This window comes from Drosophila mauritiana, chromosome 3R (genome assembly GCF_004382145.1).
Source record: "Drosophila mauritiana strain mau12 chromosome 3R, ASM438214v1, whole genome shotgun sequence".
Classification (NCBI taxonomy): Eukaryota; Metazoa; Arthropoda; class Insecta; order Diptera; family Drosophilidae; genus Drosophila; species Drosophila mauritiana.
In genome coordinates, this window is record NC_046670.1 from 12,104,619 (window position 1) to 12,668,324 (window position 563,706).

General features: G+C 42.5%; 52 protein-coding genes and 1 long non-coding RNA gene across 82 annotated transcripts in view; 26 read left to right on the top strand and 27 right to left on the bottom strand.

The window, feature by feature from the left end:
* The first annotated feature begins 15,475 nt into the window (after nucleotides 1-15,475).
* On the top strand, nucleotides 15,476-62,966 carry LOC117143000 (synaptotagmin-like protein 4). 5 transcript variants are annotated; one of them, XM_033307361.1, is made up of 13 exons: nucleotides 15,476-15,632; nucleotides 41,426-41,553; nucleotides 41,770-43,820; nucleotides 43,882-44,020; nucleotides 44,759-44,994; nucleotides 45,080-45,203; nucleotides 47,899-54,960; nucleotides 60,702-60,886; nucleotides 60,955-61,149; nucleotides 61,215-61,469; nucleotides 61,576-61,850; nucleotides 61,912-62,120; nucleotides 62,179-62,966. In XM_033307361.1, the coding sequence occupies exons 3-13, from the start codon at nucleotides 42,174-42,176 to the stop codon at nucleotides 62,328-62,330; spliced, it is 10,479 nt and encodes a 3,492-aa protein (XP_033163252.1). In that variant the 5' UTR covers nucleotides 15,476-15,632; nucleotides 41,426-41,553; nucleotides 41,770-42,173; the 3' UTR covers nucleotides 62,331-62,966. The 5 variants fall into 5 exon arrangements, with proteins under 5 accessions (XP_033163252.1, XP_033163250.1, XP_033163251.1 ...); XM_033307359.1 differs by lacking the exon at nucleotides 15,476-15,632 and adding an exon at nucleotides 38,423-38,664; XM_033307360.1 differs by lacking the exon at nucleotides 15,476-15,632 and adding an exon at nucleotides 38,424-38,664 and having other exon boundaries at nucleotides 44,864-44,994.
* On the bottom strand, nucleotides 22,227-23,954 carry LOC117143004 (trichohyalin). The gene has a single exon (XM_033307369.1). It carries the CDS (start codon nucleotides 23,787-23,789, stop codon nucleotides 22,323-22,325), a length of 1,467 nt encoding a protein of 488 aa, XP_033163260.1. The 5' UTR covers nucleotides 23,790-23,954; the 3' UTR covers nucleotides 22,227-22,322.
* A 1,765-nt stretch (nucleotides 62,967-64,731) lies between the features above and the next one.
* Nucleotides 64,732-67,797, bottom strand: LOC117143001 (solute carrier family 22 member 6). Of its 2 annotated transcripts, XM_033307365.1 has the most exons (5): nucleotides 67,329-67,797; nucleotides 67,009-67,267; nucleotides 66,314-66,728; nucleotides 65,739-66,245; nucleotides 64,732-65,667 (listed from the first exon to the last, which is right to left on the bottom strand). In XM_033307365.1, exons 1-5 carry the CDS (start codon nucleotides 67,776-67,778, stop codon nucleotides 65,496-65,498), a joined length of 1,803 nt encoding a protein of 600 aa, XP_033163256.1. In that variant the 5' UTR covers nucleotides 67,779-67,797; the 3' UTR covers nucleotides 64,732-65,495. The 2 variants fall into 2 exon arrangements, with proteins under 2 accessions (XP_033163256.1, XP_033163257.1); XM_033307366.1 differs by lacking the exon at nucleotides 64,732-65,667 and having other exon boundaries at nucleotides 66,166-66,245; nucleotides 66,305-66,728.
* A 792-nt stretch (nucleotides 67,798-68,589) lies between these two features.
* On the bottom strand, nucleotides 68,590-70,977 carry LOC117143003 (solute carrier family 22 member 13). Its single transcript, XM_033307368.1, has 4 exons — nucleotides 70,133-70,977; nucleotides 69,810-70,068; nucleotides 69,319-69,742; nucleotides 68,590-69,259 (listed from the first exon to the last, which is right to left on the bottom strand). Exons 1-4 carry the CDS (start codon nucleotides 70,469-70,471, stop codon nucleotides 68,608-68,610), a joined length of 1,674 nt encoding a protein of 557 aa, XP_033163259.1. The 5' UTR covers nucleotides 70,472-70,977; the 3' UTR covers nucleotides 68,590-68,607.
* Nucleotides 70,978-71,063: 86 nt separating this feature from the next.
* Nucleotides 71,064-73,225, bottom strand: LOC117143002 (organic cation transporter protein). Its single transcript, XM_033307367.1, has 4 exons — nucleotides 72,654-73,225; nucleotides 72,324-72,582; nucleotides 71,850-72,264; nucleotides 71,064-71,794 (listed from the first exon to the last, which is right to left on the bottom strand). The coding sequence occupies exons 1-4, from the start codon at nucleotides 72,984-72,986 to the stop codon at nucleotides 71,125-71,127; spliced, it is 1,677 nt and encodes a 558-aa protein (XP_033163258.1). The 5' UTR covers nucleotides 72,987-73,225; the 3' UTR covers nucleotides 71,064-71,124.
* A 575-nt stretch (nucleotides 73,226-73,800) lies between these two features.
* LOC117144458 lies at nucleotides 73,801-134,692 on the bottom strand. Of its 7 annotated transcripts, none has more exons than XM_033309616.1 (7): nucleotides 119,133-119,274; nucleotides 118,488-118,555; nucleotides 80,823-81,385; nucleotides 80,474-80,744; nucleotides 79,946-80,415; nucleotides 78,184-79,885; nucleotides 73,801-74,997 (listed from the first exon to the last, which is right to left on the bottom strand). In XM_033309616.1, exons 2-7 carry the CDS (start codon nucleotides 118,488-118,490, stop codon nucleotides 74,467-74,469), a joined length of 3,540 nt encoding a protein of 1,179 aa, XP_033165507.1. In that variant the 5' UTR covers nucleotides 118,491-118,555; nucleotides 119,133-119,274; the 3' UTR covers nucleotides 73,801-74,466. The 7 variants fall into 7 exon arrangements, 5 of the variants coding, with proteins under 5 accessions (XP_033165507.1, XP_033165504.1, XP_033165505.1 ...); XR_004459641.1 differs by lacking the exons at nucleotides 118,488-118,555; nucleotides 119,133-119,274 and adding exons at nucleotides 75,627-76,073; nucleotides 133,701-134,692 and having other exon boundaries at nucleotides 74,906-74,997; XR_004459642.1 differs by lacking the exons at nucleotides 118,488-118,555; nucleotides 119,133-119,274 and adding exons at nucleotides 75,627-76,073; nucleotides 133,701-134,691 and having other exon boundaries at nucleotides 74,906-74,997; nucleotides 80,474-80,741.
* LOC117144459 lies at nucleotides 114,278-117,643 on the top strand. 2 transcript variants are annotated; one of them, XM_033309619.1, is made up of 2 exons: nucleotides 114,278-114,440; nucleotides 114,498-117,051. In XM_033309619.1, the coding sequence occupies exon 2, from the start codon at nucleotides 114,669-114,671 to the stop codon at nucleotides 116,859-116,861; it is 2,193 nt and encodes a 730-aa protein (XP_033165510.1). In that variant the 5' UTR covers nucleotides 114,278-114,440; nucleotides 114,498-114,668; the 3' UTR covers nucleotides 116,862-117,051. The 2 variants fall into 2 exon arrangements, 1 of the variants encoding a protein (XP_033165510.1); XR_004459643.1 differs by lacking the exon at nucleotides 114,278-114,440 and adding an exon at nucleotides 117,103-117,643 and having other exon boundaries at nucleotides 114,570-116,967.
* On the top strand, nucleotides 128,927-130,227 carry LOC117144460 (regucalcin). The gene is made up of 3 exons (XM_033309620.1): nucleotides 128,927-129,024; nucleotides 129,194-129,912; nucleotides 129,969-130,227. The coding sequence occupies exons 2-3, from the start codon at nucleotides 129,194-129,196 to the stop codon at nucleotides 130,159-130,161; spliced, it is 912 nt and encodes a 303-aa protein (XP_033165511.1). The 5' UTR covers nucleotides 128,927-129,024; the 3' UTR covers nucleotides 130,162-130,227.
* An 803-nt stretch (nucleotides 134,693-135,495) lies between the features above and the next one.
* Nucleotides 135,496-143,489, top strand: LOC117142577 (ubiquitin-conjugating enzyme E2-17 kDa). Its single transcript, XM_033306645.1, has 5 exons — nucleotides 135,496-135,916; nucleotides 138,807-138,870; nucleotides 141,845-141,876; nucleotides 142,391-142,574; nucleotides 142,639-143,489. Exons 1-5 carry the CDS (start codon nucleotides 135,893-135,895, stop codon nucleotides 142,776-142,778), a joined length of 444 nt encoding a protein of 147 aa, XP_033162536.1. The 5' UTR covers nucleotides 135,496-135,892; the 3' UTR covers nucleotides 142,779-143,489.
* Nucleotides 143,490-144,811: 1,322 nt separating this feature from the next.
* LOC117142575 (progestin and adipoQ receptor family member 3) lies at nucleotides 144,812-151,483 on the top strand. Of its 3 annotated transcripts, none has more exons than XM_033306642.1 (6): nucleotides 144,812-144,920; nucleotides 145,668-145,786; nucleotides 148,876-149,013; nucleotides 150,083-150,190; nucleotides 150,294-150,767; nucleotides 150,837-151,483. In XM_033306642.1, the coding sequence occupies exons 2-6, from the start codon at nucleotides 145,682-145,684 to the stop codon at nucleotides 151,065-151,067; spliced, it is 1,056 nt and encodes a 351-aa protein (XP_033162533.1). In that variant the 5' UTR covers nucleotides 144,812-144,920; nucleotides 145,668-145,681; the 3' UTR covers nucleotides 151,068-151,483. The 3 variants fall into 3 exon arrangements, with proteins under 3 accessions (XP_033162533.1, XP_033162534.1, XP_033162535.1); XM_033306643.1 differs by having other exon boundaries at nucleotides 144,812-144,916; XM_033306644.1 differs by lacking the exons at nucleotides 144,812-144,920; nucleotides 145,668-145,786 and adding an exon at nucleotides 147,208-147,462.
* Nucleotides 151,484-151,994: 511 nt separating this feature from the next.
* Nucleotides 151,995-177,572, top strand: LOC117142919 (protein kibra). The gene is made up of 9 exons (XM_033307217.1): nucleotides 151,995-152,929; nucleotides 172,913-173,211; nucleotides 173,472-175,101; nucleotides 175,168-175,348; nucleotides 175,419-175,812; nucleotides 175,878-176,189; nucleotides 176,254-176,374; nucleotides 176,438-176,647; nucleotides 176,708-177,572. The coding sequence occupies exons 1-9, from the start codon at nucleotides 152,667-152,669 to the stop codon at nucleotides 177,186-177,188; spliced, it is 3,891 nt and encodes a 1,296-aa protein (XP_033163108.1). The 5' UTR covers nucleotides 151,995-152,666; the 3' UTR covers nucleotides 177,189-177,572.
* A 1,219-nt stretch (nucleotides 177,573-178,791) lies between these two features.
* Nucleotides 178,792-210,698, top strand: LOC117142586 (disintegrin and metalloproteinase domain-containing protein 12). The gene is made up of 8 exons (XM_033306656.1): nucleotides 178,792-179,595; nucleotides 203,378-203,478; nucleotides 204,054-204,248; nucleotides 204,331-204,482; nucleotides 205,017-205,359; nucleotides 205,426-206,788; nucleotides 206,849-206,978; nucleotides 208,197-210,698. The coding sequence occupies exons 1-8, from the start codon at nucleotides 179,475-179,477 to the stop codon at nucleotides 210,010-210,012; spliced, it is 4,221 nt and encodes a 1,406-aa protein (XP_033162547.1). The 5' UTR covers nucleotides 178,792-179,474; the 3' UTR covers nucleotides 210,013-210,698.
* Nucleotides 210,699-211,035: 337 nt separating this feature from the next.
* LOC117143384 (histone H1-gamma, late) lies at nucleotides 211,036-212,406 on the bottom strand. Its single transcript, XM_033308065.1, has 2 exons — nucleotides 211,589-212,406; nucleotides 211,036-211,474 (listed from the first exon to the last, which is right to left on the bottom strand). The coding sequence occupies exons 1-2, from the start codon at nucleotides 212,279-212,281 to the stop codon at nucleotides 211,109-211,111; spliced, it is 1,059 nt and encodes a 352-aa protein (XP_033163956.1). The 5' UTR covers nucleotides 212,282-212,406; the 3' UTR covers nucleotides 211,036-211,108.
* A 251-nt stretch (nucleotides 212,407-212,657) lies between these two features.
* On the top strand, nucleotides 212,658-214,636 carry LOC117143381 (cell cycle checkpoint protein RAD17). The gene is made up of 4 exons (XM_033308061.1): nucleotides 212,658-212,732; nucleotides 212,788-213,464; nucleotides 213,558-214,012; nucleotides 214,071-214,636. Exons 1-4 carry the CDS (start codon nucleotides 212,718-212,720, stop codon nucleotides 214,529-214,531), a joined length of 1,608 nt encoding a protein of 535 aa, XP_033163952.1. The 5' UTR covers nucleotides 212,658-212,717; the 3' UTR covers nucleotides 214,532-214,636.
* Nucleotides 214,637-214,654: 18 nt separating this feature from the next.
* On the bottom strand, nucleotides 214,655-216,399 carry LOC117143383 (protein HEXIM1). 2 transcript variants are annotated; one of them, XM_033308063.1, is made up of 3 exons: nucleotides 216,205-216,399; nucleotides 215,509-216,075; nucleotides 214,655-215,444 (listed from the first exon to the last, which is right to left on the bottom strand). In XM_033308063.1, exons 1-3 carry the CDS (start codon nucleotides 216,257-216,259, stop codon nucleotides 214,987-214,989), a joined length of 1,080 nt encoding a protein of 359 aa, XP_033163954.1. In that variant the 5' UTR covers nucleotides 216,260-216,399; the 3' UTR covers nucleotides 214,655-214,986. The 2 variants fall into 2 exon arrangements, with proteins under 2 accessions (XP_033163954.1, XP_033163955.1); XM_033308064.1 differs by having other exon boundaries at nucleotides 216,238-216,398.
* Nucleotides 216,400-216,570: 171 nt separating this feature from the next.
* LOC117143382 (serine protease easter) lies at nucleotides 216,571-218,398 on the bottom strand. The gene is made up of 4 exons (XM_033308062.1): nucleotides 218,279-218,398; nucleotides 218,012-218,190; nucleotides 217,412-217,559; nucleotides 216,571-217,343 (listed from the first exon to the last, which is right to left on the bottom strand). The coding sequence occupies exons 1-4, from the start codon at nucleotides 218,334-218,336 to the stop codon at nucleotides 216,646-216,648; spliced, it is 1,083 nt and encodes a 360-aa protein (XP_033163953.1). The 5' UTR covers nucleotides 218,337-218,398; the 3' UTR covers nucleotides 216,571-216,645.
* A 1,803-nt stretch (nucleotides 218,399-220,201) lies between these two features.
* On the top strand, nucleotides 220,202-232,525 carry LOC117142717. 3 transcript variants are annotated; one of them, XM_033306877.1, is made up of 6 exons: nucleotides 220,202-220,446; nucleotides 226,673-227,031; nucleotides 227,480-229,338; nucleotides 229,401-230,539; nucleotides 230,662-230,763; nucleotides 230,883-232,525. In XM_033306877.1, the coding sequence occupies exons 2-6, from the start codon at nucleotides 226,774-226,776 to the stop codon at nucleotides 231,134-231,136; spliced, it is 3,612 nt and encodes a 1,203-aa protein (XP_033162768.1). In that variant the 5' UTR covers nucleotides 220,202-220,446; nucleotides 226,673-226,773; the 3' UTR covers nucleotides 231,137-232,525. The 3 variants fall into 3 exon arrangements, with proteins under 3 accessions (XP_033162768.1, XP_033162770.1, XP_033162769.1); XM_033306879.1 differs by having other exon boundaries at nucleotides 220,202-220,356; XM_033306878.1 differs by lacking the exon at nucleotides 220,202-220,446 and adding an exon at nucleotides 220,693-220,749.
* Nucleotides 232,526-234,236: 1,711 nt separating this feature from the next.
* Nucleotides 234,237-245,596, bottom strand: LOC117142716 (cadherin-23). The gene is made up of 12 exons (XM_033306876.1): nucleotides 245,043-245,596; nucleotides 241,045-241,381; nucleotides 239,438-240,668; nucleotides 239,176-239,376; nucleotides 238,316-239,120; nucleotides 237,189-238,252; nucleotides 236,953-237,134; nucleotides 236,484-236,896; nucleotides 235,333-236,399; nucleotides 234,880-235,274; nucleotides 234,678-234,822; nucleotides 234,237-234,611 (listed from the first exon to the last, which is right to left on the bottom strand). Exons 2-12 carry the CDS (start codon nucleotides 241,286-241,288, stop codon nucleotides 234,413-234,415), a joined length of 5,946 nt encoding a protein of 1,981 aa, XP_033162767.1. The 5' UTR covers nucleotides 241,289-241,381; nucleotides 245,043-245,596; the 3' UTR covers nucleotides 234,237-234,412.
* LOC117142718 (protein Cep78 homolog) lies at nucleotides 241,060-249,669 on the top strand. The gene is made up of 8 exons (XM_033306880.1): nucleotides 241,060-241,148; nucleotides 246,119-246,454; nucleotides 246,530-246,720; nucleotides 246,782-246,958; nucleotides 247,192-247,366; nucleotides 247,416-247,878; nucleotides 247,932-248,364; nucleotides 248,427-249,669. The coding sequence occupies exons 2-8, from the start codon at nucleotides 246,127-246,129 to the stop codon at nucleotides 249,096-249,098; spliced, it is 2,439 nt and encodes an 812-aa protein (XP_033162771.1). The 5' UTR covers nucleotides 241,060-241,148; nucleotides 246,119-246,126; the 3' UTR covers nucleotides 249,099-249,669.
* On the bottom strand, nucleotides 249,492-250,397 carry LOC117142722 (histone H4). Its single transcript, XM_033306883.1, has 3 exons — nucleotides 250,300-250,397; nucleotides 249,880-250,083; nucleotides 249,492-249,815 (listed from the first exon to the last, which is right to left on the bottom strand). Exons 2-3 carry the CDS (start codon nucleotides 250,057-250,059, stop codon nucleotides 249,684-249,686), a joined length of 312 nt encoding a protein of 103 aa, XP_033162774.1. The 5' UTR covers nucleotides 250,060-250,083; nucleotides 250,300-250,397; the 3' UTR covers nucleotides 249,492-249,683.
* Nucleotides 250,398-250,463: 66 nt separating this feature from the next.
* Nucleotides 250,464-255,772, top strand: LOC117142719 (activin receptor type-2B). Its single transcript, XM_033306881.1, has 6 exons — nucleotides 250,464-250,922; nucleotides 252,430-252,615; nucleotides 252,683-252,859; nucleotides 253,801-253,946; nucleotides 254,014-254,829; nucleotides 254,889-255,772. The coding sequence occupies exons 1-6, from the start codon at nucleotides 250,877-250,879 to the stop codon at nucleotides 255,066-255,068; spliced, it is 1,551 nt and encodes a 516-aa protein (XP_033162772.1). The 5' UTR covers nucleotides 250,464-250,876; the 3' UTR covers nucleotides 255,069-255,772.
* Nucleotides 255,773-257,048: 1,276 nt separating this feature from the next.
* On the bottom strand, nucleotides 257,049-266,257 carry LOC117142720 (serine-aspartate repeat-containing protein F). Its single transcript, XM_033306882.1, has 7 exons — nucleotides 265,816-266,257; nucleotides 260,233-260,302; nucleotides 259,850-260,173; nucleotides 258,999-259,056; nucleotides 258,797-258,868; nucleotides 258,215-258,739; nucleotides 257,049-258,155 (listed from the first exon to the last, which is right to left on the bottom strand). The coding sequence occupies exons 2-7, from the start codon at nucleotides 260,239-260,241 to the stop codon at nucleotides 258,028-258,030; spliced, it is 1,116 nt and encodes a 371-aa protein (XP_033162773.1). The 5' UTR covers nucleotides 260,242-260,302; nucleotides 265,816-266,257; the 3' UTR covers nucleotides 257,049-258,027.
* A 1,552-nt stretch (nucleotides 266,258-267,809) lies between these two features.
* Nucleotides 267,810-298,291, bottom strand: LOC117143082. 5 transcript variants are annotated; one of them, XM_033307555.1, is made up of 7 exons: nucleotides 298,043-298,291; nucleotides 292,407-292,613; nucleotides 283,255-283,493; nucleotides 282,935-283,116; nucleotides 282,572-282,774; nucleotides 271,296-271,482; nucleotides 267,810-271,194 (listed from the first exon to the last, which is right to left on the bottom strand). In XM_033307555.1, the coding sequence occupies exons 2-7, from the start codon at nucleotides 292,414-292,416 to the stop codon at nucleotides 268,389-268,391; spliced, it is 3,627 nt and encodes a 1,208-aa protein (XP_033163446.1). In that variant the 5' UTR covers nucleotides 292,417-292,613; nucleotides 298,043-298,291; the 3' UTR covers nucleotides 267,810-268,388. The 5 variants fall into 5 exon arrangements, with proteins under 5 accessions (XP_033163446.1, XP_033163445.1, XP_033163444.1 ...); XM_033307554.1 differs by lacking the exons at nucleotides 292,407-292,613; nucleotides 298,043-298,291 and adding an exon at nucleotides 283,760-284,154 and having other exon boundaries at nucleotides 282,572-282,771; XM_033307553.1 differs by lacking the exons at nucleotides 292,407-292,613; nucleotides 298,043-298,291 and adding an exon at nucleotides 283,760-284,153.
* Nucleotides 298,292-298,911: 620 nt separating this feature from the next.
* On the top strand, nucleotides 298,912-299,184 carry LOC117143084. The gene has a single exon (XM_033307558.1). The coding sequence runs from the start codon at nucleotides 298,912-298,914 to the stop codon at nucleotides 299,182-299,184; it is 273 nt and encodes a 90-aa protein (XP_033163449.1).
* A 426-nt stretch (nucleotides 299,185-299,610) lies between these two features.
* LOC117142500 lies at nucleotides 299,611-305,062 on the top strand. 2 transcript variants are annotated; one of them, XM_033306533.1, is made up of 6 exons: nucleotides 299,611-299,743; nucleotides 300,449-300,975; nucleotides 301,041-301,797; nucleotides 301,888-302,312; nucleotides 302,385-303,099; nucleotides 303,173-305,062. In XM_033306533.1, the coding sequence occupies exons 2-6, from the start codon at nucleotides 300,650-300,652 to the stop codon at nucleotides 304,796-304,798; spliced, it is 3,849 nt and encodes a 1,282-aa protein (XP_033162424.1). In that variant the 5' UTR covers nucleotides 299,611-299,743; nucleotides 300,449-300,649; the 3' UTR covers nucleotides 304,799-305,062. The 2 variants fall into 2 exon arrangements, with proteins under 2 accessions (XP_033162424.1, XP_033162425.1); XM_033306534.1 differs by having other exon boundaries at nucleotides 300,638-300,975.
* An 820-nt stretch (nucleotides 305,063-305,882) lies between these two features.
* LOC117142503 (cystatin-like protein) lies at nucleotides 305,883-306,430 on the top strand. The gene is made up of 2 exons (XM_033306539.1): nucleotides 305,883-306,096; nucleotides 306,157-306,430. Exons 1-2 carry the CDS (start codon nucleotides 305,921-305,923, stop codon nucleotides 306,350-306,352), a joined length of 372 nt encoding a protein of 123 aa, XP_033162430.1. The 5' UTR covers nucleotides 305,883-305,920; the 3' UTR covers nucleotides 306,353-306,430.
* A 221-nt stretch (nucleotides 306,431-306,651) lies between these two features.
* Nucleotides 306,652-308,025, top strand: LOC117142506 (cystatin-like protein). The gene is given in 2 exon segments (XM_033306542.1): nucleotides 306,652-306,859; nucleotides 306,920-308,025. Coding segments are annotated over 2 exon segments (318 nt in total). The 5' UTR covers nucleotides 306,652-306,737; the 3' UTR covers nucleotides 307,116-308,025.
* A 20-nt stretch (nucleotides 308,026-308,045) lies between these two features.
* Nucleotides 308,046-308,753, top strand: LOC117142505 (cystatin-like protein). The gene is made up of 3 exons (XM_033306541.1): nucleotides 308,046-308,152; nucleotides 308,211-308,326; nucleotides 308,462-308,753. Exons 1-3 carry the CDS (start codon nucleotides 308,093-308,095, stop codon nucleotides 308,658-308,660), a joined length of 375 nt encoding a protein of 124 aa, XP_033162432.1. The 5' UTR covers nucleotides 308,046-308,092; the 3' UTR covers nucleotides 308,661-308,753.
* Nucleotides 308,754-308,989: 236 nt separating this feature from the next.
* Nucleotides 308,990-309,514, bottom strand: LOC117142501 (putative protein TPRXL). The gene has a single exon (XM_033306535.1). The coding sequence runs from the start codon at nucleotides 309,498-309,500 to the stop codon at nucleotides 309,012-309,014; it is 489 nt and encodes a 162-aa protein (XP_033162426.1). The 5' UTR covers nucleotides 309,501-309,514; the 3' UTR covers nucleotides 308,990-309,011.
* LOC117142504 (protein new-glue 2) lies at nucleotides 309,506-311,105 on the top strand. Its single transcript, XM_033306540.1, has one exon. The coding sequence runs from the start codon at nucleotides 310,559-310,561 to the stop codon at nucleotides 310,982-310,984; it is 426 nt and encodes a 141-aa protein (XP_033162431.1). The 5' UTR covers nucleotides 309,506-310,558; the 3' UTR covers nucleotides 310,985-311,105.
* Nucleotides 311,106-312,288: 1,183 nt separating this feature from the next.
* LOC117142502 (integumentary mucin C.1) lies at nucleotides 312,289-312,756 on the bottom strand. The gene has a single exon (XM_033306538.1). It carries the CDS (start codon nucleotides 312,754-312,756, stop codon nucleotides 312,289-312,291), a length of 468 nt encoding a protein of 155 aa, XP_033162429.1.
* Nucleotides 312,757-313,760: 1,004 nt separating this feature from the next.
* Nucleotides 313,761-314,234, bottom strand: LOC117146029 (hepatoma-derived growth factor-related protein 2). The gene has a single exon (XM_033311960.1). It carries the CDS (start codon nucleotides 314,232-314,234, stop codon nucleotides 313,761-313,763), a length of 474 nt encoding a protein of 157 aa, XP_033167851.1.
* Nucleotides 314,235-315,159: 925 nt separating this feature from the next.
* LOC117144671 lies at nucleotides 315,160-316,156 on the top strand. Of its 2 annotated transcripts, XM_033309991.1 has the most exons (4): nucleotides 315,160-315,240; nucleotides 315,297-315,335; nucleotides 315,441-315,529; nucleotides 315,595-316,151. In XM_033309991.1, exons 1-4 carry the CDS (start codon nucleotides 315,181-315,183, stop codon nucleotides 315,968-315,970), a joined length of 564 nt encoding a protein of 187 aa, XP_033165882.1. In that variant the 5' UTR covers nucleotides 315,160-315,180; the 3' UTR covers nucleotides 315,971-316,151. The 2 variants fall into 2 exon arrangements, with proteins under 2 accessions (XP_033165882.1, XP_033165883.1); XM_033309992.1 differs by lacking the exon at nucleotides 315,297-315,335 and having other exon boundaries at nucleotides 315,168-315,240; nucleotides 315,595-316,156.
* A 1,544-nt stretch (nucleotides 316,157-317,700) lies between these two features.
* LOC117142371 (cGMP-specific 3',5'-cyclic phosphodiesterase) lies at nucleotides 317,701-361,284 on the top strand. Its single transcript, XM_033306301.1, has 14 exons — nucleotides 317,701-317,804; nucleotides 320,813-320,848; nucleotides 344,942-346,031; nucleotides 349,715-349,979; nucleotides 351,482-351,727; nucleotides 351,785-352,050; nucleotides 356,324-356,404; nucleotides 356,473-356,760; nucleotides 356,827-357,070; nucleotides 357,127-357,218; nucleotides 357,282-357,605; nucleotides 358,408-358,561; nucleotides 358,666-358,825; nucleotides 358,881-361,284. The coding sequence occupies exons 3-14, from the start codon at nucleotides 345,342-345,344 to the stop codon at nucleotides 359,500-359,502; spliced, it is 3,432 nt and encodes a 1,143-aa protein (XP_033162192.1). The 5' UTR covers nucleotides 317,701-317,804; nucleotides 320,813-320,848; nucleotides 344,942-345,341; the 3' UTR covers nucleotides 359,503-361,284.
* On the bottom strand, nucleotides 352,060-354,148 carry LOC117142373 (probable cytochrome P450 313a1). The gene is made up of 7 exons (XM_033306303.1): nucleotides 353,936-354,148; nucleotides 353,641-353,841; nucleotides 353,391-353,576; nucleotides 353,257-353,329; nucleotides 353,056-353,182; nucleotides 352,431-353,004; nucleotides 352,060-352,363 (listed from the first exon to the last, which is right to left on the bottom strand). Exons 1-7 carry the CDS (start codon nucleotides 354,090-354,092, stop codon nucleotides 352,203-352,205), a joined length of 1,479 nt encoding a protein of 492 aa, XP_033162194.1. The 5' UTR covers nucleotides 354,093-354,148; the 3' UTR covers nucleotides 352,060-352,202.
* On the bottom strand, nucleotides 357,729-358,424 carry LOC117142377 (cell wall integrity and stress response component 2). The gene is made up of 2 exons (XM_033306306.1): nucleotides 358,376-358,424; nucleotides 357,729-358,155 (listed from the first exon to the last, which is right to left on the bottom strand). Exon 2 carries the CDS (start codon nucleotides 358,117-358,119, stop codon nucleotides 357,733-357,735), a length of 387 nt encoding a protein of 128 aa, XP_033162197.1. The 5' UTR covers nucleotides 358,120-358,155; nucleotides 358,376-358,424; the 3' UTR covers nucleotides 357,729-357,732.
* A 175-nt stretch (nucleotides 361,285-361,459) lies between the features above and the next one.
* LOC117142374 (ribosomal RNA processing protein 36 homolog) lies at nucleotides 361,460-362,457 on the top strand. Its single transcript, XM_033306304.1, has 3 exons — nucleotides 361,460-361,611; nucleotides 361,670-362,207; nucleotides 362,262-362,457. The coding sequence occupies exons 1-3, from the start codon at nucleotides 361,546-361,548 to the stop codon at nucleotides 362,390-362,392; spliced, it is 735 nt and encodes a 244-aa protein (XP_033162195.1). The 5' UTR covers nucleotides 361,460-361,545; the 3' UTR covers nucleotides 362,393-362,457.
* LOC117142376 (39S ribosomal protein L11, mitochondrial) lies at nucleotides 362,396-363,261 on the bottom strand. Its single transcript, XM_033306305.1, has 3 exons — nucleotides 363,031-363,261; nucleotides 362,686-362,970; nucleotides 362,396-362,625 (listed from the first exon to the last, which is right to left on the bottom strand). The coding sequence occupies exons 1-3, from the start codon at nucleotides 363,163-363,165 to the stop codon at nucleotides 362,455-362,457; spliced, it is 591 nt and encodes a 196-aa protein (XP_033162196.1). The 5' UTR covers nucleotides 363,166-363,261; the 3' UTR covers nucleotides 362,396-362,454.
* Nucleotides 363,262-363,470: 209 nt separating this feature from the next.
* LOC117142372 (serine protease HTRA2, mitochondrial) lies at nucleotides 363,471-365,565 on the top strand. Its single transcript, XM_033306302.1, has 3 exons — nucleotides 363,471-364,265; nucleotides 364,333-364,847; nucleotides 364,932-365,565. Exons 1-3 carry the CDS (start codon nucleotides 363,678-363,680, stop codon nucleotides 365,095-365,097), a joined length of 1,269 nt encoding a protein of 422 aa, XP_033162193.1. The 5' UTR covers nucleotides 363,471-363,677; the 3' UTR covers nucleotides 365,098-365,565.
* Nucleotides 365,566-393,449: 27,884 nt separating this feature from the next.
* On the top strand, nucleotides 393,450-482,487 carry LOC117145575. Its single transcript, XM_033311281.1, has 16 exons — nucleotides 393,450-393,568; nucleotides 394,249-394,518; nucleotides 422,846-422,900; nucleotides 441,411-442,636; nucleotides 446,830-447,557; nucleotides 457,473-458,063; nucleotides 463,965-464,638; nucleotides 464,885-465,770; nucleotides 466,216-466,258; nucleotides 474,495-474,566; nucleotides 478,165-478,316; nucleotides 478,422-480,066; nucleotides 480,136-480,622; nucleotides 480,687-480,959; nucleotides 481,040-481,219; nucleotides 481,286-482,487. The coding sequence occupies exons 4-16, from the start codon at nucleotides 441,436-441,438 to the stop codon at nucleotides 481,398-481,400; spliced, it is 7,047 nt and encodes a 2,348-aa protein (XP_033167172.1). The 5' UTR covers nucleotides 393,450-393,568; nucleotides 394,249-394,518; nucleotides 422,846-422,900; nucleotides 441,411-441,435; the 3' UTR covers nucleotides 481,401-482,487.
* On the bottom strand, nucleotides 419,334-420,345 carry LOC117145577. The gene is made up of 3 exons (XR_004459728.1): nucleotides 420,111-420,345; nucleotides 419,766-420,050; nucleotides 419,334-419,682 (listed from the first exon to the last, which is right to left on the bottom strand). It is a non-coding gene; the product is annotated as an uncharacterized LOC117145577 (long non-coding RNA).
* On the bottom strand, nucleotides 452,651-455,908 carry LOC117145576. Of its 2 annotated transcripts, none has more exons than XM_033311283.1 (3): nucleotides 455,208-455,908; nucleotides 453,616-453,989; nucleotides 452,651-453,537 (listed from the first exon to the last, which is right to left on the bottom strand). In XM_033311283.1, the coding sequence occupies exons 1-3, from the start codon at nucleotides 455,720-455,722 to the stop codon at nucleotides 452,792-452,794; spliced, it is 1,635 nt and encodes a 544-aa protein (XP_033167174.1). In that variant the 5' UTR covers nucleotides 455,723-455,908; the 3' UTR covers nucleotides 452,651-452,791. The 2 variants fall into 2 exon arrangements, with proteins under 2 accessions (XP_033167174.1, XP_033167173.1); XM_033311282.1 differs by having other exon boundaries at nucleotides 452,651-453,540.
* A 6,637-nt stretch (nucleotides 482,488-489,124) lies between the features above and the next one.
* Nucleotides 489,125-500,249, bottom strand: LOC117145391. The gene is made up of 3 exons (XM_033311027.1): nucleotides 500,213-500,249; nucleotides 489,736-489,880; nucleotides 489,125-489,434 (listed from the first exon to the last, which is right to left on the bottom strand). The coding sequence occupies exons 2-3, from the start codon at nucleotides 489,828-489,830 to the stop codon at nucleotides 489,125-489,127; spliced, it is 405 nt and encodes a 134-aa protein (XP_033166918.1). The 5' UTR covers nucleotides 489,831-489,880; nucleotides 500,213-500,249.
* Nucleotides 492,651-493,644, top strand: LOC117143626 (male-specific protein scotti). Its single transcript, XM_033308400.1, has one exon. The coding sequence runs from the start codon at nucleotides 492,799-492,801 to the stop codon at nucleotides 493,243-493,245; it is 447 nt and encodes a 148-aa protein (XP_033164291.1). The 5' UTR covers nucleotides 492,651-492,798; the 3' UTR covers nucleotides 493,246-493,644.
* A 1,359-nt stretch (nucleotides 500,250-501,608) lies between the features above and the next one.
* On the top strand, nucleotides 501,609-544,287 carry LOC117145971 (homeobox protein abdominal-B). Of its 3 annotated transcripts, XM_033311875.1 has the most exons (5): nucleotides 506,865-506,953; nucleotides 524,023-524,104; nucleotides 528,816-529,772; nucleotides 532,403-532,776; nucleotides 542,647-544,287. In XM_033311875.1, exons 3-5 carry the CDS (start codon nucleotides 528,830-528,832, stop codon nucleotides 543,502-543,504), a joined length of 2,175 nt encoding a protein of 724 aa, XP_033167766.1. In that variant the 5' UTR covers nucleotides 506,865-506,953; nucleotides 524,023-524,104; nucleotides 528,816-528,829; the 3' UTR covers nucleotides 543,505-544,287. The 3 variants fall into 3 exon arrangements, with proteins under 3 accessions (XP_033167767.1, XP_033167766.1, XP_033167765.1); XM_033311876.1 differs by lacking the exons at nucleotides 506,865-506,953; nucleotides 524,023-524,104 and adding an exon at nucleotides 501,609-501,690; XM_033311874.1 differs by lacking the exon at nucleotides 524,023-524,104 and having other exon boundaries at nucleotides 506,875-506,953.
* Nucleotides 506,865-515,717, top strand: LOC117145970 (dynein assembly factor 5, axonemal). Of its 2 annotated transcripts, none has more exons than XM_033311871.1 (2): nucleotides 506,865-506,953; nucleotides 512,430-515,717. In XM_033311871.1, exon 2 carries the CDS (start codon nucleotides 512,941-512,943, stop codon nucleotides 515,473-515,475), a length of 2,535 nt encoding a protein of 844 aa, XP_033167762.1. In that variant the 5' UTR covers nucleotides 506,865-506,953; nucleotides 512,430-512,940; the 3' UTR covers nucleotides 515,476-515,717. The 2 variants fall into 2 exon arrangements, with proteins under 2 accessions (XP_033167762.1, XP_033167763.1); XM_033311872.1 differs by lacking the exon at nucleotides 506,865-506,953 and adding an exon at nucleotides 512,282-512,300.
* On the bottom strand, nucleotides 544,272-545,859 carry LOC117145972 (DNA repair protein XRCC3). Its single transcript, XM_033311877.1, has 4 exons — nucleotides 545,441-545,859; nucleotides 545,219-545,380; nucleotides 544,809-545,152; nucleotides 544,272-544,752 (listed from the first exon to the last, which is right to left on the bottom strand). Exons 1-4 carry the CDS (start codon nucleotides 545,493-545,495, stop codon nucleotides 544,288-544,290), a joined length of 1,026 nt encoding a protein of 341 aa, XP_033167768.1. The 5' UTR covers nucleotides 545,496-545,859; the 3' UTR covers nucleotides 544,272-544,287.
* Nucleotides 545,860-545,963: 104 nt separating this feature from the next.
* Nucleotides 545,964-546,687, bottom strand: LOC117145973 (ATP synthase subunit e, mitochondrial). Its single transcript, XM_033311878.1, has 2 exons — nucleotides 546,579-546,687; nucleotides 545,964-546,453 (listed from the first exon to the last, which is right to left on the bottom strand). The coding sequence occupies exon 2, from the start codon at nucleotides 546,413-546,415 to the stop codon at nucleotides 546,170-546,172; it is 246 nt and encodes an 81-aa protein (XP_033167769.1). The 5' UTR covers nucleotides 546,416-546,453; nucleotides 546,579-546,687; the 3' UTR covers nucleotides 545,964-546,169.
* Nucleotides 546,688-547,037: 350 nt separating this feature from the next.
* Nucleotides 547,038-553,449, top strand: LOC117146084 (nascent polypeptide-associated complex subunit alpha, muscle-specific form). 2 transcript variants are annotated; one of them, XM_033312033.1, is made up of 5 exons: nucleotides 547,038-547,571; nucleotides 547,630-548,951; nucleotides 549,010-549,148; nucleotides 549,459-549,836; nucleotides 550,404-553,449. In XM_033312033.1, the coding sequence occupies exons 1-5, from the start codon at nucleotides 547,427-547,429 to the stop codon at nucleotides 551,900-551,902; spliced, it is 3,483 nt and encodes a 1,160-aa protein (XP_033167924.1). In that variant the 5' UTR covers nucleotides 547,038-547,426; the 3' UTR covers nucleotides 551,903-553,449. The 2 variants fall into 2 exon arrangements, with proteins under 2 accessions (XP_033167924.1, XP_033167923.1); XM_033312032.1 differs by lacking the exon at nucleotides 549,459-549,836.
* LOC117146085 (histone-lysine N-methyltransferase PR-Set7) lies at nucleotides 553,428-557,570 on the bottom strand. The gene is made up of 3 exons (XM_033312034.1): nucleotides 557,401-557,570; nucleotides 556,740-557,129; nucleotides 553,428-556,675 (listed from the first exon to the last, which is right to left on the bottom strand). The coding sequence occupies exons 2-3, from the start codon at nucleotides 556,993-556,995 to the stop codon at nucleotides 554,859-554,861; spliced, it is 2,073 nt and encodes a 690-aa protein (XP_033167925.1). The 5' UTR covers nucleotides 556,996-557,129; nucleotides 557,401-557,570; the 3' UTR covers nucleotides 553,428-554,858.
* Nucleotides 557,571-558,073: 503 nt separating this feature from the next.
* On the bottom strand, nucleotides 558,074-558,853 carry LOC117144582 (pro-corazonin). The gene is made up of 2 exons (XM_033309857.1): nucleotides 558,579-558,853; nucleotides 558,074-558,375 (listed from the first exon to the last, which is right to left on the bottom strand). The coding sequence occupies exons 1-2, from the start codon at nucleotides 558,791-558,793 to the stop codon at nucleotides 558,126-558,128; spliced, it is 465 nt and encodes a 154-aa protein (XP_033165748.1). The 5' UTR covers nucleotides 558,794-558,853; the 3' UTR covers nucleotides 558,074-558,125.
* A 586-nt stretch (nucleotides 558,854-559,439) lies between these two features.
* On the bottom strand, nucleotides 559,440-563,146 carry LOC117144749. The gene is made up of 8 exons (XM_033310104.1): nucleotides 562,723-563,146; nucleotides 561,280-561,393; nucleotides 560,975-561,223; nucleotides 560,560-560,908; nucleotides 560,236-560,497; nucleotides 560,055-560,172; nucleotides 559,750-559,906; nucleotides 559,440-559,686 (listed from the first exon to the last, which is right to left on the bottom strand). The coding sequence occupies exons 1-8, from the start codon at nucleotides 563,144-563,146 to the stop codon at nucleotides 559,554-559,556; spliced, it is 1,806 nt and encodes a 601-aa protein (XP_033165995.1). The 3' UTR covers nucleotides 559,440-559,553.
* A 253-nt stretch (nucleotides 563,147-563,399) lies between these two features.
* The window catches only part of LOC117144750 (DNA-directed RNA polymerase II subunit RPB9), a 1,192-nt gene continuing 885 nt past the window's right edge, over nucleotides 563,400-563,706 (bottom strand). For both annotated transcript variants that reach the window (XM_033310105.1, XM_033310106.1), the window contains exon 2: nucleotides 563,400-563,706. This exon is cut by the window's right edge. The gene's annotated coding sequence lies outside the window, so the exon portion shown is untranslated.

Here is a 563,706-nt window from a genome sequence, read left to right on the forward strand (position 1 = left end):
CACCGTTTTCCCCTCCGAGTCTGGAGGATTCTCCCTAAATGAGTCGCTTCTTGGGGAGGGGAATGGGATACTTTTCCCATCGTTAGTGTCCCCTCTTCGTGCTCAGTGACATTCAAAGATTGATGCCGCCCGTATCCCCAGGAATCTCCTAAATTGTGTGCAAATTTGTTTGGCCAGGCAACAAGTCAACGAATTTTTACCCAGCACAGCTTGAAAGCTTCTCTCTTCCTGTGAAAAATCGTCATTTTATTTTTTTTTTAAAGGGTTTGCATGCACTCTGAGGTCGATTTTCAGGGGTCCTTTTATGTTTGCTTAATCGCTTGAATATCCTGGCATGCAACTGGTTGTTGGATAATGCTTTCGTATTGAACAAATTTAATTGATTGGACCATGATGGATATACTATAGTCAACCCATATGGTGGCCACTCGCTGGCTGGCTGACTGACAATCTGACATTTCAGGCGGATTTCTACCAGATTCTTTTTAGGGGCATTTTTGGGGCTTTTGTTTGCGCAGACATTTTGATTTATGAGTTCGCAGGACGAGGGGTGCTGGCTGGCATACACACCAAAATTGAAATTTTACAAAAAACTTTTAGGGCCGCAAACAACTGGAAAACCAAAAAAAAAAAAGAAAAAGAAAATAAATAAAGGACGAAGAAAAGAAAACTCATTGTATCGTGGCAAGTCCTTCTGGTAATGACAACGCTGGCGGGCATAAAACTTTGCATGCCTGTATCCATATACACACATCCAACTGAGGATAGCACCTAAAATTGCTGCCTGGGAATAATTTGATGCAGTCGAGAGGATAAAGTGCCAGCAGAGCTGGCTAATGAGTCCAGGGGGAAGTGATTTTACCAGGGACAGGACATGGGGACAACCATCTGCCCCCAGCAATTCCGGTTATTAAAACTTTAAGCGCTATAGGATGATAAATTGAGACAGATGATTGATGCCTAAGTAGGTAAGAGAAAAGAAAACGATTCGATTCGTAATCAATTCTGGGAAAATAGGTAAGAAAAGTTGTGTGCTATAGTCAGAAAGGTGCGAACCTAAGAAATATTGTATTCATACCTTTTGAAAACAGCTTAGAAATAAGCAACACTTTTTGTGTTGATTCCATGTGGATTGTAGTGTAACCCTTGTTTTCACAAGTAATACCCACACAAAATGGCCTTTTGTTTTTTATTGTTCTTAGCAATGCTTTTAATACACCTACCACCAGCTGGCTATGCCAACAGTGGCTATTGTTATAAGACCCATATTAAATGCAAACCTCATCGGAAACAAAATGGGGCACTCTGGGCAGATGCCAGACTATGCTCAACTCAAACCGTGCCATCTGTCATCGTGTTAGCCCCGGTGAAATTCAAACAAGCTGGGAGACGTGTGCATTTGTGGCTCCTTCAATTCAATATTTGCTCGCTCAAATTCAGGGCAAATAATTTTTGGGAGCGCACAGCACACTACACATTCATCTTGGTCATAAGGAGGTGCTGAGCAGGCAGTTGCCTTTGACCTTTTGGCGAACTGGGCCCAAAAGTGGCAGCTGGCCACGCTTCGTCAGTTTCACACCAATGCCAGCCAAGTGAAACCGCCCACACATCCCTGCATATACAAATATTTGGCCACGTTAATGACTCGCTACGATGTTGGTGCACGGCAAGAAAATCAACTGGCATCTGATTCTCAGTACCCAACTACGATTTAAAATATATTTTAGTGTACAAACTGAATGCCACAGCTGTTATGCTGCCATGTTAACCATAGTTGAATAGGATAGGATTGGCTTGAAACTATTTTTATAGCCATCCTGCGCTTTATTGATTGAGTTTCAGAGATGTCTTCCGTTTAAAAATGGATTGGTAGCTAACAACAAAGTCTTTATAAAAATTCTGATTAAACCATTGTGCCAGAAAGCTGGCTAAAATTTGCATGACATTGACCCCATTTAATTTAATACCAATTATGGCGTGAATCTGAACACTGCTCCCACGCTCGACGATTTCGCTCCAATAAACAGCACGGATACGTAATTTTCTATGTGGGGCTGATGGAGACCTTCCTCTCGCACCGTCATAATTATGCTAATGTAGCCTCATCGCCAGCTGAAATGAGCAAATATAGACTCAAATCAATGGTGGCTGCAGTCCAAGTTGCTGCTGTCTTTGTAGACGTACACTGAGCGAAATTGCAGGTTTGCTTCATATATGATGAGGTACAAAGGCTGCAAACTGATTTTCTTCTGATTTCCGATTTAAAATATAAATATCTCTATTTATTCATTAGAGCTGATCATTGTTTGAGCACTTGATTTCCCAGTGCACTTGTGGGTTCAATGAGATTCTGGATGTTGAAGCTAAGAAGCATACAAACGAGCAAAGGCACACATAGACGGCTCTTCATTTAATTAAACGTTGCATGTAGCAACAAATGGTTTCGATGCCGGAAATTGTTTAAGCGCCAGCAGAGGCGCACTAGCAAACAAACAGGGATAAACAAATTGGCGAAGATAGACAGGACAGGCGAAAGCTTGCAGTGAATCTCGGCCAGGAGCAGCAAAAGTTAGTCTCCTTTGAACCCCACTGAAAACCAACCCCCAATCCCCACGAAACGTCCTTGTCAGCCGCTCGTTCCACGAACGAGTTGCCCTTAATCGCCGTTTAAGCTTTGTGGCGCAACAATTGTTGGAGCGTAATTAATGCGATTTGGTTATGTTTCCATCGATTGGCCCGCACATGTCCTTTGGAGCAACGGAGCGGGGTAGCCGGAGATGCAGGTCGTCTGGCTGGACCATTAACTGGTTGGCTGGTTGCCCTTTGCGCCAACCTAATGCATAAAGAGTTCCCGGAAAATGTCAGTCGTCGTAAAGCCAGTTGCCCCTGTTTGTTGCATTTCATTTTATGGTACAACTTTATCAAAGGACTGTAATTTAAATCGAGTCCATTTCGCAACATTAACTTGTAATTACAATTTTAATGCCTCGCTAGTAATTGTTGTCCATATCAACTGTTGCTGTCATTTTAATAGCTCCGTATTAAGAGCTGCTTTTCATTCATGTCCAAGTTATGTTTAATTAAAATTAAAATAGCTGTTGTAATAAAATAACTTGTAAATTGCTGACTGCATGTAGGCCATTTGATATAATTAGTTTGACTGACATCTGTCGTTTAATTGGGTATTGAAATTCAAACATTTTATTGAAATAGCATTTGACCCCCGCACTTTGGACTTAACTGCTGATACGTAAAGTGCCTTGGATTTTCTTTAAAACAATAAGAGTAATTCTCGGCAACTTAACCCTTGCATCCGCTCATTTGTTCGCCTTTTGACCTCATTCTTCTGTTGCTTTTGTAAATGCTCCTTTACTTTCAGCTGTGTTGGGTTTGTCCTTTATATTTTAAATAAATCATACGACGCGTGTGCCGCAAAAGCCGTCGCACAAACACAGCGGTGCACTCTTGCGGACACACACACACACACAGCCACATACCCAATAATAAATGTTGGGGGTTGAGGAAAACTCACCCCCTTCTCACTCAACGCATCTTCTGACCGTGTAGAGTCGCCCGTTCCCGGCTTTATATATATGCGCATTTTTCTTCTCACTTCTGATGAATTTCATATATGCTAAGTGGTTTGGGCTTTGCTTTGTGAAACATTTCTCTGTGGGAGGCTCTAATCTTGGCAACATAAACAATTTTTATGGGATTTTTCTTTCACGACGAGGGATTTTCTTAAAGTCAAAATAAAAAGTTTAATTAATAAAATTCAATTAGTTATAGTAGTATGTGTTTTCACTGTGACTCAAACGAAACCGCAGCTAAATTCGAAATGGAAATTGCCGGAAGCAGTTGCACTACTTAAATATTTATGGCCGTAATTCGTATGTGAATTGCCTTCGATTTGTTGTCGCTGTGGATTTGCTCTTAGATGATTTTGGTTCCCTGCTTAAGCCCGTATATAAGTGATTTAATAATTAATGAGTGCATGTGGGTCATGTGATTGGTGCATACCCAGTCACGCAAGTGGCCACCGCAAGCTACGTTTCCGCCTCCATTTTACTTAAACGTAAAAATCGGTTAGATTTTTGGACTTAGCTCAGCAGTTCATTGACACAAAATCGATGTTCTAAATTTGAACTTGGTCTGAATTTGGTAGTCCAAAAAACTTGCCCGACGAACTATATTATTCACGGAATAATTTATAAGCGATTTTATGTAATTATTGCCATAGCTGTTGAGACTAGACTAGCGAACTTGTCAGCTGTAGAAAGCAGCGAAATGACTAACTATCAACCAAAGTTTTATTAAGCATTCTATTTAAACTATATCTTGTTCCGAGTTGCCAGCTCGACTTATACAAAAACTTAGTTAAAGTGTGTGCTTGTAGCGAATATTATTCTTGAAAATGTGTATTCTTATATAGATGAATTTATATGGATACATTTACTTAAATGGGAAACATATTGACGATGAAGCATCGTCTACACATTACATTGAGTCAATGTTGTCATGACTTAATAAGATTATTATGACCACAGTTTTATAAGCATAAGAGGCTTAACTGCCAGTGGTAATCCTTGGTCTTGAGCCATCTGTGCCGAAAAACAAATGACTTCTCACTTGTCACAGAGTTTGCCTGGCCTTTCCCCCGGCAAGCCCATTTTCCAGCTGCCTTTGGTCCCTCCAAGGAGTAGTCAATGTTGTGAACCAGAGAGACAACCTTGTCGACAAGCACTTGACACCAGCAAGTTAGACGCTTAATGTTCATACGTACATAGGTACTGGGGGTGTAACAAGACTTTTCCCCACTTTCCCGACCCCTGTAGCCATGCTTAACGCTTATTTTATAGTAATATATGCCACCACCCCCCTCTAAGAAGGGCAAAGAGGCGTTTCTGGGACACGGGTCTAGGACTACTCACGCCTCCACGGCAACTCATATCTATCTGCGTTCCACGGACTTTTTGTGTATTCGCTTATGCGACACTTTGACATTGATTGCGCTATGTGTGCGCTCGATTCTGGTGTCGACCGGGCCAATGAGCCACTTAGTCAGCCCTGTGAAATGGTTTTAGCCCTAAAGTGTTGCCAGGAAAAAATGAAGAAAAATGTGCCATGAATTTGGGGTAAGCAAGATACAGGCATTTAAATATATTATCTGCCATTGAAATCAAATTGAGCAATGAATCTTGCGTTTTAAAACTTAGATTGAGAAGCAAACTAGAGCCTTTCATTCGTTGCTTTTCACTTTAAATAGGTAAGTCTAGCAAAAGTTATCAAGGCTCTTTATTTAAGATGACATATGTATATAATGGGATTTATTATGTGCTCAGTCGGGAATCTATTGAAAGAGAATCTCTGTATTTTATTTAATATTTTTCACATTGCCCCACATTCGGTGACATGGGAAGACCTTAGAGTGTGTGCCAGCTTGAAAGTCCTAGAATCACGATTCTTTGTTTGTTCTCCCCGTTGGCAGACTGTTGCATATTTATCTTTGATGTGACAGACAGTCTAGCAGTATCCTTCGACATGTCCTGGCTTCCCTTTTGTGCGCTCCGCATTCGGGGAAGTTGACTTTGACCCTGGACTGTCTACTGTTTGCACAGACTGTGACCTCTCCACCGAGTTGTTTGATAATGACAGTGAAATATTGAATGGCAGATGCTGTTTGTTGTTTCGTCCTGTTTTTGGTTATTCATGACGTGTCGCTGCGTTGCAGTTCGAACGTTTTATGCTTGGTCAACGTGGCGTATGTGCAATGTGCATATTAATCTCTCATCTATCCGTACGAAACCAAACGAGGACGACACACAGCCATTAGCCGGATGAGACATCACGGTCTTCCTGTGGCATCCTTGTCTCAATATTGATTGTCGTCGGTCTGAGTCAAATTCAATTACCAGGATCGAGCTGCGTATTCCGGAAGCTCCCTCCTTTGTCTGTCGGTCTCAATGGATTTTCCCTTCTAAAAATAGTCGTTGCCTGGCATCCCGGCGCATTTGGAATTCGGTATTGGGGCCTGCTTCACAAGCGGCATCCTTATCCTTAGCCCCTGGCTGGTTTATGTGGATGTGTTTGTGTGCAGAGGTGGATAATACGTATCCAGATCCTTTTCACATTACGTATACGCAACGTCGGCACATGCATCATTAAAAATTCAGCAAGTGTAAATTAAAAAAAAGAGCCATACACAACGTCACCAGCCTGCACGTAGGTGCATCTCTTTTTCTTTCCATTTAGTTGCTGATGCTTTCAATGAAAAAACGTGCTGTGAGGTATAACGAATCTACAACTGTGGTCAATGTAGTAACGCTGAAAATAGTAACAAATTTATTAAACAAAATGAACCATTATTAAGCACGACAAAATTTTGAATTTAAAAGAGATCTGAAAGCTTAGCATTGTTATTTAGAGGCTGTTTATATTGGAAATATAAGACTTCTGTGCTGTTTCCATTTGGTAGCCCTACACTGTGCAACAAGAATTTAAGACGAGCCAGGTGGCAGCATCAAATGCTTAATTACATTTTCACTGCACGCAGTAGGGCGTCAGTTGTGCACATGCGATGCATCCATCATGGGGATGCAGGATATTGGTGGACGGGATCCGAAGGATTCTCATCTTCTAAGCAGCGTCAGCATGGCACAATTGATGCCCTGCTGCCATATCGCATGTCCTTAGTCCTGTCTGCCTGCTTGGCTGTCAGTCAGCCGGTTAGTAGGTTCGCGGATACACGCATGCACAGAAAGAAAAATCCTAATAATAAGCACAAAAATAAGAAAAATCTGACATTTATGTCACACGAATTAAGGTGTGATACATGTTCCCATTAATGGAAATCTTTCAGAATGAAGCCTACGTCTCAGTTTAAGGATATTAAAAGCTGTCCCTCAGATTTTAAATGCATATATATGTACAAATAAACATATTTTCCTGTGTTTTTCCCGTAACTTTATGACATTTTCAATTTTCCGTTTTATTTTTTCCATTTGCACCTACGCCACCTGAAATGAGCGCTTTTGTCAGCAATGCCGGAAGGCGTCTTAGCGAGCGTGTGTGTATGTGGTTGGGTGTGTGTTTATGTGTGGCTGTGTGTGTACGTGTGTGTGTGGCACTCGTGAAGTCGATAAAACTGTTGGACTTTGCATGCCGGCCTGCCCCGCCATCCCCACCAGCTCCTTGCCAATCAAGCCTCGCTTTTGTCCTTTTCTGGGCCGCCACAGTGAAACTGTCATTGTCATTTAAATGTCTTTCGACTGTTGCTGTTTCGATGCTCACATGCCCACGCAAACACACACACACACACACACAAGAGCACACACAAAAGGGCAACTATTCAGAGAAATTAAATTGAACATGGAGGACTGTGCCTTTTGTTTAAACACCGCCACGAGGACCACTAGAGTCAACCCACCTGGATGACAGTAACAGGTGGCAGTGCCGTCGACAAGTGGCCAAAAAGCAGTGATGGGGAAAAGGTTGCTCTCTTCAGCTCTGTACCTTATATATTAATTAATATATATAAAATAAGATAAAATAGATTGCGGGCGTATTTCCTTACCTCAATTAATTATGTTGTAAAAACCCCGCTAAAAAAAACTTCGACTTGCAAAAACGGCAGCTTAGTGATATAGCTTAGCTTAGTGATAAAAAAATAATTAAATAATGAAGGACAACTGGTAAAATGTATTAAAATAAAAGAATATGGTTTTGCTTTGCATACAGATTTTAAAATGCATACAATTTGTATAGTTATAAATACAAAATTGGGCAAATATTAATGCTTTATTGACTAACTTTTCACATGATTTTTACAAATGTAAACCAACCATTTAGGCTTAAATAAATAGTATGTATACATCATTTAATTGATTAATTGATATGTTATATTACGTTAAAACCGTAAATAATAATTGATTACACATCATTTAATTGGACTGCCGTTCGTTAAACGCCTAATTAGTTTATTGACACCTTCATTAGCCAGTTATTTCCTATGTTCCGACTGTATTATTTCGAGTGAATTCTCATTAAATCGGCTTCGGAATTAAGTTTGAGGTCTTAGTTTATTGAGGCTTTCATCTTAATGGATTTTTGGAGCAGTGGCTGGCAAACAGTTTGCCAAAGTAATTCGATTTTAATGGTTACACAAACATTGCCACCTTATCAAATACAAATCGTGTGTACACACACGTTCACCCTTGCCTGCAAGTTGTACTTGTATCTAAAATCTACACTCAAAGCGTACATTTCTGCGTTTGTTACCACCATACCACCACAAATCCACATATATGTACTTACGTAAACGAGCATATCGACATTTGTATGGTTTACGGAGGGGATTTCCCGCCAAAGTGTGGGGGTGTTGGTGTGTGTGTGCGACACGCCGATGTGTTCAATATTCAATTAATCATCTCGTGTATTTATGGCTTATGCAGCACGGTGAAAAACTGGGTCACCAGTCACCGGATGGTTCGTGATCCTGGACAGGAGCTGATAGAAACCGACTTAATAATGGGAAGTGACAAAATCGGAATGATGAAATATTGATACGTGGCCAAAATTCGACTTTCCTCATCGTTTAACAATGTCTTTAGAAGCTTTTATTTTTTTAACTAGATTGAAAGATGTTTTTGGAGCACTTTTGGCTCTATTTTTTTAGTCTAGCGGCTATTAACCTATTCAAGCATAATAAATTTTCCGAAAATGGCCAACATATCTTTTTTACATTTCAACTTTCGTTCCGTTTTCTGCTTATTCAATGAATTTTATTGAATTTTACTGGATTTTTGGCCGCATAGCCAGAATGAATAAACTGAAAATGTGAGCAGGAAATTGTAGGAGCATATCCCCTGAAGTATGCTACGTTTTTTGGCCATCCACAGCGGCGGCGGCTATTGAACATTTTAATTGGCGGTTTGAAGAGCAGGGCTAGTATCTATTTCGGACCAATTTATGCACTATATTCTCTCGAGTGGACTTTGCAAAATATTTATGGAGAATTTTTTTTTTGTAATATTTTACAGGTATCAATTTGCCCACCGGCAGGATGATGCGCATTTCGGCCGCAAAGCAGCACAAAATTAAAATCAAATTTTAGGGCAAACAGCGGCGAGGGACTAGCAACTCACAGTTCGAAATTAAAAAGTCACATTTCAAACCCGCGGCCATTTCCCTATATTTGCAAGCACCGCCATCCCTTGGATACAAACTGAATCTGGAATTGCAGTTGTCCCATTGGCAAATCGGTGTAGCATGTCAAGTGGACGAAGCGCCCGCCTCCCCGCCACGCCCACCCAGACCGCGAACAACAAACATAGGGCAGCAGCAGCCGCAGCAGCAGTAGCAGCCGCAGCAGCAGTTGCCGCCGGAGAGCCCAACAGCAACAGCATGTTGCAGTACGGCGGCAGCAACACGAGTGCCACAGTGCCGACCACAGCGAGCACCGCATCTGCAGCATCTGGCCTGGGAATGGGCGTAACCGGGGGCGGCATGGGCGGCGGCATGAACCTGGCCATGGGAATGGGCATGGTCGGCGGCATGGGTGGCATGGGAATGGGTGGCGGGATGGCACCGTACAATCTGCACGGCTCCACCATGGGCAGCAGTTGCGAGTCGGCGAGCGTGGAGCGCATTCCGGTGGACACCATCGATGCACTGGGTCCGGAACTGGCGGTGGCCACATCACAGGTCCTCGAGAATCTATCCGAGAACGAGCGCAAAATGATCATCGAGGTGCTCAACAGGGACGAGTCGGTGAGGCAGAGAGATGCCACGAGAATGATGTAAGTGATGATTAATATGATATATTAAAGATTATTTAATATGAGAGTCCTTCGGTGAGAGGGTGATGCAAGTTTAAGTTTAAAAATATTTGTACTTTTCTTGGCTTAATAAACCAGGTTTCTTATTTATATATAATTAAAGGAAACCATGCTTATCAGTATCAGTTCATTCTGAATGAAGTCTTCTTTTATCAGCTTTAAATTCAAATCTGCATTGGATATTCAAATAGTTTTGCGTCAATGTAAGCAACATTGCACCCCAACTGTTTTCACTGATTAGCTTATTTTTTGCGCAGTCAGCAACGAAAGTGTCGCATTTTCCCCCCAACCGAAGGACTTTTTCATTCGATCTTCTCTACTTTCCTTTGTAATTTTGTAAGTTAAATCGAAACTCGCCTTAGAGCCGAGCTGTCTTACTGCACTTTTGCAACTTACTAAGTCAGGTATTTCCCTTCTTGCAACCTCTTCTCCGCCTTTCCCATGCTTTCCTAATTAAATGTGCCACGAAGACAGAAGTTTTTTGGCAGACAATGCACTTGCTTTAGCCACTCGAACTGCAGCGCTAATGCACTTGGAACAAGCTTTTTATTAACTGAAAAAAACGATGGCGGAGCCAAGCGGCAATCCTCTCGGAAAACGCACGTATCGCACATTTGGAGACCGTAATTTATGGCTCGACCTTTTGCGGCGGCACTGCTCCGAGCTCCGAGCTCCGTACTCCGTGGTCCACAGTCCTGTTTCCTTTTTACACTGGGATAAGCCCACCGGTACACGTATGCCATGGCTTACCTGCAGGCACTTGGTCGACAAATCACGCGCGTCTGCCACCGGCGAACATCCCAGTCATCCAGTCAACCAGTCTGTTAGTCCCACCAGGTTCGCCATCGCCAGCCGGGTGCTCTAAATTGATATGCGCGGAAAATTGTTCCCATTTTTCGGGGGGCAGGCGCTTTTTTGTTAAACGTATTTACAGTGAAGTTTCAAATAGAAGATGATATACAACGATTAAAGTGCTCGAAAAGCAACAAAAACCATAATAGCGTTAATTTCACTATTAAAGGTGTCCAAAAGTACGTTATGAACAAAATTTCGAACATAAGACTACATACATTTAAGGATACTCGTTAATAATACCAAAATCCTGCTGATTTCTGTGGCAAGTTTTTATAGAATATTTTATTTAGATAACTACTTTCAAACAGAATTTCCTTCATCGAAAAGAAACCATAATAATTGGCATTTTTCGATTGCATAGTATTTTATATGCTGCTAGTTCAAAGTAGGGACATAATAATGGTCGAAAGCCGTTTGCGCTCCGCTGAATATATTCAGTTAAAAGGGAATTAAATTGTGGACCGCCTGAGGGGTTCGTTCGCCGTGGGAGCATTCACTGTACTTAACGGCATCCCTTTCGGCGGGGTAAGAATCTCTCCATTCAGCTAAGTTCCCCCATCTGCATTTCAATTTCTTGGGGCATACTCTTGTCCTCGTGCTGGCTGGTGTATTTCGTGACCCTGGTTGGATTGTTGGTTGTTCTAGTTCCAGAGCTTTTCCACCCGCTTTTAATGCGTCGTTAGCCGAAAAGGGAACAGGTGGGGCAAGGTCGGGAAGGTGGGCGATGGGTGGTGGATGGTGGGTGGCGGGATCCGAGTTTTATGCTGCATTGGCATTCAAATAACTGGAAAGTGTTTTCATTGTCACGCCGACGCTGCCGCAAAATGGAAAGCAATTTTATTGTCCTCTTTTCCTCTGGTGCGACATTCGTTGACAGTACTCGTACACGTTTTCGCTTTTAGACAATTATTTTTAAGGCCTACGAATCGATACAATGAGTTCAGTTTACCATGACGACATTTCCAGACCTTAAGCCTCGACACTGCTCAGTTTCTTTGCCGTGTTTCAGAGAACTCTGAAATGTGGGAAAATTTATTGATGACAACAAAATTTATTTTCCTGGCCATACACAACTTGCCTATAAAATCATTAATTTTGGTAAACAATCGAACGAGCTGATATATTTCGAATTCTTTAAATTGAATTTCCGCTCTGAAAACGAATTAATTTTTTGCGAAACAATGTTGATGGGACGCCAGCTTTCCTGGTGCATAATTAATTATTTTTATGATATATTACGTAATGCAATCACAGCAAAAAGGCATTAAAAATTTATGAGGGTCATTAATGAGTCGACGTGCCTTGGCGACTTATATTGTATACGAGTACTTGCTCCTTTTGGCCAACTTAGTACACTTTAATGACGGTTTTGTTGCGGCCATCATATAAACATATAAGCGGTTCCATTGGCCTTGCCGGCTCAAGTAATCTAAACACATAAATCCCTTCCGCCGGCAACAAAGTTGGCGCCCTCCCCATTCGATTCCTTTCGTTGGTTGGCCTGGCTCATTTGGCTGGTGTTGCGCCTTACAGTCGCCTCTGATTGCTTAATCATGTTGGCCACTGTTGGGGCGGAAATAGCTAAATTGAAAAGCGCCATTGGAGATTGGCAGCGGGCGCAAGGCGAAAGGAAGTGCCTGTCGCCCAGCAGGTCACATGTGGCAGGTCCTGCGATGTCCTTTATGCCTTCAACCCGTGGGTGGACATCGATCTAGCTGGGGCAACAATTGATGAAAGCATTCCCATTAAGCCAACTAAGTCCACCGTTCTATAGAAATGTAAAATGCCAAATGTCAAAGGGGCTCTAGTAGCCGCATAGCTAAAGTTTGGGTTATGCAAAAATGCCCGTTTATGTGGCCGTTTATTCTGCACTTATTACCATCGTACATATACGTTATATTTTATAATATACTTTGACTAGAAAAATCCTTTCAACATCACACCAAATATTATCTTATTTTACATAGCTTTTAATTTCGGAAAGTCTGTGTACCCCAGACCAAGAATTTCTCTTAAAGATACATTTATTGTGAAATTTAAATGCATTGGACCCAAGATGGCAGCAGCAGCACACTTACTTCATTTCCGCTAACAAACACACTTGCACAGTGAGCAAATACTGGCACGAATACTGGCACAAATGGTGGAACGGAATGGGGGACCGGGGAATACACATTCATCTAGCTAATAACACTGATAATGTTGGTAATACTTGTTGAGTAAATTAAATCTAATGGAGCGCTCGTTCATCATTCGCCGGCAGAGGGAACTTAATTAAATGTTTTGTTGGCCGCATTCGAAACGCTCTGATATTCGACGCGAAAGATGCACAGAAGTTCTTCTGAATTATTTTTATTTATTTGTTTGAGAATAAGTTACTTTCCGTAGTGAACATTGCTTTAACAGCTATTCTTTATAGATGTCAAAAATTAAAGTGCATAAAATGTACACTCATTATTTCTGCCATTGAAAGAATATCTAGACTGTGATAAAACTAAATCTGATAACTGTGATTAAAACTATCTCAAAGAAAGCAGGTCAGCAAAAAGTTATCTCAGTCTAAAGCTTGATAATCAACAAACATGTCTGAAAAAAATCATTTCTGCATTGCTGAATACATACACCATTACTTTACGGTGCCTTAATAAATGCATAACACTCCCATTTTTTTTATGTGTAGCGAGACAGAGCTCCACTGCCGAGGGCCCAACTACTTTGACTTGTTGCGCCGCAGAATTTCTGGATTTTCGCCTTTTGCCGTTGCTCAGCCTTGGCTTTATGCTTCGCGTTCTGGCCTTAGCATTTGCCTTGATAATGTCGTTGATTACTTTTAATTATAATCTTGCTGCTAGGCTACGCCAGCGAATCGCTGCTCATCTGGCGGCGGGCGAACTTCCACTTCCCGGTGATGGCCATCAAAAAGTGAACTGAAAACTTTGGCTCAGTCAGCGAAAGAGGCCTGCGAAAGCCCTCAGTTACCAAGGCTGGCATGGCTGTATACTTTTATTACACCTGGCTTTATGGGTTTGGTCATCAGCCGACTTAATTGGCCGCTTAACGCCCACTCATCGCCTGGGATCGGCTCATTAGGTGACACCGAGTCCATTGACCGGCTCGAAGGACCAAGAACTGCGTTGGATTCTGTGGCAGCGGCTTTGATTACACATCACCTGACACGGGTGTCCTGGAGCACCTGCCATTTAGATGCAAATTGGAGTGGGATGCCAGGGGCAATTCCACTTGTAATTAACGCCACATATGCCAGATGTTTTGTACTACGGCAAACAATGGCCCTGGGGCCAGTTGACATTCCCAAAGCGCCTGGCCAGCATTAATTAAATATACTCTTAAAATGCTATTCAACAACTATGATATTTGTCAGTGCCGCATGTCAACTATTACTGGGCATTGTTATGGTTGTAACTGCACTCCAAATTCCAAATTCCACCGCACTCGGGGGCATGTGAAAATGTTTTCTGCACGAATTCACACGTTTGTGGACGGGAAAAGAGTGAAATCGCATTCATATGTAGGCGGATATTGGACACTCTGCGGATGAAAAACGGAGCAGAACTTTTTGCCGGCATCGGAAACTTTAATTCACTTAAAAAACTGCGAATATGAACGCAACTTTATCGCAATGCAATCCAAATACGTAGAATCATTTTCGCAGTCCGATTATTTCAAGATAATGTATCGCATGCCTACAGGTTTTAAATATCAAATAGCTTAAGGATATTAGACATTGCACGCTATGTTTACGATAAGTATTATCTTCAGTAATTCAATTTAATAACAAACGAAAGCAAATAGTTTTGCTATCATTTTGTGGGGGCATTTTGCCTATTAATATTATAAACTCAATTATGCATACAAACAAAAAGTTTAAATGGCTTTGCTTTGACATATTTTTGCAATAATAGGGTTATCTACAGGGTATCATTGAAGCTATTTTATTTGCTTCACTTGCTTTGACTGATATGAAAAGGAATTTTAGAAAATATAATTCATTAGAACCAATATTTCATTAAAGACCTAACTAATTTTGAAAATCAAAAGTTTAGTTTCTCCCGAATTTACTTTAGTCCCTTAGCGCATATACCCTTGCAGGAATCAGATTGCCGACGGGCAGTGTATAAATATGCACCTAAATGCATCCAGTTTGGGAAGTAAGTGCAGTTCACGCGAATCCGGGCATCAAAAACAGAGGGAGAGTGAGAACGAGAACAATGCGCTTTTCCGAGTGGCTTTCTCATACGTAATTAAACTGATAGCGGGCGACGTCGCCGTCGAGCATTCGGCCTAATGATAATGCGAGAAGGGCGCCTCAGGTAGCAATATCTGAGTATCTGAGTAGCCAAGTATCTGAGTATCTCGGTTTCTGACCAACAGAGAGAGGAAGAGAGAGAGGGAAAAAGAGCCGCTTTCAACCTGTTGCTTTCAACCGCTGGCCGCGTTTCAATCCCAAATGCCACCGATCGACTTGGCAAACCGACTTTAGTCAACGAACGCGTCTCGAACCGAGCGAACGTCGTTCCGTTCCGCTGCTGAAACACAAGATACATGTGTGCGTGTGTATCTGTGAGTGCGATGAGATTGCCGGTTTAAGATTTGTGTGATTTCATTCCGTCTACCTGTGCCTCAGAAGTGCTCCTCTTCGTGTGTCTTTTATTCGGTCTGATATCAGAATTATATACACACCAATACGAAACGTATGTATCTCGAAGATACCGCACGCAGCGACTGTAATCGCCATCGAACGGCGGTGTATGCAAAGTAGCAGCAACGAAAGCAACGAACCCAGCGAACTCCGAAAACGAATTGGATAATTTCTAAGCCAAACAACGCAGAATTTGGCGGATCTCCAAAGTTTGCACAAGCCATTTCTACGAACGACAAGCGGTCAGGCACTGGATACGAAAGTATCTCGCAACCAGTAAGGTAAAGAATAAAATATTCAAAGAACAAATTTAATCTCTGCTTAAGAAGGTTCTGTTCGCGCTATGGGTATTTACAAATATCTATCTTTACATACTCATATCTTATTATATGGTTCAGTCATGCCAGAACAATTGAACCAAATATCAGAGATCCCTTTGGATTTTATAGACTTTGGTTTTTTTTTTATTTAATCCGTTCTCTGCTGGACTTTGTGTATATTTTCATTCAACTGCACACATCACCATCGGCAGATGCTTTCTCTCTTTGGTTATACAAGCGATTGTAATTGCTTTCTTCGCAGCTTAAAGATGGGGCTTGCACAGGAGGAATCCGCAGACGGGCTCTGATTATTTTAACGGTTTATAAATTTAATTAAGCTGCGGAGTCAAAGAACAAAGAATCAGCGTCACCGCAAAGGTAAAAGATACTTAACTGTCTCCTTGTTTTTTCCCCGGACATTTCGTCCCGTCGTTTCTGTAGATGTAGCTGTAAAAGTATATGTACTATGTATGTGTCTCTTGAGGGGCATATTGTGAACACACAGCTCACGCGTGTGTGGATGCACCCACTCCGCCCGAAGAACTTGTATCTGGCAGATACTTTTCTGTTTTCTGCTTTTTTTTCCCCAACCAGCCCTCGTCTGGTCTTGTTGTTTACCTTTCCTTGCTGCAAGCTCAGCTTAATTCTTATGCACGTCTGAGACTTTTTGATGTTTGCATAGCCGCCGCCGTGACATCGACGAAGATTCCCCACCATTACCATTACCAAGTTCAATTTACGTTTGGAACTGGAGCTCGATTCGCAACGCGACCATGGCGATGCGGGAATTACGAGTTTGAGGAGCAATAACATTTGCTTTCAACTCGGGCCTGGCATGACTAATTCACCGCAGCAACAATGACAAATAGCACAGGTATCTGTTGGATACAGCCGTGTATCTTGTAGGTGTGAAATGATTTGAGGGCGTTCTCGAACAATAGTCTTCAATGTTGTCAATGGAAAAGAGACTTGCCCTGTGAAAATCACACAAAATAGATGTATTTGAAAAGTTCAGCGCTATTTCTCATGCTTTAAAAGTAATAGTTATAAAGCGACAAGGTGGGATGCAATGGCTTAGAAATCCATTAAATTGTTAATCAAACGCTTAATTTTTAATTGTCATAATTCCATGGCCCTCAATTTTAAAGACACACCTATTTATAATAAGTATCCAAGTAAATGTGAGGGCGTTCTCAAACAAAAGTCTTCCAGCTTGTCAATGATATGGACTGAAAAGAGTTCCCTAAGCGTGACAGACAAAGGCACGTATTAATCATATCCCATAGATACTTCAAATGCTGGTTTAAAACCACAAAGCAAAATTATTCGATACGAAACGTACTCAACGCGTTTTATCATATGATTTCATAATGTTACTTCATATAGAAAAGGAACTTCATATATAAATATGATTCAATTTGGCCAAAGTTAAATATTTGTTCCAATTTCCGAAAGGTATTTAAAATACCTATTCATTTAAATAAATAAACCATCCATATGTGATAAAGATACTTAAGATAAGTGGTTCAGCACGTACTAAAGTATCTTGTGGGTGTGAAGAGGGTGTGTTAAGCTCGTAAAAGATCGTGTTGAGCAAAGAGAACTGAAAAGAGATTATACGATTATACTATCATTAATCATAATACCGACAAATTTCCTTCTATCTTTACACTATTTGATTTAAATAATAAATGTCCGATGCAGCGAAAAGGTGTTTAAGACCCATTTCAAACACCTAACACTACAAATAAAGCCTCGTTAAAATCTAATGGCACTTTATCCTAAATATATATGTAGTTGCATTAGGTATTCCTCCCACACTCCAATCGCATTTGCTGTTTTCAAGAGACACGTTTAACAAGAACTTGAGTCACCTGTGTGGAAAAGTTGCCCTCACAAAGTAAGACGTATGTATCTCGTATTTCTGTCTGTCGGCAGACAGATGAGTTTAATTAGCACTTTGCGGCATGGCCATAATAAATTTCAAAAATTCTTGACTTTCGACTTGACACTGATTTTTTTTCAGAATGCTAATAGTTTTTTCATATGCTAGTTCTGGAATAAACATACATATAACGTACACTTGCTTTTGTCTTCTGCTCGGCGATAAGGTTGAAATGAGCTAAGTCGCGAGCGCTTATCAGATGCGCCGTAAAAATAAAGCACACTTGCTAAACTTATTTATGTGCCCAAGATCCAAATATTTGGGCATTATGTCATGTGTATGCCGTGGGATTGGGTATAGGAGCTTGACAGTTTTCCAGATAAGTTGGGGTGCATTGACCAGGGAGCTGTGAACCCTGGCCGCTGCACGAGGTAATTGAAGATTTTCCATCAACTCTGACTTTGGGCCACCTTTTGGGGGGCCACGCCTCTTCCCTCATTAATCATTCATAAATATTCATTCCAAGCTACGCCCCCTTTCGACGGTCCGAAAAACATTTATCATTATCATTTCGCCAGCTTCCTTAATTTTCCATCTTGTTTGCTTGTCGGCCTTTTTCTATTTCCGCTGCAAACAACATGGAATATCTTTTAGAAGTTCGGCTGAGTATTTTTCCTGCCGCAGAAACTTATTATAATTTATGCAAAAAACGGTGACAGTTATTGAGTTTAATAACGATATTTTTCTTTCTCTCCGCTCTGCGATGTATTTGCATTTTTATCGAAATGAAAACAGCTGCCACAACAGAGTAAGTTAGCTTTATGTGAGACATTTCTTGGCTTGGACTTGGGTTGGGCTTTTGGCCGGTTAGATGTCTGGCCAGTGATAAACCCACATCAGAATAAGCTGGTCGCGAAAACTGTAATCAAGCCAAATGCAAATCGGGTTAACTGTCTTTTAACGAGTGTCATCAAAAGGGAACCCAAGTGAAGATGCCTCGCAAGATAAACTTCTAAAAGTAAGGGTATAGAACGTGGTAAAAGGTTCATCCAATACCCTTAACTGGCTACTGACTTTAATTTCAAAGCGAGATTGGCCACGATTCGTTCATTATAATCCGCCAGATCCGATGGTGCAATTATCTCATAGACATGCCAGAATAATTATAGGCAAATTAACGCTCTGGCTTTGGTCACAGAACCCAAATTGGTCAAATCACATTAAGCAGCGCAATTGAGCCGCCCGGCAGTCAAACAAAATACATACATAATCTGAAAAAAAAATCTGGCCAAAACAAGTCTGTCAATGGTTGCCGCCGACTTTGTTTTGTTTTCGCGTTTTTTTGAGCCTGACAAATTCAATGGCCAAAATGGCTGTGAAACACTTTTGTGAATGTGACGGAAAAATCTGTAAACAAGCTGCAAAATGGGGCTGATTTAAACAGTCATTGATACGATTATATACAACAATAATAGTTTTGTTGACTTTAGTAGAAGTGGTGTAGTCACTAGACTAGATTTGACACAGAAATTAAACATATAAAACATATTTAATTTAAAATTTCGAAATATATATGTCATAAATTTAAAGTGACATTTTTCTGACCGCCACTGTAAGTTTTTTTGCTTCTAAAAGAATTCCCACATCGAAGGCGGTCAACGGAAATGCAATTGAAAACTTTGAAAGTTTCAATGAACTTTTAGAATAAATGAATCAGAATCATTGAAATCAGTTCAGTAAATAAAGTAGCAATGTGTCTCATTCCTTTTTTTTTAGCTTAAGGCGCAAAAATCATAACAATTTTTTAGGGCATTAGCATTAAAGTGGACCAAAGTATGAGTTGTTATTGATTTGTTAGCAGTTGCTGTTACAATTATTATTGCGCATACTTTTCTTTCTCTATTTTTCAATATATTTTATTTTTTTGTGGCATCAGCTGCCTTCAAGTGGCTGCAATATGTCGCCGAATGGACTGAAATTCTTATTGAATGCCAGCCCAAGTCAAGTCGAGTGTGTAGCGTTTTATTTCATTTTGTTTCGCCAACGCCAACGGTCAGCGGTTGAAATGTTAGCTAGATATAATGGCCATAACAATGGCCATAAGCTGGCTAAAATTGAATTGTCTCTATCTGGTGTACGTGAGTGTATCTCGTATCTTACTGAGGCCAGTAAGCCACAGATGAATAAGCTTGAGCTGCACTTAACCATTTAATTATTGATTGGCACACCCAACGGATACATTAGCTATCTAAGGGTTGAAGTTCAAGTCTTACGGAATGTTGGCGGTTCCAAGGGTTAACCGATAAAACTAAAGCAACTGAGTAATCTATTTGCTAAGCTTATATCAGCCAGTATGGGCAATGTCACTTACACCCACCAACTAACTAACTAATAATTATGAAAACATCATAAGAAGAACAGGAAATTGAAATAAAAAACGTTATATGAACAAAAAGGCTTTTAATTGCTGAATTGCTGAAAAAACACTAATTACTTTGAGTATAAGCATATATTACTGCTATTATTATTATAGTTAAACCAAACACTACGTGTAACTTTATTTCCACTATTCCAGTGCGTCTGCTAAATGACCATAATAATTTTATTTATTTACTTACCATTATTATTCTCTATGGCGACATACCATGGACAGTGTCTGCTGCGGTCGCATTCGCTGGCTTTGCATTAAAAATAATTGTTTATTTATAGCAGCAGTCGGATTGGCTCGAAACCAGTTCGAATCGCAGCGTTAAGAAAGCACACAAACAAATCGCTGCCCCAAGGGCCACAATAATGGATCGTATATATTTACGGCAGCCAATGCTGATATCATCTTTGGATAATTGCACGCAATTTTCACTCGGCGCCCACGTGATAATCGCGAGATATATGCTACTTCAGCTACTTCGACCGATATCTGTGGGCTGCATTTTGCGTGGGCTTTTAGATCAAGAGGCCGCTTTTGAATGGAAGTGGCTGATGGCATTTTATAACTACCAAAAAGTAATTTTTATGAGCATCTATTTCCAACGTTTGTCATTCGGCATTGGGCACATTAGTATGCAATGCCACTGCATTTTCCGTGTCAAGCATATGCGTATACTGGCTGCCAACCTGCCTTATTTCCACCCGCCAGCCAACCGAGCTAGCAAGCCAAACCTACGAGCCATGTTAACGACATTGCATTTCCTTCATTTTCCTTAGCATTTCCATTTTCCATTCCCAGCATGGCAAGCAAACAGCTAACAACAACCCACTTCTCGGGCCTTTTATTGCTTTGTTCTCTGCATCGCATTCACTGTCTCAGAGCCTGTCTTTCATTGTTCCCTTTTTTGGTATGCCTATGCAGAGAGGAAAAAGTCATAAACAATAAATAAATGCATATTCTATATTACAATTTAGTCGTCGTTTTTTAGTGTTCACAATAATCAAGGGAAGATCAGTGGAACTCTCATGTCAAGACAGCATATTAACATAACCCAGAATGAAGAGGTGTAGCTTATAATTAAACATTTTATTTAATTTATAAAAGGTTTATTGGCATTGGCTTTATTTACCAACCCATTTTCTCTCAATGTTCCCCTTTTCTGGGTTGGCCTGAAAACGGGGCCTCCAGATGATTGTTGTGGCATGAATCCGTTGGAGGAAAGGTTCTTCGATTCGAGTGACCAACGAAGCAGAATCAGCTCAATTACTCAACTTTTGCAGATCTCGTTTCCAATTTCATTGCAATGCAAACACATTTGCAGCCACACGACGACGACTCAACTCCTATTAGAGCCCGTAACGCTCTTCCAGGTGGAAGAGCTGCAGACACGCCTGTGCACACAACTTCACATCTTTTGGGCCAACTTGAAGATCTGGCCCCACAAAAAAGTTTCGGCATAAAAAGTTTGCCAACCAAGCTGCTCCTCTATGACCAGACCAGAGTCGAAAAGACAAAACAACCTCACACCATTTGGCAGACTTAACTTGAAACAGAAACTGGGTTGTGATTGTGCTGGTCGCTTCTATAACTCTGCACTGAAAGAAACTAAACATTGATCTACAGTTTTTAGAACCAGTTGAGCTCGCAGCACCCTAAATGGGTTCCTTTTCATAGTTTACAGTGTACTGAAAGCATAAATATATATTTTTTCTGCACACTGAAGCTGAAACTTGGAGCCAAAGTTATTGCCAGGGAAAGTTTCCGCAGGTCGTCAAGAGAGTGTACCGAAATAGTTGCCAAAAAAGTGACTTTGCCAACATTCTTGAGCCTTCATCGCCAGCCAGTTATGAAATATAAACCTGCCTCCTCCGGCAGCCGGCTAATGAGTCCAGAAATGGAAAGTAAAGGTTCCGCACGCAGGCAAATGTACGTAAGCCCGGTTCCAAAGTGCACTTATGCTCCATCTGCGTGCGTTCGAACCGTATTATTGTAAACAAATTTTCCAGCTGCAATGTCGGTAAACCGGTTGCTCGGGTACGAAACCTGGAAACCTGACCTGCTGCAAAAGCCTGGCCAAAGAATGGGTAAGAAAGTGAATTTCATTTGCCATCCCGGCAGCCCCAGCAAAGTCTATTTGAAAGTGCAGAGCAGCAAAATGGAAAATTAAGCACATCCTGTGCCAGTGAGCTGCTTCACATGAGGTAGTATACTTGATAAATAATAGCCAACTTCCAGGGGGGCGTAGGATTAATAATAATCTGAAGCAAAAAACACCTTTTTGTATTTCCTAGCAGCCTGAATACAAGTATCTACCGCGTATTAAATGAAAACTCATTAACTACTTCTTAAGGTTTAAAGACTTGATCTCCTCTTCGGTGAGAATGGATTTCTTGAGCGCTGAAAGAACTTCAGGCGGCTGCTTGGAGAGCAGCTTCATCCGCTCAATAGCGACAAGCTCATCCTGGCGACTTTGTTGGTTGTAGACCGCCTGGACAATGTCAACCACCTCCTGGGCAGCGATTTTCCTATTATTTTTGGCCTCCACAACCATGTTGGCCATGTCCTGGTAGCACTGGACATCCAATCGTCGGGTGTTCTCGCGCTGGGCCACCTGCATTCGATACTGTCGTTCGCCGAAGCACATGGGATCCTTGGGCATGAGCAGGGCATCCTGCACACCCTTATCTCGGAAGAACTTCTGCTCTTCCCGCTGGCTGAGGAGCTGTTCGCGAATCTCCTGCTTCTTGGCCATTTTGGTTCTGGCCTCTTCCAAGGCCTTCGCGTTCTCCTTGGCCTTGTGTTCGCGGATCAGCAGACTGGTGATCAATTGATCTCGGGACTCTAGATCGTGCTTGATCTGGCTGAGCTGGAAGCCCAGCCGAGCGGCATTAATGTCCCTGGCCTCGATCTCATCAAGGCGTCGTTTCCGCGCCTTGGACACATAGGCCGCCGTAACAGGTCCCAGGGCATCAAGAAGTCCTCTCTCGGGCTTGTTCTTTTGGGCCAGAGCGTAGGCCTCCCGTGTTTGCTTCAACATGGCTGCCGATTGGTCTAGGGATTCCAGGAGCACCTTGCGCTGATTCGCCTTCGTAACTGCATCCTTTAGGATTCCCTGCTCCACTATCTCCTTGCATTCCTTTAGCTCTTGACGTCCCTCGGCCACAGCAATCCGATGATCCTGTATCCGCTTGGTGCGACCTTCGGTGATCTGGGCCATTAGATCTTTACGAAAGACGGCTGCCTTCTGAGCCCTTCTTTGCTTCTCCTCCAGCACCTGCTTTTCCACGGCTCGCTGCTCCGCCAAAGCCTCGGCCCGCTCCCGCTGCTTATCTTCCACCGTCTGTTTGATATTGTTGATGATCTTATTCTTGACAGCCAAGGCTGTGTGGGCCCGGGCCACCTCCATCTCGAGATCCCTCAAATTTTCCACATTGCGATGGAGTTGCAGGCATCTGCTGGCCTCCACCTGCTGGCGAGCCAATTCCCTTGCTAGACCGCGGGTAACATCCTCATCGGTTTGCTCCTGCCGTTGCCGAGGATGCAAATGACTGTTGAGCATGGCGGCCACTTCGTCCACCTGGTGTTTGACCATTCGGAACAACGAGCTCTCCGCCACAGAGGACTGTGTAATGATGCGGCAAACATCCTTATCAGAAACGCAGTCGTCCTCGCCCTTCGGCATTGGTTTGAACTCGGTCAGAAGATTTGGTACGGGCTCCTGGGAGGCGGTGGCAAAAATCGATGCTCCCGGTTCATCCCAGACAATAAGGCCAACGCGATCTGACTCCGGTTGGAGATTTTCCATCGTGGTTCAATAAAAGAAACAAATTACTTAAAAAAATTTATGAGATATATAAAGGTTCCTTCCAATTTGTTGAGGGCTTCTGTGTGGTATTAGTTCACTCAAAATGTTGTTTGTGTGCTAGTAACCTAACGAAATCTACTGACTAACTGAAGATTGCTAGAAAATTTTTGGATTTTATAAAACGACAGTTTTCGGATGGATAAGTAAGTTTAGAAAATAATCATCAGTTTAATTCAAATTACAAGTAATGAGAGTAACTTATGAAGAATTTAGTGAAACAGATAAGAGCTGGCAGTATAAAGCGACTTTCATTGATGCTGTCAGTGACTCTCATTGTGTTCATGATAACAGAATATACCCTTTATATCGATAAGCTAGCTCACCGTAATTGAAAGCTTGTCCTTCGGTAATTTCAAATTACTTTCTCTGTGAGATTCTGGAAAGGCATTGTAGCTTTATGCAACTACTTTTCCTGAGGCTCAGAAACATGCACTCGACTGCGGGCTGTCGGAGGTCTGTGTGGACTTCCAGTGGATTAGCATATTTGAGTGGGTTCTGGGCCATGAGGCCAAGAGATCTCTCTTTCTCTCTCTTTCACTCTCTGCATGGCCGCATTGGGAGCCACAAGCTCGACGGGGGCCAACTTAATGGGGATATGTGCATCAAAGTAAGGCTCAAGTGCTTCCCTTGCGAGGGCGTTGTTGCCCCGACTATTGGCTATATATACCTTTGAATTTGCATACGAATTTGTATGGGAAATCACAACCCAGCTAAACGATTGAGTTTCTGAGCTCGAATGCATTGCACTCAATAGAAATAATATTTCTCCTGAATTTTAAACAGCTATTGAGCTAAAAAGGGATTTAAATAAAAGCCAATTATTTACAGCATACTGAGTATATTGCAAAATATGTTAAAGACAATTATAATTTGTTCACAATAACAATCAAAGTTTTTTCAGCATATATTTTCGGTTGAGTATTAGCAAGTCTGGCTTTTAGAATTTTATAAAGTAAATGAGGCTTTGCCGAGTTGTAAACTATGGTAGACGTTCTAGAGCGATCTGTCGAGCATTTCAATCGTCTGGCTTCCATAATTTATATATAGTTATCTAACTGCTGAGCGCTGGTTAAATGCTGCCCTGTCATCGCCGTCTTCATCATGGTCGTAATCATTGGAGGCAGAAAAGAGCGGAGCTCCCAGACCATCAGTCACTGTCCACGACAGAAGCTCATTGGAGGAGTCTCTGGGGCAGGAGGGGATTGAGTTCGAGGCATGGGGAATGGGGCATGAGTAGCTCCAGTAGCAGCTGCAGCTTCCGAAGGCACTTTCCTCCACGCATTTGTTGGCTGTCCATGCTTTTTGCCGACCAGGGACCGGATAACCTTTCCATTTTACAACTGTCAACGGCGCAGCGAACGCGATTTGCCAGCGGTTTGTTTTATTTATTTTGTTTTTTGTGCCCCCCCTTATTGTCATTTATATTTTCCTCCTGTTTTCCCCAGTGTCGTAATTACGCGTAAAGTTTTGTGCCTGCATTTGAAATTGTACGCAATTTCCCCAGAAAGTGTCAACGCATGTCGGGGCTTTAAAGTTTTGAAAAATGTTAATTTGTTGTCGTTGCTAATACTGCATTGGGTTTTTCTCTTTTATTTTCCTTTAGCCGCCACTGCAGCTGCTGTTTGAGTTGAGTTGAGTTTTGTTTGTTTGTCGGTCGGTTGGCAATTCGAATCGAACGCGTCTGGCATTACATGACACTCATTATTGCACATTAAGTTGAATGGATGATGGAAAGTGGCGGTCCGACCCTATGAGACAGCAGAATCGCTGGACTGGGGGGACAATAGAAAGCATTGTTGCTTACCTTAATTGATATAATAAGTATATCTGCCACTCGCACGGAAGTTCGGCATTAGGTCTTTAGCCAGGTCATCGTCAATTAATCAAGCCATCTTCGGAGAGAAACTTGCCACGTCTGGTCCAACGAACTTTTCGCGGGGCTTTTCATTGGTATTTAAAATTTAAGTGCCTCGAATGCAAATGCTTAAAATAACGAGAATGAAGGGGTAGGGTTTTATTTATATTTTAAATCAGAGGTAGTACCGAGATATTATTTCACCTGTAACATCCTTTGATATCTACTGATTTAGGGAACCCTTTTCAAGCGAAGGCAAGCCTTTCGCTATTTGTTGACCCGGAATGTCGGACAAGTGAGGAATGTACACAATGGCAAAGTGCTTGAATCGCCATGTACCGTGCATATATAGTGGTTATATAGGGTTTCTTGTATTCCACTGGGCAACCACATGAACGAAACTTTACCCCCTTGACCCTTTGGCCCCCCGTGGCGAGTTCGAAGGCACTTGACTGCTGGATTTGTGCAGATGATTTTATTTTTTTTGATTCCATTTAAAATTGAAATTTCTTCGTAACTTTAGACGAGACTATCAATAATTTCCGGAAAAAAGATGCAGGACGGCAGCAATACGGAAAAACTTTCAACTGCAAGTGGCAGCCAGCTCAAGACAAAGTTTCAAGTGCAATTTTCATATAATTTCCATACAAACAAACAGACGGTTCACTTGGGGCACGACCTGAGGTCGCGTTTATGTTTTATTGAAAATGAAAATATCAATTTGCCTTTCAGGGTACATATAATGACATTTTACAAAGAGGTTTTATACCTTACGGATTTATTGATTCGTTGCAGAACTGAAAGGGGAATTTTGTTTGCTACTAATAGTTTCATGTTTTGAAGCTTCTTACAAAGCAGTAAAATGTTTATTAGAAAGTTTAAATGGAAATTTCTTGCACAGATGTGTTTCGTCTATTCAATGAATGAAAAATATCTATCTATTAATTCCATAAAATGAAACAGGAATAAATTGAAAATTCAGAAAAGAATTTGTCTGTGAAGACGAGGAAAACACTTAAGCAAATCTATCAAATTCATTTAGCTTATTGGTAGCCCGATGACAGATTTGCCTAGGAACGAAATCATTATGCAGGTCAGCAGCTATTCCAGAGCACCTCATTTATTGTTAAATCTTGTTACTTCTTAAACCAGGAGAAGGCAATCCTCCGATCCATAAATTGTTGTGTGCTTTGTATGCTAACGTTATGCTTCTATGGATGTTTCTGGTTCAAGACACAGAATGAATTTTAATTAAATTGTGTTTATAAATAATGGCCTTTTGCCCGGGCCTGCCAACAAATTGAGTTACATAATTATGCGCGGGCTGGCTGCGGCGGTGGCCAGAAACCAGAATGGGGCGCAAAAAGGCCAACGGAGGCAATCAGTCAAACCCAAAACAGCGATACAAACAAGTGGGTTTCGGAGGGGCGGATGATATGCGAGGATGGGTAGAGAAGCATTTCATCGATATCAAAGTCTCGATGCTTACACACTTAATTGAATTTAGCGACAATTTTACCGAGTTTCCATTAGCCGGTTGTAATGGATGATTTTCCAATTACCGGTCGCCCTGTCACTTTCAGCTTTGTCCCCTTCAGTATTTTCGGGTGATCACAGTGCGTATGGGTAATGGCAGCGGCAACAGCAAATGCGATGCCAATCGCACGCACATTCGTCATCCACACACACGACACAACCGTTCACTCTCTGGCCAAAATGCAAATCGATGGGGGCAATGTCAGGGTTTTTGTTTCCTTGTGGCTTTTGCCAAATTGCCCGCTTTCTTTGTTGCCCGGAGTTATGTTGATGTCGCTCCATCGAGCCGAACAGCCACATTTTGGCATTTCCGAATGGCAAATAAAATTGATACACTTTCATTTGTGGTCGCGTGTGTGGGATGTGGAATCGAGTGCACAGGGAAAAAGTTTCATCTTATATAAGCAACAATTGTAATTAAAGTCTACACCAACAGTCTACATTTTACATGGTCAAAACAGGCTATTCCAGTGGTATAAGTCTTTTCTGTACAAAGTAACTTTTAATATCTAAGCTCTAAGTTCCATTCGAAATAGATTAAATTCATTGGACCAGAACATGTGTGAATGTTATTTCTTTCTGCACGTGTAGTAGTGGGCTGAATGTGCCTTTGTCATTTCCATCACAATCAATTTTTAATGCCCAGCATTCAGCCGTCCGAGATCACGAACCCGAGCACGTTCCTCGAGCCACATGGGGCGCACGGTGCGGATACTTGATTTGCCTGTTGCACCGTGATGTACGGCCTTTGGCATCGGAGCTCTGGAATCACATGCTCTGGTATTTTGAGAAGCCTTTGACACGAGTGGGTCAGGTTGGCTGTCTGTTGGCCAAAACTGTTGCCCGATTGAAAATTGGCCTTAACAGGTGCAGCTCAGCGCTCAATTATGGTTGACAGGGGGCCAGATAATTTACTGTTCGACTCTGGATTGACATCGCCTTTAATTAAATGTTCCTCGATTGACAATGATGAACTGACATATCGAGTTACACATGGGAAATATGAAGAGGTTAAGACAAATGGCCTTTCAAAATCGATTCTATTTCTTGTGGCCCACACACAGCTTGTAAACAAGTAAAATTCATTTGTATCAAAGTCTCCGTTGAAATTAGTTTCGTTGTAAATAATTAAAAATCAATTTTAGCTGCGCACGGCATTTTTACAAAGCCGTTGTTGTATATGTTGGCTTTTAAAAATGTGTCAAAACAAAATGGCACACACTGTCCGGACTTCGATTGGCTGCACATAACTTTCCACTTAAATGCAGCCGTTGATTGACACATGGCTGAAATTGAATTAAGTTGGTTGTCATAAATTTTATAGCCGGCCAATGTAGAGACATAAACCAAAAACGAAAAGCGCTTTGTGAGCCGCATGTGCGGAATTAACAGCCAACTACTCCAGCGATATATGTTAGGTACAAGCACAAACAACAATCGTATAAATATAAAAGCCGGCTACAACGCCCACCCAAGTCAAACCACAGAGCCACCAATGGAGTTCGCCGGATTTAGAGTTTGACCGAGATTAAAAAGAGGTGGAAAAGGTCCAGAGCCTCAGACCTTTCCAACATAAATTACAATTTATGAGCGTGATTTTATTCGTATTTTTAGGGCAAGCGAAATAAATTTCCATGTGTGCACTTTATTGGAGAAATATCGATGTATTGTAAGAACAATTACTTAGTCGGGAAATTTATAAACTAATTGATATTCGTTTGCAGATAAGAGGCATAATTTATCGAATATATTATTTAATATACTTCAACTAGTAAATTCTCTAATATTCTTCAATATAAAGTTCACTTGCTGACTCAGCTATTCGTTCGCTTTTAGCCAAACTTTCAACTTGAATGCTAGGCCAACTAATTTGATGAAAAGCGTGAAAATGCAAATCCATTTTCCCTCATTGCCTTCCAAGACTGGGTCATAAATCGTCTGGACATTACATAATTAAACGGAATTGTTGGCTAGTTAGCGTGTACGTTGCCTTCAATTACTTAAAATTCTGAATGGCCGGCAATGAATTGAACATTGTCACGCTTGCTCAGAGGAAATGGTCCATGGGAGAGGGGCGTGCAGTGTGAGCTGAAGTGTTGGCCAAAAACGGAAGACGTCGTGTAACGCCAGGCAACGGCACTTGGTTGGCCAAATTTGTGAGCCGGCAAGCGGGCTTTTGGCCATAAGTCAACAACCTTTTTGGCAGGCGGCCAATTTACGCACGTACAATTTGTCGTCGGCGGCACGTAGCTCTCCACGTCGAAGTCGACTCGACTTTATTTACGGTTACTTCGTCTGAAGTGGGTTCCAATGGGAACGGAGCAGTGGATGAGGTGCTGGGTGGGTGGCTGATGGCGATCTGGGTTGCAAAGGTCGTAGTTTTCCTCGCAGAGTCTGATATCGCAGAAGATAGACAACTTGAGAAGGTTAATTTGCACTTACAACTTAAATATGAGGATTTATTGAGGCTGTTCGAATGAGACAGTGCGAAGCAATTCTTTCAAAAGAGTATTTCAGCTTAAAAGCTTACGTTATGCGTAGTTATTTATATCAAGCAATAGAAGGTCACTTAATACAACAAATTTTTAAAATTGATGTAATTTAAGGAGGTAAGTTTTAATTCTAACTAACAAATATCGTTCTTCAAGCAAACAAAAGACAGCAAACATTTTCTGGGAATTTTAAAATCGTATCCACAATGAAAAGCACTTTTGGCACGTCTCTAGGTGAAAAGCAGACAGTGTTAAGTCAACTATTTTCGCGGCTTTTTACGGGCGCTTTTCTTTTTTTTCTCCGCCCTACAGAGTCAAGTTAGTCAACCCATTCCAGCTGGCCAGTTCGGGCATTTCTGTACTCTTTTTATTTATATTTATTTTTGTGCAGACGCCGGCCGTAAATTTATAATTTTGTACGAGGAGAAGCAAATTTTGCGAGGCTCTCGACCGGAAAATGCGCCCGGGTTCGCAGTCGCAGCTTCATTTGCCTAAGTGTTTAGCAATTTTGTTTCGTTTTCGCATTTCACATTTCTCCTTCATTCCCTTTTGCTGGGCACCATAATTTTTGCCCAGGCAGTGAACCTTTTTTTTTTTTTTGGCCATACCAAAAGGAGAAAAAACCCCAAAGCTTGCCAGGCATTTGGGGGGAGGGCGTTCCTTTTAATGTTTTCATAACTTTCGGCGCGTCTGTCAATAAGTCGAATTCTTGGAAACTCGAAACTCGAAACTTAAGTCACGTTACGTGACTGCCATGTCAATGGCTTTTCGACATCCTTTCAGTGGTTCCGATTTGAATATTAACACATCCATATGCCCCCAAGCTGACCAATGTCCAGCTACATTTCGATGTTTGCCGCCCTGCCCATACGAGTGGAGCTGAATATTGTCCCATTTTTGTACTCTCGCCGCGCTGCGAGTCAGTTACCTGATATTGATTTTGTTTAGTTTACATGTGGGACTTATCAAATATTAATCACGAAATATGACCAACAATGCAGGCTTCCATTTTTCCAGCTCACCCGTGTTGTTGTTTTCGCACATGCGCCAAAAAAAAAACAGAAAAATACAGCAACATAAAGAAAAACTCAACACCCCGAGCAACAGAGGCGGAGGCCATAAATGAAAATATTGAAATTCGTTGAACACGCGGCTGTCATAGAGCATTATCCGGTATTCAGGACATGCGACATGCATGGCATTTTTTATACACACATGCTGTACGAGTGTGTGCGGTGTTGCTGGAGAGAATAACACCGATAGGCACACCCATCCATATACATTTAATCTCCATAGATGGATTTGTCCATGTGCGAGTCACTTGATTGCTTATTGAAAAGAAACGGAGAAATCGTGTTTTATTAGATTGCCAGTAGTGAATTCCCCATGCCGGTCACATATGGGTCATTTTTGTTTTTCGGCCACCATTTTTATCCTGTCCGAGCTGCCATGATTGATGGTTGCATTTCATTAGGATAATGAGCGGCGACAATGGGCATTATAACTGTGTTTGAGGCGGCAGATTGATAAAATATCAGTTACCAACTGGAAATGGGTCACCTTTGATTGGGATTTACGAAAAGATTATATTTTCAAAGGCCTATCCCTTCTTTGAACATTCCCAAACGGGATTCTTAAACATGATATTACAGCATAAAGTTTATAACAGCTTAATGAAGCGATGTCTGTTTCAGAATATTTGTATCCTTTTTAGATTGCCTGTAGACATTTTAAGTTTCCTTTTCCCTACAAAATTTTCAGTCATTCGATGCAGGGTTCATTTAAATATGATTTAAACCTAAATTATGCGCTCGGCCTGGCCAATGAGGACAACGACAACGGTTCGGCCAATTAAGCACCCCAAATGTCAATTAAAAAAACATTTTTTTCCTCCGTCCCCCCTCCACCATTTCTTTTTCGCGAGAAGGGCGCGCTGGCTGGAAAGCCAAAGCAAATAAATAAACAACTGGCCAAAACGGAATGGCAGACAATGGTCAACAGTGGGTGAAGACCAAGAATAACAGCAAACAGTGGGCAACAAAGGCAACAATCATGGCGACGATGATAACGCTGACAGGTGATGCGTCGATTAACTGTTATTTAGCCGGTGCTTAAAATGGCAGCCGTGCGATTTCCGGTGCGCCATCTCCCCTCATTCCATCCCCATACCCCTAGCCCACCATTTGTTTTCGCCGTTCATCGTTGAGCGGGCAGGAAAGTAAATGAAAGTACAAATTGACGATTTGTTTGATTTGGCACTGGAGCAAATCTCGGGAAAACAGAAAACAAGGCAGCAGGCAACAGGCAGCCAAAAGCGGATGGACCAAAGGCCCCAAAAGACTTTTGGCTATAATTTAACGCACGAATGGCTCAGTTAAGCGCTGTAAAAAGACGCAACAACGAGAGCTAACTGCTGTAAAATTATCTCGAACATCATTTTGGGGGGCGAAAGTCCCTCCTAAGCCCTTAACCCCAAAGTTTTTCATTCTCTCCCGTTTGGGGGCTTTTTCAATTTCGTTTGGCCATCCACATAGTTGTTCTGGCTTCGTTTATTAAGTAATAAATGTTCGGCAATTCCAGTGCCATTACCAAAGTGGATTTCCAACCAAAAACTCAGCCATAAATCTCGCAGGTTTTCCTTTGACTTTGCGCTTGCCCTTTCCATCTCTTCCAGCTGATTCAGAAAAAAAAAAATGAAAAAGAAGTCAGAAAAAGTGACACAGTTTTCTAGTTTGCCATTCGGCGAGCGCTTTTGGAAACTGTCAGAGATGTGACAAATGTGACAACATCGCAGCCCAGCGGGCAGGAAAGCTGTATCTGAATCTGAATCCGGCGCTTTCATCTCCGCGCTCTATTTGTGTATCGTCGTCTGTGGCCGTGAGCTATTTTTTGCAGCACATGGCTCGGTTTTATCTTGGAGATGGCTCTTTTATTGTCTTTTTGTGCGGCTGAACGGCGTGCGAAATGCGCGGCAATCAAAATTTGTTATGGCACAAAGTTTATGGGGCATCCACGTTCCCGTGTTCCTTGTTCCCCCGACATCGCTCTTTAAGCGCTTTATTTACTGAATTATGCAGAAATTGAGAAGAATGCCGAGTCCTGTTGCGACTTCATTATGCATGTTGGCATTTATTTTATCTGGGATTGGCAGTCGCTGCACACCTGGCGTATGCGTAATGCAGCTCAGCTCATGAATATTGCGCATACGACTTGTGTTAAGTCGTTTTCTGTTCTACACAGAAGAAAACTGAACTGCAAATGAAATTTAAAAATGTATACTTCAGGTTTACACCAATCAAACATATATTACATAAAGAGTACCCTTTCGCTGGCTTAACGGGTTCGCAGATAAGTTTATCGGCAATTTACACTATGCAACAGTGATTAGTTCCTTATTAGCTTAATTACCAGCAAAAGGGTTTGCAGGGTTACATAATGCCTTGCCCGTGGCCTGTGGTCCTAGACACTATCATTCATCTTCAGATGGCCACTTAAGCCGGCTGAGGACGTCGCCGTATGGGCCATAAGCTAATGTAAACTCTGGGGGAAAACCGCTGAAAAGGGAGAGGACCATTAGCTTCGAGGCATGGCCAACACAGAAATAAAGTTTCGCATATGGCCCATTGTCTGTCGTCTGTTTAGATGTCAATGTACCCGGGTGCCGGGAAACCTCATCCTCCGTATCCTCGTCTCGCCCGATATGTAATTATGCAAATGCTGGATCCCAGCTGAGGGCCGAAGGAACCCATGTCTGTCCCTTGCCCGGTTATCAGTGTCAAATCGAAGTTTAAGAACTGGAAAGGGTTACAAGTTTGGTCCTTAGCCAAATGGTTAATACCCAGTAAATTTTCCGTTTTGAATGGATCAAAATTAAAGCTATATTCTCTCGAAATGGCTTAAACAAATATATTATTATAATTTCTAATACATCAATTAAATCTTAAACTTCACTTTACCTAGTTCTACAATACAACTTCTTCAGTGCTGCGAAGCATTTTATAAAATATATCCACTGGCTGAAATCTCTTGGCCAAACAGAGCACATACTCGTACATGTGTGCAAAATAAAAAACGAACAGAAAAAGACGGAAAGGGAGCAAACGTTTATTTAGGTTTATGGTCCTGGCCCATTAAGCATACGACACGTGTGTGGCGAGTGCTTTAAATTCAACAAAATTCGCATTTAATTTGATTTTCCCACCATATTTGTCGGCACGGCAACACGCTTGTGCGTTTGAAGCTGTTTTTTGGGGCGGCAAACAAAAAGTCAACTGGCAAAGGGGATAATTTACAAGCTTCACAAACTGCATAAGTGCAAAACGCTGCCCGTGGCAAGACACGAAGGTATATTTGTTATATTTGGCCGGTTGCGTGATGAGGACAGTTACCGGTTACCGTGTTTTAGCCCTCTGCCATTTAAAATTAATTAAAACTAATAACATTTTCAAGCACTTAGCCACACATACATGCACACGCTTCGTCGAGTGACGCCATTTTGTCGTCCATTGCATAATTAAAAGGCGCACAAATGGCAGGCCATTTCCGGTGCTCAACCGGTCGAGTCTGAATGCTTTAAATTAAAGCACCTGTGATACATTTTAAATGTCATGCCCTCCGGCTGTCTCAAGTTTGGTATCCATTTTTTCATTTGGCCCGCAATGCTGTCAAAAAGTTTTAATTTGAAACGGAAACGCGAGACCCACGCCATCATGGCATGATGGCCATTGCCTTAGCTACTGGCCATTGTCCTTGCCCTTGCCCCTGCATCCGAAATCCAAGAACCAGTAGCCAGCATCCAGTATCCAGCAGTCCACTCCAGACGCCCCGACAAATCATATTTAGCCTGGTAATTATTTATATTCGCATTCTCTGGCACATCAGCGCCAGCACTGGGCGTCATTAAAATCGTAAATCTAATGGACAAGCTGGTGCTGCCAACGACCAGTGCCGTTGACTGTGGTCGGGAATGGTTTGAATTATGGCATATTTCAGTGGGAAATCTAGGGGGAAAATACAGGGAAAGACGACAGAGTGGGCAATCATTTCCCTTGTGGAAATATGAAAATATGAACAGCTGCGAAGCTTTAAAATACCTGACCAATTTAATGTTTCCTAGATGGTGGTTAAAAATTAGGTGCTAAAATGCACGATAGAAATTACGCGTACTTTAGGTTTTAAAATTTCGAACATTCACAAAGGCGATTTCTTTAAAAGACTTTTTTTAATCAGTTATAATAATCTTTATATTCTCTGACGCAGAAATGGTTTGTTTACCAGTAACTGGAAATGCAAGTTTCCATGAATAAACATCAAACCGCTAACAGCGAATTCACTTATTATATTTACCGGGTTTAAAATATGAGTTTTTAAGTCGTTCTTAAAAAAATCATTATATCTACAAATTAGCAAGAAAATTAACGATTGTATCCTCTGCTGTGCACACAAATTTAATCAGAACTTCTTTCGCCAAACAAAATCCATGGCATTTGAAGTCAGACCGAAACACAGACCAATTGCATTAGCAGTAAATCCCGAAAAGCAGCGAATTATTTGCCTGTTGTCTGCTGCCCCAAGGCAACATCAAAGGGGCACGGCAGGACTCAGAAAATGTTATCTCTCCTTTGATATCTAATAAACCAACAGGCGATGGCCTGCCTTTGGACCAGGTGTTCGATTTGGCCCAAAAGGTCACACGGCCAAGCGTCCAAGTGTCCAAAATGGGGACCCCATCCGGATCCCAAACGAAGGACGCAGCTGATTTACATCACTTTAATTAGTTGCTTATTTGCATAAGCCCGCAGAGCGGAGAATTTGGGCGCCAGGACATTGGGAAACATGCGTAACGTTATTTGTTTAGGCCATGTTAGGGTTTTTAATCATATTCTGACCAAAAACTGTTCCGCCGCCACACAACAAAGGCTGTCGGCTAATCCAGGTCTTTGCACCACTTTCATGGTCACTGTGAATTTATGGCCATTAGAGTTAGCACTTTTTGGCAGCCCGTTTCTGCCGCTCCTGCCGCTCGTGCTGCCCACCCTAATGGCTTATTATGATTATTAATTCATAACGCAGGCGTGCTGGTCGTGTAGCTACAACTATTACTACACCAGCACTCGAGCACTTCAACATGCGACTGCGAACACTTCCATTGCCACATCTCGACTCACATCCACATACTCGACTATATGCTATCCTGACATGCCAACAGATGGCACATTAAGCATGAGCACGAGTACACGGCGAACAGAATGTCGTTTTAAGAGGAAAGTCCTTTAAATAAATAAACGGAAGCAGTAAATAACATTTTAAACGGATTCCAGTTTAACTCGGCATACAATTCATCAAATTTAAACAATTTCAACGCAAATCGATAAATTCCATTTTGTAATCCAAATACCGCAGGGGAATGTTTAGATTCATTGAATTCGGAACAAAACTCAATTAAATTAAATCTGGATAATATGGATTTTAGTGCCCCGAAATTTTATCCAAATCAATCATTATTATGATATCAAAATAGTAAAATCTCCTAATATAGCTACATTTCTAACATAGAACTTTGAAAGCCGTATGTAAAATTTTGAAATAAGCTACCCATTTTTTTCAGTGATTAGGCGTGGGATGTGAGGCCAAAAACCAGCGTGCCTTTGCTGTTTGGCGGTGGGTGCAGACTTTATGCGTTAACCAGGCCAATAAAACATGTCCCCGGCCATGGGTTTTGTGGTATGTGGTTAGTTTGCCATTCTAGTGCTCTTTTCGCTGTGTTTGTGCTCCTGGGAGTATGCAACAGTTTTGGCTTGGCCTCGGTTTTGGGTTTCGTTTCCGCTTCCTGCCGCTTGGAGGGCCGCTTCGCTGGGCTCCGTGGTTGCCGTTTGTCGTTTACTGATTTTGTGACGCTAATAAAGCTTGCACGCACTTCAATCCCGATGCCCAACTGCAGATAAAATTATAATTAAAAAGTGTTCTTAGTGAGCCTGCTGGCAACATAATTTACGCAGAAACCAAAGTCCTTTCGGATTTTTATGCTCTCTGCGTGACTCCTTCACCAACACATCACATCATTACACTGGCCTACAACTGAGGTCATAGCAATGGAACTGGAATCAATTTAAATAAAATCCTTTTAAGTCCGGTTATAAATCATTCTATAATTGATGTATGGTCTTTATATTTTACTTACTAAGGAATAATGATTAAAAGAAATTCGATTTTATTTATTTATTTGGACAAATCCTTTTGTGATACACATATTGCTGCTACTGTACGCACCTATGTGTTTGTTTTATGTGTCAGCAGGTCTTGGCCATGTTTTATAGCTCTCGCCTGCCAGTTGGACGTTAATATTAAGCAACCGGCTTAAACAGAACAGTGGTGGGGCCACCAAATATCCGAAAATCCCGAGAGATTGGAGCAGGACATGGGGGACCTCAAACTTAATTTGGCAACCGGACATCGACTTACGTTTGATTGCCGATTTAATTGGATTGCCAACTTTCGCCTACATGTGCGCTATTTGCATAATTTGGGATGTAGGGATGGGATATTTAATTAGGCAACATTGTCCAGTTCAAAACTAATCAAATTAGTAAGGTTGGGCGAATGTCCTTGGAATTCTAATTAAATAGTTTCAAATTCATCATTCGTCTTCGATTTAAACATTACGAAATCTAGTTAAGTGAACTTAACATATTCATCTAATTGAAATACATTGTTTACCTAATGTGTAAGTTTCGTTAGGCGAAGATATGAAATACGGGATACGATTAGGCGATTTGTATGCTTATTCCCGATGACAATTAAAACTCAAACTCCATATGTCAAACAGCCACAAAAGTATCTGCATTCATATTTTTGGTTTTTTTATGCTTAAATTTAGTGCACATCCTGCTGCAACAAATTAAATTGACCTATTGTCTCATGGCTAATCATATTAATTAATTTACAAATGCATTGCGCACGTGAAAATGTTGCCTAACCAATCAAACGAACCTAAATTAACCAAAATTCAATTCGAAAATCGATTAAATTGCTACTAAATCAACTAATGACAAGTTTTTGTGTGCTCTTTTTATTCTTTGTCTCTTTCCATTTAATTACACATACATCACGCACTCACACACACTCACACCCGAAAACCCAACATACACGCTTGCCGCTTTCTCTATCTCTATCTCTCACTCTCTTTCCCTCTCGCTCTCTCCTTGCCTAACTGTCGCAAAATGTCATGTTAACTTTTTGTAACGTGTTTTCGTTTCTTAACCAACAATCTAACAAAACTGTCTTTGCGTCTGTCATGTAATTATGTTATCAACCCGGAACCAAAAAACAAAAACCTCCCAAACCGACCCACTACAAAACCACTACAACCCCTGTAATTTAAACAACAACACGCAACAACGAAACCCATAATTGAAACCACTCCAATAAATACATATTACAATTTCTACAACAACTCCAAAACCATGTCAACCTCCACAACCGTCACTGTAATTACAACCACAACTTCAACAACATATTCTATATCAACAACAAACACCGCACGACAACAACGAATCCAACAACAATTTCATCAACAACTCCAACCGAATTTTAACAACAACAGGCTCTTGCGCGCCGAATTGTATGCATTGAGGCGCAAGGGTGCGGCCAAGGTCGTTGGTGGAGTGCAGCCACTCGATGCCACACAACAACCACATCAACAACAGACAACCATGCAGCCCAGTCAACAACAACAACAGCTCGAACAACACAACAACCACAACGCACACACGAGCGACCCGAGTCGCCACTGCGCCCGCTGCACCACCGAACTGGGTCGCATCACCAACCGTGGCGCCCCCTGTCGCGTCTGCAAGTTGCGCGTGTGCAAAGCCTGTCGCGAATTCACATCGCGCACCACGGACTGGGTGTGCGTGGTGTGCCACAAGCAAATGTAAGTGTGCCTCTGTCACTCCCATTGTCTGTATCTGTTTCTCCTTCTCTCTCTATCCGTCTATATGTCTGTCCAACTTTCATTGCCAACTAAAAACTCACAAAACTCTGTGGATGCGACCAAACTATTCAACTCACGCACACGAAAACCCAGCTAAAATACAAAACATTACATTGTGTCCTTGTAGGGATATGATTGTCCCACGTGGTGGCGGAATACCCTGTAAAGGACATTATAATAGTAGTTATTCAATTGTAAATGTTAATTGTAAATGAAATATATAATATTGCTATTTTTTTAAGGTTCATATAAGTGTGTAATAAGCTGATAGATTTTCTTTTAAGGAAGGAGATATATCTCTGTATACTCCTGAAAAATAGGCAATGAAACCTTAAGCATACTTCTAGTTTAGGGTGATATTCTGTCGATGTCCCTTTCCCAAAACAGCACTTTTGTTTTACGCCCTGGCAATTGTTTTCCCATTTCTTCCTTTTTGTGCGTTGGACTTTGTAGCACATACGTTGTAATTTGCAACGTTGCAAGCTAATTTTGCATGCCCTTACGGTTGCTTTGTGTCGCCAAAATTGTCACCCAAAGCCTTTTGGTGCAGATGAATCAACAAAGTATGGAATTGCATACGGACAGAGCGAAAATCTCTCGCTTGCATTTGTCGAAAATATTTCTAGGAAAGGCTTTATTCGCATTGTAAGGTGATAGAAATGGTTATTTTGTTTATTTTCCATTTCGAGCCGTGGGTATCAGGTGTCACAGGCTGTCACTGAAACTCCACATAACTGATGCGGCAGATTTTTTTGTGCACGTTTCGGTTGCCTTGGCAGTTTTGAATATTTGAAACGGTTTGTTTGCAGCTAGTCGTGTTTGTTTTGCCCTTTTGATGGCCATTTGTGATGCGAAGTGGCTTAAATGCACACTCGTGTTCGTCAACAGAAAGTTCGTTTAAAAATTCAATTTGCATGTGCCTCTCCCGTAAAGCAATCCTGTTTTCTAACTCCATTTTTGGCGAATTGCACACAGTTTTGGGCATAACTTTCAGTGACCTAAAGGGACTAACCATGATGCATTAGATAACTTGGCAATTGGGCAGCTCGAAGGATTGTAAAATGTTCCCTCGAAACCCAAACGTGTTCATTCAACCAACAGCAGCAAACTGTCAACAAGTGCCCGGGCCGTTTAATGAGCTGCACTATGTGTTCTGGCCCAATTTGGCCCAGCATAAACATGAGCCGCCGCACACATTGCGCATACGCCCTGTGTCACCACAGCATCAGCAGCTCTCGGTTTGCGCCAACATTTGGCAACATAACAATTGCCTCTGATGAGTCCGGCGACCCACACACGAAAGGTTCAGTGTTAATGGGTGAGCCCATGCCCCAAAAACAAAAAAAAAACACAGAAACTCCCCAGCTGAGAAATGCCCGTATTGAGTTGGCAAGGCCACACACGCAGACATTTGAGTAATTAAATCTTGGCCAACTCGTCGGCAGCTGCAGGCCAAATTGCTGTGTACTTATGAATGCCGTGTGGTAAATGTACATTTCCCGAGCCGAGAATACAGCGGGTCGCCTACAGGTGACAGCGATTTCACGCCTGTCAACACGCATGACGCACTCCAAATTTGGCCGCGTCTGCTGCAGCTGCTGGATAATTATGAATGCCACATGATGACTACCACGATGGACCCAGCCCCTTTTTTCTCGATTGAGGGCGTCTGCATTTGCGTCTGCCTCTCAGCAGGAATTTATCCAATTGTTTCGACTGCACCCCCAAGTCAGACACAAAAGCACACTGTCTGGCCGAAGAAATACAATTATTTCATGAATTTCTGGCCAGACATTGAATTCTTATTTTACGCATATTCATAATTGTACCTGGGCAACCACGCATTGATTATATTAAATTGTATATATGATACATACGTATATTGGTTATTAATTACGTTTTTTTCTCGAAACCTCTTTGTGCATTGCCAAAAAGTTTTTCTGGCTTTATATAAATGATTATTTGCTTAATACATAAGTGTAACACCCTCTAAAATAATTAAGTTTCCAGAAATTGAATAAAGAGAAATTTATCCTAACCACGAACCTAATTAAATTGTACAAAAGCTTTTCCAATTATATAGTTCTTGGTAATTATAAAAATACCTTTTTAGCTAAGTTTGTATAATTTTCCCAGTACGGCTATTAAAATTTAATTGAAATGATATTTAAAGTGTAATGCAATGTTTGGTCATGTGAAGCTAACTTTTAATATTATTTAAAACCCAAACGAGAGATTAAAGTTAAACATAAGCAGGACCAACTTCCGGTTGAAGTTTGTCTTATTCATTAAATATGTAATTATTTCTTTGGTATCTGAGCCCCAAACTTTTCCGTTGCGGTTTCACCGTCAAAGTTTTTCCCCAAAAATACATTTCTGTCTGTTTGTGCGAACCCAAGGCAGTCTGTGCTGGCTTTAACTCTTCCGTTGGCTCACACCTTGGCTTAAAGCCATGGTGTGTGTTGGTGTTTCATGTTCCATGTTGCTGCTGCTGCTGCTGCTGTGACACCGACAATCCGGCATTCAGTGTTCGTTTGAGTAAGTCAGCCAGCCAGTCTGCCAAATGTCGCGAGGACAGACAGACGTGATACCGCTGAGTCGCCGATTTACTTGTTGACTGTTTGACGTCTCCAACGAAAGTTGGGGAAATGTTTGGCGAGGTTTTCTGGTTTCTAAAGTGGCAATGTTGTTGCTCTTGCAGGGAGATACAGTCGGCCAGCGGCGAGTGGCTGAAGGACGCCTATGCCCTGGGATCCTGCAGTGCCGTCGACCATCTGACCACCAGCGACGTCTTGAGGAAGAGCATCCGGCGTTCTTGGACCATATCGAGTGAGTACTCTGGATTTTACTTTCATTATATAGTTAGGAGACTTTGATTGAGCATATGCATGCTTGAAAAAATCCTTCAAGGATTATACAACAACATAAGTATCTACTGCGAACAGTAAAAATCATGCATTTAAAATTAGTTTTAATTGCTAATGACGAAAATAAAAATCCTGCAATTTGTTAGAACGAATTATTGAAAATCCTTTACCCCAACAGATCCCGAGGACGATCCGAACAATCCCAACTCACAACAGCCGGTGGCGGACAACCTATATCCGCAGCAGCAGCATTTGATTGAGGCCCAATCCGCGGGCAGCTACCCCACCCTGCACCAGCACCACCAGCAGCACCACCTGCCCCCGCAGCCGCGACCCACGCACGGCATCAATTACGGAAGTGGCACTGCCACGCCCACAACCAGCAGCAAGTGGCAGCTGGGACGGAGGGTCCTGCGTCAGTCGACGCTTCCGAGTAGCCTGAACAACGACCCGGCTCTCAGCGGCAGTGGTGGCAATCTGGCCAACTACAATTCCGTGAATCTAACGGCGCCCACATCGCCGCATCAGCTGCAGAAGAGTCCGCTCTATCCGAGCGCCTATAACAGCGACGACGTCATCCACATGAACACCATGCCCGGAATGGGAGTGGGAGTTGGTGTGACGGTGGGTGACTGCGACAACTACGTACAGCAGCAGCAGCCGCAGCAACAGCAGCCCCAACTGGAGGTCACACCCACGCATCATCGGCTCCAGGTGCGCCGCCAATCCACGCTGCCAGCTCAACCAACTCCGGCTATATATATGTCCACTTCACCGAACCGGCTGTACAGTCGCTCCCCGGAAAGATCGCCGGGTGAGCAGCAGCGCTATCCGCCCTTCATGAGGCAGACCTCCTTCCCAGAACCGCCCAGCACTTATCATCGCACCAAGTTACTGCCCAGCACGGGAGCACCTCCGCCGACAGTGGCTCCACCACCACTGAATTACGAATCGCAAGCGTCCAGTTTGGCCAGCGACGAGCAGGATGTGGGACCCATGCCCAAGCCCAGAATGACACGGCAGGCAACTCTACCAAATCCCGAGCAGCATGTCAAGCTACTGCCCACATCTCCGCCAAAGCGACAGACTTCCCCGCAATTTCGACGTTCTCCGGAATTCATGCGTCAGCAAACTCTGCCAAATCCGGAAGCGTTTAGCAGTGGAAACACACTCACCGTGCACTCTACTCCTCCTGCAAAATTCATGCCCATTTCGCCGAGGGCCAAACAGAATTTCCTCTTCCCGAGTGTTCCGAATCCCCGGCAATTTCTCTCACAGCCACATGTGCCCGCCGTGGGAGGCACCGAACTGGGAAGCGGAGGCAGTGTGGCCAGCACCGGGGGCGTCGGCGGTGGTGAGCAGTACTCCAGTAGTCAGAGTGTGAACATCCATCACTCCCGTGATCCGCATTCCAAGATGATCAAGGTGCGCAGCCACAGCAACGAGGAGTACTCGAATACCAAGGGTCACCCGGAGAACAGAAGATTGCTGCCGGAGATCCCAACGGCTGTGCAGCGGCCTGGTGGTCGATCGCCCAGTCGCCTGGTGCGCCAGGATTGCCTGAAGGAGGAAAGAACTTTCGGGGAGGCCAAGCAGCAGTTCCATCAGTTTCCCGATGTCACTGAGGAGCTGGATAATCGTCCGGAATACGTGGATTACTTTGGTGACAGTGCCACCAGTTTCTTGGAGTCCGACGAGGTGCAGTACGAGCGAAACTATAATGCCGGATTCAGCAGTGAGCCGCGTATCATCTACAACAATGGATCGGATGATGGAAGCTACCAGAACTCCTCCCAAAGACCGATATACAGTGCCGAGAATGTCCTGGCTGATTCGGGTTACGGGGGAGGAGCCGGAGTGGGACTGGGTGCCAGTGGCGGTTCAGGTGGTGTGCCCGGCTATTATCCCGACATGGGCACTCCACAGGGCTTCTATGGCGGAGCAGCATTACCCCGTACTCCTCTTATGCACAATCGCATCAGGCGCCGACAATCCAGGGAACTGCAGATGCAGCAGGAGGAACTGGCCCAACTCTCACAGGTCTCGGATGCCAATGGCAAAGGTTCAGGCAATGAAGGTGCAACCAGCAGTGGCAGTGCCACCGATAGCCATGCTGCCGAGAGAAGAAAACCGGAGCAGATGCGCTCTGTTTCCGAGGATTCTGGAGCGAAGACCACGCCCAAGCCCGTCACTCGACGATCCTTCTCGCATCCCGAAAAGGACACTCAGGTGAGTTGACCTCAAACTTTGATCTAGGTGAAAATACATTAATTAATATATATCTGAACAGCCCACAAAGAAAACGGAAATATCGAAAATACCCAGCCCTCGTCCTCTGGCGGATATCCTGGATAAAACGCGTGGCAACTCGAAGATTCCGCAGGCGAGGCGCCGCAACAGCCGCACAGGAATCGGCGAAGCTGAGGAGGGTAAGTACCGAGGATACATCACTTTTGATAGTAGCTATGGTTGCAATCTGCGATCACGCATCCGTAGAACCCAGGGACCGCAATTATTACCAGTTATTTCACAAGCACCTATCATTTGCATTCACAAAACTTAAGCCATCAAATAATCGCTCACTGTCATTAGAAACATATCAAATATACACAATAAACCGAAAATGGTAAGCAATATTATGTAGTTAGTTATCTGTACAAATATATTTTGTAGAAAATATACATTGCACACTACAAAATAAACTCAGTCACTCGCTTAAGCAATACTACAAATAAACCAAATCTAGCTTCAAGTGATTATAGTTGTGCTCTTTATTTGATAAATTATAAATTATATGTTCAATGTTTTATCAAAAGTTATACTATTAAATGTATTAAAATTTAAAGCCAATCTTACAACCCTCCTTATTAAAGTACAAATCGGTTTCTTTAACAAATATATGTTAAAGCAACAAACCGTAAGCGAATAAACATCCATTCAGTGATTAGTAACTTAAATTTTTACACCTAATACAAGTGAAGTATCCCCAACCCAGCTCCCCAAAGTAGTGATTGCCTGCGCATAAGTAACTATGTATTTACGGCTAATGAATGAATTAATTAATTAATTAATTTTTGCGGTCCCTGGTAGAACCTTGAGTAGCTGCGCTTGTTTCGGCACCCGATTGATGAACGCTTTGCACCCCCTCCTGTTAACCGCCCCCACAGGTAGCACGCCCCAGCACATTTACTCCTTCCATCAACAGCTTATGCATAGAAACTCTGATTTAGCCATGCGCCTGAAAAAAACAGAAATTCCTGTCGCCTCAGTAGCATCCACAGGGCAGGAGGAGGAGAAGCCCACCGGGGAATCCGGCCAAGGATCTGGAGCGGAGCAGCCGGTCAATGGCAAGTCCCTCGAGTCCTCGGCCAACAAGGAGGGCGGCGATCCCAACAGCTCGGCGGTGAGTAGAACATCAAGCGTCCGGCGACCAGTAGGCTTAAGCATGAAACCTTTTCATCCTGCTTCCCCATTTCATTTTTCATTAGGAGGCCACCCACACCAGCACTTTGGGCGAACAGGAGCTGCAGAATGCAGTGGAGGCCGCGGCGGTTGTCTTCAAGAAGGTCGTGCTGCAGCGTCGCAAGGAGAAGGAGAAGGCCGCCGAAGAAGGTTAGTGATAAGAGCTGTCCTTACCCTCGTTACACTGAGAGAAAAGTCAATGGAAAGTCTAAAATTAAGTGGCCTTTAAAAAAGGTATATTTATCAAAAAATGTAGCCACTTTATTAGAATGGTGTTTTAATGTATGATTTCTGAAAGTGTTATGTCCAATTTAATTTTCCAAGACTTTGTCTCAGTGTATACCCTGTAGTTGTCTTTGTGTATCTAAATGTATGTTTGGGAGCGTAATTAACTTGGTGATGGTAATGCTAAAACCCGTACTGATGCTACTTTTGATGCTGATGCGGATAGGGGGTAGCTGGGTGATGGGTAGCCTGGGTGACTAACAAACTCTTTGTGAAGGGCTTCGCCTTCAGTCTAATTTGGCTCAAATAATTAAGCTCCACTTCTGGGAATGAAGGTGGGCGCTTCTTTGGTTGGCACTGTCTAAAAATTAGTGCTTAACCAGAAGTTGCCCTGCACTTTATTCACTTTAATAGGGCGAAACTAACCTAAGCAACTAATCCTATCACTTTAATCAGTTGTGTTAATTGACTAAAGTGCTTTAAACGAGTTTTACTCTAAGGAATTATGTATTTAAATTAAAACACATACATACATGTTAAGCTAAGTAAAGTCATCAAATCTGTAGCAGAGAATCAGAGATTCAGAGAATCGATATACTTGGAAACTGCCTTATTTTACATTCAGGTACTTTTCGGAAACCATCTTCCTCATCTATTTTTTAAGAAGCGTTTCCAAAAAGAGTGCAACACTTTTTCTCGCCTCTCCTAAAAGTATTCCATCAATTTTCGCCTTCTTCACGGCAGACTTTCCATTCACCATTGGAATTAAATTTTCCCCGAAGCTATTGGCGGCATGACCACAAACGACCGAAGAACCAAATGTAAGAGCAAAGTTGGCGGGGTTCAAAAGATTTTGTGGCACGGGACCGAAACAAAATACAAAAACCTAGCCGTGGGCTCGCGGGATAATTTTTTGGCAACTCATAAATCGATTTCCCACCGCCCCATCCACATCCACACCACGCACTTCAAGAGTTTTCAGGCGGGGATTTTCCGGGCGGAAAGCCTTTGCCGCCTTTTGTTATGTTTCAATTTGGCGATTTGTGGGTGTTCGTTCGTTCGGTTTTGTGACCACCAACGCAGCCTGTGTCTATGTGCGAATTCGAGATGCGGTGGACTGTCGCCTCGAAGGATTCCAGAATCCGAGTCCTTGTGCTGTCGCTGCCCACGTACACACCAAAGCCCCGCTGGCACACGCCGGATTTTTGGACCACGTGGAGCGGCAGAACTGTGGCATTAGTCTTATCTCCTGAACCTTTTGTGCTCCTATGTGGGTTTTGCTCTGTGAATGACTGAAGCGGTGCGCAGTTTGCGTTTGGACAACAACTTTTGAGCACCCAGAACAATATAGTGCTATATTTGATATTTGAGATTGACTTAAAAACGATTTAACCTTATATCAAAGTGTTTCAAAACGGAACATTTAAACTAGTAGTTGCAAGAGTGGGTACAAGATATTTTAAAAATTATCTGAAATATTTCTTGCAGTGTCTAGAGCGGATAAAAAATGTGCCTCATGCAGCAGGGTGGGCAGCGATCAAATGTTTACTTTGTGGCTACGAGGGATTGACGCTATGTGCATCCGCTGTTGCAGTTCTTGTTTGGGCAACCAACCAAGCAGAAGGGGTTGAAGGACGGCGATGTTGGCAACTTTAAAAGCTTTTTGGCAAATTTTCGCTAGTACTTGTCTTGGCCAGAAAAGCTTGTGGCAAACAACCATAATCAATCAAGGGTCTTTGAACTGCTTCCTGACAGGATGGGTACTTGAACAGCAGGGGAAATGATTTTCGGAATATTTAATTTTAGCCAGGATGAAGTTCACTTACTCAAGGTCATGGGTTATCAAGCCTGGCAGCACTAAAGATTTTTTCCAGCTCTGAACTTAATGGAAGTGAATTTTTTCGGAAAAATGTTGGTGTTGTTTGTTTAAATAGAAGGAATATTTTTTTTTTTTTTTTTTTTGGATGTATTAATTTAAAACTGTCCTTCGCGGAATATGAAATCCATTCAAATTTCCAGGTTTCAAGGTGCACACTTTTGTTTGTATGAAATTAATAAGAACTGGAGAGACATTACTATCATTCATCATTTAGTTACTAAACATTCGATCGCTCAATTATAAACAGAACATATCCAGATCCAACCTGGTGCTGGGTTATTAAATATGTTCTTTATATCAGTGCAAGAACTTAATATCGATTTACAGTAGAAATAATATTTTAACAAGGCGTGTAACTAGACAGCTAATAAACTTGTTCATATCCATTAACATTGCCTAGATAGAAATCTATAAATTGGGCTTGATAGAATGCCTAACACTCCTTTCCAGCCTTTTCTATGTATTAATATCTGTGGTATTTCGGTGTAACCATCCAAGCTTAACCCATGCTAGCCGTAAGTTTTCGTTCAACCACCACCCGTCCCTGTGCTTAACCCATCTGCAACCTTTAACTTTGGTGTGGAAAAACTCACCCTCCGGCTAACCAGTATTTCACCTGTGTGTATTTGTGTGGTGCTAATAACCAGTATTTGCGTACAGCTTCGTGGTGTTGGTCAACAACAAAGTGGTTGTCTCCGAACTTACGTATGTTCCCGAAACTTCATCCCTGCTACTCCACAGGCACAGGGCAGCAGCTGTCCGTGGTTTCCGTTGATATCGGTGGATGTGGAGGTGGGGGCGATGCCATGGAAACCTCGTCGTCATCGGAGCTAGACTTCAGGTGTTCCACTCAGCACGGACGCCAGCAGCAGCAGTCGCAGTATAGCGTTGAAGCGGACGAGTTCAAGCTCGTCTTTCTCAACTCGGATTCATCGTCGTCCTGTCACGGCGAAGAGGAAGAAGAGGAGGAGAGGGACGGGGAGGAGGATGACACGGATTCGTCCTGCTCCACGCACCACTGTCACAGCATTGTGAGCAATGTGGAGGATTGCGATTGGGATTACTTTGAGCCCTCCATGATCTCCACCACCACGACCACGACAACTACCATGATTGCCTATACCGCGGCCCGAGCCACGCCCACTCCACCGCCGCGTGTGAGGCGTCAGTCGAGCGATAGCGATTCTCCCCAGGTGCAAAGGCGACCCCAGCAGCCCAGGAGTAGCTATTGTCCCAGGATCAGGGAGAGTGACACCGGCACCGACGAGGAGTTTGTGCTGAACACCGAAAGCAGTTCGCAGACCAGCTCCGATCAAACACCACCACCCGTGCCACCACCGCCACATCCGCTCAGCATGAAGACCCGGATTAAGACGCGATTCCTAAAGAATCATCACCACCACAGCCACAACCGATGCAACTGCAATCCCGGCCAGCAGCAACAGCAACCGCAATACGTGCCCATTCCTGTGCCGGTGCCCATACCAGTGCCCATGGCGGCCTATCCCAACTGGCCAGAGATGTCGACCAATCCACTCCTGGAACAGGAGGAGCAGCTAACCGCCAGTCTACAGCAGCTATGGAAGGCGGCTGGTCACCAGCAGCAATTTGCCGCCATAGTGGCCGCCTATTCGCAGCAATTTGCGGCGGCCAGTGGCAACATGTTCGATGCAACGCCGCCGGTGACCAGCAAGAGCTACCAACAACTGCCCACCACTCCGCCGCCGATGCCGCAGCGCTTGCGCGGACTGGATGGCTTCAAGTCCTCGGCACCGGAGCTGAGTGCCTCGCTCGGATCACTGATGACGCAGTCCCTCTGCTCCACCATATCCTCCTCGTCGTCGTCGAGCACCTCGGGCTATGGGACGACGGGTAGGAGCCTGGAAACGCTGGCCAGTCCAATGCGAGCTGCCAACTCGATGCAGCAGCAACAGCAGCAACAATACCAAGAGCAACATCAACAAATGGCCAGCAGTGCTTTCAAGCCAAAGCCAACAAGTTTAGTAGCTTCGCGTTCGCCGACGGGTGAGCAACCAGAAACGAGCAACGCGCGTCGCGGCAGCAGCAACAGTGAGAGCGACGACAACGCCAACAGCAACAGCAACAGCAACAACGCAACGCCCACAACGGGTAGATTGTGTAATGTTTATGATAAAACCGGCACATTGCCAGTGCCTCAGTGCGTTCAGGCACATGTTGCCAGTGTAGATAAGAGTGCCGCGACAGCAGCAATATCAACAAAAGCAGAGACAGCAGCAGCAGCAACACAAGCGACATCCACAAAGGGAACCGCTCTGAGAGTGGCCAGCAAATACCAGAGCCGAAATCTATGCGAAACCCAGTCAGCGGCAACAACACAAACCTACCTGGCCAGTAAAAACAGCCACGAAGAAGTGGAAGCAGCAGACGAAACGAATATACATAAAAATCAAGTACCAGCAGCAGCAGCAGCAACACAAATACAAACAGCAACTAGAGCTGCGGCTCCTGCGGTAATAACTCGTTTCGGCGGACTTGCAGTCGAAAATGCTGTTGGATATGTGGCTGAAAGTGCCAGTGCCAGTCCCATTCCCAAGCCCAAACCCAGAGCCCAGCACCCAGAGCAAATAGATCGTCAGCTAGCGACGGCGGAGACTGCCAAGAATTTGTCCTCCAATCGACTTATAGAGAACATCAAGATGTCCGATGAGGCATCACCATCGACGGCGGCTCATCTGCAGAGCGAGAGCTATGCGGCCAGTAGTCCAGATGAGGCCAGCTGCAACAGCAGCCAGGATGGAGATCAGGATAGGGATCGAGAAGTTGAGGAAGGGGAGCAGGCGGAGCAAAAGCCGCGTAGGACCACGCAACGAAGCTACAATGTAGCGGTGATGGAGGAGCTGCAACTAGGAGAGGTGGATGCAGTGGAGCAACGCCACCACAGCACCACCAGCGAATCGAGCTCCAGCAGCAGCTCAAACTCCAGCTCCAGCTCGGAATCGTGTGACTCCGATGATACGGGAACTGTGCGCGATCGCAGGCCCAAGAGGAGGAGGTTCAACAAGGTGTTCGTCGTGAATCGACAGCCCGGCGGCCGGGTGAGACGCAGTTCCTCCACCGAGGGTGATTCTCTGTCTTCCTCGGAGGCCAATTTGGAGGATTCCTCCGACAATGATACAGACACCGAGCGCACCGATTGTGGCATTGTGCTCAACTACGTGAAACCCCTTGAGGAGGAGGCCAAGAAGGCGGAGGAGGCGCCGCCAGCTGCACGTGATTGCCAATCAAGTGACGAAGACAACATTAACGATGATAATGATGATGAAAGTGAACGCCGTGTTGCCAACTCAAGCGATGAGCTGGCCAACTGCATTGTAGTGGTGGGCGGACAGACGGATGACGCCGACGCCGGCGTGGTGCTGCACCACATGCGATCGCTGCCAGACGTCGAGTTCGATGGCGAGCAATCAGAGCGCCGCCAATCGCAAGCGATAGACGCCAGCGATGCCCTGGCCGCCTGCGATGAGCTGCACAGCATCTCGAACGATGTCAATCGATTGCTGGCGCTGCACAAGCAGAACTCCCAGCTGGAGTTGAAGCTCCAACGCTTGCGCCAGGGAGTGGCCGAAATCAATGAGGATCTGCAGCTCTCCACCACGACGGGCACTGATGTGGCTGCCACCCACTGCACAACGCAGCCAGGTAGTGCCGGGAAACCCGACGAATGCAACAGCCCTTCTTCTCGGAAAAGCCCCTCGACCGTGCTAAGTTCTAATGACGTTGGTCCGCTGGGTCTCACCTGCTTACGGCAGGTAGAGGCAATGGCAGAGGTAAAAGCAAACAGTGCTGATGGCAAACTGCGGGATGAGCGGAATGGCCGAACAGCTGAGCAAACCGAGGAGAGGGTCGTCACATGCAGCCAAGCATGCAAAATAAACGACAACAGTGACTACTCGCTGGATTCACTCTCGGCAACTTCGGCGAGTTTGTTGGCACCTGAGCACCAGCAGCAGCAGCCGCTCCAGCAGGTAGAAGAGAGCGCTCGCCTACCTGTCGCCGCTCGCGAGCAACGATATCGCCGTGGAGCGAAATCGGAGTCGGCGGAGTCGCCAGTCGAAAATGAAATGTTAAACGTTGCGGTCGCTTCACGTGCCGTGCTCCTCGGGGGCAATAACAACAACACACACAGAAACGATAATAGCAATAACGAAAACACTAACAACAACGACGGCGAACTTGGCCATAATAATAATGACGCTTTCGCAGCACAAAAGACGAGAAATAGCGGCTCGAGTGTGGTTGTCGGCTGCGATATTAGTGACGTAGTGAGTGTGAATTCAAATGTGAGTGGTGAAAACGAGTGTGACTTCGACAAAATATTTGGTAGTCATCAGCTAAACACTTCAAGTGCAGCAGCAGCAGTTGCAGCAACAGCAGCAGCAACATCTGACACACCTGCAACATTGCCCAGCGAACTGGCTTCGCCCAAAAATTCACTTTCAGCCAAGTATCGCAGTTTGGTCATGATCAACAAAGACAATGAAAGTGCAGCTGGCGATTACGAAATGGCAAACAGCAGCAGCAACAGCAGCAACAGCAGCAACTTCAGCAACAGCAGACACAAAGACCCGACCAGCAGCAACAACAGCCACACTGTTGGCCAGAACTTTGCGAGTGACTCATTTCGCGCCATGGAACCAACGGAACTCGTGAGCAGCGATCGCGAAGCGTACAGTGTGGACTCGCTAAACGAACCGCCTGCTGTGCCGGAACTCAGCGTGGAGGACGGTTTGGCGGATGACGACTCCTGGGTGGAGGAACTGAGTCAGCGCGGCGAGGATGAGGACGAAGATCTCAGCAATGCTACCACCACACCAACGGCCACAGACTCCGAAGATGCGGAGGGGGAAGGAGAAGGAGCCCGGCGACATGGCTATATGGATCGAGAGGAGGAGCTGAGGGGATACAACAGATCTGCCATTGACTTCACCCTGCACACCATCGTCGAGGAGAGTTGTGAGGAGAGCGAGGTGGCCTCCATGCGGGCGGACAATGAAGACGCCGAGCTGGAGGATGAGGATCTAGCCGAACGGAGAAGGCAGCGCACCTTGCAGCACCACCATCGATTAAGTGCCTCGGAACTGGAGAAGTACTTCTTCTTTGGCCTGGGAGATGGTCGAGTAATGAGTTCCATTGATACACGCGGAGATGACACTGCATCCGAAGTGAGTTCCGAGTGCTCCGAGAGTCTTGACTCCCTACCGCACGAGGATCAGCTGTTGGATACGAGTGGAGCTTCCGATCTGGCCTCTTCCCGCCTGGAAAAGTACTTCCTCTCCGGATTCATGGGATTCAGTGGTGCAGAAAAGCAGGCGGAGAGCGATGAAAGTGGTGGCAGTGTAGGCAGTGACAGTGAAGGACAACCCAGTCCCAGTCAGCGCAGAAAGCGACTGGTAAGAGCCAGGGGAACACCTAGAAGTCACAACTCCTCGCTGGATAATTTGCTCCTGCCAGAATCAGACACCCTGGATGCCACAGTTACTTCTGCGGGCGGAGCAGCTGCAGCCACTGTAGAGGACACCTCGGAATCGGAGGCGGGCTGTGACGACACTGTGATTCATTTGGCCAATGCCGGAGCTTCGGATGGTTCCTCCTCGGACACCATTAAGCGCAAGAAGCAACTGCGCAAGCGTCACGACTCTCTGGACGAGAAGAAGCTCCACGATCTAGAGCCTTCCGAGTGCCGAACTCCCACTCCGTGCAGCAGTGGTCAAGTTCAGATGCAGTCCCAGGCGAAAAAGCAACAACAGCAGCATCACCACAGCCGGGACAGTGGCTTTGTGGGCAGCAACGATGATCTCCTGAAGGCGGCACCAGACTGTGAGCCACCCAAGAGCCCAACGCCAGCTCTGGAGCAGATCAGTGAGGATCGGGAACCGGTCCACAGTCAGATTAGTCTGGCAAGGATGGATCAACCCAGCACCTCAGCAGCTGCAGCGGTAGCCAGCACACTTCCCAGCCAACTGAAAAATCTTGCCCTGCCCAATCTGGTGCGAAAAGACAGTTTTAACAACTGGAGCTCCGACGAGGAGACCAACCTGATGATGAGCAAGATGCGGCAGTTCTTTAAGAACCTCATTGTGGCCACCGCCAATGCACAGCAGAGCAAGCCCACCACGCCCAATCAAGGGCCCAGCACCACCAATGTCAACACCACGCCCAGTTCCCAGCGCAGATTGGCCAAATCCCGACCAGCTCAGTTGGCCTACTTTGAGAACGAGCTGACGCGACTGATGAAAACCGTGCCGGGCATCAATGATGAGCAGGTGCGCGAAATTGTGGAGTACCTGAGCAGTGAGGATACATGGTCTGATTCCTACGATTCTTCGGACTACACGAGCTCCGATCTGGAGGGCGGTGAAAGGAAGGGCCAACTGAAGGCCCAGATCTCCGCCAGCTGTCAGCAGATCATCAACAAGTTTGAAATTGACGAGGAGGGTGATCGAGGTGATGGTGGACTGCTGGACGAGAGCCAAAGTGTGCCTATGGAAGCATTGGTTTACAAGAAATTGGTGGCTTCCTTTAGCAAAGTGGCGGCGGGTGGAGAACCGGAAACAGAAGCCACCAAAGCGGTGGAGGAAGCCGAGCCATCCACGGAAAGATCCCCGCAACTGTTTGCCAAGGTGATGCAGCATATTGGCACCAGACTGGTAGCTCTGATGCACGAAGTGAGCAGTGGCAATGAAACACCCACTCCATCGCCGCAAGGACAGCGGCATCATCGAAGACTGCAGGCCAAGATCTCGGCCACCACGACGGAGGATGAGGAAGATGAGGTGGCGGAGCAACTGAGAGCCATGCCTATCAAGCAGCTAAAGCTGCGAAGCAAATCCCACGATCTACTGCTGGACGGCACCACGCCGCACTCGCATCACCTGCACCACCAGGCCACGGTGCATTATCCAGCCGGCGGAGTGGGATCGGGAGCGGGAGGATCCGGCGGACCCGGACACTCGGACAACGCCGGGGAGGAGTGCGGCGTGACCAGCGACTACGAGCGATTCTCGTGGCGCGGCAGTTTTGAGTCGGCATTACTGGCTAATGGCGACAGCAGAACGAGGCTCAGCCAGCTGAGCCAACTGGACAGGGATAACTCGTCGTCTGCGTCCGCTTTGGCTGTTGCAAAGCGCCGATCGGCAGGCGACCTTCTCTTCAGCCAGCACCAGCAGAGCCTGAGCCGCGAGCAATTGGATCGCGTTCGATCCTGCGGCAGCATTGGAGGCGGCGATGCCCATCACCACCAGTTGGAGTCGTCGCCGGCCAAGCCGTGGCTGTCCTCCGCGGGATCCTCGATTGGCGGTGATTCTACGAAGGATGTACGCCGTTCCAGTGTACCGGACGCCATCTACGAGACGGACTCCAGCGATGAGGCAGCCTCGCATCAGTTTGGCGGCGCCAGATCCACGTTGCCGCGCAGTCTGAATCCCAACCAGGTGGTGGCTAGCACGAATTCATTACCCCGCTTACCCACCACCGGTGTTGGTGCTCCCATAACCAGCACCCCCAAGACAAAGTCTCAGAGCGCCCTCAACCACACGCCCTCCAATTTGTCCACCGTTTCGGCCACTGGCAGTGCCAAGAGTGCGAGATACCGCTCGCCAGGATTGGCAGCTCGAGCAGCGGCCGTCAGTGGGGCAGGAGGTGGCTCAAGTGGTGGTGGTGGTGTGGGTGCCGGCAGTGGTTCGACGGGCAAAAAACTAGGCGCGGGCTTCCAGTTCCTCTACTCCAAACGCGATGCGCGCAAACGTCTCAACATGTCAGCTGGTGAGTTGCTCAATGCCCAATGTTTACCTTTTGCATACCTCGGGGGTGGTGGCCACACCTTCAGCGTGGAGGCGGGTTGGGCATGGGTGGTGCGTTTCTAGTGCGACACGCACAGGCGTCAGCCGGAGAGCTCAAATAACTGGCCATGAAATTGCTTCCTTCCTAATGAAAAATTCCTCACTCCAAGTGTAAGGAGTTGGGCATTTGCAGGCATCGAAGTTCTGGGGGAATCTGATCCTTAGACGAGCAGGAGACAGATAAGCTTAAGGCGAGGTCTACACTGGAAACTAAAATGTATACAAATATAGCAACTTCATTTAAATTACAACATATATTTTTTATAAAATATATATTACTTTTAATAGAAAAATGTATATTAATATTAGTATAGTAGCAAGAAGTTCGTCATATTTTCTCAAACTTTGGAAAGGAGGCAGTCGCACCCTGAACTATTTTATGCTGATTAGGCTGTGGCAGGAATCTCGGGAATGTGCCACTTCCTCCCACAGACCTTCCATAATGATAATGATGTTGATGTAGCTAACCATCCCGAGAAGCCCACTCACAGATACACACTCACACCAAACGGAATGGAGACATTTGGCTCGCAGACAGCTGCCTTACCCGAAATAAACTCAATCAAGGTCAATTAACTGTATCCATATTAAGCGCCCCACTCATAGCCAACTGCTTCTCGGTTTCCAGTTAGCGTCTGAAGCGATTTTCGCACAGTTGCGTAGTCAGAGTGTGTTAATGTGGCTCCAAATGTATGTAGAAGTAGTTTTCGATGTGTGGAGCAGTACGTGGATATGGATGTGGTTGTGGATGTGGCTCTGTTCCGCTTGGCGGGGGCGTCGATTGTGTTTTTTGCTGTTCCCCAACTATTATTTGGCCGAAAAGCTGTTTTCGCTTTTGTGGCCAACAATTATATAGCGCTTGGTCAATGGAACTCGAACTCGCTGCTCAAAAACATGGGTGCAGGCGGGCTTTGAACTTTGCTGTGTCACTTAGAGATGGGGGATAAGGGATGATTTGAATAAAAGACAAGACACTCCTTAGTGGAGCTAAAAAACCAAGTACAAATTGTTAGATATATCAAAAAAGTGGTTACCTACATGAATGTAACACACAAAATTACCCTGACTGTTTTTAAGAACGCAAGCACATACTTAATCGTAGTTATGCATTTTAATATCGAGGAAAACATATTAATCATTAAAAGAGAAATCGTATGGAAACTCATTTCGGCATAATGCCTTTTATATTTTCTTTTGATAATTCAGCGTTCCGGCACATTAAGCCGCAGATAAGCCATTAAGCATTCATAGCCCCACATAAACCGTGGAAACTATATATATTACATTTTAATAAAACTTTCATTGCTTAAGCACATGGCTTTTGGTTCAAGAAATACATTAACCAGCCATAATTATCAATTTCGAAAGACACAATGAAGTTGAATTTTATTGAAGAGGCCACCAAGGTTTTCTGACAGCTGTTTCACGTTGCCATCTCTAAAACAGTTGTGTTTACACAGTTTCTATTTCCAGTTCAACCAACTCGTTTGTCTTCGCCAAAACACAATTAAATAGGTAACCCCCTTGAGACTCTTTACCAGTATTGAACTTCTGTACACCCATTCGTTACTTAAGCTCTTGACGTTGATAAAGAGCTTTGCTCGCTGATTTCCTGTATTTATTTCATTTATTCATTTTGCATACAACAATTAATGTTTTTGTGCCCACAAAAGAGGTGACATCGCCGCCAGAAGAGGTTCGCTTCGAAATTATACGTTTTCCCCATCTAGTTTCGTGCATCGCTGCACCGCCGGAGTGCGGAAGTGGTCCGTGCTCCGTGTCCACGTCCATTTGCCATCCCGCCACGATGTCCGTGCCCATCCGGCAGCCGTTTAAGTGTTTTGCACCAAAAACAAATCCCAACTGCATGCAACAATAATATCGCAGTGCAACGATTTCCACAATTATGCAAATCGAACCGACTTGCAATTATCGCAGCCGCATGACGGAAGTTTCGAATGCGGATCGCACTGCCAGCGGAAGATCACCCTGTAAAAGATACCAACCGAATGAGCGACCACAGATCTCGGCTCACTTTGGCCCCTAATTAAATTAACCTTTCTGCCCCACAGCCGAGACAGAATAGCCAGAAATGCGAGAGGAATGTGCCTCTCTTGCTGCAAATCTCGCTGGATTGGCGAGGAGAGATTGACGAGTTTTAAAAAATAACTGGGTTCAAGATTTTCTTGAGTTAATCATGTTATACCAAGTCATAGGCTCGGCAGGAACTAATTTCCAAAATTATTTAATTACACACGTTTATTGATATTTAATGACTTATCAAGAGATATATTAGAAACTTTCTACTCGTTACTAAAATAATAGCTTCTTCCGAAATTTCTCTTCATCAAATCTCCAAGATCAACCCTCTGTTGTCGATTGATGATCGTGCGCTCTTGTTAATTGCAATTTCATTGGCTAGGCGCCCCTCGCGACCTCAAAGTTCAATATTTAAATAATTGAATAAAACTTAGATTTTTCGGTCGCCCTGACCATGTTCTGTACTGGGGTTCTGCCACTGAATCCCGTCTCCGGATCAGTTGATTCGAAACGCGTAACGGGACTGGAGCTCCGCCGCAGCGATGTGCTCTTTAAGGCCACGCGAATTCCGATCTTAACTCCAACGATCCGATTGCTGGCAGTGAAAGTGAAGTGTTTCGCTCACTTTGACTTTTAGTTCGCCGGGTTTTCGCTTTGGGTTTTCGGTATTAGCTGGTTGTTTTGTTTGTGGGGTTTAAGGTTTTGGGTTTGGGATTTGGCCTTCCCGCTCACGTTTACTGGGTGCTATGCTTACATTGCGGAAATTATAGCAGTGCCATAAAATAGCGAAAACGAAATGCAAACATTGTTCGGTTCGGTGATATTTGTCAACAAATCGTGACTGCATAAAAGAAATTCAAATTTCCGAAGCAGAGTGCCAACATTTTGACGACCCTTTAAGCCGTTTTAATGGATACTTTTCTGTTTAAGTGCGATTTCGGTTCACTAGGCCATTTCCAATGCTCTGGGTGTAATCTGACCCACTTTTATGGGCTAACTGCCTCGATTGTCTGACAATCTGCTGCTCCCCTTCGATTTCACGCCATCATTTTCGACCATCACCTGAAGGCTGTGGCAAGTTCAGGGCCGCTAAACATTTCGACTTAATTAAATTGACTGCTGACGGTGGGCCATGCAAATGCTTTTATGACCCAGGTGGCAGCTATCTAAGATAAGAGCCTCTTAATCGGCGATCAAGTGCTCCAATTACGTGTTCGAATGACCAAAGATTGCTTGTCGTCAGGCATCTTATCAAAGGGCCTGCAATCTATGTCATATTTCTTAAAATTATTTACTTTACCAGCTCTTTTCCGTTGTAATATATCTCAGATATTAAGTGGAAGCTACTTTATCACTCGGGAAATACAAAAGACAATCAGCTTGATTTAATGGTCACGGATTTCTGGCAAACGATAGATATATAATGCAATTTAAAAAACTTTCCATTAAATGGTATTTTATCAATTTTATTATCCGTGACTTTTTTCAATGATTTCTAATATCAACTTTCACTGTGCAAAACGGAACCATTGTAAAGAGCTACAGATTGTTATAAAACCTTATCAGCAATATTCAAAAGATAGCAAATTATTTTATCAGACTAAAAACCTAGCCCTATCATAGCAAATAGAAGAATCATTGTTTGCTATGATAAATAATGCTAGTGTTCACACATGAACACGAATATATTTAAAGACTTACAATTTTGGGCTCCGTTCATATCTTATGTAAATGAATCGAGAGCGATAAATTATATTTAGGATTTTGTTATCTAAGGCGACATGGGTGCATTGCTCAAAAACATGTGCACACCACATGAGTCAGTCACTTGAGATCGTTCCCCGCCTCCTAAAATAGTCCCTTAGTGGGAGACCACAGATAAGGTCCTCGCCGCTCAAGATAGGCAGATGTGCCCGAGCGTGGGACCTCGATAAGGCGGGGACTATTTACTTAGGCCTCTGCGTAGGCCATTTACTTTAAGATGCGATTCTCATGTCACCTATTTAAACCGAAGATATTTCCAAATAAAAGCAGTTTCTTACAAAAACTCAACGAGTAAAGTCTTCTTATTTGGGATTTTACAGCTAGAAGGGGAAAACTTTTCGATTACTGAAGTTCCACTTTTTTACTCAAAACTAATGACTTAATCGTAATAAAATAATTTGGGTACTTATACAATTATAACCACGGCTTATACCTTTCGAATGGCGCTATGTAGGGTATTGAGAAACCCATTAGATGACAACTGTCAACTGACGGAATCGGCAAAGCCAAAAGTGATATAAAACATTTGCAGTCGGCTGCGGATGACACCAAAAAAAGCGGTCACCAATTAATCTTGCCACCAAAACGCGCAATTGTGAAATGAGAAATCGAGAAAATGAAGCAAGTGACTCGTTTAATTGGCCCGCGGCGAATGGCAAACTCGAAGCCGAAAGAAGCCCCCAGCTATAATGCATTCGCCTCTGCCTCCACCTCCTCCAAGAAATCCCAGCCAGCTTCGACTGCACCCGCTCCACTGGCTCGAGTGCACAACTATGGCAGAGTGAAGTCCCAGCCAGCCGGCTCGTCGCTGCCCTCCAGTTCGGCTGGGAAAATCCAATATGCAGCTTTAAATCGAATGAGAAAAAAGCGGTCTGAGGATGGAGGCAAGAAACTGAAGCGCAAGTCAAAGTGGCGTCAACTTTTTGGCCAATGTTGGTGGAAGAAGAGACGACGCCAAAGGAGCTATCAGGATTATTGGAGCAGTTCGAGGGAAAAGTCAAAGAAAAGTCCCTTTTTCTGTTATTGCTGCCGAAGGCGAACCAATGGATATGGTTACGATTCAGAGGAGGAAGATGACGACATCGATGCCAAGGTGGCTTCCTACATTGTGGAGATGAAACAACGCGAGGCGGCGGCCAACGGCCAAAGTGAGAGTTTAGTTGAAGAGACACCGAATCCTGTGCCCCAGGAGCAAGTGAAGCAACTACCCACGCAGCTGCGATCTCCGCCCATAGTTAAGCGACGAGCTTGGACCTGGGACGACAGTTTGAGGTCCAACTCGGATAGGTTTCTGGAGACCCTAGAAGATGATTTGCCGGCATCGTCAGAGCAAGTGGTTGCAGCTGCTTCTGGGGGCAGGACTTCATTAATCCTGCACCGTCGCACGCCACTGCATGTGACCTTCGTGGAAAACGAGGAGGAGCAATCTGAGCGGGAGGATCGTCAAAAGCAGGAACGGGTGACGGTGCAAGGTAGGCGGCAAGTGCTCCCTCGGCTTCGTCTGCCTGCCACCAACTGCATGCTCCTTGCACCGACGCCTCAAGCTGCTTCTCCCCACAGATATCTTCTCATAATGCACCAATTCTAAGCTTCAATATGGGATCATTAGATAGATGCACTTAAAAGGGCTACAAGCTCTACAGAACTATCTTTCAAATATATGAGTATAACATTAAAGTGTAATGTAATGTGCCAGGGGGACTTTAGAAACAATGATCATTAATGGAGCTAAAAATTCCAAGAAATATTTTCCATCTATCTACTCTGATCGTTAATCATCAGCGCACATACATAGATCATTAGCCATAATTGTGGAAAACTCGAGTGCTAATTGATGAATTCTCTCTTTTTTTGTTGCAGAGGAAGCCAAAGTGGCCGCCGAGGAACTGTCACGATCGCCGGTAATTGGACAACGGCAGGCAGATGGATCGGGCAGTCCCATTCAGTCGCGTGCCTCCAGCGAAACGTGGCCCACTCAGTCGGATGAGGACATCGATCGCCTGGTGGCCATGCATCAGAACCGTAGCAGTCTCAGCTCGCTGGGGGTAAGTAAATCCCAAAATTAATCCCAGTGAAAACTATGTGACTAAACCATTATGTTACCCCATGATAGGTTCGATCGGAATCTATGGCCAGCGTTTATTCGGGCGCCGGAGAAGGTCGCTATGGCACAGTGGTGGTCAAGGGTCAAGTGGAGTTCGCCATGCAGTACAACTATAAGCTGAGTGCTTTGGAAGTGCACGTGGTGCGCTGCAAGGACTTGGCTGCCGTCGATGCCAAACGCAATCGCAGTGATCCCTACGTGAAGGTAAGTTACATTACCAATTCCCCACTTGAAGTATTTTACTATAACTTGGCTTTAATCCCATTTAGGTGTATCTACTGCCCGACAAATCGAAGGCTGGCAAGCGCAAAACCAAAGTCAAGAAGCACACGCTGAATCCCATCTTCGACGAGACGATGCGCTTCCACACACCCATTTCCAGCTTGGAGTCACGAACATTGTGGCTCACCGTCTGGCACTCGGATATGTTTGGGCGTAACGACTTCCTGGGCGAAGTCAGTGTCAATTTGCAGGGGCGGCTCTTCGACAATCCCCAGTCGCAGTGGTACCTCCTCCAAGAACGCGTAAGTACCTAAGCCGATTTTTCTGATTTATTGCATTAAAAAAATCCGACAAGAAATATACATAAATATATACGTTCTTTGACTTACATTTCTTAAATCGTTTCAGAGCGAACCCTTCGACGAGGTGGCTACCTATCGAGGTGACATCGTAGTGGGTCTGAAGTACATTCCGCCAGAGAACATCAAATCCTCGTTCTTTTCGCGGGGCTCCTCGATAACAGGCAGCTCCTCCAACTTGCGCAAATTTGGAGGCAGCATCAAGTCGGTGGCCTCCAAATCGGAACGCACCTCAAAGGGCGGCCAGCTGCATGTGCTGGTCAAGGAGGCCAAGCATCTGAGTCCCATCAAGGCGAACGGCACCTGCGACGCATTCTGCAAGAGGTGATTACAACTATTAATTCATGACATAAATACATAACTAACATTAATATATATTCCCAAGTTATTTGTTGCCCGATCGAACGAGGAGCTCCAAGCAAAAGACGCCGTTGGTGAAGCGCACCCTGCATCCCAGCTGGAACTACACATTTGTTTACGAGGACGTCTCCCTGGAGGAGTTGTCAGAACGCGCCTTGGAGCTAACCGTCTGGGATCACGATCGTTTGGCCAGCAATGAGTTTGTTGGCGGCATACGATTCTCGTTGGGAACCGGTAAGTTCTAGCTACTAATCCCCCATTGAAATTCTATTAAATGGTTCATTTGATACAGGTCGCAGTTATGGCCGACAGGTGGAATGGATGGACGCCACTGGAAAAGAGCTCTCCCTGTGGCAGAACATGTTGGATCGTCCGAACTTCTGGGTGGAGGGCAGCTTGGTGCTGCGTTCCAGTTTGGATGGCATTCGAGCCAATTTGCCATAGGCCAAGTTAGTTTAGGACCAGGACAAACCACAAAATCGCAGTTAGAATTGCCAATGGCATCCTGCATTGCATTGTATTGTATTAATTATGCGATAATTATCAATTAACGATCACGTCGACTCTGAGAAGCATTACTAGCGGTATAAGACAAGAAACGATTGTAACCTTCACAATTTAGTGTTAAGAGTGTGGAATGATGAATACTGTATTTCTGAATACTCGAATACGTCGGAAAATGACGCGATGACGCTGCAAGTACCGCAGATACGGAAAAGCAAAAAACAAAGTAATCAAGGCAAGCGAAACTAAGCAAAAACCTTATCAAGTTTATGGCACTAATTGTAAGCGCAATTCTCAGCTATTCGATGCAGATAAAAGTTTAAAAAAAAACTGTAAAGCGAAACGATGCGGTCCCAAGGTTGGACCGTCTATACATTAAGACAGTTTGTATGTGTGTGTTTTTTTCCACCTCTCCCCTCTGAGAGGCAATCGCAATTGGCATACTATATGCGCTAAACTACGATATAACTACAGATAAACACTACAGTTAAAACCTAGTTAAACCGAGGCATAAGCTTACTATGTATAACTATCCATAATACCCGAGAAATACAAATAACATTTTTGTAAATTCAACTTTTTGGTTTGTTTCCTTCTTTCGTTCTCTAGACCTTAAGCGAGCTGCATTCTAAACTATATATATGCATATATCTATCGTGACATCATACATATCGTGAACATTGTGCAAATCCAGCTAAGCTTCATGCCACAACTACCTGCAAAAGGTAGATATACCCACCATAGCAATCAATGAATCAATCAATTCCCATAGCAGCCAAATATTTCACAGCCCCCCAAATCTGATTAATGTGGACTTTATATAGGCATATACATTATTGAATAGCCCTTAGGTTGTAGGGCAGCTCTATATGATGATGAATTGTTTCAGAGAAATCACTTTTAAGAATACAAAAACGAGTCTTATGAATGCTTTTGGTGTATGATAAGTGGTAAATACCGATACCGATAATACAAAGTAATATTTAACGTTGAATGATACTTGACAAAAATTTATAGAAGATGTTTTTTATAAATGAAAATTGCTGAATCACTCGTTGCCTAAATACCGCTTGTCTTTTATACTCGATGTTTTCGAAACACACAAATAATGCACATAAATAATGCCTGAAACTCGGTGATGATCTGGGCATGATGATAGAACATACATTTACACACTTTGGTAGCACGGATCGCCACAAACGAAGCCGATGAATTAATGTGAAAGTGCAGCAGCAGTTGAGTGTGGTCATAGAATACTTTCTCTAAATCAACATAAATGTCAAACAATAAGCAGCAAATATTGCAAAAGTAATTGGTATTTAGTAGCATAGAATAAGCGCAAGTAGGAACCACCACCATATACACACAGATACTTGTTCTACCCACAAATAGTTCATAATCTAAGATTAAAGCGTTTGCTGTTGGTTGGCTCCCTAATCTAGCCATAAATTTTGTTGGGAACCCAATCACACACCCACACCTACTATACATACATAAATATACACACACACCTGTAGCTATAGTTTATTCCCTCTAAGGTCTCCAAAGTTTCAATGTTTACTACACGTATATTTTTCTACTACTTACTATATATGTACTTACCAACTAAATCAAGAATATCACTTTACCCTAGGATCGCCGCAGGAGAGCAGGTTGTGTTTTAACAATCGGCACCCGATCCTAACCTATCCACTTACTCACTGAGATGGTGCTATATAGTCGTATATAGGATACTCGAGTACCCTCCGTACTCAGTCTCAGGTCGCGGGAGAACTATGATAGATCTTTTTACCTTTTTACTGTGTACGTGCATTTCGGATTCAACTGAACAACTATTGTGCACTAGTGTTGATTATACACGTTTATGGATGCGATGCAGACGTCACAACTATCTACTTTATACATATACATCTACTGAGATACGTTACTTATAACACCTTTACAAGCAGTGAGCACTCCAGTCGCATTAGGCGATTCGACGAGGAGAGTATTTGTTATTAGTCCCAGTTCGCAAGGATCGGGAAAACCTAGTGTTAGGTGATTTCTATAGAACGTTTTTGACGATTCCGACGCGTCCCCTTGGATGCCAGGCAAATTACACAGATTAATGTTACAGATATTGATATCAGAAGTATTTATGTACCCATTGTATTTGTTAGCGTTCGCCAGAATTGCTCATAGAAAAACCCAAAGAGGAAGATACATTTTGAATATTAACCCCGAAAAAGGATGAGTTTGATTAGGGTTAGAGGGCCCAGAGCCTTTCCCTCCCCCCCAAAGATACACAAGTTGCGTTAATGTAGAAAACTTTTTTAGCGAATACACACATAAGATACACAAATATACATAGTTATAGCAGAGGATATGAAAAACGCTGCGGTTGCCTTCCTAAAAGCATTAATACGTATATCCCTGTACTGCCCTGAGTACAATATTTTGAGCTCGTTTATATGGTTTTACATTGAATTCTACAGTTAGTTTGTTAGTTTGGTTATTTCTTTGCTAAATAAGCTAATGAGTTGGTAGAGAACCTTTATAGTTTCAAATTGTATTATCTGGCAACCTGCGACAAGGGCCCTAAATCACTTCTCGCCATGTCTGCGTTGGACTTTACACTTAGATTTAAGGGAACAGACCTTTGATCGGTCAGTTTTGCAATGCGGAAATCCCAATTGAGATTCCGAGCTGTTGTACGCTAGAGTTTGTAAGACTTTCCATGGCAATCGGGGCAGGATGAAGAGGCGATCAAATTGTAGCCGTTATTATGTTTATGGCATTTAAGCGTTACAAATTACAAGAGTTTACATAACCATTTACAAAATACAAGATACTTATGATCCCTTTACTTACAAGTAAGTACTTAATACAATGGCAACAATACCGACACACACGATTCCAACAAGCTGATGAACTCAAGAAATTGGCTCAATACAAGTTGCTAAGTTAAAATAGTGTTATAAATTGTGAACAGCAGTGAATCAATAAAATAAAGCAAACTTCACATCTACTGACAACTTTCGCAACTACACTGTCCACTTCTTTTGCTAATACCCTTTGGGATTGGTTCTTAAAGTCTATGGGGAAATACTTCGAATGGGCTTCACTCTACACTTCCGCTTCCGTTTCGGATTTCGTTTGTCCGTTGAGCTGGTGCAGCTTCACTTCTTCGGTGGCTTCCTTGGACACATCGTCATCGTGGCGACGCCAACAATCAAAGGACAACATGGATTCGCCCTTCCCAAATGCCTCTCCATCGGCCAATGTGATGGGCAGTTGTCTGTGGAGAATGAAAAGGAAAACACATTTCAACACGCCTCCTTCCATCATTTCAAATACCATGACCCTTACCTATTGTTCGTTTCCGGCAGCATGAGAGTGCATCCGGATGCGGTAAGTAGGAGCAGAGCCAGGATGAGGGACGGAGCGGCCGCCAGCTTAGTGCCCAGATGAATGAGGTAGGGGGACACAAAGGAGGCACCCGCCGCAGCCAGATGCACTGCAGCAATTCCGCGCGAGCGCACACAAGTGGGCAGCAGCTCGGAGGCGAACTGCGAGGTGACCGTGTAGCACATGGAGATGCCCAGCCGCATGGGCAGGGCGAAGGCCAGCAGCAAGGTCACGTTCTTGTGAGCGCCCTCCGTGGAGAGGGCCACGCCCAAAGCGCAGGACAGTAGTCCGGTGCAGAGCATGGCCAGAAATGCAGTGGCTTTGCGGCCAACTCGGCTCTGCAGTAGGCCCTGAATAAATCCAGACGGGGGAACGACCACCGCAAAGAGCGAGAAGACCACAAACGGTGAAAGTCCCAGGCCCTCCACATTTCTAGAGATGGTATTGAAGCTCAGCGAAGTCAGCATACTATGAAGACAAATATGGAAATACCAACTATTAAATAGACAAAATTATTAATTACAAACCTCACTTACAAAGTGAAAACCACCAGCAGCGATATCTTCCTCAGATTAGGAGTCCGCAATAAATCGAAAATTCCTGCCGTTTGTTCCGGTTGGTTTGAAAGCTTCCTCTTGACGATGCAGTTCCTCCTGAAGGCTTCAAAGTCAGCTGCTTTCACCTCCATTCCATTGAAGTGGGCAATGTGCTTCAGTCTGGCAATGGCCCCCTCCACATTTGTACGAGTGATTAGCCATTGAGCGCTCTCCTGGACCACAAAGTAGAACAAAGCCACCACTAACTGGAGCAAAGCCGAGCAGGTCAGGTAGATCCGCCAGTTGCCAGCCAGTACGGAAAGCCAAGGGGCCACCAGAGCTCCCAGACAAAAGCAAATGCCCAGGGTTCCACTAATGGCCATATTCCTTAGTTTGGGCGCCAAGTATTCCAGCACTAGAAAGGGTATTAAATTATGAAATATTATTTTTAAAATTTTAAAAACAATGTTAATCTACGAAAAGATCTGAACTAATAGAAGAACTTTAAAATGTTTTTTTTTTTATTTTATAATATTATTAAGTATTTTTTTGTACCATCTGGTAAAGCTATTGTTGGAAGTCCAGGAAGTAATAAGGAGTAGGCACTGTTGTTGACTCTGAATTATATGTATGTATGTATGTACCAGATTTTCCATGATCTCCACTCTTTCTCAGCGATATCTCGCAGTGCTTACCCAGAATAAACATCAGATAATAATTTGCTGTAGCGGCGAGCCCAGAAATGCACCGAAAGATGGCGAACTGCACTAAGTTGGAGGCGTAGGTGGTAAGAAAGTCGCCCACGAATCCACACTGATTGGCCAGGATCACTGCTCTCACTCTGCCGATCCTGTCGCCCAGGACGCCGAAGGTGAAGGTGCCCATCAGGGAGCCCAGGAAGAATAGAGATTGTCCGATCCGTGCCTTGTAGGCATCATTACACACCCAGTTTAGCTGATCGATCGAAGATACCACTTTAAATTGGAAAACCTTTCGCATATCGTAATAAACTCACCTCTGCATTCATGCTCCTGAAGCCAAAGTCATAGTTGTATATCCAACGCTGGCACGTCTCATTACTCACCGTCACCCTGTCGCCCTCGATCTTATCCAGTCGGGTGCAGGAGGCCTCCTTGCCAAATGGGGCATATATGGCGGCTATCTCCTCGAAACTACGATCCTCGAGCGCCTCATGATAACACCAGTGCTGGGGCACAAACCCAATTATGTTCTGCGAGTAATAGTGCACGGTCGTCGTGAAGGCTATGTAGCCGAGCAGCAGTATCATCAGGTACTGATAGCGACCCGCACTGCCGCACTTCTCCAAGATCTGGTCGAAATCCATGACGTGCTCTCGCTGAGATTCTATTAAGACTAAACCCCGCCAATCCGTGCCGAGGCGAAACCGTTCCGATTCCAATTCCGAGGCGCGGGTAAAGAGTGCTAGGTGGCCGGATTCGCACATTGAGTCTACGTCCAACAGCGATAAGATTGTTTTGAGGCAGCCTATCGTCTATATGGCGGGCTGCTCAAACGCAGACGCTTTATTATTTAAGTGAATTCACTCATTCACTCCAATCTAAACAAACGCCGGCGTCTCACCGAGGAGGAAAGCCTTCTCTGGACTAGATAAACACACCACGCGACCTCAGAAATGCGAATCAAACACAGAACAACAAGTTCAGTGGACTCTTAATAAATCCAAAAAAAAACAACGAATCGCCGATCTTTCCCAAGTGTAATACACATGAGGTCAGTAGTGCACTTAGATAATGCTAGCATAAAAACCATATACCCTGTATATATAGATCTATACAATTCAGGGCTTTAATAACATATGTTGTTAGGGCTTTTCAAACCCAATTATAATTATGTTTAAATGCGGGTTGTTCGCAGACATACATATATTTTATCACCCACAAGCTAAACAAAACTATATTATGACTAAATCGTTCTTATCCAAACCACTGACAACAATAATTATTTGACAGTCGTCTTGTCTTTCTTATTGTCAGCTATATTATCTTGTACTTTAAACACTAATGTTGTTATGAAATAGTCTGCAAGTATATATAAAAAGAGACTATAAATGTTTAGCATATGAATTTGATTAGCAACTTTTTAGTTAGCGTGATTATAAAGATCACAAGCAATATTTTACAAAAACTTAATTAACTATACAGGCCTGTTTCGGCTAACACTTTGCTCAAAATAAATTATTATGAACACAGTTAAATGCAATAGGCAGCTACACTAAGGCAGTATCCAATCCTGACAGTATATTAAGCACCTACTTAGTAAGTACGCTTATCCCCCATTAGTTTCTCATTGGTGTCAGCGCTGAGATCGTGTTGATCTTCCTTTTTAAAGCCCCTCATAAAGTCGAACATCCGCTCGCCCTTGCCAAACTCCTCGCCCTCCGCTAATGTCAACGGCAGCTTTTTGTTTCTCGTCTCCGACAGGAGCAGGCAAATCCAGGCGCTAACTAGGAGCAGAATGCAGGTAATGATCGAGGATGCTGCCCGGAAATATGTGTCCAAGTGGAGTATAAAGGGCGAGATGAAGGACAAGGCTGCTGCGGTGACATGAATCACCGCCAAACCACTGGATCTCACACAGGTTGGCATTAGCTCAGTCGATATCTGCATGGTGGATCCCGTGGTCACGGAGATCCCAAACCGGCACATCAGCAGGAGGCACACCATCACCGTGGCGCTGTGCTGCGTCCAAAAGGTCAAGAGAATGCCTGTGGTCGCAGTCATCAATCCAGTTGCTGTCATGCTGACCACCGAGGTGAACTTGCGACCGAAGTGCTTCTGGACTTGGGTCTGGAAGATGCCTGATGGAGGCAAGGTCAGGGCGAAAAGAATGAACATGACGAACGGCGAAATGCTGAGACCTTCCACATTGCGAGACATCGTGTTGTAGCAAAGCGTCACTATCGAACTAGAAAAATTATATACATAAATTAAATTTATAAAACATAAATTTCTTAATTTACTCACAAGACGACCGTCACATAGATCAGGCGGCGACGCAGCCGTGGCAGCTTGAATGAGTCAATGAGACGTGCCTGCTTCTGCATGGACATCTGGCTTCTGGCCTCCGACTCCTTCGTCTTGCAATGCTGACGGAATAGCTCATAGTCCGCCTCGCTGACATCGCGCCGATTGAACTTGGCCACACGGCGTAGCCTCAATTCAGCTCCATCGAAGTCGTGGCGCGTGACCAGCCACTGGGCGCTCTCCTGAATCAGAAAGTAGAACCCGGTGATCAACAGCTGCGGCAGGGCGGTCCAGACCATGAAGGAACGCCAACTACCCAACCAGACGGCTTGCCAAGACGCACATATCAGGCCCAGACAGTAAAAAATACACATAGTCAAGTTCAAGCCCACACTTCGCATCGTCGGAGATACGTACTCCAAAACTGTTATATTTGGTAGGAAAGTTAAGACTATATAGATAAGTCCAAAAGCTGTTAAATGATAACATACCCAGAATAAACATGAGGTAGGAGTTTGCCTCTGCAGCCAGTCCGGATACAAATCGGCTGGCCGAGAAGGTCACCAGGGTCTCCGCAAAAATGGTAGCCGAGTCGCCCAGGAAGCCACACCAATTGGCCAAAACTACAGCCCGGATGCGTCCGATCCTATCGCCAAGTAGACCAAACAACAGGGTGCCACACATGGAGCCCACAAAGAACAGGGACTGACCCACTCGAGCCTTGTACGCATCATCACATACCCAATTCAGCTGTAAACAATGGAAATACTCTTAGATGCAATGCACTTAAGTGGCGCCACAAACAGGGACTTACATCAGCGTTCATGCTTATGAATCCATGGTCATAGTGGTAAATCCATCGATTGCAGGGCTCACTGCTGGCCGTGGCATTGCTACCATCCATGTTGATCGATGCCAGTCGCGTGCACGAAGGCCTCTTGAATGGGGCGTATATGGCAGCTATTTCGGCATAGCTACGATTCTCCAGCTGTTCGTGATAGCACCAGTGATCGGGCACAAACCCAATGACGTTTTGGGCGAAGTAGTGCCGGGACACAATGAACATCAACAGTCCGTAGAGAGCCAACAGCATGTACTGGTAGCGATGGGAGTCACCGCACTTGACCAGTATTTCCTCAAAGTCCATGGCCATGTCCGCAGATGCACCGCTACGTGGGTGCCTTCAAAGTATCTGTGTTCGGTGTGGTCCGCTCTCTTCCGCTGCCACGCACGTACTGCCACTGGCAGTAGCCGCCAGCGCTGTTGGTCCTCTGCTCTGCTCGGCGAACGCCTCCATCGAATAGTTAAGAGCGCGTTGTGAAAGCGGCTGCGGTAAACTGATATTGGAGTTAAATAGTCGAATCGACGACTCTTGCTGCTCCCTCTCCGCAGCTGATAAGTCTCCTATTCAAGTGGGCGAACTGAACTGAACTGAGCTCGGCCCGATTCGATCATAACTTATATGTTGTGATTTAATTATTGGGGTTGATAAGCGACTTGGTTGCTCCCATATCATCGCTGTAATCGGCAGTCTCCTATTCAAAATATACAACTATGTTGCTGTTTATTTATGCAGACAGTTTTGTTGATGCTAAAGACTTTACACCCAGCTAACAATGTTGCGTGGCCAATTTAGAGCTGAGAAATACATATAAATACTATAAAATCTCTACAATTTTCGACTGCATATCGGGTTATGCAAAGTGTGGGGCATTTCGTAGCTTAGAGTGATAAGAATGTTAAGCTGCTATGCAAATTAAAGAACGATATATTTTTTATTACTTCTATTTTATATAACAACAGCACTTACTGCTGAACCGGCTTATTGATCAGAGTGTCCTCCTCAACAATGGTGGGACCCATTTCCACCTCTGATTTACTGCCTTCCCTCTTAAACATATGACGAAGAAAGTCAAAAATGCCTTCTCCGCGACCGAACTCCTCTCCTTCGGCCAAGGACATTGGAAGCTTCTTATTGCGAGTCTCTGGCAGCAGCAGACACACATAGGCTCCGGATAGGAAGAGCAGACCCAAAATGATCGAAGGAGCTGGCTTGAAGTAGGTGCCCAGGTGAAGGATGTACGGAGAGAGGAAGGAGGCGGCAAATCCAGCCACATGCACCACGGCCACGCCCCTTCCCCGCACGCTGGTGGGGATTAGTTCAGTGGAGAACTGGGAACTGGCACCATCGGCAATGGAAACTCCAAATCTGGCCGCCATTGTTAGACCCACCAGCAGCAGTACATTTCGATTGCTTCCTTGCGATATCACCAGACCAGCGGCGACGGCAAATATTCCTGTTATGGCCATCCAACCCACCGCGGTGGCCTTGCGACCCATCCGATCCTGGAGCAGACCCTGTAGATAACCTGAGGGTGGCAGCGTCAGCGCGTTTAGGGAAAACATGATGAAGGGCGAAATGCCGAGACCCTCAACATTGCGAGCGATGGTGTTGTAGCAGGGAACAATGATTATACTGCAGACACAGAGTAAGTCATTAAATAAATCAATATATTTCATCTAGTACTTACAATATGAGCAGCAGTTTAAATGCAGTGCTGCGCATGCGCGGTGTTTTCAGCATGTCCAGCAACTTTGCGTGCTCCTCCTTGTCGTTATCCTTGCGATAGTGCTGCTCGCAGTAGCTGCGAAAATCCTTGAAGTCTTCGTCAGCCACCTGGCGGCGATTGATCTTGGCCACACGCTGCAATCGCCTAATGGCTCCATCAACATCGTTCCGCGTGACCAGCCATTGGGCGCTCTCCTGGACGAGGAAGTAGAACAGCGTAACCAGCAGTAGAGGAACCGAGGAGCAGGCCAGGAAAATGCGCCAGTGGCCCACCCAAACAGCTAGCCAGCCGGCTCCGATCAGGCCAAGACAGTAAAAACTGCCCAAAACTGTATTTAGACCCACATTTCTCAAAGAGGGTGAAACGTATTCGAGAACTTTACAGAAAGACCCAATTAAACTAGTCATTAAATGTGAACTCCATGCAACTACTTACTCAGTATGTACATGAGATAGGAGTTGGCATCAGCCGCCAATCCAGATATAAAACGGCTGATCGAGAAAGAAGTCAGGCTGTCAGCGAATATGGTTGAGAAATCGCCCAAGAAGCCACACCAGTTGGCCAAAATCAAGGCCTTAATGCGTCCTATTCGATCACCAAGCAGGCCGAAAGCCAAAGTTCCGCACACCGAGCCCACAAAGAAAAGCGACTGACCCACTCGGGCTTTGTATGCCTCATCGCAGACCCAGTTTAGCTGAAACATAATAACAACCAAAGCTAACATAGATTTTCTAAAACAGACAATATTTTTAATCACGCACTCACCTCAGTATTCATACTTTTGTACCCAAAGTCGTACTTATAGATCCATCGATTGCAGCGCTCCGTACTAAGCGTGTGATTCTGCCCATCCTCATCGATCTTCTCCAGCCGCGTGCACGAGGGCTTCTCGAATTGAGAATATATCTTCTCGATTTCAGCGAAACTGCGATTCTCCAGCTGCTCGTGATAGCACCAATGGTCGGGCACAAAACTAATGACGTTTTGCGAGAAATAGTGCATCGAAACGACGACCATTAGGTAGCCATAAAGCGCCAGCAGTACGAACTGATAACGACTGCTGTTGCCGCACTTGGCCAGAATCTCCTCGAAATCCATGCTGCCGTTATCAGATTTTAGCGGTCCCCAACTTTAGCGGCGTTCGCAGTGCTGTGATAAGCGCATATCTGAGGAATCCCACATTTATGGAGGCGTTTGGGGAGTCAACTAATCGCCGGCAGGTTCTCAATATCGGTTTATTAGTCCCAAGCCAAACGCTTTCAAGGGTCTGGGGTTAGTGAACGCAGGCGAAACCCGTTCCGGATTTGTATGTTCCGCTGGCAGGGAGCGCACATAGCCAACTGGTTGAGCCTGAGACCCAGTCTCGAGTACCAAGTGCTCCCACTGGGGCGCCAATAAGAGAGCGGTGCTTACATGAGAGCCCAAAATACCTTTCTCCGAACTCTTTCACGCTCTTATTCAATTATGCGAAATTTGAAAATGACACTCGGTCACGTTTCGAGTGAAAAAGGTGGTTCGAAAATTTGCACTGCATTTACAAAATTTGAATATCAATTAACTTCAATTTATGCCACTTGGCCATTGAAAAGCCGCCCAGCAGTCTGAGGGTTAACTTGGATTGATTTTGATTGATATATACGTCTATAAGTGTGTCAAAGAAAAAGTATGCACCGCCATTATTTATTGATTTGAAAATATTGAAAAATAATGTATATACATGTGGGCAAAACTTACCGAAGCAATCCAACGCCTTCAATAAAAACTCATTTGGCTATGTATTTTTTATAATTTTTATTTTAGTGTTTTTTTTTTCATTTATGTGTTTATCAATTACATTTGTTTAAATGGATACATGTCTACATTTGCTGCCTTTTGAATATATTATTATTAGCTTTAATGTGAATCATAAATGTTGGTTTCCCTCACTTCTATGTCTGTTGTTTTTATAAATGTAGTAAACGCAGTTTCGTGATAACATGATAGATAGAGCCTATTACAATTGCCTTTCGACTTAAATAGAATACATACATAATAAGATAGTATACCAAACTGTACATACATACATTAGATGCGATGTGTTAACTAAATTTGATTAACAACTAAACTACTTAGCCGGCCTAGTTCGAGTCAATTAAATGTAGTTTTGAGTAAATAGGCAATGGTGCAGGATAACTAACTTACGACTCTTACAAAGATGCACACGCTCTAAATAATATTTTACATACAAAGTAGTTGGTAAGGCATACATATTATATGCTATTAATAAATAGTCGAAGAAACCATTTACGTAAAGACTAAAGCCCTGAATGGTTAATGGAGAAAACAAACATTACGATCAATACAATTCAGTCACAATTCATTTCAGTTACAATCGATAATTTCAGGGCCGTTGGATAGTTAAACCAAATATATCTAAATCAACATTATACACATCACGTAACACTATACTACAGCTACATACACATATTTATCCATTTTCTTTCGATAATTACAAAACAACGTGTGAAACGGGGGTTTGAAAATAAGGACTAGTTTAGATATGAAAGTTGATAGTTGAACACCTGCACCCGGGAATCACTTAAACACACTCAATGCTATCATAGAAAATCTCTTCATCTGGCTCTGGTTCCGATAGCTCCTCCTCAAAATCATCAACGTCGTAGGAAATCAAGGACTGCATGCTGTCATCCAGCAGCTTGTGCTGCACATGATGCACCTCAAACAGTTTCTCGTCCTTCTTATCCCTGGGCGGAGTACCAAACCAGATGGCATCCACCTCGTCTGCACACCCATCACCATGATCAGGATCAACGCCATCGCCCCGATCATCATCCTCCGGGGCTGCAGGATTAGCTCTGGCCTCCATGGAGTCACAGTAGCCATAGTCGAAAGTGACCAGGAGATTGGCACTGCCACAGTCCATGGAATCGGGCGTGGTATACTCGGTGTAGTACGAATCATAGGCCGTCTCCTCGGACACATCGTGCAGCTCATGGGGTAGATATCGTTCCATTTGAATCTTTCCCTGGCTGCTGCTGCTCGTTTGCCATAGTTGCCAATTTTGGTTATTGAGACGGAAATTTGGCTTTTCAACGGTGTTGGCCAAATTCTAAGCATCGTTTGCGGGGAATTCGGGGGAGAGCAAAGAAGAACAGAATAGAATATCAATTCTTTGGTACAATGGACAATCAGGTAATGAAAATTAGAACGCAAACAGAGGTAAGAAAGGGGTTTAGACGGCTGTTTAGGCACATTAACGAAAAGAATGGTAATTAAAATATTTAAGTTTTTGGGGTTAGCATGTTGCGGGAGATTTGATCTCTTGGACAGCGGTTAGATCCCTCAACCTCTGGCACAATAAGTATATATATAGTTTTGGTTAGCACAGTGGGCGATCAATCAATCAACCAATCAATCAGTTTATGTACAGCGGTTATTAAGTCACTCATTTCGTTTACCTTACTTGGCAATTTTAAAAGTTTGTGTTTGTTTTTTGTGCGCACTGCCCGTTTTGCTATTGTAGAAAGGGTGAGGGTCTAGGTCTAGATAGTCTTGGTAGGCTAGATCTACAACGAACTACATCGAAATCAAAAAACCATTGCTGGTGTAACTCAGTGTGGGGTAAAGCAAAAGAAAGCCGTGGGTTTGGCGGTGTTGGGATTTGTGGATTGGTTTGGTTTGGTTTGGAGAAATGGTAGAACTTAACCTACTAGGTGAGATACAACAAAAGAGACTTACGCGTATAACGATTGGCGGCAAAGTGTCTACTTCATTGTCTTTGCTTTTGGGCCAAAAACAAAACAGACAAACGATTTACAACAGAGGGCTCGAGATTGAGATCTGAGCTGGATTTTGGGGCTGAGCTGATCTGAGCTGAGGAGGATGTACTGGGCGAGGGCGCTGCTCCTTGTCGTTTGGCCATCGGTTTTATCTGTGGCTGTCCGATACCAAAAACTCCAGTCGCACTCTCTTTACATGTTTAGCATTTCAGGATTAAGTTTCTTCTTTTTTTTTGTATTTGGCATGCAGTCAAAATTTATGTATTCACCACCAACACGTCAATCAATCAGTCAATCAGTACACCACCTTTAGTCCACGAATATGGGTAACTTCTGCTATCCATACCAACTCCGACGCTTATTTTCTCAGTGTAGCCTGGCGTTTGTTAGGATAAGTGGCTTGTATCTGTTTTCACAATGGTTTTAGTTACATTTTGGATTGTTGGCGGTTTTTGGGATTTTGGGTTGGTTGGTTTTGTTGTTGGTTGGTTGGTTGGACATATTTTTATGTACATACATATTTTATATGTTTTTTTGCGGGAATATTTTTGGATCGGTCAGTTTTTCGGATATACAAAATACGAGTATATAAGTGAGTTATGACAACAACAGACAGTATAAATTATTGTTTTGTTTTTGGAGTAGACATACAAACAGGGTAGAAAGGCGCAGAAAGAAAAAGTAAAAGTAAAAGAAATTACAGCATTAGATACAAATTATTTCAAGTGTGATCATCTAATTGAATTCTTTCTTGGGTGGTTTGTAATGCACAAACAAAGCCAAAACAAAGCACTCGATGCTGTCGATGGTGTTTTTGCCCTGGTGTAAATGTGAATGAATATGAGTGTGTTGTTAGTTGGATCTTCGAATGAGCTATCGACCACATGATGATCAAAAGAACTATTCCTCAAACGCAATCAAACCATACGACAAAAGCAATCTTCTTGCAGGTTCTTAAATCTTACTGGCTTTCTAACTTAGTATTTCTGTTACTGCAACACAAGAGAAATGTTTTTTTCCTTTTTAAATTTAAGAAATAAATAGAAAAGTCTGTCATATGCTATATAATCGGTTTTATATTTTTATGTTATAGCGTACACGCATAGGTTGGTTTAAGCCCGCCTGCTTCATACACAAATTAATAAATATGCCTTTAAATTAAGCCCAATAATAGTTTAAGTATAGCTTAAATTAATTACAAAGAAAGCAATAGTAATAATAATAATTTTTAATACACACGCAAACTAATAATTATGCTTAAACTCGCTTTCGAACACAATGAGAAACTGGCTGATCCAACAATGAGGCATGCATACTTGAGGAAAATATACTAAGCCACACATAATCGTGATTTGCATAACATATGAGTAAATGAAATGATATCGTACATGCATTTGACTTTTGATTCATTTTCTTTTGTATATACATAACTATATAGGGGAAACATTGCTGTTGCTGCTGCTTATTGTTGTTGCTGCCACCGCTGCTAGTGTGTAATTGCTGATTAATTAAAGCGGCTACTAAGCACCTAAGGCATCGATAGGCAGTGAGAGTTTGATAGGCTGCACCTTTCACTAGCCAAGTGTTGAGTCAACGACCCAAACCCAAAGCAAAAGCAGCAGGGTCTTGAAACTGTATTCTAGGGTGCGAAAAATCGAACATCCTGTTGAGACTAGTGAGGTGTGTTGACCATTCTTGGACCGAAGAATTATTGATTTGTCAAGGGCTTGTGTTTTTCTTTTACTCTGCACAAAAGTCATCTTCGTGAAGTTGACGTAGCTATGGCAAGAAATAGCTTGGAAACGTTTTGGATTACAAAAAAAATTAGAACAAAATAAAAATTACAACGAAATTACTGTAATGGGAAATATCCAAGTTCTCAACAAATATTCAAATATTACAATTGATAGTCAAATTGTAAACATGTACTACCAAAAATCAATTGATAAATTATTTGCTTTCGTTAATAAAGCAAACATTCGTAAACAAAATAGGAAATAGTCCTATTGGCAACACAATCATTGTTAAATTATCTATTTCTTGTTGAAAAGATCCCATTTGACAATTAATAAGACAAACAACGAGGGCAGAAAACATATTTCCTTTCTTAGGCACGAGACGCTAACGTGTTTCATTAATGTTTCTGACTTTTGGATTTCGAATATATGCATGTAACTGTTGTATATATGTTTTTAGAGTATATATGCCATGGGTTAATTGTATGTTTAAATAAATTATATGCACGTAACAATGAATATTAACGTAAACAGTTAATATCGGGTTCGTAAGCTGCTGATTTCTGTACTTGTTTTAAATCGTTTTGATTTGATTTCATAAACTGTAACGAAGATGATGATCTTGTGGTTCTTTGTTGTTTCGTAAATGTTATCGAAGGCATATTAAACGGTAATCAGTAGATATTCATATATATATATAAATGTATGTATCGGTATTATCAGTAGTATTATAATAATTCACTTGAACCAACCCAAAAATGTTGATTTGAGAGTGCGTACCTTGCCACTATCACTGTCGCCGCCATAGCTGGATGTGGGCGTGGTGGGCTCACCCTGATCCCGGCCGATGGCTCGACCACCGGAACCCCCTGTCGAGGCACTACTGTAACGCCTGGACACGCCGCTGCCAGAGGAGTTCGATGCCGGCGAGTGACCACTGCGCCTGTGGTTCAGGTGGTGCTGATTATAGGGAGCTCCGGTCCCGTTTCCACTCAGCTGGAGATCTTTGCGCAGCGTCGAGCTCAGCTGAGCGGCAATGGAGGTGGAGTTGGTGGTGGTGCCCTTCAGGCCCTCCGGCGACTGCTGGGCACGTGACAGGGAGTCCAGATGACGCACCCTGGAGCTGATCGTATCCCGCTTCAGCTTGGGCAGCGGCGAGTTCTGGAGCACACGCGGGGACGGAGTCGTTGCGGCTGTCGGCTGGCTGCGATTGCCAGTCGAGCCTGATGAGTAAGGTGTGGTTGCCAGCGGTATCGAAGAGGAAGTAGAACTCCGGCTCGTGTTCGTACTCAGCGAGTGATTGGAGGCGGACGTGTCTGCTCTTCGCAGGCTCTGCAAATTACCCGTACTTCTGCTCAGCGAGGATTTACTGCCATACGAGGTGCTACTTGAGTTGTTCGCCGATGGAGGCGATCGTCCCGCCGTCGACGGTCTTCCCGTTGGCGGTTTGCCCGAAAAATAGGCCGCCGCCTTGCTGCCCGGCAATGGAATCTTGCTGGGCTTGCTGGCACTTCCAAACTTTCGGAACGCATTTTGTCGCGGCGGAGGAGTCATGGCCTCAAACGGACTCACTCCACCCACACTGATGCTCATCACACGGGCGGCTATATTACTGGGCGTACTGCTTCCCACCGGACAGGGACTTGCATTTATCATAGTCTTACTGAGGGGGGAGCTGGTGCTGTTGGGTGTTTGAAGCGCTTGATTCTCGTGTTCGTGCGCCGACTCCGTGCTACTACTGTGCTGCTGCAGCTCATCCATGGCCAGCGGCACCATGGCCTTCATGCTGGGCGTACTGATCTGAGTGACTGGCGGGGCAGGCATAGCCGTCGAGGTAGAGTCCACCGAATCGGAAACTCCACGACGACTCAGCATTAGCGTGGTGGAAGCCGAAGAGCGATTGGTCTCGTAGTCGTGCTGCGAGGAGTGCAGATACGAGTTGGTGGTGCTATTGCTCGCCTGCAGACGAGACTCCACCAGCCGCAATTGCGCCTTGGTGCCCTCAAGCTCGATATTCTTCTCCTCCAGCTGGTAGCGCAAATGCTCAAACTCCTCGCTGTTTTTGTCCAGCCGCTTGGCCAGCAGCGTCTTGGACTTGCTGGACGATTCCAGCTTCTGGGCCAGCACTTGGTTCTGCACGGTGAGGGTGAGCAAGTGGCGCTGCAACTCCAACACATTAGTTTCCAACAGAATGGCCGCGAATCGCTTGGAGTCGGTCAAACGGCACTTGGAGTTGCGCGTTCCGGGCGTGCTCACGATGCCATCAAGACGTCCCAAGGATAAGGATTGCTGTTGCTGTTTTCTCAATGGAATATCACTGCCTGGGCTTTGATGGAATGCTTCCTGCGCTGGCTGATCGAGTACGACCGGCTGGAATGTGTTGTTGCTGATGATGTTGCTGCTAGGACGACTGCCATTGGAGAGCACCGTGGTGGCTGAGGATAGAAAGTTGCGTTGACTGGAGTAATCCGACTGACTGCCGCTGAAATTTTAAAATATGATTAGTATTACAGGTATTACAAAATCAGTAGGATTGTCTCACCTGGAAGAGCTTTTGCTTTGCTGTTGCTGCTGCAACTGCTGCACCCGCGAGCTCAACTCTAGCTTTTGGGCCATCGCCAGTTTCAGTTGCTCCTCGAGATCTTTCTTCACTCCTACCAACTCCTCCACCTGGTCGCTCATCTTGGCCGCCTTAATGCGCCCGGTCAGCGTTTCTGCCTCCATTTCGGCCAACTTGTCAAGCAGACGGTCGCGCTCCTTGCGCAGCTGTTTGATATCCTCGCGATTTAATCGCTCCACCTGCTCTCGGAACTGCTGTGCTGTCATTCCCTCCTTGCTCGCACCCTGGACTTCACCTCCTGTCTTCTGAGCATCCCCGTGCTGGCGCTCGTAGCTCTGCAAGTGCTCCACTTCCTCGCGTAATCGATTGGATTTGCGGTGAATGACGTCCAGCAGATTGAGCAGCTCATCGTCCGATTCCGCGCAGCTCAGTCGATTCGCTGCTATGGCCACCTGTGTGATCAAGAGGAAAAATTAGTAATCGTTTTGATCAGGACCAATTCGGACTTACCGTCATAGCACCGTTGGTGGAGGAGGCACTGTGGCCTTCCTTGGAGGAACTGGTCTCCGTTGAGAAGCCGGAGTCTTGCACAACGCTTCCGTTGTTGTTCTCTCCGCTCTTTGGCTCTTTCTTGCCGCTGTGCGAGTTGCTACGGCTGCGCGTCAGCGACGAGGACGACGCCTCAGCTCCGGAAGAAGGAGCAGCTGCCGCTGACGACGTGGACGGTTCTTTGTGCGACAGTTTTCGCTTCATCCGTATGCCCGGCTCCCACTCACGCCTGCTGCAAAGAAAATTACAATTTTGTAGATCACATATGGTTTTTATATACATATAAAGCTATTTTGGAACTTTAACTCACCTGGTGGCCAGCGAGGAGCTGCCGCCACCTACCGAGTGACTGCCACCGATGGCACCCACCGAAGACGTGGGAGTCGAGGGCGTTGCGGACATGGAGGCCATCTTGTGCTTGAGGTCGGGAAAAGTTTCTATGACCAGGTCCCGGAACTCCAGCAGAGCGCCAACCTCGTGCTGCAGTTCCTGCAGCGACTTGGTCTGCTCGCTGTGTATGTGGTGGCTCCCGTAGCTATTGCTGTACGGCGTATGGTGGCTCAGGTGGTGGTGGTGCAGGTGGTGCGGATACGTGGCACCAACCACCACGGTCGCCGTGGGAGAGGCCGAAACTGCTCCTACCGCCGATGCACCCGACATCAGATGTGGGTGATGGGCGGCACTGCTCATCGGCAGGCATTCCATGGCCCCGCTGGCCAGGTCAGTGGTGCGCAGGACTCCACCAAGATGGTGGCCGACGATTCCGCTACCGTTGACACCTCCGATTCCGTTCCCGTTGCTCTGACTGTGGTGGCTGATGCAGCTTCCGTCCGTTTTGCTGATGCCATGCGTTGCAGGTTCGAAGCCTTCATTCTGTAAGAAGACAATAGGAATTCATTTATTAATGGAATATTTAGTTAGGTGCTTACTGAATATTATATTCTTAATAATATTTATTTCTAAAGATCTTTATTTGTAGATCTTATAATTTAACATAAACAATTCACTGACAAAAGACTCACGACATGAGATAAATGTAAATTTGATTTTCCATTACACCATGTTCAGGGTTAGCCAGTCATCTTTCGTGGCCTCCACCTGTTAGCTCAAATTCCCAACCAATTTGTATTTCCATCAATAACAAATAGCAATTGAATATGAAAATTTGAAGAGCTCTTATTGGATTTGTACACATTTTTAGATTGTGAAATATTCTTTGGATTATTAATTAACATAAGACTTTTCCCAAGCTTTTAATAATAACTCTCAACAACCATCATTCCACCAATACTCGATAATCACGCACGAGACGCGAAAATCCCATGAATCATTGTTGTTTCGGATTTCGATGGTCAAGTGCGATGGGCTGCACTTTCAGCCAGGCCACACCAAGATCGGCTTACATCGCCACAAGTCATTATCAAGGGGCTTTACGCAAGGGCCCCAGTGGGATCGATCGATAATTACTGGAGAGAAAACACCATAGCATTGCGTTACTTTAAGTAAATTGAATTGATCATCATGGTGGAGCAATCGCTGGCCAAAGAAGTTCGGGAGCAGTGCGAACGATTAGTGAATGACATACAAATTATGATTGATGAATTGCATTGCAGTGCGCGGCAGAGCGATCGCCCGCTGGCCGGCGACCCGTGGAGAAAACTGTAACAAAAGTGCAGCTTAATGCAGCCGCTGCATGCAACTAGCAACTAGCAAGCAGCAACATACATATGTAGCTGCAACACCAATCGATGCAGCAATTTGTGACAATCATCATGCAGTGTATGCTTGGCCCAGGCCATGACTATGCAACGCAAGCCAAGTCAATGGTCTGATCTGAACCGAGTGCTTAACTAGAACAGGCCGCAGATGGCCGGGCCAAGTAAAAGTAGTTTTTCTCTTCGTTTTGTCTATTTATCTCTGTTTTCCCCTTTTTCCAACATCTGCTCTGGAAAAGGAACGGGAACTACACGGAAAACAACGAATATTTGGTCTCAGAGAGTAAGACTTAAGTACTTTTTTTTTTTGATATTTTAAATGTTTACAAAATGGTACACATGTTTCTCAAATAAACAAAACTTTTCTCTATAATATGTTATACGAATTACCTATGCAATGCATGGTTTATTTTTCAAGTGCACCATTGTTTGTCAACCGGGTGAAAAGCTTTCACTGGACGAGAATGTTTCTCGAGCGGCGGCAACTCAATTGATTGGCAAAATACTTTCACATGCAATAAACATAAATTTGCCTGGCAGCCGTTTTGTCGGCCGGCTTTTGCTTTTGCTTTTGCCTTACCTATAGCTATAGCTATTGATCAAACAAATGTCGGCGAAGTGCCATGAACACTATATATGTGGCAATGGAGGGGCCAAAACCAGGCAACTGGGTTGTCTGTGTTTTCCGTTGTTCTCGGTTGGTAGGAAAAAGTAAAAGAGGTGAGCTGGGAAAGACAAAAACCGAAAGAAATATAACTCAGCTGATTGCATGCGATGGAGTTTTGACGGCGGTCGGAAATGTTGGTCAGACTCTAATGGCAAAATCATTGCAAATGAAGCATGAAAATTGGCCCACATTCACATGACACGGCTCTTGGCTGGGCCATTCCATTATTTAATAGCTAATTAACAGAGAGAGGGGCCCAGGAAGCATAGCTCATAATTCCATGGCTTGCATAATCGCCATGCACTTTTCCTCCCATTTTTAGTTTTTGTTTTTTTTTTTTTTGGCCGACTTGCCTGTGGAGCGTGGCGAACATCAAAGCATGGGAAGTGGTGGAGAAGTCACATTGAAGATCGTGTAATTATATAGCAAAATCCATTGTCAACCACGAAATTGAAACCGAACAATCCAAACGTCGGCTGACTGTCACTCAAAAAGCAAAAACACCAAACAGATACAACAAAAAAAAAATGGAGAAAAACTAAGCTCAATGTCGGGGCACCGTCATCCATTCGAGCATCGCGATTGGCTTTATGATTTCTGAGTCTTATTGCTCAATTAACTCGGCAATCTGGCCTCTTGGCCCACGACCTGGAAAATACTCAGTCGAGCAATAATAGAGTTTCCAATGCACCGCATTTCGGAGACACATATGCAAATCGCAATTCACTATACCCTCTAGAGACGACTGGGGACACAAGTGCTTCCTTGTCACTCGAACGAGGCGTCTGTCACTGTGCCGATGTTGTATCTTCCCAAGCTGCGCCTAGTGGTATGATATGGTTCGACTTTCAGGAGGCGTGGAACAGTGGAATAATTTCTTAGTATCACACTGAGATTTAGTATTCTAAAGAATATGTTTTGATTGAATATTGATTCTAATGCAGTGATTTTAGGTAACTGGAAGGCAAGTTAGTGACGAAGAGCTCCACAACATAAGCACATAACTGTTGTTATGTTATGAATTTTCTCCACTTTGGAATACTTTATGTTTATCCTATAATCTTCTTAACAACTTCAATTGCAAATATTTTGTTCATATCCATTTTGATCACAATTTTCAGCGAATCCAACCACTGTCTTCCAACGTCCCAATCAACTCCACATCATCATCATCATCATCTGCGTCGTGGGCGCAAACTATCATCTCCGCGCTGCTGCCACGCATTGCTGATTCCTCAAGTTTTATTACTCGCCATGGCAATTGGGTTGATCATCATTGCGGCAGCATCGTTGTGCGGCATGACAGACGGAAAAACGCACTTGGCCTGGGCGACAGAGCCGCTCTCAATTAGGCTGCCCACCACTTGAGTCGCCTGCTAGTACTCGTACACTAGCCAGCAGGGTTTTGGGCTTGTCGAGTGATTAGAGACAGCCAACACAGCACCTCGTCTTCCCACCAGCCAGCCAGCAGGAGATCTTCCTACCTTACAAACAGTTGGCATTTCCTCAGTGTGCCTGACACCAAAGCAATTATCAGGCGAATTGGTCATAAATCCAGGCAGCAACTGTTTCATAAATCACAGAACGTTTGCTATTTGTGAAAAGTCATAGTTTGATTTAAGACGGAAATTAATCAGATGAGCCATGACAAATGCCAAAACGTTTGTTTAGCGAATTCAACTGTAAGTATTAGTTATCACAGCTTTTGTTCCCCACTATTTTCTTTAGTTTCTTGAGTGGTTAGCACTTGTTTGATCGATTTTTGACGTCATTCTTTTGCACAATCACTTCCTGCCCTATTACGTATACATAATATTTTGCTGCTATTGCCTAGCTTTTTGCTGTATTTTTTTGCAAAGCTCTTGAAATATCTGTTTGAAGTTTTCTCCAAGTCAAAAACTTCAAAATAGGGCAATAAACGAACGATCATAAACTTTTTGTATTCCAGCCGAAGGAATTGCAAATAAAAATCGTTGTAAAAATCAAAAGCTGCACAAGAGCTGTTTTTTCATGACCTCCGGTTTGTTGTTGTGCCATATATTGAGATATTTGTTTATGCATCGAGATTTGCAAATACAGTATCCTAAAATATAGTCAAAAGAATATCGGTGCAGAGTACTTAAGCCTAGCTTTCCTATACTAATTTTCGTTTGAATATTTCTTCGGTTGTTGGTTCGTTCGTTTTAATTGAAGTTTGCCATGCAACACCAAACATTTTTGAAGTGCAACCTTCTCTTCTCCGCCCCGCCCCATCATTAAAATTAGTGATGGGTTTGCATAACACTCGAATGGAATGGTCGAATGTGTGTGCATTTACGGGGATGTACCAGACTCATGGACTCATGGACTCGTAGTGCTCATATAATTATGCATGTTAGGCCCTGCCTGGCGAGGCGAAACTGGCGGGACAGAGCTCAACGGCATATTACGGATTGGGAGCGCTTATTAATTATCCGACCCACTCCCCGAACATGACTTATGCATGTGGCATGGCGTTTTCCAGCAGTCATCGCCCGGCACATTGACTACGCCAATTTATAATTTCAATTTCAATTCCAATTCCAATTCCTATTCAATTTCAATGCAGTTACATGTTGGCGTCTGGGTTTGGCCGCCAGCCTCTGACGCAACTTGGAACTATGGTACTTCGCGTATAGACAACAACAGGGTCTTTGGGCTCTTGGGGCATTGTGCGTTTGCCGTTTTGCGGCTCTGACAGCCGCCAGTTGGTTTAAAAATTAAAAGACAATTGCAATTGCCATGTCTGACATCTCAGCATCTATGGTGCCACGCCAAGATAAAAAATAAATAAATAGATTTAAAAAAAATACTGAAGTATAACCCACCATCGCCGCTTTAAGCCATTTCCCATTAGCCGTCATTAGTTCGCCGCTTTATGTTTTTGGGTGTTCGTATTTTTTTTTAGATTATTTTTAATTTCTATAACAAACAGCAAACTGTCGGACTCTGTGCTTGCAACACATTTCCCTCCACATGTGGCAATGGAAAATAATTGTCTAAGTGTTCGGTGCTCAGCGGCTTTGGTAATCGTCGCAGCAGTCAACGGAACGCAAGTGTTGTAATTAAATTAAGCATTTTTTGGCTTTTGTTGGGTGCTTCACAAAAGCTGCCAAAAAAGTACACTCCAGTTGAAAAGGAGTTGCAACAATAGTAACTGACACATTTACAACATATGTTGCAAGGCAAATCGTCGCCTGTCAAATTTCCTCTTCCCATGTTTAACTTTTGTTTTCTTAGCGTCTTTTATTTTTTTCCCTACATTAGTTTTTTTGTAATTTTCTCAATTATTTGCTGTTTTTCTTCATTAAGTTAAATTAAATTGATGGAACTACATTAAAGCCACTAAAGCTTTAAGTGAATAAATAGCTAAGGTTGAACTAATCTGTTAGAAAAACTTTTAATAAGAGCTACTAAATTAAGTTACCTAACTTAATAAAAAATGCTCAAGTTTTAAGCAACGCCCAATTACTTGATACTTTTCGAAAAAAATGCACGAAAAACATAACTATTAATAATGTTCAGACAGTTTCGCAGACATTATGCAATTACGGAAAAAATAGCTAAGAAAAAAAAGTAATTAAACACATAAATTATGCGCAAGACGCAAAGCAAAACTGGACAAACTTAATAAAAACTTGGTTAACACATCAAGAAACCACTATCAGCAGACTACTGTGGATCAAGCCAATAAAGTGCAGCGACAATTTAGTTGTACCACAAAAAACAGTGTAAGCTATAAAGTTTTAACTTTAATTAAATTGCTTTTTGCAAAAGATAAGCTGGTAACATTACTATAAAATGTAGAACTTCATTGCCTGATTAATTGCTAGAAACATTAATTTAACATCTTACTAAAATTGAGCTCATAATCTCAACTGAATGAGTACATATTGAATTACTCATTCTGTTTAAAAGCTAGTCTTTGATTAAATATGCGAAATCTAATTAAATTTGCCCACTGTGCAGCGGTTTTTTGAGTTGATTGGCGCCGCTTGTGCTTTGTAGACCGAAACCCACCGTTAGGCGGCACTTTGCATTAAATTAATTAACTGCTTTAAATTTTAATTGCACCTTTGGCACAAGCTCTCATCTATTAACCACCGTGCACATTTGGGGCTAAACTTTCGCCTGTCTGTCTGTCTGCCTGTTGGATTTGCCTGACCGGCAGAGCAATGCCAATAATGATAATGATGATGATGATCGCGATGACGGCGATAAACGTTCATAAAGTGCTGCTCCCGCAGGCTGCCGTCAATATGGAATGGTAGATATCCTTTGGGGTCTCCTGGGGCTCTTGGCTCTTACATATATCCATGCAGTATCGATAGTATCTGTAGCTGGCCATCTGACTTGGCTGCCACTTCCAGTGTCGGGTTTTAGCCAACGGGCACACCTCTTCTGCTGTCATTTGCCAGCGATTTCTAATCGATTTTCCGGCAAAACAATAGTTGTTGCATTTCGCTTTTGGGTTTTTTCGTTTTAAGGTTTTTGTTGTCAATGTGCCATTGTTTGCATCCCGAACAACTCCGGAACTTTCACACAATTTTCACACTTTTGCCCGGCCATTCTGTTCATTAGCATGGCAATATAATTTGGGCAGTCAGCTAAAGCTATTGGCTTTGGAATCTGATCCCCTGAGTGGTCACGCGATAACTGGCGTTGACCGCCGGAAGTTGGGCAATTTGTACACAATTTGCACGATTTTCAGCTGTTCCAGCTGTTTAGCTTTTCAAGCTTTTCTTTGTTCGCCGGCGACGTCGTCTTCGTTGTCCGTAGTTCTGGCCACTTGTTTATATATCGATTTCGATTTTTTGTTTGTTAGTTTATTCTAAAAGCCAAATAACCGACACGGCACGCCCTTTTCCGCATTACTTGACTTGCATTAATTTCGCTGTTCAATGCACTTTTACAAAAGGCAACATCAGAAATAGACGGTTTAGCTTTTTTTGTGTTCGCTGCTTTTAATGTGCCAATGACTGCACGATTGTGCGATTACACACGGCAATCTGTCAATGCATCCAACCAGAGACACTTGGATACATATAGTATATATATATAGTTTATATATTCATGTAGGAGGTAGGTTTCGAGTCGGCCACCCCGGCAATCGATAGTTTCGCGCTCCGTTTTGTCAATCTGCCAACATCCGGTGAACGTTTCACTTTCGTGGCTCTGATTTATTTTATACAAAATACATATTATATTTATTATGTGCAGTTTGTCAGCACCTCGCCGAACCAGCTAGTTTCAGTTTGTATTATTTTTATTATTTTTCTTTGGAGCTGCGCCCACCTGTGTGTGTGCCAGTCTTTATAAATATATGCAAAATACGTTTAGCCGATAGTTGATAGGCCAAAAATGGCGTCGCAATTTAAAAGCGCATTGCTGAATTGCCTTTTGGCTTTGTATGGCTTATCGAGAGTTGTTGGCTGATAAACAAGCGCTTGCCTGCCTAAATGTTTTCCATTTAACTTGGCCAGTTGATTGTTGTTTGCATTTCACCGGCTGACATTTGATAAGATTTTGCCAGTTGATTACTCATACGCAACGTGTGACACATATCCAAAACAAGGTCTGACTGCTAAATAAATGCAAAATGAAAGTGGAATGGAAATATTGGCAAGGGTATGGCTTTTTCTTGGCAATGGAAGTACAGTAGCCGAATTTTAATTAACTTAATTGTATTCATCTATTAATTAAGGTACTAGTTATCATCAATTTTGAACTACAACATAATGTAACACAAGCTCGATGCTTTGACCTTTGCCTATCATCTTTAAAACTTAAATTTTCACGGTAGCTTTTCCACACCTGGTGAATTTCCACTCCCTAGGGCAACTCCAGCCAACTAGCGCTGACCATTTGAGGGGTGTGAAAACCGAGAGTAATAAAGCCTCACATCTTCAGCTAACAAGATGTGACAAATTTTTATCGCATACTCAACTCGTTCGTAGCCGCAGAAAAGAGCTGTCAACACAACAGACCGAATTTTCTTTTCATGGGGGATAGGTATATATATATGATATGTACATATATAAACCCTAACTATATGTATGTGTATATATAGTTATGGCTATATGGCCCGCAGCTTTGTTTAGTTGTTACGTTTTACCGGCACAAAGACAAAAAAAAAACTTTCACTTTGTCATCAAAGAGCAACAGAAATAGCGTTAAAACATTTTTTCACTTTTTTTTCTACTACAGCTGCAAACAAAAGCCCTGCCGGCCAATAGTAAAAATATGAGCAAATAATGAGCTTAGAAAATTTTACGATCCAGCCATCGGGCAGTGACAAAACTGAGAGAAAAGCGGGATATGGAAAAGCCGGGAAAGTACACTGCAAACACAAAGCATTCTAATCTATAAAAATGAAAATATATTAAACTAACATCATTTTGTTATATATAACAACCAATGCAAACTTTTAAAATAGAAAGAATTTAGTATAACTTATTTAAAATCTTAATGCAGAACAACTAATATTATTATAATGAATGCATAGAAAGTCATCAAATAAATTTTCCGTGTAGGATGGAACTGCAGCGAATCGTATGACGCAAAATGGGTAGACTGCCAGTTGGATTTGGCACTTTTAAGCTGGAAACCATGACAATTACGACTCAGGGCCGATTGACGGTTAGCCCGAGTGAGCCAAATCAAATTGCCGATAAACCGGCGATAGTGTGAAATGGCATGGCCGGAACCACCTGGAGGTGCACAGAGAGAAAAAAGGGGGGCGGCGTTGGAAGGAGAGAGAGTGACAAGCCGGTAGGAGATAGCGCAATCACGGATGGCTCGGCTCCACAACCGAAATCCAAAGTTCGCCCCCCAAATGAATTATGAGCCATGACGCCTTTATGGTCTCCAGCCATTAAAACTGATTTTTTTTCATTGTCCGCCGCCATTGTATTGTCCAGCTTATTTTGACCAGGAAAGTCAGGGCATAGAAGAAATCGACGGCTTTGCCAATGTGAAAATAATCAAAGTGGCTTTACGGCTCTTAACTGGATTTGCCTGCCTGCCCGAGCCGAAAATAGGAACCAAAGTGGAGTCGCTGTTGGCCAACAATTGGCACGAAAAGATGCGTGAGACGTCGCCAAAGATGGTCGATATCGAGTGGGCTTTATGGCCAAGTCTAAATGCCACAATTGAGTGTGTCGCTGTGAAAAATTATAGAGTTATTCGTTGAGATCATTAGACAAGCTGACCAAAAAAAAAGGTGTTTCCCCAGAAGAAGACATTAGATCAAGCAACGCCGCTTGGCTTTTCGATGATGTAATAGCCAATAAAATTAATTGTTTGCCTTTTTTTCTATCGCCTTTTACAATAAGGCTTGAAAAACATGTTCGCAAATAAAAGTTAAGTAAATTAAAGTATTTTCTCAAGCTTAACAGTATCATGCACGTGTGACAAAAAACCGTTTCTCTGACAATCATATTAAATGTAAACTTCTTTGTAAAAATTGAGTAATTATCTAAATTGAATAATAAAGGTGGTTTTCGTGTTAAACAATCTAAGAAGTGATTTAGCCCGAGTTCAAGTGAGTTCATACTCATCTTAATAACATAAATATCCAATCAGAAGCTTCTATATCTTGAAACCACTTCCCAAATAAATCGGAGATTCCCACTTCTCGGTGCGGTGACCACATCTATTCCATCCCACCGATCGGCCCACAAAGTGTACGCCTCCAAAATGACAGAAAACACGCGACAGGTGAGGCCCACGTGTGTAGATGATTTATTTTTAGACAGGACGCGCAGTGCAAATCGCTGGTACTTATGGCGAATTTAAGCAAATTTATTAAGGCAATTATTTGATTGCGGCAAATGTTTAGGCGCCTTAAGTGCAACAAATACGAGTTACAAAGTGAAACAACATCGAGCCAGTTGCCAAATATGGCCAAAATGACAAGTTGTCGAGAGACAGACGAAAAACTAAAAAAAAATCTAAATATATATGTAAACTACATATATTTATGTTTAGAGTGTAATCAATTTAACTGTCTGGGGATTTTCAATTTGCCGCTTTGATCGGCTTGGCTTCGGTTTAAATTTCATGTAATTTTTCCGCTGTTTTTTTTGTTTTTGTCAAACAAATTTACATAATTTTGTGGGATTGACGTGGCTTGTATGTGTGTGTTTATGCCTAGGGAGGTTCGTCCACATTTGGAAGTAGCCTCGTTTGTATATAGACCCAATTCAATTCACATTCAATGCGAATTCAATTGAATCGTATACGGCTTCTTTGACATTTCGTGTTTCATAAATGGCCTGATGGTTAATTTTTCTACAGGCCCGATTGTCACATGGATTATTATTATGTTTGTGATCAATTTATGGCTCTGACATTTGGACCGACATATATGGGCCGAGGAAGCTACAATGTCTTCTGTCTGACAACTATTAATGGCAAACAGTTTAATTTAATTATGGGAAAAGTCGTAAGACTTTTCATTCAACCGTTCAGTTATAAATTGCATAAACCTTTGCCTCGGACACCTGCAAACGGCTTCCGGTAATCAAATGCTAGTTAATTATAGTTGCAAAAACTATATAGCTAATTAATTATTATAACAACTAAAATGTGAAGGTGAGAAGAAAAAAAAAAACAAAAAACATAGGAAAAAAACATATTTGCATGAAATTGGTCAAACAAAAAATAATTGCTCATATACACAGCCATTTGAGTGTATTTTTAACCATGGAGCAGGTGTAGCCATCAAGTATTAAACAGCCAAATGAAATGCAACTGACACTTTGAACAGAGTTTTCATCGTGTAAATATTAATAACAACTTTTCACTTTTCGCACAGCGGAAAGTGTCACTCAAAGTCAAGAGAGCAACGATTTTCCGTACACTTCTCGTATCGACCAAACAATTTTGACGTCAATGGTATAAAGTGAGCCCCAAGGATAGTTTTATTTGCAAAGCCAAAAAAAAGGCAAAAAAGGCAAAAGATGGCAAACAAATTGAGCAGTTAAAAGCCAAATTAATGGCCACGATTAAAGCTGGCTGTAGGTTTAGTATCAATTCGGTTTTTAAATTCGATTCAAGCTTTCATTCATCAAATTTGACAGGCGTGAAAGTGGAATTCTTTGTGGCAGGCATATTAATAGAGAAAGAGATTTAAATGGATTATTTTAAAGGAAATTCGATTTAAGATATAAGTAAGAAAATTATATAGTAAATTATAAGCTAACCTTTACCCTGCTATATGCATAAGTTCATCCTGAAATTCTTCGAAAACTTCTGATAATTGATATAGGGAAATTTCCTGGAATACTTTAAAAATCAATGCGGCTGACATCTGTGAAAGTGAAATTCCGATGTGTTAATGAAGCTCACAGCAAAGAGAAAATGGCATTACACAAATAGAGAAAGAGAAAGATAAGACCGAGAGGGCGGGACGCTGATAAAACTAACGTGGCTCGAATCAACTCAACTTGGCTCAGAGCTGAGCAGAGCAGACAACTGCTGTTATAAACCGCTTTCAGGAATTCGCCGGCAACGCCTCGGTTTTCGATTTTTTTTTCTTCCAGTCGGATCTTTTTTAATGCGCCATTGTTTGAGAAGAGATTTCCCAAGGCCTTGCAACGACTGAAACCGCGAATGAGACATAAATCTGGCATCGCCTTGGCTGCCGCTGACTAAACTGTGACTAAATGCAGTTAAAGCTGGGACCGGGCCAACAACGAACAGCTGTACTTTTCATAATTACCAGCTATTAAAATCTTGCCAGCATCTAAAAAGCGAATGAAAAGACTGAAGGCTGTCCGTAAGCCAGCTGCTTTTCGGGGAAGTCCGAAGCCAAAGAACCGAAGAACCTTTCCCAAAACTAAGAATTGGCCAAGACAAAGGCACAAGCTGAAAGATTAATTATAAATCGTATTCAAACTTAAAAGCCACAAAAAACCGCCCAGCTGTTTGACGGCCAGCTCTCCGGTTTTTTCATTATTATTTTTAATTTTTCGACTTCAGTTTCGATTGTGTTTTATAATCAGATATTGGGCTCAACTTCTGCGGTTGCTGCTTGCTGCTCGATTGGCAGACAATGACCTTTTAACATGCCGCTTCAGTGCGCACTCAACTGAAGTCGTTTGCACAGATACAATTAAACATTTTCATCTTGTATGAATAGTGATTCGAAGTGGGTATAAATCTCGAGTGTGTATTCAATTTAAAATGCATTTTTCGCAATTTGTTTTAGCTGTTCGTTTGCATGATCTAGCCGCAGAGTCGTGATTTGCAGTGGCAAATATTTGTCTGTCTAATTTCAACATTAATTTCTGCCATGCAAAACAAAAAAAACAACACAAAACTGCTGGCGATCGAATTAATTGAGCTGGCGACTTTGGAGCTGCCGCATTTATTTATTACAGTAGTCGCATATTTTATTTTATAAGCTTTTGTATTCGCTGCTCCTTCTTTTTTAGCTTGTTTGACTAGCCAGCCATGCAATCTTGATTGTACACAAAAAAAACTTAATTTAATACTTTCAAAAACAAGATTATATTGAAATCTTTAGCTTTGAAGATTTTTCAATACATTGACCATTCTGCAATTTATTCTTACACATAACTAAAATGTGTTTATATCAACTCCAATTAGTTGGAATTTCTTGCAGTGCACTGGTTCCCATTGTTGCGATTTACCTGCTTTCTGCAGCTTTATCGATAGTAGCCTTGGGAACATCTATTTATCTACCGGGTGTTGTAATTGCCCGCCTATTAATAATGATTACCAGCAAATGTGAGTGCGAATGCGATGTCTGGTCGTTGATTAGCTGGGTGGTTCTGACGTTTTCTAGCATCGAGTCAATGCTATTTATGTATGTTGCCTTGCTCCCTGCTTATTTATAGACCTGATTCTAAGCACGTCTCTTAATGTTGCCACTCTTTGTTGCCTGTGTTGCTGCATCTGTTGCTGCTGCTGCAGATGCAGTTGCAGTTGCAGTTGCGTTTTGCCTGCATGGGAAGTGCATTGAAACGAAATGAGTGCAAATCAGCAATGGCAACGGGGCGTATGAGCAACAATGCACAGAAGCAGTGGCGGCAAGCAAAACAAAGGCCTGCCTGGCATAATAAACAGCTGCAAAGTAGCACGAAACGCCAGTTGGCAAAGGAAAATGGCAGAAACAAAAATGAAAGCCATCTTCAGCACAAAATCGAAGTTGTATCACTCTTTCTAGACTGATCTATGCAATAAAATTTATTAACAATGTATGCCACTTAAGGAGCGTAAAAAAGAACAGATAAATAGTGAAGTATATTTACTTAATTAAAGGAATACATATCACTTGATTGTTGACTTATTTATTCTTCTATTATCTGTCTAGCATGCAAATGTGGGTCAAAATAACGAACTAGTTTTAATCATGCTGATAAGATCGCACGTAAATAGAAACTTTTTGCTAACTTTATTGATTTAATAACATATAATTTGCACATTTTGAAGTTACTTTTACTGATAAATCTCCCCACTAAATACAACAAATGTAGTAGCACCCGCAAACTTGGCAAGGGCATGAGAAATAAAGTTATTATTTCGAATGAGCGCTGTGCGGTGGTAAAAACAGAAGCAAGTGAAAATATTTCAACAATTTTGCGGTGCAGTTGCAGCCTGGTTATTGTGTAGACTTGGTAATTTGCATGCCAAACGCAGCAGAAACAAGACAAGTAAAAAGCCAAAAACAATAAACTACGAATTATAAAAAATGGCAAAGAAATGCGAGTGGCTAATAAGCAACATGAAAGAAAGAGCAGTGAACTTTTGCCCGAGGAAAGTGAAAACTCAGGGTGATGTAAATGAAAAGCACGAATGCGATTTTCGTTAGTGCTGCTCGTATTAAAAAAAAAAAAAAGAAATATTCTTTAATCACATTTACGATCTGTCAACGAGAAAGTGCCCGCCAGCGATACTTTTATTCAACTCTTTTATTAATATACATTTTTTGATTGCGTTTTTTGTGACCCGAAGCTGGCACGTTTTCCATCATTAAAAATTATGATTGTGTCGTTAATGCAATGCTAATGAGATGCCATTACGGTTATGGCCCACACATTGCCAAAAAGTGAAGATTTCTCTTGGGCCATTGTGTCTGGGCCAACTATGCTATTCTCGGTGTGTGGGTATAGCCCAGTTATTAGCCATGCAACAGCGTTGATAATTAACACCTTTCGGCGCGCACACACACACACTATACTTGGGTACACACACATTCATATATAGCCACTTAATTAATTGCATGGCCGACGTGCAAGTGACAACCACGTATCTTAGCCAGTTAAAACGAAGGCGGAAGTGCGCGGCGCTTAGTCAGCAGCCAAGATGGCAGCGTTGACGCATGCAAATTATTTCACGGCAGACACAAACAATGCAACTGGCGAACAGAGGGTTAATAAATAAAATCTAATTAATTATAGTTAAGCCCAAATGTGGTCAAATCAGAGCATATCAAACCATTATCCATAGAATATAATTCTATATTAATCTAGAAATTACTCTATATTCCCGAATGTAAAGAGTTGTACTAAGCAAAACTCTAATATCTTATAATATTTCTTTAGAAAATTCTTGTTTAAGTGAGCTGATATCCTCAAGAAAAATAGTCTAAATAAATGATGTAATCCTCCAGCTCCCACTATTATTTTGGCCACATCTGTTTAGGCCAACACTCCAAGGTATTTAATTTATTTACGAACCCTGCACTGCCCGCTGATTGAGGTTCAACAAACTTGGTGTTGCGGGTTGCAGGTTGCATGGCCAAGTGGACAAACGGTGGCTACTAGCTGGTGGCTGGTGGCTGGTGGCTAGTAGCTGCTGGCCAGTGGGCAATGGGCAATGGCAAATGGGAAAAGTGGCAAGTGGATGGCCAGGCCGGGCTAACCAGCCAAGCGGCCAGCCCAAGCACTTTGCTTATTAAAGTACAACAGCCGTCGTACATCAGGCGAAATTTATTATGATGATGTTGTTTGCTATGTGCATAAAGCCAGGTAAGAAAAAAACAATAATAATAATAACAACAGCAACACCGCGACCAGGTAACAATGAGGGAAATTTATTATCGGTGCGGCATCGAATGGTTTTTAGCTTCGGCGTTGGTTTCGGATTTGCGATTTGCCTATGCCCGCCAGCCACCATGAAAGTTGCACATTTAACGGAAGGGCCGGCAATTGCACTCTGCACAAAAGACAATGCATTCAAAATGTAATTCTCCATTTTTTGTATTATTTTTTTATTTCCCCCCAATTTTTATTTCACCGAAAGGGCGAGCTCTGCGTTGGTGTTTGCTTCAACCACAATACTTTCCTTCGGAATGGGCAACGTGTCGCATAACCACCAGGGAAACGGGAAGAGCTCGAGGGCTTCGGATGGCAGGAGAGATGGAAGTGGGACTCCAGACCACAACAAAGCTGTCCAGCAGCCACGGGAGAGATAGTCAGCAGGAATGGCCGAAGGCGATTGTGGTCAAGACACCTGGAACTTTTACAAGCATCCGCCCTGAGCTGTAAAATTTAAATCCGCCATAAAATGCATAGTTACATTTTTGTTGTTTTTATTTCATAAATGAAAAATATTTATGATGTGATTTTTCCAAATGTGGAAATTGTGGTGAAACTAAAGCATTTTACATTTTATTACTTTTTTTTATTGCTCTATTGATTTTTGGCAATTTTATGCTCATTTAACGGCCCATGTTAAATAAACATTCAAACATTCATTTCTGAAAACTTTGACATTTGTATCTAAAATAAACACAATTTGATTTAAATAACCGCCCAAGGTTTCCGCTTACAAACTCATTACAACCACTTTTATAGTTTTTGCCTATCAAAGGTATACCAATTCTTATTTAGATGAAGTGATGTATAATAATCACGGACACAACACCCTTTTAACCATAGTGTATCAGAGGTAATACTATACTATGCCAACAAGCAAAGCTGCAAAAAAAATTATAAAATTATATGGCTGTAGGGGAAAAAATCGAGTTGCGGTTACATTATAAACGGGCGAATGAACAAAAACTGAAAAGAGCTGTCAGTTGGCAGGGCAGGGCAACCTCCAGCGAAGGGCGCCAGTTCAAAATTTTGTACAGCCCGAGGCTTCAAAAAATATATACCTCAACATAACAGAAAACACTTTCATACTTTTCAAATAAACTAAAATTTTACTAGTATTTAAATTTTACTAGTATTTTTTCCACTAAACTTCTTCAAAAATAAAAAATTTATAAACAAAATATCTTGAACAGAGTTAGGTTCATATGAATTATAAATACAAGAGCTTATGAAACAGCTGACTGAACGCAATCAGAAGAAGCTGAAAGTGCAGCTTGTACAGTCGTTAAGAGCACTCTTTATATGCACATAATGACTTTTGATTGCCATTTGCTTATTTGGAGCATTATTTAAGTTTCATTAACAAATACTAAATTGCTTTCGAAAGTACAACACCGAGTGAGCAGCGAATGAGTGAGTGAGTGAATGAATATGAGCTCGCTATTCGCCGACAGCTGCGACAACGTTTGATTGACGCCGTGGCCAGTTGGCCAGGCCAGTCAGTGAGTCCGAGGAGTTGGCCAAATGCGTTGGGTAGAAATTAACAGGCAACACTTTCGCTGGCATTTCTTTTGGCCCGGCATTTCTATAGAGATAGAGATTTCACGTGCCAAGCAGCTTAAGGCCTTCGTTAAAAGGCAGAAATATTCATTTCATTAAATTTAATATTTTCATTAGTCGACTTTCAGATTGTCAGACGGATCTGCGGATTTGTGGATCTCCGAGCGGAGATAAGCCTATCCCAAAAAGGGGTAAGCAGTCGCAATGCTGACATTATTGTGACGGCCGGACGGGGATTTATGTATTAATTACCAACCTCCTTTTTAACTCTTTTTTGAGTGAATGAAAGTGCGGAAAGCTCTCCGACAGTCGCGAAAGGAAAGGATAATGGGGAATCTGACGGATTTCCCAGATGTCTGCGCAAAATTTCAGTTAAATATAATGCTCGACATGCAGCTGAGTTTTTAAATTATACGCTATTATCACAGCTGCATAGGTATTTTGCTTTCAACTAAAGCATTTCCGTTCGAAAAGGTAAACTTAACAGGGTTGAAAAACTCTAAAAACCCTAATAAAAGCTATATAACAGTGGCAATTGATTTTTAAAACATAATTACAAAACACGTGATTCCTAATGGATTCTTGACCACTCAGTTCAAAAAACCCCACCAAAAATTGGGGCGTTCACCTTGCCTCCGTTTTTCGATTGAAGATAACCGAAAAAATCCCAGTTGAGCTAACAAAAAACAAACAAGTTCGTATTAACTTTGATCTTTGTTACACAATCGTGCCCGCTGACGCAAGTATCGAAAATCAAGCGCCGAAAATCGAAGAGGTAAAAGCCCGCTCGCATGACCAAGGAAATCGATGTTCGATTCGAGGCGACTTTGGCTTATATGGCACGGCTTAGTTCCGGCATAATTTAGCACCAATTTCTATTTGCTTTTCACTTGGCTAATGGGATGGCGTTTATGCGCCAATATAGCTGGCACCCAGCAAAACAATTGCCCTGCCAAGACCAAGAAAAAAAGGTCATGGTAAAATTGGTAAAATTGAAACTGAAATTGCACAGCACTTAGAGCGCGAAAGTCGGCATTGTTGTTCCGCTTATAAGTAGTATCTATGTGTCTATTCAGATACAATCGCAGAGGGAATAGCGCATTTAAACTTAAATTGCATTGCCATGGCAATTGTACAAATGGCGCAGCAGCGGCGTAACAAGAAATCTATTTCTGCCCGAAAGTTATAATTGCCCAAGAAGGGGCACAGTTCACCCCCCTCCTCTGAAGGTCGGAAAAGTTTTCTTTTATTTTTTTTTTTTGGGAGGCCCAACCTTAACCAATTTTCAGCTTTTCTAATTGGCTTGACATGCCCCCATGGGCTTTTGTCTGCACTAACTGCACTTCGATGTTGGTTGCATTGCAGCCAGTGACGAATATATTTGCATTTGCCACATCCCCAAGCAGCCGATGACTTACGGCCCCACATATCGCATATCGTTCGATATCGCCAGAAACCCACACAAAAAGCCTGGCCAACAGCCAGCTAGATTTGTGCCGGTTCAATGTCTGTGTCCATTTTCATTGGCAAATATTTCACCAGACTGTCAACAGGCGGAGTCATAAAAAACCCAGAGTACAATTTTCACCCGAGCAATAGAGGTGCCAAGTTACATCTTATATTGGGAAATTACTAATAAAATAATACAAATATTACTAATTATTTCGCACTTTTTCATCAGCTAAGCTTTGATATCTATCGATTGATAACAAATAATTTGCCATAACACTTGTGATTTAGTTCGTATATATAGACTGCTTATCTATCGATTAAAAAATATATTTTTAGCACCCTGTTAGCCACCAAGAAATCTAGCTACTACCTATCTGAAGTGTCATTACCATTATTATTTTTTTTTGGCTCAGTCTGGCTCAATCAATACGACTTACCGGCTAAGCCGTGTAACCAAACTCCAGAGCCAAGTATAGACGAAGCCAATTGTCCTCAAAACAAAAAACGAGTGAGAAAGACTGCGACACTTTTTGGCACTCATATAAAAATATTTAAACTTGACACTCTTTTGGCCATTGTCTATACGTCCGACGACAAAAGTCTCTTGACAGTTGTGTGTGTTTTTTTTTTCGTTTGATACTGGCTGGGTAAATTTGCTTTCATAGCAGACCCGAAAATAATTATAACAGCGACTATATGGCAAGACAAACAACTAAACTATGTTTATGTTATTCGCTTTTCTATGTACTTGGCTCAAGGTTCATGGCTTTATTAAATTGCTTTGGCTAAATAGTGGGTTCATTAAGTTGTTGGAGCTCCCACAGCGACCCTTTTTGGCATTGAAAGCATAGCCAATTCGTAAATGGGGGGAAACTTATTTCCAGTTTTGTGCTGCTTTTTCCATTGATCGATTCCGCCTTTTGTTTCTTTTGGTTTTTTATTTTGGCACGGAAATGAAGCCAATTTAAGAGCAAACACCAAAGCCATCCGATTGAAAATCTTCTCTGCTTTTGCTTTGGTTTTATATCATTTGACCAAAAACTGGTTGCGCTTCGTTTTAAGAACTTTTCGTAGAAGCATTTTTGAGTTGTCTTTGGTTTTATGGCCAAGTCATAAGCCAAGATCGCAGGGGGCAATTATTCTAGCTGCTAATTTGAAAAGTGTACGAGCATATATAAGCATCTAACATCTAAGCAGCCATGGTAGCCATAAATCACACTCCGCTTAGCCGGGCCAAGAATAACTGGCCCAAGAATTTGCGTTTAGAAAGTCATGGTTTGGATTTTGAGCAAGAAGCCAAGTCGCGTTCACTAATTAAAGAGACGGCACACTGTTACTCAATAAGCAGTGTGTTCGAGGAACTTAAGTAACCGTTTAATGGCAGTAATATCCCAAACGCCTTTTAAAATGGCCGTAAAGCGAAACTAAGGCATCGTACTACATGATCTCCTTAAAACTAATGCGAATTTCACATTTTTGTGTATTGCCGATATAAAAAGTTAAAGCTTTACTACAGTGGTTTAAGTCTACAGGCAGCTAACTAACTCATTCGTTAGCTAAAATATTTCTAAGCACGTATTTCTTCAATCGTTGTACCACTGTGCTTTTATAAGTTCCTAGTTGGCGCTGGCAAATTGGTTTTTTATTTTGTTTACTGGCCTCTGGGCGAATGGCTACCAGAGCTACCAAGGGTAAGCATAATTAGACGCCGGGCCACTTGGCCATTTGGCCACTTCGTCTGCGATCTCCGCGTGGTCTGAGGAGGACTAAACGCCATAGAGATGCCGTTCAGGTGCACTCGAGGAACGCACTTGCCGCATGAATTGCACTTATTCGGGGCATTTGGCGAGAGGCGAGTTAACCGGCGGATTGTGTTCATAAGCACTCGGCTAATGAGGCTGAAACAGCGCTGGAATTCCCAGCATTTCCATTAGCTTTATGTAACGCAAGCACATTCAGCGTTTACCTTCATTGAATGTAATGTAATAAAATGGCTGGAGAACGTCAGCCAAAGACCTTGCTGGTTTCCAGTTGTAGCTTAAGGATGATGATGATGCCCCGCCGACCAAACCCAAATCCAAACCCAGTTAAACCGAAGCCTATTAGAGAGGCGCTGTGGCATTTGCATGGCCGTGGCCGGTTGAATGCGACTAACATAATCGCCGCAATTGAACAGCGAGCGGCGGCTTTTGGGCTTTGGGAACTCGGATCTGCTGACGGGGGCAAATAATTTCGAGGAACACAAGCCAAAATAAGACTACCAGTGGAGAACAGCGGCTTTGGTTTAACAATTCAATTAGATGGATTCATTAACAGTGTGCAGCTGGCATCAAATTGAAAGAGATGCGAGGCAGCTGATTAGTTAGTTAGCCAGTTAGTTACAGCCCAGCCTCGCAATCAAAAGGGCAAAGATTTGCAGATTATCTTTTTATTTCTTAGCGCAGGGTTCATTTATCCACACAGCCATCAAAAGTGACTATACTTGCTAGTTCAGTTAACTAACTTTATGCTTGTAACTAGCAATTAAATACTTCACAAGAAACCAAGTTTTAAGTTAAAAAAAATAGTAAACGTTTTCAGAAAAACTACAAAGCTAATGCTCACCTTTTTAGCATTGAATTATACTTGCAAATTTTAGCAAAAAAGAAACAGTTTGAAGATGGAGAAGAACATCATATTCTTGGTCACGACTTTGTTGGCCAACACAAAGACATTTGATGATTTATAGAGTTTAGTCACAATAGGCCAAAAGCTGCACAACCAGTAGGCAAAAGTGCACTTTTGACAATTCCCCTCAAATTAAAGCACGGCAATTTATTAATTTTCCAAATTAAAAATTTACAAGAAACCAACTACAAGCAACTAATTAGACTAGTGCACGATAGCTGGCAGTAACCAGTTTCTTTAACTCATTGATAAAAATAACACAAACCAAGCTGGCTTACAAATACAGTTAACAGATAGAGCCCCAAACATGGCCATGTGATGCACTGTCACTGCAAAAGCGCCATAAAAGACTTGTTTGCATGCTGGCCAGCCTCTAGACTTAGTTTTTTTTTTCTATTTACCAGCCGGGGAGCAGAAACTTGGCGAAAATAATATGGAAAGAAAAAAAACGCACAAGCTATTCGAAAGGCTATTAGAGACAGAGACGGCGATTCCAGTGGTTAGCTTTAAATGAGGACGACGACTAATATCCATGCCGATCGATAAATGCGGCCGCCAATAACTGGAAATACACATCAAGTATACGACGCGCTGACAACGACACATTTGCGGTTCACTGGGTATTTGGGGTGTGGATGTCGGACTTGTTGGTTTGTCCGTCCGTTAATAGCTGGGCGCAGTCTCTAGCCGCTCAACAATGTTTTTCCTCTTGGATGGGCCAGTTTGGGGGTTTGCCGTGCTTAGGAGGTCTGCGGTTAGCCGCCAAGTTTTCTATTCTTCACCACTTCCACATGTCCCCCAGTTTTAGTGAAAATATTCCTTAGATGACTCAGACATAAGTGGGAAATATTCAGGAAGGTTTGGTGCCTTACAAGATATAAAGGCAAAGTAGTTTGTTTAATTTACGTAATGTTCCCTATCTTATTTTCCCAAGTTGTCACATATACATATTTATTATCTTAATAATCTTCACTCGTAATTACTATATAGTAAACGTTGCCGGTTCGTTGACTTATTGAAAAGGCCATGGCTGTGCATAATTCATAATGAAATTGTATAGTACGTGGAAGCTTTCTTTGTGGAGGTCATAAATTTTCCGCTTTAACTGAGCTCCCATGCCAAGGGGACACCTTAGGCGGCGCCATATGGGCAAAGTCAAGGGGCAGAGGCAAAAAAAAGGTATATGTACAGAAAAAAGCCAAAATTGAAATACGAGCGCAAGAACATCGAAGTATCTGAGAAGCGGACAACAAGAAGATGTTGTGAGTAGAAGCCCAAGTAGTCAGCGAGCACAGACAAGTGACTGCGAAAAAAACTTGTCAAACTGGTAAAAATGGCCAAGCCAAAGAGCTACCAAAAAAAAAACCAAGGCATATACAATAAAAAAAAAAAGATTTTAAAGAAAACCTTAAAAATCAACAACAGCAGAGGATGCTGGCCACTTTAAACGACGATGACCTTGGCGACGGCAGCAACTTCGCTGGCAACTTGTTGCAAGCTAGCGACAGCTGGCACTGCAAGACACCTGAGACACAGAGAATCTGCAACCGCTGCCTCCCTCGCCATCGAACAACACAACAGGTGCGGCCAAGAGAATAGCACCAAGAACTAAATGATATGCGTGGGAGTTTCATACAATCAAATAAGATGATCATTGAGCACAATTATCAGCATTATTTAAAGATGCCTAATGCTTATAATACCATAATAAACCAATAGAATGGGTTCTTATAAAACTCAACAATATAGATTATATTAAACACAAATCTTTTAGCTAACCAATTATGCTCTTGCCTTAATCTTATACCTTTTCCCTTTTTTTTGGAAAAACTTTAAGTTCTACAATTGTTTGCTCAGCTGTATATGCCCGATGCTTGAAGGAGTTACCTTCTTTTTCTCATGAATTTTACGGTAAATTATGTCGTTGCAACAGCAGCGGACTTGTTTACATCGGCTTTTCCCCAAAACGGCAGACTTTGCCAATAACTTGACTGTCTGACTGGCTGGCTGGCTAAATATAGTCATAGACAAGCGTTTGGCCATGTTTCTGCTTGGATTTCCTGGCCAAACACATCAGGCTACATCGCATAGCATCGCCATCGCCATCATCATCATCCTCATCCTAGTCATACATCGTGTGCAGTATTTGATTTGAGTAATTTTTGAAAATAAATACACTTTCATCCGTTTCCGTTTCGTGGGGAAGTGGCTATTGGCCATCAGCCGGAGTTATTTCTATGCGGATTTATCCTATTTGGGGCATGACACAAATTTGGCAAGCATCCACGTAAATGTGGTTTGAGTGAAGCTCAGTTTGTCTGGCTGTCGCTGCCTTGTTTTCTTGCCAGCAATTTAACAATTAAAAACACGCGCTCTTTTCGGCTTCCACCGTAGCGACCGTCATTAACTCGTTAATCCACGCGAAAATAATTTATTATAATTGCACATATACATTTTTGTTCATTTTCTGCGATTCGCATGAAACATAAAACGACAGCCAAGCTCCTTGGCCAGGCCCCGCTTGGTTGCCCAATAAAATGTGTAAGTCTTCTGAATACCCTGGCCCACAAAAGGGTATATAAATGCATGGAATTGCGATGGACTTTAAAAGAAATATATATCTGAGATGGTTTAAATCAGCTATCTTATTTGCAATTATTTCCATCTACAACCAAATCCCTAAAATTTAATGCTCCTTTTAGTCTAGCTTGGATAACCGTTTTTATTACTTATAAACATCCAATTTCAGTTTCCTATTAAATGTTAAGCAATCTGCGAAATGTTGATCACTTGGCTCAATCAGAGATCTATTAAAGCAGCGAGAAATAAAACAAGTCTGGCCATAAACAAGTTTTGATTTCTAATTACACCCAAAACTGGGTTTGCCATACTTGATTTTCAGTTAGGGTATTATCAAGTCGACATGGCAAATGTTCTTTCTTACCATCATGACGCAAGGCTATTTTATTCTGGCCAGTATGACACAAGACGGAAAATCGTTAACTCACGTTGCATTGTGAACTCACCTGCAAAAAAAAAGAAGAGAGATATGATTAGTTGGTTTCAAGATAAATAATTAAATTCACGATAAAATTCTTGCTGACTCAAAATTCTTTTATAAATAAGCTTTTGCAATCATAGCTTGATTAGAAATCATTTCTAATCAATAAAAAATTTAGAAAAATGCTTAAAACCCATGAATATTATACGTTAACCATGACAAAACTTGACGTTTAAGAAGAACTCATGACTTTTAAACTATCAGCAATATATTCCCGATATACATTCATGACGAATCGTTTTCCATAGCCGACAAATGCCGTAATATCTAGACATTTATGACGCCAAATTGTTTACAACAGTTGGCGGCGTATACATCAACATCAAATGCGGCGAAAGACAAAACACATTTTTTGGCAAAAGACCAAGGGAGATGGTGAAACTTTTAGGAGGAACACTTACTCTCCCAAATCCGTGCACATTTCAATTTGGCAGCCGGTTTGCATATAAGTTATAACATAGACGGATCATTAGGCAGCTGGCCAGGCAGAGCAGCCGAGCACACACTCTGGATTTGTTATAACGCCGAGCTAACCAAGTGTATATATACTACAGTGCTATGGTGTATACAAACAAGCATACGTATGTATGGCAGGCGGTGTGTGTTTGGAGAAAGTCGGAAGCTCAAGGCACAAAACAGCTGAAAAACTGAAGAAGCTGAAGAAGCGGCGGCCACTGAAGACCCCATGATGATGGAGATGATGATGTTGCTGAATCCCAATCTGAATCTGTTGGCAAACAAAGCGCAAACAGCAGGCAAAGTTAATCTTGGCCAATAAGTGGAGCACACACACACACACACATGTGGCACATGTGGCCATTGGCCATTGCAGTTTTTTGCATAATCAAAAGCTCCGTTGAACCGAAACTCATTTGTAAAATGTGCATGACCATTATTTTTAATTGAAACTGAAAATGAGAAATAGAAAGCAAAACAATATAGATCCCGACCAAAAATGAAATACAATGCAAAAACATTGCTTAGCTCTTGCTTTTTTAATTAAAAAATCGAATGGTCGCGATCATTTTCCAAGAGTCATGTCTTTATTACCACTTCACTTGGGCGGGGTCAAATCTTTCTGGATCGACAGCTCCCACGCCCAGTTAAATGACGCTTTAATTGCAATAAAAACCAACAGAAATGCTACCTACAGGAAACAGATTTCCAAAGAATAATGGGAAAATAATGCCTCTAATTATCATTAGTAAGTCATTTTAAAGACCTCGGGAAGAACATCCAACTATGACATTCCAGAATCTCTCCAAAGAGAAAACCAGTCGCCGAAAAAAAATAAGAAGAAAAAAATCAGGTAAAACAAAGACATAAAGGTGAGGGAGGTGGCACTTCCTACTCCCACCAAACGGTTGTCATTAGTCAGAACTGAGGCAGCAACCTCGGCCGCAACCACAGCAGATATAACGTTGCAGTGGCACCAACGGCAGCGGGAAAAATAGAAAGCCGTCGCGGCGAGAAAGCCAAAAAGAACTTAACACAATTTACACTCACGAACGCTTTTCCTACTTAAGCGTAAGAACTGGAAAATTATCTGCAGATTCGAGTGAATATCATCTATGTGTGTGTGGAGATGACAACCGCAAGTGGGTGTGTGTTGTGTGTGTTTGTTGCAGCTCCAATTGCGAATTATCGCACAGATACACCAAATGCCACCGACCGCGAAATCCAAAACGAGCTCACGTACGCACTTCCCAGCTGGAAAAAGCAATATAAATAGGTACGTACTGTCACTGCCATACATTTAATCGATGTAATTCTAAAAAAAACCCACTAGAGCTGTATCGAATAACGCGGATATATAAATATTATGTCATTTGACTGTGGTGTCGGGGTCTTGAAATATAAGAAAAAGTGAGGAGATTGTGGTTAAAACTAGTCAAAATCAAGAAATCCAATTGATACCCATCGTATCCTAGTTTAACTATTGTTTCTAACCAATTTTAAATATTCCAATTCTCATGTAGAATCTAAAGTATATGTATATCTCCCCAGAGAACAGAATAGCCGGATCTACGGCGCGTTCCTGGCAAAGTACCCAAGAAAAGTCGAGGAGAAATCTCGGTTATGAGCCGCTAATGCGCTCAATTAACCTGCACAGCTCCAATTGCAGTTGCATTAACTATTAATTTTCTCTTTCATTGTTCTGCTCTCTGGGCCAGTCTTAAATGTAATTACAATCATTCTGATGATGATCGGTCTTTCGGTCGGTCGGTCACACATGCGTAGAGATGCGTTGCGCTTGAGTATCTAAAAGATACACACACGGCCGGCCTGCACTACTTCTTGGCAATTAAGAGTGTGAATTTTAAGCCATAAAACTGTTGCAACAACGGGCCAACTTTGTTCGTTGTCATTGTTGTAGTCGCTTGTATCCGATTCTTTTTTTTCGGGTGAAAGTTTTGTTCTGAGAGACCTAAAGATGCTGTTTTTGTTACAGATTTTTCTTTGCCTTATTTTTTTGTATGTCAGTTGGGTCTCTTAACAATTTCCTAGACATAATTAGCTCACTCGCATATCTTATCGTGGCGAATAGTTCACATGAGCTGGCTCAAATCAAATGAATCTACAAGCCCGTAGAAAGTTCCCAATGTATCTGCAAGATAGCAGCCGCAGCAGCACGAGAAGCGAACGTTGCCTGAGTAAACATCTTAATTCACAATAATTGCGCAAATGAAATTGAAAAGCCCCGGAGAATGCTCCATGGTTAATGGTAACCAATTCGAGTGACAGGCCCTCCGATTGCCTGTTTGCACAAAGAAAAATGTTGACAAATGTCAAATATATTGAAGTATAAACAAAGCCTTGTTCTTTAATTTATTACAATTTAAGTAGAATAGTTTAAAGATACATTTGCATTAAAAACAAGTTCATAACATCTATCATTTTCTTATATTACAAAGCTGCTGACTTAGGCACAATCTTAATTAGGTCCCATAGTGTTTTTCTCAGTGTACGTAACCTGAGTGACTGACTGACTCAGTGAGCGATCCGAAAGTGCAAACATTCAACACTGGTGGCACCAGCTGGACGACGATTGCCTCGCGGACAGGCGCAACCATCAGCGGATTGCGGAGTCGCGTTTGTTTCTAATTTCGTTTTTTTTTGTAGTTGATTTTTTCTTTTGGGGCGTGCGGCGGTGGCTGGAGCACTATTTGCATGGCCTGGCACACAATAGACAGAGTGGGAGAGCAGGTGAAAAGTGTCCGACAAAGAAAACAAACCTCGGATCTGTTGAACGGCGGCTGGCAGTGGTGCCAGTATCCAAGCCAGCCGTACTCCCCTGCCAGTGCAATTTCATAATGGCGTCGTCAGGCCAAGATCGCTGACGACATTACAGTTAGCCAAGATGCATCTTGGCCCGATTGCAGGCCCAACTGCCTTATTTTCAGTATCTGGTTTTCTTCTCGTTTTTTTCTGTAGTTTTTGGTTGTCTGTCTGGGGTGCCTATCTGTTTGTCATGCCCTTTCCAAAAAAGGTTGTCGCTGGCTTTTAGCAGACATTGCATAGATCATACGTTGGGCAATTTAAAAGCAATTGGAAAACCTTTGAACTCACATTTGCCGTTGTCAAATTACGTTTTTCGTAAATTAAAAATTGCCCAAAATTTATTAACCCCAATGTCTTTAAATTGATTTGGGCATTAGGTTGTATGGAATAAATTGAAAGCTATTTACGTGTTTCCTTGAACTTTTAAAACTTAAAACACAATGTATTACAAAAGAGGAAGAGTATTAAAATTTCCAAGGGATTTTCAAACATTTTCTTTGGCTAGCAATCATCTATCAATTTTTTTTCGTTTCTCTTGTCTGACCAAAATATGATCAATTGTGGCCATCGTTTTTCAGCTGTTGTTGCCATTGTTGCTGTTGTTGTTGCTGCTGCTGCCACAATTGTTGCAGTTGTAGTTGTTGTGGGCCGATCTTTGGAACAATAAGCGAATATTGTTCGCAAATGCGAAATAATAATAATGTTCAGCAGCCAAAATTGAGCCATGTTACCGCATCGACAACAGTCGGTCGGCAGTTGCTGCCGATGTGGCTAGTGTTGCCGCTGCCTTTTGCAAGTTGCAACAATAATTGAGCTCTTGGCTTGCTTTTGCTTTTTGTCTAGTTTTGTAATTGCCATGCAAAAAGGAAACACAAGCGGACAGCTTCAATGCATTTGTAATTGCATTTGATTGCAACAATTATTTAAAAATAAAAAATAAATCGCAAAAACCAAAATTGGTCAGCAATAAAAAATCGTGTGGTATCAAATGTAGCAGCTCCTTAAATGTGTAAAAAAAAACAAGTGATGTTATTAAAAACACATCATTCTCAATCAGTGAGGAGCGAAAATGAAGTTTTGCCAACGATCAGAACCAAAAAAGCAAGACTTAATTAAGATCAGCTTTTTGCTCTACAAATGAGGTCATCATCATATCCGTAACGGCTGTCAATTTGCGTTTGCCTTAGAGTCTGATGATGAGGTATTGCCCAGGTAGGTCTCAGTGTCATAAAGTTTTTGCCATTCGGTGGCATTGGCCCAAAAGGCACCGCTGGCAACACGCCACAAAACGGCGGTGAGGTATTATTAATTAAAAGGGAAATGCTGCCGCTGGCCAGTCGTTAAAAAGTGAGTAATAAAGGTGTTTCTTTCTTTAACGACAATTGAATACACACTGCAAGTCACTATTTGGATAATTAAATAAATGCGAAAAATAAAACATATTAATTAGCCTTAGAAACTAAGGATAGTTATATTAGTTGATTGTTTTGTATTGCAGAGAAAGGTCTTTTAGTGTTTTCTATCGCAACGAATAAATAAAATAAAATGTAAGCAATGTTAGAGTCAACAAAAAAGACCAATAAACGCTTGTTGAGGTCTTAAAGTGGCACAAGTTAATAATAAATAGCCACACAATACACTTATTCATATCAAATGACACGAAATCAACCATTGAACATTTCATATTCATAACCAGTGACGCAGACAGCTCTATAAGAAGGTCTATTTTTGCCGCGGAATGTATCTATATCAGTCTAGCCGAAATGCCTACGCGTACGTTTATAAATGTGCCAAAAAATAAAACAACAATATCGAAAAATTCAAAAGTAATGCCATTCAAGAAACCTATTCAAATGTTTATGTGACTTTAATTACGTGACAGCGCACTTGGAATGAAACAACATTGAAATCCTATTAAATATGTATGCAGTTATGGCCGCAGCACAGACACAAGTGTAAGCGATTGACACAGATACTTAGATACTCGCACCCTGAGATACACAGACACTTCCAACGATTGTCGGATAGTTGGAGAAATAGAGAGGGCGCTCTAAACATCCAAACATGGACACACTAGCGAACCATAACCAAAAACCAAGTTTTCGGAGGTGACGCAATTTACAAATAGTTGCGAGCGCAAAATTTGTATTTGCACACAAAATTCTACAAATACAAATAACATTCGCCCGGTGGCCGTAGCGGCAGTAGCTAACAGTATCTTACGGATACGTATGTGCACAGCAAAGAGGAAAGCAACTACACGGAGAGAAATGCAAATCTAAATGTATATCAACTGAGTAAAACATGAATCCTAAGCCATTGTATAATTTTTGCAATTTAGAATGCATTTTGATAATAAATCTTTTTATGTATATTTAAATAAATAGAGCAGCTTTTCTCGAAGCACCAAAGGAAGTACCGAAGTTTGCTAAGACCTGGACAACTAAGCTCGGTCCGCCGTTCAAGTGTCCGTCATCGGATTGAATCGCATCGAATCGCATTGAATCGCATGTGGCAAGGTGTAATTTACCCTTCAACCAATGCGCAGCAAATCAGTTGGCAATGTGCTGTGCGCAGGCGCACCTCGATGGTTCCCCCCTCGCTTTCCGAATCAGTTGGCAGCACATTTGGGTTAACAATTGGTTAACTGTATACCGGCCATATCGGGGCTTGTGGCTATATTTATATACCTATACCTGCACATGTCCGTGTGTGCCGAATGACTAACTGGGCGCAAGGTGGTTTTTATACTCGCTTAAAAAAAAAAAAATCATTAAAAACTTGTGTGGTAGTCGGCAGTGCAGGAGGAAAGCCAGCTACCAAAGATACTATTTGGTATTTATGTATACAACATAAGTGACTAATCGGATTTCTATGAGGTAGTTTCTTTCCATATTTGAGAGCTGTTCAATAAAGAAGACAATAAATTATATAGTTATTTAATGCCAAAGAGGGCCAAGCTACTAACATTACTCAAGTTTAAGAGCTTCCCAATTGCTAATAACTTGATTTTATTACATCCCAATCCGATAAACACTTCCTATAACCCGTTTGATTAATTAATTATTTGTAATTAATATCTTAATTTTAAGGTATTGCCACATTAAGCCCGAATGATTAATTATAAGTTTTGAGATATTTTTGGAACTTAATTAATTATTTAATTGTCAGAAACATCGTTTACATTTCCTCATTCGGTCAACTTTAGACCACATTTTTTTTGCGTTAACTGCTTGGCTTGCTTTAACGCAAAGAGTTAACCAAAAACAAAAAAAAAATAGTAAAGGAGAAAAATCGCAGACAATGAGATGTTGATCATGTTGTAGTTGGCAGGTTAACAAGCAACCCGAGCAGCCTTAGGTGTGTATTTATGTTGAAAATATCTGCGGCGAATTGGTGCTTCCTTAATTTACCATGTTAAATGCTCAAATTAACACGCAGATAAATCGAGAGACAAGTCAACAAACCCGGCCGTCGAGTCAACAACTTGGTTGCGCTTCAAGGCAGCCAAAGGAAAACGTTTCCTTTTGGCCAATGGATTGAATGGCGGCCAAACAATGCGTCCAGTTTGGACAAACATTTGCGGCAGCAAACCCATTTCATGCCCATTCCAACTTCCCACGTTGCACGGCAGGTAGCCGCAAAAAACTTGTAGAACGTGCTGGTAAAAATGGTAAAAATAGCCATGCAACAGTTTGAAGCAACAAATTTTCAAGTTTAAATCTAAATGTGGCAGTAAATCGTGCCCGGCCGGCAACCAAGATGAAGATACTGCCAAAGTCCAAGCTCCAAGAAAGCCCGTCTCATAGAAATTAGAAGCGTGCTGAGGGCAGACTGTCTGGGGATGGTAATCATCGGGTTGTAATCAGTTTCTTGAATGGGGTCACTTTGGTCCAATAATGAACCGAATTTCCACAAAATGTTTGTCACACTTTTGACATTTGCACGATTCGCTTGTCGGACCGAAAAAATAGTTCCCAAAATAAATGAATCGGGAATGAGAATTAAGACAGCGACTGCCATTCACTGAGCACGCAAACTCGCCACAAATCGAAAATGCAGTTCGTCTTGCTCTGTTGTACAATGCGGCGTATGCGCAATGTCGGCGACAGGCAAGTTTGTTTTACGTAGCTGCGGTGAAGTTGCGTAAGTTTTTACTCCCTAAAAAATATTTAGGCAATATTCAGAAAAGGATTTGAAGCAGTAAAGTATTGACTTTAAAACTTAAGAGTTTGGAATGAAAGTGGGGCGCGACTTTTAACGCACTTGGCAAAGTTCACAAGTGTTCGCAAGTGTCAAGTGTCGTCAGAAAGGCAAAGAGTGTTGGAAAAGAGCAAGGGAAGCGAAGAATCATCAGACCGGCATTTGGCTGGTTGTTAAATTTAAAACTTTAATGTCATGCACGAAAGAAAATGTGTGGAAAATGCATTTGCGTGGCCACCACATGGCAACACACGAAATCATCAGCTTGTTGACAGGAAGGGAAGGGGAAACATAAAATTGAAGAAAATAAAAAACGGCAGCGCGAAAATATCTCAAAACAAACAGATGCAGATGCGGCGTAAAGCGGGAGGAAAAAGTGCAGCGAGAAAAGTGCACGTAAACAAAGATAGGCAAAGGCAGCTGAGCAGAGGAAAAAAGAAAGAAACAATATTTCCGCATTCCTCGCAGCAAGCAAACCGGGCAAACATACGAGTATATTTGACAAAATTTCGTTGCACCGATGAGATGCAAGTATTGGGGCTCAAGTGGCGCATCTAACCCAAATTCGTTAGTTTTTATTACTTTTATTTCAATTATGAAAATGGCCAAATCAGCGGCGTTAGTTTGGTTCCAGCGAATCTGCAACTCGTTTCGATTGGAAAGTGTTGCCAATTTGCTGACTCTGGTGACTTTAATTGTGCGCTTTATTAGCGCAATTTATGCCCCGACTTGGCTCAATGCTCCCCATCGACAAACCAGCGGCTCGTGCTCTGCACTTCGACTCCAACCAACTCCATTTAGTTTCGACTCAGCTCTTGATTATTATTTCTCAGTCATTGCAATTTCATCTAATTTACGGCAATTACGCTCTAAATTCAATTGTTACGAAATTATGATGATTTATACACTCTGACTCCCGGCATCGACCACGTACGTGTGCCCGAGCGACTCAGCATCCGTGAAACTTTTCAATCCACCCATGGATCAGCGCCATAGAAAGTAGAACAGGGCACGAGAGTGAGAAAAGCGCCAAGCGAACAATGGCAAGGCAATGACAAAAAACATACACAAAAGCACAACACACAGCAAGCCGAAAATGAAAACTGAAAATGAACAGTAATCAACCAAAAGTTAAACGATAAAGTATACCCATTAACTGTCGAATCAGGGTATAACTTGCTCTGCAAACATTAGTTTAAATTTTAGGATTGAAGTCCAATATTTTTCACATTTTGAACTAAATAAATAATAATAATTTATATATATAATTAAAGAAAGTAAGGGAAGTAAGTAAAGCCGCATACGCAGTTACGTGGTACTCAACAGTCGTGACAAAAATGCGCACGCCTTATTTTTACGAAAAGTCACATGACAATTGTAGCCGAGTTATTATAATATTATTATACGACTCAATTTGCAAATAAATAAAAAATAAATTGAAGTATATATAAGCATGTATTAACGGCATTGTGCCATTTCCCAGGGCGGGTTGAGGGGGGTGTGCTTACATACACACACACACATGTGTGTAAATTGTCGAATGTGCGAAATATCGCAAGTCAGGAATACAAAGAGTACGAGCGGCTAAGAGTCGAATGTTAAACAACCAAGCAAAGTGCAAATAACGGCCTTTTTATTTAGCTGTTTTTCAGGACCCCAAGGTTACAACTTGCCCACTATATCTTTACTGCACTCCATTATTCAGACAGCTGTGGCAAATGCATTCGTGTTCTAAGCAAACAAAACAATATAACCGCGATGAGTTTGGCATATTACGCAAATGAATGATTCAGACTGTAAAAACAGAATGGAAACAGAATGGAAATTTCAGAGTAAAACATCGGCTGATATCAGCCCGCGGGCAAAACAAACAATAGAGTATAATGTACGAAACTCGTATTGGTTTCGGATGTAGGTTGTGATAAGGCTGTGGTTCAAGGTGTGTTCAAACTACAGAGTTGTCTGAGTTATATCGAATGGGGAGGTACATTAAAGAGTATTTAATGCAGACATCATTATGATATCTTCCCTTAGATCATAATTGTTTAGCCTCAAAATTCAGATTTTTATTAAATTTATCATATATTTGGTCTGCATTACGCAAAATTTTTTCAAAATTCGAAAATACGCCGGAAATCTTTGCCAGAGGGCAAGCCTCTGCGTTGCGTCACCATGTCCCAATTTTCCATCAAGCCTTAGATTTCGCTGCTATGCCGACAAATGCAAAAGGAAAGTGGTGAGTATTTGGGATTTAATATAGAAATTACTTCTCTCATCGAACAATCCACACTAGCAACCCCAGAAGTTCCGGCTAGACCGTGGACCCTACCTTTCCCAGCTGGACTACCAATCTCGTCTACAGTTCCAAGCACCAGCTCTGAGGTTACCCCTCACCAGCATTATATGCACCATTGGACCCTCATCCAGCCAGCCCGAAGTTCTCCTCAATCTCATTCATGCTGGGATGAAGGTGGTCCGATTGGACTTCTCTCACGGCACCCACGAATGCCATTGCCAGGCCATCCAGGCGGCACGTAAAGCCATCGCCATGTATGTGGAGGAAACGGGTCTTCCCAGAACCGTGGCCATTGCCCTGGACACCAAGGGTCCGGCAGTCAATCCACAGGGTGCAGCTGTTGATTTAAACGCCATAACCGAGCAAGACAAACTGGATCTCAAGTTTGGGGCGGATCAGAAGGTGGACATGATCTTCGCGTCGTTCATCCGCGATGCCAAAGCTTTGCAAGAAATTCGCCAGGCACTGGGTCCATCAAGTGAGCACATAAAGATCATTTCCAAGATCGAAAGTCAACTGGCTCTGGCGAACATAGATGAGATAATCCGCGAATCCGATGGCATAATGGTGGCCCTTGGGAATATGGGCAACGAAATAGCACTGGAGGCTGTACCGCTGGCCCAGAAATCGATCGTGGCCAAGTGCAACAAAGTTGGAAAGCCTGTGATCTGTGCCAATCAAATGATGAATTCGATGATAACCAAGCCACGTCCCACACGCGCGGAATCTTCTGATGTGGCAAACGCAATCTTCGATGGTTGTGATGCCCTTGTGTTGTCTGATGAAACGGCCAAGGGTAAGTACCCGGTGCAATGTGTGCAGTGCATGGCCAGAATCTGCGCCAAGGTGGAGTCGGTTTTATGGTACGAGAGCCTTCAGAACAACCTTAAGAGCGAAGTCCGGATCAACGCCGTCGATCACATCTCGGCGGTAAGCACGGCAATTGCAGAAGCGGCTACGGTGAGTCAGGCTCAGGCAATAGTGGTGGCCAGTCCGTGCTCCATTGTGCCCCAGATGGTCAGTCAAATGAGGCCGCCGTGTCCCATAGTTTTGCTCACTGGCTGCCCACATGAGGCCGCTCACTCCTTGCTCTTTCGTGGCGTTTACCCACTCCTTGTCAAGGAAATGGTTTATGGCAGCGTAAACTACTGTCGCATCATGCAAGCGGGCTTAAAGATATTGGCCAAGTTGGACATCCTGGAGCCAGGTCGAAGGGGAACTTTAGTGCTGGTCAATGCTATGTCGGCAGACAAGCTCACCTTCCGGCTGTTCACTTATGCACAGCCAACTGAGAAAGAGCGAGAAGAAGAACGCTGCCGAAAGTTGGCCAGGAAGCAGCGATGCAAGGAAATGAGCAGTCAGTCTGAAATATCTATAAAGTCCGATAAAAAGGATGGTACGAGTTCAAAGAAAGAATTTCCTAAGATCGAAGAAGTTTCGAAATGTTTACAGCTAGAAGATCAAATTCAGCAGAAACGAGGTGAAGATTTTGTAGTGAGCAAAGAAAAGGAAAATCTCGGTTCAAAAAAATCAAAAGAATGTCCCAAGAAGGACAACATGGTCTTGAAGTGCTTACAGCTGAAGAGGGAAAGACAAGCTCAAATGGAAGCTAAGTTGAAAAAGACGGAAGAACTTAAAAAGAAGAAAGAAGAAGATAAAGCCTCGAAGTCCGATAAAAAGGATTATCCTAGTTCAAAGAAAGAACGTCCTAACCACAAAGAAATCTGGAAATGTTTACAGCTACAAAAACAGAGTGAGCAGAAGCGGAGTGAAGATTTTGTAATGGCCGAAGAAAAGGAATATCTATGTTCAAAAAAATCAAAAGAGTGTCCCAATAAGGACGACGAGGTCTTGAAGTGCTTACAGCTGAAAAAAGAAAGACAAGATCGAGCAAAAGCTGAGATGAAACAGAAGGCAGAACTTAAAAAGAAGAATAGTTTAAGCCATAAGAAAGGAGACAATAAAGCACCAAAATGCAACAAACTTAAAAAACAAAGTCAAAAGAATGCGTGCAGAGTAGTAAAAATTTCGAGGACATCCGAAGAGGATAATTATATACCGAAGAAAGAATTTCCTAGGGAAGACAATAAGATCTTCAATATAGAAAAAGTTCGAAAGGCTCAGCCAAAAACTGTAGTCAAACACAGTAAAGAGTTGGAAAAGTCCTGGAATATTGTACTCGAAAACTGCAAGACCGATAAACGCAAAAACTGCAAGACAGGAAATCGAGAAAACTGTAAGACAGTAAAACTTGAAAACTGCAAAATAACAAATCTTAAGAAGCGCAAAACGATCAAGCTCGAGAATTGTAAGCAGCCGCGAAGAGTTAGGAAAAGAACTAATCTTACTAAAAAGGCGTAAAGTTTTTTGTGTCAAGGATGTAATAATGGCGTAAGAAACGTTCTCTTTTTATTTATCGCAAATTAATAAAGGCGTGTTCACAATACAAATCGTAAAAGGTAAAAAGGTGAATATTTGTTGTTAAAATCCGGTTTTGAAATTGAATATAGTTAAAATTTCACACATTTGCTTGAATATCAATAAAAAAACGTTTACAATTAGCTTTGCTCTCTATTTTATACTGCTATTTTTATATTTCCAGATAAAGCAATTATCAACGAAAAGAAAACAAAAGTCAAAGCAGAGCTGGAAAAATACAAAATAAAACAGTGAAAAAGAAAGGCAATTGGTTTGAGAACTTAATTAGCCAAAGTTGGTTGCGACAAGTTTAGTTTCGAGTTTTTGTTTTTTAATTTAGCTGGAAATATGGAATAAACAAAGCTTTGGCGACAAATTTCACCGAACAAAAAAAGCGGAAAATGCCTGAATCAAACAATAACATAAAAAGGGTACAAAACGCAGTGAAAACAATTAAAAATGCCAACAGAGCAGTGCAAAAGTCAAACAAAGAAGCCAAAAGCACACACTCACACACACATAGTACCCATACAAAGTTTCACAGATATGAAGTGAGTGGTATACAATAATAATTGCTATATAGCGAACCGACTTAGCCGGGGAAGTTAAACCAAAAAAAAAAGAGCCCGCATGGAAATGCCACAAGTTGAATAATATGGTATATAAAGCAACTAGAGGGGTGTGCTTTCAACCGAGTCAAGAGCGTGCATAATCAATCCGAAATGAATGACACAAGTGAGTCGAACGAATAGAACCCGGCTATAATAATAACAGTCTCTTAAGATCTCTAAACGAAGTCCTAGCAGTGGGCTTGCATACAAATTACCGTCTAGTAACAATTAAAAATTAACCACTAGTTAGTTATATTCTTAATTAACAAGATAAACATAGTTAGAGATGCGAGGAGGGGCGAAATAAAAAGCGCTGTCTTGGTCATTTCGAAGCTTGTCTATGTAATTAGCTAAGTAAATGCACAAGGTTACAAGGGGGGTGGCATAAATGCATTGCGAAAAAAATATACATTTATAAAGTAGGGTGGTGGCATGGGATCAGTAAATAATTCGTGTTGGGCAAGGTTATGACGGGAATGCGGGTGCATCAGAGGTGGTTGAACTCAAGCCTTCAACGCAAAAACATTATTTAATGTAATTAAAAACAATTAAATAACAAGCATTGAGTAGTTACGAATGCAGTAATATACTTCCTTGAATAATATATATATTTTCAATACATTTTGATACCTTTATCAATAGCAATTGTAATTTTTATGCCTATACTTTATAATAAATGTGCAAAAATAGATAGATGTAAATTAAGTAAAGTATAATAACCTATTATTATTCAGAGATATACATTAGTATTTTAGTAAAAATTTTAACTTGATTTATTACAATCTAGCATTTAAAGCCTTATATAACGTTTGCACCAACTTAAAAAACAATCGGTTATAAAATCGGTTCAAAGCGATTTCGACTTCCGCTAGTTGTTTTAGAAAACTGATGTGGAAGAAATTCCATTTATCAAAGCGCATTTGGGTTATAAGAACTATATGGGATTGAAGATACGCACCATTTATCTAGTTAAATCTCATTTAAAACGGGTCGCGGCTAGAATGTTGAAATCGCTATACAGCATGCCTGTTGGTTGGTTGTCCGAAAATGAAAATTGATTAATCCAAATGAATGAGCTGCGATGTCTAAGTGGGTTTATTTCGTTTTAATTTACTGATATTTCCGACGGTGGAATCATTTGATTTCTCTGATACGGTCACAAGTCACTTTTCATTTTCTTTTCTTTTTTTTTTGCCAACACACGGAGATAAATATTTTTCGATTTTGCTATGGGGGGCTTTCGGGTTGTTGCGTTTAAAATTTCACTTTTAGTGCCGGGGTTTCGTAATACCTCAGCGTCAGAAACTAGATATCTTTTTATTGATTTATGCAAAAAGAGAGATATGCGATCTCTTGGGTTTATTCCTTTTTTTTTGTATTGTGAGCAGCTTAAATTATAGCGAACCGAAAATGTAGAACGCGATCGAAGCGCGTCTTCGCAGCACACAATTGCAATTCACAGACACTAAAGCACTCGGATGGAGAATAAAGGTTGTGAAGTGATTCAGCTGCCCGGGATCAGATGACGCAGAATCTGCTCTTTGTTTGGGGCCCTTGAACACTAGGTTTGTTGTTGTATTTTGTTATGTATATATTTGCTTACAAAATATTGAGACACGTGCGCTAGGCTGAAGAATATACGTGTATCTTGCAGATACACTTTCAGTACTAGAGATACGAGGAAAAAAATAATTCCAACAAAGCGTTATCGCGTTGTACGCGGCTCTGCAATTGTTAAACAACTAAAGGAAAATAAAGCCAGCGAGAGTCCAACAGCTGCGAGCAGATTGTCGAGTTTCGCTGAATGCGATACATTTACCGAGAGAGAAAAGATACATTTACGCGGAGCGAATCGCTGAGCGAGAGCGGAAATCGAGTGAAACTGGCTAGCGGCTAACTGCTAGCCCTCGCAGCTGCTAGCGCTCGATTGACATGAGTCATGTGAGCGCTGAGTAAAAGACAGTACAGAAACTTGGTCTTTTATGGGTTTTCAGCTCAATATTTATTGTAATATTATTAGTTAAACTTATTTAATATTACTAAATCTTTATATTTCAATAGAATTATTGAGTTTTGCTAAGTATATCTTGCCTAACCGAAACCTTTCCTGTTAATTAAAATATTGAGTGAGTATTTTTCATTCAGCTAGCTGAATAAAGAGCCGTCAGAAATTCAGAGTGAGCCAAACTTAAAGAGAAAGTGTTTCGAGCACTTAAGAGCATTGTTGTGTATGAATCAAAACCTGCATCTGCTGCATCATCTTCGGCTTTTATTTTTGAGGATCCTATCATCGCAAAGGTTATTTTTCTTCCAGACACACGCTTTGTTTTTATTTGTTTACGCACTGTATTTGTTGTTCGGCGCGTTTAATTTCTAGGTAAACAATCGCCACTTAGGGCGCCCGCTTAGATGCAATCAATTACAGATAATTAAGACAGAACTCCACGAGGAGCACAAAAGAAATAAAGAACTCAAAAGAATGCAAGCGTGTAAAGTGTGGCAAAGGGTAATGCACTGGGCCAAAGACACATAGCAGACATCAGCAACATCGGACAGCAGCAACAACAAGTTAGAACCGATGCCGAACGTTGCGACTATAAGATACCTATTCATACAAATGTCATACATCGGAGTCTGTAGTAAGTACTTTTTTTTGCCAAAGTATTATTCAAATCTCAATCTATAAAAAGTTACGTTCTTTCTAGCTATTAAAAATATAAATCTACATAACATATAGTATAGAGAATATATATTTTATTATAGATTTATCTGCTTAAAATTCTCTGCACGATTATAGTATACCCCACTAACTACGAACACCAGGTATAACCACTGAGCAACTCATTAGTTTTTATTATGGTTGTTGCCATTGGTGTTGATGTTGCCGAGCCATATGAAGGAGAGAAAAAGCCGCCATGGACAAGTACAGCTAAAGACCAAAGCGGAGAGCCAACGCTCGAGTGACCCACTGTCCAAGCGGACGGCCTTTCTTATCTGTCTCCACCGCCCTGCTTAATTACACGCCAAGGAGTCGGGACAGAGGCACAGTTGGCAAACTAATATCATACCATCTAGTACGTAGAAGAGACTCCACTCCACTCCACTCCACTTCATTGGGGTGCTAGTGGGACACATGAAGGGCACAACACACCAAGAACAAGTTGCCATGGAACCACTGCGAAAGGTTTAATCAATGACCCGCTTGCTTGCGCTCTCAAGAGAAAAACAACTTGAGTTTGAGTTGGTTATTTATGGAAATTGATAAGACAAATCGTATGGTTTTACGACCTTTCATTTCCATACACTTTAAGTGCCTTGCCATGGCTACCAATATTGTAAAATCCCAAATAAGAAGACTTTACTCGTTGAGTTTTTGTAAGAAACTGATTTTATTTGGAAATATCTTCGGTTTAACTAGGTGACATGAGAATCGCATCTTAAAGTAAATGGCCTACGCAGAAGCCTAAGTAAATAGTCCCCGCCTTATCGAGGTCCCACGCTCGGGCACATCTGCCTATCTTGAGCGGCGAGGACCTTATCTGTGGTCTCCCACTAAGGGACTATTTTAGGAGGCGGGGAACGATCTCAAGTGACTGACTCATGTGGTGTGCACATGTTTTTGAGCAATGCACCCATGTCGCCTTAGATAACAAAATCCTAAATACAATTTATCGCTCTCGATTCATTTACATAAGATATGAACGGAGCCCAAAATTGTAAGTCTTTAAATATATTCGTGTTCATGTGTGAACATTCTGCCAAAGGGCCAGCAAAGCTGAGATGTACATTAGTATATTAGTTGCATTTATAACAGTAGTGGACTGTATTTATTTGATATATGTTCATTTATTTTGCAACTAAGATTTCAATGGGCCTAGTTTTTCTGGCTTTTAATTTTATTGGATTACAATTATGGTTTATATTATTTTTAATTCAACAATTTGTACTCAATTAACTTATTTTAAACATTTTGCTTTTTCTATGTAGAAGTACATTTTCTATTAAACAACGATATAGTGGACTGTATATTTTTATTTGTTATATTATTTTATTGTTTATTTACTATTGATATTTATAGTACTGGCAACGGACCTGCAAAGGTTATTGCTTGCATTCTTTGTTGCACAGCACATTTCCGTATGAAATATATTATTAATACTATCATTAGTATTAAAGCAATAATTAAACCAGCATGTCCGGAAATATGATGGAAATGTAAATCTTTCAATTTTTGATGGTTCTCTTTCATAAATTTAATTTCATTATTCAATCGTTCAAATTCCTCAGTATGATTTAATATTGATAGTTTCAGCGGATCCCAAATAATCTTCGGCACTTCACTAACTTCTCCTATATAAGGTGTTGATAATAATTCTTCACTTTCGGACTGAATGTTATGGTGGGCAACTAGAATTTTATCGTCGGTTCTTGCCGTACAATATGGCGCAATGCTTAAAACTCCTTGCTGAGGCAAATCAAACAATTCAATTTGAGAGCCAGTACATTGCAGACGGACTTTTGAATTCGCAGGAACCTTACCTGAGAATATTTGTATTTAGCCTACCGTGATTAATATCAATCAACAGGCTTATAATGCCTGCTTGAATTTTTTCGCCTTCTTCAATCAATGAGTGTAGCTGTTTCGTAATCATAAAGAATTTTATTGATTCCTTATAAACATAATAATTTTCTTTAAGAACTTCTGTCATGTTCTCAATTCTTATTTGCATACTTCTAAAATTGGAGTTAACATCTTCTGTTGTTCTCTTTAATAGATTAGAAGTTGAATCAACCACAGATGTTTGTTTTTGAATTAGTTTATCAAGGTTGTTCTGGTTATCTAACAAATTCTTCATATTTTCTTCTAATTGCTCTCTATCATCTTCATCCATTATACCAAATAAAATATGATACAAGGAACCCATAAATTCGAAAGGAGCACGCTTGCTTCTAGATCTAGACTGCATCATAAACAATTTATTGTTTTCTTCAAGTTCCGATAACTGACTTTGCATATTATCTAAGACTAGACTACATTGCTCTTCAAAGCTATGAAGTCTTTCGCAAACTTTCCTCATACTTTGTATAAGCGCATTACCCTTTGTTAACATTTTAAAATATGGATCCATTTTATAATAGATAACCAAATTCCAAGAAGTACTCACAATCTCAACATCTCCTAGCGGGTCTAGATATATTGCTGAGGTTTTATTTATTTTGTCTATAGAATATCTTGGTGCTATATCTTTAGGTAATGCGCTAGAAACTTGACAACTTAACACAAACAACAACATTGCCATAATGATTCCGATCTTGGACATTCCCGATGTCGCTCTAGTTCGTCTTTTTGGCTCTTGGTCAGCCTCATTTTTGTCAACAGACTTTATTCCTTCCAAGGGACAAATTTTAGTAATGGGTCTAGTGAATCCAATACTTTCTTTGGATATAGTTTCGCATTAGGTTTATCCCTCCATGCAATGTTTCCTTATGAGCATTTTTTATTAATAAGCTTGTTAGGTGGCATTTTTCTAAAATGATTGGATGTTTAACATTAAATTCTGCATTGGAATTTTGCAATCTTCCTCCAACTCTTAGAACCCCATCCTTGTCCAAAAATGGATTCAATGACAATATTTTATTATTTGTCTTGATTTCCTTTTTGATTTTAAGGCACTTTATCTCTTGCCTAAACTGGTATTCTTGTTGTTTCTTAATAACAATTGTTTCCGCTATTCTTATCTCCTTTACTGAAATAATTGATGAATAGGCTTTATTTCTTGTTTTCATCTGCACGAATCTATTTATGTATGCTATTATACGCATAAGTTTTTCTATACTGGAATACCTTTCTATTAATTCGTAAATAGGATCATCTATTTTGTCATTTAATACCGTATTTATTAAGACAGGTTCTTCTACAGACTGCTGCCGAGGCCAAAGTTCTTTTGGGTCTGCTAGCCATTTCGGACCTTTCCACCAAAAATCACAGTTGATCAATTGGTTAGAATCCACTCCCCTGGATGCTAAATCTGCTGGATTATCCTCTGACTTAACATGATTCCATTCAGTATTTTTTAATTTCCGAATGTCATCCGTTCTTCTTTTTATAAATTTGATCTTACTTTGACCACTGTTAATCCATGCTAAGGTAATCGTGGAATCACTCCAAGCATAGATCTCCATTATATTGTCAATTGATCCTTTTAGTCTTTGGATTAATTCACTAAGCAGGTGAGCTGCACACAGCTCGAGTTTGGGAATTGTCTTCCTATTTTTTATAGGGTTGACTCTACTTTTGCTAGCTATTATATTAACATGAGGTCCTACTTTAGCATAGACTACTGCAGCATATGCTTTTTCGGAGGCGTCCGCAAATCCGTGAATCTGAATGACTGAAGAACTGTTTGAATTAATCCACCTTGGGATTCGAATATTCTCTAACAATAATAAATTTTCTTTATATTTTTCCCAATAATTTTTATCTTCTATGGATAATTCCTGATCCCATTCACTTTTATTTATCCAAAGTTTTTGAATAAAAAGTTTTCCTGAAACCGTGACTGGTGCCAACCATCCTAACGGATCAAATATTTTTGCTAGCGTTGATAACACAACGCGCTTATTTATATTTTTTGATTCATCATTACAATTTACGCTGAACTTAAATAAATCATTTTGAGGTTCCCATTTTAGTCCTAAAGTTTTAACACATTCATTTTCGATAATATTGAGAACCTTATTGTCCCCTGTGTCCTCCACAGTGGTTAATATTTTGGAATTGTTGGAAATCCATTTCCTTAAGTTGAATCCAACTTTCTGCAATTCATGGAGAATTAATGTTATTAATTTATTAGCTTCTTCTACCGAATCAGCTCCAGTCATTAGGTCATCCATATAGAAATCATTCCTAATTATTGCACTAATAACTTGGTTTTTACATTTATCTGCAATATCTACCAGAACCCTGGTAGCCAAATATGGTGCAGATGCAGTTCCGTAAGTGACTGTGGTTAATTTATATGTTTTAATTTTTTCTTTTGGAGAATTTCTCCATAAAATATATTGATATTTTTGATCATTATTATCTATTTTAATTTGTCGGTACATCTTTTCAATGTCTGCCGAAACAACAAATTCCCATTTTCTCCATTTAATAATAATGTCAAAAATATCTTTTTGAACTCGTGGCCCAACCCACATTATGTCGTTCAAACTTTTGTTATTCGTAGTTTTTGCTGAAGCATCAAAAACTACTCTCAATTTGGTCGTAAGGCTTGAATCTCTAATCACTGCCTGGTGCGGTAAAAAATATTTGCCTTCATCACTCACTTCAATCATGTGTCCTAAATCCATGTATTCATTCATGAATTTAGTGTAGTCAACCTTAAGTTTTTCATTTCTTTTTAGTTTTTTCTCCAGATTCATGTAACGAGCTATCGCTTGTTTCTTTGAATCTCCTAAGGTGACATCCTCCTTGAATGGAATTGACACAATGTATCGCCCATCTGAATCTTTTTTTGTCGTTTTGATAAATTTATTTTCACAGATTTCAGACTCGATATCATCTTTTTCTTCTTCTTCCACTTCCCAGTAGCGATCTAACTCTTTTATTTCTATTGTTGTGGCTACAATGGTTTCTTTTCCTTTGGATTTTTTACATCCAGAAACTATCCACCCGAAATCAGTTTTTTGCCCAAGGAGACCGTCTATTTTTATAACTCCATTTTGCAGAATGTGAGTATATACGTCTGCTCCAATGATTAGATCAATGCGACCCGGTTTATTAAAATCGGGGTCGGCTAATCTAAAGTTCTTCCATTTTTTCTGATCAACATTAATCGTGTTGACTGGAAGTGCCTTCATAAGTTTTGGGAGAATAATTGCTTCAATTTCTAAATTTTTCGGAGAATTTCTTATCGAAATAACCGCTTTGTGCTTGGAGATGCACGTTCCTGTGGAAGATACTCCACTTATTTCAGTATGAGACCGAAATTTTTTCAATTTTAGAATCTGTGCAGACTCTTCTGAAATAATTGTGCTTTGAGCGCCACTATCAATCAATGCTCTTAATTGTTCAAAGCCTCCATACCTCGACTTTACTTGAATCAAGGCCGTGGCCAACAAGGCTTGACCTGTTGTTCTACACGTATTCACTTTTTCTGGATTATGACCTGCAAAGTGAAGTAACGTGTGGTGAGGTTTACGACAAGTCGAACAAAGCTGCTCGCTTATACATTTTTTACCAAACGGATGCCTCAGACATCTTAGGCAAATCCCATTTTTTCTTACCCAGTCAGACCGTTCTGCTGGATTCATTATTTTAAATTTATGGCATTGAATTAAATAATGCCCTGGTAGTTTGCAATATGCACAATTGTCACTATAATTTTTATTCTTGTTATTATTAATCATTTTCTTTACAGGTTTTACTTCCTGTGAGAATGATGATATAGAATTGAGCCTTTGCTCTAAAAAGTCCATGACATCAGAAAGTGCCTGTATTTCTTTTGTCTTTTTAACATGGCTTTCATATAAATTGAGTGATTCTTTATTGAATTTCCGAAGAATTATGTGAGCGAAAATTGCATCCACATCTTCTGGTAATTGTGCCTTTAATTTTATAATATAAATTGACTCGTTAATCGTGTCAATAAATGTCTTTATTTGCTTATTGGATTCTAAATTTAAATTTGGCATATCCATAAGCCTATTCATATGATCTGAGAATATGTTTCTTTTATTCTCATATCGCTTGGTCAAAAACTCCCAAGTGGCTTCATAATTTTCTCCAGAGCCGAGCAGTAAATGAGTAACCACATTTCTGGCTTCTCCTTTTAATGCTGACTTTAGATAATTAAATTTGAGAGAAGGACTGAGATCCTCTCTCACATGTATGAGCTCTGTAAAGAGTTCATTAAAAAGATCCCATTCTTTGGAATCACCAAAGAAAGTGGGAATCTGTATTTTAGGCAGGGTTGGTAACTCCTCCGCCTTAACAACCGTCGACATTTCAGCTTTATTTATTGTGCCACTGAGTCGACTATTAATGGCTGTAATAATATTTTGTTTGTCAAATTCAAGTTCGCTAATTTCTTCTTCGAATAGCGAGCTCTCAAAATGACTATTCACCTGTTCAATCAGGTTATCTATTTTATGCCATAAAAATTCAATTTTATTTTTCCTTATTTTAAGGAAATCTGGACTACTGTCTATTAGTTTAGACGTATCTTCTAGATATACTCGAAATTGGCCAACATTATTTCGAAATGCCTGCTCTACTTTTAAAGCGTTGTTTTGTGCTATACCCTCTTTTTCAGGGTGACCACACATTTCAAGGTTTAATGTAGGGGGAGGGTTTGATTTAGGGACAGTGTTTGATTTAGGGAAAGTGTTTTCTACCGACTCGCCCTTAATTTTTTCATTTTTAATTTTTTCTAACACCATCATTATTAAATCATACTGCTTCGCGTTAAAATATTCATGATCGACAACGCCGATCTTTAACAAATTGCTATGATTAGCAATGAAACATTTTGAAGCTCATTTAATTTTAGAATTTCTACATCTGTTAATGTTGGTTTTACTTCCAACTTTCTAATTTCCAAAATAATTTCGGACTGCTTCTTAAGGAATTGAATAGTCTTTTCTGACATCATTTTGAAAATTTTTTGTAATTTCTTAATATATATAGTACGTGTATATGTATTTTATATGTATTTATATATATATGTGTGTTTGGATAAACAGAAAATTCTTGTTTTGACTTAGCTGATGTCGTTGTTGTTGCTGCTGCTGTTGCTGCTGTTGTTGCTGCTGTTGCTACTGCTGTTGCTGCTTCTGCTGCTGCTGTTGTTGCTGCTTCTGCTGCTGGTAGAGGCTCCTTTGAATTTGACTTCCTTCTCTTCTTTAAGGCTCCGTCGATGTTTAAAGATGATTTTTTTTTTTTTTTATTTGGCACGTTTTATTATTTTTGTAGTCCAGTCAGATTTTTTGTTTTTTAGCCATTTATTTCGGCATTTATGCTCTTTTGGCATATACACTGCACTCTATTTATGAGCTGATTTAATGCTATTAGAGCATTTATAAGGCACTGTTTTCAGGCACTTTTTATTTAATTTATGCTCTTATGGCATATACACTGCACTCTATTTATGAGCTGATTTAATGCTATTAGAGCATTTATAAGGCACTTTTGTTATGCACTTTTTAATTTCACAATTGCTGATGTATGGCCTCAAGCACGCCTTACCACAATCTATAATGGTACACAAAGCAACCTTTAGCTATAGACTATAAGGTGCTTGTTTTAAAACATAAAAGATTCTTTTGTATCTTTTTGCTTTTTATATTTATACTCTGTTCCTTACCTTTGGTAGGGGGAAACAAGAGTCACTTATTTTTGCTACCTTTAGCTGTAAGATGCTTAAAGGAGCTGGCCTTTCTCTGAGTTCCTTACCTTTGGTAGGGGGAAACTGCAGAGTCGATTAAAGGCTCGATTGACCAAATGTAAAATCCCAAATAAGAAGACTTTACTCGTTGAGTTTTTGTAAGAAACTGATTTTATTTGGAAATATCTTCGGTTTAACTAGGTGACATGAGAATCGCATCTTAAAGTAAATGGCCTACGCAGAAGCCTAAGTAAATAGTCCCCGCCTTATCGAGGTCCCACGCTCGGGCACATCTGCCTATCTTGAGCGGCGAGGACCTTATCTGTGGTCTCCCACTAAGGGACTATTTTAGGAGGCGGGGAACGATCTCAAGTGACTGACTCATGTGGTGTGCACATGTTTTTGAGCAATGCACCCATGTCGCCTTAGATAACAAAATCCTAAATACAATTTATCGCTCTCGATTCATTTACATAAGATATGAACGGAGCCCAAAATTGTAAGTCTTTAAATATATTCGTGTTCATGTGTGAACAAATATGAAATATCAAAGCAAACCTATCCTTAATTATGTGAAAGGATAACAGCTGGGCTTTGTATATTTGATAAATTCATTAAAATGTATGTGGGGAGATTGCGAATGGTATCATTTTCAAGGAGCCTGATAACAGAACTGAGATATTTGAGAATGTCCATCGTGTACCATGAACGATTTCACCTTTTACATATATTCAAAGAAAATGATTCTGATTTGTAAAATCAGAACAATAATCTGTCTTGATTGTTTTATACTTTTTAAATATTTATGCATAAATATTGTTGTTGTCGATTCGTTAAGTAAAATATCAACAATCTCTCTGGCTTATTCGAGTGTCGCTGAAAATGTGCACCATCATAGATTAAGGTTTCTACCCCAATAGTTAATTTAGCTGATGTTTTTCTGTGTTGGTGTCATAATTTGATAACAGTTGTGTACAAACTTGAATTATTGCTTATCAATTTGCCATGTGTAGGTGTGAGAACGTCTATAAAAACATTTAAACTAACCGGATTCAATTCAGTTTGCAAACGTTAGCTGACCGAGAAGTATTCAACGGTTTCTCTAAGGTGAGACAAAAAGAGAGAGTGTTACATGTTCATGTTCAATTAATATTATATATGGAAACTTAATTACTATATAATACGTTGCGATAATTGTTCATTTAATCGCATATTTTTAAGTGTGCAAAAAGCATGCAATAATTAAAAACCGTAATAACAATATTCCCCATCTCAGATGTCATACAAGGTTGAGGCTGTTCCCGATTCCTACGCCGCCCTGGGCGAGGGACCCCACTGGGATGTTGATCGCCAGAGTCTGTACTACGTGGACCTCGAATCCGCCGGCATTAATCGCTACGATTTCAAGCAGAACAAGGTGTACAAGGCGAAAATCGAGGGCGAGAAATTTGCCTCCTTCATTCTGCCGGTTGAGAACAAACCGCAGGAGTTTGCCGTAGGATGCGGTCTTCGCACGGTCATCGTCCAGTGGGATGGAGTCTCCGCAGTGGCCAAGGTCACTCGCACCCTGTTCGAGGTGCAGCCGGGCCAGACGGAAAACCGCATTAATGATGCCAAAACCGATCCCAATGGCCGTTTTTACGGTGGCACCATGGCCGACACTGGCGACATCTTCACCCAATGGAAGGGTGAGCTCTACAGCTGGCAGGCCGGTGGACAGCCCAAGGCCATCCGTGGCAAGGTGGGCATCTCCAATGGCCTCGCCTGGGATGTCAAGGCCAAGAAGTTCTACTTCATCGACACCAACAACCACGAGGTGTTGGCCTATGACTATAATCAGACCACCGGCGCCGTGAGCAACCCAAAGGTCATCTTCGATCTGAGGAAAATCCGTCCCGAAGGACCTTTGTTCCCTGACGGCATGACCGTAGATACCGAGGGCAATATCTACGTGGCCACCTTCAATGGTGGCACCGTCTTCAAGGTCAATCCAAGGTGAGTTTATAATTTCTCACTCAAGTTCAATACTAAACATTATCTTTTTAATGCAGCACCGGTAAAATCCTGCTTGAAATCAAAATTCCAACCACCCAAATCACCTCGGTGGCTTTTGGAGGTCCCAACTTGGACATTTTGTATGTGACAACCGCCAACAAGTTCGACCAGCCGAAACCAGCTGGCACCACCTTCCAGGTCACTGGGCTCAATGCCAAGGGTTTCGCTGGCGTTAGTTTGAAGATCTAGATTGTAGACTACTTGTATAATAGCATTTAATTAAATATTCAAACGTTTGCTTGTATACTAAACTAATGCCGTGGTTGTTTCTCTTAATTTGGGTATTTACTAGTTTCCAAATATCTAAAAATGTGCCAAAACTCTTTGAAGGGTTAATCTTCAATTCTTATATGGCAATCAAATCATTTAAGAACATTACATTACATGATGCATTTTGATTATAAGATCCATTTAACAAAATAAATAAACAATTGTACTTAAAACCAGAAAAAACAGACTTTGACCTTGAGGGATGTGAAGCAATCCCCTGGTTCCATGCAAGATAAGTGAGAACCACTCCACAAAATCAATAGATTTCTGTGAAATTGATATATAGCAGCGCTACGCCCTTGGTTTACTTTTTGTAGGGCAAATTGTTCAGATTAAAATGAAATTGCAGTAGTTTATTTTCTATAAACATCTGGTGAAGTACCAGAGAGATATTATTACTTAATTGGGCAAACAGATACCAAGTTGATACGTCAAATGTTTTAGGGGGCTCGTACTTAATAGATTGTATTTGTTGTGCGTTTAAAGTTCTGTGGAAGATTTTAAAAATTCTAATCTAATCTACATAAAATAGCAAATCATACATACAGTATAATAAACCAACTATTTTCATTGCAACTTTTTTGTGTATTCATTTGCAATAAAATCTATTTTTACCAGCAATGGAAATCCTTCAATTAAGCATAAATTTGTTCCATTTTATCTTATCGCTTTTTTTCACTTTCGAGATAGCCAAATCACCCATAATTAGGAGCTAAATGAGCATTAGGCGAAAATTCTAATATTATGAATATGCACGATACAATAAAACAAAACTAACAATTGGCTTACAAAATCAAACCATTTCATATAAATTGCAATAAATCGATTCTAATGTATATCGCTTCAATTGAAAGAGGGCACAATATTGATTGTAAGTGAAATGTAACTAGAATGTGGCTAGAAAAAGTTGTGGGAAACGAGGAGGTCTCCAGGGGGCAAGAGCAATCAAAAACATATTTCTACAGAAATGGAAACGAAGGGCGAGGGAGATGAGAGATCGTTTCGACAATTGTTTGCGCTGCACCCAAAACAACTGTCCCACAATATATGGGTAATAAAAGATACATTTATTCAGATACGGATACAGTATCCATATGCGCATTGTTTGACAACACGAGAATGCCGCACAGACTGTTACAGATCCAGATACCGAGCACATATGGCAGCAATAAACATAAAGACAGACAAGAGATGGGGCTGGAAACTGAAAACTGGGGTCTGGGGGACTGGAACCTGCCACTTAAACCGCAATCAGAAACAAAATTGATTTAAATTTGAAAATGTAAACAACACCCGACAAGGAGGACGGATCTAACAGCAATGCAGCGTAATTGTATTATAACAACAGAGGCTGAAACTTCCAATTCATGACCACAGTGGGTCTGAGAAATAAATGGATATTTAAGGCCTTATTTACACATTTTGGGCCACCTTGAGAAAGAAGATTAAATATTGACACAAGGAACACAAAAGCTGGCTGTTTCTCAAGCTTTAAATAACATAATGTAAGCGAATAAAGTGTGCAACTTCTTAATCATATATATATCATCATATCTATATACTATATACTTTTACTTGCTTATCTATCAGAATGTTTCGAAAGCTGCCACAAAGTGCTATGATCCACTGTGCCTGGAAAATATCGCCCACAAACATTCCTATCATACCGAATGGGGCATATCATATACGAGGGTGCCACACCCACTGGACACTTTTTGGGGGAAACCCACGTTAGAAAGCGCTGTAAACCAGTGGAAAGTGTCAAACGATCTGATCATCAAATTTGAAAAGAAAGCATGAGAAATACGTAAAGAGAATATTTAAAATGCAGATTGCATCTCAATTTGATTGAATAATAAAAATAATATTGGATGTAGGTAATAAAAAAAGGTTTACAAGTTATTACAACTTTATGCAAATTGAATGTTTTGACCAGGTTTTACGGTCTGAAAGGTAATAAATACAAGACATTACAAAATTGCTTAATGTTTCTCCTGTTGTTCCAACTCTTATTTTGAAGACATATAATATTGAACTCTAAGAATAAATACAATTTATCTGAAAACTTTTTAACCAATTCTGCATACCTAAATACGATATACGTTAAACTTTAATCATGTTTTGAGGAAATGAACAATAGGATGCCTCTTCTAACCGTTCCCATCGACTTTTCCAGACCATGGAAATGTGTGTAGCTTCGGGAAAATCCGAAGCTGGGCAAAAAATACTGGCAAACATTTTTATTTCGGGAGCTTTGTTGTCTGCGTTTGCCGACGTACGTTAATGAAGCTTATGAGCAGCAGCGCACACAAGTCGCAACTCACTGAACTGCAACAAAAACAACAAGCACAGTGAAGCACAAGTGAAGCGTTGCAGTGCGCGACAGAGAGGGCAGACTGTACGGTTGGCATGCGAGGGAGGGAGAGAACGAACCGCAAGCGGGCGGCAACAAAAGGAGAGCGCTGCGCCAGTCAATGGCTGCACCTGTAACCACCTGCCCATACCGCCCATCCCAATCCCCCCCTTCACCACTCCTAGTTCCCCCGCAACACCTTTGCCCACCAAAATGAGACAAAGCACAGTTACGCTCGGCTTTGGCGGTTGGCGGTTGGCTCATTAATGTCTGACACGTTTGAGCGATCACCGTGCTGCAGAAACTCAAAAAAAGGTACTGATAAAAAAATATAAAAAAAAACAAACAGCCCAAAAAAAACGCAGTGTAAACAATTTTTAAAGCCGCTCGTGATTAACATTAAAAACGCATTTCCAATGGAGATCTGATTCTGCATGCACCGATTTCCGAGAGGAACAGATAGGCGAACTGCGGCAGCCAAGCAGAACGTTTATAAATATAATACAGTAGTTAGTGGCTAGAAACGAAAAAACCCACCATGCTAAACTTACATCTTGTCTAAAGTCATATTTATTTGAATAATAGGTATTCAACATATTTGTTGTGAGCTAAATTAATAGAATGTTTGATTTTCAATACCAACTATAAATTTATAATCTGTAATCTGTAATTTAATATAACAATGTATTTATCAGCGCTGTTCTTCTTAGGCGGAGCCTACTGTGAAAACAATGAATTGGGCGGGAATTATATATTCAGATATGACACGACCCAAGTTGCAAGTGCAGCGGAAGTGATCCATTACGCAAGTTTAGAGCGGAAAGAGCGGTGCGATTGCTCGAAAAAAGAGATGGGAGAGTAGAAGGTAAAAAATGAGTATTAAAACCCATGGGGGTTTTATTACAATTGCAATTCTGACATGCCAAATCAATCCTTCGAATTCGAAACTATCTGCTCTAACCAGAACTTTTTATTTTTTTTCTGTTCCCGTTTTGGTTATTATACATTATTTGAAGGAGGTAAATTATATTGCATTGGCAATTATAGAAGTTCCTTGTTCTCCTAATATTACAAGTTTATCTGGTTCTTTGTGCAACAAACTCACCTTGTGACAAAACGCGGCTGCCTCCTTGGCCACGCCTACTCCGTCCGCTGAGTGGGCGTGCGTTGATGGCGAGGTCGCGTAGACGAAGAGCGGTAGCGAGCTAAAGTTCCGTTTGTCCTGAAAGCGGCGGCTGAAGAATAACGGCTTGTGGCATCCCGCTGCAGCGGCTAATATGTTTGTTGTTGTTGCTGTTTTCGTAACACTAGGTGTGGATGCTACCGCCGCTGGTGCTGCTTCTTCTTGCCTGCGCGTATTTACTGTTGTTGTTGTGGCTGCTGCAGTTGTTGTGTTTGCTGTTGTTGCATTTGCTGGGGTCGCCATTGGCGTATCGCAATTTTCTCGTATTATCGCCGCTTCTTCCTCTTCGCCGCAAGTTGTTGTTGTCTGTGTTTGGGTTTTTGTTGTTGGCATGACTACAACTACAGCTACTATAAATCGAATATAAATATATCGACGGAGGCGTGGGCGGTGGCGGAGCTGTGGGCGTGTCCCTGCAGCTGCTGGCGTCCCTTATTGTTGTTTTTGTTGTTGTTCTTGTTGTTATTAGTTAGGGTCTTGGCATTATCCTCCTCCATCTTTTTTGCTGTTCCAAAAATCAGCAAAGTTCAGCGCTTGCCAAAACTGAATGATTAGCACTTGCACATCGTCGCGATTATCTTGGCTTTCTTCATTATTTCTTGTTCTTCAAGTGCAAAAATAAAGTACAAATTCTTTGCCCATACAAAAGTGTGAGTTCTGTGTAAAAATGCACAAAAAATACGCACGAAGCCGATTGCGGGGGTGGGAGAGAGACGGCGATACACGAACGAGTTCAAAGGGCCGCCAAACTAGGATAAGCACGCCAATAAACCAAACAAAACACTTGCACAACCGCAATTCGGTCAATGTCAATGAAAAACAGCCACTAATATTAAGTATATTACTTAATTAATAAGCACTTTTGTTTGAAATATTTTGCAGACAGTTAAAGTTAGAGCTGGAACAAAAATCGATGTTTATGCGATACTATCGATGTACAGAGTAAGAGGGCTGCATTGATTAAGTTCTGCAACTGTCGATTGTTTTAACTGGTTACAGTCTAATGGGCTTTTCAAACAGCGGAAGCGCCAATTGGAAAAGTGAGAAAATAAAAAGTTAAATTAAATGAACCAGTTTTTTTTGTTTAAAATATGTTAAGCCTTTTTATGATATTTTATGATATGTATAAATATACTAAAAACCCACTAACACATGGTATTCCGAAAAATATCGATAGCACAACGGAAAATATCGACAAGTAGCCAGAACTGGCAAGTCGGCATTGCCAGACCAGCGCTCCGGCGTGAATTTAAATTTAAAAATAACGCCCTGTCAATTGAGTTGTAGAACTCAGTAGCTAGTCGGAAATATTTCAAGAACTCAGATTACCAACAGGTCAAAATTGCTCAGTAAAAAAATTCCGGCAGCCTGCAACACGTTGGGTGTTAACAAATTTACATACAAGTTGCAAGCTTTTGGGCGCACGCACCATCGATAAGAAGGTAGTTCGAAAAAATACAACACCTCCTCGCTGCCGGTAAAACTACCTTTGCGGCCATTCCTGAACTAAAGTGAGTATGAAAAAGAGTCATGCATTAGCAATCAAATTGTAATTAACTGATTCATCCCTCACCTAAAAGCCTTGCCACCCAATCGATCTGGCCACCCCGAGCGAAAAGGCCATATAGCTGGACTGCTCTGCTGGATTACCGTTTCGCAACACTACCACAAGACACGGACACACTATTCCTCTCGCTCAGTCTTACACTTCGGCAAAACGATTGTGCTTCGTTGCGGTCTTAGCTCATGTACGTTCGTCTCTATCGCACAAACGGTCGAAAGGCCCCGCATTGATTGTGAAAAAGTAATCGTCGCCGTAGTCTTCGTCGGGTCGCCGTTTTTACTCGCAGTGCGCTGGTGCTGCTTAATTTCGTGACAAGGGACACTCAACCGAAAGAGCCATATTTAAGCATCAAAGTTCTAGAGGCGCAACGCAGCTTTGTGTTTCGTTTTTCGTTCAATTCTAAGCAGAAGGATTATATATTGAATTAAACCCAATTCTGTGCGAAGAACAAAAGAAATACGCGAGACACCAACACCAGCACGCAACCAACCAAACACACACAACCAACCAAACACACACACAACCCAGAAAATCAAATTTCAATCAGAAAATGGCGTTAAAAAGAATCAATAAGGTATGTGAAAAAAGGAATATCTCAAAAAACTTTGCGAAACAAACTAAAAAAAGACAGAACAGAACACTTGCGATACACCAAAATGATAGTAGAAAAAATTGTGAACAGACATCAGTTTTCAACGGGAGAAAAATTTTATGCAAGAAATGTGAAACGTAGGTAGTACCCGACGAAAAGAAAGAAGAAGCGGGGAAAGAAGCGTGCAAGAGGGAAGGGAGAAAATGAGCTGTGGCGTTACCATTTAATTAATAAGTTAGTAATTAGGAGCAGATTAGAAATTTTGAGGGTGGTGAATAAGGTCCAAGGATGTGTGCGTGTGGTGGGCAAGGCAACGTGTAGTGCAGTCATCGTTTCCGTTACTTTTCCGAGAGTGTGGGATGTGTCTGTGTGTGCGATGCGTGTGCGTGAAAGTGCAATGCGAATGTGCATTGTTTGTGTGCGTGTGTGCCGGGCACCTGGATGCATTTACATTAATGCAACTATACGGCGGAGTTTTCGCAGCTCTACGGGCGCTGTTACCCAATACACGCTGTACACGGCACCCGCACACACTCTCAGCCTCGCTACAGACACACATAAACGCACACACTGCCAGCGCCGCAGAAAGATCCAGCAAAAAATAAAACAGAGCAAAAGCAAGAAGCGTATAAAATTAACCTAACCCTACTTTTTGCGCTGATAATTCAGAAATAGTGCTGCCCCCAAGCATATATATTTGTATATATATTTAGGTAGAGTGGTTCTAGCGTGCGTGCTTCGATAATTATTTTTAAAGTGCCTGCGCGTCGTTTGTCCTTGTCCAGTAAATGCTTTTTTACACCCCAATGTTCAAGGCCCTGGCAACCCCGATATTTTTCCAAAGTCATCCGAGCCTTCCTCAAAAGCATTAGTAATATCTCGAAGTTGTGGAAATGTTACTTGGCAAATTGGGATCTTTTTTTACGTTTGCAGCCGGTTATCATAGTCATACCCCACACACACACATTAAAGCGCTCGCAAATACAAAGTCTCGCCATCACTTGGCTATGGCCATTGCATGCCATCTCGCTCTGGCCCTGGCGCACTCCCTTTGCCCGTGACAGCTGAGGCCTCTCTCGGTCTCGCTCGCGCAATGGGGCAGAGCCAAAGAGAGCGCAAGTGTGTGAGTGCTAGCGGGGCTTAGTGTTGCAAAACACCGTCAGCCAAAAGGGGCCCCCCAAATAATTAGTTATAAATTATAATTAAGCATAATTTACATACAAAATGAGCAGCGAATGCGGAATTTGTTCATTATCTATGCGTATGTGTGAGCGTGAGAATATCGTTGGTGTGTATTTGTGTTTGAGTGTGTGGGGCGGGGGTCTGCTGACTGTCTCGACAAAAGCAGCGCTGCCTGCGTCGGCGTCATGGCCATTGAGTTTTCCTCGTTTTCTATCCATTATAACATTTTAATACCTGCCTAAATGAAAACGAAATGGCAAGCGGAAAACCGGAAATAAAAGTATACATTGTAGTAAACTCTTAAAATCACTCACGCCCCCTTTTTGTGGCCAATTCTTCAAAAGACCTTTTTTCTCTAGATGGCCTCATTTGCCAAAAAAGAGAGTTAAAGTGCGACAGAGAACAGTCGGCTTAAACGCCGATCGGAGCTCACTTGAACCGTACACTGAACGAAATCGGCTTTATATCCAATGTATATGGCTTACAGACTTACTGAAACAATTCGTTTATTTCACACAATAGTAAATATTCTGATAAGAATTAATTAGAAATATCTGATTGTATTGGTAGTGCACCTGGTCTAATATTGATATTAACATCGAATTTTCTTTCTGTGGACAAGTGTGCGTGTTTGTTTTTACTTCATTTGTTCGTCTGATATGAGTCATAAGCGCTTCAACTCCAACCGAAAAAAGAAATGTAACAATTTCTTGTAATTTATTTTTGCTCAACAGGTACAATTCCCGAAATGAGTGAGTGAGATGGGGCAAAGAAACACGGTGTTTTTCGCGACGGCTATTTTTGTTGTGTTCCACTCTGATTTTGGGGTTCCGTTACAAACACACGCACACACTGAAGCTCAGTCTTCTCACTCTCCTTCATTCTTCCTCTTCCTGCTGCTCCTCCTCCCCTTACTTCTCCACTGAGTCGCGCTCCTCTTTCGCAGCTCATCTTCATTATTCTTTTTATATATATATTCTTTTTTTTTTTGCCGGTTTACCTTACACCTCATTCTCTCTCCCCGTTTAGTAGCAGTGTGTGTGTGTGTGGGGCAGCTGTGATAAGTGAAGAAGAGTCAGAGCGTGAGAGAAAGGGAGGGGAGCCGCTCAGCTGTGTGCGTGCGAGTGCAACAGGGATGGAGCGAGTGGGCGGAGGGTGGGGCAGAAGGAGACAGCGCCATTTGTGGTCCGGGCCAACGAACTTGATTTTTCACGTCTCTCCCTCTCGCTCGCATAAAAATGTTTATTTTGTATCCCCACATATCTGTTTTTAAATTCTGCATATAAAATTTACATCATTTGCATGCCAACCACACAACATAAAATGTACGCACACCCGGAAAACCGCGGCACACATGTACATCACACATGTATGTACATATAGCTGCATTATAGAGCAAAACAAAAGAACCGACTACCGGAAAACATAAGCAGATAGCCATGAAATGCACTTTAGACCATTTCCCATTTCGAGAACTCTTTTTGGGGTTTCCTCTATTGCTGGGTTTGTTACCTAGGCTTTCATATACTAGAGTTGGGATTTCAAAAATATTGTATATTAGGTTTGACTAGAAATTAGATATTATAGGACTTGACATATCTGTTACAAACAATCAAAGATTGACGGACCTTAAACACCTATTTTTAACTTTTTTTTCAATGACTAATCTGAAAATGTCTTTGTTCAACAGGAACTGCAAGATCTGGGCAGAGATCCACCTGCACAATGTTCAGCCGGTCCAGTTGGAGATGATTGTAAGTATTGCTAATGTTATTCAACATCTCGATGAGTCAGTCGTATTATGTTGGGGGGCTTCAACCCAAGTTTTGATTTCACCATATCGTGTGGGAGCCAATACTTGGTTATGTGAAATATTTCTGGGTTGCCAAGTCTGAGTCAGTAGGAGCATATATTGTATTTATATGTGTATGCTAGGAATAGAAACTATATAGATTAAGCAAAATTTACAATACATATATTACTATCTATAGGAGTTTCCGTCTCGGAATTGCTAATGCAAAATGCAAATATTGTCGATCGACTATCACCACGTCATAGATTTCGATCGTGACTAGGTATATAACACACTAAATTTGTACACTGTTTGTTTGCTTATTGGCTGTTACTTTTAGCTTGGACTTTGCTAATTTTGAATTCTTTTGCGCCAAGTTTGGATTCGGTTCTTTTTATTTTGTGATAGCGATGGCCTCCAAACAGCTGATCGCCATGACTTGGTTCTTTTTTCTTCTTCGCTGTCTTAAACTCGATTTAAAAAAACTCACGAAGCCGACATGCAATTAGCCAACAAATTCACGCTGCTTGTGGATCGGATTCGGTTACGTTATAGCACGTAGAGCTGTACTGCATGCCGACAACCGTTACTGTAAAGCTACCCGCCCCCCTCACCGCTCAAGGGGGAAGAGGAAGAGGTGCCAGCCATATGGGGGTCACTCTCCAATGACGTCACAAAAAGTGAAATCGTAAATTATATAGCCTTGCTGACGACGATTTCGGTCAAAAACACCGGCATACTTTGTAAGCGATGAGATTTTAGAAAGAAAATGGCGAACTAAATACTTAGATTTAGGGAAACTGACTAGGAACTAAAATTATTCTGCAAAAAGCTATATTAACTATTGTTGTAACTGTATAAACTTATAGAAATTCGCTTCTTAATGCTTTGCAGCATTATTTATATTATAATTTAGAGAACGCAAATAAAAATATTTTACAGAACTGGCGAAATATTGAAATAATCTTTATTTCCCAGCTCTTTCGTTAGCACTTTTCTTTGTGCTTCATTTCCCAGTTTCTCTGGTCGTAAGGAAATCGAACTCATTCAAGTTCCCGCGAGGCAGAGTAAATAATAATAATAATTGTCATCGTTTGCTGATAATGAACGAGCAGTGCGGCGATTTCACTCGATTTCTATTAACAGCGTTTAATCGTCCATATTATATACAATTAAAAGTATGTTTGTATATAAACGTGAATATTTCTATGTATATTGGGTAGTCAACTCAATTATTTCCGCACTTCTTATCACTTTGCTTCTATTATCATTTGTTACGAACCCTTACCATCGACTTCCCAGCAACTGGGGTAAAAGAAAGGAATTTGCAGCTCAGGGCGGGGCTTATTTTGGTTTTTTGGGTGTTGGTTGGTGGGTGGCGAATTTTCACTCGAGTGCAATGGAAACTCCCCTCCATTTTCTGCTCAGTGTGGGGCTGGCTTTCCACTTAAGTGTGTGTGTGTGAAATTAATCCACGGTAATTGTAGTACGGAAAGGAAACCTTATGATTTAATCAAGTATTTAAAACTCAACATTGATTGAATGCTTTTGAGCTAAGCTACCATGGTCGGATTAGAAAACTTAGCAAATCAGCGTGCCAATTAATCAATTCCTAAAATTCACTAAGGATGTTTTTATCTAAATATGCATGGCTTTTATTAATATCATCTGGTTTGCAGGGTTTTTAGTGCCTACCAATGCTCAGAAATTATTGATTGTTGGCCTAAGTGGTATTAATCAACATGGCTGCAGCTATGAGATTACTTTCGTCTGAGTTATGGCAAAAACAATGCCGACGCATTTTCCAGAACCAAAAACTCACTACTGCAGATGGACAAATGAACATTTCGTGTAATTATGGTCAAGGCAGCAGCAGCAGCTGGTTACCGAGGGCCCAGTTCCCAGTTCTCAGTGCTCCGCCACAACAGAGAGAGGGTTTCCCAGTCGCATTCGATTCGTTCACCAGAATGACATTGACGGCATAGCCAGTAGCTCTGTTTTGGCCATGATTCTGAGCCAACTGCCACACGTTTTGTGCTCTCTCATAGGGTACAAGGGTATATATATGTGATGTTCTGCAGGGTGAAAGGATATATAGAACTCATGGAAATGTATGCCAATAATAGTCAAGGTTTGCTTAGCATGAAATCAGTTGAAAAATCGAATATATTGGGTTCCGTCATTAAGAAAAGATTTTATAAAAATATCTCAGTTTATATAGAAATGAATTTTCATATGTGTGCTTTAAAGCCTTGTTTGATTACAGGGTATCTCGGTATAGGTATACTCCTTCCTTTAAGAACTTTGTTTCTGTTTCAAGGGGGAGGAGAGCATTTGGTGCTTTTTCTGCTGCTGACGCTGCTGCCGATTGTCGGTGCCAAGGCTCTTTGGCTGGCATTGTTTGTGTTTGTTCTTTTGTGGGGGGGAATCGCTAAAGAGCGTGGCCATGAGTATGGAAGTGGTGGGGTGGTGGGCGGCGCTGAGAGAGTGCTGCATTTATTTAGACGAGAGCGAGTTTGCTGCATTGGATGCATATACAGTGGAGCCTAGACGAGGCGAACCAGGGGAAAATGGTATTGTAATTTAAGAAGATTACATTTCGGGTTGTTGTTCTAAGCTTAATTCTATTTACGTAGTTATTTAGCAAATCAGTTCCTGTATCAAAACTCATTACTTGAATATACGTTTTCATTTTGAGCTAAGGGAAAATTTTCAGATACTCTAGCATCATCTCATTATAAAATGTAAATATCCAAGATGCTCCACGTACTCACAGTAAATTTCCTCTAGGGCAGATATAGGACTCATTGCAAATCAAAGCAAACAAAAAACGTTTAACTGCAGCGCAGTTTGTTTGCTCTTAAGTAGGGTTCTATCACATTATCTAAACTACGTTTTTACCAGTGTCTAACTAATGTATTTCCTTTTTCTTACAGTATTTCACTGGCAAGCTACAATAATGGGCCCGGTAAGAGGACTTCACCGAAAGATCGAATCGATTCTATCTTAATTTGTATCCTGAAATATTTTATATTGGTTTATTTTTGGTCTGATAAGGGATTGTTGTTTACAGTTTAAAATAGCAGATTAGTAATTCATTAAATTAAATTATAATGCAGTAAAAAAACAATACTTTATTTGTATTTCTAAATAAGCTACGTTAGTTGATTAGATGCTTTGAAATGATAGATAATGTATAATAGCACAGTAAATTTGTAATCATGTGTTTAAATAGAATTCCAGTACATGTATAGAACAATCCATTAAACTTATAAACATTGTTGCCGGCGTCTGAAGCTAGCAATAATTTAATTCAAAACTATCGTAAACTCAAAGCTTATTATTATTTCAAAGTATTTAACTAAATTTTTCGAGTGAACTCAATCTAAGATTTGACCTCCAAATAAACCAAATAAAATGAAGTAGGTGTGGAGTAAACTATTGTGCTTTACTAATAGCCTTTGTTTTCAATTTTCTTACAGCCGGACAGCCCTTATCAAGGAGGTGTATTCTTCTTAACTATACATTTTCCAACAGACTATCCCTTTAAACCACCCAAAGTGGCTTTTACAACGCGCATATACCATCCAAACATCAACAGCAATGGATCGATTTGTCTCGATATATTAAGATCTCAGTGGTCGCCAGCATTAACTATTTCAAAAGGTGAGTTCATCTAAAGTTCTTGCATCGAAATGATACTAACATGTGTTTCCCTTTTCTCTTTCAGTTTTATTATCAATTTGCTCTCTACTCTGTGATCCCAATCCAGACGATCCTCTTGTTCCAGAGATTGCCAGAATATATAAAACCGATCGGGAAAAATACAATGAGCTGGCACGAGAGTGGACTAGAAAGTATGCTATGTGATGCGTTCCAGATTGCAGAAGTCCAACAGAATCAACAAATTCAACATCAACAATAGCAGAAGTAAAAGCAGATGCAACAACAACAGTAAAAGCAACAAAGATAACATCAACAGTTTACAATAGTCAGATTCAGAAGAGGAGGAGCTGCAGCAGCGTCATTGTTACTGGCAATGGCCGCCGTGCTGTTGTCCACAACAATTGCCACAATATCAGCAGGAACTGCGGCCACCAAAGCAGCAACAACCACAACAACAACAACAACAACACTTGCCACAGCAGCAACATCACCCGCAGCAGCAACAACAGCAAGATCATCAACTGCCGCAGTCATTTTCGCCGCAGCAGCCGCTGCTACCGCCTTCGCAGCGGCATTAGCATTAGGAGCAGCAAATTTGGCGGCGGTACCAAGAGCAACGGTAGCGGCAAAGGAGTCCTTGGAGCCGCAGCAACATCAGCAGCAACAGCCGCTGCAGCTGTGGCAGTGGCAACTGGAGCAGTAACTGGCGGATTGGTGGCGGACATGCGATTAATTGTGTGTTTGACGGAACAGAAACAGAACAGCATAAACGGAAATAATTTAATAATAATTACTGAAAAAATGATGTAAGCATTAAACATTAAAAGCTAGACAGCTACCAACAACAGCATCAACATAATAAGTTTAAATACAAAGAAAAACAAAACTACAAATAAAAATCAGCTGGAAAAATTATTATTATTATTATATTATATTTAAAGAACCGGAAAAATAAAAATTGCAAAAATTCAATTTAACATCAAGCGTGTAGTAGAGAAGTACTGCTTTAAGCTATTGATCAATTAAATTGTTTGTAATCACTAAGGTTTTGCAAATATTGTAGGGTATATCGCATGCGTTGTCCAAATTGTTTAACAATTGCTTCATTTTGTATAAAACAACACTTAAAAAGATATCTTGCTGTCTGAAATATATTATTTTAATTTTTTGTAATGTCTCAAGAAAGCTTGTTAAAATGTTTCTTTTGGTTAACCATTTATTTGTTTTGTAAATTATTCACCTCGATTTGCCTGCATTTGAGTTTGCGAAAAACGTATAAATTAGTAAACGGATGCTGCTGCATTTTGTTTCACCTGTATTTTGCTTTTGTTTTCTGAGCTCACAAATGTTATTCTGTTCTACTGTCTTTTCTTATATCTAACATACAAGTTAGTGGTTATTGGCTTCTTATTTAATAATTATCATGTTGTAAAGATTTGTTTGGGGATAGCTGATAATTTTTATAAGGCCAGTTAGCCAGGCTAATTTTGCATGACATTCTCAGTGCGCAACAACTTTTTAATTAAACATCATCATCTGGACTTTGAAATGGGTTGTTGTAGACTTTTGTTGTGAGTACAGCTATCTGATGGCAATAAAATGCCAAGTGAGAGCTCTCTTAGGTAAACAGTTCAGTTTTTAATGGCTTTTGGCCATTTTGAAAGGGATTAGTGATGCCAAAGGCAAGGAGATCTCAAAACTCGGTCAATGCGAAGGGCATTTGATAAGAGAACAAAACAGCACAGGACAGGGTATAAATATTCAAATGGTCTTGGCATTAAGGTAAGAAATTATACAAGTAGACGACCATGGAAAAAATAAAAATATTCCGAGAGTGTTGGCAAATAGCATATAGTGGTGAAAATTTTCCAATGATTTGGTAGACAATCATTAAATATTTATAAAGACGAATCAGCATTAAAGTATGTTTAATTATGAACTGCAATGAATTTTAGGGAGATATATATCTATGTATATATATAGAAATGCATTTTTTTAAAGTAGAATTAATTTTCAGATGCGCTTTTCAAGTTTCAGTGTATGATCTCCGATGGCGGCAACGACCACAGCATGCTAAATTAGCATTTAATCAATTCAAATACTATATATGAGAAGAATCATGCTCGCGTCGCCAAAGCTTCGGAGCGAGCTTTCGGTCTGTCTTCTGCTCTTTCTTCTCTTCGCTGCGATTCGCTACTCTTTCTTCCAACGCAAATAACACACTCGAGGTCTGAAAATATTCAGTTGATATTTTGCCGCGTTGCGAGAGGTGGAGGTGATCGCCAGAACTTTGCAGCTCGAAGTGAAATTTCAATCCCTGTTCCGTGTGTGGCCTAGTTAGAGCAAGTAAATCAAAATCAATTGAAGGTTATCTGGACCCTTAGGAATGTCAATTAACCACTGCATTCGCCGAGACACGTGCTTCGAAAGCTGCCTACGAAACAAGTGACCTGGAAAACTTTTAGAAATTTTGGTTATGCAAACGGTTTTGTGAGAGAAATTCGTGTGCCGAACTGTGCTGTAAAAGAAATAAACTCGAAATTGCAGTCGTGGAAACAAAGCAAGCCAAAAAATTTGTATTCATTATATGCATATATGTATTTCATGTGATCAAGGCACCACTTTCATTGCAGAGCAATCTTATTCGAAATCAATTTTCATCTGAGAAAGAAATCTTTTATTTTTTTCTTAAAATTACTAGCGATAGGGCCACTATATCTTTTAGTGTTAATTAAAAAGACGTCAATCAAAAATATACCATTTTGAAGACCCTTGTAGAGGAGGCTTCTTCGGCCTCTAATCGATTAAGCTCCGAAGAAAGTCCAAGTGCGAAAAGAGAGGCTACGCGGAGAGAGAAGCTCGCTGTCTTTGTTGGCTCCAACATGGCAACATGGCTGCGCTCCCCACTTGGCACCACTCAAGTTGTCTTTTGTTAGGCAGCTCGTCTCGATTTTCGCACTCTTCTGCGAAACGGGAGCCGGGCGTTGATAACAGCCGGTCACCAACTGGCGATCGCAGCTTATGTATATGTTTACATGTTTACCCGGACACTCGATCTCTAAACGAGCTGTATTTCTGTGAATACCCCACCAGGCTCCCGAGTCGCCATGAGTCCCCGTCCCCGTGAGATCCTCGAGGAACCAGAACTGACGCTGGACTCGTCCTCCTGCTACTTGCGAAAATCTGGACAGGATTGTGACGACAGCTGCTTGGTGAGTGGAATATTCCTGTTTACAATGCATTCCTCAACAAAGATTTTGAATGGATTAAGCTCAGACGGGGGCGGTTCAGTCTTATCGGGGGCTTACATATATAAATATTTCATTTGAGCAAAAGTGTTGGAATTTGTTTTTTGTATATTATATAAGTACTTATTTTGAACATAAACTTGAAAATGTGGGAAGTATTAAAGAGAACTAATGAACTATTTTAAAAATTTCGAAAAATTTATTATTGTAATGATGCATCGAATGGACCCGGAAACTGATCGTATCAGATCCGCTCCTGTTCTCGGCGACTTGAAAACGACACGTGCATCGCGGCACATGCAATCAGTTCCCAAAACTGATTTGTCATCCGAAAAGACGAGCCAAGAGTTTAGAGAGATAACCTTACACAAAGTGTCAGAGTGCGCGATTTTCAACGCAGCCCAAGGGCAATAGCCCAGCAGATCGCCACGAATGGAGCCAAGGTCAAGTCGAGTCGGCGTTATTTGTAACCGATTAGAGCTTGCCACACCGATATCTTGTTATGCATTATGTTTACACACATGTGCGTAGGTATGTAAGGGTATAAACATGGGAATTGCGAAACTCCACACGCGGAATTCCTGAACTTCTTCGAAAGTTGAAACTGGTTATTGGGCTCGATTTTCAGATTTGTTTTTCGTCTTTTATTTACGTCTCCCGTCAGCGATAAAAACCCATCATGCATCCGTATCCGTGAGTATTGGGATCGTGTAAACAATTATTGCGAATTGGCATCAGCTTTTCATGTGGTGCAACTGGTGTTTACAAAAGGGTTCTCAATGCTGGATCGATCATCAGCTCGATTGGTTATATAATACGGGGGCTTGTCTGCGACAAAAAAAACAGTGTTAAGAAAGGCACAAACTACTTTTTTTTGGAAATTTTACACTTAAAAAATAATCAATTTTAACAAAAATACGATTTAGTGACTTTTCTTTTGTAAGAGTATATATAATATAAAATCAAAACATAAATTCTAAGGCTTACGAAACTGTATAATTACACTAGATTCATATTCCGTTATATCAAAGCTATGTATAAGCTCACTTGGATAGAAGTGCAGGCTAATCTTTCTCAGTGTATTCGATAATCAACCTGACTTTACCAAAACAGGCTGCTTGCACAAGAAGCGAAAGCTTATTGGCCACGAAATTTCGCATAATTTCAGCATAACTGCCCGTTGAAAAATCTGAAAACCTCTGGCAAAAAGATTGCTCAGCATTTGCGACTCGATAAAATAAAACTGATAGTGCAATCGTCTCTTTTGGCTGCTGCGAAATTATAGAAAGCTTTTCGGCGAGCTTTTTCGATTCACATCATTGGCCACATTGGATATCGGGGGGTTTTCAGTTGCCAGCAAGCTGGCAATCGCAACGGTTCACCCTAAAAATTCCGCGCTCAGTTGAAAATCTCTCCAAGGAGTTGCGAAAAAAAAAACTTAGAAAACTTTGTTTTGGAATGCCCACTTTGCTGGCTTTTGTGTGTTGAAATAAAATAATTGTTTTCTGCGAATAAATATTAACAACTAAATTCAACTTTAAACTAGTTAAAAGTGTCTGTATAAAATGGAAACTACAATTGTTACTACAACAACTACAACCGAGTTGAAATGCACTATTCGCGGCAGTAAAAAGAAAGATGTAAGCTGCGTTTCAAACTCTACACATTTGAGGTTTTCAATTCAGTAGAACAAACAATTGGCTAAACTACGTCAATGGCAAATTAATGAATTTCACATCCTGTTTATCGATGGCATTCCATTTTATTTTCTATTTGCCGACAATTACCGTGTTTATCTTCTGGAATCTACAACATTTTCGTGAAGTGCATTTGCTGGAAAATATTTAACAAGCCACAATGTCAAGTTGACGTGCTCGTGTAAAATTATTTTTTCTAACATTTGTTTTAGTTTTATTCGAAATAATTTTACCTAAATAACTAATTGCTTCATTGTTTGAATTAAGCACTTCTATAGAGCTTGTAAATTAAAACAATAAATATTATTATATTACATTTTTTTCTTAACGAGTGTCTTTAGTTTAAATAGCGGTTTTTCTTAATTTCATCAAGATATTTTTATATAGCTAAATTATAGAAAGATTTCCATATTTTTTGCTTAAATTTACCATATTTCCATACGCGCCTTAGTGTCAAATAAATATTTGATAATTGCGACAGAGTAAACCACAAAGCACTTAGTAGTAACATTATTTACAAATAGGTAGCGAAAGCTATTTAACCTTTTAATGACTATTAGATCATGAGTAAATTTTAAAAAGTGATAAACGTACTTACATTTTGACATCATTGATTTTTAATAAGCATTTAAGTAGCTAGCAAATTGTTGGTTGCACAGAAGAATTGGAATTGGGAATTCAAATGTTGCTGTATTTGGTTTTAATTAACGGTTATATTTAATTTTCATTGAAAAATGCATATATTTGTATACTTACTGATGCATTTATGGGCTCGACGCTTACTGCACATGATTTTCCTTTAAAGCGGAATGCAAAAAACAATGCAAATTGTAAACAAAACGTCATCGCGTTGGATAAGATACTTTTGCTTATGCACTTGCACTTGCCCTCCCACACTTGTTGTTGTTGTTTTTTGTTGTTATGCATTAGATTTAGAAGCTGTATAAATAAATTAGAGTCAAGCCCCCTTTCTCAGTTTGCTAAAGGCACTAATAGTAGCGATGTTTTGATTGCATTTTTGCAATGCTAGTTGGTTGGTTGTTTACACACAAAACCAAAAACCCCAGACGAAAACAATAACAACAACAACGCATAAAATAGCAGAAACCGCAGAAAAGATAATAATAAAATCAGCAAACAAATCAATTTTCGACTGCAGTTGCTCTATTGGCTAAAAATATACATAAATGTGCAGAGAAACAAAACGCCAGTTGCCAACGTCTGTTTTCTAAGGCGGAAGAATATGAGTTTAGATCTTGATCATTCTTCTTGTCCTCAATTCAAATTAGTTTTCGAGCTAATCGATGTTTTTTTTTAAATTTTAACTAATACCAATTCACAAATCTCTTTTCGCAGCTTGATGGCCAACTGGTTGCGGATGCGGCGGACGCAGCGCATCAATTTCCGTCCAACGAGGAGCCCAATATTCTGGGGCATGGACCCAACTACGACGAGAAGTTGTCCAAATTCAAATGGCTGTGCAATTTCGATGATGTGAGTTAACCCCACGCGATCTTTTGGGGGGTCAATTTGGCGCCAATTGTCGCGCACTGAATTCTAATTGATCGCAAAATGGTGTTTGGCGAGTTGACAAAATACGTCAGAATCAGGGACAAATTCATTGCATACTACATGGCTTTAACACTGATTTTGGCCAATTGTTATCGTCATACGAATGGCCAGAAAAGCATTATTAAGCGACCGTTGTAAAATGGCCAAAACGCCAAAATATGTGAAATCCGCCATGGCGGTCGAGTCGGCAGCAATTGCCAAATAATACAATTAGACAACGAATAAGCCCACCAAATGCCAACTGAATCAAGGTCGCGACCAGCAACAAATAAAAAGCTCTGTGCTCGCTGGCATTAAATATTTAAATAGCGGTGGCAAATAAAAAAGAAGCTACTGTTGTTTTCTTTGGGTGTATGCAAGTTACATAAATATGTCTGTGAAAATCCCCAAGGTAACTCCCGAATCGAATTTCTTGGGTTTTTCGGACCATGCTTACTTTTGACCAAGTTAAACACTGGATTTAAAACTGGGCTTGAAATAATTATTGCTTCCGATTGAAAGGCATCAATTAAGCTAATAATACATAAGTGCAGTACTTTTTAAGCTAAATAAATCGATTTTTTATAATAGTATCTATACTATTAAGCTAATAATACATAAGTGCAGTACTTTTTAAGCTAAATAAATAGATTTTTTATAATAGTATTCATATTAAAACAGCGTCTAAAATAGCTAGCTAAATTCAAAGAAAATAAACAATATGCACAGTATTTGGCATTTAATCAATTCCCATACAAGCTTGCTAACAACACAAATTGGATTAATTAGTTTTATTTTCTTTCAATTGAAGCAAGTGGAAAGCTTTTAGTTTTTTTTTTTTTGCATACGGCGGGTGCCAGATCCTCCAATTATTTCGGTTGTTTCTATTTTATTTTGTCTATTTTGTTTTTATTTTATTTTCAATGCTACACGCATGCGATTTGCATGTCTTATCGGCTTGGAAAATTTTGTATTTATTTGGAATGTTTATTCACTTGTACCTTCGACACAGGCCCCCAGTCACCTGAAGTTCAACCCGTACATCCGCCGCGGATACCGCACCTTCCTACCTTCCACAAAAATGTGCCTGCAGAGCATTTTCTGGTGGACCAATGAGACGGTAAGATTGCCACACTAGCATGATACTCCATTCCAATTGGAGCTAGTTTTCTATAAACTAAATTCTTATTATTATAACAATATTATTTCTATATTTTTCATAGATCAACATCTGGAGCCATCTGGCCGGTTGCATCCTGTTCATTGGTCTGACCATCTTCGATCTGCAGTTCCTGCGCCTCCACGCCTCCCTGAGCGACCAAGTGCTGGTGGTCTGCCTGCTGGTCTGCTTCTGTCTGTGCATGCTGATGTCCTCCATATACCACATCTTCTCCTGCAAGTCGGAGGAGCACTACGAGCTCTTTCTGTCCGTTGACTTCCTGGGCATCTCGCTGTCGCTGGTGGCCATCTACATCAGTGGCATGTACTATGCCTTCTGGTGCCACACCTTCCTGCGCACCCTGTACTCCACGATCGCACTGGGCATGTTCGCACTGGCCATTGCCGTGCAGATACCCCGCTTGAATGTGTCCATGAACGGCAAGGTGGCGGTGCTGCTGCTCTGGTCCGCCTATGGAATCATTCCTCTGGGCCACTGGGCGGTGGCCATGGGCGGTCTGGAGAACGAGCTAGTCAGGGTAGGCATCAGTGGAAGTTTATGGCATCGTGTCATTTGCTAATCCATCAATCATTACTTTGCTTTGCAGCTGATGGTGCCCCGCATCGTGGTCATGTACTTGCTCTGCCTCGTCGCCTTCGTTTTCTATGCGGCCAAGATCCCGGAGCGCTGGTTCACCGGCAAGGTGGACTTCGTTGGGCATTCGCACAACTGGTGGCACCTGATCATCGTGGCCGCCTTCTACCACTGGCACAACACCGGACTGGTCTATGCCGAGTACCGCCTGAATAACGGATGCACTGCACCGGTTCTCTCCTAGAACTTGAAGATCCGAACATCTGAGTTGAGATCCAAGATCCGAGGAGCGGAGATGGATGCGAAGTCGGAACCCGGGACTCTAGTAGACTAAAGCTTAGTGTAAATAGTTTATGGGGCGCTCTTTATCCGCTAATAACTAATATTTAGTTGTAGTTGTTGACCGATATGATTAATTTATGTGTAATTTACCAATTAGTTAGGGTTTCGTGTTAGACAATCCAGATCCAGATAGTTGGCATCGCATAAGCGGCAGAAAGGTTTCTCTCTTTATCTCCTAATTGATTTCCTTTTAATATAAATACAATTATACAATGTCTATGAAGTTGCATGTGTCTTGAGCTGAAGCTGTGTTAGTCTTGTTGACTCAATTTTTACAAATTCATAAAATGCAAATACAATATCAAACGTACAAAGCAAGCGAAATGGTGGTTTTATTGAAGTTTTGCTTTGAAAACCCAATCTATCTTTCTATCTTTGGTTGAGATACATTTCGATTTTGAAATGAAATTACCAATCTTTCGAAAATTGTTTTTAAAATGTAACGGTTTGATATGCTGACATTGAGATAACATTAATTGGTAACAGGACAAGTTAACATGAGTAAGCGCTTGAGCTATCGGAACTGGTTTTGATTAACATAGCTCGAAGAACCGAACTAGTTCATGTTACTAAGCCGATCATCGATCGAACAACTCCTATTTTCTTCCCTCAACAATTACACTTTAGCTTGGGGACTATAAATGCCAAATAACAAGAACTTCTTTTCGTACAGAATTTGTTAAATATCGCATCTCTACAGCCTCGTCAATACAGCCTATAATATCGATATCAACCAATACATCGAATAACATCGCCGCGAGTATATCGATACCCGATGCGATGTTTTCTGCTGCACCACTAGCAGCGAACGTTACCAAAACAAATTCCGAATCCGAATCGGACGGTCATCAAGCGCGCTACTCGTGTTTTTTGCTGCTCCCCCAAGGAATTCCGGAACCGAAGAGATCGGCGACGGCGCGAACTCACTGAACTGAAGTACATATTTTTTTGTGAACACCAACTGGATGGTTGGATTATCGTCGTTAATTAGTTTCAATTAGGCGAAAATAAGAAAATAAGCAAAGGAGTCCAAACGCTTGCAACAACAAGAAATGAAAAGAAGCAGCACCAACTGTGAGCAGTGATCGTGTGCGCTTGTGTTCGTCCCCCATGTGTGTGCGTGTGTTTGAGCTGGAATGGAATGCAGTTACGAAAAAAGTAAATAAATAATTGAGAGCGCGCCCGCGCTCTCCCGCTCTCTCTATCCCCTGCGCGCGTGTGTATGCGAGTTGTCTCGGTGTGTGCCTCTGCGCCCGTCAGCGTGTGCCTGTGTGTGTGCGTGTGTGTGTGTGCGGGTCGGTCTCCATTATCGCCGGAGCAAAAGAAACGGAATTGAAATGTCTTTGCTAATGTAAACAGCGCAAAGAGAAACCCCCCGAAAAAAGAAGCAAACGTAGATAGCAATAGCGAAAAGAAAGAAAAGGCGCGCGTCGGGTGAAAAATCCAGCAACAACGACGTTTTCTCAGACTACACAAGTACACAGCGAGAAACAAAGCCAAAATGCCGAATCTGCAACAAACCGCATCGCAATCGCAGCATCATCTGCATCCCCACCACCTGCGACCCCAACAACAGCAACAACAACAACATCATCATCAACAACAGCGGCAGCAGCAACAACACACGCATCATCAGCAGCAGCAACAACACCACAGCGACTTCCCACTTCCCGATGGCTGGGATATCGCCAAGGATTTCGATGGCAAGACCTACTACATAGATCATATCAACAAGAAGACCACCTGGCTGGATCCCAGAGATTGGTAAGTGTTCTGAAAAGGTCAATTAAAGAAATGGAATCTGAAATATAGTTATAAGATAGTTACATTTGGAAAGTTAGTTTAAACTACTAGAACAGTTATCAGAAATGAGCCATACATAACGACTCTTTCAGTGATCAAACCAACATATTGTGTTTTTTAATAAGTTATAGATGCTTTGAAACCTTAAATAATATAATATACCCAAAAAGTAAACTATCAAGAGTGCTTATAAACTCCAATTGCTGCTTAATGGCTAATCAGTGAAGCAGAGAACTCATTGAGATTCAAATTAAAATAGAATCGAATTCTTTGCCAGTTGTAAGTTGCTTAAGAAGGCATAAAACGCAGGTGAGAGATCAGCAGTTCACTCATTCAGGAAGCTCCGGCCAACAAGCTGAAAAAAAAAACCCATATAAATTCCGATTCCGAAGCGCTCTTGAACCGGAAAGAAAAGGTGCGTGCTGCAGCTGTGTGTGTAAAGGAATGCGATCGGCGGAGGCGAAAAGAAGCAAAAAAAAAAGAGAAATAAAAGGAAAATAAAATAAAGAGGCAGCAGCAAAATAAATTACATATTTTAAACAAGGCAGCAGCGGCAACAGGCAAAACAAAACGCAACGGAACGGGGGAAAAACTTGGAGTAAACATTCCGATGCGATGATTAAGACTCCGAATATAACTGAACTGAACTGAGAGTGGCAACAAACAAAAAATGGATTGTAAAGCCAGGGAAATACAACAACAACAATTCGAGTGAGAGAGAGCAAAAGTTAAATAAAGCTCGGCGAATGATCTGTAAAGTAAAAGGAAAACAAAAGCAACAAACTCATACGTAATGAGTGCGAGAGAGCCAAAGGAGAGCGAGCGAGAGCGCTGGCGATCAGGCCATGTATCTCATAGATACATTTTAGTTTGCCGTTCGCTCACATTTTTTGTCTTCCATCTCGCTCGCGCCCCTCGCTGCCGCCCCACTCGCCATCTCTGTCTGTCGCTTTGCCCATAAACAATTGCAAAATGTACGTAGGAATTTTTGCAGTTTCGAAATAATTGATTTCTGAAATTCTTCGCCCTCTCTTTCGCTGAGTTCAATCTTTCGCTTTGCACAGATAGAGAAAAGAGCAGTGTTAGATGGATTTTGTATCTTCAATTGCTCGATACCAATATGCTTATAGCCTTTCTGCAGTTGTGCTGAATTTCTTTGACATTTGCCACACTCTTTAATTTCAATATCAGGTTGCAAGTGATTCATTAAGCCACTAAAGCTTGGATATTCATTTTTTACAGTGCATTTCTCTCTGTGTACGCCTTATTGTTTCAGTTCGTTTGGGGCTGTGTGCGCTTCACGCTTTCAATTAACACAAACATTCCCTTTGTTTGTTTCAAATTGCATGGACATTGTTGAAAATGTTTCACTGAATTAAGCGTTGTGGAATTTCAGCATTTCACCCTTTGAAATTGAAACGAAACATCTGCGCATTTGCTAGGGTTATGCATCAAGTAGATTATAAATGCACACATGTCGTTCAAATGTCTGCCAGTGGGCACAAAAAGACGGCGATCTATGAGGTTTCGATTTCGGGGCTATAGAAATTTATAGTTTAAACTACCTTGCTATAACTATCTGAAATCCCAATTATATCTTAAAGAAATCTACAATAGAATGTAATAAATCATAACACAATTTTAAACGTTATATCTTGTGGTATCTTTTGGATACATCTGTGAAATATTTCTTCAAATTTTGGTAACAACACCATATTTTTCCAACATAGTTTCACCATTTCTATTGACCAAACAAAACTATTTAATGCTGTATTCACCCCTTATTGGTATTTTGCCCAGTCGCGCATATTTTGTATCCAAATCATCTACGCTTTTTGGCCCCCCCCTGCGGCTGTCTATCGATCCCCCGCCTCCAACGCGCGTTTCTATTGAATTTTCAAAATTGCTGCCGGTAGCGCGCAAAAATTCCAATAAACCATAAATAAATTTCTACAATAAAGCGAAGCGAGCCAGGCCTCGGGCGGCCTTTAAAGGCCTCGCCACGTTTCGAGCACAGCCAACAGAAATCACAGAAAAAATAAATATCTATTCCAATATTGAAGTATGCAAGGCCGAATTATCGATACCCTTGAAATATTTTACCGATAATTGCTTGGGCCGGCTTTGACGCATGTTTTCTAAGGTTTTCTAAAATTAAATAAACATGTTTGCAATAGTTTTACACAAGATTCTGTTTTTAATGTCTATAATGTTCCGAATCTGTTTAAGTTTAATCATTATCATCATTAGATCTTGTAAGACTCAATCAAATAATTAGATGACTTTTGTCTGTAAGCTAATAAAATGAATGTTCAATCCCGTGCATTTTCAAATTCGCAGCGTATTTAAATTAAGAAAATGTTTCACTTGTTCGTGCAGCATTTCGACGGGCGGTATTTTTTGTGATTTTCGTTGCTGTTGGCTCTCTTTTGTTTTTTGTATAAACAAAAGTTAACAACGACTTGACTTGGCCATGCGATTTGGCATTTTTTCGACGCCCGTCTTCTTCTTTCGTTGCTCATATTTTTTCGCAAGTTTTTGTGTATTTTTTTTTACCAATTGTTTAGCCACAAACAAGGCGGCGACATAGTGGAATATTTTTCGTGTGCGTTTTTAGACAGAAAACGTGTTTGGTGACAGTATTTCGATCTATTCATAGGAGCTACAAATAAAAGAAATAACCAAAAAAGCACAGGGGAAAAAATCAAAGTATAAAATAGCAACAAAATCGCTTGGCTACCAGAGTTGGGATAGTGACTCGAACTCGTTTGTTTTACATAAACTCAAATCGCCGCCAAAAAGGCCTAGCGAAAGCGGTTAACGATCGCTGTCATAAGTCGGACAGAGTGGCGCCAGCGGCGGGGGCTGTACTTGAGTATCTGCATCCGATCGGTAGCACAGAAAAAGATATAAAAAAGCAATAGATGCACCGCAAGAAACGGGCATTTGCTTAATAGAGCGGAATTTCCGATGAAGTGCTGGGGATAAATGCATTGAAAGCATCTAATAAATGAGTCAGTTCATTGGAATCTCTTAACATATTAACTATTTCTCGCTGTGTACTGAACTGCCAACCAGATTGTTGCGTTCTAATTCCACCTGTGGCATTTTAATTCGAGAGCGGACAATCGAGCGGTTGGTTCGATTTCGATGGATCGCCGGATGGCCGGATTGCTGGAACGGCCAATTGCATAAAGAACGCAAATCGGGCGATCGAAACAAGAGCTGCAAAATGGAGGAGCGGCGTGCATGCGTGTGCTGCCAGGCATTATGCATTAGATGTGGCGATTTCTATCCGACTCAAAACGAGCTAAAAAAATTTGCATAAAATTCAATTTGGCTTTTGCGGCGAAAGATGCCAGCACATGCATACGCGTATGTATAAAGATACATGCATATATAAGTATAACTATCTGTAAATATATATAGATATATATATATACATGTATATATGTATATCTGCGCTGGTCTGTACGTGTATAGCAACTTGGAAAGCTGCAAAACGGCATTTTTCATTTAATAAATTGCACAAGGCAATGCAGCAACAACAGCGGCAGCAAGAAAAGTGGAAAGAATGCAGATGCAATTGCCGTTTGCTGCTGCTGCACCTACAGTGATAAATGCCACAAAAACAATGTCAAAAGATTGCAAAACAGTTTTTATTGCACACAAACTGATTCAAATGTACAAGTAGGCAAGCGAAAAGATAGATGAAATGTTTCAATGAATACACTAATATTTCAGTAACTTTATTGTAGCAACATTGTACATTCATTGCAACAGCAGTGGCACTTAGGCAATAACCACTGTACGCGGACAACAGATGCAGATACACAGCAGCGTCAACAGCAGCAACAACAACATGCTGCATGCATTGCATTTGTGCAACAAGTATTTCCACTTAACAACAGCAACAACAGGCAAGATGAAATTGTTGTTGCTGCTGTTGCAGTTGCTGCTGCTGCTGCGACTGCTGCTGCTCCCTGCTGCAGTCGAAGTTGAAGCCGTGATTACAATTTGATTACGCGCATGAATGCAACGCGCGGCTTTGCCAGCAGCAACATTTTCTAGTTTGCTTGCTGTACGCGGCCCAAAGCGTTAAAAAATATTTTCTTTTGCACTTGCGATCAGCGGCAGCAGCATTTGCAGCACTTGCAGCACCAGCAACTGCAACAGCGACACTCGTTGGCCAAAGATAGGCACATGGGTACATAATGTATCTGACAGATACATAAGCGAACTTTAGTCGCTCCTCGCAGCACCGCATGTTTTGTCCATTTAAGCGTCTGTTTTTCCACCAGAGCCGCAACTCGCTGCAACTTGCCACCAACTGCCATCTAAAAAGTGGCAACAACTTCCAGCCAACGACAACAACTTGCCAGCAACAACAACCACGATAACGCGACGGATCTGCAACGACTTTTCCTGTCTAGCACTTGTTGCATGTCAGCGGCGACGTTCTTCAGCAATCAACACTTGTGATTTTTATCAAGCATAATGATTTCCTTTTCAACATGTGCTAATTAAGAGGGTTGCAGGGAAAAGCGGAAAAACAAGCCAAGGGTTCGCCACTTTGCAGACAGAAATAAAGTATACAATTTGCAGTCTCCAAAAAAAGTATCCATTATTACTAAAAGTCCAGTAAGAAGTACATATGTATATGTATCTGTACATACATCTAAATAAGGAAAATAAAACATATATTTATAAAATATATTTATTCATCCATACGTATATGTTAATTGATGCCAATAAGTTTTTAGGACAAACGATGCTTTTGCTTACCTCACTAAACCCACTAAAGCGAACCCACTGAGCAACTCACTTGATAATTCTCTCGGTGTATCGCACCTTAGGCCCTGTGATTGTGACTCGGACTAGCCCCCTATTTTTTGCCATTTTTTTCCCGTGAATCTCCAAGTGGCCAGCATATCGATTTATAATAATTCAGCTGTCATTCGCGCAGCTGAACAATTTTTCACTTACAGAAACTGCAGACGTGAGCAGAAAATTAAGTTACTCTACGCCCGGCGATTGTTGGCGATTTTTCAGTTTTTAAGGTTTTTTCGTTTGTATTTTTTTTTTGTTTTGCTTGTTGTTGTGTCGAGGAGGAGACGTGGATAGGGCCGCGATTCTGGTGGCTCTTTGGTCTGGTTATTACTGGCCGAGGTTGTGGCTCGGAATTGGGATTCCGATTTGGATTTGGATTTGTCTGTGGCTTTGGCTTTGGATTTCGAGCTGGCTGCCTGCACGCGCGATCCGCAGGCATTTCGCTTATAGTATCTTTTTAGTTATTTTTTCGTCGGTTTTTGTTTTTATTCGCTAATTTTGTTTCTGCACTCGTCTGCATGCCGATCCGATCGTCGTCGTCTGGTCGGATTTTTGCCATATGCTGAGCTGGCTCTTGACGGATCGTGATGTATGCACATATATATATGTATATACATATTTATTCCGTAGTCCGAACGAAAAATCAGTGCAAAGGTAGCAATTTTCCTCCATGTACGAGTACCAGTGCATGCGGCTATGAAAAATAATAAAGCAAGTGAAATGAAACGAAACGAAATTAAAATACAAGCCCAGGAATGTGCACACTCGAGATAAATTGCTTTGAGTTACATTTTCAGGTTATGTTGTACGAAATATTTATATATCTTATAACTGGAATGTCCTTAAAGCAGCATATGTGTGGAATGTTTGGATTTCGAAAAACTAACAGATGCACTTTAAATATCTGAAATGGTCTGACCAAGGGCGAGCCAAGCATTTATTCCATGCCCTGAGCATATGTCTCGAATATTGCAGCTGCTCGCTCGCAGTAGATATAGATACACTTGAAGGAAGGCATACAAACTGAGAAACAGGAACGATTTCAGATGAGTGTAATCTTTAATCTGCTATTTGAAAACACTTTCCCATGAAATACCACGCTCTGGTGAAGGAGAGCCATCTCTCTTTCTCGATTTAATCGCTGGCAATTAATTGCCCTAATCAGGCACTGGACACGCTCGGTGTGGACAATGGCATTCGCTGTAATCAGCTGTTCCGAGAGCTGCCATGACTAAATACTTTATGGGCTAACCAGAAATCCAATGCACATACATAGCACACATATGTATGAGCAGCCATATAGCGTTGGGCATTCCATGGTAGGCCGGGTCTTAAAACGGGGATTTCAACTCCATTCCCGAGTCTCTGGCTCTTTTGTTGGCTGCACGAAACTTTTGTATTATTTTTCAGTAGCACTTTCCGAATGCCATTTGAGTGCGCATAACATATTCTTAAGGTCTGCCCCAAAAGGCGGCAGATGCAGATGAATCTGCGGGGGGCTATGCGATGATGAAGCGGATGGCTTCTGCGCAGGCGCACGCACATTTTGTATTCGTCGCTCATTTGGATACCCTTGTTGGGGGTATTTCAACTGTTCAGTGGCGTTATCAACAAAATAAGTAATATATCTCAATAATATGTTAGACTTAAATGGGTTAAGAATGTATAAATTGCAATAGATTTCAATATGAAATACTATTGTGATTGAAAAGTCAATCACATCTTGAGAGTATTTGCGATTCTGGGTGTTGAAGTGACTTGACTACTTCGTTTCTGATCTTGCTGCTTCTTTTTTACCCACATGTATTTTCTCTTCTTTTTTTTTGTTGCATCTTTCGGATGCGATGCAGCGAGTGCAGGAGGAGCATAATTAACATGGTGGGGAGGGGGCTGTGGCCGTGGTTGTGGCTGTGGAATGTATCTGAATCGGTAACTGTGTATCTCGTAGGTGTTCAAGTTGTTTGCTGCTGTTCGTTCAACTGTGGAATTTCGTTTTGTTGTCGAATTTATGGCCTAATGAAGTGATAAGGCAGGCAGAACGGGAGCGTGTTGGTGGGAAAGAGAGGGGCAGCGTGATTCGTGATTCGGTTGGCCATATGGACTTTAGCTGTATATCGGCATTCCTGGGATGCCACTTAAAAATGTATCTGTATCTGTATGTCTGGCTGTATCTTTTGCGAAGTATCTTTGGGTTGCTGCTGTTGTTTTTTTTTTTTTTTTTGGTGTTGTTTTGTGTGCTGCGTGCGCTGTCATAATGTTTACCACAGCGCATAATTCATTCGCTCGTTTGCCCGATTCTTTTTGTTCGACTCGGCGCATTCTTGGGATACTTCAGCTGGAATTTATTGGTTTGTGGGTCAGGGCAAAAGAGCTCACCGATATGCAATCGCATTCTGACGCCGCTCGAAGGAATGTGAGCGAAATAATACACACACATATACATTTTGTTTCTTGTCGCAAATCCCAATTTTGTGCTGCTGTTGCTGTGCGGTAAAACATACATACACAAGTGTATCTTTGTCACACGCCCATCTCTAGTTTACTATATCTACTGATGCAAGTACTGGTGGCACATAGGATGCACATTGCACATTGCACATGAGGCATGGGACATGGGATATGGCCTGGCCAACAAAAACCGGCTCAAAAGAGCGGAATGGCGCGATTTAAGTCGGCTGCTGAGTGCGCGAGAGCGTTGAAAAATGTTGATTAAACTGCTTAAATGCGCAAAGCTGACATTCATGTCAAAGCAACTGACTTTGACTCCTGCTCTCGCAACTTGCAACTTGCATTGCCTGCCCCGGCAAAATATGTACATAAATAAGAACATTTTTATTGGCTGCATGTTGCTGCGGCATGGCAGCAAATGCAACAGCAACGCAGCAACAGCAACAGCACAGCAGCAGCAGCAGAAAATGTTGCCAAGCGCCTGGAATGTTTGCCAAATACAAAAAGCAGGGCGTAGCTTACATAGATACATACGTACACAGAACAAAAAACTTGGCACTAAACGGATTAGGTAATCATTTATTATCTGTCATTAAGTATTTGATCGAATTCAGTTTTAAAACTTTAATAAATATTTGCAAACGCAACAACTAAGTTTCTTAAGATTAAAGTCACGTTTTGCATACATATACGTATGGCTTGAGTTGTTTACATTTTTGTTCCCAGTGTACGCGTGCAATGCTTTTTTGATACATACATTCGTAGTAGCTTTGGCATTTAAGGCAATGCGCGCATTGCTTTAATAAATGCATGCACACTCAAACACACAAACACAAGCAAATTGCATTCAATTGGTGCCGCTGCCGCAGTTGTGAGTTCACAGCAACTTTGAAATATTTTCCAACAGCAACAACTATCGCCGCAGCCTATTTCCAAGCACAAAATGCATTTACCCCGCTCCGCGGCCCCCTCGCATTCACAGCAAACCCCAGCCCCAACCCACCGACTTGCCAACCCAACGCCCCCTCGACCGCCTCCCCCCGCCCATTTCGATCGTTCGTTCAACTAGCGACGGGGACGGCAACTGCAACTGCGACGACGACATTGCTGCATAGTTGTTTGTCGCTCTTGCTGCATGTACACTGCAAAAAAGAAAGTAAATTGTGGGGATTTTTAAAAGAAATGCTCCGTATGTCTATAGCATATCGGAGCTTAATATTTAGTTTTTACAATCATTTATATATAATTCATGGAAACGAAACTTAAACTTTAGTCAATCCAAGTTTGGATTTCTATATAACGGTCGCAAAAAAAATTAATAAAAAATATTTTTAACATTTTCTTAACGTTTTGTTATACTCTCTCAACCAGTTTTTTCAGTGTAATGTTGCTAGTGCTGTGCTCGCTGTTGTTGTTGCTGGGATTGCCCCCCAGCGCAGCTCTCTTTCGCTCTCTCTAGCTGCCTTTCTCCCTCCCTCTCCCACTCGCGGCGATCGCAACCATCTTGTGTTGCTGTTGTTGGTATCTTTTCATGTTCTGCTTTCCGTGCTCCTTCGCACACATTGCTGTTGCTCTCTCGCCGTGTTGTTGCTGTTACTGTTGTTGTTGTTTCATAGCGTAAATAGCAAAGTTGCCCGTACAATTTTAGAAGAACTTGTCAAAACCGCATTCCTGAGCCGCTGCTATCTCGCTCGCTCTCATCCGAATGCTCCCCAACTCGCTCCTTCTCTTTCTCCCTCTCCCTCTCTCCCGCTTTGCTGGAGGCAACATCGGAGCAGCAGCAGCAACAACAACAACGACAAGCATTGCAACTGCAACGAGTTATTTATGCATGTTTGTTTATTTGTTTGCCTCGCAGTAAATGATCACATACACGCATTCCTAGATACACACATTCGCATTTGTGTGTGTGTGTGAGTGTGCGCGCATCTGCTGCCGCTAATAAATATTTTGTACAATTTGTATTTTGTCGCTGCCAAGAACAACAAGAATATCTAAATTGGCTTATATAATGCCAACTGCCAACAGCTCAAAATACATACATACATACATATGTATCTATATAAGCACCGCATTTTTTCGTGTTTTTCCTTATTGGACTTGAAACACGCGCCAGAATTCGATAAGTATCTTTTAATAACATTATGCAAATGTATCCGAAAGATGGCCAAAACTTGTTGGCAGCTGCTGTAAAATGTGTTTTGCAGAACTGAAATATGTTTTTAACTTCAATATCACTGCTTAATAAAAGTATTTACACATTCGACTTTTTAGCTGAAACAAAAAAAGAATTTCAGAATTCTATACAATCGTTTAAAAAACAACTTTTCGCATATTTTAAACTCTAAACTAATACCTAAGAGTCCAGTAAACTGTTAGGGAATAATACTGTCCAATTTCGGAATAACCAATTATTTAACTTATCTTTATGACTCGACCCTGACCGCCATATTTTTGTACACAGCAACATTAGAACGCAAAGCCGCAAATCGACCCACAAAAACGAGAAAATACGAAAAATTCTTTAATCAATAAAAGCCAATCGGTTATGACCACCCCTCCGTTTGGCCAAAAGCAACAACCAACGGACTAAAATTCCATGGTATGCCACGAGCGCTTACCATAAAATTGGAAATCTTTCAAGTTCTTTGGCCATCGGTTCGGTTTTTCGGTGAATATGAATATCTATCTGTTTGGGCGAGATAAACAAACAAACCGACCGCATCGAAAATATGCCAGAAAAAGATATTTTGGAATTTTGGCTTCGAACGGATTTATATAGAAATTATTGTTATAGCACATTAAGCAGAAATATGAAGAGGCGAGACGTTGAGAAGAAGAAGATGATGGTGCGTGCATACATACATAATTTAATTTAAATTTAATGGCCCGGCGTCAAAAATAACAGCGAACAACAAATTTGGATACATTTTTGCATACTCGCAAACAGAAAGAAATTCCACACTAAGGCAACAAAAGCATATTTGTTTATAAAACAAAAGGCGAAATAAGATGGCATACAAAAAGAAGGCAACAAAACTAAATACGCCAAATAACAGAAATGTTAATTGGCCCATTTGACATGCGGCATTTTTTTTTCGCCTTCGAGCCAGCTTTCATTCCGCTCATTATTATTATTATTTGTAGACAACGTTGAAAAGTATTTGTTAATGCTGCTGCTGCTTTTGTTGTTGTTGCCGCACGGCATGTAAGGCAAAAACAAAAGTGTAGAAAAATAATGAATAAATATTTGAAATTATTTTGGCCAAGATGTGAATTCCCAAACTGTCTGCAGAAACCAGCAAAAGTACTATATGTATTTTTAGAAATACATATTTCTTTCGAGTATTTTCGTGCGGCAAAATTGCCAAAATGTCTGCGAAAAACGAATCGAATCCATAGGTGAAAATCTAACCCACATATGTTGCTGCTTATTATGTATGAAATACTTCCTTTTTATATTAATCCATTAGATACATTTGTTGATCTTGGCCATGCGATTGTTGCTTTCATAATTTTCCAAGGAAACATTTGAGTTTCTGTTGAATTGAACATATGTACATGCAATTTGTGTATCGCCAAAGTGTCTGCCAAATGCAAACCGAATTCTCTTGCCAAATTATGTATACTCGCACAAAATAAATTGCTATAGCCAGTGATATTGTCTTCAAAAGAATTTATTCAGTAGACTGCAATTATGAAATATGCATGCTAATCCGTAAAACGAAATGCTATATATTTACTTGATCTTGACAAGAGTATTCCTTTGTTGACTTCGCTCCCACAATTAAAAGGGTGGAGGGCACTACTGCCATTTTTGCCATGGAAATGTATGTACGAAATTCCCAGCAAAAGCCTGCCCCCACTCCAGATACAGATACAGATATGTAAGTAAAGTAAGTAAGTGCATATGCTTATGCATATATTCCCAGTATTCTGGGTTCAATTCGAACACACACGACCCCATGTCTCTGGAATGCGGGGCCCCAACACAATGGAATGGCATGGTGTATCGTACGGAATGGAATGAAATGAAATGGTATAGGGGTGATGCGGGGATAGGGGATGGGGGCTATGGGGTTGGGGGCTAGGGAACTTCCCCACTGCGCTGCTGCATTATTGCGGGCTAAATTCTATCAGATACGATATAGCCGCGAGTATGACGATCGGGCGAATATAATTTCGAGGCGGAGACGTTGACGTCGTTCTCGCGTTTTGCGTTCGCATTCACGTTTTGCAGTCGGATTTTCGCCTTATTTTTCAATATAATCGAGTTTTCTCTGTGTGTGTGTATCTGTATAGGACAGTAGTGCTCAAAATATTAAGTTTAGAACACACATTTCGAATGTTGGGATGTTTGGGATGTGGGCTTATTATAGATATAATTGACATACCTCAACTTTTGCCATGCATCTTTTTTGAGTGTTGATAGATAGTTGTGGCAAATCAAAAGTTCTATTATTCTGAACTTGTCTGTAATATTTATATATGCTTATGGGCTATAGCCATACAAGCATACATATGCGATCTCGCCTCGCTTGGCGCACAGTCGCTTGGCTGCTCTGGTATGTGAAGGTCGCAACAGTTGTTTTGTTAATGACAGAGTACAACCGCGATCGAGGGGCCAACAACTACTACTACTGCTCACTGCTCACACATAAGAAATAGCAAACACGAGATGGCTTACGGCTATTAGCCAAGCAAACGTAAACTTAGCTCTGCAGTTGCATTCATCTTCAAAAAAAAAACAAAAAAATGAAATAACGAGTAAAAACAAAGTGGCACCCAAGTACGAGTATCTCCATCTTGGGGTTCTTGGCCATGCATCTACACACTTTGGCGATTCCCGGAACCAACTAATGTCAAGAAAAATGCACAGGTGGACACTTTGAAGTCTGAACAGTTGACCAAAAACAAAAAGCGAAAAGAATGCGAAAGCCAAAATCCAAAGCTAAACAAACTTTGCATTTGTTCTTGACGCTGCCCCAAGGTTTCCAACACACTCACAAAATTAGTAGGAATTTTTGTGCATATATGTATATGTAGTAAGTTAGGATCGGTTGGAAACATTTTGGCATGATGTTGTACCATGTGGGCGAGAGAAATGTTTCCGAGTTGTCGTGTCGAATTTAAATCTTTTATAATGCGCATACCAAGAATTTTTGTTGACGTATTGAATACCGTTTTGCATATTTCCCAAAAGCCACACGAAAATCGAAATTTAAAATGCTTTCACAGCGTTACAAAATGGATTTATACATTTTTTTTTTACAGTAAGGAACGAAAATGTATGGCTGTCACACGTTTTAGCCAATTGAGTTGATTAAAACCCCATGATGGCGTAATTTTGTAAATAGCACACTTCATTCATTGGATTCTGATTCACCAACCAATTTGGTTATCATTTGTATTGATTTAATCTTTTTATTAGGCAATAAATACACCTTGATGGAAAAGTTTAATCTTCGTTAACGAAAGTAAAGAATTTCAAGGTACTGATAGATAGGTAAATTAGAATTTGATAACTGGCCTACTTGATAACTGAGAGTATCTATCGGTCTAAAGTAGAGTATACATATAATTTCGCTGGCAGAGATCGTCAGTCAACTGTGCCCCTTATAAATTATGCATTTGGAATAATTCTGTGAATTTGTATCTGCCATTTAGCTTTCGAATTTTTTGGCAATTACAGTGGACGCAAATAGAATGCGGACCTCGCACAATCAGAGACGCAATCGCAATGGCAAAAGCAAACGCAAACGCCCGTCAACAGGTCATTAAAAATCATAAATTTCAATTTAAGTTTATTTTGCTTCGGCTTTGGCTTTGGATTTTGGATTTTGCCATGAGCGGCCAAAGTGGGCGCCTCTTTGCATACGTTTACTTGGCTGTCTGTTTGTTTATATGTCCATGTATAAATTCTATGAATTTTTTAATAGTTCATTTGTATGCAGTCGGCGTGCTCATGGCGCAAAAATTTATTTCAATTGTTCACTTTGGAATTTATGGCAGACATTTTGTGATTTCGAAATGTGAAAGACGAAGAGTCAAAAGTATTTTCTTTTTGTATTTTCTGAGAGCTTTGAAGATGGATAAGTTCTTCTCGGCCGTCATGTTTTTTTTGTATTTGTATTTCATTCCTTCGATGTGACTAATGTGAGATCGGCCCACGCAACTCGGAATCGAATTGAATGGGGCCCTGTGGTCTGAGGGTCTCCGGATTCCCAAGTCCGTAATTGACACCCACTTGCCGGGCCGAGTGGGTTGTAAGATATGTGGGGCGCAAAAGCCCCGAAATCCGTCTATCCCATTGGCCAGATTTGTAGAACACTTTCCTATAGAGATAGGCTGTCCCCAAAAGAAATAGAAAAACCTTCGTCTTATCTTGACTTAACACATGCGCAGTTCATTGACATTTTCTCTGGTATTTCTTGAGTGTGTGTGTGTGTGTGGGGGTTTTGAAATATTTAAAATATTCATAGAGACGCCTCGTAAAATGCATTTGATAAGCTTCACGCAAATCGGGGACAGGGCATTAAAGTCTTTTTCCGCTTTTTATCGCGCCGGAAGGAAGTGGAAGTGTGAGATAGACGAGATGCGAACCGGAAATGCAGCTAATATACACCACTTTTCCATCCACAAGATCCACTGCGAAGACCACTTGAATGGGATCTGGTTAAATGAAAAGGTGAAGCACGGCAACGGCAAAGGCAAATACGACAACAACGAACACCGAACAACGAGCACCGCGATAAGATAAAACGATGTACGACCTTTATAGCGTAATTTGATTAAGCTCGAAAATATTTGTGAACAGATAATGGAACTGAGTCGAGTTGTCGCCAGAAGCGGGGCAAATAATTTAACAGTAAATAATGCGAGTGATTATAATTAAACATTGTTTTTCACAATGAATCTTCGCTGAAGCATCTGTGAGATAGCGATCATGAGTTTTGATTCGCCGTGTGTGTACCTTGCACTATAAATAGTTCTGGCTGCCCTTACTTTCATAGTTACCCACTTCAAGGTATTAGGTATTTGTTTTTTTTAGAAGCAATCTGGGTGTAAACTTGAGGAAAGATTAGATGAGATATTCTTAGATATACCATCCTGACACGCCCATTTAAAGTCACAAACCCTTGAGTTATTTTAGATTAGATACACTTTGCTTATATTCATTCAATCATTCAGTTTTAAAACGAGTTTTGACTTAATTTATCCAAACCCTAATGTGCTTCCCTTATTAACTGACCTTCGATAATGAAATCATCAATATAATTGCTCAATAAATTATGTTATTGGGCGTTTACTTATCATATATTCATATTGCAAGTATTATTACTTTGATAGGTGCCTTTAAAGTGACGCGCACTAACCTAATTATTGGATTGTTATTCCTTCCAACCTTTGAGTGTTTTTTTTTATCTTTTGCTGAATCACAAACAATTTACAGCCGACCAATAAAACTATTTCACAAGAGGCAGCAAATGGCGGATTTTTGGTTCCTCATTCCTTGCAGAGCATAAAGCATTATAAAATTAAACGTATAGTATTTCTGAGATAGGTATGTCAAGGTGATGTTTGCTGTCAGCTCGGTCGGTCGGTCGGTCAAATTGGGTTATAACGTGAAGATTATATGATTCTTGCATACATCAAGTCGACATTAATTTCCCAAACCACTTGGAGCCAAGCTCGAATATAAACCGGAACACTTGCGGCTCCACCACTTGCGTGTTCGATGTCTCAGTTCCGCCAAAGCGAAATAATTGAAATAGAGTAAATCCGACAACGGGGCTACGTGACTCGCTTGCGAAGTGGTCCAAGTCCGAGTTGGGCCTATTTTTTCGCTCGTCTGCCCAATATTATGCTTATTTCGGACATGATCATTTGATACCCATACCCATGGCATTCGAGACTGGCTTGATTGACGCAGGCCTCGATTTGAATTGCTAAATGATCTGATGGGTATGGGGCTCGAGCTCGGGCACTCAATGAATGGCCGGCTAATTTGTGAGATTCTCCCCGAAGTGAATTCATTAAGAGCTATTTTTAAAGAAATCAATTTGGAAAAGAATTTAAATTGACGGGGGCTTTCCGATTGAATCGAGCAGATACGAACTCAAACCTACAATGCATGGGCTTAGGTTCAAGAATTTCGATACGGAACTTGAATTGCGAACCTTAAAGGTGAGATAAGATAAAAAGCCATTAGGAAGAAAATATTGAGTTAAAAGATCATTACTTCTGGCATTAAAGAGTGAAGTACATAAGTGATGGTAAATGTTTCCCCGATGATGTGTGCACTTAAGATAGACGTATGTTGAATAGATAGAATATTTTTATAACTAACTCAGATGGCGAACTTAAAAACTGAGCTGAGTACTACACTATGATAACACTAAAAGGCCATCATAAAGTTTTGCAGATTAAAGCAATTGACTAATCTGGTACCGGATTTGCTAAGCACTATGTTATGTTTAAATCGTATAATGAAATGATTTTTGATATGCTGTTTATTGGTCATCAAATGGTCGACTCTGTGCGAGTAGACCATTTCTTACTGGTTATGGCCGCGAATTAGCATAAAACCCGACGTGAACAGTTAAATAATATGCTTGATGTGTGCTGTGCTTCGAGGTGTGTGTATGTGGTGTATGTGGTGTCTGTGGTGTCTGCGAGCAGTTAACTTAAGTGCTGCCTAATGACAACTTTTGCTGGCCACTCGCCATCGCCATCGGTACTCCATCGTCTTCGTTGTAGTTGTGCCCGTTACTCGTGGAGTAGAAGGGTATGCTAGATTCGTTGATCAGTATGTAACAGTATGAAGGAAGCTTTTTCGACTCCATAAAGTTTATATATTCCTGGATTCGGTATCCAAAACAACATCCAAAAGCTGTGGGCACTACCACTAGCCCAGTAATGGGTATCTGATAGTCGATGAACTTGGCTGCTCTTGTTTTGTATTTTATTTCCTTTTTTTATTTACCCCTCGAATGCGGCATGCCTTGCCCATGTTTCAGTCATATTGTGACAACGAAATTCATGCTGAAATATTTTTGGTCTGAAACTTGTTTTTCCTCATATTTCCCCCACCTCTTTGTCATTTTATTTTTACTGTTTTTCTTTTTTTTTTAAGCGCGAATTTATTACAGCGCTTGGTCGAAGCTACGTCGCCGCGCCATAAATATTTTGTTTACAATATAATTTAATTTATGCAGATTTCTTGTCCGCTCTTTCGGCGGATACGATTGTGGGCGCACAGGAGCGGCCAAGAAAATAGGTTCCTCTCATAAGGCATAAGCACAACAAGTAAGATGTCTTTTAAGTATCTTAAAATACATATTTTGTTACAACACCATTTAGAGACTGTAAAAGTTTAAGTTTAATATTTTTTTTTTTTTGTTCATTGTAAAAGTTTATATTTAATATTTATTTTAAAAATCCCAAGTGCCCAAATCTTACCCAAAACTGTTCGTGCATGCCACACATGCATATCAAAGCCATCTTAACGTTGAATGTGGGCTATATAGTGAGTTTCGAGTTAACTGCTAAAAGGCCAACAAGTCGTTAGTCGCTCGTTAGCTGCCTTCCTCGTTTTTCTGCCAGCATCTGCAAAAGTGCCAATGAAGCCCTATTACTTGGTAACCTGTGCCACGCCCACTCGCCTCGCTTTCCATTGATTTTTTGCCTTTGAATTTGTTGGCAAGGGAAGAAGTGTTCTGTTCGGGGTGCGACTGTGATGTCTCTGAGGTCAAGCGCTAATGGAAAGCCCATAAAAATTGCATTCGATTTTCGTATTGAGTTAATTAAAGACCGCCATAAAGAACGGCAGCCGTTTACCGAATTTAATTGCCACACATGACACCTGTCCGCTGAAAAACGAGGAGCTTCTGATTTAAATGACAGGCTAAGAAGTTCTCAAAGGTTCGGGGAATTTTATGTTTCCCAATGAGCTGTCTTTCGTCTGTAGAGATAGTAACATTATCTGTTGCCGGGATTTGCATTTCAAAACTAAGACCATAAGAGCTAATTATATAAAGGCTCGGAAGGTGCGAGACATAGTCAACTGGATGTTGTACCATTTCAAACATCATTCTGTTTTCATTAGGAAGTACTTTACTTTATTTATACAACAAATTTCAACTGAAGTAATGCAAGCTGGCTAACTGTGCCGTTTACCTAACTTGGCTTGCAAGCTGGCTAAAAAATAAATACAAAATTTTGTTGATTTGAAATTATGAAACCGCCGTGTGTTGTTGACATCGACGAGGGGCCAGAAAACAAAAAAAAAATCCACGACGACATCAAATCCACATCACATCAAACGTCGCCAAGTCAAAGTCATGCATTTTTCAGCATTTTCGCTGGCGATTGTCTTTGGCGATCGTGAGATCGCTTTTGTGTGTCAAATGTGGAGCTTTGGACCCCGGTGCACCCATACCATGGACTAGAGACTGGCACATGTCTCCGGCTGCATTTGTGTATCAGTATCAGTTTATTTATTCATGTTCGGTTGGATTTTGCCGCGTATCTATATTATATTTCTCTCCAACCCACTACTCTTTATGATTTCTGTGTCACTTGTCTTTTGTTTTGCTTTCGAGCTACGAGTGCAAAGTGGATGAACCTTGTTCCGTTTATTAAAGGCGGGCGTTTAATTCAATCAAATGCAATAAATACACAGGCATAGATGTGAATACTGCATATATATATGGCAGTAAGCTATCGCCAATGAGTTTTTAATATGAATGGGGGTTCCTGTCCAAGTGCACGTTCACATGCGGAATTTACCTTTGAAGGTATACCCTTAAACGAGGTATTATCAAATTTTTAAAGAGCATTAAATAGGCGATCTATATATTGTTTAAGTCTGTTTATTAACCGCTGCCATCTTAATTTTGTCACACATTTTTACAATAGAAAGAAACGTGACAAACCTAGATCTTTGCTAAATCTACTTATTCATATAATCATACATTTTTCAGAGTGTTTAGAACACCCATTTGCCAAGCTTTCTTCGCTTCATTCATTTCCTTCGGACGTCATAAGTGGCAATCTAAGATAATCAATCTATTAAATGGGGATTTTTAGGATGTTTGCTCAACAAATCATGCCAAATATAAACGCAGATTATGAAATCTAAAGTTAACAACCTGTTTAAACTCATTATAGAGGCGCCTTGCTCTTCAAAATTCAAAGGCAGATGTATTTGCAGGAAAATCTATGTAGTTGAGCATTAGTCAGCGGCCGTCTTCAGTTTGTTTTTGTTTGGATAGCGCGGTATTCCAGTCAATCATAAACAAAATCGATTGTTAGTCCCAGCTGCGCTAATTTTATTTTCAATTGGCTGCGTCAACACTCGATTCCAGATAAAATAGCCGAGCCGAAAAATATGTCTAAAAACGCAAACAGCAGGCAAAAGGCTCGTGGCCAGATATTCCAAGAAAATGCCAACCCATTCAGCAGACAGACATACAACTGCAATCTGAATAATCTGTAAACAAATTTATACATATATCTAAGCGGTCACACTGCGTTTTAAAACCACAAGTTAAAGAGATCCGTAAATAGAATTCTTTCATTAAATTATATTTATTTATTTTATTATATTTATTATATTTGACAGCTGATTAAAACAAACGAATCATATTCCATGTTGTTGTCAACCACTGCGTATGCGTAATTTTACTAACCACTTTGATAGGCCATCTTAAGCACTGACTTTTCATCTGTTGGAAGTTGGAAAGTTGGAAATATAGTTTTGCAAATCATAAACATTCTAAAGTAACTGCCATAAAAGACAGGTGCTTTCTTTTATTGGCAGATAACGAGTATGAATTGCAAATATATGATCTTTGATCGCAGTATATCGTTCGTTGAACTGCATGCCATAAAGCGATTTACAACGCTGAAACGCACTGCCCCCGGCTATCTATCGCATATGGCGCAGATTTATTTATCTGTATCTGTGTATATTCTGCGGGAGCCTCTTTAATGGCTGTGCGAATTCCAAAGCAATGATTAATTAACAGTTTGCCGAGGCCCTAATGAAAAACAAAAAGCCAGAGATATATGTACTGAAACACGCAATCGAGGAGACATACAGATATATAGACAGACAGATATTGTGCCCCAGTGCGTATGGTTCAACAATCAATCCATGGCGATTACCAATTATCGTTGGAATGCGAAAATGCTGTTGCCTGATATTGAAATTGAGTTTCGCAAATAAACAGAAGGAAGACGACGACGTTGTCATCGTCGTCATCGGTTTAGGAGTTTTCGTTATGGCTATGGTTATATACATTTTAGTCCGCTGGTTTTGTTTTGCTTTCTTGCCGCACTATGTATGCGAGTTATGGCCTCGATAAGATTAGACGTTTGCCAGCGGCATTTGGCAACAACAAACAGAGCGCAGACATTCCGCCGCATGGCTGCGGTAAAAATTGGTATTTCTGCGACACTCTTGGCCGTCCGCCGGAGACTGTTTTGCCCACTTTTACCCAAAATGCACACAGGAAATACCCGCTAATCTTATCGAAATTCCAAGCACTAACTGCCGTGGGAAAGCTGCGAGATATATCTTTCGGAATGTTAGCCTGTAACTCTTAGATATATTTTTTCTATAACTTGTAACTAACTGTATACTTAATAATACTCTTACAGCTACACAAAGCCGCAGACCTTCGAAGATTGTGTGGGCGATGAGCTGCCAATGGGCTGGGAGGAATCCTACGATCCGAACATCGGACCCTACTACATCAATCACCTGGCGCAGAGCACCCAGCTGGAGGATCCGCGGCAGGAGTGGAAGTCTGTCCAGGAGCAGATGCTCAGTGACTATCTGTCCGCGGCGCAGGATCAGTTGGAGAACAAGCGCGAGATGTTCGACGTTAAGCAGCAGCGACTGCTTTGGGCCCAGGAGGAGTACAATCATCTGAAATTGGCAGCCAGTCGAAGCAGTCGTAAGTACCTGTTACAATCTAATTAAACACACCTGGTGTCATGATAGTTTGATTTCGGCTTAACCAGCATTTTTGGAACTGCTCTAATCGCTTGTATCATGTTTCCAATGAATGGAAGAACATTGTTCTGAGAAGAAACAAAAACTGAAATCTATATCTTTAAATTGACATAAATCAACAAAGCACTTGATGTGCTATTATTCTGAAAACCTTATCTCTTTTTTTCTAACGTGGAACTAATATATTTTCCTTATTTTCAGTGTGCTCTTCCTCCAGTTCGATGAGTCGCCACGATCCGGAACTACTAAGAGCCGATCTGATGTTGGCGCGTGAGCGAGTCCACCAGCTGAAGCAGGAGCTAACCCACATTACCAATGATATATCCTACACGGAACGCGGCATGAACACGCTGTATTCCGTGGGCGAAAAGATCAATGCCCGGGAAAATGGATGCTACGACATCGCCGAGGTTCAGGCGATTCACGAGGAGATGCTCAAGGTGCACAAGTCGTTGGTTTCCGGGGAAAAGGTGCGCGAGGAGTTGATGCGCAGTCTGGTGCAGATCAAGAACGAGCTGGGTCGCCAGCAGATCAGCGAGGAGAACTCGGACCTAGCCTCGCCCTTCGATCGGGTGTGCGTGGCCAGTCAAACGGATCTGTGCGGATCATCAGGGGACAACCTGAACGAAGGAGCCCGTTTCGCGGAAATGGCCAAGACCACGTTGCAGTACGCCGAGTGGCGCAAGCACATCAAAAAGCTGCAGCAGCAGCTGGCCGATCATGTGGAGCGCATTGAGCCCGGCCAACTGGAGTCGGACAAGGATCGCATTCTGCTCATTCAGGAGAAGGAGAAGCTGCTGAACGACCTGAACAGCATATCGCTGAAGTCCCGTAGCGAGGAGGAGAAGCGGGTCATCCACCAGACGCGCCACAAACTAGAGGAGGACCTCAAGGAGGCCTACGAAGCGAACAACACATGCGTGGCCAATCGGCTGCGCTTCCACGAAGAGAAGCAGCTACTACTGGACAAACTGCAAGAGGCCCTGAAGTCCACCAAGTTGCTGGAGGAGCGTCTCAAGACCTTCTCCTCCGAGAGCACCTTCTCCATTAGCAGTGGCAGCAGTCTGGGCTCCTTGTCCACGGCCAGCAGTAAGAGCGCCTTGAGTTTCACCGACATATACATCGATCCCTTTGCGGTGGACTCGCCCATCGATGTGGTGGATCTGAGACGTCGCTCGCAGAGATTGTTCCAGCAGCACCAGCAACAGCGTCTGCATCCCGTGCATCCCGTCCTGCAGCAACAGCAATCCGCGGAGGTAACGCTATCGCCTAGAAGCAGCCTATCCATGGAAACGCCGCCCGCATCACCGATGAAGTACAATGCGGGAGCGGACCAGACGCCACAGGCCCTCAAAGAGGAGCCCACCTATGCCAATGCTCTGCACGCACCTCCTGCCTACACAGCTCCGCCCCCAGTTCCGATTTCCGGAGTAAGAGCACGACCCTACGATCTGGACTCCACTGTGCTGGACTGCATGATGCTGGAGGCCAAGCTGCAGAAGCTGAACATGGGTACACCGCTCAACCTGGCTGTTGCTCCCCTATCGCCCATTTCGGAGAAGCCCTCGTTGCTTGATCTACCGCAGGAGATGCTCAGCCGATCGTCCTCCACATCCAACACGCGATCCGTTTCGGCGGCGGTCAGCAATGAATCCGTTGCCGGCGATTCTGGCGTCTTCGAGGCGTCGCGTGCCCATCTGCCTCGAAAGGAGTTGGCACAAGTCCAGATTGGACTGAAGTATCTGAAACAGGAAGGAGTACTCGTCGTCTCCCTGGAGCGGGCCAACAATCTTCTGGCCCTGTGGACTGCGTCGGCGGACAACTCACAGGTGTAAGTATATTAATATTATAAATGGATCTATGGCATATACTAATTTCATCCTCGCTCACCTTCTAGTTATCTCCGTGCTGCGTTGCTGCCGAATTCACTGACCTCCATAAGGACCAAGGCACTAGGCGATTTCCAGAAGCCTGTTTTTAATGATACATTCGCCGTGCCCATCACGCTGGACAAGCTGTTGACCAAGAGCCTGCAGGTGACTGTGGTCACCATGACTGGACAAAAGGAGGAGATTATTGTAAGCATATTTAAATACTAAACTTTACTTATTATTGGGTTCTAAATATTGTACATCTTCAAAATTTAAGGGCACCGTGCAAATCAGCATGGCCGAGTTCAACCCGGAAGATTCCACATTGAAGTGGTACAACGTGCTGAGCTCCAAATTCATTCCGAGCTTTGAGTCTCTGGACATTCCCTCCACCAGCGCAGCTGCAGCGGCAGCAGCCGTTGCCGCCAGCAATGCACCAAACCCTGGCAACAACCGGGAGGAGTCGTCGGATGAGTCCACCATTACATCCTCCCAGACATCCACACTGACCAGAAACCAAGCACCCTGCATGGAGCTGCAGGAGCAAATCGCCGCCGAGTTAATGGGGCTGGGACCGCTAAACGAACCGGAGTGCAGCGACGATGACGATGATGATGAAGAGGAGGAGTTGGATGACAAGCAATTGGTCAGCGATGTTGGCCTAATGAACTGTAAGTCCAAGATATATGTTTTAATGGTCCATTTATTTAAATATTTTATTTATCATTACCAACAGCAAGCAGCATGCTGCATGCGTACCTACAGAACATGAAGCAGGAATTCGCCGACAAGGAGACGAACACAGATCGCGCCTATTTGCCGGAAAAATCCCGTGGCCAGTCCCAGCTGATGGACGACAGGCCCGTGAAGCGATCCCAGACCTTCACGCCATCCGCAGCGGTTAGCAAGAATCGCTACAACTGTCGCCTCAATCGTAGTGACTCCGACTCCGCGATGCACTGCGGCGTGGCGCCCCACACCTTCCAACGCGGCGCTGCCGAGCGACGATCCCTGCGATATCTCTCCAAGGCGCCCAAGTCAGTCACAAGTAAGCACTACAAAGAATACACATCTTATTTCAATATTTATTAATTTTATTTCATTTCTTATAGAACTGCATCATACTCACATACCCCGCACGAGTTTGGACTTGGAGCTGGATCTGCAGGCCCAGCATAGCAAACTCTACTTCCTCAATGATCAAATCGCCAAGCTGCAGAACCTCAAAGAAGTGTAAGTTTTAAAACATAGATCCAAAAGTGAAATTTATAACTAGCTCTTTATATTATTGAACAGTTTGCAGAAGGCCTGCGACAACAAGGATCCCTTGGTGGCCGCCTGGGCTATTGAGAACGAGGAGTTCCAACGTCTGGTGGCCCGTGCCGATCCTGCGAAATGCCCCGAGGAGCGCCAACTGCAGAAGTTACTGATGAAGACCGCCAAAGAGATCCACAAGCTGCGGAAGACCAAGGTGCCCAAAGGTTGTCCTGATTTGGTGTCGTTCAAGTAAGTTCTCTTTGCACATGAGCTATAAGAAACAGGTATTTTAATTTCTTATGCTTACAGGGAGAAGATCACTTTCTTCACACGCAAGGGCCTGTCGGTGCCCGAGTTGCCCAGTGAATTTACCTTGCCGGAAGCTAATCCCATCGAAGAAGAAGAAGAGGAAGAGGATGAGGATGAGTTCTACAATTCACCTGAGACGGCAATTGCCATCAACACGGCGCTGGTGGCTAGCAGCAACCGCAATAAGAATCTCAGTGAGCACCTTCATAGAGCCACCAGCGGGGCAGTGCCTAAGATACCAGCACCAGTTGTAACTCCTGCTGTTACTCCTGCTGCCGCTCCTGCTGCCACTCCTGCCGCTACTCCAGCTGCTACTCCTGCTGCCACTTCTGCTGCTACTCCTGCCGCCACTCCCGTAGTATCCCCTGCTGCCCAACCTGATGCCAAAGCAGCAGACGCTCCAATTCCAGTTGCATCTAACGATGCCGAGCAACAGCGCTTCGACTATGTGGTGGATCGCAACTACGGCGTGGAGGTGTAGCCCCTTCCACAACTCCCCATCTTCGCTGTACATTTTTGTAATTAATTTAGTATTTATTTTCACTAAGCAACAAGTATTTATGTGTATAAACAACTGATGTAACAAATATCTGTGCCTTATAGAACGTGAGAGAACGACAAGAACCATGCTAGAATGATATATCCACGCATAGCTATGCACTAGACCTAAGCCCATTATTGTAATTAGATTAGCCAAGCAGCTAAGCAGCCTAGCCCTAACTGCACCCAAAGTCAGTTGTACAAATTGACCCCCACTGATGACCATATGAAAGCAATTAAGAGATATAACCACCAACCAACCCGCCCCAAACAATTTGCCCCGCCCAATACAAAAAAAAAACCAAGAAACAAGGAATATCAAAACCATAACGTGCACATTGTGCGTTCAATGCCTTCAAATTCATATTGAAACCAACTGTATTCTTAAGACTTGAGCAAAAATTATACGAATGTTTATGAATATTTTTATACGCAGCTAGTTAGGATAGTTAAACCAAGCCACATATACACAAAACGTGAGGAGAACGTAAAATATTTATTATACTGATGGATCGATCGACGTAGCCCTCGAATCCAGTCGTTTAGCTTAGTTAGCTTGCGTTTTTGTTAAGCTCAAAACGAATTCTTATACTATAATTTTTTTTATAAAAAAATCCTATGCAAAAAAAACCAACCACACAAAAAAAGTGAATGTACCATATTAGATAATCGTCACTATGTTAACTATAAGAGCGCCCTTAAGCCCCGACAATGCCACCATTGAAAAGCGCATAAAAGTGAGAGAAAATATAAAATTAAACCTTGTTATGCTTTCCCAAGCGGACCTGTTAAAACTGTTGACTTTGAAACTGTGCCGTGGTGCACCGAGTTTGTATGAAAGGAAATGAAATGAAATGAAATTACCCACAGCTCTAGTTTAGTTTAGGTTTTACACGTGTGTGTTTTCGGCTCATTGCAAACTTTTGCTTTTGTTTATGTTTTCACTAACCAGACCCAGCCCCTTCCCACCCCAAAATGTAGCAAGTAGTATGAGTAAACTGAATGAGAGTCGCCACACATATTTTTTCAATACCGTAGTAATTTTAGTTGTAATAAATTATATGAAAGTGAACCTGTATATTGTAATTGTGCAATAAACATAAAAAAACTGACATAACTAAAGTGAATGTCTTTTACTTTGCCTTAAAGAAAACATACATTTGTAAACGAATTTCCTTTCTATTAAAAGCAACACGGAAAATTTGTTGTATATTTTTAATAAATATATTAAATCTATTGTGTTAGCATAGTAATAGCACAAAAGAAACAATAACAAAATATGAATTATCAGTACTTTTACTATATGAGTAAAAATTAATTTATTTAATATTTAAACATCGCGCCAAAAGTCGATAGCGATAAGTCAAGGTGCATATTGCCCATCTCTATGGGCAACGACAGTTATCGATTGTTCCAAATTAGCAAAGACACGAACGTTACTTAACGGATACACCGCCCTTAGACACGATATGTTTTTGGTATTTAACAGAATGATATGTCTGGTCACACTGAAAACACGTATAGCCACACATATGTAGAAACTCGATTCAAAACAAATTCGGCCACCGAACGGTGATGTCGCGTTCGCTTGCTGCTCTGACTTTTTCGCGTGCGTGTGCGCTTGTGCATTTCTGAGTGTGTGTGTGTGAAGCGATTGTGTCAATAGTAAATTAAATTAAAGCCCCCGAAAATAAATGCAAAACTGGCACCGAATTGATAGTGCCCAACCCCGAATAAATGCTATTATGATAAATTAAAATATAGCTTGTGAATTGCAAGAGTAACGCCTCGCAGAAAATTCCAATAGGAATAAGAAGAGAGTGAGATAGAGAGAGGGGCTCGAAGAGCAAGATAGAGAGCCAACAGCAGATAGCAAAACAGAACACAAAAGCCGTTAGATTAGTAGCTGCAAAATCTGCTTGTGTTTGTTTTTGTTCTCCATTTGCGCGCGTGATATTGTTGTTGTTTCTTAATATCAGCATTATTTATATTTTGCGAATGGTGCAAAAGAGTTTTAAGAAAACCCCATCCTGCTGGCAATAACACCCCTCCGCGCAAATCCCAAAACCATAAGATGCTGCAGGAAATGTGATGTCACCACATTGGCCCCGCGGCAACAACAACAAACTTCACTATCGCCAGCAAAAAAGCAAATATCGCCCTGCATCGACAAAAACATCCACAGAGAAGACAACAACAACATAGGCTATATAGCAACGATCTGAAAATGTTGCACTTGCATTTGTTTTTGCTACCGCTGCTGCTGCTCAACACATGCTTGCAACAACACATTCTGCAGCCGGCGGAAGCGACGGCGTTCCATCAGTCGGAAGGAGAAAAGCCAAAAGGTGAGTTCCCGGGAAAGTCGCTTAAGTCGGGGAAAAATCAAATGCATCCCCCCCTCTGTTGGTTCACACTAGCCTACAGGTGGATTTTAACAAGAAAATACCGTTGCTTACTAATTTCAACTTTTTCGGTTACCATGGTTACCATGGTCAGAACATTCACCAATATCGCAATTCATGAAAACAAACAAAAATGTTAGTTCGCTATCAATATTTATTAACTAAAGAAATTCAATAATAAATATTACCAAATAAATATAAAATAAAAAGTTACTGTACTGCAATATGTGAACAGATGTGCCTGGAAAATAACTTATTTATGCATATTCTGAGTGACTAAATACAGTATAATTTTGTCAATTCGAAAACTTAGCTAAACTAACTTCTGATCGGTAACTAGTTTGAGTTTCACCTACTCCAATCAATATTCTTTGCCGCTCTTGAATCGAGTTTGTTGCCTAATCAACTTCAGCTAACAAGTACAGTGGTTAAAATGGCCCGCAAAGAATGAGTTAAATTTATTTAAGGCAAAATAGATAACAATTTATGCCAGTGTTAGTAGCAGCAACGAAACGGGGATATAAGTTAGATAAACTATCAGTTCGTGAGTCATTCTGTGATTGGGCTACTAGCAAATCGAAGCACATGAAAGCATTGACCATTAAATTCACATTAAATTAATGCAAATGAATGTTCTCTATGAATTCCGTTTGATGAGTAAGATTAATATTATACCTATGATTGTTCTAATAAAACAAAACAACTAATATTTAAGTTTTCTTAGATAGCCTTTGTTTGCTTACTAATTGTTAATTGATCAGATTCGACGTTCATTCTGTGTACTAATTATTCGGAGAAATTGGCTTTGGTTGGTTTGAGTATCTGAATTATTTTAAATTTTAAATGACTCATAGGTAATTATAGCATTTTAGATTTCTGCGAATTGTCATATCTGCGCATATCCTCGACCACTGTGCCCAAATTTAGTTCCCCGACGAACCCCTTTTCTGTCATTTGTTAAACTCTCGCGCATCTGAACAACCTTGAAAAACCAGCTTCTATTTTGTTGATTTTGCCGCTGGCCTGGCTACTTCCAGCACACGGATTGGTAGTTGCAGGGCCCCTGGATTGCGACAGACTCGAATGTGTGTATAGAGATATATGTATAGCCGCCCAAATGCCCACCCCACAGCCCTGTGGGCCACTTGGCACTTGGCTATCTTGGTTATGGAGTGGCTTTCGCTTTGTTTTGCCCATTTGTGATGAGTGCCATCCGTGGGGTGTTTGGCTATTGGCAGTTTGGGCATTTAGCTTATCTGAGTGTCGCTTTTATCAAAATCTCACGTAGTTCGCAGATAGAAAGGCGCCCCTAGGGCAGCACTTTCCATGCAAATTCACTGATTGCCTTCACTCACGTACCATTTAATTTAGCAACTCAAATGATTCGTTTGGCCCTTGTCCGCACAACAAAAAAAACTCAAAAATTAAATGCTCCAAAAGGTAAAAAATCGATTTTAAATGCACTGCAATGCTTTACTTTTACTCTCTTTGTGACAGATTTATCTGTCAGGCAAAAACTTTCTTCTTCGGCTTTTCCCTTTTCCGCCATGAAAAAAGCCCCTTTGTGGGTCACAATTGGTACCAACACTTCTTGTGCTGTTAACTCTTTTTTTTTTTGTGTCCCAGAGTATTCACTTTTTACATGTACATACGTACGTACATTTCATTGTCATCGTCAACGATTCTGGCCCCAAAAGGTCAGCGCCTTAAGCGCACACTCGAATCCGAACTGGAACCTCCATATTCTTCTGGCCAACACTTCTTTTGGCAACTCGTTTCTTGTTCGCGGTTAGGCTGTTGCCATTGTTCGATTTTTGTAGTTGTTGCCAACCAACTGCTGGCGTTTTCTTAACCATTTTTATGTCATTTGCGCAATTATATGGCAAAGCGGCAACCTCCGAAATGGCCGAAAGTAAGAGGTTCGGTGAGGTAAGACTCCTCGTTACTCAAAAGTGAGTAGGAGGTTCACTAGATAGATAATTATGAAAAAAATGTAATTAGTTGGTTTTCAGACTGAGGAACATGAAATTATTGTTTTTTATATTTTATAACTACTATATTTATACAAAGTATTTATTTGAAATTTCTTTGTGGAAATCTTATTTTACTAGTTTTACTTTTGACCATACGCAATCATACTTATACTGTTTTGGTCAAAAAAGAAATATAATTGCGCTTAATTAGTATATTTCCTGTGCGCTTACATGGTTTTATACGCATTTCCCATGCTCTTGTAAATATTCTTGAGACATCAGGAGACACGCCTCTGAAGCAGATAGTCGGGTTTGCTTTCTTTATCGCGCCCTTTGTTTACCCAAGTTGAACCACTTACCATTATCATTATCACGAGTTAAAGGCAAGACAGCAGGATCATTAATATGCGGCATTGAGGAGGCCTTAAATGGGCTTGGCTTAGAGCGTGGGAGCCAGTTAGACTTGGCCATAAGCAAGTATTGCATTAAAATGCAATACTGTCAAGCAATTTCTACCTACCCAAGTGCGCTTCTAACTATGCGGTAACTCAAGTGGTCAACCATCCAAGCCGATCGTCATCAGCATCGCAGTGATCGTCTTAATTGAGCCTCAACTCAATTTACAGAATTTCCGACTCTTGACTGAACACCAAGCTTCTCTTGATTGAGTCAGGTCAAAAGAATTTAAATGGAACGAGCTTCTTCGATATTCTTCACCAATTCTCTGATACTCGGATTCTCCAGTTCTCCCTTTCTCTCGACTGGCAACGGAAGCCTATGAGCATGCATACATTAGTGGTCTTTCTCCTGGTCTGAGACTTTGAATTGAACGACATTTGCATAAATTGCGTCGCCTCATAGAAAGAACGTGTTTAGAGAGCTTGACAAAGGGGCACAAAGACTCCAGGAAATCTACTTTAGAAAGCAACCTGGAGGGTAGGAGGATACCCCTTCAGCAATTAAGAAATAATAGACGAAAGAGGAAAACTGTCAATATATCAGCTATTTGAAAAGTGGAACCAGAGAATGCCATCAAAACAAAACAATCTTAACCCAAAAGATACAATTTGCATAAAAAGATTTTTGCTTGTATTTAATGAGAATATTTTAAGGGTTCTTTTCGCCAACCTTGGGTCAATATTCAATATCAATTTAGCTGTCTTTGTTCCAGTAAACTGCAATAATATCTTCTGTCTCCCCATTATATTGCTCACATGGAAATCGATAGAAATGGATTTGCCTTGAATCGAGTGGGTCATTACTATATAATTGTGGCAGAAAGAAGACACGTGTGCCGTGGCGGGCTCGCTGATTCACTTTTGACCTGGCCACGTGCCTGGAATTCCCCTCGATTATCATCGGCTCAGTGAGGGGTTGCATCCCCGAGTGGGTTACGTGTGTGAGCAATGCAGTGCGGAGATTAAGCCTAAATTAAAGCTAGTTTAATTGCACCACAAGAACAAGGGAGGGTGCAGGGAATACGCTTTGTATTTACCACACTCCAGACAAAAAAAAACTGAAACAAAGTGCTGTGTTTGCGAGGGCAACTCATGTTATTTATGACTCTATTTCCCTAACTTAACCAGGGTGAGTTTGCCAGACAACCCCGGAAAGCGGGAAATGCGGCTTTAGCATTAGTCATTCAGTGGGAGACTTGGTAAGAGCAATCACAATCGCATTCCCGTTGGCACCCTGTACAGTGAGGCAACGAAGGAATGCCCCAAGAAAGCACTTGAAAAACTTTGTTTATGCCAACAGCCAAAAGGAAATCACGTTTGTTTGCAGCAGCAGCAGCAATTTCCTCTAAACAGGCAGCCAAACAAATAACAAAGAAATGCCTGACGTGGGAGATGAAATGCAGTGCAGTTGCACTGGGCAAAATTCATCGCAGCTCTTAGTTTGAATCATAAATAAAGTTAAATGATAAACTTATTGTTTATATGGGTTGTTGGTATATGAAAGGTTGAGTATCATGATTCTAAGATGCACCTTTCGTGGGGCAACTACTAAAGTTTTTCCGAGTGCATTCAGTCAGGCATCAATTGTGGCTGCTGTTATTGTTGTTGTGCAATGCCAATGCAACGCTTGATTGGGAATTGAAAAGGGAGCGGGGAGTGGGGAGAGTGATGGCTATAATGGAAAGCGGGGGGCTGCTGCGGTGGAGCGGGATTGCAGGGCAAGGCTGAGGTGAAGAGAAGCTGGCACAAGGTAAGCCCCTCGATGATTAATCAAAATAAAAGAACTCAGCTGAGCTGAGAGGTTCAGGGAACAGTGAAAGGCCAAAAGCAATCAAGTGAATAAATAATCATAAAAACGGAGGACAAACCGAGCTTGGGATCTCTTCTTAATGGAAAATAGCACTCTGCAGCTCAGTCGGTTTCGTTCTGTTTCGGTTTTGGTTAATTTATGCATAGAGCTATTGGCATTTGTTGTTGTTGTGCACTGACTAGCATCAGTAATGGGATGCGGCAACAACAACAACAGCGGCGAATATTCGCAACGGAAATGCGACAACACGCTAGAGTGAATCCGGGAACAAGCTGGGAGACTACACTTCAAAAAATGATATACATGCAATCATCTAAAGTTGTATCAATCCTAAAGAAAGAAGTAGACTTTTTATTTAATTTTTTAATATCAGTTAGTTCATATGAACTATTTTCTAAATTGCCTACAAATGTTTAAAAAATATATATACAGTATGTCAAGAAACTGTTTACACACTGTGAAATATTCAACTTATTACACAGTGTGTAAACAGTTTCTTGACATACTGTATATTTACTTATTATATTCGTTTGCATTTAAAAAACTTATTTTTTTTTAGATATTTTTTGCATTTACCATACCTAACAAGTCTTATTTAATGTTTAAAATAGTAAACACCAAGTTGAGAGCTTTGCTTTCCTACTATACATTATAGATTCTCTAATTTATATGAAAAATTAATATCATTTTGCATTAAACCCCAAATTTCTCGCAGTGCAGTTTAAACCTCTTCCTGGTTATGGTCAGTGAGCTGGGTACGGATTCGAATTTGGGTTCGTTTCGTGCCTGGCCAGTTGCTAATTTACCTTTATTGTGAGTCATTGCGAACTCTTCGACTGTTGCATTTCGGTTGCATTTGCAAATTGCACTTTTCACAATCCAACGCACTGGGAATCACTCATGCACATCAGGCTGTCTCTGTCCCTGTTTCGTAGCCCCTCTCTTTCTCGCATTGCGTAGGTGTGTGTTCGGTGCTTACTTATTGAAAGCTAAACAGACTGGGAAAAAAGTGCGGTGACATCCTCTAGAAACGATGACGTAGCTGCTTTGTGGGGTCGATGAACTTTAGAAACACCCGATTTCTGTTTACGCTCTCGTTTTTTTTTTTAACAAAAGCCTGTAGAAGTTTTGGTTAACACAACTTGGTTGCTGCCCGCTGTAATTACATTTTTATTTGTTTGCGCTTGCGGGTCTGTTTATTTTTGGGAGCTTCGCACTATTATAAATTACTTTACAAAAGCTTTGTAGGTCATACAGAACTGGATTTTACAGAGGTGTTAGAAGTGAGTTTATGGGATAAAACTATTGGTGGAGTAGTGTTTATCTTAAACCATAAATACACTTAAAAGTTCTAACTTTGCTTATATATATTTTAATCAATTTATAAGTATTTTACACTACATATTATGATTACAAATAATTTATCAGTTTCATATAAAAGTCAATGAACTGAGAACCCTAGTGATTCGATTTCCCTTCTTTTATTGCCCCATCAAAATTGTGTTAGGTCAGGAGAAATGATGTCACATTATGTGGCCACTATGCTAATCGCTTAAGGTAAACCTCAGAAAGCGTTGCAGCAACTATTAGAACCGCTTGTAAACAAAATATAAAAAAATAGTGGAACAACTGAACCAAAATCTTCGACCCATAAACACCGAAAAGGAAAAACAGCGCCATTCGCTAGCTAATTGAATTAACATGCCGGCGCTAATATTTTGTGGATTCTCTTCTCCTCCGATTTTATTTTTATCTCGTGAAATTTCGTGTGCTGTTCGGACTGCCGCGTTACACATTTCCTCTGGAGCTGGGATGCATCTTTAAGTTTGTTGCATTTTGATTCGGTTTACACTGTGGCAGCAGAGTGGTTCTCCTCGATTTATCGAAGAGCGATAAGCAGATGGCTGTGCTACTTGTGTACTACTACATATTGGGAGCAGAGCCAACGAACCATAAAGTATACCCACCCGACGGTCAAGGGTTTGGGGCATGGTGATGGGGATGTGGGGATTACGGGCTGGCATCTCCACGCGAGGCGCTCGCCAGACAAAGCACAAAGATTAGAGCAACAGCTCTTCTCCGCCAGCTGAGTGGATGCCATTGTTCGAGGGCGTTAATTAATAATTATGAAAAACAAAAAGAAAAAAAGGAGCGATGGTGAAGATGGAATAACTAAGGCAGTGACAGCTATGCAGGGCTACCCTATACTATAAATTAAAATAAAATTTGTATTGACTTTAAATTATCACTAACATATGACACATTCGTCGCGACTTGTCAAAACTTTACTAGCCTTAGCTTGCTTGGACTTTAAATTTCCGGTTCCGCTTATACAACTTCCGCTTCTATTACATTCACAACTTAAAAATAGTTTTATCTACATATATTCCTCTTTAAAATAATTAGGAATTATTTGGTGCAACACTGATGTGCTTTTGCAATACTTTCAATGTTTTGAGTGCTCTGAAAGTCACAGGTAATTGCTATACATGGTTACCTAACCTCCGTTTGCACTTGGCACGTGTTGGCTTTTTCCCTTTTTGTCGGCCACTCATTAACTGACATTAGTTAATTGCTGTTATGTTATGGAAATGGCAAAACGAAAGTTAGTCACTTCTTCTGGTTTTCGATTACCATATAATCGGGTGTAAATTTCCCTGCAGCTCATCGTGCCTGGAATTCTTGCAAATGAAACATTTTTTATTGAAGCTCCCTTCAAACCGATGTATCCGCCGGATGTGCATATGTACGTACTTACAGCACACTTGGCGAGCTGATAAAACACTATTAAACATCAAGGGAGCTTATTTATATAAATTATACTTGTAGAATTTATGGCATTAGGGTCGATTACTTTCAAGTGTTCGGCCTGGAAACCGATGAGTGTTTGATGTTGGGGAAAGTCGGTTACTGTTTCTGGTCTATTAAGCAGCAAATGGAAAGCCCATCTGGAAGTGGCTCTTCAATGTTATGCGCACAGTATTAAATAATAAGATTGTATTTTAAATGACATTCGAAACTTGTGGTGGTAATCTAAAAATTAACAAATATGAAACCAACATGTATTCGTTTATAGTAACAATAACTATTGATTTAATTTGAATATCTTTCTATGCGTGATTAGGGATGCATATTACTCGTCCTTGTAAAGGTGACCTTGGCAATTCCACTCCTTTAATAATTCCACACCTGACTATACATCGTATCCTTCCCACACTGCGCCAAAACAATCACAATTATACATGACTCATTTGAGTTACCACTTGCACCTTGAGCACCTTGAGCACGCCACCCTATTGTGGCTAACCCCACTAACTTAGATACTTTTCAAGCTTTAATGAAGACAACGTGCACGTGCACTGAGTCAGCTGGCTAGAGGAAGCACTATGAATCACAACGATTTGTTTCGTTTTTCAGCACTATACGTTTTTGTTATTTAATGGCTCGTAGGCTACTGACATTCGATTGGTCGCGCTGGCAATTAATGCCGGATTACGTAAATTGCCAATTACGCGTTGCAATTCCATCAACTTCTCGTGGAGCGTAGCTGAAAGTATGTAGAGCGTGTCGTTGTGTCCACTGCTAAGACTTCCCGCCTTTGCCGGCTTTCAATTCTGCCTGATCCGCTCCAATTTCCTGCCCCGAGTCGCTCCACATTCGCAAACGGCATCGATTCCCTCCTCCGACTGGCCTGCATTCGCATTCGCATTCGTCGATAACGAATGACAAACAAATATGCCACCATGCCAAGCTGTCTCGGCCCCTCTATTTGTGTATGGCTGAAATTCTGAGGAGAATCCTTCCTCGGATTGTTTGTTATTCCTTGCATAATTGCTGACGCGAAATTTCGGTTAGCTCGGTTGACAAATTGTCAATTCGGTTGGCAGTTGGCAAAACAGAGCAAACAACGCAATGCAATGTTTGTCCAGCTCACTGAGGGTTTGTCTTCATGTGAATCGAATTTAACAAATGTTTGCATTATAAACAAATTTGCAGTAGCTATCCAGATATCATAAAAACTCCCAAATCAAATTAAACAATCGATTTTCTTGTAAAAAATATCTTTCTAGATATCATCATCAATATCTTATAAAATTGTTATAGTACTGTCAATTAGCTGGCTCTACAATTTATTTAAAAATTGCAATTTTATATCTACGCACATTATTCTGTATATTTAAAATGGAATTTGTAAGCCGCCTTACATCATGCTAATGATGTTAATCTAATCAAACAAACACAAAATCATAATTTGTCTGGCATTTGCCATCTTTAAGATACGTAACTCAGAACTGTAAATTTGAGCCCCTCTCTTGATATGTAGAGCGAGCTTCCTGCCTTGTCAGCCTGGTAGATAGACTTAATTTGATCAAATACCCCCATTGCGATAATCGCTTTAATTACACTCTAGAACAAGGCATCAGTAACGTGCAGCAAAAGTATCTGAGAAATGCGTGCGGCGGTAGCAAATGGATGCAAATGGCTAGCTGTTGACAAATCAAGCCTAGACTGACGGCTACAATTGAGCGCCGCATGAAATCTAATAAACAGCATCAGAAAATTGCTCAACTCAATTGGGTCAACGAGGTGAAGGGAGGGGGTTGGGTTTCTTTTCCATTGGCCCCCTTGGCGGCTGAGTTCATTGACAAAGATTCATCGGAGTAAATCATTTGCCAAGTGTATCTGTATCTGTATCTGTATCTATACCTCATCTCATTCATAGGGCCGTGTCTCATCTTCTTATTAGCATGACAGCGAATGTGGCGATTCGTAGAACTGGCTGGTGAATCATTTGCAATATAATATAAAAAAAATAAAGAGTATTACAGGCCAAACTGGTCGGTCCAGTCCACCAGAGAAAATGAATTCAATATATATGCTTTTATATATATTTTCGCACAGGCGCCAGTTTCTCAAGTGATCGTGCATGTTCTCTAGACTTTTGGCGGGATTAATTAGGCACACAGAAATAAGGTTAACCCAATTAGCTTCAATTACTTTTCCGAAAACATACAACTGTATGTGCGACCCTCGGCCAAGTCATCGCATCATCTGTGCTGGGCACTTCCGTATCTCGAAAGGTTTTATGGCCATGCAATTTTCAATAGATCTTTGGAAACGTTCGACTTTTTCACTCGTCATGCTTCTTGGACGGGCCGCTTTCATCGGCCATCAGCGAAAAGAAAGTTTCATTGATTTTGTAGTTTACAATTTTACTTCATTTTCTTCGCTGTGCTTAGATTTCACTTTTATGATTTGTTTAGTTCAGCTCAAAAATAGCTTAATTGTTGACTTTTGTTTTTTTTTCTGCCAGGAAATTGCATTACATTTTAGGCGGCCAACAGTGTTGGATTTTAAGACATTTGATATTATTTTGATTTATTTTTTTTTGGACACTGACCGTCCTTGATTGTTTTGTTTTTCCTTGAATTGGAGCTTCAAGTGGAGTCCGCTGTCGTTGGCTTTGATTAAGCCAGCTTAGCTATCAAGTGAAGGCTATCCTCTACTTAATTACTGCAATCTACGCCCTCTGACGCACTTCTGGGTATTTCATTACGAACTGATAAGAAGCACACTGAAAAATAAATAGCACTTGTTTATTGAGAGTTTATGGATTCATATATTTCTAGTACATATATGTACTCAGTATTGTATTAATTTCTTAAAATGTTGCCTACGAATATAACTTCCTTCAATATTTATTGCATTTTCAACACTTCCCTATTGAGCTGCAACATCTGGCATTGCAGTTGTGCGTCCTTGTCACTGCTAAGTGATCCTCGTGTTGGAGTTCTAGGAACTGTAGATGCCACTGGATATTTATTTCCATGCGGGTCCTGCCCTTTTTTCCTGCGCCCGCAATTAATTTCCAGCCAGATTCTTTGTTATTGATTGCGTCAAAACAAAAACAAGAAACAAGAAACACATAGTGCGTCCTTAAGGGGTGTTAATTTATGCGTCCTTCGGCAAACCCAATGGCATAGCCATACTTGGTCAGAGATAAGAGCAAACCAAACGGATACAAGATGCAAGTTTATCATCTTGCAGGTATACACACATTTACTATGAATTTCTCGAGCCCAGATCAAATTTGCTTTCGGCTGTGCATGCTCGTCGTGTTCTAAGCCTTTAATGAGTGTCCTTGGGCGATTGCGAGGCACTGGGGGCAACATGGGTTACACGTCCGTGACACATGCCCCACACGACCCATTGTTCTTGTTCTTGGTCTGCGTCTAGTGAATTTTTCTCTCCATTTTTATTTTGTTTTTGCTTTTGCTTTTATTGACGTTGCTGAAATGGCGAAGGGGAGGTGAAATTTGCATATAAGCGAGTTGACTCAAGGTGTGTTTCAGTCGGAAAAGTGGGCTTGGGTGGGGATATTTTAGTTGGCAAATGTTTTCATTTTGAGGCATTCTCCGCTTTTATTCGTTGCATTAAACACAAGTTTGCAACACTTACGCCCGCCGAGTTTATTACATTTTCTGCTAAACGAATTCCCTCTTTCGCATTTCACATTTTTTATTTATCGCTTTATTTCTGTGTCGCGCTTTTAATTTATAACATTTCCTGTGGGAGGCTGTGCAGACGCCTCCCCTTTCGTTCGCTTAATCTTGGCCTTTAATTAATGTGCCCCATCCTGCACTCCTTTAGTTTGTTAATTAAAGCAAACGCATTGCTGTAATTAGCAATTATCTGGCCCTAAAAAAGGCGAGCCATCGTCCAGATCCGTCATTTCTTTTGTGCAGCTCCTGTTGTGACGATGGACTTCATTTCATTGAACAACCATCCGCAGTCACAGCAATTAGTTGGACGCTTAACTTTCGCATTTTCAAGCAAAGAGTGTGCAAAAAGAAATAAACTACAGATATATATATGTATATATATAAATAAAAGAGCAAAACAATTAAATTCGTTCAGTGAACCCGTTTCGAGTGCCTTTTGTGGAGCTGCTGGCCGCCCAACCGGATAAACTCTAATGGAACGAGATAAAATGAGACAAAATAAAAATGCCAGGGGCTAACCACCATCATGACAATTAATTGGCAACATATTTGGCCAAAGTTGCTTTTCCTATAGCCACTCATCGAACCTGAATGCGAAATTGATTTGCTCACTGAACATATGGGTGCAAATAAAGTGCAAATTTCACAAATTTTCAGCTCGCTTCTCATAAAAGTTTGCCAACTCACAAGACAATTTGAATTGACGTATTTTTTTTATCTGTCTAGGAGTGTGAAACACAATGGGTACCAAATTGGAATTGTATTTTGCACAACACTTTTCTATTCATAGCTACTTTATGGGTTTTTGGTAATGAGTTAAAGAAAAATAAATAAACATAGCACAGATGCAAAATGCTGTTTCGCTGTTATTTTTTTATTGAAAAAGTGGTCGAGTTTGGATGCAGCTTGTGTAAATAAAAAAAATAAATAACATCATTAAAATAAAATTTGCTTTCATTTTTTTTTTTTGAGCCCGCTCTTTTCTGCCATTATAAAACTTGTTGGCTCTTTCAATTTGGCCGGGGGTAAACAAGAGTGTGTATCTTACTTGCAGCCCTATTTGTATCTGTATCTCTGGAATATATTCCCCCTATATATGCATGTATATTCACAAAATGTCTGCTGTTGCTGCTTCTCTGTTGATGTTTTTGCTTTGTTGCTTTTCGCAAAGTTAATTGGCAAAATTTTGCACTTTACATCGGAGACCGCAAAATTCAACTTAACCAAGCGAACGACCTTGAAAAGTTGTCTGCTGTCGGTGGGCAGGAAAGTTTGTGGAGGGTGGGGAGGAGGGTATTTCAGCCGGGGGGTGAAAATGGCAAATGTGAAACCCACAGACCGCCCAAACTCGACTCGAAAAATGTTCACCCGAAACCACTTTTCCGCTATGCGATAAATGATATCGATTTCACTTGAGGCTAAACAACAACAAGTTGTGGGCTTTAATTGCTGTTGTGACAAGGAGCCGAGGCTGCACTGAAAAAAAACAGTATATAAATTGTAAATAAAATGTAGAAAATATTAAACTGAAAGTAGGAATAAGAAGTGTGTGAATTAGGGGAATATTTATTAATTATTTATGTGATAGATATGAAATGTATGCTGTGCACTTCTCCGCCCATAAACTAAACGCAAGCCATTAGAAGTGAACTTGTTTTTCTCACACTTCTGAAAAGAAAAATCGACTGAAACAGAGAGATCTTGACTGGTTTGATTTATTTGAAACGCGTGTGCGTTTCGATTTTGAACTGACGGATCTTGGGAAAGTTGTAGCCGCTCGATCTTGTCTGTAGATGGATTGTCGCGGCGCCGCACAATAAGTGGTTATTAATCATAATGGCCGACAGACTGGGCCCCTTTCAGTCAATCCTTTTCCGCAATACTAATTTAATAATAATTTCTTCTTTTGTTCTTGCAGGTAAGCCATCGCCTGGAACTGCACTTCCTGCTCGCAAAGGCAGCGAATCTGAAGTTACCGACCCTATTCACAGTAGTGAGTCACCCGCAACAGATGGTAATCGCCTCTTTAAGTTGCCCCTTGGCTTTAGTCTGACATTTATTTTTAGCCAGACATTCATTTTTGTTGCAATTTCAATGGCGAATGAGAGCTAGGAATTTGTGTCAGCTAGCGGGAACACAACCAAATTATAATCTAAGACAAAAGAAACTACAATGCTTATCGGAAATATAATCTACAGTAAAGTACTCTTTACTTTCATAAAATTGTAACTACAATTTTATTTTATATCAAGTATATAGAAACTGATTTTTGTGTTATTCAAACATTTAATGGCTTGTAAGATAGATTATCTAATGCTTCTGAAAACAAGTTGGCTTAGAAGGTAGTGTATCTGATATGACCAAAATGATAATAGCAAAATGTCTTTGTGGCCTGAATTGAGTCTTCATCAGCATTATTATTGTTTGCTGTCTTTACTTTATTCCTGCATTTTTGTCCGTCATTTCGCATTATTGCCTTTTGTTTTGGCCAAACAGCTGTTAGTCATAGCATATGGTTTCTATTTACATTTTCTGGTATCTCGTTCCCCTTTCTTTGGTTAAATACACCTACATTTTTTATTTTCAATTCTCATTTTTTATTATTCGGGGCTTACCCGTTTTTACCGTTTGCATAAATCTTATCTTTGCGAGTGCCAAAAAAAAAAAAAACATAAAACAACTTTGACAGCTGAAAAATCGATAAGCTAGTATGTACTTATGTACGCATATATAAATACATGATGTACATATATGACAAACATTTGCGAAATTTTCTTCACTCATTTTTGTTGGCCATCGAACTTTTAGTGGGAAATAACTTTTTATGCGGAAAACTTTAGACGTGTGGTAAAGTTTCCTAAGTTCGTTGACTTTATGTATTATGCACTTAGTCGAAGAAGCTCTATGCCTTGAATAATTTCGAATTAGCCGAATGAGTATTGTTTAGAATTCAAAACTTGTTCAAACTTTATGTGGATAGCCATTTATGTCCTGCATGCTTATAATTTATTCAACATTTCTTAGCTCTTATTGCGTAAGAGATCGTAATGTTGCAGTTTTTGCTAACCCACTGTCATAAAGTCGGCCAAATTCTGAAACCAAAAATGGTCAAGGCTAAGCCATGAGTTAATGGCCCAAAGTCGTTGTCTAAATTTTAATGAACTGGAAATGTTTGACACATGGCTAGTGCCAAAAATGGAATGACATGCTCACTCGTGGTCAGGCCAAATCACTTTTGGCCAGGCCAATACATATAATTTGATATGATAAAGAATGTTTTTCCATTTTGCCTGTGAAAGTTTTTCCTGCGTGAAAAAAAATGCGCCACTGTTTGTTCAGTTTTCATAAAAGTTTGGCACATAACTTGCCATTTTGCCAAGGTTTTTGGTTGCGGATGTGACCTAGTTTTAGGTGAGCCTGTGGAAAACTGATGATAATTACTCCCGTTAGAAACTAGAAACCAAGTAACCATAAACGAATGAGTAATGAAATCATGGAAAACATGAAAGGACCGAGCCGAGAGACCAGCATTATGGACCAAAAGAAGAGAATCCTTAGAAGCATTGATCCCCAGGACAATGGATAAGTTCTCAATGCAATTCGCAATATGCAACCGGACGGACACGCCCACAAGAACTGGACAATCCGCCCCCTTTCCTGTGTTCTTTGCCTTCTTTCTTCCGCTTTTTATGCAAACAATTTCTTGTTCCCAGGCCCGCAAACAAAGGGAATTCCGTGGAAACCGAGTGCGTTGCTCAAGGATCATTGACCACATAAAAATCCGTTATGGCCTCACTGGAAAGGAAAGAAAAGAAAAGGAAACACAGTGCAGTTCCAACCGCCTTGTCCCATGCATTTTATTCCCTTTTTTGGCCCGGTCCAAATGCGAGCTGCAATTGGAAATACTGGCAATCAGCAGAAGTAGCCAGCTTTTACTTTGTGCCAGCCAGCCAGCCAAGTTCGCTTATACGTCTGCAAAGGGTCGGTTGGCCAGAACTCCTACTCCTACAATGTAATGGCTGGGAGCAATGCATTCCAAAAATGGCCAGAACAATGTTTATGTGCAATTTTCTCTCCTCGCATTGTGCGTAAAGTTGGTGCTAAAAATGAAAGAAAAAAACCAAAAAAAAATGGCAGAAAGAGGGAAAAACGCATGTATACACAGATGATAAAACAAATAATGCAAGAAAATACCCATAATTTTAAACAATATGTATAATGCAAAAAGAAAACAAAGTGAATAGTTTACCCTTATTCCATTCACTAAAATGATATATACTCCGCTCAATGGTTTTATTTGTTTACCTCATTTTAATTGACTCAATAATCACCTTACTTTATAGACCAATTGTAAACAAAACAAAATGTTCCCAAGTTTAAATTGTAGCTGAATCTTTGATTTATTTTCCCGAGTGGCTGTCATTTTGAGCTTGGCGCCAGCTGATATAAATCAAACTGCTGACCATTGTTGATTTGCATTAAAAATAATAAAAAAAAAGAAAACGTGTATGTACAATGCATCGACGAAACAGCACAATTGAGATTTATTTTACTCTGTCAGTCGGTCAGCAACATCGTGATGATCATCAGCTGTTGCCTTATCGTCATTATGATGCCGCAAAGTTGCTAGAGATTTTATTTATTCACTTTATTTCCTATATACTCAAGCTACGACAGCTGTAAATATTGTAAATCTGACATTTTATATACTACACTTATTTCTTTATAAAAAATAAGAGATAAGAATCACTAAATGCGATGGGATAAATCAAATGAGACAAAGAGGTGTGGCAACCAGGAAGCATTAGTGATCGGGGGCACAAAGTGTTATGACATCTGGTCAACGACTCAGAAAAAAATACAATCTTATTCAAAAAGCAGTGTAATCTATAACGCACTCTACCTTAGAACCTGTGATTGTAGATGCACTGTTCTTTAAACTTGAAACACCAGTTGAAAGGCAAAAAAAAAAAACCGTACAACTGTTGATTTAGTATCAATTTCCAATTACGGCAAAGTTGTAATCGACTTGTTGACCTTTTGTCTACAGCTTTAATTGTCGCCCATTTCTCCGCTCTTTTACGACTTGATGACGAGGCCAACCGTGGGTGATATCTGCGCAATAAACCAAGTTGCATTTCGCCCCCTCGGCCCTTGTTGTGCCCTTTGCCTTTGGTTATGATAAGTCAACAACACCTTTATCAACATGAATGACCCATACCTGCGATGGTTTGTTGGCTGCTTTACGAGCCAAGCTGGTGAAACAACACAGATAGTAAAGTTGACAATTTTAATGCGCAAACAACCTGTGAGCAGGGATATAGAAACCCCGGTGAATAGGCAGCGGGTAGAGGAGGGGATACGGCAAATATTGAAATCCTTTGCCAAATAAATAGAAGTGAGTAGGCAGGAATGTCGATTTGTTGTACCTGATCCTGATGAGAATCAACCATGGCGGGTGTGAAATTTTACGGATTAGCCAAAAGGTGTCTACCTGTAGTTACTTTCAATGGGCCCTTGGACATACACTGTGGAAAATGGTTAATATATCTTCCTTACTGCTTCACAACTTCCTGGTTTTTCCTGGAAAAACTATTATTATTATTAAAAAGATGAACGAAGGTTCATTTCAAGTTAATTTGTATAGCCATTTTGGCCAAGTGTATATTAGTCACTTGTCACTTTCGTTGTGGGCCTTTCCGTAGATCATCTTAAGCAGGAGCAGGTGACGTGCTGGGCAAGTCAAAGAAGGTATTCGAGCCGTGGGTGGTCTCCTCACCTTCGCAGGCACTTGCCAAATCTCTGGAATTGTGAAAAATGCCGCCTGGGTGCTTGTGTTTGTGTGCTAAATGCCACCCGCCAACGCGCAGGGTGTTAATTGCCCAAGTCCTTGACCTTGGTCCCAGCTGCAGTTCAACTAAGAAGTCCTCGGGAGAAATGGAGGGAAGGACAGAAGAATAGAAGTCCTTGTCATTGAAGTGCCTCCACCACCGCCCGATGTTCCGCACTCGAAATCATTTGCTTTGTTCTATTAGATTTGCACAGATAGCGTGCTGACCTGGTCAGAAATGGATCTGACCACCCGTCCGGCCATTGTTTGACCCCGAGTAATGGAGAAAAGGTAGATGGCAGGTGCAGCAACGACTTATGATCTCTATCTGAAACGACAACGGACACACAGATGCCTCCATGAATTTGCACAATGCGAATTATTGCAGCGAACAGAGTTTATTTGTCTTTTGTTGTTGAATTTTCACCTAGGGAGTTTTCCGCTTAGCAATGAAATTCTTAAATTCCGAGGGTGCAACTGATTTAGTCCAGTGATGTGCAGAAATAATTGGCCTTACATTGATTGACAGGCCAGCAACGTTGATGAAAAGACTGAATGAAAAGATAGCTACACAATATCTATTGTATCTGAATGGAGAATCGCAGTCTGCATATTATTTAAAATAACAAAGCTTAACAAATTCCAAAAGTATTAAATGCAGAAACATGCCAATAAAAATACAATCACGTATTAAATTATTTTGTTACGGACTGTTGAACTTGTATAAATTTACAGAATTACAAGTTTGCACGTTTTTGCGAATGCCAAGCAAACATCTCAAATTTTGAAGCACATATGCATTTGTTGATATTGGGCTTTTCTTATCCAATCAATTTCAAATTTGTTGGCACCACGACACGACAGCTTCTTTTAACCCAGTGAACGTGTGCAGCGGCACAGTGGCGTACATAAAAATAGGGTCACGGCTGTCCGTAGTGTGTTTCCTTCAGCCTGCGGCCTGTCAGCAAGTACGCTGCTATTGATTTATATAAATGGCTGCATTGAGAGTATAATTTATGCACAACGCCAGCGGAATCCTGTAGGCAATTAATTTCCGGCCATGGAGGGGGAGAAAAAACAGGAAAAAGAATAGAGAAACAAACTGCATCGAAAGTGCAACAAAAATGTGGCAGACGCAGAGCTGCAGCCTCCCGATATTATTTATAGAAAGTGGAGTCAAGAAAGTTCCTCGGGGAGTCTTTCGGTTTGCGATCTAGATGTCTTGTTGCTTGTGGATATCTTTTTATGGCTTTCTAATGAAGGAATCTTAATCCTAAGCCAGCATAATGAAGTTGAGATCTCCTCGCCGACTGACAGGTGGTCGATTTTCAACTGGACCACACAGATTTTCAAACAAAACTGAATACGAAACTGAAAGTCATGGGGATGATGGAAAAAGAAGAGCCCCACCTTAGTCTAAATTGATCGGATGCGGGATCTACCTGTCTGGCGCCGTCTTCTGCTCGTTTCATCCCCATTTTTTTCCTAAATCCGAGAGCGGACATGTCGAGATCGAGAATCCTTCTACTTCATTTGCCTGAGTGCATGCTCCAACCAAAGGCCGAGACGAGACGAGCCAAGCCCCCACTTCTCCAAACGATTGTCAGTTGCTCAAGTGCTTTCACGCCCCGGAATGAAAAGCCCGGCAATTGGGAGGGGATATGGAATAAAAAGTAAAACCAACTCGAACAAAGCGGCTTTTGTGGCCTGGTCTGGCTGGAACTGCCCCCATGCCGGTTACCACCTCCATTGTCCTTTTCTTGAGTCGCACACTCAAGTTACAATTTGATTTCTGATTCCGTTTGCTGCTCGCCCGCGACTCCTCGACTCCCCGACTCCACAGTCGTGTCCGCAGTTGGTTGTTTTCATTTCATTTGGTTCCGTGGCCGGGCTAAAGTTTTATTTATACTCAAGTACTTGGAGAGGGGATCTGGGGATGCAGTTTGAAGTGTGTGCAGTGCGGAGGCGAGGGCAGCTTATAAATAATTCAGAAGGTGCTCTCATACATGCCAAAGGCGCAGGAACGAGCTGCAGTCCAAATCCAGGCAACACCGAATTGAACTTTGACAGGACTTATGTGTGCTAATAAATTATGCTAAATACAGCGTGGGACTTAAGCGGGAATATAACTATAAGGTTTTGATTCACTATAACATATAATTTATTTCATATACAAATGTTATAAAATGTATAACTACATTAAACAAAAGTGGTTGCTCTTCATAAACCCCTAATTCAAACATAGTAAATATGAGAATTTGTTTTGAAAACAGGTTTTTTAAAATTCAAATTTATTACTTAAATATGAAGAGGAAGCCGACTGTCTGGGTTATGTCTCTGAATGCACTGAAATCCATCAGATGAGACGTGATAAAAATGCAAATACCATTAGAATGTCAAGAAATAACTAAAGCAATTTGAATGATACAAAGTAGAACCTACACGGATCCTTGTTCATTTCAAAATGATGATGGTGACACCGAAGAGATGTAAGTACATCCATATGCAACACTGAACCACCGATGCTTATCTCCGATTTCGTAGCTTTCAGTGTTGCGCATGCGCATTTTTTGCGTTTAACCCAGATACAGGCGATGTTCGTGTTTGGCTTTCAGATTGCGTGGCTTGTTGCATTTGCTGGCTGGGCACAGAATTTTGCGGCCTTTTGTCAGGTGAAAATGGAGGTGAAAGGCGTTTTGCGAGCTACCGTCATCAGCGGATGAGAGAGAGAGAAAGATTTGCTTTCGGATTTGGCCCATTTGGTAGATGGAGAGATAAACGATGTTTCGGACTCATAAAGTGCTGCTCAGTAGGTGGCTGATGGCTTAATTGTCTCGTTAAGATTTTAAGCACAAGATATACCAACCAGTGTGGCAAACTTATTGTTCAAGAAAGAAAAAGAAGAAAGAAATCAAGGAATACACAAATTAGATATGATAGAAAAAAATAAATCCAATATTAGGTTTCCTTTTTAAGATCGCCATCGATAGTTTCTTTAAGCGATTTACTCATTATAACAAATTTTACTGCTCCCATCTGCTTTATTTATAATCATTGCATTTTTATGCCATTTAAATCGCTTCTTCCTCTGATTTGTACATCAAAGATATAAAAGAAATTCTTTATAGTTCCCAAACTCATAAACATGTCAATAAAATCCACATGAATAATTTAAATTTCCGTTTTTAAAAGTTTTCTTTAAGCACGCTAAATGTTTTTTTTTTTCAATTTAGAACACCTCTTTTAGGAGCCAAACAATTTAATTAAATTGTGATGAGTGTGTTTGTGTGCGTGTCGTTTTGCCTACAATTGAATTTGTTGTTGTTTGTCGGGGAGTTTGTTTTGAATTTCTTCAGCATTTAATTTCGTTTGTGCACCCAAAAACAATTGCATTTTCTTTTATTATTCAATTACTCTTGAGGCGGGGCAGTAAACGCATTTCTTTTTTTTTTTTTGAGGGGGGAAAGAGTGAAAAACGTTCGTATTCATTTTCAATTTGTATTCGACTGCAGTTCACAGCCCAAAAACCGAAGCCAAGTCCCCAAATCCGAATCCCCAGTCGACGTCATCGTCTCCTCGTCTTGTTTATCAATTAGCCACACATTCGATTCGGTTCGATTTTTGAGTTGGTAGGAGAAATGCCTCTTTGCCATCGCCGAAGTGGAAATCCCCGCCCACATTGGCCACGCCCCCGGGGCTGCACTAATCTGTTTATGGCAGCGAGATTCTATTAATATTTGGTTCTTTTTTGGGGGCCCCCAGCTAAAAGTGTTGGAAGTTTTACGATGGCATCCCAGGGAACTTTGCCCAAATTGAGTTTGGCATATCTACTCGAGCCGCCGGCAGTCATAATTTAAAATATTTAAATGCCTCGGGCTATAATTGAAGAATGCAATGGCCCAATGGCCACTTGAGAAGGTTTCACATTTTTCATCATTCAAATGGTTCGAAATGGAAATGGAAATGGTTTTCGTTCCTACCATTCAAATCGAAATTCAATGTGAAGTTCACTGTAAATGCTAAATGCTTTATCCACTGGATTCATTTCATATTTTTTATGGCTCGCCAGCAGTTATTAATAAATTTATTTTTTGTAGCCTCCGTTGATTGTTATATGGAGTTGGGAGAGGAGATTGAGAGTTATTTATTAATCCCTCCTTTGGCTGCTATTTTCCCCCTTGGGGGTTGACAAGTGACAAATGCAGAGGAGATATAAAACTAAATATGTGAGCCCAATTCAAAATCAGTTTCAAGCCTGCGGGCTTTCTCGGCCCTTCCCCCCCTCAGTGGGAGATTCAAAACACCAAACAGTCCAAACAAAAACATGATTTCTGGCCGACAATTCCAAAACATCCTTACCCAGCAACCTCATCATCCATCGCGGCATATGTACATATATGGAACATCAAAGTACGCGACGACATCAGTTCGTCAAAAAAAAAAGAAGGAAGGGGAAGCATCAGCATCGGGTTGTAATTTGTTCCTTATTTTAGCCGGCGGAATCCATCATCACTCGATTCATGACCCGTGCGATGATTGACGGATGAACGGCCCGGTCTACCCTCGCTTAGGAACCCTTATGCCATATGTTTGCCTCGGGCTCAAGACTGCGACTTGACTTGCTGGCAGTGTGTGATAATTTACCAGTTGTGCACTGGAAAAAATACATCATATGTTAGTTAAATCGCAATCAAAACAATTTAATTTTTAAAATAAGATATATAAAATCTATTTCTATAGATTCTATTTGATTTATACACAAATGGATTTAAAGTTGAGTCAAAACAGTAGCATATATTTCTCCAAGTGCACTGTCTGAACTGATCCGTCAGCCGAGAGCTATCTATGCGTGGGTGCTTCTGTTGTGTTCTAGTTTTAATGAGTTTCCACTCGACGGAGTGCTGCAGGACGCGAGTCCTTGAGGCGCCTCCTGGCGCCATTCGGCCAACAATCTGGTGCCAAGTCGATGGCTTGCCCTAAATTCTCGGATTGCCAGCAGACATGCATGCTTGTGCATCCTTATCGCATTCTTTTTTTGGCAGCTGCTTATCAGCTGAGAAAGTCGACACCCACTTGTAGATACTTTTACAGCTCGAACAAAAGTTACGCCGAAAAAGGCAAAGGCAGTTAACCCACATGAGCCGGAAAAACTTATTGATGCATAGAAGTAGGGGGCCTGGCCCAACTACTCATTAGTCATTTGAGCCAATCAATCACTCAAGTTTACTTCGGGTTAATTGTTTTCCGTAAACAATAAGCCAGAAATACCGCCAAGCTCCCCCGTTTCCATATGGTGATACATCTAGCGGGATGCCAGCAGAAGGGATACATTTGGGTCGAAGGGAGTTTTCATTAGTCTGGCAGTCATTAGTTCTGTTTTATGATGTCTCACCCATTAAGTGGTAGTCTCAGCACCCGCCCATTTGCCGGTCACACCCCAAGAAATTAAATTCCAAACATTCAGCTTTTCTACGAAATCAATTTGATTACCGATTTGCACGTAAAATATCTGGATAATCAAATACCTTTGATAGACTTATGCAAATCGCATTTGTCTTGTGCCTAATGAATGGCAAATCTGAAATTATATTTAATCGGTTTATTGGAGGAAAAATACTTCATTCCACATTGTTTTAGATGCTAACGCGTGTGATCCATCAATCACCTATATTTAGAATGGTGAACCTTAATGTCTATGAATTTTACACTCTTTCGGAAGCTTTCACCCCATAATTTCTGCCTCCATAAAAGGCCCCCTATCTTTTTGTTATTTATAATCTGTTCTAAATGGTCACATAATAAATGGGTTAAAACCAATATCTTGTTGGCTACTTATTCAGAAGAATACTATCACAATTTTATTCTCTTCCTTCTATCTTAAATGCATTCATTCTTTAGTTCTTCGTTTTCTGACCCCCGCTGATTTTTGCCAATAAAAATATGCGAAAAAGGAAAACTTTTTCCTACAACTATACAGGTCGTAAACAATCTGCAAAAATAATGTATTTATATTTATAACACACTCGGAACAACTTGGCGGCCTCTTCATGATTTTGCGTTAAACGTCGGACGTGGTAAAAATAAAAACAGCGAAATCTCGGTTTTTTTCCTGTGGGTACTTTCAGAATTTTGTGACGCGTTGCGTCGTGTAAAACAAAAACCTCTGACGCGTGTGACATTTGGCGCTGGAAAGTGAGTTTTGAGCACGAAAAAGGGGAAAAGGGGCGAAGTGACTTTGCAGCAGCTGAAAAATTGGAAGAGTTCTTCTGGGGGGAGAAAGAACTGGGGTAACTTGGCCTGCTCGGTTTATTGTTTTGTCGTGTTGGCCTCAGGACTCGAGTGATTTCGCTTATGGGGTCTGCGTGTCCAATTTTCAACTTGTACAAAGTTGTACACCATGATGGGGAAAACTATAGCACTGCTAATTAAAAGTTCTTCGATGTAAAAACTTGGAAGTTTCATTTTTAGATGCACCACACTTTCTCGCATTAAAGATTAGAAGAGTTTAACAATTTGCAAGTTGTTTGTTTGCGCTTAGATTTCAGTTAGCTTTGATGTCAGTCTGAATCGCTTCTTGATCTTTATGTGATAGTCACAGGATATGCTATAATGCTGACCGCGACTGTGTATCGCCCTGCATGCAATTGCTAAGCACAAGTGTATCTGTGAGATACATAGCAGGGTTGTCAGACATCTGCGATGTCTGGCGGCTTGCATTAATTAGACGTGCTTGTGCTGTGCTTGTCCAAAAGTCTGGCCCGTATCTATATAGTGTTATTTATGAACTTGCTAATTTTAGCACTGCCCCTGGCCTGAAAGAAATAAAGGCCCAAGAGCAAGATGACTGATGCTCGTCGCCGTAGTCGTCGACGTCTTATCAGAGTATCTCAACATGCCCGGCAACATGTTAAATGATTATCAGAGCAGCGCATTCGCTTCGCCTTAATTTCGGGCTCAAGTTGTCAGTGTTTTGGATGCCCGGCGGCGTTGACTTTAAGCCTATTAGATACACCACATTCTGCCGCAGAAAAGCATTGTTCACCTTGAAGAGGCGGGAATGAAGGGGATCTTAGGGTGCGGCCCAGGTATTTTGTAATTAACAGCATTTACATCACCCTAATGAATGTTTTCCCCTTCCATCTCAATTGCAGCACACCCCGTCCTCGACGAGTTCTCAACTTACACTGTGATACGACCGCAGGTGGAACATGGACGCACTAAGCGCAGCCTGCTAACCACTCTGGATGCCACCGTAAGTAGCCAAGGACACTGGTAAATCCTAGGGTAGTTGTGCTAAATTATGCACCAGATGCAACATTAAGTCATCATGTGACATTGAACGAATTGTGGAGCAAATTTCAATAACAATTACTTGGAACTTAAACTGACCTACCTAGATAAACAGAACCATTTCTCTTAAATAGTCATCATTTATGTACATCTTAAAACTTTAAAGTCAGTAAACTTTTAACTTTTTATGTTTTACCGTGAGATATTTAAACGTTGTGAATTTACCAACGGGAGTTAATCAGAGACAACTTTTGCGCGAAATTCATTGCATGCTTGGGGTTAAAAATGTTTGGAGTTTGCAGGGTGCGATGGAAAACAGCCAAACCCGTTTTAATTAGTTTCAACGGGAGTGGGCGGGGCCAATGGTGGTAGGTTGGAATTTCAGTTGACCCCTGCGGCGCACAGGACATAACACATTCGCACCTCGGCACAATGTCACGCCCACAATTTGCATGCAAAAATGAAATAAATGGGGATGCCCGACCAAATGGCTTAATATTGTTAACGCTATCACCCTGCTATTCTGCTGATTTCCAGGACGGCCTTCACACGCCGCAGATTAGCCTGAGTTACACCCACGAGGGCAAGCGGGTCGTCGTCGACCTGCAGCGCAACGATCTCCTCCTGCCGGACTCCCACTTCCTGCGCTACCAAAATGCCAGCAGAGGAGCCACTCCTGGCCATGTGGTTACCACCTTTACCAAGACTGAGGTTGATTTATGCCATTATCAGGTATGTGACCATCTAGTTCCTGTCTTTAGTTTTTATTTTATTTGCGACTATATTCTCATCTTATTTGCTTTACCCAACACAGGGACACATTCGTGGTAAACCAGAATCTGTGGTAGCGCTCTCCACCTGTGATGGTGCTCTGGATGGCATCGTAATCGATGGCAGGGAGACGTACTTCATCCATCCCCATGTCGACGGCAGGGGGCGACTCCAGGATGACCACTATTTGCTGAGGTGAGTTGTGCTTTTTTGCCCCAATTATTAAAAGAGCTAAGTTATCAATCGTTTTAAAACAATTTCTAGATTGATCATTTAATTTGACCGAGTAAACTAGTATCTATTTAGTACTCTACATATATAGAACCCACGATGAGTTCGCGATTTGATAACGACCTATTTGAAGTTTATGGTGCCTCTTTCCCAGTCCACGATACCGATCAAGCCAATATTCTCCTTTCTAAACGGCGCTTATCTTATCGGGAGTTTATGCCCCCATCGACCCAAGCGAAATATGTTTAACTTGGTTGTCATAAATGTTGGGTCAGTTGTGAATGTATATTTTGAAGTTTACTGGCCAAATGTTTACCTATTTGTGGGCCACAAATATTTGCCTTTTCGGGTATATTTACCCAATTCCCTAACCAGGGCGAAATTCTCAACCATAACCGACCTACTCATTCATTATGTTTATGCGCCACCGGCACTTCCGTTATTAATTTCTTTTGTTGGCCACGGAAATATCAAATTGCCTTCTATTTGTCTCCGCAGGCAGACAGACATGCATCCGACGAACGCCACCTGTGGCTATGATAACCACAGGGACGACCACAGTCACGACTACGAAAAGGCTGACGAGGATAACGGACTTGGAGGAGGGATTCCATCACTGCCACTCCGCCTTGATGGCGGGGAATTCTCGAAGACCCTGCTCCGGAAGCGACGTCAGGCGGACGATAGCAGTCAATTGATCCGGGGGCCTTACAATGCCAACAAATACTCCAGCTACGTGGAGCTGGTCATCGTTGTGGACAATAAGGTGTACAAAAATTTCCAAGAGAATACCAAGAAGGTGCACCAGTATTGCAAGGGCATTGCCAATATAATCAATGCGGTAAGTGATATGGGAGCTACGTTTATGAAATAGTGAATCTAATCTATTGCTTTTACCCACTGTTAGCTCTATGTCCCCTTGAATATATTTGTGGCGCTGGTGGGCGTGGTGATCTGGAACGAGAGCAACGAAATCGAGTTCTCCAGTGACGGCGACGTGACACTGCGAAATTTTTTGAACTACCGAAGCACCAAACTGGTGCTGGAGCATCCCAACGACAATGCCCAGCTGCTGACCAAGGAGAACTTCGCCGGCGGTGTGGTGGGCAAGGCCCTGAAGGGTCCCATCTGCACGTACGAGTACTCCGGCGGAGTGAGCATGCAGCACAGTCCTAACCCGGCAATGGTGGCCACCACGATGGCCCACGAGATGGGGCACAACTTTGGCATGGAGCACGATACATCGGACTGTCATTGTCGGGATGAGAAGTGTGTGATGGCTGCCTCGAGTACCTCGTTTATTCCAGTTAACTGGAGCAGCTGCAGCATTGATCAGCTCACGATAGCCTTCTCGCGCGGAATGAACTACTGCCTGAGGAACAAGCCGGAAAGGTTGTTCGAATCACCAACTTGCGGCAATGGATTCGTGGAGCCTGGGGAACAGTGCGATTGCGGATTACCGGAGCACTGTGAAAATGCCTGTTGCAATGCCCACACCTGCATGTTGCACTCAAAAAATGCCACCTGTGCTACCGGAGAATGCTGTGATCTGACCACATGTCGACCGAAATTAGCGGGCAGTTCCTGTCGAGAGGCTGAAAACGAGTGCGATTTACCGGAGTACTGCACCGGGGAGTCTGAGTACTGTCCGACGGATGTATTCCGGCGGGACACGGAACCCTGCGACGGAGGTCAAGCATACTGCTTCCACGGCACATGTCGATCTCACTCCAATCAGTGTCGAATATTGTGGGGACCCACGGGTGATAACTCGGAGCATTGCTACAACAAGAACACGGGGGGCAATCGGTTAGGAAATTGCGGCTACAATAGACTGAACAAGACCTATTTGAGCTGCGAAGAGCAGCATGTCAATTGCGGAATGCTCCACTGCATCCACTTAAACGAACGACTCGAATTCGGCATGGAATCGGCGGCTGAGCTGTCCCATTCCTATATAAGTCACGATCGCAAGATTGTCGCTTGTCGCACTGCCCTGGTGGATCTGGGTTTGCAGACCACCGATCCCGGCCTTACGCCCAATGGAGCCAAATGCGGCGTGGATAAGATGTGTGTGGATCAGCGTTGCCTGCCGGTGGCCACGGTTCGGCAGACGGGCATGGGAAAGCCGTGTCCGGAGGATTGCAATGGCAATGGCATCTGTAACAGTCGAGGCCACTGCCACTGCGATGTAGGATTTGGCGGGGAATCGTGCTCGAAGGCAGGATCTGGAGGTTCCCCGGACAGTGGACCAGCCACAGATCCAAATGGTATGTTTAAAAAGCATCCTGAAGTCCGCAGATTTGATATGTTTTCCTTCTCTCTTGCAGGTTCCGTGGGCTTCAAGCGATTCCTTTACGTGCTCTTCTTCTTTGTGTTGCCCGTTGTGGCTCTCTTTTGGTTCCTCTATCACTGCTACAAGAACGGCATGCTGACGCGCGGAAAACTGGCGGACAATATGTATGTATCGACCTCCTCCTTCAGCACCGGCTCGAAAGAGGACACCACCAGTCCCGACAGCAGCATCTCCACCACACTAGCACCTAAACAGACCCCTGCACGCACTGCACCACCTCCACTACCACTGCACACCACTCGCCAGCTTTCTGGTGTTGTAACTAACACGGCTCCGGCCACCATTACTAACATACACTCCATTCTGCCGCGCCGCAAGTCCAATCCAGATGTAGTGCATCAGTTAAACATTCCGCCGCCCTCTGTGCCAAAAAGCCATAGCACCCAAGAGGTGCGACCAAAGCCGGCCACCTTGAAACCTCTAACTCTCCTGCCCTCCACGCACTCAACCTCCAATAACAACAACACTGAGTCACTTAACCAGAATGACAAGAGCAACACGAACAACAGCACACTGAGACGCAAGCTGGATATCACGGCTCCGCGGCTGAATGCCACCACAAACCCACTGGCACTCACCGAGGGCGCCCAGTTCATACAGAGCGACCCCGCGAGGTGCGCCAAATACTAAACCACAAATTAACTACAGTGAAATACGCTTGCACTGCCACAGAAATACAGCATGACTTTGCGCTTGGCCCATGGCATTTCAATATCATTGCAGAATTTTTAAGAATTTATATTGAGCTCGGAAATCAAATGGGTTCAGTGTTGTAGATCAAGAATTATTAGGATAGGGTTATTTTTGTATTAGTTTTCTCATATCTGAATATAGTCGTATATTAAGAAATCTTCAATCCTAGATTGAGAAAAAAGCGAACACAAAAATAGTATATAAGTGATTGAGAGAAAGTATTTAAGAATTTTTTAAAATCTGCAATTGTATATTGATAATTCGGAAAACCGAAGACAACTCTTTTCATTTAAACACGGTACCCGTTCGAACTTTTGTGTTAATGCCACATAACCAATTCCCACAATCCCCACTAACATAGTCCATAATTTGAATTTGTTCCTAGTTTTACTTTTCCTAATTTTGTATGTTTTGCAATAAATGTGACGCTTTAACATTTGGTGTTGGTTTAATGTTTGTATTGCTGTTTGTATGTCTACTATCCTTCAAGCTATGTTTTAGTAACTCTAGCACTGGTGTTTGGTTAATGCACGTTTTTGATTTGGTATGTTACACAACTGAACTTTAAATGCTTTTATCGCTGAACTTTATTTCATCATATTAATCCCTATACTTGATTATCCTTGCAGCTTAAAATCCTCTGGTGGAAGCAAACCCATCACAACGCGAACCAATCAAAATGGCACAGGTCCGCCGCCAAGTAATGGTTTGTTAAAATCCACGCCTAGCAGTACGGATGATATGGATTCGGCACTATTAAAATCACCAAGCGACTCCACACCGTCAGCTGGACTATTTGGCAAATTCGATGGCTTCACTCTGCGACCGCTGAACGATGCATCGTCACCAGCGAGCAACTACAGCGGACCGAATGTGGCCTTTGTGCAGCCCACTGTGCAGCAGGATGGACCGCAGCGGATGGCCCCACCACCGCCAGTAGTAAAGCCGGGGACGGCTCCCATTCATCCGCCATCCCCGAAACCAGAAGCCACTTGGGTGAGGCCAGCGCCTGCTTTGCCACCACCCAATCCCGGCTCAACGGCACGTCCCATTATCTCACCACCCAAACTGGATTCTAGTACATTAACCATGGTGCCACTCAAGGACAGCACAGAGGATCTCTCGCCCAGTCGATCTGCTCCTCCAGTTCCTCTACACGCTGATCCCAAGCTTAATGTTAAACGAGATGGCACCATACGTCGATTTGCTTCGTTTCTGAAGAAGGAGGAGAAACCGCCACTAAAAGAGAAGACCTACATCGATCGGGAGCGGCTGCGAACCCTGGAAATTTCCGCCCCTATGCCTGTGCCCGCTGCTCCCCAAGCTGAATCGTCCAATTCCGATTCGGAGACCACTCCCCGTGAAGAAGAAACCCAGAATCTGGTAAAACGCGCACAATCCATGCGTTCGCCCACCAAAAAGACTCAACTACAGAGTTTTGGATCCATGCGCTCTCCACCGGGACTGCCACGCCCGAAGAGTGGCCAGGTGAATAGCAATGGCGCCTCGAGACCCAAGTCGCCACCTCCAAGGCCACCTCCACTGGTGGTCAAGAAAACAAACTCCATCAGTTCATCGGGCTATCAGAGGCCGGTTTCCACTGCCCAGAGATCTGTGGAGAATACCTATGACGATTGCGAATTTGTGGAGAATGAAGTGCGAGCCTCGAACGACGACATTTACTCCGTAATTGATGAGATTCCGCCGGCGGCACAGACCCTCAAGCGGAGCGATTTGGTGGCCAACAGGGCGAGTAATGGCAGCGATATGGGATTGCTGAATGAAATAGTGAATGAACTAGAAAAGATCAACGGGGATTCCATATACTCAGGAAAGCCCGTTGCTGCAGCAGCATCAGCAGCTCAACCACCACCCGCAGATCCCCCAAAAAGTCCACAGCGTCCTGCTCCACCGAAGCCAGCGAGCAGTGTGCTGGAGGAAAAGGCAGCTAATGCATCTGCAAGCACATATCACCGCCCGCCGCCAGCCAATGCGCCCGTGGCTCGGGTTAAGCCCACTGTGGCGGACAAATCACAGGCGCAGGCCCAGCCCAGCATGTCCAGCTTTAAGCCGGCGGCGGCGGGGGGAAACGGCGGTCAGTCGCAGCCAGCGCCAGTAGTCCAGCTGGCCAAACGGAGCAGCAGCGGCAGCATGAGCGGAGTAGCCAATTCCGCCCGTCCCAAATCCTTTATGAAGAGCACAACGAAAACACTGCCAAATGGAACGGCTGGAGCGTCGGCCACAGCGCCCTCGGCCACCATTCAAAAGCCCAAACCGCTGTCAGCAAAGCCATCCTTTAGCGGCGGTGGAGCGGGAGGAGTACTGGGAAAGCGGGCGAATGGCGGAGCAGCGCCCACGCCACCCACTGTAAAGGCGGCGACATTGGCGGTGGCGAATAAGTCCAGCATTGCATCGCTGGCACAGCGATTCGAGCAGAGCAAGTAGACTAAGGAACACTAAGATATCGGGCTTGACCATGAGCATAGCATGAAATATGTATTTGAAATTGGAAGGATGATAGGGTGTAGGTTGATCCATATGAACTGATCATCCTTACGAAGTTTTAAAAGTGTAATTATAGTTTATTGATAGTTCAGACATGTTATAGCAAAGCAAAGTTCTTAAATATTATCGTACCACATAGTGACCCCCATTTTATTCAAGGCATCCGTACAGTGAATTTCTTAAAGTTTTCAAAAACATGCCTGTGTGTGAAAGTAAGGAAATATGTTAGCCTGTATTCTTCGCCGTTTTGTGATTCTTGGCTATGCTCTTGGTCTGTCTAAATCGCCACTCTGCGTGGAATTGACTTAAGTTTTAGTTAAGTTACGATTTAATTTCATCTGGCACTGACTATGACTACGACTGCGTCGTCTTTGATATTCATTCCTTTACCAATGCCCCACTAGTTAGACGTAAGGCGTTGCTTAACTCATGTGCTAAGTATGTATGTATCTCAATGGTTAATGTTTAAGCGCTGCATGTGAAGTTTTATTTTAGCCCCTAACGATAGCTGCGTATCTGTATCTATACTATACTCTACGGTAGTCCCCTGTATTTATGTACATGTATGTTTATATGCAATATGCTTTTGTAAATAAAAACCAAAGAAGTTAAATTGTCACAACAAATGCGCCGCCTCGAATTAATTAAAGTAAAAAGTGTTGTATAGCTGGGGTGTATTGAAAACGTAATTAAAAGAGCCATTCAGTAGCGAAATCAATTTAAATTGTCTCAATGTTGCAAGGAATATGTTACACACCATATGTAAGAACAATATCAAATGTGTATAGAACCGAAGTTATGTTAAAATATATGTTTAACTCAATTGAAATGAGAAAATGTGTTTATTGCTGAAGGTTGAACACCACTAGAAGGAGAAGGGGATAACCGAAGTTTCAAAATTAAATAATTTAATTTAATTATCAGTTCATTTCCTAAACTTTCAAAGAAAAGTCAATTAAACTATTGCTAGGAACTAAAATATTATTAATTTTATTTAAACAAAGTTTCACATGTACTGAAAAAACATAAATTATAACTAGACTTTGCGCTTGCGCTTCGCCTTGGTAGCTCCTTGTGGAGTGGACGTGGCCTGGGCCTCCATTGTGGAAAGATCCGGTGTGGACGCTCCCTTTCCAGCCACCAGTTTCTTGACCGCCTTGACTTTCGGCCTGGCTGCCTTGGGCTGAGCCAGAGTTCCAATGGACTTTCGCGGCTTTTTAGTCTTTCCCACCTCGGATGCATCCTCTTTTATCTTGGCTTTGGTTTTGGCCGGTTTCTTTTCCGCTTCAGGAGTCGCTATCAGTGAAGTTTCCAGCATGGCCTGCGCGGCAGCGGATGAAGCTGCCTTGGATGCTGGCGGATTATTTTTGGATCCATCCTCGGGCTTCTTCTTTTTTCCAGCCTGTATGTAAATATTGGTTTTACTACCATTTATATGATAAATCAAGGTAGCTAATTCTTATAAAATCTATTGAATTTACTTTAAACAGATTCTAGATTAGAATAAACCACGTACTTGCTTTGTTTTCCGCTCCGTTGGTTTACTGGATTTTTCCTTAGCACTCTTCTTTTCCTTCATCTTCGCCTTGGCCTCTTTCTTCTCAGCCTTCTCCTTTAGAACTTTCTCGACTTTGGCTTTCTTTTCCTTCTCCTTCTGTTTCTTTGCCTTCATTTTCTCCACTGCCTTGGAGGAGCTCTTCTGCTTATCGGTGAGTTTAAAGGACCTTTTAACCATCACCACTTCGCCGTTGGCTTCGGCCAATTTTAGAGCTCGATGGATGAGGCGGGCGGTTTTCTTCGGATCCTTCCACTCCTGACCATTGTCCTTTAGGTATGTCATTATGGCCTGAACCGATGAGCCCGATCGGCTCGCCAACTTTCCGATGGCCATAAGAGCTAAGGATATGAGCGTACCCTTTGGTTTTGAGACCATCGATTTGGGGTTGCCAGAATCGGGGGGCACCATTTTCGACCCATCATCAGGCGGAGGAGTGGGATAGAGATTCCGATCAGCTCCGAGCTTATCTGTCTCGGCCTCGTCACCGTCCTGCTGATCCTCCTCCTCCTCCTCCATCTCCTCCTCATCTTCCTCCGGTAGCTCCTCTTCCTCGCCCATATTGGAGTCTTCGGATTCGGAATGATCATTTGGCATTTCCTCCTCGCTCTCATCTTCCGAGCCATCATTACGATCAACCGGCTTTAGTTTCATGTTATTAATTGGAAGTGAAATTGAACATAAATTAGAAATACAACTCAACAACTTTTAAGACACGAAAAAAGGTTAACAAAACGGTAATCGAAACTCGCAGTAACAATGATAAATTGCAATGACTGTTAAAGCCCAAAAAACGGGACCAAAAGTTATATCGGAAAGCTTTTTAAGTCGATTTTGTAAGTACCGTTTATTATTCAGATAAGTATACATACATCATTTAAATATTTGAAGCGTTTTTGACCACAAATTTTATAAATAAAACAATGAATATTTATCATATATATTAAAATAAGATATTAAGTAATACAATAGCAAATAGTTCAGTTTAAATAACGCGATCTTTTGTGAAACTTATCGATTATTTGTTGAATTAACAGTAGCATTACATCTGGTAACACTGTCAAAGAAGAAGAGGAGTTAATTCTAAAAAATGAGCGCACGAAAGGTAAACAATTTGAAATTTATGTTTTAAAACTGAATAATAAGGAACTAATGCTTAGAAAACCTGGGTAAGATGTGCCTTCAGCGAGATGAACTTGACCACCAGTCCTGCTCCCTCGGAATCCACGCCTGCGAAACGCACAAGAAGTGCAAGCAATGTGAGCAGCTCCAGAGTTCCGAGGTCGAGAACTCCAAGCATAAATACGAAGCCAGTAAAGATTCCGGACGTGGAATCAGTGGATCTTACTGCCATGGATGATGACCAGGATGCGGACATCACTGGGCCACCGCCAGAAGTCAAAGAAAACTGGATGGAAAGCTTTGAGCCAGCCACCAGCGACGATTTAGCGGTGCATCCCAAGAAGGTCGGAGAACTACGCGATTGGCTGCGTCACTGCGAAGCGGTGCGCAAAAAGTTCCCGGCTCAAATGTGTCTACTTACTGGGCCCACTGGTGCTGGCAAAACCGCCACGTTGCGAGTCCTGGCCAAAGAGTTCGGCTACCAGCTGCAGGAGTGGATCAATCCCATCGATTGTGAGGTGGTCAACGCCTTGGGTGATCAAACGACTGGCGCCTCCTATGTGGGCTCCCATTTGGAGGCCTTTAAAAGCTTTCTGCTCCGTGCCTCGCGATACAAATCCTTGCTGGACTCGCAGAATAAGAGACTGCTTCTTGTCGAAGACTTTCCCAACGTGTTGCTCAGCGATAAGGAGGTCAATTTTGAGGAGTTGCTAGAGTAGGTAAAACCGGTGGACTATGCAATTGTACACCAACTATAAGCGCGTTAAAGATTCATATTTGATTAAACTCTTATTTCCTTCCATTTCAGAGAGTACACGGCGTATGGCAAATCTCCCCTGGTGTTCATTGTTGCCGATGCCAAATCTCGAGGATTGAACATCAGCTACCGCCTCTTTCCAGATCAACTTAAGGAAAAACATCGCATCGAGCACATTAGCTTCAATGCTATTGCATCCACAATCATGCAAAAGTCTATGAAAACCTTCTGTTCCGTAATGCAGCAGAATAAAGCTACTTACAAGGTGCCCTCGACCGCTGTTGTTGACTCAATAGTTGTAGGTGCCCAGGGCGACATAAGAAATGCGCTAATTAATTTACATCTGAGCTCTTTAAAAGGAGTTTCCAGCATGCCGACCAAACAGCTAAATGTCAGTGTGTCCGCAAAAGGTCGTAAGAAGAAAATGCAAAGTACTTTAAAGTCAATTGGTAGAGACGAATCAATTACTCTGATGCACGCACTCGGAAGGGTATTAAATCCTAAGTGTAAGTAACGCGAAATTATCTCTGTTAAAATACTCATCCAAATCTTGAATCTCTTCAGTTAATGAGGACAAAACTATGCTACACAGCCCAGAGGAAATAACCGAAGCCTTTAATACAGAGCCCAGGAATTTTGTTAACTTTGTATATGCCAATTATCTGCCACATTTTAAGGAAATCGATGATGTCGTGACCGCCATAGATGACTTGGGCCTATCAGATTGCATGCTCAACGAGTACAGAGATGATAATTTGTCTGTGATGGGCTTAAACGTTGCCATACGAGGAGTTATGATGGCCAACACGTGCCCTGTCAGCGGATGGATGCCTGTTCGAGGACCCAAGCGAATCAATATACAGCCACAGGCAACTTTGGCCGAACAAAGACTGGTGGGTGTGGGCTACGCGGGCATTGCCAGGACGCTCTACGCCACGGAGTACAGCTCATTAGTTAAGTTAATAGCAGGCAAGCTTGGGGATACTACTTCAAGCCAAAGCACAGACTCAAAACAAGTCTTTTAGTAAATTAAAACTATTTAAAGTAGTAAGAAATGTTTTAAAAAATGTCCCTAGGACCAAATATGATATAAATTAAATGTACTGTGCACCCCACTGCATGAAAATGAATAGCGTTATTTATTCGTATTCACTTTTTAACTCTTTATTTACCTACAAATCGATTTTTCATTATACAAAGTTCCATTAAAATCAACACTTCGAGGCAACACCGCCAAACTATACACCATACAGACCAACAAAAATACAATTGGGAGGCGTCGTTTGCAGATAATAAAGTAATGCTAATGCTTTCTGATGATGATGCTTTTTGATAAGCTAACTGATGATTGATACGAACTCCTCACGATTGAGGCGTCCACAGATGACTTAAATACTAAACAAGGATTATGTCCATTTGTCGCCACATTCTACCACAATTGAGTCTTTTATTTACACACGGCGGAGTGACATACTCCGTTCTATTTGACAACTGCATCGCCTGGCCTGGGCACATCGCTGGAGTTGTCGTCCTCGTCCATTTGATTTCCGTCTAGCAGGCGCTGACGCTCCTCCTCGTTGGCATGACCATTCAGGATCGGTGATCTAGACCTGGAGCGGGTGCGGCTCCTCTCGTGCCGCTCGGCATGCCCATTGGCTATGTTCAGGCCGGCCACGCCCATTTCGTGACCATCGCTGCTGCTCGAGGAAGTACTGGACGTGGTGCTCGACGTGGTGCTGCTGCTGTCGCTCTCGCTGTCCTCGCTGGTGGAGTCCATGGGTGTGGGTTGTGGCTGCTGGGGCGGCTGTTGCCTAGCCTGCAGCTCGCAAGCTGAGCTGGGCGTGGGCGCCACCGCTGAGGGCGGGGAAGCTGCGGCCGCTGCTGCAGCCGCTGGTCCAGCTGTCGCGGAACAAGAGCGCAAAAAGTGGGAGTGCAGAACTGGAATAAGGGGCAGAAGTTATTAATTTTCCTGTTTTTCAAATTATTAAAGGCATTTGCTTACATTGATTCTCCCTGGTCAGCTGGCGAATCTTATCGTCCTGCGCTCGTAATTTGGCTCCAAACTCCTTGGATATGTTCTGGGCCTTCGAATACCGATCTTCGATTTGCATGCACTCCTGGATGAGCTCCTGCTTGCTCATCGTCTCCAGACGTTCGAGCCGCGCTCTCTCGTAGACATCGGAGAACTCCTTGGAAAGGAAGAGCACCTGGTCCTCGGTCTGGGAGCCAAAACAGTTGTCGTCGGAGTCATCTTTGTGCAGCTCCGACATGTGCTCCTCCATCAGGAAGCGGTTCGTGTTGTACGGAACGAGCAAGGAGCGCGAACGAACCAGTTTGGTTCTGCTATTCTGTCGTTGATTCCCCTCCAGCGTTGCTCCAACACCCGTTGTCATATCGAGTTTCCATTGCGGATAATGGTTCTTGGTCTTCTTGGGCTGCATCTTGGATTTTTTTCCCCGCCGATGTTTCCTCTTGGGCATTCCCGCGCCGCACCCTCCACCACCACCGCCTCCACCACTACCGCCCCCTCCTCCACCACCATCCAAAGGTCGTTGTTGGGAGCCACTTTCTGGAAAGAGCAAGACGACCAAATTCAAATTAGAACCGCCAAAATACTCGAAAATGCAACTCTGTACACTGCAGTGGCAAAGGAAAGAAAAAAAACAATCCAATAAGACAGTCGCCATTTGTCGCTTGCCTTTTTCAGCGCTCCCCGAGTGCCGATTTTTACCATTTTTTACAGCTTCAGCCATGTTGCCAACACAATTACTGATTTATTAAGCACTTAATTAACACTTTAAGCAACAACTGGAGATTTGTTGCAAATTTGTAAGCTTGCGAATCTTATTCTAAGCGAACTAAAACTCAATTGAAGTGTAACCAGCTGCTGACGTCAGAGTCCCACCAAATGTTCTCCGCCTAACGCGACCAAAAATACCCCAATTGCTAGCACATTGAATAATATTGGGCGCCAATTTCAAAATAAATAAGAAAATTTCCATATTTTGAGGCCAATCTTTCTACTTTTTAACCCATATGGTAATTAAGTTATTAAAATATTGTATCTGAATCAAAAGACTTGTTTATTCTTTTAGTTGGTTTTAATGAACTTTTTGTTGTACCAAGTATTTCTTTCATTCTATGCTTTGAGACTGTCATGAATCCAATCGATGTAGGACGCCACCCTGGTGTAGACATCCGGCCAGTCGGGATTGGGGCAGGGAACGGGTCCGAACGACACCAGTCCACCGAGCAGATAGCCCTCGTTCTTGAACAGCATCAGTGGACCACCAGCGTTCCCGTAGCACTCATGGGAATTGGTCAGGCCACAGAGCTGCGAGGCCTGGATGCGCAACTGCTGGCTGGCGTATTTCCTTTGGCACTCCTCAATCGAACTAATGGTCACATAACCTTTTCGCATCCTTTGCGAGGAACTAGCCTGCCACCCGGCCACCTCGGTGACCAGACCCTCTAGCTCGTCCGCTCGCAGCTGCTTGTTGGGCAGGCAAATGGGTTCCACAAAGTCGTTGAGCTTGGCAGGACTCGCCAGTCGGATGAGGGCAATGTCGTTGATCTGCGTCCTGTCGGCGCGATTGTACAGGGGATGTGGCAGCAACTCCTCGATGGCTATGTCCTGGTAGGGCGGCGCGCAGTCCGCAACTTTACTATCCTCATGGTACTGACAGTCCGGATTCGTGCTGGTGTCCCATTCACCCAAGCGGACCGCAGTAATCTGCAGATTGCTAGTCGCCGCCTGGGCCACACAGTGGGCAGCAGTTAGCACATAGCGATCACTAATAAGCACTCCGCCACACGCATGGATCTTCTCCTGGTTGCCTGCGGAGCAAAGAGGCGGGGAATTAATACTCTGACCTACATATATATTACCAAAAAAGGCAACTCACCGCGCGTATACTCAATGAGGGCCAGCCAGGGAAACTCCCTGATTCGCGTATCTGTGTCATTCAAACGCTGCCAACGAACCCTTCCGCAATCCGAGGGCAAGAGTGGGTGGGTCAGGGCACCCAAGCCGGCGGTACTTGGACAGCATACCTAGAAGAAACAGTGGCTTTATCATTATGTTATTAAGTATGTCTCTTTTACGAGGAACTTCCAAAAATTTTACTCGAATAACGAGTTTTTTTTATGATACAATTTGAGGTCACTTATTTTTTCAACAAAGGATTGCAAAACAGTTTCCTAAACACATACAATGAAAATAATTAAAATATTTAAAAGGAGCCTAATATCTCACTTGAAACCATTCGTATTATCAAAATGTTGTGTATTTCCCTATTTGAATCGTTTGCAAGTTCTTATCTCTATAACATGATAAGAGCACAAGCGTTCATAAAATTCCAAAAAAATGAAGCTTGGCAGTGAAAGTGAAAACCAGAACAGGCCTATATAATCGAGCTTGTTTTTTTTTAGTAGCGCTTAATGGATCGAGTTGTGGAAGTTCGAGTTCAATTGGTTAGGGAAAGATACTCTGGTGAATCACCCACCTGGACGTCGTTGCCCCGCACTCCGCACTGATTATCGCGGAGCAGGTTGCGATCGCTCTGGCTGAGATTGCCGGATAGCAGGATTCTCATGAAGTAGTCACACTCCCGGATCGAAATGCAGTGACCGGTGACCCGGCCACTCGGAATTTTCGCAACACAATTGATGGGCGGGAGTTGAGCTGGAATATCGGAGATCGGGGATCGTCCCGCGTTAACTTGAGTTCACAGCCAGACTTGTTTACGATCCCGTATTCCGTACACACTCACCATTCGCGCCCAATGCCAGCGAGCCGACAACAACAAGTAGAGCTGGAAAACTTCCCATGCCGGACCGGATCGATCAGATACGATACAGCTGAGCGGAACGAATGAGACTGCGATCGAAGCTGGGTCGGAGACTAACATTAAGTTCGGCTGGTGCCTGTGAATTACCAGAGAGTCGCTTTCGGACCGGGTTCAGATAACATAATCGTAGTTGTGCGACTGGGGGCTTTGTAGAGCTTTCAATGCCCTGCACGCGCAGGCATACTCACTTACTACGAGTTGTAGAGATTTGAGGTTGTTACGCTTAGATGAGATCTAATAATTAATATATTTATTTGTGGATTTGATCGTGACTTTAAAAGGTATTAGACATTAGGAATTCGAATGTCGAACATCTAAAGTCGAGCCTGTTAGAGTTCGGCATCTCAGCGTTTAGTTGTGGTATGAATATGGTATCTATGAACCAAGACAGGTTTGAAAATTTTGGCGGAGCTCGTTTGCAGGCTGATAAAGGACATTGATTGAAATCGGAATTTGAATCACTTCAACTAGGACCGCCAACTAGTGTGCCCAGGTAGACGAGATCACTCAGTTGCCTTGGTCAGCTAGTATGACCATCTGTGGAGCGTGCGATAACGTGATATCGGCGAGAATTGAATTTTGGCGCGGAGTTATTTCCTCTATGCCCTTTTTTAACCTACTTTTATTGCAATGTTCTTTTTGTCGTTATTTAATGTTATTTGTGTCGTTTTGTTTTAAATATAATTACTGCAGGGGTATATGATCTTTGGCTTGCCTAGGGTCGCGAAGCCATCTGGGGATCAGCCGCCGCGAAATCTTTAAGCGCAACCCACACGGCTGACAACAGCTCTCCAATCTGGAGGCGGAGAAGCAGCAGCACTGCCAACCAATTGCGTTTGCGGGACACGCACGAGGAGTCCATGGGCGAGGAGCTGGAACCTCGACATTTACATCACTGGCAGCCACAGGGGCATCAACAGCATCGCCCCCACTGCCTATCTATATCAGCAGAATGAATCAGAATCAGCGGCTATTCCAACACAACTCATCTGGCTCAACCAGATCGGAAACTATGCCCATCAGCAGGGGGCGGCGTCCATTGGATGGGGAGGCCTTTTGCTGCCGATCATTTTATCCTGCCGGAAAGAAATAGTGGTTCCAAAGCTAAACGGCAGCAAAGATACAAATCAATCTGCAGAGCCGACCAATCAGAGCGCCGGTGCTCTGATTGGCCACCCATTGGATACGGCGTGTTATGGCTATGGTAACCAGTTTGAAAATGGCAACGCGCATGTGCCAATCAAAAACAAGATAGAACGTTATAGTCGAGTTCCTCGACTAGACTATCTGATACCCGTTACTCAGTGGGAGTGCGAACGAGAACATTCACATATTTTTGCCATACCTATAGAAATCGGCAAGACAAATAAGATGTTCAAAAGTGGCAGTTTCGGACGGTTAATGGTTGTTAAAGTGGACGTGGAAACAAACTTGCACTGCCTCTATGTCTCTGGAATATATGTATGAACACGCCTAGTCTTAACTCTCTAGCCTTTATAGTTCCTGAGATCTCGACATTCATTCGGACGCACACGAATATAGTATACCCTTTTGCTATACAAGTAGAGGCAGCTTCGGACACTCCTTGACACTGGGTCCCAAAATAGCAGTTAAGTGCGTTTGGTACTATTAAATGGAATAGGCTTTTAAAATATGAATGTTCAATATTATTATTAACTCTTTCTGAAGCATAAATTTAGAATGCGTTCTTTTGTCCGGCTAAATTGCTGCAAAACAGTGATATTCGATAGATCATGTGAATAAATATTTATTTTTATTCAAAAATATCGATATATTGAAATGTAGATAAATTTCTCACATCCCTAGATCGACCGAATTGCTGTGTGTGTGTCTGTGCGCGCGCCTGTATTGTCCGCCATCTTGTCAGCCCGACTGCATCGAAAAATTATAAATTTAATCGTTAAACGCGTTTTATGCCCACTTAACACACCAGAAAGTGCTGCAGTACACATTTGCCCACAAAAAGGATATCGTCTTGAGTACGCAGCGCTCATCAAAGGGGGTTAAAATTGCATTTGAAAGTGGAATTGTTGGTGCGAAGAAAAAATTGTGCAGCAAAAAATTCCCAGGTCTGTGCTGTATGTGTGTGTGAGAGGCAGGCCAGGGTTGCCGATCCTCCTATTTATATGTGCATAAAACAGATTTTTTAACAGTAAATCCCATTAACTTGTGATCAATTAAGTGCGAATCGCCGTAACTAATTATTTGGCGGGCTGTTATAATTTTTATTTCCCAAAAAAACGCTTTATTCTGAAACTCTACTAATTCCCAAAAACATGACAACCCTGTCCGTGGGAAGGGTACTCAAACAACAAAAACCAAGTACGTTGCGCGGCGCCACTTTGACGTTTGAATCGTCATCAGACGGTTGGGTAAATTTTCTCGCTCTCGTTGCTCTCGGTTTCGGCCCCACTGTATGCGTGTGTGTGTGAGACTTTGTGTGAGTGTGTGCGGTTCGTGACGCATTCTTGTTTTGCATCCAAAATCGCCAAAGCAAAGTAATCAAAGAAAAGCAGAAAAAAGCTGTTAAAGCCGAAAATGATTAAATGTTGAAAATCAAAGCACAGTTAATAATCAAACGACCGTTCGTGTGTAACTCTAAGCGCAAGTGTATCTGTGGGTGTGTGTGTGTTTTGTGGGGGGCTGTGTGGGGGAAGGAAGCGAAAGAGCCGCTAAAGAGAACCAGAAAAAAGGGCGAGGGCGACTGCTGGCTGGAACAAAAAAAAAAGAGAAGAAAAAACGGATGGGGGAAACAGAGAAATCATAAAAACGCCGGCAACAGCGATTCTCGAGTGCCCTTCCCGCCACTCCCCAACAGTTGCCACCCCACCCCTCGCAGCGGCGGCACACCCACAAACCACAAAGCGAACGACAAACAAAACTAAAACAAAAGCTAAATGAAATTTAAGACGCGCTCCCCACTGAAAGTTCGTTTACACGGAATTGGTTATTTGTTTTGTTTAGTTTTGGGGATTTGTTTATTGGCGACATATGTGTGGTGATGAACCGCCCCCTCCACCCTCTCTTAGTCATCGTGTGCATGTGTGTGTTTATATTGCCGAAATTCTTCACAATAGCTGAGTAAAGTCCGTGAGAAACCGAGATTATCGTTAACTTGGCTTTAACGGAACAGATGTGTGTGATTTTTTTCATAGCAACACAACAGCTGCCGCTCACTACCTACAACACCAAGAAGAGCAACATAATACAACCTCGAATAACAAAAATGTCATACACTTTAATTAAAAAACTAAATAGTGATCGTAAGCCTTGGATATTTTATTTTGTAAATGCTTCTGTTTTAACTTAATTCGCCTTATTATTATGGTACGGTTATAAAATAATAGTTATTGCACCAAGAAATCACAAAGGAAGTGTTTAAAACCGGAGATTTACTTTAATGTTAAAATGGAAAAGTAAAAAAAAATCCACAGTAATTTCCACATGCGAATAAATGGTGTATCATTGTTTAAACAACTTAAGTGTCTTTTAAAAATTATACATGTTCATCTTTCCAATTAATGTGGATACGCAATAAATTTGGATTATAAAAACATATTATTTTGCATTCAAAAACAATGCCAAACGGCTTATTAAGGAAACCTTTCAAAAGCTTTAAATATTCTTAACAGCGTTATTAAATTTCCAAATGGAAATAAATATTGAATTTGAATAAATCAGTGAGTCATCTTATGAAACCCATTAGTATTTATTGTCTTTTAACCGCGAAAAGGCAAAGAAAAGTGCAAAGCGCAATTTTTGAATGTGAAACCCATAATTATCTCGTATGACTCACGATTTTGGAAGTTTGTTTGCAGACGAAACGAGCAAGATAAATGCTCCATAAGTTATGCCAACATTGTTGGCAGCACTCCCAAGGCTTCCCCGGGTTGCCTCCAGCCAGTGTCCACTGTACCACTGCTCTGGAGCCATGAGACCCACTCTGTGGGATGTGGACGGGCCTACGTGCGATGCAAAAGTGGCCAAGTGGAGCTGCAGATGGAGTTCGTTTGGCTTCGCTGGCTGGCTGAATAAAGTGAACCGCATGTCTGGCTCTTGGCTTTTACCCCGCACCCTGCACCCTGCCCCTCCATTCGAAAATCCATCTCCAGCTGCCTTTGCGGTGGTTTCCAGCCCCGCCCTTCTTGCTTTCCCCCACCCGGTCGTCATTATATTACGTTTTTTGCACAATTTAGCCTTCAGTTTCCGGTTATGAAGGAAGCAGCAAACGGGTTCGGACCCAGTCTCTCCCTCTCTCTCTCTGTCTCTGCCCGTTTTCCTCACTTACAGGCGATGTAATGTGCATTTAAATGCAATTTCTGCTGCTGTGCGTCAATGTCGATGAGTCTGCAAATAGCATGAAAGCGCGCCGAAAATATGGGAATCATTTCTCTCACTCACTCTTATCGCCGCGGCAACGTAACGTGTTCCGCAAATCAGAAACACAAGTCAATCATCACTATTTTTAAACAATCACTATCTTATCATGTTCATATCAAAAACAAAGGAACCATTAAATGCAAATAGTTTGATGGGACAGATTTGATAAATATATCTGTTTTTTGTTCTTGATAAATCGTATTAATATGACAGCAGTTACAGAATGTAGTTCATGTCTGGTTATAAACTGATTTTAAAAGCATTTTATCGCTGCTATTTTAACAGTTGTCGGAATCATTGTAAAACGCCAGACTAATTAGCTGTTGAAATATTGAGCAACATTTCTGAGATACAACTAAAATGTGGAGAAACAAGGGTGTTAGGGCCCCCGGCACTTACAAATGTTTTGCAAATGAATGCCTAGTGTTTTTCCTACCAGCATGTTGAAAACCATTCAACTGGTAGTCGTCGTACTCGTATATTTTCCAGTTCTGGTGTTTTCATGCCGCCGTAGCCCAGTGAGCGTAACGCCTGGAAACGCTTTGCTCTCGTAATTAACCTCTCGACCGACCGGCTTTCTGCCAGCCTATCGACTTACCTGGTCGCTTGCTACCTGGTCCCAGCCAAGCAACAATCCATCTGTATCTGTGTGTAGCAGCTATCCACAGCTCGTTTAACCAGCAGACCTTTGAGCACGGTTTCTTGGGCCATCACAGGCCGAAAACCTTCGTGTTCCACGGCGTGCGTTTTCCCCGGGGGTTTTCTTCGTTCTTCGCAAATTCTGCCGAAAGGTGCCTCAAAATTTTCCATTAATGTTATAGTAGCAGCAGACTAATCGCCTTGAAAACACATGAACATGATCTATTATTCCATTGCTTGTGCGTTTCACATCGAGTATTCTATCAGTCGACTTAAAATTAAAGAAACTAAACTTGTCGATGACTCAGGGGGATATTTAAAATATTCTTTGTTTTGAACATATCGTTCAACTTTAAAGCCTTTTAGCTTAGGAATGTTTCGTGGTGTCGGTTTCTTATACTTTTAAAACGCAGTGGCAATTTTCACCGACGCCTCTTTAATTAATTCGAACAGTGATAGCAATGGTAATAAGGCAGAGCTGTAATTTAATACACATTTTTCCATTTCTTTTTAAGCCACTCGAGCCATTTGTAATTGGATTTTTATTTCATTGTTGGATATGAACAAATTGAAGTTGATGTGCTGCGCAGTTTTCATGAAAAACCATTAACACAAAAGCACTCGTTTGTATCACAGCCATTCCAAATATAGAAAATGGATAGACATTTGCTGGTAATCCATTAAAATTTTATTTGTTTATCTTAAATGTTTCACGCTTTAAAGTTTAAACTCCGATCGAAAAGTCAGTCAATTGTTTAGGTTAAGTATTCTTGGAATGGCTAAATTGGAATGGCATTAAAGTTGCAGAGGGCAATTACAATTTTGAAAGACATTTGATGTCATGGTTCTATTAGTCTGACGTCTATTATCTCGTTTCCCATCCACTCTACTTTTGTTATAAAGCTTTGTGACTAAGAATTAAGCATCTAAAGATCACTGATCTCGGGTTTTTTATGCCATCCACCATCCAGCGGCTATTTGTAAAGCTTCTACCCGCTTGTCTTGTATTTTCTGTTCAGGTTCGATGGCTTGTCTCTGCAGCTTTGACTTCTTTTGTCTCGGCGTTCTTTGGCCTTTCTTGTTTTCTCGTTTCTTCTTCTTCTCGTTTCTCGCTTCTTATCATTCGAGCGTGTTACCAAGTTGGACCAAAAAAACGAGTTAACATTTAAGACCTAAAATGGCCAAAAAGCAGCGACTTGCTAGCAGATCGCTCCAAAGAACAACAAAAGCAAACAATAACAAATTCCCAGCATCGTCATTATTTGCAATTATCGACAGTTTGCTTTTCTGCGGTTTCCTCCATCTCTCCCTCTCTCTTTTGTTTGCACGCTAAAATCTTGGACTTCGCATTCGTCTGCGGTCTTGAGATCAAAAACCTTTGCTTGGCTGTTATTGAGGTACATTTATCGAGAGGAAAATACCGATATGATGAATGTCTTGTAGGCTATCTCATATAATAAATAAAACATTTATGAATAATACAAAATTACATACTTCTTAAGGTTTAAATCGAATTCTTAAGGTTTGTATAGGCAAGGAAATGATCAGATGTTTCGTTCTAGCGTGATATTTTTAATATACATATATATTTTCGACATTGTTATATAGCTTCTATAAAGATTTCGATATGCGACATCCACAACTGGAGTTGTTTGATTTATGATCGGGGTGTTCTCGCTAGGCCTTAGCCTTTAAGATATCTTTCAATGCCTCCCTGCCGTTCGCCGGATGAATAAGTAAAAATAAGAAACATAAACAAAGGTGTCACGTACACTTTTGCACTCACACGTACTGCAAAGGAGTCGGATAGAATGCGATAGTGGGTGCGGAAAAGGGGGATTCGGATTTGGATTGGGATCTATGTATGTGTGGTGGTGTGGAGTCGGGCGAAGTAAAGTGAAGGGAACTGCTGGCAAATGCTTTCAAAGTCATTTCCTTCTACTCGGAAAACGTAAAGAAAGCATAAACAAACAAAGAAGCATTCCACTCGCAGCTACATACATACATACATATGTGTGTACTTATAAGTCGGATAACTTGTTCTTCCCAAGCACATATTGTAATCATAAAATACTTGCCTTCTCGGTCGGAATGGAAATCAATATGTGCGAGACTAATCAAAAAGCTGTAAGGCGAAAGAAAACAAAACAACAAGCACACTGAGCGGAAATGTAAAATATTTCCCCACCCTCTATTTTTTTATTTATATGGTTTGTGATGGTATGGTGTTGTCTGTAATTGCACCGAATCATTCTCGTATTTCTCCATTTCCTCTCCGATTCACTGTAAAAAGTCCAGCAATTCGCCCCCGATTTGTGCTTATCTTGTTACTCTTCTTCGCTCATTTTTGTTTCTTTCACCGCCTCTGTTTTCTTTCTCTGCCCCAATAATTGCTGTTTCGCTAGGTTCAATAAGATTATAGTATTCGTATTTCTGCGCAGTTGTTTTTGTTTCGTCTGCCATACATATATTTGTGCACACAAACGTGCTCTTTGATTTGCTTAGCATGCAAATTTGCGATTTTTTCTTTGACGCGCTTGGTCAGCGAACAATTGTGGTGAAGAAACTAGTTTTGCAGTCCTGTTTGTATTGGACAAAGACAAAATTCTTTGAATACTTGATTATGTAGGAAAATTATGAAGAATGAATATGTGGTTATTTAAAAATAAAAAATGTCTTAAAAAAATTTATTCCGATGGCATTCGTAAAATAAAACGAACAAGTGAAAAAACCTTGAACATTTTATCTTATTCTTTTGACCGCGACTGTTTTCAGGCGATTGTTTGTCTGGGTTTATTATTTTTAATTATTGCGATTTTGCTGCGCTATCAGCATTTGTATTTGTTATTAACGGCGGCGGTGCCAAGCGGCACCCGAAGCACCAAAGAAAATGCGGAAAGGGGTGGGTGGAGCGGAGAGAGGGGTGATGATAGGGGCGAGTAAAGAAAGAGACGAGGAGGAGAAGCGAGGGGCAGAAGCGAAGCGGAAAGAAAGCAACGAACGATTCACTTGAACTGGTTTCGGCGAGCAGATTTATTTGTTTTGATTGTAGTTTGTTTTTATTATGGCATTCGTCTGCCTTGCATCGGTGCATGTGTGTGTGTGTGCGTGTGACATTTGTGTATGTGTGAGGGATTGTGTGCGAAAGGAAGAGAGCGAATGTGTGTGCAAATGCGTTTTGGCAGAGAGCACGTGACAACGCCCATTTATGACGATGACGTCTTCCTTTGAACTTTAAACCCATTGATTTTGTAACGCTTTTCTTTTCGATTGCAGGTCAAGTAACGAGAGATAACAATAGAGCAACAAGAGCAGCAGCCAGAACAGCAGGAGCCGAAAGCACTGGAAACAAAAGCGGCAACGGCTTCACATTGGACATGTCATGTCAGCAAGCCTCCAGATTCCATTCAGCCACCGCCACAGCCACATTAGCCAAGAGCACAGCCACCAGGAGGATTGCCACAGCAGCAGCAGCCGCAACAGCAACAGCGATAGCCGCAGCAACAGCCGCAGCAGCAGCAGCAACGCTGACGCCCGTGGAGAGCATTGCCGGCAAGACGACGTCCGAGGACTCGGATCCCTATGCCTTCACCGAGACTGCGGCCGTCACACCACCCATTCTATTCAATGCACAGGTAAAGAAGCAGTCGGAAATTTCCTAAACCCCATCCATATCGAGATTACAAAAGATCAAGACATTGTTTTAATTCTGTAGGAAAACTGTAAACATATGCATGCATGTAGGTCTCTTTGTAGATTTGTACTTAAATATCATCATATTTTTTCTTTGTCAAAGACACTAGAATAACTAGAATTACTCTAGCTTAGGTTCCCGTTGTTTACCACCATTATTTTGAAACTTGTTATTTATGAGCCTTTCAAAACAATTTCAAGTGTATGCTAATCACATGGTAAACAAATTCTGGAATTTTGATTGCAAAAGAAATGGTGATAATTTCAGAACCTGAACTTCAATATGAACAGGTTCCAGCTTTAAATATGCTATTGTATTACGCTGGCTTTATGTACACAACCGTATTCCATGAAATTCACTTACCCAACTGTTTTGCTTACATATTGCAGAAAACGAGAGCCCGCCTAACCGACAGCAATAGAGGCAGCAACAAGAGGCAGACGGCAGCAACAGCTGCGGCCAACAGAAAGGCGAACCTGGTGGCCCAACTGAGTGTCACAGAGGCAGCAAAGGCGCAGGCGTCTTTGGCAAGCAACAACACAACCACAACGAATTTCCATCATGTCACGCAATCTCAGAGACAGTCGCCGGCGCTGCAGTTGCAATTGCCACTGCAATCCCAGTCACAGTCGCAGGCCTCGCCGAAGCGGGCCACCAACGTGTGCATAGTCCGCCCGCAGCAACAGCAGCTGGAGAAGATAGCCACCTCGGAGTCCTGCCAGTCGCCGGCAGCACCGCCACCGCTTTACGCCCACACTCCATCGCTGTGGCAGACGCCGCTGCTCATAGACAATGGGCAAAAGCAACAGCTCCTCCAGCAGCAGCATCAGCAACCGCAACATCAACAGCAACAGTCCGTTGCTATTGCGTTGGTCAGTCCGCCCACATCGCCCGCCTCATTACCTTCGCCCACTCTGCCGCCTGCCACCGCTGCAGTGACCGCCATGGTGGCACCGATTTCCGTATCGCCCAAGGGTGGATTACCTTTGCCGCCATCGAAGTTCCATCACACCACACTGGCGCAACATCTGCAGAAGGTGGAGTGCTTGAAGAAAAAGAAATCCTTGCCACTGGCCTGCCAAAACAACAATAATAACAGCAAGTTGCAGAATAACAACAATGTGGTGGAGTCGCTTAAGAAACCTATGGTGCAGGGAACGAACTACAATCAGACTCAGCCGCCACCGCTGATGGTTTTCAATACGGGAACAGTTGCAGTTCCCGCGCAGACTCCGCAGACTGCTGCTCCACAGAAACATTCCACCGGCAACAGCGTAGATGACAGCGATCTCAACGAGATACCCGTCAATGTTATCTTCCGAAAGCCGCAAGAGGCAGGCGGAGCGGCGAAAACAGGTGGACCGGGAGGATTAAGTGCACCGGTTTCGGGAATGCCACAAACTCGTCCAACTGAAGTGAAAATGGTGACTCCTCTCACGCCGCCCACTCCACCAGAGATGAGCGCACCGCCCCTGCTGGCGCAAATGCAACCGCCGCAGATACCCACGTCTTGTGTTCCAGCTTTAGCTCCCAGCTTCAAAGTGTCGTCACCAGCAGTTCTCAGCACGAAGGTGGTCTCACCAGCTCCTGCAAGCCCAAAGCTCTTGTGTCCGACAGCACCCGCTTCAACGAACTCACTGCAAATTGCGCCAAAAGCTGTTCCAGCCACTACAACCTCATCTGCACCCGCATTAGCCAAGAAATCAGAACAAATGTCTTCCAAAGTGGCCAATTTAAACGCCTCCAACCGTCAAGCACCCATAGCTTCAAAGGGCGTTAGAAATGGTATCACTAACAACAATAACAACAGAAACAGCAACCCCGTTGCTAAGAAACCGTCACCAACGTCGATGCCTCCTCCAAAGGAGCCGATTGCACCGATTGCAGCAAACGAGTTGACGGATTCCGAACATCGTCAGCGACGCCGCAAGCCCGCCTCCGCCTGCAAACGCAGCCTGGACACTCTGAGTGAGAACGAGTCCTTTTCAGTGGATTCGCCCTACTGCCTACAACAGCATTGGCTGCACTCCGGCTTTAATGATAAGTCCCACGACGCGCCACTATCGCAAAGTAACCGGCGTGAGGATCGAATTGCTGTTCGTAAAGGAGCCCTGAGGCGACAAGCGCTGCAGCTACTGTCTACGCGCTCCCTTCAGGAGCTTCCCATGCGAGCGGCAAAACAGCGACTGCAGTGCGTCCAGAACATGCTGATCAAGTACCAGGATCACGCTGGCCAGCAGGAGGGAATGTAAGTATAATGTAGTGTAATCATTACCCAATTTATACTAATTGTACTGATTTCCGTTCCAGTGGAATTGGCAACCGCTGTCTGGTGGCCAGCTGCAAACAACCCACGCTTAGTATGGCAGCACACTGCGAGCGCCACATCGTGAACAACAGCACCCAGCAGCTTTTCCAGCCTTGCGTCGCCTGGCGGATGGACGGAACCGCTTGCCAGGCTCCTGTCTTCGATGTGTTGCACACACTGGCGCTCTGCAAGGTGCACAGCCACCTGCGTTCTGGTATGGATGGAGCCCGTCCAGCATCGAAACAGCCGCCCGTTAGCTTACCAGTCGCTGGAGTGGCGACTATGTGTGTGCCTGTGAAGCAGCAGCGAAAGCGCAAGGCTAACACGAATGCCGTGGCTCGTCCTCAGAAACGTGGTAGGAAGCCGGCGAATGAACCGATTGCTAACCAGATCAGCAGCCAGATAAACAAACTGATACCTGCGGCAGGAATGGAGCGTAAAAGCAGCACCACATCGCTGGAGTCCATTGCCAGCAATTCGCAGTCGTCGGCCACCTCACACTCACAGCCGCCTTACAAGCCCGGAAATGTGTTGGCCGCGGTACCTGCAGCACAGAACTTGCCCCAACGGTCCATTCCTCCAGCGCTGGCTCCGCTCAGCAGTGATTTTCAACCCAAGCATCAGCAGCAGGAACCGCTTTTGGTTCCCAAGTTGGAGGTGGATTCGTTGTTTAAATTTGATGCCGATCAACAGCAAAATCAGCAGCAGCAATCGAGCCTGGACCCCAGCCTACTTTCATTGGACATTGCCAATATCAAGGCCGAGGAGATTAGCCAAATTGTAGCACAATTGGCGGCGGCCGGTGGTGATTTACAAAATCCCAATAATAATAATAACAACAACATAGGCATCCATAATAACAATAGCGTGCACTTCAACAACAACAATAATCTGAACTATAGCAACAATAACAATAACAGTTTCCCCTCATTCAACACGGCCTTTGGCAACGCCATGGGCCAGCCAAGCAACACAATTACGCACAATGGCCAAGCTGTTCCGGCACCGCTGGCCAACACGACCGATCTGCTTGGCCAGGACATTTTTGGTATTTGCGAGAACAGCTCGGCATACGCCAGTTCCGAGGATACCGGACTGGGCGGTCTCAGCGAGTCGGAGCTGATAGGCGCTAACGATGCTGGTAAGTTTCAAAACGGTGGGACATCTATGACTTCCCTATAATAGCTTTGTATAAATAGAAGGAAGCTAGACGTATGCCCTTAGATTTTTTCGGAATTCTAACACGTTATTTCTCTCTTCCAGATGATATAGCATTGAATGGCGCCCACTTGCTGGAGGAGCACGATCTGGTAAATGTGTTCGACACGCTGTCAGACGATGCCTTCAACGAGCTGTTCCAATCCGGTGTGTATTTAACCACAATTTTACTTGTTCAGCTTTTCATTGTACTAATCCATGTGTGCCTTCGCTGCCAACGCCACCGCCATCGCCATCGCCCTCGCCTTGGACCTGTGCCGATGCAGTGCAACAAGCCGAGTGCGAGGCCATGGACCGGGCTTTGGACCGGGCCTTGCAGCAGACAATGGGCGGCTCGGCGGACAGCGCCTTTCTTAACGATTTCCTGGACGTCGGCGACGATCTGCTGGCCGATGCTGTGATGCACTCACCGAACACGTCCGGCATCGATGCTCCTCCCCTCTTTGGGGACAGCAGCAGCGGCGGTGGCAATAGCAGCAGCAACGGCGCCTCCGACATCCGGGGCTTGGTGCAGACCTAATTCCGGCATCAGGTCGGATTTATGGCCTACAGAATTTACAGATTCATTTAGAGAGACAGAGAGAGAGATTTTCAAGCTTAATTTCCCATTCACTTTTACGCAGCTTTCGCTTAGAATTTCGGTATTTTCTTTTTGGCCACTTCTTACCTGCGATTCTGGTTTGGCACAATGTTTCTATATGCAGCTTCAATGTTATGTCATGTTATGCATTCACCAGCAGATATGCATGAATAAAATAGCATTCAAAAACCATATAGTTATGCGTTAATGTGAAAAACATAAAAAACACACACAAAAAGTAAAAAATTTGAAAAAATGTCCAAAAATATTAAATTCAACTTAAAATCAACATTAAGAATGAAATGTATATGTATCCGTACGCAAAAACATAATATTGTAAATTCGCGGAAAGATGTAGCTTTACGTACATCTAAACGTAACTTAATTTGTTAGTGAACCAACAAAAGGATTGTAGAGAGCAGCTTTATTATACATATAAACGAGAAATTATAAAACAATACCAGAGCAAACAGATAAAATGAAACCGAAATTGTAGGAAATCTAGCAACAAATTTTGAATTCTGAATTAAAGGTACGAACGCGATACACTGGATAGTTCGTTAACATAAACAAGCCTAAAATTTGTTTAAAAATTTTGTGAACGCATTTACAACAACAACCACAACACCCTACACTCAAATGAGAATTGCAAGAACTACAATAACAAAACAGGTGAAGCTGAAATTGTTTAGTTTGATTTTAGTTCTTGGTTTGCACCTAACACACATGCACACCCACACATAAACACCTACACACATACATACAACGTACAAGGGACTAGTTTGAAACCGCGAATCGTATTACTAAATATATATACAACTATATATACTTATATATATAAAATATAGCTATATATACATAATACCACTTAATATATCTGTACACATACGTTTAAGTGTAAGCTTTAATTTAAACCAACCCACAAACAAAGAAAAGAAAACCCTATAACAAAAAAAATTAACAGAATGTAAAAGTGTATACTTGATTTATTTTTAAGCTCTTTTATTCAGCCATTGCTCGATGGCCAAAAACGTTGTTCGATTTTAATTAAGCCTAACAAATTTTAAAAGCAAAATTAGGCTGACCGACAATTTTTGAGTTTTAGCATGCGTTTGTCTATTCTAGATTATGTAAATTAACAAATATTAAATAGAACATAAATGAATTGTAATTTTCTTTAGTCTAGTGACAAGCAGCAACTTATAAATCGAGATATATTTATACAACAATACACAAAACAAGCAAGAAAACTGTTACGCTTTAAAATACGATATATACCACTCACTGGAGACCGATCCCCAAATCACAGCCCTCAAGAAAAAAAAAAAAGTTCACACCCGAACCATTCCATCTCCATCCATTGTAAGTTTTCTCATTTCTCATCTGTCACGCGGAGTCTAAGCAAGTATTAAATGAATGAAAAACGTTTAATTACACTAGATAACTATGTATTTGTATATGTATCACGCATCGAATTTTCATTACGTTAATGCACCCATGGCACACTCAAAAACACTTGCATCTTTCATAGGAACTTTCGTTTGGGCGTAGCGAAACGATAGAGCAGAAGGAACTACTTTAAACATAATGGAACTCTGTAAAATATGATATATAATAACTTCCCCACACTCTCACTCTCTATCTCTAAAACCCTATATAGATTATATATATAAACGTATGAATTCGTTCTTGAGTTAGTTGATTACCGATTGCCGGGCTCACTCGATTACCGATTGAGTTGGCCCGCACTTTACTCCTGATCTACTTCGCTGTGCAAGTGACGCGAACAAAATTAATGTCCTTTTGGTAGCGAAACTACAAAACCATGTATTTGATTATATGCTTTAAACCCTATTTTTATAACACTTTAATTTGTAAGAACTGTAGCGATGAACCTACAACCCCGCATCCCTCCAGTAGCCGCCTCTTTTTCACCATTTGAAGTTTTGTCTGTTTTCGGTATGAGGTACAATTTCATTTTGTAATTTACGTGCATTTTTGTGATCTAATTTGTGTAACTATTATAAACGAAAAAAAAAAGAAATACAAAATACTTTAAGAAAACGAAACAAAAAAAAAAAAAATAAAACAAATCGAAGCAAATGAAAAAAAGAATTGATTGATTTTATGGCAACAGAATATTTTACCCTGAAAATATAATACAGTATTTTTAGTAAAAAAAACCAAAGCATCCTGGCTTGTCATTGATCCATGGGAAATCGGTGTGGGGAACTGATGGCTGGGTATCGGGAATGGGAATCTCGGCAGGCGGTGACCAGATTTTCATAGACTCGCATTCGTTTAACAACATAATTTTCTCCTAGGAAACAGTTAGTTTGCCTTGACACATACTCCGAGTAACTCCCGAAAACAAAATACAAAAAACATCAGCAGAACCGCCGATTAAGAAACCCGCTAATCCTTCCCAGGATTCTTTCAGTGCGTTTCGTCGAGTTGTGGTCGAGGATTCAAATTCAGAGGTTATATTGAAAATTATTATTTTCTATTTTCTTTTTCCTTGCTCGACCACCAACCCAATCGCATCTAATCGCAAGTAGCATTCAGTCCAGTGCAAAAGAGAGCAAAACTGACCAGATCTGGTTCGGATTATCCCCGTTTTGCCAAGGTGAGTAAGTGCCGTGTGCTCTTGGATGTCCGTATGCAGCGATTGTTACATCATATCCTAGCAGGCGTGTCGTTTGCTGTCGGTTGTAATGCATACAAATGCCTATCTGAGCTGCCGTCTCCCCGATTAGTCACTTTTTTTGTACGTTTGTAAGCTGCCGCCAGATTTCAGAGTGGCGCCACGGGGATACCGAAGCGTGGTAAGTGGGCGCCACATGCTCCTCCTCCATCCACCACTAATCGCCTGCTCCTCACCTCCAGTTGTGATCTACGTATATTTTTATATCATCATTGCTGAACCACAAAGCTCTCGACTACTTTCTAACTGAGGAACTGAATCAAAGGTGAGTTCTGTATATTGCGCTATAAAAAATGGAGTTCTGCCTATTATCCATCTAAATTGATATAAATAATGTTAGTTATCACCGACAATTATTACTTTATTTCCTTAATTTGTACGAATGCGTATGTCGTAGGACATAGCAGGACTAAAACTGTGTTTTAAGCTTCGATATATTTACATGATCCCTACAAGCTGAACTTAGGCTATCCTTAATCTCAGTGCAATAAATAAGGGGGGACTGTTTGGTGCTATAACTCCGTGGTCTCCAGTTTTCGGGCCAGGATCTGAGCATTGTTGGTCATTTTGTCGATTTGGTTGTATAGATTAAAGTGCCGGTTAAGATCATTGCTGTTGTTGAATAGTTTGGCGGTTCCCTTGAGGGTTTCGTGCATATCCTGTGTGGCCACTGCCAGAAAGTTGTCATCCAAAGAGTCATGGCCGCCAATACTATGGAGAAATACGTGTTATATATTTAAGCAAAGGAAGATTTAGTGATTTAGTGATCTATCGCACCTGCCGCTTTCTTCTGATTTGAACCACTCGTTGTCGTAACCCTTCAGCCAAATAGGATTTGATCCTTGGACACTGTGCTTGTTGGTATTTGGCACTCGAGTGGCCGGCTCCTGAGCGTTTTGCAGGGACATCGAGGAGTGGCCACCTAAATGGGATTCATATTAAATATATTAATTCATCTTGTATCCTAATCGTTACTTACGGAATATATTGACTTTAGCGGCTCTCAGCTGCCTGCGGTATCCATTCCGTTGGGAGGCGCAAAGAGCTATAGTGACTACCAGTAGAGTGGCCAGAAAGAGGTTGGTGAAAACCAGCCACACGAATAAAGGACCTCGGCTGGGTCCCGCGGTCAGGAGCTGAGCCTCTGCCGCCTGCGTGTCCAGCACGTTGAGCTCCTTGAATAGCCCATTCAGGCTTTCGATGTGCGAGTCAATCAGTTTGAGCACCTCGGATACCTCGTAAATAGAGTTATCCTCCCGCTCGACTAGATGCATGTACAGATCCGTCTTTGTCTTGTCCACCGAACCATCCTTGTTCTCATGAACCTTAATCTCATCAATGTTTACAATCGATTCTGTTATGTTGCTCAGGGTGCTAGAGTATGGAAATTACATTAGGAGATCTTATATTTTAAAATCAACTCAATACTTACTCTCTGAAGGAGTCCACTCGAGATCGCAGTTCGTCCGGCTGAAGTCTAAACACGAATCGCACCTTTTGGTCCTCTCTTAACAGGTAGATAAACACATGGGCCACATCCTTCATTCCCGAGGTGTCGTTGGCCAAAACGACGAAATCGAAATAGCCCTTCATTCCCTTTTGTGGGTCAAAGTTCAGCTGCACTTCTCCGGTTTCCTGATCGAGAAGGAAGGGAGCTTTGCGTACGTTCTCCAATCCCTCGGAAAGAGTCTGACGGATTTCACCCACTTGGTAGTATCCAATCCTTCCATTTTCTCCTTCATCTGCATCCGTAGCCTCCACTCGCATGAATTTTAAACCGAAATCAGCATTGGTCGTTATACCACCAGTAAAGATTTTCGAACGGAATCGCGGTGGATTATCGTTGATATCCAGCACTCGCACCTTCACTTTTATTACAGTGCTATCCAGTTCTGAATGGGCTGTTGCCAATCCTCCAGTTGGATCCTCCTGACTACCGTCATAGGTCTCATACGATGACATCTCGGCATCTTCTGGTCCGTATTCATTACTCTCTGTCGATCTCAATTGTCGAGAGTGTTTAAAGCGATCGTATCCGAACTGTTGGTTATGAACAATGCCTCCCAATCTGTTGTTAATCTCGATTCCCATACGACGACGTTTTTCGCCACCAGATATAGAATCATTTCCACAGTTCTCAGTGGCACGAACATAGAGCGTAAAGTTGGCAACCACCTCACGATCCAGTTCGCGATCAAGAGTCAATATATGGGTTTCGGGATCGAGGCGAAAGTATCCCGCCTCGTTTCCATTCACTATAAAGTAGCACACCTGGCTAGGCGTATCATTGGGATCGTCCAGTTCCAACTGATCCTTGTCTATGGTGTCCGGTAGCTTTATTCTTTCGGACCCCGGATCCGAGTGCTCCGTGAAGTTTACGGATATTTCGTTAATCATAAACTGCGGCTCATAGTCGTTGACATTCCGAACATAAATCGTTAGATCCAAGTCTGAACTTAACGAGGTCGGTAATCCCTGATCATAGGCTTCTATACGTATCTGTAATAGAAATTATATCATATAGTATATTCCTTTTTGTGGTTATACTTTATATTTGGACTTATAAGGAGATTTGGCCTTTACCTCGTGAATCTTCTGCTTTTCGCGGTTAAGTTGTTCCTTCAAAAATAGCTCCCCTGTACTGCCGTCTACTTCAAACATCTTGTAGCTGCCCAATGGATCGGGTTTGAGTCTGTACCTCACCAAAGCGTTCTGCCCCATATCCCCATCACTGGCGTAAGCCTGTAGTATCAGCGTTCCAACCGTCGCATTCTCCGGAATGCGAACAGTGGTGTTATGAAGTGGTCTCACAAAAACCGGAGCGTGATCATTAAAATCCGATACGCAAATATCCAAGGTGTTGTGCACAATATTGGCTGGATGGCCCATATCTCGCGTAGTTATAGTAAGGCTATAGTTTCCGTACCTATTGCGCAAACTCTTGCTGGCGAAGATTTGGGCATTCCAAGCGTCTATCTGGCGCAGCTCAAACATACCTTTAAGCACAGATACATTTAGTGATTGAAATACTTATTCTCCTTTAAATCCTTACCATCTTTGTTGCCCCGAGTGATGGCAAAGTCGAGTCTACCATTTGGCGTAGTTGGGTCATCTGCATCCTTGCCCACTATGCTTGCCACTCGTTCATGCAACTCGTGATACTCAGTGATTAAAACACAACTCATGGGCAAGTCAACCTCTGGAGGATTATCGTTCTCATCGAGTATGGAAATGCTAAAAGAGCTAAATGAAATAAATTTGACAAATGCTAAAGTTTTTATAACTTACAAAACCTGCTTGAAGGCATTCCGACTTTCTCCGGCCAGGAATCCGAATTGATAGTTATCCCAGGCCTCGATAACCAGGTTGTAGGAGTCCTTAGACTCCCTGTCCAAACGATCGGCCACCGTTAGCACCCCAGTGTCTGCATCTATGGTGAACTTTCCCTGCGAACTGATGCGATCCATCAGGAAGGTGATCTTGCCAAAGTCTCCCGAATCCGCATCTCCAGCTTGTAGAGTGGCTACTCTGGTGCCTGGAGCTGCATTTTCACTAATCGTATAGTTCTTGCTGCCACCCACAAAGTAGGGATTGTTATCGTTCTCATCCAGCACTGTTATATACACATCCACCAGTGAGGATCTGGCTGGAATTCCGGAGTCCGTGGCCCTCACACTAAAATTGAGCCACTGATGCTGCTCATGGTCAATCTTGCTGGCCACCACAATCTCCCCTGTTTGCGGATCCAGATGCATTAGAGATCGGTACGTGGGGTTACCCTCCAGAGCATAGGTTATGGTGCGATTCTTGTCCACATCTGAGGCCAGCACATTCACAATCATGGCCCCGTTGATGCTGTTCTCCGTGATCGATTGACGGTAAAAGGGAAGTCGGAACTTTGGGTTATTATCGTTTTCATCCAGCACTTGAATGCTCAGGAAACCCTCCGCGATTTGTCTGCCCTTGGCCGCAGCTAGGTCCTCCACAGTGATGGCCAGCTTAATATGCTCGACCCTTTCGCGATCCAGCAGCTTAACCACCTTGAGGGTTCCCTCGATGGAGTCCACCTCGAAGGCGCCCAAGAAGTCGTATTCGCTACTCTTCACCAGCGCCCCCTCTTCAGTTCGACCTTCGCAGTGTTCTGGGTTCAGCTTGTAGCGCAGGATGGCCTTCTGGTCCAGGTCAGTTGCCTGGATGCGATACACCGGGGTGCCCACAGGCGTGTTCTCTAAGATCTGCAATGCTGGCATTTCCTTAAGCACAGGCGGCTTATTATTCACATCCTGAATGCTAATGTTCACTGTACATGTTGTCATTAACTGGGAATTGCCCAATCCACCATCCAAAGCAATCTGTGGAAAACAATAAGAAAAGGGTTTTAATATTATACAACAAGGAATCTTATTTGAACTTACCACTGACAGAGTATAGAGCGATCTCTTGCTGTCTGTAAGATCCGGATCTAGATTGGCTCCCTGTGCCACCGATATAACTCCCGTTTCCGAGTTGATGATAAACTTATCGCTGGCACCCGTCTGTATGCGATACACCACCAGATTGTTGGGAGCTGATCCATCTCGATCTATTGCCGTTACCTGCAGCACCGAGCTCCCACCTGGCAGATCCTCGGGAACCGTTTTCGCATAGAAGCTTCGCTGGAATATCGGCGCATTGTCGTTAACATCCTGCACGTAAATTAGAACAGGAACCACAGTGGAGAGCATTGGAATGCCCGAGTCTCGTGCTCGCACCAGCAGATCGATCTCTCGAATGCTAAAGGATCCACCCGTCTGAGGATCACTTCTGCGACTGCTGCGATCCACCAGTTCCTCGAAATCAAAACTGTGCACCGGACGCAGAAGGCCACTCTGGGGATCTATAGTGAAGTTGGAGCGGTACAGACCCTCGACAATCTCGTAGGTCACCTGGCTGTTCTCCGTGCCATTGAGATCCGCATCTCTGGCCTCCAATTGCAGAGGGGTTTCGAATTCAGCCTGGTTCTCCAGCAACTTGGTCTCATATTGCCGCTGGGGAAATCTGGGTGCGTTGTCGTTCACATCCAGGATGTCCACGATTATCTGTGCGGTATTCCTGTTGCCCTGGCCAGCGTTGTCGATGGCTTCCACGGTGAGATAGTGCCGTGAAATGATTTCACGATCGAAGGCTGTTCCACCTGCCTGTTTGATGGTTATCACTCCCGTAATAGGGTCTAGATTGAGTCTTTAAAAGGATGGGAATATTAGACCTATCTTTTTATTTATTTTTTACAACTTACAAATGAGCTATTCCTCCTCTGAGGTTGATGTAGCGAATACCCATAGTTCCATAATCCCCAGAATCCACATCCACCGCCTGGACGTGGGTGATGATTGTATCCTGCTCGCTGTTTTCCAAAACGCTCGCATTATAGATGGTTTGACTAAACTCTGGGAAGTTGTCGTTTTGGTCTCGTATGAAAATCTGAACATGAGCGGAACTATAAGAAAAGATATATATATTTTAGACACTATAAGCATTTTTCACACTATAAGCTTTACCTCCATCGACTGGGCTCGTCGACCTCCCTGGCGAATATCGTAAAATTGACCTCGGTGAATTGTTCGAAATCGAGGGACTTGGAGTTCTTCACCCGCAGCATAAAGTTGGCTTCATTAACGGCCAACTCGGGCACGATCTCGAACAGATCGTTGGGCGGATCCAGAAACAAGCGGAAGGTGCCATTGTTGCCCTCATCGTGGTCGAAGACCACGTTTTGCACCTCCTCGTCGATGAAATTAAGCGGGGTATTGGTTTGGGCATTCTCGTTGACCTCGCAACGATAAACTGTTTCTCCAAATGTGGGTATTTCGTCATTTACATCGCTCACAATGACCGTCACTTCGGTGCGAACGGTTGTGGGTGCCAATTGGGTATTAGACTTGGACAGCTCGGTGGCCGAAATACGCAGGATGTGGGCTCCATTCACCTGATCACTCTGCTCCTCGCGATCCAGTTTGGTTAGCGTGTGAACTATGCCTGTGTGCGGATTAATGTCGAACAGATCGTTGGCCTCCAGGGAATAGGCTATGGGATTATTGATCCCACGATCTCCATCTATTGCTCGAACTCGCAGTACTTTTGTGCCCACTGGAGCATCCTCGGCAATTCGGGCCACTGCCTGTACTTCTACGAACTCCGGCGGCTGATCCTCCAGATCCTTTACCTTCACCAGTATGGCAGCAGTTCCCGTATTGATCGGTCCCTGATTGGCACGATCGATGGCCAGGACTCTCAACTGATACAGACTCTTTCTCTCATAGTCCAGCTCCTTTTGCAACCTCAATATGCCCTTGCCTTGGTGCGTAGCTATGGAGAACACATCGTTGTCGCCATCCAGTTCTTGCAGGTAGTAAACCACCTGGCCGTAGGCACCTTCATCCGCATCCGTGGCCTCCAGAGTGGTGACCACTCCCGGTGCACTGCCCTCCGGTATTTCAATGGCATTTTGGTAGGGCAGAAATGAGGGAACATTATCGTTTATATCCTCCACCAGGAGCAAAAAACTCTGGGTCACATAGTTGTGATCGCTGTAGTGACTGTCAGTCAGTGTTAGGACTATGGCATACTCGTCCTGCAGCTCCCGATCCAGTTCCTTGGCCAAAAAGACCTTGGCCTCGTTGCCACCCGTGTTCTCAATCCGAATGATCTCGCTATCATGCGAGTTGCGCTTGCCAAAGGTCAGCGGATCGTTGTCCGGATCGTAACCCTTTAGCGTGTATATCAGGGTTCCTAAAGAGGAAAAAATGTATTTACTATCTAAAGTCTCTTTTTGCAGATTATTTATAGGAAATAAATGTAAAGCCATTCGCAAAAAGATGATTATACATCACAAAAATTGATAAGCAAACCATTTTTAAACACGACACATTGCCATGTTTGATATCTGGTCGAATTTATATTCCGATTTTATTTTGCACAACTTCAAGATTACTATTTAAAGTATCTTTAGCTTAAAATTTTTGAGACATGACACACTACCATTCTTTTTATAGTTAAAAAGTGTACTATCTGTTAATTCGCAATTATACGGTAAGATGATTTCAATTGTGGGCTTAAAATCAGTGAAATTAAATTTTTGTAATATATTAACTGGACCTTGACTTACCCACTTTCGTTTCAGGACTCTCCTTCAGACGCAGTACAATCTCCGACTGGCCGTCGATAGCGAAACGCGGCGGTCGATTTGCGGCAACCAAGCTGATTAGTGTGGTGAGTATTATGACTTGGATGGGTATGGAGCTTATATATCTAGAGAAAGATCGCCGGCTTCGTCCTTTTAAGCGCACCTTCTTGTAGTCCATGCTGCCGATGCCATTACCATTCGACGGCGGCTGTGATTCGTTGTGCATTGTGTGTGGCGTTTTGGGGACGACACCTTTGGGGTTACTGGTTATAATGATAGTCACTACCACATGACAGGTAGAAGCGAGCGGCGGCGACACCTAGAAAATAGACGGAGTGTTACGACAGAAGCCGAGTGTGGAGTGTTAACCCATTTTCCCCACATGTCGCACGTTTTATGGGCCGTGATCTATGACCCGCCGCCGCCGGCAGTTTCGCTCGAGAAGCTAACTTAAAGTGGGGGGAATCCAGTGGAAGAATCCACTAGAGAAGTTCTTTGCCCAAAAAAAAAGAAACAAGAAGTGAATTGGGTCGTGCATTAAGAAATCCGAATGGAACTGGACTCGCAGTCTGCGTGTCTACAGGTGTTCTATATGTTGTCCGTCTGTTCTGCGTGAGAATTGGCCAGCGAATCTTTGCGAAAGTTTTATGCTCAAATTAATTAAGCGTCAGCTCTTTATTGGCTTTATACTTCAGTTGAGTTTACTGAAATGCTGGCTCAGCGCCAGCCTGGAATTCCGCTAAAGAAATTTTATGGCTGCCTTTGGGTTTTGATTGTTATTTTGGACGTGGTTTAACGACCGGAACGTTTTCTAAACTGCCCGGCAATTATTACCACTTTGGCTTATTCATGTGCCAGATTTGTCTCATTGCAAATTTCAAACAAATTGCGCTAAGTTCTCGCTCAAATGGAGTGAAAATTGAAAGTTGTCTTTGCAAGATGAAGCTATCACGAGCTTAATGAAAACCGCATTTGCGAATATTTTTAATGATGTTGCTACACTTTTGGAAAACCCTACACCCTCCCTCCAACTTCATCGGCTTATCTTTTCACAGCGGGGGGTGCGTGTGAAAAATGCATTTGTAGAGCGATGACTGCATCTGTCAAATGCAGATGCATATATGCATTATTAATGCCATTGTTCGCGGGTTCAACTCGGTTAGGCTCATTTGCAATCGGAGCCGCAGATCCGCGAGATTTGCCAACTGTGGTTCATTGATTTCGCAATTGCCGCACGGCAATTTCTTAATGGGCTGCCATCGTAAATGCCTCCGTGGACGGTAATTGATTTATGTGATTATCTGGGATGGTTAATTATTTACTAGCCAGTCAGCCACTGCAGGTTGCATCAACCTCTTTATCGCCGGGAAAAATCGCGGCAAGCAGCAAGGTCGTTAGAGAGTCGCCTCCTTAACTGATCACGGTTAAGTGATTCAAAAGTAATCACAATCTGCGCCTGATTTCGCTTTCAACACGCGCCGCATGCAACATTTTCAATGGTGCGACTGGCACTACCACAGCTTGTATCTGTATCTGCCGCATCTTCTGCTTTTGGGCGGCTGATTCTCTACATCGCCGTCCGCGGATAATTATCCATGCATCCGTGGCCAGCATGTTTGTGTAACGTCGGCAATTGGGTTGTTTGGTCAGTTGGACGATGCAGGGATTTTGGATGCTCTGCTGCCCAGGCAATTTCATGCTGCACTGCCTCAGTCGAATCGGGGTTATCATAGCTGTCGATTATTTACCCATCGCAATGAAGAGAACATGGTACATAAAAATGTATGCTTTCGTTCTGCGCACATATATTGTTCATGTGTGTTTTACAACCGTTTTTGAAACGCATTAAGCAACACCCATACGCCCTGTATGTATTTTCTAATTAGTTGAATTTATATAAATCAAATCAAAATATGGTTAAGAAATACAGGAAATGCGAGGGGAGGAAGATCCGCCAAACTTTTCATTAGCCTAATATCTGGGCTATCACTTCCCTTCAAATAGCCCATTCAAAATCGCATTTAGTTTAATTAACTCCATTAGTGGCAGACACACTCCCACTTTCTTGCTGCAAATTTTCCACACAGCTAAAACCCACTGAATTAAGGCAAATTAATAAGTTACGCCGCCTCGGCAAGATCGGCAAAATCAGTCAGGGCTCTGCTCTGCCATTTCCCCGCCGGATTTACGTAAGTGGAAAGTGGCTGAGGAGTCGCCGAAAGTCAAGCAAAACACTTGGCCCAGCCACCATGACGACGGCGCCTTTCCGCAGTTCAGATATGTAGCTCTGCGACCTGACAGATACACATGTGATGTATCTCAATCCGAAACCGAGCGAATTCCGGTGCTAATGACTCCGGTGGCAGCAGGGTTCACGCTTGGACAAGTTCTGACCCCGTCGTCCGAGTGGGCCAAAAAGTGAAATCCTTCGCGAAAATGTGTCCAACGTACGCGCGCGGTAGCCAACGTCTGTTGGCGTCGCCAATCTTGCGGCTTTTGGGCTAACCGCAAACAAACCTGGCGGCAGCTCCAAGGTAATCGCCACCGAAATGGAAATCCCAATAAACAATTTTGATTTGTCTGCCACAGCGACGAGTTCCCCGATCTCTTTCTCCGCCCCCCTTTTTCCAGCCCCGGTAATCGCCGGTTCATGACTTTCCAAGCCAGCCAGGGGCTTACTTAATTATATTAAATATGTTAAGCCCGCCTGAGAGCAACAGTCACATATGTACACTCGAAAAAATATGTGCCATTCTATGAAAAAAAGCTTGGAGTCAATATAAGTTCAGCTAATACCAAAACTAATCTCAGCGAATGTAGACTAAAAACCCTATAGATCTGGGAACTATCCAAAAATCCAAGTAATGCAAGACAAAACCGAGATGCCGTTTGATATCATACTACAACCCTTCTAAAATATATCAATATTTTTTCTCAAGTGCAGCCATGGAGATCGAGATTGGCGGGAATCGTGTTGTGACCAATGTTGCCTCCAGTTTCCGGCCCGCGAGCAAACAATCGGTCCCCTGGCGTTCAGGCGTTCCGAGTACTCCAATTTGAACACTTCCTCCCCCGTATTAGGGCCCTTTTGTCATGCCCATCGATTCCGATATGTGCGGCACTCCGACAGTCAAGTTCAACGCCAGCAGCCAACGATTGTTTGCTGGTGGCTGGCTGGCAAACAAAAGGAGCTCGAGCTGGGTTGGGTGGGGGCAGGAGAGTAGGGGAGCTGGGGAGCTGACTCCGTTGCGGTGGCATGGTTTTTGACTCATAGCCCGGGTTCAAGCGACGCCCGCATCCGTCTCACTATTCGAGCCAAGCTCCGAGACTTGGCTTAGATGTTATACTATTGTACTATGCATTCATAGCTGGTGTCGTGAGCAATTTGTCCGTTACACTCCGGCTCCTTTTCTGGCTTAAGTTTTTGCACTTTTCTATTTGCATCTGCTTTGCAAGTATTTCTACATTTCGGGGTAATTAAACAATTTATTGGACTGGCTGGTCTTGGAAGAGCAGCCAAGTCCTTGACACGAGCTATGGCCTTACTGGCAGCATTACAAGAAGAGCATAAGTCGGCCAACCCTTTGGGGTTGAACTTCAGGCTTACATGCACTCGAGGAGAGCTTGAGAGTTATGGCAAACATTTAATAATATTTTAATATTAGCTCATTAATATTTCTAAATTCATAATTATTTAATTCCATTTAATGCTATAGATAGTTGATGATTCCCTTCTTTAACATAACTAAAGGAGCAGATCTTCAAAAAGGGCTTATATCTTGGTACAATTATTTTCGCATACTTTTTGCATAAAAGGGTATATAAACTCTGGTACCAACTTTGAGCTCTCTTTCTTTCAGCAAAGTGTTTTGTTTGTTCACCCCCAACAACTGCTTGCAAGGAAGCCTCCTAACTTTCCCCCTTCAACGAAGAATAGTCGCATGCCAGGACAGGAATGCAGACCGGTTTCGCTTACTTACCCCCGTATAAAATAGATATTCCTACAGTCCGAGTATCCTTTGGCGGTCTTCTGGTGGTTGGGGGTCCTTTCCCTATAATTATCTGAAGCCAACCAACAGTGTCACACTCGAGTGTCTTTCAGCAACTACCAGAGAACTGACAAATTTCGTGGCTGACACATTTTCGAAAAGGCTTCGACGTCACTGGTAATTAGGCATAAGTCAAAGAACCCCGCAGAACACACATGGAGCACACGATGAAACCGCATAAAATAAACGTGTCGCACGCTTCGAAATTGGGCAATGCACGAACCGGAACTCGACTTTAAAGAGTGGTGTTAGTGGTAAGGGGCCTCGAAACCTGGATGGTGGTCAGATCACTTGATGACACTTAAAGCCGACAACGGAACGTGCCGTAGAACACGCAGAGTTTCGAGTTCTTGGCCAAGCGAATAAATTACGATGGAGGCTATTTTGCACTTTCGAAACCCGAAAACAGAAAACCGTTGAGTGTTTATTTCGCGGAAACCCAATTTTGAACGAAGTGTTTACCACAACAGCCGCTCGACGACTGACGTTGAGTTTGGAAAACAAGCTAACGAGACTTTGCAGCTCAACTGGAATCGAGTTATCGCCGGAATGGCATGGCAACCCTGTTGCGGGAGAGACTGATATAGCCGGGTCGCAACTAAAGAGAGAGTAACGCACCAGAGGCACGCGAGTAATTAGCCAACCGTAAATTCCACCGGCAAGTGGGCGGTGGGTGAGCTCTGTTTGTTTACAATTTGCGAGCTCGTTACTGGATCGCAAGTGCGAGCTCACTGGAAGACTGGAATGGCTTCGGAATGATGGTCAGCGGAAACCGGAAGTGCGTGCGCTTATGCAATTTTGAAGGTTACGAGCGGTTCAAACAATTGAGCTTTCCAACGCACAAACCAATTTTAGTTTGCAAACCAATTCAGTTAATAACCTCTGCAACCTGGATCTTTTTTGAATCGGTTTTCTATTAACCTAATAGTTTCAGTACTGTCACTCTAATTTGTCATTAATTTTTAGTTTTCATATTGACAGATACGTAACGTAACTATTTTTTCTAGAATAAAATATGTCCGTGAGTCGAGTGACTATGATGCGAAAGGGCCACTCCGGGGAGGTAGCACGCAAGCCCAACACTGTGGTGGTGTCGGTTCCACCGCTGGTGAAGAAGTCCAGCAAGAGCCGCTCGTTCCACTTCCGCTATCTGGAGCTGTGCCGGGCCAAGAACCTGACGCCGGTGCCGGAAATCCGCAGCAAGACGAATGCGACCACCACCTTTCTGGAGCTGTGCGGCGATAAGCTGGCGGTCAGCGATTGGCAGCTCCTAACCGAGGCGCTCCACTATGACCTCGTGCTCCAGCAGCTGGTGGTGCGCCTGCGACGCACATATCCACAAAGTAGGTGATCTTTCGTATCTTTCACTCTGTATGGAAAGTGAATTATACCATTTCGTTTATTCATTTTTTCGACAGCCAACATTGATCCCATTGACACAGAGAAACGAGCCCGTCTTTTTCGCCAGCGGCCAGTGATATATACTCGCTTTATATTCAACAGTTTGGTCCAGGCGATTGCCAACTGTGTTTCGAGCAACAAAAATCTAAGTGTGCTGAAGCTGGAGGGATTGCCGTTGCAGGATGGCTATATCGAGACCATTGCCAAGGTGCGTTGATAAGTTTTGCGGTCGGGATCACGTTTCCAAGTACACATATATCCATTCACAGGCACTGGCGGACAACGAATGCCTCGAAACAGTGAGTTTTCGTAAATCCAACATTGGCGATAAGGGCTGCGAGGTGGTGTGCAACACCGCCAAATACCTGAATCGCATCGAAGTGTTCGACCTCTCTGAATGCGGACTTACTTCCAAGGGAGCCGAGCACGTGGCCGACATGCTCAAGGTAATCCCTTAATCCCTTTAAATCTTTCCTTCTTTCTAGAAATATATCCTAGCGATTTCAGTAGTATATAGTGCATATATATAATATAATATATATATAATGCATATTTTTATTACCATCATTAATGGTTAGCTTAGCTCATACTTACATTACATGTATCTTAAGTTACATCCCCTTCTTATAACTGCGTTGTAGACTCCCCTAGTTAACCATAAAGTTTTCTTGTAACTCAGATGCAAAAGATCACCCGATTCACGGAGGGATGGGAGAAGTCCCTCCGCTACCGCAGCGTGGATGTGAACACGATTGGCGGACTGCGCACGGTTTTGTTGGCTGACAACCCGGAGATTGGCGACATGGGCATCCGGTGGATCACCGAGGTGTTGAAGGAGGATGCTTGGATAAAAAGTACGTAGAGTCCGAGTAGTGCGATCCATACAGTTCAAATACCCCACAGAAATCGACATGGAGGGCTGCGGCCTGACGGACATCGGGGCAAATCTAATTCTCGATTGCCTGGAGCTGAACACGGCCATCACGGAGTTCAGTGTGCGAAACAACGAAGGAATCAGTAAGTTCCTACAGCGGAGTATTCATGATCGTCTGGGCTGCTTACCAGAGGAGAAACAGGAGCCAGAGTATGACCTCAGTTGCGTCAACGGGCTGCAGAGCCTGCCCAAGAACAAGAAGGTCACCGTCTCCCAACTGCTGTCCCACACCAAAGCATTGGAGGAGCAGCTCTCCTTCGAGCGAACGTTGCGCAAGAAGGCCGAGAAGCTGAATGAGAAGCTTAGCCACCAGCTCATGAGACCCGACTCCAATCACATGGTTCAAGAGAAGGTCATGGAGGGAGGATCACAAGCGAACACGTCGAGGGAATATGTGGCGCGGAATGATGTTATGCCGGAAGTCATCAAAAAGTGGGCTAGCTCAATTCTCAAATTAAAGCCTATCTGATAGTATTTCTTCACAGTACCCAGAGCTACCGCCAGTCGCACTTCAACCGTCTGGTCAACAGTGCGGCCACCAGTCCAGAAGTAACTCCCCGCAGCGAGATTGTCACATTGCGCAAGGAGCAGCAGCTGCAACGGCAACCCTCTCCAATGGAGGTCAACCATCTTTCCTTGAAGCAGCAGCTCAGAAATCTGCACGAGGTGCATGAGGAGGTGGTCTTGGACGTGGAGGAAGAGGAGGAGGAGGAACAGCAGCCGGAGGAAAGCCAATCCGAATCGGAGCCGCAGAACGAGGAGCAACGGCATTACGAACAACAAATTCAGGTCCAACGCAAACAGCTCCAGGTGCGCAAGGTTCGCAGTGAGATTAAGTATGCGGAAAACAATCCCAAGGAAGCAGCCAAAAAGAATCGCGAGTCCAAGTCGGACCATGAGTTTGCCAACGAGAGAGATGTGAGTATCCACGATATAAATTTAAAAGTACTCGGAATTTATTCTAACCCATCTATCCCCAGTTCAAGCTTAATCCCTCTGTGCAATTCGAGACGGACATTGGCGACAATGTGATGGTCAATCCTGGCCAGCGATACGAGGGCGGCGCGGGTGATACGGGCTATGTCTACAACTACGAGCATGAGCAGCAGCAGCCAGTCAAGCGGGGCTACGAGCACGGCTATGTGGTGGGTGTGGGTGACGGATCCCATAGGAGACAGAGGCAATCTCAACTGGTCGAGGCTTTGGTGCAGAAACGTGTCCCAGGCGCCAGTGATGGGCATGTGGCACAGTTCGTTAGCAATCTGGAACGACAAGCGAATGCTGGTAAAACGGGGAAAAAGCGCCTTAAACCTCGGCCTGAGGACGATCTTCAGGTACCCGTCGGCGACAAGCACATGGAGTCGTATATGTCCCGCTCCGAAGAACTCTCCACAACGGACGTTACGCTGGAGAACTCAGACTACGAGACGGAGGCGACGGAATCCACGTTACTTAGTAGCTCGAAATACTCCTCCATGCATGTCTTTGTGCGGCGCAAGCAATCGGAGCCCATGTCACTCACAGAAGAAGCCGGCGGCGGAGATGCCGGCGGTGGTGGAGGATCTTGCGATTTTGGCGACCAAAATGTCATATCTCCGGGCAATGTCTACATGTCCCTGCAGCTCCAGAAGCAGCGGGAGCAGAGCGCCTAGGGGCCGCGATTTTAGGTTCCTCCATTCAAAATCCCCGCAGCCATTCGCAGCCGGAGCAGCGACACCTCAGCTGGCTGAGCCGCCGAACAGTAACAACACCACCACCACCTCCACACCCACAACAAAGCAGCCAACTCGATACGATAGGATCCCCACTGGGAGAGCTAAATTTGCAGTCATACTCCCGGGCAGTAGCAGTAGAAAAGGGAACCTGCTCCTTTTTGCACGTCCTGCCCTCTGCAAATTCAAGCTGCACCAAAAATGTACAAAAATATACTTTGGTCTTACTAATTTCCATTAAAGATTTATTATTTGTGTGCTCCCTAAGCGAGTTTGTTGGACCTTATTTTTGGATGATTAACCGCCCAAGTCAAGAAGCACATATGTATGATATTGAGCTCTCTAGATGATATCTTTTGATTTATTTAGTCCGTATATTGTGGAATTATAAAATATTTGCGTTCGGTTAAGTTTGCGTTGAATACTACTGATTAAGATAAGATTCAATTGGATCAAGTAATTTGAATGTAGTGTAGTTAAGTTAAACCCCATGGTTATTTATAAAGTGGAGGTTAGAGGGCGTGCTTAACCGCCAAATCCGTAGAGGGTGCGTCCCTGGCGCTTGAGAGCATAGACCACGTCCATGGCGGTCACGGTCTTGCGCTTGGCGTGCTCGGTGTAGGTGACAGCGTCACGGATAACGTTCTCAAGGAATACCTGTGAATTTTCCCAGCAATTAACCAGTTTTTCACCACTTTCTCTTCGTTTCGCCAAAACTTACCTTCAGCACACCGCGAGTTTCCTCGTAAATCAAGCCAGAGATACGCTTAACACCGCCGCGACGAGCCAAGCGGCGAATAGCAGGCTTGGTGATACCCTGGATGTTATCACGAAGCACCTTACGATGGCGCTTGGCGCCCCCCTTTCCCAATCCTTTGCCTCCCTTTCCACGACCAGTCATTTCTTAGTTGCTTCGTAAAATTGGCTGGAAAGAAGAGAAGACGCAATAAACTGTGAAGCGACGCCATGTTTGGTGGGGTGAAAGGTAACAGGTCATTTGACAGGTGAAAACTGTTGTTAATAAGTGTGTTTTTATACAAAAGAATGGTTACTACATATTTTCTAAATGTTTTTGCCAAAAACAAACTTTGTTGTCCGATTATCCTATTATTTACTTAATTTTCTCAGCAACAAAACTCACATCAAGAAAACTCCAGAAAATTGTTTGTGAGCGTGACCAGACTGCGCACACCTTAAAATACCTGTCGTAAAATGCTAAATGCTTGTATCTAGTATTTTGTCTGTCTTACAACCAGCCCTGGTCAGTTATCGCCTATCGGCCATCGCTATCGCCGCCCCGTTGCGACAAAAAAAGATTTAATCGAACCGAAAGACGTGCTCGCATAAAAATCGCTTGAAAACAGGCCCGCAGACCTGTGAAAAACTGAAAAGTGCAGCGTGCAAACACTTTTTCAACTGTGCCGCTTTAGCTTAAGATTGAGTCGCGGTGAAAAGTCGAAGAAAAACCGCGGAAATGCGCATGCAAACGGCGTGTGGCCAGCAAAATCGCTGCCAAGGCACCACACACACACTCGTCCACCCACACATACACACTTAGTGCTGTACTCGAAAAGTGCGAAGACAACAGGAACTCTGTGCCAAAATAATAATACCAGTACCCAGTACTCCACTCCACTGCACCTGTCCCCGAAACATCGAAATATTCGCGTTACGTATACGCAACGAGTGCTGTAAACAAGTTGGCCCAGGCGATAACAATGTCCAAATACGATCTGCTTTATCTAACGGCGCAGCTAACGCTGGGTATGTATTGCACTGCAAGTGTGTGGGTGCATACTTATTGGCGCCTTAATTCCCAGTCGCTATACCATGTACATATATAATACTATATTTTGTCTCTGCCTTCCGATTTTCCGCTGTAATGCAAGCCGACTTCGATTTGTAACCATTCGTGCGTGATTTTCGATGATATGCAATGCGTAATGCTATTACTTTATTAATATCACATGGCGCTTGAAAAATATATAGGTTTTGTGATATCTTTGTCCATTGTTATTTTCCGTTTATATATATCGAATGTAAACGCTGGGTATCAAATCTATTTGTGAAGTAAATATGTATCCACTAGATACTCAATTAAAGCACCAACAATATACTATAAAAGTGTAGTAAAATATCGTAAGAATTGTTGACAGTGGGTACTTCGAATTCATATGTTGAGCCCCAAACGCATACTCGGTATAAATCGATCGGATACCTAATTCCCAATCTTGATCCATGTGTGTGTGTGCGCTGAGCATTTCTTTGAATGGATTTTGCTGCATTAGGAACTTGTTGTATGGCTGGTTCTGGTTTCTCCCACCCTTTTGCTCCACCGGCCTCCCTCTCTTTTGCTCGCCATAGCCCTCTCTCTTTCCGTGGCGCAGTGCGCTCTCTTCCCCTGTTGCTGCTGCTGTTGTTGTTGTTGTTTCTGCTGCTGCTGTTTCCTTTTTCCGCACAAGCGCCACTTTAAACCCATCCCTTTCTGTGTGCATAATGTGCCTGCTTATGTATCTACTTTACTATAAAGCATGCACGCTTACGAACACACACACATAGTCAGCGATCCGATTACCTAAAGGACAGTGGGACGAAAAGTGTGGCAAAGGATTAAAAACAGTTTGCTTAGCCAGTGGTCAAGGAATATCAATCAATATATCGCAGGCTCGTTACAATAAACTTTTTCAAAATAAAATTATTTTTATTTATACATTTAAAAAGTTAATTATCAGTTTAATTCTTATCAACATTAATTTGGGTATTTGAATGAGGATCACAGATTAATTCGAATTAAAGAATGAAAACAGATGAACTCCGATTTTCTAGAAACCTTACATCAGGCCCACTGTGCACTGCATATCCGTGCATTGGGGCCATGCCCACTCAAAGGCTGGTGTGTGGCCAGTGGGGCTAATTCCGTGCCCAAATGGGGTGGCTTTCAATGGCAGAGGCCCCAGCTTAGGACGCTACTCCTGCTACTCCTGGGCATGCGATATGTGTACAAAGGATGGCGCCCACAAAGAGCTCGCTGAACGCCCTCCCTTTCAGTCTTATTCCCCAAATAGGCTCGACTTTATTTGCCCACCCTTTGAGCACTTCCAACCGATAATTCCATTAACTTTGATCTTTTACTACGTTTATGCATAGGGAAATATTATGATTAACTTTTTGAAAGTCTGTACTCATGTCTTAGGACTGCTCAAATATATGCTTTAAATATACATAGATAAACTCGAAAGATTAATAATCCATTTTCATTGTCTTCATTTAGTCTGCTGCCTAATTGGAATCCATGGATCTATTCTGCCCGGAAGTCACGGGATCATAGAATGCGAACACTTCGACGAGAAGATGTGCAACACAACGCAGCAATGTGAAACACGGATAGAGCACTGTAAGATGGAGGCTGATAAGTTTCCCAGCTGCTATGTCCTTTGGTCGGTCAACGAGACAACGGGTGAGCCGGGCAGAAGATGAAGTTGTTTCAAGCATACTGATTAATTTTAATTTTTCCGTACCCATAGGCATCCTGCGCACCAAGATGAAGGGCTGCTTCACGGACATGCACGAGTGCAATCAGACGGAGTGCGTGACCAGTGCGGAGCCACGGCAGGGAAACATCCACTTTTGCTGCTGCAAGGGATCGCGGTGCAATTCCAACCAGAAATATATTAAAAGCACCACGGAGGCAACCACACAAGGTGGGTTCGGATCCGGATTCGGATTCAGATTCGGTTTAACGTTTGCTGCTGCTGGGGATTTGTCTTTGGAGTGTTTACCCCAATTTTGTTATTTTTCCGTTTGCATATATTTTTTGTTTGTTTTTGTTATTTCGTTTTGTTTTTTGTATTTTTATTGCATCTTCAAGTTGCAAAAAGAGGGCGTAGGCTTCGCCTACAAAATACCACTCCTCGCATCCGAGGCAGCGTTTTTCGTGTTAACGAACTCTTGACGCGAAGTGGCGCCCGCTCCCCCATCATTTTCTCCATGCCCAGCCTCCAGCAACCCCCTTTTGGAGCCGCATGTGTTGCAATTTCTGCCCTCCTGTGCACGTTCGCTGGTTCGTTTTTATTTTTATAGTAAGGTACTTCTTAAGCGATCGGGTATAATGCGTTCGCTTTGAAGGATGCAAATGAAAGAGGTAGTTAATTGGTAGAAATCCAATTTATTTCACTTTGATTATGAAGGCTTCATAGGATTAGACTCTACTGTTTTTTAATAAAACTTAATTTCCTTGCATCCTTAACCCACACAACTATGGGATAGAGTATCTGTTATCTAATACCAGGTATTCCAGAGTCGAGTGACTTCATTCTAGCATCCTTTCTTGTTTTTATTTTTGGGGTGTTGTTGCTGCCTTTGACTTCGAAGCCCTGTGCTGCCAGGGCGTCTTTTGTGCCCTGCTCTTTGTTGTTTTGTTCTTGGGCCTAGCTCGCTTTTATCTCGAAACAAAATGAGGGGAAAAAGAGATGCGAAATTGGGGGCGAACTTTCGTTTTTTGGTTTTCGTTTTGCCTTTCATAGCAACCCCAGCAGCTGCAGGTGGTGCATGCCGCCACTCGAGATGTTGTTCACCTGTGGCAAGGCAGCGTTTAAAGCCCTCTTTAATGTTCGTTCCCGTGTGTGTCCTTGTATCGTTGCAGTGCCCAAGGAGAAGACGCAGGACGGCAGCAATTTGATATACATCTACATTGGCACCTCCGTCTTCAGCGTGCTCATGGTCATCGTTGGCATGGGCCTTCTTCTCTACCGACGCCGCAAGCAGGCGCACTTTAACGAGATACCCACGGTACGTAGAGGTCTTTGTGATTTTGCCGCGAATATAAATTTTAATTATGCAAAATTAAACCCTTTAGCACGAGGCTGAGATCACAAACTCCTCGCCATTGCTCAGCAACCGTCCCATTCAGCTGCTGGAACAGAAGGCCAGTGGTAGATTCGGTGATGTGTGGCAAGCCAAGCTCAACAATCAGGATGTGGCCGTCAAGATCTTTCGCATGCAGGAAAAAGAATCGTGGACCACGGAGCACGATATCTACAAGCTGCCGCGCATGCGCCACCCGAACATCCTCGAATTCCTGGGCGTTGAGAAGCACATGGACAAGCCGGAGTATTGGCTGATATCCACCTACCAGCATAACGGATCACTGTGCGACTACCTCAAATCGCACACGATATCATGGCCAGAGCTGTGCCGCATCGCCGAGTCCATGGCCAATGGCCTGGCACATCTGCACGAGGAGATCCCGGCCTCAAAGACCGATGGGCTAAAACCATCGATAGCTCACCGAGACTTCAAGTCTAAGAACGTACTGCTTAAGAGCGATCTGACGGCCTGTATTGCTGACTTTGGTTTGGCCATGATATTCCAGCCAGGCAAGCCCTGCGGCGATACACACGGTCAAGTAGGCACTCGACGTTACATGGCCCCAGAGGTGCTTGAGGGTGCCATCAATTTCAATAGAGACGCTTTCTTACGCATAGACGTCTACGCATGTGGCCTAGTCCTCTGGGAAATGGTGTCACGGTGTGACTTTGCCGGACCTGTCGGAGAGTTCCTGCTGCCTTTTGAGGCCGAGCTGGGTCAGAGGCCGTCGCTGGACGAAGTTCAGGAGAGTGTGGTAATGAAGAAGCTGCGCCCTCGTTTGCTCAACTCCTGGCGCGCTCATCCGGTGAGTGTGACTTCAGATAATGCTTTTAGTCAATGAAAATAACTTGTACTTCCTTGCAGGGACTTAATGTATTCTGCGACACAATGGAGGAGTGCTGGGATCACGACGCTGAGGCCCGTCTTAGCTCTTCCTGTGTGATGGAACGCTTTGCGCAGCTGAACAAGTATCCCTCAACCCAGTTGCTGATCAAGAACCACACCAACATTGACGACGCCAAGGAATCTACGAATTGCTTATAGAAGCGGTACTAAGCCACAGACCAGCCAGCGGATCTGTGGCTCTGCAACAAATCAGTTGAAGCTTTTAGCTTCGTAGTGGATAGTTGATCGTCGAGGTCGTAAGACGTTTCGTTTGTAGTTTAATAGTTTGTAGTACCATCATAAGCAGCTATGGAATGGGTTGATTTATACGAAAGAAGTCGTGTAAGGTATAACTTTTTCTAAGGGAAAAACTAAAAGCTTAACACGCCAACGATTCTTTGTTATTATTTTCTTTAAATTATAAATCGACCCATTCGATGTTAACACGAGATCTTAAATCTGTTGGAAATGAGTGTAAACGTACACTAAGCAACTTTGAACAAAGAGCATTAGAAGTGGCGATATGTGCATAGTGGTAGTTGCTCATCCGACATTGACTTCATTGACTGATAACCATACATAGTTCTATATAAATCATGCATATAACGTACAATTTGTTTTGCCCTCTGGCAGTAGTCTGTGTGCATATGTAAACTGTTGAAAATTATCGTCAAGCCTTTTAAAGTATAATTTTATTTGTACGTTATCGAATGCCTTCATATAGCAGTAGTTTTATATTTAAAGTTATTTTCAAAGTAGATTTAACAATTTTAATTTACTTTTTAGTTGTAACGTTTTTATTTCGCGCTCAAACGTGCATGCGTTTTAATGTTGTATTTTAAATAAAAATACTTTAAACTCCATCCTAACCATTTGATTTTTATTATTTTGTCTGTTTTATACTTCTGTTTTTAATTTTTATTTTCAAATCGTAGTGCCAATGACCCTCAGAAATCGCGTAAGCATAATAAGTGTGTAATTATGTAATTGTATTCTAATTCTACTGGACAGTACAAGCAACACCTGAAGTTTTCAAAGGAAAGTTTCTTTTTAACAAGAATCTAACTTAAGCGCATATACATACATTATAAAATATGAACTATACTCTTTATATATACACACAACACATACACGCATAGGCATACGGAACACACGCAGTCTAGCAGGTTTATATGAAGCACACGCTGCGACTCATCGCCAGCATTAAATCTAAAAAAAATCAAAGTTAATATTCAGCCCAAGAGGTATGCACACACTGTATGAAATTAGAGCTAAACACAATGAGTAAGTATGTTAAACATTGTTAAACGGATAGTATGTCTTATAATGTTAGCCAAACAAGATGTATGTCGAGCTATAGTTATTTAAGAGAGTCTTGGCGAAATGTATTATCTTTCGGGTTATTTGAAACTTTTTTGCGCAGCATCAGTTCTCATCAATGGCTAAGCATCTGAAATACTTTTGGATTATCAGTTAAGATATCAACTAAACACGATACACAACACAGAACAAAACGAAACAAACAAAGCTTCATTACCTGATTTTTTTGAGCAACTTACAACAAAAATAGTTTATTACGCAAAAACAAAACCAAACAACATAATCTTAATAATAGAACGAATTTTGTTATGCTGTATTTAATTTGTATAGTTTCCATTGGTGCTGAAACATCATAATGATAATGAAGATAATAAGAAACGAATTCAAAAACAACAAGTATTTAAAGAGCGAAGGAAAGAAATATTTAATCAAAGTAGTTTGTTACATATCAGATTGCTAAATGGGATAGTGGAAGATAATATAAATAGATTATTTCAAAAAAGATTTGCAGAGAAATTTTTATAGCATTATACAAGGCAATAACAAGCCAACAGCAATTTTGGTATATTTTTTAATGCATTTCATAAGTAAAACCGAAACGAGTTTATAAACAGTAAATTCATAAGAAAATCTTTTTAAAACACCCCATTTTCGAATATCATCAGCAAAGTTTTATAAAAACCAATATGCGAAAAACATATACGAGATGATAGCATGTCATGTTAAGAAGTTTACGATTAAAAACAGATCTTTGATAATAACGGATTTAAAATAAAAATGCAACTGTTTGATAAACAATTCATCACCGGGTTTTCCTTAATAAAAAACGACTCTATTCCAGCTTTCTTGCCACTTTTATTACAATTGTCTTCCGTAAACATTCAGACCTTCTGGATTATATAATTCAACAATACAGATAGGAAAACTTAGCCAGGAGCTACACATATCAGATACAAATATTTATATGAATAATATTAAATATACGGTTTATTACTGGGGGAGTTTTTAGAGTTATGTCCCTGATTAACTTATACAACGAAATCGAACGAATATATAGACTCTAGTACAGGCTTAATTGATACAAAATATATCTATTTACAATCTTCTACGTAGTTTGTGACTTTGGACCATTTCAGTTGTAGTTCTACGATCGTTCGTTCCATCCTCCGTCTGTTTTTTAGACATATCAGACTTATCCTTGGCTTCGCAACTCTCTTTCTATATCCTGGGGGAAAAAATCGATCTCTATCAAATGCAAAAATGTAAAGCATTCCAAGTCCTGTGCGTTCTGAATGGGTGTCTTACTAAAATATATACTTGTAAATCTATGTAAATCTATATTGATTCGGTTTCGCATTCCGTGTGTGTGTATAATCATCTAATCCTTAGCCATGCTCAGCTTACTGTATCGAGTATATCTTTATTGGGTTCTAGGCTTAACATGTACAATATATAGTATAAATAGGTATTGATGTATATATAAGTACTTATTGAGTTTGTACGATATGTTTGTCCTAGGGAGAAAACTTTGCAAGTGAAGATACAAGATACGAGATACGAGAGTATGCAGTTAGGGACGGTTTCTAGGTTCGTAAAGCGATCGCACTAGTGGAAAAACTAGCCGGGCAAAGGGTGGAGTGTGTTTATATAAATCGTTATACAAGAATATATAGATGCCCCTGTGCAGCGGGCAAGAAATCAAACATCGTTCTGTAAGCAAATCGTCAGCACTATCCACAACAAAATAATTTCTGCACAGTTTGGGATTGAGTATATACGAGTATACATATATATGGATTTAGTAGGTCCCATCTGACCCACCACCGGATACGCCGCACTTAGAGCGCAGGATGGCCGCCAGGCGTTGGGTGAGCGGTTCTGTCGGGGATTCGGAGTCGCTGCAGGAGGCGGAGGGTACCTTGTTGCCTGAAATGAAGGAATTTATGAGGTCGATGTACGGAAATACTGATTAATCACTCATTTACCATTGCTCACGTCCAGGTCAGCTGCTGTGTGCTCCTTCAGGCCAAAGTTAAGGCTCACGGGCACGATATCGTCCTCCTCCTCCAGGAGCAAACTGGAGTAGGAATGTGTGGTGTTGTCGCTGCGTCCTCCTCCGCCGCTGGATGAATTCCTCGAGGATCCCGAATCGTTGTGGGAGTGCGAGTGGTTATGGGAATGGTGGGCGTGAACTGCCAGAGCAGCTGGATCCTGGCCTGCATCGTCGATGGGCAAATCGAAGTCATCGCCACTGCTGCTGCTCTCCTCCTCGCCATCCATCACATCCACGTTGTCTATCTCATCATCCCCCCATCCATTATCCTCCTCCTCGGAACAATTGTTGCTGCTCTCGCTGCCATCGCCATCCGCATCTGCATCCCCATCCCCGTCAGCATCTCCTGCTTCATCCTCGTCCACGTCAGCCTCCACATCCGATACATGCAGATCCAAAGCCAAGTCGGGCGATGAAGATTTATTGTAGTTCTCATCGCTGTCGCTGGATGTGGCCACTGGGGCAACGAGATAAGTATTAATTGACTGACCACACCGTTCATCTGCGCACCTACCTGCCCGCAACTTGTCCAGGATGAGGGGATAGAACTCTTTGGCCGTGGCGTTGTCGGGCTCGTATTGCAGGACTGCATCGGTGCGAATAAAATTATAAATTATAAATTATAAAAGTCCCAGTAGATTGAATTTCAGACTCAAAAAGCGAACTCTTGGAAGCATGGTGACATACTTTGGAATCTGATTTTGTATTCTACTCACTCAATTTGCAATATTTCAATGCCTTTTTGTAGTCCTTTAGCATCACGGCGGACAGGAACTGCAGGAGAATCAAGAAACGCACAATATAATACGCTGCGTTGCACAATACACGTTTAAGGGAATGCCAACAAATCCTTTTGAAATTCTCATAACATCTCAACAACAAAGGCTTATACCATATATGTATCTACACCCCCTTTCCTCTCGATCTACTGGCCCACATAGTGGGTAGGACAAAAAAGTTGACTCTGCTGAAAGTTGAATGCGCTCGAAAGCAATTTATTAGCAATCAATAAGCTGGCCAATTGCGCTCGGTGCCGTAATCCTTTCGAAAGGACTTTAACTTAAATCCGCAATCTCCGCTGGCAGCGCAGCAATTTGCATTTGCATAAGTTCCCCTCAAGGATCCTCGTTGTTTTTGGTGTCGAGCAAAACAAAGGGTAACTGTGCCACGCTAGGATAAGGATAATGAGTGAAATCTAATGGATTTTTTGTAGGAAAACCAAAGGGTTGGGCAAGCATAAGCTTATTAGCATGCGATAATTGTTTTGTAAATACAACTTTGACATGCTATAGAACGTCTCAAAATGTTGTTTTTAATACTTCAAAAGCTTGATACTCCTTTCTAAATCCCTATTATCTTTTATCTTTAACACTCCCACTGACCATCCATTTAATTGATAAGCTGAAATTGCTGCCACCCCTATGCATATTCACCCTTATTTGCATATACACCTAAAATTCGCTCGTGCGGAAGTAGAAACTAAAACTTTGGCTATTTGTACTGAAGCTTTAGCTGGCTAACTTGGTGGCAAGTTTAGAGGGACTTGGTTAACCTGAAATGCTTTTACCTCGGCGAGAAACTCAGTGGGCGCGGACACGCTCTCGTCGGCATCTGTGTACTCGGACAGGCTTTGGCTGAGGTCCTCGCTGGAAGCGGAAGTGGGCAGACCGGAAGCGGAAGCTGCGACTGCAGCGGCAGCTCCGTTCATTATGTTTATGTTGTTAGCTGTGGCCATCAGGGCTGCACCTGCTGCAGTTGCTGTTGTGGTAGAGGTGGTGGCAGGAACACCACCTGACCCGTTTAGGCCATTATCGTTGTCCATGTGGCCATTGCTGCTGTTGGGCCTAACCGCATAGACGCCATTGCCATTCGACTTGTCCATGTAGAGGAGCTGCAAAAAGTGATTTCAATTCATGCTCTTAGGTACTGAGCTCTCTGCGAAATACTCACGTTTGACATGATCTCCGATAGAAATTTGAAAATGTTAGCTATCTTCAATTTAGCATTTTCATTGCCTTGTCTGAAATGGCAATTAGAAGAAGTGAATAAATTTGAATTGCAATTGATCTAGATTGGAAGGGACCGCAGTGCAGCAACGCTATCGATTTCGATGCTTATCCGTAATTGGATTGCCCTACCTTCGACCTTCAGTGTCTAGGCAAGTTGGTAAGAAAAAAGCAGGCAACAAAGAGCGTTGGAAATTCGTTAAATGTCAAATGCTAATTTCACTTCCCGTGGATGAGCGCAGACATTCGCCATCCAGATAACCGATATATAAATTTAGCCCAACTGCACTGGATGAAAATTTAATACTACATTCAAAATAATAACATAATCTCTTGTTATTTTAATGAGGCCTAATTTATGGGATTTTAGAGTTGATAATTTTGTTTTAATTTTACATTTATTTTTGTAAGCATGAAAAGAAGGTCTCTCGCCAAAAGTAGATTCTTTTGTTGTAAAATTTAAATAAATTTGAACATCCAATTATTTTTACTAAAACAATTATTCATTTTTTCCTGCAGTGAACTTTCTACACAAGAAGCGAAATTCAATGAAGCGGCTGATAGGGGCTTTTGGGGGAATATCGCCGGCGGCTTCTCTCTTTTTGGCCAACTAGTTGAATAGGCCAACTCGACACGCGAACATACGAGTATTCGCCGGCTGCGAAAGCCAAGTGCGAAGAGGCCAAATGAGCGGAATTGTTGGCGTTCTTCCCTGCAAACGGGCCTTTAATTGGCGAACGACATGCACCACGCCTCGAGGTATGCAATGAATTTTTCGGTTATTTATGCAGCATTTGCAGACAGCCATCGAAGTGCAAGTGTGTGCGTGAGTATCCCTGTGTGCATGTGTGTGTGTGTTTCGGCTGTCTGCTCCTTTCAATAATTGAAAGCGCTCGCAGTCAAGGACTCGAGGGTCGTCACTAAAAACAATAAATTTGCCCAATTTAATGCCTAGCAGACGAATGATTTACTTATGAGGTTTTGGTTTCTGAAGTGCACGAAGAAAATAAGGAATTACAAATTAATAAAAAATATAATAATTAGATTACTAAAAAAAAAACATGCTTGATAGTTAGCAATAATCAAAAATCTTTACTTTAATTTGTTGGGACGAGTCTTTATAACACGTCTTGATTTTCGATGCAAAATCTTTTTTTCCGTGTACTTTCCTTTTGGCTGTAAAATCAATACCCATAATTGAAATAATAATAACCATCTTGCAACGTGCTGTAGCCAAAAGCGAACGGACATGGCTTTCGCTGCTCACTGCTTGTTTACTGCTCCAAATGGCCCTTAATTGTATTTTATACCCAATGCATTGAATCCTAATTGCTGGCTCATGTCACCCGTCTCTGTCGCCCGGTGACGTGCTTTCTCTTTCTGCCTCTGCAAACAACACGTCAGTCAGTCAGTCAATTGTCTGCGATTTGTTTACTCGTCGGTTGATCCTTTCTGGCATTTCCAAATGTCAGACATGTCTGGCTCATCCTGTCACGCAAACTCAATCTCATGACTGCAGCCATATTCCCAATCGTACGAGTATATCTGTATTCTTTTTTTTTTTGCTAATTTTCAGCCCAGACTTTTACAAGGTTGCGAAAAAGGACATGTTGCTCGTTGGGGGAACTGTTTTGGAAAAAAGCTTTTAAAAGTACTTTGCGACTACTCACCATGTGCCACAATTCTCATGACAGCTTTAGCTTTCCTCTTTTACAGAAAACCCTTTACTTTTCCGGTCTTAAGCACTAACTTATTCAGTGGAGCTCAATTAACACGAGTGGAAAAACTAATTTCAAAACAAGTTTTCTTCTGAGTAATTCAACGTTTCGAAACTTCCTAAAGCTGTTATAAACTAAAGTTCCGCTTTTGTCAGTTTCGAGATTTGAAACCAACTAAAGAAACAAGAAAAAAGTACTCGAATAGTTCTGTTGGGAGGGGTATTTATTTAATATATACTTATTAACGTATTATTTTCTATGTATTAATACAAAAATTGCGATTATTTTAACCTTCAAAAGCAGACAATGCGGTACGTAATTTATAGACAACTATAAATTATTGTCATTATGCTATCAACAAATTATAGCTATAATGATGGCCCCCTTAAGTGGTTTTAATTAGTTCTTTCAAGCCACAATTTATGTGATTTTAAGAGCAGCTACCAATTTGTCGGTATTTGCAATGACGTGGTAAGAAATTTAAAAGGGGAAACTTTGTCTATGATGAGACCACAAACAGGTGCTGGCTACGAACTCAAATCATTTTCATTTGCATAATTAAAATGTCTGCGGGCAAATTGAATTTCCATTCAAAGGCTGGCCGTACCCGAATTTAAACGGCAACCAACCCCGTTTACTTTGGGCCAAATCTAGAGTTGGCGAACCGGAAAGTTATGTATGTGAGCCACTTGTGCCACATAGTGAGCGTATGTATGTTGCAAATGCGTCATGGGGTCAGATGGCGGCCACAGTGCAGTAAAATTGCATAAAAAGCCATTGCCGTTACTGCAATTCGGTTGTCCAGTTTGAAAATGCGCCGAATAATTTATAACAAACACTTAAATGGGTTGACTGCGATACCAATCCCCAGCTAGGCCCATACGAATGTTTGCCAAATTGCCGGCCTGTTGGGGCTTATTTGAGCCAAAATAACATGCAATATGTAGTCGAAGTCCCATCGCCTGCCAACAACTAACTAACTGGCCAACAGAAGGAGCTGACACTACCGAATCCAAGGTCCTTGCCATTGGCCAGTCACAACACATGCCGTTAATGAGTTTTTCGCTTAATACATTTGTTAGCCGGCAAATAGTGCCGGCAAAACCCATCTGGCCAGGCCAATAAATGCAGAGTAAAAAACCTTATGTGTAAATCAACACTTTTTGCATCCCTAACTTTGTATTAATCTTAATAAACTAAACTCGCCTAATGTTACCTTTATTTGTGGTGTCTATTTAAATTTATTGGCGGTAAGTTATAAAATTGGTAAGCTACTCACCATATTCATTAATAAATAGCTAATTTTGTTGTTTAATAATCCTGCTTTAAGTGAACCTGTTCCAAGAGTATGGCATTAATTTAAAGCTCACAAATGTGGTGTTCTTAAAGCATAAAAACCTGAAGAATAAAGTTTGTTTTTCGTTCTGTGGTGTCGCCTGGCAAAATGTTGTCAATAAAAGGCGAATTTATGATAGTGTATAAATATGCTCGTGGGACAGCACAGTCAAACGACTTAGCAAACGGCAATAACAATTCTTTGTAAATATTTTCTTCCTTTGGCTGAAAGCGTCCAGTCCTTGAAAGGACGTGGGCCAAATTGCATGATTATAATGATCGTCCTAAAAACGTTGTTATCGCTATTGCAATTACGTTTGCGGCTCTTTGAGCGGCTGCCAAGCGTTGGCCATTTAACTGGCTTTTTTACTCGTTGCCCGAATATTATGGTAGCAGTGTTCAAAAAGTACCTTTCGTATGCTTTTGACTGCTAACTACATAGTCATTGGAACTTTGGCTCTTCCAATCAATGTAAAGTGGCTTGTGTGAGCTTATTTTCTAAGCCCAGCAAAAATTGGATTTAGAAATTCAAAGGAATCTGAAAATATGAGGAATGGTTGTCGAAAAAATTCAATAAACTTTGACTAGTACTCTCATAAAATGACGGTCGATTGAATTGACAACCCATAACATTAAATATGCCAAAACTTTCGAAACTCTCCTGGCAAACTTGTATTAGGAAAACTAAAAGTACTTTAATATTCGCCAGGGAAATCTTGTAGATGGCCAAAATTTCAAGTATCTACTTTAATGGAAACAAATACAACCCCATTTGAAGCCACGTCTTTTGGGTGCCAAGCTGCTCTCATATTTTATCGCTCCTTAGGTATTATAATATGGCAAAGAAAAAGTTTCTGTAGACCGAAAAACTTGTCTATAGAAAGTTTAATTTGCTGCCACCCACCAACAGAACGCCCAAGGACGGACATTTGGGCAGTTCGCTGTGGTCATTGGCTTTGTATGAATTACAATCGATACTTGGCGGATGGGGGATGGTTATCTATTCGTCTGTGTCTAAACCGAATATGGTTTAGATCGCCACCGAAGCGGCAAATAAGCAATTATGCTGTGTGTAACATTTCCCATACGCAGCATAACTTTGAGTGGCAGCCATACGCGGCGTATGCGCAATATTTTCCAGTTGTCTGTGGCTTTGCCATAACAATGCGGCTTTTCTCTGGAATTGTTCGCATTGTATTGCAAGGGTTTTTGTTTGTCGGTTCTGCATTATACCTAAACCGGAATTTATATATGCGAGCTACGCATACACACGTAGGTGTGTATAGTGCACTCTGCCTTTCAGATGCTTTCTAGCCTCCACTCGGCAGCCTGTCTTGTGCCATTCATTCATTCATTCACTCATACACTGAGTTTCTTTTTCACCGACTCACGGCGCAAAAGTCGCCCAAGTGGTAATTAAAATTATAGCAACAATGCGACGGCTTCTTGGCCAAGAAAATGATGAAGAGGATGAAAAAGCCGCTGGCTGACACAGAAAGCGAAGCGGAAACGCTGACGATTGCTACTGTTTGTGCAGCACACACGCTAACAAGTTGCGGCTGCTTACATATTTGCTAGGAAAAGGACACACAGGACCTACACAGCCCAGCTTTGACTGCTTGAAATATTTATAAGTGCCCGCCAACTCGACCCAAAGACGCTGATGACAAGCCAAGAAGAGCCCGAAACAAAAAACCAGTGAAGTGATTGTCACATACCCGGAAAATAATATATGCACTAAGTCACCAGTCTGCAGAGTTTGGCGCTTTAAGTGTTACAACAAATTCTTTTTCACTTTTAGACTTTTTGTTTATTGATCTTAAGCTGCAATATATATTTCTGCAGATTTTAACTCAGCAAAAAGATAACCCCAATGGTTATCCTCCTTATGGGGCAAAAAAAAAAATACATTCCTTTCTATCTATTTATATCAATCTATATATTTTTTATCAAATGGCAAGATTTATACGTACTTAAACCCAATACTTTTGTAAAACTAGAGTTATTTGTTTAAGTTAGTCATTCAAAAATGTGAATTCTTGTAAATTTCTAGACAGTGAAACCGGAAGCTAAGTACATAAAATAATTAGACAACAACAACGTTCCATTATTTTTGGCCATAGGACATTCGCTTTTGCCAGCATCTAAATTTTACAAATATGTCACATGAAAACCCAAGGGGTTAAGCTCCGCATTGCGAAGTGAAAAATTTACATGGGCCTCGAGATGATCGTTTAGCACATCATTAAAAATGTGTTGCTGTGCAGAAAGTTTCGAGTGCTCGGCACTCTGGGGTGGCAACCGTTGCCGCTCTCGAGTGGCAGAAATAAATAATTAAAATATACAAAAATGCCGACCAGAAGAGCACACAATTCCCGCCAAGGACGAAGGTTAATGCGTGGATTCGTGGCGGTGATGTGGGTTGAAATCTGGCATCAGTTTCACTGGCCTGCTGACAGGGCAACTTCACCTACCTTCAATTATTCACGGTGTGCGGTGTTCCGTCCACCTGCTTAATGCATTTGCAGCCTCTCGGATTTTTCGCAGCTGTGGAAGCAGCAAGTCCCAGGATTAATTAGCACTGAGTCCCAGGACTTTCAGCGAATCAAAGATTCTGCGGCGTGGGTATAATGTAATTAACGTGTGCTTTCCCTGGCTTCTACGCAGTTGAAGCTGCAAAAATGGTTGCAAGTGTTTTCTTTGCACAAACTTACACACACACAAAACACGTCCTTCGATTTTGGTTCACTGGTTACGCGCTAACATTCAATTTTCAGATGCACTATTGTTTTTTATGCAAGTAAATGGCAAACAATGTTTTACTTTTTAAACACTTTGTTGCAGCGGAAAATGGAAACGTTTTTCTCTGTGGCCAAAGAAAATTTGTTCCGCTTTTTTGCGTCGCAGTTTCGCTTAATTAACAAAGTCGACGACTGAACGAAATGTCCTTTTTATACACACTTGTTCGCTTTTACCTTGCTCAAGTGAAAGCTTTCGGCTCTCTCCCGCTCTCTTTTTCCAGCTTTCTCTCTCCCAACGCGCTTAGCTCTCCGTTTTTTGAATACCCTGTAAGCAGTGAAGGGCATGATGAAGGTACTTTGGAGCTAATTTTTACTGAAATGGTTTTTTGGACCTTTCTCAGTAATGACCTACGTTCTTATAAATATTTAAAATTTAGATTGTACACATTATTATTCGCAGAATAATGAAACTGATTGTTGCAATCCTATTTTTCCAGACTAATTAATAATTCATTTATTATATATAAAATAATTTAAAAATTTAATGTTGATATCTTTGTAAGTTTTATGGTATTTTGAATATTGTAAACCTTTTATATAAAAGCTCTGCTCTTACAAAGCTTTCGCTCTCGCTCTCTCTCTCTCTCTCCCCATTGCTGTGTTACAGCAGAGAAACAAAACAAACAACAGAGCGGAGCGGATACGGAAATGGTGCAGGCCAAAGACTGATGGCCGACTGATTGTGGCCATGTTGTCTGCCCTCCGTCTCTGTGTGTGTGTGTGTTTTTGTGAAGGTATAGATTTATCAGTGTTAGTGCGGGCGTTCATGCAACGCGAGTGGCAAGCCAGCTGGGAAAAATACTATGCAGAGCGTACGCAACGGGAGCGCAGCGAGAGATTTTTGCGGCCCATTGAGTGTGAATTAAGAGATGCCGGCTTAGTGCGAATCCTTGCTTATACATTTATGGTGGTCTTTTTTTTGTTCCTCAGCTACACTGCATATATGGATCCATGTATGCCCTCGAGTGGCGGATGCTCGCGGCAGCCCGACGAGGATGGATGCTGGGTACTCCTATGAGGTTTCCGCATTTCGCTTTTCAGCATTTTTGTGGCATACTTTTGGGGGAGGAACAAATTGAAATCTCTCTGGTATTGGTGCAGCAAATATCATTTTTAATCTGAATATTAAATATTGTGATGTGTAATGCAAGGAATGCCTTTTTGCATTCTTGAAAAATCTACTTGGGCTGTCCTTCAACTATGGAACTTGCACATTTGCAACAATCGAAAAAGGTCAAGGGGTGATTGGTACAATAATTTTTGTTTAAGCAGTGCTCCATAAACTTCCATTACAATTTCCGACCGTCATAAGCTGAATTAATGCTATTCGTAATTTTTTTGCAGCTAGCATTAATCCCTAAGCGGCCATTAGATTGTCAGCAGAAAAGAGAGCTACAAGCATTTCTGTTATTTAACTCGTTTCACTTTCCCATTTCACTTTTCTATTATTTGAGCGGAAGCGTGGAAAACTCATTCCAGTCAGCATAAATGCAAACTTGCGTTTGTTTCCGAAAAAAGGGAAATTTACGTTGGCAGTTGCAATCCCGTTTTGCGTGTTGCAAGGGATTCCGCACGATTTCCTGTTCGCCACGGACACTTTGCCTCCCACAAGTCCTGCCACACCAAACACCACGTCCTTCGCACGTGCAAATGAAAATAGGTTTGACTTTGCTTATATATAAAAAAATTTATTGCGTTTAACTTTGCGGGTTGAGCAGTGGAGAATGAACGAGTTTTTCATGCTTAGCGGCATGCCAGAGGTGGGATTCTTAGCGCTAAATGGGGTATTCCTAGAGTTGGATGAATCGCGTTGATATGTCAGCTGCTTGGTTTGTTGGTATCGACTTAGGATCTACACTTAAGGGCTAGCGATATGTTGATTTGGTTGCTTGCAATCGTTTCACAAATGTACAATTAGTCGCTGAAACCGAAGACTACAGAGATAATACAAGTAATCCGAAGTGATCTTGAGACCTCTGATGTTCTAACTGTCCAATTTCAGTTTCAAAAACTTCAAAGGCCCAAGGCACTCTTTCGAATATCTTAAACATATAATTAGAATACCGATAACTAGTTCATACTCATTTTATCCTTTCATTTAGTATGCAATGGATGAGCTTACAGACTAAGCAAATATTAAGGATTTCGATTTCGATCAAAATTCAAATCTCGCATGTAAATCGAACGAATACCAATATATGAAAATCTTTCGAATCTTTCGATTGCATATGTGTCGTTGGCATGGCCTAGCAGTTCATATAGTTTGGCGCCTCCTCCTCCGTTTTGGAGTCCTTCTCCGGAGCAACGTCACCCACATTCTGGTAGACTTCGGCCTGGACCTCGATGCTGCCCACCTGGGGACAGGGTACTGGGATCTGTTTGGGCTTAAAGGAGCTGCATCCGCTGGCGGAGCTGCTCTTGGTCAGCTTGCCGTAGATGATGTTCGAGCGCTCGTTCAGCTTAATGGGCTGCAGGGTGACTCCGTTCTGGTTTTGGTAGTGCTGTGTCTCCGCCTGCTCCTTGGCCTCCATGATGGTGTTCAGGTAGTTGCTGCTCTGGGATCCAACCAACGGCTGGCTGCCGTACACGGGTATGTTCGAGGGGAACATCTGATAGTGCTCGGATCCCGTGGGACTGGTGGGTGTGTTCAAGCGCTGGCAACTGGACATGGGCGAGGGGAATACAATCTGATGACGCTCATCACCGGGCGTTGAGCTGGGCGTGAAGACGGGTCTAGGTGTCGGTGGCACCATGTAGTTGTCCATCATCCGGCAGTGGGGGAAGCGACGATCCTCGTGATCCGAGTGGGTGCCTGAATCTCCCAGCGAGGCACCACTGCAATTGCTGCCGGTGCTCAGTCTGCCGGAGGAGGAACTCGAGCTGGACACGCTCTGCAGGCTCAGCGAACTGATGGGACGTCCAGCTCCAGCGGTGGAGCTCACGCCACCTGCGGACTTGAAGCTACAGCTGGTGGCTATCGATGACTTGGTCTCGTCCAGCAGGCTGTCGTTTCCACCAGGTGTCTTGGATCGCAAGAAGAACTTCTTAATCCGCTCGAAGGGCGTTTCGCGCTTCAGATGAGACTTAACCTGCTCCTGGATGCGCTCGTACTCACGTCGCAGCTGGTCGATCTGATCCTGTTTCTCCCGGAAGCTCTGCTGCACATCGTTGCGGTGCTTCCAGCGTTCCACCAGCACTTCCACATCTCGAATGGATAGCACGTTGTTCTTGAAATCGTGCATAATCTCGGCCAGCTCATCGTCGGCATTGGATCTTGTGTGACTGGCAGCGGAAGCGTCGCTGGCACTGCGCTTCAGTGTTCCATATCCGGGCTGTCTGTTGGTGCACCGATTCAACCGGAGGGGCTCCTCCACGGGTCTATTCGATGGCTGGAACAAATAGTTGCCATCATCCTGGGCCACCGGCACATTGGAGGGCTGTAGCACATAGTCATTGCCCAGTTGGTTTTCCAAAAGTTGCGAGCACTCTTGGCTGAATTTGTCGGTCTGATAGAGAGGCGCCGCATCCACTTCGTCCAGGGATTTTCTCTGGTTCTTGAGTTCCTTTGGCTGCTGGTTCTGCTCTTTGGACTGATAGTAGGGTGGCTCGTTGATCCTCAATTCGTTGGTGGTCTTTTCGGGGCCGGGTTGATTGCCAGCCTCGGGCAGTTTCTTCTCAGATTCCACCTTCTTTTCGGCCACGGAAGCCTGCAGGTTTTCGTCCTCGGTTTCCACACTGATATAGTTGAGATTCGAGATAGCAAGGGTTTCCGTTTTGGTCCTCACTTCAGGTGTGTTCTCCCGCTCCGATCCACTGGACATCTCCATGTACTCCGCCGTGGGCAGTTCCTTCGGTGGCTTGTTGGTCTTTCCGGCCTTACCAGGATGTGCTTCAATCACCACATTGGCATTGGGCTTGGGACAGCTCTCGCCTGGCGGAGTCACTCCCTTGAAGTAATGATACATGGTGGTCAGTTCGTGGAACTCTGCGAAGCTGACGATGTTCTGTGCCAACTTGTGATGGCCCTCCTGTTCGGCCAACTCGGCCGGAGTGCGTCCGGCGCAGTTTCTTACTCCGCAGGCGGTGTCACCACCTGGGCATTCCATCAGCTGGATGCACAAGCGATTCAGGCCCCATCTGGCGGCGAAGTGCAGCAATGTGGGGTACTCCTCTGGACTGGATTCCAGACGGGTGAAGAAGTGTGGCTGACGCTCGCTGGGACCACTCAGCAGGTGGAAGTTGGGCGGCATGTTGCGCTGGAAGCACTGCAGCAAGTGCTGATCGAGGGCATCCCGCTCCACGGGTCCAATTCCCAGGGCATGGCACATGAACTCAATTGGGGAGTCCTCGATACGCAGCAGCTGCTCCAGTTCCCGCAGACGGCTCTCGCACTTGATGGGTCTGGCACCCAGACTCTTGTTGTTCTTCTCGATGCGGATCTCGATCATGGTGGAGATCTCCATGCAGGCCTCAGGGATATTGAACTGCAGGGTGTATGGATTGCGGCACTTGAAGTTGCGCAGCTCGATCAGCTCACCGGACTTCTCCACCAGCAGCTTAAGGGTGTCGTTCTTCTCCAGCGGTTCCGCCAGCAGAGCAACCACCTTGTTTTGGCCCAGCTTGACCTTCTTGGGCAGCACAGTGAATCCCTCGGTGCAGCTAGAGAAGCTGCGCGAGAGTCCACCACTTCCTCCGCCAGAGCTATCCTGGCACGGTGGTCGCTGGCACAACGCGCGTCCCAGGATATCGGTGGCAATGCCCAGGATATTGCTGATCTGCACCTGGTCATTATCGCGCACCACGCAACGACGCCACTTGTAGTAACTGGGCAGTGCCGACTTGTGCATCTCCTTCACCTTGTCCTCGCTGACATCCAACAAAATGGCCAGTACCTTTTCCACGCGAATGATGGACGATAGCTGGGTCATCAGGAAGCTGTGAGGAAGGGCCAGTAGGGCGGGACAGAGGATCACAATCTGCAAAGCTGTGTTCTGGTACTTATGGGCAATCTCCTCGCTGAAGGGACCATCGTCAATTTTGATGTGCAGAAAACTAGAAGGTATAAATAGATGCCAAATATGTAAGTTAGTCAATGAAATGTACAAATTAATAATTACTATTATTTTTCATATATTTTATTGTTTTCAACTCACTTGAATGGTTTCCGTCCGCGCTGTTTGGTGATCTTGTCGAAGTGGTTCTTCAGGAAAGTGGCCCTCAAATAGGCGCGCTCGCTGTGCTTGGCGGTGATGATCAGGATGTCGTCCATGTTGTAGCCGGGGGAGCCCAGGAATCCGGATGCACTCGATCCACTCGTGTTGTTCACGTTGCCGCAGTTGTCTGCAAAATGAGCAAAAAGATCGTGGGACGGTCAGTGAAAATGACTCGAAAACTCGATTGACTCCGCCTTAGAGGAGTTGCTGCTGATAAGAAAGCAATGGCCCACGGCGACCCCTGAATAATCTTCATTCCCATATATACGAAAACACATACATATATATTTATATAGAGAATGTCTGTGTCTGTGATAAATAATGTGTTTACTTAGGATTTGACCAACTTGATTTGTGACCTCTTCAAACAGACCCTACTCCCGGAACACTTTTATTTAACTTCGCTTCGTGGAATTTGACTTTTTGGCCCGCTCAAGCGCCGCTATTCTTCAATGTGCGATAATCAAGGACTCAATGGGAAAGTGATTGCATACCAAAGTGAGGCACTGTGTCATGTGGATCGGATAAGTTTCTTATCTCAGCACAGCAGGTTTTCAAAAATGGTTTTGATTGAGAAAATACACCATCAAGCAACACATTAATATTTCAGGTTTCTCACTCATTCACAATCTGCAATCCCAATGTATTATCTTTAGATTCTTATTTTATAATCAATCACGAATCTTGCTCAACAGCATTTTAAAAAAATGCCAGGAATCTATTGCACTTTCCACACACCGACATTCCGCAGTGACAATCTCTCGGCGACTGGTTGGATTTGGATTTAGTGGAAGGAAAACAAGAGATCTCCAGATGAAACTAAATAAAACAAGATAAATTACGGATGGGGCATATTTTTCTATCCTCCCGTTTTAGCCAAATAAATTAGGCCGGACTAATCAGTTGTTGTCCCAGCGACATTCTCCCTCCTTGAGTTTCAGGTTGCCCCATAAATTCAGTCACGTTTAGCGCATTTAAATAAATCTCCTCGGAGCGAAACTTACAAGAACTCAAGCGTTGATGCTGCACACACACGCACATGGATGGAGGAGGACAAGGCGATGCTATCTCCTGGCCAAACCGAAATCCACTGTTGCATTTGCCAGAATCTGAACTTCTTGACACCCACAAATGGCGGCGACGTCAGCAGAAGTATCTCTATCTGTATTTCGCTCTTTCTTCCTGTCGCCCAGTACACTTTGCTTCTCGGTTTCTCTGTTTTTCCTGCCCGACTTTGCCAGATACGTATGTATATAGATATAGTATGTGTTCCCTGCCCTGCAGCTGGTGCTCATTATGAGGCAAAGGAACTGGAACCGGAGCTCCACTCTATACTATACATGACGTGGAAAAACAAAAATACGAGGGGCCACTGATGTATTTTGCTTCGTTTCATTTCAGCCTTCGTTTTCATATGCAAAATATTGTCAAATTTTATTTGATGCCCCCTAAAAACGACCCCAGTGACAACATAATTAAGTGGAACTGTGGGTAGTTTGCGAAAGCTTTGCTTTGGCCCTTTTCAATGATTAATTACTGTGACCACATAAAAGTTTATCCTGTCCGCAGGCACAGAAAAAAAAGTTGAGTAAATGCACATACTTATAATATTTTTAAATATTGAAGGCGAGCATTCAAATTCTCCGCTGCTTATATTAAATTTCAAAATTTGTTTTGACAAACCACAAGTTGATTTTAGGTAGATTTGGCAAACATTAGTTCTGAGTTGTTGATCCTGCACGACATCGCTCCTCCGCCGACTTTGGCCTTAATGGCTTTTGTTTCATTTCAGTTGGAAAACTTTGATTTTGTGACTGAAGTGGAGGAGGCAGGAGGAGCAGGAGGCTGTCGCTGCATTGAAATTTATTTCTCAATTACATGGCAGACGACAGTTTTGCGACAGCAACGCGGCTGTTGAAAATTGCAGCGAGCAGGGAAGGAATGGAAAAAGCGCAGTCCGTGGACTATATATTCCGGAATAACTGAGAGTGGGGGAACATCTGGTAATTGTTAAATCGCATCTCCATTTTGGTTAAGACAAAATGCTCCCTTTGTTCATCATCTTTGCGGAGCTCTGTTGATTTGCGCTGCGTATTTGCAATTTGCAAAATACTCCGGCATTTCGGCTGTGATCGATCACAATTTAATGGACCTCGCATCGCCCAGCTGCATCCCGACAGAGATACAAGATACGAGATGCTTATGGAACTCACTCATCTCCATGTCCACATAATCCTCCTCCTCCTTCGACGGTCTTCGCTGCCCCGAAACGCAGCTAAAGAGGCGACAACTGCCCTTCGCTGGCATTGCCACAGTTCCACTTCCACTTCGATTTCGATTTTGATTTGATCGTTTCGAATTTTGCTTAAAACTTAATCAAAAAACACAATGTTTTTGATTGTCAAGCGCGGCAATCCGACTCGTACATTGCGCTAATTGTCGTCGAATGGAACTGCTCGAACCACAATTGTGGCGCTGTGGTTTGACCGCAAATTGCGCGGCTGCCTAGGATTACGACTTTAATTAATGGATTAAAACTAACGCTTCTCTGACTGACAGTGGGCAGTTCGGGAATCTGGTTCCAAACGGTTGGATTGAGTAATCTCGTACATTAAATGGATTATTTTATGCTTATACTCGTAGCGGCACAAGTAGCATTCTTATCTGATATGTGAAAGCTTTGTTCTAGCAAAGATCACTTTATTAGTCTGACACTATGGTAACCTTTCTAAACATAAAACCAATACTTAAATAAATAAATCTGAATTTTGTTAGCGACAACATTTTATATAGCAATATAGCAAAACAGCAGACAAACAATAACCGTTTTTCCCTGAAATACCATTAAGTCCACTTCCAAGTGGCTGCCTCAAAGAAGAGCCCCCATATATTCCCAAATAATTCATCAAAAATGTTCTTATAGTGAACTTAGCCCAAGATCGCTTGATTTTTATGATGATGTGTGGAGAGTGGTAAACTGCAGAGGGTATAGCAACAATTTTTGGGGGAAGACAATTTGAATAAATGCCAACCACGGATGGTGACATTTTTTGTGTTTTCTTTTTTTTTGTATTTTAGCAAGAGACATAAATCAACGAAAGGCGAACACACAGAAATATAAATGCGGGATTAAATGGACTGCAGCCACGAACGCGATGGGTTAAAGGAGGGGCATTTTTTTGGGGGCCAGGGGACACCGGACGACACACAAATTAACCCTCCCCCTCGAGAGTCAAACAAACAGCAAATAACTCAAAAAACACTCATGTGTGTGTGGTGGCTACATACCATGCAGCCATAACAATTATCATTTAATTATGTCAACTGTAACTTAATTATGCGCATATATTTTTTAATTTGAGGCCAGTTTACCACTTGGATTTGGTTAATTGTCGACTTCCTTGTGAGATTGCAGCATATAGTACTTGCTCATTCATTCCCTCGGATCTGTCCAAGCCCAGATAAATCCTTTCTCACAAAAGTTCAGACTCCCTTTCCTTGCTCCCCGGTTAACCTAAATTCCGAATTGCCCAAGAAGAGAGATTCTGCCGTTCTCGCAGAGATTTGTATTAATTTAGATTTGGTTCGCACTGAGCATAAATCATAAGTGATTTAAATTGTTTTAGTTCTAGTTTCGGTGCCATGTCCAGCCATATTCCGCCATCCCCCGAGCCACCAGATCGTTAAATGGAAATTGCTGTTCTCATTGTCTCTCAGTTTAGTTTCCCTGGCACAAAGTGTGAGAATTTCTGACAGCTGGACACCGGGGGGGAAAATTCCAAAATGGATGGGGGTGGGCTGGAGTGGAGTGGTCCAAATGGAATGGGAATGGGCATGGGGATGGTCAGTCCCAACGATTATAAATGACATTGCATTTGATTTGGCACTCGTTGTCTGAATGTGCCTGCATTTGCCTCTCAATTCTGGAGGCAATCTGTGTTTTTGTTTCGGGTTCGAGAGAGGTCAGTGGATGGAGCGATGTTCGGATTAATGACAGCCTTGTGCTTCTGCGGTCCACGAATGCTCCAATTAAGTGAAAGATGCGGTCAGGAATTTATTGGTGATACTGATAGTTATGGAAAGCTTAAGTTTTGTAAGATCTACCGCCAGATACGCATTATACGCATTATACAAATAAAATGAACTATATTCTGGCAAGACTCAATGGAGCCCTCGATGACCTAGTAAATGAAGAAATTTATAATCTCATTGAAACGTCTAATAATGAAAACATTTAGAAACACATCATAAAATAGTGCATCGAACAGGGCTTTTCCACAGCTCCCTTTCACGCAACTGCAGCTACTGAAACCATCGAGGAATTTCCCGCTAAAAGCAAACATAAACAACATTTCGAAATTTCACTTTCAGCCCTAAATAGCGAAACAGCAAAAACTATAGCTACAAGAAAAATGAGGCATCGAACCGTTTTCCAAGCCATAAACATAAGGAAAACAAATACTAAAGAAGGCCGAATGGCGGGGGAAAATTCCGCGGATGGGGTGCAGCATTTTCACGCTGCGTGCCGCGTCATGGAAAATGAAGCATAGGCATTTCCACTCCCACTCCCAAAAAGGGGGGTATAAACTCTAGATATGGAAATGCGAAATAGGAGACGGCAATCAAGAAGGGAAGTTCATAAATGGCAAATCAAGTAGGCAGGCATAAAATGCATTTAGTTGGATCGCTAGTAGGGCCTTGACTTAAGCCAAGTTCAGAAAAGGCATTAGGCATTTTAATGCAGTTTTTACTGAATTGTAAACAACTGGGAGGTCCGTGGTAAAAGTTCCTCATATCTGATGTTATTTTTGACGTTTCTGACATTAATGTTTTGTTATTCCGCGCTGTCGCTGTCATAAAAGGGCTTGTGCTGCTGGCTGCCCCGACTTGGATGGGGAATGTCAGACATATAGAATGCATATATACATATGTACATATGCGGACAACTCGACTCCCACACACATGTTTGCCTCCATAATTGCGTTAAAATAACAATGGGCGGCAACTCTTTTTTTTTTGTAAGTCCATTCTATTAATATAGATCTCGATCCGAGGGATTCGTGGTATTAGGGCATTGAGTAATTGTGCAGCAGGTGTCAAGTGTCTTGCCTCATTCGTCAAGATGAACTCGAAGCGAAGAAAATTGTAATTTTTCAACGAAAATATTAAAATTCTCATAAGCAGTGCGGCTCCGGATTCGTGTTAAACTCAACATTTGTGGTCTTATAAAGGGGAAAATTCCACACATCATGCCGCAGACCCCCGACTAAAGTTGATTAATGCCCGGCCCAGTTGGAAAAGCGACAACTTTGTCAAACACTCCATCAAACACGATTCAAATGCTTTGCTCTTGAGGTGTTTGTGTTATTTTTTACGTTTCTTATTTATTCGATGCACTTCGGAGGGGGAAATGGGGTGGTATTTATGTCACTGCGCCAGCGATTCCACTGATCTATGCATTCTGGCTGCCAATAAATGTCTCCATAAATTTCGGAAGCAACATTTCAGGCATCAGAAGGAGGCTCCCTAATACAGTCATAAATATTTTGTTGGCCAATTTAAAACAATGCACACACATCATTTCATGTGAATTTGATGGGATAACTCTTTGCTGTGGGGTAGGAATTTCCCGGGAAATGTTTAGGGAAATGTTTTCCCTACTGAATGGGTTTTCTAGAATTGGTAAATACTTGCCAAATGCATGTTACTATGCTACAAAAGATAAAAAAAGACATAAAAGCATTGGGCTAATGGGAATAACAAAAACTTGAAGGCTAATAGACGTGAGTAAAAATCTCCAATAAATTATACCACTAAAAGTAATAGCTATAGCCCGCATTTTGCTGCTTAGTGTAAACAAGAACGCTGTTTTTTATGGCAAGCGTACAAAATCAAGCGGGAAAAACTGAAAAAACCAAACAACCACGATGATAACTTGACAATAATCAAGTCAAATTTTTCGTTTCCGTTTAATAAACAAGAGCGAGGGAGTGAGCGAAAGAGAGAGAGAGAGGGAGAGAGAGAATGAAAGAGCGAGCTGGAGCATCTACATATGTGTTTTTGTTGTTTCCTGCATGCAATTTATGCTGCAAGCTTCGCCTGTCGCAGTCGCACGCACACTTAAACAGCCTTCTATGAGGGATTTCCGGTGCGTGTCGCAGTCGCTGCCATGTTACACACTGAGAGAAACTACTCATAATATGCAAAAATATTCGAAGCAAAAAATGTAATCATAAGTTGATTGTTATAAATATATTGGGATAAATAAAGTAATAAAATAGAAATAAAAAATAATAATAAAATATTGGAAAATATATGTTTAGTTTGGAAACAAATAATAAAAATATATTAATTCTGAATTGATTGTAATTTAAGCAACTATATTTTTTAATATATAGCATCAAATTAACGATATTTGCATAGTAGCTTTAACTACTCTTTGTTAGTTTTGTACTTCTGGGAAATTTATAACAATTTCAGTATTATTTTGATAATTTTGCTCAGTAAGTTTGTTTTGCGTCGTCTGCGCCTGCGCGTTGTTGTTTTTTGCGCCAACTGCAAGTTGTACGTTACTTTCTGCACAGGCTGCCCTCTGTGCTGTTGTTATTGTTATTGTTGTCTGGCGAGGGCATGTGCCTGTGTTTGTATTGCTTATTTTTGTTTTTGCATTTATGCTGCTGCGGTGCGGCACCTGCTGCCCTTCGACAGCCCCTCCGAACCCAACCCCCTGGCCCATCGACCGATCCGCGACTGTTGCTCAGCATTAACATCACGCACAGCCCTTTCAATTGAGTTTATAATTGCTGTTTGCTTATTTGCTATTTTTAAACTAGCCTGGGGAAAGGAGGCACTGTGTGGCACATTCAGAAATATGAGCATTATTTTGAAGCCTAGTCGACGAAGGGCACGCGCTATGCCCCAGCACATCTGCGTTTTTTTGGGGTAGCAGCTGCCATCGGGGTTTTCCCCCTAATATCCCGGTTTTTATGTCTGGCTTTCCATTTTCCTGCCCGTTTTTTTTGTGATATTAATTAGAAAATAGGGGAGCAGCAGCGAAAAAAAAAACGTCTGAAGTCTAGACTGTTTTAAGCGGAAACTCAATCTGTGCTCTATTTTTGAAGCCGTGTCCCTCATCTTTCTTTCCGTGCACGTGCCCCCCAGTCGAGTTTGGATTACCAAAAATAATGGTGAGGAAAAAAGGGAGACGGAAATTGCTTATTCTGAAAGGTCCTTCAATTACCATACACAAGTTTTCTCCACTTCTATAAATCGCTTTTTCTAAAAGATCCTTCAATTTACATGCAGCAGTAGGGGAACCCTTTCTCCTATTTTAAATCACTCTTTTTTATAGAGTTCACTGCCTGAATTTTAAGTGCTGGTGGCACTTTGAAGAACCCGCTCTCGAGTTTTTTTCAACTTTGCTGCCCCCGTTGCGTAATTGTGTTTCGTGGTCTATGGAGATAAACGGCTACTCACCGCAACAGAACGTCTCCATTTCGATATTTTCCACTTTCAGCAACATGTTGTTATTAATTCCAAAACCTCAGCACGACACGGCACAAAACTTAGATCATTATCATGGGGTTTTTGGCTATAATATATCAACTCTTCACTGCAGTTTCTGGGATTGTTCTGGTTGTTATATTGGCTTTGCTACTGCGCAGGCGCAACGCTTGGAGCGTCAAGTTGCCACAGTCCTTCAACTTCGACTGGCAAAAGCTCGGCTTTCGACTTGGCTTTGGGCCTTCTACCGCTTTTGTTGACTGCCAAGAATATCAATTAGCTCTCTCTTTCACTCGCTTCGATCTGAGATCCCTCGCTCTCTTTTCCACCCGTTGTGGGCCCAATGCATTGGGAGATTATAAAATAATAAAAGTCAACGCGCCGTCGTCGTCGTTGTCGTTGTTGTTTTTGTACGTGCCCGTGACGTTTAATCAACGCATTGTCCATTTTAAATAAGCCTTTGAGCCCCCCTTGACCCCTTCCCCCAGCAAACAGAGCTATAAACGGAGTTATGGCATTTTAAGCGATCAACAGATCTCCAATTGTTTTTCGCCAACTCCCGTGGAGGAGGGAAAGCCCTTTATGGAAGACCCACCACAACAGTTAGGAATCCAATGGCACACAACTTGTAAACATATAAAAATATTAAATTTTTATTTACTGCCATTTAAATGGCGGCAGCAGAAACTCCAGACAAGGACAGGCCATAACAGCAATAAAATAAGAAATCATAATAAAACTTAATGTGCCGAGAAATATATTTTCGTAAATGGCTAAGCAAAGATGGCAAGCTGAGATTGATTTCTGGCAGGTTAAGTGGGCATAAATCTTAAAGGGGAGATGGACAGCTTAACTGCAAAGTACTTGTAGAGCAATAAAAAATAAATATTTAAAAAATTGGAAAATTATTAAACACTATATAATTATAGTGAAAAATGTGTTATCTTAGCATTTTGATCCTCTTTAATCCCACCTTATATAAAATAGACGCTCTTTGAACAGAAGAAAAAAGAGAAACCTCCGAATGGAAACGTGAGCAAAATATTGTTAATATGTTACTTATACTTGAATTTATTTTTGGTGGAGTAGGTATTATTATCCTACCAAAAATTATGTTAATTATGCCGACTCTGCTCAAGTCCCAGCTTGGTATTTATGAATGCAACAGGTGTTGGACTCAGCCGCCAAGGAAGACACTTGAGTTCCTCGATAGGATTTTCGATTTTGAATTTCGGGCTGCCTGCCACTTTTTTTCGGGCTATTTGATATGCGCGGCGAGCAAAGGAAAAACATACCCCCAAGATAGAGTCTACAAGTGAAGTGTATTGAACCTCCAATGGCAAAGGAAGATGGTGGATGTGGCAGCACACTCTGCGTAATCTGATGAGCAGATGTTCCGAGAATTGAAAACAGAAGCCAGACGTTTTGGGGCAGAACAAAGGGGTAAACAAGTGCATTTGTGCAGTGGAAAATGGAAAAAAAAGCGCAGAATGCAATGCTTCTGTTCTTGCATTGCTGACCCCAAATCACCTGCTACATTCCGCAGCGACTGGAGCAATTAAAACAGTGTAAAATTGATAAATGGCACATTGCTGCCCATTTTTATTGACTCCCCGAAGAGCTTTTGATTGGAAAAGCCGAAGAGGAAACATGGCCAGCGTAAACAGCCCAGCGCGGCTTTGATGTATTCACAGTTTGTGCTGCCAATTTCTCGGTATGGTCGAAGGAGGGCCAAATTTGGCCAATCGTTTTGGTTGGCACGCGCCATATGCAAAGCAGTTGGCCACCCAACTCCCCTTTTTTCTCTCGCTTCCGTGCCATTAACACGTTTGAAGCATACATATCTATAGGTATATGTACATATGTGTACCGGGGAGTCGGAGTCCGCCCATCAATTATGCCGTGTTCCGTTCCAGCCAGTTGGTTGGATGTGCCTTATTGGATGTGCAGTTCTTCAATTTATGCTCCTCATGCGGCCACGCCCACCGCCCCCGCCAAGCGATTCGTTTGTTGACTCCACCATCCGCCAGCCAATATCGCCCATGTTGCCCATCCGCCCCGTTGCCAGCAACATAATAACAAAATGCATAATGGCCATTGTTATTGAAAGAGCGGAAATGCGTATAACTTATGCCAATCGAACTGGCAACTGCAGTGGGACACTCGCAAATATGGCAGAGATATTCGGTTCGGTTTGTTTTTACTTTGCCATAAATTTAGGTGTTAGAAATGAATTGTTCGTGGGTGTTGTGGGTTAATTGCCGATTGAGGCGAATTGCCTAGTTTCCTGCATATGGCGAGAGATTCGAATGGATTGCAAGTGACCATAGCGATAAGTGTGTCGAAAATGGTGGGTGATTATTTGTAGAATAAGGCGCTGTGGCAACCGTTAATATAATGGATAATAATAACAATAAGGGAAAGAATCTATTGTTATTATAGTAAAAACTTTAATGGCACACTAATAAATCGAGGCACTGCTGAAGCAGATCTACATGTTATGAATTTCTATGTACGAAACACTCCTCAATTTTTCATCTAGTACTTATTTCTCATCTCTTTTGATTCTTGAAAATCGTGCTGGATTTAACCGTCACACGAAGTGCCTTAAATCAACTTAAATCATCAGATGTCATGAAAGCGAAACCTTGAAAACGCTTATGATGAATACACAATGATCGTGCAAAGGAGTCCTGAGCGACTCGTAAACCATAAACCTGTGACTTTTGCTGGACATACGAGTAAGCCAGGAGGCCTTTCCATCTGGCATGCAACTGCCCACTTTAGGGGCATCCATCACGCGGAGGACTGTCAATGTCAGGCCAGTCGCGAAATGTCAGTCAGCCAGGAAGGCGCGCGTTGCCAGCAATCAGCTATATATACGCTCGATCGGGTATATGCGATCCCCTCATTACGCCACAAAATCGAAGGCAAACAGAAGCTCCACGGCCGGGGAAAAAACAATGCCAAAACAAAGATTGGCGACGCTCTGGCGACAAAATACTATTACAATTATCACTTGCGTAAACATTGCAATGTTGTTAACGTGGTTTAAATGTGAGGGTGAACTGAGGGGGCTGGGGAGTGGACCCAGATCCATGGCGCCTGCCAGGCGAAAAATGAAAAAAAATTCCGAAGAGCTGGCAGTTGCGCTTAATATGCAAACGTGATGCAAAGCTTCGAGGTAAAGGTTGTTGGGCAGCCGCTGGAGGAGTCGGGGGAGCAAGGGTAAAACCCCCAGAAGGGAGGACTTTTGGGGCATGAAAATGGAGGAGCGGGCAAAGGGGAGTGAGTGAACGCCTGACAGCCGCCAAAGTGCAAAAATGCGAACGCGAAACGAGGGCAGGGAATGCAATTTGCAAACACTTTGTCTTTGTCAATGCGGCGGCTGAACTTGTGGGGCATATTAAAATAACTAAGAGTATATTAGACTTCAGTAAATTTAATAACACAGCAATAAGCAGATATTTAAAAAATAAGTTTCAAAGAAAATTAAAAAGAAATTTGAGCCATGAATATTTTAAAAGCCTTCACTACTAATATGAAAATATATTCAACTATCGACTATTATATTATCTGAAAACCTCGCTAAACGATTTCCATTTACATGGATTTCTTCTACTTATTGAGCCCAGATTAGCATAGGAATTCGCGATTGCCCCGTGGCATACTGAGCAGCTGGGAAATGCAAGTGTCATGGAACGTCAACTCACCTCTTCGTCGATGGGAACTGCCGCGGAATTTGTTTGGCGAGAGGAGCGGCGGACGCGGCGCCATCATGCTGGGCACCTCATCCGGAGATCCCAGACCCATTGCTCCAGAGTTCTGCTGATGATGCTGCTGCTGGGCCCAGTTTCCCAGGGAATGGCGACGAGTTCCGCCACTTGGCAGGGTGTGATGTCGATGGGATTTGCTACTGAAGATTGGTCGCAAAGAAGTGGGTGGGGGGAGAAAAGAAAGGGCGCACGATTAGCATGGGCGGAAAAGGGGGCGGTTCGAAACTGTCAACAGCTGCAATCGCATCCTGTCATCACCTCACCCTCCCCATTAAATGCTCGATTCTGGGGATTGCTCACCTTGTTGGCGATGTCAGCGGATTGAAGACCTCGTCGTGATCCCCAGCTACGGATGCACCTCCTCCTCCGGGACACTGGGAGCTGTGGGTCTCGTTGCAGGAATTCAGGCGTTCCCGGAACTCCGAGTGCGAATTCGCAGATCGCTGGCGGTACATGTTCATCGTCTGCAGTTCAATCGCGTGCTGAAAAACGCAAAACGGAAGAGGGCGGCACATTAGAAGGGCCCACTCGACTCCACAGGAAGTGGCAGATCCAGCAGATAAATCAGAATCAGTATTCCGAAATCGGATCGCAATATGCTCCATTAAATCGCTACTCACTTGCGGATAGCCGGCGAGGGAATTGAAGCTGCCCCGCGGACTTCCTAATGCCATGGTGGCCGTGGTGTCCAGATTGGCGGATGTGATCAGTCGCATCTGTTCCGGATTGGTCATCACCAGCGGCCTGGGACTGCTGCCCTTCGAGTTGCGCCGCTTGAAGATCGAGAATCCCCGGCTGGAGGACTGCGAGTCCGGGGTGCGCGGCGACTTGGTGTCATTGCAAAAGTAATACGGGTTGTCTGGGGAGTTCAATTAGAATGTGTGCGGAAGGGAGTTAGTTTTCTGATTTGAACTTCTCATCAACTCAAAGTTTAAGGAAGAATAACATTTATACTTATATATTTATATTTAATACCATATATACATACATATATGTATGTTTTTAATCTGTATAAAAGCATCTTTCGCTTTTGCCTATACTTTCTAACTTTAAATTAACTTAAATTTTGTTAACCAATAAATCAAAATCAATTTGTGGTGCTTTCCCTGTGATTCCGCTCTTTACCTGAGAAGAAGGTGTTTGTGTTATCCACAGTGACAAACATCTTGAGATCCTGTATGTGAGTGAGTTTTTCCTTAGTTGATATGCGATTCGCAGCGTCTCCCACAATTCAGAGCTCTGATTTGAGATGCATTTGCACTTTCACTGGCTGCGCATGCGCACGCGCCAAAAGTTGCGCACAGGGCGCGAATTCGAGAAACCGTAAACGGAAATCACAACGGGGAGTGCCACAAATGGCAACTTAACAAACTGTCAGTTGATAAACGGGGCAAATAATTTCAAATTCAAATTTAGGCGGCAAAGTTCGTGATGATGGTTCGACTTAATATTTCACTTCAGTTCACTTGAGTTCGCGCAGTGCGTGCGTCTGCATTGACATCCCGAAACGGAATAAATTCTAAAACTTCGACGAGAACAAAACACTCCGCGCCGTCTGCATTTTCCTCTGCCACCGCCGATGCCGATGCCTCTGCTGACGTCTCTGCCGACGCAGAGAATCCCTCCTCGTGTTTTGGTTTTTATTTACCATACGCGCACTTCTTCATCCATTCCCATTCTCAGCGTGCACTGAGAAAAATACAAAATACATACCAAACATGCAAACTTTTCTTATTAATATTTTGCCACTTTTCTTATGAATTTTGAATTATGAAGGCATAATTTCCTTAATAAATTCATATTCAGAAATTACTTGAAATAAGTACCACAATGGTTTTGAACTGGATACATAAATTTAATAAAATAAGAATATTTAATCGGTATACTTGATTCCTATAAGTCTGTTTCTAGCTTCTCTAATAAATGAATAACTCGAGAGATCAATCAACATGTCTCTTATTTTCTCACAGTGCAGCGACATCGGCAGCAGCATAAAAACATTGCATCTCTCCCTCGCACTCTCACCCCATCTCGCTCCCGCTCGCGCACGCACACACGCATACGGGATCAGTGTTTAAATATGGTTGCCATATTGCCATCACCCACTCCGGTTCTCCCCCACCCCTAGAAACCGATCGGCGATCAGGAAAACTCACTTTTCCTCGACTGCAACGACTTTGTTGTTGTACCTGCGCATGTTTTTCTTTTGCGTGCGCTTTTCGCATGATCAAATTATCATCGCCAGCGAGCTCCGAGTCCATGATATCCATGATATCCATGATTCCCTGTCCCCTGTCCCTTTACCATTTTCCATCCGTGAGCGTACGTTTTGTCTTGGTCTCGTCGTGCATATTTGATGAGTTCCGATAGCAGAAATAGAAGACCCATCTAGCATATAAGCCACATAGCATATACCATCATCATATATAGCATCGGAGGTGAGCCCCCGTGTTAGTATTCCCCATGTTCTATCAGTGTCAAAGTTTGAGTTTGTGCGCCGAGTGTTGTCTGTGGTTGGATTGGTCTTCAATCCGATGATGTTCACTGTCAGGAAACATTTATGAGACGGTTTTCGGGAGGGACCCTGAGAACTCACCTTCGCCGAGCGGTGGGTGAATTAATCTTCCCAAATATCATGGGAAAAAATACAAAATTAATTATACAAACAATTTTAGGTTGTTTGATGATGATACAGATGCCAGAAATTCATCAAAAATTTGATGATTACTTAAAAAATATATATTAAAATCTCATATATTGGAGCCTTTTTTCAATTGTCCTGAATATTTGCAATCTTTGCCTTTCGACTCCGAGGCAAATATGAAAATTGTCATCAATGTTGGGCCGAAAATAGAAGGCCATAATAGTAGCTATGGCCAGGCGACATATTCCAGCCACATTAGGGGAAACTCGAGAGCATCAAAGGCGCATCGGAAAAGGCACATTAAAAATTGCAGCTAGGGAAGAGCAACAATTGTGCTAAGGGAACACATTTTCACATTTTCCCCAGCAGTGCAACTAGGAAAAAACTGAAACTGAAGGAACAACTGAAGTGGCAAAATGCTAGAGACTCCATGTGGTCTGTCCGTGGAATTCCTAAGTGGACTGGGTCTAGAAACGGGTATGCCATCGATACTGGGCCAACAACCAAATAACCCCTACCACACAGATGCCCGGCATATTGGGACCTATGGAAAAATCGTAAAACTCCGTACCCGAGCAGAAATTGCACATTTCGTAGTCCATAAAGGCGAGAGTCTGCCAGCGAGGGTTGATCTTTGAGTGGCTCTCTGCGGAGCAAGTGACTCTGCAACGTTACACTGGCAGAAATAACTTCGAGTTTCAGATTTAAATATGCTAATTGTTATTACTGCTGAAAAGTTAAGACATTAACACTACTATTTATTTTGAAGAAGAAATGATATGAGTTCCAAATATTTCTCCCAGTGCAAACGTATTTGTTTGGCTGCTGCTGAATGCAAATGATCTTGAACCGCTCGGGTACTTGCACTTGCAGCCGAGTACTTGGGCAAATGCATTTGCTGCACATAAATGTCAAATGCTTGTCTTCGCCAGCACGCTCCACGTGTTCCGCGGACGAGGAGGGGCCGCCAGGGGATCTGGACTCAACTGGCGAGTCGTAAATCTGTAGACGCTCTACTGCAGCCTTGTCTAGTTAGTCACAGAGTGGAGCATCCCAGCCCGGCTTTGTGTCGGGTTTCCATTTCGATTTCCATGGGGATAGGGCGCCATTCGCTGCACTTTCGCTGATTGTTCATCGGTGTTGACGGGTTAATCACTACTACGCACCGCCTAGAGTTCAATATATCCCCCGTGCTCGTTGTTCTCTGGGGTCAGTTATGGAAAAGTTCAAGAGGGTTTGGATATATACATCTACCTACAAGGAACTGCAACATTTGGTCTTACTAACAATGGTTTGGCTTACTAAAGATATTCCTCTACCCTTTTGGTTTTTACTTAAAAATGGCCACTTTATGCACTAATTTAAACCCCTGTAAGTTACCTCTTTGATCAAACAGAACATTGAACAAGTAATTACAGGGCAATAAAACCGATTTGAAAGACAGCTATGGCCTAAACAACTACACAGCATATATTGGCAATCGATTGGAAATCCGAGCAGGAAGGCCTTTGGGCCAAACAGGAAGAACAAAGCAGGTGGAAAATCCAGAGAGTGGGGGAAATGCGTAATTGTGAATTTTAGATTTGTCATATTGTGCGGCCCGTAAATTGTCTTGCCATCGATTGGCCAAGACAAGACCTTCCTCACTGGCACTCCCCGTTTAATGCAGATATATAATTACAATCGAGTGAGGAAGGGCCAAAACAGGGTGTCCATTTGTTAGCCACTTGCAGGAACATTGCGTGCATAGCTTTTATTTATTTTGTTGAATTTATTTCGCTGCTATGGAGCCTGCTCTTCTATTTACTCAGACATTTTCATTCGAATTCCGTGTAGTCATACCATCTACGCCCCCTCATGGTACACAAATTTTGAATCATTTATGTGCACTACGAGTTTTCCTTCACGTTCAATTGAATCTTTTTGTTTATTATTTTCCAGTTTTTATGATTTAACCCCAAAGGGGGCAGCCGAAGGCAGGGAAAACCAAAACGAACCGATTTTAGGGGGGGAAAATATGGAAATGCAGGGAGAGGAAAACGTCTGCCCGGAAGCTTGGCAACATGGCGCGACAGGGAAATCGGCGGGTGGAGGGGGGTGCATAATTATTATTGTTATTATAATGTTATAAAGAAAATATTCATATTTGTTCTTTGGCAGGTGCTCACGATCGTTTCCTTTGGAATGCCTGATTTTAAAATTATGGAAATCATATTTTCCTACATATTTTGCCATTAATCTGGAAAATTTTTAGAAACATACCATCTGTTAAGATTTGTTTGTGCAAACAAAAAGTAACTTTACACATTAGTTTCATTAAATTTAGGTACCGTGAGCAAATTGTTTAAACATCTTTCAGTAGTTTAGCAAATGGGTTTTGCGCCAAATGTTTGGCAAAAGTATTTCTGCAAAGTGTGGAAGATTTAATTTTATAGTTTTGCGCATTTTGAAGCAGGTGTTCGCATAACCGGAAATGAATTGTAGTTTCAATTTTTGCTGAAGAAAAAAATCATTAAAAACACGTTTCTTTAGATTTGATTTTCCAAAGTCCAAATGTTTAAATAAAATTAAGTTCAGTTGGTTATCTGAATTACAGTTCTAGATTCATTTCATTCAGATTTGTACCAATTTAACATTTTTTCGGCATTTTTCCGTTGTTTGATTTATTTTTGTAGTATCATAAAATGAGCTCAGCACCAAGTTGCCCGTTTTAAAAACCAATTAAATGCATATCCGAAAGTGTTGTTTTAGTTTCTTTCCCCAACCCAAAACCCGTGTCAGAAAACTACCAAAAAATAACAACAAAAGTCCATAAAATAGTTGTGAAGAGTTCCGCCCACGGATTCAGTTCGAAGGCAGCGGAAGTAAAGTGGCCTGAAAATTGAGAAGCCGCTCTCTCGAGGGACAACCAACTTGCGAAATGAAGGACGCGCCCAAGGATTAGTAATTAAAAATTCAAAAACAAAATTCGATAGCTTCTTTTTTCGACCATCACGGGCACGTGCACTCCATGCTAATGGGCACTCGAGAAAAATCCACAACGGAAATGCCAAAGACAAAGGGACATTACCAAAACACAGGCCCTCGAGGGTCGAACAAAGGGATGTGATCAGGAAGTGAAAGCAGGGAGAAAGGTGATCTTGGGCGAGGAACAATCTTTCTCTACCTGAGAAGGGAGTGGGAGTGCTGCCAGAGGTGTCGACGATGCAATCGGAAATCAAATAAACACTTTTATGATCTTGGTTTTATGGGCTGTGTGTGTCTTGTATTTGTCGCCCGTTGCGGTTGACATGATCGAAATGCTGGCGAGGGCGGCGGACTTTTAACCCATTGTTGCCAAATACCGAGTGCTATTTATAGCACAGGCAGCGCAAAGGTGTTTGGAAATGCATAAAATGCATAAAATGCGCTCCTCCTTCATAAATCCCCGAGCAACAACAACGGCAGCCACATCTGTTCAACAGATTTCAATTCGATGCCAAAGTCGGGACCCGTCGTCAGTCCTCGAACATCTCGGGCTTTGGACAACGGCAAATGTTTAATTATTTTCTTAATGGAAACTCGCACCGAGCACATGACAACGTGGTCTTCCGTGAAAAACAAAAAACCCAGGCCAAAAAAAACGAAAGCGGAGTCTACACTGATAAAAACAGACTTCAAACTAGATAATGATTGATTAATATAAGTTAAATGACAAGTATAGAAACCAAAATTCGAACGATAGGTAGATCTACTGAAAGAACTAATAAAATAAGTCTTATAAGTATTAGCTTATAGATACCATATTTATCAAAATTTTACTTAATCTAATAATAACCTTATATTAAAACAATTATTTCCAAAAGCGTTCTTGTTATGATATCTAAAGTTTGTTTTCTACATTTTTAATAAGGTACTGATTTTTCTCAGTGCAATATCCCCGTGCCAAGTCACTGTACCATTTGCATCCCCTGTTCCCCGTGGAGCGCGTGTCGTTTTAGTTTTTTACCTACTTCGCCGTGCAGAAGGAAGCCATTTATTTGGGGCATCTTTCTGCGCAGTTGCTCCAAGGCGTCCAAGTCGGGGTGAACGAATCTCTCGGAGATTACACAACTTGATGGGGTCCATTGTGGCTGCAGTGGGCCCAACCACAGGTTGATGTTAAATGTCAATTGGGATACCCCAGAGGATCAGTGGCGCATTAATTACGCCATCGCATTGCACTCCTATTCTCCTATTCCCGATCCCCTCGATGCACTTCTTCACATTCCACCATAGTGCCTCCGATGACGTTTATAATGATGTTGTTGATCTCGTAACGCTTTGCACTTAGGATCGATTCTTTCCTCATTTTTTTGGGCAGCAGCCCCGAGTAAAGTCAAACTTTGATTTATCTAGCAGTGACTGCACTTGTAATAGGAGATCTTCATGGGGAGTAAGACACGCACTTGGTAGAGTTTCTTTGGAGCAACTCGAATAGAGTTTACTCTAATCCCATTCACGCTTGCTATGTCAAAATAGTAATTATAGGAATGTTTAAAAAAAACCAAGTTTTCTATGGATTTCTTCGCTTAAACCTATTCTTGACTTTACGGAGTGCATAACTTCCTCAAAGTTGTCGACATAAATTCATGTTATATAGTTGGAAAAAAGGGATATACTACTGCGAACGTAGGCCCACGCATTTTGCACAAAGTCTCGACATGCATCTTTGGATTTCCCTCACGAAATTTGATCAACATTCCGAACTGTCTGCTCTGGCTTTCTGGAAAACTCTGCCCTAGGCGAACTCACTGCACCCATTCTCATTTTCCATTTCCCATTTTCCAACTCCCACTCGAATGGGCTCCTCTGCACTCAACGCTCCTGTTCTTTCGGCTTGATTATGAGGTGTGTAATTAAAATTTTTACGCTCTTGTCTCTGGCCATGTAATTCAATTATGAAGAATCATTTGTAGCAGATGAATGTCTGGCGACATCTAATGTCTTCTGCGCTATTTTTGGAGCGGATTGTCTGGATGCAATTTCTGGATGTGACTGACGAGGATTCCAGCTCGCACAGGATTCGCGAAAGGAATTGAGCCATAAAACAATCAACGAAGGCCCAGCCAACTGCTGATACCCACAAATTAAGCACATGACATGGGAATTTGCGTAAACAACAATGCATATAGTATAGTATAGTATTGAACGATGTGACGTTGTCGCTGGCAATGAGAGACACCATGGAGCGTCCCATTCTGGTGGTCTGTGGTCCACTTTTCCCAATGTCTGGCTGGGGCACTTAATAGATTTCTTTATCTTCGAGCGCCGCAAGTTGCCAGCCAAGGAATGTTGGCAAAACAAAAGGCAATTCGCCGGACAAGTGAAATTTAATTTGCGTAAATATTTACGCAATATATAATTGGTATTTTAGGTGCGCCTGCTTTACAACAGAACATGGCATGGATCATCAATTGAGTATGGAATGGAGTGACTCAGTATTATTGCAAAATTCGCCAAGTAAGTCATTTGCGTGTGGGGATGTTCAATTATTTGCGTCAAGGATGGTGACGTATGTAAACCAAATGGGAATGAGGTTGTTAGTCTGTGAAAAATGATCAGTTTATGAGTACACAGAATGAAAATAGCTCAAAAGCATATTTTAAACATCTCTAAAGGCCATTTTAATGTGTGATTTTTAAGTAATTTATTTTTTAATGTTTAGCTAGCCATCACAGTATTTTTTGTTTTTATAGTTGTCTATATATTTCAAATCCTGCCAATGTACCACGATATTTAAGGCACTCATAGCAGTTCTTTCCAAACCATCAATACAGTGAATGAACTGAGTGTTTTTCAGTTACCCCAAGCCATTCATTCTATGTGGAATGAATAGAATTCGAATGAATGGTCATAAAAATCGCCCCAAAGTGTCTGTAAACAGCCAGCCAACTCCATTCTCAATGAGTGCAATTAAAAAGCGCAAATATGCTGAATGAATGGACGAATTTGAATGCAGATTTAATGAATGATTTACATAGACAGCGGCGACAAAAACTATTTATAAGAATGCCTTATGGATGCGGGCATCGGACCACGACGGCAAACGGGAGGACCCTCTATATAAGTACGTATCTGTATCTCTCGTATTTTGAATCTCGGGTAGTTTGTGTTTTGTACTTTAATTGCGCCATTTCCCATATCAGCTGCCCGATTATTTGTATTTGTTCTAGTCAGCGGACATAAATAAAAATCACAAACAAATGCCACAAGAAGGCAAACCAAAAATCTGACTAATTAGATTCGTTATTTATTTCCAACTCCATTATATGACTGCTCGCCGCACAAATTGACGGATGACCTGCGCGAGACACCCTCGATGTGGATATCCAGCATGGGATAGTACCCTGGGATTCCCTGGGAATATATCGCACTTTTGCCGATTTTAGGTGGGCCTCCACCAAGTCGAGATGTAACCCCAGAACACGATCTTGGCCCCGCCCGGCTCTTTGTTTGGGTTTGGCCGCTCCGCTTGGGGACAACCTTAAGTGGATTGCTCCAGTTCGCTGGCCCCCGTACTAATCGCTCGCGTTTGTAAGATAAATGCGTTGGCGTTCTGGGAAATTGCCAATGGCCGTCTGTGTGTGCCGCATGCACCCCGAAATGCATCTCATTCAGTTCACTTTCACAGTAGTTTCGTGGGCCGATCGCGATCATTAGGAATTCCACGGAGGAGGCGCGGCAACTCCTCCGACTAAACCGAATAGCTCGACTTGATTTGGTGTCAAGTGAGTTCGGGGCGTGAGCGAGTTTGTCATGTTTATGTCGTGTTCTGGACATGCCATGCTATAAGGAGGGTTCCCGAGGATCCATACAAAGAGGTACTTGTTTTATACGGTGGACATCTATATTGTATACCATGTGTTTTCACGGATAATTTTATGAGTTTTTATATATGATGGGTTCTGTGTTAGTTTAATCTAATTTCATATAGAACATAATATATTACTTAAAAAAAGATTATTTAATTATTATATATTATTATGAGCTTTTAATCTTCAGTTCGTATTTTCCCAGTAAATCTTAAGTAAATAACTCCACCACAATTCCCAGAACATAAATTTCCCATGACACTTTTTATGGGCTTTCATTTATTCCAGTACTCACCCACAGACATTACGATTCCTTCCGTTTAATAATTGCTGGAAAAGTCTTCGGTTTATAGAGAGGTGTCTCTGTTTCTTGCTTTTTGCCCCCCAAACCTCTTCGATTTTGGTGGAGCTCTTCACCTGCTGGGCTTTGCACTTGTTATGGCCAGTTAAGGTGCTTCCGGCGGATACGTCAAAGTTTTGGACACATTGGTAGGATGGAGAGCTGCGGACCATAGAAAATAGATATAGGGAAGCACAACAATTAATATTAAACAAATTTGTATTAATTAAATATGCGCATGGCAAAGCACGAATAAATATGGGTGCGTAGCGAGGAATTAAAACTAAAGTACGTCGTGGAAAAGCAAAAGAGCTGCCTAACGGTTCGATAGGGGGAAACTCAATGGCATACACGCAACGGAAGCGCAGACTTTTCCGATTTCCCTCCCAAAATCACACCCGGAAATGCACCACCACCCCAAAGCGATTTTAATAATTATTTTTAGAGATGCACTCGCAGAGTTTTGGCCTTTGTTTTGCCCATTCGAGGGCGGGCGGTTTACAACTTCCTTTTTAGCCCAGTTTAAAGTGTGACACGCCGCGCTGACCACAAACCGCAATTAGTCCATTAAATTATTAAGTACAAGGCCCATAAAATATCCACAGAAGAACGCGCACACATGCCCCAAGGCAATTTGTACTTGGCTCCCAAGTTGGGAGTCGAGTTTGTTTCGTGTCTCGTTTCGAAATGCCACAGATACTTTTATTGGCATACTTCTGATTTATAAGTCAATTCACATTCGCGCTGCATATTGATTTCAATTCTGATTTGGTGCGAGCAACTCTACCCCAACCCCAGAAAGTCCCCATCCCCATCCCCATTTAATGAACTTCGCAATCGTTGGCATCAATACATCAACGCCCCGCCATTTCAAACGTCTCGAGTTGGGGCCTCTTGCACACATTCGATTCGAATTTGTGTCGAAACCTTGATAAGAAAAGTTTTTACCAAAGAATGTGTTGGGGTTTCTCTTGATTTTTCGGCAGGAAAATCGTATTCGCTTGCCAGATGCAGTTCACAGTCTATAAATTATGAATATAGTGTGTAAGCATTTGGAAATTTAGTTTTTATAAATTATAACACATTGCAAATCTTACAGCATAATATATTCCAAAATATGATATAATTTTAATCAAAATCAAGACCACAAATCAAGAAAACTTAGGCAAGAAGTGTGCCAGAACTAAATTGTTTACAACAATGTAACCCAATTGGAATTGGAATTCCTAGAAATGTTTCATCGAACCGAGAAATACTTCCCAAAGTTTTTGCTTCTCCTCACGAATTGTTTATTCAGAAATATCTAAATATAGTGAAAAGAACGGAATATAATTTGTGCAAAGAATGACATTGAAAATTGAAGGGAGTATATAATATGCTTTTTACAAGCCATTAAAGTTGGAATTATTAGGTAAATAAGTCATTAAAAGAGCTCGTAAAAGGCCAAGTTGTTCTCTCTATTTTGGCGAGTACCGAGGAAAGCAATTAAAGCATATATAGTCGGGATCGGAATCGAAATCGGGGAGGATGGGATTGGGATTGGAATTGGGATTGGGATTGGGCCTCCGACTGGGGCAGCTGCTGTGTTGCCTTCGTTTAAGACGATTATTTCATTTAAGATGGTGACATTCATTTGCATATCAATGTGAGTGTGCTGCCCCCCTTGCGAGTCCCCTCCCCTCGCCGTGTACAACATAAGTGTGTGTGTGTGTGTTTTCGGCTTGATTGCTACGATTTTCATTACGTTTTACCGGATATTCCAATTTAGGTAAATGCGACGTAGCCAGCGCAGCAGCCACATCCAGCAACTGCGGCAGCCACATCGCCATCAGTCCGAGCATGAAGCGGGATTAATGTGCCCGTGGCGACATCCATCAGCAGGCGTTCCAAAAAAAAAAACGAGCAAAAAAAAAGGAAAATAAAAATAAAAACAAAAAGAGCCCAAGATCAAGTGGAGCACGGCCAGCCACGGAGACGATTGTCCCGGGGGATTGAGCGGCCAGGAATACCCATTAAATTCAGCCCCTTTTATCCAACGCCATTGGCACCTGTCTGCGGATTCACGTGAAATTTCTATTGTTTCCAGCTCGAGTGGCTAATTAATTTCACTTGATTTGAAATAAACGAATTCAAGATACTTTTAATAGGAAATTTAAGCTGAAAATACTAGTCGATTCAAAGAACGTTTCTTGTACTCTCTATAAATATACATATATAATATTGTGATATTGTTTGAATATTTTTCCACTTAAATTGTATGCCATATAAATTTGATTAATATAATTGTAATACCTTTAGTTTTGGATGAATGGTTTCCCAGTAACCGAAACTCTTTACTTCACTTTTTGATAGCTTATCAGCTTTATTTTTGTTCAATCCATCACGTATGTTTCGCATCGAAAACTGCATTTACACACGGAGAAAAAACGCGGCGATTCAGAAGATTGACGGCTGACGAGCAACAATTTACAAGATCGTTTTGCGACGAGTCGGTCAAGAGTTTTGCAATCGAGCGCCACACGATACGGAATACAATCGAATAAATCAATTGAAGTGTTCGCAGCGCGCTTTTCGCTTTTTGAATTTGTCAAACGGCCAATAAAACGAGCGACACAAAAAAATTGAGTTATTCAAAATTGAAATCGTTGGCCGCTGAGCGGCGAACCGATGCCAATAAAATTTATAATAAATATGCCCAGCCAAAAGAAATACGTCAGCCTCAAAGAGAAGACAATTTATTTGCGCAACAACAATAAGATCGTTTGTAAACAATTAAAATAATTTGCTGGACAGCGTAGGGCAAGAAATTTAAATGAACAAAGAGAGGGAGAAAGCTCTTGAAGAGCAGTGAAAATAGCAAAGAGCGCGCAAAGAGAGACAAGAAATAGGTAAGAGATGAGAGATGGCAATAGTTTATTTTTAAAAGAGAGTACATTCTTCAAGTGAATTCTTCTCAATGCATATGTGTATGCTTAAATTTAATAAAACTGGAGCAAATTGAAAGACAGACAGAGCAGCTGTGAAAAAATGTAGCACAGCAAACAGCTGACAGGGAAAGAGCGAGAAAATAGACGAAGGAGAGAGAGAGGGAATGTAGGAAAATCACGCATACGCAACGTTGTACCGCGAAAACATTTCCATTCCTCCCACACAAACATTGCATTTCTGACCAGAAAACATGTTTGAGTTCAACTCATTTCGCTCAAATTAAAATTAATCAGCGCTGTATACCTAAAAGCAATACCCATAGAATCTAGAACAGCAAGTTGTCATTTAATGAGCTGACTTAAATAAATTGAAAATTACTCATTTAAAGCTATATTTTAAATAATAAATATGATTGGTAAATCTAAATATATAGTTTTTATAATAAAGCTTGCTGATTATTATTAGTAAAAGACTTCAGTGCTCACTTTCCCTTCCTTTAAAATTCTAAAACGCGCTGTATTTCTGCAAAATTCCCAGGAATTTTGTGTGCCGTCTCTGACATTTTGATGGATTCCCCCTGACATTTCTCATGTTCGCAATGTTAAATGCGCTTTTGGTGCCCCTCATCAGTTTTTAGCATTTGTGTCGTCGGTGTTTTTTCATTTTATTCGGTTTTCCGCTTATCGCGATCAGTCGAGCGTTCGAATTTGTGCCAAAAAATATGCGATATGTGGGTGCACCGCAGCAAAGCACACTAACCACCAACTGAAACCAGGAGCACCTCCGAAACCACTGAAACCATTGAAACCACCGACTCAGTGGCGCTGGCACGCACGTTTTACGAGCTACGCTTTTTGGCCACTTACAGTACATAAATACAAATTTGTTGACAAGCGCATAAAGACCTCGATGGCATCGTTAAATGAATGCATTTTCCTAGGCCCAACTGCGACATGATGAATATGGCCAACAATTAAAATTTAGTTCAATTGTTTTCATTTGTCAGCAGTCTGTCGTCGGCACATCTCTTGCAACCTGTTGCATTAGCATTCGAAAAACCATTTTCGATTTTATCTACGCATAAACCCATTCGAAACATCTGGGCTGGGCTTTTCATGTGCGCTTTTCAGGTGGTGTTGAATAGTCGAATTAATGGCATTCGCGCTGGGGAGGAATTCAAACAGATGGCATTTATAAACGAGCAGTGCAAATGAACGGGCCACTGATAAGCGGCCAAGGAATTTGGCACAGAGAAAGTCTGCTGCTCGGTTGGGAGAAATGTTTAAATTAATGGCAGAATTGACAGGGGAAAATGGATTGGCTTAGTGACAATATTAGAACAGCTCTAGTCAGTCTAATCCTATGATATTTGCATGGCATTTAAAATAATTTATAAGGCAACACTTCATATCGTTGATATCAGGGAATATGCGAATTGTATTTAATACTATTTAATACAGTTATTTATATTTTTTTGGTAATAACTAACACATTGTACAAAAATATATAAAAAAAGCACACTTTCAAGTACCAGACAACGTCTTTAATTTCGAGTCACATAAATCATAAAATCTCAATTGATTTTGCATAAATTCCTGACGAAAATAGCCCAAATTTATTCACGTTCTGTACAGTATTCACACCGATTTGACGGATTGCCTTATAACGGATTGCTCTCCACAACGGGGCAACTTTAATCCCGAACGTGTCGTGTGCCAAGCGATATAATAACTTATGCGATCGGTACCGAAACACAAAATGACCAAGAAATAAAAGCAGTGAAATGCAATCAAAAAATCTATGCATCAACAATTACTGGTCAGCACAAAAACAACAACATTTGCTTCGGTACGAGTGTGTGTGCGTGTGTTGCATGTGTGTGGGGCAGTGTGTGGAATATTAATTAAAGTTGCGAGCTTTGATTTCTTCCCAACGACTGGGATTCCGACGGACAAGTGTTTTGCGTTGTAAAAACAAGCGAAACACCAGCAGCCTCGAGAAGAATAAGCAGGCACTGAGAGAAAATGCGTGTATTGTTGATCAATAGATTGGTCTTTTTACGAATTTTATCTTAGAATAAAAATTAAACATTATTTCCTCACTTTTCCCTACCAAAATAGTTTCCTAAGGTTATTTATTTTAATAACAATAAGAAAGTGAAACATAATACCTGCTATGATTCAATACTAAGCCAAGAATAATTGCCCCAATAGATATGAAAACTGGTATACTAAGTCGAGATATCTTGATGGTATCCCCTTTTTTTCCTCGCTGCATTTCACACAAGCGCTGAAATTCAAATTCGAATTAAACGCATTCCGGAGAAGAGCAGGCATGCAAAACGCGTAGCCCGCAGATCAGCAGGGAGATTAAAAAAAAGGGAGGGGGGAGTGTGGGGGGATCTCGCAGATTGCATAAATGACGACCATTTACAACAGCATTTAGCATGTAGCATTATGAAGCCCTCTTTGCATTTAAGACACGCATTTTGCATATTTCGCCTTGATGTTGATCGACAGTTTGACATTTTATGTCGTCGCCGCCTGTCGAAAGGACGGCGGTTACTCTTCACTTGTTTTCAGTTTTCAGTGGATTTTTGCAATGCCATAAATGGGATTTTATTATAAAAAAAACTAAGGAAAACAAATCCCATTAGAACTCACCCAATCCGACCGCTAGGTGGCGCGCTAATCTTGTTGATCCAATCTCGATTGTTTTCCCTTTTCCAGAGCAACAGAAACACAAATAGCAATGGAAACACAAACAACACACAATGGTAAACAAATGCGGAATTCCAGTCACGAGCACTTTTCTCGACTTTTTTTTTCGTTCAGTTTTTCCGCTGCACTCGCACAGTATAAATACACACACGTATATATCATAGGCTTGTATATTCGGGGAGACTATGGCCAACCGATCCGATCCGATCCACGCCAAAGCCAAAACGAAAATTAAATAGCCGCTGCTCGTTGGCTGCCTGCGTTTCTGTTTCTGCTCTGCCCAGCGGAGCAATAAAAATAAAAGCAGAGCAATCGGAAACAACAACAACAACAGCAACTGGGCTGGGGGAGGGGTGGAAAAGTTTGGCGCGCTTTGGCGCTCGTTTGCATATGTGTGGGGTAGTGTACTCTTTAAATGGCGGGGGTAAGAGAGAAAGCCGAAACAGAGAGAGTGCTTTCTCTTTTGGAGACAGATTGGAAATAGTGGAAGTATCAAATTGTATCGAAATCTAATGGATGTGTGGTGAGTATAAGCTAAGTTATGCGTATCTGATAGTCGAGGACATCGACAAAATCGTTTCCTTCTGATTTAGTAAATTAACTTTAATATTAATTAAACTTTAATTACCATAGCTAAATACTTTTGCCCTAAAGGGTTAAAAATAAAATGCCCACCTCTACGCATTTACGCGAATTTAAATATTAGTTCACTCCGCAAAACACCTGAGCAAATCTTCGAATTGGTTTGACTTCAACCGCATTTCTTCAGTTTATACGAATATGATTTAGTCACATATCTGTGGTAGTCCAAAATGGTCTCGTTGAAGTTTATTTTGCTGCTTTTGGCCTTATACTATTTTCTAGACGGTGTTTCGGCCGTGACCTGTGATCTTGCCCCCACAGATGCCAGCTGCATTGACTGTCGGGTTTACCCCACCCACATCGAGTGCTTGCAGAGACTTTGGGCGCCAACTACAACTGCAGCGCCACTGATCGTAGCCACCACCAGGAGGTCCCGAATCGGCAGGATTCGCAACTTCTTCAGCAGTTTTCTCACACGAGTCAGAAGTAAAAGTTGGTTCTGACATATAAGAAATGTCAACATTTTAAAGAAAGTAAAAAAATAAATAAATTTCCTTCTGCATCAGGAACTTTTTGTGTTAAAGGGCGGTTTAATATACAAAACAATATTACAAATATTTTAAGTAGTTTCCAAAAACGTACGAACAAAAATCGTTTTTGAACCGTAAAGGAAATGATTTTCTCTTGAACTTAAAGGATTCACCAATATATTAATTATTCAGATTTCTTATTCAGCCTTTTGTTTTTAAACACGCGTTTATGAACAAATTTACGTTTAGAAAATCTAAGGCAAATTTCAAATTTTATATTTTACAGCCGCTACTTTACAGCACTTTTTGCCGTTAACATTGAACTATTTCATTCGATGTGGCATCACCGTCGTGCGGCAGGTGGCAGCCCCCACGAAACCGAGAATAGCAGTGGGAAGAAGAACAAGAACGGGCAACGCAATGGCAATTCCTCTTTCTCCGGTCGTTCGTGAACATTTTGCGAGAAAACTTTTCGCCGCATTTAAAAACGTTGAAAACGAAGCATGCGAACGGCATAAACACTGGATTTAAGGTAAAACAACGCAACAACAGCACTCAGTGGACGGTAGACCTATTTAACCTCAAAATGACACCGACAAACTCGGCTGAAAATTAAAAATAAAATATTCCAAAGTTTCGGCTGTGCAAGAATTTTGGGCGTGTGATGTGTGATGTAATCGCGTGGCCGCAATGGCTATTGCCTTTTGTCGCTTTTTTTTTTATATAAATATATTGGCCAGCTCTTTGTTTACGTTTACGCCGAGCTTGCGGTCTGGAATATAAATAAAAACGCCGACTTAACCTCATTTATGGTCAAAATTGGTGTTTATAAGTTGGAATATTTTGCATGTAAAAAAGCTTAGACACGAACATTGCTGTCAGGATAGGCGAGTGCCGAGAGTGGGAGCGAGATGACTAGTGTATGCGGCGGTTGGAAGTCAGTGGTGTGCAAATTTTCAAGATAGAAAATGCTAGATTTAAAATATTTTATTTTACGCGCTACTACTTAACATGTCATTAAAATTGTTAGTAGTCTCAGATACTCCCGCTTAATTTGAATCATTTTTTCTTTTCATGATACAAAAGGATAGTTAATTCTAACAATTCAATCAGGGAATTTAAAATTTAATCTAAGTCAAAACTATGTTTTTTTTTTTGTAATATTAATACTAACATTCTTCTGACCAGTTGTTCATTTAGTTTTTTATTTTGCAATTCATTCTATTTTATTATCTAGCTACTTTTTTTAAAGTAACTATTGAATGTCATCGACCAAAGATCTGGCAACGCCGTAGTTGCTCTCCCTCTCCCACCGTTTTCGGCCTTTTTGAGCACATGTGCAACCGATTGTTGCTCGCAACGGATATTTTTGTGCCTCCCATTTGTTTATGTGTGCAACGGAGTGAGAGAACTGCATATTTTGCAGGGATAGCGAGTAATGAACAACCAGCGATATGGCGGCATCCAGTGGATACAGCACCACGTTACCGCGGGCGACTCCTCCGAGGTGGACATCCTGGAGTCGGACGGGGGGGCAGGAGCCTCGGGCGAGGATCTGGACCATGTGGCGGCCGAGAACCTTATATTCATGGCCCGTGACGGTCAGCTAAGTGAGATAATGGCGGCCAACGAGGCGGGCAGAACGGTCCTAGTCACCGCCGACGGCACCACGGTGGCCTATGCGGAATCCTTCGACGATGACGCCCAGGTGGTCACCGAGGAGGTAATCACAGACGACTGGGTGCAGCACCAAGGTGCCGAGCGGTAAGCTTCGCCTTACTACGCCTCTTTGGAAGTTTTCCTGATTGCTTTTCTTTCCCGATTTGTAGAGTGGAGATTGCTGCCGAGCAGATAGCTGGGATTACCAGCTCACAGGAGTTGCTGGACATGGAGCAGGATGAGTACACTGCGCTGAGGCCCTATCCCTGCGACTTTTGCAGTCGGCGCTTTCGCAAGAAGGCCACCTTGAATAACCATATGCTGGCCCACCAAAATGATCGACCGCACCTCTGCAAGCTGTGTGGAGCGCGTTTCTCACGACGAGCAGAGCTCATCAGTCACTTCAAGGCCCACGCAGAGGCCCAGGATGCGGCCGATGCCGAAGCTGCAGCCGCGGCAGCCGATTCGTCTTCAGCCATTAAATTCGAGCATCAGACGCAGCGACAACTGGATGATCACTACTACGAGCACGATTGGCCACTCTTCCAACAGCAACAGGAGCAGGAACACGCGCAACCGAATATCCATCAACAGCATCAGATTGTTGAAGAGGGCGGGATTCAGCTGGTGGCCAGTTACCCAGACACGGTGGCTCCACCAGCAGCTCCGTCGCGAGGCAGAATCAGTCGGTTGAAGCCCAAGGAAGAAAGCAGCCAGTTCATTGTGATTTCCGACAAGTCGGCGGAGGACTCGAGGCCATACATGGAGCCTGAGCCGGCTCAGCCTGTGGTTACCGCGTCGCAGCTTATTGCTGTCGAGCAGCCTCCTCAGCCAAACTTTCCGGTGCTGGATCACAGCAAACCTTTTGTGTGTCAGCAATGCGGATTGGCCTTTGCGCGGGAAAAGGCACTAGTTTCACACACCAAGGTAATACTCAACTCGAAATTTTCCCTAAAACCAGCTTAACCAGTTTATTGACAAAATCATCCACTAATTATTCCTTTTTATCTCTGTTAGAATCACCGCGTGGACTCACCGTTCGAATGCAACCAGTGTCAGGAGATGTTCTGGGACAACAGCAGCTTGCAGGAGCACCAGAAGACTCATCAGTTCGAGGAGAGCAACTCGGAGTACGATCCTGCCTCAGCAGAGGAAAGCGGCAGTGAATCGGAGGCTGACGAGCAGTTGTATGGCGAATTCTATTGCAACGAATGCGGGATCTCTTTTCATCGCCAGGATCTACTGCGACGGCATGCCAAGCTGCACTGTAAGCCATCGGATCAGGCGGCTGTTGGTAGCAACTCCGATGTCACTGCAGGCGGAGACTTGGAGCTTGCCAAAGATTCTTCTGGTCACTGTTGCAACACTTGCGGAAAGTCCTTTCCTAGCGCTTTGGAGATGCTCGCCCATGCAGAAATCCACGCTAGGTTCCCGCCCTTCAAGTAAGTTCGGTCAAATGGACTTGATCACGAGCAGAAATCCGCATATTAAAGGCTCATTTTGAACAACTTCAGGTGCGTCCTATGCGGCATTAGCTTTTACGAGGAGCAGGCGATCAAGCGACACCTGCACACTCGCCATCCCAGTGAATTGAATGCCAATTCCTGCGTTCTGTGCGGCAAAGAGTGCCGCGATCGCAAGGCTCTGATAAAGCACGCCTGGGACCATTCGCGCGAGAAGTGCCATTCGTGCTCCAAGTGCGGCAAGAACTTCCACAACAAGGCGCGTCTAAAGCGGCACATGGCTTCGCATCGAGACAAGTCGGTTGTATGCGAGGTGTGCCAGGAAGAATTCCCCGACGGTCGTACGCTCTCCAACCACCGACACTCGCACAGCACTACTACGCCTGGCAAGCTTTTCCCGTGCATCGAATGCGGCAAGACATTTGGTTCGCGCAGTTCCCAGCAGATTCACGTACGGATCCATACCGGTGAGCGGCCATATGGCTGCCGCTTCTGCTGGAAGGCTTTCGCGGATGGTGGTACTCTGCGCAAGCACGAGAGGATCCACACCGGGGAGAAGCCATATGCCTGCTCCGTCTGCCCACGCGCCTTTAACCAACGGGTAGTGCTGCGGGAACACATTCGCTCCCATCATTCTGGGCTGGATGTATCACGGAACACCTACCACTGCACAGTCTGTTCCGAAGACCTGGCATCGTCCAATGACCTTATCCAGCACCTGATCCAACACAGTGATTCAAACACAGCTAAGCAGCGACAGCCCGTTGTAAGTAGAATCCTTTGTTTCGAGAGACTTTCTGTATAGTCTTCTAAATTAAATTAATTTAATTGTTTTTTAGACGGGACCGCGCAAGTACAAGCGTCGCCGTAAGCTACAGCCCCACGAGATCGCTCACATGCGGGCGGCGAACAAGAATGGCAACGGTGAAGAGGAAGAGGCCATAGGAGAAGGCGATGGAGAGGAGTGTGCCAGTGACATTGATTTCTGCGACTTTGATGTGGAGAACGTGGACGATATCTTTGACATGGCAGAATCACCCAAAAAAGAAAAGCGAAAGAGGGGCTCGGCAGCCACCAAAGCTGATGCCAAGCCCGTGACCAATGGGAAAGCGGTGAAACCTGCCCAGGATAAGGGCAAAGCTAAGCCAAGATATGACTCCACCAGCAGTCAGCAATCGGATCGTCTTTGGGAGGAAAAGTTCCTGCAGGACAGTCATGTGGCTCTCTTTCAGATCGATTCGCTGGTAGTGGTCAACGACACTCATTTGCCTCCCGCTAGCTCCGCTGTGCCTGCTAACATACCCAACACAAGAGGTGGATCGAAGCAGCAGGGAAAAGTTCAGGCGAAGTCTGTAGAAGGAGCCGAAAATTTCAATAGCTCAGCTACCGCATCTGACACTACATTCTCCGCCTCCACCTCCACTGCCAGCAGTCGGAGCCGTAAGAGGGCGGCAACCACTAAAACAGCCAGCAAAGCACCTCCTGCCAGTAATTCGCGACCCCGAATGATTCACACAGAGAAAGCCAAGGTGACAAGGGGAGTTGGCGGAGACTCCTCTAGTAGTTCGACAAAGAAAACGCGCTCCAAGACCTATATTAGTCGCACGGAGTCGCACAATCTGAGCCTCGACAAATCCCGCAGCAGTGCCTCAAATATGGTGGATGACTATGAAATCATTTCTCCAGCTACTCACCCGCCAAATCAGATCAGCTCCAGTCCCTTGCACATCAAACAGGAGCAGGAGCAACAGCAGCGAGTCCAACTTATGTACGATGATAACCTACTGATAGATGCTGCTCTGCTGAGGGAGAAGACTTATGAGAAGTTTAATCCGAGCATTGTTAATGATCTGGAGGAGATCCTCCGCTCTCCCCTGAAGCACGAGAGAAATTCTCGTCTTCGCTTTACCAGCGAGTCATCAACCACGCCACAATATTTGCACGAAGAGGAGCAAAACCTTATAAAAATTGAGCCAACTTCTCCGGATCTGCGGGAAATGTTGGAGGGCCAGCAAAGAGTCATCGCTCATAGCGGCAGCACTCCTTCGTCCTCTTCATCTGCTAGAACTTCCAGACATCTGCGACAAATCACTGCCAATGGTGCACGGGCAGGCAGCAAGAGATCTACAGGTGGCGTAGCCAGCAAGACGTCGGCAATCCCGGGAGTGGTGGCCAAAAAATCGAACACTGCCACCAAGGTGAGCAGCAGCTCATCCTCGTACCTCTCGTACGGGGTGGATTCCTACAATGTAAACGTACCTGCCAGTGCCAACAACGGCGATGTGGGCGGCGGATTCTTTTCCATCTCGGAGGTCGTTTCCGCAGCCGACGCCGCGGATGCGGCGGCTAAAGCGGCGGCAGCTGGTAAATCGGAGCGGAAAACTCGCAGTTTCGAGTGCGAAATGTGCTCGGCCATCTTTTATGATCGCGCCCAGCTGCTGGAACATGTGCACATTCACATTTAAACGGAAGCTACCTAAACCACTCGCCCGGAGCCTTGTATTTTTGAAACATCTTATCCTTATATACAAACAAAATCGGAGTAAATTACCTCAAGGTATCGTGCATCGAAAAATATCGTTGATTTATGCGTTATTTAAAAAATGGAACCTAAACCTATTGTAGAGAGCATAGTTCGTAAGGCTTTTAAGTTTGTACCTCAGCTTTTGTTTTGAAGAATTGGTATGCTGGAATAAATACATCATTGAATGGTTTTTCATTACCTTAAATTCTGCTATCGCGTATAGATCGAATCTGATTGATAAGATGGGCTCATGTAACCTGTTCTATTGTTTGAAATCTCTCCTAGAAATCATACGGTTGTAATTAAGAGGTATTTTTCTTGGAAACTGCGATAGTGGCATCCATGTACTTTATATATGTAATTTGCTAACTGCTTATATACTTGCCCACATGGGTCTTAATTCATATCGACTGACCTTTGTATTACATACTCATAGAAGCACTGATAAGAGCTAATTTCTCCGCATACCGGAAGTTGGTGTGTGTAATGTGAAGCCGTGATTATATGTTTTCATATGTGGTGTACTGTGACTTGTTTTCGGCTTATTTGTACAGCTTTTTAATTAAAGCCGCAACTGCTACCTGAAGTAGAGATCAAAACGATTCTCCACAGAGGAGCGGCTTTCATCCACCTGGCAAATAATTTTATGACCCGAATTAGAATATATGTAAACAATTTCATTTGCACACGCATATTTATTTATAATGGAAATATATGCTAATTTAAAAGGGGCGCACCTTTAAATATTGACTATAAATATTTGGATGGTAGCTGTGAAAATATCAGGACACGTAGATACCGCAGTTCTAAAACAAAAATATTCCGAGTCTTAAAATTATTTTTTTCACTTATTTTGCCTCCCATTGCAATATTCTTAAAAATCGACAATCCCAAGTCAAGTTCTGGTTATTAATAGTTCTCATTATGCCAGTCAAATATTGAACGATGGCATAGAGAGCCTATAATATTTTTCCATTGTTGATCTCCCACGGAGATGGCAGGTATAAAAGGGGCCATATCGCCGGGTGTTCATCAGTTCTCTCAGAGTCGTCGAGCGAGCAACATGATCGCAATGAAATCTCTGTGCATTTTGGGATTGGTTCTTCTCAGCTTGGCTGCCACCCAAGCGCAGGTGCTCGGCGGTGTCAGCCAGTTGGAGGGTGCCAGCAGGAAGGAGGCTCTGGAACTCCTGGATGCCACCCTCGCACAGTTGGCCACCGGAAATGGTCCCAGCTACAAGTGAGTCAAGACTAAACTCGTGCTAGAGCTTGTCACTTATTGATTGATTTCATTTCGAAGGGCACTTAATGTGACCTCCGTGACGGGTCAGGTCGTGGCTGGAAGCCTCAACACCTACGAGGTGGAACTGGACAATGGATCCGACAAGAAGCAGTGCACCGTGAAGATCTGGAGTCAGCCATGGCTCAAGGAGAACGGCACCAACATCAAGATCAAGTGCTCTGGTGACGATGGCGAACTGGACCGTACCTGGTAAAAGATTCTATGTGAGAATTGCCCTCTATGGGGCCTTTAATGGAAATAATTAAAAATCCAAAATACACTTGATTTAAAAGATTAATTTTTGATTAGTTTTTGGGGAACTATTTGTTGCAAATTACATTGCAAAGTATTCAATTTATTGTTGGGAAAAATAATAGGAGTGATTTGCTTTGTTTACGTTCCGTTTTAACCAATTCCCATCGCTAGACAATTACACACATACTATATATAAGATATATATTCACGGCGATAACAACCATAGAAGCTTTCACTCCAACAAAAGCTCCAGTAGCTGACTCACAAACGCCGGGAACGACGGAGTGATATCATTTCACGTTTTGGCTTTGGTGGTTCTGTTGAGTTTTGCTGCCATCGCCACCATGTCCAACGGTCCAATTTTAGGCGGAATTAGTCAGCTGGAGGGGAATGAGAGGAAGGAGGCTCTGGAACTCCTCGATGCCACTCTCGCACAGTTGGCCACCTGAGATGGACCCAGCTTCAAGTGAGTTAGGGCTAAACTCGAGCTAGAACTTGTCACTTATTGATCAATTTAATTCCGAAGGGCACTTAATGTGACCTCTGTGACGGGTCAGGTCGTAGCTGGAAGCCTCAACACCTACGAGGTTCAGCTGGACAATGGATCCGAGATAAAACAGGGCACTGTGAAGATCTGGAGTCAGCCATGGCTAAAGGAGAACGGCACCAACATCAAGATCAAGTTTGCGGGTGAGGACGACGAACTGGACCAAACTTGGTAGAAGGTTTTTACCTTCTTACCTTATATATATCCCCTTATATATAGGGGAACCATATTCTTGAGGCCTCAGGTAGCGTGCAGAAGAGAGCCTTACCTTTACTATCTGGGGGATTTATGTACATTTGGTTTCACTAGATCCTTATCTTATGGGAAAAGTTCTTTCGGGTTTCAGGTACACACCCATAGAGTAGGTTATAAAACTGATTCGATGTTGGTTAACCAGTTCTGTTGGCATAACCAGTTTGTTTATATCTCAATATATATATCTCAATAGGTAAATCGTATTATCTTTTAGCTCAACTATTGTGTTTATTTAATAAGTCAGCGGTGTCAGTGGATGTTACAAATAGTAATTCTCCCTTTGTTGCTGATAATACTCTTCGTTTTTCAATTTTCGTTTCGAAAACAATAGACATTAGTAAATTATCTGAAACACAACTGATAACCGTATGAGGGCTTAAGTAAATTAAGTCAATTTATATTTTCTTATCAACCTTCATTGAGGAATCATTATCACTCGAAATTAAGAAATGCGTAAAGAGGTCGAAATGAAAACTTTGAACATATGCTAAAAACAAAATAATTATAAAGATGAACTGTTTGCTGACGAGATCTTAACGACTGATTCAAATAGAGGTGTTCTCACTCAGAGTGATTAGTCCGTACAATGTTAATACTCCTGACCTGGGCAAACAAGTAAAATGATATCACGAAACGGCAGGCCAGTGCAAAATCAAAGTAAAATATTCAGCAATAAACTGAAGATTAAATAAAAAAAAGATGCCAAACAAGCGGGTTCAGGTTTGGGCGCACACACTACTTGGCGCCTCTCCTTCTTTGGTGGCCGGTTGGCGTTGATCGCGTATAAATAAATAAATATATATTATCGGCGAGCTCTCCGATGATCTCGGTTTCCTCTATAAAAGCGGTCTTCTATGCGCCGTGTTTACTCAGTTTGGAACTAGTGTTTCGAGGGAAATGCAGTCCGTGAAAGTGATCTTTGTTCTGTCTGTGACCCTGGCGGTTGCCTTTGCTAACGTGAGTTCGAGATGATATTGTTATTATTTGATATTTGCCTGACTTGTCAAAACAAAAGCCGAGGTTGCCGCCCGGTGCCCCGAAACCCCTGGATGGAGATGACTTATCCAAGGCTAAGGAGCTCTTGGTCACCACACTCGCCAAACTTGCCACAGGAGATGGCCCCAATTATCAGTAAGTGTCAGCAATCAGTAATCAGTGAATTCATTTTGGAAAAGTTTCGATGATGACGGCAACGGAACAAGTGTAATCTTATCAATATAATTAACGAATGACGTGATTATTAAATAGTATTCATGCTCGTTCCAGGGTAGTGAATGTGATTTCGGCATCTAGCCAACTGGTGGCTGGGTCGCTGCACAAATTCGAGGTGGAGCTGTCCAACGGATCCGAGAGCAAGGAGTGCACCGTAAAGATCTGGGACAGGCCATGGCTGCATGAGCAGGGGGAGGCCACCAATGTGAAGGTCCAGTGCAAGGATGAATCTGTGCTGGAGAAGACCTGGTAGAGCGTCATTGCTGTGGTTTACCCATACAATTTGCAATACAATAAAAGTGCCAATCTCTGGTGCTTGAGAATTCACACACATGTGGGACAATAATTGTTCGAAGCGTGCCTACTCCGGTGAATCCCAGAAATGGTTGTGCTTATATAATTGAACTGTGATAATTCATTTGTGTGGATTGTGGAGTAACCAGTTTTTTTATATTTAAAACAAAGTGTTATCACGTCTGTGTGAATAACTAGATAGAAGGCTAAAACCAAACCCAAGACGTCTTAAGTGATCTTTCGGCAATAATCGTTCTTTCAAATCAAACATTTATTTTGTAGGCACAAAATTAGAAACCATTGGTTATGCTTAGCCAACCCTGTTATTCTTGTTGTTGCGACGGTTCCTCCTGCGTCGAGCCTGCTGAGCCCGGCGGCGTCGAGCGCGCTGAGCCCGCTGGCGGCGCCTCCGACGGTTGTTCCGGTTGTTGTTGCCGCTGTTGTTGCTGCTGCCACTTCCGGACGCGGGCGTGCTGTCTGGCGATCCTGCTGAAGGACTAGTGTTATCGCCTGTTGAAGGAGAGGTCGATGGAGAGGTGCTTCCATCAGTGGGCGTGGTGCTTCCGTCAGTGGGCGTCGTGCTTCCATCAGTGGGCGTGGTGCTTCCATCAGTGGGCGTGGTGCTGCCATCAGTGGGCGTGGTGCTTCCGTCAGTTGGGGTGGTGCTTCCATCAGTAGGCGTGGTGCTTCCATCGGTTGGGGTGGTGCTTCCATCGGTGGGGTCGTCCTCGGCCAAACTGTACCTGGAAAAGCACAGGACCAAAAGGCCAAGGCTTAAAAGTAGAGTAGTCGTCCTCATAGCTGGTATTGCCTTGAACGGATGTGCTTGGATGATGATCTCGAGATGATTGCTATGCTTTTATACCTCTTGTACTGACTTTGGTACCCATTGTAAGGATGGTCGACAGCTGTGACAACAAATCGATTGAAAAGAAGTTTTTCGTATTACCGAATTTCGACAGCTGCCCAAATACCACGCGAGTTAGACAAAAAGCTTTTATTTAATAAATTCGTTCTTTCGTTCCTATTAAGACATTGGTTAGCCAAATACAGGCGGCATAACGTATTTCATAGCAGACAATATTAAGATCTGGGACGATATCGCGTTGGTCGAAAGCTGATCGGTATACAACTAAGAAGTTAGATGGCGTCGATTTCACTGCTGGATTTTTGGCGCTATTTAAAATAGGCTTCTATTAATTAATTAAGAACTCAGGCAGGGTCGTGCCATTTATGATTATTTTTATTATTATTTTTCTTGCCAATTCCTATGGACTAGGACCACATTCCCAACTGACAAAATTATGGCTAAGCATAGAAGAGTTTCTACACAAAGGGACATAACCGAAAACACACTTAATGTCGTTTTAATAACGTTCAAGCCGACAGCAATAGATATTTCTCCCCATAGGTGGCGCCTGTGTGACACTGTTATCCTTAAGCTGGTTTTAGTTGAGTAACGGGTATCTGTTAGTCGAGAAAATATAGTATAGCCCACCATCTTTTAAATTATTTCGGGATTCCCTATATACTCTGGAAATCCGTAATAGTAAAATATATTTTTATTCCTTAAAAGCACTTCACTTATTAAATTCGGTATTTGAACTTATTTCATTCAGATTTGTAAAGCCAAAATCGTTATACGCAGTTATGTTATTACGAAGTATAAGAGTGTATTGCTCCAGCCCATCGTTTGTGCGAATTTTTGGCAAACAATATAGGAAAATAATGCAAAATGTATAGGAACCAGCTGCGTAAATTTGCCAATAATCTTTGCGTACGAAAGTCGCGTGGAATTAAACGCCTATAAAAGCCACTGCCGCCAACCATCTGCAATCCAAAATCTGAAAGTCTAAGATGAAGGCCACTACTATTCTAGCCGTTGTTTCCGTGCTCACCGCTTGCCTTTTGAGGAGCAGCGAGGCGGTGACCTGCACCGCCGATGCCACCGTCACAGGATGCATTGACTGCACCACCAGTCCATCCGATCCCGAGTGCGTGGCCGAGGCAGCCGCCGCCACCACCACCACAACTGTAGCAACGCCCACCACCACCACCACAACCTCAGCGACGGAGACCACCACTGCGGCCTCCAGCCCAAGCAACTCCTCTGGACGGCGGAAGATCGTGCGCATGAACAATCTGCGCTACGCCAACGTTCGGCGCATCCGCGTCAAACGGAATCGCTTGCGGAGCACCACCGTCCAAAATCGGAGGCGCAGGAACAACTCCAGACGTGTTAACGTGAGGAGGGCCAACGGAAACGTTATTATTGTCGGCTAAGAACGTGGAATTTAATAAAATGCTCAACAAGATATGGATTTCACGAAATGTATATTATTTTATATCAAATTTACTGAAAAGTATTCAATTATTGACTGGGCATAACAGGAACTTACCTGCTAACGAAATCTTACCAATTTTATGCGTTATGTTACACAGAAATTACCAGTACCTATAGAGATTTTATTTTATAGAAACAGTGTAAGTATTAGCTCAATATGAAAGTTGTTTTTTAAGAAAAGCGACAAAATTGGGTTTTAATGTACTTACCTGTTGGAAAAGTGGATAATACTCTCTTCTGATAACAAAGCTTTATATTAAAAAATAAAATTTTCAGACAATATTTTGACAAATTCTCATCAAACAACAGGGGAAAACAATGCAAAAAGTTGAAACAGCTGTGTCAATAATTCGATTTTATTGATATGCTATAAAGTCCATGCTAACACCTTATATCAACTATTACCCATACTGACATTGCATCATGAGAGTATCTTCGATCTTCTATTCTGGAGTCTTAATCCTGGCAGCTTGCCTCCTGGGAAGCAGCTCAGCGGTGACTTGCACCGCCGACCCCACCGTCGCGGGATGCATCGACTGCACCATGACCTCTAGCACCAACAACGTGGAATGCTTAGCCGAGGCATCCAGCTCCAACGTCGATTGCAACGAGGATCCCTTGAACTCCGAATGTTTGGCTGGCGGTACCACTTTGAAGCCTCCCACCGGTAATGGCGGTCAGTGGACGTTTCCCTGGGAAAAGGTCAAAAAAGTGTTGTTCATTTTCAAATAGATTACAGCTTTGATTGTTAAATAAAACTGTGCGCTATTCCAAAAAGATCCATTTTAGTTGTAAACTGATTTTCCCAGTTCGTATTTAGTATTTGTGATTTTATGTTGTTGTTGTTTTTAGTATTGCTGAATTGTAGGGTATTGTTTAGGTAATAGGCCAGACTAATAGCATACTTTTTGGATGACGCTTTCTGAGTCGATTTGTATTACCCATTGTTTTATTAGATCAGACTTGTATTGTCGAATTGTAGATATATTGTAGATATTATTAAATTAAAAAGCTTAGTTTATCATTGGTTCTTATATAAATATAATTTTATATTTATATCTTCATGAAATATATTCCCATTCAAATGGGAAAATACCCATTTTTACATGTAATTTTATTTTAATAAAATCTAATCACTCATTTGGGTTTCTCAGTTTTTACAATAATAGACAAACGTTTGATTTAATTTTCAATTATTTTTATTCAATAAACAGTTATACAATTATAACCATTCTAACCATTTTTAACCAACTACTACGCGAACGTTTCCGCGCCTGCTCCTGGAGTTACCCTGCCTGTTGTTGTTGTTCCTGCGCCTGCGGTTGCGGTTCCTGTTGGTGTTGGTGGAGCGCCTGCCAGAGCGGCCGCCGGAGCTGGTGGAGCGGGGAGTGGTGTTGATCCGAATGCGACGGTTGACGGAGTAGCGCAGGTTGCTAACGCGGACGATCTTTCGGCTTCCGGTTCCGGTTGATGTCGTTGGAGCAGTGGTGGTGGTCGCAACAGTGGTCGTGGTTGGAGCCACTGTGGATGTGGTGCTTGTGGTGGTGGTGCCGGCGGCTGCCTCGGCCACGCACTCGGGATCGGATGGACTGGTGGTGCAGTCAATGCATCCAGTGACGGTGGGGTCGGCGGTGCAGGTGACCGCCTCGCTGCTCCTCAAAAGGCAGGCTGCCAGGACGAGGATGGCGGAGATGATAGTTGCTGCTCTCATAGTGGATTTGCTGATTGGATATTGTTGATTGATGGTGATGTCGGATTTTGGTTGGGCTTTTATAGTGGCCTGATCGAGGTCAAGGGGCGCTCTTCCTATTTAGCGATTTTCGCCAATATGTACGCAGCTGTTTCTATACGATCATAAAAATATTAAACATAGTTTGTTGCCAAATCGTAAACTATCGGCTGTGAATCCAAGTTGAGAAATGAACTAGTTTCACCTATTTACTCAAAAAAAGGAAACGAGTATATTTTTATTTAATCTGAATGAAGCCTAGTTCTACTTGCATTCATATTCAATCATATATGAGAAAACTCTCATCACATCGAAAGATATATGACTTAAAATTTGTCATATATAGCGAATTTTTTCCTCTGTGTATATGTGTTATTAGAAAAAGATGGCTTCTTCGTTAATAATTGTACTTGTTATACTATTTGTTATTGAATGTGTACCCACAAGATGATCAATGCCATCTGTGGATAGCTTCTTGCTTTTCGGTTGAAGGTAGTGTGTGTTTGTTGTACAAATAGTTTAAATGGGTTTAAAAAACTTATTAGAATAGAAATAGATTTGAATTTTAATTATGCCATAGATTTTCTTTATAACAACTACACAAAACAAATTTTATCATAGTAAAATATAAATTATGTAAGTCCTAAGTGAAGTTGGTAACTACGCAATAAAATAAATTCCCAAATAATAAATTATTATTATAATACATATATAAACTGTTTACAAATAACAGTCAATATATTCTGATAGCATGCACATCGTTTTCGTGATCTCACTAATAGAGTGTTAAAGTACCAATTATTTAAATAGCAACAAAGACATATTTTTTATTTTTAGAATAATATTTTTTCTCCTTTGTTTGAAATGTATTTCTAAACAGCGAACTCTTGAAAATGTCTTCGAACTATTTTTGTTGTTGGATGCTGAATATAGGTTTTATTTAGTATTTCTGTAATTTAATCAAAGCGTATGGGAATGTGTCGTCTCTAGCCCGATCGGTTTTGCCTCCTGCGCCTTTGGGCCCTCCTCCTCCTCTGGTCCCTCCTCCTTTGTGCACGCCTCCTTCTTTGAGCGCGCCTCCTGGCCGCCATCCTCCTCCTCCTTCTGGCAGCCGCGTTGTTTGAATTGGGTGAGGAGTCGCTGGGCGACGAGGAGTCGCTAGGTGGGCTGGTCGGAGCTGGAGTGACAGTGCCGCTCGGCGAAGTAGGCGTCGTAGATCCCGCCGGGGTCACATCGGAGCTTCCTCCTGTGGCGGGTGTCGTGGTATCTGTACCATCTGCGGGTTTCGTAGTGGTATTAGCAGCGGCCTCAGCCACGCACTCGGGATCGGTTGGATCGGTTGTGCAGTCGATGCATCCAGCGACGGTGGAGTCGGCGGTGCAGGTCACCGCTTCGCTGCTCCTCAAAAGGCAAGCGGCCAGGACAAGAACTCCTGATAGGATGATCGATGTTGCTCTCATTTTCAGATTGATGATGTCTTCCGGTGGTAGCACGGTCTTATATACCGCTGTGATGATTCCAGGTGACTTTCAAAACCAAAGAATATATGAAAATTTACCCAACTGGTGCTATCAAATTGTTGTTTCTTTATATCTATTGTACGTATTTTCTTTATATAATTGTACAAGAAGATGATAGCTATCCAATTGTTATGCGCTGGTGTGAACTGTTGTTGGACATATATACTTGTTCAATAAGTTTACTTTATACAAATGATTGCCAAATTTATTCAGCTGTTCGACTTTTGGCTTATTTCCCCAAGTTCTTCACTCAGAACTTACCCTGATCGGCGTAGTTATTAAAGCACGTGATTTCACAGAGATGTACCATCTTCAGAGTCCATTAAATATCTCATTCATTTTGGATTTGGATAAATGGTTCATATAGAACAGGTTAAAAGAAAAAATCTATGTTTTGGTATTTGTTCGATTACAATAATCCCCTCTTTTAGATTCATGGTCTTTTATGGCATACATTCGAAGGTTTTATTGTTATAATACATAATTAAATGCTAGTTTATGCAGCTTAACATTTGCCAGGCACAAAATAAATGCATTTAATTATTGTTATTGCTACCAGGCAGAAAGTTAATAACAGTCTTTTGCACTTTAAGGTCGCACTGGGTTAATTTCCCTGATTTGTGTGTAACAAAATTTTATTTGAGTACAAAATATGTTTAAATTTTAGATTCGCATGTAAGATTTACGAGCTTCTATGACTTCCCAATTGTTTGGTTGTTTTGTTTTATTTTATAATTATCATGACGTCACATCTTACATCCAAGCGAAGCGAGAACAATGAGCGTGAATATTTTAAATTCATATTTCACAATTAAACGTAGATGCGCTGACCAGCTCTGATTTTTCAGTTAGTTTCGCTTTTAGCCGATCAGCGAACGGTTGAGCCATGGATTTATTTAGCTGTTTGCTGCTGTGCCTGGGAATTATTTCATTACCCAATGTGGTGGTAAGCACTTTGTGTAAATTGTTTTTAGGACCAATAATTTTTTAATGAATTTTCAGTTTACGATTTGCATTCCGCCCAATCACTGCATTGAAGATGTGAGTATGATAATGGTGTATTTAAAAACACTTTTTAACTTGAACTACAAAAATCTATAGTTTCTAGTGCTCCTGTTTAAACACACTTTATTTTCTGTCCCACAGATGGAGGATAGCGATGCGAAAGAGCGTTTCGACTATGTACTTGGCAAATATGAGGAGGTGGACATGAAAATTCCCGGAAAACCAGTTGGGTGAGATGAACTTTAGCGCGTGTTTGGTGTTCCGCTAATTGGCTTTTCATTTCCACCGCCGGCAGTTTGCATGGGAAAGTGGTTACGCATGGCGAGGCGGAGGAGCAGCACTTGGTGTTCCAGTACATGGACAATACGCTGCATGACATCATCCAGACGTGTGCGTTTGTGGTAAAGCGGAATCCCGGTGAGTGCGAGAACATCCGCACCTACTGCTCGGCCTTTTTGAGCCGCCTGCCACGCCCCCTGCTGGAGCGCCAGCCCATCAACGTGTGTGACGATGGGACGCGGGTGGCGGAGGACGAGCCGGAAACGGAAGCGGAAGACAACCCGGATGCAGATGCTCAGGGGGAGGCTGATCCGCAGCAGGAGCAGGGAGTTGGTCAAGCGGAGACCACAACAGCGGAGCCGGCCAGCTCCAAATTAAGTGAATTTTACTGAGTGGGGTGCAATGCCATCCTGCGGTTTGCTCATTCATCTCGACATTTAACTGGCAATTAAACGCACAATTCTAAAATAAGTGCGTAAGTAAGTGCAATTGAGATTAATTTTCTTTGACATTCAATTATCCGTTTTAAATCTCCCATGTTTCATGTTTTCAGTATTAAAAACTATATTATACAAATAAGGCAATTGCATTGCGTATACGACTTGTTGGTTTGCTGTAGTTTTTGTTTTAAACTTTTGTTTGTACTTAAATTTATATTTATTTGGGAAGTATTTGGTTTTTTTAATGAATACATTTTTATTCTGTTTACTTACATAATTAAATACTTAATGAAATTAATGAGCCTTACAGAAAATGAACGGTTTTTGAAAAAAAATCAAAGCATCATATATTTTATTTCGAAATAAAATATTAAAATATTATCTATAATCCAGGAACTTCAAAACGAAGAATTTTATCAATAGCGTTAGCCTATTGAATACAAATCAAACAGTCAGCGCCTAAAATTAGGCTTACTAACAATGTCTACTAACATTTCCCCTTGGCTACTCAATGTCACGGCTTCCCCAGATTGAGTTAGGAAGCTCTGACAGCAACAACTATGCGGCTTTTAGTTCAACAACTGACGGCCAAAAGACTAGACCAGGCCAAGTCCGGCGCCTGCGCCGATCCCACGCTGCACAGTGGGCGTATTACGGCAAATATACAAATTCAAGTTATTTAATTAAAATTGTTCCCTACCTATTACTACACTTTTTATAGCTATATGGATCAACCGCAGAAAGATTGCCAACCAAAACAAAATTGATTAATAACTAAATATTTTAAAAGTACTCAATAGAAAATTCTGTATAGTAACTAACTAGCCTGGCACTTAGTACTTTACTACCGAAGACTTAAAAAAACGCCAGCTTTTAATATTGAGCCACTGTACATGTGAGAGAGAAAACTCTCTTCACGACAGCAAGAGAGCGAGAGTCTTGCGCCAAATAACAGTAAACAAAGCCCAGCTGCTGCTGCTGGCGGTATAAATTCGGTTTTCAGTTGTTAACGGGGCGCCAAGGCGAACTGGAGCAGCGAAATCGGAGCGCCGGAGCAGGAACAAAAGCTCCAAATCGCTGCACACCCACAAATTTGGGAGAAGAATAGAGAAAGACCGAGCCAGAGAGATAGCTGGGCAGGCGGTGAGAGCACCTTAGTAGAGAGTTAGAGAGAGATTCTCCCCGAGATAGATTGTTATTTGTGTTTGGCGACAGTGACGGTCCGGTCCCGTGCCGCACAGAATTATCTGCTCAGTGCTAAAGTTGTACTCGTGCTGCGTAGCTCGTGCGGGCAAGGCCGTTTCTCGACACGCCCGCCCACCCACCGCCCCGCGCGCCCTCTGCCACGCCCCCAGCAGCTGGGAGCAGCAGCTGCTTTTCAGTAGTGAAGTGCGTGCGCGTTTCGCGGCAAACGAAAGTGCCGCCGGTTGTAAAACAGTCACAGGATAAAATCGAAATCAGTTCAGTTCGACTCTCAGCCCGCTTTTTGCATAATCCAAAACGTAATTCGAAGGGCGCAACTAAAAATGTATAGCGGCGCGTAAATATACTATTAGCTATTTACTTTGCCGTGCAATTTCCAGTCCAAATCGCAGCCCACCCCCTTTTATCAACGAAGCGCCAGTCGAGCCGTGTTATCAGCAAACGAAGCGCGACAAAAAAAAAAAAAAAAAAAAACACAGAAAAACGTACTAAAAAAGTAAAAAAGAAAGAAACAGCACAAAGTATATGGGAAACCAAAGTGAAAAGAAAATGCATTTGAGTGCGTGAGAGTGTGTGTGCTTAGGTGAGTATTAGCCGTACGATTGTGTGTGTTCGAGGGCCTCCGGCTCAGCTGAGTGCTGAGTAAACAAACAAAAACCAACCGAAGCCAAACACAGACCCCAGCACAAATACCACCGCAAATACCACCGCCACCAGCTAAATATATGGGTAGCCCCCACCCACCCACACACTCGCACGCAATTATTAGCGTTCCCCAAATCCCCCAGAAATGTGCGAATTATGAAATATTTTACCCTTGAATGTCATACGTATTAGAATTAGCGGCGGGGTGGCCAGCGAGCGTTACTTTTTAGCAAGTTTATAATACCCCGCCATGCGGTGAATGCTAGGGGTATGCCCAATTTCAGAAGCTCTAGAACCCATTCAAAATGAAGCTGAGACTAGGGCTCTGCTGAAAATTTGATAAACATGTGCCTTTGGATTTTACTACTGTATATTATTGTTCATGGGTTCAATAATGTATAACCTATTTATTTTTCTCCTATATTTTGTTAGAAATTCGAAAACTAGATCATACGAACAATATAATATTCATATCATACTATATATATCAATATCTTATTAGTTTGTTGCCAACCCAAAAGTATATTTGGTTCAAATTTGAGACAATATCCGCAAAGCTCAAGAATTAATGCATTTGCCCACATGTTGGACATTTACTATGCCATAATTTACAATGAGATTTTGTAGAAAACAATAAAGACTATTTCAGATTAGCACATTGTCTACAATTGCCTCAGGCTGAGGTAGTAATATTTACAGCAATTTTTGCATTGCACTGCAGAATGTAACAAATATTATTGCAAATGTTATATTTATAGGAATCTTGAGATAAACCTTTATTATATATTTTAATGTATTTGCAAGAAAAATAAAGTTTTGATATTCTTAAACGGATATCCAGAAGTCGGGACACTTAAAAATATAATTTAGATTTACTTTCGGGTCGTTCCATTGGGAATCAGAAAAGTAGGACCAACTCTGCGTGACCCCAAAAACTTTCCTGTGACGTGCGATTTGCCTAACGCAAATTATTCGAGTGCTGCTCCAACGCATTTTGCCACTTTTCACTTAGCGCGCGCAATTTTCTTCTCGGCCGCCCTTTTGGAGACCCGCCAAAGTGTCTGTGAAATCCATTAAGTTTTGTTTTCGTTTTTTATGAACAACATTGACTTTGTCAACGGTTCGTTCGCCAACATCCCGTGGACCCTCACGCACTTTTCCGAAGAGCAACTGAACTGAGCAAGTCTTTTATTTTATTTTAATGCCCTCTTCTTTTTGGCCACTCTCCGGCAGAATCCCCTTTGTGGATTTTTTTTACAAAAATGTTGTCAAAATTTATTGACTCACTTTCGTCCTTGTATTATCCGGCTTTATCCGTCTGCTGCTGTCTCTTTGTTGTCACACCAGCGAGCGTGACAAGTTATTTCAAAGTGAACAGGAGCTTTAAGGGTCATAAACTGGGCTTTTCACAACTTTCAAGAACTCCAATTAGGTTAATTATTGGTCTGGCACAGCTATATGTGAGTAGTATCTTTATGAAGGCCCATTGTTAGTTTATAAAGAAACTATTTAAAAAGTTCAAAGGTATTTTTTATGATTACATATTACAAATATGCTTCTAAAAGTATAGGTATATTAATTTAAACAAAATAACTCGAGTTAAAGGATAAACCTAATGGCTGAGATCCATTAACTTAGCAATTGTTTTTCGGTTACCTCTAATGGAGATCTGTATTAGCTAAATGCTCGAGGAGGATGTGAAGTAAATGGAGGAGCCGGCTAAAAGGTTCCACCTGTCTTTAGTGTCCTGCTCTTAATCTCGTGGGATTCCCCCTGTATTCTGTTTGTCTTTTTTTCTTGTGAAATGCGTATAAGGTTGGGGCCGCGCGGATTTATAGTATATGTAGTCCCGATTTTCCGTGGGACCGCTTATAAATAGTCCCCGTTCTCGGCGATTACCCTTCGCATGCAATTTACCCCGGCACTTGTTTGCCCATCTCGTTCTCTTTTGCCTCTTTAGGGCCGGGCACGTGCCTCTTACTTTGCGGGAAAACTGGAGCATTTTCGTCGGAAGCCCCAAGGCCCAAAACTTGCTCTCGGCCATGTTTATGGCGTCTGCCGTTGACTGACGTTCATTGGCTTTTGTGCGGATATTTGTTTTTGTTATTATTCCGCCATTCTCCGGCGTCCGTGTCCTTCGTCCTTCATCATTGGCCATAAAACGGTGTCTCCGAGCACATTTCGCTGGTCGCGTCGGCATCCAGCCATGTCTTAGTATACAGGACTCCATCTATCCGTTCATCCTTCCTCCATTTTTACAAGTTTATTTTGTTCCCGAAATTCTCTGGAATCCTTTGCATTTCATCCTATTGTTTGTTATCGCTCTGGACTTCCTCATCCTTTTTTACTCGTCTCTCAGGGCTCCTACGTTTCTTCCATTTCCGACTTCATTTAATCAGCAATTCATTTATTTAAACGCCTTCGAGAAAATCATTTTTGTTTATTGATTGAAAGAGAGAAGGAAGGGTTTTAGTGGAGGGGTAAAGAGAGCAATCGCGAAGGACACGCCATCTGAGCTAAAACAGTCACTAATTCGATTTGTTGCTTTCAAAATTAGAACACAATTAGTTATAAATCCAAGTCTACTTAATTACATTTGGCGTCCACTTTGGACAATTTATGCTTTGCCCAATTAAGCTGACTTTTGTATTTGCTAGAATATACCCAATATTTATAGGCTTATTTGCAATAGATAATTTATTACACTAATAATGATAATATTAACAATTTTACAAGAAATCCAGTTTCTTTAAGATTAAGATACTTTATATGTGATAGATTTCCTTTTTATGGCAGCAACAAAGCTAACTAAATTCTTAAGCCTTAAATATGATAGTGATACATATTTATTGATATTTCCAACTTTGATTTATGACAACTTAAAAACTTTAAGAAGTTGCACAAAATTTGTTTGAAACTAATTAATTTTTCCCAATATCTTTGCAGTAAGAAGCTCGAAAAACTGGCGCAAAACATAAACTGGTAAGTCACGTTACGTATACGCAGCGTTGCCGTTTAAAATCGCTTACAAACTACGTAAACAAAATTTGGAAACAAAAAGGGAAGATGGAGTTCGATCTATTAATAGCTGGCCCAAAGGATAGTTGTAAACTTTTCCTCCAGCTGCGATTCTTTGCAAAAGACACTATCGAAGACGGATGACACGGGCACGCCCCCAATCGGTTTACTTACTTTTTCAGGGAAGACAGGGCATGCGATTTTTCTGCAGCTGTCGTCGGACTTTTAGCTGCCATTTGAGGAAAGAAACCACATTGGCGAAGAAAAAACAACATTCCCTGTAGAACGAAAAGTGGGGGGAAAACTTCACCGTTAGCCGTTTTGTGCGCCGCTTATCCGTCTTAGCCATTTTGAGTCCCGATTCAGCCGCCACTCGCCGATATTTTTCGCAAAGTTTTGGCCACGTTTACACGGTTTCCTTCTACCAATTCTTCCTTGGCCACTGTGGCTTTTTGCCGGAAATAACACACGAGTGCGGCGGCGATAAAGGTTGTCTGTGTGTGTGTGTGTGTGTGTGTTAGCCGAGTTCGCTTTCTGTCCGCTCCCATGGCGAAAATTATTGTCTAAGGTTGTGTCGCTGTCCCCACTAACGCATAAATTTGACTGTCGCACATATCCTGCGATTTCGTTTCGCTTTCTTCCCCGCTCTTTTCTCTGTGCTTCGCATATCCTGTTACTGCTTTTTGTGTGTTTTAGCCTTTGTTTTTTCTTGTATTGTTCGGAGCTTGCCTTTTAGTTTTTTTTCTACCGTTTATATGCTCTATTTTTGGACCTCAACACTTTTATTTTTGGCTGATACTTTTGTTCTCGCGTTTGTGGTGCAAAAAGCTGACTGTATTGTTTTTACATCTTACTGGTTGTGGGTCAAAACCGAATTGTTTGGAAATGCGAATTACCAATTAAAAGCTTGCGACTTTGCTTTGCTCTCGAGTTCGCTATCGATTATATAATAATAAACCTGACGGGCCACGTGGCGCCTGAACTTGCCACGTAATTATACTCTCATGTGGACGCAACTGCCGGTCGCTGGAACTCGTTATGGCCAGGAGGCAATTACGAGTAATTTTAATAACATAGATTACGCATACGCCCCGAGTGCCACTCGACGGTATCTGAAATAGGTCACTGCAGTGAGGACAATGGAAGTTGCGTTTATTGTTTAATATTTGTATGCCTAAATATTAAAATTTGAATTAGAATCGCAATTAATATTGATATGGGACCACCATCAATCATATTGACATATTGTTCGGGATTAACGTCAGCAATAAAGCTACAACTATTTGATATTCCATTTGTCAAACTGTGGAATTTAAAGTTCCGCAAGACATTCCACCCCAAAATGCTATGCGGCGGCAGGGACGTAAGCCGGTGGAAAAACAGGTTTTAATTAAACTGAGACTTGGGGTTAAGCTTGGAAACTGTTCACTTTGCAGCGAACACACTCACGCGTTCAAGCGGAGACTTAATTACTTAGCACGACTTTCGAGAGGACCCACGTAGTGATGGAAAACGGTTAGCCGCTTTTCAAGACACGCCCACACACACGGCGAAAAGTCCTTTCGGGAGCCCGGTGACCGAGCTGCGTCGGCATAATTAAATTATTCCACAACAATTGCCGCTGGAACAAGAGTCGCTCATTGAGTTAATTTGCGACAAGTCGAGGTGGCGATGGTGATGTCGACGATTTCGCTGCCGCCAAAGTTTCTGACTGTCCTTTGCTCTGACTGTTGGTCATTTGGCTGAACTTTACGCAGAAAAAGGATTAATTAGGATTAAAAGTGTGTCGAGTGGTTGACAAAAGCCCAGAACGGTTAGCCCTCGACGGCAAAAAGCCCAACGGTGGCCTCAACAAAAAAAAAAAAAACAAAAAAACGGGGGGAAAACTCGGAAGGAAAATAAAGTAAAGTAAAATACAAGTGGCTGGATGCTTTCTGACGGTTGGCGTAATCGTGCGGCATAAATAAAGTCAACCAGTTGGCCAACAATTTCAACTTGGCTGCTTGGCTGCCTGACGATGATTTCTCATTTTGTGCATGGCGCATTTAATTAACATAATTCGATATAATTCTGGATTTCGCACGCCGCCGGTTTCTGTTTGGCTCTTGCATTTAAATGAATTTAGCATAAATTACAATTTATTACACAGGCCCGATTAATTTCTGTTGTTTAGCATTTCGTATTCTTGGGCTGCTTGTGCATGTTGATCTTGCCAAATTTAATTGAATAACAATTTCGAAATTGGCTTATAACCCATTCACTCACCCCACCCGACCAACTCGTTCCAATGCTCAACTTGCTCGTCCCTTACCGAATTCAATTAAAACTAACAGCATTTATCGGTTTTCAATGCAATCAGTTTGGATGGGATTTCGTGTTAAAAGTCTTCACCTGACGATATCTGAGTGGCCAAGCTTTGAGTGCATGACAGAGCTGAAATTGAAATCAGTTTAATGGCAGTAAATAAATAAGTTAAGCTGTCGAATCCCCGGCCAGCTGCCCGTTCCCATTGAAAGTATTGATCCTATGTATGCACACATCTCGAAACTTTTTATGAATCAGTCATTTCGCTTTGAATGCCCCAACAATGCGTCGCTAATCTAATGAAATCATTTCCATTTTCATTTCCATATCCATTTTGCTGACATTAAAGTTTTAAACCCCTGAATGGCTTTGGTCAACCCTTTTGCGTTTTCGACCTTTTCCCAGAACTGCCAGTGATATTAGTTAATGCGCTGCTGCGGTCGTCCATGCGGAATTGTTATTATTTAAATGGCCTATTCATTCCGGTTCCCCTTTTTGCGGCTAAATAGTTTGCAGGGTAGCGTGGATGTTATAGCACCAACGGAAGCCTAATAATACGAACTATATTATAAAAAGTATAGGTACAACTTCAAGAAAACAATAGAATTCATAAGATAAATTTATTTTATTTTCATATTTCTGCTGCTTAAGTAGTTGTACTGGAGTTGCTAATAAGTATACTCCACGTTTTCGCATCCCTTCAATACTTTTCTTTTTAGGGTATCTAATCCGTTTATCCCGACTTAACATCAACTGCAGAACGCATTTGTTTGGCCAGCAAACTGAGTGGAAAAACTTTTAACTAAAACCCAAGTACCTACACACAAACATGTTGGCCCACATTGACGACGAGGATAACTGGGTGGAGGAGGCTGGAATACGAAACGCTGAATCCCACTAGGAAAGCTGAAAATTGTGAAGTGTAAGCAAGTTGTAAGATATGCAGGGGATAGGATTCGCATAGAAGGGTATTTCCAGCTTTTTAGCCACGGTTTCGGGCGGAAGAACACGACTGCCAAGTAAATTCACACGAATATATGAATATTTCATTTGGCAAATGTAACTAAATACAGACCACGACAGCCGCAGGACATGTCTCTCATCTTCGTTTCGCCATCAAATCTGCTAAAGGACATGTGTAAAGTGTCGATGTGGGTGTATGCTAGTGCTTGCCAACTGCGGCTTTGCAATTGAATGCGAGCGAGGGGCTGTTATTCCATCGTGGTCCTTGCTTCCTTCTGAGGTCTTGAGTCGAGTGGCTCTCCTTGGGTTGCCATAAACGCTCCACGCTGTTTATGCTAAAAATCTATGCCACATTAGTTCGTTGCCATCCAGGCACAAGTTTGTTGTCGTTCGTTTTGTTTCGAGGGTCATGTTCGGGCTGCCAACGTTGTTGCGCTTTTGTTTGGGCCATGTTCTTGGCTTTTTGTGCGGCGGTGAAGAGGGCTTGAGGTTGGCAGCGAGCGAAAAGGAAGCCGCCAGACAGACAGCCACACATTCAGTTAGTCAGGAAGGACAGGGGCAAATAAAGGGAAATGCACTCGGAAAAAAACGTTGAATTTCATCTTTGACATCATATTTTTCTATTCTTAAATATCTAGCGGAATGGAGAACACGGAAAAGTCCCAAAATTAAAATATCTTGTGAGGTGAATCTACGACATTTTAATTTATACAAATATATTCCATATTATATTATTTAAATTAGTGGGTTCTGTGAGTTTTTAAAAGTGCAGTCACAGATACGATTTCGTGACTCGGCAAGGCCACACAAATGGGACAAAAGAGCATCAGCGTAAGCGGCCATAAACATTCTCCTAACAACATGCAACAATGTTCACGTAATTATGCGCCCGAGTCCTTCTTGTCAGGAGAGCTCATGTTGATGCTTAACTCCGCTCGGTTTTATATCCCTGCTCAGGCAGGCCCTGCAGGCTGCAAGTTGCTCCGAGTTGAGTTATTATCTCCGCCCTTTGAGGACCTCTACGTGTGTGGGCGTATTATTTCTAACGCCCGAGCACCTGGAGCCAGGTACCACACATAACACTAACAGCTTGCCAACTCTGAGCTAATTAATAACCGTAATTAAGTTGACTTAATCTAAATGGCCGCTTTTGCATTCTCCTCTTGATAAAATGTGCCACAATGTGCGATTAATGTGGGCTATCAACTCGAACTTTCTGGGATCACTTAACAGTTCCCTAAAGCCAAAGTTAAAGCCACTGCGAAATGCAAATGCTGAAAATGGCAAGGAGCACTGAATGGAGAGATAGCAAAAGGTTTTTCAGCCCCATAAATCTGCGATGAGTATTCAAAGCGCCCACTGCAAAATCATGGCCCTGGGACTCTCGAGCAGGTCTACTCCTGGCTGCTGCACACGTTGCGTATGAGCAATTAAACGGAAACGCGACCCTTGTCACGTATGCGCCATGTGACACTAGTTCCTTGTGTTTAATTACAGTTTTTATGGCTTCAATGGACACGAAAACCGATTCGCGACCACATTAAACGGCTGAAGGGTCGCGACGAAGAGCAAAAACTGACTAACGTCCAGTTTTCCAAGGGACTGGGATAGGAAAACGGAGCATGCAATGGAAAGCAAATTAATTACTGCCGGAAAAGAGAAATGGAAATGTTGGATGGGGAAGTGGCGCCTGAAAGTATGCCTCATGTATTGGGCAAACTTTAAGGCACTGGGCAAGTTCACGGTGGTTTGAGGGAAGGAATATCTTATAAAAGTGAAAGAAATATTGCTTTTACTTGAGCACACAGCCCAACCACACACACACACACACCAACTCACACACGCACGGCAGTACACCCACGCACACCGAAACAAACATAAGCAACAATAAACGTGTGCATAAATTTCGTGTCGAGTTGCGATGTGCACGCAATACGGGGGGATGGGGGGCTAAAAAAAGGAATGGCGTCAGCCAACATTTGAATAGCACGCACACACGCATATGTCTCGACGGCATTTGGTACAGTGAACACCCGCTAAGCAAACAGGAAGTGTTCATAGCACGTTTCTCGAATGATTAGAAAGCTATTTAAATTGTTGGTTACTAACAATTATACAAATGTGAAAGCTCTATAATAATATTAAACCCAATTTTATTAACATGCCTGCATTATAAACAAATAAATCAGATTGCTCAAATGCTATGCCGGTTTCTGTTGCAAGTACCCCCTGTACGAGCTCAATAGTTGAATATTCTTTTTACGTGCCGTTGCCACCGTCACTGCTGTTTGCTTTTCCATTTTACTTTGCGCTTGTTATCGTCACTTCTGGATTCAATCAATCTTCCTTCTGCGGCCAGCAGCTCCAGCACGCACCGCCAGCTGAGTGCCACTCTCAGTCGGCTTGGGGCTGCCACGCGGCGTATGCGTAATGTGTTGATATTTGATACACATCTTGTCACTTTAAAGGGAGCTCGCTGGGATCCAGCGTCGCTTATTTCGGCCAGCCCTTTCCCCGGTGGACAAACAAGATACTAATCTATTAGCTGCTAATCGTTTATCCATATGTAAATTGACTGCCCAAAGGCCAGTCATCATGGGCCACAATCGACAATCACAAATATTTGGCTTGTGTAGGTGGAAGGAAGCCAGTGCTTGGACAAGGATAAGCTTCCATGCTTCCATTTCCCGCAATGTGTGTCAATGTTTGAACTGTAGTGCATACGATCGCATTGCAAGCCATTCATTTGAAATTTATAAGCATTTAATATTTCTTTTGGGGAAAAATAGAAAGAAATTTAAAGAATTCCCAACATAAATGGTATACGTTTTGAGCGGTTTTTTTTTCGCCGAAAGAAGGGGGAAAAATTCCACAAGCGTATCTGGTTGCCTATTCATGTTAGTGGCCAATAAAATTCCAAACGTCCCAACCACACATAATTCCGGCAATCAATCTGTGACCCGCCACAACATCAGAGGCATGGCGAATGGAACGTAAATCATAGAAATTGCACACACTCGTGCAAAATGTGCGAGCAGATTTTTCAAAGCATGCAATTTACTCGCCGTTTTTTAGTTCCACTAGACTATCGCAAAGTTATGCCGCAACGCAAGTTGCCTAATGGCCGAAATATAGAAAAACTAAGCTACTCAACAAATGGTGGGATTTTAATATTCATTTTTTGTATGGAAAGAGTCGGCGTCGTCCATAATGTATGCTATGAATTGTGAGCGCTCGTGGAGCATAAAAATTGAAATGCCAGCGCTGCCATACGCCATATAGAAGCAATTTCATTTCATTCATAGTTGATAATACCATCGAAGTGGTAGTGGAGCTGAGGGACTCGGCCTGGTCACATAAATAGTTGGCGTTGCGGTTGGCTGCTTGGCCGACTGGCCACCAGGGCGTATGAATAATATTTCTGCGACCATACGTAAGCAAATTCAGAACGCACCCAAGCCAGTGCAGTTGTATTTCTGGACTCTTTGTGACCGCAGTTAAGGGTTCTAGGAAGCAAGGGCTTTTCCTTAGAATTGATATTTTTAAACGCAGAATGGAAACATTGTAGTTTCTCTTTCCGGGAACCATCACACAGTTAGGTGCCCCAGTTGCCACCATTCGATTTCGAACGCCATCCGGCTTTGATTTCTGTGCCCGGGGGAATGCAAACATTGTCGGCATGCAAGAATAACATTTGCGAAATGCATGGCGAAAAACAAACGATTGGAAATTAGGAACATAGAAAACGCCGTTGGAGCATTGCTGGAAATGAAATCAATGTAAGGAACAATCAATTTAAAAGTTTGATGTATGTATATTCAACTGATTTTGCGACACGTTCTGCATTCTAATTGAGTTTTCTTATCGGGGCGCGGGCAGAATTTTCCATAAAATAGCATTTGTTGGGGTAGCGGAGACGCGCACAATAAATATGCAAAACGCAGACGATTCATATTTTTCAAAAGCAGAAGCCAGGAGAGCCGGACAGGAGCGAACTTCTGCCAGGATTCTCACACGCCGGAAAATGTGACAGAAGAGTGACAGCACTGTGGCATCTGATTGATATGCAGATGGTGCGTATACGTGTTCGAATACGTAGATATATTCCGCACTCCGGAAAAAAAGGAAGCCACTGTGAAGGGACAGAACTAACATAAACGCTTGACATGACAGCGGTTAAAGATAGTGAGACGGATGTGGCAAAATCAGCAAAGAGCCATCAAAAGAAACAGAAGCCGCTGATGGGGAAATTCATGTCAAGCACATGGCGATTTATGCAAAATTATGTAATGAACCCCACAGACACACTTCATTAAGAAGCCCACACCACTTTTAACCATTTAATTGAGGCGAATCACGCGCTCAAGCTCTAAAATCTGTGGAATGCGTCACTTGCGCATCTCATGCGTAAATTGTTTGGGCTGAAACTAGCCAGCATTTAGCACCCTTTCTCGCACCTCATATGATCATCATAAAAATAAATACAATCATGCTGAACATTTATCAAAAAACGTGCGCTTGTATAGTATAATTCAGAATTGGTACAACCAAGTGGGAAATGTTTGAACGCTTTTGCATCAAGTCAGCTCGAAAAATTCCGTATTCGTAATTTGCTCGGGGCCTTTGCGACTTGTGTAAAAAACAGTTTTGTCTGCTCAAGAACATGAAGGTATATAGCTACACGAATGAATAGAATCTACTGAATATGGTTTAGCTCTTGGGAATTTCTATGGATTTGTGAGCAGATATATTCATCTTGACATTGCTACAAAAATGGACTACGTGGTATTAATCTAATATAGTTTTTCTAGATATTATATGTAGCTATATGAAAGCAGTTATGCTTTAATATTTTGCTGTTTAAAATAGTTTGAATGTTATAGTATTGAAACTAATATTTCGTAGTTACAGTCGAAGTTTTAAGCACTGCAATTGACAATTTATAATACATAAACATAGGAGTTTATTTGGCAAATACAATCGTTACTCTGAGCCACTTTTCGAATGTCGTTAATCTTTCAGTCACTTCACCTACCTTCAGCTCACCTGTCGCCCTGGAAAACCCTGGTTATGTCCCTGCTCCCAAGTGAACTTATGGCTGATTGCCATTGCTATTGTTGCACCTCAGCCAAGGATGTCTGCGAGGGTGCCAGATTGCAACTTGTCCTGGATGAAATATTCGAGCTTTTTATTTCGGAGGCATTTGACAATTTATTTGCCAAACTTTGTAAGCGCGCTTTTGGCACAAATTGCTCTGATGTTCTGGCAATTCGTCAAACAAATTTGGCTCGCAGTCCGATGGAAATGTTTGGATGCCTCCAGTTGCACTCGGCTTACTGGCAGACGTATTCGAGGGGGCATTAACACATCAGTGTTAAATTTTAACGACCTATCCTGGCAGCTCTCGACGATGCGGTGAGAAGGGGGGAGGGGAGGAGGGGAAGTAGTGAGTGGTAGTGGGTGGTTTGCGGCCATAAAAGATGGCCGGAAGTTGTAAAATATCCGCCATGTGCGAGGATACGGAAAAGCGACATTTGTACGAAGCTCCGCGAGGGAAACCAGCTTGGTATCTGTTTGCCTACTGGCGCGGCCTTATAAAATTATATGCTCGAGCATCAAAATTTTTATCGCCCTTCGGTTTCGAGCAGAAATATAATGAAAACATTGCAAGCACCAAGACGGCTGCCCAAGTTTGCTTAGAGGTGCAGTTTATAGCGGTTGCCTTGGTCGCACGTACATCCACATCCACAACCACATCCGCATCATCATCATCTTCGGTTATCCGCAACGATGATTTAGAGTGGGTTGGTGCTGGCTTGACAGCCTCCTCCGTATCGATTTGGTCTGTTTGCCTGCATGTTTGTGTATTTGGCCTCCCTGCAATATTTATACAAGTTACATCCCGAATGTAAGTCACTTGCAGCTCGTTCCGTTTGGCAGACACCTGCAGGCTACGTGCTGGACTTTTGAATGCGGCAAACACTGACTTTTATTAAGTGTCATGGGAATGGCTAAGTTTTAGCTACATCTTTCTCTGCATTTATCTGACAGGTACAACATTCGTACTATTAATATTCTTTGCACTTTCCTCAACTCCTTGACAGAAGTAAATTAAAGAGATATTTCCGTCGCTTGAATCTCGCAGTAAATAGTTGAATAAATCATGAACCAGCCAAGTTATTCGTAAAAGCACAGCCATATATGGCAATGTGAATATGCATATTAGCACCGCCTCGTGGAAAACTAACTTAAAATGCAAATATTGCACAGTCTAAGGGAAAATGTAGAAACTAGGAACAAAATATACTATAAACATATAAAAATATTTTAAGAACACACGAGAACAAATTTAAATATTATTTCTTATATTTATAAAAATATGCATTTATTTTACAGTTCTTCTGTTATTTCGATTTTATGCCGCGTAGTTGAGTTTTTACTGTAGAAGGCACACTTGAGATGTGGAAAACACCTGCGCTGTCACTCCTGCATAAATGTGCATTAAATGGAGACTGAAAATCTCTTGCATTCCTCAAATATTCATAAGGCAAACATCTAGTAATAAAATGGAAACTCGCAGCTGCATTCCGAAAGCTTTGCACTTTGATGAGCTTGTCAGAGGTCCCTGGGGCGGAAAGTAACAGCTAAGAAGTGGCAAAAGGGCCAGAAGACGGGGCAGAGTCAGTGGGGAGAGCGGCAACCACGGTGGCCAAAGCAACCTCGAAATATCCATCAGCATCAACAAGTGAAGCTGCAATTGGGGTTTATTAAATTTTCCACCTTCAGCTGCATGCAAGGCTGCAGCAATCCGAGGACTTTTGGCCTTTCCCCTGGAAAAACAATTGAAACTAGAGACTCATACGCCCCGTGGTCCGAACATCTGACTTTGTATTACCGGATTCCTTTTTTTCCATTCGCGTTCATGGCTTACACGGGCCCGACTTGTTCGTGTTGTAGCCGTAAACAGCAGCTGCTGTTACCAATCCGGATCTGGCTACTGGTCCCACCCTGTTCCTCGTTTTGTTTCCGGATTGCCATTGTAAAACTTTAGCGCCAGTTGTGCAATACATAAGTTGGGCCATTTTAAAGCGAAGGCTGGTACAACTTGAACACGGAGTTTGGTAATGGATAGCACGGTGTAAAAACGGTGGCCAGAAGAGGAAGGAATCATGTCAGCAAGGGATTGACTATAGGGCCTGTACAAAAACCATGATGTTGCCAAATGGGCACCAAAGTTACGAAACAAATTTTGGAAGTGAGACGTCGAATAAAATATTTATTAAAACGTAAAAAGCTAACTACGGCATCTCCTGAAGAATTGATTAGAGTTCCTTTAAGTTCAGTATGTGGGCTGTCCTTTTAAGTCCGTTATCAATATTATGGATCCCAGATACCGGGAACTTAATGTTCTTATTGTGAATACTAAAAATTGTACTTGATCCGCTCTTCTTTTCGCTTCGTTTGGCTTAGGGTTCTTATTTGATGTCCCCATAACATTGGCTGGCGATAATGCTCACATATCGAGGTATATGACGCGAAATAAATGTATCCTTAATGGCTGTCAATAGTGAGACTTTCGTTTCCCGCCCGGAAAAGTCTTTTGCAGCTTTCAGTCAATTGAGTCACCGACACCGACACACTTAGCTCAAACATCCAGATGAACTGGGACGTGAGAAAAGTGCAGGGCTAAGGGCATCACAGTTGATTGCAATTAAATGAGTTGGAGCCGGGAAAAGTCAGCCTCAATTAGCTCGCATCAAGTGCAAATGAAAGTCAACTTGCGGCCAGTCAGACCAAATGGAATTTTTGGCTTTAAACGAAGTTAACTCGCTTAGGAACTTTTGCCTCAACGGAGAACTTTGACGTGTCCGATGTTAATATAAATTTATTTGGATTTTTCGCTTTTCAAAACTTTTCTTTTTATTAATGACCACCCAAGGCGATCGCCCTTGAGCTGTCATAAACTATTCCTTTGATGAACGGCGAAGGGTGAAAGGCAAAGAAGAATGCTGCATGCCACCAACATGCAACAGGAAATTCGCAAAAACTTTTCACTCAGCCAAAGTTTGCTACAGGAATTTTTGCAACACAGATTTGATGTTTTCGCTTTTCATTTATATATTAAAATATGTTTTACGTTATTAAGCCAGAAACTCAACATTTCGGATGCCCGCAATCATTTCGTTTCGTAAAAGTCCTAACAATTTAAATAAAATTCAAGAAAATGGGATAAAATTACCTCAACTCCGGCGGCAACTCAGGTTTAATTAAAGCGAATTGTGGCCATTACAATCATGCCATTGTCACGCCCCTCGGACATTCAATGCTAGTTCACAGTTAATGCTAATAAGCTGCCGCAACCGACTGACGCATTAAAACGTGGTCAAGAGCGCATGGAAAATCATCTTTGGGGCGGGAAATTCCTTTCCCTGGGGGAAAAGGAACACAACAAAGCTCGTTGTTGACCCAGTTAGATGCGTGGCACCGATTAAATCGCCAGGAAGCCGGGGGGAGCTGACAAAACGCATAGACAGAGAGACACATAAAATGGCGATAATAACAGTGGTAGCGTTCGGGCCATGAAAACTTAAACAAGAATGCAAATCCACTTGACTTGATTGAAATCATAAAAGGAAACCGGCAGCGAAACAACCGAAATTTCCCATGCAAAGGCGCACAAACTGGCGACATAAAAATAAATGCGAGGAGGCGGTAAGCAGGCGGTTCTCGAATACATCAATCATAAACGTCACACATGATATGGTACACAGGAATCAGATCTAAACACTGAAAAAAAGTTAGGTTACAACATTTGGGGTTTTATATTTATAAATATTAAAGTGGCCCAAGTAATACTTTGAAAATAAATCAAGAAAATATGTAATATATAATAAACTTATTTCTAATTTCTGTTATTAGGAAATATTCTCCATGTGCTCGTCATATTTTTCTTCAAGTGCACAAATAGTTGACACAATGCTCATACGCACTGTTGCCAAAGCACATTTGTGTAGCATACTTTCGGATGGCAAAGTTTGTGCAAATGATTTTCATAAATGAAATTTATGTACGCTAAAATTGTTTCGCCGCTTGGTGCAAAGAGCATAAAGCAGCTCACTTAATGCGCTGCCTGGGACTGGGACCGATGGTGTTTATGGAAGGGCGCGGCCACGCCCCCGCCCCTCCGGGGAAAATGCCAAGGGGCGGTGGCCGAAAAAGGGGTTGGGATGACAAACGTGCCATGGTTGCATGATAAATAGCAGCTGAGCGGAGCTGGACTGGACAAACAAACTAACACAGTGGCGCAAACAAAACTGACAGCAAAGGACACAAGTAGTTCGGAGGACTGTGGACCAGGACAGGTCCTGTGGGATCCGTGGGCAGCCGCAGCTGAGTGACACACTGACTCCTGGACCGGGCATAAATTCCAAATGCCAATTGGTCTGGTCTGGTCTGCTTCAGGTTCTGTGTCTGGTCCAATATGAAATTACACAATTGTTTATTCAGGCCCACCACCGCTGGGCGAGTGAATTTGTGGGCCGGGCGACATTTGTTAGGCTTTCGTCCCAGCTGATTTATGTTAATTAGGCCCACAATTAACTGGTCAGTGGCAGCGACAGGTCGGTAAATTGCATTATACCGATGTGTAAATATATATATGTATATACATGCATACCCGATAACATGAAAAAAGATTAACGCCCGAAATTTGGCTTCGCTTTCTTCTTTTGCCGTCTTTCCTGCTAATAGCCACAGGCAGCCATAATAATCTTTAGCATTTATTTCGCTATTAATCTCAATCAAATTTAATGTTGAGCAAAAGTCTTTGGCCCATTCCTGGAAATTGTTTGGGTTTTCTTGGTCCCTTTGTTTTCTCATTCGGCTAATATGAGGCCCTTCAGTTTTATTGGCAACGTTTCTGTTTTACTTTGTCAGTTTAGCACAATATGGTCAATTAATATGGCTTGATTGGTGGGTAGAGTGCTGTCTACATGTTCTTTTTCAGAACTCACCTTCAGCTATATTTCTATTGAAACAATAAGGAACTCTCGTCAGTTTTTGCTGTTTGTGTGTGAAGCAGAATTCATTTTCATCCATGCAAATTTCGCTTTGAGCATTTTCAAGGTAGAGATAGCAACATTCCAAAAAGGAAAAAAGCCCACGTGCACTGACTGTGGAAAATCCTACGCCCTCCAGTTGGCCATGAAGATTGGCTAGAGGGAAATTTTCTCTGCTTTTTTGACTGGCTTCCTTGGCCAGAAATGGCTGGCCCACCATTAAATTAACCTTGACTTGGTATCGTGTCCATGGACACCTTCCGAATCGATTCGCTGGCCATCGCAGGATGCTCCATGCTGTTGAATGTCCAATTACTGCTAACATGCATAAATCACAGCTGTCAATTATATTTTGGTCCTGCGTCCATCCATTACACACACACACACCTACTCGCGCACACACACATCCTCGCAGCCAGGACACTCGTGCATGTGTCATTAATGTGTGTTTCGCAGACGGCAGCTGCGACACTTGAACACGAAGCCTAACTAACGTTTAATTAATTAATTCGCTTGTTATTCCTCCTACGTGTGGCACGAAACAAGTTTTTGTAAAACATTTATGCGCGTTTACCTACGAGGGGGGCATTTATACCGCCATCTGCCCTCGGGGCACAAAAATCACCCATGTATTTATCTCAGCTGCCGGTTTCCTTGGCAACTGCCGCACATGCGGCACTTTTTGCAGATCTCATAAATTCTGCACTCGCACCGAATGGCGGAGCGAAAATCATAAAAAAAATGTCATTGCCATGCAGTTCCCATATTTTCAAGCATATTTTTCTTGTATTTTCCCCGCCATCTTCAAAATGAATTTCCTACACATTTTGCTCGACACATGTTTCGTTTTCAGTTCCGATATTTGCTCTTTCTTTTGACAATACAAGTTACATCGTGTGAACCAAATTAATTGCATTTTAAGATCATTTCATGTATATTCTTTGAACAGCAGTGGTATATATTTTATTATATTAAGTGTAATTTAATGCCAAAATATTCCATATCTGACTAGCAGGCGATTACATATTGTAATAATTGACTTTAAATTGTATAGTATATGCACTACTTTAATATGTGTTTAATTGGTATGCATATGTAATGAAGAAGCCATTTCCGAAATAACTCCATAAATACTTATAAATATATATAGAGCTCTTCACAGTTGCCAATCGAAATCGCATTAAAAATCCCATTGATTTCGATCGAATGAAAGAAATTTAATGGCCTGCGTAACGCCAGGAAGTAATAAAAAAGTTTCACGAAATGAGTGCTCGCATTTAATGCCAAGGAGCTTATCTGCCGCGTATTACAATTTCATGCTGCCAAAGGATCTCAACATTTTCCCATATAAGCTCCTTCGTCTGTGTGTGTGTTGGCATGCTGGGAAGCAATTTACATTTACAGCGCCAACATTATAAGCATTTTAGCGACAATTCACAGTAATTATCGGTATAAAAATAGAAGGCACAAGCGTCTGCCAAATGATAAATCGATAAGTGGAGTAGCTCCTCAGCATGCGGAACCTTTGAGCTCCAAGAGGCAAGTAAGTCCCCAAATCAACAACTTATGATATGAGGAGATATAAGTGCACCACCATCGTGGCTTTTTACAAACACGGTGCAGCTGAATAAGCTTAAGACATTTTCAAACAGACAGAATTTCTTGCTAAATTTGGCAGAGGAGAAAATTTCAGGCGAAACGAAGAATTCAACTAAGTGAGAAAAATTGTTAATAAAACTTCGCAGAAATCTTTTTATTAGATATGAATAAATGGGATTTCAATTCATTTAAAATATACTTTTTTTGAATAGAATAAATATTTCAGATACGCGTCTAATTTAATAACTTAATTGCCTTATAAGTATATATTTTTCGCAGTATGTGCGGCTGACTAACGCGCAGCCCTGCTGTTTAATTAATGAAACACTACAGACGGCTGCCACTTAAAAGCTGCGAAAATCCCCACGAGAGCCAAAAACTTTCGGCAGCATTTAGTGGTCGTAGCTCAGGTGGAAAACGCTTTTAAAACTTTGCAGTTTGACCTTTTGTGGGGTGAACAATGTGGCGAGCATTTCATTATGTTGCCACGAGGCGACAGAAAGCTGATTAAAATTATACATTTATGGGACACGAGTGTGCGAAGCATACTATATCATATACAATATATATGATTGCCAACACGGTACCCCATGGCGTATGAGCAATGCCGCAAATCGCAAAAAATGTATTATTCAAATTCGTTGAATGGCGAAGCGGGTGCCGTGGCGCGCAAAGACTTTAATTAGTTTCCAGCGATGCGGTATTGCGGTATAGCGGTCCTGCTTTGTCCTGTTTTGTGTCCTTTCCACGTTGCGACCGCAGTTGTTGCGGTTCCCAAGCTCGGACACGCTAATGGCATTTCAATGTCCATCGCCGGCGGTTGAGTCATTGCGGCATTGATTGAATGATTGCAACAAAGTATTTGAATATGAAATACATGGCAAAACCTATAGAAAAAAGATGTTCGAGTTAAAATTAACTTAATACCATACAGTTTAAAGAAAATTGTTAGCTTTCTTATTAATTATATTTAATTTAATATTGCTTTCCATATTTCCTTTAATAGCTAAGTATTTCTTCATTCCTTAACCTTCATTAGTAAATATTCCCTTGCTCGTCGTTCTTCTAAGCTATATGACTGAGTAACTTTGATTTGCTTGACCAAGTGTATATGTTTGAATACGCTTACTTGTGCTACTTGTACGACAACAGAACAATTCAATTCCATGTGAATACCTCTGAAAAGCCAATTAATTGCCGTCTTGACTTGGCTTAAGCTCATTGCCCTTTGGTCATAGACAAAGGACACGAATTGGGCTCAAGTCAGCTGTGAAAATGCTGGATAACCAGCTGAGCTGATCCTTGGAATGCACACTTGCACACACACACACACATGCGTTCATGGTCGGTTAGTTCGGGTCATCCTGTTGCCTTTGCTTGCACTCGAATCGGTTTAGACTTAATTTTACCTTCGACCGATTCCCGTGATTGCATCCAACATTGATTCAGTTTAATTTCGGAAAGGATTTGAATGCGGTAGTCACCAAACAGGGGGATTCGCCTGGTAATCCCGGGCTAATGTTATTTGCAGCTTAGCTCCGGCTACATGACAGCAGTATTTTGTCATTCGAGGAAATCAAAGGATTTCTCAATTGTTTCTGCTGAGTCAGTGAGTGGCTTAGGGTGCTTGAATTATTTGCAGAAAATTCGACAAATAAAAGGGCAAAGCTCAGCCAAAAAATTCCATATACTATACACTATATATATCGGAGTAAAAAAACGGGCTTCATGTGAAAAATGACAACCGTCGGCTGGCCGTGATTTGGTTTATGAAGCATTCACTGCGATGTGACAACCCCGATGTCCTTGCCCTCGTTGAGTGTCGATACCGTAGTCGAGTGTGGGCTGAATAGTAATGAGTCAGAGTTAAATTGACATCGAGCATTTCTTGTGCCTGATGGCAAGCAATTAATGTGCTTTATGTCCTGTCATATTTTCTGTGGGGCCAACGAATCCTGACAGACGCTTCTTTATTCCACTCCAGTTGAGCTCCCAGTTTGATTTGGACATTGACATTGTCTGGTTTACTTTTCGGGGCATAAAGTCTCTCGACTGCGAGAAAGTTTTGCAGTAATATCCTCTCCACTCACTAATCGAATTAAAGTCGCATTTACAAGCCACCCGAAAGTCGGACCGAAAACTTTTTACTGCACCATAAAACAATTTATTATTCAATATTTGTTTGCCCAAAACTTTTAATTGCAAAGTTTGGTTTTTGCGCCGCAAATTTGTTTACCCGCATAGTCCACACGAATTAAAATTCGACTCAGTCCTGCCGCGAAAATGAGCCAATTAAAGTGCGGCAATATCCTTCCAGGCAATTCCAGTGCCAGGCAATTCCAGTGGTCCGAAACAACAAGTGCGCTTAATCAATCAATGCAATCAGGCATAAATTGTCTTGAAACAAAGCCAGGGCTAAATATTGTGATGCCATTAGGAGCCACTGTCAATAGACGTTTCCACATCGAGGTGCTGGGCCACCGGAAGTGGGTGGAGCGGAAACGGAAGCAGCTGGCGAGAGAGAGAAAGCAAGTGTGGCTGCGAAACACAAAAAGCCAAAGCCAATGCCACTTAAGCTTGTGCAAACACAAATGCCTGACAGACTCTCGCTGCCTCCGAATGACAAGATATATATGGGTGTACCATACTGGTGATGGACTGGTGATGGAGGACCCATCAGAAGACGGTCTTCATCGACCCCTCAATGGTGTGTTATCAAATTATGCAGGAACGTTATTATTGCGGCTTGTTTCGTAGAATATTTCGTGTGTTTTCGATGGAAAAATGGAATAACAAACACGCCGCCAGACAAAGTGGTATTAAATTGCCACTTCAAGCTCAAAACCTCAACGCACGAGGCACGGCCGTTTTTGCTCGATGTGTGTCACATGAGTGGAATGAAATCAATTTCACTTCAATTCCTCACATGAAACGACGGAAATCATATTTAAATTGTTTAAATTGGTAACGGGATGCGGCGTGGCAGTTGAACTTTGATCTAAGACCGTGACTTTATTTGATCTTGGCTGTGTATTATGACTTTTTGAATAAAGATAATTTATTAACAGCTTTGTGGAACCCGCAATTTATATACATTTTGAAAAATATTTATTTTGGTCGGTTTTTTTTTTAAATTTTATGTAGACCTCAACGTGTCGGAAAAATATTTTCAAAATTATTAGAATAAATAATAAATAGATTTAAATATTTATTTAATAGTTTGTGTGCACACAGCCATTTTGAGCATTAATAAATCACAATTCTCTGAGAGATTACATTTGGCCAAGTCCTCGCCCAGTTCGACGGCCTGAAGTGGCCATTTTGCCATGGCCATCTCCACAAAGTCCTGGCCACCGAAGTGGATGGATGCCTGGCCACCAAAAGGCCCGGGTCACAATGCATCCAGTGTCGGGCCGTCGCATTCACTTTGCGGCACTGCCGAGCGTTTGTGTCGCCGCTGCATTATTCTGTCAGCGGGCCACTATTCTCAGTCAAGATTGTTGACATTTATGCGCCTTGTTTGCCACGTTGTCCTTGTTTGGGCCCGGTGGACTGTTGTGCTGGGAGTCAAGAGGTCCTGTCAGAGCGGCTTACACTCGGAGCGCCTGGGATTGCAGCGCCAAGGAGCTGAATGCTAAAAGTTAAGTGGTAAATTGGTTATTGTGTTGCATTAATGGACGGACACTGCACCAGAGAACCGACCGCAACCAGCCGCTGGCATTCACTTAGCTTCTGGTTTGAGTTTCAGTCTTGAAAGTGGTTTCGTTCCTGGTCCTGACTCCATGATTCTGCCCGCCGGCGTTCCCTGTTGAATCTTTTAATTAAGGACGAATTCCTTGAAGCATCGCAGACTTTACTTTGTCCTCCACCATGACTTTGTTTCGGGGCAAGCAAAAGTTTTTCAATTATTTTGCTATGACTAGATTTCAGCTTGCCACCCACCATGAAGGAAAAGAGTGCAGCGTTTCTGTGGATGCGACAAGTATTAATGACGATAGAGCGGGTGAAAAGTTGATCTGTTGAAAAGCTTTTGGCGATTTGAATTTCCACACTGAAGCTGACACGTTTTCGAGAAGAATATTGTGGCTAGCCAAGGAATTTTGTCCATTAGACTGGGTCCATTCATCATTCTGTACGAAATTGCATTTTAATTGAATTTTATGGTTTGTTAAATGACCAACGGGCAAATATATATTGGCAGCCAAGGATTCTTGTGCGATGCTCCAAGGAATTTAAAGTGAACTCTGAGGTGGACCAATATTGTGGGTAATGGCTTAGCAAATATTGAAGAATGCAAAACTATTTAAATAAATAAATAAGTGCCCTGCAACGAATGTACTTTAATAGTAGACATCAGTGATTGCTGCCACTGACACATGCCCTGAAATCAATGCAAAGCAAACAGATTCCTCAATTTTCGATTGCAGTTTTCCCCAATAAATAACAGATTTTTGACATCTGCAATACGAATGAGAACACGGCCACTGACAATATATTCCAATTTGCATGCCCAGGGCAAACATTTCCGATTCGACAGAAGAATTTCTTACACAATGAATGGCATTCACTGGGTTTTGTCGAAGGGATTCTCCATGTCATGTCCTTCCATTTGTGGCAGGCAGGTAAACATATTGACTAATGCCAGGACCACTTGAGTGGCAACTTCTTTGGGATTAGATGTCGACTTCTCGGAAAATAAACTGTAAACCGAAATATTTTCATCTGGAAGTGCAATTAAGCTGAGCAACCTTACGGGGAAAAACGCACTAAATTTCTTGTAAGTTGTATTAAAAGTTTCGGTCTCTGGGATGCAAGATAAAAACTCTATGCACTTCTTGTTGAAAGTTCCTCAAACTATTCGAGAAAACCATGCAATTATTATGCAACAAGTATTGTCTAAGAAAATGTTTCGGGTAGGCCATGCTCATGTGGGAAATGTAAATTTTGAATTACCACTACATGAACATGACTTCAAGAGGGGTGTTGAGCGAGATGTCAGCAGCAGGCTTTTCCAACATAACCCCCTTCACCGCCTCATTTCGCCTTGGGCGCATTTTCCACTGTTAAGCCAAAAAGGCAAAATGTCCTCTGGGATGAGGCAGCCGTTGAAAGCTTATAAAGTGCAACAGCAATGCGGCAGGCGGTGTGTGTGCCTGTGTGTGTGTAGAAAGCCACTACGTGATTGTCCTGCCAATGCCTTAAATGCAAAAGGGGGCTAGAAAGGGGCTGAAGCCGGACTGAAAAGGGGTGAAGGGCGCACAGTGGCGCCCAAAAGCACCGCTAAGCACCACTGATGAAGTCGCGTCCAAAATGCAACGTTGCAATTTGGCAAATTGAAAACACGAGACTGAAGGTGCTGACATAGCCAGCTCAGCTGCACAGCTACAAACTAGCCACAAAGTTAATTTACCCACTCCGTGCAATCCTTGAAAACAGCCCACCCCCACCCCCACCCATTCTGGCCATTTCCATTGCACGCACGTCATGTAATAGGCACTTCCGCTTGCAAAATGGCTACAATGTGGCGGTGGGGTGTTTGCGAGTGATTGTGTGCACTGGTCGCCACTAATTCCGTAATTTCAAACGTGCTGGCCCAGTGAGCCACCACATTGCCGGTACCTAAACACTGAAAGTGTCAAGTGCTCTTACTTATTTTACTTTGTAAACAATATGGAGCCGGAATATCTTTGACTTACTTCGATATTACAAACGACAATTATATTTTAAACATGATTCCTGTACATATTAATATTAAAGTTACAAAGTTGAGTAAGTTAAGTGTTGCAAGAGCATTAAGTTAAAATAACTTCCATACTTTTTCCTGAAATCCATTTATTATGATTATTATAATACATTTATTATGAATGATTATTGAAGAAAAGCGCGATGTTAAATATGCATAGCTTGGAGGAAAGCTGATTAAAATTCCTTTTATTATTACTGGGAAAAATGACTTTAATATATAATTAAATTAGAAAGAAATGCTAATATTTTCTATGCATTTTCTGCGAGTGCCCCTCCCCTGTTTGCCGTCTATTTATGGTCGCCGCTGGGCGATGCAGGTGCGCTGATTGGAGGCGAAGGTGGGTTTTCTCTCTGGCAGTGCAGGTGCGCAGCGGTAGCCGCAGGACCCCTTCAGTCATTTGCATGCGGAAAGTGACGTGGGCTGTACCGCAAAGCGTCCTGCAAACTGCATCCTGCAGGCAGTATCCGGCAGTATCCAGTATCCTGTAAACCGGGAGGGCCACGGATCCTGCGCTGCTGACACGTTTGTGGCGTACTTTAATTAAAAATAACTGCCGCCGCCGGTGGGTAAAAGTACATGACCAGCGAAGCCAACATACACATATTTTTTAATTAGGGCAAATATGAGTGCAGCTCTACATGCAATGTCTGTGTGCATTTGGCTGATTTGACTGTTGCAATTCGAAGTAAACACTGGCGAATTTAATGGAAACTGCACTCGCAAATATTTTGCATGCCAGCGGGGCATTACGAAAAGGGTTATAATGAAGGGCTTACTCTAATTATTTTGGTCTTTTCATGCAAAAGGTAAAACCACAAAGTTCGCTACACTTCATACAAAACGAAGGCCATAAAGCAGCTCGTTAAATATGCATGAGCTCAGGTAACTTCGCTTCGAAGTTGTTTTCTTAACATTTAACACTGTGCAGTTGTGTTCGTTTTACACTCTGTATCTTCATCTAGTATATTAAATATTTCATATGAAAGTTAATACATTGTTCGTGCGAATATAACTGCAACAAAGCTTTTAATAATCTCAAATTTATGGCGCCCCGTGTGGGCTTTACCATTTTGTATACCGCAATGTCGGCGATTTCCGCTGCTCATTTCCGGATGCGAGTGCGTGACCCGCAGGACTTCGCACATTTCCCGCTCTCAGCTCTAATTCGCCGCTACTCATGGCCAGCTCTAATTGCTGCCGTGGAATTAGGAAACAAACTATCTGCTGTAGGCAGCCGGGGAGCCACAGCGTCGGTGCCCCATTTGAAATTATGCAAATGTTGACTTGGTTGATGGACAGGCAGCGGGACGGTGGCAAGGATTTAGGTGGGGTGGTTGGGTTGCAATTGGATGGAATGGGCTGGAATGGCTTCAGTGCGCCGCTTTGCGGTTGCTAAACGCTTTGGCAAATGCAGATTTTGCATGTGTTTAATTACTTCTAATTGTTTGCATTTTGCAGTGAAATATTTGCCTATTGCAGGCGGTTGGGTGAATTTTCAAAACGCACGCCATATGAGACTAATGCAAATTTGATGAATTCATAAACGAGTTTCTTGTTAAACCAGATTTGAAAAGGCGCGATTAAAATCACTTAAATATTCTGCGCATTAAATATTTAAAGCCGACGTTCCTGTATTTATATTTATGTATAAAATATCGCTTCTTAATGTTTCGGCCCACTAAGTGACACTTAATTCAGTTGAATTTTCCGTTTCCGCTGTATTTTATCAGCTTAATTGTGCTTCAGAGCAGCGCAAATAAGCTTATAATTTCAGCGGCTCCCCGAGTTGGTAACTTAATGTTCGATTTATGGCATTCGACCAAGGTCGACTGGCCCATAAAGGGGATGCAAAAAATTTGTTTGCCGAAGTGCGCATTAAACTCTTAATCTTTAGTGTTGACATTAAATTTACAGTAGTAACTAAGCCAAGGGGGGCAAAGGGGTCGGGATGGGATCGCCCACAAAAGCCGTCGAGAACAAAGCAATTTTACGGGCCACCCCAGGACATCGGAGCAAACACCAGGACAAAAACTCATCTGCAGAGCGGAGTTCAGGAATTTATTACCCAATTTGAAATTGCAAACGAGTGCGTGATAAAGTCCGGGATCTGTTGTGGCTCTTCGCCTGGTCTTGTGTTTTATTCAAAACACCATTGTTTATGTGGCCGTAGAGGGAGGGCAAACAAGTGCAGGTTGCATAAGGCTGCATGCGAAGTCAGCGCCGGTGGTCAAGGTGCCACATCGAAGGACAAAGGAGCCAGGACCCTGACATGATGTACATAGTACATATATAGTCCCAGATCAAAAATAAACTGGACCAGGGAGCATGTTAAGAGCAAAACTGTTGGCACACTTTGATGCTGCTTTATGACGACCAGATGAGATTGGCTGGTTTTATACGCCACATTTTGATGCACCTTGCAAGTTGCAAGCTGCACTTTCAGGTGGCACGTGGCAAACTATGAAAGTGTTTACCATGCAAATGTCGACGGCCATTTCAATGCAAATGTGCACAAATGGCAACGTTGTTCTACCAACTCACCCCATTTTCATCTCGAGCATTTTTCCTTTTTTATTTGCCGTCGGAAATGTGAATGCAAGCCACCTTTTGAGCCGTGGTTTTTGCTTTGGACGTAAGCTGAAATTACCTATGCCCCTACTTGCGAGAGGGGCCATAAATTTGTGTCCCATTGAAGCATTTAAATTTATTTCCATTCCGCATTCTGGCCGAGATTTCAAGAGATTTCTCCACTCTGCAGGGGGATCAGCGAATTTATTACCCGCAAATAAATTCCATGTGATACATTCACATTTTCTGAATTGAAAACCCAGGCGAAAAACGACTCTTGAATGAGAAAATCTTGATTTGAAATTCAAATTGGCAGCGAACTGTGAAATTTATGTTTCCGGCATTTTTATCTTAGATAAAAGTATTTGGCCTACAGGAATTAGTAATATGGTGTTAGTTCTCGATCAGGATTTTATTTAAAATTCCTTAGTTAAGGTGTGATGCGCTTAATAAAAATGACTGTTAAACGCATTGAGATTTAGCACAGTCAGTGAAAGTGCAAGGACGAACTACTCTGGAAAATCTCACGTAAAATCCCTGGCAACTTCCCGGCAACTCATTAATTTTTGAGCAACTGATAAGGAGCTAGTAGGTGGCGAGGTCCTTCGGCTCTCCTCCGCGTTTCGCACTCAAAGTTAATGGCTTGGTTAGGCCACGCCCTGCTCATCTAGAATTTCGAAAGCGATTCCCGTAATGGCAGCGAGCCATTAGCCTCAAGTGGCAATGTGGCAAAGTTGCGTCTAAACTTTCCATTTGTTCCGTTTAAGCTGGCCCCTAATCCGCCATCAAATAGTAACTTTCTCCGCTCTTCTTTCGCAGGTTTCTTCAATCAATGCGAAAAATCAACTGTTAACCGGCGAGTGGACGCATTTAAAGCCATCGCAAAAGACAAACAACAAGGCAGACGTGCATGAAGGGAAATCTGGCGGCTAACCGGCCGATGAGTCTGGGCCATCATCAATTACCCCATCGCCTCGCACCTGGCCATTAAAGCCAAGGCGTGTGGAGATTGTGCGGATTGTGGAGAGCAACAGGTTGGCCGGACAAGTCCTTGGGGACTCCAAGACGAAGTCACCCGTTCCCGCATAAGTGGGCGAGTACGTGACTTAATCAGCGGGCGCAGCTGGATTCTGAGCCTGGCTAACGAGGCGACCAGAACGATCACAACTAGGAGCTGGAGAAGAAGGAGGTGTGCCCCCGTTTTGCCCGCAATGATTTCATGCACGGCCCAGTGAGCAGGAGCAGCAGCAGCAGCAACATGACAGATGTGTCATCGCCAGCTGGTGGCGCCGCATCTCCGGTTGAAATGACCACCAGCAGCTCCTCAGCCGCCACTACCTCGGCGTCCTCGTCCAAACCGCTGACCAATGGCGCCAACAAGACGACTATATCAACGGCAGCTGGAGGAGTGGCACCGGGTGCTGTTCCTGGACCCGGGTCCGGAGCAATCCCCGCCAGCAGTTCGAGTGGCAATCAGGTCAAGCTGGAGCATCATCACCGCCAGAGCAATAACAATCGACCTGCGGCCACCAATCGCAGTTCGGAAACCAAGCTGAGATCTCCAGCCGGCGAGAGTGATGGCGCCTCAAGGCTGATGACACCTGCCGGCAGTTCCTCATCCCCATCGCAATCTCCATCGCAAACCCAAGCCAGTATACAAACCCAGACGAGTCAGCAGGACAGGCTGGCCAAGGCGAGCACCACGGCATCTCAGCAGGATGTCGATGAGGTGGCCCGCCTGTTCGAGGAGAAGCCGGAAGCATTCGAGAAGTGGCTGACGGAAAGGGCTCCTCCAGAGGCACTCAGCCGACTGCAGGAGTTCATCGAGAATCGCAAGCCGCACAAGCGACCCTCGGTCACCTCCGATCTCTTCCAGCAGTGGATGGCCGCATCGCCCACCGTGCAGCAGGTAAGCACATAACAAAGGAATTTGTCATTATATTAAGTTATGTTATTTTAAATTTAATTTTAGGGATGTAATTTTATTTAAAAGAATGACCTAGAAAAGTTTAGAGCTCTCCCATTTCCTAGTGCAATGAATTTTATTCGGAGCCCATTAAAACTATTTTTGGGAAATGTGATTACGCCATTTGAGTCGCAGCCAGTCGAAAACTTGATTGAAAGTTGTTTTAGCACTTTTCGTTTCGTCCAAATTTGTATTCATGGGGCGTCATTATTACACCTCCATTGCATCCTAGCAATCCTTTTCAGCCCACGAATTCCGCAGGACAAAGCTAAGTAGCAGGCGATTGCAAGTGCCAATGCAGTTGGCCAAGTGGCAGTGGCAGTTGCAGTGGCAAGTGCAGTGGCTCCCCAGCACTTAGCCAACATCCATGCTTTTCACATAGTCAGTGCTCTATTTGCCCACCATGGTGGTAGTGGCACTACCGAGTAGCGACTGTTTGAGCTGGTATTTGTGTTTGCCCTGCTTTGTTTTGCCCTGTTTTGTTGTACTTTTGGCACTGCTGCGCTGGATTTCCGCTTTTATTTAACTTTGTTCGCCTTCTCGCCGAGCGAATTAACTAAATTGATATTTTCACAAATTTCCTTTGGCTGGCTTTCCGCTTGTCTTTGGCCGTCTCTGGCTGCGTGTGAAGTTCCCTAATTGGAAAAACTCACACAGACTGGCATTTTTCCGACCTTTTGCTTATGTTTAATTCAGGCACTAAAAATGAAATTACTCGAGCCGAGCGAAGCGATATGCCCTTCTGCAATCGACAGCCAAAAGCATTATATATATATATATATATTTATTTATTGCTTATTTATTGACAACCTCCGCCGCCGGCAGGTTTTTAAATCGCTACCGCACGACGGCGTCAAGTATTTTTCAATTAACTTTTATTGGATATTTTCTGTAACAGGGAAAAATAACATAAAATAAAACGCTGTGATATACGAGTATATATGACCTGACCTTTGTCGATGGCGAATGCTCGTTTCGTATAATTCGTAAAATAAATTTCATGCGTGCTACGTTATGGGTATAAAATAATAGCGACACTTTTAAATAAATTTTTGTTGCTTTCGACCTTTAAATTAAAATGTGTCATCTGATTTCTGAAATTTGAATAGTTCAATTTTAACATGTATATTTGCTTATCAAATTTGGTTTAATATTTTAATTGACACTTGTATTTGCAAAAGTACGCATAAATGTATAGGTGTTAAAAAATCAGTATAACTTGTACATGCAATTGAGTTTAATGGGTTCTTTTACCCGTAATTTTACTATTTTCTTTTTTCTTTGGAATGCGCATAATGGCCATACGATAAGTGCATGAACTCAAAAAGTCGAGCACCCAATTGCACTCTTTTGAGCCACTTGATGCCAATGGCAACTGTCGTCGAGACCCACTTGTGCAATGCGTTTTTGCGATGTTTACCTTTCTGAAATATCCATCTAAATTATGCTAGATCACCACTCGAACTGCAAATTGCACTTGGGCTGCAATTGGTTGAGCAAAAACAGAAAGACTGAAAAATATCAAAACATGAAGTGCGCTCGAGTCCAGCATGGAAATCGGCACTCACCTGGGCACTTGTGAATCAAAACTAAAAGTCAGTGGAAAATTCTTTCAGCCAGTGCAGCAGTGTGTGTGTGTGTGTGTGGGTGCTTGCAAGGGGAGGGAAAATGGTAAAGAACTAGGCCAGTGTCCTGGGCAAAACAAGAAGCAGCCAACCTTTGAGTCCTTTCAGCGATTGTCTGGCTTAGTCAGTGAACTTTCTATATTTTTTGCTTTTGTTCGCCGCAGGTGAACGGCACGTGTGCCTGCCCCTTTTTGTTGTCGATATTGTCAATTTATTTAAGTGCATGTTACGCAATGCAAACTGCAATCCCCGCTCATGAAATTGACAGTTCGCAGTCCCAGTTGTTTAAACGTATTTGTATCGTTGGCTGTACGCTTGCAGTACTGAAATTTTCATGCCATGCACGACGTTTTTCCCATTAAGAGCCATTTCGTTTTCATTTTTCACTTCCTTTTGCAAGGAAAATGTATATATATAAAAAAGAAATCGAAACAGAAAAGAACAATAAAGCAGAACGAGTGCCCAACATCGTATTGTTGATTTTATTGTTGTTTTAAGGGGAACACCCAATGCCACTGGCTGAAGTTCAAATTTACTTAACGCTCTGACTGGCTTCGCTTTGTTTTCATTTCCCTTTATTTGTCTGCATTTTATTTAATGAATTTGCATTGTTCCCGCCCGAAACACAAATACAACTGTTTTTCTAACTTTCAGTTCAATCCAAACAAGGCGGAGATTATTTTATGCTCTGTTCTCGGTTCCCGAGTCTTTTGTGAGCTTTTCTTTTCTTAAGCTGGTGCTAAGACGAGTTTTAATGGCGTTTAAGTGCTTTTATATAATTCATTAAGTGAAAACGAAAAACAAAGGTGACGGATATTGATTACAGCTTATGCAAATAAAATGTTCAGCTAGTAAGGCAATCTTGCATACTATTTATTTCATAGATAATAGCAATTGAATAAATTTATTCATTCAATTCTGCATAAAAAATAGCAAATACGGTGTAGGTTTACCCCATGTGGCCTACTTATTTTTAAACACAGTAATTATTGATATTTCTGGCCGTGTGCCACTTGGAAATGTTAGTACAAGAAAAGGCAGTACCAACAGTAAATTGCTTTAATTTGTCAGTGAAAATAATGGGTGCTGTGGGTGGCAGGACTTGTGGAATGGGATGGCCTGTTTGCAGGACCAGGATGGGGACAATACACGCAATATAATCAGCTCCCAGTTCGCGGCGCGCAGCTCCCAGCTCGGTTAATTGGCCACTCGCACGCACAGGTCACAGGTCACAGGATCGGGCGATTCGGGGCCAAAAGAAGGGAGGCCTTTTTCGGTATTCAATTACCACATTGCCACAGGACGGCGGCGGGAGCGACGAGGTTGGGCAGCCGCTTGGGGGCACAACTGCCAACTGCTGCTAATAGTCGCCCTTTGAACCGGGCCAAGTTAATTTCCAATGAAATTCGGGGCTCGGGTTAAATGGCCAGAAATCGAAAACAGAACTAATGCCACGTGCGGAGAGACAATAGCCCCAAATATCGCCTTAAATACAATGCTGAATGTTTAAAATGCCCCCGCTCGTTGCGCCGAGTAATAATGGCAGTTAATATAGCTATTTATATGGCGAACTAATTAAATAGCGGAATTATTCCGCTTTCTCATGCCAAACAGCAGAATTCAATTACAGTCCGAGCACGTACTTGCACTGTTCAAAAAAAGGAGCATGATCTTACAATTAGAAAAAGGTAGAAAACAAAATATTCAATCAAGAAGCTCTGCAAATTCAAGGCATACAATGTATGATTTATATATGAACCGTAAAAATATAAACTAACACTTAAATAAAAATAATATAAAAATTATCGCATAGTTTAGTGGAGTTGTTAAGAAGCATTTTATTTAATTTAATTTATATTATATTCCCAATAATATTCTAAGTTCAATACGAACACGAATTAAAGTTAAGTGTGGCATTTTTTTTTTTGTTTTCCCAAACTCAATCTAATCCCGCTATTAACCTTTATGTGTGTGTGTTTCCTTCTGCACTTTCGCCCACAGAAATCGCCGAGGAGCCTCTCGAACTCTTCAGCATCGTCACTTCCGGAGTGCCGGAGGCATCTGATGGACCTGGACGAGGGCGAGCTGTTCATGGAACTGATTCGCGACGTGGCCAATGAACTGGACATTGATGTCCTCTGCCACAAGATTCTGGTCAATGTGGGACTGCTCACCCACGCGGATCGTGGCTCCTTGTTTCTGGCCAAGGGCACGCCCACCAACAAGTATCTGGTGGCCAAGCTATTCGATGTCACTCAAAAGACAGGTGAGTCTGCAAAACAAATGCAAAATGACCTTTGACAATTCCCTAGTTCTTCTTGCTTGGTATGTGCAGTAGGTGTTGTTGTTTGTGGCGGGTAATCCCGCTTTAATTAAGGTGAACAAAATGAACTGCATCTGCACAATGGCTGAAGAAGGCTAAAATGAAAATGAAAAATGGGCTGCATAAGCCGAGTCAAATGTGGTCATAAATGCACAGGGCATAAATTGAAGGACTCTCTCTGTCAAAAGCCAGATAGAATCGGGGGAATAGGGTCAAATAACATGAATAAGGAATAGGAAAAGGCTATCAGGATAGTATTTTTGCATCTTAATTGTTTCCTTTTGTGAAATCGAATTTCCTTAATTGTTTCTAAGGTTCTCTGCAGCAACTGCAGCGACAAATTTCACTGGTATTTATGTGATAAAATGTCAACCTCAAAGCTGTTTATAAAGAGTTTATGGCCCACAGAAGGGGGCCAGGCCAACCCATTGGACGTAAGCAAATTGAGACTCATTAGCGGCCGGACAAATAATTCGAGGGGTGGCCAAAGGAGCTGGATAACACATTAGCGAAATTAAGCTCGAATGGAAGTGGGCATTAAAACTTTTGGAGACGTCATAAAACTGAAAAGGTCGCCTTCAAATGTGATATATCGTGTATTTCTGAGAACGTGATGCCACAGGTTCCGCCCACAAAAACAAAATCAACAAACAACTCCACATATTCATACCGAAGTGCGTTACATTCGTAATGAATCCTTGGTGCAGATCCGTGAGTAAAAGCCACCGCTTCCGCTACATAATTCAGTGGGGAAAATGCGAGAAAGATTAGAGCTGGGAAACGCCGGGTGGAAATGGGCGCTGCTGGTGCTGGCCTCAGATACAGATATATCTAATGTTTCGGATGCGATACGGATACATGTGAGCCGCTGTGTGGGCCTCTGAGATTATGATTGAGGCGGGACCGGCGAGCTCATGCAAATTCACATTTGACTTCTTGCCCTCGGATTTCGTGGGGCCTTGCCATTATTTATTTATATATTATTCCCTCTTTTTTCGGTGCTTCTGCCCAGGCCGTGTCCTTATATCTTTTGCATGGCAGAGTGAATATTTTGCCTATAAATTTAATACGTATTCAGATGCACGACGGCCCTTATCTGGATCCTAATACGCTTTGCAACGGTTGAACTAATTTTCAGGCCTTATTCAGCGTGCTTAAATTTGAGTTGTAGACGAATTAAAAATTTATAAAATGTTTTTGGATAAAGAGTCGTCGGGTTGCCTAAAAGCATTTATAGCTAGTCTATAAGCAAACGTAAAAGGGTAAATTTTTAAACAGCTTATTAAAGAGTACATTTGAAGTACGTACCACAACTAATACCTTTTTAAACGTAACTGATGTAAAGACGTACAAATTCGGGTCAAAGCCATCTTAATGCGAGAATTTTTTCTTTGCACAGCGTTTTTGCCTTGATTGACTCAACTTTGAATCTCGTTTGATTGCAGCACTCAAGGACGCGGTGACTCGGGCCAGTGCCGAGGAGATAATCATTCCCTTTGGCATTGGAATCGCGGGAATGGTGGCGCAGACAAAGCAGATGATTAACATCAAGGAGGCCTACAAGGATGCGCGCTTCAACTGCGAAATCGATCTGAAGACCGGCTACAAGACGAACGCCATCCTCTGCATGCCCATTTGCAATTACGAGGGCGACATCATAGGCGTTGCTCAAATTATTAACAAAACGAATGGTGGATATTTAAAGGATATGTCCTTCCTCCAAATGTATTAACTTGTATCTCTCGTAGGCTGCATGGAGTTCGACGAGCACGACGTGGAAATCTTTCGCCGCTATCTGACCTTTTGTGGAATTGGCATACAGAATGCCCAGCTCTTTGAGATGTCCGTCCAGGAATACCGGCGTAATCAAATTCTCCTCAATTTGGCGCGCAGTATCTTCGAGGAGCAGAATAATCTGGAGTGCTTGGTCACCAAAATTATGACGGAGGCCAGGGAACTTCTCAAATGCGAAAGGTGCTCCGTGTTTCTGGTGGATCTCGACTGTTGCGAGGCGGTAAGTCAGTTTCAGGAATACAACAATATAAAAATAGATTTATTAAGCTTTTAGTGGGCCTTGTTATTTGGACGGTGTTTCTAACATACAAATATCTCAATATTAGATTTAATTATTATTATTTCTTTTATTGATCTAATAGTTTTAGAACTCTAACTGCGTCGCTGAAGTTTAAGTCGAGGATACTCTGCCAGTTTCATGGTCATGTTATCCACATAAACCAGATCCTTGTAGAGAGTGTTTGTGCTAATCTTGTAGTTCCTGAGTATTCTGCATAAGGCGAACTTTGAAGACATCATTGCATATTTAGACCCTGAGAAAATAATATAAGGAATTGATTTAATATATTTTCCGAGACTACATGGCGGTGATCAACCAACCTATGCAATTTCTCTTTCCCCTCGCAAATGGAATATAGGCATATGGGTGCTTTTGCTCCATGTTTTCCGCCAAGAAGTTATCCGGATTAAAGTTGTCTGCATCTGGACCCCAGACTTCGGGATTTCTGTGAGTGTGAAACATATCGATGCCGATGACGACTCCTTTGGGAATGAGAACTCCATTCGAGAGACGAACATCATTCTTTGTTTCCCTTGCCGTTATTGGAATGGCAGGTATCAGGCGTAGGGTCTCCTTTATCACGCGCTCCAAGTAGTCCAGCTTTTGCATATCTGGGTATGTTATTTCAAAGTGTCCGGCATCTGGGAAGGCAGCATTTAGCTCCTCAAAGACCGCTTCCTGGTGCTCGGGATGATTGGCCAGAAGGAAGAGGGTGTGGTACACTGTTAGAGCTGATGTATCATAGCCGGCGGCAATCATTATACAACATTCGCTCTTCACATCCATATAGGTGATATCGCCTTTGCGGTACAGTTCCATTGCCCTATTGATCACAATGTTCAATTCGGGATCTGAATCAGTCTTTGGCGATGGATTGACTTTTTTATTAACCACCTGAAGAAATATGTTTAAAGTAAAAATATCTCAGGACCCACCGATACTTACGTTGTCCAACATTTTTTGAATTCTAGAAAAGTTGTCAGCTCGTAGCTTATCATAACCGCATATTTTTGAAACCATATTGTTTTGGACCAAGGGCATCAATATATTGAGAGTCGAATGAGATATGAGCCTATAAAAATAAATGAGATTGTCGCATTTTAAGTAAATGAAATTGGTTTTTGGTTTGCTTAAAGTTTCTCTTACGATTCAAAGCATTCCACGAGGCTGCCATTTTTGAAGTGCTCATCATGTTTAACTTCAGAACCCATTGTGGTTTCTTGCAAAAGAGTTCAAAATCAGAACAGTTTATCAAACAATACCTTGATTAGATGGCTTACGGGCAGCTATTTTAAACGACCATCTGAGCATCTCTGGAACCACATCCATTTCGCCCTTGTCGACATGGGTATCTAGTAAATTCATCAGGATTTTCGTCTCGGCATCGAAAATGTGAAAGAAGCTAAGCAGAAGATCCTGTTTAAACGATGGGTTAAAGTGTTTGCGGCGATCAAGCCAATCGGGATCTAGTAAATGCGTAGATTATTAATTAAACTTGATTAACTGTTAATAATGCTGTAATTTAAGCACCTTGTTTTCCCAGCAATCCATTTCCCATGCAAGAAGTTATAGCATTCACAATATGCTGGCTCTTGTTGTGGCAATCAGGAGACGAAAAGACATCCTCCACAATTTTCGGATCTCGGGTCACTATAAATGGCACCGGACCCATCCACGTTAAAATAGTCGAACCGTACTTATTCAAATACTTTGTTCGAAAGCTTAGTTTACCTATTTTCGAGTAATTTATTATTTATTTTTTTATTTATTATTTATTATTTATTTTTAATTTATTCGTTCGCTTGGGTTGAAGAATAAAATTTACGTTTATAGGTGATGATATTTTCCAGGGAACTACCCAGAATAGGTAGTCCTATGGGTCCGGGAATCCTTAGCATCAGCAAATATAACCTTCGGCGACTCCATAAGAAATATATCCAAAAAAGAGCTCCGACCGTCAGTAAGAAATTGATCGTTAGCATAATAGCACTGTCACTTCGAAGAAATATATTCGCTATAGAATGGTTTTCTTGACTGATTCGTCTCGAGACTTTGGTTGGGGTTTATATAGAAGTGGTGCGGTATTATCAGGTCGTTTATATGCAATTATTAAAATAAATTGTTGTTATTATCTAGGTTATTGAAAAGTATTAAGACGTATACTTTTACATAATTACGACAGACTTCTGGAATGGGGTCACTTAGAAAAAACTGTAATAACTTAATAATTGTGCATATATTAAAAAAAACTAATAACTGTTGAGGAGGTAAATATAGAATTTAATCATTCCCTTACCATCGTCTGTGTTACGTCCCTGTCTGCGTATCTAAGTCATTTGAATCGATATTGATATTTAAATTAATTGACCGACATTCTTCAGACAACACGAGTGTGTCCAAGCAAACTGGTTAGCGATTGGCGAGTTTTTCCAAAATATGATGCATAAATAATAAAGTTAAATCCTGTGGACACCACCCAGTGTCCTTCGCAGTTTAATTTACATTTTTAAAACGGCTCCGCGTGACCATTTTGTTTGTGTGTTCGTCGTCGTCAACCCAAAATGAACTTAAAATGTTCAATTTACAAGGTTTTCTTTTTGGGACATAATTGTGGGCGTATCCACGTGGCTGGAATTCAGCAATATTCAAGTGTCAGGCATCGCGTGAAATTCTGACAGCTCGGTGGTAAAATGTCCTTGGGGGCTTGTAAAATAATGACCAAGTCTGGGCAATTTACATTTGTGCCGTAGCTTCGCTGATTGCCTGCCTTTAATTAAATTGACTCGTGCTCGAATTATTTAAATTATAATAATCGACAGCGTAACTAGTCTGGGGCATATAGTTGCGGAAGTATAGAAAATACTATAAGTAAAAAGAAAGTTTAACGACGTCTCTGATCTTTCAGCAATTAGCTAGGAATTGTCTAGGTAGCAATTATCACACAATAAGGCAGGTATTTTAAAAGCAGTAACGAGTATTCATTGCATTTTATAATTATAAGGAACACATTCGTTGGATATAAATCAAGCTCCTCAATGGGAATACCTTTGGACGCCATGATTGACATCATGAAATGTATTCATTCTTTTATTGTTTTCGAGCAAGTAATTATTTATTCGAATCTTGCTTTTGGGTAAATGTATCGAGATACACATTACTTACGAAGGAAGAACACGTGCACAATTGTTTTACATATTCCGCCTTGGCCACCAGGGCGTATGAATAATGCCGCAGGATATGCCTTCAGGAATAATGCATTAAACAGACAGCGCGACAGTCGGTGGGACAGACGGCGGGACAGAGCAGTGAAACAGATGTCCAGCCCCCTGGTTGATTCATACACGAGAGACATTTTGCTTGGCCAATTTGATGAATGCATATCATAAAATTACTGCATGCTGCATTAATTTATAGCCAGTGGTGGAAAATAAAGGCCTTGCATATGAAATTTAACGAACTTTGCTCGAACTAAACAAACGCTATTAATTTCACACGGCAACTTTAGTAATTTGATCTGCCAAATTAAATGTTGTCGACTACGATGATTGTTCAATTCGGGAAATTGCCATGACCAAATTAGCCATTATCTGCTGCCAGCTGATAATGCAAATGCATGTGTAATGGACAATTTATTAGCCCATAAGGCTCAACTGGCCCACAGGGGCAAGAACGGTCGAGTTGCGGCGGACGGACTCTGAAAACTTGGCTGACATGCCCGTCATGTGCAACATGTCAGCTTAATTATGCTCGGGTGGGTGGCGGCGGGGTGTGGAGTACGAGCATGGGAGGTTCTGGTCGACTGTGTGCGGCCACAAATGCACTGAAAGAAATGTAAAAAGCAAGTATTTAAAATTACAAAATGATAGTTTACAAAATGGCAAATATAGCTGGTATTACAAATAGCTTTAATATAGTAATACAAAGTATCAAACATGTTCATGAAAATCAACTTTTTTGCAGAATTTTAAAGACTATTCACTTATTTCACAATTCAATTCACTGTGACACCAACCCTATGTATACATCTTTTTTTAATTTTCCACTTCAATACCTTATAAACTATAATTTTTTTTACGTTTTGGCTGGGAGCGCGCGCAATGGTGCAATGCAATTTATCAACAAGCTGGCGGCTTGGGGGAAAGCCGTTACGAGCTCCATTAGTGGCAGCCACTTAATGTACCCTCTGCCCTTCTTCTCGCCCCTCTCGCCACAGAGCCATTTGGAGAAGATAATTGAGAAGCCCAATCAGCCAGCCACCCGCGCCATCAAGTCCGCCGATAGCTTTGAGGAGAAGGTAAGTCCACCTGACGCTTGACTCGCTTCCAAATCATTGATTCCGGTTTTCGAAAACCGATCGGACAGAAAATGCGCAATCGTTTCACGGTGCTCTTCGAACTGGGTGGAGAATATCAGGCTGCCAATGTTTCGAGGCCATCTGTCAGCGAGTTGAGCTCCTCGACGCTGGCCCAGATTGCACAGTTTGTGGCCACCACCGGGCAAACGGTGAACATCTGCGATGTCATCGAGTGGGTCAGGGATCACAATCAAATACGGGCGGAGGACGAAATAGATAGCACTCAGGCCATCCTCTGCATGCCCATTATGAATGCGCAGAAGAAGGTCATTGGCGTTGCCCAGCTTATCAACAAGGTAATAATTTGTACCTCTATTTGCGTGCTAACTATTTATTAACAACTTGCGCCACTAAAAATTAAGGCCAACGGAGTTCCCTTCACCGATTCGGATGCCTCTATTTTCGAGGCATTTGCCATTTTCTGCGGTTTGGGCATTCACAACACCCAGATGTACGAGAATGCGTGCAAGTTGATGGCCAAGCAGAAGGTGGCCCTCGAGTGCCTCAGTTACCATGCCACCGCTAGCCAGGATCAGACGGAGAAGCTCACCCAGGACGTGATTGCCGAGGCGGAGTCCTACAACCTGTACAGCTTCACCTTTACGGGTAGGTGAATTTAAAAGTATTCTATATTGTGTTCTAAATATTTCATTGTATTCCAGATTTTGAGCTGGTCGACGATGACACCTGTCGCGCAGTGCTTCGCATGTTTATGCAGTGCAATTTGGTCTCGCAGTTTCAGATACCCTATGATGTAAGTCAATGTCTTTAAATTGGCAATTTGTAATCAATTATTTTTATAATTATATATTTGTAGGTCCTTTGCCGCTGGGTTTTAAGCGTTCGCAAGAATTATCGTCCTGTTAAATACCACAATTGGAGGCATGCTCTCAACGTGGCCCAAACGATGTTCGCCATGCTTAAAACTGGAAAGATGGAGCGCTTTATGACAGATCTGGAGATTCTGGGTCTGTTGGTGGCCTGTTTGTGCCATGACTTGGACCATCGTGGCACCAACAATGCATTCCAAACCAAAACGGAGTCACCGCTGGCCATTTTGTACACCACTAGCACGATGGAGCACCATCACTTTGATCAGTGCGTGATGATTCTCAATTCGGAGGGAAATAATATTTTTCAGGTAAGCGCATAGATTTTTAATAAGCAAAAATATTTTGCGTTGTTTAGGAAGTCAAGTAGTATATAAGCCAATTATGATTTATGTAAAAGTTTCAACCATTTATTATTATAATATAGTTGGGGCTACACTAACCGCGGACCACGCGTACATTGCGGTTCCTGGACTTCTTGTTGAGTTTTCGGTTGGCGGCCTTCTTGGATCGCTTAGCCGCATTTAGACGGGCCTTGCGGGACTTGGCACGGGAACTTTTGGATCTGGTCGAGGAACTTTTGGTGGTTCCCACTCTGATTTTCCTGGTGATCGAGTACTTCAGATTGCTAAGACGCACGATTTTCTTGTTTGTGCCGGAACTAGATGAAGGGGACGACGTGGTGGACTCTGTGGTCGATTCCGTGGTGGTGCTGTCCGTGGTGGTGCTGGTGCTCGATTCCGTGCTTGTGGTGGAATCAGCAGCTCTGACTTGAGCCACATACAAAACCATCGAGAGGACGAAGAGAACAAGGGACAACTTCATGTTGGATGCTTCAATTGAGAACTGATATGCCTTCTGCTGGGAAAACACAACTTTTATAGTAAAATTAAGATTGTCTAGCGACCGCCAAATCAGCAAAAATGTTTGTTTAACAAAATATCTGCGCGTTGACTCCACCTTGACTTCAATAGGGGGTGAACTTTATTTTAAGCACATGTCTAGTAGTACGGTGACGTCATAGGCACAGATGTTTTTGAATAGAATTTAAGTTTGAAATAACTAATAGAAGCGGAATTACCTAATGCAAATGCTTATATTCGCTTTTTTTAGGCCTTGTCACCTGAGGACTATCGTTCAGTCATGAAGACCGTGGAAAGCGCCATTCTGTCCACCGATCTGGCCATGTATTTCAAGAAAAGGAACGCTTTCCTGGAGTTGGTGGAAAATGGGGAGTTCGATTGGCAGGGCGAGGAAAAGAAAGATTGTGAGTCCAAATAAATGCTGATCCACAATTTTTTCCCTTAGCTTTATTCTTGTATTTCTTATCATTAAATCCTTATGAAAATACCTTATTTCAATTGATCTCAGTGCTTTGTGGCATGATGATGACTGCCTGCGATGTGAGTGCCATTGCCAAGCCCTGGGAGGTTCAGCACAAGGTTGCCAAGTTGGTGGCCGATGAGTTCTTTGACCAAGGAGACCTCGAGAAGCTGCAGCTCAACACCCAACCAGTGGCAATGATGGATAGGTAACTTACTAGGAAATACCAAGAAAATGTACTTAAAATGTTTAATTATTATTAGGGAGCGCAAGGACGAGCTACCCAAGATGCAGGTGGGCTTCATCGACGTGATCTGTCTACCCCTCTACAGAGTGCTTTGCGACACCTTCCCCTGGATCACTCCGCTCTATGAAGGAACCTTGGAGAACCGACGCAACTGGCAGGATCTGGCCGAGAAAGTGGAAATGGGCCTCACCTGGATCGATCACGATACGATTGACAAGCCCGTGGAGGAGTTTGCAGCCTGTGCAGATGAGGAGATCAAGGATATCGAGTTCACGGTGACCACGCTCAATTGCAATCAGCAATCCCAGCATGGCAGCGAGGATAGCCATACGCCGGAGCACCAGCGAAGTGGCTCCAGATTGAGCATGAAGAAGACCGGAGCCCTGGGCAAGGCAGTTCGATCGAAGCTATCAAAGACCCTATACAACAGCATGGATGGCTCAAAACCGAAGACCTCCTTGAAGCTCCTTGAATCCCATGTCAGCGAGGATATGGACGACAAGAGTCCTACGAGTCCTTCGCAGCCGCAGGCTTCCGGGAGCATGGGCCGCATGTCCGCCTCGTCCTCCACTTCATCCGCCGGCGGCCAGATGGTGGACAAGTCCAAAAAGCGATCCAAACTGTGCGCGTTGTTATGACGAAAGCCGTCCAATTAGAATATGGCGACTCCCTCCAGCACCACGGGCAGTGAGACTGACCACAAGTGCGGAGGGGGGATGACCGAGTTCTAATTGGATTTTGGAGTTTGGAAAACTCACATAAAAAATCTTGTTGTGCTCCACCTGTATCTATTACAGGATTTGATACTCGATTTCGTTTGATTTGAATGTTTTTGTTTGTGAAACTATATATTTCAATAAAATAACTTTTGCTTTAGATGTCAGGATATTAAACTAAAGTCCCTGCTACACTAGGGAATAAACAGTTTATTCTCTTTTATCCTATTTTACATCATTGAATATAAATGTCACTTTTTATTGTAAACAAAAGTTATTTATCAAACTTCAGAAACTTCAAAGAGTTTTTAATTGAAACATATTGTAGAACCGGAAAACTTAGAAACACATGTATAATTTCATTAACAAGAAACGCATCAAATCTAATCGAAATCGAGAACGAAGGCAGGAGTATATGTACATGTTTGATATATGTTTTAAGTACTATAACTACCCATATACAAGCGGATGAGCATTAGGCAGAAGCAAATGCAGTTGCAATATTAAGCATAAGTGAATGTCAAAATATGTGATCTATTTACGGTCCCGCAGGTGCGAAGCCCCCGGGTTGAACCTTTGTCGGATACTATCCTCTCTCCCTATCTATCTATCTATCTACCTATATATCTATCTGTCTGTCGCTTTTAGGTGATTGAAAACCGCGAAACTAAACTAATTAACTAAGTAGATGGAATCCAACCAACTAGCTAAGAGTGTACGTAGCTACCCTAACCAAAATCGTGCTAGTCAAACAAACGTATGAGATACTATTATGTGTACGAAACCCCTAGTTAAGAATTTTGAGGCTACAAACCAGGCATCGGGCATTGGGCATCAGGAAGTCGGATAGGGATCACTACTAGTCCTCGCCTGTGATCGGCTTGAAATCTACTTTATAGCTAACTAATATATATTTGTATGCACAGAGGTGTGTATTTACGTAGCAAACTATAGCAATATTATATGATATTTCCCACACATCCCACACGATTGTGAGCACAGCACAAATATTGAGTGATCGAACCGCTCGAAAAAAAAGATACAACAGAAGGAAGCAATTGAAGATGAATGGATGATACTTTTCGTACTGTGTTTGATTGTATAAATATAAATATTAGCTTAAAGATACACAGCAGTCAATTTTTGAACTCGAACTCAAGCAAAATACGAATACGATAGATATTTGGCATATAATCGCACTCGGTTAATATGAATAATCCGGTCCCACACTCTCCTAGTTGTTGCAATCAAGTTTACTTTAAATGTGTGTACGTGTACAAAGCAAACTACTTATATACTGTAGAGCATAAATATAAACTAAATATACATATACGGAACCTATATAAAATATTTACATTTGACTAATGTATCTATAACTGAATTGCTTAGAATTAACGTGTTTAAGAGCATTTTGATTAATTTTTTATTGGTCTGCGTGTGCTAATCAAAATTGACTATTAAATGTCAACAAAAATAAAGTTTTACATCTATTTTTCTAGTTGCTCTGCCGCTCGCCTGAAAATCAAAATCCAGACCACTTTACGAGCCGATTTAAATCTATTTCTGGATTTAGTTGTGACAATTGTATTAATTGTGTAAATTTCTTGACCATTTCGTTGCTTGTTTTTGTTCCCTAAAGATTGAAACAATTATTCACGTTTGTTTACCTTACTATGTAAGACTTGCAATTAAATCAAAAATAAATCACACCATTGAGAATTACTCTAAAAAATGTTTCTTTATTTAAATGGGTAAATTTATATTATCGAAAAATGCCAAAATCTGAAGCTTCTTAAATTCAAATAAAGCGGTTCAGTAAATTTAGTGCTGGCTAACGTGTATCGCAGTGCTTATAGTAACCTATCGTTATCGGGCCCAGCAGTCAGCTGTTTGTAACCCAAACAATCACACGTGAATTTCATAAAAAGTAAATAAATAAAATTTTTAACGAAAACTAAAACAATTATGTCCTCTCCCAGTGAATCCTCTTCAGCTTCCGAGCACGAGGCTAGCGATGACAACGAAACTCAGGTACAAGTAATACAACTATACAGAAATATGGTTTACATATGCAAAAACTTCCTTTTAGAATGCCATTCGCGAAGATCTCAAAGGAATGACGTTCGAGGAGATAATGAAACTAAAAGAGGAGCTGGGCGCCAAGGTATACAAAGAGGCTGTGCTCGGTGGCAAGAGTTCTAAGCCCCAAAAACCAAAGGCCAAAACCGACCTCAAGCGGCTAAACAAAAACCGACCTCGTGAAATGACCACCAGACGACAGGTTCCATTTTTGGGCGCCGAGCACCGAGTGGAGCGGAAAAAAAATGTTGAACTCAGAGATCCAAGATTTGACGAGAAATCCGGAACATATAGTGCAGAAACCTTCAAGAAAAACTACCAGTTTGTCTCCCAGATTCGAGCAAAGGAAGTTGGTCAGCTGAAGAAGAAACTGGACGAGGTGGAGGATGAGGCGGAGAAGCACAATATAAAGGACACCATGCAGCGACTTATCAATAAAAATGTGGAGGACAAGAAGTGGCACACCAAACAGAAGCAACTGAAAAAGGAGCGCTCTGTCATTCAGAAGAAATATGATCTGGGGCAACAACCTCATTATCTGACAAAGAGTACGTTTCTGATCTAGAGCAAATTCAAGTTTTAATTGTGTTTTTTCCCGACAGAGGAGCGTCGAGCTAAGGAACTTGTGGCCCAATTCGAGAAGCTGAAAAACACTGGAAAACTCAACAAGCACATGGAAAAGCGACGCAAGAAGAACGCCGCCAAGGACCGCAAACGCATTGGCATAGAATAAGACTTACGCTTTAAGTATAAATGTATTTTAAACAATTAAAAGCACAGTGCAAATAAGCAAGCCTAGCCCGTGCGCAACATCTTTGCTTCCCGCTTCTCCTGCAACTCGCGCCGTTGCTGCTCCACAATTAGCTTGCGCTCCTCCAGGAACTCGCCATAGGCCGCAGGATCTATTTCCCTGACCACTTTTATGCCACAGGTCCGGGCAATGCTGATGAGCATCTCACACATTTGCTAAGAAACGAGGCATAAACTTAAGTCGGATTTATACCTCAAACTTTTCGGAATACCGACCTGCATGGTAAGAAGTACATTGGGCGGGTCCTGAATCTTAATGGCTGCAATCTCGTACAAATGCTTGAGGGTGATCATACCGGCAACCTCCTTGCCAGGAGTCATGGTGCCTCTTTGTATGCCCGCCGCTTGCTTCAGGAAAAATGTGGCCGGCGGATGGTGGATAACCAAGTCGTAGCTGCGATCGCTGTTTACGGAAATCCTGCACGGCAGCGGTACGCCCTCTTTCATTTCCGCGGTCTTGGCATTGAAGTCCTTGCAAAAGGCGGCAATATTAATCGCTCTCTGCGTGTGGTTAAGAACAAAATTATATACACATTTTAGATTTAGAGCCGGCTAACTCACCTGTCCCAACATCGGTCCCAATGGCGGACCTGCAGCAGCCATTCCCGCAGGTATATTCGTCTTCAGTTTGCTCGTGTGCGTCACACGTTCCACCGTCTTCTTCAGGGACTTCAGCTTACCCGCTGCCTTCGACATTTTAATTGATTTATTTTTACTAAACAATTGATTCAAACTGTTATGCAAAGCGAAATGTGTTGGTAGGAAGAAGAAGAAGCAGCAGCAACAGCTGATGGCTTTGCTGTCGTTTTTAGTTGGAGTCTATAGCTGAATAGCTAAAATAAGTACTTTCAAACGAGAGACATTAACATCATATGAAATTATGATTTAAAGAAATATCAAAATGTCATTTGCACAATAGCAGGCTTTTAATAAGCAATATTATGAAAGCAGCTGAAATTTTAAAAGCCCTTTGAATTATAGCTAAATGTACAATAGCCAAATTCCCGTGATAAGCAGACGATTAGCCACCCCTGATGCGAAGAAGAAGCATCGCGGCCAACAGCTGTTTGCATTGCCTATCGCCTATCGTTAGTCGAGGGTGTCGCAGCAGGCAGCTTTTGTGGCAGAGTGCCAAATTGAAATCAGCTGCCAGCTGAGAAGTGATAAATTAAATAACAATAACAAACGCCGAGCAATCACATAAACCCATGGCTTTTCGCGGTTCCCACCGCTTGGAAGTGATCTTCAAACGCTGCATTGCCTCCCCGGTGTTACACAGTCAAGCAGGCAATCGGAAGAGCAGTCAACTAGCGATCAAAGGAGTCGATCCAAACAGCAATGGTAACAGTGGGCAATATCAGCAAAATGGTGAACAAAAAGAAAAAGGCTGGAGACGATTGGTTCGATTCTTTGTGCCCTTCTCCCTGGGCGCTGCGGTCAGTGCGGCGATCATCCAGCGGGAGGACTTAACGCCAACGATAGCCGCTTCCAAGATGACCGGTCGTCGACGGGACTTCAACTTTATAGCTGATGTGGTGGCAGGTTGTGCGGATTCGGTGGTCTACATTGAGATCAAGGACACACGCCACTTTGACTACTTCAGCGGCCAACCGATTACGGCATCGAATGGTTCCGGCTTCATCATTGAGCAGAACGGTCTCATCCTTACCAACGCCCATGTGGTGATCAACAAACCACACACAATGGTTCAGGTGAGGCTATCCGACGGCAGGACTTTTCCCGCCACCATCGAGGACGTGGATCAGACATCCGATCTGGCGACTTTGCGCATACAGGTAAGCGTACAGTGAATTTCTAAGCAGGGCAAGTCCTATATGCATATCTATAAATCCAATCTTACAGGTGAACAATCTTTCGGTGATGCGGCTTGGCAAGAGCAGTACCCTGCGATCCGGCGAGTGGGTTGTGGCCTTGGGCAGTCCGCTGGCCCTAAGCAATACGGTGACCGCAGGAGTAATCAGTTCCACCCAGCGGGCATCTCAAGAACTTGGCCTTCGAAACAGGGACATCAACTACCTGCAAACGGATGCTGCGATTACGTTTGGCAACTCCGGCGGTCCCTTGGTCAATCTGGATGGCGAGGCTATTGGAGTTAACTCGATGAAGGTGACGGCTGGCATTAGCTTCGCAATACCCATTGACTATGTAAAGGTGTTTCTGGAGCGGGCGGCCGAGAAACGAAAGAAGGGCTCGGCCTACAAGACCGGCTATCCGGTCAAGCGGTACATGGGCATCACCATGCTGACGCTCACACCGGATATTCTGTTCGAGCTCAAGTCACGAAGCCAAAACATGCCCAACAACTTAACGCACGGCGTGCTCGTGTGGAAGGTTATCGTTGGGTCACCGGCGCACAGGTGGGTCAATACCTAAATGGTTAACCTATCAATCAACCAGCATTTTCCATTACAACGTGCTTTTTTGCTCTACCTCCTTTTTAGTGGTGGACTCCAACCCGGAGACATAGTGACCCACATAAACAAGAAGGAGATCAAGAACTCATCGGATGTCTACGATGCCTTGGCTGATAATAGTAAAACCCTAGATATAGTGATCCTGCGAGGTGTGAAGCAGATGCACGTGACCATTACGCCAGAAGATCCCTAGTTAAACCTGTATGCAGCACCTGTACCGAATTGTATATATTTATATATGTAAACGAAACCTACCGATCCTGGGAAGAAATCGCTGACAAACCCACCCCCACACGCTCCTATTCCTAATCGAGTGCCTGCCTATATTTGTCTCTGGCTAACGAGTAGCGAAATTTGCATAGATCGCTGGCTCGTTATCAGTGGCCATTATTAACAGCGGCACGACCATAAGTTAATCTACGCATCGGACGGCACGAAAATGTATCTCCGACTGGGTCGATTGGGTCGTCTGTCCGTTTCCGAACATCATCGATTTCTCTTTCATGGAGCGCTGTGCGTGTCCCCTACCATCCGTCTGTCCGTCCATCCGATTGTCCTGTTCCAACAACGACAAAAATGTATTTACGCTAATTGAAATATCTTGCGTTGCGATCAATCGATGCCATATTTTTTATAGGCCAAACCTCGGCAGTGCAGAAAATGCAGCAGCAACATCAGCCGCAAAAAAATGTCGAAAAGCGAAATGCAAATTTCAATAAATTTATGCAACTGTATTCCCAGCGCTTCACTTGGCCAGCTGTTCAATACCCTCGATAGGAGTACGTTGAGAATATCTTACAACATGAAAAATTCTATTTCTTGGGTGCTGAGATGTTCAAAGGTCGAATAACGAACTTATTGCAAATTATTATTAATGAGTATTTTATGAAACTGAACCTTTAAAATGTATTGCTGCCTAGTTGAATCACATTGCATATTCGGACAAAAATATTCAGTCCTAGTTTATAAAAAATCAAATATGTAAACACTATTTTATCAAACTAAAAATCACTTATTTTGAGAGTATGAAACAAACATGAATGTGTAATTGAAACGAGTCTCCTAAATCTACATGTTATGTGCATAAACAAAATAAGACCTAATAGTTGAAATAATGCATTAAATGGAATTTTTATCCGAAACAATCTTTGTAAATATTTCAAAAAAAGAGTATTCAAACCTCACATAGCTGAGCTAAGATTGGTTTGGTTTCGGTTTATTTGTGGGTGACAAGGCAGACGTTGCCAATGATGATGTTGTTGCCGCCGCTGCTGCTGCTGCTGTTGCTGTCGTTGCGTGAAAAGTGAAATTCTTGTGATTATTAATTTTGTTTTCGCTTTTGGCGATGCTACGCTTTTTTGGCTTTTGCATATAAATTCATATATTGATTCCGCCGGACTGGCCATTGTTGTTGGCATTGCCGTCGTTGTTTATGTGACAGCGGCCTTTATGACATTGTTGGCACTAAGTTACCTTTATTGCTTATAAGCCGCACGCATAAATGCAGCTTAAAGTTCATAAATTTGCCAATATTCACTCGGCAAGGGGTTAAGCAAACGGACCTCGCTTTTGCGATCGTGTAAACACTTTTTACTTTATTCACTGGCGCCCCACGCTTTTTGCACTTTCTTTCTGCCATTTCAGCCGCTTGCTTGCCCGGGCATTCGTTTCCATTTCCATTTCCATTTCGGTTTCGGTTTTTAGTTTTCAATCTCATTCCCAGTGCCGTCTGCACTCTGTGCGCCGACTAATTGAAATATTTAAAATGCATAAAAGTATCGCATTTAAGCCTTGCAATTAGTTTGTGGTGATCCCGCAGTTTGCCGTCGTCGTGGGTACGGATATGTAGATATATGTTGTAGTCGCCAGTTGTTGTGGGTCGCTTAAATTACAAACCTGTGAGAAATTTAGTCGCTGTTTTAGTTGCTTTGTGACTGAGGTGATCCATACACTAGGAAAAGATGGTGGAAACCACTGTCGGAGGTTCGGGATGCTGGGGGAAAGAAAAGATGAAGAAAGTTAATTAGGTTACTTACTATCCATGCTATTCAAAATATATTCGACAGCACTGCTCGCCTAAGAAATGTTTAAAATATTTTTAAAAATATGTGCATTACCCAAGAAAACTCAAAAAGTAGTGCATATTTGAATGTTTTGTTATTAAAAAAACTATTGAACAGGGTTTGCTGTGGATTGTTCAGCTGTTTTTTCATTGAACTTTCTAGTTCTAGATGGAACAAGAATTGTTAAATGCTTCTTTTTTTCCCCATCTAAACCGTTCCACATTTTAAAAAATCTCAAAGGGCATTTACGCTCGTATTAAATTATTTTCGCGAACACTATTTTGAATTAAGATCGCAAAGTTGTAGTTGCGGTGAGCAGCGTTTTGCGGCTGTGATCATGTTCACACGCTGCGGCAATAAAGCTAAAAAGCCAAAGCCGGTAATTGTCGTGCTTTGACTGGGCTTACACTTTCATAAAAGGCGGCAATTAATAATGGGGGTCCATCAATCGAGCAGCACGTTTGACGAGGGTCATTTGGGAATTTGGCAACTCCAATTGAGTTATTAAACGTGCGCTTAATTGCAGCCACTGACACTTGGGGTCATATGGCCGCGAATTGTCGCATTAACCCAGAAATGTCAGACTAAGGATCTGCTTTTTTCCAGCTTGGTCTTTATTTCTCTTCGCGGGTGACCCCATCAGACACCTAAATCAACGACTTTCTCGTGCGCTGTTCCCATGAACTGCTCACATTTAAACATATTGGCAGGCGCATTGGAAAAGTGCATGGAGCAACAGCGCCAGGCGAACACCTACAACAACCCACAGCCGCTTTTGTAATAGCAACAACATTAAAGTTCATGACACACAACTGTAAAATGTTTCAGCCCGCAAAAAAAAAAAAACTTTTACCGCCGATAATAAATGGCTGCGACTTTGCGCCCCCAAAAGTTCAAGCCATCATCGCGCCATCGTCCCGCATGTGAAAAGTTCTCCTCAAAAGACGGACGAACTGGACAGCTGGACACATGGACCGCTTGGATCTGGCGTCCATGGACAGGAAGTTGCGGCGGCTGGCATAGTTGAAAACGAAGCCAAGAGCAAGAGATCATCGGGCTCCATGACCGATGGCCAATGCCACGGGCCATAAATCACTTGAGTATGCCAAAAGTTACATAATAATTCTGCGATAACTGATCGTCTCGTCTCGCATCGGCGGCATTAATCAAGAATTCGGGCTGGGGAAATAAAGCCATCGTCATCAATCCGTTGTCCAAATTGAAATGTGTTTTAATGTGCCATTTTATGCGGCTGGCCAAATGGTATTTCCTTTCAGGGATCTCGATTGCATTAAATCAACAGATTCATAAAAATGAAAAACACGAAAAATTATGATGATTACGCGGAAATGTGTGGCAACTGCGCTTTTTATTTTGTGGCCACTGGGCTAAAATGTTTTATGAAATTGCACAAGTGTGTTGGCCATTTGCTGAATTATGGCGCCCAGGTTTTTCTTTTTCTCCATATTTTTCTCACTTTTTTTTTTTTTGCTATTTGGGTCGCCGCAGGGCGCTGGTGGTGCATTTTCATTAAACGCTTGGGAAACTGCCCAACTGGGGAGTTGGGAGTCTTGGTAAGCTCGGTGAGCTGGGCTTTTGTGGGTCAGTTTACACATCTGGCTTTTGGCTTGGTTTTCTAGTGTTGGTCAAATATTTGCGCCAGCGCAAAGAGTCATCATCATTAATAATGATGGAAATTTCACCTGCTGGAAAAGCGTTTTTCGTTTCGCGTACTACTACCGCCGCTCCATGTTTATGTTTTCTTTATTTAGGCAAATCCATCAATTAATCTCGAGACCGTGTGGCCCACTGTTGGCAATTGGCCACTGGGAACTGGCATCTGGAAACTGCATGCACATTTACTTGCTCGGAAAACGCCGTCGAGCGTGACGAAAACAAGCTTCTAATCTGGCCCAGCCGAACTGGCAACTTTTCGATTCGATCTGTCCCCGAATTGATTGATTTGTCAGCGACCGGCCACTGACAATCCCACAAATCCCAAGATTTATGTCCAGCTATAATGGCCATATGTCTGCTGACCATTTTCAGACAAATTATGCATAGGCTGCGAAGCTCAATGTAATATTGAAATGATGTCATCGCGACGATCGGTCGATAAACAAAAATCAATTTAAAATTAATGTCCATTGAACGGCTGTGAAGTAAAATACACACGTAATATTGTGTATTATTTTTTATGTTTTTTCTAAAGCCAATGTCCTCCAGTATCTAGCATTAATTTTGTTAATAAAATAGCAAAAATAGTTATTTGAAAATATTAAAACGATAGCAATTAAGCTAACAAGACTCGGTAAAGTCTCTTCAAGTGAATTAAATCGTAATCCATCATCATTAGTGTTGACTTTTTCTCTCTGTGTGGCTAAGGCGGCCACTGAGATTACAGAGTAGAAATCGGGCCACCTGAACCATTTAATTGTTGAGATTTTTCACAAAATTGAAACATCTTCCGGCATGGAGAGCCAAGACAAACGATGTGTGCACCGAAATTAGTTTTTCGCATGTTGGCTGCCCCGAGGCGTGAAAAGATTTTCGCATGCAAGGTGCGGCGGTTACAACAACCACTACAACATCAACAACAACAACAACTCAAGCTTAAGCGGTAGAAACAACAGCACCTGGAATAACAACAACAAACACAGCAGCACAACAACAAAAACAGCCACTGGCAGCGCGGCAAGTGTTGCTCTAATTTATAAAATGTTTTTTGCTACCAACTCAGCGGCTGCTGGAAAGCCCCAAAAACCCAAAAAAAACTGATCGAAGCGGGTGTACCCCCTCTTAACATATTTTAAAGTGAGTACCCTTGATATTTCAGAGTTTTAAAAAGTTGCCAGTAAACATTACTTAAAGTAAACAATTTTAAGGATATATGGAACATTGAACATTGAACATTGATTATTATAAATTATACTCTCATCTATAAATGACCAATACAGCCACAAGTCCAGTTCTGTTTAGCCAAAGTCGAGGGTATTTTTCACAAATTAATTGCCTTGCGGTTCTCACACACACTCACACTCTTCTAAGGCATGGCAGAAATTTCACTTCTATAGAAATTCCGGAGCTCGGCGATCGCAGAGCCTGGGGCTTTTCTTTCACACTTTTTCTCACCGCCGCTGTCACTTGCCTTAGTTGCTGCGCTGATGTTGCTGTTGCTGCTGTTTCGCTGATGTTGCTGCTGTTGCGATGGCCATTGCCTTTGTTTATTACGCACGACATGCCACACTCGCCCACCCATCATAAATGCCATCACATGTTTTAATTAAATGCCAGCGCAGCGAGGCCTTAAAAACTTTATATTTCTTGTCCATTAATTGAAATTACAAAGCAACACGATAATATCCGTCTGTCAGGCGTTTTTTTTCTTGGTTTCAGCAATAATTTGGATTTTTACTATTTTCACGAAGATGTTACCAAGTTGACAACGCGTCGGTAAACGGGGGAAGCGACTTTCACTCCTTTTGAGCACGGAAGGTATGTTTATTGCCCAGCCGCCAGGTAGTTCGGATTTTATGTTCTATTGTGGCCATAAAGCAGATCAGTAAAACATATTGCATGGTTCGATGGATTATCGATGGCTCAAGTTCGTTGCCAGAGTCTTTTGTTTCATTCACGGGTGTAAAAAGTGGGGAAACAACTAGTGCGTGGGTCGCTTTTTGGGTGCCAACGAACCACTTTCGTTGCTGCCATCAATCAATTGCCAATTGCTAATGCAAATTGAATGCTGTTTTCATAAACAACATCCAAATACACGCGAAATGTCATTAATTTCAGCGCCGCAGCGCCGGAAAAAGCTCGACCAAATCAAGTCGAGCATTTGTCTCATCGCTTAAACATTTCAATTTCACTCGCAGCGCGCAGTCCGTAGTTTCTTTTATTTATGGCTACTAAATTACGTATCCGTGCTGTGGTCCCGATGCCGGCCAGGCTTTGATTAATGATCTCGCCCGGCACACTGACTCAGAAAGCATTGGAAAATCGGTGGATATGGTATTTGGACGTTGGGCGGCGGGCGGCGGGGAGTTCGGGGGAACTGGACCGGCGGAACTGGGCCCACTAACGATACAAATGTACCGCTATCGCCGCACAGTAGTCACTGTGACACGAAAGTTGCCAAGCACACGCTAATCAGGTTAATTTTCTCTCAATTTCCTGCAACTTGCCGCAAATGCATTTCAATGAGCTGCCAATTTGCGGGGGAGGCAACGGGATGCTGGAAAAGGGTGAATCGGTACACTGAGGGCAAAGTCGGTCACGAAGAATGGTATTTGGAGCTCTTGTTTGAACTGTGATTGCAAATCTTGTGTTAATAGGAAAATAACAAAGCCGTTTTATTCAGCCACCCATTTTGGAAACCGAGTGCATGGTATCAGTTTAATTATGATAGACTCCAATAGAAAGCTAGACTTGCTTTTATAACTAATAATGGTTATTAAGAAACGGCTTACCAAATACTTAAAAGTAATTATGGTATAAAAATAAACTGCGAAAAGAAATTCATTTTATTTCCATTTTTGTAATGTAATAAAAGTAAAAAGTTTATTGAATCATAAATTTAGTGTAATAAAAAGACATTACTTTTATTTCATCAATGGAAAGTGCAAAATTTAAATGCTTTTCTTTATATATATATTGGGGTAAATTTACTGCTAAAGTTTTTAGAATGTATTTGTTCGCTGTGCAGCCTTTTTGCAACAGAGGCGTTTAAAAAGGAAAGCTATCTCGAGTCACCTCTGAATTACGGCAATTTGAAAGCAGCAACAACTGCAAGGCCGGCAAAAAGTGCATCAGCATTAACGAGCTGCTCATATTTCAGTCGTTTATCTCTCTCACTTGGCGAAAATCCTTAAAGAAAAATGCACATATTTAACTAATGATGGCCACTTAACACAAACCCCGCGACAAATCAACAAAAATACGCCATCATACACGGGCAACTTTCCCAGACATTCGGTCGACAGTCGGCGTGGGTGAGCAACAATGCCACGAACAATATTGTACGAGTATATAAATATATAAACATTAAAATTATTAAATGCCTTGCTGATTATGCGCAGGCAGATCCGTGGAGCCGGTCGGTTTGCTTGTCCGTTTGTTAGTCTGTCCGTTCGTCCGTCCGTTCGTTTGTTTGTTTGTTTGTTGTGCTTGCTGATGATGTTACCCCCCAGCAGCAGCAGCAGAGGTTGCAGAGATGCAGATGCAGTTGGAGATGCCGCTGCTGATGACAACAACAATAATATTGTTAATGATAATGCTTATGAGTTTTCCTTGTAACTGCCGTCTGCTGTGTGCAATTAGTAAATGTGTTTCACCAAATGCCAGCCGTATATTGGGAAAAAGCCTAACAAGGAAACCAACTGTTGGCCAACTTTCCATCACACGAGAGTGGACAGTGACAGTCGGCCGAAACGTATTGACAGTTGCAAATCAAATCGTACATTTGAGTGCATAATCGACATATAAATTATGGATATATCCATTCTTCCCCGACCCCTTTTCTCTTCGCAATTGCTGAGATCCATTTCCCGCTCCAGTTTGCTGAACATGTCTTTCGGAGCTTGTTCAGTGAATCATGGCAAACATTTCGCGGAAATCGCAACCAGCTACAACAATAACAACATGAGTTAAAAGCACCTAAGTAAACATGAAAGAAAGGGGTCTTGGGAATTAAGATTTTTCAATACGCTAACCATAAATTAGTTGTATATTGATTACTTGGATTTTAATGAATATAAATGATATCTAATATAGTCATGATATAAGGGTAATTAGAAAAGGGAAAATCCGAGCCAGTTGTAGTTTCTCAAATCGGTTCAGTGACTCATCTTTTCTATAGAAAAGTTACGTATTCGCTTATAAAACAATTATACCCTTATTAAGGGTATTTATGCCCGGGGAGTCGTGGGCTTTCCAAATGCCTGGATACATCGCATTTCATTGCGACTCATTTCATTCAGTTAGATACATTTGAATGTCCCAGTTGCCAGGTTAGTCAGCACTTTAAATGCGATTCGATTAGCTGGGGCTCTAGAACAAAGCCTGGGACTCATAATCTTGAGGCCAAGTCACTTTGGACTTGGTTTTTTACTGGCAGGCAGCACGTGCTGGCCCCCAATGGCTGATGAAGATACATTACTGTATTGGCCGACTTGGTAAGTTGGTTGGCTTGGCTTACCCATTCAAATGGCAAATTGAAATGCCAACTTGTGTGGCTTTGGCCGATTGCAATCAGCTGGCACAGTTTGTCTTCATCAGCTGCAAAAATAAGTTAATTGCTTGGCCAAGACAAAGTTGTAACTGCGGAGTTGGCTTAGTCGCACTCCAGTTGGCGAGTGGGGGAACCCAGCTCCATGACAAGGTCAACAACCTTCTTTCGCCTTGATTAAGACATTTTATGGTTGCGGTCCAGTGGATATGGGTCTTGGAATGGGAATGCCAGTGGAAATGGAGGCGGGAATGCGAATGCCAATGAATGGCTTTCTTTTGTGGGGCGGTCGGGGCTTTGAAATGTCGAACAAATGTTTTAAACTGCATGAATTGGCAATATTTGTTTTTTTTCCCTCATTGTTGCTTCTTTCACTCGATTGGTTTTTATATCTTGCTCTTTTACTTTTATGTTTTGGCCAAGTCTGGCCCGGTGAGAATTCGCATGGCTAACGGACACACGACTTGGTAACAAATTGAAATTACCTTACATAAAAATTGTTTGACCGAAATTGTTTTTTGGGCACTTTGCCTGCAAATGAAGGCGAATTATGTTGTTCAAGACAATTAAGCTGCAACACGCGGAAACAATTTGCTTTGGGGCCCAGAGCTAGACACAAACAACGAAGTCAACAACAACATGCCCACAAAAGCCAAATGACGCTTTTTGGCCAAAATAACATTAAAGCAACAACGAACACAACAACTATAAGTACGCGCAGTTTCAACGCATTGCGCAACATAATTGAAATGAAATGGAATTGAACAACAACGAGCAACAATTTGCAAAATCGACATTTAAATATGCATTAACGGCATTGTCGGTGCTCCGTTTTTGGTTCGCCTTGGAATGTGGTTACCCATACGGTTGAGAAATAAGATATACGAAATAATTAGGAACTGTTTTATATACTAGCATTTGTTCTTTAAACCGAAGGCCATGGCAGCCAGTGCTCGGTTATATACTTTAGATAAATAATATTATCCAGATATGTACTAGTAAGAATATACCATACTTAAGAAAATATTACTAAGTAAATCGAAAACTTTTTATGGGTAATTTATAATGCCAACCAAGACCATTATAATATATAAATATAAACATCACTTAATATAGTCGTTTAAAAATACCCATCGTATTTGAATAGATTATAAATTACCAAAATCAGTTGAAGGATTTTTTCCAAGTGCTCCTTTCTGGCTCGAAAAGTGAGAGTCATGTAGACGCACTCGAGACCTAGGCTAAGTACTTTCGCAGACAGCGTTTGGACCCAGTGCTAACAACCGACCAACGAGCAGGACCCAGCCCTTTTTTTCATGACTTAATCTTATCAGACAAGCACTGGCATTAAAAATGCACTTCAAGGTTCTGGCCATGATTATGGCCTGTGTGTGCCTGCGCGCAGCTCATTTCGTTAAATGGTTTTTTGTGGCCGCGGTGGAGCATAATTCATGGTTGCAGGATTACAGAATGAGTGGAGGAGCAGCTTGAGGAGGAGCTGGAGGAGCCATTGTGGAAAATCAGCAACGCTTGTTTGGCCAGCTCAAAAAATGCTAGCAGGAATTAAGTTGTTGTGCGTGGACATCAAGGTCGAGGAGCGACTGGCGGCACATTGCCTGCGATCCGTGGATGGACACTACAACACTTTTCGCCTTGACCCCGCCGGAGTTAACTTTTCATTTCCCAACTGCCCACATCGCATTAATGCCCAAGTTTATGGCAGCTGCCACAGTGCTCCCCGCAAATAGAAAAGCCAACCAAAAGCCAGCTACTGTGCTGCATTTAAGCCGCTTTGGTTCTGGGGCGAACAAATGCGATTTGGCCCATAAAGTTTTGTATTAGCGGGGCCAAAGCGCAACAACAACTACGATAACAAAAGCCACAACAATAACAAGTCAATTGGCGGGCGGGCGGCATTTGCCAAAATCTTGCACAAATCACATAAATCGCCGCTCAAATCCAACTCCGTATTTGGCCAAAATGCCAAACTCACGGCTAATGCTCATAAGTTTGCCGCGATTGCTTCAAAAAGCCGTTTTTGCTTGCTGCTATTGACGGGCATGAGAATACTTGCGGTCGACAGCAAATCCATCGATCCAGCGATCGCAACCATTAGCGACATGTGGTTTCTATAATTTTTCGTAATTACATAAATTGGTAAATGGTGATGGGAAGTTCTGGAAACGAAACTACTATTGCGGGCCTCACAATTTAGCAATGTTAATTGCTGCACTGCGAATAAAACTACTAACAAAACGGATAATTTTATTGATTCTAAAACTACGAAAATAAATAATTTGCTACTCCCAAATTATTGAAGGATTACTTCTTTTAAAAGTTGATCCACAACTTTAGGTATCATTACCCGTATTATAAAGAAATTAAATGATAATACATATATAACAATAACATTTAGAAAAGAATTCAGATCCGTATTTTTCCTGTCTGTATGATTTATTGGAAAACTGCAAAATATTTATGCCAGTGAATGTCTATTGCCTTGAGAATTAGTCAGCAAACGCTGCTGATGAAATGCGCAAACGGGCATCTCCGCGGCGATGACAATCGAATCGCATCGATCGAATCCCAGGGATTTCTGACCAGGTCGCCGGGTAATAAATTCGATTTAAGCGAAGCTCATTCGGAGCTGAGCAGTGGGCAAAATTTAATGAAAGTGAGGCTGCTGGGCCAACAATTTATTAACATATTACCAACAATTGTTGCAATTTGATTTGCTTTATGGCCGCAACGTGCCCGCGATGCGCCGCCAGCGATAAGGAGCATCTACATCTGCGTGGCCCCGCCCTTCTGGAGATGCAGATGTGGGATACGAGTCGAGTGTTGGATCTGCAGATTCCGCAAAAGGGGGAAAACGGGAACGGGAACGGCTTCTGCCCACGACCAAAAAACAAGAAAATTCGCGGTAACTCGCCCAGTGTGAGTGTGTGTCTTGTACTGTTTTGAGGGCCGAGAAGTCGAGTCATTCCGCGTCCGCGGGGATGGGGAAAAAAAGGTTACACAATTCATTTCATTTGGTGCAAGGCATAAATCAAGCCAACAACAAGCGGCAAACCGGCTGGAGGCATCTTCCATCTTCCTGCTGCTAGCTGGGAGGTCGAAAGAGCTGACCAAGCGCCCAGTGATATATGATTTTGTTAATTTAGTCCATTGAAATAAACTGCACCAGTGGAGATTGCAGCAGTCTGCCAAAACGAGTTCGTTGCCTAAGTCTTTTGTTTTGCATGCACAGAACTTTTTTCTGCCGGCCGCTTGCATAATCGAACTTGAAACCAAATCACTCACGCAGCAGACGAATGGCGAGAAGTCCAAAAATAAATGCGGTTAATTGAACGAGTGTCCAGTGGTCAATTCGCTGACAGATCTGGGAGAGATGTACAACATGCCAAGGCGGCGGCCTCTCAAGGTTGCAGTGAAAGTGTTTTTACTTTTGTTTGCCCGCCGTCCGTTGCCAGGCTCTTTTATGACCTTTTTTCCGACGCGGCACTGCATTTCGCAGGCTTCCAGGCTGCTGCACTTCACTGACGAATTGCATGCTATAAAAGTGGCCAGCGCCAGTTGCGGTAACAGCAAATAAAACAGATTTACAGTCATGGGCAACGCATTACAGCTGCCTCGGTATGTACCATAGACTCGCTAGTTATCGCAATAGAATCTATTTAGAAAAATGTAGTGAAAAATATACTTTTAGGCACCGGTAGTCCTATTTAACACCAATTTTTTTATTTTTTGCTATCTTAAAAATTGGTTTAGTTTAGTTTACACTGTTATGATTGACTACTACTTTGTTTGCCGCTGCTGTAATTGAGCCTGTGCATATGCGAAGCCAATTAATGGGCGTGAAAGTTTATTATCATTTGCTCAAGTTTTTGCTTCTGCAGAGCCTGGCATTTTTTTTTTGTTTTGGCGGGCTACTCGGCTTTTGGTGCTTACTTTTTTTGTTGCACGAGGGTTATCTCACCGTGGCGAGATACTCGCATCGATATGCGAATATTTATCACTTTCTGTTTGCTCTGTGTGGCAGCTGCGATAATCGCTGAAATGTGCTGAAAAATTGCAGCATTTTAATTGTTTAAGGCGACGCCAACTTTGTTGCCGTGAGGAGACTGTATGCAGAGACCGCCTGGTAACTTTCAACGTTTCAACATCGGCGCGTTGTTGCACAATGGCGGTGCAAAACGCATCATCAACACATTTGAGGCATACACTCTATGGCCAATTATAAGTTCATTTACCTGACAGCACAGCATGCAAAACTAAAAACGGGAAGAAACGTGTGCAGGCATGTGAAAAACATTGCCACCGCATTATTATTAATTTTTTAACACTTTCCATTCGGTTTTTGCACGCCAAAAAAAGTTATTGACTAATAGTATCGATGAAGAAAGTTGCAGAATAAAACATGAGGAAAAAGAATTTCCAATAATCTGACATATTTCAGACACATTATACCAGGAGCTCAAATTAGTTAGAAGGCATGCAGTAGATTTTACCACTTTCCAAATAATAACAATAATCAAACACTTTCTCTCAGTGTTCTGGTAGTTGGTCGCTCGTTGCTATTACATTACTGTGGCACTGCTGGCGTTGCATTTGATTTGATTAAAAACCGCAGTTATCTGCCTCACTTTGTCGCCGGCTTGATGTTAACATCGACACTTTGTTGCCGCTCCGGTCAGCGTGCTCCTTTGATTCGGCGGTGGGTGCCGGGGGGTGGTGTCCATTCCGTCTGGTTGACTACAATGTAAGTCGTAAGCCGCTTGTCCGCCGGCCATGTAATCCCGCTGGCATTATGCGACACTTGCATGTGTTTTGTATGGCAAGGTCGGCTCATGGCCAGCTCAAAAATAAAATTATTAATGGCCTAGGCCAGCGGTGCGTTTAATTAGCATTTAAATATTGAAAATCGAAATTTATTCACTCGCCCCATCGCTGCACCGAAAATTGCTTTTAAATCCGCACAATATCAGTAAATTGTTTAATGCGATTTTGCGACATATCAGAAATGTATAATCTCAGCCTTGCTGTTTAAAGCCAAATTGCGACCGCTGGCTGCCCCAGAGCCAAGTCGTGAGTCAGGCGGCAATTTATTTTCGCCGAATTAAATGCAAATTGACAGTTCCAATTGCATTCTAAAGGTAAAAATAAAACAGCATACGGCAAAATCGAAAATCAAAATCGAAATCCAAATGCAAATCGTGTTTCGTTGTTGTTTTGCAATTAATCAATTAGGCGCAGCCTCGGCTTCAGATTCAGTCAGTTTCAGCTGAAGCTTGAGGATAACACTGGGCAAAATAAATTGCCATATTGCTTAACTTGGTTGTAACCAGCATGTAAAATACAGACTAGTAAATGGAACCTAATACCAGATCCTTGAGAAACTGGAAAATTCAGAAAAGTTATTAAATTCGCTTACATGAATTTTTTTTTAGCTTTGTCTAAAATACTAGACTAGAATTTTGGTGAGTGTCTTTTCCCGCTTAAGACCAGTCAGTGTCAGTGTGTCAGGCATCAATGCCCGCGAATCCAGCTCTGACGATTCGCTGGATTCGTTGTCACCTCGAGGGAGCTGCAAGAACTGAATTGAACGGCACTCCCCGACTTTTGACGGAGCCTTGTATGCAAATGCGGCTCTTGATTTTTGCAATATTGTGGGCCTTTAGATTTGTTTTTTTTTTTTTTGTTGTTGCTTGAGCAATTGCCTGCTGTTCTGGCGATATGACGCCGCATGCATAATGAGCCTGTGTATTCAAATGAGAGTTTTACGCTTTGTTTTATTGGTCTTAAATTGCATTTAGCGTCAAATGTCCCGCGCAGCGAACGTAAATAACGCAGAAGAAATACACTCGAACGTATTTCTTTTGGGTTTTTTGTTTTTCATTTTGCATTTTGCATAGCGGCATGAATAAATCTTCAAACGAGCAATCACTCAACGGCGACGGGAACTCTGCCAAAGGTGTGACTCACCTCACGAGATCTCTGATGTTCGTCGCAATCATCATCGTCATAATGATCAGTTCGTAATTACGATCTTTCGTTCGTCTAGAGATCTCTAAAAATATCCGCGGGGGATAAATTCGAATTTGAAGCGCTCGCCAATTCAAATTGACAATTTTGGGGCATGTTTATGTTGATAGTATAATTCGTTTTGATCGGCGTTGAGCAATCCTATCTATAGAGCGACCTTGGCGATGCAATTGCCGGGGATTGCACAATTTTGCATGTACTTGAGACTTCACACTCGATTGCCAGAAGTAAAAGTTCGCACAGTTTGCCTTTCCCATCGGATAATTATTGTTTATGCAAACATACAATAAATGAGAAAATATACGGGGGATCTTCAGTTCTCGTTAATTGGATTACAAAAGGTAACGCCCCCTGTTAAGCGGCCGAAAGCTACGAGCACGAGATGCAGTATCTTATGATACAGATACGCCAAAAGATACCGCCCGATACAGATACACAGATACAGATAGGGGCCAATGTAAGTAGATATGGAGTGGCACATTAGCTGCAGTTTACTGCTGCTGCCGATGCTGAGTGTTGAATCATGCAATTCAAATAGACACGAACGAAAAACGAGAAATCATCATTAATATATCAACGGCGAGCGCCTGTATCTTTGTATCTTGCAGATACATTTGGCTGCACGCGCGTTCGGTTGAAAGGCATATGAATGACTTTGATGATTGGGAAAGTGTTTTTGCGGCGAATGCGTTTGGCGATTTGCAGCATGCTAATTGCGGCATTTTCGCACTTTGGCAGTCTCTATGCGTCATGCGTGCCGGGGTAATCCAAAACAAAATTTATTAAGTTTATGATTTAATTAATAATTTTACCAGCCCATCTGCAAGTACCGCGCTGACATTTACTGTTGTTAAGCGTGTCTCCGTTTTGTATCTTTCAATCTCTTGACTGCCTCGCAACCCCTTCGATCACTTAACTTCATTAATTTGCGCCGCAGCGGGTTAATGGTTTTTAAAGGGCCTTTAAAAGGCATGTGGTGTATACATATATAAGTATATTTTTGAGATAGGGGTTCGGTGAAATTTGATAGCCGAAAACCCCATGCAGTTGGTGAAAAAGTGCACAGCATGTATCGATGATCTCCAATCCTGTTCAATTGCATAAGCCGCAAAGGGCGAAAATTCCCAAAAATCCACAAAAATTACCCAAGAATGTTGATTAAACGACGCTATATTGAGTTACACTGATAAGTCCGCCTTCAAAATATGTCAAAGGGAATGTCTGTTTTCGGCAAGAATCCATCGATAAGACGGATCAGCTTTCCTCGGGCCGATCAATATATGTTCTTCGTTTTTAAGCATAAGCGCCTGCTCTTAGAACTCGCTTTCTGCATCTCCCTTGATTTATGGATGAAAAACGGCCACATGGTCACTGGGCTTCCTGCTTCGCTGCCGGGATTGGCAATCATCGGCGAGTAAAAACCAATTTATTTTACGCTGGCCCACAGTTCAAGACCCCACCGGACTCTCAGCTTAATATATTCGGATTTTAATGCACTTTCTGGCCTGTCCGCATGCAGCAACATAATTAAAAACCCTGCCCCAGCGACACCCGAAAAATTATCAAGCACCACTGGCTGAACCACCGAAAAGAAACCACCACATTGCACCCATAAATGACGTGCGGCTGTTGCATTATTTGCCTTTCTTTTGGCCAACAGCAGCCGGGGCATGTCGTTAATATTATTTGGCTTGATAAACTTCTGCCACAAGACAATCGAAATTACTCAATCACGTCGAGGAGGCTGGAGACTGTACACTGCGAGAAAATTTGGGGAGTGTACGCACTTGGCTATTAGAAATTACAACAAGAAAGGAGGAGCATTCTATGTTTCATGGTTTCGATGTGATTTGTTTCCCAGATTTTTAGGACACTAAATTTATAAGTGTACCGGTTAAGAGTACCGCAATATTAATTTTCAAATATTATTTTTCTGAATGTTCCTGATTTTTGGGATTGGGCTGCATTTTTAGTTGTTAGTACAGCGGGCGTGCATCAAATTGCGGCCCAAAAAGCTGTCAATGCCGCGCCTTTTTTCGCCGGAGCCTGATGCCTGGAGGCTATTCGGCTGTTCCTCCGGGCTGCTCCCGTCGAGTCCCTGGCTGCCTGGTTCCCGTGATCCCTCCGGGAGTCGCCTGTCGTGTAATTGATGTCAATTGCAGCTGATGCAGTTGGTGGTGCACCCACCTCGCTTCGTTAAATGCCAAATATAATTTAATAGGAAGTGAAAACAAGCAAAGGGTACAAATTACACTGCCAGCAAGTATAATGATTGATTTGTATCGGCTATGAACGAGCTATGAAAAAGGCAACAAAATCGCAATATCGCCAAATTTGCCATTAAAAAGACCAAACATATGTATGTCTGCTGGGCGAGCGAACGAGATGCTGCGATTGTCGGCTGCCAATTTTCTGCGCCCAATTTCGTAAGCGCTCGAAGTTTGATACTTTTTGCCCCAACCCCGGTCTGTTTACTATCTCTGCGGCCATTTCCGCATAATAACAATAATTTGGCGCACTGTTTGCCCAAATCGAGTTAGCAAAATAGACGGGGCCGTAAGCGTCTTTATTGTGTGGCAGTGGCAGGATCGCCACAATTGCAGTTATTTCGACTCCGGCAATTGCATCATAACAATCATCATTGGCCCTGGCCAAAAATTTGCATCATTACGTTCACTCTCTCCGCGAAATGGAATACAGAAGAAATATCCACATAGGTGGCATTCGGTGGGCTTATTAGCCGAGGATTGCATTTGCAGTTTGTTTTTCCCTTGGCGACTTTGGAAAGTCGAGTTTTGGCCGATATGGCTGACTAACCTGCAGCAATGCAGCTTTCGGCCAAGAGCGAAAGGCGGGAAAGGTGTTGGCGAATTTTCGGACTCGGATCGCTGGGTTTTACGAAAGTTGTTTGAAGGTTGTGGCCACTTCTGCCGTTGGGTCATATAACTTCCCATAACTTCCCATGTGGCCAGGTTGAGTCATTGCGGGTCACTGGCCTTTGCCGCCTGCATCCACCCCACTGCAACTCCTATTCATTGGCCAACTGCCTAACTGCCTCTTAATGATGACTGCCAACTTCTGCACTCGGAATTGCACGCGCACAACTCATTTATTTTAAATTGAACTCGATTGCCCAACCCCTGGTGCACAGAGAAAAAAGAAGGCTAGTTTCAATAAAAGGAATAGCATTCAAGCCAATATTTTCTGCTATAAGCACAATGGTGGATCAGGTTATTATGCGCATAACTAAAGGTACATTTAATGTGCAGTACGGATTGTTTTCAGACAATAAATTAACATAATTATATTCTATAAAATCCAGTTTTTCTCCAAGCTATCTACATTTTTTTGAAGTGCACCTGATTGTCTGCACGCGCCCACAACAAAGTAACAAAGTGTAACTAAGCCGCGAGCGTCGAACCCTCATGAGTTTCTAATTGAAATAAATTGCTGGCAACTCCGGCAGCAGTGCCAGCATGCCCTTGAATTAGCAGCCAACTAGCTTGAATTCGTTTCAATTGCCTCGTTTATGCTGGAGCGGGATGGCCGAAAGCTGCTCGAATTAATGAGCCACTCGGTGACCTTGACTCTCCCAGCCTCCCTTGCGTCCATATCCATCCATCTGCATCTGCAACTCCAATACCCAATCTCCATCTAAAGCCGAGTCGATTCGAATGTGTGTCAAATGCAACATGCAGCGGGCTGCAGACGTGACTAACCGACTTTCATGTCATAACTTTTGTGAAGTTCAAGTTGCTGCCACCCGCTTAAGCCACCACCCCTCCTTTTTGTCTAGCGAGCCGCTCAATTAAGGCGCATAAATTATGTGCCGCTCTTGCAACGGCCGCCAAATTGAAATCGTAAATTAACATTTGCCAGACGTTGCGGTTGCAGCAGTTGCAGTTGCAGTTGCCGTTTTCGGCCTGGCCAAAAGCTCTGGCCATAACTTTTACATTTTGACCAAATATTTTTGCCAATTTTCACTAAGCTCCAGCCCACGCAGTCGTCGCCGCCCGATGGGTGAATGTTGAAAATGCTGCAAATGCTGGAAATGCTGAAAATCTACTGCCAGAGAGCAGGAAAAATTGTCAACGCCAAGCAAAATGAACGAAATGAAAATGGTAGCAATTGCCGTGGACATGCAACTTGGCCAAAAGTGACAGTTGCCAGTCAGTCAGTTTGTTTGTTTGTTTGCTTGTTTGTTTGCTGGCCAACCCGGCTGCGCGTGCATTCCATTTCGGCTCCCTCCGAAAGCTAGTTTGATATTTTTATGTGTGACAGTTGCTTTATGTTACAATTTCCAGGCATTACTTTTTATTTCAAGTGCAAAATTTATTGCCATTTGCCAAGGTGCCAGAGAGCCAAGTTTCCACGGCCAGCGGCAACAGGATTCCTGGCTACCAGTGGCTAATCAGTGGCAATGCTTGTCGTTGTTGTCCACGTTGCTAAAGTTGCCAAAGACGCTGATGTGGCTGCTACCCTAGTTGCTGTTGTTGCCGCTGTCACTGGCTTCTTGGCTTTCACTGGCGAAAATTAGAAACACACTTTGTGCCTCTTCGTCCGGCATAACTCTGAATTAGTTCTGCCTAGCCTGGGTGGCATTGTGTGCAGCACAAAAGCAGCTTGGCACTGGAATGGACTTTCAATGGCTGTTGGCTGGATTTATGAAAACGGATCTGGAAACGTGCAAGAAACTTTGTAAGTCAGTTAATCAAGAAAATGTGCCACTAACTGGAAAGTGAAGATGTAATGCTTCTTTTATGTTTTCAACAAATGCTTAAACAATTTCTTATTTCGGAAATATCCTAAAAGGGATTGCATGTTCTTTATAAGGTTTTGAAATTTATTTGATACCAATAGCTTCTCATTTCTAAAATGGTTGATATAATTATCTTACTTAATATTCTCTTAATTATTATTCATTGAAGGCCTTAGCCGTGTGATATTTCTCTCACCCCGCATTTAGCCAATTGCGAAGTGGAGCTTCTCCAGGTCGGATTCCATAACTGCTTCATCTGTTAATTGCTTGAAGGGGCTCTCGGATTTCGTTAGCCACCCACTGGAGAAGAAAAGAAGAAGGAAAACAGAAATTAGCCTGAAAAAGCGACGACATTGCATAATGCATAAATTTCTTGGGCCAAATACTCCTGCGAATGGCCCGCCAGCTTTTCCCTACTTTTTTCCTCGAAGCAGAGCGGCTTTTCCCGTAACGAGCCGCCAAACTGCAGTTGGTAATACGAGACCAACTTGGCCCGGTCGCATTGGTGTTTTGTCGTTTTGTTGTTGTTTTGTTACTCGGCTGTTTGGTTGTTGTGTTGCCGTTGGCCGCTAGAGGTTGTTGCTTGGTAATAATGACAGTATGTGTCACATTGCAACCCACACGCATTCAATTTTACTGCACCTCGGCAGCAGCGACAAAGAGGAGCCTGCACCTTTATGAGCCTGGAAGTTGGATTTTGGCTTTGGCCAGGGTTTTATTTTAAATGCCGATTTCGTTGGCGTTTTATTTCTTTGTCCCCAACCCCGACTGTGGCGCAAATTTGATCCAATTGTGCACTCATTTAATCGTGATCTTTATGCGAGTGTACAGTTGGATGTGTTTAGCCTTTTATGTCCATCGCTCGCCTGATCTCCTTTACATTTGGCCTGCGGTGGGTGACCCACATAATTTGCTCTTTTAATTCAGCTCCAGTTCGCTGTCATTGTTTTTATTCAACTCAACTCAACTGGGCACAACTCAACTGAACTCATTGCTGAAGCTGCTCGTTTGCGGAGGCAGTGCGCAATAATTATGTAAAAAACATGTTAAACATTTAAGGAAGTTAATTAAATGGAAAATATATGTTTATTAAACGAGCCGGGACAGCCTTAATTGCCGAGTGCTTGGGGTGCCACAAAACAGGACCGAGATGGAGAGCCTTTGTCTGACGAACTGGCAGCCAGGCCGAGACGAAGGCCTTGTATTTGCGATCGAGTGTGTTTTCCGGGTTTAAGATTTGATTGCTTGAAGAATGACTGGTCAGATGCAGCCCTGACTGGCCAAGAAAATATGCAAATTGCGTGTCCTTGTGCGTTGGGCTTATAGCGGGAAAAAAGGTCATCCAAGTCTGAATAATAATAATTTACTTAAAAGGAGTATTTCAAGTCTAAGCATAATACTTTTATTTTACTTTAGTGACTATATTTGGTCAAGTTAATGATGATATATATTGTTCTTGCAAATATTTTACAAGACGTGGTTAGATTCTATGCCATTTATGTAAATAACAACTGACGTCTATGATAATGATTATTTTTGTATAATTTGACCTCCGCCGACATACATTTTCCCACAGCCTATCGCAGTTTACTTGACCAAATTAGCATTGGCACATCGCAAATCTGCTTAATGACAAAGCTCATCACATTCGTTTTTATCTTCTCCCATTTAAAATATTTTTTAGCAATTTTTTCCACATTTTTATTTCAGGCGGACAAGCCCCTCGAAAATCGGGTTTGACATTAGGGCGTACTTCAAGTTAATTTCATGCCGCATCACGAACCCGCAAATTGAACGGAGACACTGGGCTTATATAATTAAGCCAGTTACCGTAATTACCATAAAGATAGACAATAATTTGGCCGCGCACGAAAAAAAAGTATAATTAAGCTGCGGCCGGAAGTGGAAACTACGGGGGACTTTTTTCTTGCCAGGTTCGACCCTCTTAACAATGTCAAGGACATCGCATCAAATGTTGGCTCAAATCTGAGTTGGATTTTTGTAAGTTTTCTTTTGTATGATTTGCAATACCCTTTGCTTTTCGGTTTTGGGCGAAAGCTTCAACACACACAGAGTCTCGAATGCATTTTAGTTATGGCTGCAGTTTCGCAATGAATAAAACATTACGAAGGCGTTGCTCTGAACCAGCAGAAACAATAACTAAAGGCGTTGCTGCTACCACAGCCTGTCTCCCGGTTTTCCTCGCTGGATATTGGCCAAGCGGTAATACGTCAATAACCGTTTAGCGTACAAATTGAAATTTTTATTAGTTACGGACGCCGTCCAGAAAAACGAAAAAAAACCCAAAAAAATTGAAGAAAAAAGAGCAAACTAAGCTATAGGCCCGCCGGCGATGCAACGGAAAGCGATGGAAAATAATAAAAACAAACCAGCTACTTAGACAGTTGCTGCGAGGGGCTGGTGGGGCAGCTGGGAGGTGGGTGGTGCGGCAGGTGGATGCAGGGGGTGGTGGGATGCTGGCCCGGCCAAGGAAGCCACACGAATGCCGCTGCTGAGATATCGCCAGAGATTATGTTTTGTGGCGGCGGTAGCAGCTGCCACCATTGTTTTTGTTTCCAGCCAATGCAGCTGATGTTGCTGTTGTGCCGCTGCTGGCCTTTTGGCTTTGTATCACGGCGCTGGCATCTGTGCGATGTGCAACACTTGCAGACATCTTGGCGCGCGCTTTTTTCTATATATGCATGGTTGTATATAATTTTTTGCCATTTTTTTCTCCAACTGTACATCGGCGGATGGGTAAATTTGTGTTTAGAAATTAGCCAGGCGGCACTCCGGCCACGCCCCGAATTGTCTGCCCCAACTCTACTCCTTACTCCCCATTCCCCGCCAGACTGTCCGACCCGTATCTGTATAATATGCCCGCAGGTGATGAAGCCGTTGTCGTTTTGCTTGTCGCTGTCGTCCCCCAACTGCATTTGCATTTGCATTTGTGGCCATGCTTCCTGTGCGGCTACTGTGGCCACCACTTTTGCATCCTGCTGTCATGCCAGCTACCGCACTTGGGCCACCCTCGCAGCATAGGGGCACTCGATAAGGCCGCCTCTCCAGGTGGGTCTGCTCAGTCTTATCTGACGCACTCTGGTAGGAAATGTCTGACTATAAGCTGAGCCTATAGCTTTCATAGAACTCCATCTCCCTTAAAAACATCAGCTTTTGAAGAAGAAGAACAAGACTGACTTCATTTATCTAACATTGTAGTAAATTTTGTAAAGGAATTTACTTAGCCAAATTTCACAACCAAGTATAAATAGATTAACTAGCCAAAGAGTGAAAATCAGAAAGAACCAAATATCTAAAAAAAACTTTAATGGTTTCCGTGGCAATTTTCTGCGAAACCATTGGTTTCCTGGTAAGTACACCACAATATTTCGACACTTGGAGGCGATTTCATGATCTTTTTGCGTGAGCGCGACCATAAACGCGCCCTGCACTTGTTGTCACCTTTGATGTTTTTTTCTCCCATTTGTGGGACGCACCTGAGTCGAGCTTGAAGCTAAATTTGGGAGAACAGAACGGCGGGCTGTGCCTTTGTTTGTCTAGTCAGCGGATCTGAAAACGACGCAATCAATGGACCCGCGACATGCAACGCAGCAGTTGTTAAATGGTAAATGGTAAATAGTAAATAGTAACTAGCAAATGGTAAATGGCAACCTGGCCAGCGAACTGGGTTAAGTGCAGCCTCCGCTGGCTTTGCGCCTTTTCACGGCAGTCGATGCCTCTCGACGAGCAATTTATGCATTTCGTGTTTACAGTTTTATGATTATGTTTTGCCTAACACCAACAAACACAAATAAACAAAATAATCAGCAGAACAAACGTTGCAACATTTTCGCTGCGGTCCATTCAGTTTTGGCATCGTTTCGCTTCGCCGCTGGCGATCAAGGCCGTTGTGAGGCAGCTCTCCTTTGGGTACTATAAATTACAAGTCTTTCAGATTTTTATGCAATTTTTGTGTTTGGCAAACGGAAACGGTCATATGCAAAAGCCCCCAATTGTCGAGCGTTGGCGTCTAATGAGCTGTGACTGCGCCCAGATCTCCGCCAGTTTCAGGGGATTTTATTTTCCTACCTTTAGGTTGCCTTTCACAATGCTATAGCGTTTGTCTTTCCTTCGGCCAAAATCTAATTAAATGCTATCGTGCTAATAATCAGCGAGCTTACGAAAGCAGAAATAAAAATAAAAACAAAAACTTTCTAAAGCTCGTGAGAGCGACGCCTTTTCCTATAAAAAATCGCTCAGCCTGGCTAATTATGAACGCCTAATTACAAAGACGGATGCCACAAGACGCTGCCACTGCCACGGCCACTCGTCTCTCTTTGGCGTGCGAAAAGTTCAACACAAAAGCCAAAAACTGGCTGCCAAGCCAGTCGTAGTGGTCTTGAATTATGATTCCAGAAAGCCAAGTCGCGCGTGGCAAGTACACTTAAAGAACTCGGTCGTCTGTCCAAAGGAAAGAAAGAAAAGATTTAATGTTAAAAATCTATAACTTTCTAGGTTTCGAACACTTTTAGTTTTCGTTTTCTCCCTTAGAAAAATGTATATCATTACTCACATGTTTTTATACCTTTATTATCAAGATATTCATTGTAAAGTAACTATGATATTTTCCATGTGTACTAGCGGCTGAAAACAGCAGCAACTTTGGCTGGCTGGCTGACTTTTCCGCCAGTGGTTTGATTTATGTGGCAACTGTGACACGGCGAGCGTTCTCTATAATTACGGAGCCAGTTGATCCGGCGTAGACACGGCGGCGGCACCTCAGCCCCATGAAAGTCCACGAAAATATGATCGAGTGTGGATACATTGGGGCATCGACATCGGCGTCGGCATCTATGGTCTCCCTTTTTCGCTTTGCGGCTTTCCGCGGGCACTGTTTTCACCACATGCTGTCAGCGAGTTTTCCGGCCGCCCATTTTCAGGGTCTAATGTTGTCAGCAAGGTCTCTTGGCCACGAAATTCATGGCGGCAGTGAACCCAGCACCCGCAACCAACAGATTCGCACATTGTAAAAATTCTAGAAATATGAGCTTCCTGGAATGCGGCATATGGTGTTGATAGCCATTTAAAGACATCTGGCAATGCAGCTTAACAAGACACAAATAATGCGAATCGAAGGGAAACAATGGAATGGACTTCTGGCTTCCCATTTTAAATGCAAAATAAACAGCAATTCACAAAAGCAAGAATAATAAAAAATTCTTGATATTGCATTAATGGCTCCAAACCTTGCAGTCCAAAGGATAATGTATCACTATTACATTTTCTGTGCCCCCCTTTGATTTCCGTATTTCCATAAATAATAAGTTGTACAAATACAAACAAAAACAACTTGGAATAAGTTTATAGTGTCAAAATCTATGAAATATCTAATCTAATCTAGTAATAAATGGTCTCTTCAATCCAAATAGCGTGCAGTATGTTTTCCAAGTTGGAGTACATTTGCCAACTTGTAAAGTATGAGAAAAGCAGCACTTTCAATGGGGTTCAATGAGTTTGCTCGGGCGGGCGTAACAAGTACACAAAGGCAAAGGTAAAACCACCGCCGGCAGCCACTGAATGCTGATCGCTAACCCATTTATGCAGATTTCGTTGGCGCAACAATGGCTTGTACCGGCATAACGATTACAATAACAAAGGCAGCCACCGTGCAGTGCAACAAGTACAGTGAAACACCAACACCCTTGTCGCCCTTGTTGGATCTTTGATGTTGCTTCGGTGTTTCTTTAGAGGCTGCGATGTTGTCGCCGAGAATTTTTGGTCATTTGTCATGTTGATTTATATTTGCTCATTGGCATTAAATGCTTAACAAGATTTTCACGCGACTCTTGGACCGCTTGACCCAAAGTTGGTGGCAACCTTGAGCGGTTCAGATCGATTCACTTCCCTTCCTTTGTCTCCTTTAGCCAGCGCAGCAGACCCCATTCCGCATATGGTCCAAAGTTGACACAGCTTTTGCTTTGTTTTGGTACAAAACACTGAGAGAAATATTGCACTTTATTTAAGAGCAGCACTTAATTAAAAGATGAGCTATACATATCTGCAATGTAAAATCTTACTTAATTTGTTATTTGTTATTTTGTTAAAAATTATGTATGTTGGCTTGCGCTTTCATTAGCTTGACCAAATTTTTATTTTATTCTTAGTTAAGACTACCGCTCATTATATTCGAATCTTATGTACAATATTTATTTTTCACTGGTGTATAGCACTGTATTTTGGGGTAGGTATGATCCATATTTGCACAGCGCCTGCCTGAGTCACTCGTTAAGTCGACTCAGCGCGATGTGTCAGTTTATAGGCTGGCTGGCCTGCCGTCTGGCATTTGTAATTGAAGGACCCAAATGACTTATCTGGTCGGACTCGGCTCTGGTCTCCCCGCTTCCCGGTCAAAACAAACAGCACTTAAAATGTGTTTTCTTGTTTGCCCGCCATGTAACAAGTGGCTGGCAGGCGGAAGTGAACTAGCCAAGGATTCCAAAGGTAAAAGGCAAACACGCGCAGAGACGTGACTACCTGTGGATGGTGAATAGAGTCATAAATACGATCGTTTGTCATAGAACAAGGGTCCTATTCTGCTATTCCCTGGACTCCATGGACACTCCAGGTATCCGCCCATTAATCATGCAATTGTGGCTGCAACCGAATCCGGCAGCAGATTTCGCGGCAAGGCTCATCAATAAATAATTTGCGGCCAATAGAAATGCAGTGCGTGGGGTGGCGCTTAGATTAATGAAGGCGTCGCGATTAGAATCAATTTGAATTAATGAACATTTAAGGCGGCTTTTGGAGTTTGTTTGCATACAAACACGCTCAGCGGGTAGTTTCGGCCTGGCGAAAACAAAAAAAAAAAAAAAAAACGAACAATAAAAACAAAAGACTTAGGCAACGAACTCTGGGCGGCGGCGGGTAGTGTTGAGATTTTGGCCAAAATGTTGGACCGCCCGGCTGGTCGACTTGCTTATTAATTTCACATGCCTTGGCCATAATGAAAGGCGATTTTATATGGCCCGGCCGCCTGCCGTCGTTTATAATCAAGTTAAATGCGCGCTCGTCCATAAAAACTCGACTTATCAGCCAAACGGCAAGGCCAACAAATGGCGCAAATGCATTTAGGGGTGTGCGGCAAAATCGGGGATATTCCCCCCTATCTTCTGTCTATGCCGCAAAATCTGCATATTGCACCGTTTGGAGACAGTGCGACCATTAACAGAATGATGTCGCTGAGTGAGTGCAAGAGCGAAGCGAGCATTGCCTTTTTTATGGCACTTTTCACTCGCTTCGGTTTCGGTTTGGTTTTAACTCGGTGCGGCGCATTGCATTATGGAAAATCCCATACAACTTTATTGGCCAGCTTCCCGCTGTGTGCAAATATATAACTCTGTTTATCGCATTTCATACGGCATTATTTATGCCAAAGTGAAAAGTACCCGTACAGCGGTAAATATAACAGGAAATCAAATGCTGTGTAAGTATTTAAATTCAAAAGTTTGCTATAAAATTATATTTTTATGAATGTTATTAACAATGTTGAAAAAAATATAAAATGTTGTTTATATTCTAATTAGAGAAAGTGCTGGACTAGGTGAATTTTTTGCAGTGCACTGTCTAAGACAAATTTCTCCCGATGCCATTGGCATTGAAAACTATTCAAAATATTTCCGAAAATATCTGCGTGGCATCTTTTTGTTTCTCAATATTTTCGCTTTTGATGTGTTTACCTTTCGTTGGAAATCAAGGGGGCCAGACGCTATCGATCAAGCATGCAGCACATCACACGGCATGGAGTTTCTGAATTGGGATCTGGAGTTCATGAAGGGACTGGGATTCATTCGGAGATTGGGGAGCTCCTCACACGCTCGCTTAGATTTCAACACAATGGGCAGTTTCGATTTCAAAGCCGGCAAGAGAACCCGAGCACGTAGATCGGGTCGGGAATGGTTATGGGTAAATGGGTATATCTCTCTGCGACGTTGATGCGCACCTTCGATAAGGATGAGACCGACCGGCGAACACACCTCAAAACGTTATGAAATGCGGAGGGGATGAGAAGAGAAAAAGCAAGAGGAAAGCCAATAGAATAGGAAAATAAGGAGATGGCACAAAAACAGGAAAGAGTTGACACGGCTAATCCTGACGAATTGTTGTTAGCTGTCTTGGTTCATTCAACAATTTGGTCGGGACAAGAGTTCGTTCTCCTCCATAAGAATGATTTATAATTTCAGGTGGTTTATTCTTGGACTTTAAAAGCGTCTTAGCTTTTAATATTTATTAACTTAGCACCACCAATTAGCCGCAACTAATTAACTGCCAGTTAGAGGTGTTTACATGAATATTTTCCTTTTATCTTATACTCTTACAAATTATTAATGGTATTCCAAAGGCTCATTAAGCCATTAACTTTATGATTTTCAAACTGTAGTCATTAAGGCAATATATATGTATTTCTAACTAAATTACAGACTAGAAGCATTTTAAATTAAAAGTTTAGCTATCAAATGAACCATTTAGAAAAATTGTAGAATTTTGCTAACCGGTAATTGAGTGATTTATTGCACTTGCTTCAAATCATGATTATATTGTTGAATGATTAGTTATATAATTTGTTCTTCTGACCAGGACAATTAGTTTTGTAGTTTACAAAAGCAAACTGATTAAATAGTCCACAGCTCACTTGTGAGTTTTTCATTATCATTAAATACAGTTTGTCTCGCTTTCGTTTTGGTTCACACAAGTTTATGGGTGGAAAAATGTTAAGCCAATGCAGGCGCTAATCAAATTGAGACAACGAAAGTGTTAAGTCGACTTCCAGGAATCGGGCTATTAAATGCGCGTTGGGCCATAAATCTGCAGATAAGACAATGCCCCACTGATAAGAACTAAGGGAGATGCCAGTCGATAAGCCATGAAAGAGGCTGTGCACAAAGATGAGGCCAGGGTCATAAAATCAGAAACCCAAACACACTAAATAAGCCATAGAAGAGACTAACATGGGGTTTTATCACCGCTTGTTAGTGTACATTTACAAACACATTCCAATGGGTGTGTTAGAGTTACAAATACATTCATATGCTTGGAGTTTTTCCAACTGTTTTTACTTTCAATAAACAATTCTAGGGGATTTCCTCTCGAACTGCAACATGCTTGAGGTCGTTTGAGATCGCTCCGATCGGCTCGAATTGAGCTGTTGGCGCAGTTTGAGCGCAACATGTTGCTCTCTTCGTAATTCTTGCTGTTAGCTCGCTCTGTTAACCGGTAATCGCGGTTCTCGCGCATGTTAACCCCATGTGAACAGCAAGCGAACGTTTTGATTTCCCATAGAAATAGCGTCTGTTAACCGCTAAAACGCTGTATCTTAACATTTCCATTGAAAACAGAGCGGGTAAGCAGGGTGATCCAACCACGAGTTTGTTGGATACAACAGTTGGGTTTCCACCTCGACCGGGTAAAGTCGGGCAAATTTAAAGCGCTCCTCTGTTATTCAAATTTTTTAAAACGTACTGCGTCCAAAAAACCGTTGTTTATTGGCAGTACTCAGGTTTTTACGAAAAAGGTGAACATTGAATTTAGGATCCGAAAAAACGTGCGGGCCAAAAGATGTAAATATATTGCAAAATATTGCATCAAGTGTTAATAATCATTTTCAGAAACATAAGCTAAAAAACTGTGTGTGCGTGACATCGTGTGTTTTGGATACGTTTTATGAATGAGCGCGGGTGTGAACGAATTTTTCGGAGTCAACAACAAATAACGAACGCGATAAACAGAGGCACACTCACACAATCGCGATTGAAAAGGCACTCTCCATTTAACAATAAAGAAATCTCTTGTTTTTTGAAAAGCAAATAGAAAATACGAAAATGTAGCGAGGAAATTGCAGTGCCAAAGAAAACAAACGCATCGTTTGTTGGGCTTGAATTTCGCACGGTTTTAACACTTGCCATAATAAAAAATAAACATTCCCTTGCCCCCTCTTTCGAAACCAGAGAAGTTAAAATAAAAACTATGTGCAGAAAAATATATAGGGTTAAATAGTGCATAAAAATCGGTTTTCTTTGCGGTTCGGTTCCGTTTTTGTTTATTTGTAGTGTGCGTGTGTTTCTGTTTCCCCCTTTCTATCTCTATCCCTGTCTCTTTCTCTGCCCCACCGCCCGTCTCTTTCTCTCTTTCGAGAAAGAGAACGCGTGCTTTTGTTTTCGATTACGTTTACTATATTTTTTGTACGCCCCATAGAAAAAACATGACGAAATGTTGTTGAAAACGAGAAATAAATACAAGTGATTCAAAAAAATAAAATAAATAAACGAAACAACGAAAATAAAAGAGAAATTACACATCTGATCTATACGAAAAGAAAAGTTCTGTGAAGCAATATACGAAAGCGAAATTCTATTTGGTGTTTATGGAATCTCCGATGGTGTTGTGAAATCAAAGATATAAAGAAATCCAAAGCTACAGATACTCTCTTCTTCGCGAGCGGCAGCTGCAAACGCATCTAAAAAGGTAAATAGAGCTTCGGGACCCCATGTCGCTTATCTTCGGGTTAGGGTAAACAATCCAGCTTATCTGCAGGTCCATAAAGATCTGCAGATCTCGAGAAATCCAGACATCGCTTGTTTATGGGTGGCTTCGGGCTTCCTAGAACGAAACGTCAGAGTTTTAGATACATCTTGTGATTGTCGCCGGGTTTGCCACTTACTTTCACTCCCCAAAATTTACCTGAGTTTCTCGGTTTTCTAGTCTTTGACTTTGTGGTACAACTTTATCTTGTCAGCTGCGAGCTGAAAATGATAGTGATAACCTAAATAGTATATGTTTACAGTTAGTTAGTCGCTGGCATTATCTGCGCGACGAGTTCGAGTTATCTGCGATCGTTTTTATTGGCTTTGTACAAGTTCTGATCGGCTTTCTTTACCATTTCCGCTGCTGTTTGAATTGTCAGCGCTTTATTTCGATTCATAAATCAGTGTGCTGGTTTTCCCGTCCAGCGTTTGCTTTTAATTCATGGGAATAATTACCGAAAAGTGCACAAACAATCCGAATCCGATTTGCATACTTAGTGAGAACTCAGCCAAATGGCAGGCGGAGGGAGCGTTTCCGGTTCTAAAATGCGTCATCGGAGTATGTCGATCGTTTTAACCCCCGAGAAACTGAAACTCACGACCCGTTTTGTCTACCATAACAGCAACTCTTGATACGGCCCGCCCTTTATTATTTTACAGCATAGCCACCTTATATATAGAAACTCGTTTTTCGTTGTTTCTGCCTTTGTTGTTTATACTCCACATACGTACCGATAAGTATGTAAATAAGTTCACAGCGAAACACTTGTGCTGGGTGCTTGATAAAATAGCAAATTTCAGGTAAATAAAACTGAAACAATATTTCGACTGGCCTGGCGTTCTTCATCTTCTGGTTGGGAAAGACCCACAAAAATTGATAATTCAATGTTTATAAGTTACATGCAGTTGGGATTTTTAATATTATTATATATATCATTTATTTAGATATGAAATTCAAACATAAACAAAATAAACAAGACATCTCCCCTCCTAAAACAACCTCTTTTAAAAAAATAGCTTCTGATTTTTAATTAAACAATACCATGTTACACCCAATCCAGCAGCTTAGAAGCAAATCTCTGCCCAGATTTTCCCTGATTTAGTAAAATCGCTTTCCCCTTGTTCGGCAGCTCGCAAACATTTATCAGGCGGGGCAGGTTCATCAATTTCGTGTGTGATAAATGTCGTACAAGAATTTACACAAATATGTATGCATGTCTCTGCTCCAGCTGCCGGGTACAAGCTGAGTTGACAAAATGATTTGTTTGGGCGCCCCATGTTTTGTCTTATTGTCGCCAACGACTCACCAGAGCATCTTCATGATCACCGATCGCTGAGCGCCACCCTGAACTTACGGCCAGAATCTCGAATCTCGATGCAGATCTCATCTACGGACTGGAGCCCCGAAACAGCCACTAATTCCAAACAATGTAAGGCATTATTTATTTTTAACTGAGGTCATCAGCGTAGACATCGCCTATTACAAAAACGCCCGCCTCTCTCTAGAATTTTTCATCTCATCGTGCTGGGAGCTGCCTCCGGTTCTCCGGTTCCCCAGTTCTCAGTGCTCCATTCTCTGTTCTCAGTTTTTCGATCTCTACACAGAAACACAATATGATCGGTTTTAAATCTGATACTATGATTGCATTCAATCATAAGGAGGAAAATTTTGAAATTAAACTATCAGCTTTTCTTAGTAAAAAGATCTTAATTACATAAAAACATTTTGAAGTTGAATAATATATTACTGAGCATTTCTTTTTGGTATTATTATTATTTTTTCTGTGTACGGTTTTGAGTTCTATAGTGTTGTTCTTATTTCAAAGTTAATGTGCTCGGTGCTGTTTTTTGTTCAGCTGTTGAACTCGAACTCTCACCAAATTATGCCACACACACAAACACCCAAAACTGATAGTGCGAGAAAGAGAGGGGTAGCACGGCGGGGGAAAGAGAAGCCGAGCAGTTTTAGTTGGGTTTACAAAGATCCAAGACCAAAGACCCAAGACCCAATGCCAGCGGGGCCAGCAAACATTATTTGAAATATTTATGCTTGACTTTTGCGCCTCAATGACTTTTGAATTGCCTTGCCTTTGGCTGCCAGTTTCCACACACACACAGCACACACTCACACGACCGCACTACACCACGTGTGTGTAAATGTATCTGGATTTTATGTCGGTTCTTAAAGATACGCGCCGATCTTTGTGTATATTTTTACATGCCGGCGCGCACATATGTTGCATCAATGGATGTTTGGGATCTAAGATTCCTAACCCCACCGGAGAAAACTACACAAACATTAAAGACACATTAACCTGCTTTTAATTTGTCAATATTAGCTGGTCAAAGTCGTTGGTCCGCGCAGAAGAAAGGCCTTTCTCGGGTTCTCAGGCCACACTTTTCATTTCTTTCGGCCATCGTTGGAAAGTGAGGCAACAACTCAGGCCAGCTGAGAAGAAAAAGGCAAAAAGGCAATAACTCTGCACGACAGACCCAGCATGTCTGGATGTCTGAAATGTTGACCTTTTCACAGCTGGAACCATCTCTCACATCATATCGTTCGTGGGGTTCTTTTTGGTGTGTTCGTACAGCATTTTGGCCCATTGCTCGGCCGCTTGTCAATTTCTGTCAGTTGCTTGTCAAAAAATTTGTTTGGCTGTAAAAAATGCAGTGAAAACGTTTACAGACCACAGATCACCACCAAAAATAGGAAAACAATCTGAAAAACCGAACACGATTTTCTTGTAAGCCATCCAGAAAATGATTGACGAACCGCACTGACGAGCTGACTAACTTACTACTCCGTACAATGTGAATACTTATAGTGCACACTGTGAATTCTCCCAGTCTCTGGCTGCATAATTAACCTTTTGGCCGGACTTTTGAAGAATGTATGTACATATGTGCTGTCGTACTACACCTGGTCTGTTTGCGTTTGTTTACAGCGTAATTTGTTGATAAATAAATGTGAAAATGCAAACAAATCGGGTGAACAACAACCACCGGGCTACGCAATCGACGTCCGCTGACTAATGGAGCCCCAACTTATCTAGCCCACTCCCTATTTTTTTTTGCCCCCTCTGTAAGGTATAATATATAATGGAAGGGCTCTGTTCTGTTGGACACGTATGTAGGAACACAAAATATTGGGTTGATTTCTTTGCGGGTATTCCCTTTATTGCCATAACTTGACATTTTGCCAATTTGTCTCGAACTGACACGTCTGCTGCGTAGGTTAGGTGGCTATTTTTTTGTCACCTTAGAAACTCAGGTGGAAATATGCGAAGGGCGTCGCGTTATGGCGCCATTAAAAATGAGCTAAATTAGCATATTTTAACGAACTCGGTTATTAATTCCTGCTTTTGGCGTAGATCACCAATTAATTCACGCTCGTTGGCACGGCAGGTGATCTTTTTTCCCACTCTCTCTCTAGTATGATGATCTAATCCGCAGCATTCAATTGCCGTAATTAGGCTCAATTAATTTGGCATAAAAGCGGAAATGGAAAAGTGCTGGTTCGAGCGGATGCAAAAAAAAAAATATATAAAAAAACGGCAAAGAAAACCACCCAAAATGTAGAAAAAAGCGTTGGAAAAAACTGTCTTAATGATAGACATTCACTTTTTATGGACGCGCGAGGTGTGTGTCTTAATGGAGTGAAATTTCTGGTAATTGAGCGCGACGAGCTTTTGACTCTTGGGTGCGCATTTGATGAATTTTTGATTTTTTGAGCAAGTCCACATATTTCTGCAGCAATTTGCCTGGCTTTTGTTTTTGGCACGGCCGAGTGACTCGGCTTCTACTTTGGCTCGGCCCCAGCCTTCTTCTGTGGATTTTGCCTTTGCTTTTGCTGTAGCTGCTGCTGTTGTGCTGCATTTGTTATGCAAATCAAGTGCCGCCATATGTATGAAGCCGATATACATATAGACTAAGAAACTGAAACGCTGCTTTAGCCATTCGGTAGTGCACTGAGAAAAAATAGTGGGCACATAGCTGAATAGTAGCATATCAAGTGGTTTACTTTTCACTTTTGACTATTTCCATTTAACTATTTTCCAGCATTTGAAATGGAACATAGTGCAACATTGTTGTATGCAACTTCATTAGACCTCAAAGAATTCGAATACATTTTTGCCTGTGCACCGAAGCTATAGTTGGAGCCGGAGATGGAGTTGGCCGGACCAGGCCAAGTCGGTTTGGGCCAACTCAGAGCGGCCGGCGCACCACACAAAATTGAAATAAACTGAATCCGCGAACTGGTTGTGTAGGCAGCCCACGTACAAGGTCTTCATATATGGCTCTTTATTTAGCCGTTGTGGCTGCTCTTTTCTAAGCGTTTTCTTCTATTTCTTGTGTGTTGGATTTTAGACGCTATAATAACATTAATTTACCATACAATTTCATATTTATGGCCATTGTACGCTGAAGTGCAATTCGCTTTTAAACTTAGCTTTGCTTTTCTTTGTTTTGCTCTTGGTTTTGATATTGCCTTTTTGCACTTCGTATTGTATGTTTTTTCAATTTGTGCATTTTGCAGTTCCTGTGTGAGTGTCGTGCTTTTGCGGGTGGGCGGTTTGTTTACTTTTGCGCCCCATTTTGGTTTTTAATTAAGTTTGTTGTTTATTTCAGTTACATGCTGGCCGCCCTCTCGATTGCGCGCCTCCCAATAATTGATTAATTCCAGTTAATTTTTATTGCGAAACCTTTTTTATTTGCGAACGCTCAACGATTAGAATTTGTGTGAATCATGGCTACGTGATAAACTGGCAATGGTTGCGGGTAAATAAATCGTATATATAGAAAGAATACGTCCTAGGCTGGCTATAAATGCATATAAACACATACTCAATACTGCATGTATGGTAGATATACTCACGCTTATTCTGTCTTAGAGATTAGATGGCGCCAGAATAAAAAATAATTTTTCATGACCTTAGTGCGGCAGTGGGATGATCTCATTGATGATAGTAGCACTTAGTTGGCTGAACTTTCAATGGGGCGCGCCATGTGCCGGGGTTATCAATCGTTCATTATTCGCAAATTCATTTAGAGGTGATCATTCTGGCTATTCAAGTGTCTTTACATTACAATTTGGCATTTTCTAACTTTCATTTAACATTCCCCCAAGATGATCGCATATCTGAAAGTGATCTCGCACAGCTCCATTATTCACTAATAATTTTATTCATTCTTTTCTTGCAGGTTGGTGACTTTCCCATATCATAATCGTAAGTTTTGAGCCAAGTTTCTGCCTAGTTATCTGGCCCCCAACTGAATTAAAAGTTTTGGCAGACGTGCATTTTCGTTGAGTGTGCTATCGAGTGGTGGAGCCAATAAGCAGCCCCACATGCGATCGCCAGACTGACTCACAGACACATATACCCCGTCGTTCGTTCATCAGACGTCTGCCGAATGCAACAAGAAAGTCGGTCCAACTCAAAATTGTACATATTTTTGACAAGCTGACAGCGCTAAAGACGCTCGCTTCTCCAATGACGTAATTGCCGGGTAAAAGCTGTAAAAAAGTTAAATAAAATTGCGGGGTATCGAGAGCAGAGCGATTTCGAGCTGAGCGTGTGCAAAATTTGCTTTGTGAACTTCATCACCGAACTGTGCGAATTAGTCATACGATCGAACCTGAACGTATATACCTTGGCTTCGACTTGAGAATTTCCTGCTGTTGTTGACGATGTTTTGCACGTTTTATATTGCGGTTGCAGCATTTCCTTCCACAGACGGCTAAAAAGTCCATTAGTCGTGTGGAGAACATTTTAGCGACCAGTCAATAAAGCGAGTGTTTTCTGTTTATATTACTGGTACTGTGGGGTATAAAGGGTGTATGACTACTGCTTAAAAAATACACAGTCATTGGGAGATTTAAATATTTTATAGAAATTTAACATCTTGTGATTAATTTAACATTTCACTGATTAATCTGATTAATCGGTACTTCAAAGTCGAATGGCACTAGTTTCTTAGTTCTGACTGCATGAATGAATAAGTAAATGAGTTCATCGCTTTCAGGGGGCGTCAGTATTGGCCATTTGTGCCGTCTGTGCTGCGTCTTGGCTTAACCAAATATGAAAAAAAGCGAAAACTTCCAGTGCGTGGGCACTCGCAACTTAGTCATCGTCACAAGACTTCGAAGGGGAAATGCAGTCTAAAGAAGAGTTGACTGCACTTTGTCAGCAAGACAACTGCACTGAACTCGACTGATACTGATAAGCCCTCTGTTTAGTTTGCAACAGCAGGAGCAGAAGCAGCGGAGGCACTCTGCGCGTCCAAAGACTGACAAACAGACGGTGGGACAGCCGTTGGAGATAAGGAAAAGAGTTGCGATCATCGAGGAAAACACATTTTCAATTTGATTTATGGCATGTAAATTTATGGAAATTTACTGGGGACTGGGTACGCTGGGTATGGTTCTCGGTAAACCCAGCCCGATAATGTGTGGAAATCCAGCGGATAGTTTTCCACCGTTGCTGCCTGGCTGTGTGCGGCACATTCCAATTATATTATATCATGTGCTCCCAGCATTATCGCATATGGTATGGTGTATATGGTGCTGACTCGCGATTCTAGTCGATATGTAAAGACCAAAACAAGTTGTCGAACAAGTTTTGAAACGCCTTTTGCCGCCGCTGCACAGAGAGAAATCAGTATCAGTTGGAAATCTGCCTCCCACTAAATAAGGAAACTGCTCATTGGCAGGCTACTTCATACAATACACCATGTCGTATACTTGTTGTAAAAGTATCTAATCCATATGCGCACATTGTAATTGGAAAGAATCATAGACTCGTCGCCCTGTGCAATCACTCATTACGCACATTTAGTGATCTTACTTCAAACACCCAGAACTGGCCACTACAATGTATGGGAGACAAGTCTTAATTACCCAACATTTATTTGTATTTTCATTAAAAACTGAGCATATGTGTATATATATATGTTTATATAGTACACAAATATGCCCGCGGCGCTAATGAACTCGCCGTCGTCTTGTTAATAATTATTGAAATTTTTGGTTGGTTTTTTGCTGCCTCTGTGTAGTTGCTTTTAACGCGTTCAACTGGCTTTTGAATTGATTTCGGCAATTAAAGGCCCCCAAATGAAATTGAAAACGTTGAAAGGCATTCGGCTGCGCGCGAAAAAATCGTTTTAAAGTTATTATAAATATTATTGCTGGACACTCGAGATCGATGATTGATGGTCGTTCGATGGCCGATCGGAATATTGCCTTTAAATATTTTGTTTCACACGTGCGTAGCTCTCTCTCTCTCTTTGTCTCTCTTTGCTTCCCTTATCAGAGGCACTCATTAGCTGCTGATAAAAAAAACCGCATTTGTTGTTGGACCTTCTGCCTGATAATCTTTTTTTTTTCAAAAATCACTCAGATAGCGCCGGGCTAGTTCCATTTGATTTTGTTTCTCATTTTCTCAGTTTTCCTTCGTATTTTTTAATTTTTGTTGTTGTTGTTTCTGAAATTTTTATCTCGTCCGATAAAAGCTGGCGTTATGTATTTGTGACTTAATTAGTTTGCCGGCTATATAGGAGAGTAGGTGGGCAGCTAAAGCTAAAGTCCCCTACAGACCGGATCTCGATTGGCCATCGTATCCAAAAGTATCGAACAACACCAACAAGAACGACCACCGATTTTCGATTTTCAGAGAAGAAAAAATTAATTAGAGACGCCGCCGTGCCGCTGATAAGCAAATACAAATAAATAAATAAACACGGCAACGCAAACAAATAGAGAAACATATGGCGGATATCCAGATCCAAACACCGACTTGGTTGCCTTAATTTAGTCGTTTTAACTATGTGGGGTAGAAAGTTCTTCTTGATTAGTGGGTCAGCTGAAAGGAAAGAGATCTAATTATACACAAATGTGACAAGACATTGCATTAGTCATTGAGCAGAGAAAAAAAACAGATTAAGTTATTAGGGGAAATCATCATCAAAAAATGCATTCTTTTTTAAAGATGCTAAGGTTTCCGCGTTGAATAAATATATATTTTTTTAAATATAAATATAATTTAAATATATAATTTAATTGTTCCCTGTGTACCATCCGAAATTCGCTCTCAAAAATGATCCCATAACCTGACCACCGGTTGACTTGTGCGTCAGCCTTGAACAATTGCCAAAATTTGCCAGCGAATTAGTGGATGTTTTTCTTTCATTTTCGTTGACGCCACGAGAGATTTATAATTCCGTCTATAGGACGGGAAAGACAAAAATTAGCGGCATATATACATATATGTAGATTGCTTAGGCATCGCTGATCTCGGCCAATAAAAATCACAAATCCGCACCAATCAACATTTCTCCATCGGGCTGGTTTGAGTTGATTTAATTTTCACGTTTTTCATGCGGCCACTGTTATTTTATTTTCATCGGATCGTAAAAAGCTTAAATTGCGTTTGAGTCGCAAAGGCTACAAATGTCGTCGTTTATAAATACTTCAATAAATTGGCTAAGGTCGAAACGGGCATAAATCTGTGGGCCAACATAAGCGGGCATAAATATCGAAGGAGACATGCTCTTGATTTTAACGACTTTCCAAAGTTTTATGAATGAATTTCGGGTTTTCGAGCCCGGGCGGGATTAAGTGTATCCAGAGTCAGAGATTGAAAGGTATGAAAGGAATGCTTTATATACCCGCAAATGATGTCACATCCTCTGTTGTTATTGTTGCTTACAATGGAAGTGGCCGGGGCCATAAATTATCTAGTTATGATTTACAGCCCCGCCAAGTAAATGCAAATATGCTCGCATATTTGCATGCCGACAAGTCAATCACTTGACGACTTGACGCTGATAAATTTAATTGCCAGTGGCCGAATGAGTTTAAAAAAGTGCCCCGCTACTCATTATAGAATTTATAATTAAATGCATTTATTTACAACTACGCGGAGGCACTGACCACCGACCAGCGACCATCGACCACTGGATGGCGTTGATGATAATGAAGAGCGTTCGCGGCATGTAATGTAATTATTTTCCTTATTTTTACAAAATGCCCGCGACACGCTCTGTTTGAAATGAACAACGAAAACAAGTGATTAGATGATGCCGGCCAATTTTCCACTACGGTTTGTTTTCATCCGTTCTGCGGACTATGGCCACAAATGTAGATAGATACTCGGTGTATCTGAGTATCCGCAAGTCCGCTGTGCGGACAGTCGAACAAACGCGTTTGCTGATAGACGAGCCACTGGCCGCCTGACTGACCATTACAAATGTTCACTTAGTCGGGCCACAGATATGGATATATGGATATGGCCATTGGATACCACTAAAACCGCAGTGAAAGAGTTAGAAATGGAGAGGGGGTTAAAGGGGTGGGACTTTTGCATCGTCTGCCGATTGCAGTTTCGCTGTTTTTATTTTCACATTTACTTTTTTTTTTTTTCTTACTTTTGTCGTTGTTGATTATTTCTACAAAAGCCACTAATGGATTTTGATATGCACAACACAGCAGCACCGGCACACACTCTCGCACACACGCATATTTCTATTAAGATGATGCGACTGGCCACTCCAAGCCATTCTCCAATCTTACACAGTGGAAAATAGAAGTAGATGCATCCAAAAAGCATTGTAAAATGTACACTTTAAAGTCTTAAGAATAAGATAATATAATATAATAAAGATCAAGCTATATGATATTCTAAATTGATATACTAAATATCTTCATATTATATCTTTATATTGGCAAATCGCAATCACTTTCCTGAGTAATCAGTCATTTTTCTCAGTGAATCCACTCCACTCCTCTGTGAGTTGTGGCTACTTTATTTGCCCGACTGGCGGCAACGTCCAGCGGCATGCCAGATAAAGTTCTTGCGCTTTTCGGTAAAAGTGCAATCGTTAGAATGTGAGTGGTGCGGACTGGTGGTGCCGGCAGGGGATTTAGGGGATCGGGAATCGTGGATCGGGGATCGGGGATGGTCACCGATCGGCGGCGACGACCCGCTTAATTATCAAAGACATTTTTCTCAATGGGCTTGGCCGGACCGCTGATAATGGCCAGGAGTGGCCCGATGCCACGATGTTTTCATTTTTAAAGGCGGGGTCAAGCGACCGAATTGGCTTTAGATCGCCTGTCACTCGGGTGATCTAATGTGCGGTCCAGGAAGTGCGGACAGTCGCAGATGTTTGCCAAAAACACGACAGCCTCCTGGCAAACAAAGAACTTAGGGCTCAGAGGCATTAGACTGACGACGGCTGAAATAAACAAGAAGAGAGCGAGTGCAGCCAACACTAAACTAATGGCAATGGCAGCCGGCGTAGCACGGTTCAATGAATTACTTCATTAGTGCAGGCGTGTTCCGTGTGGCATGCGTTGTATCTCACAGATACTCTCCGCTAAGGCAGACAGTCAGCTTGGGCCGCTCAGCATTTGCCAACGTCTGCCAGTCAGCCCAGGGAGCACTGTAAAAAATGCTCTAGATATGACAATACATAGCTAATGATTTAAATAGTTCTTATCTTTTGGCCAAGGCATTTTAATTTCAATATGTAAAGTCTATCCTCTTAATGTTCCTATCCATATCCACAGTTAGTATAAAAGTAGAACGAAATTTATCATATAATAATATAAAATAGTCTTGACATCTAACACCCTTGTTTCGCTCAGTGTGTTCGTTCTGGGCCCTGGCAACATGGAGTGCCACTACTCACTGCTCACAACTCACATGTGCCCATGTTGGCCTCGGATCGCGTCAACTGTGCGTGGAAATTAGCTGCTGCCGCTGCTGATGATGTGGCTCCTCGACTTTGGGCGTCTGGAGTAGGACTCCTGGAGGAGGACTTCTTGGGCCTCTAGCCCGCTGCCTTAATTGCGGAAGTTATGAGCATGGAATTTTAATTATTTCACTCGAGAAGTTAGATCCACCTACTGCAGTTCTCTGTTCTTTTGGTTTACAGTTAGCCCTAGGAGGTTTTAATTTTGTTTTTTTCGTGGTATCTTGGCAAACATCCGCCAAACCTTTTCACTGTTTGCATTCTTCGGCTGCCGACGAGAAAGTGTCAAGACGAATGATTGCACTTCTCTACCATACGCAATGGAGAATGCCGTCGCCGTGTTTGTTGTGTTCCCAATTTTCCCCATATTTAGTTCTAGACGTGACACTTTCGACTGCGCTTTCCACGCACAGAAAGAGCTTTCCTCGAGATTCATCGTCCGAGTTGTTTGGCCTGTTCTGGTTCCTTTGTGTGTTCGCGCTGTTTGCTTATTTGTGGGACAGATAGACTGGTACAGATGCGTTGGAGTGGAGTCGCCTGGCATCTGAGTTACTTAAGAGGGGCTCAGTTCAATGGAGCTCAGTGCGCTCGTCAATTCGTCATTCGTTCAGTCAACTTCCTGGCTTGTTTTCAAATGCCACGGCCTGCCTGCCAATGCAGCGGGGCAAACAAAGCGTAAAAAGCAGAAAGCCCAAGACGACTTGGCCAAGAGCAGCTGATGTGCTGATGTTGCAGCAGCCTTTCTGAGGTGGATGGAGACGTCGTTTAAGATTAAGACGACTTCTTTTTACAGCTGTGTGTGAGTTGTAGTTGCTGCGGTGAGTGCGTGTTGCTGCCGCTGCTGTTGTTGCTGTTTGTTGTTTCTGCTGCTGCTGCTGCTGATGCTGCGAGGTGAGTGATGATGATGAATGTGTTACAACGAAGGTTAACGACTTTCAGCTTTATAAACACAGACTTACAGACTCGCACAGCCTCGCACACAGCTGATAAAGCGGGCTGCTCTCTTCTATTGTGGCCAGAAATGCGAAATGCGAAGAACCCGTCTTGGATCGTGTGTGTGCCAGCTAATTAAGCCGCCAACAAGCTAATTATAAGTCGCGTCTGGCACTCTAATTGCAATTTAAATAAATGTGGCAGGCGGTCGGGCCACTTTGGCCAACCAGTTTGGCATTTGGCCAAAAAGGAGCGTTTTAAATTTCAATTTGTACAAGTCAGCGCGTTGTCAATGCACCAAGAACTCTCTCTGCCGCTCCGTTTCTCTTCTCTCTCTCTCTCGCTCTTAACAACTAAATTACACTTGTCCCCATGTTAACAATCTGCAAGACTCACACACATTCCGGCCAAACCAGCAGCAAAAATCCACCACAGTTAGTCACTTTGGCCCAGTCGGTCTGTCTGAGAGAGTCAAGATTGCAATGGGGTTAGCAGCGCAATCTGCTCAAATATAGATAGCTAGTTAGATGCCTGGCAAACAGACCCACAAACAAACAGACGGACAAACAAACGGACAAACAACTATTCCGCCAGCAACACAGCAACATGTGTAGCCATGTAGCAACATTGCAACAGCAACAGCAACAGCAACAGCAATAGCAACTGCAGCAGCAACAACAACCGGCTTTTGGGTATTCTAATTGCGCACAAGCTTAGCAGCTTTTAGTTACTTTGTAGACTTTTAGTTGCCAGCGATTTTAGCATAGATACATTCTCTACCTCGCAGATACACAGATACACGGCCAGCTGGCCCACAGACTGTTAATTTATGCAACGGTCTATAGTCCGGATAGATACAATAAATTGCTTGCCAAGTGTGGCCGAATAAGTGTTCTATTGATTTCAGCAACACCTTGTCTTCAAAAGGCCAAACTGACTAACTGTTCTGTCAAAATGTTTCAGCCTGCCCACGTTGGTCGTTGGATCGTAGGATCGTTGGATCGTTGGTTAGCCAAAGACAGCGATCAGTGCACAGAGAAAACCAGAGATACGTTTTAGAAACAGATAACTGGTAATATATTCAAGGTTCCAAATAATGTGCTGTACCCAATTTAAGCTGCATTAATCTTAAAATTCATATTTTTATTGACATATTCAAGCACTTCTAATTCGTTGCCAAGGTAGAAATAAACAACATAGCAAATATTTCTCCCTGTACATGCATTGCATGTGGCATGAAATTCAGTTGAAATAATGACACACCCGTTCCGATTTGAAATCCCTGTGTGTGTGCCATATAGATACAGATACAGTCGGAGCCACAGATACACATCTCTCCAGCCCATAGATTTTTTTACTCGAAAATGAAATGAAAATTACTGAACTGTAACCATATGTGGCTTCATGCTGCTTTATGTTAAGTACTCTATGTCAGAGTAGGGTTCGCTTGGCTATGCCAAGAACATTGGCGGCCCCATTAAAATTCATTTAATTATGCTCATAAAAAATAAACCACAGACGAGCAATTAATTTGGCAAATAAGTGAGGCCAATTGTTTGCGCATTAAAATGAATGTGCGGCCAATTCGGGTTGCTCTTGGGTTATCTACCGATTTTTTTAAAAGGGTCTTTGCCATTTTTATGGCTAATTTAATGCCGTTTATTGTGTACTTTTTCCTCTTTTTGGACCGCCCACAAATAATTTGCCCATGTTGGTTAAAAAAGGTTAATTACAATTTATTGCCAGCGCTTTTGTCGTTACGCTCACTTGATCTCTTTTTAAAGTCCCTGTCCTACGATCGCACAATTTTGATTGGGAACGGAACAAACGGCAGGCAACGTCAACAATTTAATTGCACATTTGCATTAGAGTGGAAAGTCTGACTCGTGGCCTGTCATCAGGGATTGCTACTGTTGCAGTTGTGTTGCATCTGATGTTGCTGCTGCAGTTGCTGCTGCAGTTACTGCTGCTCCTGGTGAGCGGTTTTCATTACGATTGCCTAGCACAGGCCACGTTTGATTTCTTAATTGTCGCTAAATGCGGGACTCGCCAAACATTGTCTTTTCAGCCAGACAAAATGTTGTTGCTGCAGCTGATGTTGCAGCAGCAGCAGCAGCAGCTATTGTTTTAGCATTATCGTCGATCATTTTGTTTGCAATGAGTTTTTGTGGTTGCTGAGCACACGAAATGAATGTTTGGGTATAGACACAGCTGTAAAGGAATTGTCGAGCGAGCGGCGATCATGGTGGTAATTTCCAAACGGCAACCGTATGCTGGTTGCTGCCTCAAGTGGGGTTCACATTTTAATTGCTTCCATTTCAATTTATTTTTATTTCTCTCAAAAGGAAATATATTCCGAAATGCTAAAGAGAAGTGCTGACAACTCACCCTTAAAGTTAGATACCTGCATAAAAATTCACTTAAATAGATCTTTGGCATTAGGGTTGCTTTCTTTTGTTTTCACGAATAGTGCATAATGCCATCGATAACAAAAGCCGTTTGTCAGTGTTTCTAAGCTGCGATTAACTGATATATGGCTCTGTGACACGCCCACATCCGCCCCTTTCGGAGAGCCCAATTATGCGATTACTTACGTAATCCCCTCCGAACTTAAGCCTTAGTTCGCACCCACTCCCATTGCCACACTTTCACTACTTAAAACACTAAAATAACTTATATTTAGTTACTTCGGATGCGCTTAATTTACATTTAAATATAATTTTCGAGTTGCCCCTTTCTATACAATATTTCTCAGCGACAGTTTCTAATCGCTTTCGTTGACATCGAAAGGCAGTTTTCGATGGATTTTTTCCCTCCGATTTTTAATCGCTAAACTGTCTCATAAACCCCAAATTTTATTTGACAAGCGCGTTTGGCATACGAAAGCAGCTGATAAAGTGAAAAAAAAACGAAACGAATTTCTTTTTGATAGAAAATTCGAGTGAGAGAGGTCACTCGCGTGGCACATTAGGGGAAATTATGACGATTTTTCCCAATACAATAACTCAAAGTTATGCTGACAGCTATGGACCCGCGTATTATTAATTCAATTTGCTTTCGATTATCGCCGAAAATCCATTCGATCGTATAAAATCCAATCGCGCAGCCCAATTCGGTTAGCTGAATCGCTTTTTGAGGTGTTAATGCGGTGGGCTAATCTTTGTGATTTAGATGCCACCGAGCAATAGACTTTTGTTTCTCATTATTTATGAGTGTAATTATAATAATTTTTATGCAAACTACGAAATACATGTTTACGTAAGCCGCCGCAGCTTTAATTAAACTTGAAGCAGGAAGTTGGTTCACTCTTGCTGCCCGAAAAAAAACATCACAAAGTATGGGTAGATAAATAAATATAAGCTGGACCGGGATTTGAGCCCCTTTTTGGGCCAAATTGGCCGGCGGATGCAAAACGCCATAACTCATGTGGCGGCGAAAATAATTTGATATCAAAGAGCGTCTGTCTGGAGATCGCATAAATTATATGAATGCAGTGAGAGGTGAGGTGTTAGAACCTTTTAGATCGTTGCTTATTCTCGGGTGTTGTTTTGCTGGATTTTTTCTTGTGTAGAATTTATGGCTGTTTAAACAGACAGATAAAGTTGGTGTCATTAGTGATTTATGGTGGGATTGCCTTTGATTGCGGTTCTGGCCAGAGTTCACCTTTCGGCCTGACATTGAATGGAAAAAGCCAAGCGCCGCTGAAAGTCGGTTCCGTGTGAATTCTGTTTTCGTTGCAACTTTCAAAGTAAAAAGAGACGCGGCAAATGAAGTCAAGGTGGGCTGCATTACTGGGTTGCATTACTCATGAACTCAACGCAGCGTATTGAATTTCATTCGGCGAGTGCATAAATATTATCCGCAAATGTGGGTGAATGGAATGCCGGATAGGATTTCGGATGTCGGATTTCAAGGCAGCTGAAAGCGAATCGTTATCAGGAATACACTTCAGATAAGCAAACTTTCCATGGAAGCCATACGGAATTCAGCGTATGAATGAAAGTATTGGAAAACTTGCGGCCTTTATTTGGCGATAAGATAGGGCGCACAGGAAGAAAATATTATGACAGAACGTTAGCCAGATAAATCAAAATCTAGGTGATTTTAGAAAATCTCTATACCTACATTCTGTAAGGTATGTTGAGTAATGAGGAAAGTAGCATAATGCAGCTCAACTGTTTAAAGCTGGTAAAGCAATCATCTTTTGTTGAACAAGAAAAACTTCTCAGAATTCAAATGCACTAGTGGCAACTAATGGAAAGAAACACTTACGCTCCTGATAAGCTGGACATAAAAAGAAACCTATCAGTCAAAGCTGACCTCAATGAACTGGCTTTCAGTTGCCGATAGTGTTGCATGGAAAGCCGCGCTTTTTTTAGGACTTTAATGTGCGTAAACTTACAAAAGTGTATATAGCAGTAGAAGGTTGAAATCAGCTACTTAGATTCTATTATTAGGCATGGATTTATTTAAAAATACTTTGTAATAGGTAATAGTATACCATTTGCATTATTTATCTTTAATATCGTATTTAAAACAGTTTTATGGTAAGCGTAATCCTAATCCCGAAGAGCCTCCAAGTTATGTAAAATATGTGTCTGTTTGTTACAGCAGATATGAGGTATCATATAAATTAAAAATTTAATGGGCCTCTTGTTTTACTTGAGTACTTGAGTAAAAATCTCCTTGTTGCCTTTCATGCGTACGAATATTATAGCTATTGAAGTTTTATTTGTTGTGTTGCCTGGCTGGCAACTCGTTAATGTTAACAACTACGAAAACAACACCAGCAGCTGGGGCAAAAAAAAATGCTGAAAAAGGCGCTGGACTTGCCCAAAAAAAGCAGTCGAAAAATGGAAATAATTTATTTCTTTTTGGTGTGTGTTGTTGTAAGTTTTTGCCCATTTCAAGATGCCGCTGGTGTTGCTGCTGATGTTGTTGTGTAAACAAACTTAGAAGTTTCCAGCTGTGCGCGTTGATTGCCATACGACACGATGCGTTTTCAAATACAGCAAAAGCAGCAAAAATGAGGGAAAAAGCAGCTCGGATTGCGCATACGCCGTGTGTGCACAGTGCACACTGTTGTTTTGAACGAAAATAGCGAGGTGCTGTAAACATTTTCGAGGTACGCAATCAAGGCATAGGCTCGAACATAAAACACATTTAATTCGTATTTGTGTTGGATTTTTTCTGCTGTTTCATTACGAATTCCGTGCGTTTTTCCCTGCTTTAAGGTGAATTTCATATTACGGCAAGTTGCTGTTATTGTGCCTAGTTTTTCATTAATTTCTCCATGGCTGCGCACGTCAATCATACGCAGTGTTGTACGAACAATTCAAATGGTGAGTTGGCATTTATGGGCAGGTCAGTGAGGATGAATGAAAAGTGAAACTGATTTCGACTTCGATTTCGATTCCTTATTGTTAGCAATTTCTGGCTCTCTTTTATGGCTCTGAACCTTGAACCGCGTCAAGTGGCAATCATTCACACCAGACGACAAATGAGCCGAGATTGATAAGCCGCCATTTATTTGTAAAAAGAATATATATAAGTACTACGGAGGCTACATAGTCACGCTGTCGCTTATCTCGCTTCCTCTCCCACTTTAATTAGCCATTTTTATCGGCCCGCTCGGTGGCTGTCAATTTGGCTAAAAATAAATGATTACTGTCTCTAGTATATACAATATGATATCATGCCGCTTCGCTTTGCCAATTAAAACACAAAAAAAAGCTGTCACTTTTTTTTTTTAATTTTTTCGTAAATTATGACTAGCGATAATCACAGCGTTGTGTGTTTTATTATTATTATTTTTCAACGCATTTCCAGAACTTGGTTTGGTCTAGTAATTAGCTGAGCCTGGGCTTGGGTTGTGGTCGTCGCATGCGTAGCTCAAATTTCAAAACTACATGCACTTTGCGCAGATACAAAGCCGGTTAGCTAGTTGGCCATCTACTATAGTTGGCCGGATGGCCAGAGTCGCAGTCTCTCTGGGTGTGAAAAGATTTATGTGCTAGGCGAGAGCACACATCTCCGGTGGTTATCAATGCAGCAAAAGCCACAGCAGCCATTCACCCGGGCAATTCCAGTTTCCAGTTTCCAGACTTCAGATTTCATTGTGAGCGGCCTCTTATTTATGGTCTGCTCAGCTTTTTATAACTCTTCGATTTATATTGATTTGTAATGCACATAAAAAGCAAGCTGATTTTATATGCATGCAGTTGACCTTGTCTGTGGCCAGGACCGCATCGCTGAGATGTGTGTGGTGATGTGATGTCGTTTAAATGCTCATAGTTACCAAATCCTGAAGGTCGTTTTCAAAACCCAACAAGTGTTGCATGCGCATGCGCATGTGCATGTGCAACATGTCAACAATCAGCAGTCCGGCGACCAGGTGACATAACCACCTACAAGCCAGACTTCCAGACAATCCCGACATCTGGGCCGTATCGCATATCTTTCTTACCTGACTGCCTGCCTGCCTGGCTGTCCGAAATTCCAAAATTGAAACACTTGTGCTGGCAAATATTTTAGCCAGCTTTTTGAGCTGGCAGAATTTGTTAGAAAAGCGCAACGCCAACCGACACTTGGGCAGATAAAGGCGAAAACATGCTGTGAAAAAATAATATTATGTGCCACAAAAGAGCCCGGCGCACATGACAATGTGTAAATTTATGGCCGTCGTTGTTGTGCACTCGAATTGCATAAGTTCACCTGGGCTTTAATGCACAGCGGGCAAATAGCAAAATATTTGTATTTGCTTTATTAATTAAGCTGCGGCTTAGCTGCAGCAATATTTGCCTATGCGATGAATATCTCCCATAATATTTGGCAACGCATTTGATGCCCGACCAACAGTGTCAACAGAAATCGAATGGGCAAACAAAAAGAGATTCACGGAAGTGTATTTTAATTGCAGCTGGAGTTTTGGGTAAAACGAAATTATATATGCAACCCAAAACCAAAACCCTCACTTGCAAAATCTTCAGGCAACAAAGCTGAGGTATAATCATTAAGCTGCAATATTCGAAATGCTTATCTTCGCTTGATTATTTTTAAATAATCGCAAAGTTTTCTTGCTACTTTCCTATCACTCAATAACAAATAGCCAGGATATGGTTATCTAAAACAATTTTAATGGCAGGTATTCACCGTCAAATTGTTCACATTCTGCAATTATCACAGTGGCAGATTAATCCCAGAAGTAACCCGATCATCAGATTCGGTTTCTCGACTCGCCATCAAATGAAATTCCAATTAAAATTCTATGGGGGCGTATGTGTGTGTGGGGATCGGATTTGTTTGTCTTAGAAATGGGCCACAGTTAGTTAATAGTATTTAGGCCGGCCTTTGGGCCATGACAAGGCACTTTGCCGCATTTTCCGTGGAAAATCACGGCGAAATCCCGCGTCGCTGATTAAAGAGGCTTTCACCGCATATGGGTCAGCATCGTCACCTTTCGCCAGCCGAAATCGGTAAATAGGGCATATAGTCATGGACTTGGATATATACAATACCCAAAGCTCCACATGCTGATCTGCTACTAATGAACCACGTGTGCCGGGGCAAAGTTAACTCTTTTCCAGGCGTAGGTGTTTGACCCTCAACCCAAACGCTGTTATTTATGTTAATTTCTGTGGCGGCTCTTCGAAATATTCTTCTACAATTAGTCGACTTTTGGTGGGCTTTTTTCTTCATTCGATTCTGCCTCTTCGCTTCGTTTCGCCTCGCTCAATCAATTTAAATACATTAATCAATTTCCATGGCTAAGTTTTTTTTTCCTTCGAACATTTCTTTTTCGTGTTGGGTGCGCTGATCGCAGCGAAAAAATAACAACAATTTAATTATAACAACAAACAGCTAGAGCGACAAACACATCGGGTATATCTGAAATTGATATCGTGACTTTGTGTAATTTGTAATTTACGATGAGATCACTTCCTCCAACAATGTATCAAGTCAGTCGAGCCATTCCCGAACAGACATCGTTAGTCGCATTGTGCTATTTTTTGTCCCCTGAGCTTCAAGACCCAGCATAAATGCACTGCGAACAATTGTTGTCAGTTGCATAAAATGGCGGGGATCGAATCAAAATAGCAACCTAAACAAATTCAAGCACTATATTTTCACCTTTTCTTGCTTTACCAAAGACCTATTTTACCGAATTTTCCCAGTGCACACATACATCAATTCGACTGGCTGGTTCAGCTATTTTCTGCGAGGAGCAAAGACAAAAACAGGGGAGCAAGCCCGAGTTTTCTGTGACAAGATAAGAGTCGGCTGGCCCCCTTTTGACCCCCCTTTTTGGCTTGTGCCCCACACTTTTGGACAGACCAAAGCGACGTCCTGCCCATCCATCCAAATAGGAGAGAAAGAAAAACACAAAGCGGAAAATTTGCATTCGCAGGCCATTCATTCGAAGAGGAAGCTTTGTTTTTGCGCATACATTAGAATTGGCATTCAACGCCAGATGAAATCTCAATGCGCAATTGTGGACGCTAGCTAAACGAAGGGCAACAGGAAAATGCAAATCATTTGCAGCATTTTCGAATCGCACACCGAATTAGACAATCAAACAAATTATGTCAGCTGGAACAGCTTTTAATAGGGCTTTGTATCTGCCTGTCGATCTAATTAACCGCTTCCATTTTCAGAGCTCCTCCGCTGGCTTTTGTGATCTTTGCCGGGCAAGAAAACCTTGATCTAATGACCGACCCATTTCCGCTTTTCGGTATCCAAATCTTTTTTTTGGCCACAAGCTTATTTTCCAAGTCCTTGACCTTAGAGCTGCCCATTATGGTTGGTTTTTTTTTTCTTGTAAGCACCGGTTGTAAAATGTATATTTTCTTACGATTTCCAGTGAGCGCCGCTTGAGGTCTTTGTATTTTTACGTCCGGTCTTTGAACTCATCAAACTTGGTACATTACAAAACGCTTGTCGTTGTCTCATAATTTTCTGGTTTTCAGCGAAGTTTTTTTCTCGTCAGTTTTTTACTTTTATTTGTACTTTTTTTTTGCGCTCAGCCATGGCAGCAAAGCCGTTTAATTAGCTGTAGACCGGCAATGCTACAAAGCCCACGCCCCAGTGGAGATTCTCGATCATGTCGCAATATCAACTGGCAGCCGAGTTGGGCAGAGATATGTCTTATTGCTGATTACCGGGGGACAGATTTCCAAGTGTCAGCAGCATATTTAATGCCTACACTCGATGGAGTTTCGATGGACCAGTGGCGTTGGTAGTTGGGAGTTGGAAGTCTGGAGACTCGAGTCTGGAGACTGGACTTTGCTTCTGATCCTGATGTTCTGCCTACGTTGCCGGCTATTGATTTGTCACCCGATGGCCGTTCCTGTCTGCCAGTTGGGCGGCTGACGGCGACTCCTTAAACCGTTCTGACAGCCGCCGGCGGAGCGTGTGGGCAACGCCCGACTGGTCAGTTGCCCGGACTCCGACTGACAGCCCAGAATATGCCGCCATAATTCCGCAAAATGTCGCGCGTAGGTCGCTAATCAGATTTTCTCTTGCGATTCTGCAATGGTGCAGATGCTCTGCGATTGCGCGAAGCTATGGACGCTATGCTGATTTTAATTACCCATCGGAGTTGGCAATTAAATCCTGGGTGGCCCAGTCAATATGCACAGGGGAAAATAAGAGGTATCTCTATGGTTTTGAAAAATATTAAATCATCTGCGCTTTGAGAGGAAGTCATACCTGAAAGTGTTGTTAATCTAGCTTAGGTTTGTTTAATTATTTTCTAAATTATTTTTTATACATATAAAATAATCTCTTATATATAGGTCACTAACACAAGCAGTAAATTTTCCAAACTGTCTAATTGATGACCTATATGTGTTGATATACTTTTTTTTCACTGCAGCGAGAGTTCAACTGTCCGTTTTGGGGGCATCAAAATTCGTCATAAAAATTCAATTGAACGAGAACGGAGTGAGGGAGCCTCAGAGTCGCTTTTCATATGTGCCGCAACGATTGTGCAGTGGTTGCATAATGCCCCACAGACAGTGAGGCACACACGCACGCACACACGAGAGGGTTAATTTCAGTTAAGGCAGCAGCAAAAGCAATAGCAAGAGCAAAGCAAAAGCAAGGAAAAAGCAAACAAACCCAAAGCGGAGATCCCACAGAATTGGTTGTGTGGTCCCAGAGTCAGACCGAAAAAACCGAGCCCATGGCGGACATTTGGCCAGGCGAAAAAAAAACGGCGGGGAAAACAACAACTTGAAATTACCGCCGCCAATTTAATAGTCACACTTGTGGCACCCAGGCAGTTTCAAAGTTGGAATTACGTGGAGGCTCCCCAGCAGCACATCGCCATCGAAATCGGCATCTGTATCTGTATCCGACTCTGAATCTATCTGCAACGCAGACTGCGGCACGCAATGCTCGCTTGGGCATTAAATGCTTCTTAGAAATGTAAAGATACAAAACGTTGTTTCTCTATTCGAATAGTGGGCCTGAGGGAGGGGTCGGGCAGATCTGGCTGCTGTGGGGGTGAAGGATCATTGCATCCACTTCCACAGATGCTGCATCTAAACATACAGCTGGGGTCACTGGTTTAGGACCCACACATGTTGCGTTTCTTGGATGAAGCATACATGTGTCTCAGAAATAATTACCAAGCTAGTCTTATAAGCATCTCCTAGATATTAAATATTTACATAAAATAGGTATAAGAAGCTATAATTTAATAATTAAACTGAAAGGGCTATAATTTAAAAATTTAACTGAAAGGTCGTACATAGCTGCATTATAATACTAAGTATTATTAAAACCTAAAGATTTCATTTAAGAAGAATAGATCTTAAACGATACTTAACAGTAAAACCAATAACGTATTTGGTAAATTTTCACATCTTCTGAAGCCCCCCAATAATTTGCATAACTATTATTCCGACTCCAAGTGTTCGAATGTAGCTGTATGTAGATTGTTTAATTTCGCTTAGTGGCTGTAATAGTTCTTGAGAAAATGTGCAGCCTCATCGTAATGATGTTGGTAAATACTCGTAAACCAACATTGAGCCGGCAAGGTCCCTCTAAAAGGTTTCGTAGCAGGCGTTAATGGGTTTTTTATTGTTTATAGCATGGGCTTCAAGGTTGTTGCCGATCAAAGGGGGCTGCTGCGAAAGGTTAAGGGTTACGAATTGGGGGTCCACCAATTGCCATACGGCTAAGGCCAGGGATGAAGGCTATTAGCTGGGCCATTAAGCATAATACGGCTTTAGGGCCCCTTTTCCTTTCCACACGGCCTGTGTAATTGAGACTTTTTGTTTGGGCAATGCATTTCCTTAAAAGACCCGCCGCCGCCGACCAAATTATGTTTTCAGCAGCGATCGATCAAATGGGGAATCGAATCGAATGGCTGACAAACGCAAACACAGATGCAGGCCACCGTTATTAAAGCAGAGTATCGTGTGTCAACTGAGGCATTCGCACGGCAAGACAAAACGACAGGCAGACCGACAGACAGACAAATCGGATACACATGGAGAAAAAAGGGGAAAGGGACGGGTCTGCCAGAAAGATATACAGATATACAGATAGATAGACAGGCGGGCAGACAGACGGATAGACAGACGGTTAGGCAAACAAACCAGCGCCATATGTGCGCCTCATATCGCCGATACATAACTCATACGGGGCATGCGAGTCGAAACTCAAACTCTAACTCAATCTGCAGCTGAGAGGCAAACGCAACAGAAAACTACCGTTTGATCGATCGCTTTGATTAGAAATGCAACACATTTCTATATGATCTGTCACACAGGCCGCAAAAGTCTGCTTTGGCATTTGCGGTCTCGGCGGCAGACAAGCGAAATGTTTGTTAAAGTGAAATTAACGTCGCCAGCCAACTGCAGCCACCAATCAACAATGCTGGCTCAAACCCAGGCTCAGATGCGCCACCACACCACGCACCAATCAGCACTTAGAGAAAAATAAAGTGATCTAAATAAATAAATACCTTACAGTTTGATAGCACCATATAATTGATATTAACCCTCAAAATAAATATGTAAAATGAAATAGTAAATTAAGGAAGATTCCCATATATTGGTTAGATATATAGTGTTTTTTCTTGCTTTCCAAAATATATTTCCAAGTATTTCTTGCGGTCTATAAAAGCCATGCCACAGCGATGATCATCATTCCATCCCCAGGCAAGCCAAACCGCGTCTGTTTCTGTTTCTGTTTCAGTATCGGTGGCAGCAGCAGCTTTTCCGTGGCATGCAGTTGTCGTCGTCGCCTTGTCGCGCATTTTCCGCGTGGTTGTCGTGGCTCGTCCCCAGAAGAAGAAAAACACCACCGGGCCAGGTTAAAGCCAGGGAAAAACAGCTCTAGCCCATTTCCAAATGCAGGCGTCCTCTATCGCTCACCCACTCTCACCCGATCGCGCTGTCTCGCTCTCATGTGCGTTTTTGGTTACGGGCTTAATTTACAATTAATGAAATTCGATCGTTTTATTAACTGTACATTTTGCATGATTTATGCCCCCCACTGCCGCGGTTATTGAAACAGTTTTTGACAATTTTCCACTGCTTTTCGTGCATTTCACGTTTCCATGTCGCCCGCTCTGTCCATTAACCTTCATTAGGCTTAGGGGGCTATTAACACCCCCCATCCCAAGCTGCCATTGCTTTTGACCATTTATGGTTCGATCGCATTGCCCGCGATGACAATTTCTATCGGCGATTGCACAATTAAACTCTATTTATTTATTTGTTTCGCTTAATGAACTGTGTGAAACTTTTACGATGTCTCAAATATTGTGCCCAGGCCAAAACAATTGCGGCACCACACCCCCAACCACATGTTCAGTCGCATAGGCAATTCAAGTACACTGGGAAAAACAGAAGTCTGGAATTTACATAGATAACTCTAATGTATGGACTTGTACTTACAACTGTGCGGTTCGGTTTACATGACACTGAAATACTAATACTTACATCCTCTTGTTCAGATTAACTGATGATATAATAAAACACTAAACTGGTGCATGGTTAATTAATTTTTAAATTAAGCTTTTAAATTAAAGCGGAAAAATTCCGATTTTCTGCGTATCAGTGTAACAAAGCCACCACGCAACTTGTCTCAGTTTTCGTATTGTTTTTTTTTTGCTGGCCAAGCTGCTCGCGCATTTTTGTGCAGCGCAAATTGTTATTGCACAATGTTCGGTTTTGGGGGAATTGAATGCAATAGCCACAAGCTGGCAGACAGACAAGAAAAAATACGAAACACACACAAAATGCGCCTAATTGTCGCTCTTTCAGCTGTCGCACATAACACTTTGTTTTTTGCTAATTTTCTGTCACCTGCATCGTTTTTTAAATGCATTTTTTTCGCAGACAATAGAGCGCTGTGCCATGAATACGGGAAAAAATGCAGGAAAGATGGCTAAGAGGGCACGTGACTGATGATTTTTTATGGGAGAAAATAATAAGAATGAGAATAAGAATAAGAATTGGGTTCATCTTTGTCTTCTGTGTGACTCACTTGACACAGTTGCAGTTACCAGTTTGTTGCCCTTTGTTTTCGGCTACCGGGAATTATCATCTCCGAAAGGCCGGGGAATCTCTTCTTTCTTTCTGACACCGTGCAACCGTTAAAATTGCATGCCTCGACATTGGCCATTATCAAACTAAGGCATCAATCTGCCAGAACCAGAGCCGCACAATTGCAAATTGCCAGGGCAATTACGACTCGAAAGTCTTGGTCGGTTGGGTGGGGGGAGGGGGCCAAAATGGAGCAGTCGACTGCGGAAACACGTTTTAGGCCCGGCTAGAAGATACAGATACAAATGCGGATACTATTCGAGTCAGGTCCAAACAGCATACCTACCAACTTTGCTGGCCAGCTGGGCGATTATGCAATTTACAAGATCTTGCCGCTGCCTCAGTTGCATCTCCAGAACGCAATCGAGCGCACCTATTGCATTGTACTCGTATTGCATGGGCGGCTAAATCATCTTTAATACCCAAATTTAAAACGAAATAATCGTAAATAACTGGGTTAATTTGTAACGCTTCCCTGCATGCGTAATGAACCATGCAGCCCGATTAGAAGAGCTATTCGGTTCGGCTCACCCAGAAAGCTGGCGGGAAATCTGAATGAAAATGAAATTCAATTAACGCTGTCATATCAAAGAAACGCAGATAGAACTAGATTGGTTTCTAAGTACAGTGGGGACTTGGAAACTTGAAGTGACATATATGAGATTTATGAATACGAATGAATGTCGTTCTTTTTAAGTTAACCACCACTGTAGAGTAGCTAATAACTTCCATAAAAATGTCACTATACTTTTGTTAAATGCTTAAAAATCTTTATTTGGTTAGTAATTTAAAATCTCCAAATTTCCACCACTAGCGAGAGCTGACTGTATGTGCCTTGGAATGTTTTAGTGGCATCTAGTCAGCGGCTGTCAAGTTCAAAGTTATAAATGTGCCAGGGATCGTGCGGAGTTTATTTAATTTCCATGATTTCGTTATGTTTGCTGGCAGCATACGAAATCAGTTCACAAATCTTTTGTGGGCACCTTTTTAGTCTTTTTTTTTTTTGTAAGATTTCGGTTTCTTGTGTTTTGTATTTCCTGCGCTGCATTTGAAAGTCGCAATCGGAGAATAATTCTGTCATTGAGCGGCGCAAAGAGCCCGGGGATCAATTACCTTTCAAAACCAATTTGCATTTGAAATGCATAACGAAATCGTGTGCACACAATGCAATATTTTGGCAGTCACACGCTGGGCCAGCTAAGTTGGCAGTTGTTCATTGTTCACTTTTAGCCAGCTGATTGGCAGGCTTTCAAATTGCGAATCAAGCGGCATCAAATGGGAAAATGAAAATGGAAAATGCAGGTGGTTCGCCAGTTCGGTGGCACCCACACACCGTCTTATCTCCCTTTGGCAGTTGCTCATTATTGCAACAGTTGCAACTCGACTTCGGCTTTAAAACTATATATATATATACGTATATATCCATATAGCTCGTTTTTATGGCCAAAGGTGTGTCAGTAGTTGCAACTGCCATTTGTTGTTCGATCGGTTCGATCAATAAGCTCTAGGCACGCAAGCTCTCCACTTTTCCACTTGGGGTCTTGAGCCCGCGATCATCTCTTGGCAAAATATGGGTTAATTCGGTGCCCAGTTTTGTCTTATTTTCATTGCTGATGAACAATTTTCGGTAACTCTTACTTTTGATTAGGCCATGAGTCTGCAGATTTGCGGGATTAATTCTTGAAAAGTAAATCTGGCGATGATTTGTCAACTATTCGAGTTGCTTGCTTTCTTTCGCAGCGCTCTTATTTTTCTGGGTTAGAAAAACACAAAGATTTCGAGAGGAGCGGCGCTTTCATTTTCAGATGCGCGCTGTTGTGTAACATTTCCTCCTCATTTTTCCACTGCATTCTGTCATGCAACTAGCCACAAACTCAGCGCAGTCGTAAATTATGACAGCCCGTCTATAATTAATCAAAGCACTAGGGCCGCCGTCTACTGGGGCAGTTAGTCTCAATTAACACACGCAAATTGGCCAGAGCTGACAGGGCTCGATCTTCCAGCCATTTGCCATGGGTAAAACTGTAGAAATATGCCAGGCATTTGAAAGTAAAAACAGCACACCGCACCTACCGGAATTTGTTATACATTTAGTATAGAATGCGAGATGCATTGTTAGTGGCGAATAGTGAGTAGTGAATAGTGGCTGCCTCTCGGCCTTTTGTGTCGCTCAACCAGTTTAGAAATTCTACTGGTTTCAGTTTGGGCTTTGAGTGACGACCATGGCGAAACCTGATGTGCCACATCGGGCGATTTGTATTCCAAATGACGTCTGGTTCCGTTCCGTTGGCCAGGAGGCTACGTACTATGTGTCAGCTGATTGAATTGCAAAAGGAAGGATGGTAAATGCGAAAATGGAAAAATGGAAAACAACGAACACGAAGACGACTCGCTTGAGGTTGTGTTGTTCGGAAAATTGTGCAAGCTGCTCTGCAAGTTATATGAGACATTTCGCAATCAACGTCACTCGTCTTGGCCTTGTGCTTCCCGAACATATTGGTCAGTTCTTCAGCAAGAAAAATGTGGAAAATACGGCATGTTACTCAAGCTTGGTTTCTGTATAATCGTCGGTATTTTCCAATGGTTTAGAGGCAATTTTCTACCTTTTAACTAGTACAAATCGTCGAATATAACATTTGTTTCCTCCGCATCTTCAGCTCATCACCCGCTAATATATGCCGCATTGCATTATCGATTTGCTCGAAGTTTTATGGCCCAAACTTGGATCGAGTTGTGTCAATTTATTTTTCGTGTCCAGCTGGGCAAACGAAACTGGCCTAGCAACCTTTAAACAGCGAACTACCTGCTTTCAGCTGCTCAGCTGTTTGCTTAACTTGGCTTAAATTTATGCATTTAGTCAAGGCATTTATCATGCGAAAGATACAGCGTGAAATTAGCATATAACGCACTGCGTGCCAATATTTTTGTTGGGCCCTACAAACAAAAGCCCAACTATCTTAACGATTGCCTTGATTAGTTGACAAATAAACTAACCTTCCTTTTTTGGCTTTCTCTTTGCAGAGTTTGGAGTTTGGAATCGCCCGGATATTTTGCATGAAAATTGCAGCAAAAAAAGGTATGTAACAAATTTCTTAATTAACTGAAAAGCTAAACTTTCCCAGTGCCGAGCAAATATGCCAATTAAGTCAATAAATATTTGCCAGCTGCTATTTACGTTTTGACACCGAGCAGCAATACAGATTTCCAAAAATGCTTTTACATTTTACAAATGGCAGACGAACAGGCTTTTGAGCCGCACAGAAATCATTTATGTTAATCAACACATGTTTTTTTCGGAGTCATTGGCTCTGGGGGAATTCTTTTTTTTTTTTTTTGGTTTTTCGCCTGACTTGAGTTGTTGTAGCGCTGGCCTGGCTTTTTCTATATATTATAAAAGGCCCAAAAACGCAAAGCAAAATAAATATATACAGAAAACGTGTTTGTGAGTGTCGCACAAAAAGCAAAATTCAAATTCAAATTGTGCCCCGTTGAAATTTGCGCTAATGTTGCCATTTGTGTTGCTGCTGCTGCTGCTGGGCAAGTTTGAGGTTGCTCGTGTGCTGCTGCTGCTGCGGTTGTTGCTGCTGCTGCTGCTGCTGATGTGATGTTGGTGTATGCCGAGTTATTTTTGGTATGGGGCATGCCTTGGCTATATGGCCGCCCCATGCCGAACAAGATTTCTGCGCCAGCGCAAAAAACTCCAAAGTCAGATATTCAGCGTTTCTTGTTTCTAATTCCCATGCAAATATGTACTGCCATGTCATGTTGCTTCTGTTGTTGCTCCCCAACTGTTTGCATTTCAATAAGCGTACACACGATTTCGGAATATCTTAGTTCTTTCGGGCAATAAGAGATTCTCGTGAACTGGCTGTGACTCAAATCACAGTCAAATATTTCCAAATCGAATTCGCATTAATGTATCTAAAGCGGGCTGTGCCAAAAACGGTGGGGAAATCAACAAAAGCAACGACATTTCTGATAACTAATACTTGGGAAAGAGCCATAAAAATAAACAAAGAAAGATAACGAGTTCGTTTCTGCCGCCCAGGTAGAACGGAAATCGTCAGTTTGGAAAGAGAAACGAGAGCAACTGCAGAGAAGACAGCTGTGGCCGTTAAGAAATATTACGCATACGCAGCGTTAGTGACTCACGAAGTCAGTCACTGAAAGCCGTACTCAAAACCATGCTGATTCAAATCGGTTTGTCATGGAGTCTTAACTGAAATCCGTCAGAGATAACCGCACTCTAAAACCGAATCACAAAAGGGCAATCAGTTGAAAACAAATTGCAAAATACATACTGTCATTGCTGGGATTTCCCCAATGCGAAAAAAATATAAAACTAAACTATAAAGCATGTAGATGTATTTTCTAATAAGAAACAGATATGAAAATATTTAATAGTAATTAATAGACTCTGATTTGTTAATTTTAAAGTGACTTGGAATAACATTTCGCGCAGTGCACGATGATCGACAATCAAGCTGGCTTTAACAGCCTGATTATGCCTAAATTGCCACTCAAAGGGCTTCTAAAGTGTCGGTTGTGCTGTTGTTCATCTACTCACCAGTTGACCATAAAGCCAATCCAAACAAGTGCCTAGATGGCCAGATTTGCTTTAATCTTCTGATTTGTTTGGGTTATGCTTATGCTGCCTTTCAGAATGCAGAAAGGCAAAGAGATCCCGACGATCCCCCCAGATTCATTACCGATCCCGGCGGGGAATCCGAGTGCCCAGCGTTAATTCGTGTGCGCTGCTTATGAGGTTGACATGCCGAACGAATCCAATTGGGCCGGGCATTATTTTATGGGATCCCTTTTATCCGGGCACCGCATAAACTCACACTTAAAATCAATAAACGTAGACTGGCCCGCCCAACGGCAAATTGCATTCGACATGTGTAAGCCGATAAAACTATAAAATAGCACAAACTTATGCCCACAATAAACATAAACAATTCCGGGCGAGAGATGAGCCCTAAAACCGATTTGCCGAATACAAAAATGTAGAACCAAAACCGCAGATACCGCAGGCGAATTACCAAGCCAGGATTCAGTTGCTGTGGCCATAGAGTATAGAGTTGTTGGTACATGCGTAAACAAGTATTTTTATGGGGCTCCGGCCATGGGGCATAAAAGGATGCCCCACGGCTGTGGACCAGCACAGGATGATGGGACACGGCCATAAAGGCACTTAATTGCCATTTTATTACCACAGCTATTAGGCCACAGTCGGCAAGGCGAGGCCAGACATTCAGCCAGTCCGTCAGTTAGTCATTCAGTCATTCAGTCTGCTGGACTTTCATTAGAAGCTTCGAGCGAGGAACTCCTGCCCAGCGGATTGCGCTTCACTTTCGCGTCAGAAGTTCGCCATTCGCAGTGAGGCATATTGCACCACATTTGCATCAACAACAACATCCGCTGAAATCACTGTTTCTTGTTGATTCTGCACACTGAGCAAATGTGAGTTAGTGGGTAACAGATAGTCTGAACAATATACATTCTAATATTTTTGGAAGTTAACTTGGTAAATGATTTATACTGAATTTATGAATTCCTCTAGAAACTTCACTTGCTAAACTAATTTGTATGCCCCAAGTGCGTAGTTTTCTTTCAGTGCACGCCAGCTTTTGCTCTTTGTCTGCCACATGCAAAGTGACTCCCTTCAGCGACTGCAGTGCCATCCGGCGATATCTTTAATGAAATCTGCATGTTGTGCGCTTTAACAAGCATTCTGCTTGTCTACTCATGTCGCCCTCCCCCGATATCTAAGTGTCTCCATCTCCATAGCCGTGTGCCATTGCGATCCTTTTGTGCGAGGAATGGGATTGGGGATGGGAATCCAAGATCCCAGATCCCGGATACCCGGATACCAAGCAAAAGAACCCAAAGAACAGAGAACAACAGCCCGAGCCTGTGGCTAGATCACCAACTTAGTTGTGGGGACGGGCAGATCTTGTTAGCGTAAATATTAACTTGTAAATATGATGATGCCCTCATGGAAATTGTACGAATTGCTGATAAATATCATTAGGTCGCAACTGGAGTCCCTACTTTGTGGGTTCATCTGTATCTGTGTGTGTGTGTGTGTCGGGATTGCATTTCGCCTGGCAATTCTATTAAGATTCTTATCTAAAGTGCTTGTACAACCTATTTGTTGTGTACGGCCAGTACTCACCGAGTGTACTCGTAATTGTTTAGCAAATCAGTGGTGAGTTGAAAGCTGAAAGCATTGCCAAGCCATGATTGTTGCTATTGTTCGCTGATTACACAGTAGTAACTGACAATTTGCCATCGATTTTTGTTGGTTTTTCAAGCGGCTAAGCTGCCGGCTACGCCCTCATGCTTATTAAATAATGTTGAAATTGCTGAGCATAGAAAAAAATCTATATATTGTAGAATTATTGAAAGGAGAAATAAATAAAATGTTTTTCAAACCTTAAAGCTATTATTTGACTCCGAAGCCATCAGAATTCCAAGCAGACATCGCACGCTTTGTGCTCGTAAATATACTTTCTGAAGAATAGAACTTTATAATAGGGCTGGACTAGGCCTGTGAAATTCAAGCGACTTTCCTCTTGGAAAGCGACCATTCAAGACCGCAACAAAGACGTGACAAATATCCCAAACGAGCTACTTTAAAGCGTGGGAGTTGCATTCACTCCAAGTTCATGGGAATGAATGCAATGGAAATCATTGGCGCCACTCTCTACACTTCCCTTCTACTCAACTTTGTTTGGTTTGGTTGGGCTTGGGTTATGTGTTGGTTCGGGGCCACCGTGATAAAGTCACTTAGCTACTCATATTTCAACGAAACGTGCACATCAACTTCCTACTCCCCCAGCAAAATCCATATTCATATGCGGCTTACACAAAAAAAAAAATTGGTTGTAATTAAAGACAAACGTTCTTAAGATTAAAGGCTTAATACAATTAATACAAATGAAAATAAATAAATAAATTAAGTAAAGATAATTACATACTTGATACTAGTATTTTTAAAATTTCATATTCATCTTAGAGCTAAGTTATGGACTAGTACGTTAGCTTACAAATGGCTGATTCGGAAACTAATCAAAGCGGGTATTCAGATCAGTCATGATTTTCCCACACTGTAGTCCGCTGGCCTCCTAATCGAAATCTGGTGCCCTGTGGGGGGTGGTGGTTCGAAAGGGGCGACTGGGGTCGTAATTTCCAGCTCTCAACGCCGCCAGCGGGCCAGCAGAGCGACACAGTTGGACATTGTCTGCTCCAGTTTACCGAAAAATCGTAGACCGCAAGCGGTTTCATGCGGCGGCGCACGCTGCGTATGCGTATTATGTTCGATTTCTAGTTTGACTTGGGAGTTCAATAAACGATTAGATTCTAAGTTGACGTCGATGTTGTGGTAGTTTGGTTTCTACATATTTTTGTTTTTCTTTTGTTGCTGCTTTCTTGGAGGCACATTGCGTGTGCGTCTGCCAAAGTTATCGCGGCTTTTTACACTAAGACGAAGGCTAATATGTCATTTGGTCATTGATACGCGGCAACGACGCTCGATCGAAGAAGGAGTGAGATAGAGAGTGGTGAGCGAGAGAGAGTGAGAGATAGAGAGGGGGGGATATACGAAGACGGTGCCACCAAAGCAAAACGCTTACTGTCAGTGTGAGGCGCGTATAATTAATTGCGCCTATCAATATCGCCTCTTGTGCTTTTTGTCTGGTTTTTTTTTTCTTCGATTTTTCTGCGTGGCTGCACGCATATATGGCCAAAAGTCCGGGACTCCATCGGTGGCTCCTCAGTTGGCCTCCATGGCCATTGGCCATTGGCAGCAGCTCATTGAGATAAGCCTGTCCGTTTATGCGATTTTCTGTTCGGGTTTAGCATAAATCATTCGCCTGCGAAATGTTATGTCAGCGTCTTTTATGCGGTCAACACGAATGGGCAAACCAAAAGGATTTCTTTCTACGGCAATTAAACTATCAGAATAATAGTTTTTACTGAATAATTTTGTTTATGTTACCTATATTACTATGAAAACCCTACTTCTTGGTAGAACTTCTTAGTCACAGAACAATAAAACAGGATGCCAAGAAAATACCCATAAGTCAAGAGGTGATTGGTTTTACAGCCAATTCTGGAACTGAGTCAGAACGGATGTGGACAGTCTATGGAGGACCGTAAGTGGTCCTCTTCTGAGTTTCTGTGAGGGTGAATGGGAACTAAGTTCCTTTGGGGCAAAAGCCGTAAAAGGCAAACAAACAGCAATTATGAAGACCCAGGATGACAACGCATCGTGGCTTGGCTTTTGAGTCGTGAGTCATGAGTCATGCTGTGTTGGTAATAAAATACGCCAAATGGATTGCAACTGTGCGGCAGCGAAAGTGCTGCAAGTATCTTTAGAATGAAGTCAGCAATAACAAAAGACTTCGGAGAAACACTTTTACACTCTTACACTTTTACTCCCATGAAGCTAAGCAGACCATGGTAAAATGTAGATTAAAAAGGGGATCTGAAGGGGCAAGTGCAATATTTAAACTTAACACAAAGCCTCCAGCTAATTTATGCCTCACTTTTGCCGTTCCCACTGCAACACGAGTGCTGTTGTGGTTGTTGTTGGGCTACTGTCTGTTGCATGCAAATGCAAAATGATTGATGTTGCCACATTGGGCTTTTGTTGTTGCTGTTGCTGGCTGAGCAGCAGGCTCAGGGAAAACAACAACGAAAAATTCTCTTTGTGCAAAATGTTGGCATTTTGAAGTGCGAGTAATTGCAGCTGCAATAGTTTTTCATGTTGCTGCCGCTGCCTGTTGTTTCTGCCGCTGATGTTGCTGCTGCAGTTTCAGCAATTGTTGCAGTTGCTACTTTTGCTGGTCAAGTTGCTCGGCATTTTGGCAATGTAATGTGGCAATGTAGCTAAACAGCTAAGCAACTAAGCAGCCGCAAACTTCCTTTCACAAGACAGCCTCCAAAGAAAAATGGGTCTGCTGGTCTGCTGATGGGCACTTGAATGTTTGAAAATTATAGACTGCTCTGCGCCGTGTACATTTCACAGATGTATAAAAAAAAAACAGATAAAAAGAAATAACAACCGCCTAAATGCCAAGTCAAAAGAATTACCGATGCTTCAAAGCGGCCGGAGATAAAATAAATCGAAATGGTTTCTCACTTTGTAACTGAAACATGCTCTCGAAATGTCAAACCAATTTCTGTGTCTATGAATCGAATCAATTAACCAATTTTACACATTTGAAAAAATAGTACAATTTAATTAGTTTTTAGATTTATTTTGGTGCAGTTACCTATAGTATCATAGTATTTTTTTTAGACTTTGATAGGCCCAACCTTGATATTCAAGAAATCTCGCCTCATAGCCATAAATCTCTCGCTTTATGAAAATCAAAAAAAAAAAATAATGCCTTGGCCCAAGGCCCTTCATTGCGAGCAGACCAAAACAAAATATAAAAATACGGCTAATTACGAGAGCCAGTTTTTTGTTTTCGAGACACCAACACAATCCCGCTGTGGCACTTGGAGAGGCAAGGTAATTACAGCCCGAGCACATGCCACATTATTCTTTTGTGCAATGAGCACGACGTCGTTCCTGAACCCTGAACCCCTGAACCCCCTGTCGTTTGGGCCAACTCAGCGGACTTGGCCAAAACCCAGAGACGCCAACGCCGACGACACTTGTGCGCACATAACACTGCGCATGCGCAGCATGTGTACACTGCGCGAAATCCTTGGCGACCCGCATAACGCTGCAAAAGTGCCTCCAGCTAAGCATAAAACGTCAGTCGAGCTCGCCGCAAACCGGTTGAGCTATGAAAAATTATGATTGTCACCGCTTGGGCTTGGAAGTCAGCTCGGGGCAAACAGCAAAACAACAACGGGCGGTAATAACAAAAATGTGTAACAATTTTCAGTTAACCCTTTAAAAGCATGGGCGACTTTTATGTAACTCGTTCGGTTCAATATTGAATTTCATTTTAAGCCGATTAAGCTCTTAACTTTCTTTAAGAATTAATTTATAAATTTAAGGCATATTTCTAGATAATTAAAATAAATTATTTAAAATCAATAGCTATTCTAAAAAACATTTTTTTCGTTCAGATTTCGGGATCTACAAAGGCTTGATTGTTTTTCAAGGGGTTAGGCCTGATCGACTGCTGTTATTGTTGCTTCAGTTTTGCATTTACGCTAAAAGCCAACACCAAATAGGCAACAATTACAATGGAAAAAAATGAAAAAAATAGCAGAGACCACATCTAGCTGGTTGGGTATCCATGTACATATAATTATTTGCCCACGTTTCGCATGTCTTGCCAGACTGACTGTCGTCGTTGTCAGCAGCACCACCGATCCACCGAACCACCAGGGTACCGCACCACAGAAAACAGCACCACCGTCATCATCATTTTAGCATCTAGGTGTGTGTGCACACAAATTGTTGGCATTTTTGCATTTGGCATGTTAGAGTCATAACTTGGTGGCGGCTGCTGGTTTTTCTTCGGCTTTATTTTGGTTTTTTATTTATTTGCTGGCTGGAAAATGTGGCCAACATGTGTTGCTAGCAACAGCTGTTGGCAACATGTTGCCAATGCCTCATTAGCCAATTTGTTGCCGCTAATTTAAATAATAATTGCTTGAATTGCATTTCCAATTCCATTTTGAATTTCAACTCCTATTTGAATGTCGCATCTTTACTGCAGTTGAAGCAGCATCCATTGGACTCTGGGCAATTGTGCGTGCAACATTTCAATTAAGAAGATTGCAACAAAGGGAGGAAAGCCAGCTTAGCACTCCATTTTTTCCCAGACAGCTGCGTAAATTGTCATCCGCCGTCAGTGTCAGTTTTAATTAGTTTGTTTACAAGAGTGGAAGCCACAAGAAATGGAGTCTGCCCCATCCATTGCCCCAATCATATCAATTTGGTTTGTCAGTCCTTTAAATTGTTCTGTGAGCCATAAAAATAAAAATTTGTATGCACTCAATGGGCATCGGCAGCGGTCAAAAATGCACTGGGTTAATTACTAGTCGCCGCCAGTCTTCATTTTGCTGATTAGAGCGAACAAAGTCGGCTAACTTATCAGTGGAATGGAGGAAAATAGTTGCTTGGATTTTAAAAAATATATTTAAGTGCCTGGCATCGCTTTCAGCAAATCGCCCACGACTGAAACGCTCGAGTTCCAATTTCAATAGCAAACAATGCGCAAAAATATACAAACCTTCATAAAATTTTATTGCCAGCAAATTGAATGCCGTTTTACGGCCAGAAAGACTCTTTTGTTGATTTCCCCAGCTATTTGGCCATTCGCTTTTTTCCTATTTATCTCATTGTGTAGTATATCAGCAAACAATAAATGTTAATTAACAGCATTTATGTGCTACGGCCTATTGACACTCATGTCATAAATTTTGTACAATTTTCGCAGTTAAAAGTACAAGAATTTGGCCTGTGTTTGTATTACAATTTGCAATCAAGTGGTTTTTGCTGTACCTACAAAAAAAGGCAAATAAAACTTAAACAAAGGGGAATTTCAAATTAATGCTTCGCAATTTATGAACCTGTTTTTAAGCATGATGTCAACGCCAAGGAATCGACATGAATTTGCATATTTTTCGGATATTTCTTAAGCGAGAACAAAGAACTCTCCTTTCTGGGTGCAAAGATACGTTAAATTATGTAATTTATTTAAATTCAAGTGGGACCGAATGTTCCTCCCCACTGAATGGTCCTTTGATTAAAACCAACACAGCAGCGCGATCCGTTCAATTTAAGCAGAATTATGGCGAAAATCTGCAAGTGGAGCTTACGAGTGCAATCTTCGGGCGATCAGTGCAAACAAACAGCCCACATTTCTCATTACAAATTGAGTCATTAAATTTATTTATACCCGCTGAAAGGCAGCCACATCTCAGCATCAGAAGCTCCAGTATTCGGCAATAAAACGCTGTAAAAATCCAAAAAAAAGAACACTTCCGCGTTATTGCAACTGCAACTTCCATTCAATTTCTGGGTCAAATTCTTGCGCCGAAGATCCCCATATGCATGTGGCAACTGTGCCACAGGGTGAGGAGCGACGAGCTGCTCTCTTATAAGTATCATTTTTTATGGCTTTTCATTATGGCTGCATATATAATTCTTAATAAGAAAGTTCGAAGGAGCCAGCAGCTCGAGAACATGGAACGCACCAAAAAGTGGAACAAGTTATAAAGTTGTATATTTTAATAGGCCATCGCAAAAATAAATATGAATTTCGGAGGGATATCGTTAACCACATTTTGTGGGTCAACTCCGATGAACTCTTGATTTCACTCCTTTTCCGCGGCATACAAACAAAATAATAATAAATAATAGCGGACTAAGAGTAAGCCATAACCATTTGATTGGCGTGAAAAACAACTCCAGTATCGGGCATCAGGAGCCTGGCATCTCTATGATTTAGTGTGCCGGGGCCACTTGACAATAATTTACGCAAATGGCATAATTCGCTTTATGGGCGCAACATGATGATGACGATAATGATGATCGTGCGGATCCTGCAATGACTGTAACTATGTAGTTAAAGAGGAGTGCTCGACGCGCTTTCAACGCCAACGCTGAAACTGAAATTGAAACGACGATCACCAGACCGAGTTGCAAGTTCCCTTCTGCAAGCACCACGTTGCAAGTCCCGGCTCTCCAGAGGCAGTACCCCAGTACCAACGACGACCATCGCTGTAGACCGACACCACCTAATGAGGCTTTTGTCTGTGGGCCGTTCTCGTTCGCCGTCTCCATTTGGGACCATATTTCCATGACTCACTCTGATTTTCACTCGCGATTGTTTTTCTTTGCAGTTTGGTATCTATATTTTTGCCCAGAATGTTATCTATTTGGATTATACAAGAACATATGTTAGATCTATTCACATATATACTATATAGTCACATTCTCCGTTTATATTCCATCCTCATCCAAGGGTATTCTTAACTTCGTTCATCAAGTCAGCAGTACATTTATATTTGTTGTACTTTTGCGTGCTGCCTTTTGCCAATCGACTGTTGCATCTGCCAATGACAACAACTGCAACAACTGCTGCAGTTGCAACAGCAACTACAAGGCGTTGCAGCTTGATAAGCGATGCTTATAAAAAGAGCCGCTTACATGCACAAAAGCCATGCTCGCAGATTGCATTTGCAGCTGGTATGTACATACGTATGTCCCCTCTAGAGAAGGCAGATAACCCCCGAACCCCCGAAAACCCCTCAAACGCCTGCTTTCTTTTAATTGCAATTGCAGTCGCAGATATTTACAATTCCACGCACATTCACAATCAGAAAGAGCCGATGGATGGGCCCACAGAAGATTGCCAATATAGCCTCACGCCATATCAAAACGTCGAAATCTGAGCGGTGCTGCAGTGCGGCGAGGTGGTGCAGAAGTGGTGCAGAGTGGGGCATGATGGTGGTGTTGCCGCCGCCAACCACTTGGAATATCATCGGAGTGCAGGCCTTAGAATTATTGGCGCTAGACATGCAAATAATCCACGGTCCTCAGACTGCGATCCATTCGATTCATTGGCCCGTGGCTGGAGCATTCTAACGAGTTTCGTAATCGTCTGGTCGGCATAAATCATAATAGCTTTATTTATGCCGCGACAGTTGTTACAATTCTATCAGCGCACTGCGTTTTTGCCCAAAAACAACAAATTTCGATCAGAAAGAGATCAAATGGAATAAACAAATTGCCTATTGGGAGCACTAAGGCGTCCCCAATTTTCGGTCATGCCAAATGTTTTTCCCATCCCATATTTATTGTAAATTGTTTCAGTTTCGGTTTTCCAATTTTCTTTCTTTATTTTTTTTTGTTTTATTTCATTTTTGGGGCAACTGTGTCCAAACAATTGTGAGCTTCAATGTGCCCAGCAGCTGTGTTTGTTTTTTTTTTCCTCCAAGCAATAGAGCCAAGAATGAGTTACGGCCTCAGAGGGTTTACCACATTGGCGGCTCATTAGGGACACAAAAGGGTTTACATGGCAACGAATTAACATTGAAAACATACATTTACCACACCTGAAGAAAGGAGAAGTGTAATGATAATATTTTTATGTAGAAATATAGAACATCATATGTCTTCTTACCAAATTTTCCTACTTGAGGTCATATACCCCAGTCATTTTCTGAAGTTGTTTGCTCAACAAGCTGCTTTACAATGATATTAATTATTAAAAACTAAAATTAATATAAACATTTTACCATAATTTCAATTCTCTATTCTTAAAAAATGTTTTTATTTGTATATCGTCGAGTGCATCGAGCATCTTGGAAGATTGAGATTTCGGAAATCTCATTAAAGAACCCAACATTTGTCGCTGTCAAAAGGGGGAGCACGAAAATGTGTCGGGCATGTGGAAAACTCTCTTGTTCATATTTACGTTTGGCACCTCATTATGACGACCCAAAAGCCGCAGACAGACACCGAAATGTACAAAAAGCCACAAACAGACAGTCAGACAGACAGATATCGGTGGCGACAAGCCCTCGTACCATTCGCCCAATAATTTAGAGAACAATTACGACTCTTCAAACGGATCGGGGCACTCGGGAAAATGGGAGGCTAGCGGTACTGCATTGTGGCGATCATTAGTAAACAAAATAAGTCGGGTGCATTCACCTGCACTTCGAGTGTGGGTACTCGATACTCCGAGATGCAACCGAGATGCATCCGAGATGCATGCGAGATACTCGGGATGTGGGTCAACTGGCAGATTAGCGGCTCATCGTGTTCAATCGATCGGATCAGCAATCACCGGCCGTCTGATTGATTGGGCCCAATTATGGTCGGGTCTGTTATATATATAAAATCCACTGGCGACTTTGATCCCCCGAGTAAACAAAACTGTAACGAGTTATGCATGCAAGTCAAATGCGAATTCAAATTCAAATTCGAATCGAATCTGATTTTGATATTGATGTGAATTGAATGCGCGCGCGATATGTTATGTTTATTTTGTTGTAAACATCCGGACGTGCAACAAATTGTTGCATATTGTGCAGGAAGCATCGTGCAGCAAGCTGCCCCGCCATAGGGCGTACATATTTTTCACTTTTTTTCGGGTGGGTTTTTTTCGGATTTTTTCTTGATTTTTTATTCGGGAAAAAGCACTTTTCCCGTTTATTTATCAATGAAGTTGCCGGCAGTGCAGACGTCTTTCGATTTCGTTTTCGATTCCGCATCTCGTGGCAGTTCATCGGTGCAGCGCGCTTAATTCATTTTTTAGTGCATTTAATTATTATGTGTGCGACAGCAATATGTACACAATTTATTGCAAGAGGTGTGGCCTGGTCTTTAAATATTATTTCCATACGATTTGTTTTAAAAAGCCCCAACTTTTTGCCAGCGAAAAAATATTTAATTTATGTGTCTGTTGTTTCTTTGCAGGTAAATTATGCAAATACGTTGAACCGTTTTGCCTTTTGCGGTGCAGATCGCGTGCTTAGATACGTGCCCGCTGGTGTGAGTATGCATACATATAGTACTCCAATAGGAATCCAGCTGAACGTGCCAAAATGTTGACATTTATTGTGAAGTGAGCCACTCAAACGGGGTTGGGCTCCGTTGGCTTCATTACTGTTAGACTAACCAGATCATTTCGGCGACAAGGCTTGAAAAATAATTGTCAACTGGTTAATTGTGGGTTAGCAAAAATTACGAATTCGGTTAATGAGAGAACAAGATAAACTCAAGGCTGCTCGCATTGTCAGCTTGTAAGTACTTTTGTTTAAAAAGGTTTTGATTTTGATAATAACAAAAAGTAAAGAATGCCTAACAGAGCCAAAAAGGGAAATAGAAAATCATTGATTAGATAAACATATTCCACATTTATTATACTTAGGCCGCACTTGATCTGCTTTAAATTTTTGTTTTATCTGCAGTTTTCATCTTTTTAAAGCACCTAAATCACCGTGTTTACATTCAACATTGCGCATACGCACTGTGGCAGCCCGCATACTCAGCTTGATCGTGCCACCACCTGCTGTTTGGTGTTGCCAAAAGCCCACTCTTTAAAATTCACCCGTCGTCGAGAGTCCTTGACACCTTTCTGTGCATTATTTTAATTACCAAATGCGATAAGCAAATTCCAACGCCACGGCACTCGGGCAATTTGTCATCCTGTTTGGCAGCCGAGAGGAGTGCATTTGGGTGGATTTGCTTTGTTTTTGCTTAATATTTATGCTATTTATGCATGTGCGCGCATGCTTAATTACGGGCTCGCTAAAACTGTCACAATCGCTGAGCCCGGCGCATTTGTCAAATTGACAGCAGTTTGCCGCTCAGAGCTGCGCGCAGAGATTGCGCACTTTTCGCTTAATCTTGGCCAAGACTTTGCCGAGCAGGAGGAAGGGAAGGGAACTTGGACGTTTTTGACGCGCACGCGCAAAGCTTTTTGACTCGCTGAGCGCTGCCTGAATAATACCCGCTTGGCACGCACCTCAGAAAAATAAGAAGAAATAAGGCATACATACATCTCTGAAAAAAAGAAAACACACACACTCCCTATAACGAGAAGCGATCATATTTCATGTGCCAATAAAGCAGCCAAGCCCCGGTTTTTACCGGCCGCTCATTGTTACGCTCTGGGCTAAGCTGTAATGATATTTTCATTAACTTGGCCTTTGCCAAAGAGACCCCGGCCACGACCACGCATGGCCAACAATTGAATTTCTCGATTTGAAGTTCAATCGCACAACGGCTGCAGGTGGGGCACACACCGATCGCAAACTAATCGCATTGAGTGGCTATCGGAAAGCGTCAATAATGCCGCCAATTATTGCCGGGCAAACATTTTGCCAAGTCGAGTATTTGCACAACGCGTCCTTGTCCTTGTCCCTGAAACTGGAACTCGAGTCGAGTAATCAAAACGCTGCCGGGCGCAATTTGGATTTTTCAAATTGAACAAGCTCAGACGGCCAGGTGAATTAGATTTTTCCTTTGCAAAAGCTTATGGGAGTAATTTACAACCATAGATCGATTATAATATGGTTTTTATATCGTGTGTTATGAAAGCGTGTGTACTTAGTACTTTGAAGGAACTTGTTAACGAATCTAGTATACCCTGCTATTCCATGTCTTAGCTAGAAAGAACTCACTTTGCTTGTCCAGCTCTTTCTCAACTTGTTTGTTTAATTTTTTGACAAACTTATTATGCACTCAGCGGGATATAGAAATGGGCAACCAAGTTAATTTCAATAAAAAGCCTTCACTTCAATCCGGTCCGCGTTTGTGGCCTTTGGCATCGCCTGTCAGCGTAGTCTGTCAGTCAGCCAAGTTAGTGGGGTGGTGGGAAGACCCGAGGAGAAATGGGTTGCGCTGCGGGAGGAGTGGGAGAAGCCGCCCAAAAAGAGGCAAGATGCAAACGCATTGGCCACGTTACCGTTGCCCATCGGCTGACTCATGACGCGACCACGGCCCGCTGTCATTTTAGCCATTTGCGTTGTCAGTCGTTAGCCATATACGCCACATACGAGCGAATGCGAGTGCATACAAAAGGATTTGTCCGTCGTGGCCAAAGGCGCTTTGATTAATTGCCGACTTAGAGCGAATCAAAGGAGGAAACACGAGAAAAAAAGGATGCCAGGCCATTCTCGTTAGGCGCAGGCCGTCAAGCCAAAACGGAAAACTTAAAACTGAAACCGATGCCAAATCCAGCAAGCCAAAAGCTGACGTGTGGCGTTGGCGTGAATCACTTGAGCCAAAAGGTCAGGCCAACAAGGTTGAAGAAATGCAAACTGCAGAAATTAATTGCCAAGTTTGTCTGGCCTGGGAAATGCGGAAATTAATTGGGCGAACCGAACAAACGACAAACTTCGTGGCGCAACAAATTGGCAACAAATTCGCCTGGAAGCAGTGCGCTGCGCACTAGCCAATAATAAATGGCCAATTCGTAGGCCAAAAAAACGAAGTAGTACCAAAAAAAAAAAAACTAAGCGTTTAGCTTCTGCGCATTTTTGCGTGAAGAGAGCAGCTATTCCAAAGAGACAAAGCGGAGAAAGAGAGTCATTACGACGCACTGCAACTGCAGTCTGTGCAGCCTGGCAATCGCGGGTCAAAAGGTTAATGGGCAACATTAATAGACATCGTACGAGGCAATCGGGCTGACCGGTTGGCAATAGCAATAGCTTAAGCTTCAGCAGATATACACAAAGAAAAACAAATTTGGTAAACAAATTCGTATAATATAGGTACTTTTTCTCTGATGATCTGTCAACAAATCACTGCATTATCCACTCTTTAATTGATTGGATATTTCATTGAAACTTTTCTTATATTTTGAACAAGAAACCCAAAGTTCCCAACATTTTCCCGCAGTGCATTGCTATCTTCGGTTGGAAAAGCCATCGGCATCGAGCGCTAATGTCGCCTTGATTGCCTGGCCCTGGGCTGGAAAACTTTCCTCCGATCTGGGGGCATCAAATCCAATGCGTATTTAAATCCATCGAATATGTTATTTCACACAGCAATCGGCGACGAAAAGCGAAACTTTCCCACTCCACAAACTCCGCCGAGTAATGCACTTATGAGATGCCATGGCATAGACAATTGCGGCAATTTGTATGCACTCTGCCGATTGGCCGTGCATATGATTGACTTATTGATTGGCTGATTGATCGATTGCCAGCCAGATCGACAGTCCGCTGGCCCCTGCTAAAGTGACGAACTGGCTGACACAAAGCCTCGGCCAGGCCTCAATTAGCTAAGCTGACAGTCGCCAGCGGGCAGTATATATGTATAGTTGCACATACGGGTACACAATCGCCGGTTCATAGAACTCGGGCTACCGTTATGCGACACTACCTATATATAGCTCGATTTGGCCGAATGCTAATTATAAGTACGCCAAATCGAGAGTCTAGACTTCATAAATAAAACACCAATCGAACCAACTACGTGCCACGCATGCGCACATGGATTTATTTATACATACATATATTGGCGGGGGTCGAGTTAATGCATTGGCAAATATTTACGATGTCAAATGCATTGAAATTGCAATGCAAATGTGCAAAAATGTTGTGTTTATTCGCCGGCTGTTGATGTCCATAAATCACGAGTTAAACATGCGAGAAAATCGCCCCAGAAGCCGCGATATGTTGGCTGTTTTTTGTTTCGGTTTCTGTTGCTGTTCAGTCTTTGTTGCGGATTACAAAAATACTTAGTAGGGCGACTTGCAGGCACGACAGCCTACCTACTTAACTTTTAATTTATGCGTAAGTCTGGACTTAGTAGCTTTTCAATATTAATTTCATACTCCAAAAGAGCACGGCATGTGCAGGCCCATAAATCACAATAACACACAAATAAAGCACGGTTTATATCCATACCGCATTCGGATTTATTACGCAGATGGGGAAAAAAAGGGGCAGCAGCCAAAGTCATCGCTGTGGCATATTTAAATTTATGTTTCCGATGCCATTCCGTCGCTTTACGATCGTTTTTTATATACGTGCCCCGGATTACCGCAGCACGGCTATATCAGCTGGCAGATAAGGGAGCGCCCAGAAATGAGGATCTGTCTAATCCAAATGTCACAACGGAATCACCCTAGTTTGGGTGATCTCTTTGCCAAGATAAAGAGTATTTCCTAGCCCAGCTGCACCTGATATTCGGGCCATATGATAAACTGCAGCACAACCCACTGACTTTATGGCCCTAAAATATTTGACAAATAGTTGGTAGCCCAGCTGATGGCAGCTTTCCTTGTAAGTTTCATTAAATTGATGAAGTTTCCCAAGTTAGCCCACAATAATTCATTGTTTTCTTTTACTTTTTAATATCTTGATAATTTATTGTATTGGTTTAGGTTTTCAAAAGGTATATTTTCGTATGGAGAAGCAGCAAAAAACTGGGCTGATCGCTGGGAGAAATCCAACTAGGAGCTTGACCCGTTTGGGGCTTAATTGTACGACGTTGGCCGTCAGCGAAGCGGACAGCTCCTACGATTTGCAACAAATCCTATTAGAGCTGCCCGAAAAGTGGCCGCGGCCCGGGGCTTTGGCAAACACACAAATTTAATAAATAAAATAAAATGGAAAATAATCATAAATACAAAGAGCGCGCAGCTGTGCCACAAGCCGCCACAAAAGCCGTCCGTAAGTGGCAAAGATCAAGCCGACTCGCGGACCCAGGCTAAAATAGAAAAAAAAAAAGCCGACAAAAAACTTACCAAAGAGCCTGGCTTTTTTGGCGAGGGCGTGTGTAATTTGACATCTTCATGAAATAATTAAAATTATTTATTGTTAATTTATTTTCACTCGGCCGCAACAATAGATAAAGTGAAAGATAAGCGGCATGTGTGTGCATTAGACAATTGAAATTAATTTGTCAAACGTTTGACAGCCCCTGCCACGCCCCCCTTCAAAGAGGCGACGCTTTTGCGGCAATGTGGTGAAAGGAATGGAATTTCCGAGGCAAACTTTCACGGCGAAAAGCTTTTAGCCGGGGCCAGCGCTGAAGGTCAAGCCCGCTGGCCAATAAGGTAGCAGTTAGTCGAGTTCGCAACCGACCCAAATGCAAATGCCGTTCCGCATGCTCACCGAAAGAAAATATTCTAGGATAAACTTAGAAGTGGCTTAGGCAGGTCTCAAACTATTCTTTAAGTAATCTATTTAAAAAAGAACCAACACTCATTAGTATCTCAATACATGAAATCGCTAGTATAGACCCATCTGTTTTGAATCCGATCTAAATAGCATTTAAAGCACTTACTGATTATTTCTCTCAGTGCGCTTCCTGCCACAACAAATTAATCAGCGAGTAGCGGAGTGCCTAGGTGCACTTCGGTGGGCGGCAAACGGCAATGGGGAACTCTGGGATCTTGTGAGATCAGCAAGATTTCGGCTACCTGCTGTCGAGCTGCCCTGCGGCCAAAAATCGCGAATGCAGCGAATGCAATTAAATGCAGTTTGCGGCTCGCAGGGTGCAGGTTGCACTTTTCTGTTTTCAGTTTTCAGTTGGCTGGTCCGCACGGGCAGTTAATCATGCATCGACAGCCGGCTTTCTGCCGGCAAAACAGCAGCTCAACATTTTGGCGGTCACTTAGAAGTGGTGCCCGTGGAAAGTGTTGCGCAAAAAGCGGCTGGCAATTAAAACACGTTGTGGCTTTGCCTCTGCTTTTCGCTGGGGATGTGGATATGGAAGTGGATGTGGCTCCTGCTGCCATGACGCACAGATGGCGATGCTGGCCAAGAGTCCACACCGTGATGTGCGCAGCGAATCGGCTTTCAACGGAGCTCCAATCCACAATCCACTCCATTCCGCGGCAGGAATGAGGAAACGTTTTGGTGAAAAGCCGAGACGCGTTGAGAAATGTGGTTAATTGATTTTTGTTTTTGTATGTAATTAATTTATGGTTTCCTTTTCGATTCGCCTGGAGAATCGTCGAGTTTATTGTTTACATGCGAGACAGGTGTGTCATGGAGTTACAGTTGGGTAAATTGAATATTAAGTTTTTCAGAAGACTTGTATATTTTAGATTATATTAATTATTTTTTCATTTATCTATCTATTATTAGTGATATTATTTTACTAATCGAATGGCTTCTCCACCTCTGAATCTTGCAGAATCACCCTGCATGGCTATACGACAATGTCCAATGCTCGCGAGCTGGCATTGATCGAGAAATGGGCTGACATTGCAACGCCGGCGACGCCGAATCGGCCAACACTATCGCCAACATCGCCGCCAGCACTCCATCGATCCATCGTGAAGTTCTGCTGCTGTCCGCAGCGGAGGCGCTACAATCTGAAGCAGGCCAAGAGCCACGGGGGCAGCAACAAGTCGAATGTGAACACGCTGCATGCCAGAAATATATTCGTCGATAGCGATTTCAGCTATATTGATGATGTGCCGCGGCGACGCCAAGATTGCCACAGCGATTACGACGATTGCAACTACGACTCCGACTGTGGCGGCGATAAAGCAGATGATGAGGCCAATGATATCGCCGCTGCTCCAAGAGACGACGGAAATGTGGCGCTGATATTAATGAATCAACGAAATCTTTCCGAACAATGGCGGCAGGACAACAAAGGCAACAGCAACAGCAACAAAGCAGCAACTAAAACTTGCGCTGTCACAAAGAGCCCGCAAAGTGGCAATGAGCAACAGCAACACCAGCAGCAGCAGCAACAGCAGCAGCAGCAGCGACAACCAACCCAAAGACTAAGCAATAGCTTGCAACAGCAGCAGCAGCAAGAGCAACAATTGCAACAGCAACAGCAACATAGCAATAAGGAAAATACACTAAGCTACGACAACAACAACAAGCCGCACTGTAATTATTGTAAATTACCCGACACCGCCGAGCCCCAAACGAATAGCAATAGCAACTCGAAAATTGATTCACCGAAGTCGTCGCAGAATAAAATGACAATTACGACAGCGACAGACACAGAAACAGCAACGGCAACAACAGCAACTGCAACTGGCGAGTGTGGGCTGCCAGCAGCAACATCCCAAGAGTTTGTGGGTGCTGCCACAGAAGTGCTGTGCAACGATAAAGCAACATTGACAGCGGCGACACCAGCGGCAACTGCAACAACAGCAGCAACAACACCCAAGCCCCGCATTGCAGCGCGTCCGACCACGCCCAGCCGCCTTAAGACTGTGATCAAAACGACAATGGTGAAGCGAAGTCCTAGCCATGACTCAACGGCAACAGCAGCACATGTGTTGCTGCCGCACAGCTGCAGCAGCAACAGCAACAGCAGCAGCAACAACATTGGAGCCCATGACGAGCCCAGACGTTCGGTTAGGGAGCGCATCGCCGCCTTTGCGGCAGGAAATGGTAAGTTTCTTCAGTTCGCCCGCTTAATCAGCTTTGGCAACTAAGTCGCATTGTCGGCGGGGCGGAAATGTTGCACATATAGTGTACACACTGTGGGAAATATCGGACTGGGCTAGGCTCACACTCATTAGGCTATTAACTAGCCGCATTCTTATTGTTATTAATTGATAGAAGCCGGGCTTCTGTCTGGTCAACTGTGGGATCATAAAAAGTATCTAAAGAAGTCCATAAAATATATGGAGCACATAAAACACTTATATGGTTATAAACTTATATTCTAGTGATGATATTTTACTTCCGTATATGCACTTATGTGATTTATGTGATTTTTATCGGTATCCTAAGTGCTTTAATCATCCCCTTAGGGCGGCCAAGTCACCGAAGGTCATCAGAATCGAAAGCCAGCTCAGATCCTCGTCATTTCCTGTTCTGCGATATACGTGTTGGCGATCCAGAGATAATACATAAATGCCAGACATCTGAATTACATTTCAGAGAATGAATCTCAAGCATCTGAATCACTTTTGCACGACCAATTACTTGCGAATTCAGTGAAATCAATTGAAGGCAATTAAATGCGCTACTAAAATACTTGGTAAATAATTTAAGTATTGACACGTAAGGGAAATTTATAGAAACTTTGGGCGTGTGCATAACTTTTTTGTTGTTACTTTTCCTTTACATTGTTCCGACTTCGAAAGAAGTGCATGAATTATGCATGACGTGGAGCCTTTGGATTTCCGTTAACATGGCACACACCTTTGGCATTTAATATAAAGAGTCGAATCTATTACAAATCAATTAAATGCCGCAATGTTTAATAAAATGCCACTTAAGGCGGCATTAAAAACTTACCCACAAACTGTCTGCCGCCCATTGTGGGCATTAATAATGTGAAAAATGTTTATTATAAATGCGTCTGCATAGGACCGGCAATTGGGAAAGTCGTAAAAGTCGAACGATTGCCGTTTGGGTGCAGCTCAAAAACGCACTCGCCTGCCCAAAAAAAAAAAAACGCTAAAAGAAAAACACTCCCCGGTCAGCATTGTCACCAGCCGTAAAGTGCACTCCATTTGATTCCAGCCACGCCCCATAAACTGCAGTTTTGCACACAAAAAATAAAAAATGAAAATCTGAAAAAAAGAAGAAATAAAACAGCAAGACAGCGACAAAAGGCGCAACAGGAAACACGTACACACGGCAATCGACGTCATGAGTGCGTATTATATCATTTTGATAGGCAAATGAGGCTTGAAAGCCGCCAGAGCCCGTCGGTTCCAAAGACCCAAGCCCCCAGGCTCCCAGCTCCAAGAGCCCAGCCCTTAGTTTGTCCAAAAAGTAGGATGTCGAATACATAAATACCCTTGAAGGATCCTTAGAAAGTCTGGTAGTATTCATTAACCAAGATGTGTTGAATAATAATATATTAAAAAGAAGCAGAAAAATCACTATAAGTTTAAAAGAATTTTCCCTTGGAAAATGACCAATTTCCATCCCATAAATGGTGCCAACTCCCTGGAAAGGGTATCGATGTAAGCCCAGAGAATTATCACCATTCGGGCGGCGTCTTAGGGCGCCTCTGATCTGCGCTGATCGGCATGACGAAGACGTTGTCCCAACCCGACACACGTCAGTTCAGAGTTTTTCGCATCTGGATTCTGGACGCTGGATGCTGGACTGGGGATAGTGGACTTCTTGCTTCTTGCTCATCGCCAGCTAATCGCGTGTCCAAGTGTCCGAGTGCTCGCTGGTGCATTTTTGCCGGGCTGACAGCTTCTGCTGAGCTCATTTCATTTTATTTATTTACTCATTCTTAGTCATTCTGCGCCACTCGGCGGCCAGTCCAGATGAAATGCATTGAGGTAGGTCCCCCTGATGGGGGGAAAATAACAACTGCATAAAGTGCACAAGCTGCACTGGCAAATATTGACCGCACCCTTACTTTCTACGAGTGTGTGTTTCGCTAGCAATATGGCTGGTACTTTTGCATTGTTTTCAATTAGGCACACACAGTGACACCTCCGCAAACGTCTCTGCCCCCGCTTATCACCAATCGACAATTAATCACGTTGAAGTGACCTCAGACAGCGAATCAATCAGCAGCCGCAAAATGAAAAATACAATAAAAATCAACACACACGCCCATCGGTGGTGAATGGACGGTGGCCATTTAGCGGACACACCCGGCAAACAATTTTATTTCAAGTAAATAAGCAAATAAGCTAAATGCGTACAAATGTTTTGTTTTCGAGCTCTTTGTTCGTGTTTGCAGAGCCACAAAATGCGAACGAGTACACAGGTACCAGTTTCCTCACCAAAAAGTAAAATAAAGTATGAATAGAATTTTTGGCCAATCATCAAATAGAACAATGGTTGCGAATTTTATTTCTGTCCGGTATGTGTACATATCCCCGTTTTAAACTGCTAATTAGAAAGCCAAATTATGGCTAAAATTAAAAATATTCGTTGGTATATGCAAACGCAATGTCACAACAGTTGAATAAGTTTGTTTATTTGGAATTCCTCCTCTTCGTCATGGAGGCATGACTTTGATTAGGAGCTGTAACAAATAGCTTTGATAAATAAATGTAGAAAATTCATTTTATAGCTTAATTTAGGCAACTAAAATATTATATGCCTTATGTGCGCTTGAAAAAAGGATTGCGAGTGAGAAGTGGGTCGAAATTGGAGGAAGACCTCCCATGATCTCGCGACGCGTCACCCACACGGCGGCAAAGACCCGTCCTTATGGGCCGGTAGTACCGTTAGCGTTGCACAATTGAAATGCAGAAATAAAATCCAAAAAAAAAAAAAAAGCAGAAGGAGAAAAGTGCAGCCGAGTGTGGGCCTGGCTTTGGCTGAGCTGAACTGAACCGAACTGAACTGGCGGCCTGCCAATCGGCCCAAAACGATCAATTGGCAGAGAGACCCCCATAAAATGTTGCCAACTGTCCCTGTCGTCCGCTGACTGACTCTCGTTTGCAGCCGCTGATTTACGAGCTCGCCACGGGCCGTTGTGTAACGCATGCGATTCAGAATTTTTAAATGCCAAGCTCCTTTTGACCAGCAGAAGTGGAGTCGCTCCGCTCACTGAATGCGGCCCAAAAGACCCCTGTTGCTGTTGGCTTTTAGGAATTGCTGTACGACTGTCGCCAAGTCACAAGTCGCAAGTCGCGACGGTGGCGGCGACATTTTAATCAAAAAACTCAATCGAACGCACGCATGCGCAATAAAAACAAAAATCAAATCAAACCCATAAAATCAACGCAGCAACAAACACAAGCGCTCTTTAACCGTTTCACTTGCCCCCGCCGACCAGAAAAGGCGGAAAATAAAATAACGTAAAAAAGGAAATAAAATAAACGTATATATAAATAGATGTATATAGACAAATGCCGGCCGGTTGGCGGGGTTCTTCCGTTTGACAAAAGTTCAAATAACCTTAGCCCCTATGCGAAATTCGATTCGATTCGCTGGGAATTTATTAGCATTTATGAGGGTTTGGAAAGATGTGGACTTTTCGATTAAAGTTTTGAGTTTTATACTTTAGGGTAAGGATCATAACATAGAAATAACGTGTGGCTTATGATCAAAAATAGCTACTTTGAAATATTAAATGTATCAAAATTAGTTATGGTTGCCCATATGAGGTACAAATATCAAGCTGATTGCGATGACCCATTTACAAGCTTCAAAAGCGACATAAATTCAAAGGCCGCATATTCGTTGGGCGTGACTCTCCAGCTCCATAATAGAACTCCGCTGAAGATAAATAATGGGAAACACTCGGGAAATGGTTGAGGTTGGTGTGAGCAATAAATTCGTGCATGTAAATAATTGCCGGCAATTTTTTCGAGCCCGTACGAAATTAATTAAAACATTCGCGCAGGCAAACACACATATGCCATATGAAAAAGGAGTTAAGTCCACACATGTGCGAGGCCTGTTGCAAAATTTATGACAATTTAAATGGCACACATTTGGTGGACAATTCGCGGCGATTAGCGCAGAAATTTTCGCGAATTCGGCTTAAGCCACATGTGTCTGGAATTGAGCTGCTTTTTCATTTTCCATTGCAGTTGGGAAACTGTTCGGGGTGCGCCGTCCATACAATGACAGCTTTATGTGCAGATATATGTCCGAGATTAGCCAAGCTTATAATCTTTTGTGTGTGCTTTATTTTTCACTTACAGAGCAACAGCAGGCAGCGCGGCAACATGACAAAGTCAAGAAGTTAACTAAAATGCAGTGCAATAGCAATACAAATCAAAACAACATGACAGCAGAAGATGTGAAAAGTGCAATTAGCAACAGCAGCAGCAGCAGCAGCAACCAACTACAGCAGCAGCAACATCAAACGCTTATCAACGGCCAGGCAGCGACTGTGCCGGCAGCAATAGTTGCAGCAACAGGAGGAGTTGCGGCAGCAACATCCGCGGCAGCAACATCTGGCCGCACGTCAGCAATCGCCGCTGACACGACGCGCTACAAATCGGGATTAAGTGATGTGGCGGCCAACGGAGACGTTGATGGTCGGCCAACTTCATCTGCCACCACATCTGTTGTGGCAACTGGCGCTCCGAGCGTTTTTAGCACCGGTTGTGCAACCATGCCGCGAACCCGCCAATACGGAAGCAATGTTGCCGCTGCACTTGCAACAGGCGCAACATTGGCCACAGGAGCAACATCGGCAACGGGAGCAGCATCGCCAGGCAGCCACACCATGACAGCTGATAAGAAATTCTTAAGCCAGGCGGCGCCCGTTCAGGGGCATCATCATCATAAGCTGCAATTTGCCGATAAGGCCGACTCCGAATTGGCCGCACTGGACAATCTGGACCTGGCCCACAGCCTGGATTTATTGGACGTCGACGGCGAGGATCCGTACGGAGCTTTGCAGGAGTATCTGGAGCGTGTCAAGGTGAGTGCCTCTTTATTGTTTTGTCGCTGCCTCTGGGAAATGCAGAGCTGTTCCGTTCCCAAGTTGCGCAATATACGCCTTAAATGGGGGATACTTTTTGGGGAATGGAGCAAGGGTTGGGTGGTTGCTCTGCTTGACTCAGTCTGTTGTATGGTGTGACTCGATTTGTGGCATTTTCACATGATAATAAGCGACCATTTCTATCCCCATCAACCAAACGCACACATAAGTGCAGTGAGAAAAATCAGTGCGGAAATGTATTAAAATATAGAATTTAGGGTAATTGGAAGGGTTCTAGGCATGAATACATTCGATTGTTTATCATTCATAGCTATATTTGACCTATTTTTCTTGTTTTTGATCCTTGCAACTTTTTTTCGCTGTGTAATCACACAATTGCCTGAGACTAGGCCTAGTGCCAGTCTTTCATTCAACGCCCCTCTGCCCCTGCTGTCAACACGGCGTGATTTTGCAAATGATTATTTTGCGTGACAGAGAAATGTGTTAAGGCGATCTCACACACAGCCGTAATATGTAACGCATACGCCGTGTTGCACGCCCGACTTTCCGCTGCCGCTTTGGCTGTCGTTTGGCTTGTCGTCAGCGGTCGTGTACATAAAATTTTATGTTTCTTTACCGGAAAGCGCAATATTACACATACACATCAACGATGACGGCAACGTCAACGGCCGGGGCTTTAATTTTCTTTTCTTTTATTTTTTCCTCGCCTTTTCCCTCGTGCTGTCTTCTTTTATAACTGTTTCGCATGAATTTTCCTCATAGCTGCTAGATTTTGTTGTTATTAATATGTTTATTTGCCGCTCATGGCGGAAGCATAAACGCACGCACGCGCATTTTCCCCAGCACTGCGTTTACGATTCCTTCTTGTGGTCAGTGGTTGGAAAAAAGGAAAAAAAAGTGTGCAAGTCGCACTATGAATCGAATTATATCGATTAGATTCTAAATTGCGTTCCTAAAACGTAACATACCAGGAAATACATGTTATCGAATTCCCATAAAGTGGTTTAGAAGAATGCCGGTTAAATATCTTTCTTAAGATACCTTTCTCGAATGTTCCTACTTATTGGTTCAACTTCTTTATCAACAGATGCTCTGATTTTATAGCGTTTTTAGTAGTGCGAAATTCAGGACAAGGCGTTACCTTTACTTTATGTGACACTCATGTTCGCCATTAGTGTTCTCAAGATAACTACTCTATAAGTGCCTATGAAATAAAATTTCTCCAATGCATGTGCTAGGCTCCAGATTAAATAAACTTCGCGACTTAAGTGCCTTTTCGCCATTTGTGCCAAAACGGAGCGCCCACAAATCGCGCACAAAACGCCGGCGATTTAGCTGCGTTTTTTACCGCGCCAAATCAGAGCAAGGCGTTTTTATCGCCGCTGATCAACCGGGATGGCTTTATGGCAGTAAATGCTGCACGCCATGTGCCATATGCCATGTGCTGCATTTTATAATCAGTGTCATCACCTTAACACCCATCGAATGCCCGGCCACGCCCCCCAGCGCCCCTTTCTTTGGAGCAGTCGAAACGAAGTAAGCCGAAACCTAGTTTGGCTTAGTTTTTCTTGGCCTGGCGTGGGCTGTCGGCTTATGGCCTTACACTGCGGTTATTAACGCCTTTTTACACATTTTCCCCCCCTGTTCCACCTACGAATACAACTAATTTTTTGGCTAAATTGAAATTATTAGCCGGCAACTGTGCCTAATGATGACAAAATGTGTCACAGCGCTGCCCACGCAGGCCAAAAAGCTTTCTTTTCGGGCCAAAAGCAATGGGTGAGGGGCGAGTTGGGGGCAACGTCTCCTTTGTGCACATTTATTATGACAAATAGTGCAACGTTTTGGCTGGAAATTGCCGTTACACGCTAAGACTGCTAAGACGCTTGTTGGCGGGGCCTTAGGCTTAATTTGAATACACTGAGTGAAAAAAAGATATTAGAAGTTGAAACAGAATGTTAAGTTAACCTTTTTTGTATCACTCCATTAAACTAAAGTTGCTATTTGATTACATATATTTGCACTAAAGTCCCAAGCAGATCTTCACACATTTTACTTGCTATTGAATTGAATTGGCTAGCCTATTTTCCAAGTGTAGTTATGAAATGCGTTAGTGGAGGCGGTAATCACCGCCTGACCCATTTAAGACGCACCGAAACGAAACGAAGCGAATCCATGACAGGCGATGGCAACTCGTTTTTTCCGTCGCGCTTCCTGCATCAATTAGCGCTGGCTTTTGCACAGATTTTCCATAATTTTACATGGACAAGCTGGCTGGATGAATGGAAAACCGACCGACTGACTGGATGGGGCTGAGTTTTCCCGTTTAAGCAGCCATTAATTGGCGCTCGTCAGCATCGACTATGCGGCTAAGTAAGCTTAATGCATCAATCAAGCTTTCAGCATGACAACGTGTATAAATATTGCCTTTCTGCCATTCGAAAATCTGATAAATCAGGCGCACCGTTTGCGTGTGTTCTCAAATGATTTTAATTATAGATATTGACAAAGTGGCGATGGGAAATTAAGACGTAAGCCTGCTGCTGCTGCGCCCAGGGATTGTTTCTTGGATTTAGTTTTCAGTTTTTAGATTTTTGTTTTTGGATTTGGGTTTGGCCAGGTCTGGCTGGTTCGATGAACCCACGAAAAGTATCTGCTTTAGCCAATTATGCGAATGCTGTTAATGAATGTGGGCGACGACTTGCCTTAGGTTTATCTATATGGCTTTATGCAATGGCTCTGTCACTTGGCGAATGCGAATGCGACTGCAAATGCGACGGCGCAGCTGCCTAGAGAAAGTTGTCTTTGCCCAATTTGCAAATGACGTTTTTTTGTCAACGTCAAACGGCGAACGGGCCAAAACAAATGGCAATAAAAGGCAGCGCCTGCCTGCACGTTACTATTTTTGTCAACCAGGAGTTGATCTCGCTAAACCGAAGAAATCCCACAGGCCTCCGATGATGCCAAATGGAGTCAGAAAATCGTCAGCACAAAAAAAGACTGTGGGAGAAGCTGAAAAGCTGAGAAGCCGATACTTTGAAATGAAAGTGAAGCGACAAAAGACTTCTACCATTTCACCGGCAGCAATCATAATTGCAGACAGCAATTAAGCCGCTGTCACAGGCTGCCAGCTACTCATGCTGATCGCGTTACAATTGCAGTTGCAGAGTTGCAATGCAGCAGAGTTGCAATGTTGCAATGTTGCAGCTTTGCATGTTGCCAGTTGTCAAGTTCGGCTCGCTGACAATGCGTTGATATTTTCCGACAAGCAAATCAGCAGCCACCGAGTCAAAATAAAGTAAAATAAACCAAAGGCCTTGCCACAAAAATTGAGCCAATTTGCTGATGCCGAATCGAAGCTCACAACTGGGAATCGCATTTGTGCGGTGAGTGCTCTTCTGAGCCCGGACTTTCTTTTCCCCTAGCCGCTTGCCACAAGTGACACAAAGTAGCCTGCTGCTCGATCTTAGGAGTTTTGAAAGCCAATGGAATTGAATTTGTACAATCCTCACGCGTGACACAGGATTTGCTACCATGATTGCCTGAGTTGTACAACTAGTTTTAAAACTCCTTACGGAAATTTAAATTAAAATCTTATAAGACAATACAATATACAATGACCAAATTAACTAAATAACCATCATGACCTATTTGTAAAAACCAAGAAGATACACCTATACAAAAATTTACAAATTTCGAACAATCGAAACCACTGCTGCCTACACGCAACCTTTTGCCAATAAGACTGAATGCAGTACTTAAAGATTTTTGTTTTGAGTTATGTAAGAACGGTAAGCGCGGGCTTCTGCGGGATTTCTTCTGAAGCTGTCACAGCTGTTTAGCACTAAGCTTACCTAACTCAAACTGTGCCCTCCACGAAGGCGTACCTCTACCTCCATTTCAGCCATTCTGGCTATGAAAAAGCTGCACGTGAGCTAACCACTTCAAGTGTCATTGCCCAGCCGAGAGTTGAACTCTAAGAAAATGTATAGTATTTGTGGACAGGCTTTGCTTGCATTCTGCTAACCAAACATAGGTACACATATATGCATATACACACTCCATATGAAGTGCCATTGAAATTATAATGATCTTCAGGGGATTTCGGACCGATCGCTCGGACGTCAGGCTACCAGAAAACGAAAAATAAAGAGGCCAAATCGAGATGGAGATGGAGCAGCACATGGGTACGATATTATTTAACCAATTTGTTGTTGCCCGCTTTTGGATCTGGCTATGACCTTCAATGGTCATTTGTTCAAAAACAAAGCGAGCTGGTCCGCGGGCTTACCAAAAATACAACAACAATAAAATGAGAAAACGAAAAATATTTTGACGTTGATGTCGATGTGGTCAATGTCAATGTCAGAAATCGGTTGAAGTGGAAAATTTCAGTTCACAGTGGCTTACAAATTCAGTGCTTCTCCCGCTTTTTGTTTAAGGTTCAGTGCTTGGCTAATAAGCTAAACTCGCGTGATTGATGTGCGTTTTGGGGATTACATGGCCCTTGTGGGGCTGACCTTTGCAGTCGCTCAGCAGCTGTTTTCGGTTTTCTTCTGCCGGACTTACCGGCTGACGTTGTTCTACAATATCTGTGTATCTGTATATCTGCCAGCATATCTCTGATGTGGCATCAACTGCGTGCCACGCCCGACTGTCTGCAGCTGGGTTTCAGGGTTTCTGCTGCTCCAACGGAGTCTAGACGCGATGCTGGGCACAATACTGATTGCATTTAGCGATAAATTAACCAATGAATACAATTAAAATAGGAATACTCGCACTGCAACCACTTTGCCAAGGGCAACGGGGCGAGACCTTCGCAGAAAACACGGGGAAAAATAAACGCTTTGTATAATATATAAAACTAAATAAACATCCAAAAAATAATATATAATGAAATATTTTTGAAGGTGAAAAGTTTTCTAGTACCTATATAAAATAACCACAGCTAAGTCTCTGATCTTAAGGACTCCTATACCAAGTGAAAAGATTTTCTCTCAGTGCCGTTCTGAAAAGGCGTCCCCAAGGGCAATGTAGCCGATCAACCTTCAGTTCGCTACGATTCGATGCGATTTCTCTCAAAATCAATTGCATGCTGTACTTTATTGTGTGCCATATAGTTGTGTCTACATGAGTCGAGGAAAACGGTGCCCCAAGCCGAAAACTGAAAAGCCAAATAAATCCAATCCGAAAACGAAATTCGCTCGCCGCATTTAAATGTTTAGGTTGTCCGTATCGGAGACCAAATGTGGATTAGCCGGGTGCGATTGCGTTAATTGTTTCTCGTGGGCATCGTTTGGTTCGCCCGGGGCCAGGATGGATCTCCGCAGGCGCTCCTCTGCTGGCCAGGATGAGGTTTTCACCTGATGCTGCTGCTGCTGCTGGCGCATGTTCGGATTGCCAATGAAGCGGACATGTGGCAAGAGCAATTGCTGCGGCAGATCGGCTGACATTGATCTTGTCGAGTGCAATCTATTAGCGGGCAGTCGCCAAGAAGCCAACGATGCAGCAGCATCCTCCACTGACAGTGATGGCCTGACTGATTGATCGTAACCATTAATTTTATGCGTTGACATTCTTAGCGGCCAGTAGTTGTTGCTGTCATCTGGCCATTTTCCACCACCCGCCATCCTCTCACCCAATTTCCCGGCACTGGCTGTCAAGTGCCGCTTGCCGCGATTCGGAACGAATGGATCGTCGGCGTTGTAAAGATCCCGGAGCTGCAGCTTCTTGCCCCGGGTGGCAAAGAAGGGATCGTCCACTTGGAAGAGGTTGCGATGCTTTTTGCCGCGATGCGGATAGAACAGGTCGTCATACTTGAACAGATCCTTGACCTTGTCGCGCTTGCCGCGATTGGGCACAAAGGGTTCGTACCGGTTCATTAGGGCGTCCAGGTCCAGCGATCCGCTGTGCTTGCGACCTCGAGGCGGTATGAAAGGATCGTTCTCCTTGCTCATGTCTTCTGGAAAAAGTCAGTCGAGTTAGTTGGTTTATAGTAGATTATCCATAGTGATAGCAGTTTCTAAAATACACTCACCTCCAAATTGATAGCCATCGAAGAGCTTTTCCCTTCTGACCAGCACATACTGGGGCTCATCCACAATAAGTGGGGGTTCCAGATGGCCCGACAGATTTAGTTTCTTCCAGAGAAACATGCCCGGATAGTAGTTCTCGGCAGCTCCGTCGCTCAGATTGCCCAAAGGACGTTCAATGGGATACAGGAGCTGCATGGCCCAGTGCAGGAACTTCATCAGATCCTGTTCGCCAGTTAACAGCATGAAGACCTCGTTGTTGCTCTGCTCCTCGTCGTCGACATCTTCCTCCTCGGAATCCGAGGAGGAGCTGGCCCCAGAATCGGAATCCTGCATCGAACTCAGCTGCATGTGGAGGCGGGACAGCGCCTCTTTGTTCCTGATGAAGAGGAATAATAAGGGCATACGGTTTCTATAGTCTGATTAATGCCCCATCATTTGTTCGCTTTAAGGAACAGCACATTTTCACATTTTTCTCTTTGGTCATGAGCGTGGGTTGCTGGCCATGGGTTTCAATTACCCTTGTTGGCCGGAGTTTCTCTTTTCAAAAAATTAACTGAAACCGACGACACCAAATTGATGAACTTCTTTTTCCCACTCACAACTTGTGACCCAAAAAAAACGCCTAAACTCTTCGCTTATCCGAGGCTGTCAGGCTGATCCGATTCAATCAAAAGTCAATTTGAGGCAATTCCACAGAAATTACTGTGTAAAATTACAAATTAGACGAGCAGCAACAACAATCGAAAGTTATGCGGGCTCATGGTTAATTAATCAAACATTTAACAAATCAACAAAGACAAACATAAGCGAACAGAAAACAATAATGATAAGGTCCCAGCCCTGAGATGATTAATTCGATTTTAATAGCAGCGGCCAATAATTTTTCAACACAACATAATATTCCGCTTAAATTACAAGCCGCAGCAAAGAAAGGAAAGAAATGTTTTAAAATAAAAACAAAAGCTGGGCGAGCAAAATATTTCTCACTCGCCGAAATGAAAAGTGAAACTCGTAATGCAGTTTTCGTTTCGATTTCGTTTCGGGGAAATGAATTTGCTGACAGTTGTTATTTTATAAAATAAATCAACATACGTGGCGGCGGTCTCCTGGCTCTGACTTGAAACAAAACTGCAATCGTCGGTACTGATTTTTTCACGCCCATTAATTGGTTTTGCGTGTTCCCAGTCGACAGCCAAATTGTCGACGATTTGTAGCCCCTCTCGAGGGTTAACCTTTTTTTTTGGCAGAGCCTGGCGCCCTGAAAAGGGTTAGCATTAACCCACTTTTTGCCAAAGGTGTGGATTAAAATGAGATTTATATGTATCAAATGAGCAAATGAATCTTTGCCAAAAAGAAGGTGAAGATGCCCCTTAAAAACAATTAATATTGAAAACCTAACTTTTTCTATAAATGACGTTCAAAAATGTACAGCTTTGGGCCTCAGTGGGTTAAAGCTGTACTTTGGCTGCCAAATCGGTTTACATGTAAGGCGGAAACGAGGTGCCCAACTTTCTCGACTTTCCTTCTGTACAGCCTTGAACCTGCTGGCCAATCTCTGGCAGCCACTTTGCCACCCACATCCTGGATTCCTTACCTGGCCGCCAACATCGTGCGATAGTATTCCTGCGGACACTTGCTGGATCCAGATCCGCCGGATCGACCCTGGCAACGCTGGCCCCAATACCGATGAGGGGGCGTGGTGCGATAGTTGTTGGGTCCCAGACCCAGGCCCATGCCCAGTTCCATTCCCATTGCAATTTCCTGCGGCGCTGATTGCCTGGCCCCTAAATCATCTGCGTTTCGATTAAAATCCTCAGAGCGCTGCGCTGTTGGTTGCTCCACATCGGAGAGGCTAAATTTGCCAGAATCCATGGGTCCATTGCCATTGCCGTTGTGCATCATATCGCGCAGTGCATCGGCGGGGCTGTCAAACAGGACGCGTGCATCCTTTTTCTGATGCTGCTGCTGCTGCCGTTGGTGGCTCAAGGCCGCCTTCGTGGCCGTGGCGATAAGCGATGGTGGCAAAGATAGGACCACATTGCCATGGCCATGGCCACCGCCGCAATAAATCGCCAGGCAGAGGCTGAGCCAGGCCAACGTGAGCCTCATGCTGTCTGCCGCCTTGGACGGAGGATCGAGGAGCGACTTTGGACACAGCAACTCCAACTCCAACTACAGTCTCTCGAAGTTGTGCCAATTTTTATTTCACTCCACTCCTGCCTCGTCGGCCACTTTGAAGAAGCCAGTTAGCCAGGCGGCCAGTTCGCGGCATCCGCTGCGTTTTTGGCTCTTAGAAAAACGTAGAGACTGAAACTGAAAGTTGCTGGCCAGCGGTCCAGCTTTTTATAGCACAAGAACGAGATCCAAAGGCCAAAGGAGCGGACCGCGGAGTTTTGGGAATACGCCTGCTGGTCGCGCTCGAAAGATCCCTGGTCACATATGACAACACTCAGAGAAATTGGAGTAAGCATTTAAAAGGTCCAGAAACTCATTCAACCACCAATCTCATGCTCATATCAAAAAAACATAAATATTATATTTTCACAGTGCATGATTCCTTGGCAATGCCAATTGTTTGTCATATGCGACCTAGCATGAAATTAATAAAAAGAAATTGCATTGTACGGCGTCGAACTGGGAAATATGGCGACCCACTTGAGATGGCCCCAAGCCAGCTCTCATACAAGTTGAGTTCGAAATCAGCTGAAGTCAGTGGGCCAAACTCGATTGGTGTGTCCGTCTTTGTTTGCCTAACCTGTGAACCCAGAACCGCCTTCACAAATTAGCCAGCCAACTAACTTCTCGCCAATGCCCGAGTGGCCCCCATCGATAAGATCTTAGAGCATGCGGCTTTCTTTCAAGCCCCCAGAAGCAATAGACTACCTCTGAGAATTTATTGCCTGCTAATGTTCGATCGCATTTGTCTGCGAGTTGCCCTTCTGGCAACAGGAGTAGCCACTAAAAAAAGGGAGAAAATTGAGGCAAAAGGGGGAAAAACAAGGGCCCGCAAACAAAAACACAATTGTTGAGTAATGAGCACTGCACGTTATTAATGTCACTGGGGATGCGGGAAGAAGGGTCTGTGGAAAGGGACCAGTTGGTTGGGTTCTGGGTCTTGGGCCACGATTTTTAATTAAGTAATTCGCTGACTTTGTTAGCCCTGTGGGCTCCATCTGTCTCTGATCTTCTCTGGCGACCATCCGGAGCTCTCTTCCAGTGCTGCTTTGGTTTTGGTTCCTCTTTTTTAGCTGTGTTTAATCTGGCTAACAAATTGCTTCATTTCAATTTATTTGCATTCGAGTCGTGTTTCGCTGGGAGTTCGTGGCTGCAGTTTTCTGTTCGGATGCGAGTGTGGAAAACCTTTTTCTGCCTCCGCGGTCGTGTTCTAATTTATTTGTCTTTGATTGTGCCCATGTCTCTCCGGGATGTCTCCTGCGGTCGTGTCCTGGCCTTTCTTTTTGTCCCTGTTTGCGGGCCAAATTAAGCAAACATACATCATAGTCGGGGGCCATTAGAAGAAGCTCTTTGTGGACGCGAATGTGGCGCTCTGGGCGCGATTAATAGACCATTGCCTTGATATATGTGCGCAATTAGAGCGCTAATCAAAACCTAATCTCCGCCACAGTGCGGAATTTATGGGTCTTCTATACATGGACAGAAAACTAACAACGAAGGAGATTAATAGGTGGACTAGGAACTGCTAAATGTAGAAAAGCATGTCTAATTGATTTAATTATTGTTTGTTTACCGAGCGAAATAGAGATGTGCCATAACATTACATTTTTAAAGCAAACTAATATCCCTGATATCCATTATTTCTCCATGTGCACCTCACTAACAACTGCCATTCTAATTTCAGCGGGAAATCAACGAGGTCTTCGAGCTGCGCAAGGTCCAGCGTTTGGAGCAGCAGCTCCGTGAGCAACTGGAGGAGCGGCTATCGCAGGCAGGAGTCCAGCAGCTTGATGAATTGTCTCGTTCCACGGAATCAGATAGCGGCTTTGACAGCAGCAGCACCACAGCAACATCGGGCACACCAGCACCAGCATCAGCAGCAGGAGCAGTCACATCGGGCAAGCCAGTGACAACTAAACTAAGGGCACTCCCGCCGCCGCCCCTCAGTCCCACCAAAACCACGACGAACTCCATGGCCACTCCACCTGTCCAAGCGGACGATGTTAACATTTGGGCCTGCAAGTTCCTACGTGATCTGGACAGCCTGATGGCCGCCGGTGATAAGCTGCCCCCGCATTTGGCGGCCCTGGCCGAAGGATCCGGTTCCGGTTCGGCCAGCAGCTCGCCCACCTCCAGGACGGCGCCCATCCTCCTGTCCGCAGCTGCCTCGGCGGCCATCCAGAGCCGGCTCGGCAAGGGCTCATCATCCATCATGGAACATCAACTGCAGCAGCAACAGCAGCAAAACGGACTCGTCTTGAAACCAGAGAAGCACGTGAGTACACAGTTCAAAATACTTTGTAAATAAGATGTAAGGGGCAGAAGACCTAAACCACTTAAAGGATATCATCCTTAAACAGTTTTGTGTATCAAATACGTCGAAGCTTAATTTCATTTAGGGAACTTAAAGATATTGAAGCACTTCGCATAATTAAAGCTCAGTAGAAATTTTACATAATCTATGCCTATTTGAATGACTTTTAAATTGCAAATTACCATTTGAAATTCCGAAGAAGGTTAAACCCCTCGAGTATGCATATGTTCTGCAGCTTACGCTGAGATTTCCTAATCTCAAATCTCTGAAATTCCCGTGTAATCTCTGGTTGCCTTAATTTCGACATGCTACCGAGCAAACAGCGAAGCATATTTTATGAATGTGGGCTAGATAAAATGCGCTCAAGACGAAGGCATTTAATCTGAATCACAACAATGTTGTCAACACACACAAACATTGGGGGCCCACACACACGGCCTGCCCCCAAAAAGGGCCCAACTTCCCCCAGAAATTCGGTGAGTGAGGAATGTGTTCTTTCAAGAACTGCCATATGTTCCATACATCCATCCATCCATCCATTTGCCGGATGCGCAACTGAGGCGCGTGAAATTTATGGGCAACGGAGTAGAGGAGTCGGAGACGGAGATGAGGATGAGCAGCCAGATGAAAGTGGGGGCCACGGAATTGGTCCGTTGATAGACAGTCGTCACTCGGTGGCTGGCACTTGAACGAGTTAAACTTTGAACTGTTTGAATAAGATAGACGGGCAAGTTTTATAGGAGTTGCATTTTTCGGGGGCTTCGCAGCGCCATAAAATGTATCATAAAATGCTCTAATTAGTGCAGTTCTTACTCAGCTTTAGATTGAAAGACAATTGGAGATTGATTGCCGAGCATAGAGTCGTAAAATATTCTCTAATTGGAATCGTAGGGCCGCGGAGGAAAAGGGCAAAGTTTATGAAGATGCGGCAAGTTTAACTCTATGATAACCCAAAAGGAGCTGTTGCTATTCAAATGCACTGAAAGGAAATATTTATGGTATCAGGAAAATGGAATATTAATATTAATTCCTAATTAATCTTGTAATCAAACTTACACTTTATTTTTCCAAGTGCTTTGGCTTGTGTCTTTAGAAAAGTGGCTGCAATCTTTGGCCAACTCGCTGACCCACTTCGACCAGTCGAGGCCCATAAACCATAAGCCCCGAAACAGACTAACCAACTTGTTAGCTGTCTCTGGCTTATCAAGCCGAATATATCTAATTAAAACATTTATAATCCAAAACGGCACATAAACGGCACTGAGCTTGCGGTCTCCTCCACGGTTGCCTATGCATATGCTTAGCACACATTGTGCTCACCTCTGGTGAGCCCCATTTTTAAGGGGGAAAAACCTCAAAAAGGCAGCAGCCGACTTGCTGCAAGAAGACAAATATTAATTTTCAAAACGCGTGCCATGCCATGCCAGTGGAAAAACACGACATCAACACCGAAAAGCGAAAACGTAAACCAAAAACCCACAAAAACCGGGGAGTTGATATGCGGATGGGGGGAAAGGGCTCCATTGTTGCTGGCGTTTCTGTTGACAACTCGAAATATTTGCTACCAATCGATATGGGGAGAGCAAAGTCTCCTGGCCCATTTCCTTTCCACTCGTTCGTTCTAGCTGCAAAACGAAAGGAAAGCGGAAATCATTTCGTCTGGATCTGTTTCTTGCCAAGTACAGCTTAGCCCACACAAATAGGTCATAGTCAGGAAGAGCTTAATGAATTCGTTTTAAAATAATTGTATTTATACGTTTGCTATGTGTAAACTAAACTCAGGTCATATAGGTTTTATTACTTAAATATCTTTTTCGAGTAATGAACAATACAGATATTACGAGTAGTAACAATTAAGAAGATATATAGTATAGACCATATTTTTGCTACCGGAACTGTAGCTCTTGCCATCCGCCTGCCAAATAGCTGTCGAATTTTCGGATACTGTCACTGGAAAAAACACTCCCTTCACCGAAGCTGTCATATTTCGCCCTAATCGCTCAGGTAAAAGTGCCAATTAAAAGCGCTTAAGCCCCACTGCACTAATTAAGCCAAAGAATGTGGCCGACTTGCCAGTTGCCAGCTGAGCAATACACTCATTCGGTCAATCAGTCAGTGAGACAGTGGAGCTGAGGGCCATGATTTATGAGCTACCAACGGCAGCATAAATCAAAGGCAACAAAATCGGCCTTTTGTATCGAGGGCACAAGTGCGTGCCCGGCTTGCCAAAAATCTCCTGGACAAACTGTCAATGAAAGTAAAGCAGCAGTGAGGCAACAGCAGCAGCAGCAGAATCTTATTTTTTGTCAGTTTTCCAGCTTTTCGTTTCGTTTGGCTTGGTTTTGGTTTCGCTCGAAAGGCGCAGGAGTGGAGTGAACTGGGTCAGCATGCCGCCCTGCAGCAAGATCAGCAAAGACCAGAGACCCCGGCAGAACACTCCACTTCACTTCACTTTTTGCCTGGGCTGTCAACACGGCAGCAGACCGAGCGGAACCCAAAACGCCCCAATTTAGTTGCCTGCAATGTTTATGGGGATCGGGCGGACGGACGGACACAGGCCCAGTGTTTCTCTCTGCGAAAGTGAATCTTGTGCAGCATGTAACATGCGTGTGGCAGGGGAACATCATCTGCGGCCAACGCAATGCGCTTAATGATGATGAACCATGCAGATGCTGCAGCAGATGTGGAAGATGCACAAGATGCTGGCCAGCACTGAGAGAAAAATATGAGTTTTGAATATGAAATAGGTAAAACAGGGGCATGCAACTTTCTGGCTTGATCGTGATGTTATTTCTGGAATAGTTTCTTTTTTTTGGATTACATTATGACTTTGTTCTGCTACAGACTTTTCTCCCAGTGCAGGCCGTGCAAGGCTGCCCAGACAAAAGGCCGCGACACACAAAAAGCTTTTCACGCAGCTCAACGAGCCCCAGACACTTTGACTTAAGTAGAACTTGCAAATCACTGCAAGGCAAACAAACACGATGGTCGACAGAAATCAGGAGGAGCTGGAGCAGGAGCAGGAGCTCGGAGTTGGGTACTGGTTAGTGGATAGTGAGCAGTGGTCAGTGGCCAGTGATCAGCGATCAGGGAACAATGTCCGGAGGAGGACGATGGGCTGGGCAGGCGTTTAAGTGTTTTGATTTGATAATTATTATCAGTGCGCATGCGTGACCGCGGGCCTCTGAGCCCAGTCAGTCACTCATTTACGTGGAAGTCGAAGGGTTGGGGGAGGGGGCATGTCCAATCGATTTGCGATAGTCTGGCCGAGCATGATCAGGCGCTCTTCAGTACTTATGTACGAGTATGTTGTCCACTCGAAGACGCGGACTTTCTGGGTCACATATCAATAAAAGTGGGGCGCTGAGGCGTTGCCCAGTGAATTTGTCATTCAGTTTTCAGTGGTCGATATCGAAACCAGTAAACAAACGCTATGTATACATATATTTATTTTTTTGATTTCGTGCGCCCCGTTTTTATGATCAATTAGGAGCATTTATACAGTTTCTCCCTCCCGAAAAATTCTTGATAACCCCAGAGGCGACCTAGAGGAAAAACAATTTTTATGTGTCATTTTGTGTTCATTTTATTGCATTTTTCATTAACTAACCGAAGAAAACATTTCATTTGTTTTCCATTCCATTTCCAAATCCAAATCTTCGGCAGTGTTGTGAGAAATGTTCACAATTTTATGACATTTAAATAAGTCTCTGTCAGCGTTTCGGATATCGGATTCTACTGCCCCGGTCATAAAACTGATTTGAATTTTTCCCCAGCCGTAAAATGCTTCAATTTCAATCACCAAACTTCCAACGAGTCGGAGAATCATAGGAAATTGCTTACATATGTAAAGCAGATTGGGCATTGAGAACTTTTCTTCTTTATTTTTGGGTGCCTTGATAAAATCGCTAAATTAATCGAGTGTGCGCGGCAAAATATATGATCTTCGGCTTGATAACTAGCCGTAAAATGGTAAAAGTTTTCATTTTTCGATCGGAGTCGGCGCCCGGCTGCCTTTAAATGGCCATATGTTCGATACCCGGCCATGCCCATAAACGCCAATGATCTGGACGCCCAATTAATGCGTCGCCGGCGAGAGTTGGCGGCTCATTAACACGCAGTTCACTCAGATGATCAGATGCTCAGATGGCATCGCCATCGCCATCGCCTTTGCCATCGAGTCGTCTTTATTAATAATTCATAGACACTGCCATAACAGGCTCTCCAGACTGCTCCATAATGCATTACAAATTTGATATCGAAACAGCAACAGATGTGTGTGCATCCGTATCCCAAAGGACGCCCCTTGACTAACTGACTGACTGGCGGATGGACCGCATCCGCATCCTGTGACCATTTCTAGACGGGCGTCGTCTGGTCCGGAGCTGGCAATTACGCTCGATTAGGGGGATCTGTGCAGCTGGCGATCTTAAATATATTTTCGGATTTCAGATCACGAGCACTCTGTCAAAAATTTCAAAATATTGGCACACATATTGCCAAAGTTAATTTGCTTTGCATAGAGAGCATGCTAAAAATCTACAAAATGCACTATAGATGTTTTTATTCTAAAGTCTGTTCTCTGTAACTTAAGTACTATGGGAAGTGATGCTTAAGTGCTTAAATACTTAAACAATAAATTAAGGCACTTGTGGCTGCAATGTTAACTGGAAATGCCTAAACGCTGGGCATTATATTCATGTTTTTATAAAAGCCCAGCCATTTCATATTGATTGCTTTCGGGAACTCGACTGGCAACTCCAATCAGGCTGTGATACACTTTTTTGTGCCTGCAATTTCGCTGGCCAGCGTTTCGCCCAAGGTCCCCAAGGAATTACGCTAACAGAATCAGCAGCAGCAACATCAGCAGCAGCAACAGCAGTGGCAGCAGCAACAGCAGCAGCAGCAGCAACATGCAACGCAGCAACCTGCTGCAGCAGCAACGTTGTGTTCCCGGTTTTTTAAGGCCGTGGCTCGAGGCATAAATACACATTTTTCTCTGCCGATAAATCATTTAAATCAATTTCCGCCTCTTGCCGCTGCAGCCACGATTTTTTCTCCTCCAAATGAGAAAACCAAATTGTCAAACGCTTGCCAAAGGCTTGTAAATCGAGTTGACATAACGCACTTATCCCCCAATAAAACATGACCGTGAATATAGTAGTAGTATAGTAGACATGCAGCTGGTCACCGGGTTCTTAGAACGGCGAATCGGCTGTTATCACACGCGGCTTATAAATCATAAGCCGAAACAATAGGGGAAATGTCTGTGCTAAGTCGGCTTCATTGAGATGCCTTTCCTCGGAAATAAAGAGAAAAAAAGAATGAAAAAAAAATAACTTGTCTTGGCCAAAGATTTGCATAAAATACGTAAATTTCTGCGCTTCTTGCGCGTTCCACTTGACAATGTCTAAAAATTCCGCTGATGTTTCCTTTTTCGCATTGTCCCAGGCTTTTGGCTTTCAGCTTGGGCTTCCCAACAAGGTAGCCCCCCGATTGGATTGGAATCGGAGGCTGGGGCCAGCCAGGTCCACCACGCTCATTATGCATTCAAGGTCCTTGCCCGTGGAGGTTGAGGTTGCGGCCCTCGAAACTGTCAGCGGCACTCAGTGTCGACTTTTCTTTATTAAACCTGACTGACTATATTTTAATAAGTTAACTTGTTCTTCTTCCTGCTGCACTTGCCAAAAGTCGGCCTCCTCTGCTTGAAACTCGGGCCAACTTGAATAAACACAGTTTTTTGTTCTATTAAGAATTATTTATAAACTTAGGTAGTCTTGATATACGTACATTTAATAATTTTTTATAAATTTCTAAATATTTTTAAATCAATTTTCTAAGTGTATTCCCTGCCTCTTCCAGGCCACCATTCCATTGCAATCGTTTTACCTTGATTGCGGACGCAACGAGGCATCGCCGGCAACCAAATCGAATGTTGCCTATATGCGCACCCTGTCGGCGCCGAATGGAGGATTCGCCAGCGGCGGAGGAGGAGGAGGAGCAGCCGGAGGATCTGGTGGTCCAGCACTCCCCCCGCACAGTCAGCGCAAGAGTCTGGCCTGTCCCCCACTTAATGGCCAGGCGGACACAATAACTCCGACACCGGCAACTCATAAGCTGACAAATTTCCAAAGCGCATTAAAAATCGAGGAGATGGCTGCGGCCAAGGGAACGGCGATGGCAACAGGTGAATCGCAACTGGCGACCACCATCGAGGATTTGAAATCTAGGCGACAGCGACAATTGAGCGGCGGCGACATGGAGACAATGCTGGCCTCCCAGCCGATGTCGATGCCAAAACGGGTGGGCATTAATCATGCGGTGCTGACGAGCAGAAATGCCATAACCCCGCCTCCGGCGTCCGCATCATCCGCATCCCAATCAGTCGCGTCCGTTCACTCGGCCAAAGGCTCCTCCTCCGCCGGCACCACACCCGGCTACCTGGTGGATGTGACCAAAAAAGGATCCACATCGACCATTTGGACCTCGGAGGAGTCCATTCTACGCAGCGTTGGCGCCGTCGATGAAGACAATAAGTGAGTGCCAACATTGAGACATTACGCTCGGAAAAATTGTGGGGAGTGCTTGTAACTTAGTATACTTGCTGATCAAAACCCATAACTTTTGAAAGATATAATCTTTAACTTGAGTTCAAAGCACGGGGTCATACTTCTATTTTTCTCTTATTAAATCTTAAAAGCAAGCACTGCAATTTGTTCCGACTGTAATGGATATGCCTTTGAATTGATTTGTCACTGTCTTAATGCACCATCTCTTTGCAGCTCCACATCGTCTTCCTCGGCCTGTGAAGAGGCGACGGGTGTCCTGAGTTCCGGCAAATCGGGCATTTCGCTGGACTCTTCTGGACTGGACAACGATAATAATGAAAGCGGCATCGGCACAGCCACGCCGCCAAAGGATATGTCTCACTACTGGAAGAGCCACCATTTGCAGCACCACCACCATCATCACCACAGGAAGTGCGCCGGAAGTGCCCAGGACAACGAGTCGGTCAGCAGTTTGGAGGCGCTGCGCAAGATGAAGTTCCAGAAGAGCGGTTCGGTGGCCTCCTCCGACGATCCAGATGTCCTCGAAGTCCTTAGCCAATGCGGCAGTGGTGGCGAAGCCAATGAATCACAGGATGACATGTTGGACGAGGAAAAGGATAAGATGAGCAAGTCTCAAGACTATGACGAGATTTGGGATTGCGACTGCACGGATGGGGATGCCAGTAGTGCCAGTGGTGGCGGAGGCGTCACCGCCACCCCAGTGGTTCTGCGACGCAAGTACACCGCACCACCGCCGATTCTGGTGCCCAGAACCCAGAGGAGCCACTCCCTGGACCACTACCATTCACCGCAACCCCTTGTACATCCTCGAAAAGTGCTGCCCATCCACCATCATGCCTTGAAGGGCAAGGAACGTGGACAGTTGTCGCTGGCCTTGCGGCAGGAAACATTCCAGTCACTTCTGAGTCCTTCGGCTACTGCCGCAAATCAGTTACACCACTTTGTGGAGTTGCCATCGCCCAGCAGTGCCTCGCTGCACAGCGGTTTGGGTGATTCTGGTGGCATCCAGGAGCTGTGCACCAAGTCCAACTCGGCGCCGATGCTGCTCAAGGAGCGCGAAATGAGCCGGCGATTCGATAATTTTGAAGCTCAGCATTTGGTGAGTGTCTTGGTAGCGAAAACAACTCGAGGGCAGATCGATTGAATTTTGGATTAGGATTAAACTAGCTTCTTATCATAATCTTGGCCATCAAAGAGTAATGTTTGTTCCAAAGAAGAGTCAATCTGTAATTTAATCCAGTCATTGTTGACTTTAAAAAGCTGTGCTTGTTTGTTAAGATACAGTTTAGCCTTTCGAATTTAAAACTTGTATTCGGATCATTTTTAAAATCTCAGAGTTCCACTTAACTTCTTATTCAGTTCAAGGCAACTTGTACAATTTATCTTGCTTTATTCTTGCCAAGTTCTGAGAAGCTTTCCCGGCAAAGGGCATCCCAATCCGCTTATAGATCCTCCGCAGCACTTATCTACCCGCCCTCGCATCAACTTGATTACCAGACATTAATGGATATTCTCTATACCCCGATCCCTCTTTTTTCCCACAGACGCTGCGCTATTCTCGTTCGCAGAGTGATCGCTATTTAGCAGGTGAGTGAGTAGTGAGTAGTGAATAGTGAATAGTGCTACGTGGAACGAGGAGTCACCAACGAGTTCTCTTTGGCCACAAAACCAGCCGGGCTAAATGAGTTATTTAAATGGCCTGGACCGGGCCGGGACATCAAGGCTGAATGGCTGAATGCCTGATTTGATGCGCCGGTGGTCCTGCCAGCCAATTAGCGGTTTGTTATTAAGCCTGAGTGGTTTATAATAACAGTCTGTCCGAGGGGCTTGATTCATAATTTCTATAATTATTTGTGAGCCTGATCTATATGTGATGGGCTGCCACGAGAAGGAACATATCATACGGTTTTGTTTGGGGCAGCAAATCAATTTCGAACTTTTGCTTTCATTTCGAGCAAACAATTGAAGGGCGGCCGTCATTTAAATTACTTTCATGTTCGCTGTCCGGCAAACGTGAATATCGAGAGCACCAGCAAACGGCTCTTTTTGCGAATTTCCAACACTTCCGTCAACACTTCACTACAAATGGCACCATCCCAAACCCAATCCCCAACCGAAAATGGCTGTCAATCTGTCAATTCCGCACACCATATTGTCCAAACACCCAATGGCGGACGAACACTGGGAAAAAATAGTGCACGAGTCCAAATATAATGTTAATATTCATAGGAATATCAGTGAAGACTTTCACCAAGATTCCTCTGAAGGTCAGAGAAATACATCCCCCTAAGCTTAATCTAAAAAATCCTATGCAATAGAAGTTTTAGTAATATATATCATTAAACTCCAACTTATGGTGGTCCTATCTGAAAGTTCAATAATTGGATCGGAATACCATTTGCTGAGGGTTTTGCTTTGTGTACATAGACATATCTATCCACACATATTGCCTCTTGACCAAAGCCCGACGGTTGATGATGATGATGATGGTGTGATGGCACTCTTTGTGCTAAAAATGGCGTATAAATGAATGGGAGAACAAAAATTGAATCACAAACTGGACGACGAAGTGTCCTCCAGTGGCTGTTGGAGCTCTCATTCAATTTCGCATTTTTTGCAGCCTGACTGCCCCCAACGAATTATGCACATACAAAGCAGGTCGGAGCAATCTTGGCCAGTGACGTCAGTGTGGTGGGGGCGGGAAAATGTGGGAGAGAGTGGTGGAGAGCGGGAGATGGTCATTTCATGACCATTATCTGAGTGTTTGCTTGCCATTTCCGAGCTCGCTGACGTCATTACAATGACGTTTTTTCGACCAGCACATGCCCTCCGAAAAGGTCGTGGCCTTTAGTCGGGTTTATCATACGTACTCACGCGTATTTATATTGCCAATTTAATGTGTGCCACTGCATTGCCCATACGCTCTGTTGTCCGTAATGACAGGCTTTAAGGAGAGCCACCTCCCAGCTTATTGTTATATCTGAACGGAAGCTGACTTCCCAAGTGGCCTGCTCTGTTGTTGTTTGCTTTATTGAAAAGATTAACACGCTTGCAATACATCAAGATTTATAAATGTTATTGCACAAGTACAAATTACCCGCATTTATATGGTATTGCATATATAAATCTGCTCATCGTCGGAGCAAATATATGCGGACTTATGGAATACACGAGCATGTGTCCATGTCGTGTTCCGTGTTCCGCACCAAGTCACGCCCAAAAAAACAGATAGACAACAGTGGGAGTAGATTAATGACAATTAATATACACGAGTGACTTGCCAATGATTTCTGCTCACAATTTTCCTGTTTAACCAATTATTCTGGTCCACAAGAGAAAAAAAAATGGGCTTGTTTCTCCGTGCAAGTTGTGTAAAGCAAACGTGATCCTTAAACAAACGTATTGCAGCTGTCTGTAAACAATGGGCTTACACTTCTACGATTAGAATTGTTCTCGATAACTGAGACCCATTGGTGATATCAAACAAATGTGCGGCTGTATCATCAAACCTTCTCCAGACACAATAATACCATTTATTCAACTCTCCATAAATCATAAAACCAAGCAAAAGCTTAACCTTGAGCACACTCAAGCGCACTCGTAAACAGTGAAAAAAAAAATAAACTGTGCCAAACCAACTGTGCACAAAGAACACAGCCACGCCCACTTCGCACCCGCACACCACCGCCGCCCACATTACTTTCAGTAGAGCAACAGGTGCGGTTGTCGGTGTCTTGAAACTTTCACATGCCAACGTATAAATTTTAATGAATGCCTCATAAAACAAAAACAGGGAAAACGAAGAAAAATAAGTAAAACGACTATAACATAAGCTTACATTGCCCTGCCGCACAGAGAGTCCTTTTGGCGAACATGGAAATGAAATAAGCATCATCAACATGACAGTTATTCATTTATTTATTTATTTGTTCGCCCGTGGCCCTGGCCAACTAACCACAGAAAATAATAATAAGCGATTGTGGCGCCGATAACTCTATGTTATACGCGGCTCAGGAAGTGGCCCATTCCACCGACCATTTTCGGCTAACAATACCTTTGGGCCCTTGAATAAGCACGAGAAGAACGGCAGCTGAAATGGCAGCAGCAGCAGCAGGAGCAACACAACAGAACATCCATGTTGCTCATACGCCCCGTTGTTCATACGCCCCGTGCGCCCGTTCTGTTCGCTCGCTCGTTTCCGTTGCTTCGGGCGGACGATGAGAAATCGTGCGGTCGGCTCGCCATTTTCAGATGGAAAAACGAGCCCCGTTGCAAATTCATTAGTGCTCTTACAGGCGCCGTGCACGGTTGTCGATACTCGTGGCCGCAGCGAGTGGGAAAACTCGGGTGGAGCGCGTCGACGCCGCCGACTTAAAGCCAAACCAAAACACAAATATCAAATCAAAATAAATAGCTTTGAAAAAAAGGAAGAGAGCGGATGCTCAGATTTTAGTGTGCATTGTGTGCTTGAAATGGAGTGCATTTTAGTGTAATTTTTTACCAAACAATACAGGAAAATCCGCCCGAAACGGCTGTTAGTTAATTATTTTCGCTCGGAGTAATCACACTTGTGGGTGCTTTTCAAGACGGCGCTGCCGAAACTGGCCAATATGCAACGTCGCATGTCCATCACCATACGCGAGTACAAGTTCTTCAGGAGCTTCTCGCAGAAGTTCGAGAACTGGCCAAAACGCAAGGCCGAGGCGTTATGGCGGAAAATGCGCGAACGCAAGATTGCAGGTGAGCAGAAATTGGCAGTTGCTGACCACCAAGCTAAAGCACTGAAGCAAGAGGAGTTCCTTTGACCTAAATTGAAGGGTAGAAATGCATAGCCTTTAAAGTCATTATACCTATATAACAAAACCCAATTAATGTTTCATAAAATTATCATTTTCTGTTCAGTAAAATCAGTCCAATAAAATAGTTTTTATAACTATCCCCATTCCTTATTGCATAGTTACAGCCTTTGCATTAACTGCAGTTTTCTCCATCCAGTCACCATTTTTTTTCAGTGTTGCCCTGCTTCAAGGGCAATTTCGTTTTGCCCGATAGAAAGTTATTAAATACTTTGTTTACAATTATGGAAATATGCGAGAGTCTGGATCATTGTGTTTCTAATGGCTGGAATGCGCGCGCGCCACTCGCACCGCCAGCAATTGGCTGTTTATGGTTTTTCGGCACCCCACAAGGGGATCCTCCCACTCCTTCGATCCACTCCTTCCCCACATCGATTTTGGCCGTTTATTTTTGGTAATGGGAATGCGGGGCACGGCTATTTCCAGTGCGCAGCTTGTACTTATCAGTCGACGCCTCGCATTTAAATCGAATTATTCGCATCGCCCGTTTTGGGATTATGTGTATCAATATGGTGGAAGATATGGCAACAAGTGCTGCGCCTTCTACTCTGTCACTAGCATTCCGTCAGTCAGTCAACCATCATTCGGTCATCCAGTCAGTCAGTCAATGTCCCCGCTATGTGCATATGATATATCCATTCCGCCACTGACCATCGGTCGTCATCATCATAATCATCATCATCATCCACCGGTTTCGCCGTTTTCTTTACACTCTAGTGAAATTGCGCGCCAGTCAAGCAAAGCCATTCATTTAAATAAAGAAAATTGTTTGCGTGTAGTAATAAATGGAAAAAAATTATTATACAATTAATATGTATGTACGTGAACAAGTAAAAAATGCGGGAAATTGTTTTAATTATAACTCGTACCTGCCTCCACGCTTCGTGCCTCCAAAAAAGCAAAATTTATGAATATGATGCTTAAAATGTATATACAAAATGAAATGGCCAAAATGGAGAAGCATTTTTATGGTTGATACGATTTCTCTGTTCTTTAATTCGATCCCTTGGGGAAATCTCATAACGAACCACCTGTAAGCCACCAGCATTTTCCGCTGCTCAGATTCATTTCCATTTTCCTTTGCCATTTTTGGGTTATAACAACGTATAAACTTTCCATTCTTGTTCGCCGCTTTATTTTGTTTTGCTTAATTCGGTTATTGTTGTTTGATTATTTTTCTTGCGAATGCGAAATTCGTTTATTTTCATTGTGTGCAAACGGCGCTCGGCAGGAAGCATGCCGCATATAATACGCTGACATTAAAAACACATTAAAAGCTCAATGATCTGTTATATTTGGCCAACGAATTCGCCAAGGGGCTCCCAGCTACTTGGCCCCTAATTACATTGAGGGCCCCAAACGGTTGCCCCCAGCGAAGTGAGCAGCTCCACCCATCGGTTGCCGTTGTTGAGTTCACAGCAAATTAAACTGACTAGCTGCTGCTCCAGGCACTTGTTGCACCCATTGGCAGGCCAGTAAGGGAGTTGGTTAGAAGTAGGGAGAGCTGGGCTTATGGCCCAGAAATGTTATAAATAGCCATATCCTTTTAGCAGGCAACTGGCAGCAGGCTTTTGAGTGCCCAGTGAAGAGGAAAGGAGTGTGCACATGTCTATTTATGTTCTCCTGGCCTAGCCCAAAGACTCTATTTTGAAAACCAAACTGAAAACGGAAAACTGAAAACGGAATATTACAAGTTCACAGGCATGGACTGCTATTTCTGGGTTGCAATTTATAATTAATAATCCACTTTAGCCAAGCATTCTCTTTGATGGCTCAGCAACATCAACAAGGTGACTGAAATTTATGTTCCTCCTGACATTTGAATGCAATGCCAGACAATAAAACATCCGCGGCGCTTGTTTTGCCAATGGCCAGTTGGCCATTAATTAATGGCACGACACCTACGACAATTATTTATCTAATGGGAAGTAGGAACGTACTCGATTCATTTGGATCTACCACCGGCATTCGCTGTAAAATTGCATTGTTTTTGGCTCCTGGGGCGATGTAATTTACTGTTTATATGGCAGCATAATTGGCATATGAAATCGTTTAGCGGCAAATTAATGAAATTGCTGAATAATGTTTCGGCCAGCCTGTGGCAATTGAATTAGCTATCAATTAGTGTCAACCAAAATCGATTTGCAATTTATGTAGATAGAATCGTAGCATGTTTTTCCGCACTAAGGTCGAAGCTTTTACAGCATTTGTTTTCGTTCACTTAATTATATTAAGCCAGCTTAAAGTTTTAGCTATGCGTAACAAAAGGCCTCGGCGTTATGGAAACGGATGCCACAGAGACCAAATCCTTTACATAACCAAGTCGGTCGGTAAACGCTCTTGTCTGTCATCCGCATACAATGTCATCTCGCTCAGCTTGACTGCATTTTTCTGGAGCACACACACACACACTCGTATTCTGGAGTGGAAATGCGTGTCACTGACACGCACCCACACAGTGAGAAGAAGAATTTTCCAGGCGAAGGATAGAGTCTGCGGCAATTGTGTTAGGAACTTTGCTTTCATTGACACTTTCCTTTCCTCTTCTCCACAGAAAACAGAATCAGAACGCTGGCCTGACTTCTACGCATTGTGGTTCTTGTGGGCGCCTTTTGAAATCAATGCAAATTTTAATTGAAAATTTAAACAAATTTAGTAGACAACATGCTTAAACTAAAGCAAGAAAGGCGTCTTCAATTAATCCCGTGTCAAAGGCGATATTATGTATGCAAAGTGGCGAGACAAAGGAGAATAAGTTCAAAGATAAGCTTGGCGAAAACTCATTTCTAAATGGAGAATTAAATTGATTAAATTTTAAAGTCCATATTAACGCAACTTAAGTTTTCACATTTCTGAGACAAAATTTGTGTTTTTATTATTAGCAATTTTCTGGAAATGAAATAAAACCCTAATTATTTCTGGTCATGAAATTCAATATCACGTAGATAATCATCAGCGTTTTTGAAGAGCAAAGTTCACAGTACGCATAAAAGAATGTGTTTTTGTTTTAAACGCCAACGGCGGAAGGCAGTCTGCCTGGCATTTTATACACTTTCGAATTAGCCTTAAGGTCAGAACGGTACATCGTGGACGGTACACCGGTGATCAGCATCGTCTCATGTTCCAAACGCCCCCAAACTCCCACTGCACACACACACACTCGTTGTTTGGGTCCATCAGAATAATTATTATCCTGAGCACAGGTGAGGTTCATGAATTTACGCGTCGCTTGTTTGGAAATGTTTAAAGGCGTCGCTGGCTTCGGTGAAAGACGGGGGGGAAATGCTGTCCAAAGGACAATAAGGACAACAACTGGGCGGCACTGTGTACGTGTGTGCGTGTGTGGGTAAACACGTTCAAATATTGAACCTGACGCAATAAGCTGTGAGTGAACCTTTTATACACACAACACACACACACACCTCCACATTGTTTTACTCGCTTTAAATGGCTTTTGGATGAGTTTGCGCCCGCGACGTCAACGCGGCGTATGCGTAATTTATACCACGCTCGAGTGGCATTTACAGAGAAATAATACTGCCAAGTTGGCAATTGCGGGATAATTAATGCAGGATAGTAATTATGTCTACTGACTCCATAATTGCAAACACGAGTGGAAAAACAAAAGTCACGCTTTTGATTACATTTTCTGCTTAAAAAACATTTAAAATATCTGTTGTTATTATTTAAGTTGACTTCAATACTAAGAACTTTGTGATCAAGTGAATGATTCAAGACTTTAATAAATAAGATAGTACTTTTCTTATAAAGAAGTCAATTTGAGGGCACACAAGTAGTCCAAGTAATAGTCCTAATCATAGACATGTAACCACATATGTTGCGCCATTCCCACCCACAGGTCCACCCGCCTGTCGCTCCAGCGGATACAGTGGGCACGGAGGAGCTGGCCGGGTGCCAAGATCCGCTGGAAGCGGGTCATGCGTCCGGCCAGCAGCTGTCAGAATGCCAGCAGCATAAATCGATGTCCAAGGGGTTGCTCTCGTTTATAAATAACTGCAAAGACAGTGGGAAATGGAAGGAAACCTGGACAGGTGCCCCCATATTCGCTCCATTGGCCCGTTTGCCGTTGCCGTTGCCTTTGCCGTTTTGCCGGTGGTATCGGCATCCTCGTGCAAGTTAATCGCTTGCAAAACTCAATAATAATTCACTCAGCAACAACCCCCCCGTTTTCGACATAGGTTCCATATTTTCCTGCTGCCAGTAAGCAGCCGGAAACTGTTTCATGTTGTCGCTCAGCCTGATTAAAAATCAATAGCTCTGTCGCCCGATCCTGTTACTCAAATTGAACCAGGCTAAAATAACAAAAATAAATAATGCCAAAGCAAAAGCAAAAGCTGAGCAGATTAGCATTTAAAATAGCTGAGGCCAAGTGCCATTGGCTTCCTTTGTTTCACTGGCGAACTGGCTGGGATTCGATTTGAATTCATTGGGCTCGTAGAGACTCATAAAAGTGTATGACTTACATTTGTAACTTGCGGTTCAATGCGTTTTCTTTGTCTTTTGTCCTCAAATTAGCCCGGCATAAATAAGCAATTTTATCCCTCTGAGTTTGCAAAATCCATTATTATCTCCGAAAATCCCACTCCTCTGAAGCTTTTACTTTCGCGACGCTTTAGCTGAAGGTAAAATCGCAGGCGATGCAACAATTTAGGACCATGACCAACCGCAGCCGCATCATTTAAAAACCGTCAACTCCATTTCGGTCGGCTTACAACGTAATCCATCATGTGACCCTGAAAATGGCTGAACTGGACAATGGCCAGACTTTGGTGATGGCTTCTTGACCAGGCCGCTTCTTAATTGGTTTTGCTGGCCGGTCGGATTGAATTTGGTGGGGCAAAAAGGATTCGCTCGGCAACTTAATTACAATTAATTTAATTCGCTGCCTCGGTCGCGTATACGCAATATGAAAACTCATATTCATCCTGCATTTTCCTCTCTTGCAGAAATCGAAGCTGTGGAGGCTTGCAAATGGCTGCGAGCTGCAGGTTTTCCGCAATATGCACAGATGTACGAAGGTAAGTGCGAACCACAACCCCAAACTCCCCCCATTACGCACATCCGTTTTGCGCTGCACTGAGCAAAAAAGCGTTAGAAATAATTGAGTTGACCATTAAGGGACTTCTTGCTTGAAGACTCACTGCCTCCCCTTAAGCTTCCTAATGCAAGATTTTAATAAGTTTCCCCGCTCCACTTTGCAACTCCCTATTTCCCGCAGTGCATGTCGTGTCAGCATGCTTTTGCCCCTGGGGGCGTGGCAGGCTGGTGGTCGGTAATTGATGGTCTCGTCATCGGCGGTGACGCAGCAGCAACAGCAGAAACGGCGACCAAGGCACTTGACCAACATGCCATTTAGTCTTGTGTGTTTAACGCTCTCCAAGTGGCAGTTTATTAATTGTATTACACGAACTTTCACTTTCGCCCGCTGCCCAGAGCCCAAGTGGGGGAAATAAAACAAAAAAAGAAAAAAACAAAATGGGCCAAAGACGACAAAACATTTATGACGTGGCAACAATCGAGAACAATTTAAGTGCCGCCTCACGACGTCTAAAGATTTCAACACCAAGCAAACCGGACAAAGAGCTGCGCTGAACATGATAGTGAAAATTGATATCCCAAACACGCGGCACAAACGGCGACAACAATTAGGCTGAATGGATCCCGATGGATGGATACCCGTACCGATCCCAACCGATCCGATGCGTTCCAATCCAATTCTATCCAAGTCCTTTCAAGCGAAAACGAAAGCCCAGCTACGCCTACCTAAGGGATAAGGGCAATCTTGAGAATTCAACCCAAAGCAAGGCACAAAAAAAAATACATAAGAGACCAGGCAAAAACTCGTGAAGCAGCCAAACTGAGATAAAATATAATAAAAGGCTAAAGGACACGCAGGCCAAAAGAATTTATGAGGACCACCTTCGTAAAAAAAAACCCGCACAGAACCGAAAATTAAAATGGTTTCGGTTTTTTTCGTTTTATTTTTTATTTTTTTTCGTTTGCGTTAAGAAAGGGCTTTGGCCTTTGAAGAGGGGCTAACCGAAAACTACAACCGCCAGTTCATAAGTTCATTGACCCCGCGCAAGCTGCATATTTATTTGACTTCCTTAATCGCAAGCGAAGGCGACCCTTCTTCTCCGGCGCATTTGTCGCAACGCATTTAACGCCCGGAGGCCTCGCAGATTGATGAGCCCGCTAAGATCTGCAGCGATTCAAACAAACAAACCCGAAAAGTACATTCTTAAGCCCAAAAAGTTCGCCGACTTCATTTGAATTATGGCCAAAGAGTCAGTGAAGCCAGAAGAACACCAAAACGCGCTGGGCAAAAAGTGAATCTGAAATGGAGAGCCTGCAATTTGGGCATGTCCGCAGGCGCCCTGTCGCCGACCTTGAAATATGCGAATTGTATTGCATAAATTCGAGAAAGAAAAAACCCAGTGAAAAAGGCACTCAGAGAAACCAGATACATTTTTCAATTTCACCTGTTGGCAGTCATATGTGATTCTTAGAAAAATATGACACTCGAAGCTTACTGAATACATTAATCACGGGAATAATTGTTTATTTATAATCACTCCCGCCTGCTGTCGTTTTTGAGAACTCACTGACAATAAGGGTTATTTCTATACTTAGAATATATTTTTTCTTGAGTGATTTAAGCCAAAACGTATGGAATAATTTGTGCGCACATTTAAACTGGAGCCCAACCCAGAACCGTAGCTTCAATTCCAATCCCAATCCCATCTGCATGACCATCTTCTTCTGACCGGGGACAACATGATAAATGCGTATTTTAATGAGTTTCGTGTAAACAAGGCAGCGGCGCATGCGCAGATAGCTGCTCAAATTTCCATTGCATTTGGTGGATTCTTTTGCCGTTTTGGCTCTGCAAATTAAAATGCCGTAGGTGTGTAAGTTGCTCGCTGCACTGTCATTCGATTTTGGCTCCGGGTTCGTGGACTTGGGGCTGCTGAAAGGAGGTGTTCCAGCTGTAAGCGACTGTTAATTTGCCCAGGGAACCCAGGACCGAGTGCTTTTCGCCAGCCTTTGTTTGCCTTTTTGCTCACTTCTTGCACTCACATTACTCACCGAAAGTGGCAGACTTAATTCGAGGGTGTGACCTGCGCCAGGCCAGGATCATATGGGAGTGCTTAAGAGGGCAATAAGAGCTCATGAGGCATGGCAATCGATTTTTTGGTCCAAAGGAACCGGTTCGCCTGGGAGCGAAATGCCAAGACACGGAACTTGAGGAGTGGTAAAAATAAATCACTCGTGATCCCGTAAACTATCACATATTTACCATCCAGTTTCCAATTTTATTGGTATTTTGTAAGTCCTTTCAGCGAAACATTGCTTTCCAAGTTAAATTCTGTGCCCATTGATATATGCCCTGAAAAGTTCATATCGAACTATCAGCCAAAGTCTAAACAATAATTATTTCGTGGAGACCCCATAAAGATCTATATTCGAATGAAATCTGCATCCTAATTTAGATTCCAGGCTAATTGCTTCTATATTTTCCCAAAAACAGCCATAAATTGTTCCTAATTACAGTCGAATTTCACTGCAATCTGCGTCATTGGCTGAGAAAAAAGATTAATCATATAATTGGCCCAATAAACGATTTCCCTTCCCCCCCGTTTTACACTCTCGTGTAAACTGTGAAAAGCCCCGAAGAAGAAAAAAAAAACAAAAAGCGGCTGAAAGTTACACCGACTTCCCAAATAATTCCGATCTGACGTCAGCCAATTGTACTAGCACGTAACTCCCAATGGATTATCGAACACTTGGTGGCACTGGCACACTTCGTTCGGTGTTTATGTTTACACCAGGGCTTTGGCTTTCAATTAGAAACTAAACACACACAATACTCACTTGACTGTTTGAAGAGGAGCATCCGAAATGGTCTTATAAATACGCAGCAGGGCCAAGAGTACGGAAAGAATGGCGCTGGAGGAGCGTAAACAAAACTATAAAAAGCTTCCCTCATGAAAGGAGAGAAAGGAACGAGTTGGGGCGTTACTTTCGAGCCGAAAGTTCAACAAACCATGAATGGCTTTTCTAGAAGAACAAAATATTGTTGTAATGCTAACAATATTTGTGCAAACAATGCTGCTTTTCCAGGCAGCCAGTGCATCCTACGGATGTCGAGCAGTACTCGTATTATCGCATTATCGCAGCTGCAGATGCAAATGTATATGTATCTGTATCTGCGGTATTGCAGTATCGCTGCTTTATTCGTATCCATGTGACGCGTCGCGACATATGTAAACGTCTGGGTATAATCTTTTCTTTATAATTTTTTCTTGTTTTTTTGTTGGACGAGGCGGCGGTCGCCTTGGAACTTGATTTCCTACGTGCGAATTGGCCACGCAAATATGTGGAAAAACGCTGTGAAAATTCAGCTGCCCGATGTGGCAGACTACTATATATCGCATGTACCGAAGCAACCCGACTCGTACCCGTTTAATGATCGCTGGCGCCATAGGCGTTCGACTTTTCAGGTTTCTCAATTAGAATTTCACGCGTCGTCGAGACGAGCGGTCGCAAAATCTTACACTTCACTTCAACCAGCCAAGAGAGGTCCTTTTTACGAGAATTACCTTGCTTTTGCAGATCATCAGTTCCCGATCGATCTGAACAATGTAGCCAAAGATCACACCAATCTCGAGAACGATCAGCTGCAGTCCCTCTACCGCCGGCTCTGCGTCCTCAATCGTTGTGCCACCATGCGGCTGGACCAATCGCACAAACCGCAAACACCACAGGTAAGGATGTAGACCCGCAAGGATGTTGTAACACTTAACATTATTTAATTATTTAATATAGCAATATAACTGAACCTTTACTTTTAATCACTTAACTCCACTTAGCAAAAGGAGGAATCGGATGACGAGAACTTCGCTTTGAGCGAGCACTGGACATTCCAACCGCACATTCGCCGCTGGTCGCGGATTGGGGAGATGGGCCTGGAACTGCCGCCCCCGGGACTTTTGAGCCTGAACGTGGAGAAGACGGAGAGTTCGTCGAAGGAGTCGAGTCCGGATCGCTTCGAAGAAGATGGTGCTGGCATCACACTGGTGATACCGGGCTGCAGCAAGGCCGGTGGAATACCCAACGATGGATCTTCGTTGGGCGAGGGATCCGATAGCGGTCGCTTGAGGAGAAGTGGCAGCGAAAGGATCAAGGATCAGGCCAAGGCCTTGTTGAGAAGAGTGGAGTCCATCAAGTCGCGACGTCGCAAGCGACAGAATCGCGAAAATGTGGTCATCAGTGGGCCGACAGTACTGGACCTCTCGCAGTTTGGCCAGAGGAGCAGTTTGCGCAAACCGGATGCCGTATATTCCACCCCGCCCTCGCCATCGGCCCTCAGCCCCATGCACACATTCCCCAAGGCGCCGTTCTTCGGCAACGACCTTAAAGTGCCCAGTCACAGCGATAATTTCCTGAGTCCCAATCGCTCCAGTCCCAAGAGAACGCCCACTACTCCGCGTTCGATGAGGACCAGTCCGTTACACTTCTTCTCCAGTCCCATGTCGCAACTGAAGGAGGGCAAGTCCGATGATTCGTCGTCGTACTACAGTGACAGTCAGGAATCGTCCACGGGTGGCAAGTTATCCCTGCGAAAACCCTCAAAGGCTCGCAGATTCCTGCAGCGCACGGGAAAAGTCGATGATATAGGCGCGCATTCAGATTCCGAGTGTCATCAGGGACGCAAGCTCCTTATAAAGGATGCCAACTCCAATACCACAGAAGTTAAGGTGAAGAAACTGACCCGCGGAGGATCACTGAACCTGGGCAAGGATCCCAAGAAACGGGATGGTTTCCGATCGTCATCCTTCCGATCACGCAGCACCTCACGCAAGGAGGCCAAGAATGATGAGGATGCGGCTGGTGCAACCACAAATGGTGGATCGAAGCGACAGCCTGTGGTTCGCTGGCATAGTTTCCAGATGGAGGAGCGCCCCAATATGATATTCCGCAAATGTTTCTCCAAGAAAATCGAGCCTCTGCAGGAAGATGCCGGAGGAATGCCATTTGCCGCCATGTCGGCGGGTCAGCTGCAAATAATCCGCAAGCTGGCACTGGTCACTCTTACCGGCCACATGGAGCGATACTGTCCATCTCATCGCTCGGGCTGGAACTGGGAACTGCCCAAGTTCATCAAGAAGATAAAGATGCCGGACTACAAGGACAAGAAAGTATTCGGAGTGCCACTGCTCATGATTCTCCAGCGAAGTGGACAGACCCTTCCATTGGCTGTGCGAGCTGCATTCCGCTGGCTGCAGCTAAACGCACTCGATCAGGTGGGAATTTTCCGGAAAAGCGGTGGAAAGTCGCGTATCATGAAGCTGCGCGAGCAAATCGAAGTCACCGATTCCACTGCCGAGTGCATGGATGTCTTTGATCTGCAACAGGCCTACGATGTGGCCGATATGCTGAAACAGTATTTCCGCGAGCTGCCCGAATCCCTGCTGACCACCAAGATGTCTGAGACCTTCGTGGCCATCTTTCAACGTAAGTAAAGAAAGAACAAAATTGGTATTAAACGGAATGTTTTTAATGATTTAATTTTCAAATCTTTAGATCTCCCGGCTGAAGTGCGACTAGATGCAGTGCAATGTGCCGTGCTCCTGCTGCCCGATGAAAATCGTGAAATCCTGTACGTGCTGCTCGAGTTCCTGACTATTGTGGCGGCCAACTCGCAGCAGAACCAAATGACCAGCAACAATCTGGGCGTGTGCCTGGCCCAATCCATTTTCCACTCGTCCATTTCGACGGGTTCCGCTTCCGTATCCGCCTCGCCACGTCGCAAAGGCAAGGGATCCGGAATGCCGGACATGAAGGAGCTGGCGGAGGCGAAGGCCTCCCACGAATGCCTGTCCTTCATGATCGAGCACTACAAGCAGATCTACACGGCGGCCAAGGAAAAGCTGAGCAAGTGCAACTTCAGCTACATGGAGGAGTCGAAGCCACTTCCTTTGGAGGCGCTGGGCGAGGGTATGCAGTTCCACAACTGGCGGGGATACCTGTACGAGTGCACCAGTGCCACCATCAAGGAGGGTCGCGAAAAGTAAGTTACCTTAAATTAGGTATAGGTGTTCATTTTATTAAATTTTTATTAATTTATCTTACAGAACCCGCGGCTGGTTTAGCATTAATTCCCTGAACGACAGCAGTGTGGACATTGCCTACAAAAAGGTGGGCGATGGTCATCCGCTGAGACTGTGGCGCTGCTCCACGGAGATCGAGGGACCGCCAAAGGAGGTCCTCGAGTTCGTGATCAAACAGCGAGCATCCTGGGACACGAATTTGCTGCAATGTCAGACGGTCAAGAAGCTGGACGACCGCACAGAGATCTACCAGTACGCGCTGGACGGCCAACTGACCACGGACTTTTGTGTGTTGCGGTAGGTTTAGGAATAAAGTTTAATTATTGATAATATATTAAATCTAATATTAAATATTAATCATTGCTTTACTGTTTCAGTTCCTGGCAAACAGATTTGCCGCGTGGTGCCTGCGTCATAGTGGAGACCTCGATCGACCACGCCAAGGCGAAGCCCCTTTTCGGGGCGGTAAGGGGCGTGGTCCTTGCCTCGCGTTATCTCATTGAGCCCTGTGGCAGCGGCAGATCAAGGGTTATGCATTTGGCTAGAGTGGATGTCAAGTGAGTTACAACATATATAAATAAACTATATATCCTGAGAGTAACCACACAATTGCATACTTTTAGGGGCAAGACACCGGAGTGGTACAACAAGAACTATGGACACATATGCTCGCACTATTTGTCGCGCATTCGTCTGGCCTTCAAACACGTGGCCGATGGACCCGAAAGCAAGGTTTAAAAGATATATACATTTAAAAAAGGATTTAACCATCTGTTTGATGGTTGTTCGTCGTATTCGTTGTCTGTCGCAAAACTGACGCATTTATACGTAATTATATGGATAGCTGGAGGATGATAGCCCCACTTCGAACAACCCAACGATTACGGAAAAAATCCAATTTAACCCACGGACCACAAACATGAGCTTGCGTTTCATCCTGCAAAATGAGATGAAGCGAGATCGGAGAGAATATATTCTTGTAAATACACTTAATAGGTTTCTTCATTTAGTTTTCGACTTAGACGTAACTGTTTAGTTTACTGTATTATATTTATACGTGGTCCTAACTTATGCGCATACGTTTACTGTACGACAATAGCAATCTAACATCCAAAATACTCAACACACGTAAATATCACAAAGTATATATATTTAACGATTTCTCTTGCTAAAGTTTACATCTACGTTTACGGCACTCCAAATCTTTAATGTTAATTAGTTTGTAGTCTTGGCAATATGTTAAAACGTATATTCGGGAAAACAGAAAACAGCAAAAGCAACCTTAAAATGTGTAAAGCAAATTCAACTAGTCAAATTTTATAAATTTAAGCTAAAGTACTAACCTTAAATACACTCATCAACAACCACTTTGCCACTCAACAGTTTTGTCAGCAGATATCGATTGATTTGGCTTCAGATGTTGATTGATTGACGCCGCATTACCTGAACAAGTGTCTGTTAATAATCCGACACTAAGATGTACGATTGTTTCCAATATGCGGTGTGAAATCAAAATGATTATCACTATCATTAGTTTATGGATGTGCCCTAAGATCCCCGATCAATATATATATATATATATATATACTATACTATATAATATAGTTTTATATGTGTCTATAAATACGTTACCACATAAATCTATAATCGAGTGTGCGAGTTACCAATGAATGGCGGTAATGACGAGGAATAAGCACATCAGAAACACAACAACAAACTAACCAATGTGAAGTGTATAGAAGGGAGCAGTAACTCAAATATTCGATTCATAAAGGAAATCGCAATAAAAGTGCATATTATGGAAATGCGAAACATATAAACCAAATACTTCGTCTTTTAGCTTTTGGGAATTTTAATTTTTATGTGGGATTTGGAAAAATCAAGATTTGTTGAAATAAGTTTCAAAGGATCTGCCCAAAAATCATTTCAGATATATATGGATTTATTTTGAACCGGTTGAACTTAGTGGCGCCCCTGCCGCTCTTTTTTGGAAGCAGCAATATAACCGGTTCAGTTGTTGTAGATGGCGCCAACTGTAATTGCTAATGCCAGTGTAGGTGGCGTTTGTCGGCTATGCCTGCATAGGTGGCGCCACTAGATTGTATTCGAGTCTGCAAAAGCAACAGTACGTATGAGTAATTAACTTTAAAGCAACTCTTGTTAGTTTAATAACCGAAAGGAAGTTTATATAAAAATAAGTTATTTCATTATCTTTTGGAATTCAACCAATTTACAGTTATATTTGCTTTCAAACTGACTACTTTTTACTCCGCACTATGCCAAACCACACTTAGCCATAGCGCTCAATTAGAAAAACCTGTTCCAATCGAGCCCATTAGCCGCGACTATCATAATACCAACTTATTGGCAGTTTAAAAACATCGGAGCCTTGTTGCTCTCTAATTGACTGCCGCCCAAGCGAGGCGTTGACTAATAAATTGACAGCACACGAATCGCCGGCCAGGAAAGCCCACCACCTCTCTCGCCGTTTTACACATGTCGGGCACAAACTGTCGCTAATTGTGCCCGGGCAGCCCCAAAAACTGACCCCGAAAAAAGCTTTGCGAAAGGAAGGCGCTTACACCACACACACACACACACGCACACTCATTCGCTTTGCATTTCCCCCCGCACAAGCGGCAGACATTAAAAGTCCATTAAAAAATTATGTTCGCCATGGCGTGCTCGACTCCTGTTGGGGCGTTTGATGGTGTGCGAAGGGAGTCCAGACTTGGGCGAAGGCAATTTGTGCACTTTCGAAACGAAAGGCGATTTGCAATTGGTAAATAAAATTGGACAGAACTTTTTATCTATTTTGGATCGCTATGTTGCAGTCCTTAGATACAACTACCATTTTATTTGTGATATTAGTTGATCTATCTTCCTTATAATGTATTTAATTTGTAAATGATGAGCATGTCATTAGTGACATCACTACCTTTATTCGCCCAGTGTAAAGCTGGCGACCTTAATGGCCCAGTTGAGACTATACTTAGAGTGCAAGAAACTACTGCTGCTGGGGGGAAGTCAGGCAAGGCATAATTGTAATTGCAAATTGCATATTGCAATGTTGCCCACATGCAGTGACATCGATTGCAGCAGCAGCAGCGGCGGCGGTGGCAATGCAAATGTCCAACGTATTGATTGCATTAATTAATTAATTTGTGACTTAATTTCATGGGCTTGCGGCAATCAGCGCGCCATGCACGCACCGCTGCCAAAATGTATTAATATTGCAGCCAGAAAGAGTCAGGCGACCGAAGTGTGTGTGCGTGCGTGTGTGTTTGCCTTGTTATTAATTGAAATTTAATGGCACAAAATATTTTTATTTATTTATTCGACTGCAATTGCATTTATGCGCACTTCCGTCGAATCCTCGACCCACACACGCATTTAGCAGCAACATCAGCAGCAACAACAACCGCCGACAGCGGCTGGCATTTAACATCAAAAGCCCTGCCCAGACCAGACGCCCCCCAGCCGATGCGCCACGCCCCCTGCCACCAGCGAACAGCCAACATCGCCCCCCAGTCCCCTGGCTATATGGCCAACGAGCTTGTAATTGATTTCACTTAAAAATTAAATAATGCATGCGGTTTTTACTGTAAAATGGATTTTCCAAATGCTGCCGCCGTTTCTTTCTGCATTTTCCGCGCCTTCTATCCTTCTCTATCGCTCCTTTGGCCGCGTACCGTGTTAAATTAAATATGAAAATAAATATCAACATAATTGAAATGGCAACGAAGGCAGCAGGAGCAGCAGAAAAAAAATGTATAAAATCGTTGAAACAGCAAAGGCAGCCAAAGCGACCGACACTGTGCAGCTGGGCGACGTAATTGATGAAATTATTTAAGAATTATTTCACAAATGCGGCGTGACAATTATGCGGGACTATAGCCCAGATCATGAACTGAATGCAGTGAGAGAAAAGGGGGGCACCGATGCAAGCTGAATTCACCAACAAGGCTAACTAAAATAGCAATACAAAATCTTGAGCACCAAAGTCTTGTTTTAAATTCCTTTGAAGGTTGAACGTATAAATTTGATATTATAAAAAAATATTTTTCACACAAATAAATTAATTTAATAATCATAGAAATATTATTTATTTATTTTTCGAAGCCTAAATAAATTTATATATACTTATAAATAATATTATAGTTTGAATCCTATGTATATTTGCCGAATAAAGTCCAAAAATTAAAGTGTTTTTCCCAGTGCACGAGGCATATTAAAACGGGCAAATAATAAAGCAGAAATTGTATTTAAACGCAGCCTGTAATTAATTATCTGCCCTGGCCGCCTCTTCGCAAGGAGGAGTTCAGTTCTGTGTTGATCGCATGCCAAACAGTGCCCGCAATAAATTAATGAACCGAAAAACAATTATCATAAATAGCAGCGGCAGGCTGCGTTGCGTACTGGCGACATTTTTGCCATGAACTGATTTGCAATTCCATGCTGTTGCGAATTCTTTGTGAAATATTTAACATATTGCAATTACAATTTGCGATAAATAAATACAAAATGACATTCTACCAATTGATTTTTAGCATAAAACCGAGTTCATATAATTGCTTGCAATTTCCCTGTAATTTTGGCATTTAATTCCGCTGACACTCGAAACAGAGCGCAGTTCTCGAGAACTCCAAAGTGCATTTATGCACTTGCGCCCAGTCATATATTTTGCCTTAATTAATTACAAATTATATTTGCATTCATTTGCGCCTTTTAGTCTTCACATGCAATTGCCAGCGCAAGAACAAATACAAAATTCCTATCGTTTTCCACGAACATTTCTTGCCACAGAGACAAATACTGAAAAATTCAAATAAAAAAAAAATAAATAAATAAGTTAAGGAAAAGGCAACAGAAGCAGCAGCAATTAAAACGCGAAATGGCAAGCCACTTGATGTACTGACGCGTTTGATTCCCAGACCTGCTCAGCAAATGTTTGTTGTTTCGCTCGCTAATTCGCCCTAAAAGTGTTTGGGGCCCGAGTCTCGAGTGTCCGCATATGGAGCTGCCACTGCGATTCTGATCCCCATTCCCATTCCCATCTCCATGCCCCTTCCCCACCCCCCCTCGAATGGCAAATGCTGAGAACTGCCGGCTAATCAGCGGCACGTCAAACGCCTACGCAAGAATGCGCCCGCGGAAAAAAGCTAAACGCGAATCGCGAAACTGGATACGGCAGTCTGGAGAGATGGAGATGGAGATGAAGATGCAGTGGAGTGGAGTGGAATCGAGCACGAGGACGTGGTCGGAGGATGCGGCCAAAGACGATGACAGGGCAGGCAATCCAGGCCACCAGTGGAGGCAATCGACAATTGTCTTCGGCGACTGCGAGCTCCAAGGGGCAAAAAGTTGGCGTTGCGACAAATTTCCATGCCCAGCAATCGTGGAGTTCTTGGGCATATCAGACCTTGATCTATTTATTTTAATTTCTTTGTTATAAAACTGGAAAATAATTTAAATACATTAATTTATAACTTACAAAAGAAATGTTATAATATTTCTCAGACTTTATGATTATAATATATTTCAATATGACTATAGTAAAATTGTTATGTCAGTGTAGAAGCTGGCCTCTAGAACGCTTTAATGTATCAAATTTAACAACAACGAACTTAAAGATGTATCTCAAATCATATTTGCTTACGTACTTTTAATTTAAACGATAAAAGCAGGCTACCAATAGTGAGTACAGGGTACCAACTGTTCGTCTCTCCTACTTGAATTCGAGTTACTCGATCTTACTTTCATTCCTAGCGCCTTTAGCCGCTGCAGCATCTTCGCCACCTCCCTGGCCTTCATTTTGTTTGTCGTTGCCCGTTTTGCGTGCGCACTTTTAATTGCAATTGAATTTTAATTACTGCGTTGTCAGCAAAGAATGTTGCAGCCAGTCGTTTAAGTGCCGACAGCCAGTGCGAAAGGAGACAATGAGGCGGTAGGAACAGGAGCAGCAGCAGCAACAGCAGCGGCAGCAGCAGCAGCAACAGCAGCGGCAGCAGCAGCAGCAACAGCAGCAACATTCGCATCCGCAGCATGCAACATGAGCTAAAAGAAATAGCTGGATGAAAGATGAGGATGCGGCCAGCTGCTCCTGATGCTCCAGCCACTTCCCTTATTCCCATCTCTTTGACTTATTTTACAGCTTTGTCGCCGAGAAGCAGCAATTAAATGAACGACAGCCGACGGCAGTTGACGTTTTAAAAGTCGCGTTTGCCGTTGCCGTTGCCGTTGCCTTTCATTAATCAGCAGCAATATAAATGTGATGATCCGATAGCGTTTATCGACTGCTGATGACTCTATTTACTGCCCCCCAGCCATGGGCACAGATAACCTAATGAGAGGCCCCACCCACATCGCCCATGCCCGTCCGCAATTAGGAATGTCTGGCCTTTTGATTGAGTCTTGTGAATCGCGACTGATGGGCTCTCTCGTCTGGCACTCGGATAATTTAGCCAAGATTCATCTTCCTCCGTCTGGGTTACCAAACGCCTTATAATTGGATTAAGATTTATCTAATCCAATAATCCTTAAAGCTTGGAACTAACTCATGCCCGTTGATTACGCTGGTTTTAGTTGACTTTGTAGGCACATAAAATCGAATAGGAACGCTGAACAATTAATTTTGGAATAAGTAACCATCTGAAATTGCGCTGTTTGGAATCTACATTTTCCACCCTTTTCATTTTCCAGTCAGGTGCTTGAAAATGTAACCACATACTTATAGGCAGCCGAAAAACGAACAGCAGACTGCGGGTGACATTTTCCACCGGGACGTCCAACTCCACCAATCAACGGCGAAAATAACAAAATGTCAAACAGAACGCATGCAACAATTTATTTAAATACCTCGAGCTCATCAAATTTAAGTTAACACACCCCAAGCATCAGCATCAAGCATTACGACAGACGACGGGGCCACAGCGAAATGAAAATGAAAATTCAATTTTCCACCTAAACGCAGACACCGCATCAATTTTGAAAATGCTTTTGCCCGGCAATGAAAACGATTTGTTGTGTTTGACGAAGAGCCAGGCAGCAGCTAGTGGAGGCCAAAGGGGCAAGGGAAATCCGTGGGGAGAGCGAGTGGAGTGGAGTGAAGTGGAGTGGCAAAGGAACCCAAGTGGAGACCAGACAGAAGAGGCACCACTCAAACGGCAGCCAAGAAGTCAACGCAGAACGACGTCGTCGATTCGGATTCAGATTCGGATGTCGATGCTGAAGAGATGCAGGCGGTTCGAAAATGCAGCACAGTACAAAGGGAACAAGGGCAAAAGGGGGAGGGGCAGGTGGAAGCGCCGACACTGAAAGAAAATTCGAAACAAAAATCAATGCAAGTTATGTGATTAAGTGATCCTTTTTCACTAAAGATTTAATTGGAAACATTACTAAGAATTCTTTTTCTTAAAAAGACAATGGCATACTTTGAATACAAATTTGACCATTCGCGAAGAATAGTTTCATATATCTTTGAGATATCTTCGATATCAAGTTGCAAATTTGTTTGCGTTAGCAAGCTTTTAAATATATATATATTTTTTTTTTTAATTTTAGACGATCCCACCTTGTTTTATGCATTTTGGTGGCGTGTAGCAATTTCTCCTTGCCTTTTAGGCAGCCGTCAACGGCGAACCCAGTGTTATGGATGTGCATGCAGAGTGGCACCCCCGACTTGCCCCGCCTCCCCGAACTGCAGACAATTAAAATAGCTTTGTGGTGTGCGTGCGGCAATTGGCTGGGCGCCCACACACACATACAGTCGCAGCGGTATCTTGTATCTTTCGGATAATCTCTGCGTGTTGATTTATGCAACAGTTTCGAGTGTTTTGATCGATCATTACCATTCGAGCCGCCTTCAACCCTTTGGCATGCTGCCCCTTTGGATATAACACGACTGTATTAAAAACATTTAATTAGCTTTTATTGACCATTAAGATTCCAATCGTTGGCTGGAACAGTAGCAGCCACAGCATGGAATACACCCACCATCGCTTTCTACAGCACTTATTTATACACTTTTAGCTTTATTACTTTTCCACAAAAACATTTTATGACGGCCAGCAGCAGCATCGAAATATTTATGATATTTACAACAAAAGAGCGAAATGTTGGGCGAACGAGAAATTCTTGTCCGAAATCGAAATAAAAACATACAAATTAATTAAAGTCAATAAAGTGAATTAAATGTGGCCAGGGTCGGACCCCTTTTAATGGGGCAACAACTCCACTGCCACCCTACGCACCTCTCCATTCATTCGAAGATTCAAGTTGTTTATGACCAAGACCCGGGTGCTGCTCCTCTTCTGAGTGATCATCATCGTCATCATAGTTGGCTGGCGGCATGCACTTCGCTGCCAATTTAATGGCGTTTTTACAACTTGAAAGATTCGTGCCCGACACGCCGTTTTGAGCGATGATGGTTTCCGTTTCTTTTCGGGGCACCCAGTCCCTCGCTAAACGCACACCAAATGCAGCGCAGCGAATGTCATTAGAAACATAAAAATGATATTAATTGCATGCGAGAGTGCAGTGCAGTCGAGGGAATGGAAAACGAGATTGGGATTGGGATTCGGCTTGGGATCGGGATTGCGCACGGGCTTGCGGATGACGATGGGAATGTGGATGGTTTGTGGCAATGGCACATGGCATGCAATAGAAACGTCAGCGCCATGATGATGGAATACTCCGAGGTGGCGGCATGGAGATTGTCCGGGTGTTCGAGCAGCCACAGCGATCTCTTTATCCACTTGCCGCCAGTGAAAACTAGAATGAGTGTGTTCCGGGAATCAACACATCAAAACGTGATTATTCTTTTATTTTTAAGGGAGTTTAAAATTCCAGAATTAATAAGCCAGCTATGTAATTAAGTATTTGAATATGAATACTCATGTTAAAATCTTCTCACAGATCAAAAGAATATTAATAATATTAAGTATAGATAGTAAACTATCTATCTATCTAATAATCTAACTATCTATCTAATACACTGTCTTTATTTACTAGTAAAAGATGTTAAATAAAGGCAGCTTGTTTGATATTAAGAAAAGTAAACATACTTCTTTACCTCATATGGTTTTTCCCAGTGATGCAGTTGGCACATGGAAGGAAATCCATGACTGTGCCCAAAAGCGCCAGAGCGATCCACTTACGTCTGAGCATTTTGTGTGGTGCTCTTTGATGGGGACGGCTGCCACAGCGATCGCATAGCGCTGATAAATAATAAAAATTAAAAATAAATTAACACCTAGTAAAGATGCAGTGGACTGAGTTGACTGAGGACTGAGGACTGGTTTCCCTGCCACTTTGTCCCTGCTCTGTCATTACTTGGGACCTGGTTTCGAATGTTGCCCGTCCGCAGACAGCTTAAAAATAGCGCAAAAGTAATTAAAAACGAAAATATAAAAGAGCAGGAGACAAATGCACGCACAGCCACATCCACATCCTCATCCGCCGACTGTCCGTCCCCTCTTGGAAAAATGGATATAAAAATAAAAATAAAAATTATGCTCGACTGTATTGAATTTAACAAGCGCAACGCCGATGCAGGCGGAGATCAAAGAGGACTGGGGCTCCATGGGATAATTTGCCCGAAAGTGTTGTCCTGCCTGGCCGATAATGATGATGCTAATGCAGTTGACATTTTATGTGGCCATAGAATGCCGAGCATGGCCGATAATTAAATGCAATAATAATTCAATTTAATTAGCTGGCAGCTGGTTTGCTGAAGCTGGAGCTGGAGTTGGATGCACGTCACCCAAATGCCCCAAGGGTAGTGTTAAAATATTGATGGATTGATTAGCATAATATTTGTTTTATGATTTCACATTGTTTGGGGATTTGGTTTACGGGCGTCAGCATCGGCTAATTAAAACACCTTAAAAGAGCTCATTAGTTATCCAACATCTGTCAAGGGTGTTGATTATGTACTTAGAAGTTGTCTGCAAATGCAAACTGACAGATTAATGTGGATGGAAGCTGAGGCCCAGGATGTAGTTGACAGATTTAAGATGTTAATTGGGTTCAATGATTTTGCATTAGAGATTGTTTAACCAGTCTACAACCAATTTACATGAGATAGCAATTATTAAGTAATTGTACGAATTATATGATAAGAATAAACTAAAACTCTTATTTTTAAACTAATTGGTTAGGATATTAAAATTGGGACTTGCGTATTTTCCAACACCATTTTCATCGTGTGAGGTCATGGACAAACACTCGTTTATTGGCTGACAAATCCGATTTAGTGTGAGCTTTAAATAAGCCGCACAAACAGGCCCTATATATGGCGATATATCCTTGCCCAGGAGCTTTCATGGACACAATGTTCGTGTTGGAGATATTTCATTGAATCAATTATCGCTGGACATGGCATAATAATTACTGTCTGCTGCACACAGAAGCGCACACTGGCAGACACAATCCACCACCCACTTCAATCCAAGTCCAGTCCAATCCAGCTCAACCACCCTGAAACACCCAACCCCACCCACTCACCCACACACTGGCAAGGTCGCCCGAAGCGACGGAGCAGCAGGGACATGTTCATTTCTTCATTGATAACTGGAAGGGAAGCTCATCCTGGCCTCGTTACTTAACCAACTGTAACAGTCCAACTGAGAGACAGAGAGTCAAGAGTCTCGGCGAAAGAGACGGGGACAGGTAAGCAGAGAAGGAAGGCACGGACTGACGCAAACAGAAGGCGAAGGATGCAAGTTGCACTTAGAGGAATTTTATTACTGTTCTTAGTAAGTTTCATAAAATGATATGCGTAAAATCAACTGAAGCAGTAAAAGCACAAGCACTAACTTTATTATTTGTAATATTACAAATGAAGACAAAAATATCTTTATTTATTGTTAGTATTTTCTTATTTATTTTACTTTACTTACTTATTTTACTTTATTTTACTTAATTAATACCTAACAAAAGATTTACCAACAAAAATAAGAAAAAACAAAATACTCTGCCCCGATTTCTCTCCGTGCAGCAGTAAAACAAAAATTTGCCCGTATTAAAGCAAAATAATGAAGTGAAAATGGCAACAATGTGATTACACACAGTCATAGACCCAAAGCCATAATAAATTGTTCCACAAGCGAGAGGTCAGATCCAAAGAGAGAGAGAAAGAGAGGTAGGAACGCAGTGAGAGCGAGAGGGAGCATCTGCGCATGCGCTAATCGACATGTTGCAGATACATCCTCCTTGGCAACATTATGGTAATGGCTAACTTGTTGGATGCAGCTGCTCCACTCCACTTCATTCCACTCCGCTTACACTTCCACTTCATAATTTCCTCCGGCGGGAAAAACTTTTCGCTCTCGTAGCGATTTGTCTGGCAAACAATTTCCGAAATGCGATTGCTTAAACGCAATACGAAAAGTTATTAATTGAGCTGGCCGTAATGAGCTCATTTACAGATTGTAATGTGCTCCCATTACAGGCACACGAACAGCTGCCGATTTCGATTTCTCGATTCTGAATCCGGAGCACTTGATGCCAGGCATTACGTCGAGTTAAATGGCTTGTAATGACGACGTCGATGGGGCGTCGATGGGGGGTTGTTAGTTCGTGAGGATGGGGAGTTAAATAGGGCTAAATGTGTCCAATCACTTGGGGGCTATTGGGGTCTGAACCCGATTTGGAACAAGGCGAGCAAATGTCAGACAGCGATTTCCCATTTGCCGTTCGATATGGATATGACTACATCTAATGGATACACACAATTCTATCTAATCGCCCCCAGTCTAGGAGGCTGGAAAACAGGCGAAAAACTTTCGACCAAATGGGAATCGATGTGTGGCAAGTTAACGCTTTGCTGCCGCTCACATCACTGCTCTTAACTTACGTTGGCTTCTAGACTTTCTTACTATTATAGAAATGAAAAAAAAAATCTTCCTCTTATCATTTATTAGAAAAGATTCCTTTTATTTTTATGTCAGGTTTCCATTTCTCATAATCACAATGCCATGATATTAAATTCAGTTCTAACTCAAACTCAGACACTACAACTACTAAACAACGACACAACTACAGAGAAAAAACATCGTATTGAATAGCAGAAGCACTACCTACACTGCCGTATTTATTGTTCCATTTTAGTTGGTTTTTTTTCTTGTAAGTTGGAATGGACGTACTACACGCACACGATCTGTACGATGAGCAGCTAATCGATCGAGTCGGCGACGCGGTGAACGAAGATGCTGGCGATGACTTGGACACATTGGTGGATGGACAGCAGCAGCAGCAGCGCCTGGGAGTCAATCGTCAGATGGACATACTCCTGGACGCTCCTCAAGAGCCACCGTTGGGCGTTTTTCCGGCGCAAGGAGGGCCAAATGGACCACCACGTCTGCGCAAGAAACGGAGCTTCTACACTATGACCAAGCCCACTGCGCCGTGCCAAAGTCAGGAGCCGGAGATGTGCCTCCTAATGGCCAGTGTCACGAGGGCGATGCGTCACGTTCGCGAGGATCAGCGAGGCGAGTACTTTGCAAATTACCTGGTCGAGAATATGACCAGTCAGAACTACCCGAATGGTGTGGGTCTGCCACGGCATTGGGGTCAGTTCTGATTCGCCATAGTTCCCCCATAGATTGTTAATCAGAAGAACCTCTCTTGGACCTCGGAAGATCGAGCAAGCTCACTGGGATCCCATCCTACACATACATGTAAACGTCCATATCCCCAACCACCCGATATGCATCCAACTAGTTATCTTTCCTCTAAAAACTTGCTCAAAACTAAAAAACACTACACCATAGTTATCTACCGCTCCGCCAAGCTCAAAAAAAGAGAAAAAACGTCACTTCACTGTTTACAGTTCCCATCCTGTTCAATAAACAACACGATTTAGCAAACTTATATTTTCATATTTGGCTTTCAAGTTACTGTTTTCCAAATTTATTCTACAATTGTTAACAAACAAACCACATAATATATAAGCAACACTCAATAAAACCCGAATATTTGATGTGAATTAAATTGTCTATTAAAGGGGCTATCAAACTTTTTTCCATATTTTCAAATCGCTTAATAAATAAACTTTTTACCGAACTTCACTTACAGGTATCAGATTAATAAAGCATTTATTGTTTAAATAGAGACTGCCTCAGCACGTAACGTATGTACATGCAAATCAAAGTTTTTGATTTTGATTTGTTTGCCGGCGGATGCCGATTGCCTGAAGGCTACCGAAAAATTCATGAAATTGACAATTAATAAACTTCAAATTGGAAGCCCCACATACGCCATGGATCCCATCACTCCGCCTCGCCCCTCTCCCTCGTCGTCGTTCTTGTGGCAAAAACAAAAGGATTTATAGGGCGCCCCCCCAACAACAATTGCTCACACACACACACACACATGTGGACTACGGCCACTGACAATGGCCACAATGAACAGATGAACAGTGGCAGCCAGGGAACCAGAGAACCAGAGACAAAGGCCGAGTGCGGACAATTGCCCAAAGTGTAGCAAATAAATACAAAATGCAAAAGATAATTGCAATCAAAGCCACAAAATGTAGCCAAAAGGCTTATAAATTGTGGGCGGTTGGGCGGCTGAAATGCCGCAGGGATGAGGAAGGGGGGAGGGGGGTTGAATATACCCAAGGTAAACGCATTTAATTTCCTAAATGTGCTTCACATGCCACAGCACAAAGACACACACTTGCATTCATATACAAATAGGCTGCAGTCAGTTGCAGTTGCAGTAGCAGTTGCAATTGCAGTTGCAATGTTGCAGATGCAATTGCATTGGCCACATCACCCCTACCCCCCTCAACCACAACAAGAACAACAGCAACAAGAGCTGCAGCAGCAGCAGCAGCAAAAAGAAGAAGCAGTTGAAGCGACGGCAATTTACGGCCATTATTGCAACAGACAGCCAGCTTTATTATGTGCCACGCCCGCAACATAAGCACTGAAAACAATATGCGTTACATTTCATATCAATTCAATATTTAAAATAAATCAGATGCCTGTTTTCAAATATAAATATATATACTATTAAATACTTCAATCCAAAAATGTTTATTTTAGTATTAGCTTTGTTTAGCTTTAAGTGTTGCTCTACAAAAATGTTGCAAAATGTCCTTGATCATTATATCCCTAATTTATTCAATTTAAAATGGAGGGATTAGTTGCAGTTTTATTTGCATTTGCCTTTATTGTAATAACAATTAACTAAAAACATGTTTAAATCAAGGGCTAAATTTACTGTGATATTGCTAGTTTGGCGCTCCTAAAAGCCGCTTTAAATGAATTAAATTAAAATAAATCTCCAATAATAACCGCATAATTTAATTGTCCCAGTGCAAGGACTCCATTGCACCCCCTCCCGCACAGAAGGGGTGAGGGGTGGGGGAGGGTAGGTCGGTGTGGGGCAAGTCCTTCTGCCATAACTTTTTGCGGCTGCTTTTAGGCTGAGCTTTTGCATTTGCTTTCTGGTCGCTCTGTGATTGCGTTGCAAATGGCCACATGCAACAATGTTGCTGTTGCTGTTGTTGTTGTTTTTGGTGGTGGTGCCCCCGCAATGGCGCGCCTTCTAATTGAATTGCATTGAATTGAATTGATTTTCGGTTAGCTTTGTCCGTCTAATTGTTGCATTTACATGGGACGGGGATGTCCATTTGAAAGCAATACACACAGAAATCAAATTAAACAAAAGTCGCGCCACAAAAGGAGTTATCAACGTTTAAAGCGTAATTATGACAGGTTGCAAGGGTTGATTCATTTAGCAAATGCTGCAACAATCTGACAACCGGAGTGGCATGGCGTTTTGCGTTCGAATTCCATTGTTTGACAGACGATTCGAAACTCTTTCCATCGCATTCCGCCCATTCTGTCCCGTTCTGCACATCCATGCTAAATGGACCCGAGTTATTGGGGTTGTTGCCTCGGTTTCCTGGCTTTCCTGGATATTCCACCCGCCGGCAGTTGAACGCACGAAATGTGATTGATGCTCATCCGCTATCGCCGAGCTCCATTGTTATGCCACGTCTTTGATCTATGGCCACCCTCCATCACCTGGGCATTGTTGAGTAATTGATTTTGCCTCACGTGACTCCATTCCAACCGCCCAACCACCCAACCACCCAACATCACCCTCCAAATATGGCCAAGTTAATTTGGTTTCATCTACTTGCTGGCACGAATTCAATGTCGCGGCAACTTCTTGCAGTTTCTCCTTAATTATACACACACTTAAGTTTGCATTAATTATTGTCACTGAGTTCAGTTCCCGGGAAATATCCCAAAAAAAAAATTAAATGGTCGGGATTTCGCTCGCTCAGCAAAGTTGCATACAAACAATTACAGCAACGCGGTGGGGCTAAAAAACTTTAACAATTATAGAAGGCTAGCTTTAAATACTCTATTGCAAGAATTATGTTAACAAATTATTGTAAAAACTATAATAATATGGATTAACATTTTTTAGTGTTTTTCTGTTTGAATATAAGCAATGTTATTTAACATAATTAACTGATAGCATTCTCTTATTATTTTGATTTAAAATATAACTTTATATTTAAAACTTTTGCTTTAAAATATATATTCTCAGTTAAATAGAAAATTTCTGAATTTTCTTGTCTGTTTAGAAGGTGGTTATTACTTTAGATGTTATTGTTTTCAAGTAATGCCCATTTAGTGCCATCTAGAGTATTTAAACATCACTATTGAGTTAAGCGCTTTACATATTTTGTTTTTATTCTGTTGTATTTATGGGGAAACGTGTGCAGAAAGTTTTCCACTTACAAACAATTCACAAGTAAAATACCTTGACTTTTGCTGCCGCTTCTGCTTCTGCTTTTGCTGCCCATGGAAAATGATGGGGGTTTTCTGCGGAGGAAACTGATGTCTGTGACTGCCATTACCAAGGCTCTTATGCCACTCTGATGCCCCTGCTTACACCCCTGCCCCTGCGGCATATGGCACTCACACACATACACACACACACACACGCACTGAGCTCGTGTAGCAAATTGTTGGAAAATAAAGTAAGTACACCAGCAACATAAACAGCAGCAACATCCGCCCGAACGAATGGCAAACTGAGCATCAGTTGGAGGCACTTTTCGACGTAAGTAGCGTGGGTGGGCTGCAGTCTGGCTGGATTCCTTGTTTCTCATCGCAAAACCCCCACCCACTCAGTAGCCCCCAGTTAGGACTACCTTGCTAAGTCCATCCCAACCCGTCCGTCCAAGTGGCAATCCAAGTCGGCTGTCTAAATACGAGCAAGCGATTTGTGTGTCTAGTTGCTAGTTGGCAACAACGACTTTGTGCCATGGCAATAGCTGCCTCGCCAATTGAGTTTATGCCAAATGATAATATTCACCTGCAGCTTTCCGCTGGGATATCCGCAGTAAGTAGGTATTCCTCGGGTGCATCTTAAAAATGCAACTAATGAAATTACTCGAGTCGGCTTCTCCTGTTTCAGTGTAATAACCTAATTCCGTGCTACTATATTATTCATTTCACTGCACCCAGCCGACAGGAATTTGATGGAATTTCCTGTAAACAGGCAGCTCGCAGCAGACAGACAGACGTACAGCCACTTCCCTCGAATAGACAGACTCACAGACAAGGCATAAACGCATACAGTGAACACCCGGGATGTAGGATGAAGGGGACACGAAGTCCGACGGACACATAAACAGGCTTATGAGCAGCTCCTCGTAAGCGAACTTCCATTGGCTGGTTGGTCTTCCTGGTCTTCTGTTGCTTTTGCCGGTTAAGCAAACAGAGCAAACGCCACCACAGACAATCAGAAAGGCATTCAGCCAAGAGAATGCCGAACACCAGCAACAAAGATTGGCCAAAACACAGGGACAAGCAGATACAGTACGTTTTTCAGAAATCTCAATGATATTTAACATCTTAGCTTGAACTCTAAAGTAATCAGTAACTTTAAAATATACTTACTCTTCTAAGATAAATTAATATTAAAAGGAGGTAACTAATTTGTTGATACAATACCACAGCTTAATTTCAAATGTCATTCAAAATTCAAAAATGAATATACAACATCTTCTGCCCCGGGTCGCCATTTGTTTGCATACTTGAGCTAAAAGCCAGCACAATATGGCTGGAAGACCGAGTGTCCCAAAGACAATTCTCTGGGTGATTCATTTGGCATTTTGCGAACTTAATTGATGGCAATTTGTGATTCCGTCCGCCGCACTCCATCTGCACGAGACCGAGACAGCGGACCATTAACACATTTTAATCTGCCGCCGGGCGAATGGCTTTTGTGCGGTCGGTGGGGTCTCTCTGTGTATCTGAATCTGAATGTGAATCTGAATATGAATCCGAGACCGAAACTGAATCGGAATCGGAATCGGAAGCTCCTCCGGCAACGAAAGCTGGCGCTCAGTCGCTCTTAATCATCAGCATAAGCAATAATGGGAAACAATTGCCATCTGCCGACTGCCAGACCTCAGTTGCTGCCACTGAAATTGCTGAGCTGAGGCACAAACTTTTATTGCATTGCCATGTCAACAGTCGTAGCAGCAGCAATTGTTATCCCTGTGTACGAGTGAGTGTGTGGCACCATTGCACTTAAAATGCGAGTCCGAATCTGAAACCGACTGCGAATGCGAATTGTGACGCAAAATGAAGCTACTTGTGCGCCACTGGCAGCAGATACAGATACAGATACAGATGCAAACTGTGCGGTGCCACTGCTGCTGCGAATGCTGCTGCTGCTGCAGCATGCCACATTCAATTAGTGCAACAACATATCCTGCCAGCAGTTGATGTTGCTCTCTTGCACGGCAGTCCGTAGTCCAGAGTCGGTGCTACACTTAATTTTATTCATTTGACAGTGCCACAGTCGGCGTCTCGTCCATGGGGCACATTCGAATCGCTGCCACACGTTCACCAGCAATTAAGGTCATTGAAGGCAGCAGAAAAAGCGGCAACAGAAAGTGCAACGGGCCAACAACAGAGGAAATACTTTTTAATTATGACATTTTATTGAGTGAACATTTATGCAAATATGACAAGACCTTTTATTTTGTCGCCATTCGTAGGTTTGAGGCGCTTTTAATGAGCGGGCTAACAGGGTTGAACGGGTTCATTGTTCAAGCGATTTTGCATTCAAGTTGGGGAAACACGGACGAAGTTTGCCGACTAAGGGTTAACACAATTTGCTCAAGTTCAGTTGATTCTACAGTAAATATAACTATAATTGCTTTTGTAATAGGTAATAATGGTATATCGTTATTAAGCAATTGTATTTTATATAATTTTTAGCTTATGAGTTAATACCTAAAAATGTTGCTTAGACCGTACAGCATATACTCGCCAGACCGAAGTGTCATAATTCGATTATTCACTGTACCTGAAAACTCAGCTCCAATTATGTCTAATAGGAATTCTAGCCATCATCCTGCAATCAAATTAACGCCCTTTCTCCTGGAGTGGAATTTAATTTGGCAAATACATTTAGCCATCGAGTTTTTGAGCCTTCATGCATTTTTCACACATTTTAAATGTCGCAAAGCGCATAAAAATTCCATAAATACGCTAATGAAACACATGGTCGAGGACACACGCAGACATCGCTGGCAGAAATGGTGGAAAAAGGGAAAAATCTGAAAAGGGAAGAGCCTGGCAGCAAAAGCGAGCAAAAGAGTTAAAACGGAACAGGCCACCCAGGCAGCCGAAGGGGGTGGGGGGTAAATTTTCCCACACCCGCGCCCGCTCGTCGTCACGGCAAATGCATTTCCATTTCATTTCCATTTATTTCAATTTCTTTCGCCATCGTTTTTATTTTCATTTTTCATTTTGGCTTTCTTCTGCTACATATACATTTATGGGCAAACACAAAATCGGATACAATTTTTGCTGGGCGCCTGTGACTTTTGAGTGCATTTACAGTAGCCAGAATAGCAGTGTAACGATAAATGTATCCGTTGTATCTCCATTGAAACCCGCATCTCAATCTGTATCTGCATCTGAGTCTGCATTCGTATCTGACTTTGAGCCTGAGCCTGTCTGGGTTATTTGGCTTTTATGCAACCATTTAGCAAACACATCATAAAAATTCAATTCAATTCTGTGTTTACGTCGACTCCAGATGATATTGCTTTTTAATTGCGGACACGAGCGGAAATTGCTTTCACAAACAGCCAAACACATTCGCATCGGAGGCACCAGCACCAGCACCAGCATATTCGCAGCCAAATGGATACAAATGGGGGGCAGGATCGGGATCGGAATGGGGCCCATTGACATTTCGGTTTTGCTGGCTGGCTGCTGGGGAAAGGAGGCTGGAAATGGGGAAAGCCGAGGAAAACTAGCTGCGGAAGTGCGTTGATTGCAGGCCTTCTGGGATGAGGGAAACTCCTCGTGCCATTTTGCCTGACCTCAAAAACTTTGACCTTTTTCGCTGCAGTTTATTCTTGGGTTTTGTTTCGTTTTTAATTGCACCACATGCGCCATGCAATATATAATTGGAAGCAAGCCCAGCTCACCAACACCCACTTGGACACTTAAAAAAATATGGAGCATTCAAGAAGGGGTTTTTTAATTTACCATTACTAAGTATATTTGTATTCACAACTCATCCAAGAATCGTATTTTTACACCAAAATTTATTATACTATTTTATAAAAATATCATAGTATCTTAGTAAATTATTTAAATTTTCTTAAAGTGCACATGAGCGAGCAGGCGCGCTCTCATTTAATATGAAAGTCACAGAATGTGAGCTAATTGAAAACACTTGCAATATTTATGAGCCGAGCAACATGTTGCCAAGCCACTTGACTCTGAAGCCCCCCTCCACACCGCAGAGAGTGAGAGAGAAAGAAATAGAGAGGGAGAAAGAGGCATTGAGCTAGCCACATGTTGCCAAGCTAATAAAACAACAAAATGATTTTATTATAATGGATTTATAACGCAGGCCAAGAGCAAACAGGCTATTAGACAGAGATACAAGACTTCTTCGTATTCCCGTGGCGTGAGAAAGAGAGATAGAAGGGAGAAAAGGACGGGGATAGAGCAAAAGAGAGAGAGATGCACTTTTGAATTGAGACGCGAATGCGGCAGTCCATTAAGCGCAATGTTGTTGTCATCGTTTAATGCTTTTGTTGCCTTTTTGCCTTATGCGACTTGACAGCTCCACTATCTTTTCTCTCAGTGCACAGAGAAAAAATGTGCACAACCACAGTTACTTTAAAGATGAAATAAGCGGAATAGGGATACAAGATTGCAGCCAAGACTTTATTGTTTTTTAGGTGTACTAAACAAAATTATAAAAGTGCAAATTTGAGCTGTGAAATATTTCCAGTGTACATCCGAGTGAGTTGAATGAGAGCGATTTCAGCTTGCGTGTGCGCATTTGCAGCGATGTTGCTGCCGTGTCTGCAGCATAAATGGGGCCCCCACAGCGTCTCCTTAAGTGGAGATATTTATAATAAGTTTATTTGCTTGTGCTCTTTGTTTTTCTCTAGACCAAGCAATGCAGCAGCAAAATCAACAACAAAAGCGTCAGCAAGGGGAACATTCGCAGCGGCAGCAACATGCAACATGTTGCTGCGTGGCGTCAATGTTGCCCAGCTTGTTTGCCGCTGTTGGGCATTCACATTCACAATCACATTCGCAGTTGTAAATTGACGTTTTGCGTTAACGACCGAAGCGCCTTGGTCGTCGGTTTCGGCTTAAGTCCCATCCGCAACATCGCGTGTGTTTCGTGAACTCTTCGCCCAAAGTAAGGCAATTTTTGTGTGTGCTAGCATCATCACCATCATCACCATCATCGCCATCATCAACATCAGCATCGAGCAGCATCCTTGGCCCGCACCTCATGCAACGCACAATTTGTTTTGCATGCAGCCCGAACATGACTGCATCAGTGCAGAGAAAAAACACCAAACCACTTAACAGTCTTAATGGATTATTTTTAATATGGAAGTCATAAACCTACAATCAAAATAGTTATAGTAATTATTGAAGAACAAGTCTTAGTTCTTATTAAAGCACTAAATTACACTACCTGCGTCAAGAATTTGGTAAGTCCCAAACGAGTTTTTGAATAATTATTTTGATAAAGAATCAATACACATGTTCTTAATGCCAAATTTTTACGTTGAATTAAAATCGATAAGGTACTCCGAATTTCAATTTCCAAACATAACTACTTCTTGGGAAATCCATAAGCCACAATACATAATCCACCCGAAATTCTCTATAAAATTATAGAAAGTAACTTACTTTAATATTAAGATTCAAATAAAAATTACTGAATCGCAAGTTCGCGGGAAAAGCCCCAAAAAAATGTAATCAAGGCAAGCATTTTATTCGTAAAAATTAAATTATCATTATTTCAATTGAAATGTGTGGAACACGATTACTTTTCAGTTCTCAACTATACTGTGAGTTATCAGGAAATAAAACAATCCAGAGTAACAATAAACTTAACAATAAAACACACTTCAATCGTTTTATTTGACAATGTCATTATCCCAAATAATCACATTATGATCTAACTTTCTCTCAGTGTAGTCGTGTTTATTTGAAGTGACTTCCACGACTCCCCGACTTTTTTGCTCGTCGTGCTTCTATTCAAGTGTATCTAAATTGCTTCATCTTCGTCTTGTGCAGCAGCGGCAGCAGCGGCAGCAGCAACATCAGCATCTCGTTGATGTTATTTCTCGTTTCATATTTTCGCAGTTATTTTTAGTTCGCCGCCGCTGCCCTTTTCAATCCCTTTTTAGCGAATACCCAATTCAATTCAATTTGCAGCCCGTAGAATTTAAATGAGCAATCAGGGCACTCATAGCCCGTCCATTGTTATTGTGGCTTCACTTCCCTAATGATGCTGGACTGAGCCGGAGCTTAAACTGTTGCTCTTGAGATCTTGAGATGTGAGGGGAGTTCGTGGGCTTGGTTTTCTCGGATTGCGGCAACTTTTCGTAGCTTGACTGTTTGACCACAATTGAAGCGGCATTAATCATTTCGCGAATATATAGAACGCTCGCGATAACCTAAAAATAAATATGGCAATCATGAGTAATTGGCCTTATCAATAGCATAACATCGCCCATTAATAATCGCACCCTTGTAGCTAATTGAGCTGTCGCCCCTCTTGCAGCTTATAATTATTATTAATAAAATAGGAAAGCAAAAAAAAAAAAATAACTGAAAAAAAGAAAGAGGCACGCACACAATCTCACACTGCTGACTAACAACACAAATTGAATTACGACATTCCTGTAAAGACAATGAATGGCTTTTGTGTGTGCGGTGACCCAAAGCGACGTTCTCAGGAAATGAAATTATACACCAATTATTGCCAACAACAGCAAAAGCTTTTAAAGAAATTGGAAAGAGTGGCGAAGACGGGGAACGTAGCGATACGATACGAAACGAAACGAAGCGATTCGAAATGTGAGCGGTGAATATGGCAACGAAATCTCAATAATTAATCAAATAATAAATCTCGGTGAGCAATTAAGAGGAGAAAGACAAAGCCAGCGAACCGAAAGGCCGAAAGCAATAAAAACCATTGAAAAGCCGTTGGCTCAGCATTAATTAGCGCTAAACGCCGTCGCAACAAGCAGCGGTAACGACAGCAGCAACATCCACGAACGGCAGCAACATGAACTCCGCAGCGCAACAGCGGCAGCATCCGCCGACTTATTAAAGTATGTACATATAACTCAATTATAGAGAATTAAAAACAAACTCAAAGGCAGGCAACGTCGGCAATTCGCAGTGCAGAAAGCGGTGCACTTGGAAAAAAATATGCAAAAACTGTCAAAACAAATAGACAAAATGTAAAGCAATATCATTCCACACATTTTATTTAAAGCTCTATATCTAAAGCCAAATATAAAATGTATCTTAAAGTATGTTCCTATTTGACAAGCAAACACTAATATTTTCTTCAAGTGCTTGGAGACGCCGTGCTGCGGCAGCAGCAATCAAAGCAATAAAACACATTCAGCATTTAATAAAGACACCCCAGCAACATGTTGCAAGCGGGCCGGCAACATCGTGAATTTGAATTTATGAGCTTCGCACACACACACACACTCACACACTTTATCGTTCGCAACGAGATACAATTAAGCCGTAATGCATATGAAAATTCGTGTTTTATTGCCGTGCGTTATGTTCACGTGCGCGGAAACTGTTTGTATCTGTATCTGTTAATGTATCTGTATCTATATCCATCGCTTTATCTCCCTCGCTCTCTCTTTCCCACTCACGCGCTCTCTCTCTCTCGCTCCCTCTCCCACTCGCTGTGAGCGCAGCGTAATTGTAATTATAGTAATATGTTTTATGATGGGCCCTCGTTTAGCAGCAACCCCCGCGACGCGTTTGGCCAAAATGTATCTAGATACATAATTGCCACATTCAGTCGTCGTTTAATAGTTGCACGGCGCAGTTCACACAAGCGGCAAAAGCAGCGCCGCAGCAGCGACAGCAGCAGCAACAGCAACAGCAGCAGCAGCAACAGCATAGCAGCAGCAGCAGCAACACGCCAGCAACATTCGTGCTTTATAGCACTCGCACTCAGAAGTCGTTCAGAATCGCTGCCTTCGTGGTCCCGGTCGGTGTTTCGGTATCGGTATCGGATTGTTGACTAACTCTCTGTTTATTTGCCATCCGTTCTGGCCGTGTTTTTGTGCGCTTTTTGCGCTTTTTTTCGGCGTGGAACCGAAGTCGAAACGCAAAGTTGCCGGTAAATCGTTTGACCGACCGCCGGGTCCAAAAAGTCAAATTCAATTTACGCGCCACGTAATTATAATTAGGCATGAGGCCATACAAGCAATGGTACTGCTAGAACTGAACAATCGACCCCCTCAGAGAGTGTACAATTTTAATTAAGTGTGTGCTACAGCAACAGCAACAACAAAAGGAAAAACAGCGAAGCTATAACAACCATAACATAACAACGGCGAAAAGAAGTCACGCATGTGTATCTTTGTATCTTCGTATCTTTGTATCCGAACTGCTTTCGTGCGTAGGAACGTTTGTGCCGCTTTTGTGTCCATTAGTCACACATGAAACTAATTAGCATTTCGTCTGTTTGTTATTGTCGCGTTTGCTGGTCAAAAGAATTAGCGCGGCAAGAGCAACGTCAAGCGCCATTAAGCGATATCTTTAAATATGTGTATATGTATGTATGTATGTTAGCATATATATATGTATATGATATTTATATATCGGCCGGGGATGGGACTGTTTTCTTTTAAGATTTTCGCTTGGCATTTCCCATTAATTTGTTTATTTTCTGCCGCATTCCCACCGACGGCAATCGGCAATCGGCAATTGGCAATCAGTAATCAGCGATCGAGTTTATATGGTCAGCACAAAAAATGATCAAAGAAGGCAGCCATTTGAGCGGCAGTAGCAAGCATCTTCGCTAATTGCTGGCTGGTGTATCTGCAAGATACTTTGCCGCTCACACCTCCAGCATTGCTGTTTGCCAGCATTTTGTATCTGTTCTTTTTTTGTTGTTGCTGTTTTTCCCCCCTATTATTGCTGTTTCGCACGCTCGGTAGGCAATTTGTCAACGCGAACGCCGCTGACAGGTTACGCAGCCGCACTGTTGCCAATTGATTTTCAATTCAATTTATGTGGCACAGCCATAGCTATCTAGACACATGGACGTATATACATATATGTATTCTCTCATAAATAAATTATGAAGCGTGTGCAAAAAAGGAAATTTCCATTTTTCACAAAAATATTTCAATTACTCAATTAAATTCAGTTGGCAAAAAGGTGTTATAAATAAAGCAAACGCTCAATCGTAATTGAAGTCCACTTAATGGTCGACCGTGTGTTCGTTTGCCCATTAATTACGCTGCTCAGCCATAAACGCTGTCGTTTGCCGTTGCCGCTCGTTGGCTTTAATAATAAATAATAAATAAGTAAAAGTAAATAAAAAAACTATATAATGGATATGAATCGCTAAAGCTGCCATTTAAGTGCCGAAAAGCTCAAGTTATTATGGTCGGAGCGGTTAAAATGCTTATAAAAATGATTAAATAAAACAAAACAGTTAAGCACGAGAAACCCAGTTAAGTGCCAAGAAAAGCAGTGAATATTGAGTCCAAAAAAAATATGACCCCTTTTTATGCCTCACCCCAAATTTCACAAACTAATTTGTCGTCGTTTGCCGTCGGTGTTTGTGCGACATTATATTGGCACTATATTTCCTGTATTTTAATCAGATTTCTAGTCATTTGCATACACAATGTATGGCGACAAATGTGTTCAAGCTACTTATTAAGGAGATTTAAAAATAACCCAAGCAGATTTTCTCGTTACAATTAAAACATTTGTTAAGCGCAGTTGACACATTGAAAAATTCGCCACATTTCAATATTTTAACGAGGCAAATGGCCAAATTGAAAACGAACACAGATGACAAATGAAGCAAAAACAGGGTCGCGATTCGGTTTGCACATTGTTTCACCATAAATAAATGAATGCAAATAAATTTAATTAAATTACAAAGGCATTATAGCTGCATATAATATGAGTGCAAACGGCATGGCGGAGACAATGGGCTGCCAATTATGAAACCAGAACGCATTTCAAAATAATTAAAAATTAAATAAATGAACGACGTGCGGGCAATAACAAATTGTGCAGCTAAACTCAAAAACAGCCAGCCAAAATACATTAAAATTAATTCGCAGTCGCCGAGGCAAAACAATAATCAATAATTGTCAATTGGCAGGCTAATGAATTAATTACATTTTCATACCACCCCCTCTTTTTTCTTTCATTAGTCAGTCGCGTTTTTTTTTTATTTGTATCGTTTATTTTGTAAATTTTTTCATTTTATTTTTTAAATGACATCGCCATTGGCAGTTGCGTTTTGTTCTTTTTTTTGTTATTTTTTTTTCTCTTTTGGCCTGGCGCGGCAAAGGCAATTTAATTAGGGAAAGTGGATTAATTTGCAACTCGTTAGACTAATTAAGGATTATAATCAGCAGCGAAACCAACGAGCCGTGTAAAAACGTCAGCGAGTAAAAAGTGAGCTGGAAAAGGATAACAAAAAAGTGAAAACAAAAGGAAACCAAAGCCAAAAAGAAAAGGAAAAAGAAATAAAACTGAATAAAAATAAAAAGAAGAAAGGGCCACCACCACCCACAAGAGGTGACCTTTGCCACCCAAACTATAAATAGTCCACCCATAAAAAGCGTTTACCCAACAACAACGCGGCGAAGAGACAAAGTCGTTTAATTGGATTTTCGCCCACCTTGACTCATTCGGATACAATCAACAACCGCCCGAGTGGCCCCCTCACAGGTGAGCAGCATTAAAAACGGGAAATAATCTATAATTTGAGTACATTTCCTTAATTCCCGACCATTTCTCGGAATTACCTTTCGGAATTCCCCCATCTGGGGTCAAGGACAAAGGTTGAAAGGGCCAGATAAGCGGATACATGTATTCGTATTCCGTTTTCACGGACGGTCGTTTCTAATCAGTGCTTTACAAAACTTACACGTGAAATGTGAAATTTTTATATGTATAAAAAACCATTATTAAAGCAAAGTTACCTCAGACATTCGGGAACTTAAACTTAATCGCAGTTAAAACCTTAAAATTCATTACTATGTAAGTTTTACTATATAGGAAGTATTTGAATATCAAATTAATTGGCCAATCAAATACGATAAATGACCTAAAATCTTATCTTATCAACCAGGTTATGCCCACATAGAAATTTATCCCACACACAAGAATAAATTAAGTTTTTTTTTTTGTAATTTAATCGCACTAAATGCACGTTTTTTTTTTGTGTCAATCAGCTCAACTTTGATGTGTTATCACTATGGCATGTCTGAAAATAATGGGGATCTGCTTATCAAAAATGTCATTCAATAAAGAGTAACATTTTACATTAGATAGGAATTATTTTGTTATATCTTAAGCCCTCTATAAAACTTTCAACAGTAGGTGTGACTTAACTTATATTTCGCAACCATATTATCATTTGCAAATAGAAAGTCAAACGTTCGATTTAAAATTGATAGACCATCGATACACGATAAATTACTGAAATCGTTATCTTATCAACCCGTTTAGCTCGTTATAAATCAGCGATTTCGAATTAGTTAAATTTCTCTGTAATCACGTTGTTGACATATAATTAATTTCAATTTCATGATGATGTTGCCGCCGATGCCGTTTTCGCCAGCTCTTGTAAATGTTGTTGATTTTGGTGTTTCCTGTGCATTGATGACTACGGTAAAATGTGCTAAAAACTCGCATTCGTGTGTATATTTATTTTGTCCCATTCTGTACCGAACCCATGTCGGTGAGCATATGGGCTGCCTCAGCACTCTCAGCACATTTATTACCAGTTTGCCAGTTTGCCAGTTTGCCAGTTTAGTAATCGCAATCGGGGAAACATTGCCCTGTCAATTGCCGCAACTATAAGGGAATGTAAACAAATGATTGCGCGCACACACACAATAATGCCAAAGAAACTGAATTATCAATGACTGTGCATTTATTCGCAAGTAAACAAGCGAATAACCACGTCTTTTTTCGGGAAGAGATAGCTAATCAATAAAAACGGGTGTTCCAAAATCTAAAACAAAAAGTTCTAGTCTGGCCACACTTAATGTATGGGAAGCATATTCAAAAGCTTAAGCTAAGATTTTATAATTGACTACTTCCGAATTTCAAGCAGCACTCGATTTTTAAGAGCCGCACTTCAGTCGACCTTGCAAAGTGATTTACTTCACAGATGTGCCATATTAACCGCCTGTGCTTTTGTGTTAATTACCATGCCTGTAGATAACAAAAACTAATATGACTGCGAAATGACAAGCTTTCTCTTTCGCTCGGGTTCTGGATCCTCTATCTCTATCTGCATCTGTATCTGAGTGTGATATCTTTTGGGATGGGTTTCGGATTCAGCAGTCAGCAAATTCTACCAGTCATCGTTGGCATTTAATTGAGTCATGTCATGAGTATTAGGCATAATTAAAAGGCAATTTCATTCAGAGCCGCAGAATTATGTGTGTGCATATGGATGTGTGCTATGATATCTAATACATATCTGTGGCACAACAGGTTCGCATTTCGTACTGCACTACGAAATTAATTAAATTGTTACTCAAACCGTTCTCTGATTGACTGACAGACGGCCTGACACTTGACGCGATGAATGAATGAATGGATTGCCATGGCATGAAATAGCCTGGAACTGGAACTGGTCAGTCTGGATCTATATCTATATACTCGTATATACATGCTGCGCAGCGAAACTATGCGACTGCACAAACAGAACACGGGCTCAGCCATTTGGCATTTGAATGGGCCCAGCGGCGATTACGCAAAAATGCAAATGCGAAAAGTTATATTCGAAAACAGAAAGCATTCGCAGCTCTCATTACAACAATCACACTCGGAGTGCCTGCATTTTTCACGCTAATAGCGTGTGTAAACAAATAATGAAACTAATGCAATGGCCATACTGAAAACAGAATGCATAAACAAAATGGGTCCATAGACCATTAATCGCCCCGCCACATTTCTGATACGCTTAATCACCACTTTTTCGATATATGGCACATCTTATTACTCAATTAAAAATTTTATTCAATTATTTCAAGTGATAAATTCCTAAGCAAAACGAAATAGACATAGAAAAATATATATTTTGCTTTATTAATGAATAATATAATGAATTATTGTTGACTTTAAGATGTGTAATGATTGGTTTTTATGGCTACAATATACAATTATTTTGAAGGCCTACTTGCGAATGTTCCTATTAAATATATCTAAGCATTGTTATATTCTTCTGTATTCAAATTTTAACCAAGTGATCAATATCAATTTGCCAATCAAGACCCCCATTTGCCAGCCAGCTCAGTTGATTATTAATTAAGAGCCGAGCTTTCTTCTGCTGGCAAAGCGGCTGGAGCTCAAAGAGCCAGTCCGGGCTCCAATGCCCGAACCCCCATTCCCAAACCCATCCCCATGGTCTCGAGGTGGACCAACAAGTAAACAAGTACCCAGCAGACAGCTCCACTGGCAACCAGTCCGCTTCACGATGTCAGGCGGCGATTACAGCTGATGAGTCACGCAATTAAACGGGGCCCATTAATATGAAATGAGGAGCACTTGCTGGCTGGTTGGGGGGATTATTTGGGGGGTAACTGGGGAAAAGGGGAGCTTACGTTTTATTCCAAAGCGCCACATCTCGCAGTGCCGCAAAAGTGCGACAAAAGTCAAGCCATTAGGAACGTTTCTAATCAGCGATTCCGAGAAATCGACTCAATCAAGTCCAAGTGACGCAGTTCGTCGTCATTCACTTAAGCGGTCGTCCAGTTGGAAAAAAAATATATAAAACTAATTAGCCAGTGGCAGTGGCTGTGCTGCCGGTGCAGCTTGCAATTCAATCAATATCAATTGGCAAATTTGCATTCGCCTTTTGCATTCAAGTCTCCATTTAAGTGACTTCAGCTCCTCGCAGAGGGGGGTTTTCAAATTGGACCGCAATCGTGTTTGGCAGCTACACACATAGATTCAATGTGTGCATGTGTATCTAATTAATAATTATGACCATTATAAGCCAGCTGGTTGCTTTTTGGCTTTATCTGCAGACCAGTTCAGACGGCTTCCGCACTTTGCCGGCGCGCAAAAAAAATGTAACTTTTAATTGAAAACTCTTTTGGTCGGCGCAAAAAAAAATGGATATGCAGATGTGTGTAAATACCTCATATGCTCAATTGCTTTCGAAAAATCCACACACACGCACACACACATCCATGCATTTATATAAATAAATTTGCACAGCACATACACTTGCGTACATATGACTTTGTTGTCGAGCCGAACTGGCCGACATCAAATCAAATTGAATGAGCGCGGTCCATTACTCTTCCAGTGATTTTGCCAAATGACTTCATTTCATATCAATTAAGTTTATTGTGCCGGTGCCTGCTGTGTCTCTTTGGCCCATAAAAAAAGCGCATGCCGCCTTCACACACACACAGATACAGACTGAAATGCGAGCGGATACTCAGATACGCAGATACGGCGATACTTGGATACTCGGATACATTGCCCTGCCCTGAAAGCCGAACGAACCTGATTCATGCGCTTAATTGCTTTGGAGCGTGTGCCGCCTGCCGTCGCACACAAAAAGGTATGGAATCGAATTGTGCACACAAATGGGAGCAGCAAAACTTATGAGTTCGCCATTGTATCTGTATCTTTGGCTGTATCCGTCGCATCCGTGTGTTTGCCCGGTGTATCTTTGTATCTGGCTTTCAATAAAAATGACAACAACAAAAATTTTCGACAGTAGGTAGAGGAGCAAAAGAATCGCTCATAAAATATGCCCAGCGAAACTGGGCACGCCAATCTATCTGTAGAGCAGCAACCCTACAGATGGGATAACGAAAGGGAAATTGAATAAAAACAAGAAAAAATACTCGACACACAGGCACACACACAACGGGCATTAAATGAAATTCAAATGGAAAGATCAACAGCGGATAGCAGACCGGGTTGCATGCCTCACAATCTACGGATTAATATCCACGGCAACGTTACCTTTTTCTTTACCTTTACCACCGCTTAAAAACGGTAGCTCTTCAAAATTCCCACAGTCAAAAGATTTTCGTATTATATTGTTAAAAAAAAACCTTTTTAGCTTATCATAATAATAAAACAATGCGGAAAAGCATGCAATCCATTATGGGTATAAACCACATTAGTTTTTTGAATACCTAATTTTACTCTATCAATTTCGGGTTACTGCCTTTAAGTGCTACTTCATATATATTTATACTTCTAAACTTAATTCACAGGCAAGAGATCTGATATTGTCAATGAACGATTGTAGCCTAATTAAAACAACTAACGCCAACTAATTGCAATTTGTAAGCAAAATGTAAGCTGCTAACTCGCCTAAGCTGAACCCTTTGAAAATTAAAATCAGCAATTTCATTAGTCTGATCTTCCCACGAGATAAACGATACTATGTTGAGCCGCTTACCTGAGTTAATTATTATAATTATTTATTTCGATATCGATACTGCCATTTTCCGCTTATCTGCGACCAAAGCCCGCATTTCTCGTGTGTGTGCTCATTATAACCCTAATTTCGGTGACCCACAAATGCAATTAAGTTGCGATAAAAATAGACATTTTATATGATTTCCTTTCATTAGCCAGTCAGTCACTCAGTCCGTCAGTTCGTCAGCTAGTCATTCCGTCGGCCTGTCGGCTAGTTGTGCCGGCAATCAATCTTAGATATTGTCGTTCCGTTGATAAGAAACGACAACGCAATTAGATAGCCCGCTCCAAAGATAAGGCATTACGAATATGAGCCACGAGCGGCACAGAAACACTTATTTTATGGATCGCCGCCCAGAGTCGAACTCATAAAAAGACAGCCGCTGCTCATACTTCCCTGCTCTCTTTTCCCGAGAAATTTCATTTATGGTTGCACCTAATTAGCTCGGCAAATAAGCGATAGCGCTTCAAACAGAAAGCGGAAACCGAGAGCCATTCGAAAATGCGCGCCAAACCGAAGCTTTCCAGCACTCTTTTTCGCCAGCTTTACAGCACTTTTTAGCGCACAAACAGCTGATCATTCTGCAATTGGTTTGCGGCACGTTGTCGGGTAATTTTGTTTGGGCGAAATAAACAAAACATAAAAGCGGGAATATAACGAAAACTGTTTTTTTTTGTGTAGCCATAGCAACCCGTGTGTTTGCCGCTTGAGTAACGTTTAAACATTCTCGTTTTGCAGCCTAGAAATCTATGAAAAGCAGCTAAACAAAAATCACAAAGTCATCTCGCGAAACCGTAAAAAAAAGTATCTTGGGAATTCTGGATTGGAAGATTGGAAGATTGGATGAGAATCCACTGCAACTAACTACTTTTCACTACGAAAAACAAAAATCCACAACAGCAAATTGCAAAAATATCTATAACGGAATATTATATTTGAAAACCACTAAAAAGGAGCTAAGAACTAAGCAAAAAAAGATTTCATAAGAGAATTGAAAGCCTCTGCGCAAGTAAGATACACTTTTCAAATAAGAAAATATTAAAAACACTTACAGCAGCTCAAAACAAGAAATCGTGTAATTATATATTCAACTGATAGCTACCAAAAAGTAATAGAATGCCTTAAAAAATAGAATAACAATCTCAACGAAAAGTGTATTTTTATCTTTTGCCGCTCAACTGAAATCAGCTGAACACTTCTCAATATCTTGAATAATAATTTTCCAAAGAAATAGGAAATAAATTCAAAAATGGGCTTCGATGTGGATACCCAGCAGATTTGCTCTGATCTGGAGAGCTCCGATCGACGTCAGAAGACGACAGTTCTGGATGAACTGTTCAATAAGTGCACAGAAGCAATCAATTCCGGCGAGAGTGCTGACAAAATAGCCGAGGTTTTCGATAAATTGTATCTGCATCTACTGAAATGCTACGAGGATAGATTCGAAAGCGTTCGCTCTAAAGCCGTTCAAGTGGTAAGTACCTTTTTGTCAGGTCTTCCGCCGACGGATTTCCACCTGATGAATGTGGTTTCCACTTTGGCGGAGCGGATGGGAAAGGCCGAAACCGTGGAGCCCAGCGAGGAAATCCGCCTCCTCTACATTATGCAACTGAATTTGATGATTCTCCTGTATGCGAAAATGGAAAATGTGGGCGTCTTCAGGGAGTGCTATCCCTTGGTGGTGAAGATTCTGATCAAGTCGATCAAGGATGACTATCCGGTGGTGCAGCGCGAAGGATGCTCCGCTGTGGTTACTGTCTCTCGTTTGGCTGATACCCAGGAGTTTCGTCCCTTTACCGAATCCATTCTGCTACCTCTTTACGCCATGTTGAATCACAAGCATGCGCAGGCCAGGATATCGGCCATTAAAGCCATCGCCAGGCTGAGTCTACACGTGGACGCCAGTGGCGATGTAATGAGAAGGCTCTTCAATGAGGTGTCGCCCCTTCTTATGGACACCATGCCATTGGTTCGCCGTGAAGTCGGTCAGATGGGCATTCTTATGCTAATGGAGCTATTGGATCGCTATTCCTTCTTTGAGAGAATTCTACCGCTGGTTCTTTGTTGCCTGAAGGACGAATCTCCGGAGGTTCTGAATCACATATACCCGCAATGGCTCAAGTGTGGCATACAATATTACAATGAAAACGAAGCCGAGTTGTCCCAGCAGGAAATAAGCGATTTGCCAGTCGAGAATTACCCGAAAGATGTCAAGCGACCTACCATAGGATGTCGTGGATTGGTGCAACGATCCTTGCGACTCTTGCAACTTATTACGCGGGAAACAAGCGACTGGAAGGATAATGTTCGCCTCCACGCCCTGAAGCTACTCTATCAATTTGTTTTGCATGCCGAGGCTGCCATGACTGCCAAGTTCTTCGAGATCTACGGGGACTTGGCCCATGCCTGCATCGATCTTGTGGCAGAAGTCAATGCGGAAGCCGCCAAGGTGGCGGACTTGATGGGTCGTCTGTTGTCCTACGATGCCTGGATAGATCACGGCTTCGACGGCCTGGAACGGAATGCCCGTGAGTCTTATATGAGATGTTTCTACCACATGTTCACCGCCTCCCTGGGTGGCACCTATGAGCAGTTAATGCGCTTGGCCAAGCTTCTTCGCTGCACCGATTACTCTCATACTCTGAAGCCAGGCTTCCAGCATTATATACTCAAACTCTTGAATACCATTGTGGATAAATCGCTGAAGATCAATGCGGGGCAAAACGAGCTGGAGGATCTCTACGAGTCGGTATATGTATGTGCCATTAAAGTAATGGCACTTTCGAGTTCCCTCGAAAATGGCGGAAACGAAGATGTTAATTTAGGTCAAATGCTGATCGAAAAAATGGTCAAACTACTCAACACTTCGGTTGCTAAAACACACGAACGTTGGTTTCATTTGGCCCTGCAGGATGTTATAAATCTGGATGCGGCCTTGGAGGATAATGCTGAACCAGTGATGCTGTTGAATGGATTGATAAATATGTGCCACATTCGAGCTACCTATGTGCACGTTCTTATCGACAAAGTTAAGATCGTCTTTCAGCATTGCTGCGATAGTGCTCAAGTTAAAATCTTTAGCAGTCTCTCGTTGGCAACTCTATTTTGGTCGAAAACAATGAATGTAGAACGTGAGGCCAGCACCCAGATGCTAAGTGAATTCGTATCGCAGATTGTGGAACCCTATCTGACCTGGAAGGCTGGTTCCAATGCCGAGGCCATGAGATCCCTGGCCATGGCTACTCTGTGTGCTTTGGCCCAGGGAGCCGAGCTGGAATCTGTGGAAGTGCTACCCTCACTGGCCAAATACATGCCTAGTCTGCTCGAAGATCGCAATGTCACCACACGGCATTATGCGATCAAGGCGGTTGTATATTTCCGGGAAATGTCTGTGGAAGATTTGAAGCCACTAGCTTATGCCACCATGCAGCGCATGGATGATCCTTCGGCTGGCATTCGTATCCTGGCTGCTTTGGCGGTGGGTAAATTGAAGCCCAAGTTCGGCGAGACGGATACTGAAAAGAACCATGAAAGGGAGGTTTGGGATGCTATAGTTAAACGCGCCATGGATCTGCTGTTGCTCTATCACGAAAGTCTCGAGAAGGACATGAGGGCGGCTGTAGACGTTACCCTAAAGGTCTTGGCCAAATCTCATCCAGATGCCTGGGAGGAACGCTACCAACGGGCGTTACCAATGTCTCAGAAAAAGGATTTACTCACCGAACTCTATGATAAGCTAACCATCAATGAAGATCCTGAGCTTACATCAGCACCAGAAGATTAGGGAACACATTACATATTAATTAAAAATTCATTAGGTCTTATTTTACCAATTTGTATTGCAAATTAAGCTTCTTAGGAAAGCAATTTAAATTTATATTGGAGATTAGCAATTTAATACTCTCTTACTAATTGACCTATATACATATATCCACTTCTAAGTACGAAGAACTATTGTAAACAAAAGCTCCAAACTATAAAGTAAAATCTGTGCAAGCGAAAATTTCACAAATCTCTTGTTTATTTTTCCATGGCCAAAAATAATCCGTTTGATGATGAATTGGGTTGCAAATATGGGAAGCAAATCATGAAGCAAAAAGCATCAAAAGCTGCAATTAATATGCATGGTAAATATACAAGTTTAAAAATATCCGGAAATGGGAACCGTATTCATATTAATAGAAAAAAAAAACAATAAAAAGCTCATTGGAGTTATGTGCCTAATTGTTTTATATTTGACCATAATATTGAAAATTCATTCGGGTTTAGCAAAGCGTCAATTAGCAGCGAAAATGCATTTTGCAGACCTCTCAATCAACCACCAATATTAGTAACAATTAAAGGCTAAGCACACATGAAGTTGCGGTTGACTCCAAAAGGTTTTTGCAACATCAAATTACAATTTTAATTGGGCACAACGCGCTGTGTGTTTTAATAATCCGCAGGATTAACGAATCCCCTGCACCGTGTTGCATAACTTGTGGCGCATTCATTGCCGCAACTGAAGGATTTTTCAATCATCAGCAGGTCGACCCAATTCCCTGGCAACGGAAAAACTAATTTGCGCCGCCATGTAGCCGAAAAGTTTGCACACTATATTAAAACAATTTGTCAAATTAGGCAAAATGTACAACTTTCTAATTAAAATACCCACATGCGCGCGCTCGAGCTCCTGGAATCTTTCGCTTTCGGGGATGAGGGCACACAAGCACAGTGGCCACTCAAATGTGCGTAGCTGCAATGTTAAACAAAATTGTTTCTAAAATAAATTGTTTCACATAAAATTCCCAATGAAAGTAATAAGTATAGAATATGAATCAAACTATGAATAGTATATATACTATGAACTAGTATAGGCTGGCCAAAAAGGGTTCCACTTACAGAGTATCCACTGTAGATACATTCGCATATCGACAAAGTTCAGATGGCGCCATTTCAAGTGACTGTCTCCATCTCTTTCTGTGCGCTTAATTGCTGGCAAATGAGCGTCAGTAGCTTTTTTGCCTGTTTACTGATGGAAATGGGGAAGGATACAAAATACACACATAGTGTGTGTGTGTGTGTGTGTGTGTGCTTGGGGCAAACACAACCAAAATGACTAACTGCAAATAAATGTAAGCAGCCGCCTGGATGAATAGATATCCTTGGCTGATTTGCACACGTAATTAATTTTATTTCACATTTTCGCCGCGGCTAATTATTACATATTTTGGCAATTAGCGACTCTCTTCATCGCCAGCCTTGATCTCTATGGCCAGGAGGATATATTAAATTAAACTAAATGCCAGGGTCAAAACGAGTTGCGGGCGGGTGTGCTGGTTGGCCAGCTCTTCGCATTGTTATGGCCAGGCAGCACATTTAACTAATTATGCCGAACTCCGGGCATCAAAGACAGTCGACTGTGGACTCGCAGGGGGCGATGGCCACCCACAGACGTCAGTTGTCAGTTTAATTAATCCCTTTCAGTGGCAGACAGAGCCCGAGCTGCAAGTGCACTCGGAGAAAAAGTGGGCATACTTAAAAATTATAACATAAACCTTTTAAATAGATACAAATGCCAAACCATATGCCAAATATGATATGAATTTACAGAAATTATTATATATTTTGCAAACATTTTCTCGCAGTGCATCGGGAATGGCACACGGCAAATAAACAGTTATAAATAGCAGCCATGAGCCGAGCTGCGGACCTGGCCAAGGACCACCGACAACTCCATCCTCATCGCCGCCGCTTGTGGCGCACAAATTAAATGCTACATTCAATGCCATTTCTCGAAATCATTTCGAGTGGCCCAGTGGGTTTTTTTTTTTTGGCCAGGTTTCGAATGGTTGGGCTATCTGGTGGGCTCTCTTTGGGTGGGTGGGCATGGGTTGGTAATGCCTGGACTGTCTGAAGGACGCACAAAAGTTGCCAGCGCTCGACTTCTGCCGCAATTGAATTTCACTGGGGCACAAAAAAAAATAAAATAAGTTAAGCCGCATGCCCGCCCCTCCCCCCTCCCACTTGCCACTTTCTGTGAGCTTGCAATTTGAAAATTACTTTCATTACGTTTAAAAGTTCATTAAAATTTCACATCCCCCAAACCGTTCGTTTTCTTTCCGCATTTTCCATTTTCCATTTACCATTTACCATTCGGCAGTTGTCACTTTTCGTATATATTTACCAAAAGCGAGTGAGTTGTATAAATAAATATCTAGCAAATGGCGCTGACCTATTTGGCCGGAAAATACATAGATGGCCATGATATTTTGACCTCATCGACGATTTCGTTAATTGAGATACTTTTCGCTTCTGGTTGCAGCCTGCAAATTAAACGGGCTTACGTAACAATTAATCCACTGCTATGGCAACTGGAATTGGAGTAACAATATCCTGGCAAATGGTAAAGGCCAAATGTGATGCACTGAGAAAGTTAGTTACTGCTTAATTGTTGCAAGTTAGCCAAGATGCTTAAATTGTTAATGAGTAATTTCCTATTTGCACAGAAAACTTAAGAACCTTTAACTAGCATTTTTATATAAACTTACTAGTTAGCAAGCAAACGAAATTGTTCTCAGTGCCGCTCCCAATAAAATGGGCAGCGATGAGCGATGAACGATAATTAAATACCGCCTCATGCTCGAGTTACCATCCTTATCCTTATCCCCATCCCTATCTCCATCCCCATCCTTATCCTGCCGAAACTTTGAGTGGCGCTCTTAGCAATTAGGGTGCTGCCGCTGGCTACCACTAATAAAAATGGGCGGGGTCGCCGGGGGCGGGAGGCGTGTTTGGTGGCATCCTTGTCATCAAGTTGAAACATGGTGGAAGTTCTCTCTGCACTCGAGCGGAGTTCGCTTCATTTGCTCGCAGCTTCGCTCGTTTCCACTTAAATGCTTAATTATAATTGAGTTTTATGTACGGCAAGAAGAAAAACTGTCTCTGAGCAAAAGCGAAAGCAAAAAGAGAGGCTAAAAGCAGAAGCATTAGCAGCAGTGCCTTCCTGCCACCGTACTTGAAATTAAATACAAATAATCTTTTGACTCCTTGTTGCCCCACAAACCCCCACCCTCCCCCTCACTGCTCCTGGACGAACGGGGTCCTGTGATCCGCTCCCATTTGGCGTTGTTTTAATTACGTCTTAATGCCAACGCTTAAATGGACGCACTGGAGCGCCTTTCTGTTCCGGACGAACGAAGGAGGGTTCAATGCCTTCCGAGCAGTGCGTATCAATTCAGCGTTAATTGCTCGCCAGTCGCCCAGTTTCCAGTTCCACCGCCGCCAATCCCCGCCTGCATCATCTTCGATCCGGCGAACAAAATCGGATAAACTGGAGTGGTGCGAAAGCCATTTCGGCAAGGTTTTTTTTATTGATTTTTGTGCAATGCAAGCAGTTTCCAAAACACTGAAACCAAAGGGTTAATTCCATTAAACAATGCAAAAGCTTTTGAAATGACAAAAGATACAAAACTATCTTTCTTTAAAAAGTAAGTAGTAATATAAAGTATAGCTCATATTCCTATATTCAATATAGGAAAAATACAGGAAAAATATCTTGATATTTATTATAATTTGTTTAATTATATCCTAGCTCGAACAGTTAACAATACCTTTAGCTATAATAATCATTAAACGATTGAAAAAACTCTTAAATTACTTAAATTGTTTAAACACTATTCATAGCCTTTAATCACTATCAAAGCACGCAATGTCCTAATAATAAAATATATGTATTTAGAGACAAGGAGTAAACTTTTCAAATGGCGCCCCTAAACCACTGTATTCGATTGAGCTTAATTATGGGAATCTTGCCAGACAATGAACGAAAGTCTGAGTTCGGTTGGGAATGAGTGGGGATGGGTGCGGGTGATGGGGATGGCACCATCATCGGAAAATGCTCATCAAGGAGCGGAGCTCGCAGCCAGACGAGCACCATCAAGTGCCATCGGGCCACTCACTCGAGAGCTACGACTTCGACTTGGCCATGTATCATTATTATTATGATGATGATGCCGGCGAGTGTTTATTTTTGGGAGCCGGGCGATCTCCGTTCTGGGCGCAGAGTACCAAGTAGTGGCCAGGGTAGCGTAGTACCGGGGTACAGGGAGCACAGTAGGCAGCGCCAGCAGATTTGTTAATGTTCGCATTAATGTTGTCTTACTGCGCCGGCTCTCATTTACTGCGAAATGCCGAGAAACGGTCGTTGGTTACAGGGGGAGGGGAGGGGAGGTAGCCAGCGACTGATGGCAACGTTGCTGGCATTAATTAAGCATGTTTGACTGTGAATGTCAACAGCAGAAATTGCCGTTCTGTGCATGTGTTTGTCCCTCTTGGTGCACACTCGAAGAAATTGGGACTGCAAACTAAACTGAAAAAAAATTACATAACAGCCAGCTAGCTGCAAGTTATCAAAAAACTTGTGAATAATTTGTAAGTTATAAGCTACTAAATATTTTTGAAATTCACTTCAATTAATTAATACCTATATTATATATGTATATCAATACCTATATATTAATTAAATTTTAAAGATTTTTTTAGGAATAAACAACATTTGTTATACCTTTTGACCGATAAGTCTCCCTGATTTTGCGCAGTGTAATTGTGCGAGTGCGTTGACAGGCGGACGAGTGACGGGCTTTTGCACGGAGCGTGACAACTGCGCCCGCCCACCGCCACCCCGCCCCCTTTCACTATCGGCTTTCTCCAGTGTCGCTTGCGCTACGTAATTAAGTGACGCAAGTCAATTTATTTTGCAATTAATCATTAATTTATGCGTACGGAAGTATAATTGACTCATATTTCAGTCGGCTGCGACGAGATCGCTGCGCGCAGAGAGATGCCAAATATTGGGTGACAGGAGAGTCATCATATTTCGATTACCTTTTATCCCCAAAAAAAAGGGAGCTCTGCTCTTTATTCTACTTAATTCCCACGATTTTACGTTCTCATTTGGTGGAAATAATTGATTTGCGCACTGAGTGACGTCATTGTTTTTTGACCCTTTGGCTAAAGGGTTCCATCTCAACGAGATTTTGAAAAACCAACGATTAGAAAATCTACCTTATCTGCCGCCTCAAACAAATTGTAGTTCATTCACAAATTGCACTTCAAGCGCTTCGGTTCGGAAAAGTGTAGTGATTCTAGAATATAATAAATAATCAAGTATTCCGAAGCAACAAATAATAGTACTCAAACCGAATCATCAGTATCGAAAACAGGATTGCTTTAAATATCATCAAGCACTTTCATTGTGACTTTCGAGTAAATAAATCGTCCTTGATATACTTTATATACTACTCTTGGTAGGTTTTGATTTTCCACTCGATTTCCACGTCAATTCCAATTAGGAAATGTGACAAAAATGTGTATAGAATATTTCCTGTTCGACTGAGAAATTATGTGAAAAGTTTTCACATTCGATCAAGTTGTTTGTTAAAAGTTTTTGCATACTTCATGTGCCAGTTAGTTGATTGATTGACAAACTGATGGATGAACTGAATGTTGCCGGGTAACTGCAATATAAATAATCGATGGCACATGGCCAATAATGCATTAATTTAAAACATTGCACTCCATTCGCCTGCATTCGTTTGACAATTAAGAGCCAACCGGCAATGCAAACCAATCCAATCCAATCCGAGGGAATCCAATCCAATAAGCGGCAACTCAGTCGACATGTGGTCCAATTGGACGGCAATTAGTCGAGTGCGGTGACCTTTGACCCAGTTCGCCTTATGGCCAACCCATTAGGGGACTGGGCCTACTTTTGACGGATTCAAAAGGAGATTATAATAATGGCAATAATGAGAAGTTGTCGCTCTCCCATTTAAAAGGTCATCAATCATAGGCAGTTAGTTAATTGCGGCAAGTTCTCTTTCTCGTTCCCTTTGCATTTCGCATTTCATTCTTCGCTTTTTTGTGTACAAAGGAGCGGCTGTCTAATGGCCGGGCCAACAAAAAAAATAAGAAAAAACTGAAAAAAACACAAACGTTTAGCGAATAAAATGCCGCAGCAAATTAAAAAAATAAAGCTTGAGCACGCCAACTTTGCTGACCCAAAGTTCAAGTGAAATAAGCCGTGACAAGCGCATTTCGTCCTCTTCTCGCCAAAAAAGGCAAAAAAAAAAAGAAAACCCCAAGGACCCTTGGCGAAAAAGCTTTAAAGGCAAATTGCCTCAAAGTTTTGACTTATTCTTGGAGCACTTCCAGCCAAAAATCGATGTGGAAATAAAAAGAGATGGCTGTGCGACAGGAAAAAAACAAAAATACCCAGCGAGGGCGAATTATGACAGGAAACATTTCAAACGGAAATGAGCCTGCCGGCACTTCCGGCTCAGCGGCAGTTCTATATGGCCAAAATGCAAACATAATTAGCTGACATTTTCACTCATTTTGTGTCGTTTCAATCGCTCTCTTCCGCACTAATGAACAACTCCCCCAGCAGCCAAAAACAGCCAGTCTAGTATCCATCCACTCAACAGTTGTCCACATCTAGCTGTCACTCAGCGCAGGCTTCACTGTCCCAAACCTTTGCAGTTACCCCTAAAAAAAGGCGTCATGAGAACAACCCTCGCAGACGCATCTAGCAAAAATAACTTGAAAATTGCGCAGCATTTATAATCTGTCTTTGATTTATATAACGATTTCCGTTCAAACTACGAGTGAATGCACTTGAAAATAAAAGGCACATCTATTTTATCTATTTTCAAAACAATTTACAATTACAATTTACTTAAAACATGAAATTGACATTGACATATCCTTGACATATAGATTTTAAAGGAAGAATAAATGTTTTTAATTGGTTCTAAAATGGCTGAAATTATGGGAAATCGTTTAGAACTCTTTGAACTTACTGCTTGCCATTTTTTTTCTCAGTGCCTGTGTGTGTATTTGAGATTTGGGCCACCCTTCGCTGGCTGCTGGATGCTTTATATGCTGACTTGACAATAATGGCGCAAACACACATCTCAGCCCGCTGAGAACGTGCCAGTGGCAGTGGAGCTGCTCCTGCTCCACAAAGCTGGCTGCCTGGCTGGGATGGCGAACTTAACTTGGCCCGGGTGAACTGGTCGTGGCAGCACAATGACATGAATTCAATATAATAAATAAAATATAATGCTGTCAATAAAAATAAATAAATATAACATCAACAACAGCAGCAGCAGCCAGTGGCAGCAACAGAAACAGAAACGAAAAGTTTAAGACTTCGCCGGGGGAATTGTAGATTGAAGAGCTTAAATGCTGCGCTCGAAATAGCCACGTAATGTTTGTGTGCTCTGCAGATTTGGCTGCCGAATGGCTGCCATTTACCTTCGGTTCTTGTGGGCGTGGCTGGGGGCTGGGTGGCAAGGATATGTGCTGGAATTTGCCCGCAAAAAAGTAACTGTAATGTTAAATGACGAGGGACCGAGATTCAACTTGAGTTGGGTGTGTGACCATTATCCTGCGCCATTTAGCGGTGTTTATTTTATTAGCCCTTCCTTAAGTGGTTTACAGTGGGTGAAAACAATTACTTAGGAAACCTGAAAAAAAAAATAATAATATAAAACTAGCACTTAAATCGAATCGCACACTTCATTTGATAGACGAAAACAAAACTCTACACATCTCCAGTTATGAAATCGTTTTGTATAAAATAATAATAAATTCAACAGCCAGCTTACTGATCCAATTTGACAGTCATAACTAGTTATTTTCAGCCATGTGGGGAAAACACACAGTTCTGTGAATGGGCCAATCTACAACAAACCGAAAACACTTGAATAAAACATTCCCCAAATTGCAACTCTCGCTGCAATTGCTCGTATCGAAATCGGCCAACCCGAAAGAAAAGTTCACAATTGCCACTTTTCCCGCGCACACACACTCACTCACACACACACACACACACATAGACACACACTTTTCCCGGACAATCGTTTTTCAGCATTTTATGATTTATTTATTCAGCCATGTGTTGGCTTCTCTCCGCCGAACTCTTGTCTATGGAAGTTGTTCCGCAACCGAGTTGGCTGTGCAAACGGAGTTGGTTAAATCCCACAAAATAGCCTGGCTAATAATAATCGATTGACTGATTCTACTACGTACATATATTGAAAATATTAATGGCATGGAATAATCAAAGCCCTGGATTTTAGTATTGCTACCGTTTTGCCTTCGTTCGAGTTGTCAAGTTTTAAGCGATTTGAACGTTCGACTTTGATTCAATTGTCTGTCTCTCGGCCAAAGTGCTAACCCAATTTGGAGTGAAAAAGTAAAAGTTTATTTCATTTTAATTTGTTCTCGTCGTGTGTGTGTGTATGTGAGTGTGTTTTATTAACTTATTGTTGTTTTGCCCTTGCAGGGAAAAAGTTTTTCAAGCAAAAAATAAAGGAAAAAGAGAAGAGAAAAACGAACTAACACTAGCAAAGGACTCTTGTGCACATGTGAGTAAATGCCAGTGAAAATTAAAACAATTAAAGCACACGAAGCACGAACAATTTTCCAAGGAAACTCGCGAGCCATTCGCTGCGGCAACGGTTAATGTAAATTCATTTAAAATTGCTTAGTCCTTGGGGGTGGCATTTTCCAACAAAAACCCAACCAACCACCCACCGTCGCGCCAGGTGAAGTGCCGATAGTGAACTGTTTGCCATCACATCACATCACAGTCTGTGTGCTCATGTGTCTGTGTGTCGCGGCAATTTAATTAGCGAGCGCATAACTTTATGAAATATTCAGAGACTTTCCTTTCCTTTCCCAACGAAATATGCCAACCGCCTGGCGCCTGGTGGGTGTGTGTGTTGGTGTGCCTGGGCAATTATGGGCCACCCAGGACATTCATTAGAGCACCTCATAAAAATCAATTAGCGGCATATTAAACAGGTCACCACCGGACACAAAATCCCCCGGGGTCAAGCTGGCTTGCAGCGTTGATTGCAGCTGCTGAATTGGTTTGCTAGTGCAGCTAGCTTATTTCCAGTTTTAACTTAACTTAAAGTCTAAAAGTGAGCCCGTCAATTTAGATTCTATAATTTGATTGCTAGCATCCGAGTTCTCATGCCGTTATTTGCTCAAAAGGCGGGCTATAGGAACCAGCAATTTATAAGGTTTACAACTCAGCAAATGATGACGCACAAGCCAAAGTTTGTGGGTGGGTGGCGGATCAGGGGGTAAATATGAATGACGAATTACACACTTTAGCTGCCAGGTTGACAGCACCCACTCACTCTCTTACACACACACACGCGCAGAAAAACAGTACAGAATGGCACATTAAATTATGCTGACATGGCATAACGGACAGAGGGTGGGCGGAAAAGCGGGCGGCAAAGTGGGTGGCATGGGCGTGCAGATACGGAAAAAAGGGGGCGGACAAAGTCAGCCGCACAGTTAACGTCAAAACTAACACACGGCCCAGAGACGGAGAAAAGCCAGCCAAATGCTGAAAAGCAAAGTCGACGACGAACGTGAACAAGGACGAAGCGAAAAGAAAAGGAAAGAAAAGACAACAATGACACTTGAGAGAAAAAAGTGAAATCAAAAACAGTTGTCACAAACGCATGGGGAATTAAGAAAACTTGAAGTTCAATCTAGACTAATAGGCTTATTAAGCAAAAAGTCTTGATAAAATCAGTTTTATTTTTGAATTATTGTATTATTTATTCAAAATATATTCTGAAAATCACCTTGTGGCTGTTACTATATATGAATAGCTTCAAAATTAAAATCGATGAAGCGAGCAGAGCTTTTCTTTAAGTGAAAAATGGCGACGACCAAGGGATTCTGGCGAAAGATGCCGTGGGCAAATGAAGCGGACCCTGATGATGATGATGATTCGAGAGTGGCTTGTTAAAATTCCAGCAAAACGGCAGACAAAAAGTCAGCCACCCTCGCACATCCTGTGACCTATGACCCTCCTCCTGTGGAATGTGCTGCTGCTGCGTTGTTGTCAATGCAATAAAATGAAAATGAAATAAAATAGACAAAATGCTGGCAAGCCGGAGAAGGACAGAAGTTTGGTTGGCCAGTACCAAAAATCCATCTCGCCAGGCTCGAGGCCAAATATGGTTGGCAAAAAGTTACCAAAATGACCGAAAACGTAGAGATATATAACGCACTCATATGCCGCACAAGACAAACATGAGCGAAATAAGAGGTTCAGATCTGCAAAATTTGCTGGCAATCAGAGGGGCTTAAATACGAGTTATGCAGTTTACTTAAGTACTTTAATCATAATTTTGTGTAAATATACGCAATATTATGAAACACAAAGTTTGGCTTGAAACACAGATTTGTTTTGGGTTGCCTGGTATTAGGATTACAATGTCTCCTCCACCATCCTTAACATTCCATCCAATATATTTTCTGTCTCACATTCCCATCCACAAAACCACCATCCACCATCCGCCATCCGCCGCTCCTGACGTGCCACATGTGCCCGGGCGAGTCCGGCTAACAAAACTTAAATGCCATTAGCCTTCGTCCTGGCACTCGACACTTGGGTCCTGCTCCTGCCACACAGCGCACACGATTGAAGGGCATCCTGGGGAGGGGGTGGGGGGCTGGAGGCACCGACAGAAGCGTGCCAGGTAACTAATACACACACTCGCAGGCAACTAAGCTACTGAACGTGCCGCAGGGTGGGGCACACTTTTTTTTCGGAAGCCACACAGAAAAATTTAATTTTAAGAAAATAAAGCTATAATGAGATTACATTAAGGAGCAAGCCATAATTGAAATTGTCTCTAGGGAGCTTAATTGGTTTTCCGCTTACAAAAACGCTGTTAGGATATAAAAAATATAATTTAATTTTGTGTTAAAAAAATCTAATATTTACATACTAAGTTTAAACAAGGACAACTTCCCTTAGTTAGTTAGTTAGGTAATTAATAAATTAATAATTCATGAAGTTTTGTACAATTTCTTCCGGTGTAGTGACATCTCCACTTTTTCTCTCTATTTTTGCGTTCGGGGCTGGAAGGCAAGGCAATTGAAATAACTTCTTCCGCTTGCCTGCGCTGCTTCCGCTGCTTGAATATGTCCCCCAAATCAGCCGGCAACACATTCCAACTGCCTCGTCCTTTCCCCCTCTCTCTCTCACTCTCTTCCTCTCGCTCTAGCCTTCTTCCTGCCTCGCTCCCACCTCCCACTCCATGCCACCCATTGCCGCCCATCATCATCGCTTTGAATTGGCTTTGCTCTTGTTGCTCTTTGCCATTTATTTTATTTTCGACTTAAGTGATTTTGCCAGGCGCCTTGGCAACATGTTGCTAGCCACATTTATGAACTCTCTCTCTCTCTCTGTCGTGTTGCGAGAGAAATTTGTCAAATCTGCAGCTGTGTGAGTGGCAAATATCTTCGTGTCTCCTTTTGTTGTTGCTGCTGCTGCCGAGCGGCAATAAAAAACATTTAAGCACGCATCATTTTATTGAGCGCGCTGCTTGAATCTGACATTTCGACGCCGACTGCGACGGCGACTGCGAAAAGTGGGTGGTAGTTGTTGGGTGGCTGTCTGCTCAGTTTTTCCGAGTGTATGTGTATGTGCAAGTGTCGGGGTGAGTGTGCACTTTGTATTAATTTAAATTGCTTTTGGGAATGCCAGCCATGAGTTGTTATAACGCATAACGATGCATTCAAAATGCCAACAAATTAACTGTAAATTGTTTACCAACATTTTAGCCAAGTGGATTTAAATTTCGTACAGCTGCAAATATTTGATTTGGAATTATTTTCACACAGAATTTATGGTATTAGCTTAGTGATTTTTTGAATTATTCGATTTAAAAACAGTCGGTTATTGGATGTTAAAACCACATATTTTACGAATAAGAAATAATTTCGAAGACTAAAGACACTGCTCTTAACTATTTACACGCCTTGACATAAAGCTATTTTTAAATCATATCCACTAAAATACAAAATAAATTTGTTACACAATTTAAAACCATTTAGGTTAAAGAACTCCTGATGCTCTTTGTAGAATTTACTGTTGAAAATAATAATTTCCCATGTACATTTCACACGCTTTTGACTTAACGAATTAAGTTAAATTGTGTCACACTCAAATGTTGTGCCATAAATTTTCAGCAAGCACTTACAAACACAAACGCACGCTCACTGTGACAAATGTACAAGGCTGTGCGACACCGCCCACCACCCACCGGGTGGTTTTTGGCCACCCCCTGAATTCAGCACTTGAAAACGTATGTGCCGCCTAGTTGGATCCTTCCTCCAGCTCTATCTCCCTCTATCCTCGTCGCTCGCTCCGCCCCACTCTTTCGCAATGATTGTGCAACATTTTGTTATGCAAATCACAACGCAGTGCGCCAGGAAATAGGCTACGCCTGACCCACCCAACTCGCCCCAGACCCAACCCACTTCAACTCAACCCAAGTCGGCCGAAGCTGAAGCCAAGGCTTGCCGGAGGGTTAAATAAGTTGAACTGCACTGAGAATTAAATTAAAACGATTTGTACGAATACATATGTACACATATGTACCTTGCTAACTATATGATTCATTAAGCAGTAATCTTATCTGAAAGCCAAACACCTATGATTAATCTAAAATATATTACAAGCCATCTTAGCCATGATAGCAGTTTGTTTCTTAGTCACTGATTTCGATATTTCATCACAAATTATCATTTTTGAGGATCAAACAATTAGTAATAGTTATCAGTAAAAAAAATAAAAAATAAAAGAATAATAATAATGCTAATATCACAGAAAATTCTAAATCTACTAAGTAGTAATAGTTTATAATCTGCTTCGAGAAAACCCAAATTCGAAATAACAAGTAATTTTTTGCAGTGCACATTGCGGCACAGGCAGCAAGTGGCAACGGACTGACGCTGTATTTTATTGCATTACTTTCGGGTCTCTGCTGAGTGGGGGGGGAAGTTCAAAGGTGGGCGGGAGGTCAATGGGAGGGGGGTGGGATGTTCGGTGAAAGTAAGTGGAGGTCCGCTGTAAACGAAGCCTTTTGGCCTTCACGTCGAGGGCGGGCACAAATTACATTACCAGGCGCCAGTTGGCAGGCAGACCGTTAACAAGTTGACGACAAATGTGCAGCTGTTCGAGCTAATCTAAGTTTGCTCTCTCACTTTATCTCCTTTTTTCAGTACTAACTTGTTTAACATTTTGCTTATTTGCAGGCAACGTGGCTCAAATGATGCCCGAAACTGAACGCGACGCACATTTGGAGGCAGCTGAAATGGCCAGTGGCGCCCTGGCGCATAATTACGGTATTGTCAAGGATCAGCAACAGCAACAACAGCAGCAGCAGCAACTGCATCACCTGCAGCAGCAACATCATCATCAACAGCAGCAGCAGCAGCAACACCAGCAGTCCAACTCCGATCTGTACAAGATGGCCTGCAATGGCTACAACTACAGCAGTCCGCTGACCATACCGCCCACCTCGATGACCACGCACATGGTCAGTCCGATCAGCAACAGCAAGGAGAAGCTGGTGAATATGTTGCGCGTGCGTGACAACAACAACATGCCCAGCCCGATCTCCGACAGTCCACCCACCACGTTCCTGCAAAAGCAACTGGAGGCGGTTGTGGCGCCACGGCCGAGTTCAGTGCATCCCCAGCATCAGCAGCCGCAGCAGCAGAGTGCGCAGCTGCAGCAGCAACGGCGTTCGGTCAGCACACCTGCGATTACAACCACACCAGGTCCGCCCACCAATTGGCATGCCCATGTCTATGATCGACTGCCGCCACATCCGACGCCGCACTCCATAGCCGATATCCTGGGCATGTCCTTTGTCAAAAAGGAGCGGCCCGAGGTCGCCTTTGATGCCCAAGGACCGGCCAAGTCGCCGAATAGCATACTGAAACCGTATCAGGATCAGCAGCCCATTCGTAGCTCCTCCATTTCGATGAGCGATGCCAGCGAGGAGGAGAGTGCCGCTGTTGCAGGGGCAACATCTGCCGCAGCAGCAGCAACAGCAGTGGCAGCAACCATCACAGCAGCAAATGTTGCAACTCCGCTCGATCAGCCGCTAAATCTGTGTGTGGCCAAGAAATCCCGCGACAGCAACAACTCACCCATGCCAGCCACCAAACAGAGCCAAATCCTCGGAAAGTCTGCTACCAAGAAGGGTATGTATTGGGCATTACTTGTACACAGAGAAAAAATACTACTATTACCTAAATATTGGTTAAGCTATGATATAACCTACTGCTATTGCCTAGTGTTACTAGTTAGAGGTGCAAAAAGTTAGTACTATATATTTAAAAGCACTTGCTTGTTTGAATTGGATTTAGCTCAAAATCCATAATCAATTTAGGCAATATTTTTTGAAAGTGTTTCTATTTCTGATATGATCTCGTTCCCATCTCTCGCGTATTGGCGCCCAGCCTAGGTAGGATGTGTGCGCCGTGTGGCGACGCTCGACGAGCCTGCCAATTGAGCGGAGCGTGGAGCTCTCAACACGCTTCAGCGAAGCGTACGGCGGGCAACACGGCGTATGCGTGTTCTGCCAACTTAAATGACGCCCAACGGCATCTTCTTGGCCCGCGCTCATCGTTTCGGGCCCTTTTTTTTGGCTGGGCTAATGGCCAGGTCATTAGAATTCACCACACTCCAGTTAACGCGGCTCGTCTGTCAGCCACTCAATTTTCTATGAATTTTATATGCCATTTACAGTTTAATTATGGCTTGAAAACATGAAATATTGAAGCTAAAATATAGCTAATTCTTTTTTAAAAAATTTAATAGTTTAATTGGTTATTTAATACACTTAAATCCTGTCATTTTTTCAATTATTTCAAATTTCATTTTACGCACATATCTAAGCAGAAAATGTTCAGTCAATACAATGTTTGCATATATATATTCAGCCCGTTCTTTTGCGATAATTAATAAACTATTGAAATTGTAATTGGTCAACAAAATGTGCAAAATTTAATTAGATGCACTTTTGGCTCATTGCTTTGTTATTTTTATTTCATATTTGAATCGGAAATGGTTGCCAATTTGAATATGCATTTGCATTGGGTGCATTAAAATGATTTAATTCGAAAGAGGCCAGCGCATTGGCACGAAACTATACGAAAATGCAATTAGCAATTGTGCGGCGGCAGCCGCAATGAAAGCCATACAAAATGGCAAAATCCGTTGGGCAAAAAAACAAGCAAAGTTGAGAACACAATTTGAATAATTTTGCTGCCGCTATTCGCTTGGCGCGTTAATTGCTCAATGTTGTGTGTGTTCCGTTTTTATTGTTATTAAAATCACGTACCAGACTTGGCGAAAACAACAGCCAAACAGCAAACCGATTGAATGACGAACTTCCAGACAAGCGATTGTTTGACATAGTCATCGGTTAATTTTTCGCTTAATTACTTGTTGGCAGCTGCCATAAATGGTAGTGCCGTCAAATCGAGCGGGCCAATAAGTGGAGTTTTCGCTGCCAAGATGGAGTTCGAATTTTTCTTGCTTTTCTTGCCCAGTTGGCCTAACGACATTTAAATGCCCGCCGTCGTCGACTGGGCCTAATGGAAATGACATGGAAATTGCCAATTGGCGTTAAGAGCCATGCTGCTGCTGGCAAATATATAAGCAAACATTTGTGCAAAGTTTTCTTTTCTTTTTTTGCATTTGTTGTTGTTCTGGTTTTATTGTTGTTGCTCTAATTGCACAAGTTGCGGGCTTTTAACGCTTGGCCAGCTTGTTGTTTTTCCGCTTTTGTTTTGCCATTTAGTTTTATTGATTTCGCGCCATTGGGGCGCCCTTAACACTCCACTGCCATCGTCTCTCATTTCCTTTCAGGGGGTTGGTTCGGGTGGCTTGTTCGATAGTGAAAATTGCCAATTGCCAATGGCGACAATGGCACTGATGCCACCCCCGCAACACGCCACACCCCCCACACCACCGCACCGCCTAATTAATCACAGTGTCATGCATATGAGGCCGTCGGGCCCACGCGGCGTATTAGCAATGCGACAAACGACAACGACGACAGAAGCAGCAAACACCCATGTACACCACACACAGCTCAGCGATATCGAACGTTTTGCATTTAACTGTCAATTAGATTTCAATTATGCATTGGTAATTGAAGTTGTCCCGGCAACGTTTCGTTCGTCCGACTCATGCCAGACACGTTTTGGCCCCGTCAAGTCCAAAAGCCGCGGCCGAAAAGCATATGGCATTTATAGCACACTTAACACTTGTTTTCGCCCGATATTCGCAAGGCGGCCATTGGTCAACGAAAGTGGCCAATAAATGCACTGCGAGGGGTAATAGATATATTAAATTAACAACTAGCTGAGTGCAGGCATAGTTCATGATTTAGTCTACAATCTTTTAATATTTAAGAATTATTATATGAATGAGAAATATGTTTCAATGTGTCTGCTTAGTTGTGCCATAAGAAACCTAAGCCACCTAATCCAAGAGTACAAAATCGAAAACAAAAGCAAAAGCTTATGGCAAATGGCAAACAAATGCATAGGGAAAAGAGTGGAAACAAGAAAGGGGAAAACATGCATATAGCAGAGGAATCGAACAATGCATAACAAAAGGCAGTTGGCCCAGTCAATTGCTGTTACATTTGACGGGCTAATTGCAAAAGCGGTTATGAAATGACAGTCAAGAGACCCCATTGAGGTTAAACAGCTGCGATTCGATATAAAAGCCAGGCAAACATGGCCAAGACAATTGAGCACACTCATATCTGGCTAACCGTTTCATTGTATACCTTTGTTCTTCTCCATCACTTTTGCAGAAAGCTCCGGCAAGCCGGCGGCCAAGAAAAAGAAGCTATCGCCAACGGCAGCGTCAACTGTGGCTCTACCACCGGATATCAGTCCAACGGGCAGCAGCGACAGTCTGATGCGGGACAAGCTGATGGCCAACAATAGCAGCTCGCCGGGCAGCAATGTGAATTCGCAGATGCAGAGCAATGCGAACAGCACATTGGAGACCACCGAGGATGACTCCGATTCCGGTTCCACGGATGCGCGGCGAAAGAAGAAGGCACGCACCACGTTCACCGGCCGACAGATCTTCGAGCTGGAGAAGATGTTCGAGAACAAGAAGTATCTCAGCGCCAGCGAGCGCACCGAAATGGCCAAGCTGCTGATGGTCACCGAAACGCAGGTAGGATGACATACTATTACTAATCAAAATATATTAAATATATAAGGACTAAGTCCAAATTGTTCAGAATTAATCCTAGAGTTATTAGATCCTAGAATTCCATGTTAGTATATGATTCCCCAAGGATAGTTTCAACTGGGATTTTTCACAAAATGATGCCATATTTTTATGCAAAATGATTAAAATATTTAATATTTATCCCCCACAATGGTTATCATTGCAAATTGCAGCTAGCGTACATAATGTTTTTGTGGGATTATTCGAATTATTTAGTGTCACAATATTTTGCTGGTCAAATCTAGCTCAAAAAGCACAATCGCAATTGTGGCCATTTAACTAAATTAAACACTTTTTAAAAAACCCCCTCAATAATCCCATAAATGTTTTGTTGTCTGCTTCCGTGCGTATGCTTATAATATTTAATTTGCCTAATTTGCACAATGGAAATGCACACCCAAACATAAAAATTATAATAAAATTCCAAATACAGTAGTCTACAGTAAAAACAGGCCACTGAAACATTATCATTTGTTAATTTTCGAAACTATTTTGTAACTTAATAAGCGCAACTTTCAATAGGATTACTATATTATTATTATTATTATTATTTTTTGATAATGCAATAATTTTAAACATTCACTGCGTTTTGGCTTTAGAACTTTGATGCCAACTGTAGCGATGATAAATAATAACGAGCCAAATTAAAAGCATAATTTGATCAGCATTTTGGCCAAAATAGACATTTTCCGATTCAGATTCAGATTTCGCTGGCCGCATTAGTTTAATCCGCTATTTATTTACCCAACTCGAATCACCCCGGCAGCCATGAAATATATCGTAATTTAATTGAAGAGCATAACAAGAGGAAGCAAGGTGTGATGCTGCTTAATGCCTCAGTAATTATTATGCCAAATTGTATTTCGTTGCACTTGCAGCAGCTGCACGAACATGTGATTTTGTGGAGGATAGAGGGCATATATACATATATTTTCAAGGGGCGAAGGCGAAGGACAAGATTACAATTCGCATGGCAGCCAGAAATGCCTTAAAGCACAAGCAAGCTCACACTCAAGTGCACACAAGCACACACACGCACACACACTGGGTTTGCCTGATTGTGAAATAAATTGAGATTTATTGACTAATTAGAATAAATTAACTTTGCAGCAAGGACATGCCCGGGGCCCAACTGCTGTCAGCCAATTAAGAGCAACAACAAAATTTATGAACAAACACACACACCCACACGATTGCCATCTGTGTGCTTGGCTCTTTAAGAGGCGCTAAATTAATCAAAACTTTAATGCCATTCTCCTGAACCCTTTTGCGGTTTCTGTCCCAAACAGCATACTCGTATTTGGCCAACCGCTCAAGTCGTTTGTTATCTGCACTTGCAGTTGACAGTGCTCAGTTTAAATACCGAAAGTTTAACCACGGCTTTAAGGCATCATCTCACTTAATGCAAATGTTGTGTCCTTAATTTTTGAATCGCTTTAATTAAGCATTTAGGGCTCAGCTTAGGAAAAGTATTTCGGCAAACGCTCCAATTAACGCAAATAGGCATATATTTGTACCATAATATCCCTTAAATATATCCTGCTACATTCCTTCTCCTCGTCAATCCCAACAAAGCTGTCAAAACTTGGGCCTGTCAATGCAAACCCGATTTGCATTAATAATCTCAAGTTACGCATACGCCGTGTGGGAGCTCAAATGCCATAAGACTAATTGGCTGCCATGGCAAAAGACCCAGTCAGATAAACACACACACACACACACAGGGCAAAGAGAAAATGAGGAATGTATAGATGTAGATGTAGATGGAAACCAAGCAAATTGGCCATGGCAACAACAAGGATATGGCAACGGAGTCACATTGAAATGCTTGCTTAATTAAATTACATTCTCCATCAAGTCAATTAATTACAAGTTGATATACACATATAAACACTAAGGATTCTGCAACGTGTGCGTGTGTACACTGTGCAAAATTATAGATGACCAAATAGCTAAATGCCTTGCTTCATCCCATTTGGTATATATTTTCGGTCAGTGCTTTATGTTTGATGTCCAACTGTCTATGTGAGCCAAAATGTTATGCATGTCGACATGTTCAAGTGTTTTGTCTACGTTATTAATATTATAAGCTCGCTCCAGTCATTTATCATCCTGGCAAAGGACACGTCTGTCAGTGTGTGTGTGTGTGCGTGAGAAACCGACGTCAATTCAAGTGCAATGCACAGATTTCCACGCTCAGAATGTTGTGTTTATATATAAAACACGGTCAGGGCACATAAACATGTATGTGTTAATCACAGCAATAATATCAGCAAATTAACTGCAGGACACGGGCTTCTGTGTGTGTGTGTGTATCTGTGTGTTAGGTATCCTGTGTGCGCGCGTTTGTATGTGTGTTGTGTATGTGGGTATCCTGCTGTGGCCGGACATTAAGCCTTTTGGCCATTTGCATTGGCACTTGCCAATTTTCCCATCGACCCACCGCCACTCACACTGGATCAGGTTTTGCAGCGAGAGATTTGCGTTAATTGGAATCAAATTACCAACTCCTCCCGTAATTGCCAACCAGTTCAATTGCAGTTTAAAACTTATAATTATACGTTGGATAATCGGATCAAGGTTTTCCCGATTTCCTTCGGCATTTATTTTCCAAGTAATTTTTGAGCAGAGCGTCGAGTTAAGTACTTAATACTTGCGCTTTTTCATGGCATTTTTATTGGTACTTGATTCTATGACAATATTCGTATCCGTAGCACCGTAATTTATTTTATAGAATCAACTAAAATGTATTATATTTATAAAGGACATAAAACTTCGCAGTCAAACATAAAACAAATGAAAAGCCAGAGACAAAGTGAGAGTCATAAAATTGGCTTTAAATAGACCTACACATCGGCCATAATGTGGTTCTCATATGGCTTGCCCTCTGGGCTCTTGGAGATGGGGATGTGGATGTGGATGAGATGAGTTGAATTGAGGTGGCTGCCATTGGCACCGCCACATCGGTGCAACTCGCTCCACGTTGTGTGCCGCATCCAGCGAGCAGCACTCGTGTCTGCATCGTCTGTCATCAACAAACTGTAAAATAGCCTTAAGCCAGATAAAAATCAATTAATTACGCGTAGATGCGGCTGTCCCAACTGCAACCGCTGCACCACCACCACCAGCACCACCCCCTGCGGCACACGCACACAGCGACACACTCACCCACACTGATGCAAACTGACAACATTGTAATTGTGTTGCGATTACCAAACGAACGTCACGCGCCAAACGCAGCAAATTACATTTGCATATTAGTGCCAGGGGCGGGGAAATGGGGGGATTGGAGTGGTGCTCTGAAATGTGGAGCCTGGGGGTGGTGCAGTGGGTGGTTCTGGGGGTTGGTGCGCCATAATGCCGCAGTGGTAGCATAGGGGCGTGTGCTGCCAACTGTTCGCTTGCGGTCTGCACTGCAACTGTCTCGACAATTTGCATTAGGCATTTCATTTTAAATGTTTGCCATCGCTCGCTCATAAACCCGAATGATTCTGATTGCAGCTAGAGATTAATGCAAAGGGATGGTATATTAGGCCAATCGAACGGGTTAATAGCACGAATAATGCCAAAAGTTCATTAAACAACACGCCTAATACTCAGTATTTCACAATTAAAACTTAATTTATGTATTTTATAAGCACTCTCTTAACACGACTTGATTAAACTGCAAACTCCTGTGCATTTAGATACTCTGTAGTTTTGACCTCTGATTTGGGCCAACTATCTGCATGTGCCCATTTGTTTGTATTTATATGGTCAATTGCATGGTCGTTGGATGGCCCTAGCGATTGTGGGCCAGAACACAAGCGGCAGTTTCACTGGCAGTTGGCCAAATGACAAATGCGATAATTAAATTAAACTGCTGCCACAAGCAGCACAAACAAATCAAATGGCAATTCATCTTTGAGGGCACCACATAATGGTGACCCAACTAGGAGCAGTATCGGGGCTTATTTACATTCGCAGTCTGTTTGTGGCACTGCAAAAAAGGCTAAAAAAATATGCGGCATTAAATTAAATTCGCATGTGTGTGCGATGTAAACAAGGACTTCATATTGCCTTCGTCCTTTATTATTGTTAATATTGCCAGTGATATCAATCAGTTGCAGCAGCGAAAGGATTTCTGAATGCAATACACAGATAATTCTGTCATTTGCAAATTATGTAACAAATGGCTGGCAATCGAATAAATTTAAAACAAGTTCGAAAAAATAGTTTCTTAAAAGATTGGCTGTGTGTTTTAATAAAGTGGCTATTTATTGCCTTGAGTAAATGCACATGGAACACCACTTATTTTATTGGCATCAGTCCATTAAGGAATAAACGACATTTTCGAAGTATCAGAAAATGGATTTGACTTATGGCAAACCTACTTAACGCCCAATAAATTTGAGTTTTAATCCAATTAAAGATCAAATCGTTCGTTGCAAATCACTAAAAGGCGCACTCAACACTCTTGCAGCTGTGTAATGAATGCCTTTGGCTAATTAATTAACTAATTAAAGCTAATTTACATTTTATTAGTCGGCAATTATTTAATCAATTCATGAATAATTTAATGCACACAAGCGCACAACTGCCGCAAAATGTGCAAACAAATATTACGCATACGCCACGTAGGCTTTCAACGATTTAAACGAAAACGAAATCATTTTAAGCAATGCAAACAGCAGCGCTTATTTTTTTTACTAATTAATAAATAAATATTTCGCAAATTGATATATTTATTATTATTTTGTTTGCTCTCGACCCTCACATTTAATTACGGTCCAAAGTGGCTAGCATAAACTAGCACAATGGTCACCACAAAGTGTCAAAGTGTGTGCATGAGTGCATAATTCAAAACAATAAAAGCAATTTGCAGTTATTAGTATTATTCGGCACCACAACTTAATTAAATTGTTACGCATACGCCCCAGATGACACCGCAAAAAAGGGTTTTGTTCCCAATGGGATTTTAGCAGCAGCATTTAAGAGGTATTACAGCTTAAAAAATTCTGTGCATTAGCTAATTAATGGTATTTTAAACGGGTATTGCTATTTTCATATTCTGTTTCTATAAACTTTCAAAAATCCAAGTTGAAAAGTCTTAAAATAAAACCTCTTATTTTTTGAGTATAACTTTAAGCAAACTGGTTGGCATAGAATTTGCATAAGCACTCGACTTAATGGCTGGCCACTTGAGTTTTTTTCTAGCCCGTTCAAATATAAAAAGCCGACAGCATCTGCCTCGATTGGCGACGAGCAAAACTGTTTGAAAATAAACAGAGGGCGTGGCTCCGTCGGCAGATCTTTCAGATAGCTCGTCCCGTCTCTGTCGATCGCTAGCGCAAGTCGACTATAGAAATCAACTATCTCTGTCGGATGTACGATCGCTATCGTCGGCTCTTTGTGGGCGTTGCTGAGTTTCAAAATTTTGACATGGCTATTTTTTATTTTGGCCAAACTGCTGCCAGAACTAAGCACTTGGCAATTAGCGAGTCAACAGCGAGTTGACAGCTCTTTCTTTTGATAAAATATGAACAATTAACTTTGAGCGGCCAGTAAGTAATTAATGAGCACTTTATGCAGCAGGAAACTGGCCAAAACACAAGCCAGCTAACTTGAGTGGGCGGTCAAAGCTAAGCGAAAAAGAAAACATGGCAACAAACCGGAGGCCAAAAACATTTTAGACAATCCAACACAATAAGCCAATTAAAAGTCAAGAGGGCGAAGTTGGCCAAAACTTCTGTCAAAGCGGCAGGAAAAACTAAAGGCAAAATAAAAAATGAAAAAAACAATTTAGTACCTGTTTTTCGTGCAACTAATAAGCATAATTTATGCTGCTTTCTGCCACTTTTGACTGCCGAGCTGACATAAAATTCTAAAACCGCAAAGCAAATCAAATAAAAACTAAAAATACAAATTAAAATGAAACGAAAACACGAAACGAAACGAAAAATCATCAACTAAATTGCTTCTCTAGCTCTTTGCTTTATTTTCCGCTGCATTTTGTTGATTTATGTTCGGGCTTTCTATGCACACACTTTGGCTTTCAATTTGTGGCCAGAACAGATTTTATTTTAGACGAATTTACCAGAAATGCCAGTACGAAATTACATTTTGATCCCGCATAAGGGGCTAGACAATTTCTGCAATGCCAATTTGCATCGCTAAATTTTTTAATTTCACACATCGCTTCAAATGGGTCTTCTTTGGCTTGGGGTCACTAATATCTTTCATTTAAGTTGAATTATTTCGTATCTACTAATTGCGTACGTTCTACAACGGATTCACCGGCAGTTGCATTGCGAATTTAGATTTATGGCATTCCATGCCAAATAACCATCATCTTTTGATTGCATTTAGCATGTGTAATAATGATGTTGCATAAATTCCACCTCCAGCTCCTTTGAAACATTAAATGCACTCGCTTACCAAAACTCGAATGCGGATACGGATGCGAATGCGGATGTGAAAGGGGCGAGGGCGTGGACTCCATTGGATATCCGGTGATAATAGCATTGTTGCGTTGTTACACGTAGGCTGGCTTCAGTTTGCATTTGTGCCTTAATTAATAAGCAACGAATTTAAAGCAAATGCTCTTATATCGATATCCCAGGACAGCATGCGTCCAAAACGGAGATGCTGACCAGCATGTTAGCTAGTCACTGTGATTAATTTATAAATTAAGTCCATTCCATATCCAAATAATTCAATATCAATATCAATTTTTTCGTGCAAAAGAAATCGGAAATATAAACAAATAATTTAATTAGTAAACCCAATGAATAGATTTTTAGTCCAACTAGTTTAAGTACTTAATATTAAGTAGCTAACTCTCCAAATTCACAGTGACGAATTCAGTGAATTCTGCCAGCACAGCAGAAAATTGAAACCCCCCGAAATTTGCTGTTAACATTTCGGAATGTTTCGAATTTCCAAATTGGGGCGCATATAAGTGGGCGTATTTGTGTGGGCGAAACATAATCCGAAATGACAGGCAATGCAGTGATTATGTTATTAATTAGTAATGGCAATGCATTGCGCATATTTGCACGGAGCAGAGTGTTTCGTTACACGACTGGAATCGTCGACGTCGGCGGGGGAATCGAAGGTGCTTTGCAATATTTGCCAGCCATACTCGCCTTGTTTACATTTGATTTAGGGTTCTGCGGGTGCATAATTACAGATTAAGTTCAACAATGTTCCAGAACGTGTGAGTTATGGCTTTCCTTTCCTGTTTTTCCATCACCTACGGCAATATGCCGCATTCCGCGCCCACAGGGGCAATTATCATAATTTTTTCAACACCACAAAACAAACAAACAAACGAACCAGAATATATATGCTAAATTACACATTAAAACATTATTTGTAAAAAGGGAGCTCGGAAAATTGTTGAATTTTTCTTGGCACGCCCGAGAACTATGTGCAGCAGCCATCATTACTTAGTAGCTCTTTTCTGCCCATATTCCCTCCATCCCCATTCCCACCATTTCCCATTCCGGCAGCCAAAAACACTTGGCCATCCTAATTTGGCCGCTCATTGTTGGGCCAGACATAATTTCCTTCGTTTATTTTCGAAAAGTGCGCGGCGAATGTGAAAATTAATTATACTAAGCACACGCATAGACGACGGGAAAAACGAAAATGAGTGAGGTCGGAAAAGGGGGCGGGGCAGGGGCTTGAATGGCAGGGAGGTTAACAGCATGGGTTATGGGCCAAAGAAAATTGCGGACCCGACCAGACTGACTAGCCGACTATTTAAGGATTGGTGCGACTCTCTGATCTTCTGGCGTTGATTGAAATACATGTGTTGGACCAACAAAATAGCTGAGTCGCATCTGTCATAAACCTATTTAAGTGGCAAATACCCCTACACTGTCAGAAATGATGGTATACAAATTAAAATACAATCAGTAGATAGATATCATAGTTTTCGTATGAATGAATGAATATTATTTAGTGCGAATTCCTGCTTAATTTATCCCATAAAAAATATAGTAAATCACAAAGCACACGAGAAATGAAGATGAAAATTCCCGGGAAATATTTGATCGATTTCGTGTGTTTTTCCGAGTGACTCTAGTTTGCCTTTGGGGCTATTTATGAGCTCTGTTTCTGTCATTTTCGCCACACACGCTCACACAGACACACTTAAATGTCAATAAATCATATAGGAGCGGTTCGAAGGAAAAGCGAGGGGCGCTTGACGAGATTTGAAGTATTTATAGAATGATTTCCACATCGCTCTCGCCTTAATGAGGTTTAGTGCCCAGATCAAAACACAACAAACAAGGCAGTTTATTGACGATGCGCAATCGATTCGAGCCAAAAGCGGGGAAAATTTAAGGTGCTACATAAATTATTAATGAAGATTTATGCAATATTTACCAAATCGCATCGCGCCCCAAACATTAATAATCCGAAGAAGCCGAAATCAATTAGATCATCGCACATGAAAATATTCAACAATTAAATACGACGATGATGAGATGATGGCCCGTATTCGAAAAGGCCATAAAAATAAAGCCATTTAGGTGAAAGGAAGGAATCCACTTTGGCTCTGGCCATTAAGAGTGCGGCTAAGGTAAACACGGGAAATGCTTTATTGTTTATGAACGTATGAATGTATCTAATGAACTATTTCGGGGGTGGCACGCGGTATGAGTAATGCCCAATTGTTAGGGGCAAAAAAAAATAATAGTGAGGAAAACTCACTCATAATCCATCTTCATCCGTAAAATAAACAATTTCGCATGGGCATCAATCCATCGGCGGGTATATAGCAATTCAAATTGCCATTCTATGGTGTGCGAGAGTATATTCGGAAATATTTGGCAATCAATTAATTGATTTTCGATACGAAAATTTACGGCATTTGTTTGTGCGCCGCGTACTTGGGCCATTTCCTCTTTAAAATTTTTTATACTTTTCGAAATGGGTAATTTCGTGGCGTTTTCATGTTAATTTCATAATTTTTTCCGCCACTGCGGCGAAATGATCATGTCATATGGACCACGGACTACTACAGGCGCATCTATCTTTAAGGTTTGTATCTCTATCCGAATGGAAGTGTGTGTATCTGCAGACATGCCGCTGAAATACTAATTATGTGCGCGATTTAAATAGATTTTTCATTTATTTAGCTGGCCCATCATTTCTGGATGAAATGGAAATGAAAACGAAAATGAGAGGCAAATGTTTTATGTTGCGCCATTGCGCTCGGCAGAAAACCGAAGGGGGAAAATTGGGAAAAACAGCAAGGGGGAGGGGGGGTTTCGATTTTTGCCTTTTGACGTGCGCCTGTCATTTCATCATTGCGCTCGTTTGGAGTCTGAGGAAAAATGAGCACCGACTGACTGACGGGGCGGAAGTGTTGCGAGTATATTCAAATAATTTCGAACGGTAGGATACACAGCTCTCGAGTTATTTGTTATGCGCCCACTAATAAGGCCAAATGGGGCATAAACATTCGTAATTATGCGGCTGTGAACTGGCTTTTTGGCTCAGCCATTTTGGGTTCGCATTTTCGAACGGCATTTCATTTATTAACCTGGAAACACATTTTATTAATATCGCCATAGCAGCCTTTAATCTCGGTTTTAATACTTACATATTTATTGCTGATTTAAAAAAAAAATATTGTAATTCGTTTTTCCGCTGCAACGAGTTTCATTTAATCGGAACTTGTAATTAAAAAATTATGTATTGTTATACAGAAAAAATTTACAACTTTACGAATTCTTCAGGCACAAGGTGTTGCCATTTGAAAAGAAAGCATCCCAATACCCGTTAACTAACCCAATCCATGTTTTACTGTTTTTGCAGGTGAAGATCTGGTTCCAAAACCGGCGCACCAAGTGGAAGAAGCAGGACAATGTCACGAATAACGAGGCGGCGGAGCACAAATCCTCGAATGCGAAGCCAGGAGCAACAGGCACCGCAACAACAACGCCAAGTGGAGAGCCGACCGAAAAGAGATCCAGCAATGCGACTTCACCCACTGTTGGCAACGCCGCCCCCATTGCGGAGATCAAGAAATCTCCAAAGTCTCCAAATCGCGGCAGTAACAATAACAACAACAATACGTTAAACAACAATGTTAATAACAGCGAGGGAAAAGTGCCCGCCAAACAGAGTACCACCAAGATTAAAAAACAGTTGAATGCGCTGCTGGAAAAGACAGTTAAAACGGCTAATCAAGCACATCGAAGTGCAGAATTGGAGAGCAGCGATCAGAAGCCCGCAGTCGAAAAAAGGCCAAATAATAGTAATGAAAATCAACTGCTACACCAGCGCTTGCATCAACATGCCATACCTTTAACTGTAGAACCAGCCGCTCCACTCGAACAAACCGAGAAATTGGACATAAAACGAGAGGAGTCTCCGCAGCACCGGGAACTGCAGTTAAGTCTCCAAAGGGCGGCAATTCAAAATGGCCAGCTAACGGAAATGGATTTTGAAAGCAAATTGGCCGCCAGTAAAATATCCATTGCCTTGGCCATGGCCAATAAACAAATGCAGCCGGAAAAGATGGTCAAAACCGAAAGTTCCTCATCGGAGGGCGAAGGCGAGGGAGACGGCGAGGAAGAGGAGGAGGAGGAGGAGGTGTCCTCCAGCGAGCATGGCGATTCCATAGAAGCCCACGATTCCCAGGATCAGGATGTCGCCATGCGGGAGATTTAAACAGAAGAAAACACAGTCAAATTAACTTGTGCCAAAAAGTCGAATATTGCTCATCCACAAAGAGGATTAACTATCCCAATATACAAAAGAAAAAAAAGAAAACTAAACAGAAAGAAAACCCCCATAGTTGTATTACTTAATTGTAATTTAATTGTCGCGTAATCCGTTCACCTTTAGGCTTGTATTTTATTTATTTAATATACTTAAACGCTAAGGCTAGGCTTTTGTAAATGTCGCATTTAAATGTCCGCGTAAACTATGGCAAATTGTAATCTGAACTTTTGAGAATTTCATGTGATAATGTATACGAGGCGATTACAAAATTGATTTTACTACTTGAACTATGAACTATACTGTATGTAGGCCTGTAAGCTCTGCTACCCTGTAAATTGCAATTGAATGAAACATATTTATTGAGTGTTTGTACAAAAAAGGAATTAAGGCAACAAATAAGAAGATTAAGCCCGGAAAATGGCTTAAACTCTGGTTAAATTTATCGGAACTTTACATTTATTTAAGAAAAGTTAAAACAAGTCATTCAGTTCATCAGAAAACCTTTTGTTCGTTAAAATAAATAAATTTCCTAAATTTGTTTTTAAATATTTTAATGCTACCTAAACCTGAATGGCAACTAAGTTAATTTAAATTATTAAACCCTAAACTATTCCGCTGAATTTAACAGGAGTATAAGACAATTGTATGGCTGATTGAACGCTCCGCCGTTACACATTTTAAATTCAACAAATTAAACGATAACAAAATAAACAGAATAAATTCAATCAATCACAGTCGACGCATTTTGGCGGGTGGGCTGGTAACAGATGGCTCTGGAACATTCACCACACCATCTGCGGTGATAAGGAACTCGGCGAAATCATTGGGGGTCTCTGGTGAGTAAAGTATCTCCAGTTTGCGCACCGTTATCAGTTGATCACCCATGCGATGCTGCTTGGGCACCCGGGAAACACGCAGTCTAGTGCGTCCTAGGTGCGCCCACTGCAATCCCAAGCAGGGAATCTCATCCTGGCCGTCCCTGGTGGCCACCTGATTCACACAGACCACGGCACAGTTGTACTTATCCGCGTAGCTGAGCAGAGCGTCTGCCAGTCGACGCATATGTCGAGCTCGTTCCAGATAATCATTATACAGCCGGAAAATGGCGGCCACAGAATCAATGATGATCAGGCCAATGCCATGTTGTTGCATCAGTCGCGGGATGCGGTTTATAACGCACGCCAGGAGAGGTTCCTTTGGATTAATATTAAATATGCATATGGCTACAAATTGCTAGTTTGTGAACTCACCGCCTCAATGTGATTTTCCACAAAGATGTTTCCCAGAAAGTTGAGCTCCATTTGGGGATGCCTCTTCTCGCAGGCTTTGCTCATCTGCAGCAATCTTCTCGCCGGAAAGGAACTCTCCGTGCATATGTAGGCCACGCCTTTGCCCAAGCCGCCCAACTCACGGGGTAGCTGGACACATAAGCATAGCTGCAGGAGCAACTGCGTCTTGCCCACGCCGGCAGCTCCACAGAGCTCGGTGATTCCACGAGTGACCACTCCCCCGCCCGTGCAGCGATCTAAAGCGGAACATCCGAACGACACCCGGGACCATCTAACATTGACAAGCGGCTTGAAGAGGGAATCCGCTGTAATACAAATTAGTAAACTATTGGCATTCACACAGGCTACTTATAAATTAGTCTAAGAATCACCTGACTGGGGCATCTCTGCCAGCCACTTGGCCGCCGCATCCTTGAGCACCCTTACATCATCCGGAGTGCATTTTCGCACGATTGTGTGCAGCGATTGCTGGCGGGTGTCCAGGAATCGCACCTTGGGGGTTGTCAGCACCTCCTCCGGTGCGAGAACATTAACTGGAGCAAAGGAAGTTAGTTGGCTCTTGAATAAAGTTGTGGAAACCCCAAAACTCTTACCCTGCTCCGCGATTTCCCTGATATGCTTGGGCAACTGATCCAGAAAGTTTGTCATCGCGATGCGATGGCATGTCCTCGATGGTATTGCGTGATATAATGGTCCCCCAAACACGAAAGGTGTCTCAACACCTCCGGAATTGGAAGTATTCCGGGGGATTATTGACCAAACAGCCGAGCCATGCGACGACTAGCTAGCGAATTGAAAGTGTACCATAAATAAACGCCGGTTGAAATCAGCTGTTGGCGCCAATATCTAAAGTGGGACAATCAGCTGGTGACTACAGTGAGCATCCAATAAGGTAAACTATCAATTGTTGTTCATCAAAATAGTTTTAATATAAAGTTTACTCCTATATTAGGAAAATTATTGATCAATTTGCAAAAATAATTTTATGTACTTCCTAGTGAAATTTGGAGCTCAAATCCTCTCAATCCTATCCAAACACTATGCTAATATAAATATATTTCCAGTAAACACCACTCAATCACAAACACCAAACACTTGAGAGTATTTACATAATGGTTTTGTTTCAATCATTTAATTTCGAACATTCTGTTTTTTGCACAAGCATCTGAGGAAAACACAAGAACGATAGTCTGTGATCGATAGATGGTGGCTCCACTATCGATGATGCTCCTCCTCCTTTTGGGCGAACTTCGTGTGTAAATGTTGTGGTTTTTCAATGTTTTTAAGCTAAGGGAACTGCGGATGCTACATCCTGAAGGATCCTAGTGCTTGGGAGTGGGCTTCGACAGCTCAGCCAAGGCACGGGCCTCAGCCTCTGCGCTGCGCTTCTTCTCCTCGGCGAGCTTGGCATCACGGACGGCCTTCTGCTGTGCCTCGATCTCGCGCACCTTCTCCTCCTTCTTGGACAGGCGGCTCTGGTGGGCGGCACCGTAGGCAATGCCCACCAGGAGCAGGGACCATCTGCCGAACTTGATCAGCGGGGAAACGCGAACGGGAGCCTGCGACATGGTTTCTTCTTCAAGTTATGTAATTGTCCGACCGTGAACTGCAAGAAGAGGATGCACTTTAGTTATCAAACTTTGTTAATAGCGTTCCCTGTCCCTCTCCACTTTAGATATTCCTCGTTTTTCTAGTTTTATGCAATATTTGGTGTTAAATAAGCAAAATTACCAAATTGGTGGAGCGATTGCAACGGCAGCGCAGTATAACCTTAAAACAGCTGTCAAAACTGACAGGCGGCTATCGATAGTTGTATTGGCACGGCGGCGGCGTTGCCAGCAGGCTTAAAAAAGTATGCAGAAATTGTAGAATATATCATATAAATTTTAAATAAGCCTCTACGGCGACTATTTGTTGTTCAGTGTCCCAACAAAATTTGACGTATTACATACAGCAGCCTATTCTAACTTGTATTTTTTTCTTATTACTAAAAATGGAAAAACACAATTTTAACAGTAAAAGAATGGTAAAGAACATAATTTCCATACTAAAGCGTCTAATATAAAAATATAACTATTCTACCTGTACTATGGATAAAAATTTAAATCGAAAATTTGAATTGAAAAAGATTAGATTCAAATTTTGTATGTTATCAATGTTGCGCAACGTTTTTCAGCACTGTCGGTTGGCCAAAAGTTAAACGTTCACACTGAGGGCAGAGGAAAAAGTATTGTTTTCTGGAAAACATGGCTAATTGCAGCTAAAACGCGACTTGCTAATTCGGCAAATCAGATTTTAGAGCCACCAATAAGGCGACAATTAGGCAAAATACAGGGACAAATGAAAATTGACGCGTGTTAAATGCAAACAAGAAAATTCCAACACAGACCTTGAGTGGCTAACACACACACACACTCGCAGGCCCTCCACACCTGCGTCACACATACACACCACACACACAGTGATAAAGCGGAGCGAGAGGGATAGAAGATCAAACCGTTCCCAGCGTTTTTGTTGTTCTTCTTGAAGCAGGAAGTGAATTTTAGGGGATCCTTTTACTGAATTTTGCAGCTGGCATTATGGTGAATGTACCCCCGCTGCTCTGCAGCACCCCCCCGCCCATCGATTTTGGGGAGGAAGACGACGATTCCGGTTTACAATCCACCATCCATTTGGAGGAGGGTGACGAATACTCAAATTTTGGCTTAGTCAGCAGCTCGAAAGGCAAGCTTAGATATTTATCGAATCCCAAACTGATACTCACTTAATACTCGCTTTTTAGAACCCCCTCCACCACCAGATCCCGTGGAGGAATTTCGAGAAAAGCCACCCGATTTGCTGGAAGACAAACAAACCGCCGAGGCATTTAATTACCAAGTGAAACAGACGATGGATTACGATGTTTTCGAGGAAACAGCACCGCCGACGCCGCCTCCGTTGAGCTTGGAACTGGATGATGAGGAACTGGAGGAGCAGGTGCCCTCCCTTAAGTTGGACAGTCTAAGTCTCTATTCCACGGAAAGCGTTTCTGCCGCCTCCACACTCTCACCGGTTGCGGAGACTAGTGCAGTTGCTCCGCCGGCTATGCAAACAACCAAAGCCCATGTCCTCAGCCACCAAGTCACGCTGGAGGATGTGTCCGATGACAGCGACGAGGAGTGCTCGCCAAAGAAGCCCAAAGAACTATTTATACGCGAGGGAGCTGTGGATTTCTTTGCCATAGAGGTATTGGCCACTCCAACCCAAAAAAATGGAGAAGGCTTTTCGGAGGAGAATGTGGATACAGGGAAAGGAGAAAACGTAGAGAATACCTCCCAGCCAAAGGAAAGCTTTCGAAGTCTTGAAGCCCAGGAGGAAAGTTCAAATACCTTAGAAAAGCCTTTGGAAAATCAAATCCATGGCTTATCAAGTCCTGCAAATCTGGAGGAATCCCCTCACGAATGGGGTGAACCAGCAAATAGTGATACATTTTCATTTAAAAACTTTGAAGCGACGCCAAAAGACATAGTACACAAAGAAATTGTTCCCGAAATGCAAGAGCCAGAAGATGATGATGACTTTGGTGACTTTGCGGACTTCTCAGCGGCAGAACCACAACTAGAAATCAAGGAGAATCCAACGTCTTCCTTTGAGACACCTTCCTTAGCAATCAATTCCCGAACGGAATCTCAACCTCTAGAGGTTAAGATGGCTCCTACCACAGAAGAATCTTCTAAGTTACCTCCTGCAGAGTCCGATGATGGCTTCGACGATTTTCAGGAGTTTGCCACTCCTGCGAATGGAAACCACGGTCAAAGCGAAGACGACGATGATTTTGGCGACTTCGCGGAGCCCGTAGTGGCTCCTGTTTCTGTACCTCCGCCACCGCCGCCAGCTGCTGTCCACCTGAGCATAGATGAAAGGGTTAAGCCAGTCCTTGAAATGATGTTTCCACAGCCAAAGGAGCCGGACAGCAAAAGTATGGACAATCGCAGGCCTTTGGCGCAGTGCCAGCGATTCAACTTTGGTGCCATAGAGCATGCCCAAGCCCTCGATTACCAATGGAGCAGCTCGGAAATGAGACACGCCCTCGTTCGATCGCTGGGCATCGATTCAAGGAATATAGTAAGTTAGATAAGGCTTCAGAATGTATTTAAAATAACTAAAATTCATAAACTTCCAGCTCTTCGGCGACAAGTGGAACTCATCGATGCCACGTTTTGCTGCCAACCTGAGCTTCGATCCACTGAAGCCGCTGAAACCTCAATCAACGGGCGCCGCAAGCAGCCTGGAGCCCATCTCCAATCCCACCAGCTACCAGGGTAAGTGTCCTTAGAGTCTCTGCAAGATTGCTCCACTTAGTTGCCGCAAATTAACCGCTACACAAGTTTCGTAAATCGAGAAATTGCCACCCTATCGCCTAACGCTCGCTTTACTTTCAAACGCTTTTTGTTGCCTATTTCCCGATCCTATTGACACACGCTTCCCGGATTGGCCTGCCGTTCGATTGGCTGCTCCTTTCTATATATTCTTATTGGTTTTCGTTTGCCTTGTTTTTCCTTGTGACCACATTACTTCTAACTATCTCAACAAACAATCAAAAAGTTTATCCTTACGATAAATTGTATTTAGAATCACATGTACAGACATTACAATTGGAACAACTAGACCAACTAACGGTGGTGGCTAATGCTGATAAAATAAATCTTGTTACCTCTAACTCCCACACCAATAACAACAACGATAATGGTGATAACGACGTTGCTGCACCCGTTGATCAACTGGATTGTTTGCCACCTGTGATGGATTTGATGACCCATAACGATCACAATTTGACAATCGATTTGCACCACTCTCCACCACTCACACATTTTGCCACCATCTGCAACAACAATAATAACGATAATAACAATCCCAACAATCTTAACAACAATCATGCAAAAAATACTGCAACAATGACAATAACAATTAACACTAACCTCACTGCTCACGACGCCTTGCTGGATTTTAGTAAGTTTCGTTGGCTCTGTGCGTGTGTTGTAGTTGAATCTCCACTCTTTTCGGTTCGTTCAGTTCAGTTTCGATTCTCTATATACTTCTCAGCTCTATCTCTCTATCTACCCGTACCGTCCTACCGATCCACAGTTCCCCCAGTTCTTGTTACTTTGGCACAACGCATCCAATCTCAGCCAGCTCAGTTCTAGCACAAGTAGTTCAAGCCCGCCCAAGAGTTCCCTTCATTTTCACATTTTACTTAGCTAGATACAGTTCATACTAATACCTAAATATTGTCTCTAAACTAAGCCATCATCTGATGTGTTGCTAAATCTGGTAACTAAAAGTAATGCTTGAAGTGTAACCATTTTCCGATTTCTTCGATTTTATAAAAGATACAATAGATAAATGCAAGAATGTCATTAGTAAACGATTTATTCCGTATCTTTCCTACGCACCGTGGCTTATTTAGTTATCTGCAACATAACAGATGATTATAGCCTAAGAACTAATTAATTATCTTTGTATTTCTCATAGTTTTCATTATGACAGCCGAGTAATTGTTTTCTTTCCTTCGCACAGGATTGGAAAACGCCCCCGCAACAACGGCGAGCCAAACTGAAACGCGGACTGGCTCGTCTCATGGGGAAGGCTCCACCGGCTCCTGTTCCGCCAGCAATTCCGACGGCGAAGAGCGACCGAGTCATAGCCACCAGCCAACAGCAGTCCCCAGCCCCGAATCGAACCATATTGAATCCACAGCAGCGGCATCAGCAGCAGCTGTTGCTGCAGCAGCAGCGACGCTACCGACTGCTCTATCAGCAGACAGCCCTGCCCACAAACTCAACGGCGGTGAGCAGCTGCATCAGCAGCGGCCGGAGCCGGAGCAGTTTGATTTGAGGACCACTCCTCCGGCCGCACCGCCAGCTCAGGAGGAGGTCGTGGGCAGCACGATGGCCAGCTATTCGGTGCCGCTGAAGGAGACCCACATCTATACACCCTCCAAATCGGATACGGCGGTGGCCAAGACCACTACACTGGCGCCCATTGATTTCGACTACGAGATGGCTGCGACGGGCATTATCATCGATGAGACGGTGGTGAAGAAGGAGTATCGCGATGTGGAGTACAAACCCCCATTTGGTCTGGATTCGCCCAGCAAACTGAGTGGCAATGGAGCTGCCAGCAGCTTTCAGTTGCCACCACAGACGACGGAAGATGACGACTTCAGTGATTTTCAATCTATGCCGGCGCCAAGGTCTCGCATCGATACGCCCACTTTTGGTGAACAGATGATCCTTAGTCCGGCTATTCTGCTGCCCCAAGCCATTCCACTGGCAAAGAAGCCAGCTGCAACTATTGAATGGGGCGACAATGCCCTGTCCAGCATAAATGCCGAGGAAATGGCCAGGATAGAGGAGTTGTTCTCCTCGCAGGCCAAACCGCTCACCATAAGCGCTTCGGTGGCCAAGAAACCAGCTCCTTCCACGCCAGCTCAGTCTCAACCTCAAGAAGACGATGAATGGTCGGACTTTGTCTCTGTGCCAGTCACCCAACAGCAATCGCATCATCAGCAAAACGCAATCGCTAACAACAATAATGTAGTCAACAGCAACACTAGGAAACCAGCTGCACCCAAAGAAGATGATTGGTCGGATTTTGTGAGCAGTACTCCGCCGACACGACCGGCTCCACAATTCAATTCCGGTGCCTGGCAGAGCGCTAATTTCTACAACAATCCCTTGAGTTTGTACCAGGCGCAGCAGCAGCTGCAGCAACAGCCTCATAGCAATCTAGTGCCCAAGGGCAGCACCAGCAGCAATAACAACAATGTGCCAGCCATTCCGCAGCAAATACACATCATGCACGACTTCTCGACTGCACCCGTCTCTGGAGGATTGGGTGTGGGTGCCACCTACCAGCAGCAGCATCAGCGACAGCAGTTCCAAATTGGCAACGCCAAGGTGGCCCCGCGCATCTCCCTGATCCCCGATCTCAGCTTCGTTGCACCGGCCTTGCCCACAAATGCTGGTGCGTTCATGGGTGCGCTTCCGAAACCCAGTTTCGGTGGCAAGAAATGACACAAGAAGCTGAGGGTGGGCAGTGGGCGGCTCCAGCAGCAGCAGCGTCCGCATATGGGCGCTCCACGCCCACTGGGTGGCGGCGAGGCCACCATCCTCACATAGGCGAAAGGGTCGATCGCGCCCCCGGGGGAGCCAGTCAGTATTATGAATCCGTCTGATATTCACCATAATCCGAACCGTCACACATTGTAGTTTTGAGGCAAGCTGTGTTCCATGTTGTTGTCGTTGTTGTTAACCTTGTCGTTGGCATAATTGTTGTTGTTGTTGTGCATGCATGTTGTAGTCTTAGGCGTAAAAATCAGGACTTAGAACGAAACGAAAAAGTAACCATTTTGTGCAATAGTTTGATTCTAAATTTATGTTGTACTTAATTTGACGAAAAGAAACAGTTTTCAAAAAGAATATTTTGTAGAGCGAAAAATCTGTTAGTATGCTTGGAAAATTTTTTGTTTTTATCTAATATTAATTTAATGATTCCATATACTTTTGGTAACAAAATTCCAGATGAATTGTAAAGATTTGATTTAAAGCCCAGTGAAAATATGTACTTTAAGGGATATTTCTGAAATTCTGCGAGATTTTAAGATTTAAGCTTATGCATCTGTTAGCATGCAATATCTCTATGCGGTCATATCAAAATAAAAACATAAGGATTCATCATAGATGACCAAAACAAAAGATACAAATTAAAAACAAGGATTTCGGAAGTATCCCACGTGAAGAGAAATTCTGAATTACTTTTAAAAATGTAAAACTATTAGTTCCATGATGTAATTAGCTTTAATCAACCCAAAGTAAGCACCCTAAATCGGAGTACTCCGCCTATCTGAGGAATTAATGCGCAGCAAAGCCTACAATGCATTCCACTGGCGAACTTCCCTCTTTGTATATCCATAACAAATACTCCAATGCGATTGCGGGCCACCACCACCACATGGATGAAAACCCAACCCGCCTGATGCGAATTTTTTCTATATTGTGTACTTAACAAGCGACAGGAAAGCGAACTAACCAAGCAAACATAGTTAACGTTGTATATGAAATAGGATTTGTTAGTTGATAGAAGAACTCCCGTGCATTCCAAGTGTAAATGAGTGTGACTGGCTGCCATGATGATCTCCAGGAAATCGCTGGAAAACGAAACCCAATCCGCTCCAGTTCTTGATTATTGTTTTGTTCGTGTTAATGTGTTTTCATTTATTTATTTTACTTTATGTTACGCACTTTAAGTTGAATGTGTCTGTGTGTTGCGTGTGTGTGTCTGAAAATTATAAACAATTATCGACTAAAACTAAGTGTTTGATGTAATCATATGTTTTAGGCTTAAATGTAAATTACAAATAGATTTCAATTTGTTTTGTTTCATTTTGCCAAGTCAATGAAAAAAAGGTAAAAACAAGAACATGATTATAGATGGTTGCTGCTTGGTTTAAATAAATGAATTACCTATGTACTAGAACGTATTAAAATATATTTACCATATTGTATAATTAAAAGATATGCGCTGATTAAAATAAACCTATTTGAAAAACAAAATCCTTCAATATATTGGAGCATTCATTTAAAATACAGAAATCTGGTTAAAATGGGACAACACAAATTTGAACTAAGTCGATTAACTAACGATGCCGGATCTTTGGGGGCGGGGCGGGGCGATTTATCATTTAATTGCTTGAGTCTATGCATGAGTGTGTGATTGAAACCTGCGTGTAAGTAGAGAGATTATCAGTAAGTCGAAGCACTAGGTGTCCAGCAGGCCACTACTACTCTCCTGGAAAAGCCTCGAGAAATAATGAGTGTGTCAATGGGTTAAATCAACGACTCATAGTGTCAGTTCCTAGGGGTTTTTGGGGCAGGTGCGAGGGAGTGTATAGCTCTATGGCAGTAAATAGTACGTAATAGTTAGAAATTACACATGTATCTAATATAAATATCTATATAAATAGTGTACGATCGATTTTTGTCAATGCGAATGCGTGGCTTCATCAACATCATCATCTCTTTTCAAATGGTCAACAGTTTTTCGATTTCATTCAATTATCTTAAGATGCCTTAATGCTTAAGCGCGTTGTTTTTATTATTATCATTATTATCTCTCCTTAACTTTAGCCTTGCTCTAAACATAATGAAACGCTAACAAATCCAAAAAGATGCTCATGAGTTTGTGGGTAGGGGAGGGGGTGTTCACGGGTGGATCGATCTTTCGATAAAGAGTCTTATAGGGGGTGAATCGTAATCGTACAATTTAAAGGCATTTTGCTTTGGGGATCATGGGTCTAATATCAATTTACAATCTTTATAGTCTAGGTCTTTTTGATAAATTTGTTCTTAATTGGTAATTTCGATTATTTCACTGACCCAAAGGGAAATATTAACTTCATTTGTAACTTATTTTGGTAACGCCGAAGATCGAAATTGACATTAGACCTATTTCTGAGGCAAACGTGTTAGAATTTACATTGATTACTTTTCGTCCCTGGCTGGAACCACCCTTGGGTGTGGGGCGTGTGGGTATCGCTATCCGTTATGATATTTTGAACTAACAGTTTATATACTTTTTCTCAAATAATAAGATCTAAGCTCGGGGCTGCCCAGAACCGGTGTCAAATACCCCTATCTCCATTCTGATCCAAGTTGCCGGAATTCGTAATGATTGATTTGGTCTTACCAAAAATATAAGTGCTTGCAATATTGATATAATTTTGCTTAATGAAACATTGTAAATGAAGCAAATTCCGGCAACTTATCACATGGAAACAGGTCTGAAAACAATTTTGCAGTGGTTCAAGGCAAGGCAATCTACGTATAAAAGCTAAGAAAGATTCCTTCGAGCCAAAAACCAGTTTAGCCCAGGTCTTAATATTTTAAAGATTCTCTGCCCTGAACATGGTAAATAGTCTTCGTTTTAAGGCTGTACCGCATCCCCTTTCGCGAGCTCCTGGAAAGCTCTTCCTCAGAAGGCCAACCAGGGATGGTGCAATAGTGACTCCTTCGATCGGTCCCCGTAGTCATAGGTCAGTTCCTCGCCCGGCTCGATGTCGTCCTTGGCCAGGAGTACGAGATGCGGCCGCTGTTTGATAAGTACTACTTTGGTCATTAGGTTACCAGCCCGCGAGTGATTGATGAGGCGCCCCAGCTTGCCGGTGTCAACGGTTGCATCGATGCAGTACTGCTGGGTCTTGTGCTTGAAGTAGTACATATAGCACCCAGCATTCTCGTCCAACGCATAGCGTTTCTCCCGTTCCGCGGCCTCGCCTATAGAGATGAGATCTCCCACATATTCAACCACAAACTCGTTGCGTTTGAAGGGCCGATCGGCGACTACGCCTCTTCCCTTGCCCATGAAGTGGCGTACTTGGAGACCCTCGCAGCGCTCTTCCAGCACTGCTTGCTCCAAGCCTCGCATCCATTCCTCCTTGACGGCGGTCTTAGTCTTGCGCACACTCCTTCGCACCGGGAAGAAATCGGTCATTTCACGATTGCCGTTGGTGGCAGCCAAAGGCAGCGGCGGTTGTCCCTTCGTTGGCCCCTTGCTTTTGGTCTTTGATTTCACGGGCGCAGGCTTGAGCATCGTTTTCATGCCTGCTTTGTTGCTGTTCGCTGTGGCTGGTGCTTTGTTCTGGTTTTCGCGCTCCTCGGCAGCCTTGATCAGAGCTCGAACGTCGTCCTCGTCCTCTCCTTCATCATCGTCGTCGTCTAGCACCACGACGATATCATCCTGCTGCTGCTGCTGTTGTGGCGGTGGTTTCTGTAGCTGTGGCTGGTAAGGCGCTTGTGGCTTTGGCTGGTTCAGTCTTCGGCGCGACTTGCAGGCTGCCACCGCTGCTGTTGTGGCCGGCAGTTTTCGGGGAGACTTGCGCGGCGACAATTGATCTGCGGATCCGACCTTGCAAATTCCTCCAGTTACCTTCAAAGCAGTTTTGATTGGCGAGGGACAGAGGATGCGATGCGGTGTGGCTGGTTTTCTGCGTCGGGGTTGCCCCGCTGGCGATTCTGTATTGGCAGTGAGACCACAGGCTACTCCGCTGTCGCAGGAACTACTGTCATGTTGATCCAAATCGAAGTGCGGCAAATCCAGCGCCTCCTTTTGTCCATTCAGGCTTACTATTTGATTAAAGCGCCCATTGAGGCAGGCGTTTAGCACCGACGGAGGTGATGAGAATACGGCTCCGGCCAGTTCGAAACTCCGATTGATCTTTATGCTGGAGGCTTTGGTGGGCGTGCGATCAATGTCCAGGGTCAGTACCGGCTCCTGCAGGAAGATGTTGTCGGTGCTGCTGCTGTGCGTGGAACTATGGCTGTCCCTTAGCGCAGAGCGATGTGTCTGGAAGTCGGCCAGAGAGCCCAGTCCCTCGAGCGGCTCTGCGACCTTTTTGATGTGTGGAATTTCTGGGATCTGCTGGATCTCCTGCATGACATCCATATCATGCTGATAACAGGGCGAATTGGAGGACGCTCTGGAACTGCCATCGAATAGGAGTTCCTCCACCACCTGCTGCAGTTCCTCATCCATAAGCTTTTGTTCTGCCTTGGCATCTACTTCGTCGGCAAAGGGAAGGTTTTCATTTATCTGCTCGTCCGCCAGCTTTAGCACCTCGTCATCGAGTTTTATCTGTCCATTTAGCTCTTCATCTTCCGGTTTCAGTTCCTGATCTCCTAGATCCAACTGCTCCTCTGTGTGTATTGTCTTTTGGGAATCCTTAGCGGCAGCATTGGCTTTGAAGAAGTTCTCAATGGTGCGAGTTTGTGAACGCGTGGCCAGGGGAACTCCTTGAAAAATGACAAACAATGGGTATTTTAGCCAGCACAGCTAACCTAAAAAATGCGCACTCACCTATTGTGCGACCCGCTTTGTTGTCTTTGTTGTGGGCCATCATTGTGGCTTCCGGCAGTTGGCCATTTGGAGTGACCTTCATCAAACGGCAGTCTTTCCGCTTGGGGCTGGCAAAATACTGATCCTCCAGCAGATTTCCCGCCACATTCAGTGGCAGTGCTTGGTCAACAGGAATTCCCGATCCCGAGGAGGCTCCACCAGAGGATGAGGATGTGGCTTCCTTGGCGGGCCGTTGTCGTCTTCGCACCATTATCATTTAAAATGGGTTGGGGGCGCGTGATCGCTGGGTGGGCGGTAGTTACTTGGTTTTTTTTTGGCGTTGGCGCGTTTTTTTCTGGACACGCGTTTTACCTCTCACACGCACACGCGGAAAAACCAAACTGCAATTACCTGAGGGCAACCGAAAAAACAAACAACAAAATTAACGTAGAACTCATAAAACAATTGCACATTACATGTGTGTTTTTTTTCCTCCTTTTCTGCCTCTCTTACTCTCGCTCTCTGCCTTGCACTTTTCTCCTCTACTCGCCCCTCTTGCGTACAGTTTTCGCCACTGAAAAAACGTAGTCGTTATTGTTGTTGTGCGAAGCGAGCGAAAGAGGAAGAAGACCAAAAGAAGGGAAAAAAAAGAGGGAAAATAATGTGAGTCCCCGCAATGCACCTCGCTCGGAAAACTGTCGTCATATGCAGCAGCGCATTTTTAAACGGATGCGATCGACTTTATGCATGGCAGCATTTCAATGGCGGGGGAAATTAATTGTTGCACTTTTCCGCAAACTTTTTTTGGTTCTTTCTTTTTGCGTCGGTTAGTGTTACCAGATAGCGCATCTGCTTTCACCTCTCGTGTATGCGGCCTCATTTTGTTAATACCGAATTTGGTATATTTTCAGCATATATTAAGGCTGTGTTGGACAGTATTAAATTTTTTTTAAGTTTTAAAATTATTTGAAAATGAAATGTTATTTTTTGATTTTATTGTAAATCAATTGATTTAAGAAGCACTAGTTATAAATTATTTGTATCTTAAGGGTCTATTGGAAAATGCAAACTTTTTGGATACATTACAAACATTTTTCGAGCCCCTTTTGCGATTATTCATAAATTTTCTAATAAATACCTCATATAAATTTTATATTTTATATAAATAAATATTAAAGAAAATCGAACAACTCTATTAATTACACTATTATATTACAAATACATAAATATCATTTTCCATTGTGCTATGCAAATATCTAAAATACATTCCTCGGACATTGAAATAAGACAGTTAAGTAATTCATAAAAATCAAGTGTTTTATTTATCGTTTACAACAATTTTTTTTTTACATTTTTGTAGCATTTTTTGCTAGTTTAACAATAGGTTTCACATCGAATGTATCGTGGCTAATGTTTTCCAAACACATTTGGTTCGGCGGAAGCTCCTCCAGCGGCACTCAGCTCCTCTAGGAGTTCGTTCGACTGGCGATGTCTGTTGGGGATGTTGGCACTGGAGTACATCACATTCTCGCCATTAATGTTGCTCAGTCTGGGATGGAGGCTGTTCTCGGTATCCGGATCTACTCGGTTAGTATTGAAGTCCGAACCCGGGACACAGTTTCTGGCAATCAGAGAACGTTGAAGCTGCGACAGACAGCTGGGGGGAAATTTTAAAATATTACATTAAAACATAAAAAACAAGAAAATAAGGAGGAATGAAGTGTATAAGCAGGACAATTATAATATATAAGTTATATGATTTTAATAGGTATCTCATGGAACATTGTTGGGTTCTCTTATTCTTTATGTATTTAAAAAAATAGAGTTGTATATTTCTGTTATTGTTTCGATGAAACTTACCGCTCCAGCCTGCGATCGCTGCTCCAATCCTGCAGGTCGTAGAGATCCGTGAGTCCCAGCTCGCTGCCCCGGTGGAGGTGGCCGTTGGCCAGGAGTGGAGATGCGGCGTTGAAGGACCTCTTGCCGTTGGTCCATCCGCGGGAGTACTGGAAGGTCTGGCCCATGCACATGGACAGCGTGAAGAGGAAGAGGGGCAGCAGCAGGAGGCGCAACATGTTTCGGCAGCAGTTAGTCCTGTTTGCAGGACACTCGGTAATCTCGGCTGGTTCCTTTCGCGTTCGAATCACAACTGCGTCTGAACTATTGATGCTCCTCGATGGGCTTTTATATCGATGTTGGATAGCCATAAAGGATGGTTGCCAAAGGATGCGTGATGTGTCTGCGATTTCCGCCAGAATCCTTGCTTCAATGCCCTCCAGAAACACACACTTACCCAGATTAACCGGGGATTATTAGCACCCAATTGTTTCAACTTGGCAGTTAGCGCCCACATGTGGCCACGCCCCCAGCTCCCGCCACCGCCCCTTGAGCCAACGACAGCTGGCTGCTCAAACTGAATGCATTTGCTGATTGGAAAACTACCACTTTTCCCGGGCAAAATCAGAAAGTGGGTGGCAAAAGGCAAAAGGCTTAAAATAAAATGCTTGAGCCGAAAAAGTAATTTTCTTCCCACTCCAAAAGGGAGTAAAATGTACAAATTAGACTTGGATGACCTCAGGTAAGTGGATTTGCAGACGAGCTCGGCCAAAAATAGCATTTTCCAGTGCAAAGCTAAAGGCTTTAATTAAGTTATATAGGTACAACTTTTTTTTAATATGCTTAATAACTTTAAACGCACACTTTCAGCAAACGAAAGTTAAAGATCAAATGGCTGGGAATATAAAATGCTATACAAATTGTCTATAAATATACAAAAATATACAATTTATATTATAAATATAAAAATATATATAACACGGACTGGCATTAAGTATGTTACAGACTAGTTATTTCGCTATCGGGCACCACGTTTGCCCGATTGCCACCATTTGCTCCACCATTCTGCTCCATTTCCACGACGCTCTTCTCCTCGTTGGCCTTTCGACGTCGCAGCAGGAAGTAGCATATACTAAAATTAAACAAAATAATTAATAAAATTATAGTTAACTTATGAAAATCTTAAGTAACTTACACGAAGACCAAGACATTGGGTATGTAGAAGATTTCGCCAAAGAGCCAAATGGCACCTGGGAATGAATCCACCGTGCTCTTGTAAATCTCACTGAAGATTGGCGGGAAAATGAATTGGGCAATTGGCTCACTGATGCCAAAGATGGAGTACATTTTGCCTGAAAATTATTTAGTTATTATTAAATACGTCCTAAAAGTAGTTTAGCCTTATTGCATTCCAAAGCAACTAAAGCATTCTGAATATCAATCTCTTTCACTTTGACTAACAGGTATCTTATAGTCGAGACTATAAACTTATAAACTTACTCAGCTCATCGCCAGCCACAATGCTCGAACCGATGGTCTTGATGGCAATCACTCGCAGACTGACGAACATGTCCACCACACCAGCCACGTAAAACGAGGCAGTGCTGCTGGAGAAGGCCTGCAGGAATTCAAAAACTATGCATATATACCACTGAAATCCAAAGCGAATCTAAAAACTTACGAAAAGAACGCGGGAGCAGACAATGGACAGTGCGGAGAGCATGCCAATCATGGAGTCGGAGACCTTGAGTAGCTTGCTCAAAATGGCAGTGCCAATGAAGGTGCCCACCAGTGCAGCGCCACTGGACAGTGTGAGGTAGATACTGAAGTCGTTGCCGTTCCAGGCGAGCTTCTTCAGCGTGAAGCGATACCAATAGTCGTTCTCACCGGAAGTGGGTCCGACGGTCAGGAAGTAAGCACACAGCAGCAGGATCAGCAGCATTCTGAAAACATAGGACAACTTGAGTGGTAACCCATGCGGTATGGACTCCTTGTGGCTGCTCACCTGCCGTTGTTGGGTCGCTTGATCAGCGGGAAACGGATGCAGTCCAGCACCAGGGTGGGATCGAAGAGTTCCTTCAAGAGTGAACGCTTTGGCGGCACCACCTCCACTTTGGGCTCCATCTGCGGCGTTAGCTGGAAGTTGACGTTCTTGTTGCCCTGCAGCTCCTCCAAATTGGTGGTCTCGTAGGCCATATTGTCTGCTCCCTGCTGCTTGGGCGGCAGGGTGGAGGGCAGTGGTGGTGGCTCATTCGTTGAGGTGCTGGTGGTGGGCGTGGTCTTCACCTCTTTTATGAAGAAAATTATGTAAAATATCGCAATCAGCTGGAAGACAATGGCGGAGGCAAAGGACCCTGGCCAAAAGGAATACATCTCATTAATATAATCCAATATTTTGTTAGCAAACTAGCTTAACTCACATGTGTAGCCCAAAGTCGTAAAGAGAACTCCACTAATCGGTTGTCCTATAAAAGGAACTCCAGTGACGAACATGGCAAAGATGCCGAAACGGAACACACGATCCTCCTCCGGCGTGGCTATGGTGATGTAGCTATAGATTGCCATCAGGCAGAAGGTTAATCCTCCGAAGAGAGCTGGAACTATCGCCTCACAGTAGGCGCCAAACTCCATGGGCAGCGATTCGAAGAAAATCGATGAGATAATCTGGCCTAAGATTTAAGTGTTTTTAAATTATATTTAGTTTTTTGTTAATTTAGCTACTTACATGTGAAAGATAATGCCTCTCCGATAATTGGCATTATCATGCAGGGCTTTCGTTTGTTGTACCGATCTGCCCATCCTCCAGCAAAAAGTAAAACAATCAGCGGGAAAATGGCAGCTGCAAAAAAAAAAAAAAAAACAAAATGATTTAACATTATTTTGCTTAGTAATGCTAATTTTGCTTGGCATTAAGAACTGGTACCAAAATAACTCGTTCTTGAAAATAAGCTGATTAGTAACATTTTAACTTATCAATTTAAGTCACTATATTTTACAATTAATATGATAGATTTTCATTGCCATGATAAAAAGTTTGCTAACAAAAAAAGTAATTAAAAGTACTTACTTATTTTTACTATGAGAATTTAGTGTGCTTATTGCTCAATTAAAACTAAAAATCCGCTTTAAAACCCTATTGTTTTTATGCCAAATTCCAAAATGGCATCAAGTATTGAAGATGATATAAAATTCTAGCTTGAATTTTATTGAAACTAGTTATCTGCCTGGAATTAAACCGATATAAAACAACGAATGCCTTTGATACGTATGTATACTAAACATTTTCACCATTGAGTCTATGACACGACATTTTAATCATTTAAAGCCTCAATTATCGATCTCTGATGCAATGCATCTTAATGAACCCGCCGTTTGTTTGAGTTATTAAACAAGAAGAAGATCTCCTCTGGCGCACAGAACCGGAATTCCGCGCAGCTCTATGCAAATGACATTTTCGGATGGCGTTTATTCTAAATTGGGAATATAAGCTATTATCTATGGCTCAAACGAAAAGCCATTGACAATGGCAGTGAACCCACGAAAGTCACTCGGCTCAACGATGTAAGGAACAGGTTTGGAGCGATTGCGATTACGATTACGAGGCATCCACTAGGCTGAGGCCTTTGGAAGCGGCTCCAAATTAATCACCCAGCAATAGCGATAGAATGGGGGAATTTTTGTTAGCACCATCGGAAGACAGAAGGCGAAGGAGAACTCATGAGCGAATCGATTAAAGAAGGTAATTAGATGTTCGGATAACCGCTAATTTCCGACGACATCCATCAAAAGACACGGATTCCTTCACAAAAAAATGTGCACTCGAAGAAAATAAGTGTACCATTTAAATTTAAAGAAAGATCTCTAAGATATTCATCCATCCATAATCCATAACAATCTAAATGCTTCTGTAAAGTATCTCAAAGTCTTTATGGTCCCATTATCACTTAATAATACTATTATTTTTCCGGTGTACCTAACCCATGCGAGGGGCAGGGGAAATTTAAAATGCAGAGGAGTCGAGATGTGAAAAGAATTCGAGTTTAATTTAAACACAAACCTGATATATAAGCAATGCTAATGCCAAACCCAAAACCGAAACCAAAACGGCGTATACTTAATGAACGACTCGTGTTATGTGTATGATATATGTGTATGTTCGCCTGCTCACCCATGGGAGCTCGTTTCCCGGAGACATCTGCCGCCAGGATCTGTGCCTCCAGTTCCGCCTTGCACACGGTGTAGTTGAAGCCAGTGGCTCCGATGACCAGGCCAGCGAGATCCGGCGTCGCGCCCTGTGTGGTGTTCTCGAAGTCGAAGTCATCGCACTCGATGCCCAGCTCCGATTTGTCCAGCATCGTGTCGCAGACGAGCTTGTTGTAGCCCAGATTCACGCGACACGCCTTGTCCAGGGGGAAATTCTGCATGGCCACCGCATTGAACACGGAGGCCATGAAGTAGAAAAAGAAGAAGGGCTCGATGACCAGATAGTGACGATAGCGCCACAGTTTCTGGAAGTAGTTGAGCTTGGCCTCTGCATCCACTGCTCCACTGCCATTTCCAGCAGCATCTGCCGACGACCTTGGCTTTGCCATTTTTTATAGCACTTGTTGAATTCCTCAAAACTCTTATTTTTTATACGATACTATTCGATATGATTCGTCTCTGGCGCTGCTGGTTGCTCTAGCACATTTTAAGCGATTTGATCAACACGTCGCGCCAAGTTCTAAGCTCAGACTAAACTAAGCGACGATTCCGGGGATCGGGCCAAGCCAGGCCAAGTCTACTCATATACTCAAATGGGCAGTCGCTTGATACGCACAAGAAACTTGTTCAATCATTTCTTCGTCGCTTTCGGTTCTTTTTTTTATTTAGTTTGTTTGTTGTCAGCTTCGATTGGAGCAGAACAATGATAAATGTGAAGAATTGTCACCGGGCCGCGAACCGTGGAATTCGCACATGCCTCGGCGAGATTCGTTGCGATTCACACATTGAAAGTTATAGTACACATTAAAATATAGATAGTAGAAATTTGAATACAAGTTCATAACTATGAAATCTGGTTTTCCAGCTTATGTTGCCTAAATATGCAGCTTAACCGGCTAAACTTTATTATAAACCCGGAACACTTTCGTTGTTTTCTCAACTGCATTTG

What these genes read in the sequence shown, in the direction of transcription:
- LOC117142718 (XM_033306880.1), top strand. Translation starts at nt 246,127, where the DNA reads ATGTCCGTGAGTCGAGTGACTATGATGCGAAAGGGCCACTCCGGGGAG. An exon ending in ATATCGAGACCATTGCCAAG is followed by an intron (nt 246,721 to 246,781) that starts GTGCGTTGATAA and finishes ATCCATTCACAG; the next exon opens with GCACTGGCGGACAACGAATG. An exon ending in GGAGGATGCTTGGATAAAAA is followed by an intron (nt 247,367 to 247,415) that starts GTACGTAGAGTC and finishes AATACCCCACAG; the next exon opens with AAATCGACATGGAGGGCTGC.
- LOC117142577 (XM_033306645.1), top strand. Translation starts at nt 135,893, where the DNA reads ATGGCGTTAAAAAGAATCAATAAG. An exon ending in CGGTCCAGTTGGAGATGATT is followed by an intron (nt 138,871 to 141,844) that starts GTAAGTATTGCT and finishes TTTTTCTTACAG; the next exon opens with TATTTCACTGGCAAGCTACA. An exon ending in AAGCTACAATAATGGGCCCG is followed by an intron (nt 141,877 to 142,390) that starts GTAAGAGGACTT and finishes ATTTTCTTACAG; the next exon opens with CCGGACAGCCCTTATCAAGG.
- LOC117142501 (XM_033306535.1), bottom strand. Translation starts at nt 309,500, where the DNA reads ATGAGGACGACTACTCTACTTTTAAGCCTTGGCCTTTTGGTCCTGTGC.
- LOC117142504 (XM_033306540.1), top strand. Translation starts at nt 310,559, where the DNA reads ATGAAGGCCACTACTATTCTAGCCGTTGTTTCCGTGCTCACCGCTTGC.
- LOC117142575 (XM_033306642.1), top strand. Translation starts at nt 145,682, where the DNA reads ATGAGTCCCCGTCCCCGTGAGATCCTCGAGGAACCAGAACTGACGCTG. An exon ending in ATTGTGACGACAGCTGCTTG is followed by an intron (nt 145,787 to 148,875) that starts GTGAGTGGAATA and finishes CTCTTTTCGCAG; the next exon opens with CTTGATGGCCAACTGGTTGC. An exon ending in TGGAGAACGAGCTAGTCAGG is followed by an intron (nt 150,768 to 150,836) that starts GTAGGCATCAGT and finishes TTTGCTTTGCAG; the next exon opens with CTGATGGTGCCCCGCATCGT.
- LOC117146029 (XM_033311960.1), bottom strand. Translation starts at nt 314,234, where the DNA reads ATGAGAGCAACATCGATCATCCTATCAGGAGTTCTTGTCCTGGCCGCT.
- LOC117145970 (XM_033311871.1), top strand. Translation starts at nt 512,941, where the DNA reads ATGGGCTTCGATGTGGATACCCAGCAGATTTGCTCTGATCTGGAGAGC.
- LOC117145973 (XM_033311878.1), bottom strand. Translation starts at nt 546,415, where the DNA reads ATGTCGCAGGCTCCCGTTCGCGTTTCCCCGCTGATCAAGTTCGGCAGA.
- LOC117145575 (XM_033311281.1), top strand. Translation starts at nt 441,436, where the DNA reads ATGTCCAATGCTCGCGAGCTGGCATTGATCGAGAAATGGGCTGACATT. An exon ending in TCTTGAAACCAGAGAAGCAC is followed by an intron (nt 458,064 to 463,964) that starts GTGAGTACACAG and finishes TGCCTCTTCCAG; the next exon opens with GCCACCATTCCATTGCAATC. An exon ending in ATTTTGAAGCTCAGCATTTG is followed by an intron (nt 465,771 to 466,215) that starts GTGAGTGTCTTG and finishes TTTTTCCCACAG; the next exon opens with ACGCTGCGCTATTCTCGTTC.
- LOC117142722 (XM_033306883.1), bottom strand. Translation starts at nt 250,059, where the DNA reads ATGACTGGTCGTGGAAAGGGAGGCAAAGGATTGGGAAAGGGGGGCGCC. An exon ending in AAACTCGCGGTGTGCTGAAG is followed by an intron (nt 249,816 to 249,879) that starts GTAAGTTTTGGC and finishes GAAAATTCACAG; the next exon opens with GTATTCCTTGAGAACGTTAT.
- LOC117146084 (XM_033312033.1), top strand. Translation starts at nt 547,427, where the DNA reads ATGGTGAATGTACCCCCGCTGCTCTGCAGCACCCCCCCGCCCATCGAT. An exon ending in CTTAGTCAGCAGCTCGAAAG is followed by an intron (nt 547,572 to 547,629) that starts GCAAGCTTAGAT and finishes CTCGCTTTTTAG; the next exon opens with AACCCCCTCCACCACCAGAT. An exon ending in GCATCGATTCAAGGAATATA is followed by an intron (nt 548,952 to 549,009) that starts GTAAGTTAGATA and finishes ATAAACTTCCAG; the next exon opens with CTCTTCGGCGACAAGTGGAA.
- LOC117145391 (XM_033311027.1), bottom strand. Translation starts at nt 489,830, where the DNA reads ATGCTCAGACGTAAGTGGATCGCTCTGGCGCTTTTGGGCACAGTCATG. An exon ending in ACTGGGAAAAACCATATGAG is followed by an intron (nt 489,435 to 489,735) that starts GTAAAGAAGTAT and finishes CACTCATTCTAG; the next exon opens with TTTTCACTGGCGGCAAGTGG.
- LOC117145972 (XM_033311877.1), bottom strand. Translation starts at nt 545,495, where the DNA reads ATGACAAACTTTCTGGATCAGTTGCCCAAGCATATCAGGGAAATCGCG. An exon ending in CAGGGAAATCGCGGAGCAGG is followed by an intron (nt 545,381 to 545,440) that starts GTAAGAGTTTTG and finishes CCTTTGCTCCAG; the next exon opens with TTAATGTTCTCGCACCGGAG. An exon ending in GGCAGAGATGCCCCAGTCAG is followed by an intron (nt 545,153 to 545,218) that starts GTGATTCTTAGA and finishes TTTGTATTACAG; the next exon opens with CGGATTCCCTCTTCAAGCCG.
- LOC117142374 (XM_033306304.1), top strand. Translation starts at nt 361,546, where the DNA reads ATGTCCTCTCCCAGTGAATCCTCTTCAGCTTCCGAGCACGAGGCTAGC. An exon ending in GCGATGACAACGAAACTCAG is followed by an intron (nt 361,612 to 361,669) that starts GTACAAGTAATA and finishes ACTTCCTTTTAG; the next exon opens with AATGCCATTCGCGAAGATCT. An exon ending in ACCTCATTATCTGACAAAGA is followed by an intron (nt 362,208 to 362,261) that starts GTACGTTTCTGA and finishes TTTTCCCGACAG; the next exon opens with AGGAGCGTCGAGCTAAGGAA.
- LOC117142373 (XM_033306303.1), bottom strand. Translation starts at nt 354,092, where the DNA reads ATGCTAACGATCAATTTCTTACTGACGGTCGGAGCTCTTTTTTGGATA. An exon ending in TTCAAAAAATGTTGGACAAC is followed by an intron (nt 353,005 to 353,055) that starts GTAAGTATCGGT and finishes ATATTTCTTCAG; the next exon opens with GTGGTTAATAAAAAAGTCAA. An exon ending in GGGAAAGAGAAATTGCATAG is followed by an intron (nt 352,364 to 352,430) that starts GTTGGTTGATCA and finishes TTATTTTCTCAG; the next exon opens with GGTCTAAATATGCAATGATG.
- LOC117142586 (XM_033306656.1), top strand. Translation starts at nt 179,475, where the DNA reads ATGTTGCACTTGCATTTGTTTTTGCTACCGCTGCTGCTGCTCAACACA. An exon ending in GGAAGGAGAAAAGCCAAAAG is followed by an intron (nt 179,596 to 203,377) that starts GTGAGTTCCCGG and finishes TCTCAATTGCAG; the next exon opens with CACACCCCGTCCTCGACGAG. An exon ending in TTGATTTATGCCATTATCAG is followed by an intron (nt 204,249 to 204,330) that starts GTATGTGACCAT and finishes TACCCAACACAG; the next exon opens with GGACACATTCGTGGTAAACC.
- LOC117144749 (XM_033310104.1), bottom strand. Translation starts at nt 563,146, where the DNA reads ATGGCAAAGCCAAGGTCGTCGGCAGATGCTGCTGGAAATGGCAGTGGA. An exon ending in CGGGAAACGAGCTCCCATGG is followed by an intron (nt 561,394 to 562,722) that starts GTGAGCAGGCGA and finishes TTTTTTTTGCAG; the next exon opens with CTGCCATTTTCCCGCTGATT. An exon ending in AAGCGACCCAACAACGGCAG is followed by an intron (nt 560,498 to 560,559) that starts GTGAGCAGCCAC and finishes CTATGTTTTCAG; the next exon opens with AATGCTGCTGATCCTGCTGC.
- LOC117143082 (XM_033307553.1), bottom strand. Translation starts at nt 283,799, where the DNA reads ATGTTTGTCACTGTGGATAACACAAACACCTTCTTCTCAG. An exon ending in CCCTCGCCGGCTATCCGCAA is followed by an intron (nt 283,117 to 283,254) that starts GTGAGTAGCGAT and finishes TGCGTTTTTCAG; the next exon opens with CACGCGATTGAACTGCAGAC. An exon ending in CGCGGACGGAAACCATTCAA is followed by an intron (nt 271,195 to 271,295) that starts GTGAGTTGAAAA and finishes TATACCTTCTAG; the next exon opens with TTTTCTGCACATCAAAATTG.
- LOC117142716 (XM_033306876.1), bottom strand. Translation starts at nt 241,288, where the DNA reads ATGCACAACGAATCACAGCCGCCGTCGAATGGTAATGGCATCGGCAGC. An exon ending in AAAAGCAGAAGATTCACGAG is followed by an intron (nt 236,400 to 236,483) that starts GTAAAGGCCAAA and finishes TTTCTATTACAG; the next exon opens with ATACGTATAGAAGCCTATGA. An exon ending in CGCTAAAGTCAATATATTCC is followed by an intron (nt 234,823 to 234,879) that starts GTAAGTAACGAT and finishes AATCCCATTTAG; the next exon opens with GTGGCCACTCCTCGATGTCC.
- LOC117143084 (XM_033307558.1), top strand. Translation starts at nt 298,912, where the DNA reads ATGGTCTCGTTGAAGTTTATTTTGCTGCTTTTGGCCTTATACTATTTT.
- LOC117143003 (XM_033307368.1), bottom strand. Translation starts at nt 70,471, where the DNA reads ATGGCCATGGACTTTGAGGAAATACTGGTCAAGTGCGGTGACTCCCAT. An exon ending in TCATAAGCATGAACGCTGAT is followed by an intron (nt 70,069 to 70,132) that starts GTAAGTCCCTGT and finishes CATTGTTTACAG; the next exon opens with CTGAATTGGGTATGTGATGA. An exon ending in CTACCTCATGTTTATTCTGG is followed by an intron (nt 69,743 to 69,809) that starts GTATGTTATCAT and finishes CAAATATAACAG; the next exon opens with TTTTGGAGTACGTATCTCCG.
- LOC117142919 (XM_033307217.1), top strand. Translation starts at nt 152,667, where the DNA reads ATGCCGAATCTGCAACAAACCGCATCGCAATCGCAGCATCATCTGCAT. An exon ending in CGATGTTGGCCTAATGAACT is followed by an intron (nt 175,813 to 175,877) that starts GTAAGTCCAAGA and finishes CATTACCAACAG; the next exon opens with CAAGCAGCATGCTGCATGCG. An exon ending in CCTGATTTGGTGTCGTTCAA is followed by an intron (nt 176,648 to 176,707) that starts GTAAGTTCTCTT and finishes TTATGCTTACAG; the next exon opens with GGAGAAGATCACTTTCTTCA.
- LOC117143382 (XM_033308062.1), bottom strand. Translation starts at nt 218,336, where the DNA reads ATGGGAAGTTTTCCAGCTCTACTTGTTGTTGTCGGCTCGCTGGCATTG. An exon ending in TGCGGGGCAACGACGTCCAG is followed by an intron (nt 217,560 to 218,011) that starts GTGGGTGATTCA and finishes TGTTTCTTCTAG; the next exon opens with GTATGCTGTCCAAGTACCGC. An exon ending in CCTCATTGAGTATACGCGCG is followed by an intron (nt 217,344 to 217,411) that starts GTGAGTTGCCTT and finishes TTTGCTCCGCAG; the next exon opens with GCAACCAGGAGAAGATCCAT.
- LOC117145576 (XM_033311282.1), bottom strand. Translation starts at nt 455,722, where the DNA reads ATGAGGCTCACGTTGGCCTGGCTCAGCCTCTGCCTGGCGATTTATTGC. An exon ending in CGCACGATGTTGGCGGCCAG is followed by an intron (nt 453,990 to 455,207) that starts GTAAGGAATCCA and finishes CCTCTTCATCAG; the next exon opens with GAACAAAGAGGCGCTGTCCC. An exon ending in CGATGGCTATCAATTTGGAG is followed by an intron (nt 453,541 to 453,615) that starts GTGAGTGTATTT and finishes GACTTTTTCCAG; the next exon opens with AAGACATGAGCAAGGAGAAC.
- LOC117144459 (XM_033309619.1), top strand. Translation starts at nt 114,669, where the DNA reads ATGAAGGTGGTCCGATTGGACTTCTCTCACGGCACCCACGAATGCCAT.
- LOC117142502 (XM_033306538.1), bottom strand. Translation starts at nt 312,756, where the DNA reads ATGAGAGCAGCAACTATCATCTCCGCCATCCTCGTCCTGGCAGCCTGC.
- LOC117146085 (XM_033312034.1), bottom strand. Translation starts at nt 556,995, where the DNA reads ATGATAATGGTGCGAAGACGACAACGGCCCGCCAAGGAAGCCACATCC. An exon ending in CAAAGCGGGTCGCACAATAG is followed by an intron (nt 556,676 to 556,739) that starts GTGAGTGCGCAT and finishes TCATTTTTCAAG; the next exon opens with GAGTTCCCCTGGCCACGCGT.
- LOC117143000 (XM_033307359.1), top strand. Translation starts at nt 38,444, where the DNA reads ATGCAGCCCAGTCAACAACAACAACAGCTCGAACAACACAACAACCAC. An exon ending in ATCCCGAAAAGGACACTCAG is followed by an intron (nt 43,821 to 43,881) that starts GTGAGTTGACCT and finishes ATATCTGAACAG; the next exon opens with CCCACAAAGAAAACGGAAAT. An exon ending in TGCGACGCATTCTGCAAGAG is followed by an intron (nt 61,851 to 61,911) that starts GTGATTACAACT and finishes TATATTCCCAAG; the next exon opens with TTATTTGTTGCCCGATCGAA.
- LOC117144582 (XM_033309857.1), bottom strand. Translation starts at nt 558,793, where the DNA reads ATGTTGCGCCTCCTGCTGCTGCCCCTCTTCCTCTTCACGCTGTCCATG. An exon ending in AGCGATCGCAGGCTGGAGCG is followed by an intron (nt 558,376 to 558,578) that starts GTAAGTTTCATC and finishes ATTTCCCCCCAG; the next exon opens with CTGTCTGTCGCAGCTTCAAC.
- LOC117142505 (XM_033306541.1), top strand. Translation starts at nt 308,093, where the DNA reads ATGCAGTCCGTGAAAGTGATCTTTGTTCTGTCTGTGACCCTGGCGGTT. An exon ending in TGGCGGTTGCCTTTGCTAAC is followed by an intron (nt 308,153 to 308,210) that starts GTGAGTTCGAGA and finishes TCAAAACAAAAG; the next exon opens with CCGAGGTTGCCGCCCGGTGC. An exon ending in GGAGATGGCCCCAATTATCA is followed by an intron (nt 308,327 to 308,461) that starts GTAAGTGTCAGC and finishes TGCTCGTTCCAG; the next exon opens with GGTAGTGAATGTGATTTCGG.
- LOC117142717 (XM_033306877.1), top strand. Translation starts at nt 226,774, where the DNA reads ATGTCATGTCAGCAAGCCTCCAGATTCCATTCAGCCACCGCCACAGCC. An exon ending in GCTGGCCAGCAGGAGGGAAT is followed by an intron (nt 229,339 to 229,400) that starts GTAAGTATAATG and finishes TTTCCGTTCCAG; the next exon opens with TGGAATTGGCAACCGCTGTC. An exon ending in CAACGAGCTGTTCCAATCCG is followed by an intron (nt 230,764 to 230,882) that starts GTGTGTATTTAA and finishes GTGCCGATGCAG; the next exon opens with TGCAACAAGCCGAGTGCGAG.
- LOC117142503 (XM_033306539.1), top strand. Translation starts at nt 305,921, where the DNA reads ATGATCGCAATGAAATCTCTGTGCATTTTGGGATTGGTTCTTCTCAGC. An exon ending in GGAAATGGTCCCAGCTACAA is followed by an intron (nt 306,097 to 306,156) that starts GTGAGTCAAGAC and finishes TTCATTTCGAAG; the next exon opens with GGCACTTAATGTGACCTCCG.
- LOC117143004 (XM_033307369.1), bottom strand. Translation starts at nt 23,789, where the DNA reads ATGGAAAATCTCCAACCGGAGTCAGATCGCGTTGGCCTTATTGTCTGG.
- LOC117143001 (XM_033307365.1), bottom strand. Translation starts at nt 67,778, where the DNA reads ATGTGCGAATCCGGCCACCTAGCACTCTTTACCCGCGCCTCGGAATTG. An exon ending in TCAGGAGCATGAATGCAGAG is followed by an intron (nt 67,268 to 67,328) that starts GTGAGTTTATTA and finishes TCGATCGATCAG; the next exon opens with CTAAACTGGGTGTGTAATGA. An exon ending in TTATCTGATGTTTATTCTGG is followed by an intron (nt 66,729 to 67,008) that starts GTAAGCACTGCG and finishes TACCCTTTCTAG; the next exon opens with TGCTGGAATACTTGGCGCCC.
- LOC117142719 (XM_033306881.1), top strand. Translation starts at nt 250,877, where the DNA reads ATGTCCAAATACGATCTGCTTTATCTAACGGCGCAGCTAACGCTGG. An exon ending in ACTTTAACGAGATACCCACG is followed by an intron (nt 253,947 to 254,013) that starts GTACGTAGAGGT and finishes TAAACCCTTTAG; the next exon opens with CACGAGGCTGAGATCACAAA. An exon ending in ACTCCTGGCGCGCTCATCCG is followed by an intron (nt 254,830 to 254,888) that starts GTGAGTGTGACT and finishes ACTTCCTTGCAG; the next exon opens with GGACTTAATGTATTCTGCGA.
- LOC117143002 (XM_033307367.1), bottom strand. Translation starts at nt 72,986, where the DNA reads ATGGATTTCGAGGAGATTCTGGCCAAGTGCGGCAACAGCAGTCGTTAT. An exon ending in CTATCTCATGTACATACTGA is followed by an intron (nt 72,265 to 72,323) that starts GTAAGTAGTTGC and finishes CTTTCTGTAAAG; the next exon opens with TTCTCGAATACGTTTCACCC. An exon ending in TTTAAACTGCTGCTCATATT is followed by an intron (nt 71,795 to 71,849) that starts GTAAGTACTAGA and finishes CTGTGTCTGCAG; the next exon opens with TATAATCATTGTTCCCTGCT.
- LOC117144458 (XM_033309613.1), bottom strand. Translation starts at nt 134,111, where the DNA reads ATGCCAACAACAAAAACCCAAACACAGACAACAACAACTTGCGGCGAA. An exon ending in CAGCCGCGTTTTGTCACAAG is followed by an intron (nt 81,386 to 133,700) that starts GTGAGTTTGTTG and finishes GTCTTCTTACAG; the next exon opens with AATGAAGGCTTCGAACCTGC. An exon ending in GCGACAGTGATAGTGGCAAG is followed by an intron (nt 74,998 to 78,183) that starts GTACGCACTCTC and finishes AACGATGCTTAG; the next exon opens with AATTTGGCCAACACCGTTGA.
- LOC117142372 (XM_033306302.1), top strand. Translation starts at nt 363,678, where the DNA reads ATGGCTTTTCGCGGTTCCCACCGCTTGGAAGTGATCTTCAAACGCTGC. An exon ending in TGGCGACTTTGCGCATACAG is followed by an intron (nt 364,266 to 364,332) that starts GTAAGCGTACAG and finishes CCAATCTTACAG; the next exon opens with GTGAACAATCTTTCGGTGAT. An exon ending in GTTGGGTCACCGGCGCACAG is followed by an intron (nt 364,848 to 364,931) that starts GTGGGTCAATAC and finishes CCTCCTTTTTAG; the next exon opens with TGGTGGACTCCAACCCGGAG.
- LOC117142500 (XM_033306533.1), top strand. Translation starts at nt 300,650, where the DNA reads ATGAACAACCAGCGATATGGCGGCATCCAGTGGATACAGCACCACGTT. An exon ending in GCTAGGTTCCCGCCCTTCAA is followed by an intron (nt 302,313 to 302,384) that starts GTAAGTTCGGTC and finishes GAACAACTTCAG; the next exon opens with GTGCGTCCTATGCGGCATTA. An exon ending in CTAAGCAGCGACAGCCCGTT is followed by an intron (nt 303,100 to 303,172) that starts GTAAGTAGAATC and finishes ATTGTTTTTTAG; the next exon opens with ACGGGACCGCGCAAGTACAA.
- LOC117143381 (XM_033308061.1), top strand. An exon ending in AATTTTGAGGAGTTGCTAGA is followed by an intron (nt 213,465 to 213,557) that starts GTAGGTAAAACC and finishes CTTCCATTTCAG; the next exon opens with AGAGTACACGGCGTATGGCA. An exon ending in AAGGGTATTAAATCCTAAGT is followed by an intron (nt 214,013 to 214,070) that starts GTAAGTAACGCG and finishes GAATCTCTTCAG; the next exon opens with TTAATGAGGACAAAACTATG.
- LOC117142376 (XM_033306305.1), bottom strand. Translation starts at nt 363,165, where the DNA reads ATGTCGAAGGCAGCGGGTAAGCTGAAGTCCCTGAAGAAGACGGTGGAA. An exon ending in TGGGACCGATGTTGGGACAG is followed by an intron (nt 362,971 to 363,030) that starts GTGAGTTAGCCG and finishes AACCACACGCAG; the next exon opens with AGAGCGATTAATATTGCCGC. An exon ending in ATGTACTTCTTACCATGCAG is followed by an intron (nt 362,626 to 362,685) that starts GTCGGTATTCCG and finishes CTCGTTTCTTAG; the next exon opens with CAAATGTGTGAGATGCTCAT.
- LOC117145971 (XM_033311876.1), top strand. Translation starts at nt 528,830, where the DNA reads ATGATGCCCGAAACTGAACGCGACGCACATTTGGAGGCAGCTGAAATG. An exon ending in AAAGTCTGCTACCAAGAAGG is followed by an intron (nt 529,773 to 532,402) that starts GTATGTATTGGG and finishes TCACTTTTGCAG; the next exon opens with AAAGCTCCGGCAAGCCGGCG. An exon ending in TGATGGTCACCGAAACGCAG is followed by an intron (nt 532,777 to 542,646) that starts GTAGGATGACAT and finishes CTGTTTTTGCAG; the next exon opens with GTGAAGATCTGGTTCCAAAA.
- LOC117143383 (XM_033308063.1), bottom strand. Translation starts at nt 216,259, where the DNA reads ATGGCTGAAGCTGTAAAAAATGGTAAAAATCGGCACTCGGGGAGCGCT. An exon ending in CTCGGGGAGCGCTGAAAAAG is followed by an intron (nt 216,076 to 216,204) that starts GCAAGCGACAAA and finishes TGCTCTTTCCAG; the next exon opens with AAAGTGGCTCCCAACAACGA. An exon ending in GCTGACCAGGGAGAATCAAT is followed by an intron (nt 215,445 to 215,508) that starts GTAAGCAAATGC and finishes CCCTTATTCCAG; the next exon opens with TTCTGCACTCCCACTTTTTG.
- LOC117144460 (XM_033309620.1), top strand. Translation starts at nt 129,194, where the DNA reads ATGTCATACAAGGTTGAGGCTGTTCCCGATTCCTACGCCGCCCTGGGC. An exon ending in GTCTTCAAGGTCAATCCAAG is followed by an intron (nt 129,913 to 129,968) that starts GTGAGTTTATAA and finishes TTTTTAATGCAG; the next exon opens with CACCGGTAAAATCCTGCTTG.
- LOC117143626 (XM_033308400.1), top strand. Translation starts at nt 492,799, where the DNA reads ATGGACGTACTACACGCACACGATCTGTACGATGAGCAGCTAATCGAT.
- LOC117142720 (XM_033306882.1), bottom strand. An exon ending in CCACTGAGTTTCTCGCCGAG is followed by an intron (nt 259,057 to 259,849) that starts GTAAAAGCATTT and finishes ATTCTCCTGCAG; the next exon opens with TTCCTGTCCGCCGTGATGCT. An exon ending in TGACCTGGACGTGAGCAATG is followed by an intron (nt 258,156 to 258,214) that starts GTAAATGAGTGA and finishes CCTTCATTTCAG; the next exon opens with GCAACAAGGTACCCTCCGCC.
- LOC117144671 (XM_033309991.1), top strand. Translation starts at nt 315,181, where the DNA reads ATGGATTTATTTAGCTGTTTGCTGCTGTGCCTGGGAATTATTTCATTA. An exon ending in CCAATCACTGCATTGAAGAT is followed by an intron (nt 315,336 to 315,440) that starts GTGAGTATGATA and finishes TCTGTCCCACAG; the next exon opens with ATGGAGGATAGCGATGCGAA. An exon ending in ATTCCCGGAAAACCAGTTGG is followed by an intron (nt 315,530 to 315,594) that starts GTGAGATGAACT and finishes CACCGCCGGCAG; the next exon opens with TTTGCATGGGAAAGTGGTTA.
- LOC117142377 (XM_033306306.1), bottom strand. Translation starts at nt 358,119, where the DNA reads ATGAAGTTGTCCCTTGTTCTCTTCGTCCTCTCGATGGTTTTGTATGTG.
- LOC117143384 (XM_033308065.1), bottom strand. Translation starts at nt 212,281, where the DNA reads ATGAAACTAAAGCCGGTTGATCGTAATGATGGCTCGGAAGATGAGAGC. An exon ending in CGGAGCGGAAAACAAAGCAA is followed by an intron (nt 211,475 to 211,588) that starts GTACGTGGTTTA and finishes ATTTACATACAG; the next exon opens with GCTGGAAAAAAGAAGAAGCC.
- LOC117142371 (XM_033306301.1), top strand. Translation starts at nt 345,342, where the DNA reads ATGCACGGCCCAGTGAGCAGGAGCAGCAGCAGCAGCAACATGACAGAT. An exon ending in AGTTTCAGATACCCTATGAT is followed by an intron (nt 357,219 to 357,281) that starts GTAAGTCAATGT and finishes ATATATTTGTAG; the next exon opens with GTCCTTTGCCGCTGGGTTTT. An exon ending in AGGGAAATAATATTTTTCAG is followed by an intron (nt 357,606 to 358,407) that starts GTAAGCGCATAG and finishes CGCTTTTTTTAG; the next exon opens with GCCTTGTCACCTGAGGACTA.